Consider the following 576,716-nt stretch of genomic DNA (forward strand, 5'->3'; position numbering starts at 1 on the left):
ATCAAATCAAATCAAATCAATCAATCAATCAATCTCTTAGATTTTGCCCCGTCAGGCAACGTATCTAAACAAAAACAGTTTGGCTCTTTACATCACTATTGTAGAAACGAAAGTAAAGACATAAAATTGAGACATCATATAAAATCAAATTCCTCAGAAAATTAGACACCTTCAGCTGCTTATGAAGGCTGAATGGATGAACCTTTGTCATCTTGTTCCGTCTTTATTAATCATTTGTAGTTCTTCCAGGGCACTCCTGAAATCTCTTTAATCCATGCTGCATGGAATCACTGTGTGTGAGTTGGGCGGCTATATAAATTTATTGAATAAAGAAATTAATGCTTTTAATTGTTCTAATCTTGTCAAGACATAGTGTTCTTTTTGTTTTATTTGCCATTACCTTCCTTCTTAGAATTTACCTTTGATTTACTTCCTTAGAAAACTTTTTTACCTGTTTTGAGTCCAGAATACAAAACTCTACTACTTTCGCCTTCTTACTATCAACTCTAAGTTTACTATGTATGTAAGTAGGTCTTTATCTTATTAAAATTTAATATTAAAACTGATTTTTTTCTGTTTCTATTTTTGTTTCCATAATGAGCTCCTCCTTACTTTTTGCTAATAAAGTGGTATCTTTACTGTATATTTCAAGAGCGGCAGTTTGGTCTAATGGTTAAGGCACCAGGCTAGAAAATTGGAGACTGAGTTCTAGTCATGCCTTTAGGAATGAAAACTGGCTGGATAACTTTAGCCAGACACTCTCTCTCAGCCTCTCACTTCACTGGGTTGTTGTGAGGAAAACAGGAGATAGGAAGGCTAGGTTTGTTGCCTTGAGTTATTTATAAAAACAGTACAGGTAGCCCTCAACTTATGGCCACAACTGAGGTAAATTTTTTATTGCTAAGTGATATCGTTATTAAGTGAATTTTGCCCCATTTTACAACCTTTCTTGCTACACTTGTTAATCATTGCAGTTGTTAAGTTAGTAACACGGTTACTTATTGGTGGTTAAGTGAATCTGGCTTCCCCATTGATTTGCTTGTCAGAAGGTCACAAAATGTGATCACATGACCCTTGGACTCTGCAACGATCATAAATATGAACCAGTTGCCAAACATCCAAATTTTGATCATGGGGATGCTGCAACAGTTGTAAGCATGAAAAACTTTTTCAGTGAAATAATTTTGAATGGTCACTAAATGAACTATTGTAAGTTAAGGACTACCTGTAAAGGCAGGACATAAATAAATACTAAATTAAAAATATACTATTGTATTGTAGGTTTAATTTAGCTGCCACTCTTACAATATATAACACTTACACTAGGGGTGGGATTCTCCTGGTTCGGACCAGTTTGGGCGAACCCCTAGCTCCGAAGATCAACTGCCTTCAAACTGGCTCGCTCCGATGATCATGTGGGCCCGCCCACCCGTCCCTGCGCTGTACTCCCCTATATCTGCTCAGCTGAGTCACACGGCAGAGCATATTGCTGCACCTCAGCTGTGTTACTTCCCTGAAGTAATCCACCACTGACTTACACAATATATATATATACACTAAGTAGGCTTAAATATATTTACTGTGTGTGTTGCACCCAGCCTGGCTGGGAGGAAGGATCAGGTGTAGAGTTAGCTTGGAGTCACTGCAAAACTCCAAAAGGGCCAGGACTGACCCCCTCCCCCAGGTTCCTTGGAACCTTATGTAATTGTTCCCAAGGGAAGGTGGCCAGACTGGGGAAGATTCTTGTATTATAGTCAGAAGATAATAAAATAGTTCGCTTGAACTCTGCATGTGTGGGTCTGGTTATTCACACCTGACAATATGGGGGAAATGTGGATCTTTGTCTCTTTCTCTTCCTCCCCTATTTTTAATCACTATTTCTCCAGATACCTTAGCTTCTTGTTCATTATAAAGATTTCTCAGAAGAATAATCAGTGTTCCGGCATACCTATTTCTATTAATATGTTCCACATGCTGGTACAATCAACATAGGCAAAGATTTCTGTAGTCAATCAAGCAAGGGTAAGCAAACCTTTTGATTTATTTTTTTCTCCAATATTCATCTATCTTTCATTTTGTGTCCCTCTGAGTTTTTTTATTTATTTACCCATTTATTTGTCAAGGCAGGTCTTATTTGCAACCCTGGACTCTCTACAGCTAGACTTTAGAATATCCAAATGGGAATCAAATAAATTAGTATTGAATAGGACTATGAGGCATTGTAAAGCAATTGTGAATCTAAATATATTAAATACTTTGGAATATAGTATCCCAGCTGGACACAAACGTGAGGAATCTGTTGCTTTCCAATGTCCAAACAGTGTTGAATTACAACTCTCTGTTTGGTAGACTTGCTTAATGAGACTGTTGAGAGAAATATTCAGTATCATCTGGAAGCCTACAGGTTTTTTCACCTGTTGGCAGTGCCCAGGGATTGATTTCAGTTTATTCTCGTTGACAATTGCCTGCATACCAGGCTCTGTCTGTACAAGTTCAGAAATTGTTCTGCAAGAATTTTCTTTCATTTTTCTTATTGTAATCTGAAATTTAGTATTATGAGATGTATAATCCATCTGGTTTTGGAGATCTAAATTCATTTAAATTAGCTAAATTCTCTCTTACAGTATCCTTGTTTATCTTAAGCCCAGTTCTCCTCCCAGTAACATAACCATGTTCCACCAGTGCTTCACTTCCTATGTAAGAGTGATAAAAAATAGAAGTTAAGGAGTTCTGCCTTCTTTTTTTCTGGTGAGCTTTAATATTTCTAATTCCATTTCCTATATATGTTCCTTTTTTTTCTTCCACAATTTAGAGAACTCTGTATACTTTTTGAAGTCAGAGGCTAAAGCACTAAAACAATCTTTAAAAATAATTGGCTCCAACCAAGAAAAACCAGACTTCCATTTTGACAACATACAGTTTTTACTCTCTATCATTCCCTTATCTATAATAGGAATGACATTTTCTCCTTGCACATTATAACCTAGATAATGTGAGATTATTCATTCATTGTACATCCTTCTATCCTTACGCAATGAAACAAGATTCCTGAATATTTTATATGGTTTTCATTATTAGCACCGAAAATAGTACCACGAGTACAAGACACATAGCAGGACACATAATAAATTAATGGTTATATTATATAATTTACCAGCTTTCCTTCACGGGCTAATCTAAAATATAAAACTTTTCTGCTGAATTGGGTCCATCTTCATCTGCCAGACACTTTAGATAGGTTTAGAAGAGAAATAAGAATGGCATGTTGCAGTAATTTAACTAAATTGCAAAGAATACACATAAAGTAACGTTCTATATTCTATAATATAGTTTATATTCTATAATGTTTATATATTCTCATAAAGTCACCAAACTTTTAACATCACTGATGAATCCCATTGGCTGATAAAGTGTAATTATCTTTAGTATGACCATGTTCTTAATTTCTTATAATATTCATTAGTATATTATTATGTATGTATGTATCCAATGTTTCAAGACAAACTGACTACTGAAGAGGTATTTAAAATTTTGCAGCATTACTTACACTTGCTTTTGGTCCTCCTCTGCAAATTATTTGTTGCATTGGATTTGGTCTACATTATCCTCCTCTATTGTTGCATCCAGTAAATTTGGAATGTTGAAATCAGTTTACAGAATTTTTGAATACAGCTGTCACAAATGCAGTTCTGGCATTGCAATTTGTGCATGTCGAGATGAATTATTTTAGCTTTGTGTTTTTAAGTGGGTCACACTGAAAAGTTCTTCCAGACTTTCTTGCATGAAAGAAAAAATTTTCTACCCAATCTTTATATTATTGGTCTTAAGGGGAAGGAAAATCATTATTCCCTAGTTGGAATTTTCTGAGCCTAGCTTTTGTCTTGTACCAATGATCTAGGTCAGTGATGGCTAACCTTTTTGTCGTCACGTGCCAAAAGTGTGTATGTGTGTGCGCGCGCAAGTGCACACATGCCTGTGCCCATAATGCAATGCATGCATGAACCCTATCGTGCTCCTGCCACCCCTGTGCATGTGTGTGGGACCCCCCATGCTCCCTCACCCCCCGCACATGCACACGTCTCCTGCATGCACCCTGTCCCCCCACATGCATGGCAGGTACCCCCATGCATGCACAGCAGATAAATCATCTGGCTGGTGGGAGGAGCACGTATATGTGCAGTGGAACTGAGCTGGGTTAACGGCTCGCGTGCCTGCAGAGATGGCTCTGCATGCCACTTCCAGCACGCATGCCATAGGTTCACCATCACGGATCTAAGTATTATGTGATCTGGTTAGATTTTGCTATGCAAACCACATCACTACTTTTAAGTTTTCCCCGGTTTTGAAAAGATGCTTTGTTAGGTCTTACCGTTTTCTTCAGTTTATATAATTCAAACTTATTCTAATGTGTAATTAATTAACTTGGTATGGGGATTTTTCTTCATTCAGAACTAACTGAGCTACTATCACTGACACTTTTAAAGTATGTCAGTTGCCAGGTCCTTAACTTTCACCTCCAGTTAATGAAGTCACTGTAAATAAAATTAATATATCCCTACTATTTTTATTATCTTCCCCAGCAAATTCCCCTAAGCTCCTTCTCTTCATTTCCTCAAGGACTTACTAATTGTGAGGCAAATTCAATAAAATATTTCATTGCTTTCATTTTTAAGGTGTTATATTTTCTAAATAAAGCAGGACAAATTTAAAATTTCTTATAAACAGCTTGTTTGAATAGCTCATGTCTATAAAATATCATCACAGATTTCTGCTAGTTCTCTCTTGTACTTTTTAAGGTTAGGATTAAATGTCATAAACTCTTCTTCTTAGACTTCCCATCTCTTAGCAGCTCTTTCAATATTGTTGGGAAAATATAGGCATACATATAGTAAAATCTTTGGGTTTATTTATTTATTTATACAATGTATATGCTATCCATGATCCATCTCACTCTGGGTGGCTTACAATGAAACATTGTAAAAAGTACTATAAAATCATAAAATCCAAGGAAAGGGCGGTAATGATGGTGGCATTTAATAGGTTGTTGTATATTTTGCTGAAATATTTCTCACCCATATGTCTTTTGTTTCTCTTTTCTCTCAGTTTTTCTATTTCTAGCTCTCTTCATTATATAGTTTTCCTTTCAGATATTCCAAGTGTTCTGTTTGGTTGCACCTATTTTCTCATTTTTTCTCTCTCTAAAATGTTCTTGCAATACAGGTAATCCCTGACTTACAACAGTTCATTTAGTGATTATTCAGTGGTACAAAAACTCTGGAAAAACTGAGCCATTTGTTAGCTTTATGTTTAAAATCTCTTTGGTGTCCTTTTTTTTAAACTAGATGTTTCCAGTTATGCACTTACTATTAAATTTTACCTCACAAATTCTTATTATTTTGTTTCTCTACTGAGCTATACTTCCTAATGACCCACTTCAAATCCCAGCACTGTGTGGGGAAATTTTCCCAGTGGTGGGTGTACTTTTCTTATCCTTTTTTCTTTAAAATTGGGTGTGTTTTTTTTGAAATCCTACTAACTATGGGAAATCTCTATGGGATGTATCTAGTTACCACCATCCTTTCTGATTGTGAAATTCATTCTTCTCTTTTATTTTATTAAGATGATTTTTGGAGGCCATATAACTTAGGTGGAACATGGGCAATAACACTGTCAACACAGTCATTTGATTAATATTTAAATAATGGAACTAATGGGTCTTTATTGGATAATTTAAAATTGTTTATAAAGAGGTCCACTTGATTCTACAGTATAGCAATAACCACTTCTTCTGGATTGTAATGGTATCCGAGAAAGACCTTGAGAGACACAGCAAAGAAATGCTGCCTAGGGGGGACAGACAGATAATGGACAGCACAGACTGCAGCTGTGTAACGGGCACAGAAAGAGGCTCAGAAGGGACACCCTCCCCTCCTCCAGCTTCTCAAGATGTAAAAGAGACATTGGGAAATTTGTATTTTCAGACTTGAAAAATTATGTTAACGTAGCTTCATAATAATTAACTCATCTGGTTGTATTTCTTGTCTGGAAAGGCTGACAGGAATGTAAAATGGGAGGAAGTGTCCTGCATTGCTATGCTTTGTTTGACAGTTTTACCAGCCAATGATATATTTGGCAGTAGCCTGCAACTATTCAAAATAGTCACAGGTTGTCTTTTACATTAGTGCTTTTATTATTCTAGATCACATTACCTCCTCAGGTACTGCTGTGCTACCTCATCATGGCCAGATGTTCCTAGTAGGGATTTGGAAAATGCTGGGATTGATTTAGAGTAGGGTTGTCAAACTCCTGACCCACAGGCCAGGTGTATCATGACCACACCTAGTTTAGCAAAGGGAGGGGGAGTCCCAATATGTCACATGACACCACTATGACGATGTGAATTTGACATCCCTGATTTAGAGAGTCAGTTTATTGTAGTGGTTAAAGTGCTGGCCTAGAAGGAGACTGAGTTCGCATGAAAGCTGGCTGGGTGATTTTGGGCCAGTCACTCTCTCTCAGCCCAACTTACCTCACAGGAGTTGTTGTTGTGGGGAAAATAGAAGGAAGGAATACAAGATATGTTTGCCACCTTGAGTTACTTATAAAGTAATAAAGGTGAGATTAAAATATAATAAATAAATACATATATGCCAAGAGTATGTATTCCCAATAGGGTTATCCCAGATGTGACAATCAACCTAGCTGTCTAGTTAAAGCAAGCAAGCATGTATATAAGGCAGCAGTGATACGGTGTTTGTTTTTGTGACAATGGCAAAGGCATCATTTTATATTGCATGAAACAAGGCAATGATAAGTCACTCCTATATTTCACCAAGAAAACACCCTAGATAAACAATATAAAGCATTTCAACTAATAGGTCAGAAGATGCCCTCTCAGATCAGGTGTTCATAAACCCTTAAGTTTGTATATAGGCCATATACTGTAATAGTTGTGCAACTGTTTTAGCCATAAACAGTTTGATTGCTGCTGGAATGTAATTTGCCCCCTGCTGCCCATACAGTTTAGTTATTGCTTGTGTGTTTTTTTTTTTGGCAGTAAATGTGGCACAATTTATCCAGGCTATTAATTTTCCTAGATGCTTGAAATGCTATGTCCAAATACTGTATTTAAAACGTTTGACTTTCTGTAATTCATGGGAATCAAATGTCCACTTTGGCTTTTGGCTTTTGTTAGAAAAAATAAAAAAAATAGATTGATCATAATTGATTATGAATTTATGAATTATTAATCATTATAGGATGCCAGGGTTCTAGCCCAAAACTCATTCAGAGAAATAGCAATAGCACTTAGACTTATATACCAGTTCATAGTGCTTTTACAGCCTTATCTAAGCAAATTACAAAGTCAGCATATTGCTTTCAATAATCTGGGTCTTCATTTTACTGACCTCGGAAGGATGGAAGGTTGACTCAACCTTGAGCCGGTGAAATTTGAACTGCCAAATTGCTGGCAGTTGGCAGTCAGCAGAATTAGCCTGAATCACCAATGAAATGAGGGGCAGTCAAGTACAATATATCAATGTAACACAATCCCTTTATAATTTTCCAGATGTTCATTATATAAGTGATAATCACACACAACTGAACTCTAAAAATCAGACTAGCCAAACTACAGTCCCACGCCCACTGGCTTCCTCCTGGTTCTATTAACACAATGCTGCTTCATCTACAACTTTATTTACAATGTTATTCCTCCTTGCAACTTGCAACTGAATTCTTTCCATAGGAGTGGCCAGCTCTCTGATTCTGATCACCAATCTGGCTTTATTTGCCCTGCCTATGAAATGCCTCCTATGGAAGTACCCTAGACTCCGGATTAGCCACCCTAAGCGGCAGCAGGAGATCTGTTTTCTGCCTTCTCCCTCAATCCAACCAACTTGTCCACCCAATTGTTGCCCCTTCTAAAGAATTATCCAGAGACAGCACCCCAAGCTAACCACCTCTCCATCCTTATTTCTGATTCATAAACAATATGATAAAACTGGAATAAGATGTAATCAGAAGGGAACTGTTTCGTTTGGAGAATAATGGAGACCAGACATCTGACCAGTGACTTCAAACTCTTTAATAACAGTAGATAGAACAGAACAGAGCAAGGCTATGGACAGCAGTAACCCTTTTATAGGGTTGGCTGTTACCCTATTAACCAATAATATGTGCAACAAGTTCAACTAATACCCAATAAGAAGTGTCCTAATATTGGCCAATCAGGGACTTGTTATGGACCAATCCTTGTTCGTTGTTTAAGGACCAATCAGGTGTGCAGGCTTTCAAAACCCGCTTTGCATTTGGGCTTAGTTACTTTTTATTGATTCACAACACCCCTCCCCCTTGGGCTCCGTTTGAGGGGAGCTGTAACAAAATCCTCAAGATAGACAGGCCGTTTGGTCTGTCTGGATGATTTCCGTGGTTCCACCGGGTTTGGCCTAAAGTCCGGTTCCGATGGAGCGTTTGGATGATCTCTGTTAAGCTCCGTTTCGCTGCACGGAAATTCCGTGCTGCTTTCGTTGTGGTTGTCCCCACCAATCAGTGTTTCTTCGGGGTTTCACAGTTCGGTTTCCCCCGTGTTCACGTCCCATGGGAAAGTCAACTCCCTCCCTGCTTCGATTCCCGGTACTTCGCTGGGCCGTAGGGTTTCCGTTGGCCTGCTATCTGTCATATCGAAGTCAATTTCCTTGATATTTCCTCCCCCCTCAGTTGGTGAACCCGGGGAGCCATGGGCGCTGGGTGGTAATCTCGAACGAAGTTGGTCTATGTGGCGTTTCCACACCCTCCCATCGTCTGTTAGCAGGCGGTAAGATCTAGGCCCTGTGAGGTGGGTGACGGTTGCGGGTATCCATAAAGGGTCGCCGGAGAAGTTTTTGGCAAAGATTAAATCGCCTACCTTAAATTCCCGGCATTTGGTGCTGGAGCCGAAAGGCTTTTCGGGTGCGTATGCGGGGTGGAGCCGGTCAAGGTGCGATCGTAGTTTCCGCCCCATGAGAAGTTCGGCGGGCGTTTTGTTGGTAACGCTGTGGGGCGTGATGTGCTGCAACAATAAAATTCGATTGATTTTTTCATCGATGTCGCCGAATTCCATTTTGTGGAGGGTCTTTTTTACAAACTGTACCATGCGCTCTGCACGTCCGTTCGCCGCAGGGTGCGCGGGCGAGGTTAGAGCATGGCGGATGACCCGGTCAGCAAGATATTGTTCAAATGGTAATGCTGTGAACTGTGGGCCGTTATCTGAAACCAGAACGTCCGGAAAACCATGTGTGGCAAATAGTCTGTTTAATTTGTTGATAACTGAGTCTGTTGTAGTTGTGTTCATTCGATGGATCTCGAGCCAATTTGAATAGGCGTCGACTGTAATAAGGAAAGTGTGCCCTTTTGTAGGCCCCGCAAAGTCAATATGAATACGGGACCATGGTCCCCTCGGAGTTTCCCATTCGGTTGGGCTTGCTTTAGGTGGGGCGTTGCTGACGTCCTGGCAATGTTGACAAGTAGCGACCCAGGCCTCGATTCTTTTGTCGATTCCCGGCCACCAGGCGTAGCTCCGTGTGAGTGCTTTCATTCGCACGATGCCCGGATGTCCGTCGTGCAATACCGCTAAAACAGTTCGTTGCAGTTTGCCCGGGATTACGACTCTATCGCCCCACAAGATGCAGCCCTTTTGGGAAAACAGTTCGGTTTGGCGGGCTTTGAAAGGCGCCCATTCAGGTTGTTCAGGTTGATAGTTGTTCTGTTGGCCAACCACGTTCAACCCAGCGTAGGATGTGTTGCAGGACCGGATCTCGTTTTGTTTCGAGAGCAATGTCTCTCGCCGTCAATGGCGGCGCGTGTAGAGCCTCAATTTGCAGCGTTGTGATGGTTGGGGCTGGATCTTCAACCGATTTTGGGAGTGGTGTTCTGCTCAATGCATCAGCGTGGAGAATTGATTTCCCCGGGCGGTGTTGCAAGGTGTAGTTGTACGCCGCCAAGAATTCAGACCAGCGGGTCATTCTGGGGGACAATATATACGGGGTTGGTTTATTACCCGCAATAATCCCCAGTAGTGGTTTATGATCAGTAATTATTGTAAACGCACGCCCATACACATATTCATGAAATCGTTTAACTGCAGCCACAATAGCTAAAGCTTCTTTATCAAGCTGACTATAATTTCTTTCAGCTTTAGCTAAAGTTTGCGAAAAAAACGCGACGGGAGCTTCTGCTCCGTTTGGTAATACGTGGGCCAGGATTGCTCCAACCCCAAAAGGTGGGGCATCACAGGTAATAGTTAACGGCAGAGTCTCGTTGTACTGCATAAGTACAGAATCAGAAGTTAGCAATTTCTTTACTTGTTGGAAAGCGTATTGTTCACGTTGTCCCCCAAACCCACGTTGCTTTTTTGTCTAAGAGTCTATGTAATGGTTCAGCTACGGTTGCTTTATTGGGTAAAAAGACGTTATAAAAATTGATAAGTCCAAGGAACGCCTGTAGATCTGCCTTGTTCCTTGGAGTGGGGGCCTTCTTAATTGCCTTTAATTTGTCCTCAGTGGGATGGATTCCCTGACTGTCCAGGAGGTATCCCAAGAACTCCACCCTTTCGGTACATAACTGGCATTTATTTTTTTTGACTTTGAGGCCGGCGTCTTGGAACCTTTGTAAGACCATTCGGAGTCGTTTTTCTAGAATGTCTCTGTTAGGGGCAGCGATGAGTACATCGTCGAAATACGGTATGACCCCTCTTATTCCTTGTAACAGCCTTTCCATTAAGCTCTGAAAGATTCCTGGAGCGACGCTCACCCCGAACTGGAGCCGGTTGCATTTAAATGCGCCCCTATGCGTGATGATAGTTTGCGCCTCCGCGGTGGCCGGATCTACAGGCAATTGTTGATACGCCTGCGCTAGGTCTAATTTAGCGAAAACTTTCCCGCCGCCCAGGGAATGGAGTAGGTGTTGCACTACCAGCACTGGATATGCACTTTGCTGAAGTGCGTGGTTTAGGGTGGCCCGGTAGTCTCCGCAAATTCTCAGTGACCCATCAGGCTTGATAGGCGTCACTATTGGGGTTTCCCACCGGGCGTGGTCGGTGGGTTCCAGCACGCCCTGTGCTATTAGCTTATCGAGTTGTTCGTCGATTTTAGGTTTCAGGGCGAACGGCACCCGCGCGGCTTAAGGCGGATGGGTGCTACCTCAGGGTTCAAGTTAAATGAGATCGGGGTCCCCTTGTACTTGCCTAGTCCGTTCGCAAAAACGTCTTGGAATTCTTGCACGAGGGCTTCCTCCCAATCGTTGCTCTCGGCACGGTGGACTCCGGCTACAGTGATTCCGAGCGGTCTGAACCATTGCAGGCCTAAAAGACTAGGCCGGTCACGGTCAATGACAGTCAGTGGCAGTGCGACGGTGCGGTCCTTGAAAGAGACCTGGAATCGGCGGGACCCGACAACGGGAATTCGGTTACCCTGGTAATCTTTGAGTATAACCCTTTGAGGCGGCGAATCGTCGGTACGAGCTGTTGGAGCGTTTTCCAGGACACCATTGAGAGGGATGATCCTGAGTCCACCTCCATCACACAAGGTTTGTTTTCGATAGCGACCTTCACTCTGATTTTCCCGGCATCTAGGGATGTAGCGTGGCCTATGGTAATTGTCTGGTGGGTCTCTTCCCGCCTGGTTTCTTCCCGCCTGGTGGAAGTGGTGGACGGTTTGTTTCTGTAGGAGTGGCTTCCCCATTGGTGATTCAGTTTGTCTCGGGGTGTGCCGATGAATCCTGAAGACTGGCATTCGGCCTGTCGGGGTTTGGAGTTGGAGTTTTGTTTGCTTCTGCAAACCTTTGCGATGTGACCTCTTTTCCCGCAAACGCGGCAGAGTGCGTCGAGGAATTTACAGCTGGATCGTGGGTGATTCGCTCCACATCCTGCACAAGGTCGAAGTGAGCGTTGTGTGAACTGGTCTCGTTCAGTTCGGAGTCAGTTGACCTCTTCCTCATCACTTTCTGACGGGGATTCTAGGTCTTCGTGGTGAGTCGATACCGGGTGTCTTTCTGAGCAAGGCGAGGTATCATTGCTGAGTTGACGTAGCGGTGCGCTGGTGCGGCGTATTCGGGCTGCCGACTTCTTGGTTGCTTCTTTAAGGGCATCGGTGAGGCTGATGTCCCCCTTAGCCATGATTTTGCTCTGGATCGTGCAGTCTTCTAGGCCCAGAACTAGGTGGTCTCGGAGGGCTTCTTCTAAGTTAGAGAATCCGCAGAGGCCTCCAAGGTTTCGGAGGTCTGCGACGTAGTTGGCAAGGCTTTCGCCTTTCTGCTGGACCCTCTGGTAAAATTCGTGCCTTCTGACTAAGGTTGGCACGGTGGGCGCGTAGTGGGCCCATAGCAAAGGCTCGAGGACGTCCCAGTCCATCGCTTTTACTTCGGCTGGCTTGGCAAGTGATTTTGCCATTTTAAACACGGTAGGCCCGCAGTGGGTTAGAAATACAGCTCTTTTTTTGCTGGCTGTTGCATCTTTCAAGTTGTTGGTCTCCAGAAACATCTGGAACCTATCCATGTACGACTCCCAGTCTTCGGTTTCTGGGTCGAATGGGCGGGTGGTACGGCACCGCTGGCCATGTTGCCGTTGATAGTGCGTGTTCGACCACGTGCTCTGTTGGTTGCTCTGTAGATCAGTCAGCTCTTCGGTCTCCGCATCCCACCCTCGTCGCCAGTGTTACGTTTGGAGAATAATGGAGACCAGACATCTGACCAGTGACTTCAAACTCTTTAATAACAGTAGATAGAACAGAACAGAGCAAGGCTATGGGCAGCAGTAACCCTTTTATAGGGTTGGCTGCTACCCTATTAACCAATAATATGTGCAACAAGTTCAACTAATACCCAATAAGAAGTGTCCTAATATTGGCCAATCAGGGACTTGTTATGGACCAATCCTTGTTCGTTGTTTAAGGACCAATCAGGTGTGCAGGCTTTCAAAGCCCGCTTTGCATTTGGGCTTAGTTACTTTTTATTGATTCACAACAGGAACCTTTCCCACTATATTCAGACTATCAAGGGGGTGAAATAAAACTGTATTTTAGCACCATTACTTTTTAACATATATATCAGCTCTTTAAATTTTTAAACCAGCTCTTTAATTAAAATCCATCAGAGTTTATATCCCTTTTTAAGGATAACATCAGAGATCACTTTGAAGTCCTGAAACTCATTTATAGGGACCAAAAGGTTGAGTGTGAAAAGAGACTACCAGTGACCAAGAATCAGAGGAAAGCAAATAAAGCAAACTAGAGGTCAAAATAAATTGTGAAAATTGCAAAGGAAAGAGAGACCAAAGCAAAAAAAAAAAAAGGACAAACATATCAAGAATTAACAAAGAATTTTAAAGAGCTATCAGAAGAGACAAGAAACAGTGTTGCAATGATATTGAATCTTGCATTGGTGTATCTGATATAAGATAGTAACTGATTCAAAGAAAATTAAAAACAAAATAGAAGTAGTATCCTGAAATTTTTTACAGAAGGAATGTCAAATTCCAAAATAAAAAAATATTCTGCAGGTGAAACTTGAAAAATTAGGATATCGTGCAAAAGTTCATTTATTTCAGTAATGCAACTTAAAAGGTGAAACTAATATATGAGATAGATTCATTACATGCAAAGCAAGATAGTTCAAGCTGTGATTTGTCATAATTGTGATGATTATGGCTTACAGCTCATGAAAACCCCAAATCCACAATCTCAGAAAATTAGAATATTGTGAAAAGGTTCAATATTCTAGGCTCAAAGTGTCCCACTCTAATCAGCTAATTAAGTCATAACACCTGCAAAGTGTTCCTGAGTCTTTAAATGGTCTCTCAGTCAGGTTCAGTAGGAATCACAATCATGGGAAAGACTGCTGACCTGACAGTTGTTCAGAAAACCATCACTGACACCCTCCATAAGGAGGGAAAGCCTCAAAAGGTAATTGCAGATGAAGTTGGATGTTCCCAAAGTGCTGTATCAAAGCACATTAATAGAAAGTTATGTGGAAGGGAAAAGTGTGGAAGAAAAAGGTGCACAAGCAGCAGGGATGACCGCAGCCTGAAGAGGATTGTCAGGAAAAGGCCATTCAAAAGTGTTGGGGACTTTCACAAGGAGTGGACTGGGGCTGGAGTCAGTAACACACAGACGGATCCTGGACATGGGCTTCAAATGTCGTATTCCTCTTGTCAAGCCGCTCCTGAACAACAAACAACGTCAGTAGTGTCTTACCTGGGCTAAAGAAAAACAGAACTGATCTGTTGCGCAGTGGTCCAAAGTCCTCTTTTCTGATGAGAGCAACTTTTGCATCTCATTTGGAAACCAAGGACCCAGAGTCTGGAGAAAGAATGGAGAGGCACACACTGCAAGATGCTTGAAGTCCAGTGTGAAGTTTCCACAGTCTGTGTTGATTTTGGGAGCCATGTCATCTGCTGGTGTTGGTCCACTGTGTTTCATTAAGTCCAGGGTCAACGCAGCTGTCTACCAGGAGATTTTGGAGCACTTCATGCTTCCTTCCACAGACAAGCTTTATGGGGATGCTGACTTCATTTTCCAGCAGGACTTGGCACCTGCCCACACTGCCAAAAGCACCAAAACCTGGTTCAATGACCGTGGGATTACTGTGCTTGATCGGCCAGCAAACTCGCCTGACCTGAACCCCATAGAGAATCTATGGGGCATTGCCAAGAGAAAGATGAGAGACATGAGACCGAACAATGCAGAAGAGCTGAAGGCCACTATTGAAGCATCCTGGCCTTCCATAATACCTCAGCAGTGCCACAGGCTGATAGCTTCCATTTCATGCCGCATTGAGGCAGTAATTGCTGCAAAAGGGGCCCAAACCAAGTACTGGGTACATATGCATGCTTATACTTTTCAGAGGTCCGCTATTGTTCTATGTACAATCCCTGTTTTATTGATTGCATGTAATATTCTAATTTTCTGAGATTGTGGATTTGGGGCTTTCATGAGCTGTAAGCCATACTCATCACAATTATGACAAATCACGGCTTGAACCATCTTGCTTTGCATGGAATGAGTCTATCTCATATATCAGTTTCACCTTTTAAGTTGCATTACTGAAATAAATGAACTTTTGCATGATATTCTAATTTTTTGAGTTTTACCTGTATGTTCACAAGAATCTTCAGAAATGCCTTAGAAAATATACTAAATTCAGAAGAGTATTAGAATTTTAATATTCTAGTATTAGAATATCAGCACTCTGGTTATTAATAAGTTAGAAGATTGGAGGAACTGATAGAATATTTACAGAAAAATAGAAGCAACAGAAGAAAAATCAGTAAATATTCTGGCCAAGCTATACCAGCAAATCTGGAGAAAAAACATAGTAGCCAAAAGATTGGAAGATGATTGCCTACATTCAAATACCAAAGAAAGGACATTTGACACAAAATATAAACTGTCATACAATATTCTTAATTTTACATACCACATTATCCCAGGAAGATTAAAACCTTATATAGAAAGAAAGATGCCTGATCAGAGCTCAAACCAACAACATAGATGCCAATGTTCAAGGTGGCTTAGAGCTGGGGAACAATATATATTATTGCTGATGCATACTGGACAATTGAGAATGCCAAAAATGTCAAAAAAAAAAAATTAGCATGTGCTTCACTGATTATAGGAGGACCTTTGATTGTATCAATCTTATTCAAAACTGCACTTAGAAAAATAAGAATCCTAGAACATTTCATTGGCTCATGGAAAACCCGTACACAGGTCAGGAAATTATAGTCCAGACAAAACAGCAAAACAGACTGGCTCCGAATTGGCAAAGGAATGAGACAAGGCTTTCTAGTCTCCCTTATATATAAACAAAGCATTATATATATGAACAACAAAACAAGGAGTTGGATGGGAGGAAGATGAGTGTGATTTTAAAACTGCAGGAACAATATCAATAACCTATGCTATGTGATGACATTACTCTGATAATAACAACAAGCACAGAAACCAGCATTAGAGCTGACAATGAAAATACTGGTGGGTAGCTATTTGCCTTTAGGATTCACTATCAACAGTAAAAAAAAAACTAGCAGTCAAGAATAAACCACAGACTAACATTTGGAATAGTAGCAGTGAAAGCCTTGGAAAAGGCACAGTATTCAGTTTCCATGGTTGTTTATATAAAAATCAAAATTATATAGGGAATAGCTTTCCCATAACACTCTATGAAAACAAAAATTGGACTTTGAAGGAACAAAACAGAAACACTATAGAATTTTTAAAATTTTGCTCTTGGAGAAGATTTTTGGAAAATCCTGATTAGCCGATTAAAATTTACAAAATGGATCAGAACAAATCAATCCTCATTCAAGGCACAAATAACCAAACTCAGACTGCAGTATATTTTGGAAACATGATGTGAAGACTTTTCTTGAAATATTTATATTACCAGGAAGGGTGAAAGAAAAAGAGGAAGACCAGCAGTGGGAGGACTTGATTATAGCAGTAATTTGTTGCTACAAATACTGCACTATTATAATAGTTTAAGGACAAAAACTAATCCTTTACATTGTGCTCTGGTGAAATGTGAATTCTAAAAGGCAAATGAAATTCATTTTTAGACTTCCCAATATTGAAAAGCAACAGTCACATATAACAAAATTCAGTACTCAGAGTCTCCTTTTTAATATGCATTCTTTTTTATTGTCTTGTAAAATATATTTGTTCCCAACTTATGGACAATAGGTTGCATGGAAAACTGTACTTATGAAAATGTGAAGGGTTGAATTATTTGCATTTTTAGTGCAGATTTGAGACCATCTCCAAGAATACCTACTAGCTGTGCTTGTTATCACATGCTCATTTATGGCTAACTTGTCCATAGTTTGCTCAATCACTCATCTACTGAGCCATAAACTAACTACATTGGCTGGGTTTGGTAGACTAAGGTGTGGTTGGCTTGGCTAGTTTAATTCCGTGTGCTGTGACATCGCATGAGGGAAAAATAAACTGTAGCCCATATTGGAAAAGCCATTGCTCATTTGAGCAAGAAACGCTCCCACCATATATTTCTCACGATAAATTAGTGTTCGCTAAAATTATGCTGATCCCCATTCAAAGATGGGAATACTGCATCTTTTTGTTGCTTTCTCTTTTATTGAAATAGAACGCATTAGAGTGAGAGAAAAAACCACAAGTCGAGCATGCGCTAAAGAATTAAAAGCGTTCAGGTTTAGAAAATGACGGGGCGGGGCCAAAAGGCGAGCATAGGCGGCTCAGATTCCGGGTGGGCGTGGTTATCTCTCTTCTTTTCTTGGCGCCGGAGGTACCAATTGCCGCAGCAGAAGCAGCAGGTGTGCGCAGCTAAGAGGTTTGGGGAGCGGCCGCCGCCGTTGAGAAGCCGAGGTAGCTGGAAAGAAATTATGTTTGGCTTATCTTGCTGGCATTTGTGACGCACATTTTATTTCACTGAGACGCTGTAATCTTGCTTTTGCACAAATGTAATTCGTATCACTAGGATTAAGGTGCCTCTATGCGTATGATGTGTATGATACCGTATATCCGTTCTAAGGAATGGGAAGCTGTTCTCCCGTAGTTACTATCCGTCTCTGCAATAGTTACATTAATTAATAGTGAAATGCCAAGCACTCTCCTTCCTTTTATCCCTCCCGTCCTTTGGATGGGAGAAGAAAGAGCTGAGCAACTATTAAAGGCTTGAATGTTTTAATTCGGGGGCGGAGAGGGGGCTTTGTGGGAGACTGTTAAAAGAAAGTAGTTTGTTGAACGGACCTAGTTGTCTGCAACGAACTGCCTATTGGTGTTCTCTTGCTGTTCAAATGCTTTGAATAAACAAATAGGTAAGTAATAGGAGTTCAGCAGATTAAACAGCAAGGGGCCCGGAAGCTCAGTTTGAAGGCAGATATATCTTACTCTCTGTGTGGGTCGTATTTCTGGCCTACAACATTACTTTTCTGGTTTTTATGTTGTAAGGAACTAGACTTTTCCCCCCCCCGTTAACTCTTTATAATTTCCTAGACATTTTTATACTGAAAAACTTTAGGTGGAGGCAGTAATAATGGGTTTGCCACTCTTTCCATATTGTGTACACAGTTGATCTTGCCTTTGCTTAGCAGTTTGAGAACACTAGATGTAGTTCATTTTCTCAGTATTAAACTATTTGGTGCTCAATATGCTGCAAATGTCTATATCGTGTTTTGAGTCTTTAAGAGCTTGAATCTGTTGGGACAAGCGGTTACTTAATTTTATGAAAGGCAACTTATCTGGATGTCTTTCAGCATTTTTCCCCCAGAATTCATTAGAATCTCAAGTAATCTGGACATTAGGGCAACTTTCCCCAACTTATTGCTCTCCAGATGTGTTGGCATTGTCTTCCATATTACCAAGTATGCTGGCTGTGATCCATAGGAGGACTTGCCCCAATACAATTGCAAGGATATTGTACAAGGATATTCTACTGAGAAAAATTGCCCAAGAAATGTCTGTAGTATCTGTTATGTAGGCTTAATAGGGTGCAAGGTTGTTGACCTATTGCTTCTAGTGCTGCCCTTAGTGAAGTGATGATTGTTTCTCTCTTTAGCTGATAGTAATAAAAAGTTCTACTTTCTATATACCATCAATATAATATTCTTTACAGATAATCAGAGTTGGAAGGGACTTTGTAGATACTTGCAAGGGAAACAACTTAGTAAAAATCTTTCTTCAGCCCAATATTGTTTGTTTTTATTTATTGGATTTGTTAAGGCAGCCCAACTACATTAAAACTGTAAAATGCAATCTAATAAAAATTACCATGATGTTTGAAAAATTGTAGTATTGGTTAAAGGTGTAAATCCTGCTTATTCCAGGATTGACTAATTCTTAACCAAAGGGAGCTGAGAAAAGGGTATATAAAAAGAACTGTTTGGAGGTCTGTCTATGGCTTGTTAAGGCTCAAGGTGTACCTTTAAAATCTAAAAATTTCTTCTGACTGAGTTATGTCCTTGACTCACCTTTCTCCCTGAACATTGGAATACTCTCTAGGCTACAAATGCAGGAATTGCTAATACCTGGAATGGATTTTTTGTTGTTGTTCATAAAGGAAAAATATGCAGAATAATTGTTAATTGATAGTCAAAATACAGAGGGCTACCTGTGACCTTAAAATCTTCAATCATAATATTTACATTAATACACATTGTATTAATACAAATACATACACTAACCTAAGTATTGGTTGTGGAAAAAGTTACAGTATACTTCGGTAAGAGTGTTCTAGTTTGCATTCACACTTCACATGAAGCTATAATATGCTTTGCTCTGATTACATGATGGGTAAACCGAACAATTAAGAATTATGTTTGAATCGGGCTACTATGGATTTTTCCACAAACTCTGGGTAATCCTTCTCCACCCACCCTTTGGTCAATTGAGTTTAATGTTCCAAACCTGAGATTTATTATTCCAAATTTCAAAATTGTCTGTTACATAAGCTTTTTTCTTTGTTAGTTAGAAACTGATGTTTCCTTCATTATATCTTGATCGCACAATGCTAATTTATGGTTTACATTAACCATTGTTTGTAAACATACTGCAGTAGTGTGGGTCACATATTGTGCAAGTTGCAAAGCATAGTCTGTAAAGTACAAAATGTAGCTTTGTACTATATACTAAGCAAGATCCAAAGAAAACACTTTGGATCTTGCTTAGTATATAGTACAAAGTTACCTTTTGTACTTTATAGACTATACCTTGTAACTAGCACAATATGTGACCCACACTACTGTAGTTGCAATGTATGTCATTTTCTTCATATATTACATTAAACCATAGTTGGTTAACATGCTTTTAATAACTATAAATTGTACCGCATGTCCTAAGCTCTAAACCATGAACTGGTTTTATAAGTCATGATGCCTGAATTCAAAATGGTGAGCTACTTGTTAATTGATAGTCAAAATACAGAGGGCTACCTGTGACCTTAAAATCTGTGACCTAAAAACTATCTCATTGCTTAGCAAGAAATGTCAACTTGAGCTCCATATCATAATCATTTTAAAATTGTTGTGAAAGCAACCTGTCCAGAAAACAAGTTTATGGACCAATCACCAAAATTATCTCTAGTTAGGAAAGGATTTAAGCCTATTAGTGGCAGAAGCAGGTAATTGTACTATTGCAGATGTCTCTAATTTATGCCATAAATATTGCTGCTGAAAACAAGAAACTCTTTTATTAAGGGTGTTAAATGACCTCCTTGTATCCAAACATGAATCTGCAGATTCATTAGTGATTTGTTATCAGCTGTTTTGCCAAAATTTTAATAGTAAATGTCTTTTAACTCTCTTTTGATTTAGTTCCATTAAATGTTCTATTATCTGGAATAGGATATTTTGGAGAAACACATGTATTATTGTGTACTGCACAGCCACTAGAAACAGTCTCAGGAAGGAGGAAGTCATAAAAAGTGCTACATGGCTTATATCTCAGTTTCCTAAACCTTGGACTTTCTGGGAGAGTTGGGCATTTATAACTAGCATTTCCAAGGTACGTGTGGAATGCTGGGAAAAAGAAGCCTAATAAATCGACAGGGCACTGGATTTAAAAAGACTGGTTTAAATTACGCTAACTTTATTAGGTGTACCACTGAAGTGGTCTGGTAGTATAGTTTTTTTAAAGTCTAGGTTTAAAAAAAAACATACCAAGTATGTACTAGTTGAGAATTGTTTTTGTGTAAGGGCAAGTCTGATGTTGGTTTTCACCACCTTGTTTTTCCTTTTGGAATGATTGCCCTGGAGTAATCATAGATGAATTAAAGCAGACAGTTAGTAAGCCATAGTTATAGTATTAGGCCATTTGGTGTATCACTTTTAATTGACCATTCCGATATACCAGGTAGCTATTTTGGGTGAATTTTCTTTTTTTTATCTAGTACCTTAAAAATATATTTTTCATAGCTATTGAATTGATCTTTAAACTGTCATACTTTTACTATTTTTACTAAAAAAGACATTTTACTCTTTTTAAGAAGTGATTTTTGATAGAGTTGTGGTCATCATTGCATAATTTATGATGGAATACTTCAGTTCATCAAGATCTCTTAGAATGTTAATATACTGTGATAGAATTTTATATTTGAGTTGGATATCCTAGGGAATGAATGGCCTTTAAAATTATTGGAAGACTTGGTACATTTTCAGTTTAACTCACAAAAGCCTGGACTTCTATAAAGATTTTATGGTAAGAAAAGGAAAGCATTCAGGAAAAGACCTTTACTAGGCACCCTGAGTGAATTTCTGAGGGAAATATATTATGGGAATATAGCTTTGTAAGCTGCCAGTTAACCTCTTATTGTTAGATTTGTACAGTATTTTAGTCATTTATATGTATTTCAATAAAATATTCCTGAAAATAGTTCCTTAAGAGATAAGAAAAGTGGATGTTGAGAAAAAAATAGCTAAGAAAGAGATGGTAATAAATTAAAAATGATTCTGAAGCCATTATTATAGTAATGCATGTTCTGTTTTATTTCAAAACTGATTGATTTTGGCTTAATGTTTTATGTCAACATATTATGGTGGTGGTTCATAAAGCATAGACTGTAAGTACTGTATATGGACTCATTCATGATTTATTCAGTATTTTATGATTAAATGAACTATGATCTACTGTAGTTGGCATATCCAGGCTCAATATTTTATTAATATGCCAATTACAATAGTTCATAATTCATTTAATGAGTAATGATTAATTACAAGATGAGTGATGTAACTTTTAACTATCACTTGTTAAAAAGTTTTAATTATTTTTATTTATGTGGTCTTGAATAAAGAGTAGAACTTAAAGCTATTGAATTCTTGTCTGCTACATTTTATCATTGTGACTCTTCACTAAAGTTGTTTTATATAATTGCTGCATAACATTTCATTGTTCATATTCTTTCTTGTTTCAAAGTCTTCCTTAATTTATCTTCATTCTAGAGCACAAGATGAAATTTGTACAATGAAAATACACACACACACACACACACACACACACACACAGAGGTTTTTTTTTTTCATTCTGACTATAGATTTAGTATTCTTTGAAGTCTGTGTCTGTCTTGTTGGGTTGTAGAACCAAACCAGACAGTTGTAGAGGTGCAGATGACAGACTCAATAATTCCTCTGTAGAATTGAATCAGCAGCTCCTTGCGCTGTTTGAGCTTTCTGAGTTGGCACAGAAAGAATATTCTTAGTTGTGCTTTTTTGATGACATTTTTGATGTTAGGTGTCCATTTTAGGTCTTGTGATATGATAGAACCTAGAAATTTGAAGGTCTCTACTGTTGATACTTTGTTGTCTAGTATTGCAAGAGGTGGTAGTATGGGAGGGTTTCTTCTAAAGTCTACCACCATTTCTACGGTTTTGAGTATGTTCAGTTCCAGATTGTTCCGGTTGCACCACGAAGCAAGTTATACAACCTCCGTCTATATGCGGATCCCTTGGAATATTCTGTATAAGTTCCTCTCTTATCCAGGAATGAATAACTTTGAAGAAGAGTAACATGACAGTTTCGTTATCTCTTTCAGGAGCTAACAGAGTTCTCCATAACCATAACAGGGTTTCTTTTACACCTCTCTGTGCTTTCAGATACCAACCTTGCTACAACATACAATATTGCCAGGTTCTGCCAGCAGTACTTAAAATATGTCAGAAGGTGATAAGCCAGTTTTAATAAGCATCTAGTTTATTTTAAAGTGATTTCTATTGTGATAGATTTAGTTTGTCATGCTTTTTTACTCCTATCCCTGTTTTTAGTCCTTATTAGATTTTTAAAATAATTGTTTCTATGTTTTTAGTTTTTGATATGATTTCTTTATTCTAATGTAATCTCTTATGATTTTTAATTATTTGCATCTTGCACATCTTTAGCCACAAAAGTTTGATTTGATTGATCTGAGGTCTTCTAAGGAAGAATAATTGTACTTTAAAATTCTCTGTCTGCATATTTACTTAGCAAACCCTACAAAAGCAACAAGTTGTAGTCTTAAAGAGAAAGGTCAATCAGTAAATCTTTAATCATTGAAACAACAGCAGAATCTGAGAGAAATCTTTTGATGTACTCATTATATCATATCCTTCCTAACCAGGCTGCATTTTGGCCATGGTACACTTTAATTTTTATCTGATAGTTGTACATTTCCCAGTGTCACTTTTAGTATTGGCGGCCATACAAATTTGATGAATACATTAATGAAATTTATACATTTCAAAATTATTAAAGGGTATTGCCTGGACGTAGCGCTTTTATCCTCTTACTGTACTGAGGGTTTAGCAATAGGTTAACCCCTGGTTGGATTGAATTTTATAGAAAGTGGTTGTAGAACTTGATCCTGTGATCTGATCCAGCATAGCTATCTGTGCAATGGATGTGCCTGTTGTTACATCTGTACACTCTTGGTGTCTCTGGCCTCATGCTTTCATAACTATTTTGGAATTATAGTTATATAATGTATGTTACTAAATTTCATGTAAATGGTTGGATTCTTGCAGTCTATAACACAACAGATCTGATGTAATATCTGTTAACACACTAGCAGGATACCTGTGCTTTGCTACGAAACTGTGTGATTGGGCAAGATGCTCCGGAGTATAAGACGCACCTTAGCTTTTGGGGAGGAAAATAAGGGGAAAAAATTCTGCCTCTGCCTACCAGCATCCTTCGGTATTCATCTGGCTAGTGTCCTGAAAGTGTGTGAGAGTTGAGGGCTGTTTGGAAACTGAAACAGTATTTGCTCTGTGAGCAAGAAGGAGACAGCAAGGAGCCTGGGCGTGGCTTAGCTCAACTGTTCTGTACTAAAGCTGCTTGGTGCTCTGACATGAAAACTGAAAGTGAAACTCCTCTGCTTGTGTTTTGCTTGTATTTGGCAACTGGCATGTGGAACAGATTTCTTTTCAGGCGGGGAGGGGGAGTAGAACTTAGCATCAGAGCGTGTTAATAATAATGTACGAAATACTAATGCTCTGATGGTCATTTTGAAAAATCTTTTCTTAGCAAGCACCTAGAAGCCAAGAGGAACATACGTGCCAAATTTCAAGTTTGTAGGCTTTACGGTTCTGGAGATTTTGTGATGATGCGTGAGTGGTATTTCGCTTTTAGATATATATAGATTATAGAATAACTAATGATTCTTGTCATGCAGATTAAAATCTTTGTTCTTTAGACAAAAGTACAAGCATGCATGAAAAGGGTGTTTGTACAGTGCACTATTGGGGCCGGATAGACACATTGTACTGTACTTGGTTCTTTAGGCTTAGATGTTGTAGAGGAAATCTTGTTAAAATAAATAGCAAAGAGCTTTTGCCAGGCATATGATTTTACAGAGAAAACTGGACTTGGCTCAGAGAGAGGGAGGATTGGCTACTTAACTTGCCAAATTTCATGCAGAGCTGCTTTCTTTATTATCTTGTTTTCTTAACTGTTTTAATAAGAGTGCATTTTGCCATAGAAGCTGGTTAAAATAGCTTAGATTCAGTGAAGTGACAAAATTTGGTGACTATTCTAACAGCATTTCAGTAAAACATGCTATTCACTTTTGTGTTTAGTTCTGAGGACACTGGCAATCAGTTGCTTAAAACTTTCTGTGCTTGATTTCAAGAAAGAAACCCAAATTTTGAACCACTGCCTTGTCATGTTTTCCATCAGGATTTCTAAAAATTACATTGGGATCATAAAACCTACCCATTCTGAAGTTTCAGTTTCAGTGGTGAAAGGTACAACCAACTTAGTTAGATGTTTGCTTTACGGATGAATGTTCCCATGTAAACATTAACTACACAAAACACTTAATGTCCTGAACCAATCCTGGGAGTGCCTTGATAAGAGTTTGAGATGGAGAGCCACTCATTTAGTTTGCATTTGCAAATACTGTTCTGTAGGAACAATTATGACTTTGAAGCCTCATCAGCTCTATGTTTATGAAAAGGTGGGAAGGTCTACTCCTGCACAGGAAACATGCGTATTACCCTTACTATAGCTGCTCCACCTGTAGCAATCATGTGCTCTTCGATTGGCTGTAATGGCTCTTTTAAGACATTACATCTTCGTTTTCGGTAACAGCAGAACAGCTTAGATTCTTTCCGATGCTGATGAGTTTCCAAACAAATAGTCTGGCTTAATTATCTGATAACTTGATGTTATGCCAACAGCTGTGGTTGGCATCTTCAGAGGTGAAAGTGAGCTGCCAAGAAGCGTTCTAGAGAGCAGATCAATTTCAGCTCTGAAGAAGCCAGCCACAGTTGCTGGCAAAACATTGGAATATCATTTTGATGTTGGCCAGGAAAGCCTACATCTATAAATTAGCTGCTGCTGTGATTCAAATGAAATTGGTGTGAACCTGGTTTGGAGCATCAGCACTAGATCTTTGAGGAGAGCAGTTTCCCATTGGCAGAAACAGCTCTTTGACTTTCTATCCTCGCTCTACCTGATAAACTATTTTTAATGTTATATTTCTACCCATTAGTTTTCTAAAATTAAAGAGAGAAACAGCTTGCCACTGTCCCTGACAATTACCAGGGTTCTTCCTTTTTAAGCTTAGTGGAATGGAAATGGCTCTGGGGAACAGCCTTTCAACATCTCTGAAAATGCACATTTTCGTCAAAAATTAATCACTACTGTACCTTCCTTCATTCTTGCCTTTCAGTAACTTGTTTGATGAAAAGGTACAAGAACTTTGGCACCATTGAAAGTTTACACAATTTCGATGCCTTTACTAAAAGTGTTGTCCTTGTGGATACATATTTTTTCCTTATAATCAACATGTGAATTATTTTGGTGCAGATTTATGTTAGTTAAGGAAGGAGGTGGCATTCCTGGGTAATATTTCAGTAGGTACTGGTAATTTTTGATTTTGCTGGCCACCATAGAATTTGATATGAAACCCTGGGTGGTATGTGCAGAACATGGTATAAAAATAAAACCTAAAGCTGAAAGACAATAATTGAAATATGTCCCACAGAAATCCATATTTAAAAACAATCAGTTCTCGTGTTGGCATCTACATTGCTCTTAACTATTAAAATTTTGCATTTGCGGTGGTACTCTGTAGCAAAAGGTGTTTAAAATCAGAAGGATGCATAAATCAGTAGGGCTGTGCAAGATTCAAAAATTATTTGGAAGAAATGCTCCAGCCGTTGTGTGAATGATAATACCTGTCTTCAAGTTGTAAAGCAACCTGTTTGTTTTTTTCCAGGCTTCTTTGTGACCTTGCAGAAAAGTACTGCATCATTAACCCGTACAATTGACCCAACGGATTCCCTAAAGCAAGGGTAGCTTTCTTTCAGATTCCTATGGAAGCCAGAAAAAAGGCAGGCTGGCTTAATTAATAGCTATACTTACATAAGGACTGAAGTATTTTTTGTGAATCATTCTGAAGCATGCTCAGCCCTATAAATTAACATTGAAAGGAAGAAATTTGTGCTTTAAATATTGAGTTAATGTGTGACTTTGACACTTCACCTTTATAAAGTGTATATGAAATAGCCCTCTTAATAGCAGGTAAGGCAAGAGGGACCAAGGGAGTGCTGGTAAACAAACACTTCCTGGGATCTGCTCAGCTTTGTTTTAGAACAACATGTGCAGCTATTCGGATCTAAAGCAAAAAGTCCTTTGGAAAGGTTGTGGGCACACTTATTCTAGAAGTTGTCATTGCTTTAAAGAAGCCACCTCTTTTCTTGGCTTACCTGGTAGCCTCAGGATTCCTGGAAAATGTGTATCTGAATTGAGGAGGAAATGAGAGTATGTGATAATTTGTTGCATGCTGTGTGGACATCCTTAACTCAAAACCATATTGCTGTGGGAAATGCAGAGTTACCACCCAAACTTAGGAAAAAATGTGTTCTTATGGAAGCATTCAGAGTGCACCTATACCCTCTTTGAAAGACATTTCTTGCCTGCTGTATCTTTCCAAGTTCTCCTACCTCAGTTCAAAGATGAGAGGTGCTTTATATCTTGCGAAGTAGTAGTAATCCTACCAATAGAGACTTTATACCTGATGTATTTTGCAAATGGCCCCCTCAGTCACACACATAAATTACAAATCTGTTACTGTTACTATTTAGCAGATACTCCAAAATCCCACCACCTCTGCAACTTTAGGATGCCAATTTTATTTCTTCTCTTGTGACTGCTTATGGAGTCGGATCTGCATTCCAGAGTGCTTTTCTTCTGTTTTTCTGTTTCATTGGAGAGACTAAGTGTTTGCCATGCATCCTGCGCGGCAGCTCACATTTCATGCTCCTGAAAGCAATCTGCAATCTGCCATTCGGGAAGACAAAATAAAGGAAAAGTGGATTAGGTTTCCAGTACATCAGGAAAGGCTTGCAAATTGAATGGGTTATGTTGTGACACAACTTACTTTGAAATAGAATTTGAATCTTCCAGAGACAGAGATCATCTTACACAGTTAGATGTATGTATACACAGTTGCAGGTATTGCCCCCAGTTCAGAGGATAGCATTTCCTTTGCACTCTTTATGCCTGCCCACGATCAAATGAAGATGCTGAACAATTTTAGTGTATTATTATATGATTATTAAGGGTAGTGTACAAATGGAAATAACTAACAATGATGCAAGATATAGTTAAGCAGATTAAGAAACAGCAAAGGAAGTAACCCCACCAAAATTTAAAGGATTGATGAAACTAAAACGTACTTTATACTTTAAACAATATAATTTTGTTTAGAGGAGTGCGGATTCTAAGAACTGTTACAGAATGCAGTACAAAGGGCTTAAATTACAAACAAAAACTTTCTGTTCTAAATGTTACATAAAAACCCATCTGTATGTTGCACGTTTCAGACTTCTTATATGAATAGTCGACCCTTTCCTTGTTAGCCACTTGAATGGGGTGAAAATTCTTACATTCTACAGCCTAGTTTTTGCCTTATCTCCATTCAGTGGACTCTCAGTAGAAGCAACAGCTTCGGTTTCTTGAAGAGAGTTTGAATAGCTCATTTTGTTTTCAATATGCTTCACTAGGTCTCCTATATTTGCAAATGCACATTCTCTATAATTGGCACATTTTTCTGTTCCTGTTATGTCGGAGAATAGACAGTCTATTCCTTCTGCCAGTCCCCACCCAGGGGGATAGGACTTCTTCCAGGGTTTCTACAGTTGGGCCATTTTCCTCACTAAGCAGAGTGGAAGAACCAGTTTCTGAACTTCCTGTGTACAGTGTCTTGCTCTTGTTGGACTTCAGCATCCGTGTCTGAAACTGGAGCTACTTCCTGGGACTCATTTGCTAAAGCAATGCTGGTTGATTACAAGTTCCTACACAGGAATGCCTACAGCAAGAAGTCAAAAATGAATTCTCCCCCTTCTCCCTCTCTGTAATTTTTTTCTTGGAATCCCTGGGGAAGGTAAGGACAGGAAAAAACAGACATCTCATCAATTGCCTGAAGACAAGGCCTGCATTATTTATTTTATTACATCATATTTTTATTCCTCCAAGCGGATTTACAATTTTCTCTCCCTTTTTTAATCCTTGTGGCAGGCAGCTTTATAGCTACCCTAGCACAACATTTTAAAGCATAAATATGGTTGAAAACTACAAGATTAAATTAAAACCATGTTATATCTTTCTTCTATGAATCAAACCATCACGTTGTCACACTGTGGTTTGCTTATGCTTTGTTTATTGAGCAAAACCTTCATTTTGTGTCAGTTGTGGGTTAAGGGTGCCATACATTTAGGTGACACATTGTTTAATGACCACAAGAGTTGGTTTCAGGAAACATGTTAAGCCACAAAGAAGTATATACAATTCGGTAGCCTGTATACTTACTGTACAGCCAACAAATCATGGGGTATTTAATTTATTATTAAATAATTTGCATTTAGCTTGGTTTTCAGCATATATGTACATATTTTATGGCTTAATAGAGCATTGGATAGGTATTTCTGTACGTTTCTTTGGTGGTTAGTAATTGGCTCAGGGTTCCCAATAAGTTTCACAATGAAGAAAGACTTTGAAACTGGGGCTCTGAACCTTACCGATCAACCCTATTAGTGATTGCCTTATTTCCTAAAGTGCCCTTTAATCATATCATGAGACATCTAATGCAGGTGGTGGTGGTTTGGAGTACTTTAAGCATCACTTGGAGATTAAGCCCTAAATCTTTTCCTCATATGTTGATAAAAGTTATCAATTTGGGGAAAAAATCGAGTTCATTCAAGCTACTCCATGCATGAAATAAGCTGTACCTCATGAAAACATCTGCTGTAAATGAAATTGTTAGTCTCAAATATGCTACTAAATTTTCTGAATCCCAGAACAGTCTGTAAAACAATGTTTTTATAGTAAAATATGTTAATTTATTAGGTATAAACATTTTAATCACCCACATAATCAGTACATTAATAGTATATTGTCACACACACACACACACACACACACACACACACACAGACACACACATAATATGCAGGTCTTGGCGTGTTCGGGTCTTTTCCCGTGTAAGATTGAGAGTATCTTGGCAACGTTTAGATGAGGTCCCACTTGCCATCTTCAGGCTGGTACTTTCGGCTTCGTGCTTGTGCGAGCAAAGCGTGATCGGAGCTGCCGTCTCTCTATAAATACTGGTGGGGAGGTTGGCTGTGTTGTCATTTCTTGATTGGTTGATGGAGTTGCTGTTTGCAGATTGGCTGGCTTTTTCGTAAGAACATGTCTGGCTGAGGTACTGGCTGTGTGTCTATCAGCCAATACCTCAGCCCAGACGAACACAATACAGAAGCCTGATGATGGCAGATGAGATTCTGCCAAAACGTTGCTACAACTTTAAAAGCACAACTACAATGACGTGGGAAAATACCCGAACAAAGCTGAATACCATACATATATGTGTGTGTGTGTGTGTACACACACACACACACACACACACACATATATATATAGAGAGAGATAGATGATAGATAGATAGATAGATAGATAGATAGATAGATAGATAGATAGATAGATAGATAGATAGACATGGTAGAGTGATCATGTATGGGTTTACGCCATTATTTGGATGACCGGAGCATGCGAGGCCAACTCAAAGCAATAGAGGCAGAAATATTTGTTCAGGAAATTGTCAGCTTACACATCATATGCCAGCTCTAAAGAAAACACAGTAAGGTACAGAATATACCAGTCTCACAACAAAAAATGGCTTTCAAAACAACCAATAAGTTTCCATATAAAGGCAATGTCACTCCACTGGAAAGTGCCAGGAGGTATGAGAATGTTCCTAAGATGAGATTTGTCAAACTTTAGAATGCTTTAAAATATAGGCATACTCCGGAGCTATCTCAAACTATTACAGTTGGCATCTTGCCTTTGTTCTTCTGGAACACAAGGTTAGTCTATCCAGATAAACTTCGAGTTGTACATGTATGGATGAGAAAATTCATAAGTGAAGAACTTGTACAGCTTATCACTGTTTGTGTCAGAAGGGTTTTTTTTAAGGAACAAACAGCATTAAAGGTACTTTCCATCTTCAAACACAATGGGTTTTTAATACACATTATGATTATTGTGATCATCTATGTCACAAATAGCCTGCATCTACATAACCTGTCTTTCATCCCCATTCTCCTCACCCCATTCCAATTTAAATTCTACTTCAGTCTAGTCACTCCATGTATCTCAAAGGATGAATGGCAGCTTACAAAACTTTTTAACAACATTGGTTAGTTGGAAAAGGTGCTGCTAATACCCTGATTTTTTTCCAGCCTCAGTATAACATTCTTTGGTATAATTTTGCAATAAAACCTCTTTTCTGGTATTGGACTGTCCTCCATATTAGTAAGCAAATGAATTAAAATACACTTTTCTGCATACCTTTAAAAATTAGCCTAAAAACATGAAAAAGACTACAGTTAAGAAACTTAAGAAAACCTACTACTAAAACTTATTTGTAAGATTTACATATAAGGTTCGTTATAGCGAACATTTTAGTTTTCAAAGAAAAATGTTCAAGGGAAAAAGTGTAATGCAACACTTAAAACCAGAGCAACAGAATAAATTCAGTTCAGCCATTCTGCACTGCCAACAGATGCTTTTCTGGAGTAACCTGTTACTAGCAAATTATTATAATTGCATGAAATTGTGATTGAAATTTGAAAAATCAGTTCTAAAGAGGCAGATTGTAGCAGGGAAGGTATCATTGACTGCTTTCATTCTTTTGTTTTGTCTTTCTTTCTAAAACTCCTACCATCTTCTCAAGCTGAAAAGTACACAACAACCTTATAAGATAGTGTCAATGCAAAAACAACAACTCACCAGCAATTTACACATTTCCCCAAGTCCATGTCATAATTAAGTAGATACGGTATTTCATGGGTGGCAAACTTGCAGCATCACTTTGTTGTCACGTGAGGTTTCGCAATGTTTTTCCCCTTCGTGGAGCTGGGATGGGAGTGGCCTGAGCATGATGCATCTGGGCCACAGGCCACCAATTTGGCACCCCTGCTATATTTGAACAGCAGATGTCCCATGTCCAAATCACTCATTGCACTACATTGGCTAAATGTTATGTGATGACACTGAATCCTAGAATTTAGGTGAAAAGTGAAAAATACAGATAATGTGAGCAGTTTCTCCCATGTGCAATGAACACATTGTCACATAGCATTATTCATGTTAGCAAGATAGAAAACATGACACATACTGCATGAAATAATACTTTACATCTTTCAGAGAATCTTGTTTCCCGGGAACGGTAACGTATCATTCCATGGCAATACTGGTTGGAAATTATGGATGTTGCAATCTATTTTATCTAGAGGATGAGAAACAAATATTTCAGAGAGAATGTTTTCTTAAAATTTTAACCCGAAAGTTGTATTCTAATCTTCTTGGGGTCTAACATGAAGTTCAAAAAGTGGGTAAGTGGGGAGTTACTATCCCTCAAAGGCAATGGGATGGAGAGTATTTCTATGTAAGAATCAGTCTGTCATTTTCATTCTCCGATAGGCATTACTGCATTTCAGAATGGAGCCATCTCCATTTAACCGAAGGCAATGGGCTTCACATTCACTGAGGATAACCGCCAAAGAATTGTCTCTCGTCAACGCGAATACATCATCGGCTCTCCTACAGAGGTTCTCCAAGTAAGTTCTGTTGGAATTTTCAGGCTATGACTTTATTTATCAAATAAAAAGTTATTTTTAAGATACATATTGCTATATCCTTACTTTAGAATACCATGTTTTAAGACTTGATGTATGAAGTTTTTTTTCCCCAACTCACAGCAGTTAGTGAGCTGAGCTGCAGTAAAATTTTGTGCCCAATATCAGTTTTCCTAAAGATATTTAGTAAACATAGAGAAGGCATACATTTACACACAAAATTTTAGTCATTAATATTCCAAAACTGCTGTAATTACGCATATCCATGTGAGATGCAAATGGATAAATATCAGAGCTTCCTAATGAGAATTTTCAGCTTTGGAGTAGAGGTGCGGAAGGGGATTGAGAAAGTGTAATATGTGTGCCTGTGTATGAGCAGAACAAAATCCTTTCAACTCACAATAAGCAACTACTCCTTCCCTGAATACTCTTCAACCAATACAATTTTTTCTTTTCTTTTTTTTTTCTAGCCAAGTGGCACATTTTAAACAAAATATTAAATTGGAGTTACCCATAGTTTTTATTTCCTAAGAATGCTTAGAAAGTAAACATGGACACCCTCCTCCCCCAAGGATTATTGCTATAATCTGATATTTTACTTAGCATTTATTGTTTCTGTTGTTATTGTTTGTGAAAATTCCCCTAATATCTGGTGGCCAACATCAGCAGGGGAAATGTCTGACATTTTGGGTCTACTGGCACTGCATTGCATATTCCCTGGCTTAGCTAATGGAATCATCATTAGCTTGGTACAGGGATGAATATTTAAAGTGGAAAGTATTTTACTATGTATTTTTCAGGAATTTGCTTTCTTCCTTTTAAAATTTTATTATTAGATGTGCAATTAAAAGGTGATGAGTAGATAATCGGGTTGACAAAAATAGCACAAGCTTGAGCTGATCAGGAACAAATGGGAATAATGGGCCTAGATTTAAGGATCTTTTCTTGAAATAATGCTGATTCTCTGAGCTGCTGCCCTGTTTCTAAGGGCCTGAGGGGGTCGAATATGGTGGTGGCAGCTAGTGTACCTTGGAGATTTTGGCTGCTCAGTTCACATGCCCTATCAAACTAAATTTTGCTGCACTTTATATATGTTTGATCTCAGTATGTAACTATAGTTTAGTCAGATGTATTTTGTTGCTTTCTAGTTGGTCTGTGCTCCAATTTCTGTGCTGGCTCAACATCTGTAATTTTGGATTGTTGGTTTACACACGACGCTAAATTTGAGTTAATATAAAGTTTTTGAACCACGTTTCTATGTATTAGACAATTATGTTCCTTTGTAGAAAGAAAAAAGCAGGGAAGTGAGAAAACTGTATTTTTGTTCTTAGGAAAGTAAACGTCATTGTAACTAAGGAAAGAAAGCCACAATTGGCAGCATATTCTGCCTTAAGTGTTTTCAGGAAATGCCTTCCCTGAATTCCTGAGAGAAAGAGAGCACAAGTGAGCATAGTTCAGTTTAAAATTTCCAAAGGAGACAGGACAGAATTGAAAAGGCCTGGCTGCTGTAACCCAATCTTTCAGCAATTTTACCTGCCACTAGCATGGCAGCACTTCCTCCGCAGGCTGAAATTAGATCGGATTATCCATGGACTTGTTCAAGATGGACCAGCAAAGGCTTACACTCTGGATATTCTCAACACCCAACAGCTTCAGCAGGGAGGCTCTTTCATATACAGAGGTTGCTGTAATTGATGGACTGATATTTTAATTCTTGATGAAAAGTTCCTACAAGGATAGTTCCAGAAGTACCAGTGTCCACCTAGATACCTCTCCAGTGATCCCCCAAGCTTTTTGTCCCAGTATATTTTTAAAAATGAATCTAGTTTAATTTAAAAAAAAAAATGAAAATTAGTATCTGACAGCTGACAGCTTCCAGCATCACTTTTTATTTTCAAGCATACTCCTAGGTCCCGTCAGTTTGATGGATGGCTGCAAGAGAGTGCCTTGTTTAAAAATATGTGTGTCTTCCTTAAAACAAAAAGTGCTCCATCGCTGGAGATTTTCCAGAATAGGAAATAGACTAGCATTTGACCCAGAATAGACTAGCATTTGACCCAGATGGTATGAGGTCTCCAGCCTTGAGCAGGGATGCTGGACTAGATGATCTACAACAGGGGTGTCCAACCTTGGCAACTTTAAGACTTGTGGACTTCAACTCCCAGAATTCCTCAGCACAGCTGGCTGAGGAATTCTGGGAGTTGAAGTCCACAAGTCTTAAAGTTGCCAAGGTTGGACACCCCTGATCTACAAGATCCCTTCCAGCCCTATGATTCTATGAAATGGACAAAAGTAGAGGAAGCATCTAATATAGGAGAGGAGCTCAACTCAAGTGCTTTGTGATGTGTGTTGTTTGGCAACCACTATTTCATAAGGGCACACAGAACTATTTTTAAAAATTCCAAATAGACTAAACAGGCTAAAAAGTGAGGAGATTCTTATTCCACATTGCAGTTATGTACACTTGGATTTTTCAATGAATTGTATGCTGATCTTTGCTAATGGTATTGCAATACCTCCAATTAGAATTTAACTTGACTCCTTTTAGGCCATACAGTGGGATCACAAATAATTTTGGATTCTCAGAAATGTATAATTTGACAAGAGGCTGGCTGGTTCATACCATTAAGCCACATTTTGGGCAAATTAACCCCCATTAAGCCATATTGACAAACCCAGAATGCTAGTGTAATAAGTCACTTCTGCATATATAAGCTTTTTAGCTTTGAATTTGCTTATTAAAAGAGTTGACTGCAGATTAGTACAAAGGCTGAGAGAAGGTTAATCACAGATATTTTCAGAGTATCGGAAAGAAACTTTAAGAAGATGCAATATAGTGAGAACTAGTTTAAGCATATTTTGTTCATGTTGTAATGTTTTGAAGATGGGAACAGGTCATATTGGCATTCGTTTCACCATTTGCTTCCCATGGTTCACTTGCTGTCCCCATCCACATTTTGCTCTGTTTCACAATATTATAAAATTGTTATTCCAATAGGAAACTACAGAATAGAATAGAATAGAATAGAATAGAATAGAATAGAATAGAATAGAATAGAATAGAATAGAATTCTTTATTGGCCAAGTGTGGTTGGACACATAAGGAATTTGTGTTGGTGCAAATACTCTCAGTATACATAAAAGAAAAGATACATTTGTAAATCATAAGGTACAACCCTTAATGATAGTCATAGGGTACAATAAGCAATCAAATCATACTAGGAAACAGTCAATATAAATGTAAGGATACAAGCAACAAAGTTACAATTATACAGTCACAAGTGGGAGGGGATGGGCGGTAAGGAGTGTTGAGAAGTAGTGCAGACTTTGTAAATAGTTGAACTAGTGTTGAGGGAATTATTTGTTAATAATTAATTATTTGTTAAACATATCTGATAACTTGCCTGCTAAATGTTTTCCTGTTCAATGTATTGTTATTTCAGCAGAATGTTACTCCATTTTTCTAATCGGGTTTTAATTATTAAAAGCTACTCCCAAAAGTGCAACTACAGGGGTGGCAATATAAATCTTTAAATGATTTCTGCATTTGCTTCGATTAGGCTGCAGATTAATCCAGTCCAAGGTGATACATTCTCTGAAGTAGAACTACCTTTTAAAAATGTAAATTTGAGTTCTCTGGTGCCAGAACTGGCCAAATTATTGTGGCATCGAAGGCAGAAAATCCTACAAGTCTCTTTCTCTGGAATAAATAATAAATGTAATTTTCAGTAAGGGAAGACAGCCTTGCCTTTATTTATTCCTAAAGCGTGAGACAATGAGCTGCTTTTTCTCCTGGCTCTTTCAATTATTGGCTGTGGAGACCCTATATGAGGGCTCCAAACTCTGTATAGGTACAGCCAAAATTAGGACTAGAGACTTGGTTGCTAAGCAAAGTGGTCACTAAGTGAAACTATGAAAGTACTTATAATTCAGATTCTTTTGCTTTACAGACCGGCCAAGGTCATAAATGCAAACATTAGTTGTAAAGTTATTTTCTTCCATCACTATTGTAACGGCACATGATTAGAAAATGAGCCGGTTGCTAAATGGGTGCTATCTGCACCCTGTGAGACAATGTGAGAGCTTCCAAGGCAGGGAGGGGGTCATCTGATCTTCATCTGATCACTCTAAGAGCAGCCAGGTCAGAGAGGGAACAGATTATACTTCTATTGCTTTTTCCCATTTCCCTACCCTTCCCTTCCCATTGTAAATACTGCTAGCAGCACCCTGGCTGACCTTTAAAACCCAATCAGTGTCAGATTTAGTTAATCCATGGATCCCAATGTTGTAAGCTAAACTAGGAAGTATAACCAAAAATTCCATAAGAAGGCATAGCAAAACACTTTATTCTTTACCTACGTGAGTATCATCAGGGATTAAATATAATCTGAAGGAGAGTTTACTTTTTAATTATGTAGAAGAGCCATGTTGTCTGTTGCAGCAAAAGGCATTAAGCTTTTGTGAATTGCAGCTTGGTTCATCTGATGCAAAAAATGGCTGGACTGATGTAGGATTTAAGTTCTTTTTAACAATAAACTTGAAGACAGAGATTGGGGGGTTGTTGTTGTTGTTGTTGTTGTACAGTAGCCTGATCTGGGAGTTCTTCTCACTAAAAACTTTTAAATCCAGATTCTGCAACCAAAGTTTGCATCAGCTCACAGAGACATTGCTAGATTCTGATTTGTTCAGTGAACCACAAGTGGGTTTATACAACATGTTGAGGCATAAACTATGGTTTACAAAGCAGAGAGGCCAAGCATACATAGCTATTATCCTAAGTCAAAACATGGCATACTCATTTGAAAAAATAAAAGCCACTCATGTTTCTTGCATCAATTCATTTGGTAGAAATTTCGGCAATATATGAGAACAAACCAAATATCAGCCAGGAAACCGATGAAGCTGTCTATTCATTAAGATAATCCAGGTTTGTACCTGGATTTGAATAGCCCAAGACAAAAATAATGCTTGTCCGTCATGATTGAAGCAGAATGTAAAACTGACAAATAGGCCATAGAAAGCATTGCTCAGCAACTGTAGTAGAGAGACATGTCTATAGATCAAAAGTGTCCAATGTCAGGTCATAGCTAATGTCATCAGTGAGGCATCATGGAATATTTATCTTCTCACAGGAATGTTTTCATTATAGAAACCTGGAAATGGGGTCCATTTATGCAACTTTGTGTTCCTGGGAGGAACAGTGGGACTTACCATAATTGAAACTGAGTAATAGTTCAACTTAAGCAGACTGAATGCTATATAGCTCAAAGTTTTGTTTCTCACAATGACCACATACTTTAATGTTGTGCTTGATTTTGGAGTACTACTTTTGAACTGATAGCAATAGCACTTAGACTTTTCTGGGTCCTCATTTTACCGACCTTGGAAGGATGGAAGGCTGAGTCAACTTTGAACCGGTCAGGATTGAACTCCTGGCAGTTGGCAGAATTAGCCTGTGCTACTGCATTCTAATCAGTGTTCCTCTTCCAGAGATGCTGTTTCAGCCTTTCTCTTAGTTTTCTTTTGAGCAGTGTTTCTGAGGCTTTGAGATGTGTAGACTTCAGGCAGGCTAGGGAATTCTGGGAATTGAAGTCCCTACATCTTAAAGTTGCCAAGCTTGGGAAGCACTGCTCTAGCTGCATCAGGTCTACAAGACCTGCAATTTCCAAAGTTCTGCAGGACTTGAAGAGCATGTTGTAGACATTTGAAGAGCACTAGGTGGTGAAAGCTGATGCAAGTGTTTATATGTTAAATAGAATATTTCACTGCCGGACTCTTGAAATGGAGTGTTTGTACAAAGTAGTGAATAAATTACTGGGAAGCGAATTCCCCCTGATCGTGGAGGCATGCTGGGTCATAGTTATTGAGAAAATTCATGATCAGTTTTGATTGTATAAGATCCCTTAAAGCAGTGGCCCCAAACCTTTTTTGAACCAGGGACCGGTTTTACGATTATTTATTCTTCCACGGACCGGTACCTTCTACTACTAGTCCCTAAAGCAGCGCGGAGCTGCTTTAGCCGGGCTTCTCTCTCCCTTCTCAGTCTCTCTCACCTTCCTCAGTGACCTGTCGCCCTTCTTCTTTCCAGCCTCGGGCAAAAAAAAAAGACTTGGCACAGCCAGCTAGAAAGCACGCCCGAATTCCTCGCAGCTTCCCGCCTCCGCCTGCGAGGAAGTGGGTGGCGGGGGGGGGCGAGGGGTGCAAGCATGGGCCGGGAAGCGAGACTGGTCAGGGAATGACCTTCCCCGGGAAAGTCGGAGGCGCAGCCGCCACCGCCGCAGCTGCTGCTGCTTCTTTGCGCTCTGGCGACGGATGCCGTGGCGCTCCTTCAGCGCCTGTGCTCAATCTATTCCTCCGGGTCATGGTGCAGCAGCAACAGCAACAGCTTTATCTGCGCGCGTGTGTGTGCATGGTTGACGGGGGAGAAGGAGAAGGAGAGGAAAAGGGAGACTAGTGCTGGGCATACCATAGCGCTCTTTTCTCCCTCTCTCTCCCTCGCGGCGCCCAAGCTTTGCAGCCCAGTAAAAAATGATCCACGGACCGGTACCGGTCCGGGGACCGGTGGTTGGGGACCCCTGCCTTAAAGCAATCTGTGCCAGCTGCCATTATCCCATCTTGATGAAGTGAGATTTCAGGATCCTATGTTGCTGATATGGATGAAAAAGCCAGGTAGAGGTGTAGGGTAAAATTGTTCTGAGAGGGGTAGCACCCTGAGGCAGTTCAAAAATTTTCCTTACATTAGCTCAGGCATAAGATTGGGACAACCTGTGTATATATTTAAAAAAAAAAATTTATATTCCATATTTCACTGGAATATCAAGTGACTATATTCTATGGACATCCTTTTGATCTAATCTATTTTGCCAGGAAAAGAATTTGAATTCTGTTGTATTCTACTGATTTTTCCCTATATTGTTTTTTTTTTAATGGAAGCAGAAAAATGTATAATTGGTAATAGAATCTGTATCTGGAGGCTGGTAAGGAGGTGGCATAATTGCAAAGGGTAGGACAAAGGCTATCAGATCAGCCTTAGTCATGGGTGTGGTGATCAGCCTTTTCAAGAACAGTGACTCGCCTCAGGTTTACTGTTATCTCACCTGCTGGTTTTAACTTGTTCTGCAATTACTGCTTGGTATGTAAACGTGGAAAAAAGTCATCTTGAAATAATCTTCTGGCTTGAAGGCTTTTAATACTTCCTCATCAGAGGCCTCTGAGAGCACCAGAAGCTTCAAAATTAAATAGCTTTAAATTATTATAGACAGCTAATGCTATGGTGTAAATCAGTTGCACAATGGATATCCTTGTTAATCTTTTACCACAAAATGTTATGCAATTTTTATTTATCTTTAAAGGATAAACTTTTATTGTGGGATAAACTTGTTGGATTTTGTCCTACTTTATCAAGGTGAGCCATGAAGTATTAATGCAGCTGGATTACAATTCCTTTCTTTCTGTGGGTGTATTTGCATATGGGCCGAGCTGGCTGCACAAAATTAGCACTTTTGCATTTTGCAAAATGATCCATAATTGGTAAAAGTTCATATTATGATACATCTGTCACATGTGGCCCTTTAAAATATTTATTTTGTTTCATTTTGCATGGCATTTTCCTGGGTTTTTTTTCTTCATAAGATCACTTTTTTAGGTTCCCCTTCTTTTCTACTAAACTGTGATCTCAATTACTTAAGCTTACTATTTAAACAATAATAATTTGTTGTTTCTCAAAATTTTGTATACATATCATTGAAAAGTTTAGTGGTTGGAATGAAAATGTTTTTTTTTCCTACTTTTTGCCATCCTTTGCTGTAAAGGTACCAGAAGGCAGCTGAAGAAGCGGCTGCGGAAAAAAAAAGAAGTGTAAGTATTTTAAAATTGTTATGAATTCAGTAGTAGCATGACAACTTAATGGCATCTGTTTTTTTTTTTAATCCCCTCTAGCAGTTACTCTTGAATTTCCTTAAAATATTTTGTCTGTCTCCTCTTCCAGTGCTGACTGACAAATGTTCTTAGCCTTAGGCCTTAGTTTAGACCAGGGATGGCAATCATGGCCCCTTTATGACTTGTGGACTTCAACTCCAAGAATTCCTGAGCCAGGCAAGCTGGCTCAGGAATTCTGGGAGTTGAAGTCCACAGGTCATAGAAGGGCCGTGGTTCCCCACAGTTTCTTCTCTTCACACGAGGGTTGACGAATGAGAAAATCAAGTAAGTTTCCTGATACTCAAAACATCTGAGATGCTAACTTATTTGTCCTAAATTCAAAGCACACTAGGCTGCTGTGTTCAACTTCAATGCAGTTATAATGCTAACTTTCAAATTTAGTTGCAGGCTGTCTGCATAATTCTGCCTCTCTGCTTGTGTTAATTTGTTTAGCTGATTCCTTATATTTATGTAAATAAGGTTGATCTTGGTTCTTGATTATATTTTGTTCAACAAAGTAGCAGTCTGAAGGGAAAATAAATAAAGCTAACATGCCATTGCTTTCCAAAATAACATCTTTACTATTCCAAGTAATACTTTCCAGCTGTTCAGAGATTTTTTTTTGTTATCAGATACTGTTTCTGACTCAAAGCTTCAGTTTTGAAATGGGAACATCATAATCCCACTTAAGCTTCGCCCCTCCCTTACATCTTGGAAAATTCCAGGACTAGAATTACAAATTAATGTGATCAGAATATTGCAATCGTTCATTACTACCGGTAGTCCTTGAATTACAACCGTTTAACAACAGCCCAGAATTATGATTGCCTCAGAAAGGGTGCTTTACAGCCCATAAAGCACTTCCTGCCAACCCAAAACATTGAACAATCACGTGATCATAATCTGGGATCTTGGCAAACTGTCTTCACTTATGATTGGCTCCATAATTATGTCATTGCCATATGCAACCTTCTCTAGAAAGTCAGTGGGGGCAGCTAGCAAGGAAGAGTACAAACAGCTTCTATTTTACCAAGAAGACTCCTTCTTGTCTCTGGGGGTTGGCTGAAAGAGCTTCTTGCTAAGAGGAGCTGAACTTGTTTGGCGTGGAGCAGAAACAGAGCTGACGTCAGATTCCTTCTGTGAACAGAAAGGTGAAATCCTTTGCCGGGAAACTTTCAACCATCCCCAGAGACAAGAGGGAACTAAAATCCAAACAGAGAGCTAAGTGGCAGCCTGGTGAGGTAAGGAGTGCAGAGTACCCCAGTCAGGTGGAGAAGGCCTTGGAAAGCCAAGCACAGGCTGCACACAAGTGTCTTTTTGCTCAGTGGCTGAAAATCCTACTTAGATTTTGGCAGGGAGGATTTTCAGACCCTGAACAGAGTCTCCTAGGATCTCTTCTACTGTCCTGAGCCACCTGGCACTCATTACCTGGAACTCTACTTAACAATGCCTGAGATTGCTTAACAACCACACCCAAGAAGGCCAAGATTGCATCATTAAGAGAAACCACCACCTGGGCATCTTGATTAATGATGGCTTTGTTCAGTGACTAAGATTTTGGTCCCAATTGTGATCATAAGTCAAGAATTACCTGTGTATTAATCGATTACAGTCTCTCTATATTTTTGTTCTATACAAAGCAAATCATAATTTTAAAGCCTTTTATACACATACCCTTCTAGTGAAGCCCACAAGAATAATATAAAGATACAGTAGCTGAATTCACATATTGTACCGAGCCATGCACATTTTTAACCAAATAATCCATAATTGACTAGGTTTGCCCAATGTGCTGAGCCTAGGCTCATGCTGCTATATACCACATCCCTGCATGTCGTAAAGGAAAGACATCCAGAAATGCATGTGGTGTTGGAGAATGAGAACAATAATACCTTCCTTTGTCTCCTGCTCCAACATGAAGAAAGTTGGGATAATGATCTGGTCTTAAGAATAATTGAAGCTGCTTCTGAATTGTCCTGTTGTACAGGCTATTCACTTCTCTAATCATTAACTCAAAATTTTGAAATAGGACATTTGACATAACAAAAGCATTTGCAAAAAAGAAAGCTTTAGAACAGCCTTCCAGTGGCAGAATGTAGCCCAAGTTTTATTCTGGGATGTAAAAGTTTATACTTTTCATCTACATGTAGGTGTGAAGTCATTCTGCTTAGAATTTTTCCTAATTTGCCTATGACAATATAATTAAGTAGATACAGGTTGTTGTTGTTTTTGCCATGTCATTACAATGTCCCAACACATTCCTGGAAGCAGCATAATTAAAGTTATCCTTAGTGGTTCTTGTATTTAACTTGTGTTTTGCCTCTTAAGTAGTTGATAACCCATGCAGCTTTACATAGGTGCACTCTGATGATGTTCCCTAACCATTCTGGTGGTGACTTCTTAAGAGGGTGGAATTAGCCTGGCACCTATTGGCCACTTTAGGCTGCTGCAGGCATGGCTCTTCCCAAAGCCAGGTTGTCTGCTTGTAGATTTGGTTTAAAAGAAGGATCGGCCCAGCTAACACCCAACTGGCACCAGGAGGTCTGTGCAGTAGAGGGGAAGGCTGAGAAGCCTGTTTATTCTCTCCAGCTTTTTCTACATCCTCTTCTCCACTCACTTAAACTCATATTTGAAGGGAGTCTAACTTACAGCTAGCTTGTAATGGGAGGCAGTGTGGTGCAGAGGGAGAACCAACTTTCTCTCTGGCTCCAACACACAACTCCTTGCCTCCTCCCCAACTCTCATACTACATTAAAAAGAGAAATTGGGTGGCAAGGGGTGGTGGTATATTCCCTGTTGCTGGTGCTGTTTGGTGGGAAGGAAGGGAAACAAAAGCAAAGGAATGAATTATGCATTCCTTTCCCTCAAGTTGTACCATAAATGACCATTTAATGGCAGCAGAGGTAAGAGAAAAAAAACAGCACTAGGTGTAGCAAATATTCAACCAAATTAAGAACTTATGGATAATATTTTAACCAGCCAATGGAAAAATGGCTTTTTATTTGGTAACAAATAATCTTCCTAATACAGATGCATGCCTGGTTCTCTTTCTGGGAATAAAACATGCCAGGAGGATTTTAGCTTCATTTTCTAATTTATATTCTATTTTGGTTCCAAAGTTTGTTTCTGTGAGCAGAAACTTCGCTGCTAGTTATACTCAGAATAGCATTCTTACTAATGATAATTTAACATAGCGCCCCCAGCTATTTGGGCACCAGGGACCAATTCCATGGAGAGAAGTGTTTTTTGTGGACCAGAGGAAGTGTGGTTTCACATGGTGCCTGCATCCTGCAGATGGGGCTTCGCTTGTTTATGCATGCCATGGATCAGTGCTGGTCCATGAACGGAGGGGGGGAGTTGAGGAGCCACGGTTTTAACATAAGGAATTGTCAACCAATCAGTATTCATTTACTGTTAATTGTCTTGTCCTGTTTGGGGTCCACCATAAATAGATTTTTGACAAATATAAGTAAATCATTAGTATTTCCCTGTGTTCCCTGTAGCAAACATTTGGCCTTCCAAATTTCTGCTGCTGCAGGGTATATTCCCAGGAGCTGGGAATCGGGATGAGTCAAGTATTTTTCGCAGTGAGAGCTTAGATTACTCAAGCACAAGGCTGAATATATTGCCATTTTTGGACCAGGATTCACTGCCTTCAAATTATATTTCCCTCTCCACAGATATGAGCCCATAGGCATACATCAAAACAACTTGCACCCCAAACCCCTGATTATGAAGTCAGGCAATTAGTGTGAACTGATCTTCTTTGAGAACTAGGACTGCATCTTCACAGGGAAGGCATCTTAGCTGGACTCAACATTTTAGAACCAGGAAGAAGCAATCACATTTCTGGGCTGATCATCTCACCAAAGTCTTCAGATGCAAAATTTTGAATTAATAGTAGAAGGAAAAGGAGGGGGTGGGGAAGCAGCAGGGCAAAGGACAGCCCTGCTGTGCAGGCAATGAGTTCTCTCCCTCAGTTCTCTTGATTTGAGAGACATCGGGAAAAGGTAGAAGAAAAAGCTGTTTCTGGTGAAAACCCCTGGGCTCTACAGCAAGAGGAAAATGGAGAAAATAACATAAGACAGAGTTGGCTACAGGTAATCCTCGATTTACAACCACAGTTGAGCCCAAAATGTCTGTTGCTAAGCAAGCCTGTTAAGTGAATTTTGTCTCATTTTATGACCTTTCTCGTTAAATGAATCACTGCAGTGAATCTGGCTTCCCCCTTGACATTGCTTGTCAGAAGGCCACAAAAGGTGATCCACATGACCTCAGGACACTGCAACCGTCATAAATATGAGTCAGTTGCCAAGCGTCTGAATTTTGATCATGTGACCATGGGGATGCTGCAGTGGTTGTAAGTTTGAAAAACAGTCATATGTCGGTGCCATTGTAACTTCAAATGGTCACCAAATGAACTGTTGTAAGTCAAGGACTACATGAACAAGGGATGGAATATATAGAAAGCTACCATCATATCATTCAATACACACACACACACACACACACACACACACACACACAGATATTCCATTTTTGTGGTGGTAAAAAAAGATGGAAGCATAATGGAAAACCTGAGAAGGCGACAAATGGAAGTTGACATCGTTTACAACACTGGTAAAAATTATATAAATAAAACAAGGGATATTAGACAATAACAGATTCTTTGGTTATTAACTTCAGTCCTTGGAGTTTCTCTGTATTGTACCAGTAAAGTTAGAATTGCCTCTGTAACATCCCTACTACTGGGTTCACTGAAGTGATTTCATTTAAATAGCTCTGAATTTAAACAGATTGCTGATTAAATGGGCTGTTTTTGGCCATGGTTATCTAATCTGGGGTACTGAATGTGGATACAGCTTTTGCTAATGTTTGATCTTATCCATGCTTCTGATTCTGTTCTGTCTGCTCAGCATAACCTTCCAACCTTGCTAAGAATATTTGTGTGCTGGAACTGATTATCCTCTGTGTTAGATGAAGTTTTGTTCTGGTGCGCTTGAGAACTCTCTGTCCTGCTTTTGATTGTTATTTTCTTCTTCTTCTCCCTTTTAGCGTTTCTTGTCTAATGTGTGACTCACTGTGTTAAAGAGCTGACTCTTGGACCTGTGTCTGTTAGATAGCAATTCTGTCTGGCTGATGATTCTTTTGACTACAGGATTGAATAGTAAACTCTGAGTCAGGTCAGCAGAGGCCACAAAAGTGAGCTTTGCATAGGGGCATTAAAACAAAGATGAATTCAAATAGTGTTCAAGATGAATCACAGTGTGCTTGTACTGTTTATTACAGATTTCCAGATGCAACTGAATACTTTTTTGGAACCTATAAAATCACTAACATTTACACTACTTTATGTGGTTCTGTACCTCTTCTCGCCACTCAATTTTTTTTTTTAAATTTCTGACTCCCCGATCTTGCGCTGTCACTTCTCTCTGCAAATTTAAACTTGCTTGAAATGGAGCAGGAAACTGATTATTTCTGAAAGATATGTTACCTTCTCACTGATTTGCTAAGGTGGCCACAAGAATAACAGAACTAATCCCAGTATAGCTGCTTATCCTGTTTAATAACCTAAAGCTTTGTAGCCCCTTTCCATTTTTTTAGCTGGATCTTATACCTGGCAGAACACCAGTATAGCCAACTAGGAAGATACAAGTTGCCAACTATTACGAATGGCTCGCTTAAAAAAAACCTGGGCAGAGGAGTTGCCCATTACGTAAATAAAATGCTTGTGTTAAACCAGGAACGGCACAATGTTTTCCAGGTCTACCTTAAATCTTTTAGGACCCTTTGATTTTAAATCATTTAGTCGGAGGTCTGAATCGCAATCCTTGTAAGGGTGTGATCCACCTTTAATAAATAGGTAAAAAGAAATAAAATTAATGGCTGGCATGGTTAGGAAGAAAATTACAGAAATGTTATCAGTGAATGCTTATAAAGAACAGAGCATGAGCGACAGGTTCCTTGAAAGATAAGCCTCTATTATTATTACTATTTTTTTTTAAAAAAAAAAAAACCTTGCTGTTGGGTCCTCTTTGTCATCCTGTGGAGCAGATGAGAGACAAGGGGTTCTTTGACAGCAGCCATCTCATATGGCTTCCCACCTATTCTGGAAGCAGCCTGGGAGACGGTGGGCTTTTGTTCTCTCCTTCCTTTGTGCTGAATGTTGAGGCAAAAAGGCTTGGTTCTAGCTCTCTCATTCAGTGGAGTCCCTTGCTTCCATATAAGGCCATCCTGCTTTCTCACTTCCTGCTTCAGCTCCTTTTTCTTTTCCCCTCCCTTCTCCCCTTCCTTGCCCTGGATCCAGCCTTGCTCCATGTGGCACACTTCTAACGATTCACAGCTGTCTGAAAGTGCAGTCTGCTCAGCGTTTTAACTTCCTTTCTTCCCTGGAGAAAGAACTTCGGGACAGCTTGTGTAACCGGTCTCACTTTCTTGTTCATTTTTTTTTTTTTTAGATCATTGACCCACTTCCCCCTCATTTTAAAAGGGGGAACCTCAGCATCTTGAAGAAGAAGTGGGAAAATCCAAGCTTGGAGACGGAAGTCCGGAAGGAAGCTGTGGAAAGCTGCCGTACTGAGGTTAGGCAGAAGGCTGTCAGCCCTGGTGGTGGAACTGAAAGCGGCTCTGCTTCCCTAGCAGAAATTAACAAAACTTCAGGGATTAGTCCAAGATTGAGACTTCAGTCCTCTTCCAGATTGTTTGGCCGGTTCAGATATCCCAGTGTTGGCAGCGAAGACGATAAAACACGGTCATCTCAGAGTGGGGAAATGGAAAATTGTCTTAGAGAATCCAGACAAGACATAGGAAAGCTGGAGACCAGTGAAATCCCCGAATCGTCAGGGAAAATAGAGAAGTTTAATGTTCCTCTAAGCAAACTAAAGATGATGTTTGAGAGGGGGGATGCAGTTCAAACAAAGGTAAGGAACGATTTGCTTCAGTTCTCCCTGGCTTTTGAAAAGAAAAACAAATTGCAAAAGGGCGACTAAAATCTGCCTGCCGTGCAAGTGGGTATCTTTTATTTGTCCTGTTGTTAAAAATCCCCCGTGTGGACAGCACAATAATTAACAGCTCAAAGGAGAAGAGTTTGTGTGGCAGAATGCAGGTTTTTAGAATGCTAATAGCTGTTGCAAAAAGAAACCTAATTAACCAAAGTTAGCCTAATTGGGGTGTTGGCCCTATTGAAGCCTCCAAATAAATTGAGAAGGGTGCGTGCATGCAATTGTGAAGAGAACCTGGGGAATGTGCGCGCCTATTGTGATTGCAATACAACTGTTCCTTGATTATTTTAATTTTTTTTGAGTTGTGGACACTGATATTTGAAGCTACAATTTTTGCACTCTCTCTGCATCCTGGGAAATGTTTCTGTCGACTGCTAAATCTTCTCACAGGAAGAAAGTGTGTGATGATAGTCTGAGAATGCCTGTCTTCACCAGTTTTGACTTGCAAATTCATGGGCCTTGCATTTTCCTTTAAGTACTCATGAAATCTGATCCAGCATGTGGACTACAGACTGTATCCCTGGGGAAAATTGCAAATTGAGTAACAAGAAAATGAGTTGCATATGGTAGTGGCTTGAAGCACTCTTTGGTTGATTTTTCCCAGTTGCTTCATAGTTTTCCGTCAGCTTAGTCCCTTGTATGTGTTCCAAGTATATGTTAGAATATATAAACAAGATATAGTTGTGATTTAAAATTCCTCAGGGTTTTGAAAAGGTGAATTACTTTAGAGTCAAGCTAAATTTTGTAAATTAGATCTCCAAATCTAGATTGCCATAGGAGCACTTTATTTTACTCTAACTAGATACAGCCTGCTATGCTGATTGAGTGGTCCAATTAGATCTGAACATAACATGGATGAAATAGCTGGGTGTGTACAGCTATCCCAAGACATGTGGACACCTGAATTGTAGATTACTCACCTTAAACATGTTTCAAAAGTTAATGTAGATGCTGCCTGTATTGGTTCTAGGCCAAATTTAAAGTCAGTTAAACATGCTAGGGATATGCAAGTTTTCCAGTTTTACAAAAATCTTTCTGTTATAAAATAAAACTGGCCCATAGAGAAAACATTTCATACTTTTTATAATTAGAAAGCTATTCTTAGCTGTGGAGAAATGATCTTGCAGAAAGAATGTTTCAGCCTGAAGAAGTGATCCTTAGGTACATATTTATCATTGTTTACATTTAAAAAAAATGTCATACAAATTCTGCATTGTAAAAGTTGCAGCTATATAGTTGCTATAACCATGCTATGTAGTTTTGCATCACTGACAAATTAGTACTACAGAAAATATGTTACAGCAGCATATTTTGGATTTCACATATGCAGAAAAGTTATGATGGTAAACTAGATGCTTTAGGTATTTTTCCCTTCTTCTTTCTAGGAGCTAAACTTTAATTAATTCTGTGTAAAATCCTGTAAAATATATGTGCAACAACAAAATTAGTTTACTACAAGGCTCTGGAAACTTCAGATCAGGATTGGCATATATAATAATGTTCTCATTGATTCATATGCCTGAGGTACCCTCAGTGTACTAACCTGATATGTTCAGAATCCACTAGAATACATGTATAGTTGCATATGGGTGTTACGTATTGGGTCATCCAATATCTGGGAGCAGATGACAGCATTACAGAAATAGTGATCTCTTTGTCTCTGTCAATGGACTTAAGCCCATTAAGCATGTCCTCTTAATCTCATGTGCAGCTACTCCTGCAAACTGCAGATCCTGAGACCAAACAAATAAAAGGAAAGGATGTAGACTGAGCCAATGAAAGTATTGGAATGGGGATAGAGCAGAATCAATACCGTAGCAGTAAGAAAAGGATAAGAAGCGCCTCGTATATATGACAAGTTTTGCTTAGTCCAGGATTAATAAATAATAATCACAGATAGGCTGTGATAAGCCTCCCCTGAATTTACAACTAGGAAATGCTTGCTATTGAGTTATAATTATTCTCTTTAAAATAAGCTGAAATGATAGATTCAGGATGAATGAATGAACTTCCAGAAGCAAGAATTGATTGGGCATCTTAGCAGAAGGGAAAAATTGGGGCCAAGGAAAGAGAAGTCAGTAGACAATTGATCGTTCAAAAGAAAGATGAGCATAATGTGGTGATTGGATTGTTTAATAACTATAACATTAATGCACAGCAGTAAGAAGTAAATATCTTTATCTTGTTGAAACCTGCAAACAAAATCTGGTTTAAATGTTTTGCAGACAAGAATGTGATTCCCCCCCTCTCCCCCCAATATTCTTCTATTTAAGGATTTTTTTTAACCATTTTTTTGATAAATACAGGATGGGTAATATAAACTGACAAAACTTAATGGTTTGGAAGAAAGATTTGATATAAAATGAGGGCTTTCTCCCATATGTCTCTGTTCCTTAAGACTTAAATAACATTTCTTTTTAAAGTTCAGGAGCTCCTCTGAAATTGCATAATAGGGAATGGCAGACAATAGTAGGAATGGAAAGAACTTGATTGGCTGCCTTGTGCAAACTGAAATGCCTTTGTGCTCACACTAAATATCTTGGGATTCAAGTTATTTATATTATATTGATTGACTATTAAATACGGTAGTGAAGGAAAGATTAGTAGACTTATGTGCTGTATGCTTTATGATAATGTCATTTCCTTTGCCTAATACTTATTTGAAGACACAAGCAATAAGGCTGTGCATGCAGCTTTTGAAAATTATTCAAAAGAAGTGCTTTGGATCTTGCCCAAGGCCAAGCCCCTTTGTACAAGTTCTTGAAGCAGGCTTTTGGTTGCATTAATTTTAATGAGTATATTCCTTAAAGCAGTGGCATTTCTCTCCCTTTTGGTCTTGTACAAGTTATGTGGTGGTCTTTGTGCAATGCTTTCAAGTAATTTTTGAAGCATGCATTGCACATAGTTCTAATAAACAATGTGATCTTTCTTCAAAAGTTTTGTCATTGGAAAGGCATTGCAGTGAGAGCCAGTGAATTGCAGTCAATGGTTGATATCATCTGGTGAGATTCCACTACTTGAGGAAAATGCAACAGATAATGTTGGAACAATCATTATCTTTCAGATTGAATCTTGTTCCCAGATTTTTATGTATGTATGTATGTATGTATGTATGTATGTATGTATGTATGTATGTATGTATGGTATTCAGCTTTGTTCGGGTATTTTCCCACGTTATTGTAGTTGTGCTTTTAAAGTTGTAGCAACGTTTCGGCAGAATCTCATCTGCCATCATCAGACTTCTGTATAGTGTTCGTCTACACACACACACACACACACACACACACACACACACACACGTATATAAATCAACTTGCCTTTTGTAAGGACTTTTATAGAATAAATAAAATTATGATTGGTGAAGGTTACACCTTGCTTTAGATCAGGGGTGTCAAACTCAAGGCCCAGGGGTCAGATCTGGCCTGCAGGGTACTTAGATCTGGCCCGTGGGGCCACCCTGGAAATAACAAAGGACCGGCCCGGGATGCTTCTGCCAGTGAAAATGGAGCTTGGGAGGGCCGCGTGCAATTCCCCTGAACTCGGGAACCCATTTTTACTGGCAGAGCATCGGGCTCCTACAGGTGTCCCTGACATTAATGACATGCTGGCCACACCTACCCTGACCACACCCATCCTGCCCCCCAAGGTCAAACAACCCTGATGTGGCCCTCAATGAAGTAGAGTTTAACACCCCTGCTTTAGATCATACTATATTCATTATCCTGTGCTATACAGTAAGGATCATTAGGAAGATTTTTATGCAAGGACATTTTTTTATGGCATTAACACTACTTACTACAGGAATGGGTGTTCTTTGTGGTTGAGTGTATGTGTGTATGTGAGAATTTTGAGATCAAATTGTACTCCTGTGAAAAAATAAAGACCTCCATGAAAAGCCAGCTAATTTGCAAAATAACTATAAAAATAGCTAGGAGCAAAATAGCAATAGCACTTAGACTTGTATACCGCTTCACAGTGCTTTACAGTCCTCTCTAAGCTGGTTTATAGAGTTAGTATATTGTCCCCAACAATCTGGGTCCTCATTTTACTCACCTCAGAAGGATGGAAGGCTGAGTCAATCTGGAGCCAGTGAGGATTGAACTCCTGGCAGTGAACTGAATTAGCCCACATTACTGCATTCTAACCACTCTGCCGCCCCTGCTATAAATACACAGCATCTCAGAAGGCAAATGTGCTTTGCAGGATGGTTTCTGCCCACCCATTTAAACCTTTGTGCAGACCAAAGGCATTCCTATAAGTATTCTGTTGAAAGCTGTTACTGCGTGGTAGCTTTCTTTTATTAAAAGAAATATTTTAAAAAGTCTTGTGGAACATTGGGCTTGATATGGACCCTACTTAAGTCTTTGCAGGACCCAAGCTGCTGACCCTGGTATTTAGAGAATGTCTTCTGAGTCTGTGTATTCACACATACCCATTGATCCCCCCCCGCAAACTTCTTATGTATTTTGGTAATCCTAATATACCCTGACTGTAGTTCAAGCTCAAAGACCTGGATAAAGTTTACCTTTCTGATTCGCTCGACCAATTAATATATCCCTACTTTTAAACTACATTTTGCTATATTAGTACCAATTTTGCAGTAACAAAATGTTTATATGCTGTTACATATCTTATACTAAGGATTATTCTTAAATCATAGAATCTGAGATAGATAGTAAATATGCGTAAGGGCCTAAAAGCATCCAGAGGGTTTTCACTTGAGAACTTATTATCAACATTATGCCCAATGCAGGAACTCCAAGTGAGATGCATTAATTATGAGATTAGCTATCATGTCCTGTGCTAAGCACAATGCAGCAGCATTAATGAGATTAGAAAGCCAACAAATTAATATTATGCCCAATGCAGTAACTCCAAGTGGTGAGATGCGTTAATTTTGAGACGACTGATCATATCCTGCAACAGTGATTATGTGATTAGAATGCCAACAAATTGGAAAAATATTAAGTTGGCAAAGGCTGTGGTGAAAAGTGCCTAGAATAAAAAATGTATATGTGGTCCGTTTCAATAACAACATGAGACATATAGTGGATTCTTGAGATTGGGATGGCTCATTGCTTTCAAAATTGTCAGAATCCCATTTTAATTCTCCACTATGAAACAGCCTGGTTTTTGAGAATGGTGATAGACGAGATGCTGACAAAGCTTCCAGTTCCAGTATTTCTTTCCAGGCACTGACTTTTTGAGCATTTTGGCCATTAACCAGCTAATTATCTAGAGTGTAGAATAAATTGGTGAAGACTTTGAGCAGCGATCTCTAAAGAGGAAGCTTTACAAAGATTTCATAAACTGGAACTAATTTGGTGTTAGACATTGGGATTTTTTTTTAAAAAAAATCAGATTCCGAATAATTACATACTTCCTCCGCTATATGCCCCCCAGATATATTTGCAATGTCACATTGCTTGTAGAGTATACAAACTGGTTTTAGCACACTGAAGAGTGGAATGCAAATCACTATTGATTCAGCTTCCAATCCCATTTAGCAGATCTGCAGTATGCTGCTACGTCTGAGCATGGGTAAATAACATATGTCGAAAGTGGGATTTTAAAACAAAATATTATAATAATATTAGGAAAAAATACCTTGAAGAGAATGCAAGCTCAATCTCATCTCCAATTGTGTGTTTTCTGCAAAATAGACCAGGACATTTAATGCAAAGATATTTTAGGAAGTTGTTTTGGTGGATTATGCTAGACTTTACCCCCTCTATACTTTTGTCTATCTGTGAAAGTCTCCTTTAAAAAGTATAAAATTCTAAAATGTCTAAAATATTTTATAATGAAATACCTTATTATAATAAAATTTAGCATATATACTCCAGTCCTATCTGATACCCCTTGACCTTTAAATGCAAACTGTATTTGCAAAATAGGGGCACCGAAGTACCAATGAAATAATCTGATACATGGGATTAAAAGCAAGGCATAAAATCTTGTGAAGTTCTTTAAAAAAAATATCTGGATTTATATTTGAGCTGAAAATTGATCGTTAAAGTATTTTTTGGAAGTTTAAACAGTTTGTATCTCATAGACAATTGGCATTGGCTTATGTATGTAATCATTTCAAAGATGACTGCATGGTAGGCTTGTGAATTAAATTGGATCGTACAACCTGGGAGATCTTCTCTAGTGGGGAGGACAATTATGATAGTTTTTAGCTGTGCAAGTTTAGCAGTATGACTATCCTTTTGGCAATGACACAAGACCTTTGCAACCAACGCTTACATTCTGCCACACCTTCCCATATAACTTTGCTAAGGACAGGTAGTTCTTCAAACTATACAATGTAGCTTTGTTTTTCCTTTCCCCAGAATTTAATTCAGGGCTAAGTGGGTTCTGTGCAGTCTTTGTTGGATTGTTCCAGGTAATCAGAGTCCTTATTTATTGTACCCATACACAGGCACTCTTTCCTTTAGCTTCTTTAAACATCTAGACTGACTCCTACCTAAGCATAATCAAGCAGAAAACTGCTTTACTTTAAAAATATGATGCCACGTCCTTTCAGTTATGTGGGTGAGCAACATTGGGCCTGTATTTTAGAATTCTAGATGTGACAGGATTCTTCTGTGACTACAGTATTGAAGACAAAATTATTACATGGTAAGTAACAGCTTTAGAAAAGCTGTGGTGAAAGTGGATGAGCCATGGAAGTTGATGTCCATCTTAATATTTCCTTAAAAACATTTATAGAAATTAATTGCCCGTTCAATATTTTTTTTCCTGTTGCTAATTTCTATACTTGCTTTTTCTTAAGCCCTGGGTGACAAGAAAAATAAATAAATTTCATAAACATCTTTACTTTAATCCGCAAGCAATTCTTTGAGTCAAATTAGTTTGAAGTCAGCACATCTATCTCTTGTATCTTTTCTGCTGTTTGTGACAATAATACGGCCAGGGCATCGTGATTTTTTTCTGCTGTCGATTTTCATGCATGCACCTACACCCAAATGTCAACATGCATGCATTCATTCTTCCCTCTGATGAAATGCTTTTTCTTGTTGGTTCTAAACTTTTTGCAAAGGCTGTTCATTGCCTAGGAAGTACTTGTATGTGACAACCGTATGTAGGGCGTGTCACTTGATTTATTTCACTTTTTAAAAAATTCTTTGCAGTGCTGTGATTTCTGGAACTTGTGCGCTGGCTTACAATTCTATTGCCTAATCCTTCCCTTTTTGAGTATAGAAAAATGCAGGCCCAGATGAATGTTGACAGCATCTTAATAAGGAGAGGAGAAATGGCTCCTGAGAAATTAGAGCAACTCCTTAGCTTTCATTTTTAATGAAACCGAATCTATTTGACTTCTATGTGCACTTTATCACTAAAATTTGTGTTTTGATTAAGTGTAGCAATATGAGGTTTTAATGTCTCTCAATTTGGAAAGAAATTATTTCTATTCCCCACCCCACCCCACCCCCATGTTTCCTACCAAGTTTCTCATATAATAAGGCCAGGTCTTATTTTTTTTGAGCCCGAAAAAATGGCTAGAATTTGGGTGGGCGGGCAGCAACGGCTTGGATGTTGACCTCGGCGTTGGTGGGGCACTTCGTATCGGGGTCAACGCACGCAGCACCATATCCGGTGGTGCAACAAAAGTACTTCCTAATGGCAAGCCCCCCCCACCATTCCCCCCCATTTCGCATGTTTTAATATAGGCCTTAATTTGGGGGGAGGGGCTTAATTTCATTTCATGCCTATAAAACATGCTGGGACTTCCTATTGGGGGAGGCCGTACTGTTGGAGAAACAGGGTATTACTGTAAAAGTTTATTTGAAAACCAAAACTGCTTCTGAAATAAAAAAAATACCTTACTGATGAATTTGCTCAAAAGCTTTGTGGATTAGTCTGTTGATCATTTTTGGCCCATTAGATTTGAGATGATTCCACTGCTATTTATTGCCATGTGGTTATTATCTTCACTAAGATCATTGGGTGCTGTGTGTAAAGGAGGTGATGGTGGGAAGTATGTGTATGTATGTCTGTGTGTATTTGAGCCTTCTTTTTTTACTACATTTTAATTATATGACCTTTTTAGTAACATCGAATGCCAGATAACATTGCTGTATTTTCTGCTAAAGGATCAAAATAGGAATTTAAAAATACACAGTGTATGCTAACCTGGGGTTCCATTGGCAACTTATGTCCAGAAGCTTTGAATTTGGATAGATGAACCTGTGAGGCTGTTACTTAACAACCAACATTACTTATAAATAAAGAATTTTGAGCCAGGATATATTCAGTTCTAATTCGTAAATTAGAACTTTCACTCAGCAAATGTGTTCCTGCCACTGGACACAAAAATGCCTAAAATGTAATTGCCTCCTTTAATAAACAGTGAAAATTAAAACCTGATTTACTCACTATTTCTTCCAAGGTTCCCTAATAAAAAGCCCATTATGACCTTCAGGCTAGACTTCCTGACATAACTTAGTTTGTTTGGGTCTAACACCTTTCAGACACCTGGAATCTATATATATATAAAAGCGAAATATCAGTCATGCATCATCACAAAATCTCCAGAACCATAAAGCCTACAAACCTGAAATTTGGCATGTATGTTCCTCTTGGCTTCTAGGTGCTCACTAAGAAAGGATTTTTTGAAATGACCATCAGAGCATTAGTATTTCCTATATTATTATTAACATGCTCTGATGCTAAGGAGTTCTACTCCCCCTCCCTCCCCCCGCAAAAGAAATCTGTTCCAAATGCAAAACACAAGCAGAGGAGAGGAGCTTCAGTTTCAGTTTTACTTTAACAGCACCAAGCAGCTTTAGTACAGAACAGTTGAGCTAAGCCATGCCAGGATCCTTGCTGTCTCCTTGCTCACACAGCAAATACTGTTTCAGTTTCCAAAAAGCCCCTGACTCTCTCAAACACTGACAGGACGCTAGCCAGATGAATACTGATGGATGCTGGTAGGCAGAGGCAGAATTTTCTTTTCCTCCCAAAAACCTAAGCCCGACTACAGTTTCGTAGCAAAGCATGGGTATAGAGCTAGTTTCACATAAAATTAATGCAGGTAGTCCTCAACTTACAACAGTGACCACTCAACTTAGTGACCATTCAAAGTTACAACTGCACTGAAAAAGTGACTTATGACCATTTTTCATAGTTATGACCTTTGCAGCATCCCCATGGTCTTGTGACCAGAATTCAGATGCTTGGCAACTGGATCATACTTATGACTGTTGCTGTGTCCCAAGGACATGTGATCACCTTTTGCAACCTTCTCTCAAGCAAAGTCGATGTTGGGGGGAGCCAGATTAACTTAACAATCAGGTTACTAACTTATCAACTGCAGTGATTCATTTAACAACTATGGCAAGAAAGGTTGTAAAATGAGGCAAAACTCACTTAACAAATGCCTCACTTGACAACATAAATTTTGGGCTCAATTGTGGTCATACGTTGAGGGCTACCTGTACAGTCAACCTAATTAAATTAATGTTTACCAGCTTGAATAAATTCTTAGCGTTCACCATACATTTAGAGTTCATTGAGTGAGAAAGAACATCTTGGTTTGCTGCATGGATGTTGTTGGACTGATCTTTCTTGCTGCTGCTTGCTTACTTCTTTCTCTTCATTTGATCACTAATCAAATAATAAACAGAAAATCTTTCCCTTTTAAAGCAGGTTGTTCATGACCATGGCAGAGCTGAGGGTAGGATGATCTCAGAGAGCCACTTCTTTTCAGAGGACCTTGACTTACCTCATCGAGAAAGAAGCCGCAATTCTTCACGTGAGCAATATTCAATATAGTTGGGATGACTCCTACTGTATATGTACAATGGCATGCACAGTATTTATCCCTTTAATAAAAAAGAGGGACACTTCAGAATTTAAAATATTAAACATCTTAAAATGCAAATATATCTAATTAATTTATATGACGTGGTTAAAAAAATAGGATAAATGCTTATATATTGCTAATATATTGAAACTGTGTGCCTAATCATTATAACATGGAAGAGTTATGTTCGGGTAGTCCTTGACTTATGATCACTTGTTTGACAATGGTTTGAAGTTACAATGGTATTGAAAAAAGTGACTTATGACTCATCCTCAAAATTGTAACTTTTGCCCCACCCTCATGGTCACACAATCACAATTAGGCTCAAATTTATGTGGGTTTCAGCATGTTGTGGTCACATCAGGGGTGGGATTCTACCAGTTCGCACCTATTCGCTATAACCGGTTGTTAATATTCTAAGCAGTTCGGAGAACCGGTTAGAAGAAATTACTGGCCTAATCCTGAAAGGAAGGCAGGAAGGAAACATTCTGGTTTTGCTTATAGAAACTGCCTCTCCGTTAACCCTTATTATATTCTTGGCAGGACTCGACTTCCTGTCTCAGGAACTTCTCTGGAATTTTCCCCCCCTCCTTTGCTGGTACTTTGTGTGGTGGGACCATTCAAAGTTACAATGGCACTGAAAAAAGTGACTTATGGCCATTTTTCACACTTACGACTGTTGCAGCATCCCCAAAGTCATGAGAGGCCAGGCGAGGAGATACGTGCCTCGTTGTGAGTGATATTGAGTTGGCCACACCCAGCCAATAACTAGCCCACCAAGCCATGTCCACCCAGTCACATGACCACCAAGCCATGCCCACCACCTAAGCCACGCCCACAGAACCAGTTGTTAAAAATTTGAATCCCACCCCTGGGTCACATGATCACGTTTTGTGACCTTCCCACAGTTTCCGACATGCAAAGTCAATGGGGGAAAGCTGGATTTGCTTAACAGCTGTGTGATTGCTTTAACCATATGATTTGCTTAACGAACACAGTAAAAATGGTCATAAAACCTGGTCCCTTTTGAAATGACTTGCTTAATAACTGAAGATCCAGGCCCAATTGTTATAAGTCAAGGACTATCTCTGTAGATATTTTAAGAAACGACCACATATTGTATATACTGAAGAAAGTTGTAATTGATCAATCAGGGATTGTACATGAGACAAAGAAATCAAAATATCATATATCCAAAATAAGTACAAAGTGCTTCAGCTTATGTGAAGAATTAATTTGATGGTATTTTCTCCTTACATACATAAGGCTGGTAGAGGCACAATGGTTTCAGTTTATACAGTCAGCAATGATTGAATTCCTTACAAGTAACTTGGTAGCCTAGACCAGAATGACAGAGTTGAACGGGACTTTGAGGTCTTCTAGTCCAAACATGAGCCAGCGGTGTGCAGCAACAGCCAAAAAAGCTAATACAATCCTTGGTTGCATAAACTAGAGGCAAAGAATCAAAATCACATGAAGTACTAATACCGCTTTATAAATCCTTAGCAAGGCCACACCTGGAATACCACATCCAGTTTGGGTCATCACATTACAAAAAAGATGTTGAGACTTTGGAAAAAGTGCAAAGAAGAGCAACTAAGATAATTAAAGGCCTGGAGACTAAACATATGAAGAAGAATGGTTGCAGGACTTGGGTATGGTCGGTCTAGAGAAAAGAAGGACTAGGAGTGACATGATAGCAGTATTCCAGTATTTAAGGGGCTACCACAAAGAAGAGGGGATCAACTTTTTTCCAAAGCACCAGAAGGCAAGGCAAGAAACAATGGCTGGGAACTACTCAAGAAAAAAAAGCAATCTGGATTTAAGGAGAAACTTCCTAACAGGGAGGACAATTAACCAGTGGGACAGCTTGCTTTCAGAAGTTGTAGGTGCTTCATCATTGGAGGTTTTAAGAAAAAAAGTGGACGGCCACCTCTCTGGAATGGCAGAGTCTCCTCCTTGAGCAGGGGGTTGGAGTAGAAGACTCCAAGATCCCTTCCAGCTCTATTCTGAATGAAACTCCCTGTCCAAACAGGAAACGTTATGCCATGTCAGACAAAAGGTTGTCTAAGACCAGCGTTTCTCAACCTCAGCAAATTTAAAATACTTGGGCTTCAACTCCCAGAATGTCCCAGACAGCATGTGTAGACTTTAGTGCCAAGAATTACCCAGTCAACATGCTGCCTAAGGAGTTCTGGGAATTTAAGTCCACACATAAATTTGAGGAACACTGCCCTTTGCCATAGAAATTAATCAACCATAATAGGGAATTGAAGCTGAGAGGGAATGGAAACATCCCTAAATCATCTACTACAGAGGAGTAGAAATGTTTGGTATGGCTCCCAGAGACTTCCAAACATTATTACCCAAATAAATTCTTAATGTAACGGTATTAGATTTATGAGTGGAGATTTAACTGAAATCTAACTGAAAATTAAGTAATACTTTTTTTTTTTCTTCTGATCACTTTTTATCTGGAATTGCCATAGCAAAAGGAATGGAAAAAAAATTAGTACAAAAATTTGTGTGCACTCTTAAGAGTTTGCAATGATGATGTAGGCCAATGTGAGTTTAATGGTGTTTTATACAATTTGATTTGAAATGGAACTTGTAATAGTGGTGGATCAAAGATTTCCTTTTCAGTTTGATACATAGAACCAAGAAAATCATTCTAGAGCAGATAATTACTTTGTCCTTTTCAATTGGATATCTTGAAAAAATATGTAACCTTCGGTATTGATGCTTCCTCATATTCATAGCTACTCTACTACTAGACCAGACTTCTGGTGATGACCTCTGTTTACTTGAAGGGGAGATACTAATGCATCCCTTGGATAAAATGGAAATGTCTTTGGAGATTGCAATCACTATCAACTGCTACATCCTTGTGTGTAAAAGAGATAACATGATCTCATAACATGAGATAATATGTTTTTCTTTGGTGTAGAGACAGATCTCCACAGATATGGCAGTATAATTGTTGGTAGATGTAAGTTACACCCATATCAACTGTGGTGACATAGTAATTACATAAAATTTGGCCCTGTCACAGCAGCTGCAGCAGCTCTTCCCTGTTTTTCTAAGCAAACTGGACAACAGTTTGTAAGTCAAGTGTGATTTGTATTATTTGAAATTGGGTGACATAAAGTACAATTTGTGTTTGTATGAACCTGAATCCTATGCCCCCAAGCAACCACTTCAACTCCAGTTCTGGATGATGTGTAACAACCTCATACATTTCTCAAATGGGAATTGGGGAAGTGCTTTTTGGGGGGAGCCAAAAGCATAAGCATCTAAATCATATGGTTTCCCCAACCTGTACTTTCGTTATTTTTTTTGTCATCTTATTTTCAAAAGGGTAGCTCTTGAACTACACGCATCCAGGTCTGATGCTATTGCCTGTAATTTAGCTTTAGATTAACAAAGAAACCAGTGGAATCTTTAAACAAGGCAAAGTTCATTCTTTAAGGTAAACTTTTTGTTTTGGTTATGGAGCTGGAATTAATTCATGCCCTTTGGCCACCTGGGTTATTAAGTGGTTATTGTGTTAAGCAGAGTGAAGTTTTCATCTCCTACAATGGGTCTCAGTAACAGCCGCTGTGTATGTTTATTCTAGAAGTTCAGTGTTTGTCAAACTTTCAGTCATGCTGTCTGGGGAATGCTGGGAATTGAAGTCCACACATCTTAAACCGGCCAAGTTTGAAAAACATGGTTCTAGATAATTTGCTTTATTCCTCTGCAGTTTCAAACCCAGAGAAAGCAGAGAACAGGAGAAACCTAGAAATACCTCGCTTTTCAGAAACATCCATCAAGGATAGGCTTGCTAAGTACCAAGCGGCTGTGTCCAAGCAGAATGGCTCTCACAGTTATGTGGTAAGTTTTACTTTTTAAAAGTGGGTGGCTGTCACTGCTCTGCAGTAGAGGATTCTGTCTGAAATGTTACTGATGACTTTGCCCTGAATACTCAACATTCTTGAGTCATGAATGTTCCCCTTTTAAAATCTTATTTCTAATTAAAGCTAGTGGAACCTCTTTCAGGTTCTTTTTATATGTGTGGGATTTTCTCTGACTTTTTTGCCTCCGTAACAGCAAAAGGGATAAGTTTTGCTTGCATGTGAGAATCAGAGTGCTTAAAATTTTTTACCATTATCATTTATGATTTCTACATTTACACTAAAGCACTTAGTTTTGTAATGAAAGAACTATCAGAGATTCCATATTTCCATACTGGAAGGAATGGAAAGATTTTGCTATTTTGTTCAACATAGAAAGAATTGTGTTTCTGGCTTAGAATTCTGTGCTTTTCAGTAAAATAAAATTTAGATGTAAGAGCCCATTCCCTGTGCTTTGTGTATTTCTTGATGTCAAACTGTAATGTAGGTTGAGATTTAATAGGTAGTATCCTCTTGCAGGGTCAGAGGAATTCAGCTATGGTGTTCTCTGAGCTTAGTTGTTTGCAGACATTTCATTACCTGACTAGGTAACAACAGTTTGAATATGGATGCTCACCTAAGACTAAATACCAGCAGACTATCAATAAGTTCCAAGGACCAATTGAAACAAACAATAACTCCAGATCACACCAAAATGCTGACCAATCTTGCATTGAAGGAGATGCAACTTGAAGGAGATATTCTTTTTTGTCTTCTTCTTTTTTTGCAGCAAGTGGGGGAAAGGCTAGTTTAGGGGAATAATTAATGAGTGGACAGCAAGTTATCAAATGAACAATTTCAAGAAAGCCATATATTACAACTCAGGTCTCTTACAACAGCTACTTTTTCATAAAAATGTATGTAGCAATTGCCCAGTAGCCTTGCCTAAGCAAAAAGAACTTTGAGAATGAGAGACTTTGAGAATGTGTCTCAAAGGTGCTTTTTCAAAAGGCAACTGGGCTTTCTTTGTTTTTCCTTGAAAACGTTTCACTTCTCATCCAAGACATTTCAACTGATGAAACTTCTTGGATGAGAAGTGAAACATTTTCAAGGAAATCCAAAGAAAACCCAGTTGCCTTTTGAAAAAACATCTCTGAGACAACCATGACCTCTGTGTGACTGAGAATCTACATAAATTTGGTTTATGGCTCTGTTGCTACCATTCTTGCCTTCAGATGTGACATTTCCTGCATGTTTCCCTTGGTAAATATGCTGAACGCTGCTCTTAACTATGGGTGCTGAAGTATCAGGATTCCCAAGTCCTGCAGATTGTTTTTTGCATGGAGGGGAAGATGCTTACAGAATGCCATTTAGTGCTACTGCATACTTGAAATAAGGAATTGCAAGCAACAACCTGTTAAAATGAGTTTGTTATATTTTAAGGAGAGGGACCATAACATTTAAAATAATCAAATATACTGTATCCTATCCTGCTTACTGAACATTTTACTATGTTCTGTATTATATTTGGAAGAGGTTAGTAAATTAACGTGAACCTAGGGTAGGTCAATATCTACTTGAATAATTTCTGGAGGCTGTGCAATAAATTAGCAAGTATTTAAGCTAACCTTAACCCACCTATTTTGCCAAAGAAGATTTCTTCCCTAATTAAGCCATTGAAATTTTTAAAAAGCTTGAAGAAAACTGGATTCTTATATATGAATGCAGTTCTGAAATTGAAAACATTTTTGGTCTTAAAAACCGGCTGCAAGTGTTTAGATGCCCTCCTCCCTGGTTGCAGTATTGTTTTGCACCCAATTCCAGTTAATGTTCTTTGAAGTTCTAGGAAAAAATAGTAGTTTCCCAAGGATGAGTCTGCTAACTCATTTGTCAGCTGTTGTTATAAAAAGGAAGGAAAGGAATGGGAACGCAAGGCTAATTTGTGATAAAGCCTGAACAGCTGATTGAGGTTAGACTTCAGTTGTCTATTCTATGAAACCCATCAGTAACAGTTGTTACATATTATTTTAGAGAGCTGATAGCTAAGATAACAAGGAATGGCATTTTACTTGGAAATTTGATAAGGAGAACCAATTTCACTGTGCAAAACCCAGATATTTTCTGTATCTGCATAGGAGTACTGTAACTGCAAATAAATTGGGGGCGGGGGTTAGGGTGGGATTTCCTTCTGTTTGCAGAGATCTAGATCAGGGCTGTCAAACTCACGGCCTGCGGGCCAGATGCGTCACGTGCTGGCCACGTCATCTTGTGACAATGTGAGTTTTACAGCCCTGATCTAGATTAATTTATCCATATGTTAGACCAGGAGTCTCCAACCTTGGGAATTTTAAGACTTGTGGACTTCAACTCCCAGAGCAAAGCTGGCTGAGGAATTCTGGGAGTTGAAGTCCACAAGTCTTAAAGTTGTCAAGGTTGGAGACCCCTGTGTTAGACTACCGCTCCCATCCAAGACAGCAGACTTGGCCACTGGGAATTCCGGTCTAAAATATCTCAAGAGTACTATGTAGAAGGCAGTATATAAATTTCTGAGTTCCATAAATAAGAGAGTAGAATAGAGGCCATCAGCCCTAACAACCCTATCATCAGAGTTTATGTTTATGTTCTTCAGTTTAGGAAACAGAGAATTTGGGGGATGAACAAAGTGCATTTTCTCCCTAAGCCTTTGCAAAAGCCTAAAATGATTTTTAAAGGAAAATGTTTATCTTCACCAAATTCTTTGCAGCTAAGGCAAGGCAAGCAGTCATGGAAGATATCTCTCCTCCTCCTATTTTGCATATTTAATAGTTGCGTGTATTGCAGAGGGGGAAGTGGACTGCAAATAAAGCTTTGGTTAAAAAAGAAGACAGCTTTTCTTTCTACAATGCAAAAGTTCACTCATGCCTATTTCACAGGGAAAATCATAAACCATACTCATTGCAATTCCTTTTTTCCCAAAATACAGCTAGGTTCCTAACAAAAGAAAAAAAAATATTTTAGTATTGGGAGGGGTACCAGTTTGACATATCCCTTGTTCTTGTTAACATAAGGAAAACATATTTTTTTCTCAACCCTGTGAAGTTTTTATAATGAAGTTTGGCATCTTTGAACTTTGAAAATTCCATACAGTGAAGTATTTCCCACAGTAATATAGCTTGGCACTATTACTTTCCCTGTAGCGATGCTTTGGCATTTAAGAAAGAATTTAATTTTAGTGAATTATGATTCTCCCAGTAATAATTTTTCCAATCGTTCTCACAGCTGCAATTCTCCTCGCTCATCTTCCTTTTAACAGGAGCAAATGGGCACTTTTATCCAGCAGCATGACTTCTGTCTTGTACAATTAACGGTACTGATTACATAATGAAGATTAATTTAAGTTAGCACCAGAGTGAGATTGAAAGATTGAAAAAAAAAATTCATCAGGGCTGTAATGGAATTATTTAAACAGGGACAGAAACCAAATTTGTAGGAGAAGGTCTATTGCCACAGAGTTGAGACAGTAAACTGCCAAAGGAGGTCTTTTTTTCAGGGTTTTGCCTTACTGGTGAAATATTCTGTACAAGGAATATTCTGTATTCCTTGACTTATGACTACAGTTGGGATCAGAATTTCTGTTGCCAAGCAAGATGTCTTGTTAAGCAAAATACCACAGTTGTTAAGTGAATCATGCAGTTGTTAAGTGAATCCAGATTCCCCCCATTGATGTGGGGATGTTGCAACCATCGTAAGTGAGAAGAACAACTGTGGTGGTCACTTTTTTCAGTGCGGTTGTAACTGCTGTTGAATGATCGCTAAATGGTTGTAAGTGAGGACTACATATCAATGCTTCTATTGAGAGAGTCACTTGGAAATTCTTACCCATTTTTCTAGAAAGAGGTTTCTTTAGCTTTCAGACAAGTTTCTTTAGCATTATATATGCGGACCTGGTCCTACTATAAGATTTTAAGGGAGGTGGTACGCTTTTGGTTTATTATTGATTGATTAGTTGGTTGGTTTTACAGGTTTAGTTCACTATAAAATGAATTTATCATTTTAGTTCTAGCCTTAAGAATGACTTTAGGAATATAATTGAATGGTAACATAATAATACGGTAATTAAATATAGGACATATATACTGTGTGGTTTTAACCATTCACTCATGTCTGACGCTATGAAATCACCAAGCGACTGAATGGTTAAAACAACAACATACTTGTGGTATAGAATAGATAATGGGTCTGTTACTTTAATATTAGATTTATTTCATCTTTTTTGCCATATTCTTCTACGTATAAATCTAGGCGTATTAAAAATATACTCAACCTATGTTCAATTAAACTCAAGTGTTTTGTTTTTTTATAGAATGAGATTCAAACTAATGAAAATGAAGACAAAGACTACAATTATGAGCAGAAGGAGAATTTGCCACCATGTTCTGACAATTTCTTTCCTCAGCACATTGAAGAAAAGGTAAAGAGGACTGCCATGGTGGTAAAAATTAAAACAACCCAGATATGGAATTCCTGTGAAGGTTTAAAATGGGATTAACTCCAAGAATTCCCCAGCCAACATGCTGACTAAGGAATTCTGGGATTTGAAATTCACCTTAAAATCACTGAGGTTGAGAAACACTGTCTTAGACTGAATAGAGTGAGCCTTTAATATGTATTATAGTACCCAGGATACATCTTAGTAGCTTTTTGTTTTGTTTCCAAGCATAGATTTATAGAGTTATTGAATGTGAAGTAATGTGTTGAGTAGCATGAGATGCCCATAAAAAAAAATTATGTTTAGAACCCATACCGTTATTTCCGGAAAGCTATCGGCATGTTTTTATTCCTTACATAGAGCTTTTTCTCTACATTCTCAGGCAAACTGATCTTAATCCTATTCTAATAACTTCTTGGTTTGTTGAAAGTTGCTTCCCTAGCAGAAGGTCAGCTCATTTTAAAGCAAACACCGTGGATTAAAGAAGTAATTTCCCTTATTTGTTCTTTTCCTACAGCTGAATGGATGCTTTCAGTAAAAGACCTCTTCCTGCTGATTTGAAAGAGTGAATAACTTATGATTTTATAGGCTTCTTGTGGCTTTCCCTTCTGCCCCGGTTAAGCACTTGCTTGATACGCATGAGAATTTCATGCAGGAAATGTGGAAATTAGGGGCGGGGAAAGTTATTACATCTTTCCTAGGTATCGGCAGAATGTGCGCAAGAATATTTAATAAACCTACCAGCATGTTAATTCTCCAATTGCATGTCAAAAGCGCTGCTTCATATCACGTGAGGGCTTAAAACATGAGTGTCTTTCACTGAGAGTGCCGTTGAATGTGCTGTGAAATGCCTGGGATCATCTGTTTCTCCAAATCAGACCCACAAGCACAGAATATTAGCCCAGCTTACTTGGCTTCTTGTTAATTTGCACAGTTTAATTGCTCACAGTGGGGCTTTCCCTGTAAATTAGAAGGAAGCTGCAGTTAAGCTTATTATGGTGTATTAATTCCTTAATTGAGCAGTCTTAAGGTGCATTTGATTTAACGGTGAATATTGGGGGCGCAGAGACACCATTTTACTCAGAATGGGGCATGACTTGTTTTATGATTGCTCTGTACTCAAGCTTGGATGTGTATATGTGTATACACACACACACTCTGTGCCTGTGTGTACATATTGATCAGTTCTCTGAAATTCCAGATAGAACCTCTCCTATAGATAAAATGCTGAGTTCTACTTTTATTAAGTGAAGATAAGCTGGTGTTTCTTCCTGATATGGTACATTGTTCTCAAATGTGGAACGAATAAGCATTGACATGCAAATTAAAAGTTGTAATGCAAATAACAAGGTGTTAAAAGATAGTCAATCAGTGTTGAGGGGAAGAAATGTGGGGGATTGCAGGTAGTCCCGGACTTAGTATTCAAATGGAGCCTGCCTGTCACGGTTGTAAGTTGTGATGGTTGCAAAGCAGGTCCACCCGCATAACCAACCCAATTATACAACCTTTTTTTGTGGCCATCATTATGCATTTTGAGGCATTTTTGCCAAAACCCAGAAGTAAATGGTTTTTGACAAATATCACAGTCACATGATCATGGGACATTGCAAACAGCCATAAATGCAGGCTAGTTGATGAATATTCAAAATAAGTTAAGTGATTGGGGCGGTTGGAACTTTAACAACAGAGTCTTTAAGTACCTTTGGGGAGAGGGTTGCCTATTAGGGTTAGGGTAAATTCAAACGGTTGCTAAGTGACCAGCTGTAAGTCAAAGACTATCTGTCTATACTACTTACATAAAGAAACAAAGGTGTATAGAAAGATAGTATCACCCCAGATGCTTCTTTCAATTTTTGAAGACTGAATGTTCAAAGGCTAAATGGCATGGTGGTGCAGTGGGTAGAACGCAGTATTGCAAGCTAGTTTAGCTCACTGCCAATAGTTCAATCCTCACCGACTCAAGGTTGACTCAGCTTTCCATCCTTCCGAGGTCGGTAAAATGAGGACCTAGATTGTTGGGGGCAATATGCTGACTCTGTAAACCACTTAGGGAGGGATGTAAAACAGGGGTCCCCAATCCCTGGGCGGTGGCCCAAAACAGGGCCGCAGCACGTTCAGAACTGGGCCGTATGAGTGGCAACCAAACACGTATGGAGTTCCACTTGCGTGAGCAGCAGACATTTCCACTCCACACAGAAATCTCCATTTGGGCAAGTGATGGGCTCTTGAACAAATGGAGTTGTGCTTGTGCACAAGCCTGCCTGTCACACAGTACCATCCCCTCCCCCCCGCTGGGCTGCCAAGCCCAAAAGGTTAGAGAGTGATCTCTTTTGTCTGGCCTTTGAAGCTAAACAGAGTTGAGCCTGGCTGGTGCTTGAAAGGGAGATGATCTAGTAATATTAAGGTTGGAAAAAAAGATTCAGAAGGTTCCAGTGGCAAATCATTTCCATACTAAAAAAGTTAAACATGGATGCACCTATAGAAATGAAGTGGAATTTTACTCAAAGAAAATAGTCTTATAATACCTATGTTGAATGTACTTCATTTTGAAATATTCATTAATTACATAGAATCTGACCTGATCAAACAATTTGCAAGCACCTGAGCTGCAAAATCATGGTAATGTAAATTATACATTTAAGCATATAAATTTGATAGACAGACAAATCTTGGAGCTGGAGGATTGGACTTGTTAGCGAAATGCAGATAACTACAAATAGAGTCTAAAACTCTGTAGCAGTTGTTCCCAGTGTGATCCAAGGCCTCAAAGATATTATTTTTCTCTTAATACTGGTGACAAAGTTTGGGGGGAAAATAGTGAAAACTTTGGGATTACCAAATGTAAGAGTCTTTGGCTTTATCATCTAAATCTTATAAGATTTCAGGTTGCGATTTGGTGATCATATGCAGTTCATTTTAAAATATAAATAATAAATTAAAACATTACTTAATGTTTGGATTATGTGGACACTATCTGGGAGTGTTCTGTTTTTCACATTGCCAATTGCTAGCTTTGTAGTCCTCAGAAACCTTCAGGCATGGTATAATGTTTATTTAATCCGCAATAGTAGGGACTGCTGGTTTGTGGCAATTTAAGATTTGATGTGGCAGTAATGCTGTGTTTTTTGCATTTAATCACAATCTGCTTTGTGCTTTTCCCAACAACTTTGCCTGTTTCTCTGCTTTTATGCTTGCCAAATGAGGTAAATTCTAGTTCTCTGGATAACTCCATAAGGAAAGATGATTCATATACATATCTCTCCTACAGGTTTTAGTAGGAGATGGTTTGAATTCCAGTCTCTGTGAAGATGGCACTGGTGAGTTCTTAATCTCTCTTTTATTCCCAAACCTACAAAATAAGGAAGTAGTGTGTTTCCCTGAAAATAATCTCTACCCTGAAAATTAAACCCTACCTCAATTTTTAAGCATGCACCTAATATAAGCCCTACCTCAAAAATAAGCCTTAGTGAAGAGGTGGGTGTGGCCAGCACAGGAGGCGGTGAGTGCGCATGGGCCGATGGTGTCTGGCAGCAGCAGCAGTCTATGCTGCGCATGTGAATTGATTCCCTGTCCAAGCAACAAGCAGAGGTGGGGGGCGAGGCACACGATTTGGATGCACTGTGTGAGCCACAAGAAAGCCCAGAGTTGCTCATCTTCACACAGCAGCACCAATAGCAGAGGGAGGCAGAGTTGCGACAGGGAAGGCAGGCTATCCTGCCTTCCACCCCGAACCTCTGCCTGCTGCCAGTACTGCCGCATGAAGACGAGCCAGCCACCCACTCTGGCCCACCAAATCTCGGCATTTCTGTGATCTGTGCCGTGTGCCTGGATCGCCTGCCTCCCCCCTTCATCTTTGCCTCCCATCTGTTGCTTGGACAGGGAAGCAACTCACCTGCACTGCATGGGCTGCACAGCCCCAGAGTATGCAGTCAAGGGACTGGCGGGCTGCAGCTGCTGCCGGATACCGTCAGTCCCTGTGCACTTGCTGTCTCATGTGCACAGAGCAGGGGGTGGAACATTCAGCTGGGCTGATCACCCTGAAATTGTGTTTCTCCAAAAATAAGCCCCTAGTGCTTATTTTGGAGCCGAAAAAGCAGAAGAAATTTATTCCCACTTAGAAATAGATCTTTAAAGCCTTACCATACAGTTCCATTAACAGCTACCAGAAAACCAGAACATATTTTTTTAATCCTTATGCACTTTATATGTCTTATTTTCACTTTTTAAAAAGCTTGATCTTTAGTCCCATCAAGTACTGTTCCACAAGTTGATTTCTTATCAATTTCCCTTTGTGTTCGTCTGAGCAGTTCCTTTTTGTCTCTTCTCTGAGAAAATTTCCCTGGCTCCACATATGTTGCTTTTGTAAATCCAAAGTAAGAAGGCTTTTCAAGACAGTCTTCTGATTATACCTGCATGTCTCTTTAACTATCAGAACATCAACTGGTTTCATTGGTAAATTCATCTTGACATTTTTTTGCACATCACTCTTATCTCTGGCGTTTTTTTTTTATAGATAAAGTTTTTTATTTTTAAACACAAACATACCATACAAAAACATAAAAACATAAAATCCTCTTCCATTTTATATACATTCAGTGTGTCAGTTGATTACGTATCTTTTGTGCTATACTTTTGTAGTCATTTACTCACAATTTATATCAATCTTCACATTGTCAAACTAACATATGTTTATATATTTATCAGTTATTAATCATCCAGGACTAAACTATTCCATCGTTTTATACGAGATGTTCCACATTTTATCTTAAAATTTATGTTATACTTTCAACCAGTGGTTATATATATATCTGTATCATGTTTTATATCAATCTATTAGATTTCTATCACAAAATTATCTATATTACCATGCCTTTTTATCCAACCATTGATAAAACAAATCCCATATCATATAAAATTGCTTATCTTCTTGTTCTCTAATTTCAAATGTCAATTTACTCATTTCAGCACAGTCCATAATTTTTTTGATAACTTCCTCCTGCATAGGTATTTTGTCATTTTTCCAGTTCTTCGCAAATACAATTCTAGCTGCTGTTAAGACATTTACAATCAAATATCTCTGGCATTTTTAAATAGATCCACATGGATGATCTTTATTTTTTTCATAGTCCCGAGAAGAATACTGATGAGCTGATCTCTTCACCAGCTCCTATTTTGACCATATTCATAGGTTCTACAAAAAGCACCTATGCTCAGTTTGAGATGCTACCCCGAAGATCCTCCTGTCTTTTAGCTTTTATCAATTATTTAGTTCATACCTACTTTGCCTTCTGAAACCTAATTCTGGAAACATTCCAGTCTTCTGTATAATCAGTCAGAAGTAAAACTGTCTAAATCACTCCACAACTGATTGTTCTGTAGTCTGAACCCTTTAAGAATTTTGCATGAGCTTAAAACAGATTAGATTGCATTCTCCTTGCTTGCATAATGGTTAATCATTTCTGACTTTAAAAAAAATAGAATTAAATGGATTTTGCCATAGAGGTAGTCCTTAACTTTCATTTAATAATTGTTCAAAGTTATAGTGGTGCTGAAAAAAGTAATTTATGACCAGTCTTCACACTTAATAACTTGCACATGATCAAAATCGGCAATCAGTATTTATTTTTGAAGGTTGCAGCATCCCAGGGTCACATGGTCATTTTTTTTTTCAACCTTTCCAGGGGGCTTCTGACATGTAAAGCCAACAGGGGAAGCCAGATTGGTTTAACAACTTGTGGCAAAACTAATTGCAAAATTGGGCATGATGCACTTAATGCCCTCATTACTTAGCAATGGAAGTTCCTATCCCAGTTGAGGTTGGTTATTTTGAGGATTTGCCAATAGAAACAGAGATAAGAGACTACTGTAAGTGCAGAAGACAAATGAAAAATTTGGAATATAAAACTGCTTGGCATCATTGTTTATCAGATAGTGTGATCTCATATGGATGCCAAGCTATTCCTTCAAGTTAGTGTGTATTAGAAATAGTGTACGTTTTGTGTTGTCTCCTGAAAGGAATGTGAATGGATGTGCAGATAAGTTAGAAATAGCTTGTTTGGTGGAATTATCAAGGCAAAAATAGCTTATCCTAAGAGACACCAGGCTAACTTTCCTTGGTCTCACTTAATCTTTTTCTTTAGTAGAATAGAATAGATTTTTTTATTGGCCAATTGTGAATGGACACACGAGGAATTTGTCTTTGGTGCATATACTCTCAGTGTATATAAAAAGAAAAAAAATACATTCATCAAGAATCATAAGATACAAATAGATCTGGTTCTTCTGCTTTTAGTTAACCACAGGTTTATTATCTAAATTCTAAGTCATAGTTTGGTGCACAGATGAAACCACAATTAAATTAACCTAAATATATGCTATTTTAAGGCTAACTATAGATTAATTATAGTTAATTATAGTTTTACATAAATTGTGTGTGAGTGAAACTATTTTATACTCAGAGTAGGAGAAAACTATTTTAGGACTGTAGAATAGGGAGAGAGAAGGCTTATTTCTTTTTATTTATTTATTATTCCCTTATGCTTCATTATTGGAAAATAAGCTCCCATTCTTTCTGTCTTAATCAGAGTGGAAAACCAAGGATTTAAAACAGATCTGTCCTGTCAATTATTATTTTACTTTAAAGAATGCCCCCCCCCCAAAAAAAAACCCTTCATCTAAAATTAAACACAGCACTTTTTAGCATTACATGTAGTCCTCGACTTACACTGGTTCACTTAGTAACCTTTCCAAGTTACACTGAAGAAAGTGATTTATGACCATTTTTCACTCTTATGATGGTGGAAACATCCCCATGGTCATGTCATGTGATCAAAATTTGTATGCTTGGCACCTGATTCATATTTTGATGGTTGCAGTGTCCTGAGGCCACTTTTTGACAAGCAAAGTCAATGGAGAAGCCAGATTCACTTAACAACTGCATTACTAACTTACCAACTGCAATGATTCACATAACAACTGTGGCAAGAAAGGTCATAAAATGAGGCAAAACTCACTTAAATGTCTCACTTAGCAACATAAATTTTGGCTTCAATTGTGGTCATAAGTTGAGGACTATCTGTATATGTACCAGTGCAATGCTTTTATCGACTAAAATAAAAGACTACAATTAATGAAGGAAATCTTGGCTAGTCGATGGCAAATAGTTTTAGCTGTTAGAATTTATGTGACTGAATCTGATCAAATGAAGTACAGAAATGCTTCTACATACTGCTTCCCATTGAAACATTGAACTACAAAATAATAATAAATGTTAACAGTTTTAAAATAAATAATTGATCCCAGAGGCTAAAATGTAAATACGTTTTAACTTACTCCAATTATATAATCTGTTATGGAATTTTGCTTAATCTTAGGAAAGGATGTGGCAGCTTTAAAGAGTTCAGACAGGTGATATATAGACTACAAGGCATAAAAGCATCTCTTACTTATTTCCAATATATTGTTTCTAGCCAATAATCCTTGAAAGACAGTTCTTCTGCAATGTTGCTAATGGATCTGTAATCCTTTATTTAATACCCATTTCCTATCTGGATAATACACTGTATTTTCTTGATTTTTAAGTTTGCACCATACCTCTATGTTTTTTGTTTTTTATGTTTTTTGGTGCTTTTCAATTTCCTCTCTTCAGAAAAGTACTTAACAGTTTATTTTATGTGGTAGGAAAATATTGTTGGGTCAAACAGATAAGTCACCAGTCAAACCTAAACTCTGCATTACTTAATTAGCTTCATTTATGGACAAAACATTTATGCAGCTGCAGCTTGTGAAACACAATGCTTTTGTGCACTGCATTTAAAAATTAATTTTTTAATACTAGGATTTGTCTATGGGCACTTCAATATAGAGCAGTAGTGGCTAACCTTTTTCGGCTCCCACATGCCAGCACCCAGAAGACAATGCATGCTGGGGCCCTCATACCCCCTGCACATGTGAACACAACCCCCCCTCGTGCGCCGTGCATCTATGCATGTGCACATGATCTCCCCTTGCGCGCCGCATGTCTGTGCATGCGTGTGAGATTCCCTCTCCTGCACAGTGCATCTCTGCACATACGCACACATCTCCTGCACACACCCCTCCACCCCTGTGCATGCGTTCCAGATACTCGACAATCAGCTGTCGGGCGGCAGCACGTGCACATGCGCAGTGGGGCTCTTCCAGGCAACCTCTCGCGTGCCAAGGGAAATGGCTCTGCGTGCCACTTCCGGCACGTGTGGCATAGGTTCGCCAACATGGATATAGGGTCTTTGCACCACTGTAAAACCAGACCATCATGTAGGTTCAGCTGTCACATTGACTAATTTCTAACTCAGTTGCAGTGTATCCAGTATCACATAGAAATATTATTTATTTTTGCTTTGCAAAATTTATGGGAAGTCATTTTTCCTCTCGCCAGAAATTCTTGCCTCACTGGATCCTGGGTGTCATATAATGTTTTGTTTATAAGTCCTTGAAATGGAATGTAGCCTAACAGCTTCAGAAGTCTCCTTTCACAGCAAGCATTCGGGTTCAGACAGATGCTCATCACTCTTCAACTGCATCAGTGTTGATAGCTTGGCTGGCTGCAAAATGATTTGGTGGAACTGAGGAGTGGAAATGGGACTGGGTGGCAGAGCCTTGTCTTCATGAGTTTGGAGGAAAAGAACCTAATACGAGTCCGTTTGTTTCTAGCCGGGTGTAACTTCCAGAAAAAGATTGAAGTTGCAAGACCTGTCCATGCCAAACAGCAAAGTCCTAATTCTAGAGCATCTACTCAGTCCGACAGCTCTCCTCCCAAAGCAGTGAAGGTACACTGGATATTTTTTTCATTAATGGACAATGTAGGAAAAAAATCTAAAATGTAAACTAGTCGGTTGTACATTATTGCCTGTGTTTCCTTTTGTGATCATGCTGTTTTTTGACTTCCAAATTTTATTAAGTTATCGTTTTCCACATTTTAGGTCATGAAAGTATAGTATATTATAATTCTGTGAATTTGTAAAAAATATATTAATTTATTCCTTTGTTAGATTTATGTCTTGCCTTTTTCCCCCCATTAACCCAGTTTTTCCTCTAACAATTCTGGAAGACAAAGTGAGTTGAGAAAAAAATGACCAAATTGGTGTCTCTTAACACTATTCCAGCACCTTAATGGTGATTTCACATTGACTCTCAGGACATCTCAACAAAAGCTATTTTGAAAAACTGTATCTGTATCTGGTTTCTGTATAACATGATTTAATTTTTTTTATTCAACATACAGAATGCATTCAAAAATAAGCAACACAAATATGTTGATATACACATAAACAATGACATGGCTACATGTTCATGCGTGTACACACAAATGAAAAAAGAAAACATATGCAGGCCTAGAAATATCTAGTTATTTAGAAACTCATTTCAGGACTGGTTTATCAGTATAATTCTGCTTTGGAGTCCCTAAGCTTATGTTTTTGTATTTAACATATTTTCATGAATGTATGTTTTCTAAAAACACAAAGTGCTTCAAACTTTGTTTAGCCATGAGTAAGTCCGGTTGCTGACATATCATAAGGTCTTCTGTGACTATTGGTGACATTTGTGAAATAATGAAGACAAGTGTCAATCTATATTTCTCTCTACATTTTAATTACAATAGACTAAATTCCATTCTCAACTGGGTCTGTTAAAAGGGTAGAAAGAAGGTGACTGTACATGATATGGTTTTTGAGTTATAGAAATGTTTATGGAAACCAGAACATTTGACATTTGATTTCTGTTTACCGCTAATTTGTGGGAGAGGTTGTCAGCTTTTAATAGGAAATTGTGCAGTATTGCTAATAATTTCAATTGATATGTCCATGTAGTTTTTCCTGAACAGTTCTTTGTGAAATATGTTATACTGTAGTATATATGCTGTGACCCTTTGTTTTTAATTTTTTTCCCTGTTCATAAAGGAATTTCTTAGCGGCTGAGCCTACTTTAATTAGCTTTATAATAAAATATTTGTCACTGGAGAAACTACTTAGTGTACTTTCCAACAAATCCGTATACGTTTATAAATAGTCATTTGTCTTTTTCAGCTTCTGTTTCCTGCTCCTGGTTTCTTATCTCTATTCCTGTCTTCTGCTTCCTTTTTAACGTGAGCTCATCTCTCAGCTTTCCTGCGTCCTCTCCTCTTTTTATTAACTGGACTTCATGGTTCTACTGTAGTTGTTCTTCATAACATGCTTGAAAAGGAATATACTTCTGCACACCCCAAAAGTTTCTCCCATGTAAGTTGGAAAAGGGAATACACATTGCTGCAACGGATGTCATTTATTGCAAGTGCCTATTCCAAGAGCAAGTTGGAAAAGGCGGAGTTTTAATATTCAAATTTATTTCCTGGATTCTTTAGAAGGATCTATAGTCTGCACTATTAGGGGAATTCCATGACACTATCACTTCCCTGATCATTATAATAAAAATGTTTCATTATGTGCAACATTTCTTTCTTTTCAGAAAACTTTTTCTATAGAACACAAAACCAGCCTTGTGCTTTTTTTGCCACCCATTTCCAAAAGCTGTGGGTAGCTAACCCATGTATAAAGTAACATCAGGCATTTAAACCAACTGAAATCTTAACATGCTTTAGGTACAATATTATTAGTTAATCAACGTTGCTTGAATATCTAGCAGCGCATCTCTTTCCGCTCATATTTGTCCTATCTATTTGTTTAATTTGTGCCACCCAGTCTGTTTTCACTTTTATTTAGACAACACATTCTTGTAGCAATTATAATGTACAGGAAGAGTTTTGATACATTAGAATACATTCATAATTTCTGCCTGTTGAAGCCACCAATTCCAGAAGTTATTTCAATAGATAGGTTACTATAAGAATCAATTGTTTGACAATTGATTTTGAAGGCAGAACTTGTGATAAAAACTTAATTGCTCAGGTAAATTCACTGAGGTTACAATCAGTCATAAAAAGGAAGCAGAGCATTGATCGCCCTACAGGTAACCATCAACTTACAACCATTCAATTAATGACAGTTCAAAGTTACTGTAGTGCTGAAAAAAGTCACAACCCATTCTTGCATTTATGACTGTCACAGAGCCCTGGTGGTCACTTGATCCAAATTCCAGCACTTGGCAACCAATTTACAATAGTATCCTTGAGTCATGTGGTCATCATTTGCAAGCTTCCCAGACAGCTTCTGACAAACAAAGTAAATGGGAGAAGCTGGTTTGCTTAAGAAATTGCATGATTCATGTAACAATCACAGTGATTTACTTAACAGTTGTGACCAAAAAATGCCATAAAATTGCATGCATGACTTACTTAACAGCTACTTTGTTTAGTAATGAAAGTTTTGATCTCAATTGTGGTTGTAAGTTGAAGATTACCTGTGTTATGGCTGCCATCGTGACTTTTTGACTGTAGTCTGTAGCTACCGTGAGTTTCCCTAACTCCTTTCGCTCCTTCAACTTTGTGTATGCTTTCTCATGCATTTTCTGCTTGGGTGAAGGCAGAGGCCCCAGGCTTGAGCACTGGAAAAGAGAGAAGAGGAACAATCCTACATGCTTCCAACCATAAGCCAGCTCTGAGTGGTGTTGACTGTCTAGTTCTAGCATGCTTTAGCAGAGCTGTTCTGGACATTAATTTGCCACCTTAAAAAAAAAAGAAATGTAAGTGGCATTTTAAACAGAGAGTAGGCTTGATATAATGCTCAGGATGATGGTGTTTTTCATAGTGAAACTAATCAATGCCAACATTTTAAGTATTTGGTTAGAGCCTTTAAATCTGTCTTCATTGTTTTAGACCGGGGTGTCAAACTGGTGGCCCATAGGCCAGATGCGTCATGCGCAGGCCACGCCCACCCCAGCTCCACAAAGGGAAAAAAGTCGTGAAACGGCATGTGATGGCAACATGACGCCTCGAGTTTGACACCCGTGTTTTAGACTCTTAAGTGCCTTTGCTGCTTTTCGCTTTTGGTCTCTCTCTTCAATTACCTCTGTTTTGAATCTGTTGTCTCTCTAGAGATGCTGAAGAATATACAGCTGCAACATTAAATTGGCAGAAATCTATAATTTTGTCCATTCTACCTGGTTGCTTGACAAATTCTGGAGCCTGTTAGAAATAGCAACAAAAAATAGTCTACTAAATTATTTTGGGATTTTGCAAAAATTTTCCCGAATGCTAAATGTGATGAGGTTTAGGACTAGGTACACATAGGAGAGAATGTTCGTTTTAAATTACATAATTTAATCTGTATTAACTTTAGAGGAAGATTCTGTAGAGGCTAACTTTAGGACTCTTCAGTGAAAAATACCAAAAGATTGTTCATATTTACACCATGCACCCATTTTTCTTTCAACAGAAATTTCAGGTGCCAGCAAAGGAAATATGTATTGCTTGCAAGAAGACTGTATATCCAATGGAGCGTCTCTTTGCCAACCAGCAAGTCTATCACATTAGCTGTTTCCGTTGTTCTTACTGCAGTAGCAAACTCACGTAAGCCTCAAATAAAATAAAAGTAGTGCATGTAATGTTCTAACGTGCTTTAAGGTAGAGAAATGGTTTTAATATAGTAGAGCTACACCAAAATGTGAACTGAGTATAGTCTTTGGATGGTCGCAAGAAGTTCAAGAGCTATAATAATTTGGGAGCAGTTATATATGCTCACAATGAAGTAGTCATAGATAATAAAGCTTACTGTGGGGTTTCTAACTGAGGTAGCAAAAAGAAAATTAAAATCCGTATGATCATCTATTCTAGGCTTTAAAAAATTAACAGCGTTAGACGTAGAGAAGGCTATTAATCTAGATTTTCTTTTTCAAAAATAAGATCAGATAATTATCATCGCTAATGGGGACTACTGGGATTACCATTGCTAAGCAGTGTAGTCTCATGACATTGCGACCATATTCCTTAACAATGGAAATTCTGGTTTCAGTTACCACCATTAAGCAAGGACTGCCTATATTTCAAATCCATTTGTTAAGACATTTAAATTTTAATAGCTGGAGCAATAAAGGATTGGACAATGAATAAGAACACACAGTTATAGCTAATTAGTTAAACAGAGCTGACCACTGCATGGGGGAATCTGAGCTGTAATTAATTGGTTGCAGTGAGAGTAAAGGGGGGAGATTCCTTGTTTCCCGCCTTTTTCCTCTATATTATGTATGTGCTCTCTGTGTTTTATCTCATGATGTTCCTTCTGTGTTGATTTACCTAATGATGCTCCTGTTTGCCTATCTTATTTACTGTAAATCTATTTATTTATATAAAACTGGTTCGTGTCAGCATCTCTGACTCTATTTGGACACCGGCTGCACAAATCCCTGATAATTTTCTAGTCAAAATCCACTTGTCCTGTTCAGCTTTAAAAATAATAAAAATGGTTTGTCCTTAAATGAATTGTACAGGGTTCATTATGATAGTTTCCATCTGCAGATTGGGTACAAAAGTTTTCTGTTTATATATGGCCCTTTGTAATACAACAGCAGGTATTCCTCTTAATAACCATGAGTATTTTTAAAAAATCTTAGAAAGTTTCCCCTTTTAAAGTTGCTATATAAGGAAAGTGATTCTAAACAGAACAACTAGAGTTATTAGATTGATATATTTAACAGTATATGAATGCAACTGCCCAATCTCATATGTTAGCGTAGGTTGTCTTATGGAGTCATTGATAAAGCAACTGGCACTTTTTTTTAAATTTTGAAGGCATGGTAAGCTTCTTCAATTGTGTGAGTTACTAATGGGCATTTTTATTGTATCTTCCTTATACAGACTTGGAACATATGCCTCTCTTCAAGGACATGTTTACTGCAAGCCTCACTTTAACCAGCTCTTTAAATCCAAAGGTAATTATGATGAAGGTTTTGGGCATAAGTCTCACAAAGAACTATGGGCAAGCAAAACTGAGACTGATGACTGTGTTGGAAATGCTGTGGAAGCCCCTCATAGTCCAGGAGTAGAAGATGCCCCAATTGCAAAAGTTGGGGTTTTAGCTGCCAGCATGGAAGCAAAAGCCGCTGGAATGTCTGAGAAGGAGGAAAAAACTACAGAGACAAAAAAGTTGAAGATTTCCTGGCCGCCATCTCCTGAACAAGGCAGTCAGGGGAATGTCTTGGAAGAAGGCATTAAAGTATTCAAACCAAAGTGGCCTCCAGAGGATGAGGTCCAGAAAGCAGATCCCCAGGAAGAAGTGGATCAAGATCTTAAGAAGCTACGCAGAACATCATCATTAAAAGAAAGATGTCGACCATTTACGGTAGCTGCCTCATTTAGAACAGTATCTGTGAGGAATTATCGAATGGAAAACTCATCTCCTCCCAAGCATGAAACAAGTACAACACGGCAGAGTAATGAGCTTGTGAAGGAAATGGTGGTCAAAAACAAACCAAAGGAAGAAAGCAGTACAATTGAGTATGTTGGTACCCCAAATACTGCTGAGAAGGATAGAGAACTAGATCAGGAAAAAGAAGAAGCACAAAATGAAGCGTCCCTATTTAAGAATGGGCAGAATAATGCTGAACCTGAGGAGGAGGAAGAGGAGGAAGAAGAAAAATGTCCAGGACAGCCAGTGTCTCTTCAGGAAGAACCAATGATGTGTATCTCTCCAGAATATTCATCCTTGATTCTCTCAAATGAAAAAGAATTCTCCACTAGTCCAAATTATAGATCCAAAGATGCAGGGCTTTTTGAAGGAGAAGACCAAGAAGGTTTAACTATGGAAGACCAGATCAAGAAGAACAGATACTATGATGAAGATAATGATGTAGAATAGATTTTATTTTCTTTCTTCTTTAAATAGAGGACTTACTGAACAATGCAGGGCCTTAAGTTGGAGTTTAATGTTTTGTTCTTTCCTAAAGCCAGGTAGCTTTATGAAAGTGACTTTGTGTTGCAAATTAGTGTGAAAATCACATAACTTTTTGGATCTGTTTTATAGGAATATATTTTGGAACATGCAAGAATGTTACCAAATGATAAAGCTTAAAAGCTTAAAATTGTGGAGATAGCTGCTGCCTCAGTTGAGTAAAAATGCATTTTACATTTCATTCTGTAACTTAGTCACTTAAAAGGCATTGTATTCTCTTCTGCTTACCACAGTTTCAGCCATTTCACAATTGAGCGAAAGAGGTAGGGCTTTGATATACTTAATTATGACATTATCAGTACTAACAATACTACTGCAGAGCTTCCAGATCATTTTCCAAGGGATATGGACTACTTTAAAAAAGACTGCACTTTAATGTATATAAAAAAAAACAGAGCAATACTTTTTTTAAATGGTGGTAACACTGTTTTCAAGAGGTATTGTTCAGTACCTACAGTATGATATGCAGTCTGCAATTTGATAGAAGAGGAAGGCTGACTTTGCTTGATCAGGATTAGGAGAGAATCTTTCCACTTTGCCTTTTATTTTATTTTGTCTATACAACTCTAGTTGTAAATTGGCATCCAAGTGGCTATGAATCAATTGGCTTTCTCTAAGTTGGGCTTAGGAGCATCTTTGTTCCCAAGAATCAGCTAAAGGATGACAAAGCTTCTGTCTTTCAGATAATGTATTTACCTTCTATACTTCTTGTACCGAATAACATTTTCCTCTTGAAAACTTTATTCTCTCTTTTGACAAGCAGTCACAGTTCTCTATGAATCAAACTGCCAGATTTGACTCAGTGTGAAAAATCTATACAATCGCAAACTTTTTCTTTTTCTTTTTGGAGACTGATAGCCTTATGTGTTTATAGCTTTTCAACTTGGCTTCATGTGTTATATGAAACATAGTGTTTTCAATTGGTTAAATGCTTTGTTGTAATAATTTCAATAGGGTTATGATGCGCCTTAGATTCAATTCCAAAATGGAACTTGAAAGTCTGTGGAGTATAAAACATAGTAACTTCGGGCAGCTATTTAAAGCATCCTTGTCTTTTTCCAGATCAGAAGGCAACTGCAGAGGGAAGATGAGCAATCCTGGGAAAAGATGTGGCTACTTTAAAAAGTTGCAGACCAATGCTTAGTTCACACATTTCCATGTTGTGAAGCACCTTTGGGAACGGGTTCTGATGCACTGTATAGCCCTTATTTTTAATCTGTATTATTTGTTTACTTAAATTCTAGCTATAATTTTACAATTGTGAAATATCTTGCTTTTCTTACCAATATTATATAGTTTGAAACATTTTTACTTAATAAATGCTCTGTCATTTTTTTTTGTGGGAAGCTTTTGATCCAGAGTCTTTTTTTATAGAATCTTATTTTTCACCAGGAGGTGGCACTATTTGGCTTGTTGTACGGTAATTATTTTCCTAAGCTTTCATTCTAAATAGGTCTTGAACTAGCACTTATGGAATTTTAGTAGATATCTAGTAATTTAATTCCTTTTTTTAAAAAAAAAGTGTAAAGGGTTTAGCTACCATCATGCATAACAAATAGAAAACAGTGAGAGATCAGTTTAAGCATACTTGAAAGCCCAGAATATACTTGGTTAAAAGTGTACAAGTTTAGCCAATTCCATGCATTTTATGAACTCCTTGAAGGTTTATATGTAACTAGAAGATAAATGTAAGTAGAGGTTTGGGAACTATAATACTGATAAATAGCTCAGCTCTGACATTTAATATGCCATTAAAACCATTACAGACACACTTGCTTACTCTTATCTAGTCCTTGGCTTAAGCAAACAAGCTGTGATATGCCTTCTTTTTTTAATCATTCCAATTGTGTACAGTACATACAGAGACTGTATTGGGTCAGAAGTCAGATTCTAACCTCTTATAGAGGATTTCTTCCTAGTCCCACCAAATTACTTTGGGAATGCAATGTAAATTCTTAAGCACTCTAAAAATACCCTGATAAAGCTATTTAACATTTATAAGTCTGTTGTAATGATGAGGCAGTCGAGTTGTTTGATCATGAACAACTGAATCATGATGATCTTTATTGGAGTCTAGTCTTGCATTTATATACATTTTTAGTTATCCTCCATCACTGGTTAACTTTGCTTACTGCTTAACTTTCGTTACTGTTTAGCACAGTAATCCATACAATTAATTATCTCTAGTTAAAGTCTAACATATGTTTACTTCCTCTCTCTAATCCTCCTTTAGATTAGTGACTTTGTTTACCTGAGTTGTATTTGCTTGGAAACATTCTTTATCTGAGGTTTGCCATCCAAGATTGGAACATTCCTGCAATTACAACTCTACATATCCTCATTTTTTATTTTAAATGGAGGATTCAAAGATTTATGAATGTATCGCAATTGTAGAGGATTAAAAGGGGGAAGCAGGACAAAACAATGCAAATAAATTTGGAATACATTGAATAAAACAACAGGTTGCAATTAGTACAATAATAATAATTATAGCATAAAAGAAAAACTCTGAGCCAAGACCAATCAGGGAGCCAATTTGTTAGCCACTCAAAAGGTGAGTAATGAGCATGGATATTATTTTGAATGTATGATTGTAAATTAGCAAGCTCATCCTCAATAGTTTTATTCAAAGAATGAAAATGCACAGCACATCCACAGTGTCCAACTAACGTACAGAACCCTCCCTGATGGGCTAAAAGATAGTCTATAGCAAAACGCTGCTGTAAGACATCTTGATTTAAGTCTTCTATTTCATGCTGCAAATCACGAATAATAGCAGCGGTAGCATTGATGGATTTTTCAAGTCTGCAGGTGAGACCAAGAATAGATCGTCTGTTTTCTTGAGCAGTTATGCCAGGATAAGAGCCTAGAGTAAGGACTCCTGTAACGGCCCCTGCCAATGCACGGCCAAACCAGAAGACAATTGTGTGTCAATAATGACTTCATCATTACATGTAGGCCCCAGAGAGGAACGCTGCTGTTGAGTTGATGGGAGCATGCCTATTTGAACAGGTAGAGTAAAATAACCTATAGTTGCACATTGATAATTCTGAGGATGAACATTAGTGGCATATTTATCAAAAAAGAACCACATATTAGGATCCTTAAGCTGCCAACCAGCGCATATCGATCCTGTATTAGATTGATCAGAGGCATTAAAAATAGGAAAATTGTCAGGATACCTATCAGGAGCTATATTAATTCCATGCAAAGAAGAATTAAAGGTACCTGACAACCAATAGTAGTCAGAACAATAACTATAATTCCCTAGCTTTTTAAATATGTGCTGAGCAGCATCATAATCAGACCAATTATGAAGCCAAGTGTGTTTAGCGTGACAACAGAAACACAGACCCCTTGTAATTTGACTAACTTTCAAGTAATGCCAACAGACAGAATTCAATTGCATAGGGGGTGTAGAAAATAGCCAGGAGTGTGAAATAGATTGTAGTTGTGAGACAATAAATGTAGAAGACATGATCAAGTTAGGGGTAAAAGAAATTTGACCAAATGGCATTGGGAGGTCATACTATAAAGTAATATTTGTGCCATGGGTCATAAACATGTATTGGGCATGACGAACCCACAAATTAGGGTTAAGACGAACCACAGAAGTGTCATTTTGAGCAGAAACACCATTAACCATAAACAAGAAAATACAAAGTAAAATGGTAACAGAGTTAGCAGTAATAATAGCAAAAACAGCAGCAACAAGATTTTCAGGAGTCTGAGGTAATGAGGCCTGTTGCAGTTGTTGAGCTTGATATGTAGTAGATTTAACCTGGCCCCAAGTGATGGGTTGTGGGCGCGTTGACCTTGGAAGCTGGACTTCTGTGTTCAGATGAAGATTGAAATCTGGAATCGGGTTGTGAAGGCCCTGATGCCATGCCATGATACGGACGAACACAGCGCGCTGGAACCCACACCGCTTGTCGAGTAGAAGGATCTTCCACGGCGGCGTAACCGCGACCCCAGGTGATCAGCGGTGTAGGGCCTTTCCAGGTTGGATCTGGAGCTTGGCGATACTTTACCAAAGGCCTTGCTAAAGATTCAGTAGTTCAAAACTGCAACTTAACAGGTGAGTATGCAAGAGAATCTAAAAAGGTTAAATAATTCCAAGTATATATGAGGGCTATCCACAAAATAGATTACGTTTTCGTCTGTAGTAAGAAGGGGCGGAGCTAGCGTGGCCATCTTTGGTCTGTGCATCCGCCACTCAGTCTGCATCTAGTGCTAGTGGGAGGTTCATATCATTGCCCGTTATTTCACAGCAAACATTGAAATGTGTGCTGCAATTGAAAATCCCGCAAGTTGTGAGGTGCGATCAGTGATAAGGTTTTTGTTGGCAAAAAAACATAAACCGATTGAAATTTCCATCCTCGTAAGAAAAGCAATTCAGAACAAGCGTAGAGGAAAGTTAAGCTCAAAAATTTTGTTTTTGCATGACAATGCCTTAAAAGTACGATGAGATCGCTCAACTATAGCTTGACCCTGAGAGTTGTAAGGAATTCCGTGCACTAAAGTAATATTCCATTTCTGACAAAAGGTTTGAAATTCCTTACTAATATAAGTGGGGCAATTGTCAGTTTTAAACTGAGAAGGCCGACCCATTACAGCAAAAGAGGATAGGCAATGAGAAATAACATCTGAAGTACATTCATGTTTTGAAGCAGTAACCCAAAGGAAGTGTGAATGAGTGTCAATAGACGTATGAAGATAACAGTATGGCTTAAAGGTTGAAAATTGAGTTACATCCATTTGCCAAATTTGATTAGCTTGGGTTCCTTGTGGGTTGACACCTACTGGAAAGGGAACTGCCAGTTGCTGACAAGCTGGACAAGCACGGACAATATCCCAGGCTTGAGATAATGGAATCTTAAATTGCTTTGCAACAAATTCTTATCCAAAGAGAGAGCACAATAAGAAAAGGGAAGAGATTGCATAGCTAAATACACATATTGAGTATCAACGATCAAGTTAATAGGTTGGTCATTGAATAATCGTAAAGCCAAAATCACAGCAGCCAGCTCAGCACATTGAGCTGAAGTCTGCGTGGCAGTAAATTTAGAATACCATTGTTGAATCTGCCAGACAACCACACCCCTTGTAGGTGATCCATCAGTAAAGACTGTAGGAGCTTTAGAAATAGGATTTCGCACAAAAATGGAAGAAAAGGCCGGATTTAAAGTAGTAGTAACCACTATTCTAGGATCCTTGGGTAAAGAATACAACAGGTTTCCCACATATTGAGAAAAGGCTATCTGATATGATTCTGAAATCATCATCAAATGCTCGTTCAACTTTTGTACGAGTGAAAGCTATGCTAATGAGATCCTGTCCTGTAAGATGTAGTAGAAGGTTCTATATGACCAGCAGCCAATTGTTCTTGAACCAATTGTTGTAAAGCAGCGAGTTTTTCCCTTGATAATGGCCATTGTTCCACCCAAACCGGCATAGAACAGAGCCATTTAAGAGGAAGAGCCATCATCAAGAATCAAATGGGCATTAGAAGAGAGAGGATATCACGGCCCCAAATATTAGTATGAATATCTAGAACGTATGGTTGTAGGAAAAAGGACTTACCAGCAGATGTTGTAACATTAATTTCTTGAACACTCTACCAAGCAGCTGTAGAACCTACTATTCCCCACAATGAAGAAACTGTCGTTTTTGGCCACTGTACTGGCCACTGTAAAGAGGAGATGACAGTAACATCAGCTCCAGTATCCAATAACCCTTGAAATGGTTGTTTATTTAAGGAAGAGGAGTTCAGCTGATGAAGTAAGCCTACAGATAAAGAAGTTGATCCAAATCCTGCATCCCCACGATTACCTATACCAGGATATGGAATTTCATATAGAAGAACAAACAATTGAACAACAGAAGAATTACAAGGAAGAACTTGAGGAAGATTCACCCAAATCTGAATCATGAGGATACCAGTGTAATCTGAATCTATTACCCCAGGCACAACAAAACAGCCCTTTTTGTGTGCAGAAGAACGAGGCAAAATTAAGCCAACTAATCCTGAAGGAAGAGGACCTTTAAATTGATATGGAACTATTTTAACTTCCATGGGAAATTTAAACTCAATTTCCTCTTGAGTGATTAAATCGATCCCAGCGCTACCAGCTGTGGCTGGGGAGGAGTGAGAGAGACTGCTGGGGGAGTCAGAGTGATGGGAAAGGCACGCTTTGGATTCTGAGTGGGTGCCACACCCATTGGCAAGTTTCCCGACTGAAACCGACATTGATTGGCCCAAAGAAATCCCTTTTTACAAATAGGGCACTTCTTGGACAATTCTGAGGCATAGAAAGTGTAGAACGACAGTCCTTCTGAAAGTGGCCAGGCTTCTTACACTTAAAACAGTTACCAATTGGTCACTGTCCTTTCTGAATAGCAGCTGCTAACATATGCATTTTATAAGTTTGTGATCCAATATCCTGGCAGACTCGCAGCATATCTGCCGGAGTGTAATGAGCAGTAGCCTTTAACGGCTGTAAAGCTCTTTTACAATCTGCATTAGCATTTTCAATAGCTAATTGGTGAAGAAGTTCACCAGCAGCTTCCTGATGATCAAACTGCTGACTAATTGCTTTGGACAGACGCTCAACAAAGTCAGCATAATGCTCATTGGCATTCTGTCGAATGTTTGAAAAATTTGCTCTAGGTTCTCCAGCTTGGGGTACCTTAAGAAAAGCATGAAAGGCACATTCAGAAACAATAGTTAACGTAGCTGGAGGAAGAACAACTTGAGTAGGAATTGTACCAAATGGTCCAGAACCAAATAGCTGCTCATATGCTCAATAGCTGCTGTATATGCTCCTCCACCTCCTAAAGCAGCAGCTTGAGCATGTCTCATATATTCACTCTCCCAAACCACATATTACATGGATGTTCAAATCATGCGAAATATTTGCTTCCAATCTTCATTGTATAACCATTTTTTATTCCTTCTACAAGTCCTCTTGTAAAATTACCACTAATCCCATAGTCTGTAACTGCCTTTTTTAACTCTCTTAAGATCTGATAAGGCAGACCCTCCCATTCTGCTACTTGCAGTCCAAGCTGTGGCCCCTGACCAGGATGATATTGTACTGGACAAACAGACAGTAATTCTGCAAGTTCTGTTCCTGAGACAGCGGCATCCCTTTTACAAGTCTCTACCATTTTCTGAAAAGAAGACTGAACAATAGAGTCAGGAAGCTTTTGCCCTGTATCTGCAGGAGCTGAGGGAATTGAAGACATATATTTAGGTGAAGAAGGGGGACAAATGACAGCATTAGTATAACGTGAAGGTGGAGGTGTTAAAAGAGAAAGTTCATTGTGACCAAATTTTTCAATTGCATGCCTACATAAATGCCACACCTGCAAAACTTCTATTTTTGCTCGAGGTTCAGTATACAATGTTTTCCCTATACGTTTCCAATCAGTTAATTTTAAAGACCCCTTTTCTGGGTACCACAGGCACTGAGCTGCAATCTCCTGGACCAGCCTTAAGAGATTTCTCTGTGGTACCTCAGTATTATTTTTCTTCAACAAATAGCCTAATTCATCTACATGCTTCCTTTGTTCCTCAGAAAGCGAAGACCCCATACTTACAGAAACCAAAAGGTTGAAGAAACCACAAAGAGTTGAAGGTGCACCAAATCCTTGCCAGACGAAGTAAGAGGGTCCCTGTTCAGGCGCCACTTGTTGTAATGATGAGGCAGTCGAGTTGTTTGATCATGAACAACTGAATCATGATGATCTTTATTGGAGTCTAGTCTTGCATTTATACACATTTTTAGTTATCCTCCATCACTGGTTAACTTTGCTTACTACTTAACTTTCGTTACTGTTTAGCACAGTAATCCATACAATTAATTATCTCTAGTTAAAGTCTAACATATGTTTACTTCCTCTCTCTAATCCTCCTTTAGATTAGTGACTTTGTTTACCTGGGTTGTATTTGCTTGGAAACATTCTTTATCTGAGGTTTGCCATCCGAGATTGGAACATTCCTGCAATTACAACTCTATTCTTCATTCCTGCAATTACAAGTCTCTTTCAGAATACTTCAGATATTTGACCTCCAGTATCCTTCAGACAGGCATTATGCTAATAAATGCAGTAATGCTAATAACTATCTCAACACAAGATTTTGGTATCTCTGCATAAGAGTTTTGCATCAGGCAAAGATTGGTTGTAAACCTCTACAGTCTTCTGAAAGTATATGGCTTCTGGCTCTGCACAGTTCACTTGAAACCAGAGTAAAATCTAGCTTCCATTTTGTAACATGGCAGAGCTTAGTGCTGGTCTATTTTTCAAATTGACAAGAGTGCTAATGGAGTCCCAAATTCTGGGCTTGAGCCATTATTTTATTTGTAGAAGTTCAGTGTCTTGGAGCATTGTCAGGAATTTCTGCTTTCCCAAAATAGCTATTGTAACAACACACAGCAATAATCAGAACAACTGGGGAATCTGCCAATTAATAGAGGACAACAGCTTTGTAGTAAAGAAACCTGTCATGGATGTTGCTCAGAATTCAATTGCTTGACAACTCACATGTATTTGACAGTTGCTTCATGTGATCACCTTTTGTGATCTGAGAAGCAAAGTCAATGGGGAAGCTTGATTCACTTTTTTTAATGTCAGAAGTTTTATTCCATGTACACATTTGGGGGGGGGGGGTGTTAAGTAAACAAACATAGGACAAAAGTTCCAAATAAACTGTTTACTTATTATCTCTGATCACGATGAGTTGTATCTCTCTCTTTATAACATTATGAACTTACTGGTGATGTCAGTAAGAATAAGTTCAAGTTCTATACAGCACAGTATAAAAGCATGGAAATAGTTCTTATATAAGACAGAGCTTTATGTGCAGTATTTTTTCTATCCTGTAGGAGAAATACTAATTTGATTGGAAATGGCTGATACATGTGGGGCTTTTTTTCCCCCCATTCTTTTTAATCTTTTACAAACATCTCTTTTGGTGAACAGTGTGATTCCAGGTTTTTACATTTCCATACAAACATGACCATAATTACATATCTATCTTACATATTCAGTTTCTTATGGTGTCATTACATTTCTCATTTTCTATAAAATTTTCACAAATATTATGTTTTTCACATTTATTTTATCCATTTTTAATTCATATCCTAACTTATTTTGTTTTTCTTTAATTACATTCTTCTTTATATATATAAAAATTAAAACTCTTATTTCTTAATCTGTATTCATTATACTTTTATATTTTTATCTGTCATATTTGCAATTTCATCACATTCTTGTTTCATTATTCAATAAATTCTATCTTAGTTTTAATAATTCCAAACATTTCCCCCTTAATTACCCATTTAAGTGCACCACCCTTTTATCTTATACATCATTCAGTTTACTCCCTTTTAACTCATATTAAAATTACCATAATATAATCATTTTTAGTTATCACTTAAGTACTACATATCACATATACATTTTAGGTTAGATTCCACATGGTATTCTTTATTACAATTCTCATGGTTCATTTTAACTATATTTTTAATTTCATTTAATGTAATTGACATTCTTATAGTCCCATCTTTACAAATATTCCAGTTAATTTAACAATGATTCTTAAAGAATTGTCAAATAGGAAAAAAAAAACATCAGTTCCAATCATTTCATTTTTAACAATCTATATTTTTATACCTCTATGAATTACCTTGTAGAATCCCCTTTCTTATTTTCTATCTAGCCATTATCTCTAGGTCTTCTGGCCATGTAACTTCTTTCATTTTTTTGTCTTTCTATATCCCCTTCTTTTCTGGTCCTTTCTCTTATTCCTCTTTTCCTTTATTTTCCCCCTCCATTTCTGACTCCAGTTTTTATCCCCCTCCCTCTTGAGCTTTCTCCTGTAATTCCCCTTTCTGCTGTTTCCTTTTTGTTTGACTTTTTGAACAATTACCTCTTTAATTGTCCCCTCAGACCTCCAAATTTTAATTTCCATGCCCCCCCCTCCCCCGTTTCAATGTTCGTTGTGTCGTTTGTTCATTAAGGCTGGCCTCTTCTTTAATCAACTCCTCCCCTTCTGGTTCTCCTTCTTTGTTCTCCAACGATGCCATTTCTAGCATTTGTAAAGCAATACTGCACAATTCCGCTTTTCTCCATACTTCTTAAGTCCGATTTTATTTCCAGACAATATTCTGCCATTTTTGTGCTCCTCTTTTAAGTTTAGTTTTCCTTTTACCTTTTTCTTCAGTATTTAAGTCCAGTCCAGTTGTCCAATAGTTAAAATAGTTAAACCAGCTTCTAACCATCGACTTCTGTTAAATGCTATTTCAATTTGCCAGGGTCAAAATAGACCAATGTTCATATATTTTTATTAAGTTCCTTCTGTTGAGTTTTAAATTTTTCTCAAAGTCACCTAGTATTCCCAGGGTTCAGTCTTCTTTCTTCTTCCTTTATAGTATGCTAATTTCACTTTTCAGGGTTTCTATCTTATTGTTTCAAGATTCCTCTTACTTTGTATCAAATTCCAGTTTTTAGGAAACCAAACACTTTTTAAAGAATCATTGAAATTTTTCCTTTAGTGGCACTCTCTGTTATGTCCAAGTTCCACCTTTTCTTTTCACTTTCCTTTTCCTTTTGGGACTTTTAAGTTTGAAAAGTCCAATAAATCCAATTATTGCATATTTTTTTCTTTTTGACACATTCAAGTTCAGCTTTTAAGTATGCCTATTTAGTGCCAGTTGTATAAATTACTATAATCCAATTTACACATAAATTTTCTTCTAGCTTTCTCTTTCAATTTAATTCTTTATAATTCAAAGCCACTTCCACTTATGTCCTAGTTTTTTTTCTTCACTCCCTCTGGTCGCCGCTTTTCCAATCTTTTTTTTTTAAAGTCTCTTTAAAGTTTTAAATGTTCAGATATTACGCATGGTTTGCCTGGTCTCCACGCTGTCCGCTTCTTCACTGCTCCTGCATGATCTTTGTCCCAGGTAGCTCTCCTTCTTCACGGTGGCCATATTTTGCCACCGTTGCAGCCTGTCTTCGGGGGGAGTTTACCTAGCCAAGGAGGTGAGATGTGGCTCCCCTCGACTCGACAGGCAGTCTCCCCCTTCTTCCTCACCCCTCCAAGATGGTTCTAGTCCCTTCAGAGCCCTCTAACAAGTACAACACAGATCGAAGCCACACACGATCGTGGTCTTTGGTCCGTCCTTGAAATGCCACTGGAAGTCTGGGAAGCTTGATTCACTTAATAACCATGTTATTAGCAACTGCAGAGATTCATTTAACAACTGTGGCTAGAAAAATCATAAAATGGGGCAAAACTCAACAATTGTCTTGCTTAGCAACAGAACTTTTGGGCTCAATTTGGTCATAAGTTGAGAACTACCTGTATTACAGTTTAAAACAATGATGGTGTCAGGGTTCCGACGATTGCCCTAATTCAAAAGATTTATTAGGAGCAACATGTCAGCATTAACCTAAATGAAGCCAGCTCTGGCATACATAATTTACAGTTACCCGAGACCCTGTTTCCCCCCTCCCCCTGGGTGTATCTTAAATCAGATTCTCCAATGAAGCATGTTCATAGGCTGGGTGTCATCAATCACGTTCTCCAATGAAGGTTTTTCTTAGTCAGAAGATCTGGTAGCCTAGCTACAATCTTTGTAAGATAAGTGTGGAATGTACTTCTAAAGTTTTACATGCCGTACTGCTGCTTCAAATCCCCCGTTTATGGCGACTCGAAAACAGTCATAGGAATGTTTTATAAGTTGACAGCTGGTTTCAAGTCAACACTCTTATATTTTCCCTAAAGGTGCTTTTCTTCAATAATCCACGGTATCTTTTTTTAAAAAAAACAAACAGCTACCAGGCAATAATAGTGATTCCCAATTTTTAACACTTGATGTTTTCAAGTGTCAGTACTAGAAGAGATCTTGGAGGTAGTTGCAAGAGACAAGATGAGAAACGATGTCCTTTGTATGGGGAAAAAAACATTGGCCAAAAGCTTTTAAAAAACAACTTATGGTATGTTCTGGAGGCTGGGATTATGGGAGGAAAAAAGATTTTACCAGGCCCAGAGCAGCCATTTTAAGAAGGTAAAGTTGTATATCTGGTATCTTCTTATTCATTCCTTTTTGCTGGATTATAGCTCTTCCCATGGTTCTAAGTGTGTTTATTGTTAATGTCAGATATTTGTCAAAATTAGAAAGTGGGTGTTAATCTCTTCATGTCTCTTTTCCCCTGACTTAATATTTGCCTTCTACTGCTGGAGGCCCAGATAATTTCAGCCTCACAACAGCTTCCTTGAATCTGCTATTCGCTCTGCTACCCTGCTCCAGAGGTGGTATTCAGCAGGTTCTGACCAGTTCTGGAGAACCGGTAGCGGAAATTTTGAGTAGTTTGGAGAATTGGCAAATACCACCTCTGACTGGAGATTTTACAATATCCTTCCCCTGCCACGGCCAGAAAGCCACGCCCACAGAACCGGTAGTAAAAATATTTGAATACCACCACTGCCCTGCTCCCTTGATCACCCTGGACCTGCAGATAATAACAGAATGGGATTGGGTTTGATGTGGGAGAGAAGCCAGCAAAATAAAGATGAATTTTCAAATAAAGCTTGATAAAACTGGATTCATTGGAGAAAAATATTTCCCCAAATCATTCCTATGGGAGCCAATATCTCCATTCTAAGCTCCCTCCATCCTTCCCCCCCTTCCCAGCCAAATGGCCCAGAGTGGCCCTTACGCAGTCCATCTCGCACTATCTGGTGTACACACAACACACACAAATGCCACAGTGGAAGCACATGAGCACAGATGTAACTTTAGTATACAGAAGAGAATGTTCCTCCTATACTTCTAGGTTGGGAGGAAATTTAGAAGTTGCTCAGCATGCTTTCCCTACCCTCTTTATCCTTTCTGTTGATATAATTCCTTACACCAGTATTTTTCAATCTTGGCAAGTTTAAGATGTATGGACTTCAACTCCCAGGATTCCCCAGCCAGCACTGCTGTTGAAGTCCACACATCTTAAACTTGCCAAGGTTGAAAAACACTGCCTTATACATCTGTGACATTTCATTATATAATTCTTTTTACCCTGTTCCTCTTACCTTGTCAATTTTCTTTTACTCTGTTATCAGTTTTATCTTTTAATACTTTTCATGCAGTTTTTATATTTTCCCTTCCTTCAGTTCTGTTTTTACATCTATCTGTTATATCTATTTCCTACGGCCAACTATTTACAGTACTATAAATGGCCAGCACTATTAGCTATGTGTCCTTCACTATTTTTTCCAGGCTTTTATAATAAAATGAGTTGTGTTTTTTGGTTCAGTTTTTTGCCTTGTGCAAGTATTAAGCACAAGTCTATTTGAAACATATTTTCTTCTAAACAAATACTTATCATTTATTTTTAGATTTCTCAATAGCTCAGTTATTACCCATCCATCCATGGTATGTAAAGAATAAATTTTAACCAAGGCAGATTTATTTGAAATATTGCAAGTTTCCTCAAAGCACATCTAGATTTTCCTTTGTTATTCACCACCAATAAAAAACATTCATTTAATATAGTTAATTACAGAATCATAGAAGTGGAGAAAGTCTGTCTATGTAGACCTTCCTACATTTGCATTAATGTGCCCATTAATGCATTAGTAACATTAATTCTGTTAACTTAAACAGGTGGTGTCAAAACTTTAGCAGTCTAAACAGTCTCCATGGCAGGGAGGGGGAGGCAGTGGCAAGGACTTTAACCTAGGAAAGAAATGAGAAAGCATTATTATTCATTAGCTGAACTTTTGATTTCATTTTACATTTCAAGAACTTCCCACCTGCTGTAGTCCACTCATCCTTAGTTGAATTAAGTATGTGCCATCTTATTTCTTCATACATAAACAATAATTATATAGACCAAACCATATCTATATCACATTCTCCTTCACTCCTAAACTATCATAAGCATTCTTTCCTGATTCTGTTGCCAAATCCTATAGTTTCTCCTGTCTGGTTTTGGACACAGCCCTTTTGGTGATCTTTTGACCTTTCTGTCGATAAAATAAATGTTCTTATTTTGTTTGATCTACTCTGGAATCTCTTTATTGTTTCTTCCACAAAGTCTCTTGGCTCATGACAAATAAATTGCAGTGCCCTGGTTCTACCAGGGCTGGAGATAATAACTCTGGATCTCGCAACACTGCCGAGCAAATGGCAGCAGTATCTACTGTGCTCATCTAATTTAGTTGACACATCATTTTTCTTCCCAATAAAATATGTTAATGGCAGGGGTGGGATTCAATTTTTTAACAACTGGTTTTGTGGGTTTGGCTTAGTTGATGGGTATGGCTTGGTCATGTGATTGTGTGGGTGTGGCCAACTCAACATCGCTCATGTCAAGGGGTGCTTCTCGCCTGGCCTCATGACAGTGGGGATGCTGCAACAGTCATAAGTGTGAAAAATAACGGCCATAAGTCACTTTTTTCAGTGCCATTGTAACTTTGAATGGTCACTAAATGAACTGTTGTAAGTCAAGGATTACCTGTACAAAAATACAAAAAGCTTCTTTGCTTGCAAAAAGCTGCCCTAAATACCAATCATTAGATTAAACATACCTGCAAGCCGGAGTTACAAATCAGGCAGGGTGCCAGAGCACCTTGAGGAATTAAAATAGTTAAAATGCAATGATAACTATCAGCAGCAAACTCTTGCTCATAAAGTGAAACCCAGAGGTCATTTAAGCTCTCCAGAAAGAGCACACCCAGGAAAAGCAATCCTTAGATCAATTTGCACCACTTAAAGATACAGCTGGTCTCGCTCGCCTCACAAGATATCCTAAGGAAATCATCCAGATTTAAGGAAAGGTCACATGCCCCCCAGAAAGGCAGTTAAAAAAAATCAGCGCCAAGCTTGTATCCTGCCTCTTGGAAGTATACCCCAAAAGGACAGTGAAGGAAGACCCCCTCTCCAGATAGAGAAAGAAACCACGAGGCAGGAAAAAATTCAAACACAATACAAATAATTAAATGATAACAGTAGCTGCTGCTTGTTGAAGCTGAATAGGGAAAATTATCCCATCAATAAGCACAGGATTAAACATCACCAAGTACAGAATTAACCTTCACCAAAAACTCAGAAAGGGTTTGTAAACTCACATTTGAATGTCAATTTTTCTAACTAGCCAAGAAGCCTTGCTGAATGTCACTCATCTTGGTTCTGTCATTAAAAGCCCCTTTCTGGTTATTCAATTATTTCTTCAAAGTGCTGATTGTCCAGGGAAGTATGTACTCCCAACAGCAGTGTAAAAATCTTAAAACAACCCTTCCCCTTTAAGAAAGTCAAGCCCCAGAAGCTCCGGAGACAGGAAGTCTAGGCATACTGGCAATAATGTAATAAGCGTGAAAAAAAACAAAAGGAGATTGCTTTTAACTACCAGTTTTCCAAACTGTTAGAAAGTTAACAAGGGGTTCTATAGAACTGGTCAGAACTGATAGAATACCCACCCCTGGTTAATGGTATATGTGAAGTTTCTAAATTATTGGGATATCCCCTGTATACATTTTGAATGTATAAGGCTCTAAAACTATTTTTTCTTTTGTTTCTGCAATACTCTAGGACAGGGGTGTCAAACTGGATTTATTTGAGGGCTGGATTACCATTGTACTATTCTGTGAGCCGGGTGGGGGGGACACAGGACAGACGCCTCCTGCAGCACCCTGCTGGCCAAAACAGGGAATGAGGGGACCACATGCCCCCCCCCACTGCCCATTTTCGGCCTAGATGGCCTCTGCCAGAAACAGGGTTTGGCTGCCAGAGACATCGTGGTCCAGTCCTTTGCTATTTCCACACTGGCCAGATTTAAGCACCCTGCAAGCTGGATCCATCCCTTGGGCCTTGAGTTTGACACCCGTGCTCTAGAATTATAAACTACAAGGATATCTTGCCTTTAGGATTTATTCTGCAGCAAAGTTGTAGAAATACCCACAGTCCTTGAAACCTTTTGAATGCAAACTAGTTTAATAGAGTAAGGTTGGTGCTTTCCCCCCCAGATCAAAATAGCTTTGTACTCCATTCTTATTCTCCCCCTCTCCCCATTCTTGGGGGTCAGGATAGTGTGACAAAACATAAGATGTTGCGACTATTGAAATTAATTGTCCCCTAGAATTGTGTATAATTTGTTTTGTTTCTTGTGTGTTGCCATCTCAGACAGTATTTTGTTTGTGCAGTATTTACCGCCTGCCTTTTATTTCTGAATAGTTTGCATTGCTGAACCATTTTTTTTTCATATTGACTTTAAAGTTGATGCCTGCAATTTTCTGTAACAACGCTAGGGCGCAGTGTTTGACTTTCTATAAGTCATCAACTCATCCCCAAGAAATGCAGATATATAAGCATGTTAGGAAATTTGGCTGAATCAATTGTGTTTCTAAATTATTCAACTTCCTGTAACTGGTGTATTAAATTATATTTCTCTCTTTCTCAACTCTTTGCCCTCTTCACATTTCTTACATGGCTTTCTATGTTTTCATTCTTAATAATTAAAATATTTATATGTTGCTTATGTACTAAGTGGTAAAATAACGGATATAATAAATGTACAGCAGCCTGGCCAAGACAAATAAGCTAAAGATGGCAGAAGAAACCTGTAACAGATTGAAGTATGACTTAAATTTTATTACAGCTTTTAACATTTACACTAAAAAGGGGAAACTATGTTTAGTTTTAAATGTCAAATCAAATGTTGTGATTCTGCCTGCATAAAGCACTTTAAATTTCATTGGCTGCTGGAACACAACATTTTTGTTTTTCCTGTTACCATTACTCTGAGAAGTTATTAGTCTCAAACAAAATCCTGGAAAACCTAATAAAGGCATTTTAAAAATGGATTACTGCAAAGTCAGCAGACCATGAAGTGAAGTCTAATTAAACTTAACGCAGCTTGAGTATGATGAGGTCTAAGATGAAAACCATATTTTTCTGTGTAGCATTTCCTCAGTAGTGATCTTAACATATTTCATTCTTTGCTGTACTGATACCAACGTCTTGTCTGATGCTTAACAGATTCCTTGTTATCTTGGATAACAAAATATATTGACTTAACTGATAACATGGAATGTTTTTGAGAAATGATAGTAAACAACTTGAGTTATAAGATCTCTCCCAGGAATCTCTCAAGGAGTGAATAAGGTTTGTCTGGCCACATGAGCAGACTTCCCCAAAAGGGTGGATGTAAGGAACTTTATTCACCATTGCTTTGTCAACTTAAAAAAAATTACTACAATAGTTAATTTAAGTATATTTATTTAAAGGACTGGGAATGAGATCTGGTCTGTACTGTGTTCAAGGGGGAAATCTTGAAATTGCCAGGTTTTTTTTAGCATTGATGTGAGGGTCATGTTACTAAAAGACAGGACCAAATTTGGAGACTTCTTGTGCGCGCCATGGCATCATCTTCATGTGGGATTGCTTTTGCAAGAATTGTAGCTGGATGCTGGATCCAGGGCTGCATAATCTCTTCAGAGGTAAGAGAGATCACTGAAATTACCTGATTGTGACAATCTGGACAGCTGCTCCTTGTGAGTGGACCACAGCATCTGCCTGTTTTGCAGTTATCTTCTGAATTGAGAGGCTAGAAGTTGGAATTCCATTGTTCACATTGATAAATAGTGTTATTGATATTTAAGAGTGATTGACTTCATTTCCTGATCAATTTTTGGATTATTTTTCTTATTGTACTGGAGAAATAGAGACCCTTCAGACTGGCAAGGTTTTGTTGTATTCATCAGGTGAGTCTTTAGAGGTAATGAAGAATATAATGAAGTTATAGAACACAAAGTTGAAATGGATAATTGTTTAATTATTTTTAATATAAAATTTAATGAGAAGGATAGGAATATTACAAATGGCACTGATGGATGTCTTATTGCCTAAAGGAATTGTAAAACTATTATAACAGGAAATCAACTACACAAAGAAGTTAGGGTAAGGTTTTGAAGGATTTCAGTATTAGTAGCAAACTGATAAAAATTAACAAGAGTTGGAAAAAGACAAACTTTACTCAATTGGATATACCAAATGTATCTGCAAAACTTCTGAAACATTTCTGGCTTAAAAGACAGCCATTATAAAAAAGGTTACTTCAACTTACAAATATTTGTCCTAAACTTTGAAATTAAACTACACATTCTAAGAAAAAAGGAAAATAAGAGGACTCACACACCACTTTTAATAAAGTGAGATGAGTAGTGTAGAACTTAAATAAAAGCAGATCTATCCCATCTGCACACTTCTGTTCAAGATAGGAAAGTACAAACTAAATATTTAAAATTCATAGAGAAATAACTCCAGCCAGACATTTGCCCTATAAACCTACGGACAAGTTAAGTCGGTGTGGATTTCCATAGAAGAGAACATTTGTAGCCGAGGGTTGAACTGTGGGGTCTTCGGTGCTCTTGGAAGTTGCTCTTAATCTCGGAGAGCACCAAGGACCGCAGCGTGGACTGGATGACAGACGCACTGAAGCAGCCACGCGGCTGCCTCATGTCGCGCCCATAAACGCTTCACCATACTGAAGAAAAAGCAGTGTGTCATGCGACTCAGTCGCGGTCCTTCTACTTTCCAAGGGTTTCATTAATGAAGGGAACCGCTTATCAAATTGGGCGGAACAGGTGAAACCGTAAAAGGCAGAAACTAAGTCATCCAACTCCCCCGGACAGTTTCCCCGCTGTCTTCCTGCGGGGTTGTGTTTTTCTTCCCTCCCCGAAACTTCGGAATTCAGACGAGGTCGGCAAACTCCGCCGCCCACCGGGGTCTACACGCCGACTCCCCCGGCCTCAGTTGGTCAGCGGAGCCCCATCCCTTCGCTCCTCAGGCCGGCTTTCTTCCCACCCCTCCTCCACCCTCCCCCATCAAAATTCCTGGCCTCCCGCTTGCCGAATTAGCGTCAACGAGGCGCATGCGCCCTGCTGTCCCTAAAGATACCGAAGGGGTAGAGAAAGGGGCGTCGGCTTTGACCTCTCCTCTCGGGAAGCTAGATGGGCGGGGACTGGCCAGGCCCCACCCCCTGGTTCTCTACCGCCTTTTTTCCTCGCGCCGGCGGCTGCAGTCGAGACATTCTAGTGGTGGCGGCGGCGGCCGCTGCTGGAAAGAGCGGGAGCCCGGGCGGGCGTCGAGCGAGGGGTGGGTGGGAAAATGGCGGTCGTGTTATCCTGGCTGTGGAGCGAGCGCTTCTGGTTTCCGGTCAACGTGACGTGGGCCGATTTGGAGCAACAGACCCCCGAGGCATACCGCGTCGGTCACCTTCTGGCAGCGTTACCGCTAGCCGCCGGCCTCTTGGTCTTAAGGCACTTCTTCGAGAGGTAACCATACACGGGGAGGTGGCCGGCGGCTCCTCAGAGGACACAGGGCCGGGTGTGAAATGGGAGGCTGGGGCGGCCGTGGCTGACGGACCCCGCGTGAGGTGATGGTTTGGGTCGGGCCCACGCTTCCCGGTTCCGGTCGAGGAGGAGGAGGGGTGGTGGTGGGGGCGGCTGACACTTGACTTCCTCCTCTGGACTTGTCAGCGGCTCGGGCCGAGGCTGGGGTTTATTTTCCTTCCTTCCTTCCTTCCCGGGGCTGCGGAGCGACCGTCCCTCCTCTTGGCCTGTCAGTGGATTCTCTCGAGTCGGCCGTGGTTGCAGCCTGCGCGGCTTCGACGTTGTTGGGTCTGCGGTAGCAAAGCATCCGGGCGAGTCTTCCAAATGACAAGCTTCCCTTAACCTTTCGATGCAATGTCGTAAACCGTGGGCGTCGGAAACGTGCTATCGGATTCTCTCCTGACGTTGTCGGTCGAGTGCTCGGCCCGCTTTGCCAACACAAACCTGGCTTCGTTTATTTAGTTTCGATATCCCAAAGGAAAGCGGGGTGGGGGGTGGGGATTCGCATCTAGCTCACATCTTTTACCTTACACTGCGGCCAATCCTGGAGGGTAAAGATGGGCTGAGAAAAGGGCTTTGAGATGACCTTAGACCTTCATGAGGGAGTGGGAATTTGAACTCGAGTGGCTCTCGGACGTACTTTGCAACTGAATCTGTCTGTAGACTTCTTGTTTGTCTCAACATTCATTATTGATGAAGGTGAAGTCAAGTTTAAAAAAAATAGTTTTAGATACTTTGCAGACCAGAAGATGGTGCCCTTAGTGTTTTTTTCTTTCTTCTTTGTTCGTTGAGTTTATCTGTGTAAGATTAGTTATCTGCTGAAAAATCAGATTGGAAAGGGAATGATTAAACAGGATGTAAACATGAATGTAAAGATGGAGGGGAGAGGGAGCCCTCTAATTTATGACAAGTTTAATTAAAATTCTGCAGGCCATAGATATATATCCATGAGAGCATTGATGCACTGTTTTTGGTTAAGCGTTCTTGTCATTAATTTCTCAAGGGAAGGCAGTGCATGTTGGTCTCAAGATATGGTACCTGCTGTTCTGGCCAAGACAGACATGGGCCTTGATGACCCAGTTTGTGTCTGCTAGGAAGGAATACACAGTTCACAATTGGACTCCTACGCTTTTCCTCTTCTCAGTCTAAATGTTTGGTTTATGACATCTGAGACACTGTAGTACCTTTATGTTATTTGCTGTGTTAGCTTTGCTGATGTAGGAATTAATGTTTGTATTGAAAATGGCCTGTTCATGAAATACGCCTGGAATAAAATGTTCATAATAATTTGAAATAGTGATTTACACGAGAACATTTATTGGCAAATAGTGATCTGGTATAATGATGAATAACAGCTATAAGTGGACTGTTAACTGTAGTTTAAACTGAATTGGCAATCCCTTTATTTTCTAGTCTGGGATTGAACATGAGTTTTTCTCATATAAAATATTTGTGTTTTATGTTATTAGTGTAAATCAAGCTGTACTTTTAGAAAAAGAGTAATAAATATACAGGCAGTTCTCCACTTACAATTTGTTTAGTGACCCTTCGAAGTTACAATAGTACTGAAAAAAATAACATGACTTTTTCACTTTACTGTTGCAGCATCCCCATGGTCATATGATCAAAATTCAGACAGTTGGCTACTGACTCATATTTATGCCAATTGCAGTATCCCATGTGATTATCTTTTATGACTTTCTCATAAGGAAAGTCAATGGGGAAGCCAGATTCACTTAACAACCATGTTACTAACTTAACTACTGCGGTAATTCATTTAATCACTACAGCAAGAAAGGTCATAAAGTGGGGCAAAACTCATTTTACAAATATTTCACTTAGCAACAGAAATGTTGGGCTCAATTGTCATAAGTCAAGGACTACCTGTATTGTAATAACACTTTCATAATACAGCTGTTTCAGCTTTTATAGAAAATTATATGTAGAAATTTTAATGTCTGATTTTAATTCATATCAAAAAATTAATGCGTATATATAGAAAATTAGCATGCCAGGAGAAAGCTTAAAATTCTATTTTGTACTTTTCTGTTTGCAATTATTTTTTCCCCACTCACATGAACAATTTATGACATGAATGACAACTCCCAGCAATCCTAGCCATATCATGGCAAATAATAAAGATTCCTGGGAGTCGTAGTTTAGCAACATCCAAAGGGCTATAGAGATTCCTCTCTGATGCACACTCTGAGGAATACTGAAAATTTTCAGTATTTCAAAATTTCTTTTGAAAAGTACATTTATTACTAAAATATTATAGTTATTTGTATCCAGCTGAATTTTTCAAATATGAACTTCTAGTTATCCTGAAATTGATTTCAATACATTTTAGGAAAGGCTTTTATCAGGTAAAACGGAGATACATACTTAATTCAACTAATACCTAGCAACTTTGCTGAGCTGTATTGTTTCCTTCCATTGTTTTCAGTCATCAAACTGAAATTTTGGGAAATCAACTTCAGTACTTTGGTTGGAATAGAAGGGTGTGGAAACATAGCAAATGTTGTTGGTGTACAGTACATTTAGTGTTTTCTTTAACTGTTTTTAGCATATGATTTGAATTTTTTTTCTCACTATTTCTTATTATACCTTTTCTGCATTTACATAGTGTTGCTTATATGGAAAGGGAATAATATGAAGGTAGTAATGCATGTAGTTATTCATTCTTACTTGAAAATATAAAACCATATTAATTTCCTTTTGGTTCTTCTCCTATATACATTGTAGTATTCATATGGATTCACTGTATTTCGCTATTCTTTTTCACCAGCTCTAGAAGTCTGCATGAAATTAGAATGAGCTTGTGGGACTGATAATTTGCAATGAACTGAATTCTGCTACTTTTATTGCTTTTCCGTCCAATCTATAATTAGGTTGATTTAACTTTGGCTTTATATGAACAATATCATTGCTTTTGGCTCGTTATGACAAAATAATGTTTCCCACATGCCTCCTGCATTTAGGCTTACACTGGGAATTTGTTTCACAGTTTTTAGAAAGGCAGTTACATTTTTTGTGTTGGGAAAGTTGTTGTTATGAAACTTCATTTTTTGAGGTTTAACGATCTGGAAAGTTAATGCCAGAGTGACGAAAGATATTTCTTCCCCTCTTAGGACAATGCAGATTTATTATGACACATACTCAATTTTTTTTTTTAAAAAAAAAAAACAAGTTTTATTATTCAAGACATAAATGCACACAAACACAAAACATAAAAGCATAAAAAATCTCTTTTCTGAAAGTTGCTTAGTCCCGGGTTATAACTCTTGGTATAGACACAAATTCAAATTCATATTCCTTTTATATACCATTTCATATCTTATTAACATTTTCAATTTTCTATATAACTTCTCTCTTTTAAATTTTCTCAATTTTATTTTATTTATCTCCTCTCAATTCAGATCATAATATTTATTATTCTTTGTCTGTTCTATTTCCAACCATCCATTTATTTTTCTTCTTTAAAAAAGAAGAAAAACTTCTCCTGTACACTATATGGAGTATGATGCCTTTATCTCTCTCCCCTATATTTATAATACTTAATATAAAACACATAACTTACATTGGGATTCTGTCTGGTACATTCTAAAATTATACTATGTTATCAAAAATGATACAAATCTATTTATTAGTATTAATATTCATTTATATCTTAAACGTTTAACACATTACTTTTCAATTAAATCACATACTTTTATGGGAGCCCTATTTTCCATAGTTATTCCCCCCCCACACCACATATTATAGCTCATTATTTCATTACGATGTTCCTCCTTCTTCTACTTCAAACCTCTCGTTTCACAAAAAATTTCGCTAATGTACCATAGTCTGATCATTAATATTAACAATCATTTATATCTTAAACATTTTATCCATTTCAATTAAATATCATGCCTTTGTGGGAACAGTTATGCTTTCCAAAAATTATTACACCCCCCCAGATGACAATCTTAAATCATATTTCATTGCAGTACTCCTTTTTTCTTAACAAAAATTTCACTAGTTTATGTTAAATATTTTGTCACATTTTAAATTACATATTATTTCCAATTTTCTATGGTTATTTCTAAATACAAATATAAAAAAAAACAGTCTTATGTACCTTTCTAGAATCCCTTTATCAATAAAGTTTATCCATTATCTCTAAAAAACTTTTGCTTCTTAACATCTTGCTCCCCACCATTAGGGCTTCTCATCCCTTCCTTTCTCCCTTGCTTCTTCTCCTTGTCCTCTTTAACCCCTTGTCTCTCCACCTCTCTTTTATTCTGTTTTCCCCCTTTCTGTTGTTTCCTAACATAATGTCCCTTTTTCACCTTATTCTTCTCTTTTTGGGTTGTTTTTCCAGATCTTAGAGTCCTCTTTTCCTTTTTCTCTTCCTTTTTCCCTTCTCCAACCAAAGTCATTTGTTCATCAAAGATGGCTTCTTCTTTGTCCCCTTCATCCTGTTATTCATTCTGCTTCACATAAGTATAAACCGCCATTTCTAAAAATTGAAAAATAGTGCCAAGACCATCTTTCCCTTCTTGTTTTTCTTTTTCATATTTTTGATATACAAGTTTCAATCCATCCACAAGTGATGCCATTGTGTAGAGAAAAAGTTTTTCCAGACAACCACCCAGATGTTTTAATCAGAAATAATTCTCAAAAGTTCCAAAGTCACCAAACAATCCAAACAGGCTGTTTCTTTTAAATACCTTCTTCTTTTTCACTTTCTCTTTCTGGAGTTAAAGTTTAATCACAAAGTTCCCTTTCAAATATATATTTTTGGAAGTCTTATTGATGTTTAGTAACTCTTTAAAATTCTAGGCAATCTTCTCCTTATTTTCAAATTTTGCTCCAATTTTTTCCCCTCTCCCTTCCCACTCACAGCCAAAAGGATTTCCCTCCGCTGTCACTTTAGGAAGGAGAGTGGAACAAAGAAAAAACTTTCCCTTTTAAAATATTCGCAGCTTGTAACTCTCACTAGAGACAATGCATACTTAGCAGCCTTCAAGATTCCAGGTCACTTTCTCTTGTCTTGTCCCGGTTAGAAGCAACTTTCACTATTCTTCCGACTTTCTTCCTCCTGTACCTGCTTGTCCGGCTGCAGATTTCTTCATGGCGGCCATTGCTGACTGCCGTTCCTCCGCCTCGGGAAAAGGGGGTTTAGCCGGCTGGGAGGGGGTCTGCGTCACCCCCAAACCCCTTTCCGGATCCCCCCTGTCTTCAGCTGCCTCTACGGGGCAGCTTTATCCCCCAGATCCAAACGGATCGGGGAAACCTTGGTGGCGAACGCAGCAAGGATCGTGCGGTGTCGCGAATCCCTGCCGCCGCCGAAACCTTGCAAACCGGAAGTCTACACATACTCAATATTTTTGATATAGGAAAAGAACTTCACTGCAGTATTTTCTAAATCTTCAGGAAGATCCCTTAATGAACAAACTTAATTATAAATGTAGGGGAATGCTACAAAAGTTGCAATTCTTTTATTCTTTGTGTCCCATGACCACCTCTTGCTTCTTGGAATTATTTTCCCCTAAGTTTCTTTCCTGCTTGGAGAGAGTATGTCTTATTTATTTACATTTTTAAATGTACAGTAGAACCTCTGGTCAGGACCGTAATTTGTTCCATAACTTTGGTCACAACCCGATTTGGTCATAACCTGAACCTAATTTTGGAAATTTGGTGCTTACAAAAAAATGGAGTGGAAGAAGAAATCGGCCACGAAAAAAATGTGAATTTTTGGTCGGAACCTGATTTGGTTGTGGTCAAGCGTTTGTGACCAGAAATTCTATTGTATATATTGGGGTTTTTTTTCCAGGTTTAACAATTAGATTTTTATCCTGCCTTTTTATATTTAACTCAAGTGGCAGATATGTAATACTTCTGCCTCCTATTTTACTGACAATAACTCGCTGGGCTGGGCTGGGCTGGGGGGAGAGGAGGGTGGGGGAGAGGAGGGAAGGAGAGGGACAGAATATTATATGTTTATTAAAATCGGTCTGATGGAAAGTGTTAAGATTTTTTTCTATTTCCATGTTTTTAAACGGAAGAAAAAATGCCAAATATTTTATATACTATCATATTCCTCATTAAATTAGATTTTGTCCACTAAGGAAGAATGCAAAACAATAATTGTTCTTAACTTATTATGGAGAACAGGGCAAGCAAAGTCAATGGGGAAGATAGATTTACTTAGCAACTGTTACTAACTGAACAGCTGCAATGTTCAGGTAATGACCAAGTTCAGGTTATGACCAAGTTCAGGTAATGCATTGCCCAACACTACCTCTGCATGTTGACCTTATCTTCCTTAGGAAATTAGGAAACCTCCATTTCTGCAGGTAAGTTAATACAGATGGGTATTTTCGTAAGCAACTGCGCTGATCTTGATTTACTATTGGTACCATGAAGTATTATTCCTCTTATAGTACGGGTTTTTTAAAATTTTTCAGTTAGGTTATTCAATTATTGATCAGCCTTCAGTTCAGCCTACATTGTTTACATTTAATTAAAAAAAAATCAATTTTGGTAACAGTTGTCAAAGTCTGCAATATCTTGCCTGATTCAGTTGTCTCAGCTACTGACTTTTACAGTTTTAATTCTCTTAACTTCTGTGGACCACACATTTAATTTAAAAATTTAAAGAGGTTTCTAAGAGGATGTGCGTAAGTGCACTAATGTGCCTATCATCCCCGTCACATTGTATTTTCATTTTGCTCGTTTGAATTTATATGTTTTGTTTGATTAATAATAAAGATCAAAACACACACACACATTAACTTAATGCACCCATTACAGGTAGACCTTGACTGACAATGGTTTGTTTAATTATCAAAGTTACAACAGCATTGAAAAAAGTGACTTACGACTGTTTTTTTACACTTATAGCTATTGTGCCATCCCATGGCCACGTGATCAAAATTCAGATACTTGGCAGCTGACTCATGATAATTGCAGTGTCCCAGGGTCATGTGATCACCTTTTGCAACATTCGGGCAAGCAAAGTCAATGGGGAAGACAGATTTACTTAGCAACTGTTACTAACTGAACAGCTGCAATGATTCATTTAATAATTGTGACAAGAAGGGTTGTAAAATTGGGAAAACTCACTTAACAAATGTCTCACTTAGCAACAGAAATTTAGGAGTCAACTATGGTCATAAATCGAGGATTACCGCAATAGATTTTTAAAAATCCCAAACTGCAAGACATTATAAGGTTTATACCTGGTGCCAAAAAGAAAACAAAGCAAATGCCATGAAAACCTCTTCAAGGAAAAAAATTCTGAAGACAGAACATTATTAAACAGGGCCTGATTCCTGTCTCTGTCTCTCTCTTTTTCTCTCTGTTATCCCCTCCTCCCACACATTCAGACAAAGGGAAATATGCCCTTGAGAGAATCCCTGCCTTGGAAATTACACTGAATATTCATTTAGTCTTTTTGATAATATACCATCTCAGAATAAGATCTGTTTGAAGCAGTTCTTCAGAGTGGAATCTCATTTGTAGAACATGTTCTTAGGCCTTTACATATCAGAACCAGCATTTTAAACTCTACTGATTCATAGGTATACTCATATAATAAATGAATAAATCTCAGAAATGTACTGCAAACTGGAACCCCATGATAATAGCTGCTTTAAATGTCACGACATATTCAGTGCAATTCCCAGTTGCCAGATAATTGCCAAAGACTTATAAACAAACCTGCTGCAGTGGTCTCTGTGACATATTTCTGATCAGTGCTGAGATTCAAATTGTTTTACCACCGGTTCGGTGGGCATGGCTTGGTGGACATGTTTTGTACAGGCACGCACGCTTTGCGCATGGGTAGGGCAAATGTGCACTTAGCGCACACAGAGGCTTTTCTACTGACCTTTTCCTGCACTCCTACACTCTCCCTGTGTCTTCAACAGCTGACTCGTGGCAATCCGCTGTGTTGCGTGATGCAGCTGAGCTTCATAAGCAGTAAATAAAGGTCAGTATGGAGGCAGGTGGGCCCAGCAGCTGATCGCTGGAGTTTATTGCTGTACAGTGATTATCACTATAGACCATTAGGAGGCATTAGAGAAAACAAATTTTGGTTTTTTTGTAACTTATGAGGCATAAGAAGCCCTCATTTAAAAAGAAAAAAAATGGGCTGTACATACAGTTCATATAACATCTAATCTTCCGGGGTGCTTAGGCCTCTTCACAAGGTCTGACATGAATGAAACTGGCAATCTAGTCTCTCCCAGTGGTGAATAGTTATACTGCTGTAATACAAAATACATATCTATTTTATTTCCCAGATACTTCTATGAACAATTCTTTCTTTTGGGTCTGGAAGAAATATGCACTATTTTGTATTTTAAAAAAATCATTAAAACGTAACTTTGCTGAAGAAATTTGCTTAACCTTAAAAATAATGTGTGCTCATATCACTAAATACAGTTTGGCTCCATACTGATGTGAATATAAGCAATAGCTGAAGATACAGATTTTTGATAAAACATTTCTCTCGTTGACAATATATTATTACTTTAAAGCATATACATGCTTTTAATAAGAGATCCTAGTAGGAGAGTCTATTTATTAGCAGTACATACATTGACTACATTTTGGCTGTGGAAAATAAATACACATGTACAAATATCTAGAATTGAGCCATGGCAAGTAGACTTCTTTTCTTGTTGGTTCAAATGGTTTCATTGCTTATTTAAGTAGCTTCTTCAGTTTTGGAGAAGCAGCAAAACCTCTTAAAACAACCATCAGAGGTGGTATTCAGCAGGTTCTGACCAGTTCTGGAGAACCGGTAGTGGTAGTTGTTCAGAGAACCGGCAAATGCCACTTCTGACTGGAGATTTTACAGTATCCTTCCCCTGCCACGCCCACCAAGCCAAGCCCACAGAACCGGTAGTAAAAATATTTGAATCCCATCACTGCCAACCATGCAATTGCCATGACTTAACTTCCAGACAACTACCGGGATGACTGAGAAAATTAATACACATGCAAATACTTCATTAGCAGTGACAGCTTGAAACACCTTTTGTAGTGGCCGTGGGAGCCTTATAAAATATACTGCAGTCCATTCTTTTATATATCAATACAGAGAAAATCAAAAGACAAGCCTAGACCTGTTGATAGAACTTTGTATGATTAGTGATAAATGGGTAAAGATTTCTGATTCCTTGGTAAACAACACAAAGTGGCTTTACAGATAGGATGAAAACTAATGCAGACAACAAGCTCAGTTGTGATACTAAAAATGAATATTTTCTTAAATTTTTTCACTCTGATTAAACTATAATTGGATGCTAGTCTGTATTTCATGAAGATTGTCTCAGTAACTTTTTTTTTTTTTTTGCATTCTTGTAAGGTTATGATTGTGTTGTGAATGGTAATATCAAACCATCTTGTTTCCTGACAGCCTTTTTCCTAAGTATTTTACTTTTTTCCAACCAGGCTTAAGACTTGTGATTCTTGCTTTCATATTATATATCACAAACATATAAACTTTGTTGTTGTATTCTCCTTCACATAATAGAAAGGATTTTTTTAAATTTAACCTTTGTGGTGGTGCCCATTTTTTGTCAAATATTCCAACTGTGAATAACCTTGGTCTTGATGATGTATAGCTATGTTAACCATGTAAATGATTGCACTTTAATGTTTTTGATAACGCTGTCTTTCATTAAAGACTTCTCTTTCTCCTAAGAAACAATCTTCTCTTTATTTCATGGCTAGAGTCACTATTCCTGTAAATTGTTGAGCCTATGAAGACTAAGTCCATTGTTACTTCTTCACTTATGTGCATTGGATTGGCCTACCTGTTAACATAGTCTTTTTTTTTTTTTTTTAATATTGAGCAATAGGCAAGTTTTGCATTTCCTTCTTCCTTAAGTCTTTCTTGCCTCCAACCATCAATACGGTATCATTAACAAATCTGAGGTTGTTGAAATTTGTTCTAGGAATTTTAACCAACATTCTAACCAAGGGATTACAAATATAATCTCAAATATGTCCGTTCCATCATGCTATTCCCTTTTGGTTTAAGAAATATTATATAAAGCATAATATTGTAGTAAGAAATAGTATACCAAAAAATTAAGGCATAACAAAAGAAAATGAATTAAATGGAAGTAATAGGAACAAACTTCTCTATATCTCTCCATATCTTTTTTTTTTTTTTGTAAATTTTATTTGAGTTTTCACAAAGAGAAAAAAAAATACAAATAAAACATCTTTTTTGAAAGCAGCATAATTCCGGGTTACATTTCTTCATACAGACGCAAATTCAGGTTCATGCTCATTTTTATATTCTATTCCATATCTTATTATTATTTTACATTTTCTGCATAGCTTCTCCCCTCTTTTAATTTTCTCAATTTTATTTTAATTATCTCATCTCAATTCAAATTATTGTATTTATATTTTCTCCTTAGAGCTGCTCGGATCATCCAGAGAGTGGGAGGTGCTTCAGTCTGTGCTGTTGTAGGCTGAGCTTAATTACTGAGGAACGCTCCTCCTTCCATCACGTGGCTCCATTACAGCGTTCCCCAGTTTATGCTCAGCCTCGTGAGAGTTAGGCTGTTTTCTGATAAGCTCCTTGGCCGATTCAGGATCTCTTCTAATTTCACTTGAAGGTTTGATTAATAATTTTTCCTGTAGCCTCTGCGCAATTGGGGTTGTCTCTAGATTAAGGGGAGCGTGTTTCCTTGCCCCCCAGGGGGGAAAACAAGCGGGCGGTTTAGCAGCGCTCTTGCGCTAAACCCCCCCATCCTTGATCTGAATTTTCCTGCCGCTTTCCACGCCGCCCTTGTTAGTGGCTTGAATTTATCGCGCTTCAAAGCGCCGCTGGTTTCTCCCCCCCCCCCACGAACGCCGATCATCCCAGGAAGGGGTGAATTTCTCCTCGCTGCCCCTCTCGGCATTCTAAGTTTGCCGGAGGGGCCTGATTCCGTCCTGAGCGGCCCCGACAGTTAGATCCGTAAGCGGCCACCATTTTGGGCGCTGTCTCTTGGTCGGGCGCCATTTTGCTTCTCCGGCCTCTTTTCTTGCTGCGAGTGTTTTTTCTAGCTCACCAAAACAGGCCTTACCAGCCTGTTCAGAGCCTTCATTATAACTGGATTCCTGATACTTCCTGTTAAAAGTATTGTTGGCTATTCCGCAGCTGCGCTCAGGGCGAAGTAACAGCAGCACCCCACCCTCTCGGTTTTCGTCTGGGAGTAAAAGCTGCTGGAGGCCTTATCCACCATTGGCCTCAGGCGTTCATTTGACTAATTGGATAAATAATCACCTGGGTTGCAACTCTCATTGGACCAAGATCCGAATTTATTTGATCAAATTACATATTTTTTTATATTAAAAAAAATAAAAATAAAATTAATAATAATAATAATATTAATAATAAATAAATATACATATACATATACATATACATATATATATATATGTATATATGTATGGTATTCGGCTTGGTTCGGGTATTTTCCCATGTCATTGTAGTTGTTCTTTTAAAGTTGTAGCAACGTTTCAGCAGAATCTCATCTGCCATCATCAGGCTTCTGTATTGTGTCCGTCTGTGGGATACCATACATGTAAGTACCAGCGAAAACTTAAGAAAACATTATATATATATATATATATATATATATATATATAAAAATATAAATAACAGTAATAATTAATAATTATAATTATAATAATAATAATAATAATAATAATAATAATAATAATAATAATAATAATAATAATAATAATAATAATAATATATTATTATTATTATTATTATATACATCAAAATTCCAAAAGGGGGCGCGGACCAGCTGACACCCGGCTTTTGCTGTAGGCCGAACCCTTGGCGAGCCAACCGCCTCTAGTATCCTTACTTACGATCATTACTTCTTAAAATGGCAGATGACAATTCTTCTAAAGGCCCTTCCTTGAAGGCCAAATCTAAGTCTCAACATTTGCGCAGACAGGCTAAGGAAACTTCCAAGGCCTCTCAAAGAGACGCCATAAGGCATTGGAGAAGGAATTTGACAGGCGATCCAGGGAGTCACACTCGATGCCTCCAGCCCTCCCACCCTCCACTCCTTCTACCTCTACTCACCCCCCCTCCTCCAGATTACTCTTCCCTCTCCAGGCACAGCTCTCCCCAAGGGCTTCAGGCCCCTGGACCAGACGGACACCCGAAGCTACATTTACTCCTACGGCCGCTGGTCTGCGCCAAGAGGAGCCTGCCATAGTCGAGATTCCAGAACAAATGAGGTCATGGATGGAGCTGGCTATCCGCCAGGGCATTGCGGAAGGTCTCCAACAGGTGTCCAGACCCGGCTTCTTCCCGATGGCTCCCGAACATGAGTCTACATCGGTCAGGTCCCTGCCTAGATTGGATCCTCCCCACGGTCAGGTACCTTTACAGAGGGACAGCCCTCTTCCAGAAAGGGAACAGGAGGAGGAGGAAGGGGACCTGGATCAACTCAGGGAGGAGGAAGAATTCGAATTGGGGTCAACACATTACAGTGAACCCCTGTCGGAGACAGAGCCTATGGAGGGGGAGATGTCCGAGGATGAGGGCCTCACCCCCGACCAACCCACCTTTGTGGGCTTGTTCAAGCCACACCTGTACAAATCGCTTCTCTTTAAGGCCAAAAACATCTCTGGCCTGTACACACAGTCTCCCTTTGCCCACCCTTCCTCGGCGGAGGGCCCAGAAGATTCCATTTTCAAGCAGCCCGTTGTACAAGCTGAAGTCATTTCGGCTCCGCCCATTTTTTCTGACCTGGTATCAAAACAGCTGGCTTCCACAGGGCCCCCCCCGCCCCATCCAGCCAGGACAAGAGGTTTTTCAACCTCGACTCAGACTTCTCCAACCTACTCAATATCCTCGAGGTTGATGAGCCCATTGTTGGCTTAGCATCCTCCTCCCCCCCTAGTGATCCTCTGGAGGCTCTGAAACCCAAGGACAAGAGGGCTGAACTAGCCTTACGCCGGGCTCACCAAGCCGACGCTTGGGCCATTAGATCGGCCACGGCCGCTTCCTTCTTCACCAGGTCTTCGATCCGGTGGCTCCGCCAACTAAAACAGCATGTCCCCCCTCTAATACAAGGGCGCATCAGGACATCGCTAAACTTACGGCCATGGCAGAATTCTCGGCCGACGCCACCTACCATTCGGTTAAGTTCTCCACTAGAGCTATAACCTCTCATGTTACAGCCCGCCGCCTGCTCTGGCTCAAACACTGGCAGGCGGATGTCAGAAACAAAATCAAATTGGCCACCGCCCCCATCAAGGGAGACAAATTATTCGGCACAGCCCTGGAACCCCTGCTAGTCGAGAGCCGAAGCAAGAAAAAATTTATTCCCTCTCTTTTTCGGAGGTCAGAGCCCAGAGCCCCTCAGCCATTTCGGAGAGGGTCCTTCTGACCCTTCTACCAGTCTCCCTTCCCGCCCAGGTACCCCGAGACCCCTCTCCTTTTGGCCATTCCAACCCCAGGATCGAGCCGATTCGGGCGACAGGAACAGAAGGGGTGGCAGCTACAAGCGACCCTTCAGGGGACCAGGTGGGAGGCCCTTCCGGCGCCCAAGATAGATCCCGTTTCTCCCCTCCCATTGGCGGACGTCTCAGACACTTCGCCGACCGATGGGATTCCTCTACTTCCGATGCCTGGGTCAGAGACACCATCAGGTTCGGACTTGCCCTGGAATTTCAGCGTGGGCCCCCCCCCCCATTTTTTCATGGCATCCGCAGTTTAATGGATTCCGCTATTCATCATCTCCTCAACATTCAGGCTATCCAACCCGTCCCACCCTCTCAACGAGGGTGGGGTTTTTACTCCCACCTCTTCGTGGTCCCCAAATCCTCAGGCGGATGGAGAGCAATCCTAGACCTAAAACGTCTTAATTGTTACCTGATCCACCGCAGGTTTAAGATGCACACCTTACAGTCCATTCTACTGTGCACCAGGCAAGGGGACTGGCTCTCTTCTATAGATCTTTCAGAAGCGTATCTACACATCCCAATCCGGCCCTCCCATTTCAAATTCCTCAGGTTCTGTTACAATCACTGCCACTTCCAATATGTGGCCCTCCCCTTTGGGTTGGCATCGGCCCCTAGAACCTTTACTAAGGTCCTCGCGGCACTAGCGGCCCACCTTAGGAACCTCCCCGTACGTCTCCACTGCTACCTGGATGACATCCTCATCCTGTCCCCCTCCAGACGTCAAGCAGAGAGGGACACCAGAGCTACTCTCTCTGCCCTCCAAGACCATGGGTTCCTCGTAAACTGGCAAAAGAGCCAACTGTCGCCATCTAACCGGATAACCCATTTAGGGTCCGTAATTGATACGGTTAAAGGAAAGGTCTTTCTTTCCTCGGAAAGACTCCTTAGCATCCAGGAATCTGTCAAACATATCCGGTGATCAAAAAAGGTAACTCTATTAGAATTGTCTAAATTATTGGGTAAGATGGTCTCATGCCAGATCCCTACAGTGGTTCCTGCTCCCATTTCAAAGATCCGGCAGAAGCAATTCAAAATCCACGGTCAAGGTACCTCCAAGGGTCCTCACGTCTCTCCTCTGGTGGACCAACCCCGCCATCAACAAGGGCCATTACTTCAAGGAGCCCCAATGGCTCACCCTCACCACAGACGCCAGCCTGTCCGGATGGGGCGCTCACATCCACTCGCTCACGGCACAGGGCAGATGGTCGGAGACAGAACGGGCATGCAGTATAAACTGGTTGGAACTTCACACCATACACCTGGCACTACGCAGCTTCCTCCCTCAGGTACGCGGGCATCATGTCCTTATCCTCACGGACAAAGTCACCGCCAAGGCTCACGTCAACAGACGGGGGCACACAGTCCATACGGTTGATGAGAGAAGCCGAGCGCCTCTGCCGCTGGGCGGAGCGCAATCTCCTCTCCCTCAAAGCAGAACACATCTCAGGGGTTTCAAACACCCAAGCAGACTGGTTGAGCAGGGCCACGGTGGACCAGTCCGAGTGGCGCCTCCACCCATCTCTGTTCAAGGAGGCGACCATAATCTTCGGCCTACCGATAGTGGACCTCTTCGCATCCCCTCTCAACACACAACTCCCAAGATTTTTCTCGAGGTACCCCTCCCATGGAGCCGAGAATTACAACGCCCTACGTTGCCCCTGGCCCTCAGGGCTCCTATACACATTTCCCCCACTAGCCCTAGTTCCCAGAGTCATCCAGAAACTGATCCACGAGAAGGCAGAACTCCTTCTGGTGGCCCCCTACTGGCCCAGGCACCCATGGTTTGCGGACCTCCGCAACCTATCGGTGGCCCCTCCCTGGAAAATCCCCCCGAACAGGACCTCCCTTTCTTAGGGGCCCCTTCTGCATCCGGATCCCCAATGGCTCCAGTTAGCCATCTGGATGTTGAGCAGAACTGCCTAAGAAACGAGAAGTTCTCTGACCAGGTTATTGATACCATCTTAGCCGCCAGACGGCCCTCAACTACCCGAATATACGATGCCACTTGGAATAGTTTCTGCAAGTGGTGTCATAAATCCCAGGTCAATCCACTTGCGCCCTCTATCGCTCGGATCTTGGATTTCCTCTAAGAGGGTCTGAAGAAAGGGCTTTCCCCCAACACCTTGAGACGGCAGGTCACGGCCCTCACAACTGTCATCGCTTGCGATAACATTGGTTCCCTTTCCCACCACCCTCGCATTAGGGCATTCCTCAGAGGAGCCACTAATTTGTGTCCCCCAACCGTTCACCGATACCCTACCTGGGATTTTAATAGGGTCCTTGTGTCCCTCACTAAACACCCCTTTGAGCCTCTCAGGTTATCCACCTTCCAGTTTTTAACATTCAGTCGTGTTCCTGGTGGCCATTACATCGGCCCGTCGAATCTCGGAGATCACAGCCTTGTCGGTGAGGAAGGACCTCTGCATCTTCCACGCCAACCGGGTGGTTCTACGGCCCGACCCTACCTTCTTGCCCAAGGTCAACTCAGCCTTCCACAGGGCACAGGAACTCACTCTCCCAAACTTCTGCCCCAGACCCTCGCGAGAGAGGGAGACGCTTTGGCATACCCTGGATGTGAGACGTGCCCTTCGCATCTACATTAAGCACACCCAGCCCTTTAGGAGGTCCGAATCTCTATTCCTTTCCTTTCAACCCAAGACATTGGGCCACAAAGTATCCCCTTCAACCATCGGCCGCTGGATCAGAGCTACTATCTCTAGATCTTACTTGTCACAGGCTCTGCCAGTACCCAGCGGAATAACAGCACATTCCACCAGAAGTGCGGCTACCTCGGCAGCTTGGGCCACCCAGGCCCCAATCACTGATATTTGCCGGGCTGCCACCTGGGCCTCCCCGTCTCCCTTCATTAGGCATTACAAGATCAACATATTTGCCTCAGCGGAGACCTTGTTTGGTAGACGAGTCCTACAGCGGGTCCTCAAGGACCCGGAGAGGCTCCCAAATCAGACGGAGTCCCTCCCGTAGGACAGCCAAGCTTTGGTATGTCCCACTCTCTGGATGATCCGAGCAGCTCTAAGGAGAATGGACGTTGGTTCTTACCTGACATGCCATTTCTCTTCGAGCTGCGAGGATCATCCAGCCCCACCCTTATTTTTCACCGTCTGGTGGGGTCTTGTTTCGGCCAATGAACCCTTAAGTCTAGTAAGATGAGAGTACGAATTTCTCTTTTCTCTCGCCTGCGCATAAACTGAGGAACTCTGTAATGGAGCCACGTGATGGAAGGAGGAGCGTTCCTCAGTAATTAAGCTCAGCCTACAACAGCACAGACTGAAGCACCTCCCACTCTCTGGATGATCCTCGCAGCTCGAAGAGAAATGGCGTGTCAGGTAAGAACCAACGCCCATTTTGTCTGTCCTGTTTCAATTATTTATTATCTTTTCTCATTAAACAAAATTTCTCCTGTAGTTACTGATTGGAGTATGACGCCTTTATATCTTTTCCCTAAAGTTGTAACATTCAATATAATACATAACTTCCATTCGGATTCTGCTTGGTACATTCTTAAAATACACACTGTATTCTTAAAAAAAAGAAAAAAATATATAAATGTATATAATTAAAACAACATTCCATTCCAATTCAATTCTGTCATTAATATTAATATTCATTAAAGTCTTAACATCTTTAACATTACTTTTCAATTAAATATCATACTTCTATGGGAACAATTATAAGCTTTCCATAGTTAATTCCCCCCCCTTCACTTATATTTTATAAAACATTAATTAAAATGTTCCCATTCCTTCCTAATTCAATTTTCTCATTTATTTTATTTCACTTATTTTATTCACAAACATTTCACTAAATTACACTATTTTATCCCTCATTTTAATCATACGTTGTTTCCAATTTTCTAAAGTTATTTCTATTACTAATATAACAATACAATCTTATGTACCTTTACAGAATCCCTTTTTCAGTTAGATTTTCACCCATTATCTCTAAATAGATCCTGTTTCTCTATATCTTGCTCTGGTCCTTTGTAACTTCTTTTCCTTTCCTTCTTCCCTCTCTTCTCTCTCCCCTTTTTACCTCCTTGTCTCTCTACCTCTATTTCTCTCTTCTACCCCCTTGTCTCTCCACCTCCATTTCCCTCTTCTGTGTTCCCCTTTTCTGTTGCTTCCTAACATTATATCTACTTTTCACCTTATTTTTCCCTTTTTTGGTTGTTTTTTTAGGTCTTAAAGTCTCCATTCTCTTTCCCCCCTTTCCCCCTTCTTCCCCAAGTAAAGTTACTTGTTCATCAAAGATGGCTTCTTCTTTGTCCCAATCTTCTTGTTTCACAGTCTTTTCTTGTAGTTTCTCGTAGGTACAAATCGCCATTTCTAAGAATTGAAAAACGGAGCCAAGAGAGCCCTTCCCTTCTTGTTCCTTTTCTTTGTATTTTTTAAATTCCATTTTCAGTTCATCCACAAGTGATGCCATTGTAAAAAAAAATTTCAAACAACCACCCAAGTGTTTTTAGTCATTCAAATATAATTTCCAAAAGTCCCAAAGTCACCAAGCAATCCAAATACACACAAGCTGTTTCTTTTAACACTTTCTTCTTTTTTCACTTTCTCTTCCTGGGGTTACTATTTAGTTACAAAGTTCCAGTTAAAATGTATCTTTTAGAAGTCTTGTTAGGATTTAATCAGATTCTTTTAAATTCTAGGCAGTCTCCTCCTTCCGAATCCTGCTCTTATTCTTTTCCTCTCCCTTCCCACTTACAGCAAAAAAAAAAGTTTTTTTAGTGTTCAGAAATCCTTATTGTCCCCTTGACATTTAATTATCCAGTTTAATTACCTATTGATGCCAAAGCGGGTTTTTCCGATTTCTCATTCATCTCTGTTTGCTGTCAACGTAAGAAAGGAGAGTGAAAGAAAAAACTTTCTCTTTTTTCACTTTCATTCGCTGCTTCCGAATCTTCTTTGGGAGCGATGTATCTTTTTTTAAAATTTAAATTCCAGGATACCTTAGTTGTTGCTTCTTATCCCGGTCAGCCAAAACTTTCACTTCTTAACTTCCTCCTGCACTTTCTTTTCCGGATGAGTGCTTCTTTGAGGCGGCCATTTCTGACCGCCGCTCTTACCGCCTTCGGGAAAGGGAGTTTAGCCAGCTGGGGAGGAAAGATGCGGCTTTCCTCAACCCTGCTGGGATCTCCCCCCTCTTCACCACCTCTATGGGGTGGCTTAGCCCCAAAGCCAACTGGCTCGGGACGCTCCAGCGGCAAGCCCAGGCAGAAACCGCGCACGATCGCGGATTCCTGCCTGCCGCCGAAGCCCGGCAAACTGGAAGTCCCCCTCTATTTCTCTTTCTTTTCTTTGGTTGTTTTTTTAAGTCTTAAATTCTCCATTCTCTTTCCCCCCTTTCTTTTTTCTTCCCCACATAGAATTACTTGTTCATTAAAGATGGCTTCTTCTTTGTCCCAGTCTTCTTGTTTTGCAGTCTTTTCTTGTTGTTTCTCATACTTCCAAATCTCCATTTCTAAGAATTGAAAGACGAAGCCAAAAGAACCCTTCCCTTGTGCATCTTCTTTGTACTTTTTAAGTTCCATTTTCAATTCATCCAGAAGTGCCATTGTATAAATTTTTAAACAACCACCCAGTAGATTTTAGTTATTCAAATATAATAACCAAAAATCCAAAGATCACCAAATAATCCAAATACACGCAAGCTGTTTCTTTTTTGCTCTTTTTTTCACTTTCTCTTCCTGGGGTTACTATTTAGTTGCAAAGTTTCAGTTAAAATGTATCTTTTAGAAGTCTTGTTGAAGTTTTACTTTAGATTCTTTTTAATTCCAGGCAGTCTCCTCCCTTTTCCAGATCCTGCTGTTATTCTTTTTCTCTCCCTTCCTGCTTATGAAAAAGAAAGTTTTTAATGTCCAGAAATCTTTATTATCCCTTTGGCATTTTGTTTTATTTTCAGCTTAATTGCCTATTGATGTCAAAGCGGATTTTTCTAATTTCTTATTTAAGTCTCTTAGTTGTCAGTATAGGGAAGGAGAGAGAAGGAAAAAAAAAAAGCCAAACTTTTCCCTTTTCACTTTCCTTCGCTGCTTCCGACTCTTCTTTGGGAGCGAAGTTATTTTTTGTAAGTTTAAATTCCAGGGTACCTTGGTTGTTGCTTTTACAATTTAACCCGGTCAGCCAAAACTTTCACTTCTTATCTTCCTCCTGCACATTCTTTTCCAGTCAAGTTCTTCTTTGTGGTGGCCATTTCTGACCACCGCTGCAACCACCTTCGGGAAAGGGAGTAATGGCCAGCTGAGGAGGAGAGATGCGGCTCTCCTCAACCCTGCTGGCGGTCTCCCCCTTCTTCACCACCTCTATGGGGTGGCTTAGCCCCGAAACCAGCTGGCTCAGGGTGCTCCAGCGACGAGCCCAGACACAAACCGCCCACGATCGTGGATTTCTGTCTGTCCCCGAAGCCCTTCAAACCGGAAGTCCCCTATATCTCTCCATATCTTTTTATTCTTTCAAATAATATTTGCTCTCATTACACTGATATACTGCTTCATACAGGGACTTCCAGGGAAGAAATGATAAACTGAAGTTTAAGGATTTAAATTCTTTTGGATTAAACAGCAAACATGCAATTGGAACTTTGATTTTGGAATGTTATAAGCAGAGTACAGATTGAGACAGATTTGAAATAAGATTTTGAAATTAATTATAAAAAACCTTCCCGTGTCAAAGAATTCTCCTTTGAATTCTTTTTTAAAATCCATGGTAGGATGAGATTTTTAGACAGGAGAGGGAACCAGAAGGAACTTGTAACCTAAGTTCCTTCTCGTTTGTAAAACTAAAGGAGAACGCTTGAATTTGACTTACAAATAAAGAATGGAGCAAAATAACCTAACCTTGAACTTACTGAATGATATTTTAGGGCAATGAACCCAGAAGTTAATCTTAATAGCAACTACCTCTATAGATAGACTATATTTAAAGGATGTTATAGAAGAGGAACAACTTTTACTGGGCAAGACTGAGACTAATCTAAAAGGATTTTAAATTGACACATTAAAGAATGATATGGAAAAGGATGCTACATTGGATGGACAAAAGTAACCAATTGATGTCTTAATACTTAAACTAACAAACCAAAAGAGTGACTTGGATAATTTTCCTGTATTGGGATTACAAAAAAAACTTATTAAAAGTTTGAAAGATTTTATGAGAAAGAACAAAACATGAAAAAACCAAGTTCTAGAACACTGAAAGCTTGAAGGTTCAAATTTTTTAAAAGTAAAAATAAAGAATATAAAGTTGGCTTATTTGATCAAAGTTAAAAATAGACATTTCATTTTTTCTTTCTATTTTTCCTTTTTGTATCTTCTATGTTTTCTTTTTTAGTTTGTAATTTTATCTTTTAATTGCAATTTTTAGTAATAATATAAAAATGATGTACTGCTTCATAGATTAGCGTTTATTCTTTAAGCTTTTCGCTGCTCTTTTTTTGAGGATTTTATCAACCCCATCCAGCCACAATTTTCTTGGCCTTCCTCTTCCTCCCTTTTCCTTTCCCGCGTATATTTATTCAGAATTCAGTCCATTGTCTCCATTTAATCAACATATTTCTTCATACTAGTCATTTTTTATCTAACCCATTTTCATTCATTGCCCATTCATATACTTGTTTTAACTCACACACTGCTTAAATAACCTATTATCCACTGCATTCAGTTTATCAGGGAAGATGGAGAATTAATGTATCAGTCATAGGAATGGCTTGTGAAGGGATAACAACACCAAGAATCCTCCAAAAAGAAAGGAGAAAACCAAGCAATGGGTCAGAGAAGCAGAAGAATGTAACATATATGTCCAACCCTGTTAGGGGGGTTACTTTGCAGTTACTGAATAAATTCCAGGGCCTCACTGTTGATGTTTTTAGACTCCTGGATGAAGAACAACAAGCTTCAGTGGTTAAGAAAATCTCTGAAGATTCTGCAAAGGCACTTGACAAATATTTCTTCCTGTAGATCCATGTGGAAACAAATGACACAGCCTTGCAGACACTGATACATTGGACAGGAAGATAAAGTAAACACAGGCATAAGGTGTATCTTATTTATTCCTCCCTCCAAATAATAGGATTCACGAAGAAGAATTGGAAATAAACAATTGACTATGATATGGAGATAATGCCCATATAAATAGTTTAGGTTCTTTGATGAAATGATTTCTGAAATGTGGAATTCCAAGCAAGACAGTCTCTCAAGAAAACTAGAAAGAATATATTTTGGAAAGTGCCCTGTAAATCATATTTTTTTTTTTTGGGGGGGGGGGGATTAAAACAACCCTGTGGAGAAAGGGAGGGGGGAATGCTGGAAAACAATACAGTGTCAAGAATTGGAAGAATAGGCAAGATATGGAGGCATTAAAAAAGACCTTGTAAGCAGAAGAAGGAATAGTCCAGTTATATCATCCAAAGATTCCCTTGTTATACAAATTCACAGGGCATGGAAAATAAACAAGATCTACATGTCTTAATGCAGAGAGACAAACATGTTTTAGCAGATATTATTGAAAAGAAGTTGGATGAATTTCATGAGTGGACTACAAGAACTTAAGAGTATATTTTAATCAAGAAGAAGACAGGACAACAAGGAACAGACATATATGAAGGAACAGCGCACGTCTATATTAACTGCAATCAAAACAACTCTCACTAGCTTGCAATCTATATGTTCAAAAATTAAACGTCCACAATTATGTTAAATCCAAAACATAGTAAGGGCAGCAGTAAGAATTACATCAGTTCCAACCTTACAGTAGCAGAAACAAAGAAGCAGAAACTAAAAGCAGAAAGCAAGATGAGCCTAGGGAAAGGCTCTCTGGAATGTATTGGAAACTGCAGCAGGAACTAAATGTACAGCTGGACTTGGGCCTTCTGCAGACTATTATAAGGTCTTCTTTAATCCAGACACAATTTTATATTTTAAATGTGCTATATAGTTTTGGATAAACTGCTTCACTTGGATCTTCCCACTATCAGTGGCATTGTTATAAAGCACATTATTTGGAAAGGCTGTTTATGGATTACTCCCCTCTTGCCTATTAAGGAAAACTCTTGTTTTAGACAGGAATTTTAAAATGGTTGGTTACACGGTATATCATTACAGTCATCAAGTAGACAGTGTAACGAAGGATTATTAATTAATGATTAGGTGTAAATGGTGGTTTGTAACATTTCAACCAAATAATTTGGGCTTTAGAAAAGTTATGTTTCATTTTTTAAAATCTTTAGAAATAAAACATACTGAAAGTTTAACATTTTAAATTTCTTGTGGGTGAGTTCTTAACGTAGCTATTGTTGCGATGTCCAGCATGTAATTGAGAATGTTTAAATGTTCATGTTATCTTTTCACAATATTGGTAATATTTTGTGTATGATTGTTTCTCTGGAATTGCGTCCCCAGGTTTCTTGCCAAGCCTTCTGCTGTGTATGTTGACATTCAAGACAGTGGACCTCGCAGAGCTCAACCCAATGCTATTTTAGAAAAAGTGTTTACATCCATCACTAAAGTAAGTTAGAAGTTAAATTGTTCTGCAGTATTATTTTCAGGGGTGGGATTCTACCAGTTCTTTCCAACTCTGTAGAACCAGTAGCTCTGAAGAGCAGCAGGCATAGAACCGGTTCTATGTCTGCTGCTGTTTTGGTCCACCCGCCCGCCTGGGGTCTTACCTGACCTTTCTTTCCTGCTTTTTCAACCTCAGCTGCTTTGCACGGCACAGCTGTGGTTGAAAAAGCAGGGGAAAAGGGCTTTTCCAACCACTGTGCAGTTGCACGCAGCGCTGCTCAGCTGTCCGGGCAGCTCAGCAGGTTGTAAATTACACTCACACGACTTGCGCATGTGTGTGTGACGCTAATAGACAGAACCAGTAGTTATACCAGTTGGATCCCATCCCTGATTATTTTGCATTCTACTTTAGTTCCTTGGGACAATGCTATGGTATAAAATGGTCCAGTATTCTTTTCTTATCATTGAATTGTTGTAGTATGGAAGAAGTATGTAAGCTTTTAATTATTTAAAATTAAGTTGGTGTAAATCATATTTTTATATTTTAATTCATTCCTTTAATGTATTCTTTTGTTTTTGTTATTGCTTATTCCCTGCCCTCCCTTAACCTCAGATTCATATTGTATCTGTATGTTGTAAGAGACCAATAAATATTGGCAGAATTGAATAATTAATTATTTTTAAACCAAGGATCTCTAGTTGCATTTGGGGGGGGGCGGGGGAGAGACAGTAAGTTTTTTGTGTAGATGTCTTCCTGCTTATGTGGAACCTGCAAATACAGTCAGTGCTTCTTTTGCACATCTACAGTCGTTATACTGTTTATGCTATATATCATAGCCAGTGCTGCCCTGTATTGTTTTTACTTAGTAGATAAATTGTTTACCCAGTACGACTTGAAACCCACCCAAAAAACAAAAAAAACATACCTCTGCCTGAGCTTTACATCCAGATTTTGCTGAGAAAATTGCAAGTACAATAATCAGAATGATTTACTTAGAGAAGTGTCTGTAATTGTGGAGAAAAGACTTCAATAGTACTGAATATATAGGTAGTCCTCGATTTACAACCATTAGTTGGTGCCTGTTCAAAGTTAGAACAGCACCGAAAAAACACCAACTTATGACCATTTTTCACACTTACAACCGTTGCAGCATCCCCGTGATCATGTGATCAAAATTTGGATGCTTGGCAACTGGCTCATATTTATGATGGTTGCAGTGCTCCAGGTCATGTAATCACTTTTTGTGACCTTCTAACACACAAAGTCAATGGGAAAGCCATATTCACTTTACAATTGGGTTACTAACTTAACTATTGCAGTGATTCACTTATTGTGGCAAGAAAGGTCATAAAATAAAATAAACAGTTCACTTAACAACTGTCTCGCTTAGCAACAGGAATTTGAGGCTCAATTGTCATAAGTTGTGGACTACCTGTACTTGAACATAGTTGGAATTTTTTCCAGTACATTTGTGCAAGGACTCTGTTTCTCAGACTGAGTATTTCCTGTTTGCCTTTTCTAGCAAAACCTACAGTTCCAGATAATATCCAGCAGGTTGCAGACTGAAAGACAATTGGGCAGAAATAGGAAGAACATATTTTAAAAATTTGATAAGCAAAAAAAGGTCTTTTTATATCTGTTTGATCATCTCCTAGTGTCCAGATGCAAGACGATTAGAAGGTTTGTCAAAACAACTAGATTGGGATGTCCGAAAAATCCAGCGCTGGTTTCGTCACCGGAGGAACCAGGATAAACCAAACACTTTTACAAAGTTCTGTGAGAGCATGTAGGTTTGTGTAGAATTCAAATCATAGTGTTTCAATTCTTTATTTTAGAAGTGAATATCAAATAGAATTTCAGGCTTTAGATTAGTAATGCATAGTATAAAAATAGTATCCTTATAACATACCAGTAGGAATACCTAGAGTGGTAAAGATCTTCTCAACAGAAAGAACTGTTGAAGACACAATCCTATATCTAGATCTCTTTCACATTGTCCAAACTGTGTATTTCTTAGTTAATGCTATCTCTTCTGAGTTATTCAGTAGAATTTACAGTTATAAAAGCACCTATCTATTTCTTTGCAGGATTTGTGTCTTTTATCAAGTTGCCTTTTACTGTCTGAGGTTATTTTCCTAAGCATTCACTTGACTTTTTTATAGACTCTTGTCTCTTTTCTTTCCTACTCAAATTTATTTTCTCACTTTTTTAATGCATGGCTTATATCACTATAGTATCTGAGCATTTTGCCTTCCTGCCTGCTACCTCTATGGCTTCTGCCTCTCTTCCTCAATGACTACTTCCCCAAGATATATACCATAGGTGAGTGGGACTCTTATTTGACCTCCATCTTCTATGCACTATGGAAAGCTGTTTAATAAATAATACAGTTTTTCAAAAGTTGAAGACATTTTGCATCTAAAATTTTGATTGGGCAAATAGTTTCTCTTAGAATGAAGATTTACTTTCTTATAAGATGTTTTTGGCTCTTATTGGATCAATATTTGTATGCCATATATTGTTGTTTTTTAATTCCAGGTGGAGGTTTACATTTTATTTATGTATTTTTATATATGGACTCAGATTTCTTTGGTCGGTGAGTATGTTGGACAATCTTCAAGTTATGCTGAATTAAATGATAATAATTTCATTGCAGGAGTTGGTGCTTGGTGCTTTTCTCTAGTGTTTTTATTTAATTGTCTTAACAGAACTGGAAAAGTAGCTTTCAGTTATGCTTTGTCATAGAAATGCATTTATATTTTTTATTATAGAACCAGAAGGACTTGTTTGATATTTGCAATACATTATTCCCTACAGATCTATAGCACTCAAGCATATAAATTTCCCAGTGTCTTGTATGAATGTATCTGCATGTAATTCAGTTATTAAAGCATTATACTTATATATTACTTTTTGGTGGCTTAAAGAAAATGCTGAGATTAGATATAATTTATCATATAAATATATTAAAATTTGATGAAAATGTCCTATTATGGGAGATGTCATATCTTTAAAATCTAATGTTTGTTGATAGGGTTGTATGGATAATTTTAAGGAAACAAGTAACTGAATATTTAAGTATAAGAAAATCCTTCCAATCTGAGTTAAACTAAGTAATCAAAATATCTTTCTGAAGCAACCATTTAGACAATAAAATCGTGCTGATAAGAGCGCTCTGTATTACTCTATTTTTCTTTTTATTGTAGTCACCCTGGTTTTGGGATGTACGACAATGCTGGTATAATTATCCTTATCAGGTATCCATTTTCTTTAATATTTGTGGCAATGCTAATTTAATGTTTTTATATTGTTTTTGTGGTGTTGTAAATTGTTGTACTCACATGATCGTGAAATGGGTGACATATAAATTAAATTAATACATAAATGCTGCATTAGGATAATTTGGTTTAGGTGCTATGGAGTTTGTGCTGACTATAAATACATTATTTCCAACCTTTTTTTTCCTAATAAAATTCTGAGCTAGCACTGTGTCACTGCAGCATTGATAGAGATAGTGAGCTTCATGATTAAAAAGGTTTAACAAACCACCTATATTCATTTGCAAGATTTGTAGTTGCTGCTACTCCATTAAGTAGGGTATCATAAAGTATTACAGTATACCATGATGCTTGGGCACATTAATTTGGACATATTTAATTTTAAAATACATCTGGCTTATTATATCAATCATTACAGTAAATCCTTGGCTCAATACATCTTTTTAATTTATTTCATTATTTTTTATTAATGAACTGTAGCAACACCAAAAATAAAGGTACATTAGTGATTCTATAGTGAAAACATGACATACATTACTGTGATTAAACTGAGCATAAATGAAGAAAAAGTAACTCCATGTACGGTAGTCCTCAGTTAACAACCATTCGTTCAGTGACTGACAATATAATCCTGCTGACTGCAGTTGCAACCACTGCCGCATCTCCATGATGATGTGATCGCAATTTGGGAGCTTTTAACAGGGTGGCAATTGTGATGGGTGGCAGTGTCTTATAGACACATGTATGCCATTTGCGATCTTCACTGCTGATTTCTAATAAGCAAAGTCAAGAGAAAGCCAGCAGGAAATAGCAAATAATCACAAATAAACTTTGACATTGCAAAGTTTAACAGCTTTGTGCGATTCGCTTACTTGGAACTGCTGGAACTGCTGCTGTAAGTTGGCACTTTATGACAGCATTTCTTTGTAATGGAGTTTTTATTTTATTTATTTATTTTATTTATTTTGTCAAGCGATTATAAGATAACAGGTATAAGTATAAACATAGTTATGAATACATGAAATGGATACATATAAAAGAAACAATAGGACAGGGACGGTAAGCACGTTAGTGCGCTTATGCTCGCCCCCTACAGACCTCTTAGGAAAGGGGTGAGGTCAATAGTAGATAGTTTAAGGTTAAAGTTTTTGGGGTTTGGAGAAGAAACCACAGAGTCAGGTAGAGTATTCCAGACATTGACCACTCTGTTGCTGAAGTCGTATTTCCTGCTGTCAAGTTTGGTGTGTTTTACCTTGAGTTTGTATCTATTGTGTGCTCTTGTATTGTTGTGGTTGAAACTGAAGTATTCATTGACAGGTAGGACATTGCAATATATAATTTTATATACTGTACTTAGATCGAACCGAAGGTGGCGTAGTTCTATGTTTTCTAGGTCTAGAATTTCAAGTCTGGTGGCATAAGGTATTCTGCAACGAGTAGAGGAGTGGAGAACTCTTCTTGTGAAATATTTCTGGACTTTCTCAACTGTATTAATATCAGATGCGTAAAGCGGGTTCCATACTGATGAGCTGTATTCAAGTATAGGTCTAGCAAATGTTTTGTATGCTCTAGTTAGTAGTGTGATATTACCAGAGAAAAAGCTACGTAGGATTAGGTTAACAACTCTTAATGCCTTTTTGGCTATGTAGTTACAATGGGCTCTAGCACTTAGATCATTAGAAATGAGTACTCCAAGGTCCTTGACAGAATTTGGATCATCAACAAGGTCTTGACTATTCAGCTTGTATTTTATTTTCTGATTTTTTTTTGCCAATATGTAAGACAGAGCATTTATTTGTTGAGATTTGAAGTTGCCATTTGTTTGACCATTCTGATACATAGTTGAGGTCTTTTTGAAGGGTAGAAGAGTTGCCAAGGACCATCTGTAATGAAAGGAGGGGAAGGAGATCCATGTCGTCTCAATGTAAATTTAATTCAATCCTGAAATATACCTTTAAATCCAGACCGTGTTGAAATGAATTACTCCCGTCTTCTAATTTCAAAATTAGAATTTAAAAAAAAAATTCAAAAAGATTTGTTGTTGTCCAGCCACAGCTTCCTTTTAGTTTTATGTTATGGTATACTGTATGTTAACATGCTGCTGGGAAAAATACAGTGGTTAAAGATGTAAATGTGATACTGAATTATACTTCTAAAATATGGAGTTTGAAATTTTATGAAGAGCTTTGACTTTATTGAGCCTGGAACTCAGCAAAGAGAACAGTTCTATGTAAGGGTTGGATATCTGGTTTAATACATCTTGGTTTAATATTGGGCACACATTTCTTATCCAGATTCCCTAGCCATTTAATAACTCACTCATAAAATTGAAGGGCTTTCCACTGAGTTAAGGGTCCATTAAATTGAAGTTTTGCTGCGGATAGTTGTATCAATTTGATCATTGTGCAAATAATGCAAATGAACACAAATGATATACATTTGGATTTAATGGAACTGCCTCCTCTCCCTGAATGGTTCATTAAATTAGAGGAAATAGAAGCAGACAGCCATCTGGATTCTTTCACAGAATTGAATATGATGGCATAAAAGTCCACTTCCAGATCAGTGGATTTGGTGTTGCATTATTTTAAGTAGCAGAGATAATTCAGTGGGAAAAACTCTAGAATATATTTTCCCTAATGTAGTGTAGGCATGCTTATTACAATAAGAGTGGATGGAAGACTGTTTTCAGTTCCCATCAATCACTCAATCAACCCATTTAAACATTGTTTGTGCAGAAGAATTTCAAGAGAATATTACAATATTGATGTTGAATGTTTCTTTGATATTTTCTTTTTAAAATATATTTTGAAAGGGAATACTCACCCATCCGAAGCAAACACAGGACAGCTAAGGAAGATATGCAAGTGCATTCTTTCCTCCAACGATTCTCCTGTTATTCTTCCATCTCCTATTCCTTTATTGCCTTGGAGATGGTTGAGTTCATTTTTCTGGACATCCTTTTGCTCCCTATTCAGCATTGAAGCACATATTTCAGGGATGAAGATAAATAAGTGCTTCCTTCCGCTTCGTTTGAGTTAGTTCTGAAAGGGGTAAATGCTCTCTACAGAACTTTTGCTGATATGAGCAAACTTGTCCTCAACTCTAACCTAGAAGACCCCAGAAATCAGGAAGTGGTGGTAAAGGGTTAGTTTATGACGTACTGCACATGTACATCATAAACCAATGGCAGCATTGTTGCATAAACCATCTGCTGAGAAAGACAGCTACACCCCACGTCTGAGGTCATGGAGCCAGTGGAACATGTCAGCTCATGTGGGTGGAAGTGGACAAGGACTTGCCCAAAAGAGGGCCTAAGCATCCTAGGGAGGGGAGAGGGGGTCACCAAGGTGAGGAGTCTACTCTGCCTGAATGCCAACCTGAGTGGGTTGGCCTGCAGAGTCCACAGTTGATCAGGTGGGTGGTGAAGTAAAAAAAAAAAGTTGAGCCACACTCATGCTCGCATCTCTCCTGAATACCCCCAGAGAGGTTTTCAGTGGGGAAATGCCCTACCACCACCAGGAGAACGCCCACTTGGTCACCCCCTGGGTATGAGGGACAAGAGGAAGCCAAGGATAACTGCATGTTTTTTATGCTTGTTGTGAATAAAATGGACTTATTACAGCCTCTAGGAATTTAACCCATTCGTAAGTAGAGCAACGTCTCTATTGCCATGCCCATCCTGTATCCTGAAGTTCTGTGGGGAAGGCATTGGAAACATCATTTTTCATCTGCTCGCCAAGAGCTGTTAATAGGAAAGAAGATGCTGCTTTACTTTCCTGCTTTTGCCATCTATCATGTAGATATATTTTCTTACATCTTAATATCATTTCAGAAGAATATTATGGTTGTGATCAGATCTCCCACTAAAAACTGATAGCAATTTTTGCATAGATAAGAATACTTTGCACAAAGTAAATAGCTTTCTAATTTGAAAATATAATAAATAAAGCTTAGGTTTATAAAATTTTACCTTAATGGAGATTTTATTTTATTTAGTTTTATCCCACTTTTATTATTTTTATAAATAAACCAAGATGGTGAACACACTTAATATTCTTTCCTATTTTTTCTGCAACAACCCTGAGACAATAACTGATTCAAAATTACCTTGCTGGTTTTTCATGCCTAAAGTGGGATTAGAATTCAGTTTCCTGGTTTCTGGCTTGATGCCTTAACTACTGGACCAAAGTATGTTGGATGAGCCGTGTAAACAAGATTACTTTTCTGTTTTTCAGCCCATAACACCTGACATTTATTACTATTATGTCTTCGAACTGGCCCATTACTCGTCTCTTATGTATTCACAGTTTACTGATATTAAGCGAAAGGTAAGAAACAAGTTTTTTTTCTAAGCGCCTATAGGAATCCTTTTTAGTTAGTTGGGTTTTAAAAAAATTGCCCCTAATAATAGAAATACAACTGTTTGTCCTTGATTAAATGTTAAAGCAGATTACACCACAAGTCAATCTTAATTTGGCTAATGCAGTAATTCTGAAAGTTATATCTGGAGTATTCAGCTGTAGCACTAAATAAATTACTTGTTTTTTCAGAAAAATGTCCACTAGATGTTTTAATTTTTTTAAAAAATATATTCAATAATTTGAAATCAGTGAGGTTGATTTAAGCGAAGTGTTGTAGAATTTGTGTTTCTTATTCTTTAGCATTACTAAAATTGCAAGGGTTGTGAGCAACCTGCCTTCTTCAGAAGGAATTTCTAATGTTGGATGCTTATTTCAGGACAAACTTAATGGAAGGCTATCCAACATTCATACAAACTCCTCAAGTAAGATTGGTGGGCTCTTAAAGGAAGAACAGTTCTGCTTCCACAGAAGGTTTTCTTCCATAAAATGACATGCTGCCCTGTTCAAATTAACTGCCTTGAAAAAGGGAAAATAATTATAGTCTGGAATTAGAATTGTGTTCTGACTCCTTGCAGCAGAGAAACTGTTTTTGTTTTCAGTGAGATGCATAGATAATTTGGATAGTATTGATAGTTTTGAATCTTAAATTTCATTTAGATTTTGTGTATTGTATACGCTTTTGTGTGAGCATATACATCAGTTCATTAATAATGAAGTTGTCTTAACTGCATTTATCAGTCTCTAGGGCTCACAATATAATAAGCAATAAGAACCCATCCAATGAGTCTTTGCAAGTCTTGGACCTGCTTCCCACTCTACGAAGTCCCACACCTACCTCCCCCCCAACAGATCAGTCACTTATCTTTTCAGTATAACTGCCCCAGGCACCAGGGGTGGGATTAAAAATTTTTAACAACCGGTTCTGTGGGCGTGGCTTAGTTGGTGGGCGTGGCTTGGTGGTCATGTAACTGGGTGGACATGGCTTGGTGGTCATGTTATTGGCTGGGCATGGCCAACTCTATATCACTTACATCAAGGCATGCATCTCCTTGCCTGGCCTTTCATGACTGTGGGGATGCTGCAACAGTCGTAAGTGTGAAAAATGGTCATAAGTCACTTTTTTCAGTGCCATTGTAACTTTGAATGGTCACTCCACACAAGCAAAGTACCAGCAAAGGAGGGAAAAATAACTCCAGAGACGTTCCTGAGACAGGAAGTCTAGTCCTGCCAAGAATGTAATAAGGGTTAACGGAGAGGCAGTTTCTGTAAGCAACACCAGAATGTTTCCTTCCTGCCTTCCTTACAGGATTAGGCCAGTAATTTCTTCTAACAACCGGTTCTCCAAACTGCTTAGAATGTTAACAACCGGTTCTAGCGAATAGGTGCAAACTGGTAGAATCCCACCCCTGCCAGGCACCCTAAAGAACATATGTTTTCATTGTATCTATTTCAGATGGATGGAGCAAAATCCTATGAGGTTGATTTTATAATTAGATTATACAATTTTTGTAATTGTATTTTTAATTGCTTCTATCTTTTATCTTTTTATGGTTTGTAAGCTGCTTACGGTTGCCTTATCAGCGAGAGAGGCAGCATATAAATATAGCAAATAAAGAACTAAATAATTGTAATACAGTGGTAAGAGGAGGGAAGAAAGGGATGGAAATAGGATTACTATAGAAGTAAAATGACAGAATTATTAGGGCCATAAATACATTACATAATCCTGTGCTACTTAAAAGTCATTATTTTCTCCACAAAATACTAATGAGCTTTGAAAACTTAATCAAGCTTTGGAAACTAGTTGGGGTTTCTGTCATACCTTTGAAGGGTCGTGAGCTCTCTGAGAAGGAAACAGCATAGTTTCTTAAGAGCACAATGGGTAACTGAAGATTTGGAAACCTACTCTTAGTAATTAGTTTTAACTTGAAAATATATTTGCGTGCCATCAAGCAGTTAGCATTCCATGAAACTTTTCCACACTTGGGTTATTCTGAATGCTTCTTTTTATCAGAGTACATTAATTTCTTGATCATTATAGTTATTTCTATCCTGTTTCCTCTCAATTCAGGATTTCTTTCTGATGTTTGTCCATCATGTGGCTGCTGTTGTACTCCTTATCTGCTCCTACATAAACAAAATGGTCCGAATAGGTACTTTGGTCATATGTCTCCACGATTCAGGAGATATATTATTAGAAGTGAGTACTCTGGATTTTATTATTTAATACTATAATTCAGTCTACAGTATTGATTTCCTTACCATCAATTTTTGTGGGATTTTTTCCCCTCACACACAAAAAAAGATTACAACAATGTGTTATACTATGTATACATAGCATGATGATTTGTAAGTAGTCCATTTAAGGCAACAAGCTGTTTCTTAAAACCAGGCCCTTTAAAAATCATTTGTGAATGGCCCAGGCTAGAAAACCAGAGATCATGAGTTCAGGTGCTATTTTAGCCATGAAGGCCAGCTGGGTGATCTTGAGCCAGTGACTTTCTCTCAGTCCAACCCATCTCACAGGATTGTTGCTATGGGGAAAATAGGAGGAAGATGTATTGGATATGTTCATTGCTTTGGGTGGTTTGTAAAAATAATAAACATGGAATACAAATAGATAGTCATCTAAACATGCTTGGATGATCCTTCATGTAGATCACTATTAACAGCAAACACTTTGATACATAAAAGAGCATTTGTTTGGAATATATACTGTCACTACAAGTAGTTCTCATTTAGCCACTGCTTCATTTAACAGCTGTTTGCAGTGATGAAAAGGCAATTTGACAACCGGTCCTTGCATTTATGGCCTTTGCAGGTCTATAAAGCAAAAGAAAGCTGAATTAAAATGATAAGCACAGTTATGCTTTCACTTAATGACCAAATTGCAAGTCCCAATTATGGTTGCTAAACAACACTTGCCTGTACTTGTAACTGATGCTGACTGTTATTATTGGATAACACCAGGCCTGAAGCTTCTCAGTTTAAGAGGCTGTTATTTGAGAGTTCTTGATCTTTGCCATAGTCATTTTCTATTAGTTCTTTCTGAACTTTTATTTTGAAAATAAAGAATATTAGGCTATTTTGTATTGTTTCTTCATTGGGCCAAAATCAGATTCATAGTTACTTTTTAATAATAATAACAACAACAACAACAACAATAATGATAATAATGATAATAATATCGCAGTCAGTATAATCTGTTGTCTAAATGATAATTATGTTAGATGGGCAGCTAGAGTTGTTTTAATGCTTTCTGTTTTTCCAAGCTTGCAAAATTGTTCAACTATGCGAAGTATCAGCGACTCTGTGATGCCACCTTTGTATTATTTGGTGTGGTGTTTCTTATTACCCGCTTGGGGATTTTTCCTATTTGGTAAGTATGATGAGGGACATCCAGCTGTAAATGTTATACATTGGAAAGATCAAGCCAGTGGTTTGGTGGAGACTTAATAGTGCAGTGTTCTCAGAGATAGAAATAGTATACAGGTAATTTAATTGTATAAGTTTTATTTATGAAATATAACAAACAGAAAAATATGTCAATAATGGTTCAATTAAAATTTTCCTTAATGATCCTGAAAATAAACTAAATTTTAAGGGAAAATATATTAAAATCCATAAATATTCATAAAAATTGGTCCAGTAATACTAAATCAAAGCTATATAGAAAGTTGTCTTCTCAGTTTTCGAATGTAAAAGCATTTCAAACATTAAACAAGAATACATCTCTTAACTTCGGTTTTTAACATCAGTGTAAAATTGTTTCCATCAACATAGGATAATTCTCTTTATTGAACCCTAAGCTTGATAAATCTAAAGTTCTTCATAAAATGTTGAATTCCATAATTTTGGAGTATAATTCAGCATCACATATATAACTATGTGCCCCCCGGGTTTATTGTACATACATATAGGCAAACATACATTTATTTAGGACCAGAAGAGAATCAAGGAAAAACATGGCCAAATCATGTGGCTCAAAAGTCATCAAATATCTTACAGCAGTGGTCCCCAACCTTTTTTGTACCAGGGACCAGTTTTAAGCACAAACACTTTTTCAAGGACCGGGGGAGGGGAGGGGGGGGAGAGAGAAGAATACAAGTTTGGTGGTTTGCTTGCAGACGTTTCATTACCTGACTAGGTAACATCTGATGTTGTTACCTAGTCGGGTAATAAAACGTCTGCCAGCAAACCACCAAGTTCAGGGAGTGCCTCGGCCCTGCCTCCCTCAGCCCCATCCCTCAGGTGTCTCCCTCCCTCCCTCAGGTGTCTGCCTCGTTCCTCTCTCAGTCGCTCTCTCGCTGCTCCACCAGCCCAGGAAGAAACTGCTTCAAAGAAGCGGGGAGGGGGGTGGCTTTTCCTGTCGCTGCAGCGCCTCCGAAGCACCCGTTTACCCCCACCCCCGCCCGCCCGCGCGCAGTTCAATCCACAGTGCTCCGTTCTGCCTGCCTGCCTGCCTTCTTCGTTTCGGAGCAGCTTCGGCTGATAAAAAGAAGCGAATAGTTATTATTCTCAGCCGAAGCTGCTCCCAAACAACCAAACAGGCAGGCAGAACGGGGCACTGAATTGAACTGCGTGCGGGCGGGCGGGGTGGGGGTAAACGGGCGCTTCGGAGGCGCTGTGGAGACAGGAAAAGCCACCCCCCCGGCTTCTTTGAAGCAGTTTCTTCCTGGGCTGGTGGAGCAGCGAGAGAGCGACTGAGAGAGGAACGAGGCGGGAGGAAACCGAAGCTGCTGAGCCAGAGAGCAGGACAGGCTTTGGTTGCTTCCTCCCTCCCCTTCTCTCATTTGTGTCCTTGATCCCCGATCCCAGCAGCATTCACCGAAGGCGAAGAAAGCCGCCATTTTTAAAAAAATTTTTCTTTGTGGCCCGGTACAGAGTGCTCCACGGACCGGGACCGGTCCGCGGCCCGGTGGTTGAGGACCCCTGTCTTACAGTGTCAAAACAGAAACTCACTTTAAGAAAAAATGAGTATAATAAACACAAAGTTTTCTGAGAAATTGATTTCAAGTCTTAGTCACAAGAAGTCCTATTTTAGATTTTTTGAAAATTGACACCATTGGTTTTGGAACTGAACATTCCAATCCCTTATTCCACGTATCATAAACATTACTAATATTATATTTTCATCATTTACAGAAAATTATAATAGCTTTATACTATTACCCAGGGGCATGTAGGATCTGTGAAGTTTACTAATTCCTTTTTTCCCCCTCAAAAGTTTATTTTTTATATTTCATGAATTGTCTCTTTTAGTGAACATTTGGTTCCAGATTTTTACATTTCCACACAAACATGAATTTCATATTCAGTTTCATATTATATTGTTACATATATTTTCTATTCATATCTTAATTTTTCCATTTTTCTTCAAATATTCTGTTATCTTCTTGATACAGATTCTTTATACAATATTTAAAGTTATATATTCATTTCATATATCATTACAGTTATAAATTATATAAATTTTATTTAATATTCTTCACATTTATTCTATATATTTCTATTCATGTCTTAACTTTTTCTATTTTTCTTCAATTATTCTCCTTTTAATACAAATTTCTTTATACAATTTTTAAATTCTTATTTCTATTTCAATACTCCTTGTACTTATATTTATATCTGTCATATTTGTAAATTCATCGCATATTCTTGATTCATTATTCAAAAAATTGCATTATAACTCTAATAATTAATAAATTCAAAAGCCTCTCCCTTTAATTACTAATTTGAGTGTGCCACCCCTTTGTTTTATACATCATTCAATTAATTCCCCTTGTTCATAATAATATTTAACATGATATAGTCATTTTAATTAACACTTTAAATTAATAATAATAATCTCTTAGCTACTACATAGTTTATATATACTTTAAAAAGATTCCGCATGGTATTTCCCTTAATTATCTTCTAATCAGTTATTCTTCCAAATATCATATCATAAAAAACTTATGTTAATTTAATTTAGTTTTTATAACAATCTTCATAGTACTTTCATATATTCCCCCTTTTCATTTTTATTATTTTATTAATATTACTACCCATTACCTTGCAGAATCCCTTTTTTAAGTCCATAGCTAACTTTGTGTCTTGTAACTAAACAATTTCTTTTCATTTTTATTCGATTCCCACATCCCCTTTCTCTCTGGTTCTTTTTCTTATTGCCTCTTTTTCCCTTTGTTTTTCCCTCCCATTTCTTACTCTGACTTTTACCTCCCTCCCTTTTTAATGCTTGCTTCTGTAATTCCCATTTTTTCTGTTTCCCTTTTCTTTGTTTGGCTTTCCAAACCTTTCCCTGTTTAATTATCTCCTCAAACCTCCAGGGTTCCATTTTCCCCCCCTTCCACTTCGGTGCTTGTTGTTCCATTTGCTGATTGCAGCTAGCATTTTCTGTAATCAACTCCTCCCCTTCTGGCACTTGTTCTTTGTTTTCCAAAATCGCCATTTCTATAAATTGTAAGGCACTGCAGCACGTTTCTTCTCTTTCCCGTAGTATTTCCTTTATATTTCTTAGTTCCATTTTTATTTTAAAAAAAAAAACTTCTGCCATTTTTATACGCTTATTTTAGTCTTCTTTATTCCTTTCTTTAGTAATTAAATCCAACTCAGTTGTCCAGTAATTGAATTCCACCAGAGTCTTTGATATTTATTTGCAACAGTTAATTGTTATTAAATCTTTTTTAAAAAAAATTCCCCAGGTTTGTTAAATAGTCCAATGTCCATAAATTCAATTTTAACTATAGTTATCAAACAGTCCCAAAGTATTTTTTTTCCCACTCTGTCTTCTTTAAACTTAGTATTCCTTGTTTCCACTTTCACTTTGCAGTGTCTCTACTTTATTGTAACAAAGTTCCTCTTGATTTGTAACAAGTTTCACTTTTTCAAGAACCAGACCTCCTTTTTTAAAAGGGTCATTAATTTTCCTTTTACCATTAGATGGCGCTCTCCGTTATGTCCAATTTCCACCCCTTTTTTTCCATTTTCTTTTCTCTATTTAGGGCTTTTGTCCAATAAGTCCAAATTTTCAATTTTTTAGCACATTCAAGTTCAGCATTTTATGCCTATTTAATGCCAATTCATATATTATCCAATTTAAACAAATATTTTCTGACTTCCTCCTTGAGTATAACTCCTTTCAAGGTTCCAGCTGTCAATTTTTTTTTCACTTTCTCTGGTCGCCTCTTTAACTCTTTCTTAAAAAACTCTTAATCTCTTAATTCTGGGGTACCTTATGTCCATTTATTGTGATTCTTTGATCTGGTCTCCACACTTTTCTCTCCTTCACCACTCCTGCACAATCTTTGTCCCAGTCAGCTCTTCCTCTTCAGAGTGGTCATTTTGCCACCGCTACTGCCATCTTCGGAGGGGAGTAAAATGTCTAGCCAGGAAGGGGGGATGCAGCTCCCCTCGACCCAGCTGGCAGTCTCCACTTTCTTCACCACCCCTACCGGGTGATTCCAACTCAAAAAACATATGGACAGGGCTCTCCAACGGGGTAGCATGCATCAAAGCCGTGGATGATCGTGCTCTTCGGACTATCTTTGAGGAGGGCATACCGGAAGTCCCACGGTTAATTCCTGAATTCATTGAATATGGTTTGTGATTTCTTCCTGATTTTTTGACTGTATTGTTTCAAGGATTCCACTTGGCCTGGATGAATTCTTACAGGAATCCCTATAATTTGTGAGCCAAAGATAAAAACACATTTTTCCTTATGAAGATTGCTATGAGTCATCTCAAGCTGCAGAGTCACTCCAGAAGGCCTGTTGAGACTTCCTCTTTTGTCACTTTTCCAGTCTCATTGATTTTGTAATTTCATGGTTATCCTAAAGTTCAGTGATGCTTATGTTGTGGGATACCATTCTGAGCAAAAAGAGTGAGCAAAAAGAGCCAGTAAGTGTTGGAACTTGGTATGTGTCACAGGTTTAAGTATCTTCAATACATCACCTGATAAAAAGAAAATTAGTGCCTTCTGTAAATTTAGCAAATAATTAAATCTTAATGATTATGAGCTCATCAATGGATGTAGGGCCCTTAGATGACCCCCTGAGACAGATTTCAGTTTCAGTTATTGATCTGATGGATTTTCTATTGTGGATAATAGCTAGAATGTTAGCCAAAGTGATCAGATTTTAGAAGATGAATGTGTATTTTTGTTCTTAGTAATAGTTTTACAGGCAATTCTCAACTTATGATTGTTCATTCAGCCACCATTCAAAATTATGAAGGCGCTGAATGAAAGGACCTATGACATCTGCCTGAAGATCATATGAACAAAATTCTGACCCCTGGCAATCTGCCCACCTTTACAATTGACTACAGGAATGATCTAGCAACTCCACATCTATCTCCCCACCACCATCACCACCAATGACGCACCACTGGGTGGCCATAAGCCTTGGGCTTGTTTCGTATCCTGCTGGGTCACACGCTGTCCTCCCCATCCACTCCCGTCATGGCTCAGTCCACTTACCTTTTCCATAGATCTTCGGGAAGCAGTTGATCTGCCACTGGATACAGTACAGAGTTCAAAGTTCAGTTCAAAGTTCAAACCTTTATTGTCAATGCACAACATGTATACAATGAAATTGAATGAGTCTCCCTTGGTGCAGAGACCGCATGACACTGTCCTAGAAACAAGTACCATTTGGGGAATGAATCATGGCCACTCTGAAATGGTGCCCACTCTGGGATGGCGCGAGTAGAATATGTGTATACCTTTTTTAAATGAAAGTTATCAGTAGTTTTGATCAGTGACATCATTAAAGTAAACAAAGCCACGTACTGATTATGTCACCAGAACATGCCCATAAACGGAACTGACGTGCACAGCCCTCCTTCCCGGATGTGATGTGCATAATCTACCCCCACATGGTGCAGGACTCATAAGGTCATAACCCTAGCCGGATATGACGTATTGGCCTAAGCCCATCAAAATAGGCATGGGTAACCCTAACAGATAAGGTATGCTGCAAGGTCATATCCCTATTTTCAGGGGGTTTTGCTGAAGCTAATCCCCTCAAGAAACATGCTGCAGTCAAGCTTGTGGGGTACTTGATTACATTAACCCTAGACTAATTCTATGGACATTCAAAACCAAAAGAAACACAGAGGTCTGTCTTTTTGGGAAACAAAACCCTGCTTTGGGGGGGAGCTGTAATAAAAAAAGGCTTTTTATTTCTAATCATTCTAGCCTAATGATGCTTTTAATTTTTGTGGAGTTTTAAAAATCAATACCTCAAAAGCTGGGGGGAAAAGGAACACCTAAAAGGCAGCCAGAGTCTGCATTTAACCCACCCTCGAATGTAGGGGGAAAAACCCACAGACCTTTAAAAACCCACAGCTGGTTTTTACCTTTGTAAAAATCTAAAGACATATATTTTGGCAATTGCAACCCACCCTCAAATCCACATATACATGTAAGCGTTCGAAGCACAGGCCCTCCACCCATATCAAGAAAAATATAATACATCCTTCATGTGATTTGTAAAGTGTGTTTTATTATAAATTTCATAGTGTTAACAGTTTCTTGTAATTAATTTCTGTTACATTCTGACATATGTATCTCTTCAGAGACAATGGCAATTCAGCTTCAATCTTTGACATTAACAACATTGGTTTACTGTTCTTCTCAATACGTTGTATGAATGCCTTGACCTCACCAAGGGAACCCTGGGTGAAATGTAATTTATCCACTTTGTCAGAAATACTGATAATGATCCAGAGAACATGAGGCATAGAAAGTCTAAAACACAAGCTGTTAATAAGTTCTGTTTCACTGGTACCATCCGCGTGTTCTTCATCTGATTGTAGACCCCCGATTAAACAATGGTGTAATATTTTAATGATACATGCTTTCAGAATCTGAGGCATGCTGATCTTTTGAGACCCCGTCGTTTCTAAACAGGAAATAAGGTAGAATTAAAACGGCTGTTTCAACTAAACAATACACTGCTATTTTTTAAAATATATATTTACTTACCATTTGATGTTTTGCAGAATCGGCAATGACATGGCTTTATAATTTCGTTCTCTTCAACAAAGCCGTATAGCCCAGGTCTTTTTCTTATTCTACGCCTACGCTTGGGGGGGTTTGGGGATCAAATTTACATCAAACAAATCCCCATCAGAGGATACAATGGCTTTTGCTATGGTTTTAAAAACATCTTTGGAATCAGAGCTAGCCATCTTCAAGACTGCCGGAATTAAATTGCTAGCTGTTCAGGGCTAGCTGTGCAAATTCCGCTGCCCCCTTGCAAATGACCCGTCCTGGAGTCTCGCGCACGTCCAGAATCACTGGGGGTATGTCATGCCCGGGCATGTCTCTAACCCTAGCCCTAACCCTAACCTCTCCTTTCTACTAGCAGATGCCTTGCGCATCCGTTGAATCACGGGAGGGTATGTCATGCCTGGTCATGCCCCGAAGAAGTCCTAACCCCTTTTCTACTAACAGATTCAAACACGCATACCCAGCGCCGCGTTCCTGACTGCCTGTCTCTTGCGGGCATTTAAAAATAAATAAATTCCTGTTAATATTCCTTGTCTTTTGCTGTAGGGGTAGAATAATATTTATTAAGCCTGTGCTTCGAACGCTTACATGTATATGTGGATTTGAGGGTGGGTTGCAATTACCAAAATATATGTCTTTAGATTTTTACAAAGGTAAAAACCAGCTGTGGGTTTTAAAAGGTCTGTGGGCTTTTCTCCCTACATTCAAGGGGGGGTTAAATGCAGACCCTGGCTGCCTTTTTCCCCCAGCTTTTGAGGTATTGATTTATTTAAGTTTTTTTTAGTCACCCATCTTAAACAACTTTTCTAATTCTGTGAGACTTATGCCTTCCAAATCCTGAAAATCATTGAACGAAATAAAACAGAGCATGTTCTCATTTAAGGAATTGATAAGCAATTCACCATATTACGGTGGGGAAAAACCAAGTGGAAAGAAAACTTGTCTTCACAATTACCTGCTGTTATATCAGCACTCGGAGATTTGAGGCATTTTCGCTCTTTGTGGGTGAGGGTGGGGAGATGTAAATGGGAGAGAAGTTTCCGCTGATTTAGATAACCTGTTTCTGATCTAGAATTTGTTAAATCTTGTTAAAGTTCAGAATAAGACAATGAATGCAAACCTCTTCTTTTTTGATTTCTAGGATATTGAATAGTACTATGTTTGAAAGCTGGGAATTAGTTGGCCCCTATCCATCCTGGTGGTTGTTCAATAGCCTTCTGTTAATACTACAAGTATTACACATAATCTGGTCCTACTTCATCATTCGCATTGCCTGCAAAGCTATGGCACGAGGAAAGGTATGCATGACTAATTTCATTACCAGAAAAATGAGTGTGGCTTTCATTTTCTTCACAATGTCTTTTGAGTGAATCACTGAAGAAAGAGGGTTGCTACCTCACTGAAGGTTTCCATCCTAAATTATACTGTAATGCATACAATAATTACATTCTGTACTGTAGTACTCAGCAAATATTATTTCAGACAAACTTGACTGTAGTGAATACCTAGGTTCATTAATATTGTTTTCTTGACAGCACAATGGAAATGGTCTGCCACAGCTTTCGTCCATATTTTTTTCAATTTCCCATATTAACCTTTAGCACTGAGATTTCCTGGTAGTCTTTCAGCTAAGTGTAAACAAGGTTCAACCCTGCTTAGAGCTTGTATGTTTGTTTGTTTTTTGAGATCATCAAGGTCAGCTAGAATCAGATCAGTTTTTCATGCCTTTTAGTCATGTATGTAGGACTCAAGTTGAGTTTATTTAAAAATACCTGTTTTTTTCACAGTTCTTTATTATACTGGGAAAGGAAACCGGGGCAGGAAAGGTAAAAATAAGTGGTTGTCAAAGTTGTGACAGTGGGGAAGGATTCCTCATGGATTAATATATTATGAAATATAAATAACATAAAATTTATAGGCACTTGCTTATGAAATCATTCCACCATGGAAGTATTGAGTAATTCAGTTTTTTTTAATAATCTGGAATTGAATCAGCTGTCCTTCAAACATTGTGTAAACGAATTATAACTGGTGGTGTTTTCATTCCTATTATGGGCCAAGCCGACCAGATGCAGGCTATGGCCAGCTTCATGTGAAGGGGGATGAGACTCCTTCAACTATCCCTCCTTCAACTACTCCTTGCTACATTCTCTCTGTTTGGAAATGCAATCCTAGTGATCACTCCTCAGATAGGGAAAGATGCCACTTCTGCTTGTGTGCTTAGAGGTCTGTGTAAAGTTTAATTAATGTAAGGTAAGCATATGTAATTAGAGCATATGGCTTTATAAGTGGGCATCAATTATCTAGATAGAACAAGTTGCACTGATAGGAAGAGAGTTACAAACTCATGCTGGGTTATGTAAGTAACTGAAGCTATGTCTTTTGCTTGGAAGAAATGCTTATCAATTCCCCTTTTGACTTTCAAACCAAGCTTTTAAAATAAGAATTATGAAAAACAAGCTCCCAAGGTATCAAATATTGCAAAAGTACAAATACATGGGACATCATGTAGAGCCATGGTGGCGAAATGATTAGAATGCAGTACTGCAGGCTAACTCACTGCTCACTCCAGGAGTTCAATTCTGACTGGCTCAAAGTGGACTCAGTCTTCCATCCTTCTGAGGTTGGTAAAATGAGGACCCAGATTGTTGGGGTCAATATGTTGACTCTGTAAACCGCTTAGAGAGGATTGTAAAGCACTGTGAAGCAGTACATAAGTCTAAATGCTATTGCTATCATGCCAAATGGCTGCCATAATTTTTAAAAAAACACGGAGATTACATGGCAAAAATGTCCTAAATTCAGATTTTATACTATCAGGGAGAGGAGGGGACTCTCACTGAAAAGTCACAATGCATGTTTATCTTTTGTAAAGGTTTTGCTCTAATATGAAAAGAATTCTTTCAGATTAATTATTCTCTTTCATGCTTCTAATTATTAAAAATGAAGAAATTTAGAGTTAATCTGAAATTCATCTACTTGCTAATGAGACAGGGTTAGGACCATAACTGTTAGTGTAGAAGGGGAAAATTTTTTTTTTCAAAAGCTTTCACGAGAACAGAGAAATATCATTTCAGGAATAATCACAGCACAGTTTATTGAAGCATTATGTAAGAACCACCTATGTAAAAAGTACATTTCACATTTCAAAATAATCTCTCAGGAATTTGTGCCATGAGAATATCTAAATCCTCCTGTGGGCACTGCATTGGTCGCTGATTTGCTTCTGGGTGCAATTCAAGGTGCTGGTTGTCACCTTTAAAGCCCTTCATGGCTTGGGACCAGGTTATCTGAGGGACCATCTCTTGCCAGTCACATCTGTTGCGGGTCCCATCTTGGAAGTGAAAAGGGGCCTGGTGGGTGGCGCCGGACCACTCCCATGCCCTGTTTTGGGCTTAGAAAGCCTCCCTGGAGCCTCTTGGAAGCCAAAATGGAACGCGGGGAGGGGGTGCTGCCCGACCCCCCATACCCCGTTTTTGCTTCCAGGAGGCCTCCCTACACTTACCTGGGAGCCAGATGGGCTTTGTGGGGACTCCTGGGTGGGAGGGACCAGCTGGTAGTCAGAATTACTGGTTCACTGAACTGGATGTCAAATTAACAGCCAGTTCGCTGAAACAGGCTGAATCCCACCCCTGATTTTTATTGTTTTAAACGTGGTTTTATATTCTGCAAGCCACCTTGAGTCGCCATGGGCAACTAGGCAGCAATATCAATTCAATAAATAAATCAATAAATCACTTAGTTTACGTCTGAATACAAGAGGGAAATAAAGTTTCAGATAAACAAACCAAACTATCTTACTCTCCTGAACCTTTCTTCCCTTTGTATAGTGACTATTTTAGGCCCGTGTCTGCAGTGTTGCTGCTAAAATCGAGATTCTTGAAATCTGTAACCTGAAAGATTTTCTTGCTTGGGAGATAGCCCATTGAGGCAATGGCTTTTTGTACACCAAGTCTCCTGATACAATAGAGAGATGGTTTAGTTATACATGCTGTAAAAAAAAAGCTTTAAGCGTCTGATGTAATGTAGGAGAGGGCTTTTTTGCAATGTAGGAAAGGGATTGTACAATTTACAATCATTGAACTCATCATTATATACTGGAATCTAAATTATTTATGATTAGAGTGCTGAACTGGAGTCTCAGAAACCAATATTTTTACAAATATAAGCAATTCTATTCCAGTATTGTGCATTTATTTTTCAAAATAACATTTTTTTTAATGTTTGGATGGTTTTTCTCTACTGTGTATTCAAATTATCCTCATTTTTCTGTTTGTATCTTTTTAGTTCTATTTCATAGTTACTAATTTAAAAGCCTATGTGTGTATTTCTGTTGAATGGCTACAAGTAATTTCCAAGTTTGGTGGAGAGGGGGTCTCTTTGGTTTTCTCTCCTGATCAGGTTCCTAGTCAGGAGTGGACTCTTCCCTGTATTCTCCATTCTCTCTCATTCCTTTTCTCTGTACCAGACTGAAGCTGTATCTCTTATTTTTTATGTAAGTGCCATCTCTGCTACAGTTGTAAGGGGAAGAGGGAGGGCTGCCTCCCCCCACCCTTCCTGGGCTTTAAATGCTTAAATCATCCCAAACTAAATCTCAGAGTTGGCTAATGTCAAGTGGAAACTGCTTCACACATCTCTTTTAAATTGTTATTATTCTGAAAGCCACTTACAGGAAAATCAAAGCTTAGACTAGGAAGTTATAGTCTTCAGTATTATTCATCTCTGTAACCACTTGTATTCCTTTTAAAGTTATTTTTATTTAATAAATATTTTCTTTTTAAAATAAAAAATAATAATTAGGAAAGCCAGATATCATTAAATGTTAAAATATTTTATTTTAAATCACATAAGCTTTACGATGAAAAACTACAGTGTGCAAAATATAAAATCCTGGTCATCTCATTGCTTCTCAAAATAATACTTTTGGTCATCTTGGGAAAGTTAAGATGAGATTTTACCAAACAGGTGTTGTATAGGGCCCACAATTCCAGGTCTCCTCCTCATGATATAAGATGAGGGAACCTGTCATAATGCCCTAAACACATAGAACCAAGCCATCATGGTGTTTAAAAGTTAAAATTGGGATAACTTTTAATTGGAATTGGCACAGAAATCCAGAATATAAATGCTTTATAATATTTTCCAATTGTTTTGTTACAGCTGCTTCAGAAAAACAATACTCATAAATTAAGAATAGATCCAGCCTTTTCTGTTTTCTAATGTGCAAGAAATTTCAGGAAAGAGCAGGATATTTACAGCTCTAAAAAGTAGGTCTGTCCAATTGGCCTTAGCAATCATTAACTTGCCACTGGTATGGCTTTATTCTGATTTTTATATGCCTTGTTTAGGCTGTTCAAAGTGCATACACCTGGCTGAGAGTGATCATGGGTGAGGCTAGTTTGAACACATCCTACCCTTCTTAGCCTTGCTAAATCAGAGATTTAGATTTGTTCTAACCCTAAGCAAGTGTTCAAATGATAATATAAAATAATTTGTTGGCTCTTTAGAATTTTAGCAGTTCAGCTTTGCTTATTAATCTCAATTAATGCTTTTACGTTTCTTTCAGCAGTAATATATTGCCACCTTGTGGCAAGCCAAACTGCTAAACCTTTGAGGTTTATGGAATTCTGCTTTCTTTCCCTCTTTCAGTCGAATTAAGATGTTGATAGGCATTCCATTATCAATCAGTCAGCTGGTCCATTTCTGCTAATGTCAAAACTTTTCTCATTCATTCATGCAGTAGTAAATTCAAAATTATGGAAATAATTACTTTTGCTGTTATTATAGTTCCTGATAAAACATTTTCAAAATGTTTACTAAAGTGATGTAACTGTAACAGTGCAATAGAATTACTTCTGAATTACTATACTGGGAAACAGTGCTATATTTGGATCAATTTGAGTGATTTGGAATGTAAAGCCTGTTTCCTTCAATGTTTGATACAACTGACATAATTTTGTTATCAGGTTATATTTTCTTACTATCAAATTCATTCATAGATTATATTCAGGAAAATAAATGGTATGCATAAGGTTCCTATGTATGTATTCTATTCAGGTTATTTCCATTTCAGTTTAGATGTCTCCCCTGATCTCTTTATTGTGATTGCCTTCATTATATCAAAATATTGTTGTGTTATATTTTATTTAAACTATCTCAGTTATTCACATTTTTGCAATTTCTTTGAGATAATTATCAAAGTGATATTATAATGAGAATTAAAAGAAGAGACAACTCCTTCATCACCAGGGTTAGCCAGGAGCTGATCATGCGAAATGTATCCTATCATGTAAATTATTTTCAGATTCGAGAATTTGACAGCTGTGAATTTATTGCGGAATATTTCTGTTCAGCTTTAAATTAAATTTGGTGGATATGTTCAGTTCTTTTTCCTTTCCCAATTTAATGCATGTTGATTCTGAAATGATCATGTACCGTATATGCCGGCGTATAAGACGACCCGGCGTATAAGACGACCCCCCAACATTTCCACTCAAAATATAGTTTGTTATATACTCGCCCCCTCTTCCGCACGCCTTCCACTTTTGCACTTTTTTTTTTGAGGCACTTTTGTGCACCGTGGAAACGAATCCCGTGAAGCCGAAAGGAGCAGCCAGCCTTCTCCCAGCTCCCAAGGAAACGAGGCTCGCACCGCCCGGGCTCCGCTGAGGTATCCGGTTGGGGCTGTCAGGAGTTGTTACCGCTGGCGCGGCTCCAGTCCCGCGTTGCCTCGGGAAGGGAAAGGCAAAAAGGAAGAGCCGCGGCGGCGCTTTGCAATGGCAGCAGCGGCTCCTGGTTTTGCCTTTCCCTTCCCGAGGCAACGCGGGACTGGAGCCGCGCGGAGCCGCGCCAGCGGTAACAACTCCTGACAGCCCCAGCCGGATACCTCAGCGGAGCTCGGGCGGTGCGAGCCTCGCTTCCTTGGGAGCTGGGAGAAGGCTGGCTGCTCCTTCTGGCTTCACGGGATTCGCTTTCCACGGTGCGCAAAGTGCCTCAGCCGCTGGCAGCCGCAGTGCTTCCCAATTACTATTTGCCGGCGTATAAGACGACCCGGCATATAAGACGACCCCCCCAATTGGAGGCATGTTTTTCAGGGCAAAAAAGTCGTCTTATACGCCGGCAAATACGGTATACCTAATAAAAAAATTGTACTCCAGGATATCCTGCTAATACAAACATAAGTACAGAAATACTATGAGATATTTTTCTGTAGTTCTAGGCTGTCTTTTGACAAATTCTTCAACTGTTATTTATTATTCTACAGCTACTTGCTTCTTTTGTATTGCAAGCTGAGATGTGTTCCCTGTTTCAGGCCAATCTTTTCTCACTTGCTTTGTATCTGATTATTTTGTGGCAACATAGCTCTGTGGTCCCCGTGATTATTTCATTGACTTAATATAAAAATGGGAAAAAGATTAAAGTGTAAAGAGATGGGCTATTTTTTCCATTACTTTGCTTGACTACCTTACAGTGAAACAGATGAGATCAATTCAGAATAATGGTTGGGAATTATCTATCTTCTCTTGTGATGCTGCTTTTTTTCAAGATAAATTATGGAGGATCCTCTCTTTCTTCTGAGATGTTTTGTTGGGCAGGTTATGGAGCACTTAGGCAGATCAATCTGGCTTTAATTTTGCTATCATCAGCTACATGTATTTTAAAGATACTTTAAATATTCTTAAGAACATTAAATCTATTTTAGTTTTTAAGGCTATTTTTTATTAGTAGTACATTTATTAGTAGTATACTAACATTTTGATTGTTAGCTATGGTGTCTTTGAAAGAGAAAAGGCAGAAAATTTGTTATTAAAATGTATTCCTGTAGAAAATTTAATATATAATTAATGCTATCTGCTCTGTTCACTTATAGTAGAATGATCTAAAACTAGCATGTTATTATATCTATGATTCTGCCTCCTTCAATATTATTTTCATTATTTTTTCAGCAAGCCTTGCTCTCAAAGAACACTTGATTATTTCTGAGGCTGTTCAGTTTCCTGGCGCTGTTGGTCTTTTTCTTAAGTTCGTCAGTTCCATAATTAAATGTCTAAACCATACCATTTAAAGAACAAGCATCTACTATATATGAGTCTGTTTTTAAACTATTTTTTTCAAGTCCTTATTTGTGGCATACTTTTGCTTCTTTTTATCAGGTATTAAGAGATGAGCGCAGTGATGTGGAGAGCAGCTCTGAAGATGATGTGACTTCAAACAACAGAAAAGGAATTATTAACACTTCAAGCAATGATCGCAGTCGGATAAATGGCCATGTAATTAGTGACCAGTGGGCAGAAGAGTAAAAACAGGGGATAGCTGCCCCACAATCCAAAGTTTTGAATACAAATATCTAGAAATGCCCAGTTACAAGAAATTTTTAATCAACTGCCTCACCACTCCCAAATCCTCTAGCGAATCTGAAACAGGACAGCACAGGCAGTTTTGCACAGGATGAAGAAGCTGTTTGCTAGTGCAAAACGTTTTTCGACTTTCGAAAATAAGCCATTTTGAATTTAATGTTTGTTGAAATATGTAAGAGGAAAGAAAATAGGCTTCAGAATTTTTGTTTTTTGGGGGGTTAAGCTTGATCACCAACAGGTTTTGTCTGCTTTATGGCATTCCAGGATTTTTGGACAACGATCTATCACTCTATATTTCTTGTAGGACCTATTGGGCTACAGCTAAACAACCTGGGGATTGTGCTACAGATAGATTGAAGGGTTTGCTTATTAGTGTATGGCATATCAATGGCAAATATTTTTTTCCTCATGTCATCTTACTGAGTGATAAGAAAGATGAAGCTGGCATTTATTTTCCTTGAGTGATGCAGCATCTCCAAAGTCTTCATTGTGATTTCCTACAACGTCCTGCTTTTCATACAAATTCTGGATTTGAGTTCATTTAAGAATTACAAAATGAGATGAGTAGTTTTCAGTGATAGGATTATAGATAGGGATGACCAGTGTTTGTTGCTAATTGTCTCATACCCATGTTTACCCATGTTTTCAGAAGAAAAGTGATATCCTGGATGAACCTCAATCTTGTGCGATACTGCTGGGATGCAGTAGCCATCTCACAGGGATTGGATGGGTCTCCTGCCCCCACTTGCCTTTTATTCAGTGGTACTTCAAAGGAGATGGAAGATGGGGAAGTGTTGATAGGACTTGGGTTTTGGAAATCCCCTGAATTATCATCATTTTATATTATTGTTTACTCTGTGATTAAAAAATCCTTGATGAATAGGATCTCTATGGATTTTGTTTTATTGAGAAAGGTAATTTTTGCTGTGGTTTTGGCATAATATTGCTTGCTGTTGTTAAGATTTAGTGATGAAAAAGAACCATCATTTTGACACTGCAAAACAAATAGCTTAAGTTTGTGTCTCAGTAGGCATGATTGCTGTTGTAACCCTAAGCATGGTCTTTGGCTGCTGTGGATGATGATCCTTTATTGGCTCCCAGAAAATTAAATATAATTTCTTTATTACTTTTTATTTTTATTCTAGTGCAATGAAAATGCAAAACCATCTGCTTGCTAGGTAGCACATAGATTTAAAGGACTGATGGACTAGAAGGATCTAGCTAAAATCAATTGAAGAATGGTCAGGGAATAAATCATCCAAGAAATTCACATCTTTCAAGAGCTACTTAAATTATTCCCAATTTTTCTCTCTTGGTGAAGAGCTACTTAAACTATTCCCTATGCCAGAATAAACAAGTTGTTGGAGATGTGAGATACAGATATTGTTTTAAAATTGGGACAGGAAGTTGGTAAGAATGAAAAGCTTACTCTGGTCTAATGAGTTGGTTCTATTTGAGAGGAGTCTTTTTAAGGCCAGAAAGAAATGACAACATATTGTAAATTATCTGTAAATAAATCTTTTAATGATTGCTTCAGTTTCTATTGTAGGATTGAGAGAAACTGAGCAAAGAATTGAATGACTAGAATCATACAGCTATTTCCACTTTTTCAACACAATTTGAAATTCCCATTCTTCATGGCAGAAAATCCCAGAAGTTTCTGATAAAACATACCAGTCTTCCATTTATTACACATACTATGATGTGTTAAGTGTTCACTGCTTAGTATCATCAGCATTTATCCCTTGCTCCTTCAGTCGTGTATTTCTCTGATATGCCCGATATACACCATTACTCAGGAGGTAGCCACCATATAGAGTAAGAAGAAGCATGGAGCTTGAAAATGTCTTGTAGCCAAGGTCAGCCAGCTGCTTTGCAGAAATCATTTTTGCTGTAAAAAAAGCAAACAGCTTAATTCATAATTAGGACACCTTGGGGGAACAAACAAGCCTTTTAAATACACTGCTCAAAAAATAAAGGGAACACAAAAATAAGACATCCTAGATCTGAATGAATGAAATATTCTTATTAAATACTTTGTTCATTACATAGTTGAATGTGCTGACAACAAAATCACACAAAAATTATCAATGGAAATCAAATTTAGCAACCCATGGAGGTCTGGATTTGGAGTTACACTCAAAATTAAAGTGGAAAAAAACACTACAGGCTGATCCAACTTTGATGTAATGTCCTTAAACCAAGTCAAAATGAGGCTCAGTAGTGTGTGTGGCCTCCATGTGCCTGTATGACCTCCCTACAACGTCTGGGCATGCTCCTGATGAGGTGGCGGATGGTCTCCTGAGGAATCTCCTCCCACACCTGGACTAAAGCATCCCCCAACTCCTGGACAGTCTGTGGTGCAATGTGGCATTGGTGGATGGAGCGAGACATGATGTCCCAGATGTGCTCAATTGGATTCAGGTCTGGGGAACAGGTGGGCCAGTCTATAGCATCAATGCCTTCGTCTTGCAGGAACTGCTGACACACTCCAGCCACATGAGGTCTAGCATTGTCATGCATTAGGAGGAACCCAGAGCCAACCGCACCAGCATATGGTCTCACAAGGGGTCTGAGGATCTCATCTCGGTACCTAATGGCAGTCAGGCTACCTCTGGCGAGCACATGGAGGGCTGTGCGGCCCCCTAAAGAAATGCCACCCCACACCATTACTGACCCACTGCCAAACCGGTCATGCTGGAGGATGTTGCAGGCAGCAGAATGTTCTCCACGGCATCTCCAGACCCTGTCATGTCTGTCACATGTGCTCAGTGTGAACCTGCTTTCATCTGTGAAGAGCACGGCGCCAGTGACGAATTTGCCAATCTTGGTGTTCTCTGGCAAATGCCAAACATCCTGCACGGTGTTGGGCTGTAAGCACACACACACCCCCGTGGACGTCGGGCCCTCATACCACCCTCATGGAGTCTGTTTCTGATCATTTGAGCAGCCACATGCACATTTGTGGCCCGCTGGAGGTCATTTTTCAGGGCTCTGGCAGTGCTCCTCCTGTCCCTCCTTGCATAAAGGCGGAGGTAGCGGTCCTGATGCTGGGTTGTTGCCCTCCTATGGCCTCCACATCTGATGTACTGGCCTGTCTCCTGGTAGTGCCTCCATGCTCTGGACACTACGCTGACAGACACAGCAAACCTTGCCAGCTTGCGTTGATGTGCCATCCTGGATGAGCTGCACTACCTGAGCCACTTGTGTGGGTTGTAGACTCCCTCTCATGCTACCACTAGAGTGAAAGCACCGCCAGCATTCAAAAGTGACCAAACCATCAGCCAGAAAGCATAGGAACTGAGAAGTGGTCTGTGGTCACCACCTGCAGAACCACTCCTTTATTGGGGATGTCTTGCTAACTGCCTCTGCTTTCCACCTGTTGTCTATTCCATTTGCACAACAGCATGTGAAATTGATTGTCAATCAGTGTTGTTACCTAAGTGGACAGTTTGATTTCACAGAAGTGTGATTGACTTGGAGTTACATTGTGTTGTTTTAAGTGTTCCCTTTATTTTTTTGAGCAGTGTATTGCATTGTATATATAACTTGTTAAAAGACTAGTGATACATGGATGTTTTGGAATTTAGCTGAATAGAAACCAAATTGTGGCGAAAAAAATATAATCACCTCCTTCATTAGAAAAGACAGTTCTCTATTACTATCATGATCTTTAATAACTGTACCTTCTCCATGCTAGTTGATAAAAAGTTAGTTAAAATTTTATCTCTTACAGGTGCATAGGTACATAAATTTCATAAAATTACTTCACAAATAGTAGTGGAAGCTTGGAGCCAACTTCTAGCAGAGGTGGGTCAATCATCAATAATTGAATTTAAACACACTTGGTATAAACACATGACCATCATCTGACAAAAAATAATAATTCACAGGGTACTCAATGGAACACTCAGTCTTTTTTTTTTTTTTTGAAACAAATTTTATTGATTTTAAAGACAAACAAACCATCGTTAACCATTAAATACATAAAACCTCTCCATTATTAATTTTACAAGTCAAATAAAATATTATTTTATACAACATAATTCTATTTTTCACCATTTCAATATAACCATATAGATATCTCTTAACAAATTTCTCATTGTTTCTCTTTTCGTATTCAATTTCATTAATTATTATTAATTTTCTATATTTATCCAGTTTATAATCATCATCTTCATTCCTCTCTGTCTTGTTTAACATTATTCTCATCCAACATTCCTCCGAGGTTTTATTAATTCTCAAAGAAAACACAAAAATATAAAACTTCTTTTAAGAAAGTAGTTTGGCCCCAGATTACCTCTCTTTGTATGGACTTCAATTAAATCTGTGCTCATCTTATATACCATTACCTATCTTATTTACCATTCTATATCTTCTATATAACTTCTCCCCGCTTTTCACTCTTCTTATTTCTATTTTATTTAATTCATTTTAATTTAAATCATTGTATTTATATTTTTGTCCATTCTTTCCAAATTATCCATTTATCTCATTCCCTACAGCAAGTAAAAAAAAAGAATTTCTCCTGAAATCACTGATCAAGGTATGATGCCTTTCTATCCTCCCCCTAAATTAATATTTAAAATAACACCTAATACCCAATCTGATTCTGCTTAGTATATTCAACCTACTAACCTCTAAAGAGAGAAAATAAGTCCATAATAATTAATATAATTAAATAATAAATCTAAATTTTAAATCTTATAGCATTCCAATTGTCTATTTCAAGAAACAAGTGCTACAATAATGAGTTTATAATAAGATCGAAACAGTAAATTAAACTTTTTAATTAAACTTAATATTTTAAACATTCCTTTTAATCTTTTATTAAATTTTAAAATCTATCATTACTAAACATTTCAATATTTTAGTCTTTTGTTAATTCTTATAACATTCTAATTTTCTATTTCTAATACAAATACTACCATACCATCTTATGTACCTTGCAGAATCTTTTTTAAAGAAATTATACATTACCCTTTATCCCTAAAAAAAATTCCTTTTTTCCCATCTTGTTTTATACCTTTGTGGCTTTTCCCTCCCTTTTCCCTTCCTTTCTTATCCCACCTAACCTTTTTACCTCCAGCTTCCCCTCTCTGTTGTATTCCTTTCTCCTTTTGCTCAGTAACATTAACATTGAATTGGTTTTGCATCTTATTTTTTCCTTTCTTAAGTATTTTTTTAAATCTTAAGTCCTTTATTTTCCTTCCTTTCTTTCTCCTTTACTAAATTTTTAGATTCATTGAAGATGGCGTCTTCTTCTTCTTCTTCTTCTTCTTCTTCCATTTCCTCCATCTGTTGTATTTGATAATCAACAAGCGCCATTTCTAAAAAGAGGAAGGCTTCTTTCACAGCGTCCTTTCTTTCTTCATATTCTCTGAGTTCATCAACAAATAAAGCCATTCTTTATTCTTCTTCTTAAAGCAACCAAAATGTTTCAAAAGTTAGAGCAATTCCTCAAAGTTCCAGAGAGAGTCAATCAGTCCAAACAAAACACAAAGTTCTCACTTTCTCTTCCTGGTGAGGTATCAAAGGGAAAGGAAAAAAACTCCAATCTATATTTTAAAGCCTTGTTGCAATTAATTTCTGGTCTCAAGATCTTCAAGGCATCTCCTCCAACAGAATATTTATTTATTATTATTATTTATATATATATATATATATATATATATATATATATATATATAATTTGTTTTCTTAAGTTTTCGCGGTATTACATGTATGGCCTTCAGTTTGTTCGATTTCACGTCATTAAGTTGTGCTTTAGAATTTAGCTTCAGCAGAAATCTGCCATCATCAGGCTTCTGTATTGTGTCCGCTGTCTGACTCACAGACGGACACAATACAGAAGCCTGATGATGGCAGATGAGATTCTGCTGAAACGTTTCTACAACTTTAAAAGCACAACTATAATGACGTGAAATACCCGACAAAGCTGAAGGCCATATATATATATATATATATATATATATATATATATATATATATATATATATATATATATATGTGTGTGTGTGTGTGTGTGTGTGTGTGTGTGTGTGTGTGTGTGTATATATGTATATGTATATATATATATAATTAAATATAATATAATATAATATAATATATAATATAATATAATATAATATAATATAATATAATTAATATAATATATATATTGTCCTCTTCCTTCCCACTTATAACAAGAAGCCAAGTTTTTACCTTTATAAAAACAACAGGTTTCTCAATGGCCATTTGTTGATTCCATAAGGAAGGAGAGTGAACTTTCCCTTTCAGCACTCAATTTTGCCACTTGAAATCCTCCTCTGGAAACGAAGTATTGTTCAGAAAACAATAGTTCTCAGGATTAAATGCCTCTTAAAATCCTGGGTCAGCCACAAAAACTTTCTCTTAACAACTTTCTCCTCTCTTCCTCCTGCTCAGTCTTACCCAGCTGCCGGCTTCTTTGAGGCGGCCATTACAGACCGCTGCTCGACCGTCTTGGGAGAGGGGGTTTGCCCGGCTGGGAAGGGGGTCTGCAACACCCCAAACCCCTCACCAGCTCCCCTATCTTCGGCTGCCTCTTCGTGGCAGCCTTAGCCTCTAGGTCCGTGGATCGGAGGCACCAAAGCGGCTAGCACGGCAGGGATTGCGCAGGATCGCAAATCCCTGCCGCTAGTGAAGCTGACAAACCGGAAGTCCGGAACACTCAGTCTTTTGATTGTCAGTTTTCTGTTTCTAAATTCTGGAAAAAAAACACTTAAAACTGTTTCCTTAGATTAGGCATCTCCAAACTTGGCAACTTTAAGACTTGTGGACTTCAACTACCAGACTTTCTCAACTGGCTATTTTGCCTAGGGAATTTTGGGAGTTGAAGTCCATAAGTCTTAAAGTTGACAGGTTTGAAGATGCCTGCCTTAAATCGAATGCAGCATCTCATTCAGAACATGACTGATTCAGGACAGCTTTTGTAGACAAGTCATACAACATGTTGTGCTAAAAACAAAAAGAGATGGACCTGCATATCAACTTAAATGTTTGTGCATGTATACACCGAAACAGATGGACTGTACAATGGTAAAACAGCAGTTGGAATTGTAGGCTTGTCTAGATTAAGAAATTCCAGGAGTTATTTTTTCATGATGAGCAATGAAATCTTCCCTTTAAAAGACATTTTGCTGTTTAAATGACTGATAGCCCTGTATTGGTAATTCCTGTTTATATATGAAATATCTTAAGTTCTTGAACTGAGACAACCATGTGACCTGGATGATTGAGAATGTCCATAGACAAGCCTCCCACTGGATTATAGTGATGCTAGGGCAAAAGACTCCTCATGCAAAGACAGTTAAGAAAAGATGGCTAACATTTTTGCCTTTAAGGCCACATGTGATATTGGCTGGTGGGTCAGGAGGCCTAATAGATCAGAGGTGTCAAACTCATGACTTATCGGGACTTCCCCCCACCCCTTCACTAGACCGGATGTGGGCATGGTCAGTGCATGAAACATCTGGCCCTCAGGCTGGCAGTTTGACAACCCTGTAATAGATGCACAAACAATACTTGATTATCTTTCTCAGCAGGTTGGTAGGTAGGGAGAAAAAATTAAAGCCACCCCCCTGTGATTTAACAATGTTGAAGCAATTGTTGATTTTCTGGAAGGTGCAGCAAGCAACCAGAATCCTCTCAAGATAGAAGCCAGAAGCTCAGATTTCTTTTATTCTGTTAGGATGCTATGGTTCGTGGGTTTTGCAGTAGGAAGGTGATTTTTTTATGAATAAATTGAGGATCCATTAATATATAAGCCAGATACAGGTTTCTCTCCTTTAGAATTCCACCGGCTGGACCTTTAAAAAATAGTCTGCAAACTATTGATAGTAAATTGGCAATGGCTGCCTGTAGAAGTTTGCACTGCAGGCAGCCCACTTAATGCCCAAGTCTGCATTAAATGATGGCAGTAATAAAAAGTGGTCTGAGAATGCTTTAGAAAATATTTCCAATATATAAGTTTAAATTATGCCAGCAGCCTGGAGAGGAGGAGTAGTAGTTAGAGGAGACAAAGTATTCTTGACCTAAGTGCTTTATAGCTTTAAAGCTTATCAAGACCACTTCAAATTTTGCCCCAAAACACAAGCTGGTAACTGGCAGTTTAATAGTACTGTTGCAATGTGATCTTGCCTGTGAGTATCTTTCAACTATCTCACTGCTGTATTGTAGGCAACATGCTGTTTTCAGAATCTTTTAAGGGTTTTCCTGGGATTTGATGAAAGGCACACTGCAAAAACCAACATTTTGGAGTTAAGAAAAGATGTTAAAGTAAGCAAACTATTTTTCCCATTTCTTAGCAAGAATTACTTACTGCTAGTCATATACACTCCCTTTTTTCTGTACACATAATTTGAAAATAAACATTGCAAACAGTTTGCGAACACGTGCGCGCGCACACACACACGACTGTAACTTAAAATTGCTTTAACTGCCTTTGGTTTTCCAAGATGTAATACTGAACACATGGCTTTTTCTGATTACTCTAATCACATCCTACTTAGTAGACAAGCAAACTCTAAAAATAGCTAGTTTTTGGTAGACAGAAATAAAATTCCTCTTCTTGCTCTGATTGTTATATTTTCTATCATCTTCAAACTCAGGTCTACATTGAAAAAAAAGCTACCTCCCCTCTTTGTTTTTGGCATGCTTCTCTGCATTTTGCTCTTTTTCACTAAGCTTATTTTCCTAGAAACAAAACAAACCTTCAGCTATGTAACCCTGCCCAGTCCATTTTAGGTACTGTATACCAGCCTCTTATTACTCTTTACTAATGCCAGCACTACATCTTCAGCAGTGTGACATTTAATTTTCTAGTTATGACACCTCAAGTTCTCTCCCCAGTTCTTCCCAGAGTCCCCCGTTTCTTACAAATTCATTTCTAATGCCAGTTCAATAGTCTTTTGTTTCCTATTACTACTTCCCAATCAAAGCTTATCTTACTAGATAGCACAAAGTGTTTATATTAATGTCTCCATCAATACATAACATCCAGCAGGAAGCCCTAGGTCAGGTCTGTCAAAACTCCAGCCCATCATGCGCTGGCCATACCCACAGCTGGTATAGCAAAGGGGGGGAAAGTCTTGATATGTGACACCATGGTGACACCAGTGAGTCTGACACCCCTGCTATAGGTGAATGCAAGCTTTCACAGTATTCCTAAATACAGAATGCTCAAATGGTATTGTTTTGGCAAACCTTTAGGCTTCTATTACCGAAGTCAATTCCAACTTCAATGAAGCAAATACATTTGGTGGGCAAGATATATTACTGTTCTTCAGTCTACAGACTGAACATGCTCTTCTTTTAACATTTAAACTTTTCCATGTGCAGAGAACCTCCATCGAGAAAAGCACATGCTTATTTCCATTACCATTCAAAAGTGGACCAGTACAATACAGCTTGACCCAGATTTTTTCCACCACAGCTAATAACAGATCAGTATGAAGGCTGAGAATAGTAGTACCGGTATGGCTATTTCTTAGGAATTAACTTGGCCATGAAAGCAGTAAATTTGAATAAGAAAAAGCAGCCATTTTTATTGAGCAACAATATTTAAATTACCTCCAATAAAATTAGTACAAATGGGATATGATCTCATCTAAATCTGTCAATATATGTGCATTATGTTTAAATCTGCACTTAACTGGCTTGAAGTCACACTGAATTTTGCAATTTGGGAAGGAAATTTCAATCTAGGTGTCCTCATGCTTGCATAGAAACATAGAAAATTGATGACAAAAAATACCTAGTGGTCCATTAAAAACCCTTTGAGTTTTTAATTATCTTTTTAATTTATTTTTTTGTTTTTAATTATTGTCAGGTGGTGGACATGTGTTTATCTCAAGCATAAACTCAATTACTGATGATTGACCCATCAAAAGTTGGTTCCAAGTTTCCACTACGCTTTCTGTGAAGTACTCAACAGTTCATTTAGTGTACAACAGTTCATTTAGTGACCAAAGTTACAACAGCACTGCAAAAGTGACTTATGACCATTTTTTACACTTATGACCATTGCAGCATCCCTGTGGTCACGTGATTTACATTTGGATGCTTGGCAACTGGCTATTTATGACGGTTGCAGTGTCCTAGGATCACATGACCATCTTTTGCGACCTGACAAGCAAAGTCAACAGGGAAGCTTGATTCACTTAGTAACCATGTTACTCATTTAACAACTGCAGTGATTCCCTTAACAAATGTGGCAAGAAAGGTCATAAAATGGGACAAAAATCACTTAAGAAATTTATCAGTTAGCAACATAAATTCTGCACTCAGTTATGGTCATTAAGTCACAGATTACCTGTAATCCTTTCTAACATTACTTTTGAACTTCCCTTCTCTCATCTTCTTTCAACTTGGTTGAGGAAATACATTATAATTCAGTTTCAATCATCTTCAGACTCCTTTACCACATTCTTATCTGGGTATTATGAGATCTTAAAGGCACCTTGAAGGCTAGAAATCAAAAGAGCCCAAGTTCCTCAAGCACAAAGCCAACCGGGTGACCTTGGGCCAGTCACACACTCTCAACCCTAGATCATCTATCTCCAGTCCACCACACAACAGTCAACAGTCCCAAGAAGGCTCCACACCCATTTGCACCATTTGGCTGATCCCGAGGACAGAGATAAACCTCCAGGTGGCCTCAACGATCCTCTAATAAAGGAATGCAAAGGACCAGTGCAGAGGTGGCATTCAGCAGGTTCTGACCAGTTCTGGAGAACCGGTAGCAGAAATTTTGAGTAGTTCGGATAACTGGCAAATCCCACCTCTGACTGGCCCCGCCCCCATCTATTCTCTGCCTCCTGAGTCCCAGCTGATTAGCTGGGTCTTCTTTGGTTGCCCTATACAGGAGAACGGAGCTGGAAAGCAGGTTAGTGGGCTGGGGAGGGAATGGGGATTTTGCAGTATCCTTCTCCCAGGAGTGGGGAGGGAATGGGGATTTTACAGTATCCTTCCCCTGCCACTCACATCAAGCCAAACCCACAGAACCGGTAGTAAAAATTTTGAATCCCACCACTGGACCAGTTGTCTGCGAGGAATATAAATCCTTCTATCCCCCCCCACCATTATCCAGTCAGAGCTGGAGAAGCTTCTCGGATGAGAAGCGAAACATCTTCAGAGAAAAAGCGGAAAGGTCAGTTGCCTCTTGGGGAGAAACAAACAAACCCACTTTTGAGACATCCAGGAAGGAGACACGAGCAAATCGCTTCCAAAATCTTGACACCCCCTCAAAAAAATAAATAAAAAAATCTTGACGGACCTTTTCTGTATGGTCACCAAGCCAGAATCAAAGGCGCATCCCCCGCATCCCCTCCCTCCCCCCCCAAAAAAGCCCAACGGAGCTTTCTGGCTGTTACACAGACGGATCAAATGCGCCTTTTCCTCCAAAACCCTCCAGCTCTCAGAGAGTCAGGAGGACGAGCCCGGGCCGGGTTCTCCCCACGTCTCGTGAAGCCCAGGCTGCGAACGCGAGCAGCCACAACCTTCTCACTGGGGCGGGCTCCGAGCGGTATTTCGTATAACGCTTTCCCTTCAACCGTCGTTATATACCCCCGCCAGTCATTAAACATACCCGCAAGGCTTTCTTCCTGCTTGCTCGGCTTTGTTTGCGCGCAACGCAGACTTCTTGCACTTCCGAGTTCAACGCGGCTGCGGAGTAACTTTCGCTCGGCTAACTCGGGGCGGGGGGAGGGGGGAGGCTTTACGATCAGGAGGAGCGCCGTGTTGCTTGCATAGACGTGGGGCGGGGAGTGGAGATTTCCGAAACCCTTGGCTGGCAAACCTGAAGGCGTCCGAGAAAACTCCGTTCGCTCTCCTTTTCCTCCAACCTTCCTCCGGAACAGGAGCGTGAACGATCCCTCTAAAATTCAGTGTCTAAATCAGGGGTCCCCAAACTTGGCAACTTAAGACTTGTGGAGAATTCTGGGATTTGAAGTCCACAAGTCTTAAAGTTGCCAAGTTTGGGGACCCCTGCTCTAAATGGACCTGGGTTGGGTTTCATGCTCTCGTGCAAACTCAAAGATAGCAACCGAGAGGGGATTACTGAGGTGGTCGGCTTAGGTTTCACTTGAGGAGGAAATGTTTAAAAAAAAATTTTTTTTTTTAAACGGCCTACTATGCCATGCTTTTGTCGAATTAGACGCCGAAGCCCCTACAACGTGAAAAGCCGCAAGTGTGAAAGCAGCCTTTTCATTACCTCAGCCCAAACCTCGTGTTCCACGCCCGGCGCTCCCAGAACGTGAAAAATCCGGTCTTCCGCCAAGTTGCACGGACACTCGTGTGTCTATGTGCTTTACAACATTAATTACGTGCCAGCGGGGTCCTGTTTTCCTGACGACCGCATAGATTTTTCTCCATGGTTACAATTTTACTTCAGATTAATAAGTTTTAGCCAGGAGGCAAGATACGGTGCTACTCGATGCATTATTTATACTTTTTATTTATTAGGTTTATTTGCCTCCCATCTTGTTTCGAGTATTAGAAGCGACTCTGTGGTCAGTTTTCTCGGGGAATCCACATCCATAATACACGGCGATAATAACGGCGATAACATATTGTATTCCATGGTTGACTCTACTGCTATAACTCTATGTGTACCGGTATCTTTTCACGAGGCTTGTCATTCGTGTGTACCGATGCTGCGGTGCATATTGGGGCTTGTAGTTTTTAATGAGTTTGCCAGCCCTCAGCATCTCTGATTCCATGTTGGCAAAAACGTGTTAACGTAGGTAGGGATACTGTGCCTGAGGCGCAAAATACAGACGATCACGAGTTGGTAATAAGCTAGTTCCTATAACCAATCTTTATCCTTTATTGGTATCTCGCGGTCCGCTTTTTCGCAATATAAATAGTCCTAGTGAAGCGCCGCAATACCGTAACATTGAGTTAGTGTTTTTTTTTACACGCGATTAGAAACGGAGGGAACACGGAAGTTGCCCTTTTAGGACCACAAGTTAGGAAATCCAAAATGAAAAGAGGAAGATCTACTGAAAGTCATTTTATCCCGGTGAGTGAGGACTTGTTTATGCTGAGGTACTCTCAAGTCATTTACGACTTCTAGCAACCACATACAATAAGTAGGTGTTCTCCGTGACGCTTTATCCCTAACCTGGGCTTCCAGGTTGCATTCATCCTCACTGGAACTGAGGTGTGAAGAGTTGGCTCACATTTACATTGTAACAAAACAAAACGGATGCTATTACCATGCTATTTTTACGGTTACTTGGGGATTTTCCTGGCGTCGCTCTGGAGTAGGATTACGGCTACCGTCAGTGTAAGGGCTGGCAAAAATCCGGACGCTGCAAGGACCCAAGAGACTCTCCCGCCACCATGTGGTGGGTGTGAATTTTTCGGTGGAAATAGAGAGAGAGCTCTGTTTCTTCCAAGCCACTTGAGACTGAATTTTAATACTCAGATATTTCATATTGCTTTAATATTTACTTGAAACTAGCATAAACACGGTCTGGCTGCTATTCTTCAGTGAGCAAAACGACATCCTTTAAGCCATGCCTTAAGAGTCCAGACCACTCCTTTTGCTTATAATGGGATATGGTTAAGATATATGGAAAATGCACTACCTTAAATGTGTCAAATATTATTGTGACATATTTTAATGGGATTGGGAAAATTTGATGCTACTTACATCAGTAAAACTTTCACAATGATAAAACACTAGGAATAATATAAAAGTAGAAGAGTTCAAGAACTTTTTAAGTGAAAGCTGAATATTCCAAGAATATGTTTTTTGTTACAACAGTCTAATGCTGTCACATCTGTAGAAATTAATAATATACTGAGGAAGGAAGTCTTGATAAGGGCAAAATTAGACATAACATACCACTGTCTTAAGTTGGCATTGAAGAAATAAGTTGGTAATAAAATCAGTTCTTCAGAATTACTTGCTGGTTAAAGGTGCAAATGGTGCTATTGTCTGCTGGTGAACAAATCAATCATTATTGGAAGAAATCAGGCATAAACTATATTATAATTTTCCTGTTTTGGACATACGATGCAAAAAGAAAGGTTGGAGAAAGATATTGTGCTTAGAAAATACAGAAAGGAAAGACCAGCAAGGTGATGTCTTTCTAGATATAATTAAATAATTATTGACCAATGTATATTTTCTTTTTATGTGCACTGAGCATATGCACCAAGACAAATTCCTTGTGTGTCTAATCACACTTGGCCAATAACTCATTCACTCATTCAATTATCCATAAGGCTATCTATTTTGACAGCAATTAACAGTAATGTAGTATATCACATCTGGCACCTCATTTCCCATTATGTAGTAGCCAGCCCAATTATAATCACAAGGGCTTACTTGTGCTTTTGCATTGCACTATAAATGAAAAGTTGAAAGAGTTGGACTTCCGGTTTGAAGGGCTTCGGCGACAGACAGAAATCCGCGATTGTGCGTGGTTTCTGTCTGGGCTCGCTGCTGGAGCGCGGGCCGGGTTTCGGGGCTAAGCCACCCCGCAGAGGTGGTGAAGAGGGGGGAGATCACCAGCAGGGTCGAGGAGAGCTGCATCTCTCCTCCTCAGCTGGCCATTACTCCCTTTCCCGAAGGCGGTTGCAGCGGTGGTCAGAAATGGCCACCACAAAGAAGAACTTGACCGGAAAAGAATGTGCAGGAGGAAGATAAGAAGTGAAAGTTTTGGCTGACCGGGTTAAATTGTAAAAGCAACAACCAAGGTACCTTGGAATTTAAACTTACAAAAAATAACTTCGCTCCCAAAGAAGAGTCGGAAGCAGCGAAGGAAAGTGAAAAGGGAAAGGTTTGGCTTTTTTTTTCTTCTCTCTCCTTCCCTATACTGACAACTAAGAGACTTAAATAAGAAATCGGAAAAATCCGCTTTGACATCAATAGGCAATTAAGCTGAAAATAAAACAAAATGCCAAAGGGATAATAAAGATTTCTGGACATTAAAAACTTTCTTTTTCATAAGCAGGAAGGGAGAGAAAAAGAATAAGGGCAGGATCTGGAAGAGGGAGGAGACTGCTGGGAATTAAAAAGAATCTAAAGTAAAACTTCAACAAGACTTCTAAAAGATACATTTTAACTGAAACTTTGCAACTAAATAGTAACCCCAGGAAGAGAAAGTGGGAAAAAAAGAAACAGCTTGCATGTATTTGGATTATTTGGTTATCTTTGGATTTTTGGTTATTATATTTGAATGACTAAAATCTATTGGGTGGTTGTTTAAAAATTTATACAATGGTACCACTTCTGGATGAATTGAAAATGGAACTTAAAAAGTAAAAAGAAGATGCACAAGAAGGGAAGGGTTCTTTTGGCTTCATCTTTCAATTCTTAGAAATGGCGATTTGGAACTATGAGAAACAACAAGACTGCAAAACAAGAAGACTGGGACAAAGAAGAAGCCATCTTTAATGAACAAGTAATTCTATGTGGGGAAGAAAAAGGAAAGGCGGGGAAAGAGAATGGAGAATTTAAGACTTAAAAAAAAAACCAAAGAAAAGAAAAATAATTTGAAAAATAAGTATAATACTGGAAAGCAACAGAAAAGGGGAATACAGAAGAGAGAAATAGAGGTAGAGAGACAAGAGGGTAAAAAGGGGAGAGAGAAGAAGAGAGGGAAGAAGGAAAGGAAAAGAAGTTACAAAGGACTGGAGCAAGATATAGAGAAACAGGACCTATTTAGAGATAATCGGTGAAAATCAAACTGAAAAAGGGATTCTGTAAAGGTACATAAGATTGTATTGTTATATTAGTAATAGAAATAACTTTAGAAAATTGGAAACAACATATGATTAAAATGAGGGATAAAATGGTTAGTGTAATTTAGTGAAATGTTTGTGAATAAAATAAGTGAAATAAAATAAATGAGAAAATTGAATTAGGAAGGAACGGGAACATTTTAATTAGTTAATGTTTTATAAAATATAAGTGAAGAGGGGGGGGGAATTAACTTCGGAAAGCTTATAACTGTTCTCAAAGAAGTATGATATTTAATTGAAAAGTAATGTTAAAGATGTTAAGACTTTAATGAATATTAATACTAATGATAGAATTGAATTGGAATGGAATGTTGTTTTAATTATATACATTTATATATATATATTTCTTTTTTTAAGAATACAGTGTGTATTTTAAGAATGTACCAAGCAGAATCCGAATGGAAGTTATGTATTATATTGAATGTTACAATTTTAGGGAAAAGATATAAAGGTGTCATACTCCAATCAGTAACTACAGGAGAAATTTTGTTTAATGAGAAAAGATAATAGATAATTGAAACAGGACAGACAAAAAATATAAATACAATGATTTGATTTGAATTGAGATAATTAAAATAAAATTGAGAAAATTAAAAGAGGGGAGAAGCTATGCAGAAAATGTAAAATAGTAGTAAGATATGGAATAGAATATAAAAATGAGCATGAACCTGAATTTGTGTCTGTACGAAGAAATGTAACCCGGGATTATGCTGCTTTCAAAAAAGATGTTTTATTTGTATTTTTTTTTCTCTTTGTGAAAACTCAAATAAAATTTACAAAAAAAAAAAGTTGAAAGTGTTTAATAAGATGTACTTAGTGTTACTTCTTATTCAGAAAATGTATTAAGAGTTTAATAAATTGTACTTAGTGTTACTTCTTATTCCAAAAATGTATTAGTCAAACTCATTTTATTTGCAGTCAGTACAGATGGTCCTTGCTTGCCAATCACTTGTTCAGTGATTATTCAAATTTATGACAGCTCTGAAAAAGGAGATTTATGACTAATCCTTGAAGTTGCAGTTGTCATAGTGTCACTGTACTCACAGGATATGGATATCTGCCAACCGGTGTGCATCTATGATACCCACAGTCACATGAACATCATTTGTACATCATTTGCTTTTACTTTCTTTTATGATATATTCCTGTTACTCTTTTTCTTTATTGAATCTTTAAATCTTTCCTTTCTGTATGCTTCCTCACCTGGCAGTGGGCCTGCTTGCAAGCCACCTGGGACTTGCAGTTTCCCACTGGTTTCCCCATTGATTTTGCTCGTTGTGGAAGTTGTGAGGATATGCTTGCTCAAGCACCACTAAGGGAAGTGCCAGGATTGCTGTTGCTAAGCAATGTAACATGTGACTTCACACTTTAGAACCACATTGCTTAGCGATAGAATTTCTGGTCCCAGTTATCATTGTTAAGCAAGGACTGCCTATAGCTACTTGTTTTTAGGGTTTTTTTTTTTTTTTTTTTGCCATCCCAGAGCCATTCAATACTTCTGTAGCAGCTGAGTGGCACAGCCTTTCAGCTCAGTGACATATATGAAAGTGATATGGTGGCTTGGAAAGAAGATAACATTACTTTGCTACAACAACCCATCTCTGGACCCGCATCTCTTTCTAGATACCATGGATGTGTACTTGAAAGAAGTCTTGAAATTACATGTATACTGAAAGATACTTAGTACATCTCAAAAACTTGAGGCCTACATTCATAATTCAGAGCATGTAGTTTTGCTCATGTGCCTTGTATTATCTCACTTCTGTCTCCTTATACTTCTGTCATGGAAGTATAAGGCTATTTTTAATTATGTGTTGCCAGAGAACAAGGTCTACTTATGCTTGTTTATGCACGCTTCTCTGGATCTGTTCTAGCATGATGTTGTGTTTTTTTTAAAAAAAAGACAGTTTTACTTATTCTTCACCTTGGAAACAGTGAAAGAGGGTAATTTTGTCTTCTCAACACTTTCATTAAACAGATTTACACCTTCTAAAAATATCTAGCCTTTTATGCAGTTTTTGCTTGACTAAATGATCATTTGCATATTCTGAGAACTGTCTGCTTCTCTGAGAAAGAAGGATCTAACTGTGGTGCCTTTATCCTCCCAAGTCCAACAAATACGGGATTGTCTAGCTTACACTGTCTGTTTCTTTTCAAGACTGAGAACAGCCCTTAACAGATTGCTGTGCTAGCAGAACATAACTCCAAATGGCAAAGGCAACTTTTTATATAGCAACAGCAAAGGGCAGGAGAATTGCCATCTAAACCTAGGAGTATTTCAGAGCACAGTTTTTTCTGTTTGGGCAGTTCATCATTTCTTTTAAGTAAGTGTTATTTCTCAGCAGTGGTCAGCATTAAGATAATTTTCCACCAACTACTGTTACAATAGAAAGACAGTTAAAGTTGACAAATTAAAAAGCAAATCTGTAGATTTCACAGCAGTAAGTTCTAAAAGAATTTGGGAATTTAGCAAGTGGTTCAAAAACATATATTTTAAATCCCTGCTCTATATAGATAATTTTAGTAGAAAGATCCCTTTCCAACTGACTGCCCTAAATACTTGCATGATATCCCTGATGCATTGATCAAGACAAATATAATAACAAACATCAACCGGATGAGTCATTTGTGAGCATGTTTGGAAATATTACAGACATTAATCACATATTTCTATATTGTCTAAAGCCTGAGATGATTTTGCCATTTGAAAAAAAAAATCAGGAAGGTGAGATTCTGAAGGATATATAGCTAAAGTGAAAAATACTAATCTTATTGATGTCTACGCTGAAGCCAGTGTAGAAATGGTATTTTCACTTAAGATATGTTCAAGGCCCATTTCCTTTGAATAATAACCAAGTTGATCAAGTTTCATATAAAAAGGGAATTTGGTTGATTATATTTCATAAGCTAATTGGCTGCAGTATTTTTCAATACATATCTGACGACCCAAGAACAGTTGGCATGCAGAGAAGTTTGGTATTTTTTTAAAAAAAATGTCTATTTTGTTAAATGGGGCAATAGAAGCACATGTTTTCCATTTAGTATTTTTGAAATTTTGATAAAAAAATCTCTTGGGACTGTTTTTATGGTTCTGTGAAAATCCCATATGTTTTCTGAGCTGTGTAATGAATATGTTGCCAAGACCAGCTTTTAAATGCCATTTGGAAAAATGATTCACCAAAGCTGTGTTTGTTCTTCATGTGGAGGTCACCTTGTGGTTCTCTACAAAAATTTGCTATGCAGAAGTGTGCCTTGTCCTTTTGCTAAACTAGAAGAAAGAAAGAAAACAGGCTAAAATTAAGAATGCCCTAAGCTAGTCCTTCATCTTGCTGAAAAAGCATGGCTGAAATTCTTCATTTGGCAGGAGGTCCTCCTCAAACTAATTACTTGACTGTAACTATCTGTTGTCTTTTTCTTGGTGGGAAAAGGAATACATTTTGAGATAACATTGAGGATAACTTGGAAGAAGTCCCTCTAGCATGGTTAGAGCTCTTTGGAAGTGCTATAAGAATTTAGGGCCTGTCAAATTTTTCAACTTTCAATATCCAAACTTGAGGAGAGCTCAGAAGTTGTGACATGCCTTGGGGATTGTAAAAATATTTTGGTTACTTTAATATAATTTGGATGTGCTTGGTAAGTAACTACATAAATAGCCTAACTTTTTAACATGTTTGTTTCATTTGAGAATCCAAATTCCCTTAAGTTTTCATAGTATGATGTTATGTATGTTATTTCATACCCTTATGTACAGGGTTTTCTCTGGGGGCAGGTGGAATTTATTTTTACAAAATATATAATAATTGTGCTTTCAATTACAGTCATTCTAGAGAAGTTCCTAGAATCGTATGAATTCATGCTGTCCCATGAATCATATGAATCCACTGTGGCAGAAATTATGAGGCTACAAATATTCTCCTCCCTCCCCTTTAATTTAATTCTTTTAACTGACTGATTAGAAAGGTCAAAGAGTATCTTGAGTGTCTAATAAAAGGCATGACTTCTGCCCCATCAGCAGATTAAATTGCTATAGGGAGACAGGCAGGACTGGAAAGGTCACTTCAGGGAGGAGAAAGCCATCTGAGCAAAAATGGTGGGAAAGCCTTCTGCCATTAGGAAATCCACTTTCTACTCTCTGGTGCCAAGTCTGGAGCCTAAAAGCTTCTGGCCTTAGAATTTTTCTGGCACAAAGCTAGCAGAACAGGAAGTATCCAGGGACTTCATGTTATTTTTTGTTCTGATCTTGCAATCATGAGAATCTCCATTTTATAGGAAGTAGAGAAAGAAGGAAAGTGTCTGGAAATCTCTGAAGGGAGAGCAATTACCCTTTTGATTAACCACAGTATTTCGGAAGATCCCTGATACTGGGTGCTACCAAATGCAATAAGTATTAGTGAATTCTTAAGACTTAACTGTATTTAATAGGACATTCTCAAATGTGATCTCGGCCTCCAAGAATACATGTTAAGAGTATTTTCACTTGACTGAAGTTGACCCATTTACCTGCCAGAATCTTGTATTGCCACTCCTTCACTTTCTTACTTCTCATGTCAAAGACAGTTTAAGCTCTTGTATAAAGATGAACTACAATTCTGGTGCTGAAATATTCCTTCTACATTGATTCTTCCTCTTTCCAAGCTTTCAAAATCCATGCTGTTGAGAGTTTAGTATCGTTCCCCTTAGTCTTGGTCTGTGTATACTACAGAGGCTAGGAATCAAATAGTTCTCATTTCCAGATTTATTCTTCAAAATAAGATTCACATTCATGATGAGCTTTCCCAAACCTATGGACTCAAGAATACTGAGATTTTACCTTGTCTTGAAAAAAGGACCCTGGAATTAGCTTTTAGTGTTAAAGATGGCTGGTACAGTGTGTCTGATCTGAGGCGCAAAATAAGAATTTACTCCATGGTTTTAACAGGCTTTTTAGCCAAGTAAAACTATCAAGAATCCAGTCTGGATCCAGTTAAACTCAGGTCAGAGAAATGGAGCAGAAATGAGGCAGGGCAAGGAAATGTTTCTTTAAGAGAGAAGGTAAGGGCCAAAGCTGCTCTGGATAATACAAGAGGAAGGAGGGGGTTTACTCTAACAAGAACTGAGACCTAATGAGACAGGCAGGATTGTCAGCCTAGATAACAAAGCAGATACTGAAGTCAGGCCTGGAGAAAGATAGGAATCTCCTCCTTTGATCCAGAGTTCTGTGGTTGGGGAGCATCGGATGCCTCGCAAGCATGCTTTGCTTTAGACCGCCATGGTCTCTGTGGGTTCCTTTCCCTTGTTGGGGTGGCAGCCGTGAAGCTGGTGGGGGGAGATCTTTCTACTTCTTGCTGGAGAGACATTAAAGGCAGTCACAAGTGTTCAGGGTGGGCCTGGAGACATGTAATGAACTCAGAAACAGGTTTGTTTTTATAACAGATCTCATAGACAGCGGTGAAGAGTGGGAATCTGCAAGGAAAAAGATACGGGTAACAAACTGAAGAAAAATCATTAAAAACAGACCAAAAGAGAACCTTTCTTAAATGTTCTATCCCACAAGAAAGGCTAGACAGAAAGAACAAAATTATTTTTCATTACAAAGTTATTTTTTTGGGGGGAGGAATAGACTTTCTTTCAGGTAAATACAGTTATAGTGAATAAACCAAGATGACTTTTCCTTCTATATAGAAATAATAACTTTCGTTTATTGATCAAGATAGTCTGGGTATCTGTAATCTAATGCTAATGTCCTAAATGATTGACTAATCAACTAAAGAGCTGGTAGTTGCTAGTTACAGATTATTTAACTGGCTGGCCACGCTTACCAACCATCACACAAATTTGCAGGGTGTCAGCAAAGCCCAGTTACTGATGCCAAGCGAAATGGGAAGGAAGGGAGGCTGCTGAACTCACTTGTCTGTCAGGTTCCTGGGCTTCAGAATGTGATGCAGCTCTGCCGATGTCTGAGGACCCTGCAGTTTCTGTCCATGGAGCATCTCATTTTCCAGTTGCTCGATAGACTGTGAAATACAAGACAAAGCCCCACTTGTGAGTGATGGTCTAAATATTCCAAATAGCTTTTATTGAGCCTTTCTTGGTGACTCCCTAAAGGAAAAAAATTACAGTGGCTTCCTTTGCTTTGAACACATCGAAACTCCACATGTCTTCGTTTCTCCTTAGGGGCATCCTGCAGCCTATGGTTTAATAATCAAAAACTATGCTTGCATGTATGATTCAGATCAGGGGTCTCCAAATTTGGCAACTTTAAGACTTGTGGACTTCAACTCCCAGAATTCCTGGGAATTGAAGTCCACAGGTCTTAAGAGTTGCCAAATTTGAAGACCCCCCGATTTAGAGAGCACTAGAGTGCAGATTTTGGCTTCCTCAGTGATCATGATTTTCCAGGATTGTTTGTGAAAAGTCATAGCAGTATAATGCAACATAAGACAAACATTAATGGACACCTCTTCTTAGAGTGGTCAACCTAAAAGTCAGAGTTGCATGGAACCATAAATACCAGTTAGCACATGTGCACCATTGCCCCAATCTCTGCCTAGTAACCAGGAGACTCATGAAAATTGCAACATCATCCTAAAATAGTCTTAATATCATTTAAATATGCAGGCATGGTATGGCATGGTATGGCATGGTAAAAGAAATCCCACTCCCACCTAGATGCATAATCTAGCCCCACCAACCTCATCATCATCTCCTCGGTGCAGATCTCCTTCTTTCTCAAAAATTAATACACTTGGTCTCCAGCCACCCAGAGGTTGCACATTGTTGCTTTATAGCAGATCAATGTTTCTATTTTGGAGTTTAAAAAATAACATTCATGAAATTAACCAATGCTCTCCAAGGCCAGGGTTTAGAATTACTTCTCAATTTGGATCACATCAAAGAGGATGAACTTAAGTTGTACTATAGTTTCAGGAGACGTGGTGCAGGAGCCCTTTCTCACAATATTGCAGAAGATCCTCTATGCCATCTGAAAGATGCTTTCCAAATTCTGCAGCACTGCAAAGAAGCTTATGTTACGCTCCCACATACTGGTTCACCAACAGCCTTGCTGCCTGAAACCAAGGTGTTTACTCTTTCTGTGCTTTTCAGCCACTTCTGATATCAAGCTTCTTTTGGCAAATTTTACTCATCTTGTAATTCAGTTCCAGGCCTTGACCTCTGAAATTCATATTTCACATAAATACTAGTTTTCATGAAATACTCAATGTTGCAATCAGAACAAACACTGCAACAATTAATTATATATTCCCAATGCCCTTGGCAAAATGTGTCGATATCTTTGCAGAGCAAGTACTGCAGATGGAATCTCTTTCTGAATTATTCTCAGGAAATACTTGCAAACTGAAAGGGTCTCCACTTCAGCCATGAATACTCTCTTTGGCAGCCACTGACTTTCATACATATACCTACTTTAACTAACTAAAGAGTGGTGCAGTGGTTGGAGTGCAGTAGTACAAACTACTTCTGCTGACAGCCAGCTGCCTGCAATTTGGCAGATCGAATCTCACCAGGCTCAAGGTTGACTCAGCCTTCCATCCTTCTGACCCAGATTGTTGGAGGAAATATGCTGACTCTGTAAACCACTTAGAGAGGGCTGTAAAGCACTATAAAGTGGTATATAAGTCTAAGTGCTTGCTATTGCTAACTAACTAACTAACTGTAATCTGTTGAGCTGTTCTCAGCTGATATAGTACATTCTGTCCTTCGTGCCCTTAAATCCAAACCCCTTCAATTTCAGATGCCTTTTTCAAGTTCCTTTTGTTTCCTATTGTGCGTTTCCACCTCCCAATGATTCCAGTTATTTCTCTCATGTAGTATTTCATTTTTAAATGAGCTGAATTATTAAGCCATGATCTCACTATTCCTTTCCCCATAGTTAGGCAAAGCCCTCAAGAGTCTCTTGACTATTTTTCCAACATTGCTGTTCAATCAAGGTATCACATTCTGGTTCTAGACTACAAGTTCATCCTTCAAAAACCCCATTTAGAAATAAGCATGTTCCTAGTCACAGGTTAGTCCACTGAGATGTTGCTGCACTTGGTGAAATGATTCAAGTAGATCAAGGGTCTTCAAACTTGACAGCTTTAAGACTTGTGGACTTAAACTCCCAGAATTCCTGAGCTAACATGACTGGAGGAGGAATTCTGGGAGTTGAAGTCCACAAGTCTTAAAGCTGTCAAGTTTGAAGACCCCTGAACTACATTAATGCGTCTGTCCCCACAAGCTATGTCACGCTAGTGGTCCAGTCATTCCAAAGAGAAGAGAAAAGGTTGTAGGAGGGATTTATTTCCCCCCTGACATACTAGCAGGAATCAGGATTTGAGTACACTGGAAAGATGGCAATGAACATAATAGGATGTGCTATGGAACTGTGTCAAATATCCAAGTAAATCCTGCTAACGTTTACCAGCACTCGCTCCCTGATGCATTCAGACATTTTGAGGTGGACTCAACCAACCAGTGATTTCTTCCAGAAACTATGACTTATGTAATCCTATCTTACCACTGAATCATAAAAGACCTTGATGGCTTGCTTACCTTGCCAGTCTTGGCAAACGCCTCAGCTACTTTACGGTTACGGCCTCCATAACAGGTGGTAATTAGATCAGCAACCCCACAACTCTCTAGGAAGGTGGAAGAAGTGACAGGTCCCTTGCAGAAGAGCTTGGCAAAAGCAATCATCTCCATCAGGCCCAGACGGATGACAGCTGCCTTGGTGTTGTCTCCAAAGCCCAACCCATCACAGAACCCAGCTCCAACAGCCACCACGTTCTGGGAGAAAGAAAGGATGCAAAGTGTTGATAATCAGAAAGGTTTGGTACTTAGCTAGCTTTGCAGATCAATTCAACCCAGCAAACTTTGGTGGCCAAAGTAAAGTTACAAATGAGCCCACTGAGATGACATTGTGCTTGAGAGCCCCACATTCCAGTTAATCATGTATCTGTACCAACTTCCCCCTGCTCCACCACCATCTCCAGGCATGGTAGAGAAAATAGTGGCCTTAACCAAACTCCTCCTGAATGATAGCTTGAGATTTGCTTCTGGCCATTCCTCTGTCTCCAGAAGGGGGGAGATTAATGCCTCTACCTTGAGAGCACCACAGATCTCAACTGTGTCCGCTTCCTGCACCACTGTGATCCGGAAGTTGGGTGTCTGCATCAGTTCCTTCAGAATCTGTCCATGCTGTAGGTTCTTGCAGCCTAAAAGAAGCAGGAGGTTGGTTGGTTTGTAAAATTTGTTGGCCATTCCTCTTACCACAGGGTTGCCCTTGGTGGCTTACAATCTTAAAAAGATAAAAACTGTACAAAAGCTAAAAAATAAAGATAAAATGCTGTGAGGATCCAAATACTGCACCCAATTAAAAGATGGGGAGGGCAGGAGTAGGATGAGGGGAGGTGTGATCTACTGTTATTGTATCAACCACCTTCACCCTGATACTCTCCCACCAGAGCCTCAAGCCAACGTAGATGTTCTTTATTTCTATGTGCCTGTTGATGGCTGACTTGTCTGAGTGCCAGGCTTCCAGGAATTCTCAAGCATTTTTGGATTTAGCTTGATCTAGGATGCTTATTGTTTCCCAGTTGAAACTATGGTTAAGTCTACCCTTGTGTTATGAAATCAAGGAGTTTTCAACATGTGTTCTAACTGCTAGTTGGTGCTCATGGATGCACTCTGCTGGTTTTCTGCCTGTTTGTCCTACATAGTGGCTGTTATAGTTCTTAACTGTATGTTGTAGAATGACTCCTGTCTTTTCTTTTGGGGCTGTTGGTCTTTTGGTTTACTTAGGATGTTTTGGAGGGTTTTGTCCCTTTCACGCCATCCTTGTGTTGGTTGTGAGGTAAGGAAATAGATAATCTATACAACATCTTCCAATAAAATGGATGGATACCCATGCAACTTTATCAAAAAGTGCCTGACCGCTCAACCTAATATAGCACACAACCAACACAAGTGGTGAAAAGGTTAACACTACCACACACATCCCAAAGGTGCTTTTTCAAGAGGCTATTGGACTTTCTGTTTTTCTCTTTGAAGACATTTTGTTTCTCATCCAAGAAGCTTCTTCAGCTTCTTCAGATCTGAAGAATCTTCTTGGATGAGAAGAGAAACATCTTCAAAGACAAAACAGAAAGTCCATTTGCCTCTTGAAAAAACACCTTTGCGACAACCATGACCCGGATGTCCGACAATCTCCATAGACATTTAACTGCCATACATTAAAAAAAAAAAACTCAGAAACCACCAACAGACAGTAAAAACCACAAGGCATCACCATAGCAGACAAACCAACTAAAGCCTTCCAAAACATCCTAAGTAAACTAAAATAAACTAAAATACACTGAAAAAAAATGTGATGGGATTTAGCATTGACAGTCAAGGCTGGGCTGATCAGATGTACACATTTCCCCCCAAACAAGCAGGAAAGCACAATAACATAGTGATATATTGGAGCTTTGCTCTATCATTAGGCTGCGACTTGTCCCTTGGAAACTGTCAGCAATCAGAAAGGTAGAGAGAAGTGCTGTTAACTCCCTGAGATCCAAGGAAAGGGGGCAGAATAGAGGCATACACAGCTAAAGACATCTTGGATGATGAGGGCTGCTTTTTTCCAGAGATGAAATACTGCCATTTAATTCAAGGATTTGAAATCATGTGAAGTATTAGTACCACTTTATAAAACCCTAGCAAGACCACACCTAGAGTACTGCCAGTCTGCAACCAATTTTGGTCCCCATACTACAAAAAAAATGTTGAGACTTTGGAAAAAGTTCAGAAAAGAGCAACTAAGATGGTCAAAGCCTGGAGACTAAAACATATAAAGAACAGCTGCAGGATTTGGGTTTGGCTAGCCCAAAGAAAAGATGAATTAGGGGGTGACATGATAGCAGTATTCCATATTTGAGGGGCTGCCACAAAGAAGAGGGAGTCAAATTATTCTCCAAAGGGGGAATTCTCCAGAGGAAAGGACAAGAAACAATGGTTGGAAATTAATCCAAGAGAGAAGCGACCTAGAATTAAGGAGAAACTTCCTAACAGTGAGAATAATTAACCAGTGGAACAGCTTGCCTCCAGAAATCGTGGGGGCTCCATCACTGGATGTTTTTAAGAAGAGTCTAGACCAGGGGTATAAAGATGCGTCATGTGCTGGCCATGCCCAGGCCCAGTTTAGTGAAGGGGGAAAAAGTCATAATATGTCACATGACGACCTGTGATGACAAGAGTTTGACACCCCTAGGTCTAGACAGTGACTTACCTGAAATAGTATAGGTTCTCCTGCTTGAGCAGGGGGCTGGACTAGAAGATCTCCAAGGTCCCTTCCAGCTCATTCATTCTAATTCTAAATGCAGCAATGAATTCTTGGCACCACTCAAAGCCAGCTGATTAGCTAACGAAACATGCAATCAAGATGATGTTGACTACTGACTTCTGCATTGGTTTTCTTCCTTACTCCAAGCAAACTGATCTCTCAAACTAAGAGGTACTATTGGACAATAACCTATCAAGAAGAGGAATAGGAGAAACTCTAAACAAAGATCAACATTTGCTTTATAATGGTGAATGGGTCAGCGGAAGGGCATTTGGGTCAACAACGAATCTTTGTTAATCCTGAAGGTGCTACAAGTCTTTGTTGGGGGAGGGGGAGCTGCAACCAGCCTAAATTTCACTCTCAAAACTGTATTGCATTGCACTGCATTGCACTGTGGTGCCTGTGGCAGTCATGCAACAGGATCTCTGGAAAATGTGTATGTAGCAGTGTAAGGTCTCATGGCTGGGTCTAATATTACTACTGCCTTCTCTTGATATCAGATATGCAGTAAGAGAGAAGGTAGCCAAGACAGTCCAGCTCCCAACCTGTTGCTGTCATTTGCTTTTTAGCTGCTATGTGGAGTATCTGGATGCCTGCATACCAGAGAAAATGAGGAACAGCACGAGTGAAAGAAGAATGGAAGTGCATTTCTGCACAGGCCCCGACTAACCCTTAGCCAGAATGGGGGAATCTCTCTAGATTGCAGGTGTAATCGAATGTAGACTGAGTCTGCAACGGGCCTTGAGAGAAGACTTTCACCCTACCTTCTAGTCTGACAATGTCTCTATTTGAATTATGCCTGGCTCCTTTCCCTTTAAGAAAGCAAAGCAAAGCAAAGCACTAGACCATGGGGGAACATTCTGTGCGTTCTTTGTTTACCGTCTGTTGGCTCAGCTGATGCAAATCTTCTCTACTAGGAGAAGACAAGTGCTTTATGAAACTCTGCAAGGTGGCTTCCCCGGTCCTGCATGACATTTTTCTCCTTACCACTTACCCGTGGTAAGAGCTGTGGTGGCGCAGTTGTTAAAATGCAATACTGCAGCGGCTCAAGGTTGACTCAGCTTTCCATCCTTCTGAGGTCGATTAAATGAGGACTCAGATTGTTGGGGGCAATAGGCTGACTCTGTTAAACCACTTGGAGGGGGCTGTAGAGCAGTGTGAAGTGGTATAAAAGTCTTAAAAGCTATTGCTACTCACAGGAGGAATGATGGAATTAGTGCCATCTCAACGAGAGATTTAAAAGTGCATCTTTAATGTATGGGATGGTACATGGCCATCTTTGTTTCCCAGCAGCAGCCAGTAATATGTCTGGGTGGAACTGCTCTTTGTTACAACCGTGTCCCAATAATAAAATCTACAAGGAAGGGTGGAGGAACATCCTATGAGTGTTGCATAACATTTAAAGCACGTATCTGGAGAGCTGATTTCCAGCTTGTCTCCAGTTTCCATATGAATCATAAACTCAAGTCCATTACCAATGGTGGTTTCACAGAACTTCTCCTCTGCCACTTCATTGGCTATGTTGGCTCCCATCAGCACACTCATTTCAATGCTTAGTTGCTCACGGATGATGTCTGAAATCAGCTTAAGCCCATCAGGACCTTCGTCCACACCCTGCAAGCCAAACATTCAAGTGATGTCAAATCAATTAACTCGACTAAGGACTCTGCAATAGTCCTGCTTGACTAAACTCAGTGCCACTCCAGCAATAAGATTCAGGACTTAAGTACGTTCCTAGGCATTCCATTAATGTAAAGACAGTTCATATCAATTGATATGATTCTCATCGTATCGTTTGCTAAAATTACTAGGATGCCACTAAATATCACAAGTAAACCCTTGCTCTGCTTGAAACGGATTGCCCTTTTCACATTGAGCTCACTGTTCACAACTTTCACATTCTTTGACAATGTTGATATGATTGCCTATCAAGAACAGCACCCCCTTTTCTGATGAAATGGTTTATAATAATATATACTATAATAAACCCATTGGAAAAGAGTAGAAGAGGCAGATTCGAGCCATCCAGAGCCATCCATTAGCTGGTATAGATAAGTGACTGCTGAGAACCAAAAATGGCTTTCGGATTAATTGTAAAGGGGTGGTTCCTTCTAATTTGCAATTTTTAAGTTACCTCTATTCATTTCCAAAATAAACTAAACATTGCACCAACTTGGTATGCTTAAAATATTTTCATCTACCTTAGGCATTTCGGAGCTCATGATGGCCGCTGAATAGTTTCTGGAATAGCACCTTTATATTACTGCTTTTAAATACAATCAAATTAACCTAACTGGCAGGAGACACACAGCAGTGTAACAGAATAGAAATATTTTAAATCAATAAAATTAAATCATTAAAACAAATTAGCCCCTGCCCTGTTTAACTATGTGATTGTTACCAATATAATTGTGGGAGAGGAAAGAGGCTGCAGAAATCATTTTAGGATCTAGCCATTCTTCCTTTCCATGTGAAGGAATTAAAATAATAAGACATCTCACTGAGAGGACTGTTGTCTTTGCTGGATGCAGGAACTTCATGTTTCCTTCATGAACTGGAGATCAGAGCTCAGGGCAGAATCATGTGGCCAAGTCAAGTACAGCTCTCTAATAAAACACAGCTTGACTTGACGTATCCTTACTAAAATTAAGTTAATTGCAGATATCTTACCAAAGTTAATTGCAGATATCTCATTCTATCCGTTCACATGGTGGCGAAATGTCCTCCCAGCAAAGCCTGGCCAAGCCTTCCAGTTGCTCCTTTCAAAGGTCATACCAACTCATCCCCCAACCCTGCCCCCAGCCACACTCACACCTTGATGAGCGAGATGCCTATTGCTTCTTTCTTGATATGTCCCTTCATCTGTTCGCAGAGCTTCCCGATGAATTGGTGGGGCACCACAAAAATGAGGATGTCTGCATCAGCGGAAGCTTTTAATACATCAGGCACAGCCACCTGCAGCAATCCAGGAGCCAGGAAAAAGAAGTCAGCTTGTTGGCCCGGGAGGGAACTCTGCTTTCGTTCAGATGCACAGAGGGGGGACTAAAAATGGGCTCATCTGGTGGACACTTGCATATACACTCAACATATTCATGAAGCTCTTTATTGCTTTTGAATGCTGGCCTGTAGAAATAATGCAAATCATATATTTACGCAACTTGCCGGCAGTTATTATGTGTCTGCTTGTCATATAGTAATGAATAGCAGGGAGCTCAACAAAATTGAAAGCCTCAAGCCAGAAAGAAGCTCCATTGGATTATGCTTGAATATTTCACTGGCTGCTGCTCACACGTTGGAAGATCATCAATGCTAGAAAGACACTTGTTTCTTATTCTTAGGCTGATCCTCCTTGAAAGCCACAGCCTTCTGGTCGGGTCATCCCAAAGACTGAATATCAAAAGGAACTGGGCCCAAAGAAGAAACCCAGGCAGTGCTGGAGGCACTGGCAACGTCTGCAGTTCCTTTCAGGAGCTTAGTGGACAGATGATTTTATCCAGATTGCTAGGAATGAATGGCCTGTTAGAATTCTAGGACAAATCTGACATGGCACCCATTCCAGCCAGTTCTATCCCTCAAGCTAGGAAAGGATACTGATGGTCTGAGAGCTTTCAGAGGCATGTTACTGGGATGCTGAAAGGACTCCTAGGGTGCAGATCCAACTTAAGAAACAGGAAGAACGGAAGAGCCTTTTCTGTGTTTGCCCTTCCTAATTTGATGTCCTCCATGTCACTCCATGTAACATTTATTACCTTCAACAGATCCAACCTATTCGCTTAGTATTAGCTATGTGGGCTCACCATCGTTTTTGGCAGGACTGTTTCTAGTCTTTCTTGGAGATGCTGAGGACTGAATGCAATATTTATGTTCTGCCCTAATTCATCAATACCAACGCTAGAACACAGGACTGGCACACTCAGAAAAGCAGTTGCACAATGGCCTTTTATTGCAAAGGCTTAGATGGCTGTCATGCCTTCCTCTAGCAAGTGGGCTTCCTTGACACTCTGCTAAGCCCCAGGAAACCAAATTAATTGGTAAGCAGTGACAGGTTTATTTATTACTTTTGTTACCAAGGCAACATCTTCCTAGATCTTCCTTTTGCTGGAAGAGGCACAAGCTTGCTTTGCTAATGCCAGGGCGTGATGAAAGGATTTCGGGATGGGGACAGGGGGATCCCTACAAGCTAAATAGCATTACTAGTAGCCAATAGCATGCAACTTTTCATTTTCACGTAATTTCTAAATTTCTGTTCATTATTATTTTAATAAAATTGCAATAAAGCAAAATATTAAAACAGCAAAAAACAACAACAACTCGTATTAAATCAAGCAGAACCACCGTAAGTGTAAAGGGGGCGTGCATAAGCGCACCAACATGCCTACCATCCCTGTCCTATTGTTTCTTTTTATTTTTCTTATAATTATCCATTTCATGTATTCATTACTATGTTTATACTTATACCTATTATCTTGTAAGCGATTGACAAATCAAATCAATAAAATAAGGGAAGTGAATGAAAGCAACAGCACGAAAGACAATGAAAGTCCTTTTTCTGCAGACTCTTGCAAAAACAAAAGCAGGGGCTCCACATGCGTTGCTTTTAGAGAAAGTTGCAACCATGATGGGGGTAGCCAGCCACCTAAGGCCGTGCTCCTGGCAAAGCCAAGGCGTCATTGCAGAAGGTGAGCCTTGGGTAGGAGCTCACCAGAAGCCTTTTAATGGCAGAGAAGAAGTGAACAAGGATGCCCTGAGACGGAACGTGTCTAATTTTTGGAGAGTCCCTAGACAAGATCTTGTATGTAGTTTGCCTGGCAAACTTTCCTAGGGCTGAGAAAGTCACCCAGCTGCCTTTGTGCCTAAGATTGGACTAGAACTCAAGCTCTCCCAGTTTCCAGACCGATGTCTTAACCAGTGCACCAAACTGGCTAGTGGTTAAGATACCAGACTAGACACCCAGGGGAGGAGAACGGGAGCTGTGAGTTCTAGTCCTGCCATGGGGCACAAAGTAAGCTGCATGACTTTGGGCCAGTCTCTTTCCCTCAGTCTTAGGAAGGAAGCCAAGAAAAACACTCCTGAAAAATCTTGCCAAGAAAACTGCAGGGACAATTCCAGGTAGTTGCCAGCAGCTAAGACTGACTCAAAGGCTATCACACCCTGAAAACAAAATAAAAAACAAAACCTACCCCAAAGTTTCAGTTAGTATACTAATGGAACTTATAGTCCAACACACTAAGAAGGCACAGAAAGACTGGAGAAGATGAAGTACATAGAATAAATACTTTGACATTCCTAAATAGTTTAACTTCATTTCCCCCTTTTTTAAAGGGGAAGTTTAAAGGCTGTGGCATGTTCCAATATTAAAGCATGCACAACCAACAAAATAAAAAAATAAAATTCAGATAAAAGTAAAAAAACACACCACCCAGCTCTGTTTAAAACAAGAATCAGCAGCAACATAAAACTTTGCATTGTGGGTAAAAAAGCTTGATTTTAAAGGAATTTAAAATAATCTAGAAATGAAAACTCAAAATCTCACAAATATTGAGCCACCTGAAATTTCTTGCAATCAATCTCTCTCTCTCTCTTTTACCCTTCCTTTTGTATTTATCATTATATATTTTGCATAATAATGACTAAAGATTTCAAAAAGTCGCTAGGAGTTGAAATGCTTTGGCAAAAATTCCCTTATTTATCTTTAAGCGGGAGAATCAATCCATGACTCTGGCCAAACTCCAGCCAAAACCAAGAACTTTAAAATCTCCCCAGATTTCAATTAACTAAGCGATAGTTAAGCATCTGCTTTGGTTCTTCTCTCAAAATGTGCAGTTTTGAAGGTTAGTCAGCTTTAAGCAGGATTTTGTCCATTTTAAAGATGATGGGAATATCTCAAATTCTTCCTTTAGTCGTTATAGGATAGATGATACTGAAAAAAAAAAGATTTTCTATGTACAGTGCAACTCCTGATTAGGACTCGAGCTGATGATTGTACTTCTCAGCAATAGCTACAAGGCATGGGTTTGCCATTACGAAAATGACAGTAATTAAAGGCACATAATTAAAAAGAGCTAATATTAATTAGAGACACGGTTAAATCGCTGAGTGGGAAGGAGGAAGATGTACACTCCAAGATGTCCATCTGATAATCTGAGGTCTACTATGTAGAGTGAAACCATGGCTAATTAATAGAGCACGCTTTTTAAATCTCAAAGCTCTATGTTCAGTCCCAGCATCTCCTCAGAGAGTTGGTTAAAGTTTTTATTCTCTCTACCTGAAATCCTGAAGGTACCGCTGGATGGTTTGAGTGGACCCCATTGGCTGGCTGAGCCTCACGTTCAGTGGGCTGCAATAAAAGCCCACTTTCTAAGATTCTGGGCAATACAATAATATAAACGCAATAATGAGAGTGAAATATCATTTTGTAAACTGCAATGCAAGTCTCTAAGGGGTGGATCAAGTGGACAATTCCCACAGCACGTCCCTTCCTAGCTTTTTAATCACATATAAGGACCAGGCTTCCCTGTTCCGAAGATGAGATGCCCCAACCAATGTCAATTATGCATGACAGGAAGTTCATTATTTGACATCTGCATGCACATGCAGGACATTCAGCCTCATTAATGAATTGTGATTTATTTTAATTATGTCTTTAAAAACTTACTGTTTTTATTTTTATGTTTTATATGCTTCATTTTTCATCGTTCTAAGCCATTCTGAGCAGTGTTGGGGTATATACATTTATTTTTTTTAAATAATTTAATTTAAAATTTTATTTTTTTTAATGAAGTTTTACATTACTGGTTTTGGGCACCCAACCCCCAAGGATACGTTTTGTTTTGTGATAACCCCTGCCCTCAGGGTTGTATACAGCATCTCCCGAGCAAGAGAAACACAATTTCCCAGGGATTGTTATTAGGGAAACAAAAGGAAAACTTTGACCTGAGTTTTCAGATATTGTTAATACACTTAGGGAAGACAGGTAGAGTGGGGAAATAGGGTGCACGCAGTTGCTCAAAGCAGCAAAATATGCTCTCCTTGGTGGCATCATGAAGCTACTGCTATGCCTTCTGTGAGATAAAAGTAAATATAAATAAAACTGCCCAGTGATGATCTAATTTGAAAAGCAGGCCTCAAGAGAAAAATCTCTGTTTTGCTCTAACTCAGAGTATAGTTCCCCAAAAATTGCTGCTGCCCCTCCAGCTTGCCAAACCCACCACATTGGGCGGAAGTTTGTGGCCGGGCAAATACTTGACGTTCTCATGCTGTGTGTTGATGATCTCGGTGAGCTTCTGGCCAGCAATCTCTTCTTCAAATACCCACATCTTCACAGTAGTGTCAAACATCTCCAGTCTGGCTGCATTGCTGCCCACAATCTTGGCAATTGCTGAACCCCTGCAGCAGGAAGAGAGACAGAGATGCAATCATCCTTCTTTCTTGGGCTACGTTTCCCCCACATTCTTCCATCAGAATTCTAGCAAGGGTCTCAGCTGGGAGAGGACCGCGACATAAAGACTGAACTCCTTGAGATTATTTTCAAAGTTCAACTTTTTCGCAACTGGAGGAACCGCTCCATTTAGCAGCCCTTCCAGCTAGCCATGTTTGGTTGTGGCTGCTAGGAGTTGCAGGTTCTGCAGAGCCTGGGAGGCCATTGTGCCATAATATATTTCATGCCTTAAATGCTACAAAAATCTAAAGGATAATGAAAACTCCATCAAATGTTCTCTGTGTAAGAAATACACTCATCATGACTGCTTGGGATTAACCAAGCAATTTATTCAATACCTGGAATCATCCAATGAGTTTCCATATTACTGCAAATCATGCAAACCCAAACTGGATCTGTTGGAAAGAATTGATACCATTGAAACCATAGTAGCATCCCTGGATGCCGTAAAAGAAAGAATATCCAACCTTGAAAAAAAGAAACAACGCAAAAACCTGAATTTCCAATAGCTACAAACCACATCTCTACCCAACAACCACAACCCAATCCAAAACCCAATCCACAAAAAACACAACCCAGACAAATATTGATATCCCAATCCTCATCAGAGAAGCTGTTGAGCGTGAACGGAAACGTCCAAACGCCATCTTATTTGGTCTAGAGGTCACCAATAACAATGATGACATCACAACTGTCCGAAACATCATCAGGGATTATCAAGCATCAACCATCTCCGCTGATGAAATACTTGACATTTCACACATTGGCCAAGAGCTCAATAACAGTGACGGCTCTGTGGCCCCACGCCTGTGCAGAGTCATTTGCAAAAATGAATCAAGCAAACGTAAATTCATTTATACTATAAACTCACTCGCCAAAACCAACACCAACCATAAGAACCTCCGTTGTCGCCTGACCTAACCATACAGCAACGTGCCCGCTCCCGTGTACTCCGCATTGAACTCAAAAACTGTCTAGACAATGGAGAGAAGGACCTGTACATTGACTACCATGCTGACTGTATCAAAAGTAAGCCACGCAACCCAATACTCAGCTTTTACCCTCAACCACAACCCTACCTCAACCGATCCACCATCACCCAAGACTAGGCACGCACGCCCCAACTACCTCAATTCCAACTACTGCCGGCCTTAAATGCAAACTACTCAATGCAAGAAGCCTCGTGAATAAAATACCTGAATTTCTCATCCTACTAAATATGGCTAAATTCGACATTATATTTGTCTGTGAAACATGGCTCAATGCATCTCTCCTCGACTCCATTACCACAGTAAGAGACTATCATGTTTACCGATCAGATCGTGAAAATCGTCGAGGAGGTGGTGTTGCTATATTCTATAAAAAATCCTTACATCTAAAAATATCCAAGTTACCCAGGAGCTTGCTCTTCCTGAAACCATCATCTGTGAACTATCCTTAAATATCACAATTCGATTCTTACTATGTTACAGAGCACCTGATTATGACATCGAACATGTAAACAAGCTAAATACATTACTAACATGGGCTGCATCCTGCCCATACCCTTTTATCTTTCTTGGTGATTTCAATCTACCTCATATTGACTGGACCCTAAATGATTGTACAACTGAAATCATACACACAACCTCTACAATGCTATTACAAATCTGGGACTGGAACAACTAGTAACCAACAACACTAGACTAAACAACTGCCTCGATCTCATCTTCTGCAATAGTTTGAATTTAATTTACGGAATACACACAACCTTCTACAATGCTATTACAAATCTGGGACTGGAACAACTAGTAACCAACAACACTAGACTAAACAACTGCCTCGATCTCATCTTCTGCAATAGTTTGAATTTAATTTACGGAATACAAACTAAAGAACCCTTTTCCAGCAGTGACCACAATATGATTGACTTTTGTCTCAACATACGTCCACACAAAAATCACCACAATGATGTAATCCCCAATTGTAACTTCAAAAAAAGGCAACTATGATCTTATAGACAACGATCTCTCATCCCTTGATTGGCAATCTCTATTCACTGGATGCAATACTGTTGAAGACCATTACAACATATTTTTACTTGAAGTCAAAAGAGTCATCAAACTATATGTACCAACAACAACTCCCAAAACAAAACAAAAAAGCAGATTACCCATAACAATAAGGAAACTTCAATCCAAAAAGAGATCACTCTGGCGGAAAAACAAATCTGGTCACGTTGCCAATTTCAAAAGCCGATACAAAAATTTATGCCACCAGATAAAGACCGAATGCACCAATTATCACATTAAACAAGAGGAAAACCTTCTAAGCACCAATTCCACCCGTGCTTTTTACAATTTTGTAAACAACAAACTAAAAGACTCAAGGTCCATCCCTCCCTTGATAGGACCTGATGGTAAAGACTGCAACGACGACACCATTAAAGCCAACATCTTTAACACATTCTTCGGCTCAGTATTTGTAAACATCAATGGATCATGCCCAGTATTTCCTAGCCGTACCACAGATAACAACAATGATCTAATACATATCGATTTCACAGAAGACAATGTTGAAAAAGCACTACGCAATCTAAAACCATCTCTATCTATTGGACCGGATGGAATATGTGCCTACTTCTTAAAAAGCTATCCACTGCCATAGCCAAACCTCTAAGCATAATCTTTGAAAAATCTTTCAGGACCAGCTCCTTGCCTAACCTATGGTCACAAGCCACAGTCATCCCCATCTTCAAAAAGGGAGACCCAAGCCTAGTTGAAAATTACAGGCCAATCTCCTTATGCTGCGTCACCTGTAAAGTCATGGAATCAATTATTAACCAATCCATCATCCTCCACTTAGAGACAAATAACCTACTCTCCAATAAACAATTTGGTTTCAGAAAAAACTATCCTGTAATCTGCAACTCTTACACTGCAAAAACATATGGACGACACAACTCGACCAGGGCAAAGCAATAGACGCAATCTACATAGACTTCTGTAAAGCCTTTGATTCAGTGGTACACGACAAACTACTCCTAAAAATAAAATCCTATGGTATCTCTGGACAACTGAATAACTGGATAGAAGCATTCCTGTCAAACAGACAATGGTCAAAATTGGGAGCGTCCTATCAAATTCAGTACCTGTCAATAGTGGTGTCCCCAAGGCAGTGTTCTAGGACCAACTCTCTTCATACTCTACATAAATGACTTCTGTGATCATATTAAGAGCAATTGCGTTCTCTTCGCTGATGATGTAAAGCTGTTCAATACCACAGACAATACTGCTACCCTACAAAAAGATCTTGACTATGTATCAGAATGGTCAAACAAATGGCAACTTCAAATCTCAACAAATAAATGCTCTGTCTTACATATTGGCAAAAAAAAATCAGAAAATAAAATACAAGCTGAATAGTCAAGATCTTGTTGATGACCCAAGCTCTGTAAAGGACCTTGGAATACTCACCTCTAATGATCTAAGTGCTAGAGCCCACTGCAACTACATAGCCAAAAAGGCATTAAGAGTTGTTAACCTAATCCTACGTAATCTGGTAATATCACACTACTAACCAGAGCATACAAAACATTTGCTAGACCAATACTCGAATACAGTTCATCAGTCTGGAACCCACATTACGTATCTGATATTAGCACAATTGAGAAAGTCCAGAAATATTTCACAAGAAGAGTTCTCCACTCCTCTACCGTTGTAGAATACCTTATGCCACCAGACTTGAAATTCTAGAACTAGAAAACCTTGAATTACGCCGTCTTCGGTCTGATTTAAGCATGGTATATAAAATCATGCATTGCAATGTCCTACCTGTCAATGAATACTTCAGCTTCAACCATAACAACACAAGAGCACACAATAGATACAAACTCAAAGTTAACCGCACCAAACTTGATTGCAGGAAATACGACTTCAGCAATAGAGTGGTCAATGTCTGGAATACTCTACCCGACTCTGTAGTTTCTTCCCCAAACCCCAAAAACTTTAACCTTAGACTATCTACTATTGACCTCACCCCTTTCCTAAGAGGTCTGTAGGGGCGTGCATAAGCGCACCAACGTGCCTACCGTCCCTGTCCTATTGTTTCTCCTATTCTTCTTTTATTTTTCTTATATGTACCCATTTCATGTATTCACAACTATGTATACACTTATACTTATTATCTTGTAAACAATTGGCAAATCAAATAAAATAAATAAAATAAATAGCAATAGCATTTAGACTTATATACCTCTTTATAGTGCTTTCCAGCCCTCTCTAAGCAGTTTACAGAGTCAGCATATTGCCCCCCACCAACAATTTGGGTCCTCATTTTACCCACCTCAGAAGGGTGGAAGGCTGAGTCAACCTTGAGCCTGGTGAGATTTGAACTGCCAAATTGCAGGCAACTGGCTGCAGAAGTAGCTTGCAGTACTGCACTCTAACCACTGCGCCACCAAGGCTCAAAACCAGCTGGGAAATCATGTGGTGGCCAGCTTGAGTGGCTCTTGCATGGAAAGTCAGATCCAGATTGAAATAACAAGACTAAGAAAAAGCAAATATTTCATGAATTGCTGACAATTTGCTTTGACCATGAACAATACCCTTAGTCAATAGATCAGATACTGGATGGAGTGGATTTTAATGTTATAATTAAGTGCATTTACTTTTCAGATGCCATAAAAGTCTCCATTCTTTTTGCTGCAATATACCAGTCTCAAGTGTCACTCCCTTATACCAAGAGAGAAAACTGCAAGGGCTTATTAAAACTAAATTAAAAACAGACACACCAATCCCATCAGATCATCCCTTTCAAGGAACTATATACACAGGACTCTGGAAACATATACTTTTGCTACTGTTGAGAGAAAGAGTTTTCAAGCAAGAGAAGGCATGCATTTTTTAAATCTACAACACAAATAGCAGCTCTCTCCACCATTCTCAAATTACATATCTTGGTGTCAACGGGGAAGAAGCATGAGAAGAGAGCTGCTGATCGTTTGGTGCTCCAGAGATAGGTTGGATTTAAGTGATCATCTTCTTCTGTCTCGGCTTACTAAAGAGCGCAGGACCTGAAATTTAGCAGAACTGAAGGGCAACGAAAGACAGACCATTCAGGGAAAAGGCTGATCCAGCTGAACTGCCAGGAACGAACAACTGGCAGAGAGGACACAGCTTGAAAGTGAAGTCAAAGCCACTCAGATGGGACACTTAGTTCACCCAGTCCCACATATATAGGTATCTTATAGGAGTTCAGCAGACTTTGAGGGACTCTCGAGGATTTTCTGTTTTACAACTGCATGGAAAGTTTTATCGGTGGCGACATTCAGTGGCGTATTAACCATTAAGCAGACTAAGCACATGCTTAGGGCACCAGACCCAAAGGTGGGGTGCATCACAAAGATGAGAAAGAAAAAAAAAAACCCAATGAAGATTTGTAAAACAATCTTGTCTGTACAAAGGAACAGGGCACCAAGATTTGTCAGTGCTTAGGGCACCAGTGAGCCTTAATCCACCAACTGGTGACACCCCCTGCTCAATAATGCACTGTGCTATAATAAATAAGGCCTAGTGAAGCCAATGGCTCTGCTGACACAGGATGAGGGCAGTCGCAACCCAAAAGACCCTTATATATCTGGAAGGCACTGGGGGTTGGGGAAAACCATTTCTGCTGGACAGAACTACAAGTCTGGGACTGGAATGCATTAAAACTGCAAACGGGAGCTGTGCTGCCTCGAAGCTGTACCTAGAAACTTCTTTTTCAGAGAATTTTGAAGAAATGTTATCCCCTGATATTCAACCCATAAGCACCTCGCAGCAAAATGCATACAACCCAAGGCATGTACGCCTTAGCAGGGGGAAAAAAAACGCCCCAGTTGTGTTGCCTCAGCCACAGGATAAGCCCTTGCCCTGTGGGCCCCGAAACTGTTCGGAGGTTCTTCAGACACCTGCAGCCTGCCTCTCTGAAGACGGTTATTGGGGGGGGGGAAAGGCTACCCGCTCCCCTTCCCGCAGGCGAGATCCAGCCGGCGAGAAAGAGAGAGTGTCTTGTCCCAGGGGCGGCCCCTCGCTGAAACCCGACGGGTCGCCGTTTCCGTCCCTTGCAGCCAAAGCGAGCCTTCGCGCCTTTCGTGGCGCACTCGAGACAAACGTCGCCCGCGTCCGCTCCCGCCACCTTGCATCAAGTGCCGCGCTAGTCCGCGAACGCCGATTTACGCCCAGAGGAAACGCGGCCATCCTCAAGGCGCCACAGAACTCTTCGTCGCTCTTGCGATCGAAGTTTACGGCGGCCCCCAGCAAAAATCCTGATCCTTCCACTCCCGCCTTCCTTTCCCCAACCCGCTGCTCTCTCTCTCTCTCTCTCCGCCCTTTCCCTCGGTCGCCGCCAGACCCGACCGCCCCCACACACACACACACACACACACACCCCGACGCACCAGTTGCCGGAGCCCACGATGCAAACTTTCTTTCCGCCCATGGCCGTGAACGCTGAATCCCGAGCCGCGGCAGCCGCGCTCCTGCCTCGGGAGGCATTATAACCCCTCGGCTGGCCGGCCCCGCCCTCCGCCCAAACGGCACTCAGGCGGAGAAAGGCGATCGGGGCCGCCGCGAAGTGCGCGCTTGAGCCTCTGCTGGAGGCCGCCCGCTCTCGCCAAGCACCGCCGTCTTTACGTCCCTTCCCTATTTCCCCCTCCAAGGCTGGGAGACAGGCAGGTCGACACGTTGCCGAAGGAGTTTTGTTTTTCGTGCCTTCCACGTCAATCTCACCGGTGGGACGCCACAGCGGAGCCGTACTGAGGCTTCGGAACGGGGAGCCCCTCACTTTTTCAGGTTCATTCCGCGTCAACCCCCGTCCCCCGGTCCTCTGCGCGCCCCCGACCAGCGCCCTTCTCAAGGCGGGGTGCAAAAAAAAGGCAAGCATTTGGTTAGAGTTTCGTAGGGAATCGTACGCAGAGAAGGAAAAAGAAAGCTGCTCGAAATAGCCAGGGACGAGGCTGCATTCCTGCAGTGTAAATATATTTACGACAGATAGCATCGTATGCTGGCTGCTGTATTAGTAAATGCTAATTACTTTAAAATGCTTCTGGCCCTGATCGTGGTTTGTGGGGTTTGTTTGTTTTTAGTTTTGTTTTTTGCAATATCCCGCCCTCCCGGATAATGAAACGGTCCTGCTAATATATTCGTGCTATATTTCAAACCCTAGTTCCTCTCCGTGCAAATGACTTTTCGGGGCGCTCCTTGCTGGGAGCAGGATGGGGTGGGAATTTAATCAGAGCCACTCTTGGGCTGCTGCATATCTACCAAAAAACCCATTGCCAGTACAAGCAAGGAGAAATGTGGGGGAAAAAAGGATCTCGCAGCTTAAATGCTGCCCCTCTCCCTCCAAATCTGGTGTTCGGAATCCAAGGACAAGATTTAGGATTGCGTGACATTTTTGAGCATGGTTAAGAGTTCATTGTCGCTATTGTTGAATCATGTTAACAGGATAACAGCTAATTTGTATCTCTAACTTGCTTTTAAGCAAATGTCCACATTTGGGTCTTGTTTCTTTTTTAAAGTGGCATACTGTATTCTGTTGCAAGAGGCTTCATGAGTTGCTTTCCAGAACTGCCAATTCTGTCATCCTTCAATGAAGTATTAGGGCTATGGGGCAATGGAAGCCAAAGGGAGCCCTTCTAACACTGTGTTCATAATGCCACATGGTAACAGGTTCAGAAGTGAAGCCTCTTTTCATTCTTCATTTGCATGTTGTTGAAATCCTATGTTTTAGTTTCCTATGTAAAGAAAGAGAGGCTCTACCCCAGATAACCATGTTGGGGAAGGAAAAAAAAAAGATACTGAAACAATTCAGTTCAGTGGCACAGATCGAGATTATTTTCCACATGAGGAAGATATCTCCTTACCAGGGCCATAACCATAAATTCCTGTCTGAAATGACATTTGAAAGTAGCATAGAGGCCCATGGGTTTGGCAACTTGCCAGCTATAAAATTGCACTCTGGACTCCGCCTTTCTGGCCATGCTAGTTTAATGGATTAAACAAACAAACAAAAAATCATTCACATGCTGTGCAGCCAGTAAATCCTATGCAGAGAACAAAAGTCCATCAAGCTGCACTCTTACGTACATCTACTAAGGACTCAGTGAAGCATGCTCCTAAATAAGCCAACAAAGGACAGTATTGCCAGTTCGCCATCTGCTTTGCAAAATTAAAAGAAGCACCAGACAGGCTTTGGAAGAGGAAGCCACACTGATGATCTGGTGCCTAGAAAAACTATCTTTAAGAGAAACAGGAGAGATGATCCTGCTCAGTTAATGATGATATAAAGTTGGAAATATTACGGAGACTCCATAGGGCAGTGTTTCCTAAACTTTTCCCTTACATTACCCAAATGTGTATCAGAAAGTCCTTTTAACTCAATGTAGCTTAAAAGAAAAACCCTTTAAGTCAGTTTAAATGTCCCTGTTGTGATTGGGTAATGGGTTTGTGTGTCATTATCCAGAGAAGAAAACAATTTGCCCACATTTGAGAAGTAGTACCTTAGGGGGGGAAAACAAATAAACTTTCCTTTGAGATAAAAAGAAAGCAGTAGGTGCAAGAGTTATAGTCTAGATTTGGAGCCAAAATTAACAGATACTAATATGAAGATACTAATACTAACAGAAAAAAGCCAACCTGTGGCTCTAATTGCTTCGCTGAAGATGTGCAGCTCTCAGGAGACAATATCATTCTGAAGGATCCACTGACATGGCTACAGTCCCTTGGCTGCCCAGGCAGTTTCCAGGATCACCTTCCAGGGTCATCATTCTGAACCAACCGGGGGGCGCCGCGGGCCGAGCCCCCCGGGGGGCTGGGGCCCCCCGAGGGCCCCCTTTGGAAAAAGGAGCCCCGCCCGGCGGGCCCCCAGGGACGCCCAGAACCCCCCCCCCGCCAGAAAGCCCCCCCCCCGGCCCGGCGGCGGGGGGACCCCCCCCCCCCCCCCCCACCCCCCCCCCCCCCCCCCCCCCGCCCCGGGGCCGGCCCCCCCCCCCCCCCCCCCCCCCCCCGCGGCGGGGGCGCCCCCCCCCCGGGGCGGGGGGCCCCGGGGGCGGGGGGGGGCTTCTAGGTGATGCTTATAGGGTTGCAAGTCAATTGTTCTCCTGGCAGGTCAGTGGGAAGCAGCACTACCACTACTAGGGTGTGTGTGTCCATGTCAGAGTGTCACATTCTCTCATCTGGGGCAACAACCTCCTTTAGATACAACCTGATCTTAATAAAATGTGCCTTTGACTCAGTTTTAATTCCTGGTGCCTACCTGGGAACATTCCTGCAGTTTTCTTGAGAAGTTTGGAAGTGTTTCTCCCTTGCCTCTTTGCCAGGGCTAAGAAAGAGGGATTGACTCACGGTCACTCAGCAGATCTTTGGCCTAAAGGGGATTAGAGCTCACTGTATCCTGCTTTCCAGTCTGGTGTCTTAACCACTAATCAAAGTGGTGTAAACCAGGCATGTTAAAATGACCAGGAGAAAATAAAGTGAGTGAATGCATTAGATCCATTAAGGCTATTAGATTCAAGTTAACAAAATCCAGGCTACAACTACAAGGTCCGCATTGAGAAAGTGGAAACTCAAATTCTTTACTGCTATCTAGATTTTTGCAGGGTAGTCTAGATTAATGGCTTCAGCAATTGCGTTCAAACATCACATTAAGCCAGTTTGTTGAACAGGCTCACATGTGAACAAAGTCGTTTGGCTGGTTCCTGGTTTCCACTACTTTTGTTCTGCATCTCTGGTTTGACTGGCACCAAAACCCAAACAAGAGAAATTACAAAGCATTACAAACCATGCATTCTTGATTGCCACATGATTTCAAACTGTGTTCAATCTTAAAACCATCCATTGTCATTCACTGACCTGTAGGACACCATGGAATTTTTATTTACAAAATTAACATATTAACTTGTTTTTGTTACTCCAAGGCTATTTCATAATGCAACTTGCTTATTCCTTCTTCTTTCCCATTCCTTGTTTGTGACACACCCAGGCTTAACTATATATAGGCAGATTAGATTACTACAAAGCCCTGGGATCATAAAACATGAGATAAATATATTGAAATAAATATGATTTGTGATAGTAATTGTTTGATGGCATTTTAAACAGAGAGAGTTTAAAAATGTAACTTTCCAAGTTGTTTGAAATGGGAAATTCCATGCCATTCTATTGCCTCTCTTCCCTGGTTCTGGTACACATACAATCAACATTTTGAGTACAGGTAGTCCTCAATGTATGACTGTTGAGCCCAGAATTTGTTGCTAAGTGAAACATTTGAGTTTTGCCCCATTTTACAACTTTTCTTGCCACAGTTAAGTAAATTAGTAACATGGTTGTTAAGTGAAACTGGTTTCCCCCATTGACTTTGCTTGTCAGGTTGCAAAAGGTGATCACATGACCCCAGGATGCTGCAGCCGTCATAAATGTGAGTCAGTTGCCAAGCATTTGAATTTTGATCATGTGACCAAGGGGAATGCTACAATGGTTAAGTGTGATAAATGGTCATGTGTCTTTTTTTCAGCGCCACTGTAACTTTGAACTGTTACTAAATGAACTGCTGTAAATCAAGGACTACCTGTATCTAAAAAAATCCAATTTTACTACAAAAATGACTGAGAGAAATGAGGGCTCTATTTAATAGTCATCTGCTCCTGGCTCCAATCCACATTCTCTTACTGCTGAAAAGTTGCCAATAGCTGTTTTTGTTTTAATTCTTCTTGCTTGGTTTGTGATCCTCTCATTTTCAGTAGCCTTCAGTTTTAGCTCCTACAGGCAACTTCTATATAGCTGGGTTAACCCATTCTGAATGACTATAAAAAGAACAAAAACACTTTTTCCTCTGCATCTTATCTGCCTCTCCTGAAATTTAGCTCAGAAGCTCCCTAAATAAGGATCCGTTTCCCTTTTACTCTTGTGAAAAGACTGATACAGTATTGTTAGGGATAACATTGTTTACCCTAACTGTTTTGGGTAAAAATAATAAATAAGGTATCATGGTTTGTTAGTTAAAGTGTGTGTAACTTTTAACAGCAAGAATGTAATTAAGGGTGTGGTTGTAAAAGCACTATATAAGAAGCGAGGCAATTGCAGCTCGCTCTCTCTGGCTTACTGATCCCTAATTACTGGATGGATTGATGACTGCGTTCTTGCTGGAAAAAGGAGTGTTGATATTTCTCAACTGAGAGAAGATAAAGATTGGACTGATTTATTGTAAGTGAACTGACATTGGCTATTCAACATGGACTTTGCAAAGAGTATCCCCGACAAGACTTGACTGAAATAGATATATGACTAATGGACCGTTACATTTGACTATGCTATAATTCTTAAATGGAATAAACAATATTTTTGATAGCACAAGTGTATCTGTATTTTTACTGCGTGTTAACTAGAAAACTTATCTCACACATTTACCTGTCTTCCTATCTGACTTCGCTGCACGTTCTGTTTAGTTTGTTTTCCTTAACACCCGTTGGGGAATCCAAGCTTAACAAGTATTTTTGATTAAAGGAATGTTTGACTATGTTGATGTAAGGAAAGGTTGGCTCTTCAATCCCTTTCCTTGAAAAACCCAGGAACCCTTTTAGCCACATTACCAAATTTTTGTGGCAGATACACACACACACACTTCCTGCAGCGGTGAAGTAAGCATTATATAAGTCCTAATGTAGCACAAAGTATTTTCAAAATAAAAGACCCCACTCCTCCAAACCCTAGGGGAAAAAAAATCCAACCCTACTGCGTGTAAAGTAACTGGCTGCTTTACTCCGTCCTCAGTATTAACTTTGATCCCGTACCAAAAAGTTGCTCATCCTTATATTGGTTATCTCTCACTATTGCACACACACTCCAAATATTCCAATGATTGCTTAAGCAGGCACACAGAGGCAGAGTTTTCTTACACTATCCAAAACTTTTTCCCCTTCAGCCAATGAAAGAGCTTTCCTCTAGCTAGCCTTTTTTGGCCATCAGTATAAAGTTTTAAGGATTAAAAAAGGTTATTTTGTTACGATATAGTGTTTCCTACTGAAAGTATAAAGAAAAGACAGCGCTAGCTCTGTATTACAAAAGGACAGAGAGAGAGAGCACTTTCATTCAGAGGCAGCTTTTATTAAAATGGGGTGACATCTAAAAGTATACAGTACAAAAAAATTGGTCCAAGGGGAAGAGGGGGAAGAGGAGAAAGCCACAGAATGCGAAGCATAAGGAGCAATTTAAGAAGTCTGCAGCGACAGCTGATCTCAGGGTTTAGTTCACGTATACTTGCCCTGAGAGTCACCTAAGGAACCAGGGTTCTTATTCTCCAGGATCACAAAGCAAGGAGGGGCAGAAGGGCAAGGTGCCTTTTGTAGGGCAAATACAAGATTGAACAGTCAGAATCTCTCACTCCAAAGGCAGACATATGAGCGCATGCGCACGGATTAGGGTTTCTGAATTCAGAGCAGTCCCTAGCCTCATTCTCAACATGGAAGAAGATGGAGGGGGGCTTGTCAGTAACTTGATTCTTGCAGATAGTGTCAGAATACAAGCAGCCAGGACCTGTCCAGCTGCAATTACAGTTTCCAAAACCAGCCAGCAGAAAGATGCAACAGCATCTCCACCCAGTTCTACCCATAGGTGACCAAGACTAAGAAAACAGAGACAAGAAGGGAAATGTCCCTTTTGCACAGCGACATTTGCTCTGCTGTGCCTTGGTTACACCTGCTTGCGTAACTCCGCTCCCCACCTTTTAATTTGCCCCAGAAACCTGCTCTGTGCAGTCAGGTGAGGAAGTCAAAAGGAGAATAACTCTAGTCTGAAGGAAACTAGTCTCCTACCAAGCACTGTAGATACAAAGAATTAGTGCTGGGGAGTTGGGGGGGAGGTAGAAGAGATAAGGAGTTGAGGGATTCGAAAAGGCTTTCTACCCCAGAAGGCAGTGACTTGGGATATTCACTGTGGCCAAGATGGTGGCCTATGACTACGTGGCACCTCTGCCAGGAATCCCCTCCCCTTAAAAAAAAAACCCAGAATCAGGTACCTTAGCTGAAACAAAGATCATGACCTTGGATTGCAGCTCCCTGAAGGCCACACAGGTAGGGAGAGTCCATTCCTTCCCAACAGACCGATCGGATCTGTACTGGACTTCCCACCCGCCTGTCCCCAGGAGAGGCCAGAAAGTGTAAGAAACCTGCCTCCAACTGGGGCCCTGCCGTGCACAGAGACTGCCAAGCCGACTGTTCTGGGGGAGGGAGGAAGAGTTCCTGGGCTGCCATGCTAGGCTCTGAACGGAAGCTGAATGGAAGTGTGGAAGAACTTCAGGCAGAGCTGGACCTGGGGAGTGTGTGGGGCTCAAAAAGAAAGGAGAGCCAGGCTGAAATGCAAGACCTTGGCCTGGGTACCAACATCATCATCATCATCATCCCCAATGATGAGTCCATTGGATCAGTGGAAAGAAAAGATGTTGGTTGGAAATTAGTGGAAGGTTCTGTGCTGGAATAGGAATTGTATAGGCCTGAGCAGTGAATCCCTGCAGTGTTTCTAGCCATTAAGAGGTGCTGCCTGTTGGGAGGCCTGCTCTTTTAGGTATTGCGGATTCCCAGAGCTTGTTCGAGTTCTTGCCTTCTCTGCTGAACCTGTGAAAGAACCAAGACAGACCATCTTTATGCACAGATTACAAAAAGAAAAAGAAAAAAAAAGGAACAGAACTGCCGTTGGTATTTTCAAGCATCGGGAACAAGCAATAGGCTGCAATCCAGAGGCTCAAGTCAAGACTTCCCCAACTTTCCAAATTTATGACAATCACCCCCGCTGTCCGCAGCCCACACAGCCAAGGATTAGTGCTGCAGAACTAATTTGGAAGCCTGCTTTAGTCTGAGCAAGGGTTAGGAGCAGAGGAAGGGATACTTTTCGACTCTTTGACTCCATTAGCTATTCAGTTTGCAGAAGCAGAAAAAAGAAATCTGTCCACCAGTCACAGCAGGACTGAAGGATCTTGACCGAGCTGTTGGGTCCCATTCCAGAGATCCCATTTACAAGAGAGCCCACTGGATGGGTCCATTTTACCTTAGAGTAGAAATATCTGCATACAGCCTCTTGGGCCCACGGCTGGAAGTAAAATTCAGCTCGGCGCTCTTCTTCTGGGTTCCCAACGACATCCGTCATAGCCTGAAGGCGAGCAAAGTCTCCAGTTACTCATCTTGCTCTCCCTGAAATACCTGTCTTGGCTCTCAGTTTTATCCCTCTGGCAGACGGTGTGTTGTTTTGTTCTTTTTAAAAAAAAAAAACTGAAGGCACAGCAAGGGTTCTCCCTCTCCCTCTCCCCTCCCCCTCTCTCACACGCACACACCATGTCTGTTTTCTCCTCAAAGTCGTCTCACCTTCAGGTCTCGACACTGGGACTGCAGCCAGTCATTGATGAAACCCTGGGGATCTCTGGCAAAGCTCAGCATAAATTCACGCTGGGTCTTTAACTGGTTAATTGTTTCTATGGTCTCATGGATCTGAGATGAAAAAATACCGCACAAATACATTTGAAAAAGAATAGGGTTATAACTCTATTGAAGTGGGTTACTGGGTACAGGCAGAGGGATTGATTTAGATAGTTGGTCCTGGAAAATGCACATGGAGTAAGACTGCAATCCACTATACATCCCAGACCCTTCCCCTTCGTTTATTCAGTCTCTTGTACTTTTTACAAATCAAAGGACATCTACATCTACTCATGAGCTGTGATGGAGCAGTGGTTAGAATGCAGTATTGCAGGCTTACTCACTGCCAGGAGTTTGAATCTCACCAGCTCAAGGTTGACCCATCCTTCCATCCTTCTGAGGTGGGTAAAATGAGGACCCAGATCGTTGGGGGCAATAGGCTGACTCTATAAAACTGCTTAGAGAGGGCTGGAAAGCACTATGAAGTGGTATATAAGTCTAAGTGCTATTGCTACTTCAGAGATACAAACTTCTATAGTTAGACTGTAACTCCTGACACGGAGTCAACCAGCCTCTTTAGTTCCAACCTTCTTTCCTTCCTTGTATCAATGCAACCACTAGACCATACTGTTCTTTAGTTTTGTAGCTTCAAGAGCAAAAAAACTTTAATGCCCTCTCATGGCAATTTTTTTTATCAGTAAAGGAATACATGTTATCAAAAATATATGATTTCATTTTCATAACCGAAGAACCTTGAATACTTAAAACAATTATCCAGAAGTGAAATGACACGAGAGCTATGATTTTATGCATCTATACAAGGCAATTGTCTTATATTAACAGTGAAACTTATTCAGTTTATGCAACAGAACTTCAAACCCAGGGGATATTCAGGTTAAGAAAAAAGGGCGTTATGACTAGAATACTATAGGGCCAACCCAAATATGTCACATTCCTTATAAGCTCTTTCTATTCTGGATAAAGGAGTGGGTGTTTCAACTGTTGCCTGGAGTCAGAATCCTACAGCTAAGAATCTGCTTAATTTAATCTTTCAATGCCTGTCACTGGGCAATCTTCTCAGAGGCAAAGAAAAGCTCACTGCCGGCCAGGAACCAGAGAAATCCAGGTTAATCTGCAAGTCCACTACAAAACTGTGAAAAAACAAGACATCTTCCTGGTAGTATTTGAATATTCTAGCAGCCATACACCCAACAGCTTTTAATATTAACATTTACAGTATACATATCTAAAAGTTAATGACCTACTTTCACAGGCTACAATGAGAACATCACAAAAAAAATCTTATGTTCCTACTCTGTCTGAAAAAAAGATGCCAATCTCTGCTGTATACTTCCCCTTGGAGGCAAAGCCCATTGAAGGCAACAGATATACTCTGAGGAGACCTATATAGGGCCAAACTTCATATTATAGGAAGGGAAAGAAAAACTACAACCAAACCAAACTAGAATTCACAAAGATTGATTTTTTTTGGTAAATTAATGAATATTGGTACTATTTGCTACTTTAATGGATTGCAATGATTTAAGGAACTGAAGTAACATCTAACCACACAGTGAAGTCTAGGTAGGGGAGAGGAAGTGCTACTGTTCAGATGTCCCTCACAGAGTGAAAGATTTTTTGGGGGGGTGGGTGGGGGGGGGAGAGAAGGAACCAACTTCATTTCCAGGAACTCGCACCTTGTTATCCAGTGCAGCTATCTCCTGCTGGCTGGCCGTAGAAAGCAGGAAAGAATTCATTTGGGTTTTCAAAGTATCATCTACTTCTACATCAATGTCATAGCAAGCAGTTTTCTTCTGATCATTTGGATCAACACTGGGAAGCAAGAACAGGAGAGAAAATGCTAAATTTAGGGCTTGGTTCAATGAAACATCTAACCCCACCTTCCCCTGCCCAATCTCCAACACAGGGCATGTGGGGCAATAGTGTAATTTTTCTTAATGAGAGGTTTCAATTTTTGATAGCTCTTCACTGCTTTCAAAACCTCTCTCTATCCATGGCCAAATATCCGGCCAGATAATTTTGCCCTACTTTTGCCCCTTCCCTTTCTTAAAAGTGATCCAGAATGTTTACCTAACTATTTTGGAAACACTAAAGTGAATCACACTTTAAAATTCTAGCCTGTGCTATAATTCACAGCAGGAAGTAATATTGAAAATAGGAAGCATGCATTGAAACAGTTGTGTTTGCACACTGCAATATTCAGAGCTGAAATTCAGGAGTTTGTGGTTCAGCCTTAAGTCACCACATCAGATAACAGCTAATCAGAATTGGAAGGGACCTTGTAGGTCATCTAGTCCAACCCCCCCGCCCAAGCGGGAGACCCTACACCATTTCTGACAAATGACAGTCCAATCTCTTCTTGAAAGTCTCAAGTGCCTCTCCCCCTACAGCTTCTTACCTGATGACATGGTTAATGATAATTGGCTCTGGAGGCATAAGCAATGCATGAAGCCGCTGTGGGATCTCTGAGAACTTCATTCGCTGAGACTCGAATATCTGCATGTTCAAAGAGGAAATCACTAAGAAAGAGCCAAGCTTCAGCATGACAGCAAGGACTGGGGCCCGTTACCCTTCCTTTTACCTGCTGGAGGTACTTATCACAGATGACATACTCCCGCTCATGGGGGTCCTGCAGCTTGTGAGTCTTGATGTATTGCCACAGAGCTTGGATGATTACTGGGCGGGTCTGGGTGTGGATTCCCAAGAGACGAGCCAAACGTGGGTCTAGTTTGAACTGTGGAGGCTGCAAAGAGACAGTAAAAACTCAAAAAAATAACAAAATAAACATTTGAATATTTTCTTTTTTTTGGAGGGGGAGGGGGGGAGATAACCAGCCTTAATATTTGTGAGTTAAGAATGTTTTGTATTCTAATAGATTTAGTTAGCCATATATTTTCTTGTATTTATCTAATGTTTTTACCTTTCGCTATGTTATTTTCTAGTCTTTTGTTTTATATACATACATATTTTTAAAATGTATTTTATATATATATTTTTTAAAAATGTGTAATTTGGGTTGTTGTTTTTTTTAAAAAAATATTGTTTACAATCTTACCTTTCTTATGCTGACCTATGGCTTTAAATAAATATTTTGATTTGAGGTACAATCTGAATCGAGTGGCATGGAGAAAAATCCCTCCCCTTTGGCCCCCTGGAGGAATGACCCCTACCTGGTAGTCCAACATCAGGAGGACAGTGCAGCGCACATTCACATCGCCAGGCCTTTTCACCTGGAACCCATCGGTCTCTTGGGTTGTAGCAGTCCTATGCCACTAGGAGGGAAAGAGTACAAAAGGAGGGGAAGTAGGAAAAAGCATTCCACGAGGAAGCAAAATGTGTGAGAACCAATACTGCATTGGGAACTGATTCCGATCCATGAAATAAAACTTTGGAACAGGTAAACATGGAGCCCTATGAGGAAAAGCACTCAGGAAAGAGGAAAGTTGACATCTCATAAATTGCCTTGAGCTTCTTGCAAAGGGAGAAACCAGATAAAGAATATATATATATATGAAAATATATATATATATATATTCATATTCATATTCATATTCGTATATATATATGAAACCTCTCACCTCCACCAAATGATTATCTGGGCCATAGAGGTCTTTGTCCAGCTCAATCACCAGAGATTTAAAGAAGGACGAGAACTTTCTCTTCTGCTTGGTAGCATCATACTTGGAGAGAGCAGACTGCAGGAGGAAAAAAGGGAAGAAAAATCATTTTATAGATAACAAAGCCAATAGCCAACAGACAGTTACCAACAGCATTGAAACCTCAGAAAGTAAAACAGTGAACCATCACAGTGATTTTTCTCCAGGGGAATATATAACATTGTATCTAACACTGATCATCATTTTGCATATATTTCTAACATCTTGTATGCCCAATTTCCCCTGCCATAGACCTTTCTACAATAATGTAGGGCCAACTAAAATTTCTTACATCTTTCCTTATTTCAAAAAATTAGGTGTCTTTCACTTTTTTATCAATTGCACTCAGACTACCTGCAAACCTCAGAATAATGTGGGAATTTTCTGAAGTGAAGGAGGATCAGGCCATCCAAAACTACCTAACCAACAGTATTTAAGAGTAGTGCCTGGGAAAGCTCTTACATCTAACCTCTCTACTACAATAAAACTCCAATCAGCAGAAGAATGCAATAATTAAGTGTATGAAGCAAGGAGCACCTTTACTGCAGAGAGGTCTAATTTGTGGAATTGCTCATTTCAGAAAATTTTATGACAATTTGTGCAAAAATGTTTCTTTGGCCATGCTCTTACACTTGCCTAAACTAAAGCCTGTAATGTTCTCTCCCCATCTTATCTAGTTCCAAGACCATCAGGAATGAATAACGCAGCTCTGCCACATTTCTAAACTCTCTACAAGAGTATGTGGTGATGTTAATTCCATTCCTCACTCACATCTTCCAAGAGTCGTCCTTCCACTCGGAGTTCCCATGAGGCTACAGTGCCTTCTCCATCTTCTGCATCTGACTTGGCGGGATTAAAGGTGTTGGAGATAAAAATGCGCAGTTTTCTTTTTTGCTAAAAAGGAACAGAATCCCACAGATGTGAAAATGAGAATCAACATCTGAGATTGCTACTATTATTCCCTCACCTTCCCAAGCCGTATTTCTATCCTCAAAAATCTCTGCATCTGAGCAAGATACATAAGGCATTTATACAAGGTGTTCTGGAAGAAGCTCCAGAGAAATAATGCCAAGCACATATCAGTAAGCTTGGGTCAAGAAGTTAAAGACACTACGCTGCAGATCAAAAGAAGGCTTTTGCAGGCCATCTGTCGGAGACCACATGCTAATAACAGATGGGCTGAAAACCAGAGGGAAGTGTGTGTGTGTGTGTGTGTGTGATTCCTTCTTTTTGCGTTATTGCTTCCTAACTGCCCACAAGACAGATTGAAAGAGGACAGCTCACTCTTGTCAGAATCTGAAGTAATTGCTTCCAAAGGTCTTTTGAGGTAAAAACTAGGGACTGCAGGCAATCTTAAGGCTGTTAACTGCCCAGATATAAGAGAGAAGTTATACTGGGGTTAAGGGAAAATATATTCGATAATAAAAGGGTAAGAGGAAGTAATTCAAAAAACTGATAGAAAAAAAGCTATTAATGCATCAGAAAATAGCAGTTTAATCAAATTGAAAGTATCAGAGATCTATGCACCTTGTGTTTGTAGCAGCCACAACCTATGTAGCAGCAGCCGAGTCAGAGGAAGCCTAAAAATTGCTACACATTTTTCTGCCTGTTTTGTCACACCTAACTGCTTACTGCTATCAGCAAAAGTATGAAGCAAAAAGCTTGTTATTTTGCAGATATAGATTATGCTGGAGAATAATGAAGAACCTTGACGTGTCTATTGTTCAGCCTCCAGGGAGCAGCAAACTTTGTACTAGCAGAATAAGAGCTTTCTGGGCCATAAGACAAACTACTTCAGTGGGGCACTGCAGGAATTGATCCCCTCCTCCAGGCTGCAGCAATGGGGAATGGATGGGAGAAAAGAAGGACGTATCTCCCAGATGTTTCTTCTGCTATCACAGCCCACAGCCTGAGTGATGCATGGCTTCCCTCTCAGCATTGTCAACATGAAGTATCCCTTCCCCAACAGAGGATAGGTAGTGGAATTGGCAGTGGTGCTAACTGAGGCCACGGCTGCCTCAGGAGATGGGATAGTAGTTACAGTAGCTTATATACATTTAAAAAAAAAAAAAGACTGAAGACCTGAGATAAATGGAGTGCACCGCTGCCACCACCCTGCCTTCACTATGCATATGTTCCTAGTTCACATATAACGCTAATCATGTGATTTGTTGATCTTGGTATGGTGAACCCACATTTGTGATCTCTAAGATTATATCTTAGGTGTATAGTGTAAACTAGGGATATGCAAAACATTCTGTCCTGCAACATTCCAATCCCCAACTGGACTATTAAAATGGTGCAGCTTGGAATATTCTGGAAGTATGTTGCACCATATTTAGAATCCTTTTTAGATTCAGAGCATTTCATAATGAACCCAAGTATTGTGGTTTATTCAATGAATAAGTTAAAACGTAGCCAATGATGCTAGGATGATGTGTGAATATATCCAGTAGATTTATTTAGTTTTTTAGGAAAGCTACAGATAAGTGAGTTTCAAATGTATGCATCCTTCCTCCTTACCTTAATTGGTCTTTTCAAAGCCTCCTGAATATCCAACCGTTTCCGCATAATAGTCTGGTCCAGCTTCCTCTCAAATGCCAACAAATCCATGTATGCCTGAGACTCGGGTACTAATTCCCGGATCTAGAATTCAATGCAGCACAGTCAATCAGCACAGCCTTTATGCTACCAGTAACTGCCAGACCAAACATCCAAAATTTCACTCACCCGCTGAGGTAGAATTTTGTCTGCCATCTTTTTTTTCTTGGCACTGCACAAAGACAGAAAGATTGGATGATAAATATCAATTCTTGATACATGTTTAAGAACATCCTTATTGATTCTGCTGAAATCAGAACCAAATTTTTGCATCAAAATGCACTGAGTAACAAATACTATGAGTATGAAAGCAGTTGAGAACCAAAGTAAAAATTTCTGGCTTAAAACAGTACACTGACACTCCTCAATGCTAGGATGCCTATAAAAGAAAAAGAGGAATCTCTTACTTGTGATTTCGGTTTTGCACTGACTGTTGCTGAACCTGCTGAATCTGCTGAGGAGCTGGCCTTTTGCGAGACTGGTCCATTCCTGACTGAGCCATCCCAGGTCGGACAGAAGGGCTCCCACCATAGCCTGGAGGTCCCATTGCAGGTCCTTGAGGAGTCATGCGGCTACCAGGCAACATTCCAGGGCGCTAAGAAAAGAAACAAACTGACTGTTGCCATGAGTAAGAAATTCAACTGCTGCTTCTTGCTCTCAGCTGCAACAGAATCAAGTAGCATCCCTGCTTTCAGAGTGTATCAGTTCACCAACAGAAATTCTCTGCACCTTTGAAAAGAATCCTCAAATAATTTTCTTTTTAAAAACCCCTCATAGAAGATTCAGTATTCCCATTCCCCGATAAATAATGTTTGATCGAAATGTATCTATATATCTATATCTACATATATCTACAAAAACCACTTTCTGATTTGGGAAGCACTTAGCCATGCAACTCCTGCCTACAGGAGTAAATAATTCAGAAAAAAAAAGTGTTATTATTCAATTTGCATTTGCACCAAGACAATTTCCTTGTATGTCCAATCACACTTGGCCAATAAAGAATTCTATTCTATTTGCCATCACTTTCTGATTTTTTTCTCTCTCTCTAGAATTTGGATCTTGGATGAGATAGGCGGTTTTACTCCTGTATCTCAATATATTATATTTCTGATGTTTGAATGGGAAGCAAGAATATGCAAGAACAAAACCAAAGGAGTATTTCTTTCACTCAGAAATTCTTCCCATCCTGGATGTTCATCCCCCCAGAGCCATACAATGCCTTCCCCACCCCCACTCCTCTAGGTCCATTCTCCCATTCCTTTCTTTTCTCCCGCCCAACCACAAAGCCAGGCGGTCCCTCCCGACGCCCGCAGCCCCCTGAGCTCTCTCCTCGCACCCTGCCCTTGCAGCCTCACCCCCATAGTCCCTGTCTTTGTCAGCCGCTCTCGCTCTCTTTTATATATGTATTTTTAAGCCGCGGATCCCCCTTTCAGCAGCCGCCTCTCGTCCTCCATCTTTCTGGAATGGCTCTCATCCTCTTCTTCCCCTCCGAGCCCCGCCCACTGCAGCCGAGCCGCCTCCCCCTCCCCCGTCGACCACCACCAGCCCCCTCAGTGGCAGAGCAGCATCCCGCGCTCACGCCTGGCCTTAAGAGCTCCGCCCCACACCAAGGACCGCCCCCTTTTTCTTTTTTTTTTCAGCCGGGCCGGACCGGTACCGGGTATGCAGCGCCGGGCAGAGGGGAGCGGTACATTCCTTGTCCGGGAGCCGGGCCCATCCGCACGGGAGGCCCCGGCGTCCCTGGTCCTAGCGGTCCCGCCCCAGGGCCGGCTCCACTGCCTCCACCGCTCGGAGGTACAGCCTGGAAACCCGCCCGCGCCGCCATCTTCCCTCCCTCGGCCGTACAAAAGCAGGCGGAGGGCGGATGTGGGGTTTGGATGATTTAGTAAGGCTTTATCATAGACACGCAGTCTGCGGGAGATAGAGCGTCGCCGGATTCGGCTTCTCGGGGGAAGGAGGGAATCGCAGGAGAGGCGCGCTGGGTCTCGTGCCGGTTGTTGCGAAAGGCTGTATGTAGCTCGAGCGCGGAGCACCTGGCTGGCGGAAGAGAAAGGCTGAGAGGCAAATCCCTCCCTTAAAAGTTACTTCCTTTTCCAAAATCAAGGGGAGTGCGCTCAGTTCAGAGGATCTCAGTTCCACTGCTCGAAATGCAACTGGTTTAACTCAGTTAAATTAAACCCGGCGAAGAAACGTCCCGCCATGGAGACAGGTGAACAAGCCAGTCTCCGCGTGATGGATCCATTAATGCCCAACGTCCTGTACAGGGATTTTTCTCATTTTGTTCTAAAACTCTTTAAGTAATCTTTCGCTATGGTTTTGGAAAGCCTAAATACTGCAGTGCCAAAAGTAAAATAAAAATAAAAATGAATGAATGACGTCATGTATTATAATAGGGATTTAGTACCTGAAGACAACATTGAAAGTATATTTTTGGGATTGCAGAAGCAAGCGGTGTTTTGAAATTGGTGTATGCCTTCACATTTCAGTGGGGTTGCTTTTTCTTTTAAAAAAATACCTTTGTTGAGACAGATGTAATCACTCTAGTAAAAATACAGTACAGGTATTTCGACCACAATTGAGCCCAACATTTTTGTGGCTAAGTGAGACATTTATTATATGGATTTTGCACCATTTTATGACCTTTCTTGATTCAGTTATTAAATGAATCACTGCAGTTGTTAAATTAGCAAGACGGTTAAGTGAGCCTAGCTTTCCCATTGACTTTGCCAAAAAGTCATAAAAGGTGATCACATGACCCTGGGACACTGCAATGGTAATAAATGTGAGTCAATTGTTAAGCAACTGAACTTTACGTGATCATGGGGATGATGCAAAGGTCATAAGTATGAAAAATGGTCATAAAGCACTTTTTTCAGTGCCATTGTAACTGAACGGTCACTAAATGAACTGTTGTAAGTCGAGGACTACCTATATATAACATGCTTCATGAAATTTACCTTTTTGTTTCAAGATGTGTGCAGAGCTGCCAGATTTTTTTAATCTGAATTCTAAAATACAGGTTTTGTGGCCACAAACTGGCCTAAATTTAAGACATCTCTACAATCTCCAACTTTTTGGTTTTTTGCTTGATGAAGATCTTTGGAAAACTTGAAAGCTTGTGTGCTTTGGGGGACAGTTCTCAATAAAAATACTATCCAGCTGCGAATCAGGAATCAGTTGATATGGGTATTCGTTTTTGTTAATTTTTGTTAATTTGGATTGATTTACAGATCCCAGTAATCCAGATAAATAAAGCTCATTGGGAATCCCTATCCTTTTTGGCACCCTGAACATATTTGACATGCCATGATGAATTCACACACACATACCAGAAGATTCTGCTATTCTGTCTCTCATTGTAGTCTGCCAGAATACTCTCAAATACTAAGGTATTATCTTTAGTGATAGTTTACATACACAAGGCGGACACTGGGTTGCATCTATATTTTTATTGAAATGTGTACAAATGGCACTTTGCTTTGTGATTTACTTTCAGTGAATCTAAAATGCATGAACAGACAATATACATAGGTAACAAACTCAGGATCTTGCATCCTATGTCTATTGCCTGTCCTGTTCACAAAAATTACATGTGATTAGGTTTTGTAACATAGTTCTTTTGTGACTCTTCCACTTTATTTCCACCTCCTCCTTGCCATATGGCTGCCACATTGCACTCTACCTTTGAAATTTTCTTTTGTTAAATATCTGCTTTTTCTTGTCATCTGCCAAAGGCAGTTTAGGGACACCATCATTACTATTTGGGGGCATATACTTGCATCTTTCCTATCCAGATGAGTTGTAGCAATTTTCTCTAAACATTTAGTGCCTTCTTGATTGAGGTTGATGGGAATGGTATTCTAACATATTTGGAAGGTATACAGTTAGGGAATTTTGAACTATAGAACAGATTGTTGGGTTCTGGAGCAGCATAATTTGTGGTTAAGTCAAAAAAGGTTTTTTTTTTTTGTTTATGTGATGATTTAAATATTTCTTTTGAGGATTTTTGCGCCAATCACTTTACCTTCTACTGTGTTGCTGCAACTAAGTCAAGTATGCATACACTGATAGATTTTTCTCCTGCTTATTCCTGCTTCTGTTTCCCTTTTCTTCCTCTCTTTTCTCATATTTTGTAAAGCGTGAATGGTATAATAACGGGATAAACTTAGGCAGCTGGCTCCCCTGTCAGATTGGAAATGCATGTAAATAGAGGCCAACATAGTATGCTGCTAAAGATGTGAATTTTCTGGCACATTTTCTGTGCAAATAAGTATGAATTGAATTAGCATATTTGTCACAGTTTCTGTAGTCTTCATAAGCACTTGCACTTATCATCTTCATAGCACAGTTGGCTGCAGTATTTGCGCTTGGCAATTTTCTTCTTATCTTCAGTGACTTCCTCATAAAGATGCCACACGTGTATCAGGAATCAGCTTGCACATTTATGACTGGAATTGAAAGGGAAACTAGAACTTGAAACAAGTTGCTTTCCAGCAGATAATCAAGGATGACCATGGAGAAGCCAAGATTAAGACAATACATGTACCTAATATATTTGAAAAGCCATCTTTGTTTTCAAGTCCTCTGGGCAGGTAGAGGCTATAGATAAAAAAAACTTGTATCATTTTTCTACAATTAGCTGCTTTTTCTTCTGTCTCCTAGAAGCCAATAAGGAAACCCTTAAAATGGCTGCTTTTTGGAACAAAATGAAAGGCTACTATGCAGCTTTGAAACGGCTAAACTTCCCTACAGCATTTGTTTTCCAGCCTATATCTTTAGGAAGTCTTTGGGAGGGACATTGTATGTGCATCTTCGCTGTATGAATTTGCCAATGCTTTCAGAAGAATGTTTGAGGACCTGATGGCAGGTGTGCTGGTGTTGGGGGTGGGATGAAATCAGGTTGAGACATGAGAAATAGGCTCCTCATTATGTATCTGCCCTACAGCACAACTTCATTTGGAATATGTACGTGTGAACCCATCAATTTAAAACTTTCACGGGCTTTAAAGACCATTATTTCATGTTACTTTTCCCCAAATGTTTTATGGTGATGCTGCTTCAGATGCTATATGGAATACATAATGCTGATTTGTAATGGCACAATGTAGGCATTGTTATTTTATGATTGTATATATTGTGCCTTAATGTAAGTGCCACTGAAATAATAATTACAATGACTGACTGGCTAAACACATTAAAAAGAATGCACTGATATTAACTATTTGCCTTGTGCTTTCCATTCTGTACGTTTCTTTAATAGTATGGTAGTGGTCACGTGAACCACCATCATACAAAAGTACCGTAAATTATTTATTTGTCTCTCCTCCCCCCCCAAAAATCTTTGGTTTAATCAGGACTCATATATTTTCCCAAATCTATAAAGATAAGAAATATCCTAGTCATGCAAAAATGTCTTTTAATTCACTCTACTTTAGCACACGCTAAAACTGAACCAGGATTAGAGAAGGTTTGAATGCAGAGTAGGAGCATATGGGATTATCAGATTTTGCTCTTGAGTTGTTTTTTTAGTAAGCCAATGTTTATATGCTTCTCGCAAGGTCTAGTATTGATTTAAACTCTGGATAGCATGGAAATTACCATTTTTAGTACATGTGAAATAAGAGTTTATGCATATCTATTCAGATGAAAGTTCTACTGTTTATTTGATATGTTAGGGTTTAAGTCAAACAAGAGTTCATAGGATTGCAGGTTTAGTTTTTTTTTATCCCATTCCATATTTATGTTGCAAAAGTAATTACACATATGGTGCAGACTTGGAAAGAAATGTTGAAAATGCCTTTCAGTCTCATAGACTGAATGGAAGGAACAATGACTTTTCTTAATGCCTATTGTATGTTAACTAGAGCAATAACTTCTCTTAATATCACACTTGATTGTGATTTCCACAGTCTTTATCTGTGCAGAAGAAGTAGAACGTATATGGCACTCTAGATGTTATTGGAGTTTAGTTTCCATCACCTCCACTAGTGTTATCAATGCCAGGGGTAAGTTGTAAACGTAGGCAAACTACAACATCTAGAGATCAGATATTTTCACTGTCCTCAGACTGTTTTATTAGCAAAATATTTTCTCCATTCAACTGTGTACCATAGGACAGCACTGCTAGGTTATTTTATTTTGCTCAAACGTGCAGCAAGTGAAAAGTAGAAATCAGTGCTTTGAAAATGATGGCCCAAAGTGTAACAGCATAAGCATATAATATAAAAGTCATAAGTGGGATAGAAACTCCCCCCCCGCAGCAAATTTGTAACTGAATAGCTTTGGGAATATGAAAAAGGAAGAATCCCAGACTTGCATTTTCTTAGTGGAGGATCAGAAAAAGCAAAACTTTTAAGCAAATGAGGAAGCAGCTTAATAACTGGCAAAGAGAAAAAGGTGCAACTTGAACGAACAGCTTATGCATGAAAAGGGCAAAAGATCGGGCTAGAATCACTAGGTATTGAGGACACGCCTTATCAAAATGTTAGTGTTTGCACATGTGACCATCTATCTCATTGTCCATTTGTAACTCTACAGCCTAATAGTTTACATATTCAGCCTCCAAGGATGGTAAGAATAGTTGGTTTGTTTGGGGTATCAGACCAAACCTGAGGTACGATTCTGAAACCGCACAAGGAACACCAGTAATCACATGAGATAGGCTGAGCTAAATGGTAGCTCATCATCAAATAGTTCAGATTGGCAGCAGACTCAAGAGTATCCGGTTTTAGCTGTTACAGGCAACCAGTTAAAATTTGAGGAGTTTCAAGAACCCATGGGCTATTTATTATATCCATGTCACTATTTTAGTCATAGGTGTTGAGAAAAACAAATCCTAAGATTCTCCGCCTGCATAGCTCATTACCTGCACATGGCATTAGGTTAAGGAAATCTCCCTCCCCTGTTCTGATCCTGCTTACATTATCCTATGTGTGTTTTGTAGCTGTAATCGGCCATCTTATTTCCATGCTATTAACACAAGTGGGACAATTAATTCTGAGTGGCAAATTGCAACGAAGATTCAGAGGACAAAGTCATTAATGATATCAGTTGATATATAAATGGTAATTGCCACTGTTGGGCAGTCTAAATGTGAGTTTTATGCAGATGGGTGCTATGCCAGCAACATACAAATATTCCACTTACAGTAGTGTAGTGACAGTCATAAAAAAATATTGCTGTCTCCTAAAAGGATGACATTAGCATCAACTTCCAAAACGACAGGGTACATAACAAAATCTATGTTAAATAAGATTTATTCAGGACAACATTTTGTTTTCCACAATGACCAAATGACACCATGAAGTGTTCCAAGATGTGGGTGAAATGATCTCATTCCATTCACGTTCCCATATTGGTACTAATCGGTAAAGGTATTATTAATATGTAGTCCTATGGTTGTATGCACAGGACATACATAAAGTTACTTAATGTGGTTTTCTGAATAACATGATCTTCTGAATGATAAATTAATGACTTGGAGTAGATTTGCCCAACACATTTAAGCTAAAATGTGATGGTTAATTTGTGTTTCAAAGATTTTGCTGATGACTTGTACAACTGTTCTTAAAAAGTGACAGATGTTTTCCTAAATATGTCGTTCATTTTTTTAATATTCTGCCAACTTTTCTAAGATGATGATACTTATAAAAAGGAAACCAGTTCAATGCATCTATAGTGCAGCTTTGCAGTTTATGTGTTTGTAATTCTGTGAGCAAGGACTCCGAAATTATAATAGTAATGAGTGACCAAGCATTCCAAATAACTTTTTTGTCTGACCGACAACATATATAGATGGAGGTGGCATTGTTCAGATGTATCTAAAGTAATTCCACATATTATACACTGAAATCTATTCACGCATCCACACACAAATATACATAGTGAGAGACAATGTTCCTACATTACACTAAGCAATATTGTGCTTTACATTTTGTGAGAGCAGCCATTATGGTTTCTGATTTGTAAAATATGATTAATGTCTGTGTTGCATGAATTCTGATGTATTCAGTAAACATGGTTAAAGTAGTTGAGCATGGTACATAAACTAATCAAATGTGTGTTTTTAAAAAAAACTTACCTAGTACCATTTGAATGAAGGTTATTCTGCTTTGTTGCTGGAGAGTTTCAGCATTACATATTTTGACCAAAATTGTTGCCTTTAAAAAAACTGCTATTATTTTGGTTTTGCTTGTTGATGCTTGTTGATCTCACCACCTTAAATTAGTATGGTGCTGTCACAGCAGGGTTATCTGCTGGGGTGGAGAAGTCACAATGTCAGCCACAACTGTGACAATCAGAGAGAGCCCCTTCCTCTTTTAGTTATGTTGTATGTGCGGCACAAAAGAAGGATAGGGATTTGATTGCACAGTTGCTGGGGTCATCTTGACTTTTTCATCTCTCTTCTAAGATGTTCCTATGTTGGAAGATATCAAAATATGAAGAAAGAGAGAGAGAGAGAGAGAGAGAAAAGAAAGAAAGATTGAAGAAAAGTGAAAGACGAAAAGGCTGAGTCTCCAGGGCTTGGTTTTGTCCTTTATATCATTGTTAGAGGAGCAAGTTTTGATATACAATGCGTTTTTCTTCTTGTTGTGCTTCCTATGAAAATGTGTACATAGTACATATACCAGAGAGAATTCAACATTTTATACATTTGAAGGCATTCAGAGATTGGTAGTTTGGAAAAAAGTTATAATGGCACAATATCAAGGCTTTTGATGCTACTCAACGGATATATACATAGACATGACATATATGTGCGGGTATGTGAGTGTGTATATGTATATATACATATACACACGTGTCTGTGTGTCTGTGTGTATATATATATGTATATACTGTATATAATCATATTTTATATATAAGAAATATAACATGAGCATGAAATAGTAAAAATGGATAGACAAATGGGAGACAGAAGGTCAAAATGTAAGCCCTATCTTCAAAAGTTTTCAAGCAGTAAAATACAATGAAGCCAATAAAAACTGCAGAATAAACAAAATGCTTTTGGGCAAGGAACACTTTAGAAAGTTTTGTGGGGGGGAAAATTGGCTGTGGCAGATTATAATATCTTTGGGAAATCTGTTACACAACAGCCCACCCAATGAACAAATACATTCAATTCTGGAATGATCAGGATCCAAGTAAAATAAAGCTTAAAAAAAGAGCAGTTGTATCACAAAAGCTCTTAAAGATAAGGAGAACTTTGGCCCTGGGTGTTGCACATGAAGCAGGTCTAAGTTAATCATATTTAAAAAAAGGAGGCTGGATGTGCCAAAGACTAGGGCAGGCACTAGATGCTATGTGTGTGACCCAGGCTGAAAGGGGAATGAGTTCCTCTAAAAGTGGGGGTGGCAAACCCAGTAACCATGGGCTTCTCCCCATCTGGCAGCTTTGAGTCTTAGAGGCAGTTTAAATACAGTTTGTTTATGTGGCAGAGAGGGTGGGAAGTCCAAATACCATCAAGATCCTTTGGTGGTGTGAATGGACACCTGGACATACACAGAAGCTTATTTCTTCCTCAGTTCTTGGAATTAATTCCCTTAATGTAATCAAACAGTCATTTGTTTCCCATTTCTCTTTATACTTGTAAGCTCATGAAGCACAGAGAAAGTGTAGTAGACCTTATCTCCTGCTCCTTAGCAAGGCTGAACATGCATCAGTACATCAGTACAGATGATCCCAGATAATCCAGGCTTACTTTTCTGATTTTTTTAAAAAAAGATTTCTCCCCAGATTTAGCCCGTCCAGATTCCAGTGGGTGTTTATCACAGTTTGGACAGCTCTGTTGATTTGGAGAATGGCTGAATTAACAACAGTGGAGAAAAGAAAGTATATTAACCACATTGTTCCCAGAAGCAAATTTTAAAGGTTATGGTGAGGGAAGTCACTGCTGTTTCTGATTCTCATTCTTATCAAACTGTAGCCTATTATAAAATTCTGAAAGGCTTTTCACCAGGATGGCTCGGAATATAGTAAGTGGAACACTTACAAGACAAGGTCATGTCAGTTCATTTTTAGAGAAGCAAGTGTCAGACAACCCTTCACTGATGGTGGTGTCAGTCTCTTGAGTAGGCTGTGCGGCCTACCATCCCAGGACCACACATCCAGGCTCTTCTTAATATGGATTGAAATGGTGCCTATTCAGGAATTGTGGGGTGGGGAGTCAAACCTCCATTCTGATGTCTCTGCCTTTTTCAGGTGGAGAAGTATCAGGCACTATGAACAGGTTGTATAGGAGACTTAAGACAAAAGCAATTGCTACAAAAAGGAAACTCATGCCACCATCTGAGACCCATGGCTTTACTAGAATGCCCACCATCATTCCCAGCCTGCAAATGCTCCTTCCCAATGCAAGCCATTCATTTTGGCTTGACTGTTGGTATCATGACTAAATGGCTGAAACACTTAACTAGTTTGACTGTGGCTGGGTTGCAATAGTGACTGTTATAAAATAGAACTTGGAAGTTTCTTTAGGAGAAAACAGGGAGTCTGACTTGACAATATATTCCAGAGAAATTCTTCCCATAACTTCTTTTATTTTGCCGGTACGCTGATGATGCATAATAAAGAAATGCCTTGCATCATTAGTATGCATTTTGCCCGGAGACCCTCTGTGTATGTCTCAGAGTGGCATCTTAATTCTTACCTACGAAATCTTGGCTGATGGTGATAAGGGGCTATTTCTGCTCTTAAAAACTAAGGGGAAATATCATTTCCACACTGTACTAAAGCAAGCTACCCTTAACCATTGCCCTAAAAGGACCTTCTGTTCTTTCTTGCTAAAGCGAGCGCTAAGCTTCTGCCAGCCAAAGTAATCTTAGCGCATTATTTCTGCCTGCAGGAGTACCCTAGAAGTTGCCATGTTACCATGGGAAATAAAGAGGGAAGCCCAAATCAAGAGACAGGTGCATTGCTTTCTTCTCCCATTAGCAGCTACGGACCCCGAAGCATGACTTCTTTGGAAACGATCTCTTTTGTACATTACGGAGAATTCTGTGAAATGGCAGGCTTGTCTCTGAACCTCACTACTTAAGAATTGTCACATCTTTCCTAATAACCTGCACAGAAGGGGCCCAGGCAGTTCATCATGTGAATGTTGTAACCTTTGGAACAGCTTTGCTACCTGCCTTTCTGATGGGAGGATGGATAGAATAGGCCAGGGCTCAAAGAAGAAACAGAGTCCAGGCCAGGTCAAATGAGAAGCTGCCAGTTGGATGAGATGAGCAGATGATGGCACATCCTGTGGAAGTGGCTCTCTCAGTTCAGTTGCAGTCTTGCTCCAGGGAAGGCTATGACTGTCGGCCTTCCCACAGCGCACGGTCGGAAGGGAGAGGGGAAGAGAACTGAAGCAGCACTTCCTTTTGATAGATAAGTAGCCTCTTAGAAACAGAATACCCCAGAAGCAGTCTGGCTCTACCTGTTCCTGTAGGTTCTTCTTGGCATTCGGATTAAAAGAGAGAGAGAGAGGGAGAGAGAGGGCTTTGCACACAATGACCACTGCCACACAAGGCTTGCTGTGGTTAGGGAGCATGACAGATACAGAAGGAGAGACACACAGTTAAGACTTCAGTGTTTGTGGACCGGAGAAGGCTGTGCCCTCACCTCCATTGGTTACTGCGGGGCGGGGGAGGGGAGGGTTCTTCCAGCAGCACTTCTGTTACGTTTAAAGTTCAAGGGCGTCATTGGAACGAGCAGAAACTGGAGTGGATCTGGCAGCTGAGCCTCACCTCTGTCCAGCTGGCTCCATGTGCGTATCGCTGCATTGGCCTGGGGCGGATGGATGAGGAGAGGCTGGATTCTGCTGCCTCCCCAGTAGTCTGAGATAGAGGCCCTGCAAAAAGGTTGGCAGGTCCACGGGCTGGGCTGGGCCAAAGCTGCTCAGCATGGCCCCTTCCCTTTGGTAGTGTTAGTTGTACATCCAGTTGTCAGTTAACAGGTAAAATCCTCAAAAGTTCCTCGGGCTGGGTGGTGAGGTAGGATGTTGGCTGCGTATGTCATGCCTGCTGGATGGCCTCGGATACTCTCACATGGATTCTGGAAAGGTGGAGAGGAAAAGCAAAAAGGAGCGTAAACAGAATGGACATGAAAGTAGCATGGTAAACAAGAAACACTGATAAATGGGACCCTAGGTCCAGGATTTGCGGGTTCAAGAGACTCCATGCCATGGAAGGGGAGATGGTTTAGGAATTATTTAAAAAAAAACAGCTGAACTTCTGGAACATAATCAGACTGGGACTAAAAGGCATCTCCCTAGGTATTCCTCATCATCTGTCATAGAAGACTTTGAGAGACTGGTCTTGTTTCATTCAAGTAGCCCAAGGAGATAAGATGCTTTGCTGCAGATACAGTAGCTTCCTGTCTCTGCCAGTGCTCCTATATGAACTAGAAATCGTCACTGCCCCGTAATTGGAAGTTTTTGTGCCACTTGGCACAATTCGTTGGTGCTAGTCATGATGACAAGATGACAGGACGAAAGAGTAAAAATCCTTTCATCCTGCCATCTTGTCATCGTGACTAGTTAGAAACTGTACACGACTAGCACATCATACAGTTAGAGATCTGATATTGCAAGAAGACTTCACGTCTTGCAGTGCACATTATAGGAGAGGTTGCAGTACTCCTCCTCTTAGAGGAGGAGGATGTAAATTCCCACGAACCATATTAGTAGCCTGCCTCAAATTTTATAGAGAAAGGTAATAAAGGCTTTGGATACTCGTGTACCAGTGTCACCAAGAGCTGTGGTGGTGCAGTGGTTAGAATGCAGTATTGCAGGCTAACTCTGCCCACTGCCAGGAGTTCAATTCTAACTGGCTCAAGGTTGACTCAGCCTTCCATCCTTCCGAGGTCAGTAAAATCAGGTCCCAGATTGTTGGGGCAATATGCTGACTTCGTAAACCGCTTAGAGAGGGCTATAAAGCACTGTGAAGTAGTATATAGGTCTAATTGCTATTGCTAATATTATCTTGTATGACCCAGGAAATCTATTGGTAGCTGCATTCCACCTGAGGTCCACATTGTTCCAACTCTCTTGAGACTTTGTAAAGCTGTAACACTCTGGCTCTTCGGTCAGGCCCTGGGGTAGCAACACAGCTAGAATACAACCCGCTAAACTGTTGTATTTTTGGCATGCTATACTAGCTCTTAAAGACTGATTTGTCCTACCAAAAATAAATATGTGCTAGACGAAGTAAAGAAAATGGTTGTTGCTAGGTTTCAAAGTGATTGGGTAAACAGTTAAGGGGCTGAGTAGATAATGATGGGGAGGAATCCTTAGCCATGGTAAGCCACCACAAAGGAGCATGGACAGGTGTAGAATAGCTAAATTGATAATTGAGCTTTCAAATGGCTTCTGGTCATTTACTGAATTTATTTGTAAGGTACCCTGAGATTTAGGGGCCTAGCAAAGTTAACCTAATATTTAATTAATATTGTAGATATAAATAAATAGAACTGGGTTCCTTGTTGTATGGTATTATAGGAAGTGTAATTCTACCAGAGGGCAATAGGATTCCTAATACAGAAATCTCAACTGCTTCACTAAACTGTGGATTCTTTATTGGTTGAGAGAGTTTGGCACAATTAAAATGATACAAACTCCATGATCATTGAGAGTATAGCCAGGCCATCCACATGACAGATGACGAGAGTTGTTATGAGGTGTAGACACTTACATGGCGCTTCACATCATCCAGGCTCAGGGCAACACCCTTGTCACTGTTATTCCCTTTGTGTTTCTTTTCACACTTGTCACGGCGACAGAGGTGGAACTTAATAACCTAGAGATAGAACAAGAGGAAATGTTCATCATTGGGAACTATTAATGGGATTATTTAGAATTCTTATGTACACATAGTACGTCAGTGAATAAAATTCCATATGATTGAACTGTAACACTAATTACACATTGACATGAGCCTAAGGTGACCCTACATGGAAGTGAAATTCTGAAAATGGTGTATTTCAGTGAAGTATGATGAAGAATTACTTTCCTATTGACTCAGTTTATTGCTAACACTTAAAACCTTTTTCTTAACTGAAGAGTACTAAAAGTTTGCTTCAGAACTGAATTACAGTGTCAGGATTCTGGCGATCGCCCTAATTAAATCATAAGCCTCGAGCCAAGCTTCAAAAAACTTCAAAAGATTTATTAGGAGCAACATGCCGGCATGAAGCCGACTCTGTGACACATAATTTACAACCACCTATCACCAACGAAACACATTCCTGGGCTAGGTGTCATCACCCACATTCTCCAATAAAGGATTTTTGTGGGTAGAACACCCGGTTGCCTAAGTTACAATCTTTGTGAAATAAGCTTGGAATGTGCTTCTGATTTTATTTGCCATATGCTCCTTCAGTTCTTTCCCTCTCTTTCTCCTGGCAACTTGGAAACAGGCATAGAAATGTTTTACAAGTTGACAATGTGTTTATTGGTTACCTCTTTATAAGCCATAAGTTGTATTCCTTTCCCTCATGTTAACAGAGACCAAAACTCACCTCATAGGCATAGTCAAAAAGCTCAAGCACAGTCAGTAAACTGGCTCCAATAAACAGCCCCATCTGTCCCCCAATGTCACCTGCATGGGAGAGACAGGAAGACATATATGAGGTCTTTTCCTTAAGTGGAATAATTTCCATGTCTGGGTAATCCCCAGTTATGCCAACCCACACTGAGGGGAAAGGGGAAGCATGGACATTTTGCATTACATTGAAGTGAGCCCCAAAAGGTCCCCCCTGCCCTGGAAGCCTGGCATTTACAGGATCTGCCCCAACTGGCAGAAAGAAAAAAAGTGATCTCACCCAGCAGTCCAGCTACTTCATATGCTTTCTTCTGCTCAATTGTTTCATAGTTCAAAGCTTCAAAGAAAATGTCCAGAACCAGGATGTTCTCCCTGCATAAGATGAAGGGAAGCGAAAGGGAGCCAAACTTTGAAATCTGCCCACCAAAGAATCCTGTAAGTATATTGAGGTCTGGAGTTTTGGCTAATGACCCACTCAGCAAAACAAGCACCCATAGCTGTAGAAGTGAGAACAGATACACACACTCATATGTCTGCACCCAAAGAAACAAATGATGATTGCAGCTGTTTGTGGAATCATCACAGGATATGTAGAATATTTCTTCAGAGCAGGATTGGCTATAGAAGAGATGGAAGCTCTTTCTCTTTCTTTCTTTCTTTCTTTCTTTCTTTCTTTCTTTCTTTCTTTCTTTCTTTCTTTCTTTCTTTCTTTCTTTCTTTCTTTCTTTCTTTCCTTCCTTCCTTCCTTCCTTCCTTCCTTCCTTCCTTCCTTCCTTCCTTCCTTCCTTCCTTCCTTCCTTCCTTCCTTCCTTTTTGTCCCTCCCTCCCTCCCTCCCTCCCTCCCTCCATATCTATCTGTCTGTCTGCTTACCTACCTACCTACCTACATATCCATTTATAATCTATATCATCTATCTCTTCTAGCTGTCTGTCTATCTAATCTTTTATCTATTACATTTATTTGCTACACGTCTCACCACATCTCATAGGCCAGTGGTCCCCAACCTTTTTTGTACCAGGGACCAGTTTCAAGCACAAACACTTTTTCAAGGAGGGGGGGGGGAAGAGTCCGAGTTTGGTGGTTTGCTTGCAGACGTTTCATTACCTGACTAGGTAACATCTGATGTTGTTACCTAGTCGGTAATAAAACGTCTGCCAGCAAACCACCAAGTTCAGGGAGCGCCCGGCCCTGCCTCCCTCAGCCCCATCCCTCAGGTGTCTCCCTCCCTCCCTCAGGTGTCTGCCTCGTTCCTCTCTCAGTCGCTCTCTCGCTGCTCCACCAGCCCAGGAAGAAACTGCTTCAAAGAAGCCGGGGGGGTGGGTGGCTTTTCCTGTCGCCGCAGCTCCTCCGAGCGCCCGTTTACCCCCACCCGCCCGCCCGCGCTGGTTCAACCCAGTGCTCCGTTCTGCCTGCCTGCCTGCCTGCCTGCCTGCCTGCCTTCGTTTGGAGCAGCTTCGGCTGATAAAAAGAGGCGAATAGTTATTATTCTCAGCTGAAGCTGCTCCGAATCAACCAGACAGGCAGGCAGGCAGAACGGAGCACTGAATTGAAGCGCGGCGGCGGTGGGTGGGGGTAAATGGGCGCTCGGAGGAGCTGCGGCACAGGAAAAGCCACCCCCGGCTTCTTTGAAGCAGTTTCTTCCTGGGCTGGTGGAGGAGCGAGAGAGCGACTGAGAGAGGAACGAGGCGGGAGGAAACCGAAGCTGCTGAGCCAGAGAGCAGGACAGGCTTCGGTTGCTTCCTCCCTCCCCTTCTTTCATTTGTGTCCTTGATCCCCGATCCCAGCAGCATTCATCGAAGGCGAAGAAAGCCGCCATTTTTTTTATTTTTTTTTATTTACGGCCCAGTACAGAGTGCTCCACGGACCGGGACCGGTCCGCGGCCCGGTGGTTGAGGACCCCTGTCATAGGCAACCCTGGGCAGCTTACAATAACAACAATTTTTAATTATAAGTAAAGATGGTGATTCTGGGTGGCTTACAACATTAAAACAATAAAACCACGAGAAATAAATATTGCTAATAACAATAACAATACAATTATAATTAAAGATGTGAAGGGAAGATGCAAACAAAGTGTGTGGGGGGGGGGGGGAAGGGGAGAGGTGGGATCTTCTATTGGTCCATCAACCATCTCTTCCACACTGGGGCCCCAAGCCATCTGGCAGAGCCAGATCTTCAGACTTTTGTGGAAGGCTGGGAGGGTGAGAGCATATCTCACCTTGTGGGACAAGCTGTTCCAAAGGGCAGGGAGGCCACAGCAGAGGAGGCTCTTCTGGACTCCGCCAGCCAGAATTCCTTAACCAATGGGGTTTGCAGCATACCCCCTCTGCCAGCATGGGTGAAGTGGGCCAGTCCTATTGGGGTAAGACAATTCCTCAGATAACCTGGACTCATGCCATGCAGGCTTCAATGGTGATCACCGATACATTGAATGGCACCTGGAAGCAGACTGGAAATCAGTGCAGCTCACAAAATAGTGACATAATACAGCTCACTCTAAGAGCTCCGGAAACTGCCCACTCCACCACACTCTGCACCAGTTGTAGTTTTTGAATGCTCTTCAAGGATAGCCCTATGTAGAGTGCATTGCAGTAGTCCAAGTGTGAGATGACCGGAGTTTGAATGATTGAGAGAAGGGACCCATGATCCAGGAAGGGGTGCAGCTGGACACAATATGAGTATTTAAAAGCCTTTCACCAACTGGGAAAGGAAGAAATGTTCTCCTGGAGTGCCTTCCACTTGCTAAAAGGATTGTTTTTAATAGGAAGGAAGAGCCAAACAGTGCCTTCTTCGGTGCCTGGCTGTGCCTCTGTTCTTTCCTCATCTGCCTCTTTCCAATGCTGTCTTTCAGTTCTAAATCTCTGACAATACTTACAGCTTTGCCCTGTGTTATTAGTTTCTCTCTTGGCCAGTTAGTGAGGGACAGGAAAGGGAAATGCAGAAAAAAAGGTAATAGATGGGTTGGATGCAAGGACAACACTCAGCCAGGAAAAGAAACTCACCCAATGTACTGTTCACTCTTGTTGTATTTCTTGGCCAAATACTTGGCTGAGGCCTTGCTGGGGATCTTCACCATGGACAGCTCTTTACCATAGCGTGTGACGTTGCAAGGCATCTCACATAAACAATAATCATTGTCTCGCTCCACCAAGAAGTCTGGAGAGCCCAAAGGAAGGGGAGAAGTCACAATGATTTCAAATAACAAAATACCAAAAGCAGTTCACGATATCTCATTTTAAGAGACTGGAGAGGTGATGTCTATTGGTCCTTACCAAGGGCTGGATCTGCACATTCTTTGTACTGTTCAGGGGTGCAGTACGGAGCATCACCTGCAAAAGAGCATAAAAGTGGTGTTATGCTTTAATGCAAGCAGCTATTATGGCAAAGTTCATTCCTGCTGAATTTCAACCCTTAATGCAGAGGTCTCCAAACTTGGCAACTTTAAGACTTGTGGACTTCAACTCCCAGAATTCCCCAGCCAGCATAGTCCCTCCCCCTCCCTCCCTCCCTCCCTTTCTCCCTCTCTCTCATCTCCAGTATTATTCTCCAGTTTCTTGTTCTTTCCAGTGAAACAAAACTCTCCCTTCTCTATCCTGCTTTCTTTCTGTTGGAAGGAGGGAGGAAAGTTTTTACAATCATATCTGAAAGGTGCAAATGATTGAGGGATCAAATAATTTTGCAAACAGGGTGTCTTATTTTAGAGCCAAATAATTTAAGTTACTTGGTTTAAATCTTTACTTGTTTTATATCTTGTCTTTTGTTAAGGAGCTTAAGGTGTTGACGGTTATTGTTTTATCCTGGCATTCTATTTTAGGAGTGTGGTGTATGGTAAGTATATATACATTCTTAAATATATGCACATCTACATACACGGTTGTGATATGGACAGATTTATTGGGTGAGGGGAAAAGTATATGTGTTTATAAATATAAACAGTATATTTCTATCTTCTCTTTTTAGTGAGGAATCAAATTAAGTCATTTTGTTCCTTTTGGGCTAATAAGGCAATATTTATATTTTAATGATTGTATTATATTATGCTGTTGGGTTTTTTCAATGTATGATTTGGTAAGCCTGGAATTATTGATGTTGTATAGCTGTATTTTTATTAGGTCAGCGACATATATTAAAGTGCCTGTACAACACTTATAGAAATTGATTTTATGAGAAGTCTATCACATCAACTACATAAACATTTGAATGAAAAGATGGAGAACTTATATTTGGGACCATCTTGATTTTGTGATTAAAAAGTTGTTAAAGATGGATACAGTTGATATATTTATTTCCAGAACTGCTGCCTCTACACATCTTTCTTTGTGAAACATATGTCAAGGTGAATTATATTTAGTTGAAATCAACACTCTCCTAGAAATTCACAGAAGGAAATGAGAGAACTGCCACTCCTTCACAGTGCTCTTCGCCATTTTTTTTTCATGTACAGTTTTTTCTGTCCCAGCGGTTAAACTAGGCTGTTCTGTGTGCAAATAAGTCCTCTATTATTTCTGGGTTTTGAACCCTCCTTTAATGTCTTACACTGTTTTCTGTTACTTTTATATCTGGAATATCCACACAATGCAGACACTGTTTGTCAGATTCCCTTCTCTATGAACCTTCTATATACCAAATTATGTGTTATAAAGTAGCTAGAAGTAAGAAAAAAAAAAAAACCCTATACTGGGAATCCTTGATTAACAACCACAATTGGGGCCAGCAATTCTGTTGCTAAGTGATGCAATTGTTAAGCAAGACATCCCATGACCACGTCTTAGGATTTTACGGCTGGCTTCTCAATTGACTTTGCTTGTTGGAAGCCGACTGTTAAGAATGCAGATGGTGACTGTGTGACCGCAGGAGTTTGCAACAGTTGTAAACACCTGCCAGTTGCAAAGTGCAGAAATCTTGATCACATGGCTGCAGGGGCATTGTGACAGTCTTAAGTACAAGGGCTGCTCATAAAGTCACTCTTTCAGCACCATTATAACTTTCAATCATCACCAAACAATGCGATTATTAAGCGAGATCTACCTGTAGGGATATTATTTCTGTTTCTTATATTCTAGATATAGGGAAAAAAATAACCAAGCGGAAAAAAGTCTAACATTAGTGCTTTCCATCCTCACACTTTGAAAAGGGAAAACATTTTCCTTCTTAGGAGATGTATTCTAATACTAGGTGTCCTACCTCAAATAATCCAGGAAAAGCTTTACAGCTTAACTGCTCTGGTTATCAGAAACTGGTCCAGAGATGGATAGATTGACATTAATAATAAAGGATAAGGAAGAAACAGAGTATTTTTTTAACATGGGATTTGTTTTATCAATGGAGAGGTAGAAATTAGAAGATGAAAGATCACTGGTATGCATAAATAAAGGATGTAAGAATTGGATTATACGTAAGTAAATATTAATATTATTAATCTAGTTTTTATTATCAATATTATTATCACCAGTATTATTATTATATGGTAAAAGTAAATTGAGATCCAGACAATACACTGTTTATTAAGCACTTATGTATTTTAAATAAAAAAAGTATAAATAAAATTTAAAAAAGAAACTGGTCCTCAATTTTTCCAGAGAGCAAATGTTATTTTAATCCATTGTGCAAGCAAAGTATCCAATTAAAAATGCTACACCTAATGAAGATATTGCCATTGGCTCTATTTTCTTTGCATCTTAAGGCAACCTTACTAGTCAGAACCTACGCTGAATCTGAACACAGTGTCGCGTTATGTAACCAAAACTGAACTCAAACCCCTGCATTAATCCATGCCTTTACTTGTCTATCGTATCTTAAATAATGATACCATACCAATTTCTAATCAGGCTTGATCTTCAATCTGAAACATGCTCATCCCCCATTTTTCTCATCATTTGTCTGTACTGTTCTGCCTACTCCTCCCTAGGAGATGCAGCTGACTAAAATAATTAATTCACTTCCTTGTTTGGATTATGCTAATTACATATCTGGAAGAGGTATTCTGATTAACAAGAAAAACTCTTTACAGACCAAGGTGAGGTGGTTGAAAGAGTCCTAGGATCTGTTCAAGCATGCCTTAGAACTGGAGACCGGGAGTGGCTCAATTAGGGGAAGTCATAATTAGAGATGAACCATAATAAGAAGCACTTTTAAAGAATGTTTTCAGCAACTGTAAAACACCTTACTTCCATTGCTTTGGGGCAATGTTGGTTATTTACTTTGAAAATAATTGAAAATATTCATGTCTTGACAAAGTAGTACCCTCATTCTGACTATGGTTTATTGAGCCACCGTGATACTTCTAAGGAGCTAGGGCTATTGAGGTATATAGCACAGACCAGGTAGACTAGATATTATCATATGAATTAGCATATTCTTCTGGGAGAGTATGGTGGAAATTGTGGTGAGTTATCTGAAATCAACAATTTGGAAAAAGCTAACCTGTGTAATGATATTTCAGCTTTTTAAAGGAATGTTCACATGACTTCAGCATTTTTTTTCCACTTGCAGGTGGTTTAATTATGTCATCATGCACCAAATTAGACTGTTTATTAGATGTTGTGAAACCAGGTATATGATACTGATTTGCCAGCTTTTTTTCAAATGGAAGAAGGTAATGCAGTAAAATGGCTTAGAAGCAGACACAGAAGATTGTTTCATATTCTTTTGTACATTGCCCTTGGTTCCTATAAGAGGAAAGGTGGTATATATATCATCATCACTATCATAATCATCTAAAGAATTGAAAACCTACAACAGTTAATTCCACAGCTGAATATATTACGCAGATTAACATACTTCTGCTGACTGCTGGCTGCCAGCAGTTTGATTCTGACCCGCTCAAGGTTGACTCATTCTTCCATCCTTCTGAGGTCAGTAGAGTGAGGACCTAGATTATTGGGGGCAATATGCTGACTCTGTAAACTGCTTAGAAAGGGCTGTAAAGCACTATGAAGCGGTACATAAGTCTGAGTGCTATTGCTATACGGCACATTCTTATATTGATTCATCTAGTGCAGGGGTGGGCAAACTTTTTGGCTCATTGACTTTTAAAATTTGACAGATGGGCCGGGTCAGCACAAGATACGATACATATAAAAAACTGCAAAATCTCCGCAAAATCAAGTCACTGCACCTAATGCGCCACCTGGTGTCGAAATGCCTGTCATTACAAGTCAAAATCAAATGAATGCAATCATTCAATCATTCACATCAAACTTTAATTCTGTACCCATCTTCGGCGGGCCGGATTAAAAAGACCAACGGGCCGGATGTGGCCCGCGGGCCGTAGTTTGCCCACCCCTGTTCTAGTGCAATATTGTTTTTGATTGCAACAGTAATCCTACTGCTGCTGCCCAAAACTTTTTAAACTGAAGGTCCAGTTGAGGATTAGGTGGTACTATGGCTAGAGGTTAAGACATTGGACTTGTCAGCTGGAAAGCCGACAGCCCAGGTTTGAGACCGAAGCATTCTGCAACAGGGTGAGCACCCGTCTTCACCTAGCTCCTGCCCACCTAGTAGTTTGAAAGCATGCACTTGTGAGTAGATAAATAGGTACCACTTCAGTGGGAGGAAACAGTGCTCGGTGATGTCATGTTGTCTGTTTGTGGAAACATCTTTGGACTGTCAGTGGCCTTGAAATGGAAATGAGCACTGCCCCCTATAGTCGGCAACGACGAGCAAAGTAACATCTGCAGGGACTTCTTTTTTTCCAGGTAAGTATCTGGGATCTTCTACCCTATAAATCTTGTGCTTTATGACTTCATCTGATTCTCATTTCTTGCTTGCTTAACCCTAACCCTAACCCTGCCATCTTGTCACCATGACTAGCACCAACGAATTGTGCCAAGTGGCACAAAAAACTTCCAATTACAGGGCAGTGACATGATTTCTAGTTCATGTAGGAGCACTGGCAGAGACAGGAAGCTACTGTATCTGCAGCAAAGAATCTTATCTTCTCGGGCATGGTTGAAATTCTGGACTGTGGTGGTTGCTGGGTGTTTGAGAGTTGGCAATCACTCTCTCCGCTTCAGTCTGCAAGAGGAGCTGTCCAGCACTGCCAGCAGTCAGCTGACTTGGTGAAGAATTGGACTGGGCAGAGGATTATTAGCCTATGCAGAGTTTCAGCACAGTATCTGGTTGAGATGTACTGGTATCTCCCAAATGCAGGGGTGTCAAACTCGCGGCATCACGTTGGCATCACGTGACGTATTGCAACTTTTTCTCCCCTTCGCTAAACCGGGCATGGGCATGGCCAGCGTGTGACGCCTCTGGCCCGTGGGCCACGAGTTTGACAGCCCTGTCCTAATGTGACTACACTTAACTGTCAATATTCATTTCTTATCCCCTCCATCCCCACCTCATGCTTCAAATCAAATCTTACCTTCAAGGAGCTGAACCTTATTTCATTACTCTTTTGAATACAGAGCAGTTATTCTGGAGAACGCAAAACTGGGGGATAAATCCAACTGGGGAACATTAGATTTCTGCTTCTGCAGATCCTTTGCATTTATTACAGCCATGCAGTTGTCCTCTATATTCCTGATTCATTCTGGAGACCACCCTAAAGGAGATGTCTAATCCAGTTTCAGCTCTGGGCATTTCTGAGGGCATTAACATAGGCAACCTGTTGTTACCCAGTGTGGCATGTTAGCCCACCATCTAAATATCAAAATAGTGCGCACATTCCGGAGTGTACTCCCATAAATCATCTCTTCATCTTGCAAAGGACTCAATAAGAAAATGATTTTTAAAAAAAACCCAATTGCCACTTTTATGGACTTCAGTCCTTAGCTTCCCTTCGGAGCTGCCCGCCCTTCTTACCAGGCATATGCACCATACGACAGTTGCAGTTCTCCACCAAGTAGCGGGTTTCACAATCTATGCGGCAAGCAGTGATGCTGTAGGTGTCGTAGAATTCAGACTCCACTGTCACTGACTTGCAGTCACCCCAAGGTGGAGGAAGGTAGATAAGCTGAGCAACAGAGGATAGAATGAGAAGGTCAATACCTCCTTAATCTTTCCTAAGGCAAAAAGAAGAGTTCCATTTGGCCTGTCACGATGATGTCCTACATACAGGCTCAGTAGAGTTTACAAATGAAATAAGGCAGCAATAAACACGTAAAATAATACTACCAGTAGCATATCCTTGTGTAGATAAGGATACAGCTCTGAAGTCCCTGCCCCCTACTCAGTAGCACTAGCCATCTGTCCTCAGCCTGGATTGCGGGATCAGATGCCAGGGATGTTTCAATCTAAGCCGTTCTTTTCAAAGGAGAATGGAAGAAAAATCAATGTGGGATGCTTCTATTTTATTTTTTTTCCTTGCAACAATTTACATTCACTCATTATCCTGCTTTTCTTCCAGAAACCCAAGGCAGCTTACATAATACCACTTTCCATTTTTATTCATGATAAAATAGGAACAAAACATGTTTTATTCAATAAATGTACCTTGTGAGGTAGGTTTTGCTGAGAAACACTGAGTGGCTGAAAATAATTCAGTGAGCTTCCATGAATCCAGGTGCTCCTGGTTCTAGCCCAGTGCCTTAAATCGTAAAACCATTCCTGCTCTTTAGCACGGATACACGAAGGTATTTTTAAATAGAGCAAATGTGTCTTCAACGTACCCGCTGCTCTTGGCAGGACACAAACGTTTGGAAGCCGGGTGCCACTCCAAATCCCAGCTGGTCAATGAAGGGTGGTTCATCCTGGCTGTGGATCTGCACTTTAATCCCAGCTTCGAAGGACGTCTCATCTATGGCACAGAGAGATAGAAAGCATGGGAAGAGCAAGTGAGGTGGGCTCTTTCTTTTAATCTGACACCCTCCAATCCCCAGGGACATTAAGGAGAAGCATCCATGCCTCAAGGAGAAGCATGAAGTTGAAGTTGCAGGGGCGTGGAGTGCAGGTTCTCTGCACCCTCTCAACCCACACGTGCCATAGTTTCCCCTGTGTTAGGGGTTAACAACCTTTCTGGGCCAGTGAGTGCCTTTGGGGAGCCTCTTTCGGGTGTCGTCACAAAATGACTGCCGGGATAGATGAAATCAGTTATAGACATTTATTTACCAGCAAATGGATAAGCTTGCGGCCTGAATATTCCTCTAGACTTTACTCTTTGTTTTGTTTTGTTTTCTGAGCAGCTGGGCACGCTTTCAAGTAAAACATTGGGCTACAATCCCCCCTCCTGTTTTCATTGTAGAAAGAAGCCCAGAGGCCTTCTAATAAATAAAGATGATCTAGAAATTGAGGCTTCCCTTTGCAAGCATGCCAGCTTTCCATGTATTTCTTTAAACTAAAGGATGTGTTAAAATATTAAAATCAAACAGAAAGAGGAGGCTGGTAAATACCAAAAGAGATGTTTTTGGCAGCCCGTTGCTCCCCCTCCCATTCCTTGATCTATTATGCAGCAATTTTAGGACTGATTGACTGACCAGAATCAAAATACCCAAAGGCTCACACTAACCAGTCTTTCTCTCCATTAATGCAAAGGTAGAGATTAAATCCAGGCACACATCCAAGGATACTAATAGCATTTTTAAAAACCAGGCAGAGCCCATGCGGCTCTCTTTCTCTCCCCCTCTCCCTAGAAATGGAAAGCCAGCTAGGAATGCAAACATGCTTTCCACGTAGCCTCTTGATGGCCTTTGATTAGGGACTCTGGCTTCACCCCCCTCCTGCAGTTTGAAGAACACATTTCTCCCTTAGCAGAACAAAATGCTATTTCTGGATAAGAGGCAGCTACCTGGTTGGCATTACTAAGCTGGTTGCTATGGTGAGCAGGACAGGAGTGAAGAGGGGGAGGCTGAATAAGGAAACGGATGTGGAAAGGCAAGATGAGGATCTCAGGAGATTGTGCAAGTCTAGGAAATGACTGAATGGAGGGAGACTTGGGGCAGAGGAGATTTTGGCAAATTGAGGCTGACTAAGGATGGGTAAAGGGACGCATTGGCTGAGTGGCTAAGATGCTGAGCTTGCTGATCAGAAAAGTGGGCAGTTCAGCAGTTCGAATCCCTAGCACCGCGTAACAGAGTGAGCTCCCTGTTACTTGTCCCAGCTTCTGCCAACCTAGCAGTTCGAAAGCATGTAAAAATGCAAGTAGAAAAATAGGGACCACTTTGGTGGGAAGGAAACAGAGTTCCATGCACCTTCGGCGTTTAGTCATGCCGGCCACATGACCACGGAGACGTCTTCGGACAGCACTGGCTTTTCGGCTTTGTAACGGAGATGAGCGCTGCCTCCTAGAGCCGGAAATGACAAGCACGTATGTGCAAGGGGAACCTTTACTTTTACAGATGGGCAGTGCAGAACTATACATGTCATGCCACTGTCATGCCCTTGTTAGAGTCAGACTCTGAGGGAGAGGTGGAACAGCTGATAGGGATTGGAGGTGTGGCTCTGGAAGTTGTGGAGGAGGCTGGGGAGGGGCAGAGGCCGGCTGGGCAGTCAGAGGAAGAACCAGGCCCATCCCCTCTGCATTCTAGGACACGCAGGGAAGAACGGAGAAGGCAACAACTTGGCTTGCGAGAGAGGAAACAGCCATGATCCCTCTCATTGGTTGCAGCTGGGGAGAATAGTATATAAGAGAGATGGTTAAAACACAGCGTTGCCAGAAGCAAAACGTGTGTTATTTTGGACTGAAGTTATCTTGGTTGGCGTCCTTCCAACAGATTGTGCCGTGTTATCTCCTTGAAGTTGGTAATTACTTATCCTGGTCCGTTGTGGAAATTTCTTCATTGTAGTTTTAGTTTTTTATTTCACCTCTATCTGCTCATTAAGTTCAGACTGTATTGCTTTCTTTTGAAGACTATTTTTGAATACGTTTTATCTCCAACTGAGAATTATTGAACAGTGGGGCCAAGTTGGAGGCATTAAAGGACATTTATTTATGTTTTGGATTTTGTTACATTTGTGCCACGCTCTGGGTCATCACAGCCACAAGGAGAAATGAGAAACTGATGCAGGGATAGGAAAGGAGGAAGCACTTTTACCTGTCTCTCCCCAGACTGGAAGGTATTCATCCTGTTGAATGTCCAGCATGATCTCCAAGCCGTTGCCGGTGCCCCCTTTCATGGCAATGAGGGGTGGCTTGTCAGACTGGCCAGAATTGAAGGTGTAGCACTTTCCGTAGCGAGTGAAAACCTGTGGAGGAGAAAAAGTAGGCTTAGGATAGGAGCCTGACACTTCCTCTGGAGGCCAGTGGGCTCTCCTAGCCTTGATAACCAAGAGCAAGCCGGAACAGAAAAGTATAACCTACAGCATTGTCACATTGTGTCTTTCAACAAGCGTAGTAAGTGCACTCTTTGGGCCTGGTGGACACCTCTGGAACTTGGGAGCATGTTGTGGCACTCTTGCAAAATGGCTGCTGGGGGCGAGGCTTGTCCAGTTCCAAAATGTGCCACAAGCATTGATTTGCTAGACCAGGTGGGGAACTATGGCCCTTGTATGACTTGTGGACTTCAACTCCCAGAATTCCTGAGCCAGCATGCTTGCAGTGACCACATGTTCTTTATTATAAAGGACAGTCTTTGCTTCCTTGAAAGCCGTGCTGTAGATTTATTTATTTTTCAAAAACTCATTTTTGTCATTTAATTTAGCTATTTAACTTTTAGCACACAAATGGTACCACTTAATTCACACACAGTCTTTCACATTCAGGTAAAAAAATAAGAAAACTGGATTGTCTTTTTAAAACTAATTGATATATTCTGTTTGGTTTTAGATATTTTATTATAATATGCATTTCTTGGTTTTACACTTGAATTTTCCTTTGTAAGGCAAAGTTAGAAACATAATCCATTTAATATTTTTTTTTTTATCATAACAAACCTCTTTCAGATTTGTCTCCTTTTCAAATTTGCCTTTATTTCCCACCCCCAAGAAAACATCGTCTCTGTAGGCATACCTGGAAATAAATATGATATTGGGGCCCGACTTTTTCCTTTGCAGTAGCTTGTTGCGAGCTCCCCTTTAAAAATTATTATCCTTTTTAAAATGCCAATTCAGCTGAAGGAAGGTGTTCTGTCTTTTAATTGGCTGACTGAATATAAAGACAGACAGGTAACTCTACAAAGGCTTCCATACAAAGTTTCTTTATTGGTTCACAAGGCATCCTCAAATATAACTCACAGTTACGTCGAGATTCATCTTAATATCCAACTCTTTGCACAGATGACTTCATAGTGTAAAAGAATAGTGATCTTTCATCCCATAACGAAGGAGCAAGGGGGTGAGGCACCAGCACGCTGCTGGGGTCCAGGCAAGAGTGAAGGACCTCCCCCAACCCAACTAAGGGTCAATTCAATGACCAATCAGGATTACAGATGTGACCACATGACATGAACTACATTTCCCAGGATGCATTAACTACATTTACCATGAGGCATTCCCTTAAGGGGACAGCTCCCAATTCTAATTTAACTATCTCAACTCCCATTACCTATATACTGTCTGAACAGCACAGAAGGAGCAAAGGAAGAGATGTTTGAGAGCACACTGGCAACCTGGATACTACCTTAGGGACCTTCCTCCCTTTCCCAGTTCCTCCTACTTTGGAGCCAGTCAGTTCCACTATGAATAATTACCAGTGGGAAACAGATGAGAACCAAAGACACAGGTTAGTGAAAAATTATGGCCATTTGCTTGTTAGGCATAAGGAATGTGCTGGATTGGAGGTTAAAAAGTGCCATGCATAGAAGGAGCCGACAGGATTCATTTACTTTACTCAGGAAGCTAACTATTTCTGATGAATTCTCTTAAGAAAATGTAGCTAGCCCGGGAGGGCAGAGCTGGCGTCGCGACAATATGGCATGCGATCTTGGAGGTCTGAGATCGCTGCCGATATCTTTGCTCCTGGATGGTCCAATTGGATCTAAACTGTCCCGAAGAGATGGTGAATGTAAAGAGTGCATCCTGTCGATCCCAGGGATACCACAAAGTCCCTGGTAGATCCAGGGACTTTTTGCCAGCAGCAAAGAGGCAGCCATTAAAGCTGCTGAAGTTGGGACAGCTCCAAAATGAAAGAGAATGGAAAGAGAAAGTGTGCCGGTTTGGTGAGAACTTTTTCTTTATTTTAAGATTTGAAAGGACACCCTAAGGAAAAGAAAGAATCTGTAAAAGTTTTGACAGAAGTGATTAGGCGGCGATTTTAAACAGGAATGTTAAAGTAATATTTTTTTTTTCTCATTGCTGGATTTTCTATACATGATTTTATATTTTGAAACTGGACTGGTCTTTTCTTCTTCCACCTATTCTTTCTCTCCTTTTTGACTTTGTAATATTTTAGGCTAGAGACTCCCTTTTAGTCATCTTTTTAAATATCTTTTTCCCTTTTTAATTAATTTTCATTATATTTTGTTTGGAAAAGGAGGGGGAAAGTGAAAGCAAAAGAAACTTTGTAACACTGCCAACTAGAGGCTTGGAAATATTTTATTTTATTTTTTCTTGACCAAAGCTGAGAAAGAACTGAGACTTCTTTTCAAGGACATTGCCTGTTTGATAAGATAGAGGGAAGAGCATGAGAGAGTATTATTGCAGGTGCTCTTCTGGGTTTCTATCAACATCTGGAGTCTGGTGTTGAAGCTTATAGAAAAAAAAGGTGATAAGACTCTGGAGAAGAGAGTTATAAATTTTAACAAAAGCCTTGGACAATCAAACAAGGTGCAGTGTGCTCTTTTTATCTTTTTTAAGCTGCGCTATTTCCTACCTTAACAAACCCCCTCCTTACTAATTTAAATTTTTATGTTTGCATTTTATTTTAAAGGAAAAACTTTAGTATTAATGATTTCTTTCCTTTTTTTAAAACGGAGTAGTCTTTTTTCTCTCTCTCTCCCTCCCCTGTATTTTTTTTTCTCTATTTACCTTACATATTGGGTTTTTTTTTTTGTGGCTTTCTTTTTTTTTATGCATCCTTTTATACCTGAGACCTCTTAATTGGATTAAGGTATTGAAGAATCTGAAGAACTGTTTTTTTTTCTCCTTATTAATTTTTTACCTTTTACTTTTCTGCCTTTTTCAGGATTTAACAATTTTTTTCTTTTTTGTGTGTGTTTATGCTTTTTTCTACCATTTTTGAGTTTTTACTGCTATCTAGCCAATCAATGGGATTAAGGTATACAAGAACCTGAATTATTATTATTATTATTATTATTATTATTATTATTATTATTATTATTATTATTATTATTATTGCTACTATTTGGCTTCTTTTTTCCTACCATTTTTATTTGGAATTGCAATTGGTTATTTCACAAGTGGATTAAGGTCTAAAAGAACCTGAAGATTTTGAATTGTTTGAAATGAGTAGGAAACTAACATCCCCTGGTTCCTCAACTTCTACTTCTTCCTCTTCACCATCTGGAGGACAACGTTCAATACAGACAATGTTACAGCAAGAAAAGGAACAGGAAAAAGTGACCCTGCAGATGATTATGCAAGGAATTCAAAATATTCAAATAAGAACAGAGAATATTGAAAAGAGAACATTGAACATTGAACAAAGAACAGGGAAAACTGATGAAAAGGTGGAGAACATTCAACAAATGATGATGAAGTATGATGAGAGATTCCAAAAAAATGAAGAAGAAGATAAACAAAGAGATAAGAAGATTGGAGACACTGATAGCAGATTAACTGTGGTTGAACAAGATAAAAGTGGGATGCTGAGATGGGAGATGGACAGATCAGAATTTTATCTCAGATTCCAAAACATAGAGGAAGAAAAGGGACAAAACCTAGCTGAAATAATGATAGAAATTTTGGCTGAAGCTTTGGAAATAACTAAAGAGAAGATGATGGATGGAATAGATGAGGTTTATCGAGTCTTCACAAGATATGCAATGAGAAATAGCTTACCAAGAGAAGTTCACATCAGATTTACAAAGAAAGCCATTAAAACGCAAATATTGCAAGTGGCAAGAGAGAAAACATTGAAATATAAAGACAAGGAGATTGTGGTCCTGAAACAAGTATCCAGAAGAGTGAGAGAGAAGAGAAGAGAATACCGATTTCTGACCAAAATGCTACTTAAAAAAGAGGTGAATTATAGATGGCTGATTCTAGAAGGTTTAATGTTCACATGGCAAGAACAGAGACATAGAATTGACTCAGTTGAGAAAGCTGAATCATTTTACACAGAATTTTTTGGAGGGAAAGAGGAAGAGAAAGAAAAAGAAATCTCACTAATTGAATTCCAAGAGGACTGCCAAATGGTGACTGAAAAAGAAGAAGGTGCAGTAGGTGGAAAGGTGGAAGCTAAAGAACAATGTGAACCAAGATCTACGAGAGCTGCTAAACCTAACTACAAAATATAATCATGGAAGAGAAAAAACTGATTACAATTAATATAAATGGACTTAACTCAGCTGTTAAAAGAAGGAAAACTTTCCATAAATTAGAGAAATTAAAATTTGATATAATCTGCCTACAAGAAGTACATATCAAAAAGCAACATGAACAACTGTTGATACAGCCAAAATTAGGGAAAATATTTACTTCTTTGACACAATGCAAGAAAAGAGGAGTGGTTTTATACATTAAAGATATTATCCCAGCGAAATTGATCTATACTGATGACGATGGAAGAACACTAATGGTGGAAATAATGGACAATAATATGAAAACACTCCTGATTGCAATCTATGCCCCGAATGACAATCAAGAAGAATTTTATAAAAAATTACACATGAAAATAATTGAACTGGACTATGCTAATATAGTTATGATGGGAGATTTTAATGGAATTGTAGATAATAAACTGGACTATACAGCACAGAAAACAACAAAGCAAAACAGAAAGACTCTCCCTAAATCTTTTTTTAAAATGGTAGATGAAATAAAGATACATGGAGAGAAAGAAATGCTAAAGCTAAACAATACGCTTTCTACTCAAATAGACATTTATCATGGTCCAGAATAGATATGATATGGATGTCAACAGAATTGTTAGCTAATATTCAAGAAATAAATATTGAAACAAGTACTTGGGCAAATCACAATCCAATGACAATTAAATGGAAAGGACAAAGAAGAAGATCTAGATGGACATTAAATAATACTATATTAAAGGAAAAAGATTTCACACAGTGGATGGAGAAAGAACTGGCCTTCTTCTTTAGAGAAAACAAAAAAGAAGATACATCAATCCAGAATGTATGGGATACAATGAAGGCATATGCCAGAAGCTTGATAATAGACTATACAAGGAAAAGAAATACCATGAAAAGACTAGCCTCTAAGACATTAGAGGATGAGTATAAAGGACTTGAAAAAGAGCTACAGAAAATGCCACAGAAAAAAGACATTAAGTTAAAAATGGATATAATCAAAAATGGGTCTAATAGAAAAAGAAGAATTAGCACAGAAAATCAGAGGTGCTAAACAGAACTATTTTGAAGATGCAAATAAACCAGGTAGATGGTCAGCATATAAATTGAGAAAGGAGAAAGAATCAAGGAAAATATTGCAATTAATAGATGACCAAGGCCAAGTTTGCTATGGTAGTGAAGAGAAGAAGGAAATCATATGAGACTATAATGGGAAACTATACACACAAGAGAATATTGATGAGGAAAGAGTTAAACAGTATTTGCAGAATGCTAATTTACCCCAGATACCTAAAGAGATTGAAACAATGTTAGAAAGCAATATAACGATGATGGAGTTAACTGAAGCACTCAAGAAGCAAAATAATGGAAAGGCACCAGGTCCAGATGGACTTCCGGCAGAATTTTATAAAACACTACAAGAATCGTTGAACCTTCCATTGCTAGAGGTTATGAATGAAGTTATGTTAAAGAAGATACCTAAATCATGGTCAGCAGCTTGTCCCAAAAGAGGAGGCCGATCCATTATAAATTAAGAACTATAGACCAATTTCCTTACTAAATGCAGATTATAAAATTTTTGCTTCAATATTGGCAGAAAGACTTAAAAAATACTTAAACAATTTTATCCATCCTAATCAAAATGGATTTCTACCAAAGAGACAAATTAAATATAATATGAGAGTAATCTTGGACACTTTGGAATACTACGAGGCACACTCTGAAAAACAAATGGCTTTGATATTTTTAGATGCACAGAAGGCATCTAAACCTGTGTGAATTGAAATGTGAATTGGCGATTTATGTTATTACAACTGGAACAGATGGGCTTTCCTAAAAAATTTATTCAAGCAATAGAAGTTATATATCATAAGCAAACGGCAAAGGTAATGATAGAGGGAGAACTGACAGACTCTATTGATATAAGAAAAGGAACAAGACAAGGGTGCCCACTATCACCTCTGTTGTTTGTGTTAACCTTGGAAGTGCTAAACAGAAATATTAGAGAAGAAAAGGATATAAAAGGGATGAAAATTAAACAGGAAGAATTTAAGTTGCAAGCATTCGCGGATGATCTGGTTTTCATTTTAGAAGACCCACTAGAAACAGCATCAAAATTGATAGAAAAGATAGAGGCATATGGAAAAGTGGCTGGTTTGAAAATAAACAAAAATAAGACAAAGATCTTGACAAAGAATATGCTATCAAGACAAAAGGAAGAACTGGCAGATCTATTGAAAATTCAGGTAACGAATAAGATTAAGTACTTGGGGATACATTTGACAGCAAGATGCAGTACACTAAAAGAGAATAATTATATCAAACTTAAGCAGCAGATAGCGTTAGATTTGGCGAAATGGGAAAATTTACAACTGTCATTAATAGGGAGAATATCAACAATCAAGATGAATATACTACCCAGAATTTTATTTTTGTTCCAAACAATTCCAATTAGGCTTGAAAAAGATTACTTTGAAGATTTAAATAAAATCGTGTTGAAATATATATGGCAAGGAAAGAAAGCGAGAATAAAGCTAAAGCTTTTGCAAGATGCTAGAATAAGAGGAGGATTTGGTTTGCCTAATTGGGAGTTGTATTACCAAGCTACAAATTTGATGTGGGTTAAGGAATGGATAACATTAAGAAACACTAGACTGTTGACATTAGAAGGACATGATCTGTTGTTGGGGTGGCATGCTTTTCTATGGTATAAAGGAACTAAATCACAGGGGTATTTTAGAAGACATTATATACGGGAGTCTCTGTGGTTAAACTGGGAGAAGACTAAAAGACAATGTTATTTGAAAATTCCAGTCTGGCTATCAACTATTGAAGCATTTTCTTATCCTATAATATATAAAAAGGAACAAACAGTTAGATATGGTGAAATATTAAATGAAAAGGGTGAACTTAAATCTATACAAAAATTAGAGGAACAAGGTATAAAGATGAATGCACAAATACATTCAAGGTATGATAAAGACTCTAAAACAGAAGGTTTCTATGATAAACTGACTGATCTAGATAAGATTTTGACAGGTACTGATGAAAAGGTGATTAAAAAATTGTATAGATATTTATTAGAAATTAAACTAGAAGAACAAGTTAAAGAAACTATGATTGCTTGGGGGAAGAATTTTGGATATGGGATTGATCTAGAGAAATGGCAAAAATTGTGGTCTCAAAATTATAAAATGACAATGTCAACAGCATATAAAGAAAATTTGTATAAGATGTTTTACAGGTGGCATTTTCCAAGAATAGCAAGAATGTTCAAGAACAAATCGGAAAAATGTTGGAAATGTCATCAGACACCTGGCTCATATTACCACTCCCGTATGTGGTGGACTTGTGCGGATGCTAAAAAATATTGGACTAAAATCCACACGTGGTTGGAAAAAATGACAAAAAAGCATATAGATTTGAAACCAGAGATATTTTTATTGGGAATTTTACCTGAAATATATAGTAAAGAATTGAAATACCTGATTGTAAATGTATTAACAGCGGCTAGGATTGTATTTGCTAAAAATTGGAAAAATAAGAAAATACTATCACAGGAGGAAATGATTAAGAAAATATTGGAATGTGCTGAAATGAGTAGATTGACATTTGAAATCAGAGAACAAGATGATAAACTATTTTATAAAATCTGGGATCTATTCTATCAATGGTTAGAAAATAAAACATGGTAATGAAATATGTAGATTCTTAGAAAATAATAAATATATAAAAATGTATTCTTTTCTTATTATATCTACAAAATGATTGTAGGATAGATTTGAGATGATAAAATGAACTGTCACAAAACAATTTAAGTAAAATATGATTATTCGTAAAACATGAATGAATAAAACTATAGTCAAATGATTGATTAACAATGATATTAATGTATTTAGTACTTGATTGAAAATATGAGAATATATACAATGTAATTATAATTGAAGACTACGAAATGGAAGCACAAAACAATTTGTAAACCAACTGGCACACTGTATGTATGTGTATGTGTATATGTATGTATGTATGTATGTATGTATATATATATATATACCGTATATACTCGAGTATAAGTCGACCCGAATATAAGCCGAGGCACCTAATTTTACACAAAAAACTGGGAAAACTTATTGACTCGAGTATAAGCCGAGGGTGGGAAATGCAGCAGCTACTGGTAAATTTCAAAAGTAAAAATAATTAATTTGGGAAACGATCTCACTATCATGAAAGGTTTAATTGATTCACTAACCCAAAAGAAGAAGATGATGATGACAGCGGAGGCAGGAGTCACTCTCTTCCCCTCCCTCGGAGGCCCCTGAGTCAGGAGTCACTACCGCCGGCGCGGCCCCAGTCCCGCCGCCTCGGGAAGGGAAAGGCAAAGCGCTTTTGCCTTTCCCTTCCCGGCTGGGGCTGTTGGGAGTCGCTGCCGCCGGAGGCCGCGACTCCACACCATTTTTTTTCAGAGGGGATCTGACTCGAGTATAAGCCGAGGGGATTTTTTCAGCACAAAAATGGGCTGAAAAACTAGGCTTATACTGAGTATATACAGTATATATATATATATATATATATATATATATATATATATATATATATATATATATATATATATATGTATGTATGTATGTATGTATGTATGTATGTATGTATGTATGTATGGTGTTCGGTTGGTTGGGTATTTTCCCACGTCATTGTAGTTCTTGGAAAATTTTCTTTCGGAAAATACCCGAACCAAGCCGAACACCATACATGTAAGTACCTTAAAACTTAAGAAAACAAATATATATATATATATATATATATATATATATATATATATATATATATACATATACATATACATATACATATACATATACATATACAATCATATACATACATACATATATATATACATACATACATACATATATATATATATATATATGGAAAATGGCTTGATGTTTTTATGTTTTGTTTGTGTTCATCTTAAAAACCAATAAAAAAATTTTAAAAAAAGAAAAAAAAAGAAAATGTAGCTAGCCCCAGTGGTGCTCTTACATCCTTCAGTATGAACAACAACAACAACAACAGCAAATCACAGTGAAAGTGAACAAATACAAGGTCAGCTGAGCGTATTCACGGGTTGCATCTTCCATTAAAAGACAGACTCTGCTCTGCTGGCACTTACACTCATCTGCTGCTGGGTAATTCATCTTCTACAGGTGGCCAAATAAAAGTCCCTGCCAAGCAATTCATATAACAAATAGCCAAAGGAATAACATTTGGCAACTGCTACTCGAGGAAAGCTTAAAGTATTTGTAGACATGTCCGGGTATTCTTGTTTCTGCCTTGTTGGCATGTTTGTGCCAAATTCTTGAAAGAATAAAATTCAGAGACAGACTGGGACAGACCATTCTGCATAAAGGAAATATGCAAAGTTTCTTTTTCTGCACCCCAAACCCCCATACATGCAGAGATTGTCTATCTGTAAAGATGTGCCATAATTTGCTTTTTCCTTCTGTCAAGTTCTATAGAGTACTTATATATAAGTATATAAGTCTGTCTCCACAGAAAGTCTGCTTGGTGTAATGCTTAAGGCAGGCAGACTGGAGGCCAGGGGACTGGGAGTTCTAGTTCTGCCTTAGGCACAAAGCCAGCTGGGTGACCTTGGGCCAATCACTTTCTCTCAGCCCTAGGAAGGAGGCAATAGCAAACTACTCTAAAATCTTTGCCAAGAAAACTTCAGGGACTTGTCAGGCAGACTCTAACAATCAGACTTTCTTTGTTGCATACAAAGAATTTCGTTTTTGCATACAAAGAAAATCTATATAAGATGTTTTATCATTAGCATTTAGTGCCATCTAGGCTTGCAAAGATGTACCCCAATCTAAACCCAAACTGTTGGAAATGTAAACAACCGCAAGGTACCTTCTTCCATGTCTGGTGGCTATGCCCGGAAATTAAAAAAATATTGGACCAAAATACAAACATGGCTAAATGAAATTACCCACTGTAGGTTAGAGTTGAAGCCTGAATTGTTTCTCCTGGGAATTATTAAGGGCAAATACCCTAAAAAGATTAAATATTTGATTACACACATTATTACGGCAGCAAGAATTGCACTAGCACAAGCTTGGAAAATGTCTACCACACTGTTGAGGTAATTCCCCGTTAGGAGAATGAGCGCATACAGGGAGATGTAGTGAGAGTAATGTTGAATAATACACACACAGCACACAGATACACTGTACAGTAAATGTAGGTTTTTACTTCCAATAAACGTTTTAGCAAAGTTCAAGATAAGCATTCCAAGTCATTCACAGGTAAAGCAGTCAGTGTTCAGTTCAAGGATAATCCAAATATCAAAGTCCAGTATCAAAAACAGTTCAGTAACAGACTTACATCAACCATCAGTAACAGTCATTAGGAGGAACGGCAAAACTCTCCAACAGAAGTAACAGAGACTCACCGAGACTCAAACACACACTCCAGAAACACCAGAACAGGAACTAAACAACCCAGGTTTCTGGCTCCTTCTTATGGCCGTTTGATGAACCACACCCAATTACACTTTTAGCATTCCCTTGAAGAGACAGTATTAAAATGTCTATCCTGGTTTATATATTTTCCAACCCAACTATTAGGTGACTTACATTCCTAACACACACCGTCAGATGGTGTAATAATTCTTAAAATTTTTGAATGTGCAGAAATGGATACACTCACCATGGAATTGAATAAGAAAGAGGACTCGGAATACTATACAATTTGGAATAATTGGTACCAATGGATAGACAGCAAAATATGAAAGATATAGGTTAAAAGGGAAAAATATATCTTGTATACTTATATGACTAATGAGAACCTGTTAAAATGGATGGATATTTGGAATGCATAAGTACGACCAAGACTTTATACTATCTTTTTGTATTTTTCAGGTTTCTGCTCTGCAGAATTAGCTAATGCTTTAAATCTAGTGAGGTTTTAGGGAATACTTTTTGATTGCACTTGATTTTAGAATCCCACAATTTCCTTGTCTCTGGTATTAACCATTAAAGCAAGTATTGATAGTTACTAAGATTCCTGCAAAGATATCAAGATTCGGGTAATTTATAGAAAAGAATATTTGTAGCCCAGGGTTGAACTGTGGGGTCCTTGCTGCTCTCTGAGCTTGGTTGTTTTCTTGTGGATGTTTCACTACCAAACTAGATAACAACATCAGTGCTAGTTTGGCAATGAAACATCTGCAAGAAAACAACCAAGCTCAGGAAGCACCAAGGACCGCCACAATTTATACTCATTCTTATTAATAAACATTTAGATAACCACTGTGTTGGTAGTAAGATCTTTCTCTATACAAATGCTACTCTCTGGGTTTCAGGCAAATAAAATCTAATATCTTCCTATCCCCTCAAAGACCCCATTCCCTGCACAGGTCACCCAGTATGCATTGATGCTTCTTGATTTGTTAATGCCAAATTAGCATGTATCATTCAAAGCAATTATTCAATTATTTAGGAAAACATGTACTTGTAGATTGGAAGCCTAAATTATAGCATAGTTATGAATAATGCATAAATTATAGCAAATATTTAAATTAATCATTTAATTATTAATTATTGAATTAACTGTTAGCTAATGACTGCTGCATTTTTTAAAAAGCATCCTGTTGTTATTTTTTTTTTGTTATGCTTTTAGGATAATCAGTATGGGGGGAAAATGGCTTTCCTATTGTGGTAAGTTAGCACCCACCCCTCTCCTAGAAAAATGAAATATCCTAGAAATAGTAAAAAGGCAGAATATTTTTCCTAAAAAGAGTAGAAACTCAGAAGCAGAACCTCACCTCAGAAGCAGAAACTCAGCCCCCCCCCACGTTTGCTAATGGCCCATTATTCTGGCCTAGGCCAGCCTATTTTACATAACAAAAATTTCCAGGTAGAGCTATAGGAATTTCCCAAAGCCCTTTCATTATATCATCATCCAGCAAGGTTCAACGAAGCCTGGGACTCAGGACAGTCTGAGTTGCCCCTCTGTGGCCCCATGGGAATCTGACAACTAATCAGAATACAAGCTCAAATTCAAATCCCAACAGAGGGTATAAAACCCAGGCACACTCAGCATATCAGCCCTTCCTTCTTTTCCTTCATTTTGAAGCATATGATTGTTCTTTTCACGTCGGAGCTCCAAGCCATGTGGTCTTGTTCACCATTAAACCATCTTTCCAAACAGCCTCCATGTTTCCAGTGTCTTTTTCCCCACTTGGAACTGAACCCAGAAGGATAATTCTTCCAACACTTCTTAAGAAGATTCGATTAAAATTTCTGTAAAGGAGAATGCAATGAAAAAGAAGATATCCCAGCTGGACAACATCTCAAGGAGAAGTTTGCCTTGACTCTTGAATCTTCTCTAGATATAAAAGCGAAATACCACTCATGCATCATCACAAAATCTCCAGAACCGTAAAGCCTGCAAACTTGAAATTTGGGACGTATGTTCCTCTTGGCTTCTTGGTGCTCACTAAGAAAGGATTTTTCGAAATGACCACCAGAGCATTAGTATTTTGTATATTATTATTAACATGCTCTGATGCTAAGTTCTACTTCCCCTCTCCACCTGAAAAGAAATCTGTTCCAAATGCAAAACACCAGCAGATGAGAGGAGTTTTAGTTTCACAGAGGCAACCAGCTTTAGTACAGAACAGTTGAGATAAGCCACACCCAGCGTCCTTGCTGTCTCCTTCTTGCTCTCACAGTAAATGCTGTTTCACTTTCCAAACAGGACGCTAGCCAAATGAATACCGATGGATAGCTGGTAGACAGAGGCAGAGTCCCCCCCCCCTTATTTTCCTCCCCCCAAAACTAAGCCTGATCACATAGTTTTGTAGTGAAGCATGGGTATAGAGCTAGTATGTCATATTATGTACTTAGGATTGCAGCATCAACGAAAAAGTAGCTTACAGTATTTCAAAAGGGTTTGTTGCTTTTCCTTCAGCTATGGTATTTGCTGAAAAATGGAAAGTGGGGAGAAGATGTTACAGTTCTGTGTACTGTTTGCGGAGGAGTCATATGGTTTTACGTTTTAACTCAGAGAATTACTTTGGCTTCTCCTTAGCCTACTGCTATAAAAGATTGTGGTTTGGGAGTAGGTGGATAGTATGATCTCAGAAGCTCCTTGGGCAGGAAGGACCTGTATGTCCTAGAAAAGAGCAAACTGAGAAATGTTGGGGTCAGTGGGGGACTGTTAGAGCCATCAGCTATGAAGTCTGAGCTGAGCTGTGGTTTGGAAAAAGATCTTTTCTCACCTTTCGTCTTGTCATTTTGTTTGCTTAGGTTGCTGAGTCACCTGCTCAGATCACCCCTGTGGTTAGCATTATGCTTTCCTTTCTCTTTACTTGAGGCTTTGTTTTCATTCTCTTTATTCACTGAAACTGTTGATTTAACCAGTTTAGTCTCTTGATGGAGTCCGAGATTTGTTTTACTCATTTGAGGAGAATCTTTTCAGTTTTTCTCTCTGGAACAGTCAACGGCCTCCTGCTACAAAGGTTTGAGAGTAGGGCCAGAATCAACAGCTTGGAGTGACCAAAGGAGGCAAACTCCACAGGAAATCATTATCAGTTTCCTGAGGAGAAGAAACAAGATGGTGTAGAAGAGGAAGCTCGAGAAAGGAATTAAGAAACATGGCAGTGGCATCTGGAGATTAAGCTTGAAGACTAACAGTATGAAAATGTTCTAGGAAACTGTGAAGGGCATAGCATATTTGTTTCCCTGCCTGACATTCGCCTGAGCTACAACTAGGACAAGTTAAAATAACTCTGTTGGAAAGAACAGACAAGAAGATTCAGGGCAGCCTATATAGATGATAAAGAGGATGAAAGTTTTTTAGATGGCAGAAGAACATCAAAGCTAATGTCATTTTCTGTGCTGAAAGAAAAGAACAGGAATGGGAAAGAGTAGAATATATTTAGAACCACAGTTCAACTTCAAAAACACAATCTACATAAATACACTGAAATTCATTTTTAAACCAGACAGCAAAAATACTCAGATACAATATTTAATAATTCAAATGACTCATGTTTTCGGTTGGCAAATTATGGACAGGGAATGATATGCATTTCTTTAATCTGTGGCTGACTGGACCACAGTCACAAGATTCAGGCCTGCTAAAAGTAGTTGGGTGTGTGAATCGGTGACAAGTCTCATCAGGTTCTCATTTCCTTGTGGTCATCTGGTTTTGCTTCAGAACAAGCCACAATTGTCTATGATCCTGGTACTTGGGGAGCTATGGATTTATTTTAGTCATAGCTATGTTCAGGCTTTCTAATCTACAGTGTAATTATAATATTTCTCTTCGCTGTCAATCAGTCTCCCCCACAGAACTCCAGAGATTGGCGAGTGAACATCTGCAGCAGGAATCTCTCATATTTGGCTAGGTTCCATGTACAATTTGAACAATAAAGTTCCTGGTTTTACAATGTGTATGAAGTCTACATCATGAAGCCTACTATAAGTTCACCGCTCAATCTTATCTCTATGCTACTATCCCTTTCTCTTTGTTGCTCCATTAAATTGCCATCCACTTCCTCAGTCGAAGGTTCGCTATTCAACACTATGAATTTTTATTCAGTTTGCCTATTGCATTCTGTTTCTAAATTTCAGGATTAGAAAGGAATTGGAATTCCTGGTTAGAACTAGAGAAAGTAACAATACTGAAATGTATTGAAGGATAGCCAAGCCAAGTAGCCCGTATATAGCTAAAGTGGTAAAGGCCAAAATGCTGTCCAAAATATTAATATATAAGTTCCAAATGCCTGGTACTTAAAAGACATGCTGACCCACAATTGACCAGTCATTGGCTGCATGTTTTCATGACTTTTGTTCACATCTCAAAGAAATGCACATTGAAATTCCAAAGGTACCCATTTTTATACACATTCCAATTTCACTGAGAACAGAATGAAACAGCAGACACATAAAGGACTAAAACACATACACCTCTGACCCTTTCTTTTCCACTGGATCCATCAAAATGAAAAAAAAAACATGGCTCAAAGAAGAAGCAAAATTATTATTTTATGTATTCCTTTAAGTTTCAGATACCACTTCCCTTTCTTGCTCTATCGTCAAGGGAGCAGGCTAAATTCTTCCCCCCATCTAAGTTAACCCAATTGTTAGCCAAGTGCAATACAGTCCAATCCTCTTCTTTTTTAAAGTCCCACTCAGAATACCATCCTGAGAATAAAAGGCTTATTTTCTGTCACCCTGAAACAGAAAACACACAATCAATTGAACATAGTTTCAAAAAAAGGAAAATTCCCAAACTTTTTGCCTTTGAGATGAACGTCGTTCCTAATGTTTATCCGAATACAACTAAGCATTTTGTTTTGACAATAGCACAGTATGGAAGTGGTTGGCCATTTACCTTTTTAAAGGATCTGATTGTGATTTCCCAGCTTTGTTATTCACTGAGAGCTTGCATTCTAAGCTATTGGCTGAACCTGCTTCATTTATTAGTCTAGATAAGCAATAGCAATAGCACTTATATACCGCTTCGCAGTGCCTTTACAGCCCTCTCTAAGCGGTTTACAGAGTCAGCCTATCGCCCCCAACAATCTGGGTCCTCATTTTACCAACCTCAGAAGGATGGAAGGCTGAGTCAAACTTGAGCTTGGTGAGATTAGAACTGCCACATTGCAGTCAGCTGGCAGTCAGCAGAAGTAGCCTGCAGTACTGCACTCTAACCACTGCACCACCATGGCTCATAAGGTCAATGTCAGGCTGCCATCTGCCCAGTCATTGTCTAAAACCAGTGAAAAGTTAACTAGCCGGCCCTATCCATTACATGCATGACCCCACAACCTTGCATTGTGCCAGACCGCTGCAGCCCTTGCCTCCTCCCCCAAAACTAAAAATGGCCCCTGAAGATCAATTGATATGCCAATACTTCAGCAGTCTGCTGAAATCGTTACTTTGCAACTGCAGGACCCAACAGTTGTCTGCTGTCCTCACCAAGAGTCACCTTTCCCCATCCTGACTTACAGTGGTGAAGTTGTGGGGGCCACAGCGCTCACCCTGAAAGTGGCAGGAGAGCAGCATTTCCTCGAGCTGGTGGCCCAGCCGGTCCAGCAAACGCTGTGTGGATTGCTCCTGTGGTGGCAAGGGGGGCAGATAATGGGAGAAGTCCAGCAGGTTGCCCAACCAGAGCCACTGGGGGTCCCACAGGAGAGTCTGCACAGCAGGCGCTGGCTGCAAGTTTTTGTTGAGGAGACCAAGCCAGTAGCCACCGAGGTGGAGATCCGCTCGACTCATGCGACGTAGCAGCACCAGGTTGTTGTTGCAGAGGGTGACAGCGGGAAAGGTCAGGTTGGGGGAGTAGAGGATATGCAGCTTGGTGTGAACAGGCCAAGAAAGCAGATAATGGATGCGGTTGGATGACCAGGTCAACAGCAAGGCCATGGATGCCAGGATAGCCATCAGCCAAAAGGCTCGGTGTGGGCAGGACTGGTGCACTGAGAAGACCTGGTGAAGTCCGTGGAACTTGATTTGCTTCAGGGAAAAGCGAGGTGCGTCTACAACACAGCCACTCCTGCTGTTTTCCATATTAGCAATCGGAGAGATGGAGAAGCCAGCCTGGGTTGAAGGATGTATCTCTTTAACAAGCTGTATTCTCCTCATCATCTGAGCTCAGATTCTGCTGCTTTCTTATCTCTCTATCTCAGTGGCTTTGGCTGGTACTGCAAAGAGGTGGGGAGGCTGTGAGAGCTGGCTGAAGGATCAGTAGCCTCTCCCAGTTACAAAGAGACTGTGTGTTGAGGAGAGCGTCAAGCTCGAAGAGCCACCTAGAGCATGCCAGAGCCAAGACAGGCAGGAGGGAAGCAGGCAATAAAAGGAGATTGCGGGGAGGGGGAGAAAAGGGGAGGGGAAGAAAGAGAGAGGAAGAGGAGAAATGGGGGTGTACGGAGATGATTCAGAGGCATTAGCTTGGTTAAGAGAAGGAAGACTTAGCTGAATAATAGAGGAAAGAACAGAAAGGAAAGCGGTGTTGGCTGAAAGAAAGGAGGGAGAGAGACAGAAAAATAGCACACAGAGAAAAGTGGCACGTGGTTATTTAGAAAGAAGTGGTGCTTGACAGACAGCAAAAGCAAACTCAAGTGAACTTCGGCACCTATGCAGTCAATTCAGCTGATTGAAAGCATATGTTAAAACCACCAACAATTGTCCTTTATCCAGCATCTAGGAGCTATTTGATTCTCCCTCCTGCAGTTGCCTTGCACTAGCCACTCTCTCCATGGGGCTCTTTTGGATGAGATTTCCTGAAAAGGGACGCAAATGTTTTATTTGGATTTGCTTCTTTCTGGGCAAGCACATAGCCCTACGCCTCTTATTTTAAGACAAAAGAGACTCATCTACATTTTGTGTAGATGAGGGAGGAAGAGGAGGTGAGTGGCTGATTACAGTCCCTAGCACGGGAATACAGAATAACGTAAAATTGCGCAATTGGTTTTAGACAAGAAGTAGTCCCTGGCCCTGGACAAAAGGAGATAGACATTTTTACCTCCAGGAATTAAAATTTGTACTCTGTTTTGAGCATGGATCAACCAAGGAGATACTTGGGCTCCTTGGGACATGTACCAAAGATACCAGCAGTCGAAGCAGATGGGGAAAAGTTTCAATACAAATACTCCTTATATTAATACCATCCTCTCCCAGGAAGAGGAATGTTTGCAATATTGATTATTTGGGCATACCCGAAAGTTTAGTGGTAAAGACAAATGGGTGTTGGAAACTGTCTGAATAAGGGTAAATATACACGTCCCGGGATCCTGCAACAGTCTGAATAAGATATTCACTGAAATTCGAAGCAAGACCAGGGGACAAGTTCTTACCAGGCCTCCCACCTTAAAGAGCAAAGAGAAACAACAAGGCATGAAGGAAACAATGGACCATGTACAGAAAATTAGTAATGACAGAAAGGCACCAAATCAGGAAACACAATCTAGCCTGTGCTTTATTCTTTGTATATAGTGCTGAAGAAGAATGGATCTATGCAGAATCTTCAAGCTTCTTAAACAAGTTCATCAGACACTGGGTGTTCAGGATGGCGACCACGAGGCCCGTCATACCAGGCATCCAGAAAACCTCCATAGATCTGTTGGGTGCATATCTCTTATCAGATGAGCACACCGCAAACTCCTCAGATCCAAAGTTGGACAGGAGCAGCAGCAGTTTGACACTCTTCCCTTTGGTGTAACTTCAGCACTCTGTGTTTACTCAAAAGATTGCAAGTCTGATAGTCCACTTAGGGTGTCCATCTTTCTGCTTATCTGGATTATCTGCTTATAAAGTGTTTTTCAGGGGAAGAACAAAGGACAGCATAAGAATGGATATTCCAATCCTGAGAAATCACAGGTTAAAATGAACTCTGGAAAAAAAAAAACCTCCTTCCCTCCAGGCAAATGCTGCACTCTGTATCTACAGAGAAGAGGCCTAAGACAACGCATAATGTAAGACAAAATCAAGAGGACTTCAGAAGGAGGCAGAATGCCTGATGAAGGGGGCAGGACATCTGACCTACATATCGGCAAACTACGTAAAAGGGGTCTCTGAACACAATCATGGACTGATTAAGCTGCCAGTGTTTCTTGAAAGGGGAATAAATACTGCTCGCAGAAATATTTCAAAGGATATCGTATAATAGCCCCCCTCAACTAACCTGTTTGCGACAACAGGTAACAGGCCAATGATCCTTATAGTAAATTCAAGCACTGATGAGGAGCGAGTGTTGGCTGGCTGGCACCTAGTTTTACATGTTATCTTGTTTTTCAGAGGCAATGTATTGGAGAGTTCCCTATGTTTCATATGCCTTATATATCTTGTGCAGAATAATTTATTTTGCATGAAAACATATACCTCCTGCAGAATAATTTACTTTGCATGAATAATAAAACTAGGTGTGTTGAGAAGCATCCACAGCATTTATGCTGGCAAACCAGGCCCAGAGTGGTGAGTATGCATGTTTTACAGGCCTACATCAGCTATTGTTAACCTTCGAAGGAGATGCTGATGTCAGGGACAGTTTGTGATATGCCAGATGGAAGCAAGAGAATCTGCACTGTGGGGAGGGGAAATGGAGGCTGCTTTCACAGAAGCATATACAGTGCTGAATGAATCACAGGCCTGGTTCAGGGTGGCCACGTGCCATTTTTAGAGGACAAACTCCTATTTAAAGCTGTGTGCCTGGAAGAGTCCACATTGACGAAAAGAACACACAGAGAGAAACATACAAAGCAGGAAGGGCCCCTGCAAGATGCTTTATTGATTGCTTTTAGGTGGGCAGCAGACTGAGCAAGAACACAGAATCCAAATTTCTCCAGCTTCCCGTGGAGTAAGGGGAGTGTGGAGGAAGAAAAAGGACACAATTCTGAAGCTTTTGTAGTTTGTGTCTTTCCTATCACAACCAGTATTTGCAGTACGATTCTATGCACCTCTAATTTTTAGGAATGGGTTCCTATTGAACATTGTGGCACTTACTTCCAGGTAAACAGAAGAGAACTATTTTTAAATTTGGAGCCCAAGCTTTATTTTTGCACTTTTTGCATTGCAATACTTTGATTTTCCTGTTTTGCAATCTTACCACCAATTCTCTTTTTCTATGTACATCAAATGTACACAAATGTACAAATTTTTGCACATGCTCAAATACATTAGTTAAGTCCCAGCAGCAGCATTCACACATCATATTAAGCCCAGCAAGGTTTAACCTTGGTTAGTTTTTCTACGGCTTAATATTTTGTAAAGAATCCAGCCAGTTTGATTACTTTATAGCTTGGTACATTGGGCAAACCCAGAAAAATGAATCAATTCATTCATGTTGGACTTTGAAAGAAAATAACGCTTAAAGTCTTTGAGGAAACATAGCCATTTACAAAAGCTTATAGTATAATAAATCAATTAGAGACTTTTAAGACACCCCAGGACTCTATTACTGTTTTTGTTACAGAGTAATGCCATTTAGCCTTCACTTTGAGAATTGCTACCATAAATCTAGGGACCGCCTTGGGATCAAGAGGGTATGCAGTCTGAGCCCAGGATGGGGATTGTGAATGGAAAAGATGCAGCCAATACTTTAAAAAAATATTACAAAAGCAATAATTTCCCCTGCTGAAAGTAATGCTTTTATTTGCAGAAGCAGTGAGTTTTCACATTACTCTTCTTACACACTATTATTTCTTGAGCTCTAATATAGGTCTCTCTCTCTAATTACACTTTCAATCCTACTGAACTCTAGAGAATTTCTCAGTAAACATACGTAAAATTTACTATTAATCATTACAGATATTACCTGTTCAACAACAATACAATACAAAATATGATCTAAAATGTCATAGCCTTAAAGATACAGAAAGAATCTGGAAGGCACCAGATTACCTACCGTGTTTCTCATATAACAAGGCCAGGTCTTATTTTTTGAGCCCCCAAAAAATGGCTAGGCCGTCTTTTTGGGGGTGACTTAATTCCCCCCCACTTGCATCTTCGGGCGGGCGGCGACGGCTTGGATGTTGACCTCGGCGTTGGTGGGGCACTTCATATCAGGGTCAATGCAGGCAGCACCATATCCGGGTGTGCAACAAAAGTACTTCCTAAGGGCAAGCCCCACCCACCATTCCCCCCCATTTCTCATGTTTTAATATAGGCCTTAATTTGGGGGGAGGGGCTTAATTTCATTTCATGCCTATAAAACATGCTGGGACTTCCTATTGGGGGAGGCCATATTGTTGGAGAAACAGGGTACTTAGATGCACACAGAATAACTGCCCCCCCCACCTCATCCTGCATTATTTAAGGCTACAAAATCCTAACTTCAACATTTTACAAGTAGGCATTTTTTTTTCTCGATTGGCAGCAATTGGGCTATCCTAGTGGCAGGAGCAATCTTGTATTTTTCTTTCTTTCCTGAACTATTCTTGATTGAGCTAGGACCCCTGCCAGCATACAAAATACCCTTGTGAAGAATCCCACTTATTGTCCCACCTTAAAACCTTTAAGATTCACAATTCATTAAACATAATTATATAACAAAAGTTATGCAGGGTCCCAATGAGTCACAGTGGGACAGATCTCAGTGACCAAGAATGCATGTGCAAAGTCAACATTCCTGTGTGTAATGTATTTCTTCTCCGTCTCTTTTTACTTTTCAACGGGGGCTCCCTCATGTGGCACCCCTGTGCGATGAACTGGTTGTAGCAGCCCTGACTGAGCCAAGATTCAACACTTCAGTAAGTGCCATTGAATCCGATCCAGGATTCTTGATAAGAGTTTAAGTAAAAGGGATTCTAGCAATGATTCAAGCCAGAGGCTATGCAGAAAAATATGCCTGACCTGCCCTAAACTTCCTAAATTCTAGTATTTCAGATTGGCAGCCCACCACCTCTTTCCATACTAGCGCCAGGAGCAGAGGATGATCGCTTACTTCCTGCCACAACAAGCCTTGTCTGCTGATTTTGCAAAGGAGACTGCTGCTGTTAAGGTCCTCAGGGAGTCTTCCACCCCTTTCCGTTGGCAGATCCTATGTGATTAGAGAGACCACAAAGCAAACTTCTCTTTGCTGAGTCTGACTACAGTTGTTTATCCACTGATAATGGACAGCAACTTGTCAAGGACGTGGCGAAATAGCGCTGAGCTCAATAAAATGAAACTTTAAAGGTCAACATATCCTTGAATTCTGATGAAGGCATATAGGCACTTTTCTTGGTCATGCTATAGTTTAGCACTGCTCCCCCAACTTCCCAGTGTAGTCTGGATGCATTAATATATGGTGGAAAATATTAACGGGGAGAATTCTTTGGCACATACTCAGGGGTTGGATTCCACCAGTATAACAACTGGTTCGGTGATCGCACGCTCTGCATTTAAAAAAGGGCAAGCCCATACTTACCTTCAACTGCAGCCTCTGTGAAGAAAACAGCTGAGGCACGGCAAACCATTCTGCCGTGTGAATCAGCTGTGCTCTAAACAAAGGCATAAAGCACAGTAAAAGAGCAAGGGCAGGCAGGCGGGCTCACTTCCTCATCGCAGAAAACTGGTTCAGAGCGAGCCGAACATGGGAACAAGGGGTTTGCCCGATCTGGTCTGAACCGGTAGAATTCCACCATGCACATGTTCCATCATAGTGCCAAAATTATGGGGAGAGAGGAAGGTAGGATTTTAATGAAATGTATGAGCTCTGTCCTCTGATTATCTGGGGATAAATTAAATCAGATCATGTTTGTTTTACACACACACACACACACACACAGTATTTGCATTAGATTGCATATAGAACTGTAACAATTTATTGTTCTAATAACATACAATACTCTCTTTTTTCTGCTGCATTTTTCACTATTTTGAAGCATTTATCTTTTTTGTTGATAATGCATGTCTTTCTATGTTTTGTTCCTTCTGTCTTTTTATGTTATTTTTTTAAAAAGCAATAACAATTATTTTAAATAAACAATGTAAGTGCGAAAATACAGAGTTTTCCTTATGATGGTACAGTGAATCTTTCATCATTTTGGCATTTTTAGGAATAGGTGCCTTTGGCTCCCTCTACTGTACCCTGAGTAAATATATGTATTTCCTCTGGTGTGACTAGAATCAAGTTTGTTGTGAGAGAAGAGAGTGATGAATGCTGCCAAGGCCACCCTGCTTCCGGTTTCCCCCAGGGCTGTCTCCAGGGGTGAAATTTAACCACATCACACTTTTGTTTTATATGTCCTGTGCTGTGCCTCTAAACCCATTGATTTATAATGCAATGTTTCCCTGTCCACCCGAAAGAGGGTACTTCTCTGCTTGGCACTCCTTTGGGTTTAATAGCACTATTAATAGCTTCTTCAGCTGTGACTGGATGGTGGGGAATGGATGGGGAATTCCATTCCTCACTGTCCAGTCACAGCTGAAGAAACTTCTTGGATGAGAAGCAAAACTTCTTCAAAGAAAAACCAGAAAGTTCACTTGCCTCTTGAAAAAAGCATCTTTGAGATAGTTAAGGAGGTATTTGCGCTCTTATTAACTCCAGCCATTGCACTGAAGTGGACCAATAAAGTAAAGTCTTCCTTCATGTTCAGGTTGTACAGGGGTCTTCAAACATGACAGCTTTAAGACTTGTGGACTTCAACTCCCAGAATTCCTCCTCCAGTCATGTTAGCTAAGGAATTCTGGGAGTTGAAGTCCACAGGTCTTAAACTTGCCAAGTTTGAAGACCCTTGTATATACAACAATCTGCCAACTTTCATGCCATCATATAGACCAGGGCTGTCAAACTCCTGGCCCACAGGCTGGATGTGTCATGCACTGGCCATACCCACGCCCGATTTAGCGAAGGGGGAAAAAAAGTCCCAACATGTCATGTGATGCCGCCATGACAATGTGAGTTTGACACCCCTGATATAAACTGATTCTTCCTTATCTTTCTTTTCTAATCTCTGTCTGTCTGTCACTTCTTGGCTACCTAATTTCGAAATCTCTTTGTGCCTGTCATTTTTATTACCTGTTTTATGTTAACATTTTGTAATAGTTTTTACTGTTTGCCTTCCTGCCCACAAAATTTTGTTTTCCTATTGTGGTACATTACCATTACACACTACTGCAGAACTACTAGCCATTAGGGCTAAATTGGACCTAGAGGAATGTGCAAAGGGGAATAATTCCACCAGGAACTAATGAGCCCTTAGATACTCTGTCTCTGTCAGGCTCAAAGGGAGAAGTGATGGAATATTTTTCTTACATGTTTACATTATGTTTAAATTAAGTAATTCCTTTGTATAACAGCTGCTTCTCCATTAGAAGCAATACTGACACTAACATGAAGCATATCAGTGTAAAGGAAGATATATATATCTTATGCTTAAAAAAACAAATCTGTTTTAGCTCTAGATAAAAGAGATATTTATTTAGCTATAAATAAAGATGCATCTGTTCTATCTGTAAATTAAGGAAGTCTTTGTAATAATGCCGTGCCATTGATATAGTTTGGCTGAATTTCTAAACTTCAAAATCATACAGAAAAGGAAAGAAAAAGAAGTGCTATGCAGCCGTCTACCTGGAAGCAACTTGATAACTTTGGGTGAATAATTATCTTTTGACTTTCCACCAATCATCTAGTGTGTTTTATTGGACTTCCAGCTTGGCAAGGACTGTAGGAAAAGATGTTGTGACAGAACTTATGATGTGCAAGCCAAACCATTATGGTTGCTTAGCATGTTTTGCGATTTAGCTCAAGTAACAACTTCAGAAATTACCAATCCATTTCCAGGCCCCATTCAAAATGTTTCCTGTAGTCTATGTAGAGCCTACATAACCTAGATTAGGACGTTTTGTTATAAATTCAGTACAATTAAATTCTACTGGTTTTATGACTGGATTCATTTACTGCGATAAACCGGGTATGTTTTACTATGATTTATGAACCATGGCTAAACTTAATGACTGGGTACATGTATAACTCAATGTCTGGGATTCCCAATGTGGTAACAGTGGAAATTTTCCTGGTCTCCCACCAAACCTGCTCTCCATTTTATTTTTTAAATGTTAAAATATTATTTTAATTGTAAACAACATTCAAAAGGAAGGGACGTACTACAAAATGGAAATACTTGCTACTAGAGTAATTTTGTTTCCACAAATATCCTAAATCTTTAGTAGACCCTCATGATATTTTTAGAAAATAAACATGGGCAGTGACTGCGGCTGAAGTGATTTGCTTCATTCATGTAAATATGTTCAGAATAAGGCAAAGGTAATTTGAAGTTTGACAATGCATCCTCAGAGGTAGAACAGAGCAAGTGACAGGAAGCTGTACTAGCTTGACTTGTAGTAGCAGGGGTGTCAAACTAGTGGCCTGCAAGCCGGATGCGTCACGCACAGGCCACGCCCACCCTAGTTCCGCATAAGGGGAAAAAGTCACAATATGTCATGTGATGGCGTGACACCCGTGTAGTAAACTAGTACTTCAGTTACTCCCACTATGGAAAGATAGTCCTGACCAGCTGTTAAAATGACAGTGTCCAGAAAAGGTGTGGTGTGTGTGTGTTGTACCTTTGTGTCAGTCCTGAGGCTGGGAACTGCTCGGATAGGTCCTTGTAGTTTTCTTGACAAATTTTGGAAGTGGCTTGCCCCTTGCCTTTGTCCTAGAGCTGACACAAGACCATTGAAAAAATAGAGTCTCCCTTACATACTAATAAAGAAAGGTTTACCCCAAAAGTTCATACACTAATTTACATGTAATTGGGTACATTTAAAGATGATTACATTGATGTAAATAAAAATAGAAAAATATCTCACACTGGGAAGCCAGATGAGTAATGAGACTGATTAGATTATGGTTCAAGTGCTTTCTGCTGATCAATAGCCTCAACTATCCTCCTTGCACTCTCTTCTTGTAACTTTTTCCCTCTGGATGCTTTAAAGAGCATCAACAAACAGAACACTATCCAGTGATAGCTCTGCAGAGAGGTCATTGTGCTGCATTATGGCTCTGAAAGCTTACAAAGTGATTAAGGAAAATGTGTTTTGGACCATGCTCATGTGTTTAGTTTACAGGCATCTGCATGAGTCTGAGGGGGGAAAAAAGGGGTGGTGGTGGTTTGATTTAAAAGTCACATTAACAACAGGCTTTTTTAATGAGCCGATCAATACAATTGTTCAGATTCATGTGGAAGCTTGGAACAAAAAGATGCTGTAATAAACAGGCAAGAGTGCTTCTACAAATCTGCAAACACTCCTTGAGTTGAAGATGTAGAACATTATTCCACTTAGAACAGGTCAAAGGACAAGAGCACTGCTTAATCAAAATTTCTACTTACTGTTTGTAGGTAAACATGCACTCTTCCTTAGCTTAAAAAAACCAAAAAAAAAACACAACCCATACCTTGTGCTGAGTTCGTTAGGTGTTGCTGCCACCTACTGATCAGAGATTTTATATTATTTATTTTACTATTTCTGGATAAAGTAAAGAAAACCACAGTGGATAAAGTAAAGAAAACCGCAGGGTATAAGAATGTAGTTGGGGTAACAATTGACCTTTTACATAAACTTTTATCTTTACTTGGGAAAAATTCTTTTCAAGGACATATCCCCCCACACAAGACTTAATTCAGGTGGCAGGATCAGTGTACGAAAAACTGAATGAAGATGTTTATTCTTATTATAATAGAATTATATAATAAGAATTGAAATAAATTGGGGAAATGAAAGAAGCAGATGAACTTAACTAACTGGTTAGTTTTCTAAAGCAGGGGTCCTCAACCTTTTGCTCACCACGGATGTCCTTAAAATACCTTTTGTGGCCACGGACCAGTCAAGGACCCCCAAGACTTAACTCAAGACTTAAATCATAACATTTCTTCAAGCCTTCCTGGACCACCTGTGACAACATTGCACTCCCCCCCCCCCCCAAGGATCCAGTCACCCTTGGTTGAGAACCACTGTTCTAAAGAGTTTAATTTGATTTTTCCCATTCTGGATGCTGCCTTTTTTTAAAAAAAGCTAAAGGTGCACTTAAATTCAAAGTACCTAATTTGGCAAGATGACATTTTTCATTTTAGACTGAAACAATCCTTATGAATCTTGTTTAGCCTGGCATTCCTGAGAATTACAGCCTCAGTAAATCATAAGAATACCAGGTGGAAGAAAATTGGCTTGTGCTTGTGCAGACACTTGTGTGCATATGTGGATAGCAGCTACCTGTGGCATTAAGCAAACAACAAAATTCTTGCTCAGTGAAATTAACATCCTGACTTCTACAGTGCTCAACCAAAAGTTCCTGATTGATTCTAGATTTTACATTTAAAACATCAGGAACATTTTGTGGGCCACTCTAGGCATCAAGATGCTACATTAAATACACTGCTCAAAAAATAAAGGGAACACTTAAACAACACAATGTAACTCCAAGTCAATCACACTTCTGTGAAATCAAACTGTCCAATTAGGTAGCAACACTGATTGACAATCAATTTCACATGCTGTTGTGCAAATGGAATAGACAACAGGTGGAAAGCATAGGCAGTTAGTAAGACATCCCCAATAAAGGAATGGTTCTGCAGGTGGTGACCACAGACCACTTCTCAGTTCCTATGTTTTCTGGGTGATGGTTTGGTCACTTTTGAATGCTGGCGGTGCTTTCACTCTAGTGGTAGCATGAGACGGAGTCTACAACCCACACAAGTGGCTCAGGTAGTGCAGCTCATCCAGGATGGCACATCAATGCAAACTGTGGCAAGAAGGTTTGCTGTGTCTGTCAGCGTAGTGTCCAGAGCATGGAGGCGCTACCAGGAGATAGGCCAGTACATCAGGAAATGTGGAGGAGGCCGTAGGAGGGCAACAACCCAGCATCAGGACCGCTACCTCCGCCTTTGTGCAAGGAGGGACAGGAGGAGCACTGCCAGAGCCCTGCAAAATGACTTCCAGCGGGCCACAAATGTGCATGTGGCTGCTCAAATGGTCAGAAACAGACTCCATGAGGGTGGTATGAGGGCCCGACGTCCACAGGTGGGGGTTGTGCTTACAGCCCAACACTGTGCAGGACGTTTGGCATTTGCCAGAGAACACCAAGACTGGCAAATTCGCCACTTGCGCCCTGTGAGCTTCACAGATGAAAGCAGGTTCACACTGAGCACATGTGACAGACATGACAGGGTCTGGAGATGCCGTGGAGAACGTTCTGCTGCCTGCAACATCCTCCAGCATGACCGGTTTGGCAGTGGGTCAGTAATGGTGTGGGGTGGCATTTCTTTAGGGGGCCGCACAGCTCTCCATGTGCTCGCCAGAGATAGCCTGACTGCCATTAGGTACCGAGATGAGATCCTCAGACCCCTTGTGAGACCATATGCTGGTGCGGTTGGCCCTGGGTTCCTCCTAATGCATAACAATGCTAGACCTCATGTGGCTGGAGTGTGTCAGCAGTTCCTGCAAGATGAAGGCATTGATGCTATGGACTGGCCCGCCCGTTCCCTAGACCTGAATCCAATTGAGCTCATCTGGGACATCATGTCTCGCTCCATCCACCAATGCCACGTTGCACCACAGATTGTCCAGGAGTTGGGGGATGCTTTAGTCCAGGTGTGGGAGGAGATCCCTCAGGAAACCATCTGCCACCTCATCAAGAGCATGCCCAGATGTTGTAGGGAGGTCATTCAGGCATGTGGAGGCCACACACACTACTGAGCCTCATTTTGACTTGTTTTAAGGACATTACATCAAAGTTGGATCAGCCTGTAGTGTTTTTTATCACTTTAATTTTGAGTGTAACTCCAAATCCAGACCTCCATGGGTTGCTAAATTTGATTTCCATTGATAATTTTTGTGTGATTTTGTTGTCAGCACATTCAACTATGTAATGAACAAAGTATGTAATAATATTTCATTCATTCAGATCTAGGATGTCTTATTTTTTTTGAGCAGTGTATTATGACTTTTGTTTGTTTGGAGCTGTTTTCTAAACCATCTTTGATCATGTTTTAATAAATGCTTAGTAGCTGACAGTTTATCCTTCATGGGTATATTATTACCTTAAATCCATTGTTCATTTTATTTATTTATTTTATTATTTTATTTATTTGATTTGCCAATTGTTTACAAGATAATAAGTATAAGTGTATACATAGTTGTGAATACATGAAATGGGTACATATAAGAAAAATAAAAGAAGAATAAGAGAAACAATAGGACAGGGACGGTAGGCACGTTGGTGCGCTTTAGCACTGACTCCAGATTTGGAAGTCCCTTAACAGACAAAGACAGGGGCAGGAGGAGTCTTACAATTATTTTCAATAGGATGTGCCTGTTTTGTTTTGACGTCCAGTTTCTTCATCTTTTGACAACCTTAATGACTACTTTTAATTATCCCACAACTCTTCTGGTTCTCTATCAATGAGATCTTATCAATGAGATTCCAGACTTCAAAATGATTCTTGAAGTTCCTGAAAAAAGTAGGCAAATGCTCAAGGTCATATTGTGAAAACTGCTTCTTCCTCTTTAGCTTAATTTGGAACCTGCACATGAGCAGCTCAGGATCTTTTTCACACATGGCACCTAACTAGGTCGTTTATGCATTAACTGAGCTTCTCCACCTTCTTTTAGCTATGATGTAATCAGTTTGATTTCTATGCATACCCTTTAGTGATGTTCTGGAATACAGGCATTGTTTTGGTTGCACGAATACAGCTTTAGTTATAAAAACAAAACACTGGAGTGGCAGAAATTAGTGATGTTCTGGAATACAGGCATTGTTTTGGTTGCACGAATACAGCTTTAGTTATAAAAACAAAACACTGGAGTGGCAGAAATTAGTAAGTTCTTATCCTGCTTCATTTTGGCTTCCTAAACCATGCAATCCAAGTACTGCATATTTTCCTTCCTAATATTTCCACCTTTGGTGTTCCAGTCTCCAATCAAAAGCAGCACACTTTGCTTGTGTGTTCTATTGCAAATTGAACGCAATCATAAAACTTATCAAACTCCTCTTATTCTGCACCAGTGGTTGGAGCATAAATCTGGATGATCATCATATAAAGAGTTATTTACTAAGTCTACTTGATCACTGATTGCACTGTAGCCAAGTAATCTTCTTGCTACACCCTTCCAAACTATAGAGGCAACATGGTTTTCTTTTCTCTTTCTTTCTTTCTAATGTCCTGAATAATAAACAGGGGGACCTTCTGACTGGAAGTGTCTAATCCTGATCCATCTCAATTCACTCATGCCTAAGATGTACATTTGTAGCAGTTTCTTTTCATCTTTTGCCATGCTGAATATGCTGTCCCAGCCAGTCTATGGGAGATGGATAGTTACTTAGGAATTGTGAGCTGTCACCTTAAGGGAATGCATCATGGTAAATGTAGTTAAAGGTATCATGAGAAATGTAGTTCATCTCATGTGGCTACATCTGTAATCCTGACTGGTTACTGAATTGATCCTTGGTGGGTTAAGGGAGTTTCTTTGTCTGAACGCTCTACCACATGGCATCTTCCTTCTATCGCTACGAGATGGGTTAGGAGATAACCATCTTTCATGTACAAGGCAGACATACAAAGGATTGGTCATTAAAGAAGAACTTCATCATAAATGTGAGTTATGAAGATACCTGATATACCAATAAATGAACTTTGTTATGGAAGCTTCGTTGAGTTATCTATCTGCATCTGCACAGCTATAAATCTAGCTCTGTACGAGGCAGAACACTGAACTTTCCTGTGTTCATGCTTTTTGCGTCCACATTCTCACTATAATTTCGTTTTTGTAGCTTTAGGTTTTCTTTTCCTGTTTGGCACCATTAGCAACTAGACGTCTTGAAGGCTTTAATCTAGCCACGTCATAAATGCCATTAGTAATCCAAAAGAATCTCACCGAGAAACAGCTGACAGGAGGGGCCTGTCATCCAGCACTGTATCATCATCAATCACGTTAATTTCTTATCCATTTGGTTTCCTTGATAAAAATGCAGGAATGGTTTACCAAGGCCTTCTCCCATGCAGTATGAATTGATGTATTTGCCTGGTCACTAAAGGGATCATATGCCTCTAGCATCTTTTTATATTGCGGCTATGCATTATAGAGGCTTGCTTGCTTTAGCTGGGCAGGATGACTTCATGCCTTGGGTCACTCTGATGGCAATAGCAATAGCACTTAAGACTTATACACCATTCCCAGGGGTGGGATTCTACCAGTTCGCACCTATTCACCAGAACCAGTTGTTAACATTCTAAGCAGTTCGGAGAACCGGTTGTTAGAAGAAATTCCTGGCCTAATCCTGTAAGGAAGGCAGGAAGGAAACATTCTGGTGTTGCTTACAGAAACTGCCTCTCCATTAACCCTTATTACATTCTTGGCAGAACTAGACTTCCTGTCTCTGGAACGTCTCTGGAGTTTTCCCCCCTCCTTTGCTGGTACTTTGCTTGTGTGGAGTGACCATTCAAAGTTACAATGGCACTGAAAAAAGTGACTTATGACCATTTCTCACACTTACAACTGTTGCAGCATCCCCACAGTCTTGAGAGGCCAGGTGAGGAGATACGTGGCTCAATGTGAGTGATATTGAGTTGGCCACGCCCACCAACCAAGCCACGCCCACAGAACTGGTTGTTAAAAAATTTGAATCCCACCCCTGACCACTCCATACTGTTTTGCAGCACTCTCTGGGCAATTTACAATGTAAACAGATTACCCCAACAATCTGGGCCTTCATTTTAAAGGTTGAGCCAACCTTGAGCCCTGTCAGGATTGAACTCCAGACTGTGGGCAGAGTTTGCCTGCAATACTGCATTCTAATCACTGTGTCACCAGGGTTCCCTCCTCTCCCCCTCTCTCTCTCCTCTTGTCATACATTCTGGCATTCTTCATTCATCTCTCCAAGAAGCAGTTTCCCCACACACACAATCACACAATGCAGCAAGATTGGGGAGGGTATGTGTGTATACACAAATACCAAAAGCTATTTAATTCAGCATATAACTATGTTTGGGCTGAGTAAATAGATGTACAGTTGTGTGATTTGATGAATACTTCAGTGTATGCACTCAAGAACTCTTGTACCCTGCAAGAAATTAAGAACAACCCCTCACCCCTGTGGAGCTGAGAGATTTCTGAAGAATTTTTGGTAAAGTAAATTTGCAGGACAATGGAAAATCCGATTTAAAAAATGAGAATGGAGATGGTGGGGCAACAAGCCCTTACCGAAGCAAAAAAAAAAAAAAAAGTGTCATGTGTGTTCATCTAGAAGCATTGTGCAACCAGAGAATAACAAGCTGAGGCCTTATGCTGCATTCCAACCAAAATTGCAAGCTAATAGGCAACAACTTAAGGAATTGTTTTAATGATCACTGGCAGAAAACCAATTTACTGAACTCCATTTTTGGTTTTGCTTTGTTTACTGAATGAAGACTTAACCTGACTTATGACCACAACTGGGACCAGGATTTCTGTTGTTATGCAAGGCTTTTTAAAAGTGAGTCATGCCTGATTTTAGACCTTCTTGCCAGTTGTTGAGCAAATCACCACAAGTTTTAAGCTATTCATGTGATCATTAAACAAATCCTCCCTCCCCATTGACTTTCCGTGTTGGATTTTGATCATGTTTCCGTGGGAATACTGTGATGCTTGTAGGTGTGAAGACCAGTTGCAAGTAACATTTCTCAGGGTGTTGTAACTTTGAATGGGGTTGCTAAACAAATGGTTGTAAATTGAGGACTACCTACATAATCGCACAGATTATAGAAGCGCAGTACCATCTACGTTGCTCAAGCATGGTAGGAAATGTGCCCCTGCTTGAGCCACCAAATGCCTTATCTTGCTCAATGTAGGAAAAGTCAACCATGGGCTCTCCGCATTAGCTGGATCCTGCTATCAGAATAGATCCCAGAAGATCTTATTAGGGTATGGCTGGGGGAAGGAGGAAGGCATTTCCCCTTTTATTATAAGAGTGGGAACCATTGGGATTAGAAAATATCAACTATACTCAATTTTCAAACATTCAGTTTAAACTCTAAGGCTTATCTATATTGTATTGGGAGTGTAATGCATTTACTGTATTATATATCATGTATCGTCTGCTAATAGCACATTTAGAAAGAGTATTGCCAAAAGCTATCGAGACTTGTCCAGGCAGATGCCAGGATTCAAAATTGTCTCACAAACATTAAAAAAAAAAGTAGTGACATAACAAACAAGGAGACCATTGTAGCATCTGGAAACCTCCTAAGGCTTGAGGCCAGCTCATCTAATTTCCTAGTTCCCTAGAACTGTTCAGTGATTGGCTTTATTTGGACATGAAAGCCAACTGCAGCTTCTCTGTAGATTATTGTACTCAGAAAATATGTGCTATAAACCCACATACCCAAATCTTCTCAGTTTACAAGTATAATATGCTTTTCCATATTCCACTACAGGGTCTGATGGTGGCAAGGGCTGAATCTCAGGAGCCAAGGGCACAGAACTTTATCCCTGCAGAAACAGAGTGATAATAGAAATTGATTCCACATATGATGCATTAACTTTCTTTTTGCTGACGTGTTAGGTGGACTGATTTAGCATGGAGCAGGTTCAGTTAATTTCCAACTCCCGGAGAAGTGATTGTTGTCACCTGTGATTTAGGCTGCCTGCCAACTTGGCTTATTTTTCACACCATCACACAATCTGCTAGAACAGGGAGAGGTAAAGAGATGAATAGAGAAGTGGAGAATATGGCCAGTGGGAAGGGATTGCCTCGTGTTCTAATAGGATACGTTTGGGTTTCTCTCTTAGCGTTCAGTCCTTTTATTTGTATACATGCATGAAAGAGCATTAATGGAGAAGACAAAGGCAAATTTGACCAATCGAGCATATAATGTAATGTGTGTGTGTGTGAATATGTGCCTGCAAAAATATTATTTGCAGTTTGCCTGCAGTAAGTTCATCCCTCTCTTTGCCCTTCCATCCATTGGTAGTTGCTGCATTTGTAAGGTCATTCTTTACAGCTTTTAACTGCTGAAATATTAACAACACTCCCTATCAGGAGAACAGCAATTATGGGCATCTTACCAACAAATTATTTAACTAGGTTACTTCGTTGATGATAGCAACTCTTAAATATTTGAACAATGTTCTAAGTTCACCATCTAATCTCTGGAGCAAATGCAATAAAATAACTAGAGTTCAGGAGAGCAATAAACACAAGATGCCCTATTTTGGCCAGCAGAGGGCATTAAGATAATACCGAAGAAGCACTAGACAAAAATTCAAGAAGCATGAGATAAAAATTCAGGAAAAACTAAGAAAAGGGATGAGTATTGTGGAAAATGTATTAGTATTAAATCTGGATGGAACAGATTTATAGCTAAATACAAAAGTGAAATGGATCTAGCATATACTGATACCTATTTTCCAGTCACGCTCCAAAGGAAAACATCACATCAAGATGTAGGTTTTTGTCTCTTAATGTTTTTGTCAGGATTTTTTGTCAGGATTCCGGCAGTTGCCCTAATTAAATCGGCAGAAATTCCGGTAGCTTAGTTATAATCTTTGCAAGATAAGAATGGAATTCACTTTTGGTTCCAAACTGCTGCACTGCTCTTTCAAATTTCTTTCTCCCCCTTCTGTCCATGGCAACTCTAAAACAGGCAAAGACATGTTTTATGAATTGACAGTTTTTTTGTGACACCAGCCCAGCTATTTCAAAAGACTTTACAGGAAAAACGGTGTGGTTCTTGTCTATGTAATTGAAAAGAAAAGCCAAATAGGCATATCAGTCTAAGGCAGGGAAAAAAGAAAGGAAGGAAATAAGTATAGAGTTCTGAGGGACAAAAGGACATAGACTCTCTGGATCAGTGCAACTGAGTAGAAATTGAAGCTGGACAGAGTGAAACAGCTGATGTTGGCGCAGAAAGAAAAAAGAGGTTTTTTTTTGGTGGCACTATCATCGAGGAAGTCTGCAGTCACCATCTGCAGAAAATTGTGAAAATAAGTCAGGCTTGGTGGTATAAACAAAGAAGAAGAACATAAAGAAAAGTTTGGAAATTGTCGTTCTTCTTCACCTATATAAACAGATAATGGTCAGCGATGACACAGATTGGGGTGTATATAGATATAGATGGTATAGATATAGATATAGGATTAGGGATAGAGGTAGCAACATTACAAAGGGAGGAAATTGTTTCTGGAGAGTCTGAGCCAGCATCTGCAAATATCCTCATGATTCTTTCAAAGGCTCAATCCGCACGTTTCTTTGCTGCAAAACGATGAGTGTGTGAAAACAGTAAGTCTCACTTGTAGCTACAGGGCATTAGGCCTGTTCTGCTGTCCACTTTGTCTCTTTCAAGGTGTAACCAAAATAATCAATTCCTGTATAATTCTGAATTCTGCCAGAGTCTTCTGAATGGGAGCCAGAAAAACCCTATGAAAAAGTAAAAAAGTCTTATAAGCAGAGGTGGGATTCTACTGGTTCAGACTGGTTTGGGCGAACCCCTAGCTCTGAAGATCAGCTGGTAGCAAACCGGTTCACTTGGCCGCCCTTGCACTGTGCTTATCTATATCCTCTCAGCTGATTCGCGTGGCAGAGCGGATTGCTGCTCCTCAGCTGTGTTACTCCCCAGTAGTAACATAGCAGGTAAGTTTTTTTCAGAAAGCAGTCGAATCACCAAACTGGTTGTTACACCGGCAGCATCCCACCACTCCTTATAAGGGTAATTCTACTCCCTGTCAACATTGCCTAAAATGGAACGTTCTCGCAAACGTTCTTTCTGGAAAAGGAGCCACTGATGATACTTTTGAAAAGAGCGTGCAATTAAGAGAAGCAAAGGAAGTGTAGTGTAGTATGGTTTAACTGACATTACTCTTGTTTTTGGCGGAAGAAAATTTGGCCTTCTAATTGGAGGCTGTTCCCTTTTACTTTAATGTTGTGTAATGAATACAACAGTTACAACTACATTCATATGTGTCATCTTGAATCTGTCATGGAGCATCAAATGGCCGGATACAAACACACCATATATTTTGGCATAGAAAGAATGAGCTGAAAGTCTGTAGGCATTGTTTTCCCCTGAGAGACTACAGTCTCTGAATCTATGTTAGATTCCCATGCCATGGGAAAGAGTCCTAAAATCAAGATGTATTCTGGAAATGGACAGAAAGTGAACAGTGTTTTCGTGTAGCCCTACAAGAGGAGGAATTCTTCAAGAAATCTCTTTCCTCTCTGTCTTCAACAATTTGGCACAAGCTCTAGCAATGACACCGCTTGTTCTCTTGTAAATAATTACAGAGGGGCACTAAATTTTTCTCTAAAATTGAGGAAGAATTGAAATCGACACAAATGATGATGAGCTACTTAGAAGAAACCAATAGCTGAACCATTATTGGCCAAATCTTCTCAGAGAAGCTAAGGCTATTGTTGAAGGTCTAGCTAGATCACTGAATTCAAGAAAACGTGCAGAAGAATCCAAAGAGGAAAAGCACTGTTTCTTTGAAAGCAAGTTCAAAGCAAAGGTCTCATCATAACCATAAATGTGCTTCTCTCGAGTCTGTGAAATCCTTTGGAACCATGGAGAAACTCTCAGTCTTGATCCGCAAGCAAAGTTTCTGTCCACCACATCCAAACAAGGTGGAATCACAAGAACCTGGTTTGTTTCATAAAACTAGGAATGACTAAAATCTGTGCACCTCTCTGGAAGCCATTGGCAGTGCCTTTTAGCTTCTTAATCCCAAGAATGCCAAGAGCCTCAAGCACTGTATATTCCCTTCTGTATAGAATTGCTCAAGAATGCTGATTGTTGGCCAATTAGTACTCCATCTGAGGAACACAAAGAAACTGAACATGTCAGCTTAAGCTTATGAGGAACTGCTTGTGGTCAGTGTCTGAGGAGAATACTGTATGATGAATTCTTTGATCCTCCTGTCACTGAACAAGTTTTCAAAACAAATACATTAATGACATGGATGGTTTTAGTGCCTAGCAAGCAAAAAAATAAATACTTTGCATATAGCCAGTAGAGTGGCGGTTGGTTATAAGTACTGTGATCTGTTATTTTTAGATTTTTATCCTGCTTTATTTTAAAAAAGCAACTCAAGGTGGTTTATGTTACGAACTAAGCAAACTCGTTCATCAATAACCCTACTAGTTTTACTTCAGCAGCAGGCTCGTAAGCCTGCACTTCTGATTGGCCTGAGGATAAGCGAATCGTGATTGGCCGCCTCTGGCTGACCTGATTGGCTGACAGCGGGCCGTCTCTGATTGGACGCTTTTAGAGCGGTTAACTCAAATTCATTGGTTGTTGTGACAGCAGCCAACTCTATAAAAGAGCTGCTGCTGCCCAAGTATTTTGCTCTGTTCTGAAGTTACTATTAAAGAGTTGAGTCACTATCTCGATGCCTCGTCTCCGTTCTTTGCGCCCACTCTTCCAGATCTAACAGTTTACATACCAATACGCCTTCCTCTAATTTACCCACAACCACAACCTTGTGAGGTGGATTGGGCTGGGACACAATGACTGGCTCAAAGTCACCCAGCTGGTTTTTCACACCTAAGGTGGAGACTAGGATTTGCAGTCTTTTGGTTTCTCGGCCAACAATTTAACTACTACAAGATCTTAACCAGTAACCAAACTGATTTTAAGGCAGAAATTTAAGGGATGGATCAGATGAACACACCATTGTACCTGCATGGGTGCAGATTAATTTTGATTTTTTGACAGGATACGTGTGTAATAACAGAATAACAGAGTTACACAGGACTTTGGAAGTCTTCTAATCCAACCCGCTGGTCAGGCGGGAAACCCTATACCATTTCAGACAAATGGCTGCCCAGTCTCTTCTTAAAAACCTCCAGTGACGGAGCACCCACAACTTCTGAAGGCAAGATGTTCCATTGGTTCATTTTTTTCATTGTCAGGAAATTTCTCCTTAGTTCTATATTGATTCGCTCCTTGATGAGTTTCCATCCATTGCTTCTTGTCCTGCCTTCAGGTGCTTTGGAGGCCACTTCTGCTTGTACATAAAGTACAAAGGCATTTAACAAAGTATACCACAACGTACTTCTTGGAAAGTTAGAAAAAAGTGAGACAGACAGCATCACCCCCAGATGGATTTGTAACTGGGTGACAAACCACACTCAACATGTAGTCCTCGATGGAACTACATCGACATGGAGGGAAGTAAGCAGTGGTATTCCCCAAGGTTCTGTCTTAGGCCCAGGACTCTTCAACATTTCCAGAAATGATTTAGATGAGAGGATAGAAGGGTAACTCATCAAATTTGCAGGTGACCCCAAACTGCCAGGAATATCCAACCCTCCAGGCTCAAGACCCTGGGAAGGAATTTAACTAGACTAGAACACTGGCCCTATCTAACAAAATGAAATTCAATGATGAGAAAAATAAGATTTTACACTTAGGCAAGAAAAAATGAATGTATAGATACAGAATAGGTGGTATCTGGCACCACAACAGTAACTGTGAGAAGGATCTGGGCATCCTAGTGGATAACCACTTGAATATGAGCCAGTAGTATGCTGTCGCTGTCAAAAAAAAAAAAAAGCCAATGCAGTCCTAGGTTGCATTAACAGAGGGATAGAATCAAGATCATGTGAAGTGCTTTTTAATGCCTTGGTAAGACCCTACTTGGAATACTGCCTCCAGTTTTGGTCACCATGAGAAGGGCTAGGGGTGATATGATAGCAGTGTTCCAATATTTGAGGGACTGCCACAAGAAAGGTGGTGGTGGGGTTGTCAGCCTCTTCTTCAATCCATCTAAAGGCAGAACAAGAAGCAATATGGATGGAAACTAATCCAGGAGAAAACCCATCTAGAACTAATGAGAAATTTCCTGACAATGAGAAAAATGAACCAGTGGAACATCTTGCCTCCAGAAGTTGTGGGTTTAAAGAAAAGACTGGGCAGCCATTTGTCTGAAATGATTTCCTGCTTGAGCAGGGGATTGGACTAGAAGACCTCCTGGGTCCCTTCCAACTCTATTATTCTGTTAACTGAGGAATATGGAGCTATTATGTACTGTTTACTCTGAACCAGAGAATTAATAAATTGACATTTATTGCATTCTGGAACTCCTTCCCACTAGCAATTGAGGAGTTCAGGCCCTCTGTAAAGGCAAATGCTGTGGGCTGAACAGAGGACCTGCACGGGGAAAAAAGGGTAGCAGACGTAGCTGGGCTGAGGACCATCTGAGGTCATCTACCATCTGCTACAGGACAAACATATACGAGTTGCATAGAACAGTTGGTGAAGTCCTGGATATCAATCTCCTAGGTCTACGGGGAGCCCTGATTGTAAATAAATGCAAAAGTGGAAGAACAATTTCGATGCAAACTCTACCTTCAGTGTGGGATAAACGGTCTTTGTGATAATGTGAAGTGCGAAGTAAATTTGTGAGCTTAGGGACCTATCTATCGGTTCATATTTTAATGTACTTTTAATTGCCTTGATTTCTTATCAAGAATCCTGAGGGATGTAAGAATACTGTTGCATTTGTTCCTCAGAAAATGACACTCTATTAGAAAAAAACAAATAAGAATGATTAAAAGTGGGATGTGGGTGAATATATTTTGCACACCTGCAGGTCTGGGTGTGCAAAATTCCCTTTTCTTGTAAGGCTGTATTTCATTACTTCCTGTAATTTTGATAGTTTACCAAGGTAAGCATACTACAACTAATTTACATTATAGCATCCACCATTACTATGTATTGTATAAATACAAAATCTGAATATCTCCCCCCCACCCCTTACAATAAATAGCAGGTATTCAAAGGCTTTGCGGGGATCACCATTATTGCATGCTTGTGCAGCCTGAATGTTTAGAAAGAAAATCCTAACATCTGGAAAGACGGCCAAATCTTGCAAACTTTTATCAGTGTTGCATTCTTGAACTTACATATTTGTAAGAAAACACTGCAATCCTAGTATTGTGGCTTTTCATAACATTATGTAATTGGTTTCAGACCTGGGGTGAATGTACTACTTTATTTTGGGAGGCCCTCTTTTGTTTGATTTGTATTATTTTTAAGATTATTTTATTCCAGGGTGCCTTTGCAGTTTTGTTTTATGGATTATTTGGTTCTGTATGCCACCAAGAGTTCATTAGAGTTGGATAACTATAAAAAAATCAAATAAATGAATAAATGAATATAACTGGCTCAAGAGAACACAAAAATCTCAGCAGATTTGGGCATTATATATTTTTACTTAATTAAAAATTCCTTTTGGATCTGTGAGTGGTCTCTGGAAATAGCACATCTGTCTTAGTACGTACAAGGGTTGTACTGTCAATCCTGATTTACAATGCAAGGCTAATAGGAAGACAGCATGGATTCATTTTTATAAATTCACAAAATAAGAGATTTTAGGTAGGTAGAGCAAAATCCTTCCCCTTCCCCTTGGTTGTTCTATTTAGGTACTTCTCAGACAAGCTCTAGTCCTGTAGGACAAAAAAATAGGGAAAAGTCTATAATGAAACAAAAGCCTGGGAAAGGATTCAGAATATAGAAGGGATGGAAGGGACCTTGGAGGTCTTCTAGTCCAGTGGTCCCCAACCTTTTTTATGCCGTGGCCCGGTACCGGCATCAGCTGGGCGCCGCCATCTTGTTTTGATGAAAAAGTGCTTCCGGTGAGCTTTCTACCCGGAAAAGCTCCCCGGAAGCACTTTTTCATCAAAACAAGATGGCGGCGCCCAGCAAACCAGCGGCCCGGTAGGATTTGTTCCACGGACCGGTACCGGTCCGCGGACCGGTGGTTGGGGACCCCTGTTCTAGTTTAACCCATCTGAATTATGTGTCCTTTCATTGTTAAAACATTTCTCATCTAACGATGTTGCTAAATCTGAGGGAACCACAGCATGAAGTTCTTTTGACCTCTCCTCCAGTTTCTCTCTCCCACAAGACAGATCTGCCAAACCAGGTTGCTCCTGGCCATTTTCCGAAAGCCCTGTGTTCTCTGCTACAGGTAGTCATCAACTTATGACTACTATTGAACCCCAAATTTCAGTTTTTAAGTGAGAAATTTGTTAGGTGGGCTTTGCCACAGTTTTTAAGTGAAACCCCGAAGTTGTTAAGTTAGTAACACAATTGTTAAATCAATCTGGCTTCCCCATTGGCTTTGCTTGTCAGAAGGTGGCACCTATTATAAATATGGACCAGTTGCCAAGCAGTCGAATTTTGATCATGTGGCCATGGGGATGCTGTAATGGTCGTAAGTGTGAAGAACGGCCATAAGTTATCTTTCTTTCAATGCCATTGTAACTTTGAATGGTCCCTAAATGAACTATTGTAAGCCGTTGGCCTACCTGTACTCTCTAGCCCACCTGGACACCTTCTCTGTCTTTTCCTGCTAGGCACAGAAAGTCATGTTTTCCAAGTTGTGACACCCTGTGCGTCCTTTCACTGGGGGTAAACCTCCACCAACTGGGAAAAAGAACTTCCTCTCACTCTGGTTGCTGGTCACTGTCCTCCATATTTGTCTTATCCTGGATGGCTGGGACAATGAAATGCTGCACTTCTTTTTTAAACTGGGTCAGTAGTCGTCCCCCCCTGCTTTTTTAATTACATAGATGAAATGGATACAGAGTTCTGCCAGTTTCTCTTTATAGCCTAAGACAGGGATGTCAAATTCCATTTCATTGAGGGCTCCATCAGGGTTGTGTTTGATCTTGGTGGGGGGGGCTGGGGGGGACGTGGCCAGCTTGATGGCACTCACACCAGGGGCTCCTGTGGTGGCCTGAGCACTCTGCCAGTGGAAACGGGCTCCCGAGCTCCATTTTCAGCTGCGATGCAGAGGTGGGATTCAGCAGGTTCTGACCAGTTTTGGAGAACCGGTAGCAGAAATTTTGAATAGTTCAGAGAACCAGCAAACGCCACCTCTGACTGGCCCCACCCCCATCTATTCTCTGCTTCCCGAGTCCCAGCTGATCGGCTGGATCTTATTTTGTTGCCCTGCACAGGAGAACGGAGCTGGAAAGCAGGTTAGTGGGGTGGGGAGAGAATGGGGATTTTGTAGTAACCTTCCCCCAGGAGTGGCCCACCCACCAAGCCACGCCCACAGAAACGGTAGTAAAAGTTTTTGAAACCCAGCACTGCTGCGATGGCATCCTGGAATCATCTGCCAGTGAAAACGGAGCTTGGGAGAGCTGTGTGTGGCCCTTGTGAGCTCTGTTTTCGGCCGCAACGGCCTCCTGCAGCCCTCTGCCAGTGAAAACAGAGCTTTGGGGGGGGAGCTGCGTGCGACCTCTCTGAGCTTTGTTTTCACTGACAGAAGGCTGCAAGAGGCCGCCATGGCCAAAAATGAAGCCAACCTCCGTTTTCGCTGGCGGCGGCATTGCGGGCTGTTCCTTCATTGTTTCCAGGGCAGCCCCATGGGCCAGATTTAGGCATCCTGCGGGCCTTGAGTTTGACACCCCTGGTGTAGTGAATCCTGCATTATGCAGGGGGGTTGGACTCTAAGACCTCTCTAGATAGTTCGAACACAATAATTCTATGAAGCACAAATCAGCAAAGAGCGTAGGATATCAGTTCATGGCCTAAGTGCCATTGGATTCGTAATCAAACTTTTAGGAATCTGAGTTCATTTTGCCCATGAAAAATATAGACATGTTTGGTCTTTATAGCGGGTGACTACACCCAGTATAGATCAGCAAGGCATCTTTTGAAGGCTCATGGAACGACAAAGGTATTCAAGCGCCTTGAAACAATTCTTAAGTTGAGTGATTTTTGACACAGCTGCAGTAAATAAGAGAACTGGAATTCTCCCAGTGCCTTTCCTTTATATTTGTAGTGTTTCAATGATATCTAATATGGGGCTGATGACAATAAAGAAGTTATTGGTATAACAACAATTCAATCTTCTTCAATGCGATGTGCATGAGAAATCTATGGGGTCCCTCAAAGGGAATAACCACAGGAATGAACGACTTCAGATATTTCCCTCCCCACAATCTGCTTGAACAATGGTTCTGGTGGGAAATTACTGCCGGAGGAGACAAAATCCCTTTATGGATCTTAAGAACTTTCATTAAAAAACTGGACTATTGGCATCTGTCTTCAACAACAAAGCACTGTTTTTATAATGTATGATTTAAAGGTAGCCTTTTCTAAAGAGAAAGCTACTGCTCAATCTTCTGTAGAGAATTGTGTTTCGCATGCATTTTATATTATTATTATTATTATTATTATTATTATTATTATTATTATTATTATTATTATTATTATTATATTTTCCTCTTTTCTCTGAGGACCTCACAGGTGGACAGCTTGAAGCCTGTGAGCCCTAATTGGCCCTTGTCTGTTGTTCTGAATCTCTTGTCTGAATCTCTGCAAGGCCCGCTCACAATCCCTACCATTGCAATTGATGAACCTGCAGTTGAGCTCTTGGAAACAGATGGCAATAAAACAGCAACTATCTGGAGTAGGGGAGCTGGGAGGGAGGGAGGGAGGGAGGGAGGGAGAGGGATGAACTGTTCCTCCATTAATTGGCAAGCTATGCATGCATTCAAGTTCCGCCTTGAGAATCAAAATGGTTTGGGCAGTCATGGTTTTCATTTCCCTTTTATCCTCAAATGGTGAGGATATTCTGTGGGGATAGGAGCCCATTCTGTAAGATAGGTTACACAGAGAGAGAATGATCTATGTTAGACGTACATATCCTCACACTGTACAGATATGTCTTCTTTGGTCATTGTAATTCAACAATTTTGGGCTGAGCTGTTCCCTATACAGTAGGTACATGCTGCATTTGGAGGTATCCCAAGCCAAATTAGATCTGAAAGAATCTAGATAGATTTCCCCCAAGTAGCCTCAATCTGAACCTGCCTAATTTTTTAATGGAGATTCTCAGTCATCCCGGTCATGGTTGTCCCAAAGGTGCTTTTTCAAGAGGCAACTGGACTTTGTGGTTTTTCTTTGAAAACATTTCGCTTCTCAAGTTCTCATCCAAGGAGCTTCTTCAGCTCTCAGAAAGACGAGAAGTGAAACGTCTTCGAAGAAACACTAGAAAGTCTAGTTGCCTCTTGAAAAAGCACCTTTGGGACTGCCTAAAGTTTTGTTAATGTTTCTGCAATTCAAAGCGACACAAAGACACTACATGTCAGCACAACTGAATCTGACTGGGCCTACAGAGGAGAAATAAAGCATTGCTAATGTTATGGCTGGTTTGGTGAACCGCCAAATCCTACCCCTGACTGGTCCCTCCCACCCTGCTCCTCCCAGGAGTCTCCACACAGCCCGTTTTGGATGTGAGGTAAGTGCAGGGCCCAAAAAGAGGTTCGGGGAGGGGGAAAAATGGGCCTCCCGGAAGTTCTGGAAGTCCAGAAATGGACCCGTTTCTGGCCTCTGGAGGGCCTTCAGAGCCTGGAGAAGGCTGTTTTCACCCTCCCAGAGGTTCAAGGAAAGCTAACTAGGCCACGCCCACTTGGCCACGCTCACCTAGCAACCGGGGAGAGAACCCATTGCTGAGATTTTTGAAGCCCACCCCTGGGCATAGAAATTTAAATTTCTTAAATTCTTAAATTTGGGAGATGTACAGATAATCCTCATCCTGTGACCAAAACTAAGCCCACAACCGGGGGGAGGGGGAGCTATGATGGTTGCAAAGGGAGTCATCACATGACCAGACCCAATTTTATGACCTTTTTTGCAGCAGTCAGTAAGTGAATGGCACAGTTGTAAAGCAAACGCAGTTGTAAAATGAATGCAGAAGCCATTGAGTGAACACCGTGGTGGTTAAGTAAAGCCATTGTTCACTATGGGGCGGTTTTGTCGGAAACCGGAAGTAAACAAAAATATTGCATTTGTGATCAAGTGGCTGCTGGGCGTTGCAAACTGCTGTAAACGTGGTCCGCCTGCCTGCCTGCTGAGCCCATAATGCAGTCATGTGGACATGGCGGGAGGGTGGATATTGGAATCTGGATCATAAGTAGCTTTTTTAGGGTTTGTCATAATTTTAAATAGTCACTAAACAACCAGTCATAGGTCAAGAATCACCTTTATTTTGCCACAGATTGATCATACCTGCTCTATTATACTCTTACTACCTTTGAGAGGAAATCATAATAACTTGTCCCAAAAAAATTAATGCCTCTTGTAATCCCACACTGGAGGGAAAATGGAAGTCACAGTCTGGCTCACCTCCTCACAAGTCACTGAGCTGATGAAGACCCATTACACAGAAATGTAATACAACAGGGGTGATAAGGAGCAGGGCAGGAACCTGGAAATTTCCAAGGTTAACTTCAGACCAATAATCAAGTAAACAATAGCAATAGCATTTAGTTTTATAGACCACTTCATAGTGCTTTATAGCCTTCTTTAAGTGGGCATATTTTCCTCAACAATCTGGTTCCTCATTTTACCCCCCCTTGGAAGGATGGAAGGACAAATTTGAGCCTGATGAGATTCGAACTGCCGGCAATTGGCAGTCAGCAGAAGTAGCAATAGCAATTAGACTTATATAGCACTTTGCACCCCTCTCTAAGCAGTTTACAGAGTCAGCATGTCTTCCCCAACAATCTGGGTCCTCATTTTACCAACCTTGGAAGGATGGAAGGCTGAGTCAACCTTGAGCCTGATGAGATTCGAACTGCCGGCAATTGGCAGTCAGCAGAAGTAGCAATCGCAATTAGACTTATATAGCACTTTGCACCCCTCTCTAAGCAGTTTACAGAGTCAGCATGTCTTCCCCAACAATCTGGGTCCTCATTTTACCAACCTTGGAAGGATGGAAGGCTGAGTCAACCTTGAGCCTGGTGAGATTTGAATTGCCAAATTGCAGGTAGCCAGCAGTCAGCAGAAGTACCGTATAGTACTGCACTCTAACCACTGCACCACTGCAGCTCATGATATTCCAAACAAGGAATGGCCAAAAAAAGCTACCAGTCAACAGCCCTACCAAAGAATCTCTAAGACTGCCCCCACCCACACAGATAGGCAAGGCACCAGAATATAAACTGTCAGCAAACAGCACTCCTTACTAGCACTGATGACGGTACATAGTTAGGGTAACGAAATGTCTGCAAGAAAACAAGCAGGCTCAGAGAGCACCAAGGACCCCTCATTTCGATCCTGAGCTACAAATATTATCCTTTATTGATACTTCTCTAGTTTCCTAATGAGTGAATAAGAGAAGTCAACGTTGATGTCCTTGTTCAGGAAAAGAGGACTTCTGTGGTACCTATCAACAAGCCCAAATGTCTACCTTTACAAGGCCAGTGATTCCCAAAGGGGCCCTAATTGTCTCTTCCATTCAAAGTCTTTTTTAGAAGCCTGTTAGGACGTCCTAACAGGAATTCTCTCCCGCTCCCCTTTCTATTTCTATAATAACAGAAAGCGTTTTACTGTATCCTTTTCTCGTCCCTGTGCTTTGCCGCTTTCGGATGTCTATGCACTGAATATTTGTCAGACGGTGCCAGGAGCAAGGAAATGTCATGGAATGATATGGGAACGAAAGGACTTTTTTTTTTCAGATGCTTCGGACACGTCTTGGATGCAGAGCCATGTTGGCTGGAGCTTATAGGATCCTCATCGGAGTGCAGCTGGATGGCACACTTGCACCTCTGGACTATTTCATTCTTCTCTTTGCTTTGCCAAAGGATTTATTTTCAAACACACACTCCTGAAAAGTGTTCAAGAGCTACCATAAATGAGAATATTTCTGTGTATGCAGATAAAAGATGTTTTCGTCTTAGTGAATAGCTCGCATCAGTATCTGTGCATTCAAGCATTTAGAACTGGAACCTGAGACCAGAAAGGTACTGGATCCCATGGTAGTTTAAAAGAAAAAGAAAAAAAATTGTAATGACTTAAATGGCTTGACATTCCTAGTGATGGAAGATACGGTGTTAAAAATTCCAGCTGTTCAGCTGAGTAGATACATTTTTCTGCGGGTGAGATCAGAGATAAAGCTTGATCAATTTCTTCTCCGAGCCAATGGCTCAGGGTCAAAGAAGGAAGGGAACTTCATTGCAACTCTATCCTTGTGATATAAACAGCAGCGGCTGGGGGCAGGGTGAGTTTTAATATTGACAAGTGGCTAAGTGCTTTTCAAGTGGGATGCTATTGGTGCTCACTGAGGGAAAGCCAAAGAAAGCAACGAAGAGCCATTGACATCAGAAAGAGAAGTTAAACCTCTCACATTTATGGCCCATAATCTCAGCGCAATTCAGATTTGCCTGATCTGATCGATGATGCTAAAACACACACCCATGAATTGTATCCATTTAAGAGAACCCTGTGCTTGAATCTAAAGTGATTCAGAGGAACTGTTTTTCCCACAAGGGCACGCGCCCGCACATCCCTACTATTTGTTAGAACAATCCTACTCTTTCTCAGGATTCAGAGTTGCACAAATGAGTGAATTCCATAAAGCAGCAGCACTTTTTCTTCAGGCACCTCTGGAAACCTGAAAAAAAAAAAAACTTGGATTGCTTTAAGGCAGGGATCACCAACGTTGGTGATTTTACAACTTGTGGACTTCAACTCCCAGAATTCCTCAGCCAGCAATTCTGGGAGTGGAAGTCCACAAGTCGTAAAGTCACCAACGTTGGAGACCCCTGCTTTGAACACCAGAGACAGGTAAAACTCACACAAAATCTACTGTAAAGCAGGATCTGGCATGGCCTAGTAGGAGAAACGAGCCTTCGTCCCAGGATTGGGATTAGGGCTCTTCACACGTGCCTTGCATGGCCTAGAAGTAGGGTTACCAGCTATTCCTTTGAGCAGGGCTCCTGTGTATTAAAATGCAGAAATGCTTTGAAATACATAGATCGAGCTGCCACCTCTCCCCTCTTCTTCTTCATTTAAAGCTGAGCACTTCTTTGCAAACCTCAAGAGAAATAACTTGACCTGTCAGCCAATTTACAGTATTTATTTTTTTAGGCTGTTAACTCTTTTCCATTTAACTGATTATCATACATATTACATTTTTCTCCAGCACAGATGATGGTACGGTGCTTTTCAATCAAGACCGTTGCTTCTCTGAACAATTCAACACAAAACAATTTATTGCTGGGGAAATCCTCTCCCACGCATTGCTTAAATTGGAAAATCTGGAAAGGCATACGAGTCTTTCACACAAACATAAGGGGAGGGCTGGAGTCATGTTTGATAAGTGGACAGAACCAGGAAATGTGCCTTTTATTTTTTTTTAACAATTATGGACAACCAATACAATGATAGATGATGCAAGTCAATGTGCTGGCTGATATTTTTAGGATCAGATTGCATCAGGATAGTCTGTGGAAAACTAGCCTGCCAAGCCAGAGGTGGATCTTTAAAATTATCCATAGAATGTAAATATTGAGACATTGAATAGTTAAGAAATGGACATTTCCCACATATAAGTAAAGAGAAAGAATAAAAAAATCAGGAAAGAAAGGTTTTTTGTGCTGATATCTGATGTTGATATCTCTACCAAGTAATGCTTTAATTTTAAGCATGAAAAAAGTCACTCAGCAGATTGTGTAGATATCATGTAAAGGCAACTCTCATCTTCCATAATTGTTTATCAATCATTGTCATACTAATTATAGTCACAGTATCATGTAATAAGCCACTCTAGGTGAACTGAGGCACCCAAATGCAATTGAAGGACGATAAACCCTAACCTATTATTTACAACTGCTTTCCCCACCTTCCAACAGAAAACTGAGATTAGATCTAGATGCAAAACCTTTCAGATGTATGTCCTAATCTTGGTGTCCTCAACATATTTTGGAATATAACTCCCTCAACTCCCTACTATTGATGTGGAAACATTTATCTGCTTTTTCATTTAACCCCTAACTCCAATTGCTAAACAGAAACTATGGGCGGAATGCTGTTTAAAACCCACGTATTGTTTTAATTTAATCCAGTACATTTTAATGCTTGAGCAGAATTAAAGCAAAATGGTATCTAGACATTTGATCAAGTTGTTTCTGTTCCCAAGGGAGGTGTTTTGACTGTAGTGTCTTTTCCAAGCCTATTTCTGTCAATAAATATGGCAAAATAAATCTTAACATTGGTACAATCTGTTCTTGGCAAAGGTGCTTTTTCATTATGACCAATTTTCTCTCCTGCCCTTTCCATATATCGTTACTTCACATCCATCTTGTAGAAAAGTTCTGAGAAGGTCAAAAACTTGATTACTTTTTTGGTAACTTTTTCAGTTAATCCTCAGAAAGGCAGTATTCTACCAACCAGCTAGGCAGCTAAGCTCTCAGCAAAATTAAGTTTTCTTTCCATCACTGATACTACAGAAATTAGGCAATCATCACTCACCATAGTAAAATCTTCAGGCCTGCAAATTTTCCCACGATACCTACAAGCCAGCATCATGTCCTCCAGCTGATGGCTGCTGCGGTCATAAAAGTTAAGCAGATTGAGGGGCTCCTCGGGCACGTCAAAACTAGGTGTAGCCAGTGGGAAGCCTGCTTCCAGGTAGGTACCCACATCATAGCCCAAAAGCGGTGAAATGTAAGACAAGTAATTGTAGGTGAGCTGGGACCCTCGGATGCGATTGATATTGCAGAAAGTGACAGCCGGGAAAGTCAGCTGTGGACTTTCCTGCTCATCCAGCTGTGTGATATGATGGTATTCCAGATAGTAAAAAATCTGCCCCACTGCCTGGGATAAGAAAATGGACAGAGAGATCAGGAACGCACCTGCCCAGAGGCTCTGGCGGACTCCAAACCCATTCCCTATGAAGATACGGTTGGCGCCATGCAAGGTACAGTTGTTGGCAAAGGCTGCCAGATTTGGGGCTGTTCCTTCATCTTTCTCCCCTAGTTCTTCCTCCTCCTCCTCTTTGGAGTCCTTCTCTGAGCCTTCTGGGCTGTGAGGGTCATAAAGAGATTTGTCGTTATCACTTTCAGCGGGACCCTTGATGGTATGTTTCTCTTGGCTCGAGGAGAAGGAGATGGTGCAGAATAACTGGATCGGCATTCTGTCCTTTCTTGCCAGCAGCCCCTTCCCTGACTGGCTATTAACAGGACTCCCCCAGGATTTCTTAGCACTGGAGGTCAGAGGTGAATCATTAGGGAAAGGGAAGGAAGAGACAGTAGCTGAAGTAAGATTGGGAGATGCCAGAAGGAGGGGAGAAAAGGGCTGGGATTGGACGAAAGAAACAGGGAGAAGGAGTAAAAAGAAGAAACGAAGCTGGAATGACGATGCCAAGCAGGAAAATTAGATGGCTCCAAAACAGAGAATTTGGAAGATGGCTGGTTGCAAGGAGCGTCTGGAGGAGCTGATGACCATCTACTCCAAGGCAGCTTTGTGGAGTCTCAAACTCTTCTCCAAACCCCTCTAGATCCAGCACAAGGAAGCAAAGGTCTCGGAAAACTTCAGTTCTCAGACCTTCTGGTCCAAAGTTGAGAGTCTGTGGCTGTGCTAGGCTGAGTAGCCGTTCCCTGTCAATTCTAGAAGACCAGCCTGGGTATCAGTGTACAGCCTATAGCAGCACAGAAGTCTGACCCAGGCGCCTTGGACAGGGCCTGTTTAATAATTCATCGGCTTCCTTGGTTTCTGTGTAGGGCTGGGAGGGGAAATGCTGAGGGAAGGACAAGCATCTCTCCTTCTCATCATCTCCTCCTCTCCCCCCCCCCACACCCCCACAACTCAGCCTACCGAAGCCAGGCCCCTGCTGAACTGTTTTCTGCACCCAGCATGTTGCTGCAAAGTTCCAACCTCCTGCAGCTTTTGTGTATGGTTGGATTGAAAGGATACAGGAATCTCTAAAAAAAACCCTGCCCTTCCGATTTAAATCATGTGTGATCACCAAGATTGTCCAAGTCTTGCGTTTTATCCTTGAAATTCTACATGGCTGTTTTCTGGACAGAGATGCTGTGAAACTCGGGACTGTTTGAACCTCTTCAGACTGCAATTCACAGAAGTAAAGTTGCCTTGAACGGTGATCTTAGGAATCTTATTAAATTCATAATTCAAACCAAAAGTTGCAATGCCAGAATTCCACAGCAAACCCCCTTCCAGAACTACCAGCATTGCAACTCTCATAATAGAATAGAATAGAATTAGAATTCTTTATTGGCCAAGTGTGATTGGACAGAGAAGGAATTTGTCTTTGGTGCAAATGCTCTCAGGGCACATAAAAGAAAAGATACATTCATCAAGAGCCAAGAATCATAAAGTACAACACTTAATAATAGTCATAGGGTACAATAAGCAATCAAATCATACTAGGAAACAGTCAATAAAAATCATTAGGATATAAGCAACGAAGTTACAGCCATACAGACATGTCATAATTGGCCTTGCTAACTGGGTGTTTTGGGAATTGCAATCTGCTTAGCTTTGGAAAGCTCCGTGCTTGAGAAACCTGTGTTATGTGGTCATTGACATGTTCCATGATGAAATATCCAAAGACTATAATTATGGAGTCACTAATGTTAGCTGCCGTTACTTTGTGAAGAAAGTATGAACATTTATCATATCATGTGAGCTGAATTCAAGTTGATTCTCACTCAGTGCAATCTTCAAAGATGCGTGCCATAATCTGCAAAGGTGGCAGGCACAGCCTCTTGATTAGAGCCCTGAGCCTTTTGTGCTGTACCCCTCATTTTGCAATTTTTGACTCACCCACGGAGACCTTTCCTCCCATGCAGTATACTAGACCAACCTGCACCCTGTTGGGTCATCATTTCAGAGGCATTTCCTTAACTACACAGAGAAACAGAGTGACCAAGGGTGGACAAAAAAAAGCAGTGGGAGTGATAATGGCTTCTGACTTCCTGCCAGATTTCCCACTGAGTTTCCTTGTGGGAATCTGGCAGGGAAATCTTTCCTTCTTTCCCTCCCTCCCTGCTCTCTCCCTCCCTCCTCCAAGACCAAAGGCAAGTAAGTGGCTGCTGTCATGGGAGAGAAGGAGAGAGGGGGTATAGGGCAGTATGCGAAACATGCCATGGAGGTTAGAAAGGGTGTACAGGTGTGGGGAAAAGGTGCCACATGGGTTGGGGAGGGCATGTGGCTGGACAGCATGGGTTGGGAAGGGTGCACTGGGGTGCATCGCAAGTGCTGCATCTATTGTGCAGGGTCATGAAGGGGATGGTGTGGGTAGAGAAGGGTGTGTGTGTGGGGGGGGGGGTTGCAGAAGTACCCCAGAGGTGGCATTCGGGTTGGGAAGGATGTCTGTAGGTGCTTGGGAATGTGCAAGATGTGCTGTGCAGGTAAGGGATGGTGAGTGGAGAGGGGTGGCATGGAAGTCTGCATTTAGGAAGGTGTGTGTGGGGCAGCACAATTCACACAGAGCATGGAGGTATGGCATGGGCTAGGAAGGGTGAGCAGGGGTTCCTCTTTTCCTATTCTTCCCTCCCTCTCTCCCTCTCCCCTCCCTTCTTCCCACTTTCCTTTCCAGCAGGCAGATAAGTGGCTGCTGTTGGGTGAGGAAGGGAGGAAGGATTGCAAGAGTGGCTGGGAAACTGTCATGGAATTCTAAAGATGGAGATGACATGACTGCAGCAACAGCCTGGCAGTATTGAAACAGCCACAAGTTTCCTATATGTCAATTTGAGTCACAAGTCTCAAATTTTGTACAAGTTCTGTAAGTTAGCTCATTTGAAGTACTCTGGTTCAAAAATTGCTGGCCTATGACGCAGCATTTTGCCCTGTTAAAGGTTATGAGAGTTTAGTAGTATATATATGGAAAAGAAAACAAACCTAAAATAAATCAGGAAACCACAAACCAAGCTGACATATATCCTATAGGTAATCCCTGAATTACAACCATAATGGTTCTAAGTTGTAATGATTGTAAAATGGGTCACCTATGTGACAGACCCATTTTTATGATGGTTTCGTAGCAGTCATTAAGTGAATGCCACAGTCAAAAGCTATGGTTATTAAATGAACCAATTGTTTGTTATGGGCTGATTTTTCCAAAGACCAGAACTAAATGCTGGTTTTTAGCAAAAACATCATAACATGTGCTCATGTGATTTCAGGATGCTGCAAATGGCCATAAATGTGGGCCACTTGCTAAGCGCCTGATAGGCGGTTGTGTGACCATTGGAACTTCAAAACTGACTCATGAGTACCCCCAGTATGTCCATTGGGAGTTTGAGTGGCTGCTATGTGACCTGTCCTAAATTGAGAGCTACCTGTATTTACGTATCAGATTCAACACAAGTCCTGCTGTGTCAGCCACATGCCCCCTTTTTGGAATGGGGGTTTGCTGCTCTGAAGCAAACAAGGACATCACTGAGCTTATTTCACATGCCACACTAAAGTAACACCTTAAAACCAACTAATCCCATTATGTCCCAGGGACTGCATTGAGAGCAGGGCAACAAAAGTGAGAGTGACTTTCCTTTTTGCTTTGCGTGGCAATCTTGTCCGCTGCAGACCTAGAAGTGAGCACCTCACAAGACTGGGACATAAAGGGAGATTCGATGGCTTCCCATATCCTTTCACTGAATCAGAGAGCAGGGAACAGGACTGCGTTGATTGGCTGCCTCTTCCAGTACCTTAAATTTGAAAGAGCCTTTAAGCATATATAGACTCAGAGGTGTGGTATTCAGCGAGTTCTGACAGGTTCTGGAGAGCCGGTAGCAGAAATTTTGAGCAGTTCAGAGAACCGGCAAATACCACCTCTGACTGGCCCCGCCCCCATCTATTCTCTGCCTCCTGAGTCCCAGCTGATTGGCTGGGTCTTCTTTGGTTGCCCTGCACAGGAGAACAGAGCTGGAAAGCAGGTTAGTGGGGTGGGGAGGGAGTGGGGATTTTACAGTATCCGTCACCTGCCATGCCCACCAAGCCCCGCCCACAGAACCAGCAGTAAATATTTTTGAATCCCACCAGAGGCCCAAAGAAAGATGAGAACTGAAACCCCATTAACAACCTGGAGACAAACATACCGTTAGTCCTCGACTTACAACAGTTTGCCCAGTGATCGCTCGAAGTTGCAACGGCCCTGAAAAAAAGTGACTTATGACCATTTTTCACAATTATGACCATTGCAGCATCTCCATGGTCACACGTGATTTACGTTCAGAGGCTTGACAACCGGTTCACTTTTAGGACGGTTGTCAAGTGATCGCCTCTGGTGACCTGACAAGCAAAGTCAATGGGGAAGCCGGATTCACTTCACAACGGCATTACTAATTTAACAGCTGCAGCGATTCACCTAACAGATGTGGCAAGGAAAAGTCATAAAACGGGGCAGGACTCACTTCGCAAATGTCTCTCGTGATTTTGGGGCTCAATTGTGGTCGTACATGGAGGGCTACATGGACACTTTCGACTTGAGGGAAAAAGCCATAGGTAGGAAAGGTCAACAACATGTGTCTTCGATGGGCATGGCTTAGGGCAAGTCTGGAATCTTTTTTCCTTGTTTGATGGGAGCAAACGGTGACTATTTCTGATATATTCTGCCAGGACCCCCTCAAAGTCCTCTGGCTGGCTAAATGGGGAGCTCTGCTTTTGTTCACGAACAGTGAATTTTTCTGAATTTCAGATGGATTAGCAGCTTCTGTTACTAATGGCTCTCTTGTAAGATCACCAGTTTTTCTTCCCCCCCCCCCCACCTGACAGACTCTGTGCTAACTAAGCTAACTAAGGACTTAACAATGATAGGAAAATAGGGCTTCAGCTGCTTAAGTCTTAGTGTTTTCAAGGAGGAAAAGGAAGTGGCTGGCACCACTCATTGGCTTAGTAACCAGAAGAAATGGTTCAATGGCATATCAAAGGCTTGAGTTCAGCTAATTAAAAAAGGTTAAAAACCAGATGAGTCGCCCTGCTCTCGGTCTTGTAGTAATAATTTGATCTGTGGAAATCAGCAAGAGAAGCTTTTCATGACAGAGCGATAAGCATGAAAGTGGATTAATGCCTGCTGTTCAAAGTGCAGGAACTGGGACTTGAGGAAAAAGGCGGCAAACTTTTGCCACCAGAGATTGGGGGGCATATTTGGACGAGCAAAAGTGAAGAATTGTTCGGTAACAGTACAAAGGTGTGCCAAACAGAGCTGCTTATTTTTTTAAAAAAGTTTTTAACCTTCAGTGGATCTTTTGGACTGAAAAATGTGGAGCATTGGCCAGATGCAATGGAGCTAGTATAGAATAAGGAGAACTATTTTGAAAATATAGGACATCCTTTTAAAGGAAGGGTATCTGGGGTGAGGATTCTCTCCCAGAAAACTGTCACTGCAGATTTGGGATTGGGGGCAACCAGGCAGAACAAAGCTATAGGTAGCAGACGACCTTGGCTAATGAAGGCGGTTCCTCTCCTGCGCTTGCAATGTTCTCTTCCTCTCTTGCCTTGTGGTTTCTCTGCCCTGCACTTGGGAGACCATTAAGCAGCTGCCACAGAGTAATTTCATGCCGCTTGGTCACTGCTGATCCACCTAAAAGGGGAGATGAGAACATGCAAGATGGACAGCTCTTTGGGGCCCAGAGGGGAATGGTGAGGAAATGGGACTTTCTTTTCCTGCCAGCGCTAGATCAGCATAATCTGAACTCCTGACGTGTTCAGGTGACTTAACTGTTTGTGAACCGCGCCTGCTTGGTCCCTCCGTCTGGAGACTCTTGGGTGTCACCTGCTGGTTATCAGGTATAAAATAAAGACACCCTTGAGTCAAGCTTTACCCTTGGTGATTATTACCATTTGTGCCGTTTTTGTGACAGTTATAAAGGCAATTTACTTACAGGCTGCTTCTTAGGTTAATTTTTATTTTTTATTTTTACTTTCTAGTCCAATTAACAACTTTGAAATTTATAAGTGGTCCCCCCCTCCCCCATCCCAGTACTAATACAAGCTGATCCTGCATAGCTCCCCTAAATCGGCTAAATTAGTAGACACAGGAAAAAGGAATTGGGCTTCTACATATTACAATGCTTGCTTCTGCAGCTAGACCACAATGGTCAGTGGAGTCTTTACTTAGAGATGTTAAGAATTATACTAGAGCAGGGGGTGTCAAATGCATGGCCCGCGAGCTGGATGTGTCATGCACTCACCACGCCTGCCCCTGTTTTAGCGAAGGGGGGAAAAAGTTGCGATCTGTCATGTGACGATAACGTGACACCGCGTGTTTGACACCCCTATACTAGAGCTTCGGGTATGCAAAAAATACTCTAGCACCCAGACCTTTGCAAACACACGACACTTCTTTTCACGGTTGGTTCAACTACAGCATATAGGCCTTTGGCATCTAGAGCAGGGGTCACCAACCTTTTGGACCGCAGGGACCACCAAACTCATAATTTTAAATCCTGTGGACCAGAGACCCTGGGAAAATCCCCCCAAAAGTCTGCAGGAAAATTCCCCACCCTGTTTTCCTATCGATCGATCATTCTTTATATAGTCTTTTATATAGTCTATAGTCATTCTTTATATAGTCTCCAGCTCCGTTCTCGGGGGGGGGGGGGGGGGAGAGGCTTTTGGCTTCATGCAAGAAAAGCAGCAGAAGCAGCAGAAGTCTTTCTTTCTCTCCCCCAAACTCCACCAGAAATGAGTCTTTGCCAGCGCAGCCTCTTGGAGCAGGATGCCTTGCAGGATCCCAAAGAATCATTTCTGGTGGAGTTTGGGGGAGAGAAAGAAAGACTTTTGCTGCTTTCCTTGCATGCAGCCAAAAGCAGAAGAAGAAAGAAGCGGAAAGAAGCAGTCCGGTGGCCAGGCAAGGTGCACGGGGTGAGTGGGGCAAGTCCCCCCCCTGCCCTTTCCCCCGCTCCCCTCACTACGTCATGTTGTTCACAATGCAAGCAACGCAAGCCTTGTGTTTCCGCACAGCCTATGTAGTTACAGTGGGCTCTAGCACTTAGATCATTAGAAATGAGCACTCCAAGATCCTTGACAGAGTTTGGATCATCAACAAGGTCTTGACTATTCAGCCTGTATTTTATTTTCTGATATATTTTTTTGCCAATATGTAAGACAGAGCATTTATTTGTTGAGATTTGAAGTTGCCATTTGTTTGACCATTCTGATATAACATAAATATATAAATCACATAATAATGTTAACAATGTACAATCTTGTAGGGCCGCATTATTAGCTGTCCAGGATTACAGGTTGGACATGACAACTTTAGAATTTGAGCTATCTGCTTGGAGTTAAAACAGTATTGTTAAGGCTGCTTTGGGCAAAATTCAGACATTAACAAAGAAAGCAGCCAGCTCTGCACTCTGCCTGCACTCTCCCTTCAAGCCCAAGAACTGAAGGTGATCTTAGGATCCCAAGGCCGGGGTTCTTAAGAGGTCAGCTAGGTCTCAGCTCCTCTGAGTGCCATTCCTTTGTGGACAGGGAGGTAAAACTTCAAAAAATAGATGTTTTGATGCACGAAACAAAGAACCACACAGCTTTCCCCATTTCATACACAGAAGTTGGCCAGACCAATGGGTGAACCTTGTTTATCTCTGGCAACCAGGCATCGTCTCGTCTCTTAGGATTGCTTGAAGTCATTAGGCTGACTTGGCAACATGAGGTTGACATTCCTTCTTTTAGGACAGTGTTTCCCACCCTTGGCAACTTAAATATGTCTAGAGTTCATTTCCCAAAATTCTCCAGCCAGTCATGTTGGCTGAGGCATTTTGGGAGTTGAAGTTCGCACTTCTGCAAGTTGCTAAGGTCTTAAAACAGTTTACAGTCTTGCAGCATCTTCAAAGTGCTTTTCTTGACTCATGAATTGGAGCAAATCTACACAAAACCTCCTTGTTCTGGCAGAAGGCAGAGCCATCAGCCGTTTCCAGAGAACATGTCTTGTATGTCACCTCCTGTAACTCATCATCCACTTGTAGCTGAGGCAGCCCAAGGACAGGTTGATTGCTCTGCTCCAAAAATCATGTTTCCCTCCTTATCCTACCTCCAGATCAGTGGTGGGATTCAATTTTTTTTACTACCGGTTCTGTGGGCGTGGCATGGTGGGTGTGGCAGGAGAAGGATACTGCAAAATCTCCATTCCTTCCCCACCCCACTAACCTGCTTTCCAGCTCTGTTCTCCTGTGCAGGGCAACAAAAGAAGATCCAGCCAATCAGCTGGGACTCGGGAGGCAGAGAATAGATGGGGGCGGGGCCAGTCAGAGGTGGGATTTGCCGGTTCTCTGAACTACTCAAAATTTCCGCTACCGGTTCTCCAGAACTGGTCAGAACCTGATGAATGCCACCTCTGCTCCAGATGTGCAGGTGGACTGAGGCCCATGGGTCTGAAATCAGTCCAGCCAGTTTCCTGTGGGGCCACCCTTTCCATCTGGTCTCTGATTTGTTCTCTCATTCCTCTATCGTCTTCTGGCTATAAGGGACATTGGAATCCCAGCTTCCATACATCTTCCCTCCTTTTTTAGGATGACCTAAAGAATGTTCTGAAATGGACCAGCTTCCCTGCCTTAAATGGAAAACAATTTCAGGTGGTCTTTGACTCACCACAATTGGGACTAGAATTTCCATTGCATTCCAACACAGTTCAATGAGTTGTGCCCAATTGCACAATCTCTTTTGCTATGATTGTTAAGTGAATCATGACAGTCTGTTAAACCTGGCTTCCCCTATTGACTTTGCCTGTTGGAAGCCATCTGGGAAGACCGCATGGTGGTCACATGTCATTGGGAAGCTATAACCTTTGTCAAGACATTCTGGTTGCCAAATGTACAAATTTTAACTGTAAGGATGCTGTGATGATCTTAAGTGTGAGGACTGGTTGTAAGTTACTTTTTCCAGTTCTGTTCAGAGGTGGGTATTCAGCAGGTTCTGACCAGTTCTGGAGAACCGGTTGCAGAAATTTTGAGTAGTTCAGAGAACCGGCAAATGCCACCTCTGACTGGCCCCACCCCCATCTATTCTCTGCCTGCCGAGTCCCAGCTGATCAGCTGGGTCTTCTTTGGTTGCCCTGCACAGGAGAATGGAGCTGGAAAGCAGGTTAGTGGGATGGGGAGGGAATGGGATTTTACAGTATCCTTCCCCTGCCACACCCACCAAGCCACGCCCACAGAACCAGTAGTAAAAAAATTTGAACCCCACCACTGGTTCTGTTGTAACTTCAAATGGTCACTACGCAAACAGTTGTGAGTTGAAGATTCCCTGTATCTCATGCATGTTTTGAGTCTGCCTTGTGGATAATTCCCTTCTCAGCATTGCTTCCAGGGCCCTGGCTTCTCCTTTCTTTTCCTTCAGCTCTTTAGCAAGAGGTCTCCAAAGATGTCAACTTTAAGACTTGTGGCCTTCTGGGAGTTGAAGTCCACAAGTCTTAAAGTTGCCAAGTTTGAGGACCCCTGTCTTAAGCAGTAAGTTACCCAAAGACAGCATAAATCTGAAGGATCAAGAGATGGCAGCCAACAGGTGGAAACATCTTTAATTCTTTGCTGCCATCTGGTGGTCAAACAGTCAATTGCTCAATTCACAGTTTAGAAAAACAGTTTTAGGAAAGAGGTGAGAAAAAATGCAGGTCGTTCAGAATTATTATTAATAATTATTGTGCCTGCTAATTGGAATAAGCTTTTCACATGGTGGATGATGTTGGCTGGGGCTGGAATTCTAGCCAAGGGAAGGTAAGTTAAGGCTGTCTGGAGTGCAGGGCAGCACAATCACAATGGCAGCACAGATAGTCCTTGATTTACAACTGGTCGCTTAACAATTGCTTGAACTTATGATAGACACCCCCCCAAAAGGTACTTATGGCCCAATTCTGAAGTTCTGACAGCCACCACCACCACAGTCACATGACCGCATTTTGGGCTCTCAACCACTGGCGCACATTTATAGCCATTTGCAGCATCCCACTGTCATATTATGCAATTTACAAAGGTTTTTTTTTGGGGAGGGGGGGAGGACTGCTATTTATTTCTGGTTTCCAGAAAGAAAGAAAGAAAAAAAAACCAGAGTGAACAATGGGTTCCCTTAACAACTGCCGCATTTGCTTAACAACCACCGCAAAAAAGCCATGAAATTGGGCCCAGTCAAATGATGACCCACTTTATGATTGTCATGACTTATAATCATGATTGCCAGGCTCAATTATAGTTGTAAGTTGAGGATTAGCGGTAGGTGTGTGTGCTACAGGAGCAAAAAGATTTAGGGCAACATGATTTCCTGTTGTTGTGGTTCGCCGGCAGCAGGTGCGGATGGCTGAGGCCTCGGAGAGCGAGGACTTGGATGAGGGGCCTGCGTGTGAGGCAGGGATGGGGCCAGGACCATGAGAGAGTGGGGTGCTGCCTTTGGAGGTTGTGGGGGCTGGCAGCAGTGATGAAGAGGTCCCTGAGGAGCCTGTGCCCAGTGTGTGTGCACGCAGGACTGCTCAAAGGAAAGAGCAGCTGCAGCAGCACGGGCGACTCGGGAGTAAGGCTGCAAGGTAACGGCCCCTCCTTCAAGAAAATAAAAGCCAGCCTGAGAGACCGGCAGGAAGCAAAGAAGTTCTTGCACTTCAAGCCTTGTGGACTTTCGGACTATTCTGGTTTGTGTTTGGAGACTTTGTTTTGAATATATCTTGGCAACTTAATCTAATGTTCTTGGCAGCCTTGCACAACTTTGGCAAGGCTCGTTCTTATCAGAGACAATTAGTTTTCATAGCCTTTTAACTGTGAATAAATGGAATTTGCATAGAAGCATTAAAAGGTTTTGCTTTTACCTCTGTTTGGTGTTTGTTTCCTTGGGACAAGGTTTGGGTCAGAACACCTGTTGGCTCCAGGATGGGAACATAACAGCTGCGTGGGTGAAGCCTCGGTCCCAAAAGCTAACAGGCAATGTATATACATTTTGGGTTGTATACTGTCCAACTTCTGCTTTTATTTGGACAACATTTTGCCCTCTATACTTCACCTTCTCCATTGCTTTCCCTGAAAGAGCTGTACAGGATGACGTTTTGTCCTGAATTTATTGATTCATTGAATTCAGATAGAATCCTTAGTACTGTTTTGTAGGGTCATAGCCAAAGAACCTACAAAAAGCTTGAACATCTTACAGAGGGAGCAAATGTTTTATCAACTCCCCACTGCTGTGCCTCCATAAAATTGAACTTAAAAATGAAAGAAGATAAAATTATTATTTCATTCAGCGTCCCAGCACTCTTTACCTCTGTTGAGGTAATTCCCCGTTAGGAGAATGAGCGCATACAGGGAGACGTATTTGAGAGGAGTGTTTGAATAATACACATACAGCACACAGATACACTGTACAGTAAATGTAGGTTTTTACTTCCAGAAAGGTTTAAGCAAAGTCCAAAATAAGCAATCCAAAGTCATTCACAAGTTAAATCAGTCAGTTTTCAATCCAGGGATAATCCAAATATCAAAGTCCAGTGTCAAAAAACAGTTCAGTAACAAACTTACATCAAATCCAGTAATATCAGTCAATTAGAAGAAATGGAGGAACGGCAATACTTTCCAACAGAAGGAAACAGAGATACACTCAGACACACTCTCTTCTGAGACTAAGACTAAACAACCCAGGTTTCTGGCTCCATCTTATGGCCGTTTGAGAAACCACACCTAATTACAGTTTTGCATTTTCTTAAAAATACAGTTTTAAAATGTTTATCCTGGTTTATATATTTCTAACCCAAATAGCTGTTAGGTGACTCATATTCCTAACAACCTCCATAGACCTAGAGCAGGGGTGTCAAACTCTAGGCCCGCGGGCCAGATCTGGCCCACAGGGCACTTAGATTTGGCCTAGAAAAACCAAAGGACTGGCCCGCAGTGCCTCTGCGAAGTGAAAATCGAGCTGGGGGGAGGGACCCTTTTTTGGTCGCAATGGTCTCCTGCAGTCCTCTGCCAGAGGGCTATCAAAACAAATTAAAAACAAAACAAAAGGAGAAATGTTTCCCCTTTTGCATTTGAGCATGCAAGAAGGGACAGGAAAGGAGAAAGGGAAAGAGGAAAGACAATGAAAAAGATAGGAAGATGGAAGAGAGTAAGGAAGGAAAAATAAGGAAAGGGGAAGGAAGAAGAAAGGAGAATGAGGGAAGGAAAAAGAAGAAAAGGAAGGAAGGAGATTATAATGAGAGTGAGGGAGGGTCTCGGGAAAGTCCTGCCTTAGCACTTGGCCACCACAAGTGCCCTGACACGAGTCCCCTGTCATGCCCACCATGGCAACGCCCACCCCAGCCATGCCACACACACCCCGGCCCTCCAAGGTCAAACACAAATCACGGGAACACCAATGAGACCACTACCCTCAAGATGCATAGCAGAGATTGTCATGCAGCATCTAAAAACCATAGGGGGTACCCCATGCATGCAACCAAAAGAATGGTTCCGGTATGTAGATGACAGCTTTTCTCATAATAAAAAAAGGAACAACTAAAAGAGACATATGAAACAGCCAACAACATTTTCAAAGGTATAAAATTCATAAGGGAAAAAGAAAAAGAAAAACAGCAAATTATCCTTCCTGGATATCCTCATAAGCAGAGGAAATGACAGCAAAATTAGAAACACAAGTCTATCAGAAAAAACAACCCACATTAATCAAGTGCTCCATTACTGAAGTAACAACTCAACTTCCCACAAAAGAAGCCTGGGTAAAAACGTGATTCAGATGAGCACAAATGCACTGAAACAACTTAGAACCCCAGAAGAAAGAAACAGACTGCCTATACAACATCTTCTAACAAAATGGAAGCCCATGCAACTTTATCAAAAAGTGCCTAATGCTCAACCCACTACAGCAGGGGTCCCCAACCACCGGTCCGTGGACCGGTACCGGTCCGTGGAACAAATCCTACCGGGCCGCTGGTTTGCTGGGCGCCGCCATCTTGTTTTGATGAAAAAGTGCTTCTGGTGAGCTTTTCCGGGTAAAAAGCTCACCGGAAGCACTTTTTCATCAAAACAAGATGGCGGCATGTTTCGTGAGCTTTTCCGGGTAGAAAGCCATTTCTACCTGGAAAAGCTCACCAAAAGCTCTAGGCGCCGCCATCTTGTTTTGATGAAAAAGTGCTTCCGGTGAGCTCACCAGAAGCACTTTTTCATCAAAACAAGATGGCGGCGCCCAGCTGATGCCGGTACCAGGCCGCGGCATAAAAAAGGTTGGGGACCACTGCACTACAGCACAATCAACACAAGCTACGAGAAGGATAGTACTACTATAGATCAAAAACATCTCAGAAACAACCAACAGACTATTACAATCACATGACATCATTGTAGTACACAAACCAATTAAAGCCCTCATCTTAGGTAAACCAAAAGTTTACATCTTAAGTAAACCAAAGGTTCCAGTAGCTCAAGAAGAAAAGAAAAATGAGGCCTCATTTACCATATACAGTATATACAGTGTAACACCCACTATATAGGGCAGACAGGCAGAAGATTAGCAGAATGCATCTATAAATATGAACTAGCAATCAGAAGGTACGATAAAATCTTAATTTTGCAGTGCATGGACAGACTCAACCAGAATTTCAACTAGGAAACTGGGACTATTCTAGACCACACTAAATCCAAAAACACTAGGGAATTCTTGGAAGCTTGGCAATCAGCCACCAATAGACACATAGAGATAAATAACATTTATGGACCATTCTAAAGAGACAATAACAAAGGAAACAAAAAGACAGAACACATCCTTTTCAGCAGTCAACACCCAGATAAGCAGGGATTGACACCAAACAAACAATCAAGCAGAAAACAATATCCTAATCAAGGAATTACCAAGGAGAAAGTCACAATAGTCTCTTCTATTCAAATCCATTCAAAAGAATTTTATTCATTGGCTAGAGGATACAGAACTGTCTTTTTCAATGTACCATTCTTCCAATGTCCAACCATCTTAAAGCAGCTTCCTAGAAATGCCAGAAGGAAAGACAGAGAAGGGGAAACTGATCCTCCAAATGTTGCTGAACCACAGCTCCCGGCACTTCTGGGAGCTGAATCTGATGGAGGGGTCAAATGGATCATTAGCCTTGAATCCCTTCGGGCTCACAAGAGATTTAAGTGCAGCCCAGATTGAATCCCCATTGACTCTTATCTACTGCCAATTTGCTTTGACTGTCAGATTATTGTAGACATCTTAAGCTAGCAGTAAACCTATATATTCATTTGAATGGCTTGGATTCTTGATTTCCTGCACTTGACAACATGTGGAGGGCCACAGGCTTCCCATTTCTTGGGACTCCTCCTTCTGACCTTGCTATTGCAATCAGAATATCTGTTGTTATATGCATCTTGTAGCATCAGGTGTGCTTGTACTATCTGCGTCCTCTCTTCTTCCTCCCCCCCCTCCAATGGTAAGCAAGTGCTAATGGGTAAGCTCCCTATCCCGGTGGTGGTTAACCTTTTTGGACTCCTGTGCCAAAAATTGTGTGCGTGCTAGCACGCTCGCGCTTGCGTGCCAGCACCCAGAAGGCAATGTGCAACCTCCCCACGTCCCCTACGCATGCGTGTGCAATCCCAACTCACCCACTCCCACCACCCCCTTACCTGCACTGTGCCTCACAGCTTATTTTCGGCCAGTTTGAGGCCTTTTTCGGCTTCCCAGAGGCTTGAGGAAGGCTTCTGCAAGCTTCTGCAGGCCAAAAACTAGGCCCGTTTCGTTACTTCCGGTATTTCCAGAAAAACAGGAAGTGACAAAACGGGCCTAGTTTTTGGCTTGCAAAGCCTGAGAAGCCTGCAGAAGCCTTCCTCAAGCATCTGGGAGGCCGAAAAAGGCCTCAAACTGGCCGAAAATCAGCTGTGAGGCGTATGCATGCGCAGTGAGGTAAGTTTGCCTGCAGCTTGCATGCTGGCACAAATGGCTCTGCGCACCACCTGTGGTACGCGTGCCATAGGTTCACCATCACGGCCCTATCCTCTTCTCCTGGATCCAGAATAAGAGACCCCATCCCTGTTTTGGCTGTCCTGTTATTCTTAGAAGCAAGAAGCAACATGCCTGCAGCTCCCCTCCTTCCTCCTTTGCTTTTGTTCTGATCTCTATTGTCACCACTTGCAGCACCCTGTTGAGGCATTAAGGGGAACACTGCCAGGGCATCTTAATGGTGCTCCTCGTAGCAAGGATTGCATTGAGACAAATGCGCTTTAGGAGGTGGAGGAAGCACTGTCTGGAACCTTTAAGTAATTGAAGTTTGGGAAAGTCTTCAGAGGCGAGGGAGGGCACTGCTATAATGAGAACACTCCATCATAGGCAGGCCAGCAGCCTGACACAGGGTTCGTCTCCCTGGCAGCCAGGGAGAATTACTGCTTCTGCTTGTTTCCAGCAGCTGGGTGAGGAGGCAAGCTTAGGAGAGAAGCTGCTGAGGAAGATCCACACTGAGAGAGAGTCAGCACCCTTCTCCCCTGCCTAACCACTGCTCCGAGATTACTCTTCCAGTTAATATCTGTGTGTGGATGTCCGTCCTTGTGTGCACCCTCTAGAGGCTTCAAGTTAAGCCTGTTATTGAGCATTATTTAGCCTGTCAATCCTTAGCTCTTCCTTCTCGGGGCTTAAGAAGAACTATTCAAAGAGAAAACAGTTGAAATGAAATTCAATGAAATTCCAGAAGGCTGTGTTTTGATACATAGCTCCGTGGGCTGAAGCCTGCTAGGATTTAGTGGCTGGAGAGCGAACCTAGAATCTGGGGATAAAACCCTTGGTTTTAGCTTCGCTATGCACCAACTTCATCTCCCTGCAAGTCCCTCAACATCAAACCAGCCCATCACCCATGATGTGCCCTACACTCTGCCCTGAACCTTCTCTTGTCCAGATCTAACCTATACAGAACAAGAACTCCTTTGGGATCCTTTCCTGATACTTCTAGTTCCACTAATCAGAATCTTTGATAGGATTGCTCTATCCTAAAATCCTTGTTTGTGATGTTCTCCTGGAGTAAATAGCTGAGCCCAAATCCAGCTGTGCTCCTTCATTGCCTGGATTTTTATTCCTTGGATCTCCCCACACCTGGGCTTCATTGTCCTTCTCGTTGAGACTGCAGGAGGGAGCCTGACATTGCAGTTGTCCTTCTACAAGAGCTAGTGCTTAAGGGACATTGCAAAGCTTGGGTAGAGGTATTTCGCTAGGAGCATCTGCTTGTTTTAATGAGCAAAGGCAGGGCCAGTTTTCTTTGGGGCACTCTTGCAATGACTGATGTTGCCCTCAGCAGATCAAGGGCCAAAAAAAAAAAAAAAAAAAGCAAACTAAACTTCTTAGCTTGTTCTTCTCTCCTTCTGCGGCTCTAACCCTTCTTCTAAATGAGGTTGTCAAGTCCCTCCGGCACAGGACTCATTCTCTTGTTCAGATTTGAAGTTCATGCTCAGAGGTGACATTGAGTATTATCTATACAATATTTATACTGACAAATATTTTGATAAGTAGCAGGTGAGCGCACACGGTAGAGGGATCTGGTTGATTAGGAGTCAACTGGGGAGTACTCCTGAAAACATCAACAAATCCTATATGCTCCTTAAGCAGTCATGGGCAAGCTCATTCTCCACCCACCTCAACTGATATTGGACTGTTGTAGGAAAGCATTGAGGTTTTCCCGTATAATTTAAACAGTGTATGTGGGTGGATTGTGTGTGTGTTGGGGGGGAGTTGTTTGTCTCATTTCTGAGTTAACCTAAACTTTCTCATGTAGGAAGCCCAAGGGCCTCTTTCTTACTAGTTTTTTTTAAAATTCCCTATTCTTTCCCTTCTGTGAGTCCCTTGGACTACAAGGCGATCACACTGGTCAGTCCTAGAGGAAATCAAGCCAGATCCTGAAGATGAAGATCCTGAAGATGAAACTCAAATACTTTGGCGACCTAATGAGAAGGAAGGACTCACTGGACAAGATCCTAATGCTGGGCAATAGAAGAAGGGGACGACAGAGAATGAGGTGGCTGGATGGAGTCACTGAAGCAGTTGGTGTGAACTTAAATGGACTCCAGAAGATGATAAAGGATAGGAAGGCCTGGAGGAACGTTGTCCATGGGGTTGCAATGAGTTGGACATGACTTTGCAACTAACAACAACAATTCTTTCCCTTTTTAAAAAAATCTTGTGTCACTCTGCTATATGCATTGGGGAAACAAAACAACCATAGAAGCATGGCACAACATAGGAGAACAAACCCATCAGGACAAGATTCAGCAGTCCATCTGCATTTAAAAGACAACGGCCACTCTTTTGAAGACAGCAAAGTCCACTTGGTTGGACAGAGAGGACCACTGGTTTGAAAGAGGGGTCAATGAGGCCATCTATGTGAACAGCCCTCTCTCAACAGAGGGAGAGGGATACGACATCATCTATCTCCAGTCTACAACAGTCCTTTTAGCAGTTCCAAGAAGGCTACACTTCCATTTGCACTACTCAAGTGATCCTGAGTACACAGATAAACCTCCAAGTGGCCTCAAGGACTCTTTAAAAAAGAATGTAAATGACCAGCTGTCTGCAAGGAATATAACTCTTGCCCTTCCTCACTATCCAGTCAGAGCTGCAGAAGCTTCTTGGATGAGAAGTGAAACATCCTCAAAGAAAAAAAAAATAAAGAAAGTCCAGTTGCCTCTTGAAAAAAAAGAAACACCACCTTTGGGACAACCATGACCTGAATGACTAAGAATCTCCATAGACACTCTGGTTGCTGGTTTTAGCAGCAAGCACTCCAGCAGAGCGCTTTGGTTGTATGGTCAAAGGAGCAGGGAAGTCTCTCCTTTCCACCTTTGATGTTTGATATCAGGCGTCCTGCCAGCACCCCCACTTAAAAGATCCCAGTGGCCTTTGGGAAGCACAGCAGCAATATCTCTGTGGCCAGAGAACTGTTTTTGCTGCAGTAGCTCAGGAAATGGGATTTAAAGGGAAGGATAAAAGAGAACAGAAGATTGGGTGGGCACGGTGGAGAAAGGCAAGAATTTTTCCTGGATTCTAATCTGAGCAGAAGCTGCTCTGGGGATTCCCAATATTCACCACCAAACATCACACAAGCATGTTCCGTCAGCATATTTATCTGTTCGAATTGAGACCCTGCCCTTGAAAATGAAAGTAGTGCTAAAAATATCGGTTAATATATTATTTTGGTTGTGTGAGGCAGGGAGACGCCTTATCTAGGCTTTTGAAAACTTCGCTGCTTTCTTTTAATTTCTGGGCCAGCACAAGATGGTAGTTTTGATTAGCAAATTATTCTTTATGCAGTGTACGTACAGTATCAACTGTTTCAAGACAGCCATTTTAAGTAAGGAGTAGACAAGGCTGTGATCAACAGCTCGGAACACTATTTCTTTCTTGAGTATTGGATGCATTTGCATTGACCTTTTCAAAAGAATAGTAGTTGACTCAGGTGTTAGTTTAAGCAGTAAATTCAATTCAATTTTGTTTGCACAAGTATTAAAGATGCAACTTATAAAGCAAGTTCTGTTCCTCTCTATCTTACCACTGCATTAAGATGTTTGGCACTAAGTGAAAGACTTATCTCAGGACAAATATCTCACTTATATTGGGAAAGAAGATAGGGAAAATTGAACACAATAATTTATGCTTTAACCACTATTATTTAAGTCAAATATTGAACACTATTGTGTTAATGGTGTATTAGCGATGAACTTGTAAATACAACCTAGCATCTTAGGCCCACTGGGAGAGTTTAAATGCAGCCTACAAGGCATTCAAGGCAAATGTAAAAACTCCCAAGTTATCGAGTCCAGAAGGTCAAGAGTGAAATATCGTCTAATGTCCCAGACACACAAAACCCAGTGAGTTTTGTGTGACTATGAAACAAAGGTGTTTGGGGAGGATAGAGCACTAACAAGAACCAAAGTGAAAGGAACATTCCAAGAAAATTATGTATTTTAGAGACCAACATGGTTTGGGTTTAACCCTTCTTTAGGGGGATAATTTGTTCAAATAGGATTTCCCACCAGTGGAGCAGTTTTTAAATAATAAGAAACACCCCCCCCCCCAAAAAAAAGAATGTTGTCTGAAACGTGTTGCTACTGGATACTAAAATATTTATTTCATAGAATAGTTGGGCTTCTCTCCTCTTCTTCTGTGGATGAAGACAAAACAAAACAAAATCTAGGATGGTGCCTAGCTTATTGGTTAAGAGTTTAGGCATAGTTTAGCCTAGCTTAGAGTTATGGTGTCAGTTGAAAAGTCAACAGTAGGCAAATGTAAGAACATTGGTCTATTTCTACATAAAGGGAGTTCTTGATCCCTTCCTCAACTGAATGTTAAATACAGGGGATTGGGTTTTTCAATTGAGGAAGAGACCAAGAACTCCACTCATGCCTTCCATTCTCAACTTTTTCTCATCCATCTTCTGCTAGACCAGGGCTGAGAGTTTCTCCAAGGAGGCCACACGAGAAACCTCCTCCTCAGGATGCTCCGGGCAGGGAAGAGCACTACACAGGTGCAAAAAAAGTGCTTTAGCTCCTCGGCCTCCTGTCCAGAGGTGGTATTCAGCAGGTTCTGACCAATTCTGGAGAAATTTTGAATAGTTCAGAGAACTGCCAAATATCACCTCTGACTGGAGATTTTACAGTATCCTTCCCCTGCCACGCCCACCAAGCCACACCCACAGAACTGGTAGTAAAAAAAAAATTGAATCCCACCACTGCTCCTGTGGCCACTAGCCGAATGAAGGAAGACACAATGATTGAACAGAACCAGACCCAACTCAGCTTGTTTACCTGCCTTCGGCAGAGCCCTTATTTACATTTGATTTGTACTTTCCAATTGCCCTCACATGTCTTGGAGGGGGACAGCCTGGGCCTGTAAAATGCCCAGGTCTGTAGATAATCTTAATTCTAATGTACTTCAGTACACAGAGTAGAAGTAAATAAATAATAAAGTTTTGGGTTCTTGCATGAAACCACAGAGTAAATTTCATGTTCTTTAAGTTTCAATGGAAGACATTAAAAATGCCATTTGCTACCCAAAGATCAGCTGGTTATAGAGTGCCTTTCCATCAATTTTTCCTTGCAGTTGGTTATTTTTATCCTCATTCAGGTAATGCAAGGCCATTATTTTGGGGGAAAAGAGAGTAAAGTTAAAAATAAATGCAGAGGAAGGAGCCAACATTTTAAGGTCAGCTGCAGAAGGAGCCAAAATATGCAACGGAATGCCTGATTGAAGCAACTCTGCAGGCAGATAGCCCACATGCCAGCCAAGAGGCTAAAAGTGGGAGGAGATGCGGGGGGGGAAATCCCTTTGCAACCTTTTCTTCTACTCTGCCTCTCAGTTCATCAACAAATGAAAAAGAAAGGAATTCAAGAGGCACATTTGCCTTGGCTTGGGAGAGGCACAGATGGAAAACTGGTTGTGTGCTATGTATGTATACATGGATGTATCAAATCTATAAAACATACAACTTGGACAGACTTTGGATAGACAAGTTGGCAGCTAGAACAATCCAGTCAATGCAATGCAATGCAAGAAGTACCTAGATTGATGTACTAGACCAGGGGCGTCAAACTCACGGTGTCACGTCGTCACATGAGGTATCATGACTTTCCCCCCCTTTGGGGGTGGGCGTGGCCAGCGCATGATGCATCCGGCCCATGAGCCACGAGTTTGATACCTCTGTACTAGATGTATGAGTAACATCCCTGCAGAGGAACACACTTCCTAATCTTCTGCCTAGGAAAAGAAGTTCAGGTCTCCAAGGCCACTGAAAGCACGTTATATTTCAAGCAATTTGATTCGATGATGATGATGATGATGATGATAACAGCAATAACAATAGCACTTACTGCTTCACAGTGCTTTACAGCCCTCTCTAAGCGATTTTACAGAGTCAGCATATTTCCCCCAACAATCTGGGTCCTCATTTTAGCGACCTCAAAAGGATGGAAGGCTGAGTGAGCCTGGTGAGATTCGAACTGCTGAATTGCAGTCAGTCAGCAGAAGTAGCTCGCAATACTGCATTCCTACCAGTGCCTCACTACAGCTCATGATGTCATCCATTCAGTCATGTGTGACTCTTGCCAATACTATGGGCCAGGTCTCTTTAATCTTCCAATGTTGCATTACCTAATTTTACTCGATTCTCTAGGGAGATCCTATTCCAAAGGTCAGGTTTCCTAGATTCCATTAGATGGCTTTTGATTATATTTGTCTTCTCACTTTCTTCCTAGAGATAAGCTCTAGCCTTGTTCCCCTGCCTTCCCTCCATCCTCAACCGCTTAGGGTGCAGAATAAACTAACACAAGCCATTTTCCTGGGAAGGCTGAACTCAGAGAAAGGGTGCATTTCTGACTTACGACAAGCTTGACGCTATTAATAAGGGCAGCTGGTTTCCCTCATGCCTGTATTGATTTGGATGTGAGCAAACAGTTATCTGGAAACATTAGAAGCCAGATCCTGTGACATATATCTAACAAGGCAAAGTTATGAGTCAGTGGTGATGCCTACCACTTGGATCCTAGCCTTCGAAAAGTCCCCAACCACCCAGGTGGCTTCAGAACTGGCAAACTGACAGGAATGTGCAGGTAATATTTAAGCTGTTATTGATGGGATTCAACCTTTGTTAGAAGACATTCTTTGGTTTACGTTCTGAGTGAGAAATGTCCGTTCTTAAAGTGCTGCCAAATGCAGTTCCCAATAGCTTCCACCAGCATGGCCATGCATGAAGAATGCTGGGAACTGTCATCAGTTGATTGAAAACCCCCATGTCCAGTGGTGGGATTCAACATTTTTTACTACAGGTTCTGTGGATATGGCTTGGTGGGCGTGGCTTGATGGGCGTGGCAGGGGAAAAAATCCCCATTCCCTCCTCACCCCACTAACCTGCTTTACAGCTCCATTCTCCTGTGCAGGGCAACAAAAGAAGACCCAGTAGATGAGCTGGGACTCCGGAGGCAGAGAATAGATGGGGTGGCGGGGCCAGTCAGAAAGGTGGTATTTGCCGGTTCTCCGAACTACTCAAAATTTCTGCTACCGGTTTTCCAGAACTGGTCAGAACCTGCTGAATACCACCTCTGCCCGTATCCCTCACACCTGTGCTAGCATTTTGGCCAGAGAGCATTGTGAACCTGAGGAGTCATCTTCTTATGTTTATAGCTTCACATGAGACAAGAATAGAAAGGAAGACCTGAGTTTAAGTCTGGATAAGTGCTGTTCCAACAGCCAATATCTCTTTTGATGAAAAAAAGAGACCTCAACCCGGTCTTCTCCAATCTAATGATTTCAAGATGTGTGGGGATTACAGCAAGAAGGGCTACAGGAGCCCCCACCCACCCGGAAGGCCCTAGAATGAGGAAGTCTATCCTGAAGGATTTTATCTTTTATACATTATCATGTACATGCCTTTATCCTGCCTTAGCATCGCATGAAACCCAAGTGACAAATACCAAAGGTATTCGGGGTCTAAACACTAAAGTATAAAATCCTGCATGACGAATTTCAAAAGAGGAGCAGGAATGACAAAACAGAGGAATCAAACAAATGGAAAAGCCCCAGCAGAATAATAAATCAAGGCGTTCTCTGCCAGCTCTGACTGACAGCCCTGATGAGGGAAAAAGAAAAAAATAAGCAACAAAATGTGCATCTGTGATGATGCCAGGAACTGTTATTAAAACAGGAAGGAGCAGAAGGGCAGAAGCATTCACCAATCATCTTTCTCACTCCCTGGATATTAAAACCCATCCCAAAGGGCCACAAAGCAACCATAAGAATAATTTTCAGTTTTACAAACTTCCTGCTTCAAATTTCTTTCCTGGAGCATCCACTAGATGGCATTGTCTCCCTGTCCCCAGAGAAGGTACCTGGCTCAAGTACTCTTTATCAAATTTCCCCACTTTTGTAGTCAAGGCCTAGGCCTAGGTAGGTCAAGCATCCAGGTCAGAAGTCTCCAAACTTGGCAACTTTAAGACTAGTGGACTTCAACTCCCAGAATTCTCCAGCCAGCTGGCTGGAGAATTCTGGGAGCTAAAGTCCACAAGTCTTAAAGTTGCCAAGTTTGGGGATCCCTGATCCAGGTGCTTGCACAAATACATGACCACAAATTAATATACAAATTAATGATACAAATTAATATACATATATCTTACATACATTGTCTAAAATTGTTTTGTTTTTTCCCTTTCTAATCCTGGAATCTCCTGGTGGCCTGCTTTTCGAGAACGGATTAGTACCACTGTCCCTGCTTTCAGATCAGCCAAGATCAACTAGGTATTATCACTTAGCTGGGTACATAAATGAAACTATGATTTATATAGTTTAGCCTTACCATGTGAACCTAGCTAACAGTGGCTTATTCAGAAAACCATGGTTGAACAAACAATAGTGATGTATTAACCCAAACATTTCCTTTGCAATGCCGGCAAGGCCCATTTGATTCATAACCGGCAGGGGGAGGGAATTCACAACCTGTTTAAACTTCCTAATGATGAGAGCTGTTCAAACGTGGAACAGGCTGCCTCAGTGGGAGGCAGGCGCTCTTTTAGTGTAGGTATTTATAAACAAAGACGAGAGAACCATCTGTCAGAGATACTGTAGCTACAACCTGCCTCCAACATTCTGGAGAGATGATGAGGCTGGTCCGGATGACCTTTGAGGCCCCTTATACTTTTACGATCCTATAGGATCTTTTGTAAATAGTTTGGATGGTGACTGATGGGGAATCCTGATGAAATTAATCTTCAAGGACAAGGACCTAGTCTGGGATCTTTTGTTGTTGTTGGGAAACAGCCTACTATTGTCTATTATTCCTAATGCCTTTGTATTTGATATCTGTGTATGGGAATCTAAAAGGCTTGTTGTCCGTGATGGTATTCAAAATTTTTTACTACTGGTTTTGTGGGCGTGGCTTGGTGGGTGTGGTGGGGCTTGGTGTGCATGGCTTGGTGTGTGTGGCAGGGGAAGGTTACTGCAAAATCCCCATTCCCTCCCCACCCCAGTAACCTGCTTTCCAGCTCCGTTCTCCTGTGCAGGGCAACAAAAGAAGACCCAGCCGATCAACTGGGACTCGGGGGGGGAGGAAATAGATGGGGGTGGGGCCAGTCAGAGGTGGGATTTGCCAGTTCTCCAAACTACTCAAAATTTCCGCTACCAGTCATAACCGGCTGAATACCACCTCTGCTTGTTGTGTTTCCCAGCAAATTAATCTGAAATCATTGTTCCTACATCATAGGCGAGACTGTGAAACACAGAAAGAAAATGTGATCTAACACTGCCAAATGAATCCATAACACTGTTTGAACTACATTTCTGTGTCAATGACTTCAACGGATAGTTAGGAAAAACAATCAGTCAACCAGTCAGCCTTCCATTTGAGGATCTGTAGACTGCACAAATCAGAAAGAGAGCTGAGAAAATATCTACAGACCCTTCACGTCCTGGACATAACCTATTTCAACTTCTCCCCTCTGGACACCGCTGTATGCCAGAACAACTAGACACAAAAATCCCTTTTTTCTCCCATGCTGCTGAACACCTAATTCCCACAGCACTGTTTTAGGCCTAGACATATATTTACCCATGTAAGTCCTTGACTTACAGACCACAATTGAGCCCAAAAGTTAAGTTAAGACATTTGTTAAGTGAGTTTGACCCCATTTTATAACCTTCTTTGCCACAGATGGTAGGTGAATCAGTGCAGTTGAGAAGTTAGTAACCTGGTTGTTAAGTGAGTCTGGCTTCCCCATTGACTTTGCTGGTGAGAAGGTCACAAAAGGTGAGCCCATGACCCTGCTGGGACACTGAAATTGTCATAAATATGAGTCAGTTGCCAAACATCTGAATTTTGATCACATGATCATATGGATGTTGTAAAGGTTGTGACAGTGAAAAACGGTCATGTCACATTTTTCAATGCCGTTGTAACTTTGAATGGTCACTAAATGAACTGTTATAAGTGGAGGCCTACCTGTAGTAGGCTGTATTGTTATTATCCTTCTCATTTTCTCACCTTTCTCATCTTCTCATCTTTCCTAATCTTCTCCTATTGGTATCTTATTATTTATCATTTGTTTGTATCTTATGATTCCTGATCTATGACTTATCACTTGCTGCTTGTATGTACAATGAGAGCTTATGCACCGGAGACAAATTCCTTGTGTGTCCAATCATACTTGGCCAATAAAGAATTCTATTCAATTCTATAAAGAATTCTGTTCTAAATTCTACTCTTCCTAATCCCAATGTAGCTCTCGTGATAGCTCAACCATACTGAACCTGTCCAGACGGCAGCTTCCAGAATCTCCAAACCGGAAACATTTTTATTTATTTGATTTACACATTTATATAGCTGCTCAGCTTTCAAACAACTCTGGGCAGCTTCCAATAAAAAATTAAAAGACATATAAAATCATTTTAAAAACTATACACTCAACCACTTAAAACATAAAATATTAAAAACAACAAAACCCTGGTGCCAATCAGTGCTAATGTACTACATCTAATCTTGTCCCATGTTAAAATGGGTTACTAGACAAATAAACTGACTCAGTTGAATAAACTTCCCTGCTCAGCAGTATAAAATAATTCTTTTATGTTCCTCCAGACTTCCAATTTATTTCTCTGTGGTTTGTGCAGGTAAAAGTCCCAGGAGATTAGGCATCACATTTACAAATACTTCCTCTTTTTATCTGAAGACGTTTTAAAAAATGTGACAATAAGTAACAATCTCATGCAATCTCAAGAACATCTCTTTTGAGCCATGGGGAGCTTTGTTTCCTTTCTGTGCAGGTAAAAGATATAATTTTATTGACTATATTTGCAAACAGCACACGTACCAAATTAGGGCTACACAATCCACGCAGTACAGAAAATTCTCCCTCGCCATAGCCAATCTGGTTGTTATCTAGATTTCTTCAAAGGTTAATATGGTGCTGAATGTCTACTTAATTGTGACATAATCAATGTTATTTTTGTGTATGACCCTCTATGTACTGTTCAGGTAGTCCTTAAGTTACAATTGCAATTGAGACCAAGGCTGCCATTGTTAAGTGCTGCAATTGTAAAGCACAACAGCACATGACTTCCATCTCTTAGCAACAGCAACCCAGGCAGTCCCAGTTGTTGCTGTAACCCCAAGAAATACAGGTTGTTCATTAAGCAGGAAGCAGAGAGAGTTTCAGGTAAGGAGTGTGGGGTGCCACAAGAGGATAACGATGGATTTGGGAAGTCTGGCAACAGCACTAGCAATAGCATTTAGACTTATATACCACTTCACAGTGCATTCATTACAGCCCTCACTAAGCGGCTTACAGAGTCAGCCTATTGTCCCCAACAATCTGGGTCCTCATTTTACTGTCCTCAGAAGGATGGAAGGCTCAGTCAACCTTGAGCTGGTCAGGATTGAACTCCTGGCAATCAGCAGGATTAACCTGCAATACTGAATTCTAACCATTACGCCACCCTGGTTCCTCCTGGCCGTGGCCACCGGCACAGGCCACATGCAAGAAAAGGGGGCACAGGATGCACGGATGTGTTTGTGTGTATCTCAGATGACCGGGAGATATAGGAAAAAGAAGGCAGGGTGTGTGCAAACACAGCAAGGGTGAAGGAAAAAGAGTGTGGGTGCGTGCATGTGTGTGTGTGTGTGTGAATGCAGGGAGGATGGAGAAGGAGGCAGATAGTGGATGTGTGCCTGGGAGCAAATGCAGATGGGCCAGGGAAGGAGGGCGCTTATATATATTTGTGTGTGAGTGGAGAGAGGACAGGGAAGATGAGCGTTTATGGTTGTGAGTGACCGAAAGGAGGAAGTACACAGTGTGGTGCATGTGCCTGGAGCAGTGCAGAGTCATCCAAGCAACTTGTCACCTTCCCAATAGTTTTACCATTGACACTGCTTGTCAATGGCAATCATGTGACCGTGGCATGCTGCCACCACTCTCTAAGCGCCACCTGATTGCTAAGAGCCCAAATTTACAGGGGGCTACAACAGCTGGAACTTTGAGGATCAGTCGTAAGTTCCTTTACTCAGTGCTACTGTAACTTTGAATAATTGCTGGTCATAACTTGAGGAGTACTTGTAATTCATTGCTGGAAGCAGAATTTAAATAATTTGATCATGACACTGAACAATGGTTTGTGTATTCTATCCCATGCCTCAGGTAACTAGACTTATCACTAAGTTATCTTATTTAATAAAGGTCATCTACAATGTAAATTGATAGCTTTTTCCTTAAAGGTTCTCTTCTTTTATTGCTTGTAATTCACTGCTCTTAATGGATGAATGTTAAAGTAAGATGTGTCAGTATCTACTTCCTGAGGAGCACAGAGGCTTGGCTTCAAATAACTAGATTCAAAATTTATAATATAGTAATTCTTCATTACTAAAAAGGAAAAAGGTAGAGGAAAAAAGCTTAGGTTTCATCCTTCTGCCTTAACAGGAAACAATGCAAAGAATAGAATCTGGACCAGGAAGCTTTCAATTAAAAGCACTGTAATTTGTTTGTTTTTTTTACAAAATCAATAGAACATTGCCGGTATAACTCACAAGGTTCTACTGCATCACCATCATCATTTAAAAACCCGCACACTCAATTTGAGAGAATATAAAAGGCACACACAGAAAGCAATAACCTAAAATAGAATCTTCTGGATTCTCTGCAAAAAGTGAGTGAATACAGGTAGTCTTCATTTAGCGACCATTCAAAGTTATGCCGGCATTGAAAAAAATGACAGTTTTTCATTATTACAACTGTTGCAGCATCATCCCCATGATCACATGATCAAAATTTGAATGCTTGGTAATGGACTCATATTTATGACGGCTGCAGTGACCCCGGGTCATATGATCCTCTTTTGTGACCTTCTGATAAGCAAAAAAAAATCAATGGGGAAGCCAGACTCACTTAACAACCATGTTACTAACTTAACAAATGTAATGATTTACTTAACAACTGCGGGAAGAGAAGTTGTAAACTGGGGCAAACTCACTTAACAGATGTTTCACTTAGCAACATATATTTTGGGCTCAATTGTGGTCATAACTTGAGGACTACCTTTATTTTGGAGACCAACAGGATTTGGGTTTAATCCGGGGTCATGTGATCCCCATTTTGCGACCTTCCGACGAGCCAAGTCAATGGGGAAGCCAGATTCACTCAACAACCATTTTCTAACTTAATAACTGCAGTGATTCACTTAATAACTTTGGCAAGAAAAGTCGTAAAATGGGACAAAACTCACTTAACGAGAGACATTTTGGGCTCAATTGGGGTTGTAAGTTGAGGACTACCTGTATATACATATTCTGGAAAAAAAACACTAAGATAAAAGCCATCTTTTCTCTCAATACTACTAATAAATCCAAAAGCAAAGGAAGTCACAAACCAAGGCAGTCTGGGATTTTTGCCTGGCCTCTGGCCTTGTCTCCCTTGACCTTCCTTAACCCTCCATTTTTCAGAAGGCTGTTTGGTACCACTCGTTCCCCTCTTTCTAATTGCTGTGAAAAGCAACAAGCATAAAGGAAGTTATTTTCTTTTTTCCCCCTCAGCCACCAAGAAGCACTTTTAATATGCAGGTCCAACTTCCAATTAACATAAAGAGCGATCCATGTAACCACACCATTTAATTTGACTGGCAACCTTTAGCAGATAGTTTGACTAAAGGCAAGAAGAAATGGAATTCTTCTGGGTAGGTGGGAACTCATAAACAAGGTTGCCGCCTTAAGAAATACTGTATTAGTGGGAAAACCAAATGGATCTTTCATGTTCCCAGTAACTGACTTAAAGGAAGCACAATCACCTGGGAGGGTGTTATTTTTGGGATTGTGGGATTTAATACCCATCCAGAGTTAGGTACTTAAGGTGTGTGTGTGTATGTGTGTGTGCATGCGCCCGTGTATGGCTATGTAAGTGTTCTAAATAAATGAATGCATTACAACTCTGCAGCCAAAAATATCACAAAAAGATATAGGAACTGTTCCTGTGTGTTTATATTCTTCCCATTCATTTTAAACCCTCCCCCCCCACTCTAGTTTCTGTTTACACATCTGCATTAAGCTGTGATTGTGAAGTTTGCTTTTGGTTTCTCAGATTGGGTGAACACATCCACTCTAAATGTCTATGGAGATTCTCAGTCATCTAGGTCATGGTTGTCCCAAAGGTGCTTTTTTCGAAAGACAACTGGACTTTCTGATTTTTCTTTGAAGACGTTTTGCTTCTCACCCAAGGAGCTTCTTCAGCTAAATGGATGAGAAATGAAACGTCTTCAAAGAAAAACCAGAAAGTCCAGTTGCTTCTCAAAAAAAGCACCTATGGGACATCCACTCTTATTTGTAAACCATGGTTTATGCTCAGATGTCCTCTGATCTATCCAGGGGTTCCCAAACTTGACAGCTTTAAGACTTGTGGACTTCAACTCCCAGAATTCCTCCTCCAATCATGTTAGCTCAGGAATTCTGGGAGTTGAAGTCCACAAGTCTTAAAGCTGTCAAGTTTGAAGACCCTTGATCTATACAAATGTAACTACCGGTATTAGCATCCACACACACAGACACCAATGGTCAGACGAAAATAGAAGCTCCTGCTTCTTCCTCAACTCTTGAAAGGTTTCTAAAACCATGCCGGATTAGGCTAAAATGAGGTTAGGGATTTGTAGTAATACATGTTGTGAGAAAACTGGCCACTGAGTAAAGCCATAATTAGAGGTATTCCTTAACCCATTAGGAGATAAAAACCAGAACTGGTTAAACATGGCTTACAGAGAGTGTAAACCTAGCCTCTGCCATGGGAAAAGATAGCTGAGATGGCTAACTCAATTTATTCCCAAAGAGGGCCATCTCTAAACCACTCTATGCAGAGGAGCAACCATAGATGAATGGAGATATTTTCAAATGTCTTGTGAAAAGGCCTCCCTCGAAATTGAATTGTTAAGTGTCTCACATCCAGCTAACTGCAGTGTTTATATCTGAAATGTGAGAGCTCATTGAGATAGTAATTAAGGTACCAGGCTAGGAACTAGGAGTTTGGGAATTCTAGTCCCAGTTTAGGCATAAAAGCCAAATGGGTGACTTTGGGCCAGTCCCTTTCTCTCAGCCCATGGTGTCAGGCTCGGATGACAAGAAAGTTGGTTAATTCCTGTCACAACCGATGGATGAACACTTGATTGATCTGAAAAAAATGCAGATTCTGCACTTGTGAGGAAGATGCTAGGAAGGGGGGAAAATGTCATGCAGCCTTGGACAGAACTCATAAAAGAAGTTGTAATCATTAAATATGCATCTATACCAGTGGTGGGATTCAAATTTTTTTTTTTTTACTATTGGTTCTGTGGGTGTGGCTTGTTGGGCGTGGCAGGGGAAGGATACTATAAAATCTCCAGTCAAAGCTGGTATTTGCTGGTTCTCCAAACTACTCAAAATTTCCGCTACCGGTTCTCCAGAACTGGTCAGAACCTGCTGAATAACATCTCTGATCTATCAGGGGTTCCCAAACTTGACAGCTTTAAGACTTGTGGACTTCAGCTCCCAGAATTCCTCCTCCAATCATGTTAGCTCAGGAATTCTGGGAGTTGAAGTCCACAAGTCTTAAAGCTGTCAAGTTTGAAGACCCTTGATGTATACAAATGTAACTACCGGTATTAGCATCCACAGACAGACACCAATGGTCAGATGAAAATAGAAGCTCCTGCTTCCTCCTCAACTCTTGAAAGGTTTCTAAAACCATGCCGGATTAGGCTAAAATGAGGTTAGGGATTTGTAGTAATACATGTTGTGAGAAAACTGGCCACTGAGTAAAGCCATAATTAGAGGTATTCCTTGAGCTACAACCATTTGTTTAGTGACTCTTCGAAGTTAACAACAGCATTACAAAAAGTGACTTATGGCTGTTTTTCACTCTTACAGAAGTTGTAGCATCCCCACGGTCACATGATCAAAATTTGGGCGCTATGCAACTGGCGTGTAGTTATGATGATTGCACTGTCCCGGGGATCATGGGGTCACCATTTGTAACCTTCCCAATTGGCTTCCAACAAGCAAAGTCAATAGGAGAAAGCCAGATTTGCTTAATGCCCGCATGATTCATTTAACAACTGCAGTGATTCACTTAACAGTTGTGGTAAGGTCATAAAATGAGGCGTGACTCACTTAACAACCATCTTGCTTAGCAATGGAAATTTTGGGTTCGATTCTGTTTGTAAGGACTACCTTACATGGTTTATCTGGGCAGGGTACGTTACTGTATGGGGAAGGAACTAGGAGTTTGGGAATTCTAGTCCCATTTTAGGCATAAAAACCGAATGGGTGACTTTGATTTAAATTAATGTTTAATATTTAATGAATAGTTTAATCAACATTACATTAACATTAATTATTAATTAATATTTAATGTGTTAATGCATTGTTAATTATATTTTTTATGTGCACACCCAGCCCTTATGAAAGTTAGAAAGGATAATAAAGGCATGGGAGTGGGCCAGAAATAGGGTTGCCAGAAGAGTCAGATGCTGTGATTGTCAGGAAGCCTCCGAAAGGCTATCCAGAAAGCAGAATGCAGTATGGTGCCTTCCAGTCGTGCTGAACTTACACAGCCAGACACCCTGAGGAAAGATTTTCCCAGTGCAAGAACCGATCAAATGCAGAGGTCAGAACTGTCATTCCCAACTAGTGTTGTCCATATGTGTTGGACCAACTCCCAAATCCTTTTCTAAGCTGGCTATGCTGTATAGCAGGAGTGTCAAACTCAAGGCCCACGGGCTGGATCTGGCCTATGGGATGCTTAAATCCGGCCCATGAGGCCGGCCTCAAAATAGCAGGCCTGAGGTGCCTCTGGCAACCAAAATGGGATGCTGGGGGGCTGCACGCACGCCCCCACGTCCCGTTTTGGCCGGCAGGGTGATGCAAGAGTATCAATTCTGTGCCCACCCCTCCCCTGGCCGGCCTGCGGAGAACTGCAATGCTGATCTGGCCCTCAAAGGAATACAGTTTGACACCCCTGCTGTATAGGAATGGTAGTTCCAGTCCATCAGATCAATTGGGTAACAGATAGCAAGACCACAAGGCTTTGAGACCGCAAGGTTACCTGAACAGTCTAACTTTATCATCACCCATCTTCCTCCCCCTCCTCCTCCTCCTCTTTGCATTTTCTCTTCCAGGAGCAAATGTTGACCCCATAACTCCTGTCTCTTCCCACAGCTTAAGCACTAATCCTCCGGCACCCCTTTATCAGATGCTGTCATATGGTGGTTTCTTCTTCAGCAGTTCCTGCTGTACCCTCTGCCTAATGTAAACCAGCCTTTTATCCCCTAGATTAGCTGCCCGCTGTAGGATTAGCTCTTTTTCATTCTAATGTAAACCGAGAGATGATTTTTTTTTATTTAAAAAAAAAAAAAGGGTGAATCCACTCTATTTGTTGTCTTCTTTCTAGCCAGGCCAAAGAGGGATCCTTTGGGTGCGGGGGAGGGGGAGAGAGAGAGAGGGAAGGCCTCTAAGGAATGGAACTGAGATTGAAAAATTTGGTGGCAAACAAGAGGTATTGGTTGAGGAAAAAGACAAGGGATCATAGTAATAAAGAGAGGAATCCGGAAGGTAGGATAAAGCACATATTTTGAAGGAAAATATGGAAGAAAAAAATCATTTTGACAGCCAGCAGCATCATAAATTCCATGCTTTTGTATTCTGAACGAAGAGAACACAGGGCCGGGACTGAAAGTACACAGAGATCTGACTAGACATTGCAGCAGAAATATTTAATGCTTGGTGTGCTAAGCCGTGAAGTCAATCCCCTGTTCCTATGCGCTGTCAACCCCACGCCTCCCAGACCCCTCCATGTGTGTTGATCTACAACTTCCAGCATCCTTAGTCAGTATGATTGGAGATGATTGACATGGTAGCTCCATATGTCTAGTGAGCATCTGATGGGGGACTGTTGGCTTAAGTGTGTAATTGCATTGGTTTTATGCTACACGGAACAAAACTTGCCAGAAGCAAGCAAAATGAGCAACCTTTTCGGATCCCAAACATCAGAGCAGGGTTTTTCCCCCTGTCGGAGCACTTATTAACCATTATGTGTTCCAGGGAAGCTGACTAAATCACTTGACAAACACGCAAAAATTACTTCCAACAGTAATTCATTGGGAACCTCTTTCATAAGGAAGCAGCAATCATCCCAAGTTTAAGATCTCTTTAAAAAAAGAGGGAAAGACAAAAACACGGGATCTGGAATTCAGTTTGGTCAGACCCAACAAGGTTCTTTATACAAATATCTGCACTAATATTTTGGATCAATCTTTTCCCAATTGACCACCCTCCTGATGTGTTGGACTTTAGCTATCTCATTCTTCTACACCAGGTTGGGAAAGAAGATTGAATCGTTCAGCCAGCCATCTTACAAGAAATAGACAGACAGACTTCAAATGGGGCCAGGTTGCTAAGTTGGAATCAGGGGCCCACTTTAATGAATAGGATTTTAAATTTCTATTGCCTTTAAATTTCTATCTCCAAGTCCTGCCTTGACGTTCTCCACCATACTATATACATCATATTATTTATATATTGTCCCTATTTTCAGAGGCAGAGCAAGTGTATCAAACATCTAATAAAAAGGAGTGTGTGCAGGAAATCACTGCATGGAAAAAGGGAAATGGGGCTTGAGAATTTTCAGACCAGCTCATAATCTTTCCTAATGGCTCGAGATGATGTATTCTCTATATGAGAATCACTGTGAATACTTTTTAAAGGCATCAGTGCTCTTTTGCATCCTGATTAAGCTTCTTACTCCTGGCTTTCATCATTTGATCTGATTACCTTGTTATACTCAACTGGCAGAGATGGTTGGAGTTGCAATCTAACGTATCTGACAGTATTGGATGGGGGAAAGCTGATGTGAACAGTGATCCAAGGATTTCTGGTTCCTGGATTTAATTAATTTGTGGTGGTTAATTCTTTTTTTGGTGGGAATAGGATATTTCTGCCTCCAGCCTTCCCTTTGTAGGAGAGAGAATTGGCTTGTAGTTCCAGAGAACTATGAGGCGAGAAAATTATCTGGATTTTTTCCAGTTGGGTTTTAGACATGGTTATAGCTGAGACAGCTTGTTGACAACCTATGGTGGAATTGGGATAGATGTAGTGCATCTATCTTGGCCCTCCTTGATCTCAGCATATTCCGATACTATTGATCGTATTATCCTTCTGGACTGTCTGAGAGAATTAGGAGGCATGATAGTATGATGGTTCTCCTTTCTTAAGGGCTGGTTTCAGGGAGATACTAAGCTTGTGAACCCTGATTTGCAGGATACCTCGGGGCTCTACCCTCTCCTCACTCATCTACAAGAAGCTGTTGGACGAGATAATCCACCCACATGGGGTGAGGTATCATCAATACTCCAGTGATAACAACTATTTATTTCTGCCAAGGACAACAAAGAGATACTGTCATTTCCTGCCCCACACCTCAGTGTCTGGAGACTGAGGGGGGTCTGGAAGAAGAGGTTCCAGCTCAACCCAAGCAAGACTTAGTGGCTGTAGGTTTGGAGGCCTCCCCGGTTGGGAGATTTCCCATTCTAAACCTGGAGTGGAATTGAACTCCCCAGACTGTTTGGTGTTGCAGTTTGCGGGTTGCCTTGGTCTTTAATTGAGTTTACATTTAATTTAATTTAATTAATCAAGTCGTTTTCTTGTTCTTATTTCTTGTTAGCTGTCCAAAGTTATAGGAGTAGTACCGTGTTTCTCACATAATAAGGCCGGGCCTTATTTTTTTTTGACCCCCGAAAAAATGGCTAGGACGTCTTTTCGGGGGTGACTTAATTTCCCCCTTGCATCCTCGGGTGGGTGGGTGGGTGGCGACAGCTTGGATATTCGGGAGACCTTCGGGTTCGGGCCACCGTTGCTTTCCCTTCTCCCTTGCTGCCGCGGCGTTTGGCGCAGCCACGTGCGGCCAGTCAGGGCTCCTCCCTGCAACCGGAGCCCTGAGGAGACACTTGGCTTCAGGCGCTCCCGTCTTCCCTTTGCTTTCGAAGGTAAAGCGAATTATTTTACAAAGCCTCCCCTGCCCGAGAGGGCAGCCCACCCACGTGGGGAGGCTAATTTCCGGGGCCTCTTCCGTTCCTCCCGACCTCCCTACACTGCGCGCCTCTGACGCGCCGGTCCCTTCAGCCCAGCGAGCTCTTCCACCTCAAAGAAAGGCCAGGCGGGCGGCTGCAGGAGCAGCAGCGGCGGGTCTGAGCCGCCGCAGCGGAAACAGCCACCACCCTTAGCCCGGCGGGAGAGAAGCGAGCGAGGTTAGCGCCCGCCAGCCCGTCCTTCCTGCCTTTGGAGGCACCTGCACCGAGCGCCTCCGCGGCTCGGTTTCCCCTACTGGCGGGTCCTCCTTTCGTGCGGAGGGCTGCGGGGGAATGCACTCGCCCGAGAGGATCTCTCCTCTCTCTCCCCGCAAGGTCAACGTCTGCGCTGCGGAGGAGAGGGCTGCAGCCGGTTCCTCCTGCTTGCTGAGAAGTGAGGAAGCCGCGGCTCGCCCGGTGAGATTTGGGAACGAGGGGCAGGACGAGGCACACACACACCGCGGCTCGCTTTCCCAGCTCTGCCCAGCATTTACGGCTCTGGTGCAGCCGTGGCGGGCAGCGAGCGCCTCCCCGCCGGACCCTCCGCTCATCCTGCCAGGGCCGCGCCAGAGCCGTAAATGCTGGGCAGAGCTGGGAAAGCGAGATGCGGGTGTGTGTGTGCCTCTTCCTGCCCCTCGTTCCCAAATCTCACCCGGGCGAGCCGTGGCTTCCTCACTTCTCAGCAAGCAGGAGGAACCGGCTGCAGCCCTCTCCTCTGCAGCGCAGACGTTGACCTTGCGGGGAGAGAGAGGGAGAGATCCTCTCGGGCGAGTGCATTCCCCCGTAGCCCTCCGCACGAAAGGAGGACCCGCCAGTAGGGGAAACCGAGCCGCGGAGGCGCTCGGTGCAGGTGCCTCCAAAGGCAGGAAGGACGGGCTGGCGGGCGCTAACCTCGCTGCTCTCCCCGCGCCGGGCTAAGGGTGGTGGCTGTTTCCGCTGCGAGCGGCTCAGACCCGCTGCTGCTGCCCTGCAGCCGCCCGCCTGGCCTTTCTTTGAGGTGGAAGAGCTCGCTGGGCTGAGGGACCGGCGCGTCAGAGGCGCGCAGTGTAGGGAGGTCGGGAGGAACGGAAGAGGCCCCGGAAATTAGCCTTCCCACGTGGGGTTGGGCTGCCCTCTCGGGCAGGGGAGGCTTTGTAAAATAATTCGCTTTACCTTCAAAGCAAAGGGAAGACGGGAGCGCCTGAAGCCAAGTGTCTCCTCAGGGCTCCGGTTGCAGGGAGGAGCCCTGACTGGCCGCACGTGGCTGCGCCAAACGCCGCGGCAGCAAGGGAGAAGGGAAAGCAAGGGAGAAGGGAGAAGCAACGGTGGGAGATCTCCCGATATGAAGTGCCCCACCAACGCAGGTAGCACCATATCCGGGCATGCAACAAAAGTACTTCCTAACGGCAAGCCCCCCCCGCTTCCCCCCCATTTCGCATGTTTAATATGGGGCTTAATTTGGGGGGAGGGGCTTAATTTGATTTTATGCCAATAAAACATGGTGGGGCTTCCTATTGGTGGAGGCCGTATTGTTGGAGAAACACGGTATAAGTGGCCTTATAAATTGCAGGCAGGCAGGCAGGGAGGAAAGAAGAGAAAGAAGAATATTTGGGCAAATTTTACTGTACACAGTTCTTACTTTGAAAGCTCCCCACAGCTGTCTTATCCCTTTATTTCCTGATACAACTTCCACCCTTTGTACTTCAGTATTTGTAGCTCTTCAAAAGTCTTCTCCCTCAAAGGCTTATATTCAGCCTCTCTGGTGGCCCATGTATGACTGGAACCCCTCTTCAAAGATTTAAGTGACATTTTCTCTCTCTCTCTCCCTGCAAAGAAAGGTTGCTTTCACACATGACACTTTATGTCACAGAATAGTTATCAATATTTTGGTATTACGTGCTGTCCAAACTTAACTAATAGAGGTTAGTGGTTTCATGTGTCAAAGGAACCCATAAAACTGGGATGATTTCCGTATGTTAATATGGGTAAACATCTTGTACAAATCCATGCACAAGATAGTCCCAAAGGTGCTTTTCTCAAGAGGCAACTGGATTTCCTTGTTTTTCTTTGAAGACGTTTCGCTTCTCATCAAAGAAGCTTCTTCAGCTCTGACTGGATGGTAGGGAATGGAAGGATTTATATTCCTTGCAGACAGCTGGTCATTCGCATTTTTAGAGTGTTCTTGAGGTCCAAGTGAGCTACATGCAGAAGGTGCCACTTTAGATAAACTGGTCCTTAGCCGTTATGAGGCAGATATTTTAGAAGCCAAAAAAGGCTAAATCAAATTCCCCATCTAGTAGAAACATGTCCATCTTTATGTCTAGCAAAATTAAATCAAGCATCTTTAAAAAAAAAAAAAAAAAGCAATACAAAATACGACAATTTGAACGAATTGCATATTTTTCAATTTTTTTTAAATAAAAGAACACAGCAGCACGCCCAAGGTGTTTTTATTGTACCTGGCATAGCTATTCCCAACCTGGTACCCGTTATTTGGACTACAGATCCAGAATATCAAATCGGTACGGTGCTGTTTGTGAATTTTGGGGGGGGGTATAAAGGTGAGGAGAGTTGCCTTAGCATAACAACTGATATGTAGCCTAGGGAAACATAACCTCTTCTAAATGTACAGTATCAGCTAGTGGCTGTTCTGCTCAGTTTGAGATCTCATTTCAAGGACCAGGGAGATACAAAAGAATGACGCTTTGGTGGGACAACAAACTCACCCCATGCTTGAACGATAAGCCATCTCTCATGCTACGGCTTGACTTCCTCCGTTTTATCAGCCCAGTGTCTTCTATCCATCCTTCCTCACTTCAATGAAATGCCCATTAAAGTGAATAATGCGCTAAGTGGACTTCATTATGGGACGCCTGCTTGCCTATTGTTCTCGATTATTTCATATCAGAGCAGCCTTATCTTCCCTCAAAATGCTTCCATTTAAGCCCCATTCATCTTTCAAATTCTTCCCTGCTCCCTTGTCTCTCCAAGACTCATTACCCTCTTCCATCCTGCTTTCTTTCATGTTTCGGGGGTGGGGGGTGGGGTGGGGAGTTGTGCTGCAGTGCTCACAAAAGAAAAATCGTGTGATTCCTCATCACAGCAACACAAGGAGAGGCAGGGAATGTGGGCGCGATAGGGTGGCCTTCAAGGATTCCTGCTCTCCTCCCCCTCTGGACTCTCAGCAAAGAATCACTATCTTTCTTTGCAAGCGGAAACCCCCCCAAGGATGCTCCACTGAGCTCCCCAAATCATTCAAAATGCCAGGTGTAGGCATTTGGCACTCACGTGAAACCTTCAGAAACATCCCTGAGGCCTGCCTTTCATCCCGTTGTCTCCTGGGGCAGTTTTGGAAGTTCTGGGCTGTCTAATCATGCCACCCACTTCAAGGGAGGTGAGATGCATAAGCAAAACTCTGGGCCTGAATGATAGCAAATAAATATCTGGAGAGAAAGGAAGTGAAAAGAATGCTCATTTCCCCCAACCCCCCCAAAAGAATATTAGGCTCATTCTATGACTTCTATAACTTTTCACTATTCTCTAGAGCAGAGTTGGGGAGCTATGGCCCTTTTATGACTGGTGGACTTCAACTCCCAGAATTCCCGAGCCACTGGAATGGCTAACTCAGGAATTCTGGGAAGTCCACAATGTTCTGACCAAGGCTTCCGAGACCATAATTACTCACACGCTTATTATAAAAACAAGTCTTGTTTTATTGCAACGCTGGGAATTATTTTTCATTCCCAGCTGGTAATGAATCTCAAACAGTCCCTTGAGATGAACACCCACCTTTCTTTCCTGTAAAGTGCTGCCAATAACAGAAGTGTCAAATGAACTAGAAAGAAAACCAACCGAAGTACAAAGAGCTTCAAGAATGAGTCTGAACCGAACAATCAACTTTGCTTCCTGCAAAGGTTTCATCATCTTTGCCTGTCCTTTATACCTTATGGGAGCGGCAATCAGCCCTCCAGCCTTACTCCAGAGTTGACCCTTTTGTTTCAGCTGCTCTCACCTTTTAGCAGTTCTGCGCACATGTGCACTAGGAACAGGCTCCCCTAGGTCCTCTGCCTCGCTTCTGCCAGATTCCGGAGGCAGCACCCCACTCCCAGATGGCCCTGGCCCCATCTCCGCATCTGATGCAGGACCCTCATCAGAGTCCTCTCCAGACTCCTGGACTGGTCCCCGTTCTTCCCCACTGTCTGATTCTGTTGCTGTCTGCACAGGCTGCCGGTGAACCACAACACACAAATCATAAAAGGGCCATAGTTCCCTGCCTTTGCTCTAGATCAAGCTTTCCCTACGATGATGCTTCCAGTTGCTCATCTATTTGGGTGGAAAGTCTATAGCCTACAATGCCCTTTTCTGCTTTCCCTGGAACCCACTTTGATCACAACAGAGGCAAGTGAAAAATTCAAAAACAGAAAGATCCCTTCATGTGCTTTGAAGTGTACGGCATGATTGAATCTCTTTTCCATACAGACCCACTCTGGCCGTTAGATACTCCCAAAAATTGACCCTTTCCAACTACCACTGATCACATTTGATCTAGTTCAATATTTTTTTCACAGTGGCTTTCTAGACAAAAATATTTCCAGAGGAAGGGGGAACCTGTTGCATGTGTTGAGTTATATTTCTCCTCCTGGATGATTCTGTTTTGACAGAGGACTGTCTTCAATAAAGGAGGATATTTGTGGCTCAGGGTTGAAACGAGGGGGTCCTTGGTGCTCTCTGAGCTTGGTTGTTTTGTTGCAGACCAAAACACCTCTCCAGCAGCAATCAGCAGCACCCAGATGTGCATAGATTAACACCAAGATTAACACCAGACCAATGATCAAGAAGTAAACAATACCTCAATCAAGGAACTGCCAAAGAAGCCAACAGTAAACAGCCCAACCAAAGAACCTCTAAGACTGCCCTACCGACACCGACAGGGCAAGCCACGAGAATATAATACTAGCACTGAAGCTGTTAATCTAGTTTGGGTAATGAAAAGTCTGCAAGAACACAACTGAGTTCAGGGAGCACCAAGGATCCTTCATAGCTATCTTCCTCCTATTACTTTATCCAAAGAAGGAGAAAGCTTGGCGTCCTAATAATTTCTCCTTCTAACAACTATCTGTGCCTGTGATGTAAGGAATAAACATTTTTCCTGTTCTATTATTACTGTTGGGATTCATATAGCGATTTCCAGGTATTACATACATCTGTCTACATCCCTGCATCTGGGTGGACTGAAGTGGGAAAGTACAGGTAACCCTTGACTTCTAGCCATAATTGGGACCAGAATGTCTCTTTTGCTAAGCAAGATGGCCATTAAGTGAGTTGTGCCCGATTTTATAACCTTTTTTGACACAGTTATTAAGCAACTCACTGTAACTGTTAAGTGAATCATGTGGTCATTAAGTGAATCCAGCTTCCTCCATTGACTTTGCTTGCTGGAAGCCGGCTGGGAAAGTCACCAACAACCCCAGAATGCTTCAACTATCATAAATATATGACGGTTGCCAAGTGCCCGAATTTTGATTGTGTGCCTGCGGGGATGCCGCAGGAATTGTAAGTGTCAGGATCAATTGTAAGTCCCATTTTTCAGCGCGCTCACTGAACAGATGGTTGTAAGTCAAAGGCTACCCACAGGAAAATTTTAGAAGTCTGAAGACCTCCTGCACTACTTCAAACACACATGCTGGGAGTCAGGTCAGTGCCAGGTGAGAAATCCCTTCTACCGTTACATCGTACAAAATGGTAGAGGGGGAAAAAACAAACAGACCCAAGAGCTGCCCAGTTGCATCTGTTATAGAGGAGAAATTTCTCTTTGGACGGGTGATATAAGTAACGTGGGGTGTCAGGATCATCATCTACTGCTGGTGGGCTCAGTGAGGCTGTAAGCGAAGGTAGGCGAGAGAATGAATTCAGGTGGCCAGAAAAGGATCCATTAGAACCAAGTGAAGCTTGCCAGATCCAGCCCACAGAGAAGCATAAGCAGCTGCAGCCCACTGTGCCAGAAAACCTGAAATGTCATACTTCTACCATGGCCAAGTGCCCAAGTTTTCTATACTGTTCTCTACTAGTTCTATTCTAGGCCTGGGTTCAAGCTACCAATCAGCTCAGTCACAATCATCGCCTCCATCTCTCAGTTGCAGATGCCCATCTGTGAAACTGGGGGAGGGGGGGGGGGAAACAAACACTGTCAGAATCTTGTTACATAAAATGGAATATAAATAACATTCAACTTCTCCTGTTCGCTGACCAACATGATCTCAATTTGGCAATCAGAAAAGAACGCACAAGTGAAACAAACAAATTTGTCTAACACCTTCTGTCTGCATTTATCAGAAATTGGACTTCTTCTGTGCCAAAATGGGTGCCTGCTGGAAGGAAAGAAAGAATATGCATGTACCAGTCTGGAAGCAATTGCAGTGTAAAGTAAAAAGCAAGCAGATCAGAGCCTGGGGAAAAAGCACACAGCACATACGGGAGTCTCCTCTAAATCTGATGCCTGCAGATGGATTGGACTGCAATTCTCATCCTCCTCAGCTTTGGCTGAAGATGTTTGGAACCACAGCCCATCATCACCTCTGGAGATTGTTGATACAAAGTTCTGGTTCAGGTCATCATAAAGTTGACCTATGTCACTCTGTTTCAATTTTGTTCCAATACAAAAAAGGACTATTTTTTTTTCTTCCAAGCCAAAGATGAAATTCAAGCCTCCAACAGAGAAACACAAGTTTCCATGCCCAGAATGGGCAATCTACACTGCACATTCTCAGCCACAGGGACTGTTACTCTGTGATTTCCCCCCAAAATGTACTGAGGACTGTAAGTCATGAGAGTCCCATATGTGGTAGAAGACAGCCAGAGCTAAAGCGGAGGATCTTAATGAGGAATGAGAGCCAACTGAAGGCAAACTGGCATTGCCATAAAATATAGCATGTTATCTGTCTTCTGCAGCTTCCCAGGCTAAAAATTGCTTGCTGCTCCAGGCTTTTTGTTAAACTCCCCAGGAACGAATCCCCTGCAAAGTTCAATGAGAATTCTGCTAGTGGCAGAAAATAACAGATAGGCAAGGAAATTAGAGGCAATGAAGGTTCTGGTAAGTAGCCTCAGGACATCTCAGACCTGGATCTAGCTAATGATCTCGACCGAAGGCATTTGTGAAACCTAGATACTTGGGAATTGTACATAGAGTCCTGCCTAGCTATGTTTTTCTCCCTGGAACAGTAATAGACCAGATTATGAGTACAAGTATTAACATGCCTATGAATATGTGTACTATGAGCCACAGTAGCGCAGTGGTTAGAGTGCAGTACTGCAGGCTACTTCTGCTACCTGCCAGAAATTTGGCAGTTTGAGTCTCACCAGCTCAAGGTTGATTCAGATTTCCATCCTTCTGAGGCTGGTAAAAGGAGGACCCAGGTTGTTGGGGGTGATAGGCTGACTCTGTAAACCACTTAGAGTGGGCTGTAAAGCACTGTGAGGCAGTATATAGGTCTAAGTGCTAATGGACTCATAATAGACCAGATCTGAAGAGAGAGTCAATGTGATCCAGTGGTCAGCATATCAAACTTGGGTTAATGATCAAGCTATCCAAACTCCTAGAGACCCTCAAAAGGAAGGTCAAAATGCACCAACTGGCTTGTAGACCTATTTTCCAAAGGTGCTTTTTCAAAAGGCAATTGGGCTTTCTTTCGATGAAAGTCCAATTGCCTTTTGAACAACAACAAAAAAACACACCAAACAAACCACATTTGGGATGACTTGTAGGCCACTCCCCTTTTAGAGGCATCCTAGGCAGCTGACTTAACATGTTTTGTTCCAGGCTGGGGAAAAAGCCCGAGAACATTTTCAGCATCCTGACAGCCAACCTCTATTCTGCCTCACCTACGAGATGGATGACAGATGGTGTCCTGACAGTTTTAATGCCAGTCAAGTTAAAGCCAGGGATTGGTGGGTTTCCTGCAGTTGGGGGGGGGAGGGGAATTGCCAACTGCAGGATTAAGATGGGAGTTAGAGGAAGTTTTGACAGAGTTGCCAGTATCAAAACCTCAGCCCTGGGGGATGGGGCAGGTAGGGCCTTTGTGCCTCTCCTGGTTTACTAGGAAACTCCCATTCACTCTGTTGAGCAAGTATGGCAGTTCCCTCCCTCCCCACTTTCTTATTCATTACCTTTTGCTTAGTCTTTTTGCTCACTTGCTTTTGCGTTCTCTCATTTATTCTCCACTCACCCTTTTCATTCTTTCTCACATTCTCTCCAATGCATTGTTGTCTGCCAGCTTATCTGCCTCTCACTCTCTCCCTTGTCCTGTGCCTGCTTTCTCTCTATCTTGCTCCACCGCCAACTGGTTCTTCCACCTGCTTCCTTCCACCTGTCACTCATGCACTCACTCATCTTTCCTTTGCTTGATCTCCCTTGCTGGATCAAAGAAGAAAAAAAATAGCTACAAGGAATGGCTGTTGACGAGAAGTTGATTCTCCCCCTTCAGCCAGGACTGCTCTGCCACCTCTCAGTTGGGGCATTTATCTCACCATGGAGAGAAGGAATCCACATAATGCCTGACTGGCATGTCATATGGGATACCCAGTGCCTCCCCTCTCCTGTTGCCCAAGTGAAAAGGGCCAAGCTACCTGCCACAAATTAAGAAGAATATAAACCAGGTAAATAACAGCCCTTGCTGCATCATTGCAGTGCTTGCTGCTAAACCATCAACCCCGGCAAGAGTTATGTTGGGCTGGGGATGAGATAAAGGTTTTGTCATGAGGACATGTCCTTAAAGAATATTAGCATGATGTCTGTGAGGTGCAATTAGATGGCTATGTGATTGATACTTCTGGTAAAGTACATCTGTGAGGGCCAGTGGACTAATCCCAAAGCAAGACTGAGATTAAATAATGTAAGAGGAATTTTGCTGGAGGCTGTTCTTCTGAATTTTTTTGGGGGGGAGCATGAGCTGTCTGTAAGGAAGAAAAGCCTAATAGCCATCTTTGTTTATTGTTGTTGTTGTTGTGTGTTCTTAATGCATAGTCAATGTTTTAAACAGGGATATTTAGTGCCAATTTGTGTCCCAAAAGGTTTAGGCATCTCCAGATTGACTGGCGGGTATTGGGCTGGTGTTCGTTTTTTTAAATTTTGGCTCTGCTTCTATTGTGAGGAGCATGACAAGGTATGTTTGTGTGCGCGTTGGTTTGCTTATGTGTGTGTAGCAAATAGCTGAAGGCAACAACTCTTAGCAGTCTTGGTTGGGTGGGGCAAATCCAGTGGCAGAGATAAACTATTTCAGGGTTACTATAGCAATAATTTACTGCATTTACATAATACATTGAACTGGTTAGGTTGGCACAACATTTTCAGCCCTGAATTAATCAACTAGATTCTTAGCTTAGTGCTTTGTGCCTATCATTCTTGGGAAAATAAATAAATAAACAAACAAACAAATGAGGACACTGAATGAAAGGTAAGACTTCAAAAGTGACAAAATGAAAACCAGATTTTAGTCATAAGATTTCTGTACGGTTGCTATCGGGGTGGAATTCTACCAGTTTGCACCTATTCGCTAGAATCGGTTGTTAACATTCTAAGCAGTTCAGAGAACAGTTGTTAGAAGAAATTACTGGCCTAATCCTGTAAGGAAGGCAGGAAGGAAACATTCTGGTGTTGCTTACAGAAACGGCCTCTGTGTTAACCCTTATTATATTCTTGGCATGACTAGACTTCTCAGGAACTTCTCTAGAGTTTTTTTTCCCCTCCTTTGCTTGTGTGGAGTGACCATTCAAAGTTACAGTGGCACTGAAAAAGTGACTTATAACCATTTTTCACACTTACAACTGTTGCAGCATCCCCACAGTCATGAGAGGCCAGGTGAGGAGATGCGTGCCTCAATGTGAGTGATATTGAGTTGGCCACACCCAGCCAATAACATGACCACCAAGCCACGCCCACTACCTAAGCCACGCCCACAGAACCGGTTGTTAAAAATTTGAATCCCACCCCTGGTTGTTATCAAAACCAAATTGTTATTTTTAAACTAGGAATTAACACGCAGTGCCTAGGACCTTCTTGTGTGGTTGCATGTTGTTAGGACTCTCATCACCAATCACTTTTTACATGCCTTTAATACCTTTTCAGTTTTGCAGGAATTTACTCCAAAAATGAAATATCAGAGTCTGGAGCCTTAGGTTGCTCAGTCTGCTCTTCTGGACAAAGTGGCTCTAAATGTGTGGGAATTCAATATAAGGTGAGAATATGGATGTTCTTAGGGCAAGATGGACTTAATTCTTATCCTAGCTTATTCTTATCCATCCTATTCTGGAACTTAATATTCTCTGGTGCTACTTTTTTTTGGAAACAGTGATTGGCTGTTACCTAGTGTGGTTATTAAGAAACCTCCTCCTGTCCTTTGAGAGCATTTTGAAGAAGGTGACATTCAATTACCAAGGCAATGAAAGCGTGCCTCCATTTAAAAATTCCTACCTATCTGGAATATTGTGGGGCTGTAGTCTATACACCAATGGCACTGTTGAGTGAATCCCACGTGTCTTGGGGCTAAGAGATATGAGTTCCCCTACACTGCATTCATCTGCAAAATTCACTCACAGAATTACTGGGAAAATAGTGTGGAAGACTCTTTACAGTATCCTAAAGATGACAGGTGGAATGCTGACATAATATATCACAGAATGAATGTAAGTGATTTTAATGAAGATGTAATTAAGCCCTCCTTCCCGATTGCATAGGGCAGAATTTTGATGCCAGCATGAAGTGGCCAAAAACTGTTCAGAGTCTTCAAAGAAAAAGACTCCCTATTATTGATGGACTACGTAAAAAGGCAGGCAAGGAGAAGGAGACATCGTGTCTTCTCCCAAAGAAGCCTTGTCAAATCTGCTGAATGTCACCAGTTTGTTACAGCTGTCTGGGCAGCCTCGTCTTTTATAGGCAAGGATTACCACAGAAAACAAGGGTAGGGAGGGATTTGGGCCAGAAACCAGCATAAACAAAGCATGGGTACTTTGAACGTTGCAAATCTGGACTTGAGAATGGAAAAGAACGCATGCTGGACAACTCGTGTAAGGATGAAAGTTCTCCCATTCAGAGAAACAAGCTGTGTTTCTATGCTCCCGGGATCTGCTGTTCCTACTTCTCTCGGACAGCACAGATTCAGGTCTCTTTAAGAAAGACTACTTTTATGTAAACAAGTATAGGATCTGTCCTTTAAGGGACTAGATCCAGATAGAATAGAATAGAATAGAATAGAATAGAATAGAATAGAATAGAATATAGAGGATAGGATAGGGAATAGAATAGAATAGAATAGAATAGAATAGAATAGAATAGAATAGAATAGAATAGGACAGGACAGGACAGGACAAGACAGAATAGAACAGAACAGAACAGAACAGAATAGAATAGAACAGAATAGGAAGAGGAAGAGGAAAAATATAGAACAGAACAGAATAGAATATAGAGGATAGGATAGGGAATAGAATAGAACAGAATAGAACAGAATAGAATTTTTAGAATAGAATGAATAGAATAGAATAAGAATAGAATAGAATAGAATAGAATAGAATAGAATAGAATATAGAGGATAGGATAGGGAATAGAATAGATTGAATAGAACAGAATAGAATATAGAGGATAGGATAGGGAATAGAATGTAGAATAGAATAGAATAGAATAGAACAGAAGAGGAAGAGGAGAGAATATAGAACAGAATATAGAGGATAGGATAGGGAATAGAATAGAATAGAATAGAATAGAATAGAATAGAATAGAATAGAATTCTTTAAAGTGATTAGACACAAGAATTTGTCTTGGTGCAAATACTCCAGCGTACATAAAAGAAAAGATACATTCATCACGAGTCAAGAATCATCAGGTACAACACTTAATGATAGTCATAGGGTACAATAAGCAATCAAATCATACTAGGAAACAGTCAATATAAATCGTAAGGATACAAGCGACAAGGTTACAGTCATACAGTCACAAGTGGGAGGGGATGGGTGAAAGAAAGAATGGGAGGATTAATAGTAATGCAGACTTTGTAAACAGTGTTGAGGGAATTATTTGTTTAGCAGAGTGATGGCTTTCGGGGGAAAGTTGTTCTGTGTCTAGTTGTTCTGGTGTGCAGCGCTCTATAGCATCGTTTTGAGGGAAGGAGTTGAAACAGTTTACGTCTTTTTGACTCATGCAGTATACAGGTCCTCGATTGAAGGCAGGTGGGTAGTAATTGTTTTTCTGCGGTCCTAATTATTTTCTGAAGTCTGTCTGTCCTGTTGGGTTGCAGAACCAAACGAGACAGATGATGGACTCAGAGGTGCAGATGATGGACTCAGATGAGAGTCGCTGTGAGATGAGTGGCCACAATAACCCGTGCACTAAAGGAGGAAGAGTGATGGAAGGATCTTCAGGAAGGCAGAGGCAGCTATTGCAGCTTAGCAAGGCAGAACCTCCATCCAATCAGGCTGGAGAGGCGGAGGGGGGAGGGAGGGAGAGGAGAAAGAGGCACCGATCTTGGACAGCAGAGTGGATGTGCAAGCAAAGGACTGGAAGCAGGCTTTTGTAAAGAGCCCCAAGTTAAGTTTAAAAAAATAGGCCACGTTTGCTTATTCTTTGGGTGTCCTGGGAAAATCCAACACTATTTGAACCATAGCAAAAAGCAAGTGGAAAATAATTCAGGGAGAGAAAGAAGATTCATGAAAAGAACCGGCCAAGATAAAGAGATAAATCACCTGTGGTTGAAAGTCACTTAAACAAACAAACAAACCAAAACCAAAACCCCAAACCAACTTGTGGTTTGAATCAGACATCATGCAAGTATGCAAAGTAAGAACTTTAGAATAGAATGCTGTTCTTTAAAAAAAAATCAGAAAGAAGTCTATTTATTGAATATTCTTCTCGCCTAAATCAAATACACGCAAATCGACTTGTGTGTCAGAAAGCATACATGATCAGGATCAGGAATAAATGGATTTTCTTAAGGGGAAGGTAGACTGGGCACAGCAACTGGTTGCAATCTGTGAAGCAAAATTACAACGCAATGTGATATTTAGTTCAGTGTAGCGCAGTGGTCCCCAACCTTTTTGTACCAGGGACCAGTTTCAAGCAGAAACACTTTTTCAAGGACCGGCGGGGGAGATTCTATTTTCCATTCCCAAAACTTTATGTTTACCCTACAACTAGCATTAAAGACACCTGACTGCAGTCTCTCTAGTTCTAGGTCTTGCCCAGCTGTGTAGCTACAAAATTTCATGCAGATGTTTCTCTTATCTCTGTTTGGTGAAAACAGGAATTGAATGAGGAGCATTTAGTCAGTGTGTTTTCCCTAGGAAGCTCCTGTAGTCCTTGTTTAGGGATCATTCAGAGCTACGATGGACCTCTAACATCCAGCCCAGGAAGAAACTGCTTCAAAGAAGCCGGGGTGTGTGTGTGGCTTTTCCTGTCGCCGCACCTCCTCCGAAGCGCCCATTCACCCCCACCCCACCCGCCCGGCAGTTCAATCCAGTGCTCCGTTCTGCCTGCCTGCTGCCTGCGTTTCTGGTTGTTTGGGAGCAGCTTCGGCTGATAAAAAGAGGCGAATAGTTATTATTTTCAGCCGAAGCTGTTCCCCAACAACCAGAAACGCAGGCAGGCAGGCAGGCAGGCAGAACGGAGCACTGGATTGAAGCGCGCGCGGGCGGGCGGGTGGGGGTGAACAGGCGCTCGGAGGAGCTGCGGCGACAGGAAAAGCCACCCCCCGGCTTCTTTGAAGCAGTTTCTTCCTGGGCTGGTGGGGGAGCGAGAGAGCGACTGAGAGAGGAACGAGGCGGGAGGAAACCGAAGCCGCTGAGCCGGAGAGCAGGACAGGCTTTGGTTGCTTCCTCCCTCCCCTTCTTTCATTTGTGTCCTTGATCCCTGATCCCAGCAGCATTCACCGAAGGCGAAGAAAGCCGCCATTTTTTTAAATTTTATTTTCTTTGCGGCCCGGTACAGAGTGCTCCACGGACCGGGACCGGTCCGCGGCCCGGTGGTTGGGGACCCCTGGTGTAGCGTATATGTGCGAGCAGCCTTTGTTCAACCAGCAACTACGACAGTGTCATAGGAATTCCTTGCATTACCCTTTCCCTTGGTTTTAACTTTTTCTCTCATCTACGCCCTCCCTTAGTACCCTTTCTGCTGATGGGACTCTTGTCTAGCTAAAACAACCCATTGCAAAGAGGCACAGGTTTGCATAGTCTTGGGAGGGTGCTGCCTTAATTCTGCTCTTGCACGATGTGTTCGATGTGACAGTTTCAATAACCACATTATTATCCTTCTTGCCATGAATCCATTTACGCGGCAGTAATTGAAACCGTTTGTAACGCAGAGAGCTTTCAGAAGACAGAGAGGGATTCATGCACAAGGCAGATGGGAAGTTTGTTGTTGATGATGCATGTGGTAGAGAGGCTGTGTCATAGGCAGAATCATTTCCATAGAGGAATCAGGGCTGGGAATGGGAGCTCCAGCAAGTTTAGAACTGATCATGATTGAGCTGGTGTGATTATTCCACATTGGTACATTTATCTTCCAAATATTCCTCTTTTTTTTTTAAATAAACATTTTCCCGTGAATGACCCTCAGAAGGGCTATGATAGCTGTTCACCACTGCTCTTTGCAATTGCTCTCATGGTTTGTCTGCAAACAAGATTCAAGTCAGTGGTTTGATTGGCAGAAACATTCACAGTTTGTTTTTTTTTCTTTTTGCTAAGCTCAGTGGAGCTTGTTCAGTGCACCTCCTGCCTTTTCTATTTCATCTCATCTAAGCATCTAAAATATACCTAGATCCGGGAGCCTTTTTCCCCCCATAGTCTCTCCAGCAGGATACGGAATCTAGTTCACAACATTTTGATCTGTGAGGCACAATACAATGACCAAGTTTGGGATCAGCTGTTTTTTTAATAGGGAACACTGTCTAAGGATGCGATATTTTGCAGCACAACAAGCCAGGGATTCAACTAATGACTTGGTATGAGCTTGCAGTACTCTCTGTAATCTGGAGTACATGTTAGATGGCTCCCCCTCTCGACTCTCTTAATATATATATTTGCAACCCTACAGGTTTGATGAAGGTATGAATGCAGCACATATGTAAGCGGGCTTTTTCTGGCAAAGTGGTCTATTCATTAGGGAGACATAACTGAGTGTGGCGCATCATTAAATGTGCAAAGTTAGGTCTTCCTCTGTGTAATGTATGATGCAGCCATATGGCCCTCTTTTCAAAGTGCTTGTATTCCTGCGAGAAGATGAAAATAAACAAAGGCACAATGATGACACAGTCGCGTTAAAAAGCTAAGCAAATGTAGTTCTGATCCCTGCATGGATGGGAGTGGAAACCAAATTTGGGGGCTGAGATCTCCTTAAAACACCTTGTTGAATCCCTTCATAGAAGAATGAAAAGACAATAGCAGTTGTAATGGTAATGCATGTCAAACAATCAGATCTAATGCACAATGGAGCAAAAGACAAACCAGTAAAAAGCTTGCCCTATCCCCCCCCTTTTTTTTTCCAGTCCAAGGCTATGAAAGGTGGCAGCTTGCTAAACATCTTCAAGAATTCTGACCAAAATGATATCCCAAAGTAATGGCCCCTTTCCTTATAAGTGGAGGAAAGTGAGGCTACATTAACCCCTCTTTATTAGAAGGTGACTTTTTAGAGGCAGCCTTGCCGTTTTTCATTTCATCAGCCTGCAAAGAACAATGGGCTGCATTCACACAACATGCTATCTTAGGCACAGAAGAAAAAAAAAAAAGGTATTTAGATAGCTTGCGGTCCACTGGGTTGCAGAAACCCAGCCATTGGCCACAGCATGTTGCATAAACTTGGCGGTTACCTGGAGCCCTAATGTGATGTACAGTATTTGTTTGGTATATGCTGTGTGAGCCCAGCTATGTGCTATTTTATGAAAAGGATTTGCTGAGCCACCTACATTTTCTCTCTGGACCAATGGATTTGACTGCATTTCCAAATATTAATGGCACAAGGTGGTTATTCTGGTTCTGAAGGCATATAGATTTAGCGTTTGGTGAAGCATCTACAAGCATTTACCCACTTGCTACACTTATTGTTATTCTCTGCAGCCGGTGTCTTTCCGAAATCAACCGCTTGAACCACCCTCCCCCTCCTCCCCCCAAGGTTTGCAACCTTCTCAAAGGTTTGAGATACAGTGTTTGGATGTCATACCCAGGAAGTGATTGTTAGTAAAACAGAACAGGATGGGTAGGGAGGGCAATTTTCAGACTAATGCTAAATCTATTACAGCAGCCACCTCAGAAAGTTTGGAGCGGTGCAAAGCAAAAACTGTGCAAGTGATCATTTGAGTACAGCAGCACTAAGTCTTCCCACTCAACAGCTTTCTTACAGCAGTCCCTTCCCTGCATCTCTAAAACTGAATGACTTACTCACTATAGCAAGATTCTGAGCTCTGGGAAAATAGTAGCAGCCAACACTACAACCACAGTGATATTTTTAGCTATTGGGTTGACTCCTTCCTCCTACCAGAGCAGCTGTGCTGGGCTAGTTATACTCATTTAACCCCTATTTCCCATCAAAATTCTTCTCTACAGGGGTGGCCGTTGCTTATTTCCTGGGCACTCTCTTGCCTTCTTATATCTTTAGATCTCCTATCTTATCTTTACTACTTGGTCCCAAGCAACAGAACTGTGCATTTGAATGCATTCTTGCACACCATTCTTCCAAAAGCGTTGCCTGGCACCTCTGCACTTTATCAGATAGTTTTTAGAGATGTTTACTGGGAACTGCTAAAAGATGCTTGCTGGCATCAATTTCCCATTTTGCCTTGCTCCAGTGTGAAACAGAGAGAGATGGAAGAAAAGAGGGAAACAAATGCACAACCTATAGAGCAAAGGCCGCACATGTGTTGCCTGCATTCAAGTGAAGAACAGTCCCTGTTACCATTCCCTGACTCAATCTTGTTAAACAAGGCATCCTACTTCAGCATAGCTGTTGGCTAAAGGCTGACTTGGAGGAATGGAAGAGGTCTTGGAATACCCTGGAAATCTTCCAGAACCTTGTTGCCTCTTCCTATTCCTCCACTTCCATTGTCTGGGTTTTGCTTTTACTTCCTTAAATAATAAAACCATGTCACACTTGCCGTGCAAAACGTATTTTTTACTGCCAAGATTGTAGGTATTTTTTATTCCTGGAATCCTCTAGGACAGTGTTTTTCCACTGTACTATTTTGAGATGTGTGGATGTCAACACTCAGAATTCTGGGAACTGAACAGAATTCTGGGAATTCATTCTAAAATGGCCAAGGTTGAGAAACATTGTCTTAGATTATACAGAGGATGGCTACACCCCTTCTTTCTTCAATGAGAATTAACACCAAACTGGACATTCTCACTTCTGACTACATGCACCAAACCTTACTCCATTTGTCACAGAACACAGTGCGAGTAAACCAGTTATGTTTACTAAATGAAAAAAAAAAGCAGACTGCATAATGGAAGCGCTAATAATGAAGCTAGAGTTTATAAAGATCAGTTGGACACATAACGAGATAGCAAGAATTACTAGAGAAGACCCTGATGCTTGGAAAAATCAAAGGCAATCAGAAAAAAAGGCTGACAGATGACGATTAGTTACTGTTACCAACGACACAAGCATTTTCTTGCAAGAATTCAAAGAATCAGTTACCTCTCAGATGGATGAAAAAAAATGACAGCCCTCAGGCCATGAAGAGGCAATAATGAGTGAACAACTGAACTAGGGTTGCCCAGATTTTCGATAGGTCTTGTTTCCAGCTCCAAAATAGGAGCCAACATTTGGTATCTGAGCAGCAGCAGAAGCTGTGGCTTCCGTGATTAAAAGCCATCCATCACCATGATGGCATTGGCAATGCTAAGATGGCTCAGCTGCAGTTCTTTGTTTACAAAGTGTTTTTTTACAAAGTGTTTTTTTTTTTTAACCGAAAAGAAGCTCTGAGCCAACAGAACCTGGCTTATTCCTGCCACATAGATATCATATATCCAAAGTCAAAACAACCCTGGCATTTGGCTATCTGAGCACTGTCAAAAACCAGGAGCTCTGAGGAAGCCATGTCTTACAGCCTCTCCCACTGGAACTGGCAGTGAATCTGTGTCATGTACTTCCTCTTCTTAATTGGCGTCATCTCAACCACAACATCTGTTGTTCCATCTCAGCATCACCCCATCAGAACACATCTGCTCCTCCAAGACCTCCCTTGATTCCTGTTAAGCTTCAGACATAGTTGTACAAATGTACTTAGGGATATTCTTCCTTCCACCAAGTTCTACCGATGGCCTCCTCAAATCTGCTTCACAGCAGATCTGGGAAATGGACAGAGCTGCCTAGGAAATGAGGAAAAGGTGTGAACAGAAGCCTCCTCATATAGTACCAGAGGCAACTCCCCACCCCTGTTCCTTACAAGCCCTAAGTCAGAGCTACTAATACATTTCTTTCTGACTGGGAGTTTATATCCCTTAAACATATAATCCTCTAAATGCCAGCTAAATGTTGTGCCTTAGTTCATCTCCCCCCATGTATAGGTCAACTTTTAGCATTCAGCTAACATGCACTGGTGATTTTTGTTGTTATTTTGTTTTCTTTTGTATGGCAAATTCTCTGCCTGCTACTTGTTTCTTGTTAAATTCAATATGACCTATTATTTCATCTGAGCGATTCTATAATTCTAAGGTTTTTAACCCTTAGCTGCAGTTTTCAACCGTAACCTGCAGCATTTAACCTTAAAAATGCTACTTGTGATTGACATGACTTCTAGCTGGCTATTACAGACTGACAAAATCAATGGCTTTGTCAATCCAAAAATTGTGCAAACAAAACAGATTGTGTTCACATGGTAACAGCCCCAAATAGCTGATCTCTTGATTGAATGTGGAGTGGATCAGACATAAGTGCACCATCTTGCCTACCGTCCCTGTCCTATTGTCCCCATTTATTCATACCTATTTCCTGTATTCTTACTCATGTTTATACTTATATCTATTATCTTGTAAGCCATTGACAAATCAAATCAAATAAATAAATAAACCTGCAACTATCAGCATTGTACAGTATTTCAGTCCTACTTTGGTTGGGAATTTACTGCAAAATGCCCTTTCCATCTCTGCCTTCTTTCCCCCCAACTCACCTAGATGGGGGAATGGACTGGCCTGTAATAGAGCTTCTCTGGTTTCCCCCTTTCCAGGCCTTTTAATATGCTGACCTGTATATTAGTCTAATGACTGGAGTCAGAGCACAATGCAATCTGAACATGTTTCCTTCACCAATGTCAGAAAATTTGTGAAAAACAAAGACTGAGCTTGTGTTGTTGAAATGGGTCCACTAGACATGACTTAATTAAAGATGAAGAATATGGCATGACTGAAGAAAAAGGCATAGCAATGGATGTAAATTTTTTAAAAGCTTGCAATATCCAACTGCCATATGGAAGAGAACTCAACAGCTCAAATGGAGTAAGATGTTGAACAAACCAAAGTGATCCACTACACCAAAAAAATCACTGCCAGAGTCATTTGTTAAGAAGGGCAGCTATATAAATTGAATGAATGAATAAATAATGCTATGTCAAGAAACATGTCTAACAAACTATAAAGTTTGGAATTATATCTCATGCTAAACTGAAACTAAAAAAAAAACCCACAGTATGGTCAGCATGACATTTGAAACTAGCCAGTGAATAGAGAAAGGGGGGGAAAAGGGAAAGCTGTTTGTCCAGCTATGTCAACTGGTATGTAAGCCCACCCTACAACAGGAATGAGAACTTCCTTTCTCCCTGGGAAATGAGAATTCTAGTAGAGAACCCATTTACAATTCTGTATGCCAGATTGTCTTGTGTATTGCTTTCCTAACACATCTACTGTATCTTCTCCAGAAGGGCACAAAATACAGTACTTTGGTTCCTAAAATGGAAATTTCAACAGATGTCTCCATGGTGATGAATACATTATCAAATATAATGATACAGACAATCTGTCACTTGAGATAAGCTACTTTACCCTTCTTAATGGAAGGGCAGACCCAACAATGTAGGTATGTGTAGGGAAATGGGACCACTCCCAATAGCTTCTTTTTCTTTTAATAAAGTTTTATTTGGGTTTTCACACATACAAAATACAAGTAAAACATCTTTTTTGAAAATAGCATGGTCCCGGATTGAACTTCTTTATACAGACACAAAACTCAATTTCATGCTCCTTTTTGTATTCTATTCCATATCTTATACTATTTTACATTTTCTATATAGTTTTTCCCCTCTTTTGATTTTCTCGATTTTAATTTGATTATCTCATCTCAATTCAAATCATTATATTTATACTTTTGTCTGTTCTGTTTCAATTTCATATTATCTTTTCTCATTAAACAAGTTTTCGCCTGTAGTTACTAATTGGAGTATGACACCTTTATATCTTTTAATTACATCCATTCAACTCTTATTTAAACTTCAATATATACCTTAAGGTTATGACCTTCAATATAATACATAATACATAACTTCCAATCGAATTCTGCTTGGTACATTCTTATAATACACACTATATTCTTAAAAAAAAAAAAAGATTGTACATATATGTAATTATAAACCCTCATTCTGTTCCAGTTCAGTTCTATCATTAAAATCTTAACATCTTTAACGCTTCTTTTCAATTAAATATCATACTTCCTTAAAAACACATATAATTTCCATAATTAATTTTTCCCTTATTTCTCTTCACATGTTTTATAAATCATTAAATATACCTTTTATTACATTTATTTATTGACAAGCATTCCACTGAATTACGATAGCTATTTTATCAGACATTTTAATCGTACATTGTTTCATATTTTCTACAATTATTTCTGTTTCTAATATAACCATACTATCTTATGTACCTTTGCAGAATCCCCTTTTCCATTAAATTTTCACCCATTACCTCTAAATAGGCCGTTTCTCTGTATTTTGTTTCTGTCCTTTATGACTTCTTTTCCTTTCTTTCTTCCCTCTCATCTTCTCCCTCCCCTTTTCACCTCCCCTTTTCACCCCCTCTCTCTATTTCTAATTCTCTCTTCTGCATTTCCCTCTTCTGTTGCTTTCTGATTTTATACTTATTTTTCACTCTATTTTTTTGGAGTTGTTTTTCCCAATCTTAAACTTTCCATTCTCTTTCCCCCCTTTCCTTTCCCCCCCCATCTAAGATTACTTGTTCATTAAAGATGGCTTCTTCTTTGTCGCAATCTTCTTATTCTGCAGGCATTTCTTGTTGTTTTTCATAATTCCAAATCTCCATTTCTAAAATCTGAAATATGAAGCCAAAACAACCTCTCCCTTCTTGTGCATCTTCTTTGTACTTTTTAAGTTCCATTTTCAGTTCTTCTAAAAGTGGAGCCATTTTAAACAGTTTTAAACAACCACCCAATTGATTTTACTCATTCAAAACAATAACCAAGAATCCAGAAATCATCAAGTAATCCAGATAGTCCCGAGTTATATCTTCTTATTTCTTTTTCGACTTTCTCTTCCTGGGTTTTTGTTGCGATATTTCAGTTAGAATGTATCTTTTGGAAGTCTTGTTGAGATTTTGCTGTAAGTTCTTTTTTAATTCCAGGCAGTCTCCTCCCTTCCAGATCCTGCCCTTTTATTCTTTTTCTCTCCTTTCCTGTTTTCAAAAGCTTTTAATTATCCAGAAATCTTTATTATACCTTTGACTTTTTATTTTCAGCATTAAATGCCTATTGATGTCAAAGTGGATTTTTTTTCCAATTTCTTATTTAAGTCTGTTAGCTGTCAGTATAGGAAAAGGAGAAAAAAAACCAAATCTTTTCCCTTTTCTCTCTCCTTCGCAGGTTAAAAATCTTCTTAGGGAACAATGTTATTGTTTTTTAATAGTTTCAATTCCAGGGTACCTTATTTGTTGCTTTTGCTGTTTGACCCAGTCAACCAAAACTTTCTCCTCTTATCTTCCTCCTGCACATTCTTTTCTGGTCGAGTTCTTCTTTGTGGTGGCCATTTCTGACCACCGCTACAACCGCCTTCGGGAAAGGGAGTAATGGCCAGCTGGGGAGGAGAGATGCGGCTCTCCTCAACCCTGCTGGCAGTCTCCCCCCTCTTCACCACCTCTACGGGGTGGCTTAGCCCCGAAGCCAGCCGGCTTGGGGCGCTCCAGTGGCGAGCACGGATCGAAGCCTCGCAGAGATGAGGTTTCGGTCTGTCGCTGAAGAAGCTCAAACCGGAAGCCCCCAATAACTTCTTAAACAAAATTCTTTTAAACAAATTCTTGCTCAGTGGTCAATGAGACTTTTATATAAGAGAGCCATGGTGGCACAGTGGTTAGAATGCAGTACTGCAGGTTACTTCTGCTGCCTGCTGGTTGCCTGCAGTTTGGCAATTTAAGTCTCACCGGCTCAAGGTTGACTCAGCCTTCCATCCTTCCAAAGTGGGTAAAATGAGGACCCAGATTGTTGGGGGAGATAGGCTGCCTCTGTAAACTACTTAGAGAGGGCTGTAAAACACTGTGAAGAGGTATATAAGTCTAGGTGCTCTTGCTCTTGCTATAGACTCTTGCAGGGCAATTTCATACCACCAGAATCTGTCTCCCCAACCTTTCTATATACCATCTAAAAGCTGGACCATGACAGTATCATCTTTATTTTTGGTGCCCTCCAAATGCTGAGGAGACCAATGTGACTTCCAACTGAACTACAGCAGATACAAAAAATCATGCTCAAATCAGTGCCTTCCTCATTCTGAGTTATAGCCAGTCCAGGAGATAAAATCTGATCAGCTACATACAGTACGAAGGAGGACTACTGAACACTTCCACATTGTTTTGTTCAAGCCATGCATATTATTATTGTATTTTATTATATGTATTACTACTATCCTTCTCATCTTTTATGCTACCTTTTCCTATTGGTATCATGATTATATGACGTTGACAGCTTATGCACTGGAGACAAATTCCTTGTGTGTCCAAACACACTTGGCCAATAAAGAATTCTATTCTATTCTATTCTATTCTATTCTATTCTATTCTATTCTATTCTATTCTATTCTATTCTGTTCTGTTCTGTTCTGTTCTGTTCTGTTCTGTTCTGTTCTGTTCCATTCAACTCTATTCTATTCTATTCTATTCTATTCTGTTCTGTTCTGTTCTGTTCCATTCCATTCAACTCTGTTCTATTCTATTCTATTCTATTCTATTCTATTCTATTCTATTCTATTCTATTCTATTCTATTCTATTCTATTATTCTATTCCATTCAACTCTGTCCTATTCTATTCTATTCTATTCTATTCTATTCTATTCTATTCTATTCTATTCTATTCTATAATGTTCTGTTCTATTCCATTCCATTCAACTCTGTTCTATTCTATTCTATTCTGTTATGTTCTGTTCCATTCCATTCCATTCTATTCTATTCCATTCAACTCTATTCTATTCTATTCTATTCTATTCTATTCTATTCTATTCTATTCTATTCTGTTCTGTTCTGTTCTGTTCTGTTCTGTTCTGTTCTGTTCTGTTCCACTCCCCTCCACTCCACTCCACTCCACTCCACTCCATTCTATCCTTCCATGGAAATACCAAATAACCTTCACCCCAATGAAAATGAAGTGAGGAAAAGATACCACAGTTTGTGGGTATCAGGCCCAGAGCTGAGAAATATGAGGCAAGTACTGCAATCAGTGGGAGAATGGCCAGTCCTAAGCCCTTCAGAAGCTTAGTTTTTCAGGTAGAATTTCAACTGAGTGATTTTGGATACTCAGCAGCTGGGCTATAAATGAATCTGGTAAGCAACCAAGTAGGGGTGTGAGATCATGCAGGTGTGAGGTTACTTCGAAACCATGCAAAGACCCCATGCGCATGAAGTACCCTCACTCTTTTCTTACTGGGAACAATGAAACTGTTCCCAGTCTGTTTGACATGCTTTAAACATTCACAGGCTGTCATCTGGTTCTCCTCTCTCTCTCTCCCCCTCCCTCTCTCACTCTTTCTCTTTTCTCTCTCTCTCTCTCTCTCTCTCTCTCTCTCTCTCTCTCTCTCTCTCCCTCCCTCCCCTCTCTCTTCATTCTCTCTCTCTCTCTCTTCCCTCCCTCTTTCTCTTTCTCTCTCTCTCTTTCTTTCTCTCTCTCTCTTTTCTCTCTCTCTCCCTCCCTCCCTCTCTCTTCATCTCTCTCTTCTCTCTCCTCCCTCTCCTCTTTCTCTCTCTCTCTCTCCTCTTTCTCTCTCTCTCTCTCTCTCTCTCTCTCCCTCCCTCCCTCCCTCTCTCTCTTCATATCTCTCTCTTTCTCTCTCTCTCCCTCCCTCTTTCTCTTTCTCTCTCTCTCTCTCTCTCTCTCCCTCTCTCTCTCTCTCCCCCTCCCTCCCTCTCTCTGTCTCCCTTTTTTCTCTTGTATTAAAGCACACATAGGTCTTTCCAATGGCCTGTTAGGCTTCTCATCGTTTTTCAGAGCGCTTGCGCACACATGGCATCCCTGATCAATTATCCAATATTGTCTCTGTGGGGCTGCTGAGACAGTTTCCTGCTTTTGCACAAAAGGAACAGCTGGGAAAGCAGGGCTGAAGCCGGAGCATGGGGTAGGCAGTTTGCCACTAATGAGAATTCCCATTGCCTCTTGGGTATCTTTCTGCAGCTGCTAAGCCACTGCAGCACCCTGCCCTTCTTCCAACCAGCCTTTTTAAATCAGGCAGTGACAGAGCAACCCCTGGGATTGTTTGGAAATTGCAATGGGACCCAAACAAAAAAATTGCAGCATGAAGGGAGGGCAAAGACAGAGTGGGATCTCAAGTTGCTGCTTGTTTTTGTACTCCCCTACTGCAGGGGTGTCAAACTCGATTTCACTGAGGGCCGCATCAGGGTTGTGTTTGACCTCGGGCGGGGGGGGCATGGTGGGTGTGGCCATGGTGGGAGTGCGCAGCTTGATGTCACTCGTGTCAGGGGCGCCTGTGGTGGCCGAGCGCTCTGCCAGCAAAAACGGGCTTCTGAGTTGGGATGACCTCCTGCAACCTTCTGCCAGCAAAAAAGGAGCGTGGGAGGGCCACACATAACCCTCCCGAGCTCAATTTTCACTGGCAGAGGCACTGCGGGCTGGTCCTTTGCCAGGGCAACCCCAAGGGGCAGATCCAATCACCCCACAGGCTGGATTTGGCCTTGAGTTTGACACCCCTGCCCTATTGAGAACAGAGTACAGAGAAGAGCAACCAGGAGGATTAGGGGACTGGAGACTAAAACACACGAAGAATGGTTACAGGAACTGGGCTTGGCTAGTCTAGTGAAGAGAAGGACCAGGGGAGACATGATAGCAGTCTTCCAATATTTGAGGGGCTGCCACAGGGAGGAAGGAGTCAAGCTGTTTTCTAAAGCGCCTGTAGGCCAGACAAGGAATAATGGATGGAAACTGAACAAGGAGAGATTCAACCTGGAAATAAGGAGAAACTTTCTGACAGTGAGAACAATCAACCCATGGAACAGCTTGCCCTCAGAAGTTGTGGGAGCGCCATCACTTGAGACCTTCAAGAAGAGATTGGACTGCCATCTGTCAGAAATGGTGTAGGGTCTCCCGCTTGGGCAGGGGGTTGGACTAGATGACCTACATCAGGGGTCCCAATGTCCGTCGGACCGGCACCGTGTCCGCATGAACAGGTCCTACCGGGGTCGCTGGCTTGCTGCGCCGCCATCTTTTTTGATGAAAAAGTGCTTCCGTGAGCTTTTCCGGTAGAAAGCTCACTGGAAGCACGTTTTCATCAAAAGATAAGCGGGCGCTAGATGCCCGTGAGCTTTTCTGGGTAGAAAGCCATTTCTACCCGGAAAGCTCACGGCATGGCGTGCCGCTATCTTTTTGATGAAAAAGTGCTTCCAGTGAGGTCACCGGAAGCATTTTTTCATCAAAAGATGGCGGCGCCAGCTGATGCCGTACCGGGTCACAAGGTAAAAGGTTGGGGATCACTGACCTACATGATCCCTTCCAACTCTGATTATCTGTTATCTATCATCTGATTGGGCGGACTGGGCACTGGATAGGCTCATCCAAAGTGTTTAGTGTTTCCAGAATAAGACCACTGAAGCAAGTAATGTTGAGAAGGACTGTTAAGGTTTGGAGAGCTTTCTTGAGATTCTCTCCTTCCTTCTTCAAAGGCCCAAACAAACTCCATCATGCATCTTGGGTCTTTTCAATGTTCTCCGTTTGGACCAATTCATATCACAGGAGGTTGCAGATGCCCAAACACCATTTCCCTTGAATTTACTTGAAGTGTTCTGCTTTTTGTGTGTGAATGATGCAGTCTTTGTTCAGGGAGCAGAGAAATGCTAGAACCAATCATTTCTCATTTAGCGAGAAGCCAAACACAGAGCAAAGGCCAGGCCAAGCAAAGCAACAGCTTTGAAGAAAATACGGCTGGAATTGCTGAGTGGAGGCGCTAACCGTAAACAAAGATCCTCTCCTCCCCATTGCTCAGCAGTGCCCCAAAGCAGCATCTGGATATGTGATTATTCCAGAAATTGTGATGACATTGGCATTTCAAAGGCTTTCTCGCTGGCCGCTCACTCTAAGAGCAATAAAGCAGAGACGTGAGTCTATTAAAAGCTGGGCAGATTAAACTTGAAGCAAAAGTCCCCCAACTATTAATTTCTCTACTTCTCATCCGAACAAACCCCTCCGAACCCACAACCCCCATCTAGCTGTTGGTTCCCAGTGTGATCTCAAGACAGAATGAGAAAGTGGGTGGGGGTCGAATAACAAAATCTATTTTGTGGATGGATTCTTAGAGGAGGTGTGGGGAGGAAACCTCTAAAACACCTCTTCTATGTATTCCGGCTTGGTCCACAGCTACGGCTTGGAGGGGAGATAACACATATGCAAGAAGATTAAGAGGAAACCAATTGAGTCGTTTTATTTGGGTCCTTATCAGCACACAGGATGGAGCTCCCCATCGCCCCGGGAGGCGGAGAGGCAGAGCAGAAAAAGAGGAGGGGGATACGGGAGAAGGGGAGGGAGAGAGGTGAAGGTAATTTTTCGACTGCAAGATAAGTCTCTGTCTTGCTTTTTCTCAGAGGGGGCAGTTCCGTGTATGGAACTGTTGACAATAAAGAAGAGGCTGATTTCTGAGCTTTTGCAGGGATGTGAGTCTCGTAAGAAAAAGTAGGCAAACTGCTTGACTGACGGGCCTGATCTGGGATGCCACGTGGGTCCATCCAGTCCACAAAGCTTGATCTCAGCTCCTCTCCAGGCTCTAGTCCAGGGCTGTCAAACTCCCACCACGTGGGCCAGATGCATCACGCACTGCCCATGCCCACGCCTGGTTTAGCAAAGGGGAAAAAAAGTCCTGATACGTCACGTGACGTTGCTGTGACGACGTGAGTCTGACACCCCTGGTCTAGTCAGTGAGGCTAGGAGAAGACCTACATTCCATTAGATACACTTTATATAGCAACTTCCAATTCTCTTGTTCAATCATATTAAAGATTACAATATACCTATAGATAAACCACTTTTTCAGACCATTCAAAAGAGATAATACAAAAAAGCGAGGAAGAAAAAAAGATTGGAATACGTCCTTTTCAGCAACCAACACCCAGATAGGCAGGGATTAACACCAGATAAACAAATAAACAACAAGGAACTACCATGGAGAAAACCGTAGCTCCACCAACATGGCTAGATCAAGCAACTGCATAGAAACAGGGAACAAACTCCATACTCAGTAGCACTGATGATGTTACCTAGTTAGGTAATGAAATGTTTGCAAGCAAACAACCAAACTCAGAGAGCACCAAGGATTCCACAGGGATTACAGTTTGGTACAGGAGGAACTTTAGGAGGGACAGAGGTCATATACCCAACCACATGATGGCTGGGGATGGTGGTGGATGTAGTTCAATGCTGGTGCATACTGTGCTGAAAAGGGCAGATCTTAGTGGAGTATTTCAAGGGCACCATTCCAACATTATTGGAGAAATGGTAGCAGCCGAGAGAAGTCCCAATCACTATTTATGGTGGATGGCAACAAATGGTTACATAAAGGAAAAAATACTTTAGGTTTTGTTCTGAGAGGATCCACTTAGCAGACTTGACCTGCTTAGAGGATTTGGGGCCCATAGACTTTGTTGTTCTAGGGTCTGACCCAGAAATCTGAAATAATTTAATTGATTAAATGTTTAGGCTGCCCAGCTCCAAATGACTTTGGGAGGCTTTGCAAAGTTAAAAGAACAAAAATTTATTTATTTATTTATTTAGTTTATTTAAATATTTAATTTATTTAATTATTTTATTTATTTATTTATTTATTTATTTATTTATTTATTTATTTAATTTAATTTTGTCAAGCGATTATAAAATAACAGGTATAAGTACAAGCATTATTATGAATACATGAAATAGATACGAATAAAAAGAAAGAAAGAAACATTAGGACAGGGACGGTAGGCACGTTGGTGTGCTTATGCACGACCCCTACTGACCTCTTAGGAAAGGGGTGAGGTCAATAGTAGACAGTCTAAGGTTAAAGTTTTTGGGGTTTGGGGAAAAAAACCACAGAGTCAGGTAGAGTGTTCCAGACATTGACCACTCTGTGGCTGACGTCGTATTTCCTGCAATCAAGATTGGTGCGGGTTACCTTGAGTTTGTATCTATTGTGTGCTCTTGAATTGTTATGGTTGAAGCTGAAGTATTCATTGACAGGTAGGACATTGCAATATATAATTTTATGTACTATACTTAGATAAATACTTAGATAAATAAAGTGCTGTTCGTCCACCTCACCTATCTGCACCAACCACTTTGCATTATTATGAAAGAGCTTTGTGTGTGGTTGTATGTTTGCAAGTAGAGAAGGTTGAAGGGAGGGGGAAGTAAGGACAAAAATTTGTGCACTGGGTGATGAAACATTTAGGTGAGAAATTTAGTGGCATTTCAACAGGAATTATTGTTTGAAAGACCTGAATTTCTGTGGACACAGAGAATTAAAAAGGGGTTCAGCCCAAAGATGCTATCCCCTGCTGATAACTGGAGGGCTTTATTCTCTGGATTAAATCCAAAGCACGCTTCATTCATATATCCCAAAAGAATTAAGTTACCTGCCTTCTCCATCTCTATACAAATTACAATAACAGGACTGGATTCTTCTAAACCCAGGTCTTCTGGATGCATTAATATCTTAGGAATGACTGAATAATCCAATCAATACAAAGGAGTAGCAGAATTAACTGGTTCTTCCCTGAAGTAGAAACTGGTAGGAAAAAGTAAATTGGGTCCAGTGTATTATACAGAGATAAAATGAGCAGCTTCCTCTCGGGCTCCCAATGTGGTTTTTTTGGGTGGCACAGTGTGGCTGCCTGGTCAAAGTGTCTGTTAGGGTTCCAGTAAACATACCCAATGGAATCAACACTCCAAGGCAGGTGTAATCCTCAAAGCACAGATTTATTAGGCATGTCATCTTGGCACATCTGGGGAAAATTCTGAAGGACCCGAGGTTTTCCCCACCCAAATCAAAACCCCAAAGTTCTTTTCCCCAAGTAACATGTCTGTCACATGGTCCAATCAGATCTTAGCCACCATCCTGGCTGGCTTTGGTCCACGCTCCTCTAGCACTTGGTAGAGTGTCCTTGGCTCCCATGGGAAAGAATGTTGTTTTGGCTACACATCTCCAGCTATCTCTATCTCCCATCTTAAGTTCCCACAGCTCCAAACGGCCTTGTTGTAACAGCCCTGAAGATGCTCCCAAAATGGCTTCAGCTTAAAATGGCTTCGGGGCTGACACTGCCATTTGGAAGTTATAATTCAAGGAAACAAAATAAGTTGTGTCCTGTTGGCAGAGCTTCAGTGCTATGAATCAGGGCTATGCTCTGTTCCTGACCCTGCCTTTGTGAGCGAACCTCTCAATGTTTTGGGCAAAGCTAGTCTCCAGCTGGGAATGGAAAACTATCAGGTGGAAGATCCAACCGATGAGTCAAGAGTTGCTACTAAATCTTCTATAATGGACAGCTCATTTCAGGTAACAAAGTTCAATGAAAGGCTGGGAATGATCAGCTTGTGTGTAAATTGCCTACAGTCTTTTTCTAATGCTGCTCAGTTGGGTGATCTTATGGGATACTGCTGCTTTGCTAATTTTGGATTTGGGAAGAAAATCACCCAAACTTTAAATAGCAATAGCACTTAGATTTATATACCGCTTTACAGTGCTTTACAGCCCTCTCTAAGCGGTTTACAGCAACAATCTGGGTCCTCATTTCACCGACCTTGGAAGGATGGAAGGCTGAGTCAACCTTGAGCCTGGTGGGATTTGAACTGCCAAATTTCAGGCAGCCGGCAGGCAGCAGAAGTAGCCTGCAGTACTGCACTCTAACCACTGCGCCACCACGCCTCCTCAAAATACTGCAGAACGGCCAGTTCAGCAGCTCCATGTTCCCCTCTCTTTGAACCAAACAAGATGTGAGGCTATTCATACATTTATGATGCGGCCGTTCCAAGGCAGAATTCAAATTCTTTCATTTGAACTAACAAGGTACTACAGGCAGTCGACCACAATCGAGCCCAAGATGTCTGTTGCTAAGTGAGACAGTTGTCAAGTGAGTGTTGCCCCATTCTGGCACCTTGTCTTGCCACAATTGTCAAGTGAAGCATTGCAGTTGCTAATTTAGTAAGACGGTTGTTAAGTGAATCTGGCTTCCCCATTGACTTTGCTTGTCAGAAGTGTTGTAGAGCGGTGGTTACAGAAGGAGACAAAGCCAGGAGACAAACACTTTTTTAGAAAAGCGTTTCAGTAGCGCCTGTCAGCGGCGTTCGCTCCTCAGCTGCGGAGCTTTGAAGTTCGCGCTCTTTGGAGAGCGCCGGCGGCGGTGACTTCACTCGGCACTTAGCGGCTTCAGCTCTTTCTCTGTGTGACTTCGGCTCAATTGTTTCGCCTGGATGTCTTTACTGCGTCCCGCCCTCGTCGCCAGTGTTGTAGAGCGGCGGTTACAGAAGGAGACAAAGCCAGGGCTAGGCTAACAATACTTTATTCAGTGAATAAAGAAGGATGCAAAAGGTGAACCTGTGACCCCGGGACAGTGCAACCATCACAAATATGAACCAGTTGCCAAGCATCTGAATTTTGATCATGTGACCATGAGGATGACGCAACGGCCGTAAGTATGAAAAACAGTTATAAGTCACTTTTTTCAGTGCTGTTGTAACTCTGAATCATCACTAAATGAATGGCTGTAAGTTGAGTATTATAAGACGAGCGGGAGACTGTCATGTCAAGAGTGCATCTGAGGAACATGAATGTTAACAAGTAGAACCTAGAGAACTGCATTGGTCCAGCTACTACTACTACTACTGGTTCAGTTGTACTTACAGTTCTTTGGTAGCTCTCCAAAGCTTTATGCAGAAGTCATCACAGAGCCTTTCTGCTCAAGAGTCCAGTTGGAGTGTCTAGGAACTGAACATGGGACTTTCTGTGTGCCCACCAATAAAGTTTATGGGAAATAGATGTGCAGCACTAATATACTTTCCATGTCAAACAGGGGTCCCCAACCATGGCCTGTTGGGAACTGGGCTGTGCAAGTGTGTGAGCATGCAAAGCTGCATTTATCCAAGTGATGCATGCATGTAAAACCACCCTCCTGGCACTGCCATCACCAGTCTGCAGAGCTGGAAGGGTTGGGGATCGCTGATGTAAAAGATCAGACACAGAAGATCTGGTCCTACTTTGCTTATCTCTGTAGGACTTGAGATCCCCGTTCAGTTCCAAAATATCACTTATTTGCCATCTTACAGTTCTTTTGAAAATAAAAATCTCATGTGCAATTACATAATGGGAGAATAAATTTGTCTACCTGGAAGCAATGAATACTAATTGCATAAGTGTACCGTTCCCGTGCTGTGCTTATAATATTATAATAGCATGTTTATCTTGGTATTTGCATCTTCCTAGGAGTGAGTGAGAAAATATTGGCTCATTTATTCTCTTACTTACTGGACAGTTTCTTTTCTCACCAAGAAGCATTACCTGAGTAATGTCAGCATGTTCCAAAGGTAGGAGAATCAATATAGTTCACTTTCAAGCAGCGGGATATTCATCCCAGGGTCCCCATCAAGAAAGAAATCCTAATCTCTTCTCCAAAGAGTTGCAAATTTGACTATGCAGAAAAGATGGACTTTTAGGATTTCAAGTTCTGGGACAAAACGACTTTTGGGTGTGGCAAACCATTTAATGTTGGTGATTGTTGTAGTCCAGATGGGATGCTTGCTGTGAGATTCTCAGCCTGCTGGGGAGGCCTGTCTGTTGCTATAGTAACAATGCGGGGATGGATCGGTAGGTGTGTCAGTGTAGGTGAATTTACATTCGCTATTCCCCAATTGAAACCATTTTGAATGTTCTCTTCTCATTGTTAGCCTGTTCATCAGCTAAACAAGACATGATATAAAAACCATCAAGATGCTTGAAGCTAACAGCAGACCTAAGGTAGGCAAACGGCTCTTTTAAAAGGCATATTTTGCTCCATGCAAAATACTACGGAATAGCTAGCAGTTTTGCATTAAGCCTGAAGCAAAGGAAAGAGGGGAGGATTGATGGGAGGGCCGCTGTTCAGTAACAAATTCTATGGTTTGCAAACAGCTCCCTGGAAAGTCCAGACAAAAACATCAGGATGTATAGAGTGAACAGTATTTTATTTGCCTAATATGCACTGAAGGTACTGCCTTGAAATATTAATAATATTAATCTGGCTGGATACATTGGCCTTATTGAAGATGGCTCCCAGTGCGTTACAGTGATATGATCCCCCTATAAACACAAGTGTTCAAGTAATTCATTCCTGAAGTGGCCAGCAAGTAGAACTTGTAGCTAAGTGCCTGCACAGCAAACTAGAAAATTAAGGGAAATCAGGCAGTGAGGATTAATGGCTCTTTATCGCACTGGATTTAAGTTAAACACTTTGGGAAAGTCCTTTAGACAGTATAGTACAGTATAACGGTATAGATTCCAAGATCCCTTCCAACTCCATTATTCTATTCCTATTCCTATTCTATTCCTATTCCTATTCTATTCTATTTTATTCCATTCCATTCTCTATTCTATTCTATTCTATTCTATTCTATTCTATTCTATTCTATTCTATTCTATTCTATTCTATTCTATTCTATTCTATTCTACTCTACTCTACTCTACTCTACTCTACTCTACTCTAAATAATATCTCCATTACTAGTCTTTAAAAACCCAACATGGGATCTTCAATATCTTGGAACTAGTTGGAATAATCAGAATTAGGAGGGAATGTCACGAACACTTGTGCATAAAGGATGCTGAGATGAGGCCTACCCATTCACCAAAGGGCTGCCTAGTGCCCTAGCAGCTACAGCCTGCCATGAAACACTGATGGAACAAAAGGGAATCGGGTGCAAACGCTCCTTGCCACTCTAAGCTTCAACTTTCCTCTTTTTAAATATATATTGAATATCCTTTCAAATAAAGCCAGAACATGGTTACTTTCCACGTTTATTTTCTAAGCGTGTCAGTGGGGACCATAAAGTCAGAAGCTAGCAACTGATTTTGCAGCATGCCCATTCCCCATTAATTTTTTTAAAGATTTTTTTCCCCCCAATGATCTGGAACAGTTAGCCTAACAGGCAGCAAGGGAAATATCTTCAGTTGCACTGGTATCCACTTGGTGAATCTAAGAAGGTCACTGCATAAAAATGACTTTGTGCTGGGAAAATGGAAAGCCACATAATCAGGTAGACCACAGAAAGCAACGGAAAGGCTTGTCTCCATGGGAGAAAAAGATAGATTGACTCTCCCTCTCTCCCTCCCTCCCTGTGTTTGTGTGTGTGTGTGTGTGTGTGTGTGTGTGTGTGTGTGCACTGTGCCTGTTCTCTTGGACTTGCCAGACGGTGACAAGACAGGAGTGCAGACACTTTACGGATTAGCATGATTATATAAGGACAAGGAGAGGTGACTATTCCAGTAACAACTGATGCATCATGGGAAATAAACCTGATTAATCAAAAACCTGCAAGCAAGAGTGTCATTAATTAGTACATCAGCTTTAAGGTGTCTTCTATTTTCTCCATTGTTACTCCTCCCTTGGTGACAAACATGCCTTGGAGGAGAGTGGCAAGGACTGGAAAGTAGTTGGCTTGACTCTTTCTCAACCTCCCCCAGGCTGGTTCTTCCCCAGAATTCTTCTCATTGGCCCAGTGGTACAGAAATAATGTGCTGAGAGAATATTTCAGCACAGGAACTTGCTATACTCCCATTATTCCCATTAGCAATGCAGGAGAAAACAGGTACAATGTGTGATGGGGACTTGGGGAACAAATATGGATGTCCTGTGGCTGGTCAAGATTACATGGACAGAATTAACAACTCCCCTAAATGCTCCCAGGTAGCAACCTCCAGGTAAGGTGTATGTACAAACAGGGATTTCTACATTGCTTGGAAAGTATGTAAACATTTCTACAGATGGAATCTATTGTAAAATCCACCAATTTAATCCACCTTTCTCTTCTTTAAAGGAAAAAAACACCTAGTTCTTTTCATAGGAAGAGTTGAAATGTCCCAAAGGTTAGAGCAGGGGTCCCCAAACTGTGGGCCATGGCCCACTACTGTGCCATGGCTTATTCCCAACCGGGCCATGTGAGTGGCCAGATGGAGCGCGCGCATGCACACATGCACAGCCCCAGTCATGCTTGCCTGCCACTCGCATAAATGAAATGCATGTGTGTGCGTGTGCATGCAGCTGCCCTGACACAAAGCCATTCTCCCCCACCCCCCCATGCTGGGATGCCAATTGGGAAAGGTTGGGGGACGCTGGGTTAGAGCTGGGGTGGGATTCAATTTTTTTAAACAACCGGTTCTGTGGGCATGGCTAAGTTGGTGGGTGTGGCTTGGTGGTCATGTTATTGGCTGGGCGTGGCCAACTCAATATCACTCACCTTGAGGTATGCATCTCCTCGCCTGGCCTCTCATGACTGTGGGGATGCTGCAACAGTCATAAGTGTGAAAAACGGTCATAAGTCACTTTTTTCAGTCCCACTGTAACTTTGAATGGTCACTCCACACAAGCAAAGTACCAGCACAGGAGGAAAAAAAAACTCCAGAGAGGTTCCAGAGACAGGAAGTCTAGTCCTGCCAAGAATGTAATAAGGGTTAACGGAGAGGCAGTTTCTGTAAGCAACACCAGAATGTTTCCTTCCTGCCTTCCTTACAGGATTAGGCCAGTAATTTCTTCTAACAACCGATTCTCCGAACTGCTTAGAATGTTAACAACCGGTTCTAGCGAATAGGTGCGAACTGGTAGAATCCCACCCCTGGTTAGAGCATTACATAGGATCTTCAGACCAAAAGTGCCTTTGGTTCCAGACAGGTTCCCTTCCCCCTCCTTTTTTCCCCTAAGAGTACAAGCATGCTCTGTAATTTGGCAGCAGCTACTCACTTGGAAGGAATCATAATATACGGACAAGGTAATCCACCATTTCATACACTCTCATGATAGCTGCTGCCCTTGAGGACTGGTTTTCCTGTGTTTGTTCAATTCCCTCAAATGCAATAGGATAAGTCCTTTTCTTGAGGCATTTTATTAGGGGAAAGAGACAATATGCAGAAAGCAGCACTCCCTAGGCAGAAATTAATAGTTAAGAAATCTTCTAAATTCTAACATGTTTACCCCTCTCCATAAGAAGGGCAGTGTTTCAAAGGGACCCGGGTTACTCCAATTCAGTTTCCTTCTCCCACTTCAACCAACACTGATGGGTGAATTGGATCAGTCCCTCTCTATCCTGTCAGCCTATTTCCAAACGTGCAGCAGGAGATGATAGCAAATTTTACCTTGAGATCCTTGAAGAAAAGAGCAGAATATAAAAGCAGTCCATGGATAAGCCATTGCTTGCTACAGGCAATAACTGAGAAAAATATGGTGCTGAAGCTTTTTAGGATATCTGGTAATTGTTGTTACCCATTAAGGAAATGGAAAAACAGAAATGACACAGAGGATGAGTGATTCAGCAAGAAACCACATCTTTCCTAAGCGTAGCAACATTAGTGACCCTTTGGCTTTTTTTTTTTTTTTTTGAATGCTGAGACAGTGAAACTGAAAACAGGAATGAAAACAGACTAAGGTCTCCCATCTCATTACAAGGGTTTTATTGATGGAGCAAAACTCAGCACATTAGCAACACTCGCAACAGCATGTATCGGTCATAACATACTGAGTTTTGCTATATCAATAAGCATTTAGTCTGTTTTCATTCCTATACAATTCATGCTGTTTGTTACGAATGGTCGCTCTGCTTATTTTTGTACATTTATGCTTTAAAGACACTGTCATTTTAATACCATTTGTCCCCACTGTTACAGTCCTGATGGGGAATGCATGGCCTGCCAGCAGAGCGGGCTTGGGAATATATTTTGTTTATCAAACTTACGTCTGAACTCTGCAGTTTGATGGCTAGGGGAAGGGACAGCTCTATTTCAGATATTAATGATCATGAGGCTGGCAAGACTAACAGGAAGATGACACTTCAATGTGACTCCCTTAGCAATCCCAACCACTTAAAAAGAAATGGTGGGATAGCCTTAAAAGTTTTTATGTCAAAGGTTTATATAACATACTTCATCGGGTTAACATAACAAGAGTTTATGGAATAATAAGTTATTGGGTAACTCAACACAGTTAATAAACCAACCAGCTGTCTAAATATGTCATGCTAAGCTAAAATGTGATTGTAATTTGTGTTTCGGTGTATCATACACCACAGTCTCTTTCTTTATTTCTCTCATGTAATATTGTGCATGTGCAATGAGTTCATTTCTGCATTTTATTTTGGCACTGTTCTTTCCAGGTTTTGCCAGACTATCCCTGGCATGCATTCTACCCATCTAAACACAGTGGGACTCTTGATACCTGCTTTTAGTTACTTACTTAAGACACACATACTGGTGCACCCACAAACACATTCAGATTTGCCACCTAAAGACGTTTTCAGCATTTGATGCAATGGATTCTATCAATAAATATCTTGAGCTGCAATAAGATTATAACAGTAAAGCAACACAATGAGAAAAGTACATTATTACCAAGTAGAAAGAATTATTTTGCTGAAGCATCTGTAACTGAGTTCTATATTATAATCTGAACTGTGGTTTTAGTTTGGATGCTTTCAGTACTCTGCCGGGGATGTCAATAACATATATAAATGACTGAACTATTTTTATGAACGTTATTTCAGTATCTGCAATACCACTTTAATCCACCCTTATGCTGCTGCACAGTATTCTGGTAGTAGATAGAACCTGGAGGAAGGAAGTTTAGATAGATAAGATATGCTCACTGCCAGAAATAAATTAATCCTAGGCAGATATTGATCCCTTTGGAGATTCCAGAGGAAGCAAATCAGTGTTATAGGAGAACGGAATGGAACCTTAAGTATTGAAATGAACCTGATGTTTGAAACAGTTCTCTCTTTTGGGTCAAGCTAATTTCCTGGTAATTTTTTAATAAATTATAGAAATGGATTGGTATGATAATCTTCTAAGACTTTTTTTTAAATTTACCTAAAGCACTTTTTACTTTGCCCTTTTTACTGGAGGCATGGGGTTTCCTGGTGGCCTTCCATGCAAATACTAATTAAATCAAATCCTGCTTAGCTTTTTCAAGATCAGCCCAAGTCTGCTATGTTATTTTATACTATATATTTCCATTCTGATCAGGAAGGTTCTTAAAAATGACAAATTTGCCACACAAATCTTATCACATTCTTTGATAAAGTGACTAAATTATTGGATCAGTGAAATGCTGTGGATAAATTTACTTGGACTTCAATAATATATTTGATAAAGTAGATGCAACCTACTACTTGATAAGATAGAAAAAGATGGATTAGACAATATCAAGAAGTTGTGGAAAGTTTTAAAGAAGAGATTGGACAGCCATTTATCTGAAATGGTATAGATTTCCTCCTTGAGCAGGGGGTTGGACTAGAAGACCTCCAAAATCCCTTCCAACTTTTGTTATTCTGTTATAGGGATAGGGCTGCTCTAAACCACTTCAAGGACTGCCTTAGATTGCCCAAGACTGGGATTTCTAAGGACCTGGATGATTTTATTGGTAGAAAAAACATACTTCTGGATTCTTTGTCTAACTGGCCTCAATCAAGGCCTGATGATTAAAAAAAACTGTTGTCTGTGAAATAATGAAATTGGATCTTCTGAACCAAGACCCAGAAGTTGTATTCTGCCACATTGAATAGATTCACAGAACATATTAGTGTAGACTGTTGGATTGTTCATAGTGCTGTATATTGTGGGAAATATAGCCATTATTTTATTATATTGTGTGGACCAGATCAAGCTGTATTATGGCTTATTTGTTTGAATGTAGTATGCTATATGAGCATAGTAACTGTATTTTATTAATTTTAATCAGCATGTTATGTTAATCCATTTACAAGCGGGAGGCTGTGAGTTCACATCTCACCTTAGCCATGAAAGCCAGCTGAATGACTTTGAGCCAGTTACTCTCTCTTAGCTCAACCTACCTCAAAAGGTTGTTATGAGGAAAATAGGAGAAGGAAGGTATTCGCTGCCCTGGGTTGTTTGCAAAAATAGTAAAGGAGGAATATAAATAAATAAATACAAATAAAATAAAATAATAAATCCAGAAAAATGGGTTATAGAAGTAAGTTAGCAGAAATACCCTCTGGAGAACCACATCCCAATATTTGGGCCAATTGTAATCTGTATAAAGGAAAAATACCTTGAATCCAAATCTGTTCTTATGGTTATAGATTCGGGCCTCGCATTAGCACTACTATACCAATCCTCTCAATAGAAGTGATCGAGAACATACATAGAGAGCTTATATATTTGCAATAAGGCAAAATAGAATATAAAGCTACAAGCTTAGGTTCCTGATTCTTCTTGTTCAGAATCAGTGCTTAAGCTAGGCATTCAGCAAATCTATTTTGCTATTAAAGCACTCAGCTGAGTTGAGGCCCCTATTGAAGTATCTGCTTGATCTGGAATTCACCCAAGTTCTGTTAGGGAAAAGCAAAGATTTTGCCATTGGCAATGATCAGCTAGACTGTCCTGTTCTTATTTGATGATCACATATTTTGAAATTAAATTCTGGCTAAGGTTATTATAATTCTATTTTTATTTTTAGCAAATAGATGTGCGAAGCCATCAGCTCAGGAGCTTAGTTCATAAGTACTAGCACAACATTCCAGAATTGTTGCTTTTGTAGTCCTACTATGCATACACATGTGTTCATATATGTATGCTCCTTGTAACTCTTTGTGGAACTCAGGAGATTCCTTGCCTACTTGCTTTCCACCATGAAGAATTATTTCCCTGTTCCTGAAGCCATCTTCACAGGAACCCAGTTCCTTAAGGATTTGACTCTCAGGAATCTATGGGGAGCTGGGCATAAACTGGAAATAGCCATTTAACCTTTCACTAGATTCTGGTTCAACTTTCCAGAGGGTGTGGACCTCATGAGGAAAGAGCACAAAGCTAAAAGAGATTCACATCAAAGCCAAGGCTCAGAAGATATGAGGGAGAAAGACAAGAAAGAAGCTGAATAGAATGAACTTATTTATTAAGGAACAGCTTAACTTTAGCCCTAGTGTTGGTGTGCTATGTAGTGTATCTGGTTTTATTTTTAAAAAAGCAGGGAAGTAATACAATCTGTAGGCATATAAGATTTATATAGAACTGTGTATAGTAAGTGCTGATCATCCTTACAAAGGTAGCAGATAGATAATGTGATGAATTGGGCAGTGCCATGAAGATCTATTCCACTTTTGAAGCATTATAGAACCAGAAGAGATTATTAAATTATTTTACTTCTTTTATTTTGTCTGCAATAAGTCAGTTACCTTCACATGAAACATATTTTTTGATGAACACAATGATGCTTATTCACACTGGTTATTACTCAGTGACTAGTTGGTGTAAAATAGCCATCCTAAATTTAAGCATTGCAAATAAGAGTTTTCATGTCACCTCACTTAACTCATAATCTTTTTTCATGGTGACAGCTCACATATTCATTGCAAATAATATCAGCTTAATTCTAACGACCTTTGCATAGATGTAAGTCTCACTGAATTTGTCTAGCACTACAGCTTATGCACAGCAGCCCACACGTGCAAATTGCATCATCTACTTTGTTCTAGATTGCCCAACATTGTTGTAGCCAGTTCTACAGCAGAAATTCCCACCCCCAGGTCCCCAATCTCTTTTCTTTCAATTTCCATTAGTATTCATTCAACAAGTGTTTTGTGGATGAGTATCTCATGTATACTTTTATATGACTGAGGAGAATGCAAACTGACCATAAACTTTAAAAGCCGTGAAATGGGCTACATTGTTGTAAAGTATTTACATGTATGAAAAGTAGAAGTAATATGCTAAATCTGCGCCTTTGCTTGAATGTCCCTAAATGTACAGCTGATATTCCTCCTTAAAAGAAAACCAACTTCTTCTCAAATAGGCAATACAGGTAGTTCTTGACTTACAATCACAATTGACCCCAAAATTTATGTTGCTAAGTGAAACAGTTGTTAAGTGAGTTTTGTTCCATTTTGCGATCTTTCTTGCCACATTTGTTCAGTGAATCATTGCTGTTGTTAACTTAGTAAGATGATTGTTAAGTGAATCTGGCTTCCCCGTTGACTTTGCTTGTCAGAAAAAAATCACAAAAGGTGATCAAATGACCCCGGGATACTACAACTGTAGTAAATATAAACCAGTTGCCAAGCATCTGAATTTTGTTCATGTGACTATGGGGGTGCTGCAATGGTCATAAGTGTGAAAAACAATCATAAGTCACTTTTTTGAGTGCCATTGTAACTTTGAACAGTCACTAAATAGGCTGTTGTAAACTGAGGACTATCTGTACTGCAGTGACACCACTCCTTAAAAACAATCTAATCCTAATCCCGCTATATAGGGCGTTAGTCAGACCCCATTTGGAATATTGTGTCCAGTTCTGGAGACCTTGTTTAAAAAAAAAGACATTGATAAGATTGAGTGAGTCCAGAGACTGGGAACAAAAATGGTGCAAGGTATGAGGGATAAAACATATCAGGAGAGATTGGAGGAACTGAATATGAACATCTTGGAGAATAGAAGGGAAAAGAGTGTCGTGATTGAAATGTTTAAATAAATTAAGGTGTGAATAAGGTTCTAAAAGGCAATATTTTCAGTATTAAGCAAAAAATCAAGAGCATGGGCGCATTACCTCAGATCAACAGGAGGGAAGTTCAAAAGTAACGTTGGAAAGTATTACCTCATAGAAAGAAGAGTGGCAGCTTGGAACCAACTTCCGGCGGAGGTAGTAGATCTAAAAGTACCGAGTTTAAACATGTTTGGGATAAACACATACCCATCATTCAATAAAATTTAAAAAAAAAACAAGAATAAAAAATAAAAATAGTTAAAAATAATAAATACCTAAATTGAGAAAAAAAAAATACTCAACGGGCAGACTCGACAAACCACAAGGTCTTTTTCTGCCATCAGTTTACTAGGTTTCTAACCTCACAGTCGTATCCCAGAGCTGCCAAAAACAACAAAAGAAACCCACTGCAAAGAACTACAAGGCCCATCTTCCTTAACCTGGGATGGTCGTAAACAACTATTTACAGGTGTGCCTTTGATTTTTCTACAACGAGAGAATAAAACCATTCTGCAGACTCTGCTTTTAATTACCTTCTTTCCATTATGAGAGGGAAAATAGTGATTGGATGTCCAGACAAAAGGCAACTAGAATGTATTAATGCCTCCCTACACAGTCACTATAGAAATAAACAAATTAAGCAGAAGCTTAATTTGGTGGGGTGAAATAGTCGTGATTTCGCAAAATGCTTAGGAGAAAGCTGGCCCTCCTGCAATTTTGTCTTTCCCCAAGACAGCTTCATTGAGTACCTGATCTATGAGCTTCTTGCTGAAAAGCCGAAACGCAAGAGAGCTCCTTCTGTCCTAACGTGACTTTGAAGCCAGATCAGACATTAGGACTCAGTTGCAGCAGCTGTGGGCAACGTGTGCACTGTGTGCTTCACAAGGGAGGTTAAGGATTTAACCTGCGCTGCACAACAGGGACTCAACTACTGTCAGCTTCAATGGTAGAAGTTGAGAAAGATGCAAATAAGGAGAAAGGCGAGGCTTGAAATGCACTGCTGTTTATTGCAGGACCTCCCGTTTCTCACTTGCTTCTAACCCACCAGTGCTAGCTTAGTGGCAAGAGGCAGTACGGGGTTTAGCTATGTGACACATGCAGATTTCATGTCACAAACAAGAACAGTGGCCTATTGGATCTGAGCAGAGGGAGACAGATGGCCTGTGGGGCAGACTTCCCCAAATGCTTCTCAAAAGAGTTCCGAAAGATGGAAGGAGATAAGCAAACGAATGCTCTCTATCACCCAATCCTCGAATGCAGTTGGAAAGATCTATCTTCTTTGGCATTTTCCTTCTTTATCTTAGGGGGCACTTTCATTCATGAACTAGCTTCAAGTCTCGCACTGTCTAAAATGCTGTTCTTGACAGGGGGAACATTTGAGGCTACGATGCTTGATACTCACAGAGTCAGTTTCTGTTAACAGACGGTTCTTCCCCACCTCTTAAGAATAGATTTGGCTCCCAACCCGGTTCTAGTAACCAGTGCACTGCTATTCTATAATTCTAAAATGACATCAATTAACCCTACTTTTAAAAAAGTCCACGCTATCCTTCCAGTGTAGAAATTACAATAAACAAAGATACCAACACACTGATTTTAAACATCAGGTACCTGATGTGTATGACTTTTAAATAGTGCTTTTAAATATCAGGTACCTCATAGGTATGACTAAGACCTGGGTGAGCCCCGAGGTGGATGTACTTCTCTCAGAAAATTAGCCCATCAGGTTTTGTGTCAGCTGTGACTCTAGGGAAGGCAAGGGTGGGATGTATTCTTATCTCTGAATTGTTGAGGGTATTCAGGGCTCCGCGCTTCTGATAATTGGATGTGAGACCCTCTGGTTGAAGTTGGGCCTTTGGGAACAGTTGGGATTCAGGTGTTGTGCTGCTCTCCCTGCTGCCCAGCATCTCCCTCTGCTTGAGCTGCTGGATTCTGTTGCTGGGTTGGTAGTGAAGCTCACAAGGCTGGTGGGGATTTTAACCTACCTCCTGGGGATGTTGAGATCCGGGCAGCTCAGGAGTTTGTGGCCTTTGTGGGAACTATGGACCTGCCCAAATTAATAGAGCGCCAGACACATACAAGGGATTGCACATTAGATCTGTTTGTTGCTTTGGGGCCGTTGCAACGTGATGTGGCATTGGGGGCATGGAATAAGAAAGATGATCTTGATGAAGATAGGAAGGATTTCATTTACCCAGGCAACAAGGGTTGAAGCGTTTTAAAGTCCAGAACAAAGGTGACTCAGGCAGGTATGTCCCTTAATCATTAAGAAGGAGTAGGGGGCACGACATAATCAGACTTATAAGATTCCGCTATTATAGCCAATTTCTCTTATCAGAGAAACAGGGGACAGAAGCTGGCTCTGGTGTATCATTGTACTGTGGCCTCTTGATTTTCAGTAGTCCTGCCAACACGGGGCTGCAAAAATCCAAATGATAACTTGATGTCAGCAGAGAGTTAGATCTTTCTAAATACCCTGGATGTTAAGAAATTCCTTGGTTTGCTATAATAAATAAAAGTTTTGTGATTGTTTTTTCAGTTGTTTTCCTTGTCACTCAGCACATTACTTGCTTCACCCTGGGATTATGTTTGCAATGGCACAAACATGTCACAGAATCAACAAGAGAGCTGCTTGAAACTCTTTGGATCCTTCAGACTAATCCACTGGGCCAGCTCCTTTTACGTCATTGTTGTGGCAAATGTAATAGAGTTTTGCTGAATGTCTGGTGGAGCCTTGCTGATTTATAGCCAGTGGTTTGTGAGGTGGTGAAACCCTGAAGAGGAGGCTTGAATTGCTCCAAGTTTTTGCCCTCCTTGATGTAGCCACTTCAAAAAACTTAACCTGGAGGTGATGGGAGACAAATGGCTCCTTAGCTGAAACTAAGTTAAGTACAGCTACCATCTGAGGAATTCACACCTTTAAAAATGACTGCCTGAATTAGCTCTGATAATTGCTGTCAAGTGAAAAATGGATAAACAGGACAAACCACCAAGCAATTTCAAAAGGAGATCATGCTTCAAATGTGGAATAACAGCCACTGGGGCGAAAAGTTTAGAAAGCAGCTCCTACACACACACACACACACACACACACACACACACACACAGAGTATACATTTGGTGGACCAAGGTTACAGTTGCAGGTGGACCAAGGCAGTCATAGAATGAATCCCACTTGATAAAAAGGGTTCTAAAACAAGATGGATCGATGACATCTGCAAGTATTGCGATCCCAATTGGAAAAGGAAGCTCAGGACCATATTGGTTGGAAACATGCAGAAGAGGCCTTTATCCTGCAGTGGGTAGACAGTGGCTAAAGTGGTTATGATGATGTTAATTAAAATTTCAAGGCCATTAAACTTCAAAATGACTTTGGATTGCTTCATAAATTAACAAAAAAAATCACCAATATTATATAAAGACAACTCCAACCTGGTTGCCTTCAACATAAAGGAGCTGTCCTTGGGCCTAACCCAAGGTGAGGTGGGAGGGAGAACAGTTTTTTAAAGATTGCTTGAAGATGTGGAAATATGACCACATTTTAAAGTGATCTGGAATACCGTTGACATCAGACCAGAATATTCAGACTGGAATGTCATATCCAAGAGAACTTTATCTATACATTATTACTTTTGGATTAATTCATCTCCCAACATATATAGAGAAGCTTCTGATGCCTCTTTCACTTACCAAGGTATAAACATATAGTATGTGATGAACATAACACTTTATGTTGCTTAATTTCAACGTGTGTCCTTGATGGATCCCAAACTTGCTCTTCCTATCTAATCATCTATCATCATCTATCTATCTATCTATCTATCTATCTATCTATCTATCTATCTATCTACCCTGTTTCTCCATATTGACCTCCCCAATGGAATCCAAACTTAGCAAACCCTATCTATCTATCTATCTATCTATCTATCTATCTATCTATCTATCTATCTATCTATCTATCTATCATCTATCTATCTATTATCTATCTATCTATCTATCTATCTATCTATCTATCTATCTGTCTATCTATCAATCCATCCATCTACCCATCCATCCATCTTCTATAATCTATCTGAATTCCCCCTTTATTATTCTTATAAGTAACTCAAGACAGACAAACATATATAACACACATATCCAATGCACCTTCCTCCTTTTATTTTCTTCACAACAACAGCCTTGTGAGGTGGGTTGGGCTGCGAGAGAGTGACATATTACAGGTTACCCACTGTATGCATACATACCTGATGTGAATTTATTCAACTGCCATCCAAGGTCTCCACTGCAGTAACATGCCACAACCACTATGCTTAAAACTGAACTCCAATCATGGTTTACTTTAAATGAAGAGAAGCAGATTTATAGGAGCTTTGACGTCATACTTAAGAAAACAAACACAGATTGTTTGGAAATGAAATGATTAGAATGCAATTAGAATAAAGTCTGGAAGCTTTAATATCAACGACAGGCCCTACACCCCATCCGTGATATAACAAGAATTGGATTTTGGAGAGTTGGAAAGTATAATTACTTACATGAAATATGATTATTATTGTGTCTCCAATAGGATATGAGAGGCCAATGGAAGAACTGAAGTAGGACTGGAGCATCAATAGATTCAACTGTCTTGGGTTGTTGCAAAATAATAACTAGAGGTATTGGAGAATATTCTTTCACTGCAAAAATAATCCTATTCTGCGAATCAGTCTCTGCCTTGTAAATCTCTTATTTTAGAGAATGGACTAAAAGCCAGGAAGAAAAAATATCTTTTTTTTTTTTTTACTGAGATCCAGAGTAAGCAATAGTTAGGCCTAAATGCCTGCTCCAAATAAACATGCTTCCCATATCTGTAGAAATATATCACCATATCTGGAAGGTCCCTCTGCTCTCTGATATCGTATCATTTACAAACATGACTGAGGCAGATATTATAATCAAATATGAGCAAAGTTAGGAAGAAACGATAAATTTAAGCTTGGGATGAAAAAAGTGGCATTATTTGACTCCCACTTTCACTGTTTTTTATTTGTAGTTAGAAATGTCAATAAGAGAAGGGAGCCATTTCATATTGATTTCAAAAATCTTTAAAGCTGACCCTGGTTTTGGACTACAGTTAGCAGCAGTGCTGATGTCAATTAAATATTAAGTTGAAATGTATCTGTCTTTGTTCAATTATCAAGTAAATCTCATTCTGCATCATTGGCTTGACACCCTCAAATGGTAAAACTCACGGTTGCTGCTTTACTACTGGTGCTTGAGAAATAATTGCCCTCTGAGCATATTTTGCAAGTGATCTTTTGAGGATCATGAGCTGTGAGTGTGCATCTATGGTATATGTGTGTGTTTGATATGAGGGCAGCTATTTTTTTTTTTTTGAACTGCCTCAACTTCTTTTATCTGAAGCCATCTTTGCTTTTGCTTTCAACTTCAACCATGGCATGCCCTAATCAAGATTATGCAGCTACACTTGCTTAATGTCTGACAAATTCTACTTTGAAGAAGGGAGCTGTTTTGTTCTCCGTTTTATGTTCTCATTTTTCGTTTTAGGGAGCCCCCATCACAACAACATCATTAGATCATGACATCTAAAGCCTTTACAAAAAAAAGCTTACCTAACTTGTAGCATAACTGTACACACATTGTCATCAAAATGACAGTTTGCTATTCCAACGTAGAAGCTCTAGGCTTGCTCTGCCATCCGCTTTAATTTTTTTCATCGCAAAGTTCTGAAACAGTGTCTTAAAGCAACCTGACATGTGGACGTTTTGCAAAGAACGCTTCTTCCAACGCTTATCCCCCATGCCAAGAAAAAGCTCATCTCCTAAATGTTTCAAAAGAAAGCTACTGTGAAAAACACATGTGCATGACCAAAAGGGATGGCAGCCCTGCCAAGAGCATCTTGCCAGCACACATCTCAATTGGAAGAGGTGACATTGAGATAGCACCTGGGATAGAAAGCCCAGCAAAAAAGCTTGGAGGGGAATTGGACTGTAATTTGCTAAGTGAGGTTTAACTGGTAGGGGGACCTCCATATCTTCAAGCCAAAGTGCAGGTTTGTTGACTCAAAGGGATTTCAGGCCGAGCATTCTAGTAGACTGAGAATATATATTCTATGTCCAATGGAGTGTGTGTGTGCAAAGAAAGCGCAGGGATAATGACAACAGGACGATGATCCCCCTCTCCCCCTTCTCCTTAATTCTATACTGTTAATTGCAATCATTTGATTGCTGCAAAAATGTAGGTCCCTCTGTGGCCATAAACTGTAATGAATCTGCTGGCTTCGGATGAGAAGGGCAGTAATTAAATGGATGAGGAATTAAAAGAATCTCAGGACATAAGCATTTTAACACAGCTACAGATGCACCTAAACACTGATTTCCAAGCAAAAGACCAGATTTGCTGCAATTTATTTTTAGGCTCATTTTACCATGCTCTCCCTCTGAGGGAGCCTTCCTCAGCTTAGCATGGCCCAAACTATGAGGATTCCAACTCTCATCATCCACATCCTAATCTTCAATACAATCGAACCCACAGTGATTCCAGAGCTTTCACATCTTAAGTCCCATTACGGTTATCTCTTTAATAATTGGGATGTTATCGAGATAGAAGCAAATAGCTCTGTTTTCCTGAGAAGGATGTATACTGCATGATGTGCTTACATCATTTTATTTATGAGCCGCAGTGGCACAGTGGTTAGAATGCAGTACTGCAGGCTACTTCCGCAGACTGCCAGCTGCCAGCAGTTCGATCCCAACCGGCTCAAGATTGACTCAGCCTTCCATCTTTCCGAGGTGGGTAAAATGAGGACCCAGATTGTTGGGGGAAATATGCTGACTGTAAACTGCTTAGAAAGGGCTGTAAAGCCCTGTGAAGCGGTATACAAGTCTAAGTGCTATTGCTATTTCTCTTGTTACCTCATTTTATTTCTGTCATTTTGTCAATAGTATACTGAAATTGTAAACTGGTGAACATTTGGAAAGCACCAAATACCCCAAAGGGAACGTTTCTCCCCTAATCAAAAGCCCAAATAAGGAGAGTTATTTATATCGTTGGTTCCTAAGGCAAAACCTCTCACAGGCCTCATGCTCTGTTGAGACACTCAGTTCTTTTGCCTTGGTGCTCTCGCTTGAAAACTTCATCGTCCTCTGCCTCTCTCATTTTCTCCTGACCCTCTTCCCAATTTGGGGAAAAGAGCCAGGTCTCACCATGTGAAAATGATACGCTGCAAGGAACAAGCAACAGTGCGATATAACATCTCTGAAAATATATGTCCTACGAAGGCTCTTGCATTAGCAGCCGTCTGAGGTTCATTTGGTTCTCCGTGGATCATGGGGTGTCAGGCAAACTGATTCATCAGAAGGTTACTAATAATTTTTTGTGGCAAGGCTACTCTTCTTTTAACAGTTGCATGATTGGAACTAAAATGTTTCCCATCATGTCACTGCCTACCAGGTATAACTGTATTTGCTGCATTTCCCATCATCAGCCAGCTATTAAAGCATAATAGCCCTGCCATAAAAATGCAGCAATGTAGCAGTTGGTGTTCTGACACTTAAAGCTGCTCTTTCTGGAGTACCTTGCCCTGACAAAAAGTAATTACCATCTCTAGTTAAGATAACATGCTATATCGGTGAGAAGATACAATTATTTTCCTGAATAACCTTCGTTGTTTAAGAGAACATACTTTATCGTGGCATATTTGAAAGACAAGTGTACCCTTAAATCATTCTGTATTGCACAAAAGTGGTGTATTGGGTGTTCGGGGATGGGCAAGACCACTGGTGGACGGCCTGCCACATGCTTTATAGGTCCGCTTATTCACCTTTGGTTCCCACCTGGCACTCAGCTCTCACCTGTGGTTCCAACACTGCAGTGGCCACACCCTGGTAAACCATCTCAGCAGATAGGCCACCCAGTGGCGGGATTCAAATTTTTTTTACTACTGGTTCTGTGGGCATGGCTTGGTGGGGGTGGCAAGGGAAGGATACTGTAACATTTCCATACCCTCCCCACTCCTGGGGGAAAGTTACTGCAAAATCCCCATTCCCTCCCCACCCCACTAACCTGCTTTCCAGCTCTGTTCTCCTGGCCGATCAGCTGGGACTCGGGAGGCAGAGAATAGATGGGAGGTGGGCCAGTCAGGGATGGTTTTCTGCTATCGGTTCTCTAGGACTGGTTAGAACCTGCTGAATACCACCTCTGAGGCCACCCCAGGTGAGGATAGCCAATGAGTCTTCAAGCTCAGGGAGAGATAGGAGGTTTGTCTATCCCAGCAGGTAAAGACTGGCCTGGGAGATTGAGTGAAGGAGACTGATCAACAGTTCAACAGCCAAAAATGCAGATCCAACAGGCGTTGTAGAGCAGTGACCCCCAACCTTTTTTGTACCACGGACCAGTACCGGCATCACAAAATGATCCACGGACCGGTACCGGCATCAGCATGCATGACCAAGGCAAGGCGAGTCGAGCTACCGGCCAGCCAGCTGTCCCCCGCTTCTCCCCGCCATCTTCAACTCCTCCTTTGTACCTTCTCACGGTCGATGGGCTTTTCGGGCTCTTTCTTAATCTCCTCCTGAGTAACGCAAGACTCCACCGCCATCGGGACAGCTCTTCGTTCGAAGCCGCCCCCCCCTTCGACAAAACTAAGGCGCAAGGATTCCTTCAGCACCCAAACGCCGCTTTCCATCCAACCGACGACCAACAAGCTCACCCGGAAGCACTTTCTCAAGCGCCGTCGAAACAAGATGGCGGTGCCCAAGCAAAGTAGGCGGCCTGGTACAAAATGATCCATGGACCAGTACCGGTCCAGGGCCCGGTGGTTGGGGACCCCTGTTGTAGAGCACTAAGAGCACAACAAGATACTTAGACATCCTGGTCATCCACTGCAGCTGGAGAGGACTCTAGCCATAACAGTTCTCCATGCAACTGGGTTAAGGTCTCCTCTGCTGAGAGAGTGAACTCCACTTAAAAATGCACAGGTTTTTATGGTGCAATTCATCTTCATCTATAATTCATCCGCAAATCCTCTCAATCTAAACCTAATTTATTTCAGTCCTAATTTGCAGTGATGGGGAGTGGTGAAGTTACAAGTGGAGTCTCAAAAGAAGTTAGTGGTGAAGTTAGAAGTTGTAGTCTCAAACCTAAACATGTATGACCCTTGAACCAGTGGTTGTTGGTCTCTATGCCTTGGGCAGCAGAGAAGTACAGCAGAGCATCCAGGATAACTGGCCAGTCCTTCTAGGATTAGCATGATCCACCAGTGCGTGAGGGAAAGGATTAGAAAAGGTACCATAAAAATTGCCTGCCGCACAACAGCATCTGGCTAGTTCACTGTGGCTAGCAGATCATCTCCTTAGCAACCAAGAATTAAGAAAAAGAACTTATTTTTGGAGCCTGGAATGTTTATACTTTGCTGAATAGAGACAAGGTGTGAAGGCCTGAAAGACAAACAACACTCATAGCAGCCCAACCCTACTCTACTCATTGGAATAAATGAATGCACCATGAAGTTCCGCTTTCCTCTCAGCAAGTCCTGGGATAGCACCCAGGATGATGCCTACATGCCAGCTCTCATGAGTCCAGATGAAGACAAGGAAGTATTCTATGAGAAGCCAGACCAGATTTTTTGAACCCCCCCATCAGTGATAAACTTGTCATTCTGGGCGACATCAATGCTAGGATGTGGACAGACAATGACAACCGAGATGGAGTCCTTGGAAGATAAGAGTTGGATAATGGTGGGATTCAAATTGTTTTTTTTTTACTACAGGTTCTGTGGGCGTGGCTTGGTGGGCGTGGCAGGGGAAGGATACTGTAAAATCTCCATTCCCTCCCCACCCCACTAACCTGCTTTCCAGCTCCGTACTCCTGTGCAGGGCAACAAAAGAAATCCAGCTGATCAGCTGGGACTCAGGAGGCAGAGAATAGATGGGGCAGGGCCAGTCACAGGTGGTATTTGCTGGTTCTTCGAACTACTCAAAATTCCCGCTGCCGGTTCTCCAGAACTGGTCATAACCTGCTGAATCCCACCTCTGGAGTGGGAAAACAAAGTAGCAATGGCCTTCTAAACAAATGTGCTGAGCACAACCTGTGGATCATTAACACTATGTTCAGGCTTGCAAACAAGTACAAAGCTATCTGAAATCATCCCAGGTCCAATCCTGGTACCTACTTGACTTTGTTACAGTATGTCAGCATGCTCTTAAAGATGTCGCTATCACCTGTGTCATGTGAGGTGCTGAATGGTATACAGATCACAGGTTGGTCCAGTTGGTTCTCAACCTACACATAAGCCTCTTCACATTGGAAACCACCAAAGACCGTCAGCAAGTCATTCAACATTGGCAAACTACAAGACCCAGACCAAATCCAATGCTTCAAAGATGATGAAAAACTCTCTGGCAATTTACTGCTTGTAGAAATGTAGGAACCTGTTCTGAAAAGTGGACATGGTTTAAAGATGTCAGCACGCAGACTGCAACAACTGTAGACTAAAAACATGGATGCATCAAGACTAGTTTGATGAAAACCACAAAACCACTTCAGCAGCCCTCCAGGCCAAGAACAAGGCCCATGTAGACTGGCAGAGTAATACATCATCTGTCTCAAAGAAAGACAGGTTTAAGCACTTGCAATCCAAAGTACAGAAGGAACTGCGAGAAATCAAGATGAATGATGGCAGGAGAAGGCTGAGCAGGTGGAATGCTAAGCAGACATGCATGCTCCATAAAGTCAGTTTATGATCCTTTTAAATCAGGATGTTTCTTCTTGTTGTCATCTAATGGGTCAAGCCTGAACAAAGACCAGGAAGGACTGAAAAATTGCTGGGCTGGACACTTTTCCAACTTATTCAATAGGCCACCCAAAGTTGATCATGATACCTTAAAGCAGATTCCTCAGCTACCAGTCTTGAATGCCCTAGATCCACTTCCTTCCATCTACCGATGAGATCAAGAAAGCGATCTTGCAGATGAGCTCAAATAAAGGAACGGGGCAGGATAGCATTCCAGCTGAGATCTACAAAACACTAGACCCAAATGCCTTGCATGCACTCAAGACATCTTGGAAGACATTTGGTCCACAGAGGAGATGACTGATGACTTCCTTGATGCCTTCACAGGCCTCAAGGTAAAAATCAGGGAAAGAAATCAGACTGCGGAAACTACAGAGGAATCTCACTGCTGTTCATCTCCGGCAAGATCTTTGCCTGCTTTCTCCTGAACAGATTTGTCACTTTCTAGGAAAGGAATCTCCCAGAGGCGCAGTGTGGCTTTCAGCCAGGACAGACTATAGTGGACATAATATTTGCCATGAAGCAAGACCGGGAGAAGTGCATCGAGCAGAACAAGACTCCTTACTCTGTCTTCATTGATCTGACAAAGGCATTTGACACTGTGAATAAGAAGGCTCTCTGGATCACCCTGAGACGTTATGGATGCCTGAGGTAATTTGTGAAGCTGATTCAGCTACTCTTAAGACAGAATGACAGGGCAGGTTCTTTACAATGGTGATACATCAGCTGCATTTGCCATTTCCAATGGGGTAAAACAGGATCGTCTCCTAGCCCCAGTCCTATGCAATCTGTTCTTGGCTTGTATGTTGCCATGGACTATCCAGGATCTGAAGGAGGGAATATACATCAGGAACTGATTGGATGGCTCTCTCTTTGAACTTTGTCACTTGGATGGAGATGAAGTGCCTCCAGACAGTCATTCAGTCATGAAACCTTCTTTGCCAATGATTCTGGCGCACAAAGATAGTGATCTACAGTTGATGTTGAACAAATTCTCAGAAGTTGCTATGCTCCTTGGCCCGATTATCAGTCTGGACAAAACTGAAGTATTTTATCAGCCTGTGCCACATATAACAATAGCACTTAGACTATATACTGCCTCACAGTGCTTTACAGCCCCTTTTTAAGTGGTTTACAGAGTCAGCATATTGCTCTCAATAATCCGAGTCCTCATTTTACCAGCCTCAGAAGGATGGAAAGCTGAGTCAACCTTGAGTTGGTAAGACTCAAACGGCCAAACTGCATTCTAACCACTGCACCACCACGACTCTTAAGGTCAACCACATAAGCTCTACAAAGACACTATGATAGAAACTGTACACCACCGTGGCATCCAGCCAAGGGAACTAGAAGTTGTCACTGCTGACAGAACCCATTGATGAACCCTATGCTATGAAGCTTTCATTGGTTTTGAAGATAGACACTACCAAAAACTGATAGAAAATAGAAAACTAAGTGGTGTTACGGAATAATATTTACAGTTACTGCACCAATGGACTTTCAGTGCCCCACAGTGCTACACTCTATGCTTCTAGACTGGGATGCAGAGCCATCTTTATGTCCACAGACAAACTACAACATGTCGTCTTTTTCGAACCCGAAAGACTATCATATGTATTGCACAAAACCTGGATGTGAAATCTCTGAGGAGGGAAACAATGAGGTCTTACTAAGTCAACGAGAATGGTATATACCATGGGATACCATGAAACTTCCCCACATCCTGGCTTGCAATAAATATTAAAAGCTGAGCAACCTTGATCTACAGTTACAGTAAAGGAAGATTTTCTTCATATTGAAGAAGACACCTATTATCACCTGATGATCTTCAAATACACAGTATTGGCTCAAAAGCAGTTCTGCTTTAGGCTGATAAAAAATGGTCTTATATGAGAATGACTTCTCTCAAGTGCAATTATTATACCATCATTTTGGGGAAATGGCAAGCAACCTCCAGCTTCCATTCAAGCTTCTATTCTGCATCTTACAGAGCCCCTCAAGAAAAAACACCCTACTAATACTTGGCAGTTTTCTACTGAGAAATCAATTTTTTTAAAAATGCACAAAGTCCATTCTCAATCTCCTATTCTCTGTTGCCTTTAATGATAATGATGGAATTAATTATGATAATTGCAGCCCCCAAGTAGCACAGCTGACAGGTATTTCCCCATTTGAATACTACCTAGCAATGGTACTGTTAATGATGCAAGAACCTTTTGCAATAGCAAAAGAAAGTTGCATATCTAAATGAAAAAGGTCAGTATAACATTTTGGGAAAAGTCCCCCCCCCCCCACCAAGAAGTAAGATTTAGGGATCAGCATGGTAAGATTGCAAAAGAAGATATAGTCCTTACATTGGGAAGCTGTATGGCTAAAACTCTTAACTTCTTCACAACCATTTTTTGATATATAAAGGGGTACCATAATGCAATGGTAATTCTTTTGTGTTTTAGTTTGCATAAACTTATTTTTGTTCTAAGGAAAAGGTAAAGAAACCTTTGAGTGAGGGTGAAATCCTGGAATACAAACACAGCCATGTCATTTATTGATAGTGATATGGAAATGGATCACCATTTTCCAGAATATTTTCCACAATTTTCTAATGTGCTTGTGGTCCTTTATTCCTTGGTTAGCTCTCATCCAGGTCCTAGCCAATTCTTCTTAATCTCCAAGTCCTTCTGTTACAGCAAGGATCTTCAAACTTGGCAAGTTTAGGACTTGTGGACTTCAACTCCCAGAATTCCTGAGCTAACATAACTGGAGGAAGAGAATTTTGGGAGTTGAAGTCCACAAGTCTTAAAGCTGTCATATTTGAAGACCCCTGTATTACAGTATCCTATTGAGAAAACACTTGTAGGAAACTGCTCTATTTAGGTGTGGTTATGAAAACAATAGACTGAAGTAATATCCCCTCTGAATGGGGATCTCTCCATTATTCAAAGTTCATGTGATAAACTGCTTTGTTCCCTCCTTGTAAGATATTCTTCCTGCTATTAATACAACTTAAGTCTTTGGCTGGGGTTTATTTTTAATTTCAGCCTCAGGCCCCCTAATTTGGTATAACAGTTTGGTATCAAACTGTTGGGCTAGACATGACTCAGGAGCACACTGGCGAAAAGTCACCAGGCAGAAAAGAGTTACTAATGATCAACCATCAAGGAAAGTGTTCGTTAAACCAATCTTTCATCATAGATTCTATGAATCACTCACCTCAGCAATCTCTGTCAAATCAGCCCAATTAGCTCAATAGGGTCAGGCTCATTAATACTTTTAGTGAGTGCTTTCCAGAGAGTAAGCTGTGTATCAAAAACAACACAAAACTTTTGTGGCACTTCAAAGATGTTCACTGTAGAGTAACTTGATATAACCGTATCTCCCAAGCTTACGAAATTTATGCCATAATACCTAGGTTATTTTTTGAGAAGTATATGTCTCTATCGATGTAGTAGGTGACAGGCCCAACTCATAAACCAGCTTTCCTTAACTTGGTATCCACCATATGTGTTCAGACTATAATTTATTGATGCATTAGTTCTAACATAGTTGAAGGGCATTAGGCTGGAGATGGCTGTCACAGTCATATCCTCTGGATTGATCCATATATTAATCAGTGAATGGGAAAATCCTGTTGGATTTCCAAGTTGAACTCTGGCTTACTGGTTTCTGAGTCTGACATACCTGAAGCACAGGCTCAGCTGGAGCTGTGGTGTCAGGGTCATGGTCAGAGTCAGATTCTGAACAGTGGCTCATAACAGTAGCTATGGGGAGTGTAAACTCTCCTAAGAATTTTGTCCAGGAGATTAAAGTATTGTAAGGACCTACATGAGGACTAGAAGCGAGGAGCCATAGGCATAGTGGCCACTGGGAAGAGACACCCTGCCAGGCAGGCCACAGTAATATAAAGAGGCCAGCCTTTTCATGTCCACTTTCAGTTAAGTGGGTTAAGCAAAGCTTGGGCTATCCAGTTTTGCATTCTCTTGGTCAACTAGTCAACCAACCCAGTGAAAAGTGATTGTAGAAGCTACAGCTGCAGTCTCCCTTGCATCCAACATAGGATTGATAGATAAGTGAGGAGATCAAACACCAGACTGAAGGGGCCTTTTCAGTTATAAAACTTATAGATAGATAGATAAATGATAGATAGATAGATAGATAGATAGATAGATAGATAGATAGATAGATAGATAGATAAGATAGATAGATAGAAAGTTTTATAACTGAAAAGGCACATTCAAAATAAACACAACCAAAGCCTCACACAGAAAAACTATGTTCATTCAACTTGTTTCATAGGCTCAGTTAAAGATCTAATGGCTATATTTGTATCATGTGTTAAGCTTAGTGTAAAAGATGGTTAGGCTTTTGTGGCTTACCATATTGTATGAATTCATCCAGTTTTGTTAATTTATGGTAATTTATGATATCATGCATTGGGCAAACCCAGTAAAATTGGTTAAATGTGTGAACAGTCAACCAGCAGGAGCTGGCTTCCTTGGAATCAGGAGTAAACAAGTTAAAGTATGTAGAATTCTTGAATTCTTTCCAACTCCTTAGGACAGGGGACACCAACCTTTTGGACCTCAGAGACCACCAAACTCATAATTTTAAATCCCGCGGAACAGAGACCCTAAATCCCAAAAAACATCTGCAGGAAAATTCCCTACCCCGTTTTCCTACCGATCGATCATTCTTTATTTGGGATCGCAGGATACCATCTCCAGCTCTGTTCTCAGGGGGAGAGAGAGAGAGACTTTTGGCTTCATGCAAGGAAAGCAGCAGAAGCAGCAGAAGTCTTTCTTTCCCCCAAACTCCGCCAGAAATGAGTCTTTGTGAGACTTGTTGCGCCGGCGCAGCTTCTTGGAGCAGGATGCCTTGCAGGGTCCCAAAGACTCGTTTCTGGCGGAGTTTGGGGGAGAGAAAGAAAGACTTTTGCTACTTTCCTTGTGTGTAGCCAAAAGAAGCGGAAAGAAGCAGCCCGGTGGCTGGGCGAGGTACGTGGGGTGAGTGGGGCAAGTTCCCCCCTCTGCCCTTTCCCCCCTCCCCTCACTATCTCGTGTTGTTCGCAATGCAAGAGACACAAGCCTCGTGTTCCCGCGGGCCATGTGGGCGGCGCAGCTTTGTGTTCCTGTGCAGCCCGGATTAATTGCTTTGGGAGGTGCTTTGGGAGTGACGGTTCTCTGCGGATCACCAACATTTTCTCACGGACCACCAGTGGTCCCCGGCCCACTGGTTGGTGACCACTGCCTTAGGACACATCTTTATTTTCTATTGAGTAATATAATGATGTGTTCTATATATGTGCATGGATTTAAGCTTTCTCTTGTGTCTCTGTGTGCACTGTGAAACATAGTACAGGTAACCTATACTTTGCTGTGGGTCACAAAATTGAGAGGGAGAAGAAAGAGTGGCTTAATATGGAGCAATTGGTAATCTTCTAAGCTGCTGCCCAACTGCCTCTCCCATAGGATATATTGGGGGGATTTTTTCCCCCTGAAAGTATATTTCTCTACATCCCTGAATCAAATCTGACCCATTTTTAAATACAATGGGTTTTTTTTTGGCTGCCTAAAAATTAAATCGTACCTAATTTGATCCTGTTCTATTCAATTTTTAGAGAATTATTCTGCTGAAAACAAATGTAGCCACTGTACTTAAATCTTTTCCAACTTTCTATTGGGTTGGAAATAATAAAAAGTTCATCCAATATTCTTTTGTTTAGTAAGAAGCAAGTTAGAAGTACTAAGAGTAGGCAATTACAGGTAATCATCGACTTACAACTGGTTGCTTGGTGACGGTTTGAAGTTATGACAACCCAGAAAAAAATTGCTTACAACCTGAATTTGAACTTCCGATGTCTGCCCCTCCCTGCCCAGGTACCCATGACCACATTCTGGGCAGCTCATCCATTTCAACACTAGTCCATATTTATGACCATGTGCATTTTCCTGGCAGTCATTTGATCACAATTTACAAAGTTTTTCTGGAAACAGGCATTTGCTTCTGGTAAACCTCCAGAAACCAAAATAAAGTTAAAAAAAAAAAAAAAAGCAAAAGCAAAACCTCCATAGCGAATAACTGGTTAGTTTAATGACCACAACATTATCTCAATGACCTCAGTTTTCACTTGACAAGTGCTGCTAAACAGGTAGGTGTAGTTGTGTGACCCATTTAACAACCAACACAACTTACAACTAAAAACTGCGGGTTCAGTTACAGCCATAAGTCAAGGGATCCTCCTAGGTGCAGCTTAATTTTGCAACTCCCATGAGTCTTAATCATGAGAGGGTTGATAGGAGACACAACGGGTTCTGGATGGGCAGGCAGCTCATCCATGTCTAGGCCATCAATTCTTTTTAGAGGTTGAAGATAATGGAATTTGCTGAAATTGCCGAATTGATTTCTTTGATCAGAGAAAAGACAGTATCTATGTTTATTGCTGACTTCAAATCCCTTATAGACATTAAAAATGGAACTTGTGATTTATGATTTTGATCATTAGAAAGAATATAGAAGAAAATAGAATTATGTTGTAACTATAGAGCAAGAGATACATTTATAATTATATTTTATAACTGCTAGAAAGAAGAATGGAAAATACTTTATGTATTTTCTTTCTTTCTTTGCTTTCACACTTTTAGCTTTTTCTTTTATTTCTTTTTCGAATTCTGTATTAGTTTCTATTAGTTTCTTATACACACACAAACACACACACTATGTGTATATATGTGTATGTGTGTGTTAGTTCATTCTTTTTGCAGGTTAGACATCTGGATGTCATGATTCTTCATGATCCTGATGAATACCCTCCCCACAATCTAAATCTAACTGCTTTTCCTTCCTTCCTTCCTTCCTTCCTTCCTTCCTTCCTTCCTTCCTTCCTTCCTTCCTTCCTTCCTTCCTCCCTCTCTCTCCCCCCCTCCCTCCCTCCCCCTCTTCCTCTCTTTCCCTCCCTTCCTCCTTTGCTCTCTCTCTCTCTTTTTCTTTCTCCCATCCCTGGAGGGGCTACAGCATCTCAGAGTTATGTCTTAGATTACTTCAGACAAACTATCAGGAACCCACCTCATGAATAATAAAGGAGCTTGAAAGAGAGAAGCATTGATCAGTCCAGTTAATGAAAGGAAGAGCAATACCAACCAAGGGTGAATGGGGGTGAGGGAAAGGGAAACAAAAGAGGCAGGACAGCAGGAGGTCTTAGGCAAACTCTGCATGGCAGACCGAAGCAAAGGCTGCAAATCCCCTACCTTTCCTGGGACAACAATGAAAGGCTTTTTCACTTCTATCCTTCCTGAGAGCAAGGCTCACTTTTAAAGTGCCTAAAGACAGGCTGTGTTCACCACCTTAGTGCAGCCTTTGTGCCCTCGGAGGAACCCTTGAAATAATGTTCAGGTCTCAGGGAAGCCCTACATAAAAATGGCAGAAAATATGAAGACTTCACAATGTAATTCATTTTTAACCTACATCGTCCACATTTTACCATATTGACAATAATAGGGGCAGGCTGGCAGTCAAGTCTCAGGGTGTAAAAATCTCCACTGCTCCGAGCGCCAGCATTGTCTGGTGCACGAAGTTCAAAAGGCAAGGTTTATTTTATGTTCAAGCACGATCTTTCTTGGAACTCTGGAGTTCTGCAGAATCCCAGTTGAGAAAGGCTGACTTTGAGAATTCAACCAGGAGACTGACCCTTAACTATGTCCTGGAACACTGTGCCTCATATGGATGCTTAGTTGCATGATGTTCTTGTTTTTCCATCTGTATTTCACTCATTGGTCTGGTATACAAAAATTCATTTTTTTTCCTACCCTGTTATCTTCATGCTAGAAAAAAAAATCATCTCTGAATTCTATTAGGCTTTTTAAAACCAAGAGACAGGAGTAGAAATGTTATTGCCTTTTATTCTTCTCTCCCCCTTAGACTGCCACTTCAGGAACTACTATTAAGAAAAGGCGTTTCTCCTGTCAAAGGTCGATATCTTGGGATTGTGTCTCCTTCCTATCTATGAGAACACATTTACCAAAGGAAAGCTATGGCAGGCATGTATATATGAAAAACTGCCTTGATCTTGCAGTGCATACTCTCATTTTACTCAATTCACATTCCCTGAGTGAGTCATAAACCTCTGTGTTGATACTTCATCCTTGTGCATACACAAAAGTCAATATTAGGTACCAGTCAAACGCTCATGATCTTGTCTGCAGACACACAGAGATGATCAATCCTGTGGTCCTCCAGTTCAACAACTGAGATTAACCTTGGAAGGTTCATAAAGAGGGCGACAAACAAGATCCATCCATTTTTACTTATCTCCAGATTTTGACGCTTGGTTGTAATCTCAAATTGCCTTTCTGGGGTTGGGAGTCAGGCACTTTTCACAAAGAATTTAATAATTCTTTTTCGCTTTGCTTTTTCGGGAATGACATAAAAAGAGAACAAAGGAATTCGCCAGTGTCAGCTGAGGACGATAGGTAATCATCATAGGAAATATCCTTATTTGAACTGGGATATGTATTTGCCTTGAGTGACAGGATCTGGGTTCACATGAAATGTAAGTCAAAATGTGATTGGTTTGTCTTTGATTACATGTGCTATCTCAACCCACTAATTGTTAATTATAAATACATAAATTTGCCCTAGTTTGCTGTTTTATATTCTTTTTACTTCTATTCGTATCCTGGTCATCATTTCTCCTCCTCTTTGGTTAAGGTCAACACTTGGAGACTTCATGGACCTGTCGACAGTGGGAGCAGGTGTGTGTGTGTTGATTGGCAACAATACGGAAAAGATTCACCCTTACATTCTTTCCAGCTTTTTTAAATTTGACAATATAGTTTATAGATCTAGAATATCCTGATAGCCTATTGCTGACATGTTAACACTATTTGACTCTAATTAGGTTTTCAAGGATCCCAATGGCTTGGCTGTTTCCTTTTCTTCATTGTGCCTTGTTGCTCATTGGCCAGTATATAAATCTAGTAAGGCTAACTTCCTGCAGAGGAATTTATTTTCTTTTTTAATCTGTGTACTTCCACCGTTCTCCTAAATCCAATTTTATCTTGATTTTGATAAATCTTTACTTGTAATTGGAATGAGGTGAATTTCTTGACACTTTTAAGGGATCATCCCTCCCACCAGTATGTTCAGAAATGTTTACTGTTTAGTTAACTGTGTCAGGGGGGGAGATGGGTGGAAGTCATCTGGATTATTTCTCTCCTGGCCACTTTAATATCTCAACATTGTGAAGCCATTTTTGTTCTGGAATCAGAAGAACGTAGATGATGATAGCTCAAACTCTTCCCAGATCACCTTGCAAGACATAGCACCCCCCTCCCCACACCTGTATTGTCTCTGTTATAAGGCTGGAATCTAATGAGCAATTTTATCTGCCAGATGCACAGCATATTCCTCACAGCAACCCTTTAGCTGAACTTTAGTGTTATTCCCTGAGGAGAGATTGAGTCACCTGAAACAGGGCTGCTGGGTGACTGCTGTGTTTACCTGAAAATAAGACCCAACCGGAAAATAAGCCCTAGCATGATTTTTCAGGATGCTTACAATATAAACCCTACTCTAAAAATAAGTCCCAGTTAAGATCACCAGCCAGATGGGCGCATTTAGTACCCATTTTCCCCAAACTAAAACCTAACCAGAAAATAAGCCCTAATGCATCTTTTGGAGCAAAGATTAATATAAGACCCAGTCTTATTTTGGGGGGATAATGGGTATCGATTGAAACACTAATGGCAGATAAATAGTTACGTTTCGCTTACCACGCTGTGTTATGCTATGATGTCATTACATTTGTTATTAGATCCCTGATTGGCTAAAAACACTCTTCACATGTGAACGAAGCCATAAGCATGCAATAGAAGAGATAGGATACAATGGCACTACACTAGCTAAATATAAGGTCAAAGTTAAGATTAAGAGGGGAGATTTGTTTATTTATTTACTAAATTTTTATTTTGCCCTTATAACTTCATAAGAAACTTAAGGCAATGAACCTATCTAATACTCCTTCCTCCTCCTATTTTCTTCACAACCACCACCCTGTATGGTGAGTTGAGTTCAGTTGAGAGAGTGTGACTGGCTTCAAAGTTACCCAGCCAGCTTTCATGCCTTAAGTGGGACTAGAAGTCACAATTTCCTGGATTCTAGGCCATCACCTTAGCCACTACATTAAACTGACTCTACAATAGAAATTTCAGGGTGGATCTTGAAATTTATCTACCATTGGTCTGAACATGGAAAGAGTAAACATTAAACTTAGCTCTGACTGAGGTTAGTGACCATTAACATTACCAAGTTGTTGTTTTTCATGCTTTTTCTTCATTGCCTTTGACTATACTAACATGCAGAAATTTAAAAAGTCCTGTACTTCATGTAATATATTACTCAGAGCTGTATTAATAGGACAGAGTTACCAATGTATAACCTGTGACATTGACCCAATTAACTCAACTTTCTTAGTCCATCCCACATTACAAATCCTAAAATAACCACAAACCACAAAGAGTATTCGAAAGCTGCAGCTGGTTCAGAATACGGAGGCGTGTAAAGTTCTCAAGACCCTTAAGGTGGCACATGTAACCACACTGTTACATGAGCTGCACTGATTACTGATCTGCTTCTGGGTCCGATTCTAGATGTTGAATATAACTTTGAAAGTCCTGTATGCAGTGGTGGGATTCAATCGGTGTCAGCTTTAAAGATTTTTGAAATCAATTTGGTGGGCAGGCGCTTTGTGTTCGCACCAAACATGCGCTGTGCACGCGCAGTGCTTTTCCAAAATAGAAGGAAAACTTGCCTTTTGCTGCAGCCTGGGTGAGTAAAAACAGTTGAGGCGTGGCAATCTGGGCTGCTGCGCTGATCAGCTGGGCTTCAAACAATGGAAACATAGCACAGAATAGAGCAGGGGCAAGTCCAAACGATCACCGGAACTACCGGTTCGCCCAAACTGGTCCATACCCGCTGAATCCCACCCCTGCTGTTATGGCATGGGTCCAGAATATCTGAGGAACCATCTTGCCACAATAGCCTGCCTCACCTGTGGTAGAAAAAGGAGACAGCTGCAGAACCCATCAACCAAGAAATATTGGCTGGCAGGGTCTAGACTCTAGGAGAAGAGCCTTTTCTGCGGTGGACACTGCCCTATGGAATATCTTGCCATTGGAGATCAGAACTGCTCCCACTCTTCTGGCCTTTAAAACCTCCCTCTGGTGGTTGGCTTGGGGACATGATGGAGGTGCTCCAGGTTGAAGGTGGTTGGTGCAGTGACCCACAAGGCACCGCTTCTGCTCTGCTTGAGCCCTAGGTTTTTAGTCTACATTTAATTCTTGGAATGTTAAAATTATTTTGGCATTTATAATTGTTCTCATAATTATATTTTTCATTGCATTTTAAGCCACCCCCAATTGCTTTTGGATAGCGAGAAGGGTACCATAAACATTTATTAAATACCACTAAATAAATAAAGCCCCAGTTTGCACAATACATTAAGCTAAAAAGTAGTTGGCAACTTTATAGCTTAACATTGCACAGAAACACACTCCATGATAGCTAGCATGTAAGAGGAGAGCCGGTACCAATACCAAGCTGAAATTTTGAGCAAGAGTGCATTGTTCCAAAGCAAGTAACTGCAGTTAGTGGCATTGTAAGGAGGCAAGGGAAGTATATTCCTCCCCATCCCCAAATCCATATTGTGATGTTGCAATGCAAACCTCATCCCTTTTGTACTGCAACCCAACATTGCACATAGACCCTGTGGAAAGAAAAAATAGGCCATTGATCTATCAGATTCAATAAGGCCTTTGGATGATAGCAGACCCCAGAATAAAAGAGACATAAACCAAAGTTTTAGACAAGATGATTTCAAAATGTACGGAGCTATTTGTCATCCTGCTGAACTGTTTTGTGGAATGTCATTTTGCAAAGTATGTAGTTTTGAAAACCATGAGAAATAGGGAACAGAAAGCAGCTGATGGATAGAGGTTTGAGATGTACACGGGTATATGTGGAGACTGTCAGTAAGAAAGAAATGATAAGTAAGTTGGGAAATGCGTGCAGGAAAGTATAGAAAGAATGTCTTGGGATGTGTTCAGGGCCACTGCCATGGCTAGTCCTTGCTGGACTCAGCCATGTCGGTGGACTTCATTGCAATGAGTTGTTGTTTGTAAGTATTACGCTACTGAAATGTGGTTATGTTATGATGGCTTTTCATGTTTCAAATTGCTCATGAAATAAACTTCTGATCTCAAAGTAGGATTTATTGCTTGTGGTTTATCTGTGTTCCTCTTTTACTGAGTTATTTTTACGACAACCCCAAATGGACATCATCATGTCACAAATGATGAAAGCAGCAAAAATCATGTGAATGCCCCACCCTGTGTCCTGAAGATGTTGCTGAACTACAGTTCCCAAGACCGGGCATGATGGGCCGTGCTGCCTAGGGCACGGGGAATTATATTAAAGCAACTCTTGATGTAGGCTTAATCCTGCTAAAAATAATTTATGCTGATTACCGTCACTGTGTAATATTCCTCATTTATTGGCAAAACTATTACATCTTTAATAATCGAACCCCTAAAAACTAATGGTTTTTTTTTTGAAAAAGAAGCAATAAAGGTACATTAGCTTTGCCTTCCCGTCTTAAGGCTCTCCTAAAGAAACAAGTGTTTTTAATGCCATCGCAGTTTCCTTTCTCTCCAGTCCTGCCGTGTCTTTCTTAGTCCCCTTAGCCACCCTGGATGCTTTGTATTCCTTTGACCAATAGCTGGTCCTAAATAGGGAAAGTTGGAATTGGCATCCTGAGAGAGCAGGAACTTGACGTTCACTCTCTTTCTTCTCTCAAGAGGATCTTTTCCTCTCTCCTTGTATTTGGAGAGCCATTAATCTCCCAGTGCAAGCCGCTGAAATGTCAAATACCATCAGCAAAGAGCTTCATCTTTCGCACCCAGTCTCAAAGATCTAGGAAGAGGAACGGCTACCCAGCAAGGGGGAGAGGAACAGCAAAACTTCCGCCCAGCAGGTCCCTTGAACCAAACTGGACAGCCCAGTTTTACTCACCTCTGAGGTAAACTGAGGCACATGGCACTTCCCCCCATTCTTTCCTGGTCATTAGAAGCCCCCTTCAGCTGTCTTGATACCTACCCAAATCTGGACTGGAATCATATGGAAGTGGGGAGATTTGGATCCTAGAAGTGGGGAGAATTGGATCCCAGATCTTCCTGTTCAATTTTATGAGACAGGCCAGGCCAGATACTGGCTCACTATTACTAAGAACGAAGTGATGCTCCTTATATCATTATAGAGGTGCTTTGATCTCAATTCCCCTTCATCCAACCTGTCTTGCCAAGGCATTTTAGGGGTAGCTCTTGCCTCTTGTCTGAGGAAGAGAAATAGAATGGAATTTCATTCCATATATTCTGGGATGGCTCACAATCATTATCAAGCTGCTTCAATTTCATTTTCCTTTATTTCATCAGCTTTATAAGCAGTGGCGGGATTCAGCCAGTTCGCACCAGTTCAGTTTCACAAGAAGAGTTCTCCACTCCTCTACTTGTTGCAGAATACCTTATGCTAACAGACTCGAAATTCTAGACCTAGAAAACCTACAACTATGCCACCTTCGGTCTGATCTAAGTATAGTATATAAAATCATACATTGCAATGTCCTACCTGTCAATTAATATTTCAGCTTCAACCATAACAACATAAGAGCAAACAATAGATACAAACTCAAGGTTAATCGCACCAAAATTGATTGCAGGAAATAAGACTTCAGCAACAGAGTGGTCAATGTCTGGAATACTCTACCTGACTGTGGTTTCTTCCCCAAACCCCAAAAACTTTAACCTTAGACTGTCTACTATTGACTTCACCCCTTTCCTAAGAGCACCAACGTGCCTACCATCCCTGTCCTATTGTTTCTTTTTTTTTATTTTTTTATTTTTCTTATATGTATCCATGTATTCATAACTATGTTTTTACTTATACCTATTATCTTGTAAGCAATTGACAAAAATAAATAAATAAATAAACTGGTGGTTAACATTCTGAACGAACCAGTTGGTGAACTGGTTGTTGGAAGAAATTATTAGGGCAGAGAACCAGCTGTTAAATTATTTGAATCCCATCATTGTTTATAAGCCTCCCCCCGCCCCCCCCAATTCTCTCAAACTTGCATTTAGCTATTTATGGATAGACCTTGGTCTGGCCTGAGATGGAACTGCTAATGATTTTTTTGTCATGGTTACCTAATGTGGCAGGATAATTACGTTAGCCCAGAAGTCTGGGCTAACGTAATTGTCCTGCCACATTAGGTAACCATGACAAGGCTTATGGACTCAGACACATTCCTGATGGCTCTGAGGATTTCCCCCCTCCCCTTCTTCTTTCATGGTCAGCACTTTCAGCAAAACCTTGGCTGACTCCAGAATGAGTATTGAGATGATCTTTCCTTTTTGTTTTTTTCTTACTAGCTGGAGCCTGATTAGATCCATGGCTTACTAGGTATCTAATGTCAATTAAAAGACAGAGACAATGGCTGAGAGAAATTGAAGAACAGCTTAGTATAAATTTACCAAAAGTCAGCTACAGCATCGCATCTCTGTCAAACTCCCAGCTGACTCAGCTTGATGCACAAAATCTGAAGGATGTTGGAAGACATAGGTCCAGGGGTGGGATTCTACCAGTTCTCACCTATTCTCTAAAACCGGTTGTTAACATTCTAAGCAGTTCGGAGAACCGGTTGTTAGAAGAAATTACTGGCCTAATCCTGTAAGGAAAGCAGGAAGGAAACATTCTGGTGTTGCTTACAGAAGCTGCCTACATTCTTGGCAGGACTAGACTTCCTGTCTCAGGAACCTCTCTGGAGTTTTTTCCCCTCCTTTGCTGGTACTTTTCTTGTGTGGAGTGACCATTCAAAGTTATAATGGCACTGAAAAAAGTGACACGACCACTTTTCACACTTACGACTGTTGCAGCATCCCCACAATCATGAGAGGCCAGGCGATGAGATGCATGCCTCGATGTGAGTGATATTGAGTTGGCCACACCCAGCCAATAACATGACCACCAAGTCATGTCCACCCAGTCACATGACCACCAAGCCACACCCACCACTAAGCCACGCCCACAGAACCGGTTGTTAAAATTTTTGAATCCCACCCCTGCATAGGTTGGCAATTTGTGGAGGGCTCCATATTCTGTATCTGGGACTTAGAACCTATTCTATGATGGTAATGTTAAGACAACTCTTGATTTATTACTCACCATCACTGACCTGCACAGTCAACCAGCTATTCTACATAATACAAGAATGTTTACGAATGGAAGAAGAACCCTGTTAGATCAGACAGACACGCACGTTTAGCATTCTGTCCTCACAGAGGAAAACCAATACTTCTGGAAATCCCACAAACAGTAAGTAAGACACGAGTTTGATTGTTCTTGACTGCCTGCATTTCCCAACAACTGTATTTAGAAAAAACATTGATCTTGATACTGGTGATAATATATAGCTGTTATGACTCTGTCGTGGGCAGCTTTAATCTCCATAAATTTGTGTAATTGAATCTTAAATTTATCCAAGGTTGTGGCTATTACTGCCTCTTGAAGCAGCAATACATACATACATTGTCTAAATAAGGGTGAAGAAGTGTTTCTTTTTGCTTTTGCGATTACTTGCGGCCGGGCGGCGGGCGGCGGGCCAGGCCGGGAGGGCGGGGCGGAGCCCACCGCGGTGGGGGTCTCTTTGGGCCCGTTTTTTTTAGGGGAAACACCTGAGGGGAGAGTGTTTTTGCTGAATTTATTTCCTTTCAGTTTCAGAGGGTGCCCACTTTTCTGTCACGGGAAAAGAAGAAATATTTTCTCATCCACTTTTTCCATGCCATATATATTTCTATTATACTGTTTGTTTATATTTTAAGTGTAATATTGGCAGTTTTACTTTTAGTTCTGTCCCTCGTGATGTCCAGAATAAAACCTACTTTCTTTGCTGCAACCACATATTGAAACAACTTTTCCACTGAGCTCTGCCCCTTTCCCTCATCAGTCCTTTGCTTTCTTCCTCTGCAATACCTAAGACCCAAGCATTTCTGGGAGGTTAGGATATTTTGAACAGTATGCATCCCTTGTTTATATTCCTTTAAAGTTTGTGTTCGTTGATAACAAACTAATTGAGCCAATCTGACTAATGGCCCTGGAACAGATGAATGAAGGCATAGAGGAGCAGAATGGAACAACTTGGTGTGGCCAACTCATTGTAGCCAACTCAGCATGGTCAACTCGCCATAGCCAACTGGGTACGGCCAACTCGCCATGACCAACTCGCTGTGGGACAATTCAACAATTCAATTTAAGTCTTTAAAATAAATTTAAAAATTTATTTTAATTTTTGTCATTCACATTTCATGTTGTCCCTCCTTTTGCATTCTTTCTTTAATGATTTTACTCCATCGTTTCTTCTATATTAGTGTAATTTTTGTCCTGTGGCGAGATGGCCATGGTAAATTGTCACATAGTGAGTTGGCTGCAGTGAGTTGATGTAGCAAGTTGGTGGCGGCGAGTTAGCTGTGTTGAGATCTGGTATGGAGAGAGGTACACATTTTATTTTATTTTATTTTTTTCAGTCTTCAAAGACCATAGGAGTCATGGCACTGATGCTGATGTATTGTCGATAAAAGATCTAACTGAAACGTTTTTTTAAAGAACCAACATGCTTTTTGGGGGCAGGAGAACTTGAGAAGAGTGGCTATTTATTTAAAATTGAAAATCTATGTCACTGGATTGCTGCTGTTTGCTGCCAGACGTCATCAACACTATTCGGGCGTAAAAAATCTAAAAAGAAGGAAGAGGCTGCAGATTACCAGACCAAATTCTAAGGTGACATGTAGCCCGAGCCCAAAGCTTTGCCAAGACTCTTTGAGTTCTAGAAAAGGCAGCGGCAGTTCCTTACAACATGGAAGGATGGCATAATAAAGTCTGTAGCACTAGAAACTGCATGGCCCAAAATCGGTAGAAGTGTCTCAAGAGAAATATATTTAGTGAGCTTATGCAATTCAGAAAGAGGGAGCCAGGAATCTCTCCCCATAGTGCTCCAGGAGCACATAACAGTGTCCAAGCCCTCAGGTGGGGTTGGCATTGCACACTTAGCTTTCCTTGAATTGCTAGGGAAACAGGAATTATCTAATTGCTCAAGAATTATTTCTTAAGCAATTAAATTGTTAATGGTGCTACAATCATTGGAGATATATTGGGTCATCGTGTAGAATGGAGTCTCTCACTCTAGAAGAAAAAAAACCCTTCTATTCCCTGACTGACCACCATGAGACAATCTACATGCTATACTGAAGTATACCTTATCCCGTGCTAAGATTTCCTGATAGTTTTCTCCAAAATTGACTAGGTCAAAAGGAAAGTTTGAGAGCCTTCCACTGAGTTACTTCAGGCTCTTTTAAATATAGGTCAATGGCTCCTTTTAAGCAGATTCAAAGTTTGGAAAGAAACTTCAGCCCTTGGAGAAGGAAAAGAAGTACCTAATGACAACAATGATCTCAGCAGAGGAGAAAAAGTCTGGTACCTATTGAAGATCTCATTCAGCTTTTTGTTTCAATGTCCCATTATAAGTGCTATTACTTAATACTTATTGAGCCTCAAGGCTAGTCAAGGTGGTGAAACTGAATAAGAGAGTGACACCTCCCTTTCCAGGAGTAGTTGTGAAGATAAACAGAAAGGTGGAGAAAAGGCCTAGGACGCAGAAAGAAAAATGATAGAATCAACAATCCAGAAATGTTTATGAACGTTATCCACCAAAGCAAATTAGTATCTCCCAAAAGTTGAATTGTGCAGGCATTCTGCAGTTCTAAGGAGTTAAATGTGGCCTCACTCAGCTTTTGAGACTAAGGTTCTAAGTTATCTAGCCTCGTCATCTATATTGCCAACGTATCCATCCAGGAATGAGAAATTAGTTGAAAGGGAAGATTTACCTCCACCATCTTCACTTGGGTGGCCTTTTTTCACATTTCAGTCTATCATAAAAAATATTTCAGTGGGAGGGAATGACATTCCATCTAGTTTCGCTTTGGAATATATTAAGGAATAAATAATGGATGATAATGATGAAATGATAAATAATGTATTTAAGATTCAGTCATATTCACACTATTTAGCTTCAGCTTACCTGTACTGTTTATTTGGAATAAAGTCTCACTGATTTCAATACTACTCACACCCAGCTAAGTGGGTGTACTGTTGTGGTCCTAGGCCACAGTCCTGAAACATAGTCTAGAGAGGAAATTGTACACAGAGGAAGGAAACCAATCTCTGTGCAGCTGTGATCAGGACTGCGTTGCTAAAGCATATTAGTTGTCAGAAATTTGCTTATGGAGTTCTAGGAACTACAGTTCCATAAAAATACCAGGGGAATTGCCAACATGCATGTTTAATATCTTTCCAATCTACAATTAACAAGATTTCTTGGAAGGGAAGATATATCTCCTAAAGTTACAGCTTAATTACTATGGATCTGTAACATAGATAAGTGCTTTTGGATTTGGGTTATAAACTACAACAAATTAGATACAAAAGAAAGGTTATTCTTCACAAGGCATCCTAAAACCTTTTGATTTTAGACACGTTATAGAAATGATGATCTTCATGCTTAGAAAATGAGCATTATGAGAGAACGGCTTTATGTAACCTCTAAACGTGATGCACTAACCATCAGTGTCTCTTAACAATAGCAAAACGAGTGTTTGCAATTATTTTTTTCCTGCAGGAAGAAAGACTGGGCTAGATACATAGAAGTTTCAGGCCTATGGTGTTTGATTCCAAAGGAGCTGTGAAATCTGAAGCCTTTAGAACAGGGCTGTCAAACTTGCAGCCTGCGAGCCAGATGCGTCACGTGCTGGCCAGCCCAGTTTAGTGAAGGGGAAAAAAAGACGATATGTCACATGATGTCGCCGTGACAATGTGAGTTTGACATCCCTGCTTTAGAACAATGTTTCTCAACTCTGGCCGATTTAAGATATGTGGACCTCAACCCCCAGAATTCCCAGCAAGCTGGTTGGGGAATTCTGGGAGTTGAAGTCCACATATCTTAAAGTGGCCAAGGCCGAGAAACACTGCTGTAGAATAATGATCGGGATACTCAGCAGAGAGACACTGCAGTATTCATGCCAGTGATTATACTGCTGCGGCTGTATTCTGTGAATACCCCATACAGATGCAGCTGTCTGGCTACTGGTACTTTGGTACAGACCGTTGCAATGGTGAGTCTGTAGAGTGAATGCTGCTGTATCAAGGCTCATGGTTACAGTACAGATGGTCCTGTATCTGCCTGACTGGCACAGAGTAGTGGCTGCAGCACAAAGAGAATTAATCAAATCCCATGTGATTTGCTCCCCTCTCCCCTCTTGACAGGTTCTACGTTTCAGGTAAGGCAGGGTGACGTTTCAGAGGCTGGGGGGAAGCTCTCTTGTTTAAAACAGGCAGCAGCTTAAAATCTGCAGTGAACAGGGCAGTGGTGCAGTGATGTCAGAGGGGTGGCCACAGTTAAATTGAAAGGATTTCGAGGGTGGGGGAATGTTATGTGTTAGCATTAAAAGGAGGCATTTGTGGAAACCACGAAAATGGGTTTGGGGACCCTACGTGGCCCACGGACTGCCAAATCAAGGCATGATGCTGATCTCAGGGCTTGCAAACTGTACGTTGAAAGTAAGAGGGATCTGCTCTCCTAAGACTTAATAAGCTGTTTCATTTTTAATGAGCAGTTCAGAGACACCTGGCCAGGGAATGGAATTAACAGCTTTCCCCTGTGCACCTGATGGCTTATTTACAGGGAAATTCCTTTGGCTATCATGGTTAACACAGCTGCAGACAGATCAGTTTTGTATGAAATTTTCAGATCTTTAAACCACTCAGAACTCTTTGAACCACACTCTTTCTTTATCCTACCTGTATGTGTAACTTAATATCTGCCTAAGACCTGGAAAAGCCTAATCCGACTATGCCACCATCTCTTTCATATTCATAAGATGGAACTGAAGGCAGGTTTTATGGTTTTAAGAAAAAGCAACGTTCTTCTGGTCTTACTCATGCATGGGAATTAAGGCTGAATTCTAGAAAACCTGAACGTTTCACCTGTATTTTGTAACTTTTGTTGGCTTAATCCAGCGATGGCGAACCTTTTGGGATAGGCAGGTAAAAAACTCAGAAGATGCTTAACTGTACTTTGCCGCTATGTCACACATCACCTCAGAGAAAAAGGAAACAATTCTCTATCTCTTCCCCCCCTTCTAGGCGACCCCAAACAATGGCACTTAGTGACAGTGCCAAGCCTGGGCCTGAAGTAGAGGCCCGGTAATCGACTCCAGCCCTAGCACCACCATTGCCACTCGAAAAGTCACCTCATGCCATTCCCTGTGGTGTGCAAGCTTTGGGGAATGGTGCAATTGCCAGAGTCCTAGCACTCTCCAGGATCTGCCACACACCGCTTCTCCTTGGGTGGTGCTCTTTGTGTCGACAGGCCCCTGCGGCCTACCTGAGGCTGCTGAGAGTCACATAACACTCTCGTTCTTTGAAGTGGGTCCGGAGAATGCTCTTCTGCAGCCTCTGAAAAATATGTGAAAGCATGTCCTGTCCTTGCATGATTTTCAGATGCTCTGGAGTCCGGGCAAGAGTACACCTGATTCCCACATGGTCTCCACAGCCTCTGAAAATTGCGTGAGAATGAGGCATACTTTTGAGAATAGTTGTTGTTAGGGGTTGGCAAATGCTGCTGGGTCACCCAAACATTGGGCCATGTCACTTTTGACATGTGTGTCACAGGTTCACTATCACTGGTCTAATATAAAGCTGAGTTCCTTTCTTTTGTCAGGCCTACTTTTGCTCTGTTTTTCTTTCTTCTGAACTGGCAGATGACAGTGGTACATGTGAGGCGCTTGTACAAGGGCCAAAACAAAAGTGCTACTGAAAGCTCAGTTCCCCTTCTTGCGATGGGGAGTTACAAAGAGACAGTCTGCTCTATTTTCCAGCTGAGCCCCCTTCTGCAACTGCTTGGACCCATCTTTGGTACAGCGTAAAATGATTGCCAAGAGGGTACCATTTGGAGCGGAGGCTGTTATTGAAGCCAGAAGCTTGTTACCACAGCAACCATGTTTGGAATTCCTGGCGAGATCGAGAAGGGCTTTGCCACCACAAGAGCAGGCCAGGGATTCCACTAATCAGAATCAAGTGAGCCCTCTGCAAGCCACTCTCCTCTAAAATCAAAATACAGAGTAATATATACTACAGGGCCTTGCTCTGCCATGGAGTGCATCGCTGCAGGAGGGCCTTCTTCTCCAGCTGGGATTATAAACTAATTATTTTAGATGTTTTTACTCATTTTTAATCCTTTAAATTAAGCAATTTAGCCTGCTGGCTGCCATGAGTGCCCAGAGGATAGAATGTGGACTACAAACCTCTCAAAATAAACGGTAACAAGATGCTATATTATTTCCTTAATGAGGAGCAAAACAAAAAATCCCAGTAATGCCAATGTGGTGTTTATTGCTCATAGCCTCTCCAAGTCATGGCTCCAAAAACAAAGAAGCAATCTGGAACTGACTGAGGATAAAAATGGGCCAACCAGATAAGTGGCATTGAAGGTGTCGTGGTAGGAAACTGGTTGGTGCAGATTGTAAAGGCTCAAGGCCTTGACAGTAAAGCAGAGAGTGAGCAATAGAACTTGGAATTGTAGCAGTTCAGATGGTTGGGTCCATGGATAATAATATAAGGACAGAATGATATTGGAATTGAGAGTATCTGTTTGGAAAAGTCAAGATGGAAGGCTTGACCATGAGATCAAAGCCCTACACATTTGTATGTGCAACAATGCTGCACATACATAAGTTCTATTTTGATTTTGTGGTCAATCCTGCTATCTTGACTTTTTTATTTTTATTCTTCCTTTGAGTTGCTTTCTTTTGATCAGAACATACGACTTGCTTCCTCAGATCTGTTTGGGACCTTTTCTCTGAGAACATTTCTTCTTTTTCTTCTTCTTTTATTTATTTATTTTGGGCCAGATGCAGTTTCTTGCTTGCTTGATATACTGTATTATGTTGAATAAATTTCAGTTTGCTGAATTTGCACAACATGACAGCTCATAAACCATAGCTTGCAAACAGAAATGGCTAAATTCTCAAAAAGTGTTAAAACAGTGGCTCTAAATTTGAGCGACAATTGCGATGACCACTAGTTGTTATCATCTGTATTTCTGTTGCCATCTCATCAATGTCTGGAATTTTGCAGTCCAGACTATTGTGCTAAGACTAAATGAAACACATAAGGCCTCAAGCCAAAAATAGGACTACAAAACGCTATTGGGGAAAATATAATGCACCGAATGAGTTCACACATTGCGCTAAACTAAACAGCACTTATTTATGGCTTAGCAAATTAGCAGAACCCAACAAATTATGTCTGACTGAAGCAGTTAAAGCAAGTCCCAAACTAGCACAATCCATGAATGCATAATCCATGAATACAATGGATGCATATACAGTACTTAGATATGAAAGTATGAATACATATACTTAAATATGGAAGATCCGTGGCATAACTATGAAAACGGATATCATCAGAATTATGTTGCATTTTAAGGTGCCAGAAGACTCTTTGTGTGTTGTGATGTGAGCCCTAATACTATTATTAATGCTATTAATAGCATCATTTGAAATCTCAGCTTCTGTCTCCTCGTACTATTCTTTTCTGGCTTCCAGAATGCTATTTTAATACATCAACTCCCCCCCACATGCATACACATACACATACACAAGCCCAGTTGCTGGAGATTGTATGCAAATGCGGTCGAATGCCAAGCCGGGCAAGAAGAACCCTCTGCCTTGTGCTAATGCACCAGTGAGCAAGGGTAGGAAAGTTGCACAGCAGGTGCATCCCGATGTTCAGCTCCCATTTCAAATGTCTGAGCTAAACGTATAAGACGAAATCCTTCCCTACATCCACATTAGCTAATGTCATCAAAAGAAGGTCATCTCCTGACCTTGGAAAGCTCATTTGGGATTTGTCTCAACTCACTCCCCATCTTCTCACCCTGATGGAACCCTGAGTAGGTGAATTAACTGAACATGAAGGGATGGCAAGCCGCTGCTCTGGGATGGTGAGATTTCCCTTCGTTGTTTTTGTTCTGAAGCCCACGTCATCTTCTGATACAACTGAATTTTTAATCCATAAGCTCCCCACTCCCCTATTCTGTGCCAAGTATCCAATTCAGGAACATTTCCCCCCAGCTCCTCCTGTTTTTACATCCTTCCTCACCCCCACTGCACCCCCACCCCAGGCCCACTGCAGATGCCGAGATCGCTTGCCTGGTCATTCTTAAAGGCCTGAGTCAGCAAGAAGGAGCTCAGGGGAAAAACTCATCAAAGTATCTGGATGGATGGAAGAAAAAGAGAAAAACTAAACGAAGTAAGTGTGTGTGTGCGTGCATGTTTTAAAAAAGGGAGCGCAAGAAGGTGGCACAGTGACAAGAGAACACATTTGCAAGAGTTAGGGCTCTGCGCTCCTGAATTTTTTTCAGGCATTCAGAAAAGAATTAAAGGTGTAGGATGGGAGATAGATGATATTTTTTTTCCCTTCTAGAAATAAACATGTTCTAGCACTGCCCATCTTGTAAGCCCCTTTTGTTGCTTGAAACAGAACTGCAAATGGTGCTTCCTCAAATTGAGGTGCATTACATCTAGGGCTGGCCAAATTAGGCTGGCACTGGGCAGTAAAATCCCACAAACTCTGCTCTCCCTGAAAAACAAAATAAGTAATAATATATGAAATAGCTAACCACTTCCTGACTTTCCTGGATATCCAAGACCAATCACCTTGGTATATCTAACAGGACACCTAATAGATATTGTTGCATTTTAACCAAATGCCGTATGATTATTTATCTAGAAGATAAATTCAAAAGAAAAGATCAATACAGTATCCAATTTATACACAAAGAGTTAAGGGCCAATAAGGGAACCATTTTTTTAACCTTCTGGACTACTGTCTATTGAGAATAGTGAGGCAGAAGAACATGTTGGCTGATTTTGACCAAGTAGTGGATGGTGCTAGCTTCAATAACAGCTGCATTCATTTTAGGGTATATCTTGTAGCATAACTACTGTTGGAATAAAGAGCTTTTGGTCAGACCCAGCATGCACTGTTTTACTTCGGTGGACAAGCACCAAATGCAGGCCTTAAGACAAAGATATGGCAAGCTGTGTCTCCAATGTATGCTCTGCAATTTTCTAGGATTCAAACAAGAGCAAGATGTAAATGGGTTAGATAGAATAAGGGAAATGGGTTAGAAAAATAATAGGATTGCAGTATATACATTCATCAGAAGTAGATTTAGTTAAATGTTTTGTCTACAGTCATTACAATTTTTATATATATTGACTATTATTTTAGTTGCCAGATAGAGCTAGGGAATAAGTTGCTAAGTTAAATGAATAGGAAGATTTAATCATTATTTACATGTCATAATAAATAGTGCTTTGCAAAGCAGCACAAGAAAACAAAAACCAGGTCTTTACTCATAAATAGCGGAAAGATTACATTTGGACTCCAGTTAAATACTTCCTTAGCTTGATGTAAGCCCCATTGAACAAAATTAAGCTTATGTTTGGAGCAGATGTACAGGATTGCATTCTTTCCATAGACCTTTACAGAACCACACTGGAAGTTTTGAATAAATGAGGTAGTTTCAGCTCTTTGCTTAGCATTCTAAGCTATTATCACAACTGTGGAGATGGATGTATTCAATTCTATCCCTGCTTTGTATATTATTGTTTCCAGTGTATGCAGTTTATTACCATTAATAACACTTTGGTTATCCAATTTTATTTTTTAAATGGCACTCTTTCATCATCCCTTTTTAAGGTGTTCTCTTTTGAAGAGCCAAATGCAGCAATACTTTGAGAAAAAGCGTTTTACCCTGTATCCATCTCCCCACCTAATTTCTGGCTGAATCCTTTGCTCTACAGTATTTGCTTGGCTCACTGCCTTCTGATTCAGTCAATTAAATGTCTTCGGTCTTGAACAGGACTAAGAAAGAAGAATGGTTGCATTAGGTCCCAGTAAACAGATAGACTGCTAGTACAGCATTCTTTTAAATATTGTTTTTGTTCTAGCAGATCATGACAGCTTCTCTTTCCCAGACAGCAGGCCAGCAGATAGGGTGAGCAAGCGTTCTTGGTATTGCTTCTTATCCCTGGGGAAAGAGCAAGGTTGCCAACTAACTTGTTGGTCTGTGTTCCTAACAGACAGGAAGCAGCAGGTGAAGCTAGGCAGAATCACATCTGATACCTGTACAATTAGCACAGGGGCCCCCCAAAGCTGTGTGCTATCTCCACTTCTCTTCTCCCTATATACCAATGACTGCATCTCAAACGATCCATCTGTTAAAATACTAGTTTGCTGATGATACAACAACGATTGGTCTCATTCGAGAAAATGACGAATCCGCATACAGACAGGAGGTTGTACAACTTGCCTCGTAGTGTAACCGGAACAATCTGGAACTGAACACACTCAAAACCGTAGAAATGGTGGTAGACTTCAGGAGAAACCCTCCCATACTACCACCTCTTACAATACTAGACAACACAGTATCAACAGTAGAGACCTTCAAATTTCTAGGTTCTATCATATCACATGACTTAAAATGGACACCTAACATCAAAAACATCATAAAAAAGCACAACAAAGAATGTTCTTTCTGTGCCAACTCAGAAAGCTCAAACTGCCCAAAAAGCTGCTGATCCAGTTCTACAGAGGAATTATTGAGTCCGTCATCTGCATCTCTATAACTGTCTGGTTTGGTTCTGCAACCCAACAGGACAGACACAGACTTCAGAGGATAATTAGGACTGCAGAAAAAACAATTACTACCCACCTGCCTTCAATTGAGGACCTGTATACTGCATGAGTCAAAAAGACATAAACTGTTTCAACTCCTACCCTCAAAACGACACTATAGAGTGCTGCACACCAGAACAACTAGACATAAGGACAGTTTTTTTCCCAAATGCCATCACTCTGCTAAACAAATAATTCCCTCAACACTGTCCAATTATTTACAAAGTCTGCATTACTATTACTATTAATCTTTTCATCCTCCTTACCGCCCATCCCCTCCCACTTGTGACTGTATGACTGTAACTTTGTCACTTATATCCTTACGATTTATATTGATTGTTTCCTAGTATGATTTGATTGCTTATTGTACCCTATGACTATCATTAAGTGTTGTACCTTATGATACTTGACTCTTGACGTATCTTTTTTTTTTAATGTACTCTGAGAGTATTTGCACCAAGACAAATTCCTTGTGCATCCAATCACACTTGGCCAATAAAGAATTCTAACTTCTAACTTCTCGGCCCTGTAAATAGCAACCAGTGAAAAAATGTAGCAGGTGATGTTCCTTCCTCCCAGCTACTTTTTTTTTTGTCTGCTAAACTTGAGGAAGAATTATTTATTTATTAAATTTTGAAACCACTCTTCTCTCTCACAGAGGGACTCCTGACAATAATGGATAACAGCAGGATTACTTTTTTTTTAAAAAAAGTGGCAATCTTTTTCATGTCAGAAAGGACAATTGGCTGTATAGAGCCTCTATCCTTGAAATAACCGCCAGCTTTAACATTCTGAAGTGCAAAAACCAAAATACCTGTTTTACATTCAAATGGCCATCGGGAACTATTATGATGGAAATCTTGTCTAAAATGCCTAAAGTTAGAGATCTATTCTATGGCAGAGGCCCAAATGCTATACTAGGTGGAGGAAGGAAATGTTAAAGAATATAGCAAAGATCATTCCCACCCCACTTTCTGGTGCCTTTTACAGTAGCTGGATGGACACAAATCTAGGCAGCACCTGGTGAAGAGAAGTAAATGACATGAAAATGTCCATAACCAATTTTTCTGTGAGTCAATCTGAAGTGAAGGGACCGGAGAACTGCTAGGTATAAAATGGCATTTGTGGAGATATATCTGTGGCTTGTGGCATGTCCGTGGGAAGAAGCACACTATTTCACCTCTGAGTTTGACAGGGGCCACATATTTCAGCCTCAATTTTAAGGGAGATATATAGCTGCTGAAAGTCACTGGGGTAGCAGAATGCTTCCCTCAAATGTTCCTCATATAAGACAGCAGCCCTCTTCCCCAACTCTACTTCCTTTCAAAAGTGTGTGTGGGGGAGGCACAGCACCTTCACAGATGAGGCACAATGCCTGTCGTGTTGGACCTTGGCTTGGCATAGCATAGATGAAAGATATCCAAATGAAGCAGAGGCCAGAAAAATTAACCTTATTTTTTTTAAAAAAAATCCACTCTCAACCTAAAATCTAAAAAGCTTTTCACCACTTTTGCCATCTTTCATTTAAAAAAAAAACCTCAGTAACACCCGGTTTGTTTGTTTGTTTTTGCATTTCAGATTGTGGAGGAGAAATGGTTAAACATACACAGAAGACTGGATCCCCCACCACCTAGCACTGTTTCTTAATTAAGGCAAAGTGGATCTCTTGTTCCCAGAAATGCTGATCCCAGGGCTCCTTTTAAAAAAAAACAAAATTTTAAAAAAAACACCATTATGAATTGCAGTCAGAGAGTTCTAAGAGACAGTGGTGCAATTGCCCTAAGCCAGAAGATAGTGGGATGGTTCTTCCTTCTGGAATCTATTTCCCTAGCAGTATTTGTTAGAGTTTGCAGCATAAATTCACGTCCAGAAAACACACAGACTGATTCAGCAGGATCATTAACTTCTTTATAAACATATTAACACGAGTAAAGTTTACAATACCATTTGTAGATTCTTTCAATGTAACATAAGCAAAAACACAAGCAGTAGCAAGCAAGCAAGCAAGACTAGTTTCTCTTTCACTTCTCAGCAAAGCACACAGAGCCAAACCACACCCAAGCTGTCAGCTCCAGTGGTGGTATTCTACCGGTTCGGCCCGGTTCTGCAGAGCCAGTAGCAGCAATGAGCAGTGGAGACTGAACTGGTTCTCTCTGATGCTCTGTGTTGGGCCCACCCGCTTGCCCGGGCTTCCATACTAACCTTTATGTCCTGCTTTTGAAGCGCAGCTGTTTTGCGCGACACAGCAATTGCTGCGCGGCAGCTGCTGAAGCGTCAGGGAGAGTGCAGGAGTGCAGGAGGTGACTCAAAATACCTCTGCACCTGTGCAAAGTGTGCATTTGGCGCACATGTGCATGCAAAGTGTGTGCGCGCACACAAAGCATGCTCACCAAGCCATGCCCACTGAACCGGTGGTAAAAATATTTGAAACACACCACTGGTCAACTCCCACTGGTCTGTTGTCATGCTTACTTTGTTAACCATGTCTCTGCCAGTTAATGAATATACTCTGACAGTATTGTGAGTGAACTTTCCCTGATCCAAGAATTGGCTGAGGCAGCTAGGAGGCTGGTAAAGATTCTTGGGGGCCTGGAAGCAGGGCACCAAAGGAGAGGTTCTGCCAAAAGGAGACAGGTTTAAAGAGTTTTTGCTTCCTCTCCCACAAGCTTATGGGCAAGGCAAATATTTCCACAGGGAACCTGCCATAAAATACAGGGAAGGAGACATATTTACGTGGAAGGGACGGGGATTTTTCTGTAGCACATTGTGAGCATACAAAATCATGATCCAAAGAGAAGCATACGTAAATACAACACAGAAAACACCAACTTTGTCTAAGCAGGTCCATTAAATCATCTCAAACTGCTTGTGAGACATAAAGCACCACAAAAATACAAAAGGGTGGAGTTTCCGGTTTGTCGGCTTCGCGGCGGTAGGGATTCGCGAAGCTGCGCGATCCCTGCCGCGCTAGCCGTTTTGGGGCTCCGACCCGGACGGGTGCGGAGCAAGGCTGCCCTGCAGGGGTAGCTGAAGGTAAGGGGGATCCGGAGGAAGGGTTTGGGGGTGTTGCAGACCCCCTCCCTGGCCGGCAGAACCCCCTGTTACCAGGACGGTGCAGCGGCGGTCCGTAATGGCCGCCACAAAGAAGTTGACAGCCGGGCAAGTATGCGCAGGAGGAAGAAGAGAAAGTTATTGAAAGTAAAAGTTCTTCTTGGTCGACCCAGGGCTTTGAGATCTATCTAATTTAATTCCTGGAAAAGATGGTTTTCTGATGATTTCTTCCACAAGAGAAAAAAAAAAAGCGGCTATTTTGAGGTGCTGAAGGGAAAGTTTACTCTCCCTCCCGACGGAATTAAGCCGGAAGGGAGAGGATAAAGAAAATATATTAATTTGGATCTTGTTGGAGGAGATGCCTTGAAGACTTGAGGACAGAAATACAATCTTAATAAGGCTTTAAAATATAGACTTGGATTCTTTTTTTATTTGTTTGATACCACCCCTGGAAGAGGAAGGGGGGAATTTTGGCTTGCTTGGATTTATTGAGGATTGTGGATTTTGGGATTGTTTTGCCTTTCTCTCGGAATATTTGGTTGGTGTAAGAAGAAAGAGGAATAAAGAAAAGAAAAGATTTATTTATAATGGCTTTCCTTTTTGAAGACCTGAGGGATGAATATGAGCAAACAAAAGCAGCCTGCAAAGATGGCATGGAAAAAGCTTTTCTATTTCTAGAAATGGCGCTGGTCAATTATCAACAGACAATGGAACAGATGGAAACGGAAGAAGAACAACAAGGAAGAGATGAAGACGCCATCTTCATTGAATCCCAAAACTTATCTAAGGAAGAAGGAAGGAAGAGAGCAAGGAAAATGAAGGACTTAAGATCTAAAAAAACATTTGAGAAAGAGAAAATATGATGCAAAGTAAATATAATGATAGCAAACAAGAGAAAAAGGGAACACAACAGAGAAGGGATCCCAGCAAGGCAGAGGTTAGAAGAAGAAGGGGGTAGGAAGATTTGGTGGGGGAAGAAAGAAAGGGGAAAGGCGGAGAAAAGCCTCAAAGCTTTAAAATTGGATGGGAGAAGAGGGATTTTTTTTAGAGACAAAGGATGAAATGTAATTTTCTGTAAGAAAGATTCTGCTAAGGTACAGAAGATGGTATTGTAACATTTATATTTGAAATAGTAAATTAGAATGGTTTAAGATTTAATAAGAAATTAAAATGTTGAAGTTTTTAATAATGATTGATTTTTAAAATGTAATAAAATATCGAAGGAAAAGAGGATACAATGTATTTAAACATTTTTGGTGGATAGAATGTACCAAGCAGAACCAAATTGGGTATTTGTTATGCTGAATGTTAATTTTACTAACTTAGGGGGAGGATAGAAAGGCATCATACTCTGATTAGTGATTTCAGGAGGAATTTTTTTTTATTATAAGAAGAGATAGAGGGATAATTGAATGGGCAAAAGATACAAATTTAATGATTTAATTAAGATGGATTAAATAAGATAGAAATGTGAAGAGTGATATGTGCTATTATTTTAGCCCATGCAAAGAGAGGTAACTGGGGCCAAGGTACTTTACTAAAAGATTTTTTTTTATGTTTGTTTGTGTTTGTTTGTGTTTTATGAGAATATTGGGGAAATTATTGTAGAAAGACAGGGAAAGATTCAATATGTAATGATTTGTTTGTTGTTGAAACTTTTAATAAAACTTGTTTTAAAAAAAAAAAAAATACAAAAGGTGTCCATCCCTTGCATTGCACCACCAATTTTAACAAAATCAGCATAGAACTTTCAAAAATTGTTTCTGCAAAGCAGCTACCAGGCACTAATATTTGGGGCATATCAATGCCCAAGGCATTTTACATGCTGGAGTTTGCCTCCTGTTGTTAGAGGGCTTGTTTGAAAGACTGAAGTGCAGTTTTCCATGGGTTCTTCCCAAGATATGTATTGTTGTAAAATGCATTTTTATTCCTACTTCAATAGTGGCTACTCTGAAGCAACCCTGGGTGAAGCCATCTTTTGCTGTCTTATAGTTGCCACGAAGCCTGAGAGAGGGAAGGGAGGGAGGAAATAAAGAGTCCAGCTAACAGTCAAAACAAACAGTTTTCCTGTGGGAACCAAGGTCATTGTAACATTGTCCAATGACTATAGATGGCAGGCTCCTCTCGTCCTTGAAGAAGAGGAGAAGAGGAGCCTGCCAGCTATATTCATTGGACAATGTGACTGGACACTTGGGAGGGGGGAATTTTTACTCTTTAAATTAGGTGAAAACTGTGGAAACTTTTAGAGTTGTTTTTCACCAACTGTGCCGATATGATGTATCCAATAAACATGTTCTTTGAGGAATCTACCTGGCTTGGAGTTCTGCTTTCAATGGGTGTGTTACTCGGAACGCTGACATTTAGTTCAATGCTGTACCATTTTGAAATGATGATTTCTAATTTTAGCCTTACCTAACTGCAGGCTCATTTTCACATCCCTTGAACAACAACCTGAAGATAGTCCAGTGATCATGTGACATGCCTTTGCTTTGTCTCATTTCCAACAAAAGGCATAAAAAGCAAGTACCGTATTTATCGGCGTATAACACGCACTTTTTCCCCCCTGAAAATAGGGGCAAATGATGTATGCGTGTTATACGCCGATATAATGTTAAGAAGCCTTCGGTGAATGCTGCTGGGATCGGGGATCAAGGACACAAATGAAAGAAGGGGAGAGGAGGAAGCAACCGAAGCCTGTCCTTCTCTCTGGGTCAGCTCTCTCAGTCGCTCTCTCGCTCCTCCACCAGCACAGGAAGAAACTGCTTCAAAGAAGCGGGGGCTTTCCTGTCGCCGCAGCTTCCCTGAAGCCCGTTCTCCCCACCCCACCCCGTCCGCCCGCCCGCCCGCCCGCAGTGCTCCGTTCTGCCTGCCTGCCTGCCTTCGTTAATGGTTGAATCGGAACAGCTTCGGCTGAGTAAAAGAGGCGAATAGTTATTATTCTCAGCGAAGCTGCTCCCAAACAACCAGAAACTAAGGCAGGCAGGCAGGCAGGCAGAATGGGACACTGTGGATTGAAGCGCGCGCTGGGTGGGAGTGGGGGTGAAACGGGCGCTTCGGAATAGCTGCGGCGACAGGAAAAGCCGCCCCGCTTCTTTGAAGCAGTTTCTTTCCTTGGATGGTGGAGCAGCGAGAGCGAAGCCTCCTTCTCTTCTCTCCCCCCCAGTCCTTGCAAAAAATTTCTGCTTGAAACCGGTCCCTGGTACAAAAAGGTTGGGGACCACTGATTTACCTTATAAGTGGTAATAATATTAATAAAAAAAAGTTCTGAGCTACCCTTATTTTGCTTCAAAGTTTTTATTTAGAAATTTAATTTTTTTTCCTGAAATTTCCCTCTTAAAATGAAGATGCGTGTTATACGCCTGTGCGTGTTATACGCCGATAAATACGGTAATCAAATACAATCATAACTGGGAGAAGAATTTCCACTGCTAACCAAGGTGATTTTAAGTGAGTAATGCCTATTTTACCACCTTTTTCTGCCACAGTTGTTAAGTGAATTACTGCAGGTAAATGAATCACAAGGCCGTTAAGCAAATCGGACTTTCTTTGTTGATTTTGCTTGTTGAAAACTGGCTGGGAAGGTCGCAGATGCCTATCCTGTGTGCCTAGGATGCTGAATATATGCCAGTCATAAGTAAGAGGATTAGTCATAAGTCACTTTTCAGTGCTGCTGCAATTTTGAACAGATGCTAAATAAATGTTTGTAAATTGAGGACTTCCTATATACAAATTTTATTTTTTTAAATTTCAACACAATTTTTGCTTGAGACCCAATCTAGAAGCCTTTATTGGCAATGACACTGATTGAATAGAGCTGGACTCTTCCCAGTTCCTACTGAAAAGATTAGTGAGCACTGCTTTCCATGACCATTTTGGTTTTGCCAACAAGAGGGACCAGACCCCTGGTTTTCAGGGATGGAAAAAACTCCATAACACCTCCCATACCTAGCTTTGTTAACTTTCATACAAGCTCCTTACATAAACAGGTGTAACACTCTTTTGAAAAAAGTGCTACTCCCCCCCCCCCGCCCCCAGTTTAAAACATAGAGTGCTGTTCAGTTAGGCTGGACACTTGGTTAGACACTTCAGTTAGGCTGCACAAAAGGTTAGCTGGGTTTTGCCAGCAGGTCACAGATTCAGTCATCAATGACTGCTTTGCAGGATTTTCGATGCTTTTGTTGACCAGGGATTGTGTGTGGCTGTGCTTCTTACTGTTTTTATTCATGGGTGATGGGGCTATTTTGTCTAATCTATGGGCTATTTTTGCAGCTCTTCTGAAGACAGTTTGCCCATTATCAACCCTCCCCTCTGGCTCCACCCTGCGCCCCTTCTCTGTGCCACTCAGGTTCATACAGGACACAGACATAAAAGAGGAATATGATGGAGTTGGGTCACAGAGTGTCCCTGATGCTGTTTGCAACCCCTCCTTCCTATGGACTTGACAGTGGAGTTATTTCCAATGTGGTAACATCTTATTCTGCCTTGTACCTCTTATTTCTGCCTGGAGTCTGTTAGCCAGGCTATTTTGGGTAAGGGATTTATGCCCTTTCAAAAAAAAGGGCTAATACTCAAAAATACTTCCTGCCACAGTGCCACCTCTTAATTGGACAATTGGATAGGCGGCTAAAACTGCCATCTGAATGCACCTGTCTGCATTTACTCAGCTCAGTCCCACAATACTTTAAGGAGAGTGATTTATGGATGTTTTTCCCATAGCAGATGACAATGATCTGCGATTCGACCTATCCTTACTAGAAGGTAAGGTGGTGGGGCTCGCCAGTATCAGGGGGCTCAACGATCATCCTTGCAGGGCGGTGAGACGGTGAGATTCATCCCATCCTTGCAGGGCGGTGAGCACCGGGAGCTGTGAGTCGGTCTTCAGATGTTTGCAGCCAGGGTGTGAAACAGACTGCTTCCCCCCTGCCGTCCCCTCTTCTCTCTTCCCCCTTCACCAAATTGCTAATCCGGACTTCCTCTTTAAAAGGACAGTAACTTTGGACTTTCAATAAGTAGGGAAGTATTGTTATAACTGAACTCCTGTGAAGATTGGAAACAATTTTATTTCCTGTGATAGAAGCAGAAGTATATTGAAGCCAGGAGCGAATGCTCAATACAAATCTGAGTTTACATAGTAAAAATATAAACTGTTCAAATTGCCAGTGCAAGACTATCTTTCCTTCTCTTTCTCTTAAAAGCAACAAACTTTGAAAGTGTATTTAAATTAACTAGGAGGGGGCCAGAAATCCCATTCATCAAGGGAAAACAAAACAAAAAGTTTCCTGTTGCCTCCCAGTGAAATGTTTTGTTTATTTCTGCTGAAGAAGGGGCCAGAGATACCCCCTTCAACATATTTGCATCTTTACTATCTCAAAAACTCAATCTACAAAACAAGAAAGAGAGTGTAAACCTTTGCTCATTGATAGTTTTCAAACAGCCCAGGAAAAGAGATCTCCTGCCAGTTTATCAAGGGTTATAAACCTATTCTCAGATATCAGCAACAGCTAACCAAAACAAAGCTAAGCAACAACCCTTTACTTACCAACTCTCAATACTACTTCATACTACTTCATTACTTTCATGATCTCAAAAAAATCAATTTCTTTAAAATAATTAATTTTTATCAAATGATCATTTGATTTATTGTTTTTATTGCTTAGTATGATTGCTTAGTATGATTGCTTAGTATGATTTTATTGCTTAGTATATGAGTGCATATAGTGTAATTACTGAATATCTGAGTAGTAAAATCAGTGATTTAGTGAATTTAATTGACCAGTGTGTTTAGTAATTACTGTAATAAATTAGGCTGTTCATTGCTTAGCAAAATTATTTGATTAGAGTGATTTGAATAACCAATTGATTGATTGATTGATTTTTAATAATAAGCAACCTTACTTTTGATTTGTTCTCTAACATATCAATTAACATTTATTAATTACCAACATTCATTAAGTAACTGTCTACCTATCACATTAACTAGCTATTGTAATTGATTACTGTACTATTGCCATTGACCATGCTAGCCAAAAACTCCAAACCAAAACAAAAGAAAAATATCTCGACCAATGACCTCCCAGACTCCTGCACATGTTTCAAATGTCTTGAAACTATCAATGAAAGCGAAATTTACATCAAATGCCACCTATGCGATAATCTAGCCCACCCTGCCTGCTTAAACACAAACAAAAGCCTAGCTGATATGGTTAAAAATTCAGATACATTCTTTTATCAATGTCCATCATGTTCTCCTAAGCTAAACAAACTGAGTACCCTACCTGACAGAATTGAAAGCATAGAATCACTCATTCACTCAATAGAAGAACGCTTAGCAACACGTTTTGAAACAACTATACAAGCAAGCCTAATTTCTCTTGAAAAAAAAATACAGCACAGATAAGTGAGTACTTATCAGCTCAAAATCAAATCCCACAACCACAACCACTACCTCAATTACAATCACAACTACAACCAAAAATAGCCACCAAACCACAGCCACAAACAATTACTATCCCTTCAAATAATTCCACAAATAATATCTCCTTACTCATCAGAGACACCATAGAACGTGAACAGAAACGTCCAAATGCCATCTTATTTGGTCTCGAAGACACCAACGAATCAGATGACATCACCAAAGTTTGTGATATCATAAGCAACTCAAATACAACAAACATCTCTCCTGAAGATATCATTGAAATAATCAGAGATGGCCATGGGTACAAATACAATGATGGCTCTGTGGCCCCAAGATTTTGTAGAGTTGTATGCAAAAATGAGTCCAGCAAATGCATATTCATTCATACAATAAATGCCATTGCAAAAACCAATCCCAACCACAAAAAACTTTGCTCAAGACCATCCATACTGCAAAGAATCCGCTCCCATGAACTCTGCGCAGAACTCAAAAACCATCTAGACAATGGAGAAAAGGACCTATACATTGACTACAGAGCTGATTGCATCAAAAGAAAGTCACACAACCCACAACTCTGCATCCAACCCCACCCCATCCAATCCAACACCACTCAAAACTAGGTATGCATGCCCCTAACTACCTCTATTCCAACCACAACTGGCCTTAAATGCAAGCTACTCAATACAAGAAGCCTTTTAAATAAAATACCTGAATTTCTCCTCTTACTAAATACGGCTAAATTTGACATTATATTTGTCTGTGAAACATGGCTCAATGCATCTCTCCCTGACTCCATTACCACAGTAAGAGACTATCATGTTTACCGAACAGATCGTGAAATCTGTAGAGGAGGTGGTGTTGCTATCTTCTATAAAAAGTCCCAACATCTAAAAAACATCCAAGTTACCCAGGAGCTTGCTATTCCTGAGACCATCATCTGTGAACTGTCCTTAAATATCACATTTCGGTCCTTTCTATGTTACAGAGCCCTTGGTTATGACATCGAACATGCAAACAAGCTAAATACACTACTAACATGGGCAGCATCTTGCCCACACACTTTTTTCTTTCTTGGTGACTTCAATCTACCTCATATTAACTGGACCCTTAATGAATGTACAACTGAACCCACACATGCAACCTTCTACAATGCAATAACAAATCTGGGACTAGAACAACTAGTAACCAACAACACTAGACTTAACAACTACCTCGATCTCATCTTCTGCAAGAGTTTGAATTCAATTTACAGAATACAAATTAAAGAACCCTTTTCCAACAGTGACCACAACATGATTGACTTTTGTCCCAACATATGTCCACACAAAAATCATCACAATGACAGAATCCCCAATTACAACTTCAAAAAAGGCAACTATGATCTTATAGACAATGATCTCTCATCTCTTGATTGGCAATTTCTATTCACTGGATGAAATTCTGTTGAAGATCATTACAACATATTTTTATTTGAAGTCAAAAGAGTCATCAAACTGTATGTACCAATAACAACTCCCAAAACAAGAAAAAACAGATTACCCATAACAATAAGGAAGCTTCAATCCAAAAAGTGATCACTTTGGCGAAAAAACAAATTTGGCCGCACTGCCAACTTCAAAAGCCGATACAAAAATTTATGCCACCAGATAAAGACTGAATGCACTAATTATCACATTAAACAAGAGGAAAACCTTCTACACACAAATTCCACCCGCGCGTTCTACAATTTTGTAAACAACAAACTAAAAGACTCAAGGTCCATCCCACCCCTGAAAGGACATAATGGTAAAGATTGCAGCGACAACACCATTAAAGCCAACCTCTTTAACACATTGTTTGGCTCAGTATTTGTAAACAGCAATGGATCATGCCCAATATTTCCTAGTTGAACCACAGACAACTACAATGATCTAATACATATTGATTTTACAGAAGACAATGTTGAAAAAGCAGTACGCAATCCAAAACCATCTCTATCTATTGGACTGGACGGAATATGTGCCTAATTCTTAAAAAAGCTATCCACTGCCATAGCCGAACCTCTAAGCATAATCTTTGAAAAATCTTTCAGGACCAGCTCCTTGCCAAAACTATGGTCACAAGCCATGGTCATCCCCATCTTCAAAAAGGGAGACCCCAGCCTAGTTGAAAATGACAGACCAATCTCTATGCTGCGTCACCTATAAAGTCATGGAATCAATTATTAACCAATCCATCATCCTCCAGTTAGAAACAAACAACCTACTCTCTAATAAACAATTTGGTTTTAGGAAAAAACTATCATGTAATCTGCAACTCTTACACTGCAAAAACATATGGACTACACAACTCGATCAGGGCAAAGCAACAGACGCAATCTACATAGACTTCTGTAAAGCCTTTGATTCAGTGGTACATGACAAACTACTCTTAAAACTAAAATCTTATGGTATCTCTGGAGACCTGCATAACTGGATAGAAGCATTCCTGTCAAACAGACAACAAATGGTCAAAATTGGGAGCGTCCTATCAAATTCTGTACCTGTCAACAGTGGTGTCCCCCAAGGCAGTGTTCTAGGACCAACTCTTTTCATACTCTACATAAATGACCTCTGTGATCATGTCAAGAGCAACTGCGTTCTCTTCGCTGATGATGTAAAGCTATTCAACATCACAGACAATACTGCTACCCTTCAAAAAGACCTTGACTATGTATCAGAATGGTCAAACAAATGGCCACTTCAAATCTCAACAAATAAATGCTCTGTCCTACATATTGGCAAAAAAAATATCAGAAAATAAAATACAGGCTGAATAGTCAAGACCTTGTTGATGATCCAAACTCTGTCAAGGATCTTGGAGTACTCATCTCAAATGACCTAAGTGCTAGAGGCCACTGTAACTACATAGCCAAAAAGGCATTAAGAGTTTTTAACCTAATCTTACATAGCTTTTTCTCTGGTAATATTACACTACTAACTAGAGCATACAAAACATTTGCTAGACCAATACTTGAATACAGCTAATCAGTCTGGAACCCACATTACGTATCTGATATTAACACAGTTGAGAAAGTCCAGAAATATTTCACAAGAAGAGTTCTCCACTCTTCTACTTGTCTACCTTATGCCACCAGACTCGAAATTCTAGACCTAGAAAACCTACAACTACGCCGCCTTTGGTTCGATCTAAGTATAGTATATAAAATCATACATTGCAATGTCCTACCTGTCAATGAATACTTCAGCTTCAACCATAACAACACTAGAGCAAACAATAGATACAAACTCAAGGTTAATCGCACCAAACCTGATTGCAGGAAATACAACTTCAGCAACAGAGTGGTCAATGTCTGGAATACTCTACCTGACTCTGTGGTTTCTTCCCCAAACCCCAAAAACTTTAACCTTAGACTGTCTATTATTGACCTCACCCCTTTCCTAAGAGGTCTGTAGGGGGCATGCATAAGTGCACCAACGTGCCTACCGTCCCTGTCCTTAGTGTTTCTTTTATATTTTTATATTTTTCTTATATGTATCCATGTATTCATAACTATGTTTTTACTTCTACCTATTATCTTGTAAGCAATTGACAAATAAATAAATAAATAAATAAATAAATAAATAAATTTGGTGGGTGGGGGGTCAAAGCCAGTGGAATCCATCACTTATCTTCCTTAATGTCCCACATTAAAATTGCTTTGTTCCTGAGACATATATGACTCAGCCATTGGAAAGCAGGCTTTTCTGCAACTTCAAAAATTGGGGAATTGCATTTGAGTGTATCTGTTTGGCTGTCCCTACTAATGCTCAGCTGACTTTGGATAGTCATTAGATATTTGAAATGGATTAAGAGATTATCTGCCTGTTTGCTGCCATTCAGTAATGGTCCCGATTTTCAGCCCAGGTTTGATAATTATTCTACTTGTAGGGATAGCCGGGCAAGACATTTAAGGTTTGATAGCCCTAATAGAAGCATTTACCATTTGATTTGGATATAAACCCTTGACCAGTTCATTGATTAAAAAGGTTTCATTCTTTTTCTTTCTATTTCACTAGAGTTTAATAAAGCTCATTCATAAAAACAACAACACCCATATAAAAATATAATAAAAATGTCTTGCAGAATAGAATATAAAATCAATGGAAAAGCAATCTCAATTAAAATAATAGCAGCCAGAACAAATGTAATCTATTAAACCCTATCATTAAAAAAAGTGCAAGCTCAATAATTTAAACAAGGAATGTTTTTTGCCATGTAGTGAAACATGAACAGAGAAAAGGGGAGTTAGCTTCTCTCAGAAAAGAGCATTAAAGCTTAGGCAGTCTAATCAAATGTATTTTAGATGTTACTGGGACTTTCAAAGAGCACTGCTTGTTTAATGAATAAGCAGGCACATATTTTCTTCTCTCTCTGCGTTGCTCCAGTAAAACATGATTTTAGCTTAAGTTGCAATTAGAATAGGCCAACCTAGCCATTGCGAAAATTATTACATTTCACTAAGAGAATCAAAACCCAGGAACCTCAACTTCGTTTTAAGAAATGACACCAAACGAGTACATGATTCTCAGCCCGATATATGTATGTATATATTCAGAATTTCTAGCCAAAGTTCAGAATATCAAGAGATGCTAAATCATAGAGAACTGCCAATTTCTATCTGGATATATATGTAGTGGGAAAATGATAGATGTGTATATCAGAAAGGAGGAAAGAGAAGAGTAGAAAGAGGTGATCCCACATCATCACTGCCCTTTTTTTCTGCATTCCTCCCACTAGAACAAGGGTCGGCAACCTTAAACACTCAAAGAGCCACAAAGGTCCTAACCAGAGCCCCCCCATTCAATTGTGGAGGTGATCGGAAGTCCAGTTCCCCACCATAGAGTCTCCTCCTAGTGCGGCATCCTTTTTCCTCAGTCGACCAGAAGTCTGGTTCCCCCACCATAGTGTCTCTCCTAGTGTGGCATCCTTTTTCTTCTGCCGACCGGAAGACCAGTTCCCCACCATAGAGTCTCCTCCTAGTGCGGAGTCCTTTTTCCTCAGCCAGCCGGAAATCTGGTTCCCCCACCATAGTGTCTCTCCTAGCATGGCGTCCTTTTCCTTTTGCCGATCGGAAGACCAGTTCCCCACCATAGAGTCTCCTTCTAATGCCGAGTCCTTTTTCCTCTACCAGTCCTAACCGAAAGCCCTATCAATTGTGGAGCCAACCAACGACAGGGAGCATAGCAGAGCCATAGCAGGTTACCGACCCCTGCACTAGACTAACAGTATTGGAAGGGACCTTGGAGGTCTTCTAGTCCAACTCCCTCCTCAGGCAGGAAACTGTATACCGTAGAATATCAACCCTGGACTGAAAACTGTTCTCCAACCATGGCTTAAAAGAACTTTAAAAGGAGAATGATCCAAAATACCAAACAAACAGTCTCTGGTTTTGCTTATTTCTACTCTTCAGCCAACATTTCAGATTCCGTTAAAATCTTAAATACTGCACCCAGAATGAATTATTCATATGGAAGTTACAATCCCTATGCCAGCCTTTTTGGGAGTAAGTGCTCTTGAACTCTGCAGGATTGACTTTTGAGTAAACATGCACGATGCTGGGACTGAAGAGCTATAATCCTGGGCATATTTACTAAGAAATATATTCCACTTGAAGAACTCAGAGGGAGTTCTACCTAAACGTTCCTGGGACTAATCTGCATGGAAGTAAATTACCACAGCTTTCTAGTGCCAGAATTTTAATTCTTATCCCTACCTAGCTTCAAGTCTATGTTTTGGAATCCGAAGTGGTGGAGGAAAGAAGAAACGGCACTCTTGTAGAACAATCCTATTTATGCTTCTTAGGGAGCAAGTAATATTATTTTTGGTGGATTTACTCCTAAGTAAGTGTGCTTAATACTGCAGGCTGATGGAACACAAGTGAACTGACAAAAGCATCCGTTTTCTGGGGCATGAGATTTGTTCTGCAAATATGATTGCATAATACAACCTATAATCAATCCCTGTGCCAAAGTTTAGAAACAATGCAAATCTCTTATGTATGCCTCAATTTCCTTTGCAAAAGGGTAGGTGGAGCCCTCTGCTTTAAATATTATTTAGGCCTTGCAAGTTAATTGCAAGTTACTTTTGCAAACTGCTAGCACCATAATCCTAATTATCTTATATGGCTGGCATAAGTTTCCTTTGGGCATTTATAGCTCAATAGCGCCCATGACATTCTCCACATTGCATTCCTAGCAATATTATTCCCCCCACCCCGTCCCCAGACGAAGAAACTGATTTTTGGATGGGACTGAGAACGTATTATCTATCCTTCAAATAGCAGAAAAGTGTTCCCCTATCTTTAAATGCCCTGCCCTGCCCTAAGTGTGTTTTAGCAACTAGCAGAAGCTGACCTTGGCTGATCTCAGAAACGAAGCAGAGTCAGTGTTGGCTAGCATCGAGATGGCGGATTGCTTGGGAATGGAGGTATATTAGCTTGTCTGGGAAATCAAAGACTATTCTAGAAGGAGGCAATGACATATTCCTGCCAAGAGAATTTAGTGGACACGGTCATCAGGAGTCAAAGCTTGACCTGAGGGTATCTTTAATTTTTACTGTGTTTTTACTTCATTATTTGCACAGGTTGACTTTAAGACATAGACACATTGCTACTTCTGTCCCCTGCAAACTCTTGCCCCCTATTATGACTCAGTAAGAGTGGCCACAGGTTAAGTATCTGCTTCATTTCTACAATCTACAGTGGCTTGTTAGCCAGCCTTATATCAGGTTGCCTTACTTTAGCCTGCCCCATGAGATCTGACAGAGGAGGGATACTTTGGGTACTGTTAGCCTGGGGCCTACACTTGTGGGTCCCATGAGATGCACAGACTCGGCTATGGAAGCCATTTTATGGAACACCCTTCCCCCTGAAATAAGATTAGCTGCATCCCATTTGATATTCTAAAAGACCCCAAGACATGGTTTTGGAATGAGGCCTAAGGCTCCCAGGGAACTTGCTTAGACGGTTCCATTATTGAGGTGCCTTTCTTATCCTCCTTTGCCTATGGTTTGTATCTTTAGTTTTTAATATATTTATTAATACAGATTTTTATATATCTGTTGTTTTACATGTGTTCCTTTATCTTATTGCTACTTACGTGCTGCCCAGAGTCACTTTTGGTGAGATGGAGTGTGTGTAAATTTGATTTTTAACAAATAAAAATAAAACCTGCTTCCCCTCTTCCCTGCATTCATCCTACCTAAGTACATTGCTTCTGATAAGCCCCATAAATGAAGAGAGCGCGCAGGTTTCTGTTAAAGAGCTAGAATATTCATGGCTTTACACATTGCTCAGTACATAATGTTTTGGTTGTGTTTCGGCTACCCAGTAAGAAACTAAGACCTCATTGATCCAGAGCTTTGATGATATCACTGATAAATACATTTAAGCCTCTCTAACTTCTTTCCATAACAAACAGGGCACCGTTGATTAAATTACCTCACCTGCTGGATCAGTGAAAATTTGGAGGAGCCTAGTGATTAGCATCAGCACAATTGTTTGCATTCTGAGAGGAATGGAAAGCTTTCCTCAGTGGCACATTAGGTTTGGGCAAGCAGGCGGAGGTTAGGACACCACAGCCCCGAACACATGCTCATTTATGACAGTGATTAGGAAATAGCATTTCTATGATCAAAAGCAATAATGTATATATACCTCTGAATGTCACATCAGGCACAAGGACAGAAAAAACAGGAAAGCTGTGGTCTTGATGCCCTGCTTATAGGTATCTCCCAAACTTTGGACTGCCCACTGAAACTAAATAGAACGCTAGAGTTTTCCTTAAAAAAAAATATAGAACACAATTGCTCAAGTTCTTGTAAGTTTTAGTAATATGAATAATCCCTTCAAACTACATTTTATATAATAGCCAACCTTAAATGATTATAGTTCCAAAATCTTGCACAGTTAGAGTGTAGGCTCTAATAAAGAAGTTGTTCCTAGACTAAAATGTAATTATGGGGAATGAGTAGCAAGTCAGACTACTGTATGTTAGGGTCTGAGGTTGCAATGTTAAATGAAATATCCTGTTATGTTGCAGGCTTCAGACATATACATGCACATACAGTTTCTTATGTGATTATCAGTTTACTACAGGAAGTCCTCAAGTTATGACTACAACTGGAATTTCAGTCACTAGGTAAGGTAGTTAAGTAAGTCATTACATGGCCAGACCTGATTTTAGGACTTTTTTTTTTATTACAGCCATTAAATGAATACATCATTAATTGGATTACATGGTCATTAAGCAAATGCACCTTCCCAATGACTGTCAAAAACTGGCTGGGAAGACTGTAAATCACAATCATGTGACCACAGGACCTGCCACCATTGTAAATGTGAGCTGGTTGCCATTTGCTCAAATTGCAATCACATTAATCCAGAGGTGGCACAATAGTTATAATTTTGAGGATGGATCATAAGTTACTTTTTTTTCTGAATTGTTGTTAAATGAACGGTTGTAAGTCAAGGGCCATCTGTACCAGGCTGAAGAGTGTAAATGAAGCGCAGGAATAAATAAAGCCAAGGCTTGCCTGCAAAGTTTGTCTAGAGCCGTGATGGCGAACCTATGGCACGCGTGCCAGAAGTGCCACACAGAGCCATCTCTCCAGGCATGCCAGCTGCCACCTGTTGCTCTTCCAGGTTCCAGCATGGACATGCTGGTCTTTGCGTGTGCAGGAGCACCGAAAACCAGAAGAGAAGCTCTCCTGCGCACATGCACACGCCAGGAAGCTGAGCTTCTGATTTCCAGCACGCACATGTGCACTGGCCAACTGGTCTTCGTGCACACATGTGCGCCAGAAACCAGAAGACCAGGTGGCTGGAGTGCTGCTCATCCGGTTTCCAGTGCTCCCCCGCAAGTGCACAATCCTGTTTCGGCACTCAATGCGAAAAGGTTTGCCAACACTGGTGTAGAGCAGCGGTAGCCCACTGGTGGGCCATGAGAAAATTTTGGTGGGCCACAGAGAAATCTCACCCCCAGAGCACCCCCACAAAACAATTAATCCAGGCTGCACAGAAACACAAGGCTGCCCCGCCCACATGGCCTGCGGGAACCCTCCCCGCCCACTCACTCCTTACCCGACAAACTTGCTAAATTGTTATTTTTCCTTTTTCTGACCATCATCTGTTCTGCTCTGCTGGGAGATTTAGATTAGCTAGGAAGCAGAAAATGGTTGGATTTCTTGCTTTCTAGCTCATCTTTAGATCTTAGGCTCTGCTTTTAAGCACAGCCGAACCTCCCTTAGGACGGAAGGTTTGCTTGCAAGCAAATTTAGTGCAGACTCATGGCAAGCAAATTTGAGAAACCGAGCTAGCCGATGGCAGATAGATAGACAAATAGATCACTGAATGATTCTGTGAGCAACCCAATCTGCCTGCTTTGCCTGATTTTGGGTAAAAATTGCTCTTTTTTTTATAAAAAACCTCAATATTTATATCAATATGTATAATATTTACATACAAGCCATGCCCAGCCAGTCACATGACCACCAAGCCACACCCACAAATTAGGCCACACCGACAGAACCAGCTAGTGGTCCCTGGGATCTAAAATTATGAGTTTGGTGGTCCCTGAGGTCCAAAAGGTTGGTGACCCCTGGTATACATTGTCCAGAGTCAGTCCAAGGTTTCAGAGTAGGGTCAAGGCTGTCAGCCAATCCAAAGGTCAGAAGTCCATGAAGCTGAATCCACAGATGAATGTCACAGATATCAGACATTTCCAGCAAAGAGAACAGAGTCAGAGCAGATTCTTGTATAGGCTGCAGTCAGTTGTCACAAGTCAGACTGCATGCTCTTTTGCTTGGCCAGTTGCCTCACTAGACTTTTGTTGTTGTGCTCTCCTTCCTACTCTTCTGGTGTCGGGACTGGGAGGCCTTCCGTCATCTTCACCTAACAGATCCAGCTGCTCAGGTGGTGCCTGTGATTGATTAGCCTCAGGTGATGTCTGGCTTTGTCCTTCCTGAAGCTGACATCCCAGAGGCTCAGTTGAAACTCAGATTTAGAATCTGAGTCTAGAGCCTGGGCCATAAACACATCCACCCATTAAGAACAAAGTACCTCTGATCAATTAAGACAGAGGATGTAATTGTTAAAATGATTTTTAATGCAAGTCATTATTATATTGATTTTTTTAAGAGCTAAGAAGTGCTATTCCAGAAAAGACTTCCCCCCATGGATCAAGAGAGAAAGAAATGGGAATCCTTCACTGAAGATGACACTTTCTGTGACAGTAATACCCCTTATGATAGAGGGGCAAAGACTGGACAGTTGTAACTCCAAACCGTGGTAGGTTGGATGGGAGGGAAAGAATTTGATGGAAGCAGAGGTGGGCTGCACATACTTTAACAACTGGTTCGTCTAGTGCAGAACCAGAAATGCGAGCACGCGCACACCCTCTTCATGCACAGCTGCAAGACCAAGGGGAATTCCTGCATGCAGCAGCTAGGGTGAGTAGATCGGGAGAGGCGCAAGAAAGCAGCTGGGCTGCGAGAGCAGGGCAGGCAAGCAAAAATGTGAGATACATAGGACAGGAGAGCGCCTGGGCGGGCGGGCAGGCCCAACCGGTGGTCATAACTACCAGTACGGGCGAGCCAGTCCAAACCCGCATCAGCCCATCACTGGATGGAAGGGAAATTCCTATCCCCAAGCTCTGCTTTGCTAGTAGACTGGTGCTCACGTTTCCTATTCCTTTCTCTGTACAAGGGAGAAAAGACATCACACTGTTATCTCTCCAATGCTAAAAAATCTAGCTCCTAGAAGATGAACTGGGGAGCAGTTAAGATTTGTGAATCCTCTGACTTGTCAAACGTTTGGGGGAAGGATATGACTGCGGGATGTGTGATGGTGGGCTCGGATTTAGAATCTGAGGAGGGGACCGATGACAAGAATCCAGTGCCAGAGTCAACTTCAGAAGTACTGATTGGTGACAAGCAGCCAGTCCAGCACTACCAGATGGACTACCATCTGAGCAGGCAGAGGAGGTGGGTAAAAACAGCAAACATGCGCAGGCACAGGAATAACTGTCTCTCCCAATGTTACCATTCTGTTGGCTGCAAAGAGAGTAGAGCAAAGATGCTCTGTAAGACTGTGCAGGAGTCTCGCCCTGTTAAACTAGCTACACCACGGCTGCTTCCATTAAAATAGAACAGAATATTAAGCACCTGAGGGCAGGACAAGAAGCAATAGATGGAAACTAATCAAGGAGAGAAGCAACCTAGAACTAAGAAGAAATTTGACAGTTAGAACAATTAATCAGTGGAACAACTTGCCTCCAGAAGTGGTGAATTCTCCAACACTGGAAGTTTTTAAGAAGAGATTGGATAACCATTTGTCTGAAATTCCTGCCTGAGCCGGAGGTTGGACTATAAGACCTCCAAGGTCCCTTCCAACTCTGTTTATTCTGTTCTGTTCTGTTCTATTCTATTCTATTCTATTCTATTCTATTCTATTCTATTCTATTCTATTCTATTCTATTCTATTCTATTCTATTCTATTCTATTCTATTTTTCTATTCTACTCTACTCTACTCTACTCTGCTCTGCTCTGCTCTGCTCTGCTCTGCTCTGCTCTGCTCTGCTCTGCTCTGCTCTACTCTGCTCTGCTCTACTCTACTCCACTCCACTCCATTCCATTCCATTCCAAAATGGAGCAGAGAGCACAAGCTCTCCATTGACAATAACTGCCCATTAACTCCCACTCCATGTGACTTGAGAATCTCACAACCTTGATTTTGAATCTGGACCCGTTCATGAATCTGGTACAGCTGGGACCACCGGGACACTGTGTGCTGCTTTGATTTGGAACTTAAGTCAAACCTGCTGAACTTTAACGGCAAACATGTTTGTACAAGTGTGTGGGTGTGCAAGCCTCATCTAGTAAAGAAAAAAAAAGTATGCCTCTGTCTATATGTGGATGTTGGGCCCTGAACAAGACAGGATATCTCAGATCGCATTTTCACCACAAGCCAGAATTTCCTCACTTTGATCTGGAAAATGTTTTTTCTCCCCACTTTAGAATGATTGATTTTTCTCAGTGGCTGGGACCGATACTTTTTTTTTTTTTTTTGCCAGGGGCCGCACTTTCATCAAACAAACAACTCCCCCTTTAGGGCCACAGGGGGAGGATGGTAATGTAATGACATCATCAGTGTATACAAAGCTGAAGTTCTGATTTCCCTGCCCCGCTTTGGGGTTGTTTGAAGGGAAATAAGCATGTTAAATTTGGGTGAAGCATAACATTTATCAATCGTGTCTTAAGGTTTAAAAAAGGCCCCAAAACACATATCTTTCTTTTTCTTTTTTTTTTGCATTTTACTTGGCAATGAAGTTAGGGATGCTGGGGGAGGGAGTGGGCAATTCAGGAACTCCAGAAAGAGTCTAGATCAGGGGTCTCAAACTCGCGGCCCGTGGGCCAATTGCGGCCCGCAGGACGATATCCTGTGGCCCCCACCGTGATATGAAAGTATATTAGTGCGGCCCGCAGGGGGAATGGACCTCTGAAGGAAGTCCCACCCGCCGTTCCTCGTCGTGGCTTCTTCTCCACCCTGAACTTTAACAAGTCCGAGTACAGGTCCAGACTTACTGATGATCATCTTCAAGCCATACTGAGGGTCTCAAGTGCCTCCTCTCTCAAGCCAAATGTGGCTCAGATATGTGAGAAGAAGCGTTGTCAAGTCTCTGGCAGCAAGGAGTAAGCTGGAGAAGCCATGTTCTGAGGAACTGTTCATGATCTTCATTCAATGTTCCATTCATGTGTTCAGGACAGTTCATGTATTGGAGAAATCATTAACTGTTGATGACATTTGAGGATATTTTTTTAACAACGTTTTTTGTGGAATCCCTTATGTGGCCCAGCCTCACCCAGACTCTGCCTCCAGCGGCCCCCAGGTAAATTGAGTTTGAGACCCTTGGTCTAGATGAGCTGTCTCTCTCCTTAGCTTTTGTTATTGCTGACCAGGGTATCCTTTTGAAACCTCAAGCAACTTGGGTTTGGGTGGGACACTTTGCTGTACTTTCTCTCTTGTTACCTATCAGAAGGTGGCATTAGGAGAATTCTACTTGATATCTTGGGGACTTTAGCTAACACACTTGTTCTAGGAAGTTCTTCAAGGACCTCCCATGTTTAGCATCTATATGTGAAGCTTTTGTGAAGAATACTGAATGGCCATTCAGTATCCTTCACAAAAGCTTCATATATAGATACTAAATATGGGAGGTCCTTGAAGAACTTCCTAGAACAAGTGGGTTAAAGACTTGCCCTTAGGAAGTTTATGAAACCCAGCTCTATTACTCCTTGCCTGCAAGTTCAAAAACCTCAATGTGCCTCCAACTTGTAAAGGAATGAAGGTAGGAGAACATCTTTTTTGCAAAATCTAGACAGGAGGGAATTGTTAGTAAATCCCAACTAGATGACATCTTCCACAGATAATCCTCCATGCTTCCCAGAGTTGAGGCTAACTTTTCATTTTCATGAACTTGACATGTACACAGACAAAAATCCATTAGGGAAGGGAAAAAATGAATCAGCATTGAAAGTTGTTCAGAAAAAATCTCCATTGGGAAGCCTCCTCAGTCCATTAGATTCAGTAGAATTTAGTTCTAAGTAGCAATAGCACTTAGACTTATATCCCACTTCATAGGGCTCTACAGTCCTCTCTAAACGGTTTACAGAGCCAGCATATTGCCCCTAGTAACTGGGGTCCTCATTTTACCCACCTTGGAGGGATGGAAGGCCGAGTCAATATTGAGCCTGGTGAGATTAGAACTGCCAAATTGCAGGCAGCTGGCAGTCAGCAGAAGTAGCCCTGCAGTACTACATTCTAACCACTGCCCCGCCTTGGCTCATTAAACATGCTTAAAAGTTCTACCATTAACAGATTTTATTAATGGATGGATGCGAACTCATATGAGTAATCAAGTAGGATTGATTGATTGATAGCCTTAACTGGGAGATCAATAAAACTCATTTAACCAAAGATCTGGATCTTTCTCTGATCCACCGAGCTCCAGACACAACATCCAATGAACAAACAGAGGCGATGAAAATCTTGTGGCTCTAACACAAATTATAAATGCTCCAAGGCTAACTTTTCCCTGTTGCTTGGTTATTAGCATGTTGGTCCCCACGAACTGATCCGTAGATGGAGTTGGGACAGTATTCTCTTGCATATGAGATTGAGGTGAGGTTCTCCATCACGGTCCTCATAGAACCGAAGAAAGGGGGGGGTGCTCTGCTTCCTAACTCAAGGCCTGGCAGAGACTGAATGCTTGTAAGCAAAACCTTTTCTCTTGGTGGCATTGATCAGCCAATGTTTCTTGCAAAGAAGCACACTTACCATATAATTTCCTGCTGAAGTTAGCAAGAGAGAAAGCAGCGTCTACTCTATTGTGCAACAGATCTTGCAAGCTGCCACAGCATGAAACAAACACTGTACCATACAGAGCAGGGTGAGGTGATGGGGTGGAAGAAAGACTGCGAAGCTAAAACGAGTGACTAGAAATTATATTCCACTGATACACCAAGCATTTTGATGTCTGTTTATGTTTTTCTACTGTTTGTTTTTCTCACTCTGGCTGGGTTTTCTGTGCCTGACATCTCATTATAGCTGTGCTCCAGGAGAAAGAGAGAGAGAAGAGGAGAAATGAGCCTCCCCCCCCACACACACACAACTGAGTCTCCCTCCTGGAATGAGCTTTGGCTATCGGCAAAACATGTTTCTGGAGAAGGAGCAAGAGGTAAAGAAATACAAGCAGGATGGTGCTAGATGCAGAGAGACATGAGGCTAGAGTTTAAGGAGAGCAAGATGCGGAAAGATGGACTGGACCCACTGACAACAGAGGGGACAGAATGCTGGGCAGAGTAGATAGAGAGAAAAGAGAGATGGAAGAAGATTAGATTGCTCAAGGAAGAAGCGGGATTTTCTGACAAGTTTTATTCCCCTCTGTGCCAAAACCAGCCAAGCAATTGAGTGGGCCTGAGCACTCAGCTTCTGCAGTCACAGATAAAGGTCTGAGCCTGGTGCCCAGGTACGTCTGCACTCTGCTCCACTATGGAATTATCTTCCTGACTGCTTCTGCTGCCAAGCTCCTCCCTTAGCTTGGCAGATGCTGAAATGTTTAGCAACCGTAAGACTTGGATTCAAGATCAAGGATGTCCTCAGGTAAATGTCTGGGATTGCTCTCTCGTTCTCTTCCAATGCTCACTCTGGCTAGTAGCTGCAGGATGACTGTGAAACCGCTATTTAGGATGTTTACTTAGTTATTGTTTTGTTAAATCAACCATTAGCTGAAATTCTTTCCCATAATGCCCTGAAGAATTCAAGCCATCCAGTCCACTGGAGTAAAACAACAGCCTTTTCTCATCCCTCTAGCTGGCACAATGGCCTCGGGGCAGCATTTGACACTGGGCATTCAGCTAGGATGTGAGAAACAATAATTTAATAAGATATTAAATTTCTATGCCACCCAATTCCCAACTCTGGATGGTTGCTAGATGTAGGGACTCCAGGTGTTGCTAGATGTTGGTGCCAAGCTTGGCGGTATTGTTGCTTAATTTCTGGAGATAATCTCTTTTTCTAAAATTTGTTTTGAAAGCCTAAATACAGACCCAGAAGCTTAAGTCAGGGGCATCTGAGAATCCACAGAATATCTTGAAAAAGATACCCTTGGAAATGATACCCTTCTGACCTGTTTTTAGTCCTGAAACCTACCACTGACTGCCCCACAATCACTTATTTTATAAATGTGCATGGGAGAAAACTGGCTTTAAAAATCTCAAATCCATTTCTCTCTCCCCCCCACCCGCCACTTTCCAAATGATCTTTAAGGCAATTATTTGCTTTTCTATGTTTTAAGGATATACATGCTTTGCTAAGATATTTTTTTAAAAACAACAACCCTCCACTGGAAATTTCACCCAGCACCTCTGGTCTTGATAATTTTTGCCAGCACACAATCTCTTTTACTTTTGTCTCAATTAGATTTTTCTGCTCAGCAGCCTTTACTTTATGTCAGAATTCCTGCTATTCTCCAAAGATGATAGCGGGCCTGCTATATATGTACAGCCTTCAACACACATTATGCTATATTGCCTGTTTTTACTCAGCTCCCAATAAGAAAGGGAGACTATCAACTCATAAAACATTTTTCTGGTCTTTTAAGAGTTGCCAGCAGAAAGGGAGGGGGGAAGTAGTGCTTAAATGTTTTCATAGATAATTTCTAGGTGACCAACACCAAAATTATAACTGGAGAGCATGATTGATGACTCTTGGCTATGGATGTGTCCCATTGGAGAATATGAATTATGATACACCCAGGGGGTGGGGGAAGACCAGTGGCAAGGGTGAAATGAATGATGTGTCTCAGAGTTGGCTACACCCAGGTAGCACCAGCATGTTCACTCTTAATAAATCTCCTTTAAGCTCTGAAAGATCTGGCTAGAGGCTCATGATTTAAATGGGGGTGAATACTGGAGCCCTGACAGAGACCTTACAACAAGATCTAAAGTACGATTTTCAAGCTTTAAGATATGCAATAGGGATTCTTCATCCATTTACAAGGAGGGATGGATAATGCTATTGTGTACTTGGCTCACACGATGGCTCTGGATGTGGTTATCGCTGATTGGAGGAGGACTTTTCTTTTAGCTCTTTTTTTAAAGAGAAACAATGCAGCTTTTGTTTAGTTTTTTTTTTTTTTTTGTCTGGCATGTTCTTCTAAGTCTTCCCACAATGAATGAATCTGGATAACAGTAGAGTAATAACTTAGCAAAGGAGGGACATGGATAGACTATGCCAACGCTAGATGAAGAGCTATTTAGGTAAACAAAAACAAAAACAAAAGCATGCAAGCACATCCTTAGTCCAGCTGTTGGGTCTATATGCATACAGCGAATAAAGATATAGCAAAAGATGAGACGTTCTAGCCCTCTGCTTAAAAATCCCACCTTAGAAGACACAAACACAGAAATCAGCAGTGAAATTTCATAGGAAAGCTAATGGACTACATCTCCAATCCAATGCCTGATCCCTGGGGGTCAGCTCCACTGAAGTTTGATATGCTTATTCATGTCTGCAGAGGTTCAACTTGTAAAACCCATTAAGGTTTAATGGAAGATCTTCAACCAGTTGGAAGACTACTGTACCCTTTTAATTAATAATGCAAACAATCATGCAGGGAAGTGTTTTAAATTGCTAGCATGAAGCCAGAAACCCATCAGAAGGAAGGAAACACTCAGACCCTGCGTGATTATTCTCTTTCTATCCCATTTTTCCCCCCTCTTAGCATTTTCCCCACAAGTATGGGGTCTGCTTTTTTTGATCACACAGATTGTTTGGTCCATTGCTTATGATAGGAATTGACTAACAAACTTATCACCCAAGCCTGACATTGTGGGCCGAGAGTGAATCTGGGTGGCTCAAAGTCACCCAGATGGTTTTCATGCTTGAGGCAGGATTAAAATTCACAGTTTTCTGGTTTATAGCCTGGTGCCTTAATCGCTAGGCAAAACTGGCTCTCCCTCTTCATATCAAATTCTTGTTACAAGTACATCTTTCACAAACAACATTTGAAAACCTCATTATCACTTCTTTACTTGCCATAATTAGGACGGATCAATTATTTCACTGCATCAAATGACTTCATTATTCTAGATCTTGAAAAAATATCCCAAGGCTGTGTTCTCATAATTTCCCTTTTACTTTACTTTGGGAAGAGGGCTGGAAGGAAGCTGGATGTGTTTCTCACAAAACAAAGTAATTCTTGCTTTTGTAACAATGCAGCTCTACTCAGTTACATTCAAAACTCGGTTACATTCAATGGAATTTACCCATATGAAAGCAGACATATGACACTACAACCTAAAAACTTAAATTTCTTATGAGTTGTCTCATTAATAAGCAATGCTGGAGCCACACTTGGCTGGTGTAGGTGAGAGCTATATACTAAGAATGAACGAATGACTCCAAATCCATCCTGCTATAATACTACCTTACACTACAGACACATTACTTAGCACTTTAATTTGCAGGAACAGCAAGAATTTTGAGAATCTATTCTGTGGGCTGTCCCTGCTCTGAAATACTTGCACAGATTAACAGGCAGGATTAGCACTCCCTCAAAAGATTCGAAATACATATAAAGGAAGACGTTTTAGACACTTCTACTCGTCTGATCTGCAACCTCCTCTGTGGAAAAAAAATCAAAGTCCTGCTACCACACATTCTTCCTGCTGAAATCAAGACAAAAGATTCGAAATCAAAATTAGAATAGGCTCTAGAATGAAGACCAAAAAGCAATGGAAGACATCAGTGTATTTAAGTGACATTCTTCCTTGTCTGAAACTGTATTTGGGTGAACATTCTTCTCTCTGTAAAACTTAACTTGTGATCTCTTTGATCAAATAGGGTCAGGGAGCCTTTTCCCCAAAGAGATTACTGTTTCCAATCAACAAATGTAAATCAAGCAGAAACCACGGCTCAGTACCAGAGGTGGTATTCAGCCAGTTCTGACTAGTTCTGGAGAACTGTTAGTGGAAATTTTGAGTAGTTCAGAGAACCGGCAAATACCACCTCTGACTGGCCCCGCCCTCATCTATTCTCTGCCTCCCGAGTCCCAGCTGATTGGCTGGGACTTCTTTGGTTGCCCTGCACAGGAGAACGGAGCTGGAAAGCAGGCTAGTGGGATGGGGAGGGAATGGAGATTTGACAGTATCCTTCCCCTGCCATGCCCACCAAACCACGCCCACAAAGCCATGCCCACAGAACTGGTAGTAAAAAAAATTGAATCCCACCGCTGCGTCAGTATGGTGTCTAAGTGCAAAGGTGCCACTTCTTGGAATGCCAGCTGAGTGCATTTCCCCCCCTTAGAATTCCTGGAGAAGAGGCCATGTTTTTGCATGCTTTTGAAGAACAAAAAAGGCAAGACTTTCCTCTATAAGGGGCTGTTGAGAGAGACTTAAACTGCAGCCACCTTCAACAGCTGATATTTGTATATTGCATTCTTGGAATAAACTTCATCTCTGATTCAAGCAATTGCCTTCTTCATTCTTGGATTAGAAATAAACCTGGTAAGAGTTCTCTTTGTCACTACTAAGATTTCTTAGTATTATTATTTTTAAAAAATTCATTTATGAAATGGAAATAGGGCAGTTTTTGGTCCTAAAAAAAGCATCAAATGAATATATAGTATAACTCAGGAGTCCTCAATCCACGGTCCATAGACTGGTACCAGTTCATGGCCCATTGGGAACTGGACCACACAAGTGAAGGTGAGTGTGTGAGTACGCAAAGCTCCATTTGTGCAAGCGGTGTGTGTGTGCATGCAACCATTCCCTCCCCCCAGTGCCGTCACCTCCGCTGCTGATCCACATTGCCCAAAAAGTTGGGGACTGCTGGTATAACTGATTAAAACCAAAATAAAACAGAAACCATAATTAATACACTTAAAAAGTCTTTCTGTTTAAGATAGCCATTTGCCATAAACTTAAACAGGGAGAAAGCACTCAATCGAACTTCCCTAGGGAGGAAGTCCACAACTCTGGTGCCCCTACAGAACAAACCCGGGATTGCTTCCTGACCAAGCTGATAAAGACGCTTCAGTACAAAATACGTTATGTGAAAAGCGTGTCTTCTTTTAATGTGTGTATCCATGTGTCCAATCTCTTTTCTTCCAGCTCTGAATCATTGGCTTTGAATTAGACATGGGGTATGTTTCAGAGGTTTTGAAAGAAGGATAGACTATGGTCAGACTATGCTAGGTACCCTGTGCCCATCCATGTGTTACAAGGGTCCAGTTTCCATCAGCTGTGGCCAGCCCTGACAAGCATCGGGATGTTTGAACAAAATTGGGGGGTCTTTGCTTTCCACATGAAAATTTTGAAATTCAGACTTAGCTAGAGAAGGAGGTGTCGGCTGCTCTACTGCAGGAATGATCTAAAGACTAAGATCTTGGAAGGAGGGGAATCTCATTGGCCTTTACTTGTGAGCTTCTTGAAGAAGTCCTGTGTACTTCCCCAGTGCTGAAAATCTTTATTTCACTTAGATTATTCCCTCTAAATCTTGGCTTCTAAATTTTCAAGGACCATAGTATCTAGGGAAACATATGACAAGATTTTTTGTGTTCCCATATTTCTATAATTTTATTTATTCTTTTATATCTCTCTTAAATTGATAAACTGTACTCTTCTCCAACCAAATTCTCAGAGCGATGCACAATATAAACAACATAAACAATATAATAAAAACCTGTAATATCAGAGCAAAAATCATATCGCACAATAAAATGTGAAAATATCTCTGCTATTACAATGAAATAATGATATAATACACAAGCGTAAAAACGCAGCAGATTAAACCATTCTTTACCCAAGCCGTACATAACAAAGGAGCCAGTCTCACCTCCCTCAAAAGGGATTTCTACAATTGGGGCACTCTTGATTCACATTCACAAAAATCCTACCTTTCTATGTGGCAGAACATATCACAGGGACTATAAATTACCTCTGAAGAGGTTCATAGAGCTAGAGACAGTCCTTCAGAGGCACCACACTGTTACAAAAATTAACACTGGGCACATTAAGCATCTGGAGGACAACGGGCCTTCTCCTTTTTTTTTTAAAAGGAACAAGTTTGTAATTTTTAAGGAACCGAGACGGTAAGGTGGCTGCTTTTTGTGCAATTCCTGATCAAAATCTCAGAAGCTATAAGCAAGCAGAGGAGGATGCCCACCAGTCATAAGGTAAGATAGTATCAGACATCTTTCTGCTAACCCCTTGCCCTAAAACTTATATGTTTGATTATCTCTCACTTTCATTGTTGTAACCTTTCCCCTCTGGCCTTTTTCAGTCACCCTTCTGTCCTCTCAGCTCTCTTCAAACCTCTCCTATCAAAATTATTTATTACTTCTTTCGTTTAGGCCTCTGTCCAGCCTGAGGCCTCCCAACTGCACCAACCCCAGCTGAATCAAGTTCTGGTGCTTTTTTATATGCTCCACTCTATTTTGCTTTTGCTCCTTAATACACACTCTGCCTTTCCTCTGCAAATGCCACCATTTCCTTATGGGCTTTGGTTGTACTCTTAGAGCAGTGATGGCTAACCTTTTTGGGCTTGACGTCAGAGGTGCGTATTCAGCAGGTTCTGACCAGTTCTGGAGAACCGGTAGCGGAAATTTTGAGTATTTCAGAGAACCGGCAAATACCGGCTCTGACTGGAGATTTTACGGTATCCTTCCCCTGCCAGACCCACCAAGCCACTCCCACAGAACCGGTAGTAAAAAAAAATAATTGAATTCCACCACTGCTTGGTGTGTCAAAAATTCAGGAAATGCCTGCTTTTACTCTGTTAGCATCTCTCTGTCTCCTCTCTCTCACCCTCACTCCCCTCTCCCTCAGAGAGAGAGAGAAGAGAGGGGAGGAGGGAGAGAGGGAGGGAGAGGGAGAGAGAGAGAAAGAGAGAGAGAGAGAGATGCCAGCAGAATCAAGGTAGGCAATTTTCTGAATTTTTGACACGCAAGCCCAAAAGGTTAGCCATCATTGCTCTAAGAATGCTCGGATGAAAGAGAAACAATCCATAGCGAAGAGTAATAAATTAAATTATTTAAATGTATTACTTCATTGATAAACACATACCGTATATACTCGAGTATAAGTCGATCGAATATAAGCCGAGGCACCTAATTTTACACAAAAAACTGGGAAAACTTATTGACTCGAGTATAAGCCGAGGTGGGAAATGCAGCAGCTACTGGTAAATTTCAAAAATAAAAATAATTAATTTGGGAAACGATCTCACTATCATGAAAGGTTTAATTGATTCACTAACCCAAAAGAAGAAGATGATGATGACAGCGGGAGGCAGGAGTCACTCTCTTCCCCTCCCTTGGAGGCCCCCTGAGTCAGGAGTCACTACCGCCGGCGCGGCCCCAGTCCCGCCGCTCGGGAAGGGAAAGGCAAAGCGCTTTTGCCTTTCCTTCCCGGCTAAGGCTGTTGGGAGTCGCTGCCACCGGAGGCCGCGACTCCACACCATTTTTTTTTCAGAGGGAATCTGACTCGAGTATAAGCGAGGGGGATTTTTCAGCACAAAATTGGGCTGAAAAACTAGGCTTATACTCGAGTATATACAGTAATTGTAAATATTTATCAAAACACCTATCTGAACCAACTCCACAAGGCCTGGAAACTTCAGAGAACGCTCTCTTATGTGTTCCTGCAGTCTTTGAAAAAAGCTCTCCCTGTTCTCATGCACTTTTCAGACGCCCCAGAGGCCTTGTGAGAGGGCCCTGCTCTCTCTGAAGTTTCTGGAAATTGTGTGAGAATGCTTGCATGGTTTTTGGAGTCCACAAGAGGCCATGTTAGAGCAGGGCCCTCTCACATGACTTCCAGAGGGTCCAGGGGCTTGGCGTGTCACCAAGAACAGCAAGGCGTGTCAACTGTGACTTATGTGGCACAGACTTGCCATCATGGTCTTACAGCCAATGTAAATGTAGTCTTTTTATTTATTAAATTTATTTGCCGCCCATCTCGTCTCACATTGTTTTCACATTGTTTGCCCCAGGAGGCAACTGGAAAAATCACCTTGGGGACAACCATAACCTGGATGACTGAGAATCTCTACAGACTTTTAGCTATACAATTTGGGACGAACACCCTATGAATGGTATTGGGAGTAGAAATGGATTTCCAGAGGGGGGAAAAATTGCAGACTACAGGAACCAGGAGCACTACTCAGGTCACTCTGAGGACACAGATAAACCTCCAAGTGCTCCAACGACCCTCTAAAATGGATGCAAATAACCAGCTGCCTCAGGGGTGGGATGCTACCGGCATAACAACTGGTTCGCTGATTGCACATATCCTAAGATGAAAGTAAAACCTCTGAGCCTCTCAGCTGATTAGCAGGGCAATGGGTTCTGATGCGCCCAACAGTTGAGAGGATAAAAAGGACCTAGGAGCCTGGGCAGGTGGGAGGGCCCAACTGAAGATCCTCAGAGCAAGTCAGACCGAACCGGTTCTATGACAGCTGCTCTTCGGAGCTACCGGTATGCCTGAACTGGTCCGAACCGGTAGCATCCCACCCCTGAGCTGTCTGCAAGGGGTATAAATCCTTCCATTCCCCCATGATTCTGTCAGAGCTGAAGAAGCTTCTTGGATGAGAAGTGAAACATCTTCAAAGAGAAAACAAGAGAGTCCAGTTGCCTTGGTTTATGTGGGTTACTTATAATATTAGGAAGCCTTTCTCCTTGCAGTATTGCAAATATGAAACATAGAACAGCTGAAGGAGGCTAAGGCGGTGGATTAATGCCTGCCTCCCCACCTGCCATGCTCCTCCCTACACGCCATGCTCCTGAGCCATAACGCACCTGCAACCAACAATCCATGAAATGAAAATCAATTACACACTGGAAAATTTGTTAACAAGTCTTTGGTCCTTTGTCCTTATTCCCAATCGCACAATCAAGCTTTACTTGTATGCAGTGGTGTCTGGCGACATTTCTTTCCATGTCAGCCTTGTCTCTCTTTTTGGTCTTCCAAGGTTAGTTTGGCTCTGTAAAATCACTTCTTAGAAGCAAAGGCCTTTAGGAATCAACTCTCCCATGCAATAATCCCATGTAACATGTGTGGGAAACTGCATACCAATTCTGCGCTATGTAGGGCTTCCACGTGAGAGAGGCAGACTAGCCTGCAGGCAATCCAGTAATACCGTTCTGGTATTACTTCTTGATTCAAACAAAAGTAGATAATTCTATTCAGTCTATGTCATTAATGCAGTACCGAGAATATACAGTTGTTCCATTAAATGTCACATCTCCATATCCCTCATGGAAACTTTCCTTTCCACCAATTTGTTTGGATCAAATACCTGAACTTGTATGGATCATTTGCTCCTTTGTGAGCTGACGGATCACACTGGGGAATTGCGTTTCTCATTTGCACACAGTCTGTGGATGGCAAAACCTTCGTGGATCCCCGCAGATCTACTTCCTAACCTGGAATTCTTCATTTCATTTCATTTTTTTTCCCGTGCTCCCTCACAATGGAACTTGACTGAGCCATTACTGGAGATCCTCGCTTTTTTTTTTTGGCTCTGATTTGCCCTTTAGAAATGAGAGGCTTAAACAGCTAAACCACTTCAGCAATGTCAACAGAACCCTCTGAAGTTTCTCTTTGGATGAGACAAAACAGCAATAGTAGCCCAACGCAAAAGCAAACACATATCAACAAGCTGGTTTATTTTTCCCCATGATATCCAGAGCCAATCACAGCAAGGTAGAAACCTCTGTTCTGCAACAGTCTTGAAGCTCTAACTTCAGCCAAGAGCAGTAGGCATCAAAACAATTCAGTGGTACTAATAAACATATCTCATATCTTCCATTCCATATCAATACCTGTATCTAGCTACTACTACCAAAGGCTTCTTTCCAAAGGGACAGCAAATTGTAGAAGCTGGAAAACAGCCACTTTCCCCCATAACAGTTTCCCTGCCTGTTGTTTATTTAATGCTGCACACCCCTCCCCCAAACAGAGCATCTTTCCAAAGCCACAAACATGCACAGTTCAGCTTGGGCCACAATGCCTTACTGTGTCCACACAGTTGCCATAGCATTCATTGCCATACACCTAGGCAAATCCAGGTTTCCAACAGATTAAATTTTTTTTGCCTTTGAGGATACAGAATGGTAAATTTATTTCCTCTGCAGCTATTTGTTAACTCTGCTCTGAACCATCCACAGATCTTTATGGTTCTTTATACAATGGAGACATCACAGTACAGTGGTTAAGATGCTCGACTAGGAGCAGGGAGATTTGGGGTCTGGTCCTCTCTTAGGCATGGAAGCCAGATGGGCAATCTTAGGCCAGTGACTCCCTCTCAGTCTCAATTCAACCTCCACCTTTGCCACAAACCCACTGATAAACAAATCCTCTTGTTGCGACATGCAACTGATAGCTTTGCTGGAAGAACTAGCTGAGCACAGTGCAAAACAAAGCACACTTTGCAAATATATGGGAACGAGAAGGAGACAGAGGAAGAGAGAGGGGAAGAGGAAGGGGAAGAGCAACAACAACATGGAATTGCAAGCTCCGCCCATCAGAAATAATAACATGCTGGATTTACATAGTCTTTTAATCAATAAGTTTGGACCTGGAATTAATCCCATTTAATAGAGACATATAGGCATTAGCATATACCAAGGCACACTGTGTACTGAACGCAAAAACACTCTAAAATGTTAAAGTACCCGTTGCCCAAGTTCCCAGTTGTTGCCCTAAGACGAGTCCTACTGAATCAGTCTAAAACTTTTTCTCTCCCAACATTCTTCATCACACAGAACTGAGATGTCTGTAGGAAACTCATCTCCAGGGTATAAAATGTCTTCAACTGTTGCTTCATAGGAACTCACATTTTGGACATGTTATATTTGATTCTCAAAGTATATTAGTTATTCAAAATAATTGTCTTTGATTCCTGTATATATTTTCCACAGCAGGTTTTTTTTTTTAAAAGCAATCGTTTAAATTGATTAAATCGGTGGGTAATTATTTCATCATTTAACTATGTCAAATGATATTAACTAAACTTAGAGTAGGTGTCATCAACTTGGACAGAAGGCACTGAATTAATTATCCTGCATGGTCCTGCTGTCACCCTGCAGTGAACCCACAATGGCTCAAAATTGGAAGCAAACGTTAAGGAGCACACAGCTGGGTATTAGGGAACCCATCCTGCATTTATTATGATTCTAAACAGGGTAGCATGAGTGATATGTCGCCCCACTGAGTTATGTGATATGGGAGTAGGTTAGTGTAGGATATGAAAACAGTTTGGGACAGTTTGGGAGGGATCTGTGAAATCTCAGAAGATGCTGATGTTGAGCAACAAATTCCTACAGCGATGGGTTATTGGTGGGGGTATGGCTGGATGCAATGGTCTTGCCCATCCAGGAGAAAGGAGACTCATTTTGTGGAAAGTGCCTGCTTCTAAACCATCCACCTCCTTTCTGGGTCTGGAAGGTGGCCTCAGGCTATTGCTGTTGAATGTCACGTTTCTGTGTGGTAAGACCACATTCATGCAAAACCTGGTGATAGATGAGTGTGCAGACCTGCCAGGCATCATTGAAAGGAAGCACAATTGGACACAGACATGGATATAACCATGGCAAGATTTACCCTTCTCTGTTTGGCTCAGCAGCCCCAACTCCAAGGCCAGGGGGAGTTGGGGCTGCATTTTGTGACACCTTAATTGTGATTAGATATACTTTTATAGATAACCAGGTATTTATAGATAACCAGGTGTGAATGCCTGAGAGTTGAAGTTGGGCCATAGAGTCAAACTATGGCTGCTGATATGTACTGATCATTCTGCTACCCAGCAGCCACCCTGCCTGAACAATTAGATCTCATTGCCAGGCTGGTGTTGGAGTCCCAAAGCCATTAGAAATGGGAGGGTTTCAGGTAATGCTCTAAGTGTAGGATTTACATAGGACTAGCATGGCACGTCCTCCATGGTAACTATGAGTTTCTTCCAGATGACTTCTAGGCTGGCAGACACAGGCAGTCATGTGTTAGTTCTGGTGTTGACCTTAGAGCATATGAGATGTGTTTAGTTGTTGGAAGACAAGATAATCAGGTCAGGTTGTTATATGGTCGATATGTGGATTATGTTCTATCTCTGCAATGGTGTGGAATAAATTAGGGTGGCCTGATGGACCCTATGGGTTTTCTAAAGATGCATGGGAGATTTTTCCTAGGGACCAGGCAGAAAGGTCTGTCGACGCTTTTTTGAACTGTGGAACTCAGAGATAGGAAAGGTGTTGGACAAGACTGCTCCCATGTGGCCTCTCTATAGTCACTGATCCTGCTTCTTGGATAATCAAGGGTCTCCAGAAGCTGAAGGGTCAAAAGAGATGCCTAGACCAATATTATGAGAATGAAGAGTGAATGCAACTAAACATGGGGTTGTTAAGAACAGATTCTTGTCCAGTGCCTTCTACAAGCTTATCCACAACCTTCTGCTGAGGAGCAGGTGGGAAGTTTTTCTTGCAGGCTGCTGTGATAACGCTTTTAAGTCCTTGTTGATAAAGTTGCTCATATTCATTTTATATTGGATGCCATTTGATTTCAGTACAGCAAGATTAGTGAGGTTATATCTTGAGAAATCATCCTGGATTCTTTTGAACTCACAGTCTAAGCAAGTGGAGAGGGTAGCTTAAGACCCACCATCATGCATTGGACCCAGAAACTTCATTTTGGAAAGGAAAAATGCCTCTTTAGTAGAAGGGGTACAACTATTTGCCTTGATGGAGGCAGTAGTGTGTCCCTCCTAGCAGAGGATCTCTCAAACAGCAATTTTTGACAACTTTTGCCCATTTTCTAATCTTCTTATTGGGGGGGAGAAGATTTTTGAAGAAGATAGTGTGGCTTTAGCTGTCACACAGCCTAGATAAATGAATTATTTAGATCCCTTAGATTTCAGCATGGGTTATTCCAGTGAATGACTGTCATCAGGAGCCACATGAAGGGAGTGCATATCTGGTACAATGGGGCATTTTGGTGGCATTGAATAATATTGACTGTGGTATTTTGTACCGTTTGTGAGGCTGAGGGCATCATTTTCTGGTGATCCTGACCCTTCCTAAAAGGGCAGTTCCAATTGGTAGTTGGAAGGGAGGAATAGTTGAGCTTGTTGAACTTATAGCTGAACTCATCAAATTTGCAGACAACACCCAGCTGAGGGACATAGCTAATACTTTTTGAAGATAGCCTCAAGATCCAGAACGATCTTGACAGACTTGAGCATGGGCCCTATCCAACAAGATGCAACTCAGTGGTGAGAAAAGTAAGGTCCTGCACTTAGGCAGGAAAAATAGAACACACAGGTGCAGAACAGGTGGTGCTTGGTTCAACAATAGTAAGTATGAGAGGGATTTAGGTGTCCTAATGGACCACCATTGCAGCGTCCCCCAAAATATCAATGCAATCCTAGGCTGCATCAACAGAGGGATAGTGTCAAGACAATGAGAAGTGATAGTACCATTTTACCCTGCACTGGTCTGTACTTGGAATACTGTATCCAGGTCTGGACACCATGATACAAAAAAGATGTTGAGATCCTAGAAAGGGTGCAGAGAAGAGCAATTAAGATGATAAAGGGTCTGGGGGCTATCTTGCACGATGAACAGTTGAGGAACCTGAGTATGTCTAGCCAATCAAAGAGAAGGCCTGGGGGGACGGACATGATAACTGTCTTCTAAAACTATAATACGCTATCACAAAGAAGAAGTGATTGACTTATTCTCTATAACACCAGAGGGCAGGGCAAGAATGGATGGAAGCTTGTCAAAGAGAGACACAGCCTAGAATTAAGGGGAAAAATTCCAACAGTGAGAACAATTCATAAATGGAATAGCTTGTCTCCTGGAGTTGTGGGTCTCCGTCGGTGGAGGTTTTCAAAAATAGACTGGAGAACCATTTGGCGGGGATGGTATAAGACTCCTGCTGTCAACTTGAGCAGGGAGTTGGACTAGAAGACCTCCAAGGTCCCTTTCAGGCCTATGATTCCATTGTACATATTCTGATGTGTGGCTGCCATAGAGTTCGGTTCTCTCTCTGATGCCATTTAATGTTTACATAAATTGATCAGTTGGAGTGAGCTGCTCTTTATGCGCCGATTATATTCAATTATATACCACTATCCCAGGCAAGTTTGGAGATAAGAGAGGAAGTCCTTGGTTTGTTCCTAAAAGTTGTGAGGAACTAAATGGAACATACAGGGGGAAATTAGTCAAATTAGTTTGTATGGAACAGCAGCAACAACAACAACAAAATCAAACTGAATCAGAATAAGATGGAAGGGCTGTTTGTAGATAAACAGTCTTTCCTTCTGTTCTTAGTTTAGGTCTAAAAGGACCACACTCTCCTTAAAAGATCAGATCTGCAAGGGAAGGTTATCAAGATTCCTGCTTGAACAGTAGAGGGAGACCATGACTATGGGAACTTTTGCACAACTTCAACGGTTGCAGTCCTTTTTCAAAGAGGAAGTCCTTCTGACAGTGACTCATGCTCTTGTTGCCTTCCAATCAAACTGCTGTAATGCACACTACATGAGGTTGCTTTTGAACATGATTCAGATTGTAACGGTCCTGCTGCTACTGATGGAGGTGTGTTATTGCTACAGCATTAACACCTGTGCAATTGTCACTGCGCTGGTTGCCAGTAGGTTTCTGGGTCAAAATTCAAATAGCTAGTTTAAAGCACTTTTTAAAGGCACAGCTCCTGCTTACCTTGAGGTCCATCTCCTCTGAAAAACGTCCATCTTGTGAGGTCTTCTCAAAAGAGGATGCATTGGATCTCCATCTCAAAAGCAAGCAATAGGCCTCTTTTTGGGGAATAGCCCCAAATTGTGCTTATCCCTTGAGGTCCATTTCATACCCAAATTGTTGGGGTTTTCAATAGACTATTAAGACAGCCTCTTTTTCAAGAGGCATTTGCCTCTTTTTCAAGAGGCATTTGCCTCTTTTTCAAGAGGCATTTGGGCTGATCTTCTATTTTCTGTTTGGGTTTTTTTTTTGTTCCATTTTATTTTGTCTGATCACAGCTTTTATATAATGTGGGCTGAGGTTTGTTTGTTTGCTTGTTTTCTTTTCTTTTTTTTAATCGCTACGTTTTTTTAAATTCTGCCTGTTCTTGTAAAACACTTCAAGTCAATGTGCTGTAGTAGTCTATAAGTTTATGTAAGCAATAATAAAGAAATAGGCCTATCTTCACTGTCACAACAAGTCAATACAGCAGACTGCTTCCTCTTTCCTCCACAATGACGCCAACGCCGTGCACAACACAGGTTCTTCTCTCTATGGATACCCAACATCATGATCCAAAAGTAATGCTTGCTCCCTACCTCACCATCTTCAGAGAGACAAGAAGCCAAGCACTCACCACTTTGAAGTCAGCGGGGCCACATGGTTCCCCACGGAACAAGCAGGAGAGCAGCATTTCCTGGATATCATGGCCAGCTCGGTCCGAGAACTCCCGCATGTTAAAAGGTTTGGGCTTGAAGTTGCGGAAATTTGCCTTCTCCTGCAGGATCTGCAGCTGTTTCTCATCAGCCATTTGGGTGTCTGGAATCTCATACCTGAGAGGGAAAAAAAAACAAACCAGAACATAGTCACAGGGGTTATATCGGTTGAGCTGGTTCAGTTCACGGCGAAAGCACCCAAGCCTCCGATGTTCCCAGGAAAAGCACCTGTAAGATAAAGTGGGATGGTCAGATGGATGCTGGAGATACACCTGGGACTTCTCAGTTCCAGCAGTGAAAGCACAGTGTAATTAAAACCTAACACTGAGGCCCTTCTCTGAAGATAAGCAACTGTTCTTCACTCCTTGCAAGACTAACCAGGCATCTTCAGATTATATAATTACTCCTAAAAAAAGGAGGAAAAAAAAACAGCCACTTGCCACTGAGGCAGCTTTTCCATTCTCCAAAGGCATAACACATTTTACATTAGCAACCAAGATGTCGTTCTCCTGCACGACAGCTACACACTACCTCCCGCCCCCCAAAAAGGCAGATATCGGCTGTTCCCTTGATTTTATGACAACTCTTGTCATAAAGAAGGGAGTGCATGTGAAACAGTGAGCGGTGTAAGTGTACTGAGTTTATATTCTGGAAAGAGGCAGTCAAAATGTTTAGGCATAGCCTTGCACACATTTGTGTATGCATTTACCCCCTTCACAGCCTGTGGATGTTTAATACCAATACACATTGTCTCCGCTTCATTAACAGCAGTCAAGTCATGTCTCTTTGGGGAATCGAAGAAGTGGTTTTCAATACTTCCTATCTCCCCGGGGTACAGGATGTGCCAGCTTTAATGTTTCAACCCAGCCTCTTCTTCATTAGCTTGCTTGGTGGATGAGGATCATCCTTTGAAAGGAGAGAATGAGCTCTGAATGAGACCTGAGAAGAAAAGCGTGAATATCCCAGGCCAAAAGCGAACAACGCCTTTTATTAGAGCAGAGAAGTGGAAGTTCAGCTGGCTTGAAGCCTGCACTAAACAGTGTCAAAAGCCACGTTCCAAATGTGGCAGAAGTCAAGATGAGATGTGGTGGTGGTGGGAAGGCATACAGTGAAGCATCGTGGGGGGGGGGAGGGGGAGTGTTGTTTAATGGGTGTCTTTTGCAAGGCTCAAGGCACCTAGTTCCTTCTTTTGAGGTCTCCAAACTCAACTCCCACCACAACAGTTTGCGGTTTGTTTATTTATTTATTAAATTTATATCTTGCCCATCTCAGTCTACAATGGGACTCCAGGAAGCTTACAATTAAAACAATAAATGTTATACTTAACAAGATTACGTAGGTCCAAAACCAGAAAGGCCACAAGCCAGAATGGTACAGGGGTGGCCTCTTCCCTATGAGTCCACCAGCCACCTCCAGCACAGAGCACTTCCATCAGGACCCCAAGTCAGTTGGCAGAGCCTGGGTTAATGCCCTTGCAAAAGGCCAAAAGGGCAGTGGCTACACTAGTTGCTTTCCTACCTTACAGGAATGCTCTCTGTTCTCCTACTAGGACAGCCATCAAAATGCTAAAATTCTGGCACTTGAATAGTGATTCTTGAGACACCTTTAATTCCCAGAATCTCACTTTGTTTTAAAACTAGTTCCTTGTCTATAAGGACTAGAAAAGAATGGTCAATGCTTGGAAAAATTGCAAAGGTTCAGTGAAAGCCCTGAAGAAGCTTTCTAGTGGCCGAGAAGACAATTCAGGGCCTTCTATTGTTCTATAATAGTTCTCGAGTACCAGCCACCCAATATATACGCATATGCCAAATCAGTGCAGGTTGCAAATGCAAAATTTGGATGTTGCCCAGTTTGTCTGCACCTGTTCAACAAAACAGGCTATTAGAATCAATTAGAATTGCAAAGTACGCCGGTGAAACCTGGAAAAATGTCTGTCCCTAAATCTCCAACATACACAAATGTGTAATGGTGGCTATAAGTACTTCTAGTATGGCCTGCAGCTTACGGTCCTTTTTGAGAAAACCATACCACACTGGCAGGTCAAGCTACTGCATATAAACAGGGTGCAAACCCCAAAATTATGACGTTACTTAGGTAATGAAAGCCCTGCAAGCAAGCAAGCAAACAAACTCAAGAGTACATCAAGGACTCCATAGTTCAACCCTGAGCTACATATATCCTCTTTTAGTGGCTTTTTTTGATAACCCAGAATTGGTAGACCATTTTGAATGACCCCCATACAGATCCTGTTTATATGAAGAGGGTTAGATTGGGATGCTGCAGCTATTTAGTGGCCAGAAAACACTGGCCAGTAACACTTGCCAGTACGACATTTTATTCGCTTTTGGATGACTTAGGCGAGCAGGATCCCTGGAACACTTTTGATCGTGTCTTTGATACGTTGATTTCTGCATGTCTAAATTACTTTCTATTTGCAAAAAGGAATCAATAAGGGTTATAAATAAAAGAGCAGGCATTTAAGCAGATTTCTGAAGGGAATGAACAGGTTGCTGGGCATAGGGAGAAGAATGGAGGCTTTCCCTGGCTGACCAGAGAAGGGCAGAATGACACCATTCCAAGGAGCCCTGTAACATTCAATTGTATAGGATGGATTCACTGGTATTACTTGATTGACATTTCTATCTAATGATTTCAAGATTTATCTAAACTCTGACGGGTGAAGTCTGGAAGATGTCATATTTGGATGGCCCCAGACTGAGAAAACCTGGCCAGTGCTGTGGGACTAATGTCAACTAGTAGCCCATTAGCTTCTCAGCACTTAGAGGAATTAGTATCTGGCTGGCACATTTTTTGGATGTGAAAAATTCTGTAATTTTTCAGAGCAGCCTATGGCCAACCCTAAATGTTGCTCGGCTGGACAAAATTAAAGGATAAATCGGAAACATATTCCCCATCAAGAAACCAATAAATTTGATTCTTGGGATAAGCAAATCTACCAGGGTTATGCATATGTTGCTTGTTTCCCATAAATATGCAAAACTGTATGCAACAATCCAGATCCCAAAACCATCTTTCCCCTGTAGTGGAACAATGGGAACAGGAGAACAGTTTATCACTAATCTTGTGGTGTGGAAGTGCAGGAGTGTCAATTTTGAAGCTCCTCAGACATCCCATTCTTGGCTTTGGGCAAGGCTCCTTCTGTCATAAGAACCAAGAACAAGAAACCATAAGGCTTCTATATCACCACCCAAAACCAACACCAACACATATACAGTTATTGTCTACGAGAGTTTTTAAAACCCCTGATGTATTAGCAGATGGCATATTTTACACGTATAAAGAACCACATTAGATGAGTGCCATGGGTCGGACTGCTACAATTACATAAATGCAAGCTGCCTATGCTACCCACCTTTCTTGTCTTTTTCCCAAATTACAGTTGTGGAAAAGAATACAATATATATTCATATATACGTATTATTTTAGGAAGCAGGTAGCAAGAAATCCAAGCCATACTGCCTACAAGGAGCAAAGACAGGCTACCAAGTCTGCCCTAAATTTTGGATTCGACCCCCACAAGAGAGATTCAGAATAAAGTGACAGAAATATGCTTAGCTGATGGTTCCCAGATTTGGCCATTTCTATTTTTATTTACTTATTATATTTTTCTTACCCCACCTTTATTACTTTATAAATAACTCCAGGCAGAGAACATACCTAATACTCCTTCCCCCTCCTATTTTCTCCACAACAACAACAACCCTGTGAGGTGAGCTGAGCTGACAGAGTTATGACAGGCCGCAAATCACCCAGCTGGCTTTCCTGCTTAAGGTGGCACTAAAACTCACAGTCTCCTGGTTTCTAGGCTGGCGCCTTAAACATTACACCAAACCGGCTCTCTTCATTGGCATGAAACCCAATTGATTAGATGGACCACTGGCTTAGCTCAGGGCAGCAGGTTTTTCATTAAAATGCCACGTGTTAACTTACAAAACCAATCCCGACTAAATTAACGACCATTAAATTAGGCAGTTTTAAAAAGAGGTAGAGGCAAAAGCATGGAGGAGCTGTTTACCCCAAGCTCTGAGCCCTGACAGCTAAACAAAGCCTCCTTGGTCAGCGGCAATCTACCACCACACCTCATTAGGAAAGGCAGGGCTGGAAGAAAGGCCAATTGTTTTTAATGTCTGTTTTTAGATTTTTAAATTTTCCACTACCATCTGGCTGGCAGTTACTAGAAATAGGGCTTGATTTTTTTTTGTTTTGGTCCAGTCCAACTAGTTCTTTTTTTTTTTTGCGGGGGGCGTTATGTGCTGAAATAAAGGACGATTTGTTATGTCCTATGAAATAGTGCATTTTGGCCAAAGAACAGCTCTTAAAGGAACGGGGGTGGGGGGGACATTTTGTAAAATTTGCTTTTTTTCCATGATTCAGTACTATAGTTATATTTGTCTACTCCACTTGGGTAGAGAGCAGGTAGCAAGACAGGCAATGGGGATCAGTTGCTCCAGGCAAGTAGCGAAATATTTGTCAAGCAATAATGTCAATTTTATTGTCAAGCAATAAAATTACTCAGATAAAATACAATTCCAAGAACCATGGACTTCAATAGAAAAAAGAACGGAGAACGGAGAAAAATCATTCTGATATTTGGATGCACTGAGAAAATAACATTCTGCTCCAGCCTCTTAATTGTGAAAATTCCTCCATTATTTGAAGTCCCATCACTTGAAAAAGATCCCATCCCAGTAGCAAGCTTTGCAACATGAGGATCAAAGTACTAGCTCTTCTCCTCCCTCCATTTAAATTTCATACCATCCTGAGTTAAAATCTATAAAAACTAATTGACAGAAAATCTCACCCTCTCCTTCTGTGTTTAGGAATACAATTGAACCAAGTTACAAGGAAGCACCTGGCTGAGGCTGGCCTAATCAAATTGACCAATACCTGGTTTCAGGTATTTACTAAGAACCTGGTTAGTCCTAGATGGGAGACTGCCCGGTAATCCCAAGACTATAGACTGGGAAGTCAAAACAAATCCTGGATGAAAACACCAGCCAACCACTTTTGTGTGGTTGCCAAGAAAACAACGCAGATATGTTAATTCATAGGAGTCAAGCTCAGTTCAAAGGAGATGTTACTTTATGTGCTGGGGAGTTGCAATTCTCTCCAGTAGAGGGCAGTAAAATGCTGAGATGAGAAAGATGAAATTGGGGTGGTTTTTTTTTTTTTTTAAGGGGGCTTCTTGGAATCCTGACTTGGGAGCTGTTTTTTGTAACCCTTAGAAAACACAGCAGTCGGCAGCCTCAGCTTCCAAGGGCTCAGTTTCCACTCAGAAGGGGTTTCCCCCCTGTTGCTCCTCTGCAGCTGATATCCAGGACACCCAAACTCTGATTTCCCCTCTCAGGCTGATTCGTGACTGGCTACAGATCTCAGCTCCAGGAGTCTGAAAACAGGGGAGTTCAAGCAGCAGACAACATTAGCCGCCTTGTGTCAAGAATACATTCAGCTCTACAATAAATACTCGTGGTTCAATCCACAGCATGGGAGCACATCACCCTTAAAGTGCATGAACAGAGTAAAATAGGGAACACGGGATCAAGGCAGGCTCCGTGGGGGCCATAGGGGACTGTTCGCCACAAGCAGGTGGCAGACAGCTTTTACGGTGATATGCATTGCATCTGAAAGGAGTCAAGTACACGGAGCCACCTGACTGTCTTGAAGAAGAGCTGGCAATGTTCAGGCATAGGAACTCACTGGGGTGACTTGAAGCAGACACGATTTCAGTCCTTCCTACCTTACAGGAGTGTGACGGTGGGGAATCAAAGGGGCAGATAACCTGGGAAAAGGTCAGCTGACAGACACAAACCACCTCCAAAGCCTGATGAGATCCAGACCAAATATATAAAGTCAAATCTCCCTCAACTTTTGGATTCTACTCCTGCGGACTTTATAGACACAAGCCATGCCGTTTTCTTGACAACAATACGGAAACTGTATGCCGTTCTGCCAGTGCTAAATAGCTTGTCACGCAGAAGCACTCTCAAATGTGTGTCAGATCACACTATGAAAATATACACGTTGCACACTTCAGTGCCCAGTTCAAATACGTCCCAACACACACACACACACACCATCGCCACAAGTGCGCCAACTGTTGCACACCATCCCAGAGATGCTTCGGGACCTCTGGCTTTGCACACTCGCAGGTCATGGGGGTGGGTAGGCTGGGATGGTGGTTTCTCCCTCCCCATCCTTTGACCCACCTGTTATTGAGCAGGGCGAGGAGCTCCCCAGCATGGTACAGATCATTCTTGGTCACCTGGCTGAAGCGAAACTCGTTGAGGTTGCAGAAGGTGATGGCTGGGAAGGTCATGTGGGTGGTAGCCACCTCGTCCAGCTTGGTGACGTGAGGGTAGAGAAAGTAGTACTGGATCCTCTCATTGCAGACAAAGACCAGCACGGCGAAGGAGCCCAGGAAACACAGGGTCCAGAAGATGCGCTTGACTGACAGGCGCTCGTAGGAGAAGATGTGGGACAGGCCGTGCAGCGTGGAACTGCTGGCAAATGCCTCGATGCTGACCGGCTGCCCGTTTTCCACCTCCTCCTCGTCCACCTTCAGGTCCATCATGGTCAGAGCTGGAGCAGGGCGAAGGGTGGGGTGGGGGAGGGACGGGGGTAGAAGCCGCACTAGATGGAAAGGAGACAAGCGCTCAGGATGAGTCTCTGGCCAGCCTGGCCGTTATCCCCAATTGGGAAAGATCTAAACCCAGCGCCTCTTCCCTTCCCTTCCCCAGCTATTGTCTGCAGGAGATTTGCTCCCAGGCGTTCTCCTCTCCTCCCTGCCCTCTTCCAGCCAGCCTCCATCCTCCGCTGCACTTTTAACCCGGGCCGGAGGGATCCTCCCCCTTCTTCTCCCCCACCCCCAACATACCCAGCAAGCCAAACCTGAAAGCAAGGCCAGCGGCGGCAGCGGCCGTCCGTCCGTCAGTGTTCAGCGGCGGCGGCGGCGGCAGCAGCGGCGGTTTGCAGCCTCAGCGGTTTGGGGTTGCCGGGCAAGGCAAGGCGGCAGGCAGGCGCGAAGACGCGGCTGGAGAAGCGAGCTCGGAGGCTGGCCGGCTGAGGCGGCACTTGCCGCTGGAGGGCGGGGGGTGGCGGCGGGAATCCTTTGCCCGCCGCTGCTGCTGCTGCTGCTGTTGCTGCTTCTGGCCTCGCCTTCGCGCTCGGGAATCCAAGAGAAGCGGCGGTCGCCGGAAAGCAGCCTGCGGAGAGGCTCAGCGACCAGCGGCGGCGGCGGAGGCGGCTGCCTCTCCTCCAAACACATGGAGGCTCCTCGGTGGCGTGGCGAGAGGGGCCGTTGCTTTGGGGCGGGGAGGGGAGGGGGTGAGCGGGCGGCGGGAGACGATCGCGCCTGCCGGCGAGGCAGCAGGGTCTGCGGGGAGGCACTGCGTCCGAGACGAGGGCGGCAGGGCCCGGCTGCGCTACCCCGGAGTCTTGCGAGAGAGCGCCGGGTGGTGATGGTGGCGGCGGCGGAGGCGCATATGTGTGTGTGTGTGTGTGTGTGTGTGTGGGTGTGTATCCCTGTGTGTGCGCGCACGCCTGTGCGGGAGGAGGAGGAGGAGGAAAGAGGCTCGGAGCCGTAGAAGTGCCGGGCTGAGATTGCAGGGTGGCTGTGTGTGTGTGTGTGTGTGCACGTCGGCGGCGACAGCGATGCTGCGTGAGTGTGCGGCGCGCGGGTTGTCAGAGGCTCCCCTTACTCTTTCCACACCAACATTTCCTTTCTCCCCCCGAATTAAAGCCAAAGTTTCCTTCTCGCCTCGCCCCCTCCCCCCCCCTCACTTCGCCAACAAAAATCAAAAGCCAAATCCGCACCGTCGGGAAGCGAGCAAAGCCCAGTCCGCACTTAACGTGTCCACAAGGTCTCGTGAAGTGGTGTTTGCAAGTGGCGAGATGCAGGTCTAAGAAATAAGTGACGGTCCTAGGATCGTGTTTTTATAGGTCTGGCCGTGTTCATTGTAAGGGTAGGCTTTCCTCCAAGGGCTTTGCTGTGTAGAGCTGAGGCCAGCTCTGGTATTCCTGATCGGGATTTATTCTAGATTTAATGTACTAGATACAAATTGTCTTGTCACATGACACATACAGCAGTTGCTTTGCATGGAAAGTATACACCAGGTAACATCTATGGCGTGAGAAGGTCCTCTCAAGTTTCCACTCCGGATTCTCTTCACCACGCATTCTTTATGTTTGTCCTCGTTCAGTGGAGGGGGGGGGGAGAGTTGTGTTTGCTCTAGCACGAATAACACCTTTTAAGTGAGATCTGGTCACACTGTCAGTTGCAAATGAAATCTAGAAAAGTGTCTCTCATATCTCGATCCACCTTAGTACCTTAATCTTCCCAGAAAAAAACAAAAATAGACAGACACAAAAATCCCCTTCACTAAGAAGAAATTCAGCTTGCAACCAGCAAAGGAGCAATATTAATTGGGCCAATAAGGAGATTTCATTCTATGACTGCATTCTCTCTCTCCCTCTCCCTCTTTTTCCCCCGTGCTAGCAATGCCAATATCTTTTTATTCAGACATGAAAGTCAGTCCTTGATCAGCAACTCATTTCTTGATTACACTGTGTAGTACTAGCACTTGTAAAGGATTCCTCTCCCCTGATGTGCCAACAGACTTCTAAAAACAGAGCAGCTAGTCCCTGTTGAATTCTCTGTCTAGTAGTGAAAAATGCTGTTTTGGCCCTTCAGGTAGCTGGCTAAGACAGTTTTACTGGTGGTGGGGGGGGGGAAGGAGGAGAGCCTCCTACGCAGGAGGTGACTGTGTCCTTTGCTATAGAAGATGTATGCAGCAAGAGTCAGCAATTTAGCAGAAGGAAAACACTGCTCAAGAGCCTTGAGAGCACTTGATTAACTGCACTTTCTTCCCTGCTACTCAACAGAGCTGTCATTAATGTGAACATACCAATAGGCTTGGTCTTGGTCCAGCGAAATCAATAGCTTTAAAGAAACAGGGGCCTGGAGACAGAATTGCAAGAGCACAGAGCCTGTGAAAGAAATACACAGATAAGTTCCAGTGAAGCATTTGGGTAGGTGGGAAGAAGAATCTCGTTGCCTCGTTGCACAGCAGCATCTGAAAAAGGCACAGATGCATCTGGGAACACATGGCGGTGGCCTTGGTTTCTTCTTGGTGCAGAGCTGAAGGCATGCATTGCACAAAGAATGTAAGCAGCGCTGGCTTTTTTTTTTTTTTTTGCACTTGCATTGAAAACCGGGATTACAATTTTGCATTTCCTTCTTTTGTTTGGTTAAAAAAACAAAAACAAAACAGCTGTCTCCATTAAGTAGACAACAAACATGTTCAGACTGGATTGAGAGGAGAACATCTGGGCCTGCTGTGCTGGGCAGCCTTTGTGCTGTAAGTTACAAAGCTGTGCTCCAATTTTGGCTGCCTTTCCCCCCCATCCTCCTTGTGAGCCAGGAGAGGCAATCGAACGCTCGCCCCATCTTCCCTGTGCTTTGGCAGAATTAACCAAATCTAGAAGGTTAGCCTATGACCTGTCACAGCTGTTGCTGTTGGGGCCTGATGTGCAATTTAAGAATCAAATAAATGCCATGATTTATTTATTTAGTATTCATTATCTATTTATTTATCATCTATTAATATTTATATGCCTTCCAATAACAAACAGTACTCCGGACAGCTTGTAATAACAGCCAAAGGATAAAATGCAACTATTAATAAGAAAGATTATAATGGGTTATAAAATGTGCAGAAATATTCGACTAGTGGAACAAAACAAAACCACTTAAACTGTTCTAAGAGATGAGTCATAGGTTTGGACTTCAAATAAAAGGTTGGAAAGACCTGGTCAAATAATTTTTTTCTCATCCTGAAAAACACACATACCCTAAAAAGTGTTCATGTGCAGAATGCCTCCTTCAAAAAGCCTTTTCATAAATCAGGGGTCCTCAAACTTGACGACTTTAAGACTTGTGGACTTCATCTCCCAGAATTCCCCAGCCAGCCTGGGGAATTTTGGGAGTTGAAGTCCACAAGTCTTAAAGTCACCAAGTTTGGAGATCCATGTCATAAAGAATGTCTGGCCCATGGGATGTTGCTGAACCAAAATTTTGAGCAGGACCAACAGGGATCCTAGAAGTTGTATTTAAGCATCATTAGGTCTTCAGTCTCTTGTCTTAAGATCCAGGTCTTAATAGGAGCCATGTTGCTGTCTCTGCAGATGTCAGCACCAACCCAAGCTGGGTAGTTCTGGAAAGCAAGATTGGCCTTAATCTCTTCTTGAATCATTTAGAACAGCCCCCAATCTTTTGGGCACCAGGGACCTGTTCTGTAGAGAAACTGCTTTTCCACGGACTGGAGGACGTGGTTTTGAGTACTGCCTGCATCCTGTGGATGAGGCTTCACTTGTTTGCATGGTCCAGATGCTGGCGTGCCACAGCCCGGTGCCATCCATGGACCGAGGGTTGGAGACCCCTGACAGGATCCCTGAACCGTTGGCAGGATTGGGAAGCCAAACAAAAGGATAATGGACTTTATTTCTGTAACGCCATAAAGAAAACTACATGGGTGCAGTCATCCAAATTACGTTTGCCTCAAATGGGCCTTTATCTTTCAATAATATGCACAAGCAAGCAAGCAAGCGTTTAGGTAATTAAGTCTCTCATTTGATTATGGCTTTTCGGTATCCAGATAAAGAGATGGGATTTCGCAACTTCGGCATGCTTCAGTTTCTGGCTGTCCCTCTTTCTTCCTCTGGTCTAACCATTTAAGCCTACTTCCATTTGAAAATTAAATGCAGAGCAGAACCAAGAAATTTGAGACTGAATCGAGCTTTTTGGCCAAAGAAAGCAGCTTCCCAGTGGCCGGCTCTCCAGCCCTCCTAATCACTAGTTGTTTTTTTTCTGCACTGGTCAAAGGTTCTTCGGATTATCTCTCAATATAGTCAGATAACCCCAGGATTGACAGTCACTCAGAAGTGGGAGCATATTGAGAGAAGGAGCTGCTGCATATCTCAGGGGACATAGACTATAATGAATTTATTTGGGAAAGCAATCTTCCATTCTTTTGTTTTATGAATTTCATTCTGTTCTTTGCAGATAATCAATGGAGCCAAGGAAATGAATTGGGAACCGGGGACAATGGTTGCTAAGGGCTCCCTTGTGAACACAGCAGAGAGGTATATGATGGTCCACTGTGAGGTCAGATTGGGCGGAAGGCAAAGTTGCTTTATGGAAAAGTCCAGTTCCCCTCAGAAACATCTAGCCTCACAGCTCTGAATTGCAATGTTTATATATTCCCCCATGTTCTCTTTCTGAATCTGTGGGTGCTGTCAAATTTAGATGATTCGTTACTTTTCCTACAGTCTTTTACCAGAACTGAGGCCAATAGTGAGGTTTAATCTTGAGGAAATTTGTGCTACAATGCTAGTAATATAAACAGGTGCTGCAACACCTTTCTCCATCCCACCCCTTCAGTATGTATGGATCCACACATGCTAAGTTATTGGTTTTTTAAAAAAATATGGTTCACTGAACATGCCACAGTAGCCTAAGGTCCTGCTAAACTACAGAATATAAATTACAGTCTACAGAGCTGGATTCACACATAGTTGTAAAGGCCAAGGTTTTTTTTTAAAGCCTCATCATGATCTATGATATGTGAACCTTACCTGTAAAGAAAAAATATAAAAAGGGGAGGGACAAAATAGAATTAAATTATTTTTAATAATGCATGATAGCTCCTCTCTTGCCATCTCCTTCCCAAGTTAGAAGTGAGATTTAATTCTAAATCTTAATTGCTTTCCATAGAGCTAGTAACAGAGTTTGGAAGTCACCCCATAAAGCACTTTGTATACGCTTAACAACTTGAAGGCCTTTCTCAGATGTTCATATCTCTGGGTGTTGGATTCCTGCTCCCAAATAGACAACATGGGTTGAAGCCCCATTTGGCATATGAATTAGCATCCACAGATCTAAAGCAAACTTCGCCACCTACAATACTTGTTAAAGCTCAGTATCCACAGATCCAGAACTTTTTCAGCTTCTTCCCCAACTTGATTCCTCTAGAACACGGGTGTCAAACTCGTGTCATCACAGCAGCATCATGTGAACTATCGGGACTTTCTCCCCCTTCGCTAAACTGGGCATGGGCATGGCCAGTGTGTGACACATCTGGCCCACGGGCCGCGGGTTTGACACCCCTGCTCTACAACAAGTCTGCACATTCTGAGGTTATCAAAAGGTTCTGGATTTAAAATCTATATTAGAGAGATTTCTAGACAAACAGGTTTTCAGTTTCAATATTTCCTACTCTTCTTTAAATGAGCTACAGATGTTTAAGGAGCTATATTCATAATTGATGGGAATCAATGAGGCAGTAAAGTCCCCTTTGTTGCCAAATTAGTGAGATCCATACAGCAAGCCATGATATCTCACCGGATAATATCTGAGCCTCACTCTTTTCTATTTTTCTATCTTGTGCCATGAATTTAATGAAGTTGATTCAGTTTAGAAGACATTGCCAGACTTTGAATGGGATTAAAATTCCTATCCTGTGCATATTTTTTTTCATGGTGGAAAAAAGATAGCTGGGTAATAAAACGGCCTTTTCGTTCTTTTATGGAAAAGTCAGCTGTGCAAATTCATTTTAAACGCAAAGACCATTTTTTGTGTGTGGCAGTAAAAAGTGCCCAGGCACATATAATCAATGTGGAATGAAGTGTGGAAAAGAAATCAAAGCCCTATTTAGACAAGTCAGCTTCTCAATATTAATTAGTAACCTGTTTATGTATAAATTAATTGGTGGAAACAAAATACTTCTATTATTAAACACTCTTCTTCTTTTTTCTTAATAGGTTTGTGTTTGCCAGAACAATAAGATTGTGAAATTTAGGAAGAAGTAACCAAATCTGAGGTGGATACTGATGCCATCATCAGTGTACATGTCCCTTTACTTTCTTTCCTGGCCATCACATAAAATTTAAATTCCAAGTCTCCCACCTGTCAGACAGGAACTAGTGACAGAGCATCTGTTTGGCACAGCAAAGTTGCCAGGTTCAATTCCAGACATCTTCGGTTAAAATGACCTTAGATAAAGTGAAAGCCTTCTTCATATCTTGGAGAGGTAAATTGTGGGCCCAGATAGTTTCCTGCCTCTTGGATATGACACCATGTCAAATACATTAACTTTGAGGCCTTGAGTCCATTTATCAATACAAAATGGAGGAGAAAAGCATTCAGCCATTAGAATGAAGAGTGGAGAAAGACAAGGGGGAAAGAGTAGTTATTCTATATAGATACACTCAACATAATATGTGCAAGAAATATATACATATGCAGAGGAAGTGCTTGCTGAAATAACTTTCCTCTTATAATATGAACAAAAATTAGTCCCTGATGCTTTGGGAATAACACCAGCATGTACGCATGATTCCATTACTTTTAGGTAAATGTTCATTTTATTGTAATTAATTTTAGTTTTTCTGAAAGAGGTTTGCCCAGATTGAGTGCTTTGGAGATTTAGGATCATGCAGAAACTATGGGGAAAAAAATCAGGATTTAGGAAACCCCAGCCGCTTGGTCTTTCTGTAGCACTGTGAACTTGACTAAACAAGAAAGTCTGGCAAACAAAAACCAGACATAAAAAGCCTGAATAATCGTAAATTGTCTGTACACAAAGTTCTGTATAGAGGTTTGGTGGCTTCCTCAATAGATTTAAGGGAAACGGAGGATGCTAGCTCAATAGAAATACTGCATGAGTTTAGGAAGACAGAATGTTTCTGGTAGATCAGCAGTTGTTATGCCTATTTAAAAGAGTGGCTTAGGAGCTGTTCAGTGCTGAACAGCATAATGAAATTGTCAACCCTAAGTGACAGATCAGAAGTAGCGTGAAATCAAAGCATTCGTAGTTGTCTTTTTGCAAAGAGTGACAGACTGTAATTGATCACTGGATTGGAAGAATGTTCCCCTTTGTGACTGAGTCAGAAGTCTGATAAACTGCCTTATTTTCACACACTCTAAACCATTTGATTGACTGAAGCATTGCTGATTAATTGAAAAGGAGCCAAATAATAATAATAATAATAACAACAATAATAACAATAATAATAATAATAATAATAATAATAATAATAATAATAATAATAATAATAATAATAATAATAATAATAATTTAAAGGCTGGGCAAACCAAAGGCCCGTTTGGGTGTATTTGGTTCTCTCAATGGCTGTTGAGATGATGAAGACCACAGGTAGTCCTTCAGTACAATAGTACCTTTTCTGACTCAAGTTCCCAGCAATTGGTATGTAGAGGTATGATGCCTTTGATTCTGGAAAAAAGCACATTGCCCTTAAATTCATGCTATGTATGACATCAACCCACACAGGCTGCTGCTTTTGCAATAGGATTTAATTAGCCCCTGCAGCTTCTGCACACTACACAAAGCTATTCCAGAAAGGTTCTCCTAACCTCTGAAGGTGTGCATCAGGTATGCTGGAAATGGTAACGGGGCAGAGGAATTATCCCCCCAAAGTGTTTTTTTTTTCATTTGTTGCTTCCAACCTGCAGCCCCGTGGGACACACGGAGAACTTGATCCAAACCTCCCAAGCCACCTGAAAATGTGTTACTGAAATTGGACACTGTAGTAAGTCATAGACAAAATTGTCATTTCCTATTCTCTTCATCTTGGAAAACAAAACACAACAAAAGTATGTTGTAGGATAGGCATATTAGAAATGGCTGCCCCAATCCTAGGGGAATTTCCGCATCTGTGTTACATAAATGTACTATTGTTCTGCTTACTGTGGCCATAGCAGTGAAAAACAATACAAATACAACCTACAACTGCTAAAAAGGGACCTACCTCTCATTTAAAACTCTTTAAATAAACATCTCCATCACATCTGATGGCAGTGAACTCTTAACTCCATAGTATTCTATGATGGAGGAGATGATCTCTGGTCCAGTGCTTCTGAAAGGTAGAAAAAGAAAGAAGTCTTTATCCACCCTATCCTGGCCATATAGATAGTCATTCTTTATGAACTCCTCCTTGTTTTTCTTTTCTCAGTAAGTAAAGAAGCTCCAAAAATATAATATATTCTCATAGGGAAAGTTTGACTGTCCTTTTTTCTACCTTATTCAACTTTACAATATTCTTTCTCTGCATTCAAGTTTAGAGCTTATAGTATATGTTTCCTTTTTTGCTTCTTCTCCCAGTACCACCTAATCCTTTTGGCCGCTCCTCCCAGTATCTGTATATCGTATTTGTCTTCTCTGATATTGTTTTGACATTGTTCCTTGTCCTTGACACACATTTTCACATTGTCATGCACAGATGAGTAATCCGGGATATGTACATAGTAATGCTAAGAAAGACAAAGCAGAGGGGAGCCATTGCTGACCTTTATTTCTGAAATAAATTGTTGCAATGGTCTCTATTCTTCAGAAATGACAATGTTCGCGTCTCTTCCCTGCAGCCAGTTTTTCTCCATTCTGATATTGTCAGCCTAACAAAGTAGATCAAGTTAAGGAACCGATGACAACGAGAATTTCAGTCATTCTTCAGCAATGTTGATTTTGGTTAGGACTGCTGGGTATTGGAGTTCAACATCTGGAAGACCACATGTTGCTGGTCGCCTCTAAATATTCTCTCTTACTTGCTCTCTTGAGACAACAACAACATCTTATCACTTTATATATTCTTGTTGGGTATATTTCTTTCTCTACTTTGCCTGGAGGTGATACCAGATTAAGTTAACACCACCTGCCAGTTGCTTTTCAATTGGCTCCTGACACTGACATCTGAATCACTAAATTTGGGTTTAATGGAGAAGGATACCTCCCCGATTACTGCACAAATTTAAAATTTCACTGTTGTAGCTCTTTATGTGCGATACACCAAAAGTATTAACAGAATTCTTGTAAATGAATTCAGTGGCATGAGAGTCAGGACCTATTTCCACTGCTGCTGAATTAAGGAGAGTCTTGGGATTCTCTCTGCAAGAAGTTGGAAGAATCTATCCCTGATTCTCATTAGTTTGTGGTCTCCCGGACTCCTCTACTCAATTTCTTACAGTGAGGTAACTGATAATTCCTACCATAATCTGCTATGCCCATACAGTCCTTTCTCCATCACTTAAGCCAGATGGAGGATACTTGTAGCCCTAACACCTAGCTTTAGTTCTCCAGCACACTGAGATTATGCTGCTGAAATCCAATACCAAAATGGCCAATGTGGGGTGGTGCTAATTTTGTCCTTTATTTCCTCTTCCAAAATCAAAAGCACACAGCACGCAAAAAACTTCTGGGAGGAAATCTGATTCCATTCTGACCCTTATAATCCCCCCAAACTCTGGAAAACTGTCCCTCATTATAATACTACATTACAGTAACCAAGATCAGGGGCACAATGTGGGGCTACTTTTTATGTGTTTGGAGTGGGGGAGGAAGATAAAGCTAATAATGAAAGTGGTTTGCTTGGCAGAGGGTTTTGCTTTCATCCCTCCAGAAATACACCCAAACCAATGACTCCCTTGCTTTTCTGATGATGTTGGGAGACATAGTTTTGGGCTCTGGCCTCTCAAATCTCCTCATGATTTAATGGCCTCCATTCACACTTTTTCTCTCAAATACAACTTGCCAAGGGACTAAATGGCCTTCCAAAGACAATCTGACATTATGAACAGCTTTAACATATGGAAATTGGAGAACACAAAAGCAAAGGAGAACAGTGTTGTGTAGTGTTTAAGGCCAGAAACTGAGAGACCGTGAGTTCTAACCTCATTGTAGGCACAAAACCAACTGGATGACCTTGGGCCCTGGCTCTCAACCCTAAGTAGATGACAGAGGTAAACAAGTTCTAAAATCTTGCCAATAAAACTTCAAGAATTGGTCTAGGCAGTCACCAGGAATCAACAATGACTTGAAGATTTTGTTTCTCTCCCTCCTTCCTCCCTTCCACCCAAAAATATAGTTAGCCCTTTCTGTTAGATATGCCTCAACTTTCCTGTGTTAATTTCTGATCTCATTAAATTGGCCTCCAACCATTCTGTGCCTGAAACTACCTGTACCCCTTACTTCACAGTCATCATTATATAAAGGTACAGTATTCTGCGGCTTCCCTGACTGTATTGTTCTCATGTGGATGGCCCAGAGGCTGGTATTGCACATCCAATCCAGCAAAACAGTCTTGGTTGCATGTAAGAAAAAGATTAGGAAAATCGTAAAGGCTAATTGAGCATGATTTATAAAGTAAGGAAGAAGGGCAAAATAATTTTAAGTAGATGTGGAGGAAAAAAATCACTGTCCTCTACAAATGACACACAACTCTATTGTGAAGGCCACAGCCTGGTACTATGTTCCCTAAATTGTCAGCACGTTCTCACAGAATTTGCACCATTCTGGAATCATCTCCAAATCTATGTGATCTTGCCTCATCAATTGTGTTCGGCATCTCGGCTGATTTACTTCTGACATGGCTGCAATCATTTTAACACCCGTCCTTGCTGTGAAACACTGCAGCTCTGTGGAGCTGGTGAACAGTTTATTTCCCCCATCTGCACGAAGTTTCACTTTACCCAAACTCCTGGGTTCAGCTGTCCTATCAAGCCTCCCAAGGGGAAAGGTAGCCTGATGGCTTTTCAGCTCCCATCCACAGGACATCCTTGGGTTTTTTTTTTAAATAAACAATCAGACAAATGATGCAGAGCATGACATTGCCTGGAGTGTGTACAAGTGTGGAATGGGTGTGTGGAGGGAATTTCATTACTCCAAAGCTTGAGGCAACTTGGGCAGGATAATGATTGAATGGTGTTCCTTGCCTCTTCTCCTAAGAGTGTCAAGATCATAAAAACTAAGGTTATAGAATCTGTCTTCAAATTACATTTGGGATATTGGGGAGTGAAACAGTGACATAATGGAAGCAGCCTTTCCTGCCTTTAAGATCCTGTTACAAGAGTTGGTGTATTTAGTACAGCTACCAAACATACAGTGTTTCTCATTTTAAATTGTTTTTTTTTTTCTCCACACCTTCCAACCACAGCTGGAAGATTAAGCAATATAGAATAAATTAATACATAATAAGTTATTATTAATTAATAAACTATAGCTTGGAATTTTTCCTGACACAGACTAGGTTTACCTTGCCTGGAACCGACAAAAGAATTTCATCATGCATAACAAATAGTAAACATAGTTTTCCCTATGTTGCTTTTCCATAAATGACAGCCATTTCTGCAAAGCCACTTAAGGGTGATTCAATGAAATAGGAATTGGCACTCAGATTGTTGATGAAAATCCAGCAATTGACATTTTCCCCCCTTTCCTTTCCTGTTGTGGGGTTATGGAGCCTGTTCCTTACATGCAGCTCAAACTCACATTCTATTTCCTGTCTCCAATCCTTCCTCCAATCCTTAAATGCTGACACTTCTTTTTCTAAAGAATAAATGTGTAAACATTTCCGACAAATAGTACACCTTAATTAATCTTATTTGACAAGGTCTGTTGTTGATTAGGAGCCTATGCGGCAGTGAAGGCCAGATTTTTTCCTGTGGTTATCCAGGTGAGAGTCAAGCTGGACCACAGCAGGAAGAGAAGATAAAGGCGGCCAGAAGGCCTCCCCACTTCACACACTCAATTCCAGTCAGTAGAATCCTGACCACATTCCTCCTGCTTTGCTAGACATCTTTCATTCTGGAAGCCAAGGGATGAGCTGGAAGAATTTATGAGGAGAAGCACACAGCCAAGGGTGTACAGCAAAGGGATAGCATCAGAGGTGGTATTCAGCCAGTTCTGATGGTTCTGGAGACCTGGTAGTGGAAATTTTGAATAGTTCAGAGAACCGGTAAATACCACCTCTGACTGGCCCCACCCCCATCTATTCGCTGCCTCCCGAGTCCCAGCTGATCGGCTGGATCTTATTTTGTTGACCTGCGCAGGAGAACGGAGCTGGAAAGCAGGTTAGTGGAGTGGGGTAGAAATGGGGATTTTGCAGTATATCCTTCCTCTGCCATGCCCACCAAGCCACGCCACACCCACCAAGCCATGCCCACCGAACCGGTAGTAAAAATTTTGAATACCACCACTGGATAGCATGTGGAACTTCTACCAAACCATTTAGAATCAACTGCAGTTTGGAAGAACCAAAACCTGTAACTTAGCAGTAGTTGCTCTAAGCAAAACAAAATCTAGTCATACCAAGGGGATTTTATAGAGCGAGCAGGACAAGGTTGGTTCTCTTCTCCTCTCTGGTATAGCCTATCAGTCTCCAAGCTCCCAATCTGTATCTTGTCAGATAAGTTCTACATGTGTCCTTTCTTCAATAACATCTTTTGGACACAGTCTATCCATAGAAGCAGACATATTTATTGACTTTGTTGATACTGTGGCTACTTTTTTTTAATTCCATTCTTCAAAACATCTCCTTCAGTATTCCTATTGTTATAACTTTTTGGCAACAGGCTTGTAAATCATTCTTCTACTTAAAAACCTTAATCCTTCTAGTGTCCAGTTTTTGAAACCATGAATTTGCTTATCTTTGTTATCTCTTGTAAAAACCAAAATAGAATCTATTTTTATTGAGAAGTCTTTTGTTTTTTTTATAATTAATTCCAACATCTTAGTCTTAAGTTTCAGTATTCCAATTTTATTTGGGCCCTTTTGTAACTTTCTAAGATCAAAACCTTATTTAGCTTTTTGCCGTTTATTTCAGATTCTTTAAGCTTATGATTAAAATTTTCTTCCATGTAGGATTTAAGGCAGACTCTCCCAGCTTTTTCCAAAACATTGTTCCAAAGGTCTCCAATAGCTCAAAAATAGTTGACGAGCAATTTCTGGAAATGAAGTGATCCTTTGTGAGCAAGGTGCCTAATCATGTCATTTCCTGGCACTCACACCTGCAGAAAACCACTGTCCTGTGGTCCCCTCACGAGGAGCAGCCAGTCAAAGCACATATGGGTGATTCCCTGTCCTTAACTTTTTTTTTTTACTGAAATTATTGAAAGTGTTATGAAGAACATGAAAACTAACACAAATTAACAAAAAAGAAAAGCAGAAAAGAAAAAAAAGCACAGAAAGAAAAAAAATAAAAATAAGGAGAAAGAAGAAGCTTCCAATTATCTTTGCAACAAATATAAGTACAGTTACAAATTTATCTCATTGATTACATAAGAAAGCTTGCTGTTTTCTGTTATCCAGTTTTCCCCCTAATAAATGAAACCACAAATCATGTTCATTTTTTCCATTCTATTCAAAAAGTCTATAATGGGTTTCCAGTCAACCATAAATGTAGATATTGCTTTTTCTATAAGAAGCTAATTTAGTCATCCCATCATCCAGAGAGGTTCTAAGGAACCAATCTACTCCTTAGTCTTTGCTGTGATCATCAGCTTTGTCTTCACAGAGCCATCTTCAGTTTGCCATGCCTTGTCCAGAAGTCACCTGAAGTCAATCCCCTTAAAATCTCCCTTATCTTCCTTCCTGCCTAGGGATTTCCAAAATGGAGAATTTCTGTGTTCTTCAGAGAACACATAGAAGTCAGAGAAATTCCCTCCTTTCAGCTCCTTTTCATTTTTTTTTCATTTTATTTGATTTGTCAATCACTTACACGATAATAGGTATAAGTATAAACATGAGTAAGAATACAGGAAATAGGTACGAATAAATGGGGACAATAGGACAGGGACGGTAGGCACGATGGTGCACTTATGCACGCCCCTTACAGACCTCTTAGGAAAGGGATGAGGTCAATAGTGGATATTTTGAGATTAAAGTAGTGGGGGGTTAGAGGATGTAACAACAGAGTTAGGTAGTGCATTCCAGGCATTGACTGCTCTTCTGGACCAGTTCAACATCAGCAATGGGGCTGCAAGAGGATCTCTAGCCAGTATTTGGTTCTGACATTGGAGCATGGTCTCTCCTCTTATGGTGCAGCAGGAGAAGTCCTAGGAATAGACCAATCTTGCTATCAGATTCACCAAGCACAGGAACAGATATCCGCTCTCCAAGGACTCAACTTCACGTTCAACATCAGCAGAAGCTTTACAGACTCACGAATGCAAGCTAATTTGATTTTTGCATGTCATATATATGTAGAATATTGAAGAATAGTGGGGATTACAGACCTATATCTATATTTAATGCATGTCTACGCCTACAGCTACACCGAAGTATGCATGTATTCAGTTCCAGAAATTCTTAGGTGTTTTTCTCCCAACTGTTTGGACCAATGTCATTCATTTCCTGGGCTTGAAATTTGGAGAGATCAACTCCCTGCTGACATAAGAGGTCTATTTGGCTGAGAATTACTGATTACTATCTTGCCAATTTCAGTCCTTACACTAAGGTACTCAGTGCAAAGAGAAACTGGCCAGAAGCAAATGTTTGACCTTTCAATCTACAATCTACTACCCATCACATTGCAGCAGAAATACAAGCCACTACAGCTGTTGCTACAGCTGCTGCTTTCTCTGTTTTCCATTACAGCATATAGCACGCATCCTGATTGGATATATAGAAGAACCTTTTCTTAATTATCTCAAATATGTTGGTAGCTGAAATTTCTTGTTTAATGGACTCTGATGGCTGGAGGCTAATAGCTATTGACATGTCCTACTCTATTTGGGGCTGAAGAAAATAGATTGCAATTTGAATGTGGCAAAAGAATGAATAAAATGTTATGAAGGCTTCTTATGCATGGTACACGAGGCAATACAGATCTACGTCAGGTCCTGAACTATTATCTCTTCAGGCTATAAATATGGGGTCAAGATATTAAGAATAACTTAATCTAACTGATCTCTTACCAGTATTTCAAAGCAGTAAAATTCACATGTACCAATACATCCCACGGGCATATAAGAATAAGATTTGAGTTTTCTTGCAGTCTAGCAAGGAGAAGATATGATAGTCTCTTGGATATTTCCATTGTTTTAAAAGAAATGTTATACAGAAGCAACACTATCAGGGTCAGTATTTGTCTCCTCTTTCATGCCCAGGGTATCCTTCATTAAATATGGTGTTGGCTTGTGTGTATCTCAGAGACTCCATAAGTATTTCGAATGCAGACCTTGGTAAAGACTTGCTCAAAAGTTCTACTGCTTCTACAGTTGTCCATTTTGAGGAAGTTTGTCATAAGTACACAAAACTAAGCAAAATCCATTAATGTAACTGTCCATATTCACCTTAACTTTCTCTGTTGCTTCTCTCCTCCCCCTTCTCTTCAACATATACTGTACCCCTAAAGCATTTATTAAATTTACTTCCCTTCTTTCTTTCAGAGGAAGCATATCTAGAATTTCCTCCTCCAACTTTATTCACAATAATTCTGTGGATAGGTTGAGCTGAGGGAGAGTGACCAACTCAGTCCCCAGTGAGCTTCCAAGAGGGGAGGCTGGATTTTTAAGCCTAGCAAACCTTTCTACCCTGCACAATTTTGGCTTTCCATCTCAGGTGCATTCACAACTAAGAAAGGAATGTACTGGAAACCACTTAACAATATGTGTCTAGGGATTTTAAGTAGGGGTGTGTGTGTGTCTGTGTCTGTGTGTGTGTCTGTGTCTGTGTGCGTGCGCGTGTGTGTTTTACCTGCTGGTTTTATTTCTGTATTTTATGGGTTTATGAGGGCTGTACTTTTTTAACCGTATATTTATGGTGAAGCATCCGGGTATCAAATTTTGATGAGGGATGATCCATACGTATTTTAGAATGAGAAAGTGAGAGAGTTACTCCCCACTTTTTTGTATGTTTCCTCTCCTTTTCAAAAACGTTTTAAATCTGGATATGTAAAAAAAATATAATGTGAAATGCTGCAACTGCCAAGAGAAGAGTGTTAATTATGAACCCACTCACCCAGGGCTGGGATTCAGCCGGTTCAGGCCGGTTTGGGAGAACCGGATGTTAAATTTATATCTGGTTCGCAGAACCAGTAATTGAACCGACTGGCTGGCCCAGCCCGCCCTAGCCCCTCCAGGAGTCTCCACATGGCCCATTTTGGATGCAAGTAAGTGCAGGGTCCATGCAGAGGCTCTGGGAGAGTGAAAAAAGGTCCTCCCGGAAGTTCCCGAAGTCCAGAAACAGGTTTGTTTCTGGCTTTTGTAGGGCCTCCGGAGCCCGGGGGAGGCCATTTTCGCCCTCCCAGAGGCTCTCCAGAAGCCTCCGGATTCTGGGGAAGGTGAAAAATGGCCCTCCCGGAATTTCTGGTAGGCCACCCCCACCATGGCCACGCCCACCCAGCAACTGGGCAGAGAACCGGTTGTTGGGATTTTTGAATCCCACCCCTGCACTCACCCCAATATAAGCCACTTTCTCCAACTTGGAGAAAGCATTTTTTGCTGAAATCCAGGGTATCTGAAACAAAGGTGTATATCCCCACCTTTGTTGTTGTTGTTGTTGTTAAGCCTTCACAGTTCCTTCTGGCTGTTTTTTATGAAAACGGAAGCCCAACTTTTGTATCATCTCTAGGGGCAAAGTAGATGAAAGGTAACAGTGTAAGCCCACAAATAGGCATATCATGGTCAAAGGACCCTGTTGCACCCAATTCAGCTCTGTTTTATTTGTGCGATAACACCATATAGCCCTCAGCTTTCCAAGAACATTAAGGGCAGTTCTTGCTCCACAGAGGATTGCTCACTCTGAAATGGAAGAAAGCACCATCTACCAGTAAGCCAAGGGTTTTCCAATTTTTAGACATTACAATTCCCTAAAATAATTAGCAAGTTTGGCTGACCCCACCTCTCTGTGTAAAGCTAATGCTTTCTTTGGGGTTACAGTTGGGCAAGAAATATAGCATTTACTCCAAAGGAAATGAAATATTTATGACACTTGCTTGACTTTCATCAGCAGTACTGCTGGTATCCCCATGAGCTCTCTTTAACCATCCGATTTTTTTTCTTCCACTTTAAGAAGCCAGAAATTTAAAATTACAGAATAAAAATACTGAACTTCATAAATACGTATGCTTCTACAGTTACTACAAAGATGGAGTATAAATCATGGCTTCCACAGGGAAGGTCAATGGGGGGGCAGAACGATGAAAGCAGTGCCACACTGTCGTGACGCAAGCCCTACAGGGGCAGAGCTTGTGGTGTGTCAGCACAATCGTGCGTTAGCCATTTTGAGGAAAGCAGGAAGCTTCGGTGGATGCTCATGGATAGACTACTGCACAGCACGCCACAAGTCACCAGCGAACAGGAGAGATGGGTACACGGGTTGAGCTATCTCCCAAAATTCAGAGTGAGTTTTGCTGTCCACTTGGCTTTTCCAGCTTCCAGTAAGGTTACACAGCATTCCTAATTTGCCATCAAAAACCTGTTCAATCTTAAACCTGCCCCCTCTCCCCATTTTCTGTTGCTTGCAATCCCCCAGCTATGTGGCAAACTATAGTTTTGATAAACTCTGCCCTAAGGGATTGGTTTCTGCAGGCTCAAGGGAAATAGCTAGTTTTTGCAAAAGCACAACGAATTTTAAGTGAAAACCTTATTAAGTGTGGCAAAAAGGACAAAAATGATTTAGGGAAGACTGGCTCTGTTCAGAGGCGTAACAGCAACAACAGTAGTGAATAAATTACTCTGTCTCATTAAAAAAAAAAAACAGGTACAGAAAAAGATGAAGTCGATCTTCATATACATACTTCTTTGGTTTCAGAAAAGAAATATTGAAAACGACTAAGAATGTCCCAAGCGATCAGGCAGAAATTGAAGGAACCTTCCAGAACTGGAGAGTCCTTCAATTGCTGAACAACCAATGGCCTTTTAGCCTCTGGTTTATATCCAATCAGCATATTCAGTGCCAGCTCTTAGTTTGAAGTTGCTTAAATTAAAAGAAACACGGAGCAATAGCATGAAAAACACCATTCATGATGAAGTTAAATCTAGTAAGATACAACTGTTTGCTATATCTCCAATCTTGTCTCTTGATGGAGACAATAGTGGCAAAATAATATCATTTATGGTGATCCCACCCTCAAGTCTAAAGAAGAGCTAGAATCAGAGGGACATATCTGCCGCTGGTTTACGTATTTACAGTTGAAAGAAAGATTTAAATTAAACAAAAAGAGTGATGGGTTTAACTTCATTAAAAATGAATTGGAAATCCTACTCTGTGGTAGTAATGGACATATTAGAGCAACAAAGATGATTAGGGAACTCAAGGCTAAAACGTATGAAGAACAGTTATGGGAAATGGGCATGGCTAGTCTAGTGAAAAGAAGGACCAGGTAAGACCTGATAGCAGTCTTCCAATACTTGAGGGGCCACCACAGAGAGGAGTGGCTCAAGCTATTTTCCAAAGCACTCAAAGGCCAGACAAGGAATAATGGATGGAAACTGATCAAGGAGAGATTCAACCTAGAAATAAGGAGAGATTTTCTGACAATGAGAACAATCAACCAATGGAACAGTCTTGCCTTCAGAGGTTGTGGGAGCTTCACTGGAAGCTTTCAAGAAGAGACTGGAGTGTCATTAGTCAGAAATTGTATAGTGTCTCTTCAGTGGTGGTATTCAATGTTTTTTACTACCGCTTCTGTGGGCATGGCTTGGTGGGTATGGCATGGCTTGGTGGGCGTGGCAGGGGAAGAATACTGTAAAATCTCCATTTCCACCCCACTCCAGGGGAAGGATATACTGCAAAATCTCCATTCCCTCCCCACCCCACTAACCTGCTTTCCAGCTCCATTCTCCTGTGCAGGGCAACAAAAGAAGACCCAGCTAATCAGCTGGGACTCGGGAGGCAGCAAATAGATGGGGGCAGGGCCAACCAGAGGTGGTATTTACCGGTTCTCTGAACTACTCAAAATTTCCACTACTGGTTCTCCAGAATCTGTCAGAACTGGCTGAATACCACCTCTGGGTCTCTTGCTTGGGTGGGAGGGGGTGTTGGACTAGATAACTTACAAGGTCCCTTCTAACTGTCATTCTGTTATATCACTTCTAAGGTTTATAAAACACTATTGAATTTTAATCCAGTCTTGTCTCTTGCAGGAGTAGCAAAGTCCCTGATGAAGGGTCTATGACTTAGGGATCCTGGATATTCACAGCTATTGCTAGATGACCAGCTGTTGTGCCAGTTGCAGCCATATCTGGAGCCACAGTCTCTTGAGACAATAATTCATGCCCCACCATCTCTCACTGGGATTACTGCAGGTGACGTTAAGATGGACTGCTTCTGAAAACCTCTTAGATGTTTCAGTTGACCCAGACTGCAGTAGCCCAGCTGTTTGTAGGTAATCACTGACATGGGTGCATAATAGCTGTGTTTTGACCCCTGCCTTGCCTTCCCATTAACTTTGAGTGTACCCAAAATCTGTGTGGCTCGACACAAAAGTACTTACAGGGTTTCTTTCTAAGTGCAATGTCAGTCCCCTGATACAAACATCTACGGGAAACCTCTTTTTGATATAAATATAAAAGTTTTTAAAGGATTTAAAAGTTTTAACACAACTAATACAGAAGAAAGAAAAGAAAGAAAAAAGGAGGAAAAAGTGTGGAAATAAAAGATAAAAAAGAAATAGAAGATCACAGTTTTCTTTGCAGTGAATTTAAGTATGATTGCAAAATGATTTCTGATTCTATTATTACAAAACGTTTTTTTATTATCTTTTTTTCTAACCATCAAAGAGCATTTTTTCTGTTTTATGCAAAAAAAATAAATAAATCTATAAGGGGTTTCCAGTCACTCATAAATATAGATATTATCTTTTCTCTAATCAAGGAAGTCAATTTAGCCATCTCTGTAAGTCTCCAGATATTTGCTTTATAGAACTTTCCATCTTTTTAACATCTTCTTTCATCTCCTTTCTCAACTTTATAAACCTTTCATCCGTTGTTTTTTTCAAAAGCCTCTATTTTATTTCCCATCTGTTCAAATGATTTCTGAAGTATATCTTGTGGTAATTATTATTTTCTGTAGGTTGCTCTAATAAACCCCTCCTGCCATCTCTTGCCTTTTTTCTAGTAGCCATTTTTATGATAGTAATCCAGAAATGAAGGTGTTTCCAACAAGACAACTCTCTCCTTTTTTCCCCTTACTATCTTTTTGTGTCTTGACCCTTTCGTTTTGATAGCTCTCTGTAGCTTTAGCTACAACACACAGCACATCTCCATGGCAACTAAACCTCACAGTCTGTTTCTTTACCTTATCTTTTATTATGTAGAGTCTGCCAATTAAATACACTCTTTAAAGAATAAACAGCAAGCATTTCCATGCAGGACTGGTCTCTTTAACTGGTTTAATGCAAATTTACCCCAAACCTCTTTTATCAAAAGTAAAGATGATAAAAATAAAAAACAGGAAAGACATTTCCTTTATCCATTTTAAAACTTTCTTAGATCTTTTTATTAATCTTTTTGAAAAGGAGTCTTGAATCTTTAAATCAAAGTCTCCCTTTCTTTCTTTCTTTGTTGTCTTGAAAGAAGATTTAACTCACCACAAGAATTCTTACCTTTGCCACAGAGGGAACGTCTCTTTATCTGCAGATTAATTACTTCTACAAGTTATAAAGAAAAAGTAGGGCTTAATGTTCCTGTCAGCTCCACCACAGTTATGAGCATAGAAGGATTCTGAAGAATCCAACTTCTGAGTTGACTGCAAAACATTCTCTATTTCTGCAGTTTAGTCACGAAGAACCAGTGTCTGGAGTACACATGGTTTATCTCACAATATCCTTTTGACCCAGGAAGATTGCACTGGCCAGAATCTGCCTTCCAGCTGGTGTTCTCGGCTGTGGTATCTCTCTACAACTTTGAAGAGCATCAGCCACCCATAATTTCTTGCTCCTGATTCTCTGCTTTCATGAAGTAAGGCTCCTGAGTAGGTGCACTTTCTCTATGGGTATATCATACTTTGGAACAGCCTTCCTCCCCCAAAAAATTTCAATCTACCCCAGGGGATGGATCTGACAGGGTTAACTACCAGTTCGGTCATTTACGATGTGCACGCTGCCAGCGCACACCTGTAAATCATCATCAGCATGCTGCATGCAGAGAAACAACCTTTCAAAAATCCCTTTTTTCCTGCTTTTTTAACTGCAGCTGTGTCTCGCACAGCAGCTGAAGTTGAAAAAAATCAGGAAATAAAGGTCAGGTAAAAATGGGCGGATGGGCAAAAACATCAGCAGACATAGAACCGGTTCTATGTCTGCTGCTCTTCAGAGCTACTGGTTCTACAGAGGTGGACAGAACTGGTAGAAACCCACCCCGATCTACCCCCATTTTAATAACTTTCTCTACATTGTTAAAAAAAGGAAGAAATTCAGAAACCTCAAAGGTATGAATTGATTAATTACTTTTATTTGTTTGTTGTGGATATTTTATTGTTTTTTTTCCCCAATGGTTGTGAACCACCAAAATCTGTGATGGAATAGTGGCGGAATAAAAATCTATTAAATAAATAAATACTTCAGTTTCAAAAGGGTTTGAGGCATATTCAGGATCTAGGCAGAAAGTTAGTAGGGCACTTGTCTTCTTTTGCCTCAAAAAATAAATAAATAAGCCAAGTGGTGAGTGGTTGAAATGTGCTGCCAAGAGTTGAGAGATATTCTAAGGAGAAACATTGGCATAACAAGCTGGGTGGGGAGTGGTGGGGCAGCAGGCTACGACCTCCAAAATGTAGTAGGAAGGTAGGAAGAAAGGAAGAAGCAAAGCAAACAAATCAGAACTGTAAAAGTGCAGTCAACAAAAGAGATAATGCTCCACATTGATCTTACAGTGTAACATCTAATACATACAAACAAACAACATCAAAGTCTGTTCCCATTTTCATTCTTTAAATATTATAGAGAAGGTGTGTGACAACTAAAAGGACAATTTCAATTGAGTTCTTTAATTTTATTTGTTTGTTTTGCTTTTTGTCTTTGCCAAGTACGTATACATCTTGATTTCTGGAGAAAACAAGCCCAATTGGTTTATTCTTGGTATGTGTATATTCTTGGATTCTGTCCCATTTTCAATTTATACTTAATTGTTCCCATTTCCTTTAATGAGTTATACTTAATATATCTGCATTCAACCTGCCTAGAAATTTCAGGGATATACTACCAAAACAAAACAGCAAGAAACAACAAAAGATAGACACAGATTTGTGTAGGACAATATAAACCAAGGGTGTCAAACTTGATTTCATTGAGGGCCGCATCAGGGTTGCGTTTGACGTCATTCTCCTTTCTTCTTCTTCCCTGCTTTCCTTCTTTTTTCCTTCCTTGCTCTCTTCTCATCTTCCCTTCTTTCTCTTTGTCTTTCCTTCTACCCTTTCTCCTTTCCTATCCCTTGTTGGATGCTCAAATGCAAAAGGGGAAACATTTCTCCTTTTTTTTGTTTTGCTTTTAGTTTGTTTTGCTAGCCCTCTACCAGCAAAAACAGAGCTGTGGGGGGGGGGCACACACACACACACACACACACACACACACGGGCCCTGTTTATGGCCATGACAGCCTCCTGCAGCCCTTTGCCAGCAAAAATGGAGCTTGGGGGGTGGTGTGTGCACATGGCTCTCCCAAGCTCCATTTTTGCTGGCAGAGGCACTGCAGGCCGATTCCTTGTTTTTTCCAGGGCGTCCCCATGGGCTAGATCTAAGCATCCCACAGGCCAGATCCAGCCCACAGGCCTTGAGTTTGACACCCCTGATATAAACAATGTGAAGAGTACTTATAAGCAACAATAAATATGGGGTCCTAGTCAAAAAGGTCTACAACCAGCTGATCTAAATGCCTGCTCAATTTCTTTTCCAGATACCAAAAACAGGCAAACACCAAGCCCATCACTTCTGATTCCTTAATTTAAACTAAAACTGGAGACCCTTCGAAGACATTTTCAGATCAACAACTGTCCTCTAATAACTCTTCAAATAAATATCTGTCTTGCTTGGGTTTGAAATCAATGGCAGAATTAGCAAAGTCATGAAAGAGCAAGCTCAGGGCAATCAGTTCAGGATCAAACTCAGTGAATGTCATCAATGGAGTCTGGAAAACCAGTAATTGAAATTAGAGCAAACCAGCAAAGTCAAGTTACACACCAACATTTCCAGAGCCAAGGAATCGAGTTTGTTTCTCAGTAATTAACTGCACACGAGCTCTGTTTCAACTATTTGACTTGAAGCTAAAAGATAATATTTGAGACTTTCCAGGAAACACTTTTTCGGTTTGTCTTGTTTAGAGAAGGTGGCACATGTGATAATGAGCATGTGCAGGTTAACAATGGCGCTTGTAAGGATTCAAGGCTGTTCTAGTTTTTGGTTCAGTTGGAGACCGGGCTGAAATCATGCCCCCCTTACTCTTGGTCCACTGTCCTCAGAGTGGGCAATGCCAAGTTCAAGACCAATAGTCTAACTTGTCCCTTGACCTGGCATCAACTATTCTTTGTAAATGATATGCTTTTTTTTTTTTTTGGCCTAAGAATAAGGCAGAAACAATCCCCCAACAGAGCGGTGCCATTCTAGGTTTTTCTTGGACAAACAAGCTGATCATTTGGAATGTTTTTCAACATCTCTTGAACTTCATCTTGACCTTGCTAGTTTGCCCTGAATTAAGATTCTACTAATGTAGCTTCACAATAAAGTAGAATTAGCTCATCTAGTCATCTTTTCTGTCTGATTTACCTGGGAAGGCTGACATCAATCTTGCAAATCTGAAGGTGCAAACTTCCCATCACTACTTTTTAAACCACTTGATCAATTGCAACAGGTCCTTCTAAATGTCTTTCTTTGAGGCATATGAAAGGAGTATGACTTGAGCCAGAAAATAAGTGTGTACTGGAATCAAAAAAGGATGTGATGAGGTGAATCTTCTCCCTCTGGAAAATATTCTCCCTAGATTGAAAGGGAAAACTTCTAAAATCTGGGGGTATTAGTGTCACCTCTAAAGGGTGCATCTTTCTCTCAGTTTTTCATGAGTCTTTATCTGTACTATCATTCACCTGCAAAGTGAATTGCTTGGGTTTGACCAAAAATTTTTTTTTTCTCTCTCTCTCACGTACATTTCAGCCTCAGTAGGATCCAAAGAAATCCAGCAGCGTGAAGCACTTCTATTAAGCTCCATGAAAGTTGATACCCACTCCTGTGGAGGGAAAAGCAGCTCTTTGGTGTGTTGGAGAAATACTTCCTAACGCCTGAAAGCCAAGAGACTTATTTTGAAATAGGACATGGAAGCTTATTTCTATAACTCCTCACCAACTAAAAAATTAGTTATCTTTAGAGAGAAGTCCTTTCTTTTATGGTGTTGTTTGAATCACCATGCCAAACCTCCAGTTGTAGAATTGTATCTGCTAAATCAGGGGTGGACAATTAATTTTCCCAAGGACCACACCTGGAATACTGCATCCAGTTTTGGTCACCACATTATAAGAAAGATGTTGAGGTTCTGAAAAAAAAACATAAAGAAGAGCAAAAAAGATGATTGAAGGCCTGGAGACTAAAACATAGAAAGAATGGTTGTAGGATTTGGGTTTGGATAGTGTAAAGAAGGAATAGGGATGACATGATAGCAATTTTCCACTATTTGAGAGGTTGCCACAAAGAGGAGGAGGTCAACTTATTTTCCAAAGCACCTGTAGACTGGACAAGAAACAATGGATGGAGACTAATCAAGGACAGAAGCAACCTGAAATTAAGGAGAAACTACCTAACAGTGAGGACAATTAACCAGTGGAACAGCTGGACTCCAGAAGTTGTAGATGCTTCATCACTGGAGGTTTTTAAGAAGAGACTGGACAGGCACTTGTCTGAAATGGGGTAGGGTCTCCTGCTTGAGCAGGGGGCTTCACTAGAACACTTCCAAGGTCCCTTCCAACTCTATTCTGATTGATTGATTGAAATAGAGGGAGGACCGAACCAATGTAACCAGATTTGATGTCCTCAAACTCCATCATCTTAACTCCTGAGGCTGCTCCAAGCGAGGGGCAAGTGATGCACAAGTGCAGAAAAGCACTTTCTCTTCTTGCTCTCCTGTGGCCATCAGCCAGTTGAAGGAACAAACAGTGACTGTGCAGAGCTGACCCGACTCAGTGATGACCTACTGCCCACTGCAGCATGCTTATTTAGAATGGAATGGAATGGAATGGAATGGAATAGAATAGAATAGAATAGAATAGAATAGAATAGAATAGAATAGAATAGAATAGAATAGAATAGAATAGAATAGAATAGAATAGAATAGAATTCTTTATTGGCCAAGTGTGATTGGACACACAAGGAATTTGTCTTGGTGCAAATGCTCTCAGTATACATAAAAGAAAAAATACAGTTGTCAAGAATCATAATGTACAATACTTAATAATAGTCATAGGATACAATAAGCAATCAAATCATACTAGGAAAAAATCATTTGCATTTGATTTCTAATTTCTGATTAGCCTCACATGCTGGACAGGGGCAGCCAAAGGGGTCCATAAAGTGCCCAGGTCTGCCCTAAAAAATTGACCCAATGTTGACAAGCCCCAAAATGGTCAGATTAAAGCTCCTCTTGTAGCAGGATTTATACAATGGCATTGCAGAGGAAAAGCAGACTGCGCTTTCTAATTCCACCAATAGTCCTTATAGACGTGAATTTAGCCACTAATCAATTTCTGATTTGTTGAAAAGACTTCAGCTAGGATACCTTAGATGTGCCTTTCCCTTCATTGAGCAAAGCAACAGTCAGACCATTGTCCCTGAGCTTCATAGATTTAATAGGGGAATTCCCTTTTAATATGGGGATTTCTTTAAATGCTATCCAATTACATGGCTAGTGAGCTTGTCCTAAAGTTTCATGATTGGTACCAGTTTGTTAGATTCTATATTTCTGGGTTTGATCCAAGAAGATCGAAATAATCTTCCTTTAAAACTTGTCTAAGGTTGATAGGGAAGGAGAAGTATTTTTCAGAAGAGCTAAAAATCCCCCAGCTGGATAACAAGGGTGTGTCAGCTGGGAACTTACAATAAATACTTTTTATTTATTTTTTAACTGGAGGACCCTTGGAAGAAGCAACCCTTCATGGGGTTTTAAATTCTCATTTGTACAAATTGTCACGGTTTGTAATAGTCCAGGATTCTGAGCAATCCTCCTCTGTAGAAGATGGAAAATCATCTCACACTGAAAATCAAAAGGAAGCTCCTTTTTGTGTTTCAGCCGTATTGAATTATTGCACTGACCACTTCTCCAGCAATAAGCAAAGAAGTATATTGATCATAAGACTGAATTCAGACCTTGCCCTGGCAATTTGGAAGATTATGTTGGAGGACTCTGGATTTGGTTCAGATCTGAATTAGAGTTTCACTTTGGGGGATCTCAGGTTTTGTGCTTTCCCACAGCAGATATCAACAACTGCCATAGCTTTTTACTTTTGACAGAAATAGTTGACATCTGCAGACACAGCTTCTCCTTCTGAGAATATGGAGCTTGTCATCTTTGAATTGTTGACTTTTTTTTTTAAAGGTAATTGTAAGTAACCTTTTTAAAAGATTTCTGGGCAGAATTGGATAGCATTTGCCAGTATATTTCCGCTTTTGAAAGGATCAAGCCTATTACTTTTCAGTTTTAACAATGTTCAGTATTTTTATGCATTTCTCAACAGCTAAGGTTATTTTTTTTATATAATTTAAGAAAGGATCTGCTTATCATTATGCTTTGGTGTGCAACTGTTTTCAAATTGAGATAGAGCCTAAAAGAAGCTGCAGTTAAAACTGTGGAAAAAATAGCTGAGGGTAATTTTGGGAAAGAAAACAGATTTTTGGGGAGATTTTTTTTCTCAATTAAACAGAAATAGCATATACCTTACAACTGTCTCGAGGCAAGAAGCATGCCACATTTCAGAAATACAACTAGGGAGCTATAATGAATCAAATATAGTTTAACGCTTTTTTAAAAAAACTTCTCAACTGGCACACAAGCCCCAGAAAATGCAGGAGAATTGACTCGGACAATGGATGTGAGATGAAAAGCTGTAGAAAAATGTCAGCACTTAGTATTTTCCAAGGAAGCTGCCATTGCTATGCTCTCCCAAATCTCCTAATATTTTACGATTGCTGCCTCTAGGAGAAAGAACAAGAACTGGGAAATTCCTATAGCAGCTTACTTTATTTATTAAATTTATATGCCACCCATCTCAAGGTTCAAGGCAACTCTACTTGAAAATCTGCCAGAATATGAGTGAGTGAAAGCTCCGATAAAGTCATTCATGCAGAGTGGAAGCCAATACCTTTCTTAGTCCCGCCCCACTCTGTGTATGTATAGAAATATGTCAAATATGGAAACATACTGATTACACTCCAAAATTGAGAATGTTACATCACAACTTTATTAACTTGTTTTAAATTGTGTTTTGTTACCAGAAAAAAAGACCCTGAATGCAAGTGCAAATGTTTGGGGGTTTATAGTACAACACATTTGGAGGTCACTAATCTGCAATAGGTTATGCTATTTTATCTAGCAATACCCTTCCCCTTACATAGTCAGTGTCACCCTATTTAATACATGTACAATATATCATCAGAAATCTAGCTTAGAAGTAGAAATGAGAAATTAAATTACTGGGAAAAACAGTTATGTAGACAATATCACTTTGATGTCTAGAACCAGAGAAGATTTACGGAATTTCCTGCTGAAGGTGAAAGAAGAGGATTTAAAAGCTGGTCGACTGTCAAATAAATACAGAGAGAGATTAAAAACCTTAAGAATATGTCAACAAGCAATGCCAACTCAATGAAAATTGGCAAAAAAAGTTGAAGTAATAATAAACTTTATCTCCCTGGCTTACAAATTACAAGAATGGTGACTAGCCATTAAATAAAGAGACATCAGTCAGCTAGCTACTTGGTAGAAAGGCCATGACAGATCTAGACAAAATATTAAAGTGCAGAGACATCACACTGACAACAAAAGTACCTATTATCATGGTCATGGTTTTCTCGTTTATAACATATGTCTGTGAGAACTGGGTCATCTGAAAGGATGAACAAAGAAAAATGGATACCACTGAGTTTTGGTGCTGGAGAAAATTGCTGAGAATGTCTTGGATTGCAAAAAGAATAAGCCATTCAATACTATATGAGGTAAAGCCATATTGCTTACTGAAATTACTAGTAATGAACCTAAGCTTACACATTTTGTCATATAGGTGAAACCCCAGATGCCTGGAAAAATAGAAAGTATTCAAAAAAAAGCCTGACAGAAAATGAAGTTGCTAAATATTAATGTTGATGACACAAGGATCAGTGTACCCTCCCCCTCAAATAAAAAGAAATAGACAGTAACAAGTTATTCTGATAAAGTGAGGTCCATCGGGTAATGAAGAACTGGAAGTACACCTATTATTGACCAAGATTTTCTACATTAAGAAGTTTTGTGCCTCAGAGTTTCTTCTCAACATTGACAAAAAATTCCCGCTTACACGTTCTGAGCCCAGCAAAAGGATTCTTAGTGTTATTGTCTTTGCAATTCTCTTAATAAGGGCTGTCAAACTTGTGGCCCGTGGACCGGATGCATCATGTGCTGGCCCTGCCCCCGTCTGGTTTAGCGAAGGGGAAAAAAGTCCTGATATGTCACATGACAATGCCATGGCGATGCTAGTTTGATACCCCTGCTCTTAATTGTAGCTCTTAATTGTCACTTTTTGTTCCACTGGGAAAGGTTTAATGATTAGTTTCATCCAATCATTTTAAAAAAAAATGATAGGGCTAATCAGAAGAGGATTGGTAAGGGGGAGTCTTTAAGTCTGAACTTCCAGCAAAAAGATGGCTTTAAATATAAATATCTACGAAATAGTTGTTTTGCTTAAAATTATGAATCAAATGTTATTTGTAGAAGAAAGAGGGAATGGCCTTGAAGTACTAAGGAAGAGCAACTATCAAGACAACAGTCAGATAAGTGGAGCTAGAGGCTGGGCAAAAAAGGTAACTTGAGAAAACATCTCACACCAGCCCTTCCCTAATTCACACAAAGATAAAGAGGGAGAGGGGGAAGCACGCTGCAAGATGCTGTTACAATTAAGGTAGCATTGACATACCATGGCGTTCATTTCTTAATCTGGTCTACTTGTAGGGATGACACAGAGAGAGAGAGAGAGAGCAGTGCAAAGCCACCACACACATAAGAAAGAGAAACAATATACCCTGTTTCTCCAACAATACGGCATCCCCCAATAGGAAGTCCCAGCATGTTTTATAGGCATGAAATGAAATTAAGCCCCTCCCCCCCCAAATTAAGGCCTATATTAAAACATGCAAAATGGGGGGAATGTTGGGGGGGCTTGCCGTTAGGAAGTACTTTTGTTGCACACCTGGATATGGTGCTGCCTGCATTGACCCCGATACGAAGTGCCCCACCAACGCCGAGATCAACATCCAAGCCCGAAGATGCAAGTGGGGGGAATTAAGTCACCCCCAAAAAGACGGCCTAGCCATTTTTTCGGGGCTCAAAAAAATAAAAATAAGACCTGGCCTTATTATATGAGAAACACGGTATTATTTCATTTCAGTTTTGAGACCATTCAACTCCATAATAATTCTGGATAGCTTACAAATAAAAAAAATTAAAAGAAAACAAAATGTGTTAAGGAAAAAAAAAAGACAAATGACTGGAAGACAGAACCAAAAAGATTAAACAACAGAAAACCAAACCTATCCAAAGACCTGGAAGAAGCAGTTCACTCAGAATGTCTGATGCTGTGGACTCTTGATGCCAGGAAATATTGGCTAAGAATTTTGGGGAAATTCTGCTGTGCTTTCTGGTGGAGTTTAACCAGCATCATTTAATATTTTTTCACCTGCTCATATGTGAGCAACCACAAAGAACAATAAGTCATCAGAATCAGCCCTCTGTAATTGTGAATAATAATCTTGATTTATTCTTAAGAACTTTCTGTCTAACATGCTAGCATTTTAAGTCCAACAATGTGTTTGATACTGGAATTTGTAGTCCCAATACATTCCAGAGGGCAACAGATTTAGGAAGGCTGAGGTATGCATTATCCAAACACATGCAAATTCAACTGCTGTGCAGCTTGTGCTCTGCATGAATCATTTACATTAGAAACAAAACCTGGAAGCCCTGAAAATATTCAAATCAAATACTTTTGCTTATATATTCTTTTTCCTATTTTTTCCACCTAATTTATTGATCATTCTCATGCTAACTAACTGGCTCAAAAAGGCAAAAATGCTTCTCCCAGTTGTACCTTTCCCACTCACCCACCCACTCCATTTTCCTGCTGTAATGGAAAGTGCAAATTGAGCATCATCTGTCCACTTGAGGGTGATACCACAATTCTTGTGTCTGCTGGGTTAGATTCTGACCTCCCATCTATCAGATGAGACATCTGTTGTCACCGATTCAACTTGAGACTGTTGTCATCAGAGTCCAATATGGGGCAAGACTTTTCCAGCTGTAGCAATTCCCTTTTTGGGGGAAAGGCAATCGGCACCTTCTTTAATTATAACAAGCTTGTTAAGTCAGTTCTGTTTCACCACAATTTCATTTGTATTTTTCTTGCTTATCCATAGTGTTGTTTGTAGCTGTTGTACTATTTAGCTATTATTTATAAAACCTGACTCGTTCCCCCAGGCCTTGACTTAGAGTACATGGCAAGCTTGTTGGCTAGTTAATTTGGATGTTTTCCTCTTTTGGACATTCCTGTACTTTCCTTTGTTTATATTGTCTCTTGCTATTTAATCTTATACACCACCCGAGGACCAAGCAGCCTTATAAACAAGATAAATAAATAATAGTGTATGAAAATATTGTAGACCTTCCCGCTTGGCTTTTTCACAGAGGGTCTTCCAAATACAGCTGGCATTCCTGATGATTCCTGCAACTACAGGAAACCTCACTTTCTGTTCCTAGCTGTTTGTCACCCTGCGTGTCCAGATACTTTCTTGCCATCTAAATAATCAGAGGGCAAGTCTACTTATTTATTTATTTAGAGAGAGTGAACCCAAAAAACAAAAGAGCTGCATTGGTGGCAAATAGGATGCTCACCCATCATGTCTGCAGCCAATGCAGCTTTTTTTCCCCTCACTCTGATCAGCAATGCCCCGGAGGAGAATTTATTATGAAAATCCATGAACATCCAAATAGTCCCTGAAGGCTTTGATGGAAAAATGCAATAGTGCTCTGTGCAACTTGTTACAACACTATCATAATTTTATGGCTACAATCTCGATTCTTTCTTGGAGCAGTCATTCTAGGATGGTAGCCAGTAGGGCCTATATTGCTTCAGTAAATGGGATTCCCAATTGCAATTTTTACAGGCAGTTTATAATCGATGGCCTCCCACGTACAGCCAAAATTGATTTCATCATTTGTTTTCTTGGCTTGTTGTATCTTTTGCAGAGGACTATAATTCTGCCTAGATTTGCTATACATGTCTGTCCACCTTTTCCTTGCAATGCAAAATGATGCTTCTCTCTGTTTGCAGTAAGATTCCTTTCAACCTTTCTTGATATTCCATGTTCGCCATAAGGATTTCTCAATTATACGAAATCAGATCAAGTATTTATGTAGAACAAGTCAATTTCCCATGGATTGTGCATGCATACATTTATTTATTTATTTATTTATTTATTTGATTTGCCAATTGTTTACAAGATAATAAGTATAAGAGTATACATAGACCTCTTAGGAAAGGGGTGAGGTCAATAGTAGACAGTCTAAGGTTAAAGTTTTTGGGGTTTGGGTTTTTTTTTTACATGCACGAATGCACATAAATGTGAATTCAAATTCTGCATTACGAAAAGTTAAATGTAGGCACTAAATGTGCCTGCATATTTTACATTGGCGATTGATGGAAAGAAGCGAATGCTGAGCCCTCCCTTCCTTAAAACTTACTAAGTGCTCTGGCAGCTGGCAATGCCCACACAATTTCAACCCTATTCTTGTTGATCATGCTGTGCAAAAGCTGGCTAGGTATGTCTCTAGATTCTGCCACTGCTAACAAGCTATTGCACTTAAAAGTTAAAATTAAAATGAATGCTGGCTGATAGACAAAATATAACAATGGCAGAGTTTTCATAGAAATCTATGGGTGAAACCCCTTTACCTACAAGGGCTCACAGTTCTGCTTTACAACATTGGGGAAAAGAGATACAAATTCTCATTCTAAATTTGGATGGAGATGGCTTTCTGCTTTAATACTTAAGTAATGTTATAAAAGAAAACTGCCATATATCTCTAGGCCTTTAAAAGTAAAGGACTTTTTTTAAAAAAAAATTAGGCTGCTGCTTATGTAAAGCTGTGTAAGATTAATTGAAGTATATCATAAATAATTGTTCATATTACCACTGTTAGGAAAAAACCCATATCCATCTAATTTTGGTATTATTTAATTAACCTTGGCTTGGCTTACTGATGTGGAAATACTTGATGGAAACATTTATTTAAAAAAAAGTTCGATCTGAAGAGAATTTTAAGAGAACATAAGGAACTTAACTCAACAGTAGAGCATGTGAAGGAATCACAAGGGAAGAAATGCCAATGACTATATGCAAAGTTATTTCCTCCAAGTATTAGTTGCCAGCTAGCAAGGCATTTCTGCAATCAAGAGTCCAGGTCATACAGTATGGGTTTTTTGGGCTGCTTGAATCCTTGTTCTATTTGCTGTAGAAATCGAAACATATATGAATAACAGACTTATGTGATATATTCATTCTAACTTTCTCCAAGTTTTTTACAAGGATGTATGTGATATTCTCCTCTCCCCTGGCTCTGATTTGAGTGAGTAATTTGGACATTTTCCCCTTTCCCATGTGCTTGTTAAGCAGATTTCACAACTAGAAAAGGTAGTTGCACAGGGGATGATTTCTGAATGCCTTGGTATGGTTTAATTGTCACACAGATCTGCAGATCTGGGAACGAAGGCAAAACCCCCACATTAATCTTGAAGGTTCAAGGGGCATCCTTACCAGAAAAGATCCCATTCCGGAACTGCTTTTATGGTCAATTGGATTCAAAACAAGAAGCAGCTAGGAATCTACTCTGCTGCTTTCCATGTTCAAAAGTCTTACTTCCCTTTCCTTGGTGCTGAATCCCAACACAGGCAAACTGGACCAGCAATGGGCTCCATCCATATGGTTAATGCATCTGCTACTGCTTTATTACTCCACTATTATTTAATATCCACACTCCAACAGGGGCTTGAAATCCCTTTATAGCGGGAGTAAATATTTTATACTTGTTACTGTAAATAGAAGTACCTTCAGAAGTGGAACAGAGGAGAAAATGAGATGTCAGGCTCTGGGATTTTAGCATAAAGACCACTGGATGAAAATACGGATCAGTCTACTCTTGTTTTTAATTGCTTGTGGCTTCCAGGGCAGGGGAGGAAGGAGGTAACACTGAGAGATCTATCCTACCAAGTCCTGATTTTTTTTTTTTTTGAGAATGCACGCTAGAGAGATCTTCATATTTGCTAAAGAGGAGAGGTATGGGCAACATTTATTTTATTAGCTTTTCTCCTTTTTATCTCAACATACCTGCAGGAATTTTAGGGTTGAATACCTTTTCAATTTCATCCTCAGGACCATCTTGTAGGATAGGTCAGCTTAGCAATAATGACTGGCACAGCATCACCTCAAAAATCATCTGAACCCAAGTCTCCTTAGCTTACATTAAACCCAACTCTCAATTTGCAGAGCACTCACTATTTCACCATTACCTGTAGAGATTGGCCCACAGAGGACAAATAAGACTGCTAAACTGGTAGCGGAAATATCTATTTATTATGCATATACTGACTTTTTTTCTTCAAAGATTTAAAAATATTGTCAAGCAGGGGCCTTCAAACACCTTTAAGACTTGTGGACTTCAACTCCCAGAATTCCTCTTCCAGTCATGTTAGATCAGGAATTCTGGGAGTTGAAGCCCACAAGTCTTAAACTTGCCAAGTTTGAAGACCCTTGTTGTAAAGGGTTCTCCACGCATTTACCATCTCAAGAAACTCGAGAGATAAATGAAATGGACAGTCAGTGACCGGGCTTCACAATTTTAGCCTGACTCAAATCACTGTCTTGCATTCTACATCTTAAGGCAGTGGTCCCCAACTTTTGCAGCCTCATGGTCCAGCTGCGGGGGAAGAAAGGAAAACTGGGCTGTACGAGGGGTGGGCTGGTGCGCATGTGCACTAACCTGCCACTTGTGAGAGTGGAGCTGGGCGCGAATGCAGTCCAGCTCTTGCGCAGCCTGGTTCCAAATAGGCTACGGTATGGTAGTGGGCTGCAGCCCGGGGGTTAGGGATCCTTGTCTTATGGTAAAAATGTATATTAAATGAGTTTCAGTTTTACTATTTGAAGTTTTTAATCCTGAGTATTTTTTTCCTCCGTAGTAACTTGACATTGGTAATTTTTCTTTGCAGACATTCTTGATGAAAAATGCAACCTCTGTAGTTAATTCTGCACTTAAGAACAGAAACAACATGTTCCAAAAAAAAGGAATAGTATTTCCCCCTCCCCCAATAGTTGAGAAATAAAATAAAATAAAATGGAAGAGAATGTGGCAAACAGAAAATATTTCCTTAGAGGGAGGGGGAATAACCATTATGAATTAAGAGGCATCTTATTTTAATATGTGCCTCAAGAGGTAACAGCCTACAGCCATTCTCTGCTGATCTTAGAATTAAGCAGACACAGCCCAGGGGAGACTTGGATTGGAGGCTACCTGGAAAACAGTTGGCTTGACTAGAAAGTTACCCTGTTTGTAGCAGTCTGTGGGCTTCCTTTCAGCTTCTACTGCCATTGGCACTCCAAAAATAACCAGAATATTCTATTCCATGTAAATATACATCCATAGATTACATAAATCAATGCTGTGTACAGCTTTAGTTCTTGTAAGGACCTGCCATGAGTTTTGATGAAATATTGGTATGCTAGGCAAAGTAGGTGATAAAGAGATTAGTGAAGGGCAGTAGGGGTACAGTACTAAAATATGCTTAGGAAGAAAAGGAGGCTAGAATAGAAATGGCCTAATCAACAATTAGGTAGTAAGTATCTTTGAATTGAAGACCATCTAACTATTCACCCCTTACATATACATGCTTACACATACAAGGTAGCTGTCCTGGCGAGTCATACGTGCCACTTTTTCCTTCATGCTTATGCCTCTTGCTTCTAGATGGGCAAGTGGAGGACCAAATCAATGATAGTATTATCAATTCTGGGCCCAGTTTCCACCTTTGGATCTCCAGTGGCTGCCTACAGATTTTTAGAAGCCTTGCTAGCACATTGATGCATTGCTCCCTTCCCATAAGCCTAAAGGCCCTAAAACTATTTGAAAAAAAGAACCATGAAAGCACAGATCCTCATGCAAAAGTTGTATCAGACAACAGATTGTTGTGGGGGTAATCGTACATAATTGTTTGTGTGTTTAATTTAACAACCCCTTTATTAACAATTTGACACTTTATGACAACCAGGAGGTGTTATTTTTTAAATGATTGTCATTTTAAAAACATGAAAATGTAACTAACCCTTTCCCTGCTACTAAGCTGAGCCTACAGTTAATCATTTCTTGTTCAATACAAGACCTCCTGTTTCCACTTGAATTTGACTTGCCAGTGCATAAGATAATGCACTTAAGCAGCTGCCATTTGCTTGGTCTGCGTGGGAGCTCAGGGTGGGAAGAAGAAGGGAAAACCTCATCACAGAACACAAGCAAACAGGAGGCCCCAGGGCCCTATGAAATGTGTGTTTGCAAAGTGGAGGAGATTTTTTCACTGCCTGGATCCCTAGCATATTAAACATCCCGCTTCATGGCCTGTAAACCAGAGCAGGGATTTGTGCAACTGTGGGATTGGGAAGAAGCTGCTGGAACCCTGCAAAAAAGATCAAACCCACAGTTGAGGTTTAAAAAAAGACTTTATCGCTTCTAATGGTGTAAACAGGAAAGAGGTCTCACTAAAGAAAAGATGAAGTGAATAAACAGGAAATTTACAAGCCTCAATTTTTAATATTTCATTAATTGGTTTCAAGTGACTGATTGCATTGTTTTAAAGATGATAAATCATTGTTGAAATCTATAAATATCTATAGCAGTCAACAAAATATAAATCATCAACAAAGATTAAAAGTTACAGTATATTCTACCCAAGCTACTGAAGATCTGTTCTGATTTATTAGATCCTTCCAAAGTAGAATATTAAGACCTTATATTAAGAGAAGCTAATTCATTCAGATATGATACAAGAAGGCGCAATCAATCCTCCAATAAGCAGTTGGCACAACATACTTAACTCTCTCTGATACCTTCCACGCGACCTTGTTAACCATGTCATGTGAACCGGTCTATTGTATATGACATGTTCTAAGAATTGCCATTCCTGAAATGTTAGTAGCACCTTCTATACCCAGAATTATTTGCTTTATAAGTTGAACTTGGCACCTAATAATTCTCGACTATATAATATGTTTGGCTTAACTTCAACACATTTTAAACATTTTTATAATTAATATTTTATCTTTTTCTGCACCCACCTTGCACTGTCTCTACAGCTGTGTGGGGAGGCGATTCTCAGTAAATTTATAGTTGCACCAGGTAGGCCAACTCCTTTTTTTTTTTTTTTAAATACTGTATTTATTTAGTTTCTTTATATTCTCAGAAAGCAAAAGCTTTTTGTTCCTGAAAAACTGGTGCTATGTGATCATATAATGTTGCTACTAGGGGCTGAATGAAAAGAAGAAAAATGTCCCTTTTTCTTTTGCCATCCCTGTAAAGAATATTATGTGGCTATAAAGTATACGACAAGCAATCATTTTATGCACCTGTATCTTCCTTGTGTGCTCTCTGTCTCCCACAACTGATGTACTTTAAACCCAGAAGAACTAAAGGCAACTTTAAAGTTTTCTCTTTTCCTGAAACAATTGTTGCCATAAATATGTTCTAGCACACCTTATCAACAATATGACTGATGTTGCAGCTGGAGGCTGAGATTTGCCCACCTCCTGTCAGCTTGTTTAGGCTATTGTTGGCAAATAACTTTCCCCTCTTTCTAGTTGCTGGATGCTCTCTGAGCTTAGCCACTCAACATGTTTGTCCTTATTGAAAGTGAGGGACATGAATGCATCACGTTGTCCTCAGTCTATTTGTAATGTGCCACAAGGTGACCTTCACACATTTTTTTTTCTTGCTCTTTGTCAAAAGTAGCGTTTTCCAACCTCTCCTGGAATCAAGTGGTTTTGTAGAGTCTGTCTGTTGCCTTTCATTTCACTGCAGGCAGTGCACTCTATTAAGAACAGTATGCTGTGGTGATCATACAGCCTTCCCCCTCTGGTAACTGGTCACTGCCCTCTATTGCAGGGGGTCTCCAATCTTGGCAACTTTAAGACTTGCGGACTTCAACTGCCAGCAAAGCTGGCTGAGGAATCTGGGAGTTGAAGTCCACAAGTCTTAAAGTTGCCAAGATTGGAGACCCCCTGCTCTATGGCTATCTTGTCGTGGTTGGTAGACCAGCGAAACTTTGTTTTCTTTTTATCCAATCCTTTGGTAAACTGGGGAAACAGTGGGCCTTTGTTTTGTTTTCTGTTTAAACCAGCCCCACCCGAAATTACCCACAGCATGAAAATTGTTGAGGGATACGGAGCAGGGGTTATGGTGGGAGCGTGGAAGGAAAGGCTGCAAGAAGGAGAAAGGGTGGAGTTGGGAAGGAACCACTGTACCACTAGCACTGATGATGTTACCTAGTTTGGGCAATGAAACATCTGTAAGAAAACAACCAAGCTCCAAGAGCACCAAGGACCCTTTAGGATCCCCTGTGTCTGTAAGCGTGTATTAATCTGAATGTATTTATGCAGATGAGTATAGCAAGGAAGCAGGCAATCCCCAAACTCTAAGAATAGTAAAAGAAAAGGAAGAATAACAACCTTTCCCTTCTCTCCTGGCAAAGGTGTACTCCCCAGTTCTTTTGAACTAGAGCCCATTGACCTTTTTGCTTTATTGAAGTTCTCTATCAGGGCTTAGAAAGTCAGGTGCTGGGAGAAAATGTCACAGAGACAAGTATTTGCCAATTTCCCTTCCCTTGAGAGCAAGAATTTTGCAATAGTGATGGGTTTTGCTTTCCCATTGAGCCAAGGATTGACGTGTAAAATGCTTGGTTGTGAACAAGCAGTTTTTGCACTGAGCCATGGATTAGACTAAAGAATGCCTAATGCCCCTTCCAACCATTATATTGTATGACTTGCTAAATGTCGTTGTTCACATAAATGGAAACCACATGCCAAGGATCTGCCCACTAATGGTAATGCAATTTGTGTTTGATATCTCTGCACGGATGAAAGGCATAAAGAAGTAGGGGAATCCACCAATCAGGGGCCATGGGTACTCTCTGGTTAGAACACACGACAGCATCATTGCCAAAACTTGAAATCTGGACAGTGATTTCAAGAGCTGCTTCCATAGCACTGAAGGTAGACAGCTCAGAGTGGCCATGCAGAATTATTTCCATTGTCATCTTGGCTTGTAATGTTACCCCCTCCCACATTAGCCCAGGCCCCTTCTCCATCTCTATTCAACTGACTAAGGAAAGAGAAAGGAGCACCCTAAATCTCTCACAACTCCTTCTCTATGCCTCTGAACTGACAGTTGAGCAACCTCACAGATGTCTAATAGTGACATGCAAAACATTAATCTACACTCATCTCATCCTGCCCTGTCCCACTTCATATTAAGGAAAGGAAAGCAAGGTGTAGTGATTTTTGCCCAATGGCAGGTAATGCTTGATGGAAGGAAAAGGAAGGCCATTAATCATTCTCCTTCACTTGTCCAGCCTTAACATTATAAAATCAACCCTACTAGTCAGTTTTATCCACGAGGAAGAATAGAGTTAGCTCTTAGGGTAACACAGCTGATGCCAGTATACTTTTTGTCATTCATATTGCACTTCAAATTGGCACATAGCCTCTCTCAACCCAGTCTTTTGGACTCTTCTTGCACAAGACCTGCGAGCTAATTTCTGAAATGCACATTTTTTTCTTACTCTACCTCTATTTTGCTCCATATCTCCTTGTCCTATTTTGAGTCCCACATGCTCCTCCTCCCACCCTGCATCTGTACTACCTATATCAATTTAGGCTGTCAGGATTGCATTGTACAGAATTTAGCATTTTTAGATTTTCCTGACGTTATAGGTTATATGCTAAATAAATAAATAAACTCCCTATATTACAGGCTCTATTATTATGTACTCACTATAGCATATGTTATATCACACTGCTCAGGCAGTGATAGCAGCACATTTTCTGATTTAGGGGAAAAAATGGGCACACTGCAAATGGAAGCTGGAAGTACACCTGGTATCTTTGTTGATCTAGAGAGTACAGCCCCTCACAGAACTGGCTGCTGGGCATCTTATGAAGAAAACTTAAATTGTGGTTCGGGGAAAAATAATTGTTATCTTGGCAGCGCTTGGCTGCTAAAATGCTGTTTGCAATATAAGCCATGAGACTTTCAATGGCAAAGAAAAAAAGAAGAAAGCATTTACTGTACAGCAAAAACTTCAGACCCTTTTGGGTCAGGCTTCGCCATGGCTGTTCTTCCAAACTGCAAGCAGCCAGGTTAAGCACTCTTGTTTCATATTCTGGGCAAACTGGCCTTAACTGTGGTTTCATTCAGAGGATCCATTCAGAGGAGGCTTTCACGGACTTCTTATCCCTCTCATTCAGCTTATGAAATCTAACCGGGCTGCTGAATAGCCATCAGCACAAAACTGCATTTATGTAATTGAGTTTATTTCTCTAAATAAAATATGTAGCTTCTAAACTCTTTTCAGCCTGCAGGATTTCTGTAAGGGGGCAGGGCAAGGAGAAGTACGCTGCCAAACATATTAAAGATACTGAATGCAGATTAATATGGATGTCAATTAGAATCTAGAGGCAATTAAAAGTCTGTGATACCACCATAGCTGATAGTCTTGTAAAATGCAGGGAAGTATTTTAGGGATCCTTGCCTGCTGATTTCTAGTTAGTGGGATCCTTTGGTCCTGGTGTGCCATTATCCCCTGAAAGGAAGAGGAAGAGGAGGGGTTTTTTCCCCACCTTCTCTTTTAATTAACCCTCCCTCTTAAATGTTGTATTTGCAAATTGCCATACATCATAGCTTCCCCAAGAGATGCCTATTAAGCAGGTTTAGCATGCCTTATCTCATAGATGTCTATCCCACATTCTCAGTGACTGTGTTCACATGACAATGAGCCATGGTTTATTCAACCCAATTTCCTAAGATTATGGGATACATTGAATCGTGACCTAATCACATTTGTTGAAATTATACAACATAGCCATAAAAATGAGCCAAACACTTTCTGTGTTGTGAGAATTCAGTACGCAACATGAGAGCTGTATTACGTGCACAGAGCAAGCCGGTATATGTTTCTAGTGGCTATGCAAAGCGGAAGTCTAACAGAATAACAGAGTTGGAAGGGACCTTGAAGGTCTTCTAGTCCAACCTTCTGCTCAAGCAGGAAACCCTGAACCATTTCAGACAAATGGTTGTCCAATCTCTTCTTTAAAATTTCCAGTGTTGGAGTGTTTACAACTTCTGGAGGCAAGTTGTTCCACTGGTTAATTTTCTATTGGGACATTTTTCCTTCGTTCTAGGCAGGTTCTCTCCTTGATTAGTTTCCATCCATTGCTTCTTGTGTTGCTTTCAGAATAGATCGACTCCCTCTTCTTTGTGGCAGCCCTTTAGATATTGGAACATTGCTATCATATCACCCTTCTTCCTTCTTTTATGGAATCTCTATGGAATCTTCCCCACCGTTGCATTAGTGTGCTTTGTCCCCATACTTGAACTGGGAAGAAAGAGTATGGAAAGAGCTGTCCCCACACTCTACTTTTACTGGTTTTCGTCATCAAGAATGGGCAATGCCCTCACATTTTCACAGGAGTTTATGGCAGTGATTCCCTGCCATTCTTTTCCCCCCATCTAGTATCACCTATCAGCAGGAAACCCAACAACTAATAATTCTTTTCAACATGTGTCAGAGGTGGAGTTGTGGGTTCAAGCCTTTAAAATTATTTATTTAGCTTTAATTTTTATTACTTGTCTGTGATTCTTCTGGCGGACTATTAATCTCCTGGAAAGCTTCCTGTGAAACAATTTCAAAAATTCTGCCACCTAGAGGTCAAATGTAGAAAACCTCTAAATGGCATTGCTGGAAGATAGTGGCAAAAATAAAAATAAAATAAAATCAGACCTCTGGTAAAATCTCTAGTTTTTCAGTTAACCCAGTTCATGAAAGTTTAAGTCTTTTAAATTTTTTTTCCATCAGAAAGGATGCTTTGGGTGATTTTTGCTCTAAATGGCAGGGTCCATCAAATCCTTTCAAGAGACTATCAATCAGATCAAGAGCCATGTCAGAGAGATAGAAGAGTCTCCCTAAGTTGTGAGAAGAACTGATCTGAAATGCAATATGGACAAATCCAAACCAACTATTGTGCTTCTGGAGTCTTTCCTTCTTCCCCTTCTCCCTTCCCTCCATCAATATCCCTTGCAAACTGCTTTTGGTCAGGCAAAAACCCCATCTTATTTCTCCCAGCAACCCCCATTTCACATCGATGTCTCAGTTAGTGTTCTTGGCTCTCAATTCCTCAGCAAACATGCAAACATTCAAGCATAATGTACAGTATATGCACAGCAGCTATTTGGTCTACTATCACTCCCTTGGGAGTTTGATATTTCAGTATAAAGGGGGGTGGGGGAGAAAAAAGTCCTCGTTGCAGTCAAAACCAAAAACAGCAGAGAGATGCAGTGACCAGTAACCAGAGTGAGTGTGGGGAGATTGGGGGAGGTAACATCCCCAAACAGATCTGCCTGAGCACATTATTCTCCCTGACTGCATCATTTCTAGGTACCCTAAGCTGTCTGCATGGAAGTGTTTGCCAGGAAAAGAAGAAAAATGTCACCTCCAACCTTGAATAATTAAAGATGGCAGGCAGGGCATGAGAAGGAAGGATGGTCATTAGGACACATCCTTTAAAATTAGCTAGTAAAATACCTTTGTGACATGGCAAGCAAGACAGGAGGATCAGCATCATATGGTCATCTAATTCAGGATTTTCTATTATAACTGGCAGAAAATCATCTTGGCTCCAAGCTGGGCTGTTCCTATGTGGGCTGAAGAATTCCCCAGTCATTGAATTCAATCTCAGTACATGGCAGTAGCATCTGGCTAATTTATTTTAATTCAGAAGGAATAAACCTGGTTAGTACTTGGGGCAAAAGACCATTAGGGAACACCAGTGCCCATAGGCTATATTGAGAAGCCAAAAGAAGGGCAGGCTATCTATGTACTAGTGCCAAAATCCCTACATTGTAGGAGAAGGAGTGGCAAAACCTGGGAGCAGAGTTAAAAGAGGGATCAATCTAGAATCCCTACATAGCCATAAGCAGACCCTTGAATTCCCCAGACCGTCCCTTATGTAAATCCAAGAAGGTGCTAACCCTAACCCTAACCATTAGCTGAGAAAATTCCTGTACCAAGGCTGTTTAACAATAAATCATTTTAACTGAACCATGTGGTCCTGGTCTTTTGTGCCTGACATGGAGGTATCCATGAAGCAATCAGGAATCAATCAAGGCTGCCCACATTTCTACAGCAAGCAGAACACTCTACTTATTCATAAATCTTACTAAGATTTGGTTTTACTCCAACCACTATCTCTTGATTTCACTCATCTCATAAAGTTCAATGCAAGGTTAAATTCCTACACAATCACCATGTAGTTGGAGCAAACACATGATTTCAATGTAGCAATCTTCTTAAATAGATATTTCCTGAACTGCTTAGTGAAAAATAAATTTTACCTGCCTATGGCCAATCGATTTGATATGCTTTCAGTGGTAAGCAAAAATATTTTTAGTTTCCTAGTCTTCTTGTAATAGGACCACTAGCTGGTCCTATTCTTGGTTTCATTTTTTTTTATTTTTACTAAATTTTGTCATCTTATTATATCTTGGCTGTCACATATAATGGGGATTGTTTTAAATAATATATTGTATTGTATTTTTTGTTCATTCTTAAACTGCCCTGGGATTTGCTTTTTTGTTGTTGCGGTTGCAATAATGTAGCTTTATTTCAGGAAGCAAGCAGGTAAACAAGCAGGTAAACAAACCAGGCCTTGTAGGATGGAACAAAGGAAACTTGAAAATTGTGAGCTTTCATCATTCCGCATTGTAAGTCAAAATGTCATTTTGCCTTGTAAATCATTTTTATAGCTTACAGTGTTATCTGAATGCAGCAAATTGTAATTTATTGAAACTGCCATAGTTAAAGAAAACATAACTTAGCCTTAGCTTGTTGTAAACCTAGCTGTAACCTGAGTTTGCGGACCACAGAAATCTACATTGTGGTTGTCTAATTTCAATTCAAGGTAGTTCAGAAACCCAGGCCAGTGTGGAGCCCTTACTGTGGCAAATGGACTGGCACAAGAGCTATGATGGTATCTGTGGAAAAACTCAGGCATTCCAGCCTCGTCAAACACAACATTCTCCCATGAGCTTGAGGTGATAACAGGGGTAGTGAACTGGTCCCAACTGACTGCAATTCATTAGAATATTTTTATTTTATTTTACTTCTACTCCCCCCTGGGAAGGGCAAGCCATTTTGTTTTGCTCTCACTTCCTTGTCAAGTTGTAGACCAGCCCAGCAGTCATCATTAAATATCAAGTTGCTCTCAGTAGGATTGGATTTGATGAAGGGGCCATTGTGTCAGTAATTAAATAGCTGCTGTGCCTGGAGGTGTCAGAGTGTTAGCTATAGAGAGCACAGACCAATTGCCTCTTAGTATAGACACCTGGGTCTCTCAAAGAGAAAAAAAAAAGAGATAAATGTGAGGAGACAGGCAGCTTGGCTAGAGGGCTTTGGAACCAATGGGATCTTCTCTACTGCAGGTCCCAAAGCAGTGGGCCTGCAGACCAGGATCATCTGAACCATCTCATCTTTCCCTATAATACAGGGATGTCAAACTCATGGCCTGTGGGCCCGATGAGTCGCACTCTGGCCATGCCCATGCCCGGTTTAGCAAAGGGGGAAAAGTTGTGATATGTCACGTAATGATGCCATGATTATGCGAATTTGACATCTCTGCTCTAATAGGTTACATCAGGGGTGTCAAACTCAATTTCATTGTGGGTTGCATCAGGGTTGTGTTTGACCTCGGAGGGATGGGGGGGTGGCGTGGCTGGGGTGGGCGTTGCCATGGTGGGCATGACACGGGACTCATATCGGGGGCACCTGTAGTGGCCAAGTACTAAGGCAGGACTTCCCTCACTCTCATTATAACCTCCTTCCTTCCTTCTTTCCTTTTCTTCTTTTTCCTTCCCTCTTCATTCTCCTTTCTTCTTCCTTCCTCTCTTTCCTTATTTTTCCTTCCTTGCTCTCTTCCCATCTATTTTTTTGTCTTTCCTTTCCCTTTCTCCTTTCTTGTCCCTTCTTGCATGCTCAGATGCAAAGGGGGAAACATTTCTCCTTTTGTTTTGTTTTTTGTTTGTTTTGGTAGCCCTCGGCCAATGAAAATGGAACTCGGGGAGGCCCACACCCCTATTTTTGGCTTGGAGGGCCTCCTGCAGCCCTCTGCCAGCAAAAACGGAGCTCCATTTTTGCTAGCAGAGGCACCGCAGGCCAGTCCTTTGTTGTTTCCAGGCTGATCCCGCTGGTCAGATCTAAGTACCCCGTGGTACTTAGTAAGATTTATGAATAAGATCTGACCCATGGGCCTTGAGTTTGATACCCCTGGGTTAGATGGTTGAATGACTATTCTTGCTTTTGGGGGACAGCTTAAGGTGACATACATGAGGGATGTCTCTACTAATTCTGTATTCAGTGTGAGTCACTTGGGCTCTCTTCTCCTCATTAAAAAAATTGTAAATTTGGTACATTCCCCAATGCAAGGTCACTTATACAGTAGGTCTCAATTTACAATCATTCATTTAGTGGCCATTCAAAGTTACAGTGGCACTGAAAAAAGTGACTTTATGACAATTTTTCATCCTTACGAACATTGCAACATCCATGTGATCATGAGTCATGTGATCAAAAGTCATGTGATCAAAATTCAAATGTTTGGCAACTGGTCTGTACTTGTAACAGTTGCAATGTCCTGAGTGATCATGTGATCACCTTTAGCAGCCTTCTGACAAGCCAAGTCAATGGGGGAAACCATATTCACTTAACAACCGTGTTACCAACTTAACAACTGCAGTGATTCACTTAACTGTAGCAAGAAAAGTTGTAAAATGGGACAAAACCTACTTAACAACTGTCTTGCTTAGCAATGGAAACTTTGGGCTCAATTGTGGTGATAAGTCGAGGACTGACTGTATCACACAGTAAAACATGTGGTAATAGCAAGGACATCTGAATGCACAGAGTGAGACTATATATCTCCATTTTTGCCTGATCCAGCTGGCACAGATTTTCTAAGGGCTTTGGACATGTCCTTCTACAGAATACAACAGCAAGAGAAATAATGCTCCAATACACCTGCAATCCAAAATTGGCTGCACTGACTTGCTTATTATTTATTGCATTGTAATAAACTATAGATTATAGTTCTATCTTGGCTTTACCCTTTGTTATGTCAACCCCCTGAGATTAGACTGGCCCCAATCTTGTTGGGTTTTTTTCTGTAAAGCCATGAAAATATGATTTTGCCATTCACCTGAACACCCAGGAGTAGAGGGAAGCTAATGTGCATTGGATGTACTGAGTGTTATTAATGGATGTGAGATGACCTCTGTGATGGATTTTGTTGTATGGGTTTTTATGATTTTTTAAAAATACTATAATTGCTTTTAAGCTGTGGTTTTTGCATTGTTTTAAATTGTTCCTCAGCCACCCAGAGTAATATATTTGAGATGGGTGGCTATATAAATTGATTAAATAAATAAACTATGGTTGATTTAATCTATGTTTGATTTAACAAACTATAATTGGCTTTGTTCCTGCATGCAATAGTAAAACAAATAAGTTACACTGGAGGGTCAGATTTTAACTAAAGCTCACAAAACATAACTGCTGCCTTTTCCCCCCCTTCCCTAAATCACATTTCCTTCATTCCAAGTGCTTTACTTTCTTTCACAAAGAGTAAAGTTTGCTTAAAGAGGCGTAGTGGCTGGTCTGTTACAGCTCTAATTAGTTACCTCTTTGGTGTCCATCCATCTTGTTTCTTTCAGGTGAAATTGCTGTCAGACAATGACGGCAGTGTTCTCAATTCTGGGATGGCTGAAGTACTTTGGGAGACCATAATTTTCTTCACCTTGTTATAGTTCACCTGTTTCCTCCTGGCCCAGACTATAAGAACTTTCCATTCCTTTTGATAGGTGTCATGAGCATCTGTGGTGCATAGGCTTTGAAGAGTTGGAACTTTAAGCTGAATTGGCCTGTTAGCTAATATTATTTATTTATTTAGAATTAGAATTCTTTATTGGCCAAGTGTGATTAGATACCGAAGGAATTTGTCTCTGGTGAATAAGCTCCCAGTGTACATGTAACAATAGTGACAGATCATTATCATAGTCATTGTAAAAATACATTCATCATAAAACAGGGCTTTCAAACTCATGGCCCGTGGGCTAGATGCGTCACATCCAGCAGGCCACGCCCATACCCACTTTAGCGAAGGGGGGGAAAGTCCCAATACATCATGTGATCCCGCTGTGTCGATGACCCCTGTCATGAAACATTAGATACAACACTTAGTGATAGTCATGGATACTAAATAAGCAATGAAATAAGCAATCAATTTACTCAATTTCTATAGCTGCCCATTTGAGTCAATGATTCTACGTGGCTTACAGTTCAAAAGATGTATTACAATCAAAATATCAAAGACATTTTAAAACAATAAGAACAATAAAAACATCCAAAGTAAATACAGGCAATCCTCAATGCACAGTCATTTGTTTAGTGACTGTTTGAAATTACAATGGAAGTGAAAAAAGTGAGTTATTCTTGCACTTATGCCCATTAGTATCACCACGATCACATGATCAAAATTCAGCCACTTGGAAACTGGCATGCATTTACAACAGTCACAGCATCCTGGGGGTCATGTGATCATCACTGGTAATTGTCTCAGCTGATTTCTGACAACTAAAGTCAACGGGGGAAGCCAGATTCTCTTAATAACCCGTGTGATTCACTTAACTGCAGGGATTAGTTTAACAACCATGGCAAGAAAGATTGTAAAATCGGGCCTTGCTTAGCAATGGAAATTCTGATTCCCATTGTGGTTGTCGGTTGAGGACTATTTTGTATACATAGCAGATGAGATACTCCAGATGTTCACTCCTTTCACTGGGAGTAGCTCTCCAGAATTCCAGCCTTTTTTCTGCTTCTACATTCTGGGGTACAGACTACTAACTGCTGAGCTGCAACCCGCTGATATTTTTGTCATATGACAATTGTTGTTTTCTTTTGTGGGAAGCCCCCACCCCCAGAAGAATGAAATATTTTGGGAAATATTAAAAATTTTTATATTTCCCTGAAGGGAGAAATGGGGGGGAAATGCTCTTAAGTGAGACAGAAACCAGCCTCAGACTCCTTGCCCCAAGCAGAAGCTGAGGAGGCGGCTTTTAGAGATGCAGATTTGGTAACCCATTCAAGACAGGATATTTCAAAACTCTAGCTAACAAAGGCAGAATGGTAGGATTAAAAAGCAGCCCCTCACCCAAGATCCAACAGAGGACGAAAGCCATTAGCCACAATTGGAATTGCCTAACACAAGCCCCTTTCTTTGCATCATTCCCAGAACAGCCCTAACTTCAAAGTCACAGAAACCTATAAAGATCCATCCACTCATTCAACCATTTTATCAGCTGCCCAGAATGACATGTGGTTGGTGGTTCTGCTTCATCAATAAACTTTTCTTTCCAATTAGCCTCCATGTTTCCAGTGTCTTTCTCCCAGCTTGGAACTGAACCCGATGGATTTTCCTTCCAACACTTCTTTAAAAAGGTAACTATCACCATTTGATAATTCCTATAATGAGGCAATATAAAACTGCAACACATTTCCCCAGACTTTCTTCAAAATGCAACAAATTTCTGTCTGCTCTCAGTTTCAAAAGTCTCGAATCTCATCGGGGTCATGAGCCTGGGTCTTTGCTATGTGAATACCATTTTTTCATCAGCCTTGTAATGTTTCTGTCTGTTTCCCTACAAATCTGTTGATGCTATCAGTGGCACTGCTTTAGATGCATTCATTTATCAAGCACTGAGAAAAATCCAGTTTGGTCTACTCTAAGATTTTAAAGAACCATCTCAAAGCTGGGGGGGCACTTCAATATCAATCAGATCATCCCCCTTTTCCAGTCTGTGGGCATCCCAGCTCTGTTTCCTGCTTCCACTCACAGCAACTCTAAAGAACGAGACAGAAAATGGTGCTGCATTTATCTACTTCTGCAAATGTACACTGTGTCTCCATCCTACTGCTGTTATGCTAGAATTCTAGCCTCATGCTCCCTTCCTTAATTCTCAGAAGCTTTAGAGGGAATCAAGGCAAATCAGATGGGTTCCATGTCAGAAACCATGGTTTTGTGTTGTGAGAGGACAATTTAGGAAAAGTGATCTTCACTGCAAGTATCTAAGTTTCTACCTCCATGATATTTTACAGAATACAACAGCAGAGATCCCTGCTCCAATACACCTACATTCTAAAATTGAATGCACTGATTTGATCTGTCCATTGCAATGAGCTATGACTTGTTTATCCATGGTTTACTTAATCTATAACTGATAGCTCATACAACAAACTAAGGCAAAACAGATTACATTGGAGGAGTTAGAATCAGTCTTCCACAAGACCTTACAAATCATAATTGCTGCACTGATATATGCCCAAACAAATAAACCTGGTTTATATAGCATGCTGAAAATAGCGAGTTCCCAATGCAATTAATGACAAACTTAGTCAAGGATGGAATGTTGTCATTATGGCTTGCTGTTAATGTGATGTATGAACCCAGCCACTGGAAACAACAACCAAAGAGGCAGCAAGAAAATGGAAGATAGGGCAATGATCAATGTATATATTTACACAAAACATTTCTGCAAATATAAGCAATCTCAAATCAAAACCATAGACTGTAGCATTAAAACAAACAAACCATTTTTAAAAGGAATTGACAAGGCATGCAGAGGTTAAATCAAGTAGTGACACTAAAGAACTGAATATATAAAATATTTTAGTCTTATCTTACCATAGATTCCTGCTAATTAATAATGTAACATTCTGGGAAACTCAAATATGATGCCAGACATGCAAAGCTGAAGATGATTTTCTTTTTCCAAACTTCCCCCTCCCCTTTTTTGCTGTTTTTTTCAGCTGCTCTAACAAATGGCTCTTTTTTATCCAAATAAAGCCTCATCTTCAAGTAATTTCATTGTGAAATTTTTTATTTATGATTGAGAGGGAAATAGAGTTGGAGGAAGGGGGGAATTGAAAAGCTGAAAAAAAACTCAGTTATGTAAAGATTTCCACATATATTTGCTGAATAATCCAACTCTACTAAAAAGGTTTGCTCTAATGAGAAATACAGGCACAACAGAAAAAGACTAAGAGGGTTTTATAAATAGACTCTCTGTGGGCATTTACACAGCGCTTTAGTGCTTCAGCTATATAAAGGTTATAGTGGTTGATCTTTGCGATATTCTTAAAAAGTAATGATCCACTATAATATAAACTGAAACAATCGAGATCTAAAACCACATTTCTTTATTAAAATGCCTTGTAAGAGAAAGAGTTGAGCTCCCACCCAAACTGATTGAAAGCCCTGACAGTAAATTGATAACAGATTATATAGGAGATAGAAAAGATGCATTAACAGTCATGAATAATGAATTAGATTACACAGGCAGGAATAGACCCCCAACCCCTTATTGGTAATAAGGAGGTCAGCCTGACTTAACCTTGAGGCTGGTTTGTTCTCAACCCTGATCTCAGGGGTGGGATACAACAGGGTTAACTACCGGTTCGGGATTTACGAGCTTCCCTGCACGCTGTGAGCCGCGCACCTGTAAATAGTCATCAGCATGCTGTGTGCAGAGACTCAGCCTTTGAAACAGCCCTCTTTTCCTACTTTTTAAACTGCAGCTGTGCCTCGTTTGGCAGCTGAAGTTGAAAAATCAGGAAATAAAGATCAGGTAAGAGCCCGGGTGGGCGGTTGGGCAAAAACATCAACAGACATAGAACCGGTTCTATGTTTGCTGTTCTTCAGAGCTAGCGGTTCTACAGAGGTGGACAGAACTGGTAGAAACCCACCCCTGCCTGATCTACATTGTTTTTTAATTTACAATAAAGTGGCCCTTTTCAATAGTTCTCCGCAAAATTAAAGTATGTCCCTTATTATCTGCCTTCTACCCAGGGGTAGGCTGCTGCGGGTTCGCACAGGTTCGGACAATCCTCTAGCTAATATTCTGCACTGATCAGTGAACCCACAAATCCCACCCCTGGCTGGCCCGCTCTGCCCCACCCTGCCCATCCTGCCCCTCCCAGGAGTCCCAATGCAGCCCATTTTGGATGCCAGATAAATACAGGGCCCATGCAGAGACTTGGGGAGGGCGAAAAATGGGCCTCCTGGAAGTTCCAGAAGGCCAGAAATGGGCCTGTTTCCGGCCTCCAGAGGGCTTCTGGAGGCCAGGGAGGCTGTTTTCGCCCTTCTGGAGGCTCTTCTGGAGCCCGGGGAGGGTGAAAACAGCCCTTCCACCGTGGTGCAGGAGGCCAACTAGGCCACGCCCACCATGGGCATGCTCACCCAGCAATCGGACAGAGAACCGGTTGCTGGTATTTTTGAAGCCCACCCCTGCTTCTACCTCATTATTTGGAGTAACTATAAACTACATTATAATACTGTATCAAAGGGGCAACCCAACACTTGCTAGTTCTATTCAAATTTCTACTGACAGATGATGTAGACAAAATCTTAACTAAGAAATAAATTTTCAGCTTTTAAATTCCATACTCTCTTTTTGTCTAATTCTCTTCTTGCCTCCTTTGTTTCAGACACCTGACCCAGCTTCAGGTATATTACTTGTTACATAAGTGGGATAGTTTTTTAAAAAATTAACATTACAAATGTTTGAAAGTAGCAATGGTAAAACCTAGCTAAAAGTATAGGCTGAGGTTATTGGGACAAGTCACTAAAATGTTAGCCAAATTAATATGCAAATAATACAAATGCTAGACAAATTAATATGCAAATCAATGTGCAAATGTGTTCTCTTTTTTAACCACAAGGTCTCATAGTTGCAGAAGAGAGAGACACATACAAACAGTATACCAAAAGTCAGGCCTCATAGGCCAATCAAAATGTGTTATATTAATTTTGTTAATTAATATTTCTTTTCAGTGAAAATGTTACTGTACTTAGGATATGCAAAGGTCATCCATCAAGTAAGGAAGTATTTAGAGGAAAATGGCAACCAATTTGAACATTTAATGTAATTTATATAATACATTGTTTATGGGGCCTGATGTTTGGTACACCATTTGTGTGGATGTGAGTGTGTTTTAGAGAAAAGACTCTTTACTGAATAAAAACCATAATGTTCTGAATAATTCTACCTACCGGTATGTACAGGTTTCTCAATACACTTGCTCCTAAATTAGTATGTATAGGACAGATAAAGAGATGTATATCTTAGACCAGAATATCAAATAAATATACAATCATTATAAAGTAGAAATTAATTAGTAAAACTAATACTAACACCAAATCAGTATATCTAAACTTCCAAAATTTTATTTTTAATATTCAGAGAGGTAACTCAAATTAATCCTGTAGGACTTGTAAGAATGCAACAAATTCTCATAGCAAACCCACCCCACCCTCCAATTTTGCAACTAAATAGCTAGAATAAATAGGATAAGGATAGGATAAGGCTTAGAATTTCTGTGGAATGTGGGGAGAGTGATAAATTACTCACCCAGAAGTATTCCCTACAACCTCAGGCCTATGAGAAATCATGTTTTGGTTTGAAAGCCAATTTTTAGAGTTGCTTTTCCTAATAATAGAATAGTAAAACATAAATAATAATAAAGCAGTAATAGGCTGAGTTCCTGGACATTAAGAGAATTGTTTCTGCAAAACATCTGGATGGCACATGGTTGAGAAAAATTGTCACAGACTAGCTTTAAGAATCCATAAAAAATTGTAAATAAGGAAAACTGCACATTTGAAAGGAGCGTGTCTCTCAGAGTTGTTTGCTGCTTCTTCTTCCCCTCAACAGAGTGTTTTACTGCTACCATCAATTAGTATAGTTGATGATAATTTGGAGCAATACCAATTAAACAGCATGTCAGTGCCTCAACTGCATTCAAGGTGAGGAAATGGAATTACACCTTGGGGTAAGGGGCTGTTTGATTTCCCCAATGGCCGAAATAGGCAGGACCCACTAGCAGAGAACCGCACCCAGCAATGCGGGCTGGAATTTCATTTCCTTTGCTGAGAACTTGCAGCATCTACCCAGCTAGCATGCAATTAATTAATCAACTAATAATCCTTTGAGGAAAGAAGGAAAGCACAAAGCATAAAGAAGAAATGCAGGATTTCTGCCTCACTTTTGGTTGACATCCAAAGGCTCACGATCCAAATATCCAACTGGGAATGGGCAAAATATAGCTTGTTGGGTCCAGGCAGAAGGACTCTGAAAGTAAATCTTGCATCTCCTCCAAAGGGTAAAAGGGGCATAATTTGTTTTTCCCAGCTTAAAAGAACTGGACCACAAGGGTCCAGGTAGTGCTGCCAGTTTAGTTCTCTATAAATCTCTAGCATAAAAGGCTAAAGAACAAGGGAAAGGCCTTTGTCAAAGGTCTGGGAAACCATTGCCATTTCATACAGGTGTCTCCAAATGTGATGGATGCCCTTAATTATAGGACTTGTAATATAACACAGTTGGAGGGCACCAGGCTGAGAAAGGTTGCAATAAACCATACTGTGTAGAAGGGCAGGTAGTCTGACTGGGGATGAGGCAGCTTTCTGCAGGACAAATGAAAGCAGCAGATGGCAGCATACAGCCCTACAGTCTTCAAATTAAATTTAAAGTAATTTTAAAAATTAAAAAAAATGGCCTACATTTTGTAAGTTAACTAAAATATTGCATGGAATCTCTGGATAAATTACCAAAATTTATTTGAATATTTTCACTTCAGACATCAGGATGACCTCAGCTCTGTTGGCCTTTTGTAAGGCAGTGAAGTGTATGGCCAAGCTGAGTCCCAAACATATTAAGGGCCAATTTCCTGATGGTATTAATATTCGTAACAGTTTTTCATGGTACCATATATATTTATTTTGTAGTTTTCATATTTTATGATGTATGCTGCCCAGAATCACTTGTTGAGATAGGTAGTTATAGAAATCAAATAAATAAGTATGAATAATTTTTTTAAAATCCTATTTCTGGGCCATTTTACAAGAATTCATGATAGCCCCTGGAAATGTTATCAACTCCTGAATCAGAGCAATGGATATATTTCCTTTGTATAATGCACATTTTCAGGTGGGGTGATCAAATACTTGGCCTTGTGTCAGAAAATTCAGAGATTTAACATTGGGACCACTTCTGTTTCAGAGAAGTAACACATCTGGGTGGCAAAAATCTAGACAATCATTGGGTGACAACAGCACTTCCTGTATCTCTTTGGTTCCACCTGGCATTTTGCAGTCCAGATTAACCAACCTTATTCTTCTCTAGTTATATGGGGTGATGCTTGGAAGAAATAAGAGTATATGGAGGTACAAAATTCTTTTGGCCAGCCTACAGAGAACCTGGGTGGTGGAAAGGCAGAGACTGTGGGCAAGCAACAAGTGGGTGAGGCAGAATAAACAACTGAAGCCTAAGGTAAGCTTCCTAATCTTATCCTTTCTTTTGATACCTCTCCATGTAAATTTGAAAAGTTCATTATCAGGACAGTCCTTACTGCATGACTTGCCAGTATAAAAGCCCACATCCAACATGAATAGGTATAAGAATGAGGGCTAGGATGGGGACAAAGCAAACTGTCTATCTTTGAGGGATAAAAGCGTGCCGGGGGGGAGAGTCTGTACAGGTTTGGTTCTCTGTTCTAATTTCTTTTTAGTTATGGGTACATTCAGTTGTAAAAAAGTCCCTCAACTCTGCCTTTCTTCTGGTATTTTAATGCCTATCTTATTCTCTAGACCTTATCTAAGTAGAGCTACCTATAATTCTGCATGTGAACCCCCCATGCCTGGTGATTATGAACTGTCCATAATATGTGCCCACTTTAAATTCATTGCACTGTGTTTTGCACTGGTGCGTTCCCATATTCTTTATCATCTAAAGTATATTTCTTTTATTTTAAGTTTTTATTTTGCATTTGCAAAAGCAGTTGGTTTAAAAGTGGTTGAGTTGTTTGGCTGCAGTGTTTCTTGCCCTCCTTGCCGATTTTTCTTTCTATTGAAGTTAGTGATTGTTACTTAGCCAGAGTTAAATTGCTTCCAAATTTCTTTTGAAATATGGCCAGTATAACACTGTTTTGCTTTGTGGTGTGTCTGCCTCACTGTTAGGTGACAAGTGACTTTTCAAAAGCAATATTTGCATGGATTTCAGCTAAATGGATAAGTGGCAAATTAGCAAATGAACAAGATTAGCAAAAAGCTAAAAAGGCTAGAGTTTAATTTGCTTACTGACATACAGGATGTTAGTTGACATATGGGCGGGAGGGAATCACTTGCTTTTCTGATTTTAGTAACAAATAGGCATGCAAAGTGTTAAATATTGTAAATAGTTACTGAAACCAAGTGCTGAAGACTTCACTCAGGTCCACTGTTTAAGTGGGATAATTGCTTTAAACTGATTAGTTGCCCAGCTGACAACTCCCTATAAAAGGAGTGTTGTCATCCAGACTGTTTGCTGGTTGTTTCATTGTGTAAATAAATAGCTTTAGCTGAAGATCACTTTCTGGTTCTTATTCATTCAATCCCAAATCTAACACAAAGTTGGTAGCACCAAATACTGTATTAGAATGCAGCATCAATTGCAACATAGATGAAACCACAAATTCAGATTGGTATTGAAGTACAGACTCAGAAGCCAGGATGATCGTCACTTTGTGTTTTTCATTTTAAAAAAGTAGCTAAAAAGCTGTTTACTATAATTCTGACTAGAGAAGAAAACAGATAAAAGGCTTCACCAAGGTGGCTTGCAGATCCAAAATGCTACCCAGCCGATCAAGAACCTGTCAGAGTACATGCAGGAGGCGGGATAGATGATAAAAACAGCCTGGTTAGATTTTTTGGGAGGCAGAGCAGCTGGAAATACCTTTTGCTCCATGGGGAAGAAAGACTTGTGACTCCAGTGGGGCATCCCAAAGCTCTGTAATCTTTGATTTGTTTCTTAGCAAAATCTAATGTGTCTAGTTGATGATAATATAGAATTTACTGTAACAGTCATATGAAGGTCTTGGAAAAGATATTCAAATGCCATGATGTGTCTACATCTATAAAGATCAGAATTGTACAAACACTGTATTTTCTTTGATACTCAGTGGCAACAAACATTGGACTTTGAAGAAGCAGGATAAGAAGAGCAACTATGCCTTTGAACACTGATGTCGGAGAAGACTACTGAGAATACTGCGGACAGCCAAGAAAACAAGCCTGTGATTCATTATGCAGTCAATCTGGAGTTGTTACTCAAGGTACAAATGACCAACTAAAACAATCCTACTACAGACATACTATGTAGGGATCTACCTTTCTGGAAAAGAAACTAATGCTGGCAAAGATGGAAGGAAAGAGAAGAAAAGAATGACCAGCAGCAAAGACTCAGTTACAATAGCAATGAAAATAGTTTTTGAAATACCTGGAAGATCAGATGAGGGATAGATTTTTCATGGAGAAAATCTATCTCTGTGATTGCTAGGAGTCATAGCATCTAATCAGTCAACCAACCAGCATGGAAATAGAAACATGGAGGTTGAAAACAATCATTCTGCTGGATACTAACTAAGAGCTCTAAAACAGTTTATAGAAAAGGAAACAGCTAATATCACCAGGAAAATTAGACTCTCAAAAATATGCCGCATTATATGTTACATAAGATATGAATTTTCCCCTTAATATTGAAGGAACACCTCCTGTGGCATAGTTAAATTACTCTTGAAGGTACATCTTTGCAACCTTAGACAAGGTTTCTTTTCCTCTCACCCAAATTAAGATGCATGTTTTGACAAGTGTTATTTTTAATTAATCATTTTAACTTAGTGTTTTGTTTTTAAATTTGATTATAAGCTGGCTCATACTTTATAAGGAATGATACAGAAATTCTTTAACTAAATAAAATATTTGCTTGTTGTATAGCGTACTATCTTATTTCTCTTCTTCCACCTCCACATCCCAAACCCAGTGTTAATTGCCAGATTATAAGAGGAGTTATGTTGGATCAGATCAAAAGCCTATACAGACAAGCATTTTTCTCCTACAATTGCCAGTTCAAGGGCAACCTGAATGCAACAAAATCCCTCCTACTTGTGTTCTTGTGGAAGGGAGAAGCTTACTGTATTAGGGAGATATATACTGTAATTATCATGATTAGTTGCCAATGATAAGCATTATCCTCCATTAATTTGCCTAATCCCTTTCTTAAAGTGTCTAAGTTGGTAACCCTTTTTATATCTATATTGGTAGGTTGTTCTATAGATTAAAAGTATGTAGCATCAATATTCCTTCTGTGTAACTGTTCAGCTCCAATGGGTAAATCCAAGCTCCAACCCAGCCAAAATGGGATGTGGGGGGCAAAGTATTACAGGAGGTGTTGCAGGAGATGGGCTGGCAAAGTGTTGCAGGAGACTATCCAGGCTGAAAACGGGGTACGGGGGGATCCTCATGAGCCCCCATGCCCCATTTTGGCTGGCAGGGTGCTGCAGGAGGCGTCCATCCCATCTCCTTCCCAGACTCTGGCAGTCAAAATGGGGCATGGGGGGCATATGAGGATCCCCCACATCCCATTTTGGCTGGCAGGGTGTTGCAGGAGGCCATCCAGGCAGAAAATGGGGTGTGGGGGCCTCATGCAGTCCCCCTGTGCCCCATTTTGGCTGGCAGGGTGCTGCAGGAGGCATCCATTCTGTCTCCCCCCCTCCCTACCAGGCTAGCCCATGGAGGAGAACTACAATGCTAACCTGGCCCTCAAAGAAATCCAGTTTGACACCCCTGATCTAGGCTCTTCTATTCTAGACAACCCCTGAAATGTCCTTGGTTGATGCACAATAGTGGGATCTAATGTTATGAAACACTCATTTGTTGAAGACTGAGACTATTTGCAGTGTTATTTATCAGATTAGAAAATGCCAGCAAAGAACAACTGCAATCATATGGTTGATTATTTAAACTTTATATCCTATGAGAGAAGACCCAAAGTATTAGCTCAATGTTTGCCCTTCCAGAAGTTTCAGCACCAAATACACTCAGCTGAATATTGATTCTAGATTTTGAAGAGCATAACCTGAGTGTGAGTTAGCATCTGTGTATATTTTAAGTAAGAAAGAGAACAAGAAAGAGAAAGAAGTACAGAGAAGCTGAAGATGCTCAGAGCCAGTGAGAATGCCAAGAGTGAGCCAGGCAGCCTTGGCAAAGAAAGTCGGGAGCCAGAAAAGTTCAGGTTGGATAACCCAGCAGTGGCTGAGAGACACTTTATGATGGAAGGGAGCAAGAAAGGAAGTGAAACTTGGCTGGAAAAATATACTTGAGCTTTGTCTTCCCACAACTAGAGACAGTGGGAATATCCTTAGAAACTCTCCATTGGGGCTTGTAATAAGAAACACTAAGAACTAGGTAGGAGAAAATGGATTCTTGCAAGTCCACTCAAATACATCATGAGAATTGATATAGAAGTAAGAAGTTCGTTCCAAGTGAGATACTGTATCCTCGGTATGATGAACCATGTAATATCATCACAGCCTGAACTTTTTTTTTAATCACAAGTCAAAATCAGTACCGAATATGAAATAACTATAGCTAGTTCTAATCATAAACCTAACGTTTGTCTCTTGCCTTGCTTCAAGAATCTGCAAGCATCTTTTACCTTTGAGATTCAGAACTATGGAAAGTGACAGTATTTTGAAGGGAGGGATATGTTAGCAGAAGAATAAGAGATACAGCCGAGTGGAAAGAACAAACTGGTGCTCTGACAGATAAGAAAGTCAAAAGAGTCATTTGATGACAGATGAAAAGCTTACGGAAAAAGATGATAGTAAGACGATTAGACAGAGCAACTATCAGTTTCAATCAGTTTATTCATAATAAATAACAGTGTGCTTATTATTTTAACGAACCAGCAGCTATTTTTGACAGTATGACCATTGTTTCACTTATTGTTGCATTGTCTGTATTTGTGTCTTATTGCATTTTAATTGATTTTAAAATGTATTTATTAATTTCATACTCCAAATGGGATGCTCAGCATAGTAGGCAGTGAGTCTACATTTGAAATCAGTAAATCTCACCCCTTGAACTTTTTTGAATTGCATATCTGAATATATAAAGGGGGGAGGAAATTATGGTCACTCTATGCCAATTATTGTGGCTGCAAATCATTATTTTAGGAATAGGCTGAAGGATTTATGTTGTGACCTTTAAAAGGCAAAGACTTGGAATGTCGCTATCTAGAGTCTAGTTAGTATACATACTGTAGTGATTTTACTTATTAGAGGAACTTTTGTCCAGAAGTTAAAAAAAAGAGTTCCAAAAACTTTAATGAACAGTATAATGGCATTCCTAAATAAATATTCCTTATTTATTTGCAAATAAGAAATTTGAGTTCACAAATTGTGGTGTATTTTGCTATCTGCTGTGTCTCACTTCTTTGGAAAGCACACAACTGACTCTTGCCATTTGCAGAACTGCCATTTGCTGCAGTTTGTGTAAATACCTGCATTTCTAGAGACTATTTATTTATTAAATTTATTTGCTGCCCATCTTGCCAAAGGCCACTCTGCAAGGGTGTTAATTGTGAACAAGATCAAAGGGGCAGACTTTGGGATTTGAGGATTATCTTTGTGATTTTGAATATTCTATTAATCTGTTGTAGACTGTCTGCTAGTTTGAATGAGTCCTGCTGCTTACTAGTAATTAGGTATTTGAGCATGCATGCATGGAGAGGTTAAAACTAAGGCCAACACATCTGAAGTTTATTTAGGTGAACGCATCCCAAACTGAATGTAAATTTGGTTTGAATCTGAGTACTTGTTGAAAGTTTATAAAAGGAAACAGACTATATAGGTTTTGTCTGTCAGTTGTGATTTGAGGAATAGGCTGCAATGTCTGGGTTCAAACGTTACACTATACTAGAAACCAGAATAGCTTTGTGCTCAAAGTCATAAACATATACATTGTATTAGGACAGTATGTGCTATGTAAATCCAGCCATGATATATATATACTTGCTTCCATAAAGGAGGTCTCCTTTCTTGAAGGAGGATAATAAATGGCAAGCTATTTTGAATCACAAATTAAAAGAAAAAGTCATAAACATATACATTGTATTAGGACAGTATGTGCTATGTAAATCCAGCCATGATATATATATACCTGCTTCCATAAAGGAGGTCTCCTTTCTTGAAGGAGGATAATAAATGGCAAGCTATTTTGAATCACAAAATTAAAAGAAAAAACCTAAGTGCAATTTAGCATCACTGAAAGTGATTGAGTAATTAAACTGAGACATTAATTAAGTAATGTATGGAGCCGGGAACTGGCTGACTAAATAACAATATAAATACATTTTGCCATAGCAAACGATAATGGAAAATGGTTCCTGGAAAGATATATAGTGTGTATATATACACACACAGAGGGTGTTTTTTGCTATTCTGAGATTCTGAAGAAAAATATAACTTTTGTTGTAAGTCAAATTTCAAATTCTTTTGTGTTCACTTTATTATTACAGAATAGAGAAAAATGCCAACATTTTAATCAGTTACTTTAATACTTTTATTCTCTACCTGCTTGGCTGATATGCCACCTGATATGCCACCTTGCCTTTGCTGTGGACAAATAAGGTGCCTCTTTCATGCCTGTATCTGTACGTTCTGCAGATTTCAGAGTCCAGTGGAGAAAATTGTACTTTAGTGATAAGAATTGCAAATAATTCACAGTCAAGAGATACATGGCATCTCTTTTTTTTAATAAATAAATTTTATTAATTTTACAATTAAAACAAACCAACAACACATACACAAGTGAAAGAAAATAAAAAAAAGAAAGAGAAGAAAATAGAAAGAAAGAATAGAAAGCAATTAAAAACATTCTCATCTTCAACTTTGTAAGATCTCTTTTTTTTTTCATAACCCTTAATTTATGCCATATACACACACCTAATCTTTACATATATCTGTATGTCACTGCTATAGGTTTATCCTATTCTCTTTTGCCTTATAGTGTAAAATCTATCTTTGGTCAATCCATTTGTACCAGCAGTTCCAGCTATTGTAATATATTGAGGTGTCTTTGTTTTTTAGTCCCAAAGTTAGTTTGTCCATTTCTGCACAACTTGAGATTTTTTGAATGATCGTTTCCTCTGGGAACCTGAGGCTGCTTCCAACATTGGGCTAAAGCTAATCTGGCCGCTGTTAAAATGTGTATTGTTATGTATTTCGCTTTTTTTGATATTTGTTTGTCAAAGATCCCTAACAAGAAGGATTCTGGTTTGTATTCAATCTGCTCTTTTGTCATTTCTTCCAGCCAAATTTGGATTTTCTTCCAATAATTTTGGGCTTCTGTACAGGACCACCACATATGGAAAAAGGTTCCTTCTTTTTTTTTTTGCATTTCCAGCAATTTGGACTCATATTGGGGTGCATCTTCGCTAACCTCAAAGGAGGAAGGTGCCATCTATAAAACATTTTATAGGCATTTTCCTTATATGCTACCGATTTTGTAATCTTATTGTTTCTACCCCAGACCTTTTCCCATTCTGTTAAGGTGATGCTGCGTCCTACATTCCTACTCCAGGCAATCATGTTCCCTTTTACAAATTCTTCTTCTAATTCGACTTCTAATAAATAATTATAAAATTTTGTTATATTTTTTTTGCCTGATCCTAATAAAATTTTATCTAATTGCTGGAGTTTATTGTTGATTCCGAATTCTTTCTTGTCCTGTTTGTATCTACTTTGAATTTGAAGGTATGCCCATTGATCAATTTTTTGTCCTTGCTCTTAAAGTTCTTGCCTCGATTTCAAATTTCCTTGTGTATCCAATAGGTCCTTATATTTAATCATTTTGGTGATATCCAAATTGTTTGGGTGGATCATCGCCTCCATTGTTGAAATCCAAATTGGTACTTTTATATAGTGTTTTTTCCGTATTTTCTTCCAATTAGTTAATAATGAGTCTCTGATTAGATGTCTGTGGAAATATTTTTGACTAGTTTTCCCTACATCCCATAGAAAAGCATGCCATCCCCTTTGCAGATCATGGCCTTCTAAAAATAATATTCTCTTGTTAGTTAAATTCACCCATTCCTTCAACCGTACTAAAGAAGCAGCAATATAATACAACTCCCAATTTGGAAGTGCCAGTCCTCCCCTGCTCTTCATATCCTGCATTGCTTTTAAATTTATTCTAGGTTTTTCCCCTTGCCAAATAAATTTAACAGTTATTTTGTTGAGTTCTTCAAAAAAAAATTTTGTGTAGTTTAATTGGGATCGTCTGAAATAGATATAGAAATTTAGGAAGAATATTCATTTTAATGGTAGCAATCCTGCCTAACAATGAAAGTTGCAGCTTACCCCATGATTCTAAGTCCTGAGATACATGGCATCTCTAGTTAAAAAAAAAAAAAAAGGAGCGACTAATGAGAAGGGTTTTGCTTCACTTGAAATACTGGAGAGCCACGTGACAGAATAGAAAGTAGTAGATGGGAAAAATAACATAACTTGGTTGTATTAAGTATAAGGCAACTTTAATACCATACCGCAGTGTTGGTACCCTAACGGCAATCTGAATGAAGTACTGCTTTTTTTTTTTGTAAATTATAATTTTTGAACTCAGAAGTTGCTTTGTAATTGTGAGCAAAACACACTCTTCAAAAGAAAGAATATTCTAAGCAAACTTGAACCATCTATTTTTCTTTTGGAAGATACTGATCTTTCTCTTTCAAACCACTTTCCATTCTGGAATATTAACTTCCAAAAAAACCTACTGCCTTATGTCATGTAACTGCTGCGTTACCACATTCTAGAAGACAAGTGGGCCATTCTAGTGTTCCTTTGAATAATTAAGTTTGCATAGCTATACTGCTCTCATCTGCATTAACTTTATGCCCTGATATAGGGTTTATTTGCACTGCCCACTTGTCCCATTGCCAAAATGGGTACATATTGTACAATTTTCCTTTGAAATACTAACTAGCCTTATGGTTTTAAAAGCTATTTATAATCAAGGGCTTTCTTTCTCTTCTTCCATATGTGTTCAAAGTTCTCCCACTGGGGACAGTGATCATGCATCTTGGTGTTGCAGTGGTTAGAATGCAGTACTGCAGGCTACTTCTGCTGAGTGCTGGCTGCAGCAGTTCAGCAGCTTGATTCTCACAGGCTCAAGGTTGGCTCAGCCTTCCATCCTTCTGAGGTGGGTAAAATGGGGACACAGATTATTGGGGGCGATAGGCTGACTCTGTAAAACTGCTTAGAGAGGGCTGTAAAGCACTGTGAAGCGATATATAAGTCTAAGTGCTATGGCTATCTTGAAGGAACTAATTTTGCACAGCAGGTGAAGGGATAATATGTCAGTGAGCAACCTTTCTCTGCTTCCCCTTATGCACTAGTTAGAAGAGCAGTTAGAAACTTTTAGTGAGTTATGAGCACCCAAAGTTCCATAGGTTACAAGGTTTTAATGAACGTTATTTGTTTGTTAAATTTATTTGCTGCCTATTTTGCTCTAGGCAGCTTACAAAAATACAAAGGAAGAAAATAAAGGGGATGTAAATAGAAGGAAAATAATAACATCCATAAAATAATCAATGAAAAAGGAACACAAGGAGAATATATCAATATGATAACCCAAAAGATGGAGAGCAGAGATGAAGAGGGGCAGAGGTAGAGACTGCCATCAATCTAGCAGCCATCTTGTTAGATCTGAAGTGGATCGGTTCAAAGGAGACGCGAGACCATTCTAGTGAGTTCAGCTCTTTATTGGGAATAGGAACAGTCTGAAGAATACAAGCCGCGGCAGCCCTTCATATAGGGCTGGCTCGCGGCTCGGCGGCCAATGGCAGCGCTTTGAATCTCCCGCGATCGGCACAGCCAATTGCGGTAGATTCTTAGCGCTCCAATCATGGCCGGGCTTCGACCAATCAGGTCGCTGTCCGTCTGGACCAATCAGTTTGCGAGGGTTTGGAGTATGCTAATACAGCACACCCCTCCCCTCTTGGTTTCGTCTGTTGGTGCGTCGTGACGTAGTCGCGCAGGTAGGCGGGGCTTCGTACCTGTCTAGTTGACCTGCGCGGCTCAGTTCTTGTTTGGTTGTCGACTGGTTCGGAGGCCTTCTCTGTCGCTCCTGTTCCCAGGGATGGAACCGCCTGGAAGGTTGGGCTGGGCCTTTCTTGGTAGCTCCCTCCCGGTCTACCCGGGCTGGTTGAGCTGCCGCCTCTGTTGTTCCCGCCGGATTTTTCCGGGCTGGTTGAACTGGCCTGGCTGCTCATTCCCGGTGACGATTCCGGGGTTGCCTGTTCTGTTGGTTCTGCGTTTACTGGTGAGTAGGACTGGTTTATTTGCGGTTTATTTGTTCTGGGTGGGGGCTGTTCAGCTTGCGCTAGGGGTGTTCCTCTTTCTTTAACGCTTGCCATTTCCCCCCCCCCTTCTAGTTTCTTGCTCGGTTGTATGGTTGTTGACTATTCTGGACCTCAGTTGGTTAATGTGCCGTTTCCAGTTTTTCCTGTTGCTTGTTTCTAGTCAGTATGACTAGGTTTTTTGCGTATACGGCATCACCTATGTTGAATTTTCTGTGCTTGCTGGAGGAACCCGGGGGTTTGTCAGGGGTGTATGTGGGGTGCATTCTATCTAGTGTTGATCGTAGTTTTCTGCCCATCATTAGTTCTGCCGGGCTTCTATTTGTGGTTGCGCTAGGTGTAATATGTTGGATGAGGAGCATTTTATTGATTTTATCTTGTATGTTGGTTGTTTCTATTTTCTGTATGGCTTTTTCTGTGTATTGGACCATGCGTTCCGCCCGTCCGTTCGCCGCCGGATTTGCCGGCGCGGTTAATGCATGGCGTATGCCCTGGCCTGCCAGGAATTGTTCAAATGCTAGTGCGGTGAACTGGGGCCCGTTGTCCGACACTATCATATCTGGCAGGCTGTGTGTGGCAAAGAGTTTGCCCAGTTTCCTTATTACCGCCTCCGTTGTGGTTGATTTCATGGTGCTTACCTCAGCCAGTTGGAGTAAGCATCTACTGTGATGAGGTACATGTGTCCCTTGGTTGGTCCTGCGAAATCTATGTGAATCCGAGACCACGGTCCTCTTGGTGTTTCCCACTCATGTATTGGGGCGGCGGGAGGACTGGGTCTGGATTCTTGGCATTGTTTGCATTTGGCTACCCAGGTTTCGATCTGTTTGTCCATGCCTGGCCACCATGCATAGCTTCTGGCCAGGCTTTTCATCTTAACCATCCCTGGGTGCCCCTCATGCAGCATCCCCAATACCCTTTCTTGCAATGTTTCCGGAATTACCACTCTGTCCCCCCAAAGTATACAGCCCTTCTCGGTAAAGAGTTCAGTTTGTCTGTTTCTGAAGGGTCTGAATAGTTCGTCCCTGTCCCCCTCCGGCCATCCTTTTCCAACCCAGCTTAGAACTCGTGCCAGCTGCTTGTCTTTATTTGTTTCTCTGGCAATGTCTGGCGCGGTCACTAGTGGGTTGGGTATTGTCTCTATTTGAAGTACCTTTGTCGTGGGTGCCGGGTCGTCTTCTAGGTCGGGCAGGGGTGAGCGGCTCAGGGCGTCTGCGTGGGCGATGTCCTTTCCAGGTTGGTGAACCAGCTGGATTTGTATGCTGACAGGAATTAAGACCACCTTGTCATTCTTGGTGATAGAATGTTCGGTTTGGCCTTATTTCCTGCCAGGATCCCTAGCAGCGGCTTGTGGTCCGTGATGATTGTAAAAGTCCTACCGTAAAGGTATTCGTGGAATTTCTTGACGCCTGCGATGACTGCTAGGGCCTCTTTGTCGAGCTGGCTGTAGTTCCGCTCCGGCTTTGAAAGTGTCCTTGATGAGAAAGCGATGGGTGCTTCCCTCCCGTCTGGTAGCTGGTGGCTGAGGATGGCGCCGATCCCAAAAGGCGATGCGTCGCACGTTACTGTTAATGGCAGGGTCTTACTGTACTGGATTAGTACCGCGTCAGATGTTAGCAGGTTCTTTGTGTTGTTGAAGGCGCTCTCCTCCCGTGCTCCCCAGGTCCAGGTGGCTGTTTTATCTAACAGCCTATGCAACGGTTCCTCCACGGTCACCTTTTGAGGTAGGAAGACATTGTAAAAGTTTAACAGTCCCAAGAAAGCCTGCAGTTCCGTTTTGTTTTTGGGTTGTGGTGCTTCCCTTATGGCTCTCAGTTTCTTTTCTGTGGGGTGGATCCCTTGTTTGTCTAGGAGGTACCCTAGGAACTCGACCCTCTCAGCCCGTAGCTGGCACTTCCCTTTCTTGACTTTGAGTCCCGAGTCTCTGAATTTCTTCAGTACCTCCCTCAACCGGGCTTCTAGTTGCTTTTCGTTTTTCGCGGCCACCAAGACGTCATCAAAGTAGGGCATCACCCCCTCTATGCCCTGGAGGAGTCTTTCCATAAGGCTTTGGAAGACCCCGGGTGCCACGCTGACTCTGAACTGGAGCCGGTTGCAACGGAAAGCCCCCCGGTGCGTTATGATGGTCTGGGCTTCGGTGGTTGCGGTGTTGACCGGCAGTTGCTGATAGGCTTGTGCCAGGTCGAGTTTTGCAAACATCGGGCCTCCCCCCAGCGAGTGCAGAAGGTGCTGCACTACTGGGACGGGATATGCACTTTGCTGAAGCGCGTGGTTTAGGGTGGCCTTATAGTCCCCACAAATTTTCACGGACTCATCTGGCTTGATGGGGGTGACTATGGGGGTCTCCCACCTGGCATGATCAATTGGCTCCAGTACCCCTTGCGCGATAAGCTTATCTAGCTGCTCATCGATCTTGGGCTTGAGTGCAAATGGCACTCGTCTGGGCTTGAGGCGGATTGGTGCGATGCTCGGGTCTATATTAAAAGAGATAGGGGACCCCCAGTACTTGCCTAGGCTGTCGTTGAAAACTTCCCGGAAGTCCTCCACGAGCGCCGCTTCCCAGTCCGACTCTGTGGTGTGGTGGATTCCGGTTACTTCAATGCCTAGGGGTGCGAACCACTGTAATCCCAACAGGCTCGGCCGATCCCGGTCGACGATGGTCAGGGGTAGCACTTCGGTGTGGTTCTTGAAGGTGACTTTAAAATGGCCTCTGCCAACTACAGGGATGCGGTTTCCCTGGTAGTCCTTGAGGGTTAGTGTTTGGTCTTCTAATTCCTTGTGGTGGATGGAGGGAACCAGGCACTTGATGGTGTGCCATGAGACCATGGAGAGGAAGGACCCGGAGTCCACCTCCATGTCGCATGGCTGGTCTTCTATCCCCACCATCATGTATACCTTTCTGGCGTCGCTTGTGGAGGAATGGCCACCACCGACGGTCTGGTGTGTTTCCTCCCTTTGTCTTGCCTCGTTGAGCCACCTGTTCCGACCCTCTTGGCTCCAGCGGCTCTCCGTCTGGTGGTCTCGGTATCTGGTGGGGTTGTCCTCCTGCCTCCGTGGGCTGCCGTCTCGTCGCCGTGGGCTGTAGTGTTTTTTATTTCTGCACACCTTGGCGATGTGCCCCCGCTTCTCGCACTGCTGGCAAACGGCATCGAGGAACCGGCAGTCCGAACAGGGGTGATCGCCTCCACAGCCGGCGCACTGGAACCTCGACTTACGACCTCGGGGTTCCCGTCGCCCTCGTGCTGCTTGCAGGCGGTGGATTTCCTCCTTCTCGTCCTCGGTTTCTGAGAAGGAGTCAATGTTGCCGTGGTGCGTGGTTGTGTCCCGGTGATCGATCTCGGGTCGCCTTTCGGGGTTCGGTGTCATCTCGCCGGTCACTACTCGTGGCGCAATGCTCGATTGCCGCATCCGAGCCGCTGATTTCTTGGCCGCTTCAGCCACGGCTACTTCTGTGAGCGCATCGGCGAGGGAGATGTCGCCCTTTGCCATGATGCGGCTCTGGAGAATGGGGTCTCGGAGTCCCAGGACGACACGGTCTCGCAGGGCCTCGTCAAGGTCGGCGAACTCGCACAGGCCACCCAAATTTCGTAGTGCCGCTATGAAGTCGCCAAGCCCCTCGCCCTCGCGCTGGTCCCGCCTGTAGAAATCGTGCCGCCGGATGAGGATGGGCACAACGGGGGTGTAATGAAATAGCTCTTTGATTAAGATATTTATTATTTAGATATTTATTATTTATACATTAAAATATTTATTCAGTTCAAAAAAAAGACTGGCTATTTTTTTAAAGAAAATAATAATTTTTCTTTTTTGAGAAGCCAGTTTTCCTCAGGGTTTACCATTTTTAAAAAAATTAAAAATCCAGGAACATCGTACGAACTTATGTGGGACTTGATCCAAATAGGCATGCATTTTGTTCATAACTTACCTGATATAATCTGGTATAAGAAGAAAGTCTGGTTCATTGATATTGCTATACCAGGTAATTCTGCAACTGAGGAAAAGCAAGAGGAAAAATACCAAAAATACCAAGAAAAAGACCAATTGATGTTGAACATTTATGGCAAAAGAAATATGTTATTATAGCAATTGTGATTGGACTCCCTGGCCTGGAGCAATAACTAAAGGATTCTTTCAATATTTGGAAAATTTGAATTTATCAGATATGAGCACCCTACTTTTACAAAACAACAACAACAACACCTCCACCCTGTTTGGAAGTGCAATATTGTCAGATGTTAACCTTAATAATTTTTAGGTCTTTGGTTAGGACTTGAATGATTAAGTTTCCAAACTGTGAATCTAATTGTACGTTACCCAATAATAATGTGTTTCAAACTGACAACTTTGTTTAATGCTGAATTGAGACCCTAGTGCTATTTTAGAACTCTTGGGAAGGGTCACAGTGGTGGGTTTCAAATTTTTTTTACTACTGGTTCTGTGGGCCTAGCAGGGGAAGGATACTGTAAAATCTCCATTCCCTTCCCTTCCCACTAACCTGTTTTCCAGCTCCTGTGCAGGGCAACAAAAGAAGACCCAACTAATCAGCTGGGTCTCAGGAGGCAGAGAATAGATGGGGGCCGGGCCAGTCAGAAGTGGTATTTGCTGGTTCTCTGAACTACTCAAAATTTCCGCTACCGGTTCTCCATAACTGGTCAGAACCTGCTGAATGCCATATCTGAGAAAGGAGCTATAGAACCTAGAATAGAGGAACAGCAAAGAAAAGTTTTTTAAATTGCTTGTTGTGCCTGCATATTTAGATACTTTAACTTTGTGTACATACTTAAATTTACTTTGCAGATCTATATTTATGTCTGTATGTTCAGGTAGTCCTTGTGTTATGACTGTAATTGAGGCTGCAATTATGACCATGTCATGATGGTGGGAAAGCAATTCTCCATGTGAACGGATGTGATTTTACTGCCTTTTTCGCAGTGGTAGTTTAGCAAACATGGTGGTCATTAAGCAAATGTTGCAGTCTTTAAGTGAATCTATTTTTCACAATGGCCTATCTTTTGCTGGAAACCAGAAGTAAATGCCACTTTCTGGCAAAATCATCGTAAACCGATGGACTTTGAGGCACTGCAAACAGCTGTAAATGCAAGCTGGTTGCTGAGTACCCAAAAGGTGGTCATGTGACTGCGGGGGGGGAGGGTAATGTCAGAACATTGAAACTGGGTTATAAGTAGCTTGGAAGTGGAAGTCATCATAACTTTGAATGGTTGCTAAGTGACCAGTCTTAAGTCAAGGATTAAATGTATATTTATGGATGTATATTTTTTATACATTCAGTATCTATAAAAGACATATAAAATTGATTTACCTAGGAAGATCTACCCATGGGAAAGGAAGTGATTGGCCAATGGCTATAGCCTTCCTGGAAGAGATAGATGGGAAGGAACTGCAGTAGGTACAATACCCAGATTGAATACTTTACAAGTTGTTGCAAAATGTTTCAATTTTAAGGATTTTCTTAAGCCAATTTATAGTCAAGCCAACATGAACACAGCACAGGAGCAGTTTAAATGTTAAATGTGAATATGCCCATGGTTAAGTTTGCATGTACTGTAGCCAATAAGTAATAGTTTGTTTTAATAAAAGTTTGTTGAATAAACTATGGTAATTTGATTTGCACAAAATGCTACACCAATGGCAGACAAAATACAGATAGTCCTCGACTTACAACCATTTGTTTAATGACTGTTCAAATGGCACTGAAAAAAGTGATTTATGACTGGTTTTCACACTAACAACTACCGTAGTATCCCCATGGTCACATGATCAAAATTTGGGCACTTGGCAATTGGCATGTATTTATAACAGTTGCACTGTCCTGCCATAATGGGATCACCATTTGTTATATTCCCAGTCAGATTCTGACAAGCAAAGACAGTGGGCGGAAGTCAGATTCACTTAATGACCATATGATTCACTTAACAATTGCAATGATTCACTTAACCACTGTGGCAAAAAAGATTGCAAAGTGGGGCCAACTCACTTAACAATTACTAACAATAGCAACGGAAATGTTGGACTCAATTGTGGTCATAAGTCAAGGACTCCTGTGTACAAGTTGCTATTCACTAAGCTCTTTGCCTCATCTGCATCCTTTTTTGCCAGCCACTAAGTTTCAGCCATCTTTGAATGCATTCTACATGCTAAATCTGTGCACCATTCATGTAATTCAGTTTTAGACTAATAAACATTTGCAGAATCTGCCTGTACAAATTTATCTACCATTGGGTAAAACCTTTTTGGACATGCGATTTATCACTAGTGACAGTCATAAAAGGAATAAAAGCTGCACTGAATAACCTTGCCATCTTACTTTGATTTTTTTTTTGAGACTGGTGACCCTCAAAATAACAGTCATTTTGTGAGACTTGCTTGCAACAATGACCCCTGAAAATTGACTGTCCGTGAACTAAACCCCAACCGTGATTTGCAGATTACAGCACCTGAATTTTCATATCATATTAAGGCAATATCAAACAATCCAGATATGGATATCTACAGTGAACAAACTTTCACAAACCTCTTGTTAAAGGAGGTGATTATCCAAAAATCTGGCAATAGAACGAAAGCTTGTTATCTGCTAGAGTTCAAGGTACTTGTCTCTCTCTGTGCAGCAGGGGTGGCAACATGAGGCAAGAGTTCACTTGCACTAATGATTCCTATTCCACAACCATCACAACCTCCTTCCACTTTCCAACAATTATCCTTATTTTGATATCTATGAATCTATTTAAATCTCACAGGGAAAAGAGTGAACAGAATCACTGAACTATAGGAGTTTTGCAGTGCGCTGGACAGAGAGTACAAGAAGAAAATGAACCTAGCTTTCTACAGAGGAAAAGCAGCCTTCAGAATTTATGTAATACGGCTTATCCATCTTTGGTAAATGAATTAATACTGGGGCTGCTGTAACTCTGACAGCTGCAAGTTAAGAAGTGAGTGGCTCAGATGTTCAGAAAGTTACTAGATTCCTCAAAGGAGATGGTGCCCTGTTTGACATTTTATGAAAGATAATAATAGAGAGGCATTATACATAATGCATTCAAAGGTAGTAAAGAGGCAATATTATATCAAAAAGGCTAAGATTTTGTCACTTGCATTATTGAAACAAGTTGGATACTCTGAAGTTCACCTGCCAGGAGCATCACTTGCAATACTCCTGGGCTGGAAAAATCCAAACTTTGTCTTAGTTAAGTTCCTTTTTTTCGGGAAGAGAGAGTGAATTGTTCCAACAAGGCCTTGCAATCCAATATATGCTATTTCAAAGTAAGCCCCATCGTGGTCAAGGAAGAAACACAGTTTCCTGGCTAATACAATATTTACATCCCAAGAATGATTTTTTTTAGGTTTCCAAAATTTTATTAGTTTATCAAAGTATAATATAAAATATAAAAATACAAAATAAAACAATGGAGGGGAAATGAAGAAAAAAAATGTAGGGAAAAAGGGAAAAAGAAAGAAAAAGTGTTGATTTCTGACTCCTTTTGGTGCAGTAGAAAAAGATAATAGCATAAAACTTCGAGTTTTCCCTTTTATATAATAATATATACTAGCCATTTCTATAACAACAAACCTATCTACTCAGTCAAAACCCAAAAATCAAAGTTTTATTTTTTCCACCTTCAAGCACAAAGTCCAAAAGTGGTTTGTGTGTAGAAACAAAATAGTGTTCTTTTCTTTAATCAAAGAAGTCAATTTAGCCATCTCTGCTAGCTCCAGACCCAAAAACTAGTATAGAATATTTGATGAAGAAACTAAATGAGTTTGGAGTTTTAGCGGGCTTTAAAATACCAACAAATACAAATGGCAAGAATGAGGTTAGAGTTTAACTGAGTCGATGAGGGCCTAGTTTTATTCGTCTATTGGACATGAGGGAACATAGCTACCTTGGTTACAGTTACCATGGGAAAGAGGCATTGAGCTGATTCGCTGTGTGCAGGGTAAAGCTGGATTGGTAAATTAAATGCCCTATTAGGATTGTGATTGGCCAGGAATTCTGGGGAAGGCAGTTCAATTATCACTTGGTAAATGAATTATAGATCGGAGGAGTTAACTTGGGTCTAAAGGAGCAGATATCTGAGCTGCCAGAAGAGCAAGCAATCTAGCCTGAAAGAGCCCTGCTAGGAGGTGAGGGGCAGGGGGAGATGCTGCTGGAGCTGTGGTAAAGATGGCCAGAGGCCTCATCCTAAAGATATTACAAAAGTACGCTGGCAGCAAGGTCAGCAAGCAAAAAGGTTTCGGTGACCGCAACTAAGGGAGCTTCAGCAAAGAGACAAAGTAATGGAATCAGCTAGGAAGCTAGGATGAGGAAATCTGTAATATCACATCTGTCTTGTGGTCTACTAACGACCACAATTGAGTCCAAAATTTCTGTTGTCCAAAATTTCGGTTGTTCTGTGTCAACTGAGTTTTGCCCCACTTTGCGACCTGCCTTGCTGCAGTTGTTCAGTGAATCACTGCAGTTGATAAGTTAGTAACCTGATTGTTAAGTGAATCTGGCTTCCCCATTGACTTTGTCAGAAGATCACAAAAGGTGATCACATGACCTTGGGACACTGCAACCGTCATAAATATGAACCAGTTGCCAAGCACCTGAATTCTGATCACATGATCATGGGGATGCTGCAAAGGTTGTAACTGAAAAATGGTCATAAGTCACTTTTTTGGTGCCTTTGTAACTTTGAACAGTCACTAAATGAACTGTTGTAAGTCAAGGGCTACTGTTATTAGCGATAGTAAAACATTTTGGGCTCAAGTGTGTCAAAAACTCAGAAAACACCACTCTACTCCCCCCCACCCCACCCCCATTGATCAAAAGAGAAATGATTTTCTATCCCTCCACCCCCAATCTAAGCCACTTGAACAGCAGAGCTTGATAGCAGTGCTGAGGCTAAGCCTGAAGTAGAGGCTCGGGTGTTGACTTCAGCCCTAGTGCGGTGTTGCCACTCAGAAAGGCCGCCTTGCATTGTTCTCCAAGGACTGTGAGCCTTGGGGACTGTTGCAACCTCCCCTGTGGTCCAGCACTCCCCAGGATCTGCCATGTGCCTCTTACTTTCAGGCGGTGTTCTATGTTGACAGGCCCCTGTGGCCTATCCGAGGCTCCTGTGGGTTGCATGAGGCCTTCGTCCTAGAAGCAGTTTCAGAGAATGCTCCTCTGCAGGCCTCTGCAGCCTAGAACAATCGCATAAAAGTATGGTCTATTCTTACATGAGTTTTGGAGGGTCCAGAGCCCATGTAAGAGCACATTTCATTCTCACACAGCCTCTATAGACTCTGAAAATTATGTGAGAACAGGGCATGCTTTCTAGAACAATTATTGTCACGTGTTGGTGAATGCTGGCAGGTCACTCAAAATAATATGGCATGTCTCCTTTGACAATCATGTCATATACTTTTCATCACTGTGGTGTGTGGACTCTGGCTGGGTAATGCTTTAGTAGGGCTACCAGGTCTGGGCTGCAAAAATCTGGATGGTAGCATAGCAACAGAGACAACATCAACATTTCACTGCCACCCAGGCCCTGTCCAAATTTTTACAACCCAAATCTGATAGCCTAGTTTAGGGAAAATATTCTGTGGTGACAGAATATATTTCAGCATCATACTGTATAATGCTACTTCACTATCAAGTTTCTTCAAGATTGATATTTATATTTATTTAAGCAGACATTATTAAAATCCTCGGATAACACTGAAGGTTAAAGTTGTATATGCCTGCATGTTTCTTTAAGTAACTATCTATTTGGATATGTAATTAAAAATAGATAGAAATTTTAATAAAGTCAGTCCCCAAAGTTACCAAAGGGGACAACTTTGCTAAAAAGAAAAACATAAAAGATGACCAGAGAACTCCTCTATTTATAGTAGGCTAACATGGGAATCTACCATATATGTAGACAGTGATGAATTAACTCAGAGTATTCTGCCATAGATGGTTAGTTCGGGAGGTATGAATAGCTTTTAACCTGGGAGTACTTTGGAATAGATTCAGTGAATAAAAATGTGCTGTTAATACCAAAATAGTTTCCCCTTCTTTCTAATGAAGCAACTGTTTCACAAAATTCCATTGTCAGTGTAGTTTCGCTACAAAAATCACAGAGGATTTTGTGCTATCTTAAAAAAATAATAAATACTGCACATGTGCTATGTCATAAATTACTATTGAACTACTGTCTCCTTTATTGTAGGCATGAAATATTAATTGAGTTAGTAGATTTATATCCATGTGCATGTACACCCACACATCATTGCACACATAGTTGGAAGAAGAATTATAAACAAAAAAAGAGAAAAATTATTTGCAGAAGGTACAATGTTAATTGTCTTATTAACAATAGCCATTCATAAAAACAGTCCTTGCTGCTAATTTCTTGCATTGCCAAACTCATTTGCGCATATAATGTGAAGTGAAAACACCCCCACCGCCGCCCCATTCAGTTCATAACACTGTGGGTAGGTTCAGTTCTTTTGCATTGCAGTTTGATTTTGAATTTTGTTTTATTAAGAAAGTAAACTTAAACACATTCTGTTCTGAAGTGTGTTCATGTTTGCCACAGTTGCCTTTTCTGTTGTAGATTTGTCTCTATTTTGTGGAATATTTGGTTGATTGTCTATGTAATATAGAGAAGCAAATGATGGCATGAATCATATTAGTAGACGAGCAGTTCATATCTCTGATATGTACCCTATTACTGTTGAATAGCTATTAGTTGAACATAAAGTCTTGGTGAAAGAGAACATTGTCAGAAGGAGTTGCAAATTACAGAGAGTAAAATCGAAATGATTTTTAGATAGAACTTGAACAGAAAGTCGTTTTCCTCTTTTTGGTTTGCCTTATAGTATGTTATTTTACTGTCTAGTTTTTCCACTTGCTTGGATGGATATTTAATCTGAAAAATCTCAGTTTTAAATCTTTACATGTAAATCTTTGCCCATATCTGAACTGACATTGTGAAATGCAAAGCTTAACTGTAGAGAGTGGAGGTTATAGTGTCTTTGGCGGAACTTAGAAGCATGTGAGTAAATTTAATGGACAGAATAGTTCATGTCAGATTGTTCTTATATGTCAGTTATGCATGTCCTCAAGGAAACTTTTCTTTGGTCAGCAATTACCCAAGACAGGAGTTGGAAAAAAAGCATTTACAGTCAACAGTGAAAATTTTATTATGGTCAAGTGAATAACAGACATTGATTTGAAGATATATGTTTTTCACAAAAAAACAGTCATTACAGATAAGTACATGTCTGATTTTGGTGGTTAGACATAGTATAGAATAATCAGGAATAATATTCCAGACCATTTGCATCTAAAATTTGCTGTGTTTAAGTACTATTAATAAGATAATAAATATTGCCTGTATTTCAGTGGTGGAATTAAAATAATTTAACAAGTTTTCTGTCCTAATAACAGGCTGGGTGGTCATGTGACTGGGTGGGCGTGGCCACTTGATTGGTCTCACCCTTAGGAAATTTGCTCTACTAATTAATTGTTCTGTCAGGAAACTTGAGCGGCTCCTACAAAAATGAGGGAGAGTCAATCTACTTTCCAAAGCACGAAAAGAAACAATGGATAGAAACTAACCAAAGAGAGAAGCAACCTAGGACTGAGGAGAAATTTCCTAAGGGTGAGACCAATCAACCAATGGAATAGCTTGCCTTCAGAAATTGTGGGTGCTCCATCATACACAAGTAACACAGTTACAAGATAATTTGAAAACTTTACTGTCTAATGTTGGAAGCTAATTCTTAAATGCTGAAAATGCAGGATCAAAATAGATAAAGATAGAAACAGCATTGCAACCCTATTCCAAATTAATAAAATCAATTCTGCTAATTAGAATGTGTATTTAAAAAGACATAAAAACTCTGACAAGAAACTCCTGCTCTGTGTTAACATTTTAAAAACTCATTCCCTGGCCTAATCCTGTCAAGAAGCCAAGAGAGATTCAACCTGGAAATAAGGAGAAATTTTCTGACAGTGAGAACAATCAACCAATGGAACAGCGTGCCTTTGGAAATTGTGGGAGCTTCATCACTAGAGGCTTTCAAGAAGAGATTGGAGTTGGACTACCATTTGTCAGAAATGGTGTAGGGTCTCCTGCTTGGGTGGGGGGTTGGACTAGATGGCTTACAAGGTCCCTTCCAACTCTGTTAATCTGTATGTTCTGTAAGTTTCTATTGTTTCTGTGCTGACTGCATTCCTGCAATTTTGTTATCACAACTAAGTATTCCTCTGTTAAATGGTTCTTGGCTGTCTGCCCAGTTATTAACTGAAGGGAGAGAGAAGAAAAAAAAAGTCACTTTATTTCTCCCCCTGAGCTTTAAAGGGGCTAGAATTTTTCTGCTGAGGAAATGACTATGTGGTTATTTCTTCTTTTTCTTTTCCCTTCTTTTGGTTAATTACAAATGAGCAAGAAAGTCTGAGGTGTGTGTGAGCTACTGGAATAGTTAGGCAGGCAGGCAGCCTTAACTATTCAGCCGGTTCGCAGAACTCTACAAAGAGAACAAACGGTTCTCCTGAACTGGCTGAATCCCACCACTGCTGTATTTTCTGCACTTTATAGGCTTCTGATCTCATAACACTATTTTCCCATTCATATTCTAGAAATACTATGCTTAGGGCACTATTGCTGTTTAATGAAATAGATTATAGGCTACCAAAGCTTTTGCCAAAACAGTAACACATTTTAATAAATTTAAATCCTTCAAGAGTGTAATGTTTGCTGAATTACAAAACCTTGTGGAATATTTTCCACAAAGGACAGGAGAAAAATTCAAATGAAAAAGATATTTTGAGACGCAAATGTGCTAAAGACAAAGCTTTCTCACAGTTTATCTTTTAGTATTTAGTATTTATTTGATTTGTCAATTGCTTACAAGATACAGGTATAAGAATAAATATAATTTTGAATACATGAGATAGATACTTATAAGAAAAATAAAAAGAAACAATAGGACAGGGACGGTAGGCATGATTGGTGCACTTATGCACGCCCCCTACAGGCCTCTTAGGAAGGGGGTGAGGTCAATAGTAGACAGTCTAAGGTTAAAGTTTTTGGGGTTTGGGGAAGAAACCACAGCGTCAGGTAGACTATTCCAGACATTGACCACTCTGTTGCTGAAGTTGTATTTCCTGCAATCAAGTTTGGTGCAGTTAACCTTGAGTTTATATCTATTGTGTGCTCTTGTATTCGTTATGATTGAAGCTGAAGTATTCATTTGCAGGTAGGACATTGCAATGTAGGATTTTATATACTATATTTAGATCAGACCGAAGGTGGCATAGTTCTAGGTTTTCTAGGTCTAGAGTTTCAAGTCTGGTGGCATAAGATATTCTGCAATGAGTAGAGGAGTGGAGAACTCTTCTTGTGAAACATTTCTGGACTTTTTCAATTGTGTTAATATCAGATACATGATATGGGTTCCAGACTGATGAGCTGTATTCAAGTATAGGTCTAGCAAATGTTTTGTATGCTCTAGTTAGTATCTTCAATCCAAGGGTCTACTAGCTTTCCACTTTGAAAAGTTTGGGAATTTGTGAGATTTCTTTTACAAGCACAGAATTGGATCAGTAAAGAATAAATGTAGCAACCAAACTTCTAGCATGTGCACAATTAAAACAAATGAACTAAAAGCCGGAAGTGATTGCTATCGAGAATCTAAATCTAATATAGAGTCACGAGAACAGAAAAGTTTAAGTGCAAGATCTGAGATATATTTTTTCAGCAGTCATCTGAAAATATTAAGAAACATTTGAGATTCTAAGTGATTTCTGTTTGGTTTCCCCCCCCTTTATGTGACAACCTATCAGAGAATCCCAATAAACTATGAATCTCAACATACCGTAATCAGAACTGAAGAACAATCATAGAAATGTATAATTGAATAAGGAACTGTATTGACACTTAGAACAGGAAGACAGCATTGTCTTCAGCATTGTCCAATTGTGCCCAATCCCTAGCATAGCATACCATTCCCATTTTTTCTTTCATTCTCTGTAGTTTTTTATTAGTTATTTTCTGCATTTCAAATTTCTGTATTTGTAATTTTCTTATAATTTTTTTTAAAAAATAGAAAACATTCTTGACAGAATCATAGAATCGTTTCCTGGGAGTTTGTACTAACATTTCTTAAAAACTCACTTTGTTCCCTGAAGGAGTAGTTGCCTTTGCTTCTTATATATTGTTTTGTACCTAAGTCATTTTACAGCGGAAAGGACCTGCTTGATCTTCAACCAGGGATTGCTGGGAGGAAGAGGAAAATGATAGGAAAAATATGATAGGAGAAATGGAGACTGGTATAACCATCTCCAAGAGACTGAACCGCTTTTTGGACATCCAAATATCTGACTCCTAGGAAATAAAGTGGAGCCTTGAAAAGCTCCTTTGAGGATGGACAGTGGTAAGAGGCTCAAGTCCTGCTACTCCTCATCCTACAGAAGAAGAAATCAGACGTGAAGAGCAGGTGGTTGATTAATTATTTCCCTATCGTTAAAAGGAGGAAATTATTGTTTCTGATTTCTTTAAGAAAGATTTGATAGAAATTCTGCAATTCTGGATACATAAACCAAAAACATATTTGAGCATAAAATTGTCTAAAGAAGGCAGGGCAAATTGGGATGAAGGCATAATCAACAGTTCACATTTTCACCTTAGTTTGATGGATAATTCACACTTCCTGCTTGCCCCAAGGTAAAGATAATTACCTATCGTTTTCGGAGGGCAAAAGTAGACAACCTCATCCTCAGTCCATCTTCAGTTGCTGGGAAGGTTTTAATTCCTTCAGAGTTTTTTTTTTTTTTTTGCTTTTCATAAAAGTATAGCTTTTGTTCCTCTGTTAATGCAAGTAAGATTGTCTGATCTGCCTGCCACAATTTATTCCATTTACACAAATGCCTCCATTCCAATTGGCTGGTTTGTGCCCTGGAGGGCCTACCCTGCCCCTCCACTCTTTGCCTTCAAGAGCCATTTTATGCTGGTCTATCTGCTATGAAACCCTTGAGTTTTTGTTTATTTGTATGTTTACTTTTTCAGGTTTAGCAATAGAACAGTGAAATGCTAGCTGTTTGTTTTGCTCTGTTGCCTGTCTTAAGGAGTTCAGCTGAGCAATGGTGAAAAATTGGCCCTTTATGGTTTTGTTTTTGACCAGATGAAATTAATAAGAGCTCTGCTAGCCCAAACCACCAGAAGAACTGTAAAAAATGTTATTGTTGCAGTCCTCAGAAAACGTTTCCCCGATGCTTCCTTCTCTGACATGGATGAGAGAGGAAAAGATGCAAAAGAATCTAGCAAACCGGAACTATGTTAACTATGGTCCAAATAGAATACCTGGCCATCACATTGGTCAAAGGAAGGAGATTATTATTACTTTTTTTTTAAAAAAAAGATTTCTTAAGTGGCCTTCATCTCCAGAAGACAAGCAACTAAAGACTGCATTATGAAAATGTCTTCTGTGCTGGTATGTAGACTGAAATAGGAATCTTTAAAAAGTTATTTAAAATCTACTGTATAAGGTCTACAATGTCCGTTTCTGCTTTTTAAATTAAAGCTATTCTCTCCTTTCTAACATTATACAACTTCTCAAGCAGTCTTTTGAGACACGGTTTGTTGTTTTCCTTTGACTTACTCGTTCTGAATGTTTTGTTAAGATTTGCCTTGATAAATTGAAGCAGCATTTCATCGCTGAGGAATTATGCTGTAATTGCTAGGAAGGAAAATTTCTTAGGCTATCATCAAAATTAATTCATCAAACATCTAATCAGTTGAATTTCCATATTCCTGGAGTGATGTGAGTGCTAATTTGGATCTTCTTGTACATTAGTCTTGATTCATAATGTGAGATTTTTCAAGTGGGCCTAAGATTCTGCATCATGGTGAGACCTATTGGCCTAACAACCGAACTTTGATATAGAGAATGGTTTCAAGCATGGATATTCGTACACAAGTTCACTCAGTCTAAACATATACAATCTGGGAACTGAAACCAATCAAACAATTTCCATGTGTAAAAGCAAATGTGAATTGTTGATATCCCTATCCCCTTCTAAATTAACAACGTTTTTCTGGGGGAAATTTTCATTAAGACAGTGGAGTAGCCTGACATGTTTCTGCTGGCCTCTTTGTTCATTTGGTTAAAAATATCTTAATAAATATATTATTCCATCTAATTAGAACATAATTTTTGCTGTATTCCATGCCCTGAGTAGTGACAAGTTCTTAGCAGTCTGTATGAAAAGTAAGTCTCTTTTGTGTGTGAGAGAAAGTACCGAGATTAAGTTGTCTGTGTAGTTATCCAAAGGTTACAAGCATACAGATTAGTCATCTTTCTGTTTGGTAGAACATGATAATGAGTATCTTCAGGGACATATTTATTTATACAGATAAATTTCTTCTGAATAGTAGAGAGCATTCTTATCCCAATTGATGTTAGTGTGTAACTGGATATAGTTCTTCTAAGACTCGATGTAACCATTAACATGGGCTACAAAGTACTATGTGACTCCACTTTGATTCTCTAGGCAGATTATGCTGTATAATGAAGGAAATTAGATGTGATATATGGATAAAGCTGTAGTGGTTTACAAAGTTTTAGTAGGAATAGTCCCACCTTTCCTATATCCATTCTCTGTTTTTCCAAAGTTATATTAATGAATTAAGTTGCCTGTACATCTTCAGAAAAACTCCCAATTCTACACAGTATGGCATGGCTAGAGCCAAATGTTGGTGAAACTAGGCAGCAGGAGGTGCAGAGGTGGTATTCAGCAGGTTCTGACCAGTTCTGGAGAACTGGTAGTGGAAATTTTGAGTAGTTTGGAGAACCGGCAAATACCACCTCTGAGTAACCTTCTCCTGCCACGCCCACCAAGCCATGCCCACAGAACTGATAGTAAAAATTTTTGAATCCACCGCTGCTCCCTGAGTGTGAGGGAACTTCCATTTTGGATTTCAGTTCTGTTATATAATCTGGCAAAGCTGGAAGTATCTTCAGTAAGATTCAAGTCTAAAAAATCATACTAAGAGAGAATCCCTGTGAGAATGCTTGCCACACAGGATGATTTTGTTCTGCTCCTCTGTTTTTCATCCTTTAGCATTCATACCTCTCTCTGATGAATCCTTGTGTGACTTAATTACTTAAAATAAGATCAAAGTCTGATACACATTTGGGAAGCAAAGCCTAATTAGAATAAAATTTCTGTCTTCTCTGTCCACTTAAAAATGGATACGGAAGAGGTATCAAAATATTATTCAAACATCAAAGAAAAAAATGTTATCAAGAATCTACATAGTATCAGATTTCAGTGACGCAAAGCATTCAGAACTAAGTGTGATTTATATCTTTCATAAGCCTGCTTGAAATTGCATGTAGAAGATGAATCAGTATTTAAACTTGATTTGTGTTCTAAGCAGTCATCCAAATCTCAGGATAGTCTAAGTTTGCATATTTTTAGTTCTCCTCTAAAGGGCTTCAAAAATCAACTTAGTTTCTGATCTGAATTTAAACAATTATAACACTACAGTGGGGACACTACAGTGTATTAAAAACAATATCTAGCCACTGTTCATTAAAAGTCATTTGGCCAAAAGACTAAGGAACAAAGACAAAAGGAAAAAGGCTAAACCTGCAGAATATAGGAGATTATACACAGCATATTTATCTGAACTTTTGCAGCACACATGTGGTTGCAAATGGGGAATTTTGGAAATCAGCTGGAAAAAACAGCAATGAGCCCAGCTTTCTAAGAGATGTCTAGATCTTGTATATAGCAACAGTTTCCCAGTTCTTCACTGAAGAAGCACAGGTTGATTGATGATTCCATTCCAAAGTTCTCCTGCAATGAGATTAACTGATACACCTGAAAAACAGAATTGTTGTCTCCAAATATTATCAGCAAGGGTAAATATAACTGAGAAATGAATTAATAACTAGAAATTAGCAAAGGATTGGGACCCCCTGAGATCAGCTTAATAATTGTACCTTTTTGATGAACTGAGCTGCAGAAAGAAAATCAAAACTGTGACTTCACCAGCTCTCTGGAAACTTCCACACTCATGACATTAAGTTGTCTACAACACCGACCTTTCAGCAGTCCCAAGAAGGTTCCACACCCACTTGCACTCTGATTCAGGTGACTCTGAAGATACAGATAAAACTCTCAAGTGGCCTCAATGACCAGATGACTGTAAAGAATATACAGTAAATCCTTCCATTCCATACCAATCACTCAGAACTGAAGAAGCTTCTTGGAAGAGAAGTGAAACATTTTCAAGGAGAAAAAAAAGCCAAGGAAGTCTAGTTGCCTTTTAGAAAAGCACTTTTGGACAACCATGACCTGGATGATTGAGAACCTCCATAGACACAGGACAGCCATATCAGCAGTGTAATAATGAGGGCAGCTGTCAGGGATTAGTTTACATTAAGTTTGCACGTAGGTGGACAGATGGTCTTTCTGGAAGAACATATTTATAGGAATTTCATGAGGTATAAATCTAACAGACAGGAATTCTAATGCCTTTTATGGTTGAGATCCGTATTAACTCTCAGATATTTAGCTATCTTTTCTTGCCCAACCTGGAAAACAGCAGATAGGAATCTGGCCCCATATATCTGCAGGTATAAAAATGAAGAGCATGGCATGGCTGTGTTGATACCATAACTGTCACAATTTCAGTTTTAATTCCAAGAAAGGAATATATAATCAATGTGGGCTGTGGAGATTTTTTTTTTTTACTACTACTGGTTCTGTGGGCGTGGCTTGGTGGGTGTGGTGTGGTGTGGTGGGCATGGCAGGGAAAGGATACTGTAAAATCTCCATTCCCTCCCCACTCCTGGGGGAAGGTTACTGCAAAATCCCCATTCCCTCCCCACCCCACTAACCTGCTTTCCAGCTCCGTTCTCCTGTGCAGGGCAACAAAAGAAGACCCAGCCGATCAGCTGGGACTTGGGAGAAAAAGAATAGATGGGGGCAGGGGCAGTCAGAAGTGGTATTTGCCGGTTCTCTGAACTATTCAAAATTTCCGCTACCAATTCTCCAGAACTGGTCAGAACCTGCTGAATACCACCTCTGAGTGTGAGCAACCTGCAACTTTACACTTAATCTCTGGAAGACAGATGCCAAAATCCTAGTTAGAGGTGGATCGGGATGTGAAGACAGAGCATGGGTCCCCAACCCCGGGACGCAGCCTGGTAATTAATTCACTCTATGTGTGTAGGTCCCAATGGTATTTGTGAAGGCAAAACAAAGTCCAATTGCCATCTCTTTGAACAGATCATTTGCACAAGACTTCTAGAATAAAGTCTAAGGTCTCCATTTTCCATGAGTTGGTTCTCCTTAATTTGTAAGTGTCTAAATGGTACACCTATTAATAGATGGAAAATAGACTAGTAATTTTCAGCTAGCAGCTATTACAGGACTCTAATCCCATTCCAAAAAGGGATTCACTAGATACTTTTTTCTTCAAATCAGTCCTAGCCAGTTTGCTTATTTTTTTTTTTTGAAATGTGGAAATCATAGAACATTGATTCTCTGCCTCACTTTAAAATCCCAGCTATATTGGGAAAATGAGGCCATTGCACAGGATATACCTGTGCCCAAGGCCTAGAACTGGTTGTTAAATCCCTCCCCTTGGTATCAAAGTGGATCCTGGACATGTGCTGCACTGTAATGGAAAACAGGCAATGGAGCGGCTGGCGAGGGAAGGAGAAGGCCGCTTCCTTCTTTCTTCTCCCTGCTCCTCCCTTCCCTTGTGCCGGCCGCCGTTGCCCATTTCTCCATCACAGCGTAGCGCCCAGGATCCACTTTGATAGCTGGCGGGATAATTTAACAACTGGTTCGCCCAGGGTCAGGTTGGCTGTCACGGGAGGCTTGTCCCACTTGTGCGGCAGAGCTGGAGAACGGGGTTGGGCCACGCCTTCCACAACAGCCAACCTGACCCTGGACTGACCCTGGGTTATAAAATTATTTGAATCCCACCACTGTTCTCCCAGGCAGAAATGATGCCAAGGGGTTTACCAGATCATCTCCTTCCTACTGGGAAGGATCATTGCCAACCTGTGATTTTTTTTTCCCACATAGTTCTCTCACTTTCTACAGACCCCCAGGTTCTTTTAGTGTGACATTGCCTGTATGCTTGCAAGCCAGGAACTCCCATAGAGCATCTTTAAGTAATTATTGTTCAGTCGGAGCTAACCAGTACTGACACACAGAGAATGCCAGCCAGTCAATCCCCAGTCTTGTAGCACAATGGCTGAACCCTGGGTATGAAAGTTTGGAGGTCTCAAAACCTCAAATCCCAGAAGCCCTCTATGTCAGCGGTCGCCGAGCTTTCCGGTTTTGCAGACTGATGGGGGAGGGAGAGAGGGGAAATGGTTCAGTGTGAGATGTAGGCGTGCATGCAGCTGCATTTGCACAAGCAGAGGGCACTTGCATGTGTGTGTGGAGCACCGCTTGTATGAGTGCTGGGCCTGCTGCTCGCACAAATAGTGTTTCACATGCGTGCATGAGTGCTTGCTGCTTGCGCAAATGCAGCTGGGTGTTTTGGGTTGGGGACCGCTGCTCTATGTCTTCACATTCCCGATCCACCTCTAACTAGGATTCTGGAATCTGTCTTCCAGGGAGTACTTCACCTGGTATCTGCATCCCCTGCCCCAGTATGTCATGACCTCTGCAATTTTTCTGGCATTTAAAAATAATTGCAGCCATTTGGTGACATGGCTTGGATATATACAGCTTCAGCGTCTTTTGCGCTCTTGGGAAATAAATCTTCCAGACTCTGCCACATCTCTGCTAGGTCCAATAATCCCATTTAATATCCAGAAGTCACAAATCACTCCCAGACCAGCCAGATTGCCAGACCTGTAGTCTGCTTTTATTTGTATATTCAGTGGACTTGAGAGCTTGTTGTTTTCCTTTGACTTACTCGTTCTGAATGTTTTGTTAAGATTTGCCTTGATAAATTGAAGCAGCATTTCATCGCTGAGGAATTATGCTGTAATTGCTAGGAAGGAAAATTTCTTAGGCTATCATCAAAATTAATTCATCAAACATCTAATCAGTTGAATTTCCATATTCCTGGAGTGATGTGAGTGCTAATTTGGATCTTCTTGTACATTAGTCTTGATTCATAATGTGAGATTTTTCAAGTGGGCCTAAGATTCTGCATCATGGTGAGACCTATTGGCCTAACAACCGAACTTTGATATAGAGAATGGTTTCAAGCATGGATATTCGTACACAAGTTCACTCAGTCTAAACATATACAATCTGGGAACTGAAACCAATCAAACAATTTCCATGTGTAAAAGCAAATGTGAATTGTTGATATCCCTATCCCCTTCTAAATTAACAACGTTTTTCTGGGGGAAATTTTCATTAAGACAGTGGAGTAGCCTGACATGTTTCTGCTGGCCTCTTTGTTCATTTGGTTAAAAATATCTTAATAAATATATTATTCCATCTAATTAGAACATAATTTTTGCTGTATTCCATGCCCTGAGTAGTGACAAGTTCTTAGCAGTCTGTATGAAAAGTAAGTCTCTTTTGTGTGAGAGAGAGAAAGTACCGAGATTAAGTTGTCTGTGTAGTTATCCAAAGGTTACAAGCATACAGATTAGTCATCTTTCTGTTTGGTAGAACATGATAATGAGTATCTTCAGGGACATATTTATTTATACAGATAAATTTCTTCTAAATAGTAGAGAGCATTCTTATCCCAATTGATGTTAGTGTGTAACTGGATATAGTTCTTCTAAGACTCGATGTAACCATTAACATGGGCTACAAAGTACTATGTGACTCCACTTTGATTCTCTAGGCAGATTATGCTGTATAATGAAGGAAATTAGATGTGATATATGGATAAAGCTGTAGTGGTTTACAAAGTTTTAGTAGGAATAGTCCCACCTTTCCTATATCCATTCTCTGTTTTTCCAAAGTTATATTAATGAATTAAGTTGCCTGTACATCTTCAGAAAAACTCCCAATTCTACACAGTATGGCATGGCTAGAGCCAAATGTTGGTGAAACTAGGCAGCAGGAGGTGCAGAGGTGGTATTCAGCAGGTTCTGACCAGTTCTGGAGAACTGGTAGTGGAAATTTTGAGTAGTTTGGAGAACCGGCAAATACCACCTCTGAGTAACCTTCTCCTGCCACGCCCACCAAGCCATGCCCACAGAACTGATAGTAAAAATTTTTGAATCCCACCGCTGCTCCCTGAGTGTGAGGGAACTTCCATTTTGGATTTCAGTTCTGTTATATAATCTGGCAAAGCTGGAAGTATCTTCAGTAAGATTCAAGTCTAAAAATCATACTAAGAGAGAATCCCTGTGAGAATGCTTGCCACACAGGATGATTTTGTTCTGCTCCTCTGTTTTTCATCCTTTAGCATTCATACCTCTCTCTGATGAATCCTTGTGTGACTTAATTACTTAAAATAAGATCAAAGTCTGATACACATTTGGGAAGCAAAGCCTAATTAGAATAAAATTTCTGTCTTCTCTGTCCACTTAAAAATGGATACGGAAGAGGTATCAAAATATTATTCAAACATCAAAGAAAAAAATGTTATCAAGAATCTACATAGTATCAGATTTCAGTGACGCAAAGCATTCAGAACTAAGTGTGATTTATATCTTTCATAAGCCTGCTTGAAATTGCATGTAGAAGATGAATCAGTATTTAAACTTAATTTGTGTTCTAAGCAGTCATCCAAATCTCAGGATAGTCTAAGTTTGCATATTTTTAGTTCTCCTCTAAAGGGCTTCAAAAATCAACTTAGTTTCTGATCTGAATTCGAAACAAATATAACACTACAGTGGGGACACTACAGTGTATTAAAAAACAATATCTAGCCACTGTTCATTAAAAGTCATTTGGCCAAAAGACTAAGGAACAAAGACAAAAGGAAAAAAGGCTAAACCTGCAGAATATAGGAGATTATACACAGCATATTTATCTGAACTTTTGCAGCACACATGTGGTTGCAAATGGGGAATTTTGGAAATCAGCTGGAAAAAAACAGCAATGAGCCCAGCTTTCTAAGAGATGTCTAGATCTTGTATATAGCAACAGTTTCCCAGTTCTTCACTGAAGAAGCACAGGTTGATTGATGATTCCATTCCAAAGTTCTCCTGCAATGAGATTAACTGATACACCTGAAAAAACAGAATTGTTGTCTCCAAATATTATCAGCAAGGGTAAATATAACTGAGAAATGAATTAATAACTAGAAATTAGCAAAGGATTGGGACCCCCTGAGATCAGCTTAATAATTGTACCTTCTTGATGAACTGAGCTGCAGAAAGAAAATCAAAACTGTGACTTCACCAGCTCTCTGGAAACTTCCACACTCATGACATTAAGTTGTCTACAACACCGACCTTTCAGCAGTCCCAAGAAGGTTCCACACCCACTTGCACTCTGATTCAGGTGACTCTGAAGATACAGATAAAACTCTCAAGTGGCCTCAATGACCAGATGACTGTAAAGAATATACAGTAAATCCTTCCATTCCATACCAATCACTCAGAACTGAAGAAGCTTCTTGGAAGAGAAGTGAAACATTTTCAAGGAGAAAAAAAAAGCCAAGGAAGTCTAGTTGCCTTTTAGAAAAGCACTTTTTGGACAACCATGACCTGGATGATTGAGAACCTCCATAGACACAGGACAGCCATATCAGCAGTGTAATAATGAGGGCAGCTGTCAGGGATTAGTTTACATTAAGTTTGCACGTAGGTGGACAGATGGTCTTTCTGGAAGAACATATTTATAGGAATTTCATGAGGTATAAATCTAACAGACAGGAATTCTAATGCCTTTTATGGTTGAGATCCGTATTAACTCTCAGATATTTAGCTATCTTTTCTTGCCCAACCTGGAAAACAGCAGATAGGAATCTGGCCCCATATATCTGCAGGTATAAAAATGAAGAGCATGGCATGGCTGTGTTGATACCATAACTGTCACAATTTCAGTTTTAATTCCAAGAAAGGAATATATAATCAATGTGGGCTGTGGAGATCTTTTTTTTTTTTTTACTACTACTGGTTCTGTGGGCGTGGCTTGGTGGGTGTGGTGTGGTGTGGTGGGCATGGCAGGGAAAGGATACTGTAAAATCTCCATTCCCTCCCCACTCCTGGGGGAAGGTTACTGCAAAATCCCCATTCCCTCCCCACCCCACTAACCTGCTTTCCAGCTCCGTTCTCCTGTGCAGGGCAACAAAAGAAGACCCAGCCGATCAGCTGGGACTTGGGAGAAAAAGAATAGATGGGGGCAGGGGCAGTCAGAAGTGGTATTTGCCGGTTCTCTGAACTATTCAAAATTTCCGCTACCAATTCTCCAGAACTGGTCAGAACCTGCTGAATACCACCTCTGAGTGTGAGCAACCTGCAACTTTACACTTAATCTCTGGAAGACAGATGCCAAAATCCTAGTTAGAGGTGGATCGGGATGTGAAGACAGAGCATGGGTCCCCAACCCCCGGGACGCAGCCTGGTAATTAATTCACTCTATGTGTGTAGGTCCCAATGGTATTTGTGAAGGCAAAACAAAGTCCAATTGCCATCTCTTTGAACAGATCATTTGCACAAGACTTCTAGAATAAAGTCTAAGGTCTCCATTTTCCATGAGTTGGTTCTCCTTAATTTGTAAGTGTCTAAATGGTACACCTATTAATAGATGGAAAATAGACTAGTAATTTTCAGCTAGCAGCTATTACAGGACTCTAATCCCCATTCCAAAAAGGGGATTCACTAGATACTTTTTCTTCAAATCAGTCCTAGCCAGTTTGCTTATTTTTTTTTTTGAAATGTGGAAATCATAGAACATTGATTCTCTGCCTCACTTTAAAATCCCAGCTATATTGGGAAAATGAGGCCATTGCACAGGATATACCTGTGCCCAAGGCCTAGAACTGGTTGTTAAATCCCTCCCCCTTGGTATCAAAGTGGATCCTGGACATGTGCTGCACTGTAATGGAAAAACAGGCAATGGAGCGGCTGGTGCGAGGGAAGGAGAAGGCCGCTTTCCTTCTTTCTTCTCCCTGCTCCTCCTCCTTCCCTTGTGCCGGCCGCTTCGTTGCCCATTTCTCCATCACAGCGTAGCGTCCAGGATCCACTTTGATAGCTGGCGGGATAATTTAACAACTGGTTCGCCCAGGGTCAGGTTGGCTGTCACGGGAGGCTTGTCCCACTTGTGCGGCAGAGCTGGAGAACGGGGTTGGGCCACGCCTTCCACAACAGCCAACCTGACCCTGGACTGACCCTGGGTTATAAAATTATTTGAATCCCACCACTGTTCTCCCAGGCAGAAATGATGCCAAGGGGGTTTACCAGATCATCTCCCTTCCTACTGGGAAGGATCATTGCCAACCTGTGATTTTTTTTTTTTCACATAGTTCTCTCACTTTCTACAGACCCCCAGGTTCTTTTAGTGTGACATTGCCTGTATGCTTGCAAGCCAGGAACTCCCATAGAGCATCTTTAAGTAATTATTGTTCAGTCGGAGCTAACCAGTACTGACACACAGAGAATGCCAGCCAGTCAATCCTCAGTCTTGTAGCACAATGGCTGAACCCTGGGTATGAAAGTTTGGAGGTCTCAAAACCTCAAATCCCAGAAGCCCTCTATGTCAGCGGTCGCCGAGCTTTCCGGTTTTGCAGACTGATGGGGGTGGGGAGAGAGGGGAAATGGTTCAGTGTGAGATGTAGGCGTGCATGCAGCTGCATTTGCACAAGCAGAGGGCACTTGCATGTGTGTGTGGAGCACCGTTTGTGTGAGTGCTGGGCCTGCTGCTCGCACAAATAGTGTTTCACATGCGTGCATGAGTGCTTGCTGCTTGCGCAAATGCAGCTGGGTGTTTTGGGTTGGGGACCGCTGCTCTATGTCTTCACATTCCCGATCCACCTCTAACTAGGATTCTAGAATCTGTCTTCCAGGGAGTACTTCACCTGGTATCTGCATCCCCTGCCCCAGTATGTCATGACCTCTGCAATTTTTCTGGCATTTAAAAAATAATTGCAGCCATTTGGTGACATGGCTTGGATATATACAGCTTCAGCGTCTTTTGCGCTCTTGGGAAATAAATCTTCCCAGACTCTGCCACATCTCTGCTAGGTCCAATAATCCCATTTAATATCCAGAAGTCACAAATCACTCCCAGACCAGCCAGATTGCCAGACCTGTAGTCTGCTTTTATTTGTATATTCAGTGGACTTGAGAGCTAATCAAACAACGTTGTGCCTTCCAAACAGAACTTGTACGAGAAGGTAATAATTATATAAGATTTCAATTGTTTAATGTATTTTAAGTTAATTTTATTTGGGAGGGTTTATAGTCATCACTCAAGGGAGTCACAGTTTCACAAATCCCTGTTTGGTAGTGTTGTCCTATATAGGCTTTAGCAGCTTGGCTGAGAAGTCCAAGTTAATAACTGAGTTGAGCTATATGGGTTCTGAATTTCTGAATATCAGAGCAGTTCTTAAAAACAAGTCTATTATAATGGGAACTTGCAAAATTTAATGAAAAGCAATGAAAACAAATTAAATTAGATTGCTAACTATTACAATTCATAAACTTGTAAACTTACCTACATGTTCTGTCTCACTTTTCTTCTTTCCCAAAAGATGAAAGAATACAAACTCACACAAACACAGGCAGGCAAGCTGGCTCGGACTTCACAGAGTTAATTCTTTGGAACTGATAATATCCTTGGCATTCCAACACGCTCTGCCTGCCAAGTCCGAACTGATAACAAATAAAAATCTACTCACAGAAAATTACAAGGCAGTCCACAAAAATCATTCACGAAGAAAATCTGAAGTAAGATTAAACTTTGTCCCATACAAAGTTCCAGCCGAAAACACACCCACTTTTATCCCCTGTGGGGTGTGGCTCAATGACTCAGCTCACTCTCTGACCCTCCCACGCCTCCTACGTTGCTGCTCACGTTTCTCCCTACAACGCTGCTTAGGATCAAGCCAACACTCTTCCTCTTTACTCCCTGTCAGGGGCTGCTCTGATATGCCTTCCTCCTGATTAATCTCAGGCTGTTCCTCTCGGTTGTCTGATGAAACCTGAGGCATTATCAGGGAGGAAGGTCCTGGGGAGGAAGGCATTCCCAGTTCCTCCTCCTCATCTTCCAGGTCTTCTTCCTCTGACAGCATAGGCTCGGGAATCGGGGCCACAACACTTACATGCCCTAACTAATCAAATAGGCAGATATTTTTTCATACACATACATTTCAGAAAATGTTTATGGATGCAACTGTTGAATCAAATCAAAGGGACTCTCCTAATTAAAAAGGTCATCTCAGGAGTCTTGCTGCATTAGACTCAAAGGGTCTCTAGCCCAGGGGTCTCCAACCTTGGCAACTATAAAAGTTGTGGACTTCAACTCTCAGAGTTTCTCAGCCAGCAAAGCTGGCTGGAAGTTGAAGTCCACAAGTCTTAAAGTTGCCAAGGTTGGAGACCCCTACTCTAGTCCACCATTCTGTTTCCCATAGGTCTATGTGAGGTGGGATGGCTTTACCTGGGTGAGATGTTTCATGTCACAACAGTGATAGAAGTGATGTGATTCTCCAGTATAAAATACTTCACATTATCTCATAGCTTTCCCCCCCCCCATTACCTGGAAGGGGTATTTTGTGGGGTGTGTGCTGGAACAGCCAAAAGTGCACCCTGCCTTGGTTTTGACAGAGGCCATCCAGATACCCGTGGAAAATCTGCTAACAGGATAGAAGGGTAACAGCATCAACTCAGTTCCCTAGCAACTAATACCAAACCAATTGCCTCTACTAGTGGAAGTAATATTTTATCTCATTCTAAGACTTATGGCTGCAAAAAATGGATCAACTAAAAATAATTGGAGAAATCAGTAGCATTTATCTTTCACGAGTTTCCAGTTTGGTGGCCACCGTTACAAAATGCAATAGCAAACCCGTTTGAGTTGTTTGAAAACAGTACCAACAAGAGGCTTCTTTATAACTTTAATCAAGGGTCTTCAAACTTGTCAAGTTCAAGACTTGTGGACTTCAACTCCCAGAATTCCTGAGCTAACATGACTGGAGGAGGAATTCTGGGAGTTGAAGTCCACAAGTCTTAAAGCTCTCAAGTTTGAAGACCCTGACTTTAATTATAACATGGAAGGTCAACATCTATAATGGAAGAAATTAAACTTCCCCTCTTCTGATGCCATGATGCCTCTGAAAAGATCTATATTCCATTAGATTAGAACTGAAGAAATTGCATGGCTTTGGGTGTGATTACTGCCTTTGAAGTAGTCCAGACAAGAAGCATCAACTGTGTAATAGATAAGTACTAACACTACCTTAATTGTAAAGTTACAATAAGCCAACCTTGCAAGTCTGAAAGTATCTCTCCCCTTCTCTATTTTTACTTTCTTGAAAACTAGGGTGACTCTTGGCTTTTTCCACCCCAACCCTCTCAGACTTCAATGTTATAAGCCTAGGCTGATTTGTCTAGGCAGCAGCTCTTCCTCCTGTCTCCCAAAGTTTATAGGAGTTGACATGTTTGATCCCACCCTTGGGCTCAGCCTGGTCATCTCTCCCATCTGACACCAGCCTGGTCATCTCTCCCACCATTTGCCATTACACTTAGAGTACTGATAGCATCGCCCTCTCAGAATGTTATAGGAGTAGATGCGATCCTTACTAATTAAAATATTGGGAGTTGAAATACAATATGTTTAGAAAACACCATCTTGAAAAGGACTCTTGTATGGTGCCTGGATTCATATATTGTTGCAAAAGATCATGCAGTTTGATTAGAGAGTTCTAATCAACCCCAATGGGACCTGCTATACTATTAGGCAAGGAATTGGACGGGGATGATGAATTGAACCAATCCCTTCCCAATCTGCCACCAGGAAATTTCTATTTTGTGCGTAATGCACACTACTTTCTTAACACAGCTTGCTACTTCAGCCAAATACATGTATGTATCCTCAGAATAAGGGGACATAGTAATATACAGTATTCTCTTTATGAACTTTTCTCCTCCAAATATTCAAAAATATAGTAAAAGACTCAATGACTCTCTTGTTTATCTTCCTGACTGGAATTCTTGATTATTATCTTTTGATAGTCCCGATTTTCATCCTAGGCAGCACACAGTTATATAGAAATGTGTTTGCAGCTAGCTGCAGTGATGGCAATGTGGCAATATACACATAACAACATAGTCACACCAGTCTTATGATTACCTATTTGCATCAATCATGATTTTCCATCATCCCCTAGGGATGCAAACACAATAATATTAAACCACTTGCAATCCCAGAGTGCACAATTTTATATCCTGCAATTAAACTCTCTCTCTCTCTCTCTCTCTCTCTCTCTCTCTCTCTCTCTCTCTCTCTCTCTCACACACACACACTGTGTATGTCTGTGTGTAATGTAAGGACAATGATATTTTTTTAATGTCCCTAACTGAAAGAACCATCACTTTCTGGCTCTTGTTAAAACTATACAGTCTAGAGTATACTAAGTAGATATTGTGTAATAGATAAAGTTAATTTGGGCTTTCAATTAGAGACTCTGGAGAGGATGGCACTCCCATAGCAATCCATAGTAGGAAATGTGGAATGCACAAGCATCTACTGCTTTCATTGGTAAAATATCAGAAGGCATAAGGGCTCTTATCCAACATCCATATTGCAGTGCAATAAGGAAAGGGCAAACTGAAGGCAGAAAATCAGCTCACTTGAAAACAGTCATCTGACAATGAATAAAAACAAGAGATACAAGGACATGGTAAAGTCTTGCAGACACCCAGCTAGCCTAAAGCACGTTTTATGGAAGTTAATGTGAGGTTTCAAACGTAGACTTTTTGTTATATGTAATAAATAGAGTTAATAATCTCATCTAGGATGGTTTCAGCATTGATCACTCAAAGGTTATACCAATTCGTATTTGTCTTCTGCTGATGCCACAAGCAAAATGTGGATTACATTCACATAAAATCAAGATAAATGCTCAGCAAGGCAGACATGCCCTAAAACAGAATATATTTGCACAAAAACTTTCCTCTAATTTCTCTCATTTTTGTTTGCATGTATAGTCTTTAACCCACCTGCATAAGCTATACTGTTCTTTCTGTTTCCCAAATGAATCTGCAGAATTTTTTTATTTTTCTTGGGATTTATTGAGGATCATCAAGAAACTACTTCCTTGTTTATTTTGATGAAGTTGTGTATGCTTTGGAATCTTCAGCTGCAAAATGTAATCTAATTAGAATACATTTTAATAGCAATTTTATTAAAAATTACACTTACAATGATGAAAACTAATGCAAATGAAAAAATAGAATAAAAACAAAAATAAAAGTTGCAGAAATAAAAATAAAAATTGAAGAAATAGAAGAGAAAGAAAAAGATAATAAGGAAAAAGAAAAGAAAAATATTAAAAAAGTGACTTCCCCTTTCATACAAATATAAACAAGTTAGCAACTTATCACTTTCTCTTAAACTACAACAAATTATCTCTTCTTCCCATATCCCATCTTTTATCTATAAATCAGTCCATAAAGCGTCATCATTTTAGTTCTGATGTGAGTTGATTAAGGATTACCAGAGATAACATCTTTATTTTAACCTTGATTAAGTAAGCCAACTTTATATTCCTTCCTTTTACTTCCAATAATCTAGACTTTAGTTCTATCAAACAATGTAGAACTGATTTCTTTTCATATTTTTCTTTAACTTTTCTTCTCATAAAATTCTTGAAACTTTTGTAAATTCAATATGGCTCTTTTGTAAATCCAATTTAGGAAAATTATACAAGTCATTCTCTTGGATTTTTAAAAATTATTTCTATATCCCTTTAACTATTACGACTGTAATCAGTTTCTTTCATATGTTCAGTGTAAGATTTCTCCCCCCTCCCCCCCCCCTTGTCATTCTTGTAGTATGTCATTTTTAAATCTACTTTCAAATCAGTCTAGATCTTGTCAGGTAAAACTTGTCTTCCATAACATCTTTGCAATCAAGTCTGCCTATAGAAACATATACTACTGAAATTAACTTCTGGATCTATTGTTCAAAAATATCCTTCAATATGTCCAATGTTAAAATATTTTGCTTTATTCTATAATTAAATTTGAATGTTCTTTTTTAATTATAATTTTTAATTCTCTCTAGTACGCTCTAATATCCAACTTTTAAAGTGTTACGCCTTTATGTTTAAAAAATAATAATTAAAAAAAGCCTATGGGAAGAATTCATAATTAATTACATAATTTTTTTTCAAATTTATTTGGGCCCTTACTCCTTTTTAAAAAAATCAAAGCTTTTACTGTTAGTTCTAAAAAGAACTCTAATGAAAAGTGTACTTGAAGGATTTCTTTTAACATCTACAGAGCCCCTAGGAGAAATCACATTTAGTTTGTGGTTCGACTAGGAAATACTGGGCATGATCCATTGCTGTTTACAAATACTGAGCCAAACAATGTGTTACAGAGGTTGGCTTTAATAGTGTCATTGTTGCAGTCTTTACCATTAGGTCCTTTCAGGGGTGGGATGGACCTTGAGTCTTTTAGTTTGTTGTTTACAAACTAAACAAAGCGCAGGTGGAATTGGTGCATATAAGGTTTTCCTTTTGTTTAATGTGATAATTGGTGCATTCAGTCTTTATCTGGTGGCATAAATTTTTGTATATATATATAAATTTTTGTATATATATATATAAATTTTTGTATCTATTTTTATTTTATTGATGAGGAGCTGAGGGCGATCTCCAATCTTACTGTCTCTCGCAAGAAATTCAGCTACAGTCACTGACAAAGAGAGCATTTTCACCAGGGAGCACTTTGTTCCAGCCCCTTAAAATGTACAGTTTTCAGACATTGTAATGAATGTGTGCAACTGGGCATGACACCTATGCCCAGGTGTGTTCAGTATCCAGAAATACCAAGTGACTTAAAAACTCAGAAATGGATTTGAACCAGAGCTAAAGTAAATGTACTTCTTGAAATATCCCTCTGGGGGAAAATATTGGGATGTTTAAGGCTTCTGAATGTTTGCGAAAGTTAATCAAACGTTTTTCATCTAAATTTGAAAGCCAGTGTAATGACATTAAGGGTAATAACTGAGACCTAATAATATTTAATTGTCTTGAATAGTTGGCATGCAATGAAATTAGCTCCTGAGTAGATATGATGCAATGGCAGAAATTTGCTACATTAAAGGTTGGTAAATCATATTATGCTGCATTCCCTAAGCCCCAGTTTTAATTGGGATCAATTAACAGGTATGCCAGGTCTCGGTGTTTCCTTTTTACTTAGGCCCTTTCCAGACAACTATTTTACTGTGCACAACAGGCAGAGTTATTGTTCAGTTGCTCCAGGGGATGCAAGTAGCTTTTCTATTGGAAATTTATTTATGCATTCATTCATTTATTGTGTATCCCATTGCAATCTTACAGCTCTTGCTGGTACACAACATATGAAAATTAATTAATTAATTAATTAATTTAGAAACCATCCATGGTAAAAATGCAAACAATTTAGAGAAGATTTAAAACTAAGAAATAAATTGCCGGCCACCTACACCATCACGGTAAGAAATAAAAAGCAAAAGAAAGCTCAGTGGGTGAAAATCATTGGGATGCATGCCAGAAAAGCTCCGGTTTTAATAACTTTCTGAAAGCCATCAAGGAGGGGGCTAGCTTGATTTGTTTTGGGTTTTTTTTTTAGTTTGTTTTAATGTTTTTTTTTTTATTTTAATCTGTTTTTATACTTATAACTGTTTTTACATCCCTACATTTGGGATGCTGTAAGCCACTCAGAACTGCCTTCAATCATGAGATGAGTGGCATATAAATTTGATAAATAAATACATAAAATGTTGTGATCCTTACCAGCTTTCATACATGCAATTTTAGTGGGAATGTGGCTGGGCAAATGAGAGAAATATCTCTTGGATGCTGCCCATACAAAATAGGTGGGGAATAATGCAACTTTCCCTCTCAAGGTCCACTATTCTGTGAGCATTTAGACATCATTTTATTGTATAATTGTTCGTTGGGAGAAAGTTTTCCAAAGGCAGCTACCAAAGCTTAGTTGTCCCTGTCCTTCCAATATGCCCCCCCACAATTCCGGAGCTTCGTCTTCTCTTTTTTTATTTAGTTCTTTGAACCTATACACTGCACGTGCATGCATAAAGACACTCACGCCCATGTTGCTTTGTTTCATTTTGAAAAAAAGCAAAATATTTTTCATATCTACACCGACTGAGTCCTGTAGGACTTTGTCCAACTCAGATCTGTACAGCAGTGGTGGAATTCATTTTTTTTTACTACCGGTTCTGTGAGTGTGGCTTGGTGGGTGTGGCAGGTGAAGGATACTGTAAAATCTCCATTCCAACCCCACTCCAGGGGAAGGCTACTGCAAAATCCCATTCCCTTCCCAGCCCGCTAACCTGCTTTCCAGCTCCGTTCTCCTGTGCAGGGCAACAAAAGAAGACCCAGCCAATCAGCTGGGACTTGGGAGGCAGCGAATTAGACAGGGGCGGAGCCAGTCAGAGGTGGGATTTGCCGGTTCTTCAAACTACTCAAAATTTCTACTATGGGTTCTCCAGAACTGGTCAGAACCTGCTGAATGATGTACAGTCCTGGAACCTTTCAGCTATGCCTAAACATACTGTATTTATTATATCTTGGTAAGTGTGTATATACCTTGATAGCTCTCTGTAAGAAGACCTCCACACACACACACACACTCATTTTGAAAGAGCACTATTTGCATGGAATCAGGTCTGTGTTGCTATGAACTAGGACTTGCAGGCAGGCATGCCTGGGATTTACACTTTTATATTCATTTTTTCTTCAGCTACCAGCAGTCCCAGTCCCTGAGAAACTGAGCTGAATCTTATTGCCAGGTTGGTTGGCAAAGGGAAAAGACTGCTTATCTGTTGATTTACAGTAAAGTTCAAGAATATTCTGAGACTTCCGGTTTGCGAGGCTTCAGCAGCGGCAGGGATTTGCGATCCAGCGCGATCCCTTCCGAGCTCACTGCCAAGGTTCCCCCGATCCGTTTGGATCTGGGGGATATAGCTGCCCTGCAGGGGCAGCTGAAGACAGGGGGGATCTGGAAGGGGGGTAAGGGTGTCGCAGACCCCCTCCCCAGCCAGCAAAACCCTCTTTTCCTGAGGCGGAGAGCGGCGGTCAGCAATGGCCGCCATGAAGAAACCTGCAAACGGATAAGATTGTGCAGGAGGAAGAAAATCGGGGAAATCGTGAGAGTTGTTTCTGGACCGGGATAAAGTTGCCAAGGGATAAGAAAGTTTCCTGGGGCTTGAAAATTGCTACAGAGAAGTTGCTACATTGTTTCAAGAGAGAGTTACAAGCGGCGCACAGAATTCTAAAAGGGGAAGTTTTTTTTTTTCCTTCACTCTCCTTCCTAACATGACAGCGGATAGAACAACAAGAGAAATCTGAAAATCTAGGTAATTAAATACTGAAGAGATAAGGATTTCTGAATGATTTTTTTTTTTAAAAGACTTTAAAAAATTTTTTTTTGCTGTGAGTGGGAAGGGAGAGGGAAAAATTGGATTAGAATTTGAAAATAAGGAGAAGACTGCCTGGATTTTTAAAGAGCTATAAATACTAACAAGGCTTCTGAAAGATATATATTAAATGGAACTTTGTGATCAAACTCCAATCCCAGAAAGAGAAAGTGAAGGAGAAAGTGCTTAAAAGAATTAACCTACTTGGATTGCTTGGTGATTTTACCACTTTTGAGAATTATCTCTGATTAAAAGCACTTGGATGGTTGCTTGGGAAAACTTTTTCTCTTTATAATGGCATTACTTGTGGACAGATTGAAACTTTTATATCAAAAATATGAAAAAGAAAAGCAAGAAGGGAAGGACGTTTTTGATATTCTTTTTCAGTATTTAGAAATGGCGGTCTACACTTATGTAAAATTGAATGGACAACAGGATGACTGGGACAAAGAAGAAGCCATCTTTGATGAACAAGTGACTTTGGCTGGGGAAGGAAAGGAGAAAGAGAAAAAGGAAAAAGAGACTTTAAGACCTATAAAAGCAATCAAAAAAGAGAAAAACAAGATGAAAAAGAGATATTATGTTAGAAGACAACAGAAAGGAGGAAAGCAGAGAAAAAGGGAGGTGGAGAGGCAAAGGGGTAAAGAGGACAGAGAGAACAATAAGCAAGGGAGAAAGGGGACGAGAAGCCTCAATAGTAGAGAGCAAGATGTAAAGAAACAAAAGTTTTTTAGAGATAATGGGTAAACTTTATTGATAAAGGGATTCTAAAGGTACATAAGATTGTTTTTTATATTTATATTTAGAAATAATTTTAGAAAGTTGGAAATAATGTGTAATTTAAAGTGTGATAAAATGTTTAATATAACTTAGTGAAACTTGTCTTAAGAAAAGGGGAACATTTCATGAAATAAGGATTTGAGATATGATGTGGGGGGGGGGAAATAATTGTGGAAAATATAAGTATTCCCAAAAGGCATGTTATTTAATTGAAATGGATAAAATGGTTAAGATATAAAGGAGTTGGAGAGAAAGATACAAATGAATGTCAATATTAATTAGATTGTGTTATTTCAGTGGAATTTTTTTTTTTTTTTTTGAAAGGAGAGATTTGAAGTAGGAGAAGCAGGAATACCTTAATGAAATAATGATTTAAAATATGTGATGTGGGGGGGGGAATAATTATGGAAAGTAGGTGCTCCCACAAAAGTATGTTAATTAATTGAAAAGTAATGTGCTAAGTGTTTATGATATAAAAGAATATGAATATTAATGAATAGATTAGTATTGGTATTGATAATATTGTATAATTTTAGAATGTACCAAATAGAATCCCAATGTAAGTTAGGTATTTTATATTAAGTATTATAAATGTAGGGGAAAGAGGTAAAGGCGTTATACTCCAATTAGTGTACAGGAGAAGCTTTTTTTTTAAAGAAGAAAGATAAATCGATAGCTGGAAATAAACAGACAAAGAATAATAAATATTATGATTTGAATTGAGATGAGATAAATAAAATAAAATTAAGAGAATCTAAGAGAGAGAAGCTATATAAAAAATTGAAAATGGTAATAAGATATGGAATGGCATATAAAATGAATATGAATTTGAGTTGGTGTCTGTACAAAGAGTTTTGACCCGGGATTAAGCAACTTTCAGAAAAGATGGTGTTTTTTTTTATGTTTATATGTTTTGTGTTTTTATGTGTTTATGTTTGAATGAGCTAATAAAACCTTGGAGAAAGGTTAGAAAAGGACAATGGAGAGAAAGATAGAAGAAAATAAAGCAAGTTAGAAAGGGAAAATATGTGATTGTAAGGAAATGTGTTAATGTTGTAAAACTTTCAAATAATTTTTAGAAATTTTTAGAAAAGGTTTTATGTTTATTTTGTATGTTTTGTATGCTTTTAAAAATTAATAAAATTTGTTTTTTTTTTTAAAAAAAGAATATTCTAATCCTTAAGGAGGGTTGATTCTTCTTTTTAAACAGGAAAAGGAACATTACGGATGGAGAAGACAGATTTGCAACTCCACACCCCAACTTTCATGTTTTGGCAATACATTTTGAGATCCTGGCCTGTGTACGTAGTAAAGCGCGAAACTAGCAAAAAGGATTAGGCTTTTTCCATGGGGTGCCCGAGAGACTGAAAACAAAGCAAGTTGTTCTTTAAAACTCCTGGATCTATGTCACTCAGTGAAGTCTGAGAGCCTGGTATGTTTGTATGCTGCCTGGAAGCTATCATCAGGGCCTACTTGGCTAAACAACCTTGGGCCTCATTAAGTGAGGATTTTCTTCCGTTCTGCCCTAAGCACAAGCTTTCTTAATAGCCCCTTGGCTTAATCTTCAGACCAATAAAGCTGATCTTGTTTGCAGCTCAGACCTCGAACCATCTTCTGCCTGGAAATAAAGCCTCTTGCAGGACAGTTAGTACTCCCTAAAGTACTTTAAACTCTAGCCTCTGTGGCATTGCGGTTTAAAAACAAATTCCAAAGTAGTACAGTAACATGGAACTACAAAAATTCAAGGTCAATTCCTGCTTATTCTCTAATTTCTCTAAGTTTAACTTAAAGATTCCATCCTTTGATATCATAAATTGATAGCATAAATTATATCAGTTTGCTGATGCAACCAGCAAATCGCGTTTATTGAATATAAGTCCTTTAATTTCTCTTTTGAGGAACCTGTTGTGGCAGAATTTCCATTGTATTTATTTGCATTATTTTTTTTTACTAATAGCTAAATTCCTTTCCTTTTGCCTTTTGCCTATCTGAGCAACTTCAAATATCTACGGGAAAGTTTATTCTTCATCAACTAATTAGGTCTCTTTTCTTCCAAACCTCCATCGTTGTTATTGTTGTAAGTTCTTCTTCTTGAAGGCCTTCCACAGATACCTCTACTTGAATTCAACTTTTTGGGTCTTTTTATTATGTCCATATTACTTTCTTGGCACCACATGGAAATAGTTTATCATACCTTCTTTCTTTTTGACTCTCCAACATAGTCATTTTCTTGTTATTCACTCCTGCCATTTTTTCTGATGAATATTATTCCCCCCCGCCCCCGGACTGTGTGTGAGAACTGCTATGCTGAGTTCCTGTAAGTTAATTCTTATATCACCAGCATCTAGCCCTGTTGTCTACTTGTTTTGGTACCTTTGATTTTTTCCAAGTATGAGGTTCTTCCTCAGTGATTCTGACATTTTTGTTTTAAGTGTCCAAAGTATATAAGCATTGACTTTTTTTTTTAAAAAAAAATAATGCTTCCGGTGAGCAGTCTGGTTTTACTCCATCCAGTATTGAATGATGGCTTGTTCTTGTGGTTCTCAATACCATAATTCAAATTCATTTTTTTTCTTTGTTCATCATTTCTGATGGTTCTTCCCCCATAGAACCCCACCAAGCTTAAGCCTATTTGGGTTCCAAAGACCAGAAAAAAGCTAGGGGGGAAATATTTTACTTCTTTTAAAAAATATTTTAAGTAACACCCCATTTTTAAATGTCTGGTTTTTTTTTTTAACCACTTCCTGATAACTGTTTCATATTTCATTCAATCTCTTATTAATTTAACTAAATCCACACAGTTATATCATAGTAATTGATAAACTCTATATGCTTGGCCAGAAGATCTAATCTTATTTACATCACTACAGTTTAGGCTTTTTGTCAGTGTTCTAAAGAAGAGATAGGCAATTGGTACTGCTATGCTGAGTTCCTGTAAGTTCATTCTTGTACCATCAGTGATAGCATCTAGCCCTGTTGTCTAATTTTCTGGTACCTTTGATTTTTCCAAGCATCAGGCTCTTCAGTGACCGACATTTTCATTTTAGGTACCCAAAGTATCTAAGCATTGGCTTTTTTATTAGGGCTTCCAGTGAGCAGTCTGATCTTACATCATCTAGTATTGAATGATGGCTTTTTCTTGTGTTCCCAAAAGCACAATTTTCTTAGCCAGAAGATCTAGTCTTATTTACATCCCTACAGTATAGGCTTTTTGTCAATGTTTTAAAAAAGAGACTGGCAATTAGTATCTTCCTTAGATAATCCGTCCATAATCCGTCCAGCAAAAGTATTGCCTACACCTGTAATATTTGGGAGTAATAATAACTGAGTATCTTCAGAGTGTGGGAAAGAAAAGCTTAAAAAATATGGTGTAGAAAGTCACCCCCCAGAAGAATGAAATATTTTGGGAAATATTAAAATGGCAGAACATTATATTTCCCTAAAGGAGAAATGGAGAAACATGCTCAGTCTTTCTTAATAGCCCCAGCAGATATTTTGTGCCCATTAAGAAAGATTGGGCCAGCCTATTCAGAAATTAGCCCCAGTTTCCCTGCCTCAAGCAGAAACTGAGGAGGCCAGCTTTTACAAATGCAGATTTAGTAATCCATTCAGAAAGACTGGATGAAACTGAGATAAGTAACAAACAAAAGGTTGACAAAATTAGCTCAGACAAACACCTAGGATTTGCATTCCCTCTTTTGCCTATAGAACCAGCTATGACCCCTACATAACCCTGACATGACCCCCATAGGAATCTGACAAAAGCTATTGGAATATTAAAGACATTTTCTTGCACAGGAACAGGAACCTCAAATACAAAGGCCAAAGAAGGTATAAAAAAAAACCCTATCTCAACTCCATTTTGTCAGCTGCCCAGAACCACAAACCCATGTGGTTCGGCTTCATCAATAAACCATCTTTCCAATCAGCCTCCACATTTTCAGTGTCTTTCTCCCAGCTTGGAACTAAACCAGATGGATATTTCTTCCAACAATGGTTTTGATAGTCCTCAACTTATAACCATTTGTTTAGTGACAGTTCAAAATTATAACAGCACTGACAAAAATCACTTACAACTAGTCCTTGCACTTGCGAACATTGCAATACCCCACGGTCACGTGAAGAACATTTGGGCGCTTGTCCAATGGTTTAGATTTATAACGGTTGCAGCATCCCAGGTTCATGTGATTGCTGTTTACAATCTTCCCAACTGGCAAAGTCATTTGGGGAAGCTGGATTCATTTAACAACCACTGATTCACTTGACAGTTGCAATTATTCACTTAGTAAACATGGCAAAAAGGTCGTAAAATCAGGCACAACTCACTAAACAACCACTCTGCTTAGCAATGAAAATTCTGAGTCCCAATTGTGGTCATAAGTCGAGGACCACCTGTAGCAGCTTTATAGAGCTGTAAAAGGGTTAGAGTGACGAGTATCACCGTTCCTTTGGAACTTCTGGAAAAAGGAATCCTCTTTTTTGTTCTCAGTAAAAGATACATAGGATACTATTTGATCTTCACTGTGTATCAGGCCTGCTGGGATGCTGGGGGTAGAGGGGCAGATAAGGTCTAATCTCTCAAACATTCCAAATCTCATTAAACCTATTACACCAAACACTACAAATAAGCCTCTGATTATCTTTTTTTTTTCCCCTTTTCTCTTTTCTCTTTTGCGTTCTGATGCTACTCCCTGGAAATAATGAGCTGATATGTATCCTCCAGGCCATACAATAATCACCCCAATTACTTCTGAGCAGTGGTTATTAAACTCAAAGCAACAGTCATTCAGAAAGCACAGATAATTAAACAGGTGCTTAGGATAGTCTTTCACACAGTTGGGAATGACCAAATTGGCCTGGAGGCAGGAGAAATGGTCCAAACAGAGCAAAGTAGGTCTCCCCATACTTCTTCATAACAGCTGCTCGCCTTCTCCTGCTTTAGGATTTTGTCAATAGACCTCCAACCAGGACTTTTATCATTTACATTGCGGACGTTATTTCTTACAATTGAAGGATGCTTTTAAAAAGTGTGTGTGTGTGTGTGCAGGATTTGAGGAAAAGAGAGTCTTCTTTTTGTGTGGAATCAGCAGTAGTATTTGTTCTATATTAACATTCTCCAAATCCTGAGTTCTGATTGGTCCACACGGACCGCAACCCGATTGGTTAACTAAACTGATGTGATTGGCGCGCTAAGAATCTACCGCGATTGGCTGAGCCGATCGCGGGAAATTCAAAGCGCTGTCATTGGCCACCGAGCCGCCAGCCAGCTGAATAAAGCCAAGCGGCTCGCAGGTCTTGGACAGAACTGTATATTCAATAAAGAGCTGACTGTTCACTTTGGTCTCGCGTGTCAATGAGCCCGATCTACCCGATCTAACAGTATTGTTTCCCAATTCTGGCAACTTCAAGATGTATGGTATCGTCTTTGAACTGTCAGCTCTTTGAGGTAGTCCCACAGAGAAAACCAAAACCATGGGTTAATTAATTACCATGACTATATTACCTTTATTGTAAGGTTACTGTAACAGAATCTTGAATGTCTGAAAGCACTTTCCCCCTCCCTGGCCTTTATTTTTCAGAGAACTAGGGAGGTTCCTTTCTAAAGCTTTCCTCACATCCCTTTTCCTTCTGTGAACTGAGGTACATCTTGCATGGTGATTGTCTAGGCCAGGGCTGTCAAACTCGAAGCCGACGGGCCGGATGTGTCATGCGCTGGACATGCCCACCCCCAGTTTAGCGAAGGAGAAAAAAGTCCTGATAGCAGAGGTGGCATTCAGCAGGTTCCGACCAGTTCTGGAGAACCGGTAGTGGAAATTTTGAGCAGTTCGGAGAACCGGCAAATACCACCTCTGACTGGAGATTTTATAATATCCTTCCCCTGCCACGCCCATCAAGGCACCCACACAGAACCGGTAGTAAAAAAAATTGAATCCTACCACTGCTTTATACGTCATGTGACGCCGCCATGATTGGAGTTTGTCACCCTTGGTCTAGGCTGAGGCTCTTCCTCCTGCCTCTCAAGTTCATTCTCATATGGACCATTACAGGGGACCACCTGTAAGTTCCTTCAGGACATCTGTATCAGGCAAGTGGAGCAGATTGTCCTGGAGATATTTTGGAACCAAGTCATGTATGATTTTTAAAAAAATGTTTTTTATTGTACATTTTTCTTCATTTTGCATCACAGTTTCAATTTTGCAACAGCGATACACTGGTTATATCAACTTTTTTTTTTTTTTACAATATACATCCTATTATACTTCCTGTGTTCAACCATTTAACTCTTATTTATACAATATCATGTTTATATTTATAGTTTCTATAGTTCTAACAAAAATCTCTATATATTTATCATTCTATGTATTTTAATTTACACTTTTGTATATTCTTACCCTAATATTGCTTACACTAAGTTTTTTTTTCTAACTATCATTATATTTCTATTTATTTCTGGTTCCTTGATTGTCTTTCATGTATGATTTTAAAGGCCAAAACCAGCACTTTGCATAGGATTCAAAAGCCAATGCAAGTAGTCTCGACCATTTTTTTAGTTATGGTTCAAAGTTACCATGGCCTTGGTAAAAGTGATTTATGACCTGTCCTCAAAGTTATGACTATTGCACCATGTCCACCATCAAGTGATCGTAATTCACATACAATTGCAATGTACTGAGTTTACATGATTGCAATTTAAATCTTCCCAGCTGGTTTCTCACAAACAATGTTAATTGTGGAAGCTGGATTTGCTTAACAACCACATGATTCACTTAATGACCACAGCAAAAATAGTCATAAAATCAGCTCCAGTCATGCAATGATTTGCTTTTAACAACCACTTCTTTTAGTGACCAAAACTGCGATCCCAATTGTGGTTTTAAGTGGAGAACTATCTGTAGGTGGCCAATGCAGGGCCCAGAGCATTGGTGTTACATGTTCATGTTGATGTGTGCTGGCCAACAGTTGGGCTGCTACATTTTGGAGTAGTTGAAGCTTCTGGATAGTTTTCAAAGGCAGTCCTATCTGAAACAGTAGTCAAAGCAGTGATAAGAGCAGGAGTAATATTTGCATGGTCTCCATGTTCCAAGGGTGGCTACATCTCAGTAGAGTCCATTTAATGTCTTTTCAAATTCTTTGCCATGGCAAGATCTGTGTATACCTTTCTAATCCCACCAAAGTTTGCTTTTAGCAGCACTATCATACTGGCAGTTTAGAATAGGGTTAGAAGAATTTCAACAACTAAGCTGTCTCCCTTTAGAACCAATTTGTGACACGAGAAATTTGAGCAGAGCCTTTTGCATCCCCCACCCCCCAGAATGGCTTCTTTGTCAACTGGTGAGGAACCAGGTCTTTTTGCTGATAATGGATTATCCTCTAGGTGTCTGTTTAGAAATCTTTCCTAAATCCTTAGCAGACTGAGAACTCTACTTATACAACAAATTTGCCCTAGAGCCCCAATGATGTGAATCTGTTCTCCCTTAGTTTCTAGAGCCATTGCAAATTCAGTGGAAAAGCCATAAAGATGGAGAGACAGGGGTTATCTCTTTACAGTTCAGGGAGTATTATAGGGGACTGAATTGGTTTGAAAGCTTTGGATTCCTAAACTGCATTGCCCATTGAGCTAAAATGTGATGTGAGTTGGCTTTGATTTAGCATATTGTATGAATTTGACATATGAATTTTAAATCACAAGCTATGACTTAACAACTAAGTATATGAACCAGATAATTGTATCTTGCTCAACATACTATTATTAAACAAACATTGGCTTAGCAAAATGTCTGAGCCCAACTGAGAATCTGAACCTAAGTGTGCTGCTTTTGGCTTCCAAATTTCTAAGGTAGGCAATAAGTGAGCATATCTAATATCTGCCCTGAGGCAGTACTTAAAGGGACCTTGAATTTTGTAGAAAAAATATTTGGTGGCGCTTTCCCCATACTAAGCCGAACAAGATGTGAGTGAATGACCTGGTTGGATACCCACCTCATCTACATGGAAATCACTCACATTAAACTAAACTTGCAGCATGCATAAGAAACTTCAAGGAACTAAAAATGAGCTCAAAAGCCAGCAAAAACAGCCAAGAAATCCTCTATATTCACACACACGTTTCTTATGTACGCTGTAAGTTTAGTCTGGAGGACAGAAGATTAAGGGAGACATAATAGCAGTCTTCCAATATCTGAAGGCTGTCATGCAGAAGATGGAACAGATTTCAATCAGTGGAAATTGCGGGGAAGCAGATTTTAGTGAAACATTAAGAGAAACTTCCAAACAGTTACAATGATTTGACGGTGGAATTCATCGGAGGTATTTAATCAGAGGCTGAATGACCATCTGTCAAGAGTGACATTACTGGGTTCTCCTTGTATAGATTCAGCATTAAGCAGAAATTGGAACAGATGACCTTCCAATATACTCTGTGACTGTGTGTAAAATCTGTCTATCTGGATCGTAGAATTATAGCATTGAAAGGGGCCATTTAGGTCATCAGGCCAGCCTCTTGCTCTATACAGAAATACTAGCTATAGCTGTCTATCCACTGCCAGGATACTCCCAATCAAAGGAAATCCACTTTCCATGGGTAATTGATTCCACTATTGATGTGCTGTAAATATAGGACACATTTTCTCTCACATCCTCAGAATCTGCCTTCTGTAATAAGTCCATTGTTCCGTGTCCTGTTCTCTGGAATGAGAGGGAAGGTCTTAGCTTTCTAAATAATCCCCCCTTGAGGTACTTTGTATTCCACCTCAATCTTTTGAAGACGAAGCATTCCCACTTTCTTTCTCTTCTAGTCTCCTGATTATTTTTATTGCCCTTCTTGGAATTTCTTCCAATTTTTCCAAATCTTTCTTAATGATGCCCAGATGTGGATTTTGTATTTGAGGCTGGATCTGATCAACACAGACTAAAACAGAACCAGGACTAACTAAACTTCTGTTGATAGAACTGCACTTGCAACCTCATATTCTCTTTGTATAATCAATTATTGCTCCAAGGTCTTTCTCACAACTAGCATTGCCTAGTGAAATATCCTTCACTCTATGATTGTACATTTGATTCGGTTTCCTAGGTACATTTGTGCTGCATTTGTCTCTGGCTCCTACTAGCTTCACCCTCCAAACCATGATTATGCAACCTTTTGGCTTGCCTGAGCCTCACTGAGTGAAGAGGAATTGTCTTGGGCTGCATATGAGATGTATCATATAATTAATGTATATAAATCACATAACAGCACTAACAGTTTGCAATATTGTGGGGTTACATTACTAGCTGTCCAGGGCCACATGCAGCCCGTGAGCTGCCGGTTGCACCCACCTGCTCTAAACCATCAGCAGCATTTTCACAAATATCCTCACCTCTCTGTTTTGAACTAACTGTTCTTGCTTTTTAAAACATTTCTTTGTCCTCATCAGAGCAAGCCAAATGGCTCTTGGACCAAAACCTTTTTTAAAAAAAAAAAAAAAAAAAAACACCACACCCTTAGAAAGAAATGGGGGAATAGCAACAAAGCACCCTTGTGCCTTTATCAGCGGAAAATCTAGGTGGTGAAATGAAACCAAACAGGAATAGCTTGCCTGGTACCAGTGATGGTATGCTATCGGTTTGGCGAACCAGTAGTAAAAAAAAGCCCCTGACAATCAGCTGAGAGAAGGAAAAAAATCCTCCGACAATCAGCGGAGCGAAAAACGCAGAGAAAAGTGCAGGATCAACCCTCCCACCTGCCGCTGCGCTTTTCTCTTCTTTATCTTCTCAGCTGTTTGGTGCTGCAGGTCTCAGCTGGTGTGGGGAAAGCTGCACGCCAGCGTTAGACAAAGCACGCCCACCAAGCCACGCCCACCGAACCAGTGGCAAAACAATTTGAATCCCACCACTAGCTGGTATCTATAAACAAAATGCAAGAAATCTGTCTTTACTACGTTTCATCGGGAAAACAACTGAGGCTGAGCTACGAGGTTAATGTTTATTGGCAAACAAATACATTCATACGCCCTTGCTGATCCCACTTTGAAATATAGCAAAGCTTAATTTGGACTGTTGTGATTCTTGTAAGTGTTCCTGCCTGCACCGTAACCTAGAGGAAGGGAGCGGGAGTAAAACTGATAAGAGCTGTATCAGTTTCCCTGCTTGTGTCAGCAGGGACTAAGCAGAGTGCAAAGCTTCAGGCTGCTTGTGTTTTTTAACCCCCACATGATGGCCTTATGGAAGCAGGAAGAGAGGAGCAATGTATTTTCTTTCCTTTGGTGTGGAGAATGCTAGAGGCATGTCTTTTCCCATCCTTATTTTATTTTATTCCTGGTACTGTAGAAAGTCAGCACCCACCCACCCTCCTAGTGAGTGAAATATTTTGGGGAATATTAAAAAGGCAGGATAGAACATTTCCCTAAGGGAGAAATGGGGAAAAATCTTAAGAGAGGTAGAAACCTGCCTCATTCTCCCTGCCTCAAGCAGAAACTGAGGAGGCCAGCTTTTAGAAATGCAGATTTGGTAATTCATTCAGAAAGACTGAGTCTTTCTGAATGGATCTGGAAACTCCAGATAAGCAACAAGCCAAAGGTTGACAAGATTAGCTCAGACATACAAAAATGAAAAGGGATTTGCATTTCCCCATTTGCCTATAGAGCCAACCATGACCCCTACCTGATCCCCATAAGAATAAAAAGGCATAAAACCCATCTACTCTCAACTCCATTTTGTCAGCTATCCCAGAACCACACACTGGTCATCAATAAACAGACTTTTCTTTTTTAAGCAGCCGGAAGTGACAAAATGGGCCCATTTTTCAGCCTACAAAGGCTGGCTTCCCTGAAGCCTCTGGGAGGCCGAAAAAGGCCCAAAAATCAGCTGGGAGGCGCGTGCATGCACAGTGCAGGTAAGGGGGTGGCGGGGGGGGAAGATCACACACGCTTGTGCAGAGGGCATGGGGGCCTCCACGCGCAATGCCTTCTGGGTGCTGGCAAAATCGCATGTGCACAATTTTCGGCACAGGAGCGCAAAAAGGTTAGCCACCACTGGAATAGAACTTTATTGTCACTTTAAATGTACACTAATCAGCATATATTAAAATGAAATTTTGTTGCATTCAGCTCTCAAAGGATAACCATTACGCATATACCCACATACACACATACATATATGACACAGAGAAACATCACAGTCTAGTCCGAATGTATACATGGCAAAAAAAAAAAATACTGCGCATTTACAAGACGGATGGCATAAGGAACAAAGCTGTTACAGAATCCAGTAATCCTACTAGAAAACCTCCTCCCAGAGAGGACCAACAGAAATGGACCATAAAGGGGTGTGTGGGGTCTCTAACACTTTGAGCTCTAAGCTCATAGTGCTTATAAATGGAACCCTGAGTAATGGGAAGCAAGTATCCTATAGTCATCTCAGCTGTCCTTACCACTCTCTGTATGGACTTTCTATCTGAGGCACTGCTACCACCAAACCAAACGGTGATGCAGTTTGTTAAAACGCTCTCAATCATGCCTCTATAAAAAGTGACCAGGACAGAAGGAGAAAGATGTGCTCTCCTCCTCCGACCCAGAATATGTGTGTAAAACTAGCATCTGATTTACATCCATTTCATGCAACGATCTCTGAATTAAAAGTACAGTAGGAATTCCGGCTTTCAATCAGCAAGATACTTTGCCAGAGCTGCGTTTCCAGATAAAGCCGTTTATTGTGTAAAAACCTCAACTACTGTATTTTGTGAGTTAATTAACATAATGCAATTATAGTAAGTTAATTAAATTAAATTAAACACAGGCAAAAGGAACATTATAAATGTCATCACAATGCAGAAAATATCAGGGCCCCTAAAAAGTGACACCTTTAAAAATAAAATAACAATGATTATGGCAATTTAAAGTATGTTTACATTATTGCTCTCAGCATACCTGTAGGTATGTAATGAATACTAATATTAGAATATATGACTAGTTTGAATTGCTTTAACTCGGGGACTAAGAGAAGGTTGTAATATGTATCATCCATTGCTAATCTTGTCAGCACATCTGAGCTCTGAGGCCAGGACAGATTCAACTGTCTCTCTAAATTCTTCAGTTGTCAGGTCATGGGGCTACACTCAATCTATTTCCTGCCACTTGAAACAACCAGTCCTTTCTTGCAGGTGCAGCTCCAGGATTTATTTTTTCCTTATCACTGATTCCTCAGTCTTGCCTTTTCTTACAAATATAATCTCATCTTTGGAACAGGGAAAATAGCCTAAATAAGGCAATACCAATTTGCTCAGTTGCTGCAAAGCAAACTGTTCCAAAGAGATATTTAAGAAAGTTCAACTCTGAATTGTTTTGATTAAAAAGGCGGTGGGGGTGGGGTGGGGGGGTTGGCTTATTAATTTGGGTAGGCCCTCCCTCATCTCTACAGCCATTTGAATAGTGAAGCTGAATTCAAGCAAGGCAGAATTACTGTTTGTGCAATGCATTATAGGTTCTTTATGTCACCAGTGCGGTCACATTGTGGGGTGGCATGAACACTGGAGAAGCTAATCCTCTGACTTGGTTCCTCCAGAACTCTTGGCTAATGAGGTGAGGAGGATGTGACCTTTGTTGAGCTTGAGGCACTCTGCCAGCGTAGCCCTTCTTAGAACATGGTACGACTCGTGATCTCAGAACTGCTTCAACTACCGCGTCAGATGGGTCTGCCTTTGAAAACTACCTGGAAGCTTCAACTACTCCAGAAAGCAGCTACCCCAAATGTTGGCCACATTAACATGAGCATGTTACATCGGTGCTCTGGGCTCTCCATTAGCTTTCTGTTGGTTTCTGAGTCTGATGCAAAGTGCTGGTTTTGGCTTTTAAAGCCATACATGACTTGGCTCTGAGATATCTTCAGGACCCAACTGCTCCCATCATCTCAGCTGGGCTAAAACAGATGTCCTGAAGGAACCGACAGGTGGTTCCCTCTAATAGTCTATGTGAGAATGATCTTGAGAGACAGGAGGAAGACCTCAGGCTAGATAACCATAATGCAAAAGGTATATCAGCTCACAGAAGGAAAAGCGTTTTAGAAAGGACCTTCCTAGTTCTGTAAGAAAGTAAAGGTGAGGGAGGAGAGAAGTGCTTTCAATAATCTCAACAGTTGTGGTAATAGGAGTACTCATGGTTGGTATTTGTCATCTGGACTACTTGAAGGGCCGACATCCCCACTTTTGCAAGGGAAAGGTGATGGAAGTTCACTTTGCTGCACCAACTTTGTGAAATAACTCTCCACCGGAGATAGTCTGAGATTAATCTGCCCTTGCTTAGCCTTTTGTAAACAGCTCAGCATGTATTCATTTATTTATTGGGTTATCTCAATTGTATCAATGTTATATCATGGATATTTTAGATGATATGTAATCCACTGAGAGTAATTGGGGTTAATAAAACATTTAGCTCAAATGCCATTGGTGTCACATGTCTTCTTTGGAGCAAAGAATTATAATTTACATGACTGTATTTCGAAATGCATTGGAAGCCAATTTAGTGATAGGGTCTGCCAACGAGAGCATATATATATATCCACATGAGATCAGCATATAAATGCATATATCTGGACCAATTTAGTAAAATGTGCTGAGACATGGTACCATATTTTTCACACTATATGACGCACCTGATCATAAGACACACCTAGGTTTGGAGGAGGAAAACAAGGGGAAAAAAAATTCTGAACCAAACGGCTAGATCCCGGCCTCCCGTAGGCCTGCTGATCGGCAGGCTGGCTGACCAGAAATGCCACCATTGCTGCCTCCTCTGTGTCTGCTGCCTCCGCTGAGGAATGCTGGAGCATTCGCGTGGAGTAGCTAATCAGCGGTTGGATCGGCCTCCCGGAATACTGCTGATCAGCCAGGTGGTGGGGATCACTGCTGCCGTTCGTTGCTGCTGCCTATCACAATATTCACTCCATAAGATGCACAAACATTTCCATCCACTTTTGGGGGGAGGGAGTACGTCTTATGGAATGAAAAATACAGTAATTTATGCAGAAAAAGGACTTGACGGGTTATGTGATTTGTTCTGATATCTGCCCAAGCTTTTCTTATGGGAAGAAAAAGAATCTACAAAGTACATGTAATCATGTTATACAAACCGAACTGTTATTTTTAGTGTGATCTACTGCAAGTTGAGTGATAGATGATCATGGAAAGCTGGGTTCATATATTACTTTAAGCCGTAAAACAGATTTTAAACAAATCATACTAGTTGAATTCATGCCACACATGAAGTGAAAACCAAATGATTTGAACTTTGTGCAACATGTAAATCGAGCCTACTTTTCAGGGGGGCTGGCCCTGCCATTAGGCAGAGTAGGACCATCAAAGATGACTTAGGAGCTGTTCGTTTCCCAAACCTCTATTACAAAGAGCTGTACACATTGCATGAATTTTTCAAATCCCCTAGAACAGAGGTGTCCAATCTTGGCAACTTTAAGACGTGTGGACTTCAACTCCCAGAATTGGGTGGCTGGGGAATTCTGCGAGTTGAAGACCGCAAGTCTTAAAGTGGCCACGGTTGGACATGCCTGCCCTAGAATGACTTGCTTCCAGGTCATTCTAGGGCAGTCATGCTGTCCCAGAATGTGACTCCCCACCAGCATTAAAAATAGTGCCATACCAGAGGTGGGATTCTACCAGTTTGCACCTATTCGCTAGAACAAGTTGTTAACATTCTAAGCAGTTCGGAGAACCGGTTGTTAGAAGAAATTTCTGGCCTAATCCTGTAAGGAAGGCAGGAAGGAAACATTCTGGTGTTGCTTACAGAAACAGCCACTCCATTAACTCTTATTACATTCTTGGCAGAACTAGACTTCCTGTCTCAGGAACCTCTCTGGAGATGTTCCCCTCCTTTGCTGGTACTTTGCTTGTGTGGAGTGACCATTCAAAGTTACAATGGCACTGAAAAAAGTGACTTATGACCGTTTTTCACACGACTGTTGCAGCATCCCCACAGTCATGAAAGGCCAGGCGAGGAGATGTGTGCCTCGATGTGAGTGATATTGAGTTGGCCACGCCCAGCCAATAACATGACCACCAAGCCACACCCGCCAATTAAGCCACACCCACAGAACCGGTTGTTAACAAATTTGAATCCCACTCCTGTGCCATACCCAATCCTTGGCACTAAATAAGATTGTAACTAAACAAGTTTATGCACCTGTAAGGTAAGTGATCCACGCTGATATTTTCCTAAGTCCTTTCACATCATCATTCCCATTTCTCAGATAAAGGCGGTATTATATTGGACAAAGTTTAGAACAGTGGTCCCCAACCTTTTTTGTACCAGGGACCAGTTTCAAGCACAAACACTTTTTCAAGGACCGGGGGATCCGAGTTTGGTGGTTTGCTTGCAGACGTTTCATTACCTGACTAGGTAACATCTGATGTTGTTACCTAGTCGGGTAATAAAATGTCTGCCAGCAAACCACCAAGTTCAGGAGCGCCTCGGCCCTGCCTCCCTCAGCCCCATCCCTCAGGTGTCTCCCTCCCTCCCTCAGGTGTCTGCCTCGTTCCTCTCTCAGTCGCTCTCTCGCTGCTCCACCAGCCCAGGAAGAAACTGCTTCAAAGAAGCCGGGGTGGTGGCTTTTCCTGTCACCGCAGCACCTCCGAGCGCCCGTCCACCCCACCCCCGCCCGCGCGCGGTTCAATCCACAGTGCTCCGTTCTGCCTACCTGCCTGCCTTCTTCGTTTGGAGCAGCTTCGGCTGATAAAAAGAGGCGAATAGTTATTATTCTCAGCCGAAGCTGCTCCGAAACAACCAGACAGGCAGGCAGGCAGAACGGAGCACTGTGGATTGAAGCGCGCGCGGGCGGGCGGGGTGGGGGTGGACGGGCGCTTCGGAGGTGCTGCGGCGACAGGAAAAGCCACCCCCCGGCTTCTTTGAAGCAGTTTCTTCCTGGGCTGGTGGAGCAGCGAGAGAGCGACTGAGAGAGGAACGAGGCGGGAGGAAACCAAAGCCGCTGAGCCAGAGAGCAGGACAGGCTTCGGTTGCTTCCTCCCTCCCCTTCTCTCATTTGTGTCCTTGATCCCCGATCCCAGCAGCATTCACTGAAGGCGAAGAAAGCTGCCATTTTTTTAAATTTTTTTTCTTTGCGGCCCGGTACAGAGTGCTCCACGGACCGGTACGGTCCGCGGCCCGGTGGTTGAGGACCCCTGGTTTAGAACATAATGCTTTACTCTGTTGCAACAGAAGCCAACTTGTAATGTCAATCTGCTGATCCAGAAGAGCCTCTATCCATTCTGGGAGGGCGGGGGGTTGTTCTCATTTCCTATGCACCTCCAGAGTCTCTCTCTCTTCTGGAATTTACTTTTTTTTTTTTGCTGAGAAGGTAGGCGCTGTTTTCAAGTATGCAACAGGGCGGTGGTGGGATTCAAAATGTTTTACCACCAGTTCGGTGGCCGTGGCTTGGTGGGCGTGCTTTGCGTGCATGCACGCACTTTGCGTGCATGCACGTGCCAAACACACACTTTGCGCAGGTGCAGAAGTGTTCCAACTCACCTCCTGCAAGCCTGCACTCTCCTGGTCGCTTCAGCAGCTGCCGCACAGCACTTTGCTGTGCCGCGCAAAGCAGCTGCTTTTCAAGAGCAGGGAATAAAGGTGAATATGGAAGCCTGGGCAGGCAGGTGGGCCCAACAGCAGAGCAGCGGAGAGAACTGGTTTGGTCTTCACTACTCAGCGCCGCTACTGGCTCAGCAGAACCAGGCTGAACTGCAACAGGGCCTGTGCCCCCCGCCCGTCACTGTGCAGGTGGATTAAAAACAGGATTTCTTTTTGTGCACATCTCCAAGGATGCCTCATCCTTGAATTTGGGAAGAAGAGGAAAAGAATCCAACCCTTCTAGGCTGCTTGCACAATAAGTACTCTGACCTCAATTGATCTGAAGACTTCACGCTTTGTGAGAGTGACAGAGGTTTACATCCCCCCAGAGCCATTTTCATTCATTGGGCATGTGGGTTTAAATGAAAACTGAACATTATTTATAGATCACTGAGGCTTTGGGAGAGAGAACAGGCTTCAGTCCAAGCCTATTGTTTTGTTGTGGTTAGCCAGCAGCAGGTGCGGACGGTGGAGGAGAGCGAGGACTCAGATGAGGGGCCAGGACCATTAGGGAGTGGACTGCTGCCTTCAGAGATTGTGGGGACTGGCAGCAGTAATGAGGAGGTTCCTGAGGAGCCTGTGCCAAATGCGCATGTGCATGGGATTGCTCGGAGGAAAGAGCAGTTACAACAGCATGGGTCACTCAAGAGTAAAGCTGCAAGGTAATGGCCCCTCCTTCAAGAAGATAAAAGCCAGCTGTGAACGAATGTACTTTGCAGAAGGCAAAGACGTTTTGAAACTCCAGCCTCGTGGACATTCCAATATCCTGAGTTTGTATTTGAAGATTCTTGTACTGCAACTTATTTCTTGTCTGTTATCTTTTGGCAAGTCATGCACAGTTTGGCAAGGCTTGTGCTTATCACAGCTAATTATTTTGCAAAAGCATTACAAGGTTTCTATTCCATTTGGATTGTGTTTGATTTGTTGGAAAAGGGTGTAGGTCAGAACATGCTTGCTCTAGAGCAGTGTTTCTCAAACCTGGCCACTTTTAAATGTGTGGACTCTAACTCCCAGAATTCCCCAACTAGTATGGGAGTTGAACTCCACACATCTTAAAGTGGCCAAGTTTGAGAAATACCGCTCTAGAGCAATCTGATAGAATAGAATAGAATAGAATAGAATAGAATAGAATAGAATAGAATAGGAATGGGAAGAGGAAGAGGAAGAGGAAGAGGAAGAGGAAGAGGAAGAGGAATAGAATATAGAATAACAAAATAGAATATAGAGGATAGGATAGGGAATAGAATAGAATAGAATAGAATAGAATAGAATAGAATAGAATAGAATAGAATAGAATAGAATAGAATAGAATAGAAGAGGAAGAGGAAGAGGAAGAGGAAGAGAATATAGAACAGAACAATATAGAGGATAGGATAGTGAATAGAATAGAATAGAATAGAATAGAATAGAATAGAATAGAATAGAATAGAATAGAATAGAATAGAGTACTTTATTGGCCAAATGTGATTGGACACACAAGGAATTTGTCTTGGTGTAAATACTCTCAGTATACATAAAGAAAAGGTATATTCGTTAAGAATCAAAAATCATAACGTGCAACACTTAATGATAGTCATGGGATACAATCAACCATCAAATCATACTAGGAAACAGTCAAGTGGGAGGGGATGGGTGATAAGGAGTGGTGAGAAGATTTTGTCTTCGCTGTTGTTGTGCCACATCTCTCTTTTCCATAACTCTATATCATTCATAACTGGAATGCCTGGGGTTCATGTACTTGGAGAAGACTTGGTTAGGAAATGATACTGTTGAATCCCTTGAACTCTTTCAATTCTTCAATAGAAGCTTCATTAGATTCTTTGTGTACATTCCTTGAAAGATTATTGCAACTATTTTAATGTGTAATATACAATCTGCAGCTGGGCTCATAATGGTTTCTTTGCTTAGGATGTACAAAGTTTTGGACTCTGTGAACTAAACTTTGGGGAAAAAATTGTGCATGCTGTAAAGGGTTTCTTTCTTATCCCTGTTAATGAATTCAGTGTAGCCTAACCATAGATAAGACTGGCCCATCTATCAAATCAGGCAACTGTCTAGCGGCCAACATTCCAGCAGAAACAGAAAGGGCTTAGAGACAACGGCAGCTTGTTATTGGGGGTGGATAAAACAGGCCGTCTTTGCAAGCATATGCCTCCCCAACCATTAATACTTTCGCATTAATTTATAATTTGGTTAAAAATCTATAATGTAAATATTTTAGATTTGAAGGATATGTATTTAAATGCATATTTCAAAAGGTACTTCTCTTTAAAAGATTTGGGGTTTTAGCAATTTCTTGAGCTGAGAAGTCCATGGGGACATTTGAAAACGGTAAAAAATATCATTGCTTTTCTGCATATTCGCCTAGGAGAAAAGTTGGTTTGGTTGGTGTCTTTGTGAGGTTTTGGGTGACAACTCACACAATGCCTAATTATTTATGTGTGCTGTAACGCACAATACTCTGAGAATATGCCCTGGATATAAGCTATATGGATTCCAGACCAGAATTTGCAGTGATGACATTCTCAAGCAGTCCTGCTGCCTAGTTCTGCTTTCCTTAACCTGATGCCCTCAATGTGAAATTGTTCCCATTGATAGGTTTAGCTGGGAATTCTTAGAATTGTCGTCCCAACACATTTGGGAAGAACCACAGCAGAAGAACAAAGCCTATCTTTCTTTCTTTCTTTCTTTTTTTTTTGGAAAGAGATACAGAAACAATTAAGCAGATATGAAATGGGCAAAAAATCTCAGGGGAAGTGAGCCAAAACCAGCCTTGTGATGATTGCTTGATTCCTCGGCAAGCCCACAGAGATTTAGCTGTAAAAGCGAAGAAATGGAGAAATTAGATGCAAAAGTCTTCTGATTAATTCTGGATTATTTAAGTCATGACTCATGAGCAGAAAGGTAAACAGGAACATTTTAATTTGCATAGGGCATTTACAAGTCTTTGACGTAGAATCTGGTCACACTTGGAGAGAAGGAACTCCTGTGATCTGAAACTTTTGTTCCCCCAACCTCCTCCTTGATGCATTTAAAATCACCTCGTCTTCCTCTATCCTCTTCTTGGGAACTCAGCACCAGAATGGCTACATGTAACTATCTAGTCTCTCAATTACCTTCACAATTTGGATGCTGTGTTGTTGCATAATTGATGGGAGGGTGGGGGGAAGAGGAAGAGAGGAAAAATATAATGGTCACCACACTACAAAAATGATGGTGTGACTTTGGAAAAAGTCCAGAGAGGAACAACTAAGATGATTGAAGGCCTGGAGACTAAAACATATGAAGAACAGTTGCAGGATTTGGGTTTGGCTAGTCTAGAGAAAAGAAAGACTAGGGAGCAAACCAGGAGTGGGATTCTACCAATTCACACCTATTCGCTAGAACCGGTTGTTAACATTCTAAGCACTTCGGTTGTTAGAAGAAATTACTGGCCTAATCCTGTAAGGAAGGCAGGAAGGAAACATTCTGGTGTTGCTTACAGAAACTGCCTCTCCATTAACCCTTATTACATTCTTGGCAGGACTAGACTTCCTGTCTCAGGAACCTCTCTGGAGTTTTTTTTCCCCTCCTTTGCTGGTACTTTGCTTGTGTGGAGTGACCGTTCAAAGTTACAAAGGCACTGAAAAAAGTGACTTATGACCATTTTTCACACTTACGACTGTTGCAGCATCCCCACAGTCATAAGAGGCCAGGCGAGGAGATGTGTGCCTCGATGTGAATGATGTTGAGTTGGCCACGCCCAGCCAATAACATGACCACCAAGCCATGTCCACCCAGTCACATGACCACCAAGCCACACCCACCAACTAAGCCACACCCACAGAACTGGTTGTTAAAACATTTGAATCCCACCCCTGGAGTAAACTTCCTAACTGTGAGGACAATTAACCAGTGGAACAGCTTTGCCTTCAGAAATTGTGGATGCTTCATCACTGGAGGTTTTTAAGAAGAGACTGGTCAGTCACTTGTCTGAAATGGTATAGGGCAGTGATGGGTAATCTTTTCGGCACCAAGTGCCCAAAGCGCAGTCGCTTGCATGCACCCCCAAAATGCACCCTGCACCCCACACCCCCTGCATGAAGGTGCGACCCATGCCTTGTGCATGTGCATGTGGCCCCTGTGAGTGCGCCCTGCCCCTGCAAGCGTGAGCCGGTGTGTGCACCCCCCGCATGCGTGCGTGACCCCCACACGCCCCCCATACTCACGCATGCATGGCAGAGACCCAAAGACCAGCTGGCTGGAGGGAGGCATGTGCACATGCGCAGCAAAGCTGAGCTGGGGCAACAGCTCCCGTGCCCAGAGAGAGAGAGGGCTCTGCGTGCCATAGGTTTGCCATCACGGGTATAGGGTCTCCTGGCAGAGCAGAAGGCTAGACTAGAAGACTTCCAAGGTCCCTTCCAGCTCTATTCTATTCTAAGGAATTATTTTGTATTTCTTATCACATCCTTTATTCCAGGGGTGTCAAACTCGCCCTCTGCGGGCCGGATGTGCCACACCCACGCCCGGTTTAGCAAAGGGGGAAAAGTCACAATATGTCATGTGACAACAACGTGACGCCCCAGGTTTGGCACCCCTGCTTTATTCTCATTAAGCGAATTATCATTTCCATTCTATCAATGGTGCAGCGTTGGAAGAAAAGTCCCAAGACAATGAGAGTGTGCCTTCATGGGCTCCCTGTGAACCTCATCTACAGTGCCCTAACTTGTCATTCCCAGTTCGAAAGGAAGCGCATGTTTGTATGCAAATTGGGACAATTATTTGTCATAGTTCTGGGGATCAAAAAATAAATTAGGAATAGTACTACAAGACACTTGTCAAGGTGGCTTTAAGTACCTGTTCTGCTTGTTACTCTCTGGATGGGTATAAAGCAGACAGAGCAACTCCACAAAGCATCCATACAAAGTCTTTTTTATTGGTTCATCAGGCATCCTTATCAACTCACAGTTATGATGAGATTCTTCTTATGTCCAGTCCTTTGCATATCTGCATTATGGTGTAGAAAGATAATAAACTGTCATCCCCATGATGATTGAAGCAGCTGCATGGTAATGGGTTCAGGCAAGAGTGAGGGAGCCTCCCCCAACCCAACAAGGGTCAATTTAGTGACCAATCAGGATTACAGATATGACCACAAGACATGGACTACATTTCCCAGGATACCTTAACTACATTTACCATGATGCAGTCTCTTAAGGAGACAGCTCTCAGTTCCTTATTAACTATCCCAAATCCCAGTAACTCTAAACTGTCTGGACAGCACAGTACCTGAACCCTTTAATTCCAGCTTCTTTGCCCTGATCACATTAACGTATTTCCATTGTTCTAGAGTGAATCAGCTCAAGGCCTGTTGTAGAGAAAATTACTGGTGGCTTCTGTCCAACCAACCACTGACAAACTTCTCCTGTTTTCTTTCTCACCAACAATGATCAATGAATGACTGTACTTATTTTGTTGGGTTATGGACACTTCATAACAAGCCAAGATTTGTTTTAATCAATGTTTGTTAAACAAATCCATCTTACAGATGAATACAATAATCATGGCTAGTTTAGCCTTTTTTCTGGTATGTTGTGAATTTATTTTGCCAGGACTTAGATGAAATGAACTCAACAAATTAACCAGGATTCTGGAATGTGTGATAACAACATGCCAGGATTTATTTTAAAAAACCCATATTTTCTACAGGTAGTATGACCACAATTGAGTCCAAAATTTCTGCTGCAAAGTGAGACATTTGTTAAATGAGTTTTGTCCCATTTTACGACCTTTCTTGCCACAGTTGTTAAGTGAATCATTGCAGTTGTTAAGTTAATCTCACAGTTGTTAAGTGAATCTGGCTTCCCCATTAACTTTGCTTGTCAGAAGGTCACAAAAGGGGATCACAGTGCCAAAGAAGCCCTCCATCAAGGAACTGAATGACTACAGACCAGTTGCTGTAACATCTGTAGTTATAAAAATCTTTGAAAGGCTTGTGCTGTCCCACTTGAAAACCATCACGGATCCGCTGTTAGATCCCATGCAGTCTGCATACTGAGCAAATAGATCGACAGATGATGCTGTTAATATGGCTCTACACTACATCCTACAACACCTTGAATCTCCAAATACCTATGCAAGGGTCCTCTTTGTAGACTTCAGTTCAGCATTCAATACCATCATTCCAGACACTCTTCTAATTAAATTAAACCAACTAGCGGTACCTGAACTTCCAAGTGGATCATAAGCTTCCTAACAGACAGGAAGAACGTTTGAAGAAGGAAGGAACATAGCACATCTCTAGTAATCTATTGATGATTCGGGTGAAGATGGGGGCCACTTGATCAGCACAGACTTTTAAGCAAGAAGGAGTTATCTTGTCTGGCCCTGGTGCTTTTCCTGGCTTCTGTCTGTGTAATAGATCTTGCACTTCTTTTTCTGTGATCACCAGAGGTTGTGAGCCCAATGGATTGGGGCCGGTTGTAGGAGGCTTGGCTGTTGTTGGTGTGTTTGAGATGTGGGTTGTGGAGATAGGTGGCTGTAGTTTCTTTTCCAACCTGCAGTAAAACACATCTGCTAGTTGTTGATTTCCTTCTGCCTGGGAAGGAGGTTTACTGAAGCCAGTGATGTTTTTAAGAGTTTTCAACATGTTTGCTGGTTCATTTGTTGAGAATTGATTCTTTAATTTTTCAGAGTAGTTTCTTTTTGCTGCTCTGATCTCTCTTGTTAATATGTTTCTGGCCTGGTTGTATAGCAATCTGTCACCTTTTCTGTAGGCTTCCACTTTGGAACAACGTAGCTGCTTAAGTGTAGCTGTGAACCAAGGTTTATTGTTTCTGTATATTTGCAGGTTCCTTGTTGGTACACAAGGATTAAGATTGGTAATGCAATGTTAATAAACCATTTTACTGCTTAGTATTTATTAATTGTATACAGATCCCACCTTTCCTTGCCTTGACCGGAAGGGAGATTCATCCTTGCTTTAGCCCCATGACAGCATTTTGTGGGGTAAGTTGGATTGAGTGACAAGTCAGCCAATAAATCCCATGGCCAAGTAGGGATTGGAACTTAATTCTTCCTGTCCCAGTCCAATATCTGAACCACTGTTCAATAGTGGATCATTATGTCTAGATCCTGTGAATGAGAAGGGCAATGATTCATTGTGCCCAGTCCCTCTGAAATTGGGAAATAAATTGAGGCCTCTTGCTCCATGTGTATTCCTCCCAAAAATATACTGCATTATTCCTGGTTAAATAGAAGACATATAAGTTAGGTTCCATCTATCATAGTAAGGTAACTTAAACTGAAACAAACAATTTCTATATTTGCTTAGCACAATATGTACACAAGATTATAGAAATTGCAGTATACACTCATGCAGTTGCAATTAGAAGTAATTGCCACTGAATTAAGTGAGATAAGTTGACATAGAACTACGGGTTATTTTAAAAATCCAGAAATATTGTATTATCTCAGCAAAAATACAACAATGTATTCCTAGATAGTGTGTAATTATTTTGTGATGGTTACTACATGTTTTAAATGCCTATACAATGTTTTTCTTTCTTCTGTATTGATCATTGGTCAAAATAAATCATGGCAATCACTCTATAGTCGGACCAACTACCAACTGCTTTCCTGCTCGGTTTGCACTAATGTTGATTTTGATAGAAGATAATATTTGTACCTCAGGTTTTCATTGTGGGTGTTCTTGGTACGCTCAGAGCTTGGTGGTTTTCTTGCAGAGATTTCATAACCAAAACAGGACTAGCACTGATGATGTTAGTTTGGTAATGAAACGCCTGCAAGAAAACCACCAAGCTCAGGGAGCACCAGGAACCCTAATGTTGATCTAAATCATTGTCGTACAAGATAAAAAAAGATGGTCAAGAGATTAACTCCAGGGTGTTATTTTGTGTTATTTTGGTTCAACCATGGAAAGAACAAAAATATATTTTAGGCTTCAAACCAATAGCAACTTACCTGGGAGAAAGCTCTGTTAAATGCAATGCAGAAGGTAGCCATATTTACACCACATACAAAATGATGGTCAGGTGAACTATGTTTATTGAATTACTCAGTTGCCTGAGTTTGCATATTTTATTTATTTATTTAGTCAATCAATTTATATAGCAACCCATCTTCACACACACACACACACACACACACACACAAATACATAACTGCTGAGAGAAACAAACCATTATCCACATAACCAGGAAACATTTCCCTTCACACACTTGGAGCCCCCAGGCTCAAGCATATATTTTACTGAACCCTAAATGAAATATGCAGGTTTGTTTTGTTTTGTACAGCATACTGAACAACAACTTGTCATCTCCCTTTTAGCCTAGCATGCTATGCATCCCCTTCAATACACAGGACTGTGCAGTTCGTTGATTCATGCATTTAGTTTAATTAATTAACAACCTTTCAATTGATTAAATAGATTGTTTCCGTTATTTGGCCCGCAGATGTTTTACTTAATTTAAGTTTCATGCAAGTCCTTACATAAAACATGAAGAAAGGGGTCATCTTAGAACAGACATTTTGGCTTCTTGTTAACACAACAGCAAATCTAAATCTGCTAAGGCTCATACATGCATTTTAGAAAAATAAGAAAATCCTATCAGTTGCATTATAAAAATCAGAGACTGAAGTATCACTTAAATGTCCAGCAGCAATAATAATAGCCAGTTAAATATATCAGTCTGAACCTAGTGTTAAATGCTATGGTTTTGGGGGAACCAATCATATATTTCTGAGGAATATTTTAAAAGCAAGTTGTCATGGAAAAAGCTATACACTAATTGTTGCCTGCATAACCTTTTCAGAGCAGAGATCAAGCAAGCCAACTCAAAGTGGTTTTAAAAAGGTACCAGCTCAACCTCTTCCTGCTGGATTCTTCTCACATTTACAGAATAGCCCCAATTTTGGTATATTCTATTAACTTTGTGCAAGCTGGCCCAAATCCCTCCTCAACAATAATTGAGCTACAAAGGTTCATGGCTCCCTTGGGTTGAGTCAGATTATCATCAGTGCATCCATTTCATCCATTTTCTGGACTGAATGGCAGAGGCTCTCAGTTTTGTGAGAAAGGACTCTTTCCCAAACTGCCTGGAAATGTCAGGGATTGAATCAGAAATGCTTGCTGTGCTATAGATGTGAACCGTGCCTGGAGCTATTATTCTTCTATTTCAACAATTACAGGATGTCCTGTTTAGGAATGCGGTCCCATTTGATCCAAATAGTTATAAGATTTACATGGATAAGATGTTGAGGTACATCACACACATATTATTGGTATTATATGGATGAATAATAGGTAACAACACTAGCACTGATGATGTTTGGGTAATGACACATCTGCAAGAAAACAACCAAGGAGGACCCCTCATTTTTGCGCTGTGCTACAAATATTCTCCTTTACGGATCGATGAATAGGTTTACAAACTTGAGGAGACAGTATTTTATGAAGATACAATGAACTGAAAAGCAGTTCTAGAACCCACAACAAAATCAAATCTTGACTCTCTGAATATAATGAGCATCACAGCAGAATAATGGCAGCCTGCCTCTTGCTGATGGACAGAGTCATTGTGCAGTTCAACTGTGTCACATTGAATCACTGCAGAATACTGGAGACAATCTATCAAAGACAGTGGCTGAAACAACTGTCACACAGGACCCCTTCAGACATCCCCTGCAGATATTGCTGTAGTGAGAGCAACGGTGACTATAGGGAAGGACAGTTGCCACTAGTTGTTGAGACTGCAGGCAAGCCCATATTATGCCTTGATCCACATGATGAGCTGAAGATGCCAGGAACAACTTGTACAGGCTTGCTGCCACACAGACCTAAGAATACATTCTGCAGCAAATGCACAACTCACACTTGTACAAACTCAGTCTCTGCCCTCTCCTCGGCTGTAGCTTTGCTCTGTTTCCTAAGAGGGAAGCAGTGTCAGCTCCTATATGAATCGGAGCAGCAGAGCAAAGTGGGTCCAAGTGGGGGGTGGGGTGGGGGTGAGTGGGCTGCCTACTGAATTATGCGTGGTGCCAGAAAGCTTTTATCTATGTGGACAAAGGCCCAAAGCCTGCCAGATGGGCTTTCTGCTTTACCCATAGCTTCCTCACGCTTGTATTTTATCTTTACTCCCAGCTTGTAATTCAGCCCAAATATCAGAGAAGGCTGGGAGATTAATTTTCTTGGTTTGCAAGGCAAAGACGAAGAGATGTATATATGTGTGTGTCTGAACCACATTCACATTAGACGTCCAGCTGTTTAATCTACAGAAGGAACCTACAAAGAGTTGGAGAAGATTTTTTTTTTTTTAAATCTACAGTGTCAATGAGGAAAATCAAAGACAATTTCATGGTTCGGGGGGTACCTATCATTCCGTGTATGTGAATTAATGCATGAGAATAAATGAATGCATTTGGCAGAAATGAACTGTGTGTTTTCCCATATGCCTATATATGATACATGTGCACTTTCCATTACAACTGCATGCTAATTAATCTTTCACCAAGTGCTTGGCCAGTCATATGTAGTAGGTACCTACTATATACAGAGGCTAATTTTATGTTAGTATTGTCAACTTTGAAGTGGCCTTGTGCCTCTGGCAGCAGTTTATCTACAGGCGTTAGCAGGATCTCTCTATGCTGTGGTGGCAATCTCCGATTGAGTCCAGTAGTTGAAAACCATTAACACAAATTACACAATTTATTTCAATTGCACATGATGTCACTTGCCACTCCTTTCCTCCACTTCCGAATGCTCTAGTTGTCATCCCCTGACTTTTATATTAATCCAGTTTGAAGGTATCCTGCTTTCTAAAGGACTCCTACACTAGAGTAAACCATAGGGGTTTCTTCCTTGTGTTAGAAAAAAAAATCTGCACTGTTTCATCTATAACTATGCTAAGATTAGTGAGTTAATAAAAGATTGAGTGTATTAGGTTAAGTACTGCAGTCCAACAAATCAGCCTTCCCAGCCTGGCCTCCTTTGATAAGGTGAACTACAGCCCTTAAATATCAGAGTTAACATACCCATTCTTTAATTTAGGATTCCTTTATTGTTTTTCCTGAGATGTGTCCTTTCTCTTACTGGAGGAAGAACATCACTATCCTCATCGTAATCAGAATCATAATAAACATTCCTTTCTACATCTTATTCTTTGTGTACATAGATATACACACACACACACACAGTCTATTCTTGTTCATTAACAGTGATTTTGCTATGTATCAGCCTTCTACCTTTCCCAGCTGAGCCCAATCTGTTTCAGCAACATCCCCAACATCAAAGGATCCAAGTCATAATTAGTAATTTATGCAGCTTCTAATCAATGTTGAATGTGAATTTTTAATCCTTCTGGCTTTGTGTCAGGAACAGTCTTCTTCTGAGCTGGCTTTTCATCAGGAATTTTTAAAAAACACGCCTTGGTGACAGGACAGCTTATGTGGCTGCAGGCATCATGGGTCTTCTGGGGAAAACCTAACAAAATCAAACATGTGCCAACTGCAGGTTGGTGCATATGCACACACACACACACACACACACACACGGCATGTAGCTGGGAATCTCAAATCACAACACACCAATTGAAAAAAAACAGGTGCCAGGAAAATCCACTTATATATGTGAAATGGTTATTCCATTCCCCAGTGATTTCAATAGAAAGGAGCCTTCCATGGTAGCCAGTGTGAGAAGTCTGAAGTGACCGCATTATGGTGGCACAGTGGTTAGAAAGCAGTATTGCAGGCTAACTCTGCCCACAGTCTGGAGTTTGATCCTGATGGGGCTCCAGGTTGATTCAGCTTTCCATTCTTCCCAAGTCAGTAAAATATGAGAACCCAGATTGTTGGGGGCAATATGCTGACATTGTAAATTGCCCAGACAGTGCTGTAAAGTACTATGGGGCTGTACATAAATCTAAGTGCTATTGCTATTATAAAGTAGACATGGAAAATAGCATTCCTGACACCTTTGCAGTGTGCACACAGTGTTTCATGGCCTTACTTACAGTACTTCAAAGGGTTGATTGGAAGGTATAGCTATGAAAGGTATAGGAAAATAGTTAAGCCAGACAAGAACTCTCTTTAGCAGAGGCCAGCTAGCACATAATTGTAAACCAAGGTTGGGTAAATAGAATTGGATATAGTTAATAGCTGGATAAGAGACCACTGGGAATTCCCAAGGCTGTAGACTAATTGACAACAACAACAAAATCCCAGAAAAAGGCAGCTTCCATTAAACAAATGCTGATGGATGTTTATGAAGTCATCAGCAGTTGAGCTCAAGGGAAAGTTGAACTCTGAATCTTGTTCCTGGAGAAAACAGTAGGTACAAGCTCTTGTTTCTGTGACAAAACAGCACTGTCATAACATTGACCACCTATACTACCAATCCTTGTGTTAGATCGGGTACAGACGAGACATGAGACCGGTGAACTTCAAGCTCTTTATTAAAAGTTAAGACCTGTACAAGATCTTGGAGCCGCGGCAGCCCTTCATATAGGGAATGCTCGCGCTTGCCGCCAATGACAGGTCTTTGAATCTCCAGCGATTGGTTCGGCCAATCGCGGTTGATTCTTAGAAAGCCAATCACGGCCGTTCAGTGGACCAATCAGGAAGCGGTCCGTGTGGACCAATCACATTTCAACGTTTGGAGTATGTTAATATAGAACACCTTATCCCACCTCTCCTGTGGTTGCTGTAATTCCCAGTTGAATAATGGTGATCTGGCAAGATTCAATCTGTGTTGGTCACCCAACACAGTCTTCTGAGCTTTCGGACTCTTGGAGCCCATCTTGAGGGAACTTCTCTCTACCGGAATGGTGATTTGGTTGGTGTATGTGCCGATTGTCACATCTAAATTGATTGGTGTCCTTCTCCAGCTTTGTTGCTATCTGTCTTTAATACCTCACCATTCAGCAGAAAAATATCCACCACGGAGTGGCTCTGACCTCATTCCACAACTCTGAGATTCTGGGTTTCTCCAGGCTGGATGGTTTGGATCACCTCACATTTCCCTTTTGGGCATCTCACTAGTTTGCTCTATACAGCATTCTGCACATTCTCCCCCTTTTCTTCCCTCTATAAAACAGTGAAGGTTTCTTCTCTTTTCCTCATCTGGTTCAAAGCCAGAAGAAGAATTATTTTGAGGGGTGGAGAGAGATGATGAGTATAAAAGGAATAAGGAGAGAGATGATGAGTATAAAAGGAATTCAGGAAACATAACCCTAATAGAGAGTTGAAACACTGGAAGGGAAATGGTTGCGGGGGAGATGGCTAGGGACAAAAGAGCATGTGATTTCTCTGCGCTTCTCCAAATGATCAACATGCAACAAATACCCAGCTCTTGTTCTACAGCAGTGGAGGAAAAAAAAATTACAGATTTTGCCCACCTGTAGAAGGTGGTTGGGCTTTTTCAGATTCCAGATAGGGGAGAGATGATTTTTATTACCCATGGTGGTAGCATAACATGGTTTAATTCCCCGGGCTGGGGACAAGAAGAAATAAATATCATTCAGTTGAGGAGGAAGCTTGGTGCTGCTGGGCTATTATGATAGTACTGCTATTAGCTGCAAATAGGGAGTGGGCCTTTGGTCTTCTTCATGGCAGGCGGCCAGGAAAGGCAAGAAGGTGAGAGGTCAGAGATGGCTATTATGTGGCAATTAGCAGCTTCAAGCAGAAAGAGGAAAATGCAGAGATGAGTTCAGAAGGATCATGGTCCAAAGTCAATGTGGGAGAAGGAGAGAAAAAAAGTCCCACATGATTACACAATTTTGCAGTTTTAAATGGCAAGACTTCCAAAGATTGCATTAGATCTACCTTAGATGAAAAACCAGTAAAAACTTTTTGTTGGCAATATTGGAGTTTATTAACAAATATATAAAAGCAGACCTGAATGGTTTAATCTCTCACACACATACACAGAATCATAGCGATGACCTTATACTACCAGTGTTAGATGGTTCGTATTATTCTAAAGACTCAGAATACCTACAGATAAAGGCAGGTTTACAATTTTCCCCTCTTCACCTTCAATCTTCCACACAGCAACACTCCTATACAGGCCTACCTAACTCAAAGCCTAGCTGGAATATTTTTGGTGGCTGAGAAATATGAAAGATTGGAAAAAATAGTTTTTCCAATATTACTGTTAAATCTTTCAAATCAAGGCACACAGCCAACCTTATTTTGATTGAACTTTCCCCCTTTTTGTCCCATTCGTTTTCTGCAATTTATTGTTTTCCTCCCATATGGTCATGGATGACAAAAGGTAACCAAGAGGATTGTAAAGTTTACTTCCCTTAAGTGGATCCATGGTCATCCTATAATATGCGGTTTTCTCCTGCTTCTATACACAGTCACACATATAATTAGTCCTGTATTAATCCTGTGGATTACCATACATTTCACTCCTTTTCAGCCTCAGCTTAATGAAGGCTTATTCTTTGAGTATTCCCTTTTCCCTAATAATATAATGAACCTTCCTCAAAAGGAGAATCAAATGCCCTACATTACATATTGGCAAAAAAATAATAATCAGAAAATAAAATACAGGCTGAATAGTCAAGACCTTTTTGATGATCCAAACTCTGTAAAGGACATTGGAATACTCATCTCTAATGATCTAAGTGCTAGAGCCCACTGTAACTACATAGCCAAAAAGGCATTAAGAGTTGTTAATCTAATCTTACATAGCTTTTTCTCTGGTAATATTACACTACTAACTAGAGCATACAAAACATTTGCTAGACCAATACTCGAATACAGCTCATCAGTCTGGAACCCACATTACGTATCTGATATTAACACAGTTGAGAAAGTCCAGAAATATTTCACAAGAAGAGTTCTCCACTCCTCTATTCGTTGCAGAATACCTTATGCCACCAGACTTGAAATTCTAGACCTAGAAAACCTAGAACTACACCGCCTTTGGCCCGATCTAAGTATAGTATATAAAATTGTACATTGCAATGTCCTACCTGTCAATTAATATTGCAGCTTCAACCATAACAATACAAGAGCAAACAATAGATACAAACTCAAAGTTAACCACACCAAACTTGATTGCAGGAAATACGACTTCAGCAACAGAGTGGTCAATGTCTGGAATACTCTACCTGACTCTGTGGTTTCTTCCCCAAACCCCAAAAACTTTAACCTTAGACTTTCTACTATTGACCTCACCCCTTTCCTAAGAGGTCTGTAGGGGCGTGCATAAGCGCACCAATCTGCCTACCATCCCTGTCCTATTGTTTCTTTTATTTTTCTTATATGCATCCATGTATTCATAACTATGTTTTTACTTATACCTATTATCTTGTAAGCAATTGACAAACCAAATAAAATAAATAAATAAAATAAATAAATTATAGCTTCCAAAAGGACAGCCTAGATTTGCTAACATATACTTTTTGTTTTCCTGAGCTCTGAGCTCATTTTCTGGCTCTTTTTTTAAACTGTCTTCTTTTTTCCCCTTATCCCACCACACAGAGAGATAGGATTCACACATAACACTAAGCCTTGGCTCATATTATAATAAACAATTAAATCTCTTTCAAGTCAAATGTAATTCCCAATAACTGTAACCAACAATTGTTTGGTAGGTGCCAACCTTTGCAAGCTTGTTGGTGTTCTTGGGTTCCATGGTGCAGATATTTGAGATACGTCACAGATTAAGATACAACATCGCAAAGAGCTGTCACTGAAATTTCTGGTTACCACTCTGACTTGTTTACCTGAGATTTCCTAAATAATGGAAATAATCATAATTTGACTACTGACTACAAAGGAATTTTGAAGCCATAATTTGGCTTCCTTAAAGCAGGCTGCTTGTAACTATATCTCTTTCTTAAATATGTTTCTAACAGTACATTACATAATGTCTGAAAAACATCCCCACAAACACATACAGGGATAAATTTCTTTTTTAATACCATTATTTATGGAAAACATAGTTGGGTGTACTTTCTTGATCAAGGATTTCATTGAGTGTAAATGTAGCCTGTACAGTTGTCCTTTGTGTGTGTACCTCTGAATATGTTTGTGTACACAAATCCATTGCGGAGCCCTGCTGCACCCCTATAACTTTCCCCAAAATATAATTTTTAGTTTTACTAAGCTTTAACTTTACACAATCACCTCCTCCTCCTCTTCTCAGGAAGTTCAGACTCACCAAGCCTAAATAATAGCAGCTGAATCTAAACAATCTCTCTGCACAGGTATATAAATCAGCACAGCAAGACCAGTAGGAACCAAGCCGCAGGATACTTCTGATAAGCCCAATTGCTAAAACTTCCCACAGACCAGAAAGAGCCTTTGATCTCTCTGAAGTTACCTCATCCTTTACACAGGCTATTTGTCAGGAGGCAAAGAAAAGATAATAAAATGGATGCGAACAGGCGACAGTGCAGCCGGCTGAGTTTCCTTCCCAAGCCTGCAGTTTGCCATAAGGAACTCTCTGCAGTTTATCCATGCTCACGCCAAGTTAGGATGCACAATCTGATTATACGCAGCCCTGCCATTTGAATATGCAGGGTCATCCAGCTGTTGATGCAGACTGTATTTTCTCTAAATATGCAAATCAGCTCCCCTAGTAGATCTGATAGGTTTATAGATCAGTGGGAACTGGAAGCCATGGGCTGGGTTTGTTGCTTTTTTCTTTTTTTTCTCCATTAGAAATGCTTCAATGCCGTTGGTGGAGGCTGCATTCCATGTGGCACATAATTTAATTTTTTCCTTCATTAGAATCAGTGGGTCATTGTTTTCAATTAATGTGATGTTTGTAAACCAATATACTGTATCTGGGAGGAAGATGACTTAAGAGCATTCTTCTATTCCCAAAGAAAGACTGGCCTAAAAAGAAAATCATCAGACTCCCTCAGCATATGCTCAGTGGTTTTAAAGCCATTTTTAAAATTATTCCCTGGTTATTAATAAGCAAATGATTTTAAGGAGAATAGAGTCCTTTAAAGAACACTCATAGTACATAATTCTGGTCACTTGCCTATCAGTTTCTGTTTTGGATGCAATCAAATTCCACTTCTTCCCTTTCTTCCAATCTATTGTTAAATAGACACTTATTTATGGGAGGGGGTGATTGGAGTAAGCTCATACAGATTATCTAAAAATACATGATTAATGGAGTGAAAATCCAGAGAAGTCCTGGAGAATCAACAGAGTTCCTATTTTTCTTTCAGTGCAGACAATTAATCAGGGTGGAGATCAAACAGTCATCATCTTGAATTCTGGCTGCAAGACAGAATGAAATGGATCTAGATAATCCATTTCACAGAGAAGTGCCTGAGGGAATTGATGTATTACCAACTGCTCAACCCACCTTGGCTAAAATAAAAATGATACGTTTACAACTGGTCTCTACTCCTAAATAAAGTGCATGGGAAGGTAGAGTATATTTAGCAAAGTATTTGTGCTTGTTTTGAAAAAGGAAAGTGGCATTATTCTATTCTGCCATAGCTGTCTGCTAATAACAACCAAAACATTTTTGTTGCCATAAAATCATCATTATTCCCAAGTGGAATGAACCCAATTTAACATTGGGAATGAAATTTAAAGGCTCAGAGCAAGCCTATAAAAACTCTTTGATAGTCATAAATCAAAACAAAAACATAGGAACGTCTTTTGATAGCTTTCAAGGTCATCAGCTGTTAACAACCCAAATGTAAAAAAAACAAAAAACCAGCTTTGTAAGGGAGTCCCTAGACATCTTGATCATGGATGAAATGGGCAGATTATCAATTATTCTTTCCACATTCCTCAAAATACTCTGCAAAATTATCACACTAAGCCATTGAGGGTCGTAACAGTCTCCAATGGATGGGGATTGGAGACAAGACTTTATTTATTTTTTTACCATTGGATGGGAAATTCACTAAAGAAAAAGGACTGTGCAGTGGGAGAAATTCTCCTCCCTGCTACCACCGTCCTTGATCAGGTTTTCAAATGGGCTCTGGTTCATCGAGTGTTCGGTTCCATTAATCATGAATTTTTCTCTGTTTGGTCTAGCTTTGCTGCTTATGATTAGTATCTGGAATAGTTGGCAGGGCAATTCAGGACAAAAGAATGGAATTATCTCTTTCCTTTCTTCCTTTTTCGTTTGACTAATTGGCTGCTATTGGAGTTGTGTTTGAGCTTGGGATGATTGAGAGCCCCAGTGTGGGTATATTGGTTGCAGCTCTCCACTCCAGAAGGCTGCTGTGAAGATAAGAGACAACTCTCCTTTTATTACCTAGAAATGGTAAATTAGGCATGTGGAAAGCTCCAGTCTGCAGCCCACATCAGTTTCAGATGTAGCCTAGTGCTTTGCTGGCTGAGGTATTCTGGGAGTTGAAGTCAGCCAGGCTTAAAGTTGCCAAGGTTGGAGACCCCTGGCCTAGAGGCTTCTTAGAGAGGCAGAACCTCTTGTCCTTAGTATCCAACCCCAGCTCTTTTTCTCAGGTCCCAATCACCACCCCTTAGCCAATATCCAAGAAAAACCCTCTCGTCAACAGCTAATCAGAGATTAAAATGTATTCCTGCTCAGCAAGGCTTAATCCTCATTGTAGTAAATTAATCCTGTTTTATAGTGTCACTGCTGCATGGAAGCATGGGGAGGAGGATGCTTTAGAGATGGAAGGTCTAAGCTTTAGTTTTTCTAAAACTGTACCCGCTCCTTGAAAATGTCCCCTCTGCATTGCGGTCCGGCTTTAAACTAACCTCCATTTTTGTCCAGTTAAAGCTATAATAAAACTTCGTTGCCATGCCAGGGAGAGATTTATTTATTTTTTGAAAGTGGGGGTCACTGCAAGGGAGAGGAATAAGTGACCGTCCTTTGAAACTGCTTTACATAGAAGCGGATTCTTGATCTACCTAACCCAATATTGCCTCTGTTCTAGGAGGCAGTGATAATACACAGCCCCAAGACTAGGGGTGGGCTACTGGGGGTTTGCTGGGGTTTGGGAGATCCTCTAGCTAAGAATCTGAACCCCCAAATCCCACTCCTGGCTGGCCCCACCCCACCCCACCCTGCCCCTCCCAGAAGTCCCCACACAGCCCATTTTGGATGAAGGTAAGTGCGGAAGTTTGGGGAAGGTGAAAAATGGGCCTCCTGGAAGTTCAGGAAGGCCAGAAAGGGGCCTGTTTCCTGCTTCCAGAGAGTCTCCGGTGCCCAGAGAGGCCGTTTCGCCCTCCTGGAGGCTTGAGGAAAACCTCCAGAGCAGGGGTGTCCAACCTTGGCAACTTTAAGACTTGTGGACTTCAACTCCCAGAATTCCTCAGCCAGCAAAGCTGGCTGAGGAATTCTGGGAGTTGAAGTCACAAGTCTTAAAGTTGCCAAGGTTGGACACCCCTGCTCCAGAGCGAGGGGAAGGCAACCGCCCACTTGCTGTGGTGCAGGAGGCTGACTAGGCCATGCCCACAATGGCCATGCCTACCCAGCAATCAGGCAGAGAACCCATTGCTAAAATTTTTGAAGCCCACCCCTGCCCAAGACTCCTAGTTTTCGCTTCCTGACCTCTCTGAAGGGTGCAAGGAATTGTAGTTTATCGATATCTGTTGGTTTACAGGGTCCCTCCTTATTTCTCTACAAGGAGCACCTAGGACTTTCTCCACACATAGCATGTGCTCTTTTATTATCCATGGATAAAATTGAGCTGAGTCATATGCCAGCTTGTTATTTGCTACAACGACTGATGATCTGGCCCTTGTTTATAATTATTGCAACCTAGCTGACTGAACTTCAGCACCCTTGTGAACCTATCAGTGAGTGTAAGAAACCCAGGATCCCCAAGATTATAGTAGTTTTTGCTTCTGATTTATTTCTGGCTCCCATTAAAATTACCACACCACGCATTTTGGTATCTGGAGGTGGGAGGGTGTCAGAAAGGCATCTGGGAATAACTAATTAGCAAATATAATGGATGATTTAAATTGGGGCCAGTGACAGCCAATCACACATTTATGGAGGTAGAGGGGGCAATGGGTGGGAAGAACATTTTACTTGACAGATAATATTTAATGCTCTAAAGGAAAATACAAACCTCAGCCACCGGGTGGTGATTCATAAACACATACACAGAGTAACATTTAAAAATAAGTTGGACGAAATAGCAGCGCATCTGTTCTCCAGTTGGCAAAAGCATGTGATGCAAGGCAGATCATGTTGCTGTCTGTTGCAATCTGTGCTGCACAAGGGACAGCACTGATTTAACTCTCCTAAGTAAGAACCAGGTTCAGGCTACGTAATATACAAATGATTCAAATAAATGAACAAAGGTTCTAGATCTGTTTCTAGAAAACAAGCATGTCAGAAGGCTGAGGATGCTATCAAGCTTCATGATCCCTCTGCACTTCTCATTTAATGCTCCCTGTCTTTAGCATTAAGCCATCATATATTTAGACCAATTCTAATCACTTACCCACTGTACTGCTAGTCTATGGGAGAGCGTGGAAAAAATGAAAAGGCAATTCCTTAGATGCTCTACTGTTGATATGAGACGGTGCAGCCCTGTATACCCACAGGTATCCTTGCGCATGCCAATATCTCTTTCCTAATCCCTGGATTCTGACCATTGTTGCTGGAAGGGAGGGAGAGATTTCAAAATAATAATAACAGAATAATAGAGCTGGAAGGGATCTGGGAGGTCTTCTAGTCCAACCCCCTGTACAATTTCAGACAAGTGGTTGTCCAATCTCTTCTTTAAAAACTCCACTGTTGGAGCATCCACAACTTCTAGAGGGAAATTGTTCCACTGATTAATTGTTCTAGTGGTCAGGATATTTCTTCTTAGTTCTAGGTTGCTTCTCTCCTTGATTAGTTTCCATCCATTGCTTCTTGTCCTGCCTTATGGTGCTTTGGAGAATAGGTTGACCCCTTCTTCTTTGTGGCAGCCCCTCAAATATTGGAAGACTGCTATTATGTCACCCTTTTCTTCTTTTCATTAGTCTAGATATACCCAATTCCTCCAATCGTTCTTCATATGCTACTCAAGGGTTCCTGATCAGGTGAGGAGAGAGGATGAGGAGGCAGAAACAGTGGCAAGAAGCCACCTAAGCCACCCTGCTTTAAAGGACATACTGTTCATCTGTTTTGATATCATTGCTAATGATTTCTTCACATCAACAGTCACCTTTTACTCGACCCAGTAGCTCACGGTTTAGTTTTGTGCCAGGACCTATAATTTTTAAAAAAAATGTTATTTCAACATATCCAGCAGGGGAAAAGACAGGGATGCATGTATGATTTATTTTTTTAAAATGTTCTGCTACAGCCAACCACCAGAATCACAGGATAGCCAGCTATTACAAGAAGTATATCACCATACCTGATATTTTACATTTCCATTCTTATCAATAGGGTCTGAAATGACCAATAGGGAGCAGCTATTTGCTTTTCTCGGTGTTGGGGTTGGGGACCCATACAGAAGTTGATTGCAATCCATTCAGATTGAAAACAATAACCAAAATCCAGGGCTTAAGGACCAAACCAGAGGTGGTATTCAGCAGGTTCTGACCAGTTCTGGAGAACTGGTAGCGGAAATTTTGAGGAGTTCAGAGAACCAGCAAAAATACCACCTCTGACTGGCCCCATCTATTCTCTGCCTCCCATTGAGTCCCAGCTGATTGGCTGGGTCTTCTTTTTTTGCCCTGCACAGGAGAACGGAGCTGGAAAGCAGGTTAGTGGGGTGGGGAGGTAATTGGGATTTTGCAGCAACCTTCCCCCTGGAGTGGGGTGGGAATGGAGATTTTATAGTATCCTTCCCTTGCCACGCCCACAAAGCCACGCCCACAGAACCAGTAGTAAAAAAAATGAATCCCACCACTGGACCAAACATGCATCACAATTCATCACTACTCCTTATCCACCAGTGGACATACACTGGCAGCATCTCCATGTCCAGGCATTTGCCAGCCATCTGTCTTGAAAGCACTTGCATGAAACTGAAGGCACATGACAAATATTCTTGTATCACTCATCCATATTTGGCTCATTTAGCATTCTTCATGGGTATCAGATGCAGGCCTGCCAACTTGCTCAGTTTGACAGAGAGACATTTAATGTTAAGGCTTCCTCT

General features: G+C 40.6%; 6 protein-coding genes and 1 long non-coding RNA gene across 15 annotated transcripts; 2 read left to right on the plus strand and 5 right to left on the minus strand.

Annotated features, from left to right (window-relative positions):
• The first annotated feature begins 17,304 nt into the window (after positions 1-17,304).
• Positions 17,305-81,386, plus strand: LIMA1 (LIM domain and actin binding 1). 4 transcript variants are annotated; one of them, XM_026679978.2, is made up of 11 exons: positions 17,305-17,372; positions 31,959-32,095; positions 39,925-39,970; positions 46,489-46,950; positions 56,683-56,791; positions 60,585-60,715; positions 65,057-65,164; positions 68,451-68,499; positions 73,874-73,989; positions 77,530-77,663; positions 78,948-81,386. In XM_026679978.2, exons 2-11 carry the CDS (start codon positions 31,977-31,979, stop codon positions 79,945-79,947), a joined length of 2,274 nt encoding a protein of 757 aa, XP_026535763.2. In that variant the 5' UTR covers positions 17,305-17,372; positions 31,959-31,976; the 3' UTR covers positions 79,948-81,386. The 4 variants fall into 4 exon arrangements, with proteins under 4 accessions (XP_026535763.2, XP_026535764.2, XP_026535765.2 ...); XM_026679979.2 differs by having other exon boundaries at positions 56,686-56,791; XM_026679980.2 differs by having other exon boundaries at positions 46,489-46,611.
• Positions 31,688-46,211, minus strand: LOC148132252 (uncharacterized). Its single transcript, XR_015747245.1, has 3 exons — positions 46,135-46,211; positions 39,901-39,950; positions 31,688-31,764 (listed from the first exon to the last, which is right to left on the minus strand). It is a non-coding gene; the product is annotated as an uncharacterized LOC148132252 (long non-coding RNA).
• Positions 81,387-98,960: 17,574 nt separating the features above from the next.
• CERS5 (ceramide synthase 5) lies at positions 98,961-149,347 on the plus strand. The gene is made up of 10 exons (XM_026679983.2): positions 98,961-99,379; positions 122,346-122,451; positions 124,104-124,234; positions 124,987-125,044; positions 125,655-125,705; positions 129,965-130,057; positions 132,162-132,290; positions 133,363-133,469; positions 141,247-141,403; positions 148,259-149,347. Exons 1-10 carry the CDS (start codon positions 99,213-99,215, stop codon positions 148,403-148,405), a joined length of 1,146 nt encoding a protein of 381 aa, XP_026535768.2. The 5' UTR covers positions 98,961-99,212; the 3' UTR covers positions 148,406-149,347.
• Positions 149,348-149,964: 617 nt separating this feature from the next.
• Positions 149,965-160,186, minus strand: COX14 (cytochrome c oxidase assembly factor COX14). Its single transcript, XM_087953984.1, has 2 exons — positions 160,071-160,186; positions 149,965-150,353 (listed from the first exon to the last, which is right to left on the minus strand). The coding sequence occupies exon 2, from the start codon at positions 150,346-150,348 to the stop codon at positions 150,178-150,180; it is 171 nt and encodes a 56-aa protein (XP_087810110.1). The 5' UTR covers positions 150,349-150,353; positions 160,071-160,186; the 3' UTR covers positions 149,965-150,177.
• Positions 160,187-168,959: 8,773 nt separating this feature from the next.
• Positions 168,960-189,468, minus strand: GPD1 (glycerol-3-phosphate dehydrogenase 1). Its single transcript, XM_026679985.2, has 8 exons — positions 189,398-189,468; positions 182,750-182,927; positions 178,356-178,496; positions 177,017-177,155; positions 173,321-173,433; positions 172,772-173,005; positions 170,126-170,232; positions 168,960-169,681 (listed from the first exon to the last, which is right to left on the minus strand). Exons 1-8 carry the CDS (start codon positions 189,436-189,438, stop codon positions 169,585-169,587), a joined length of 1,050 nt encoding a protein of 349 aa, XP_026535770.1. The 5' UTR covers positions 189,439-189,468; the 3' UTR covers positions 168,960-169,584.
• Positions 189,469-195,080: 5,612 nt separating this feature from the next.
• SMARCD1 (SWI/SNF related BAF chromatin remodeling complex subunit D1) lies at positions 195,081-205,542 on the minus strand. 2 transcript variants are annotated; one of them, XM_026679986.2, is made up of 13 exons: positions 205,340-205,542; positions 204,087-204,274; positions 203,809-203,851; positions 203,602-203,724; positions 201,850-201,972; positions 201,001-201,117; positions 200,593-200,694; positions 200,004-200,165; positions 199,821-199,918; positions 199,099-199,234; positions 197,351-197,473; positions 197,037-197,138; positions 195,081-196,606 (listed from the first exon to the last, which is right to left on the minus strand). In XM_026679986.2, exons 1-13 carry the CDS (start codon positions 205,505-205,507, stop codon positions 196,553-196,555), a joined length of 1,539 nt encoding a protein of 512 aa, XP_026535771.1. In that variant the 5' UTR covers positions 205,508-205,542; the 3' UTR covers positions 195,081-196,552. The 2 variants fall into 2 exon arrangements, with proteins under 2 accessions (XP_026535771.1, XP_026535772.1); XM_026679987.2 differs by having other exon boundaries at positions 205,038-205,519.
• A 6,663-nt stretch (positions 205,543-212,205) lies between these two features.
• ASIC1 (acid sensing ion channel subunit 1) lies at positions 212,206-439,104 on the minus strand. 5 transcript variants are annotated; one of them, XM_087953980.1, is made up of 12 exons: positions 438,991-439,104; positions 438,309-438,732; positions 432,003-432,198; positions 230,178-230,328; positions 227,817-227,944; positions 227,011-227,161; positions 221,478-221,534; positions 221,208-221,361; positions 218,485-218,576; positions 218,182-218,261; positions 217,356-217,460; positions 212,206-215,718 (listed from the first exon to the last, which is right to left on the minus strand). In XM_087953980.1, the coding sequence occupies exons 2-12, from the start codon at positions 438,671-438,673 to the stop codon at positions 215,614-215,616; spliced, it is 1,584 nt and encodes a 527-aa protein (XP_087810106.1). In that variant the 5' UTR covers positions 438,674-438,732; positions 438,991-439,104; the 3' UTR covers positions 212,206-215,613. The 5 variants fall into 5 exon arrangements, with proteins under 5 accessions (XP_087810106.1, XP_026535776.1, XP_087810107.1 ...); XM_026679991.2 differs by lacking the exon at positions 438,991-439,104 and having other exon boundaries at positions 438,309-438,896; XM_087953981.1 differs by lacking the exons at positions 432,003-432,198; positions 438,309-438,732; positions 438,991-439,104 and adding exons at positions 246,530-247,803; positions 251,961-252,131.
• Between the last annotated feature and the right edge of the window lie 137,612 nt (positions 439,105-576,716).

Source organism: Notechis scutatus, chromosome 2 (assembly GCF_049901735.1).
Source record: "Notechis scutatus isolate UNSWTSFEM ecotype Mainland chromosome 2, rNotScu1.2, whole genome shotgun sequence".
NCBI classification, from domain to species: Eukaryota; Metazoa; Chordata; class Lepidosauria; order Squamata; family Elapidae; genus Notechis; species Notechis scutatus.

Coding starts and splice junctions, on each gene's coding strand:
- CERS5 (XM_026679983.2), top strand. CDS start 99,213: ATGGCGGTCGTGTTATCCTGGCTGTGGAGCGAGCGCTTCTGGTTTCCG. Junction 122,452..124,103: donor TGTTTACATCCATCACTAAA/GTAAGTTAGAAG, acceptor ATCATCTCCTAG/TGTCCAGATGCAAGACGATT. Junction 125,045..125,654: donor GACTCAGATTTCTTTGGTCG/GTGAGTATGTTG, acceptor TTTTTATTGTAG/TCACCCTGGTTTTGGGATGT.
- SMARCD1 (XM_026679986.2), bottom strand. CDS start 205,507: ATGGCGGCGCGGGCGGGTTTCCAGGCTGTACCTCCGAGCGGTGGAGGC. Junction 201,973..203,601: donor CTTTGAAAAGACCAATTAAG/GTAAGGAGGAAG, acceptor GTTCCTTTTTAG/CAAAAAAGAAAACTGCGCAT. Junction 197,474..199,098: donor TAGCTGCACTGGATAACAAG/GTGCGAGTTCCT, acceptor TTTTCATCTCAG/ATCCATGAGACCATAGAAAC.
- GPD1 (XM_026679985.2), bottom strand. CDS start 189,438: ATGGGCGGAAAGAAAGTTTGCATCGTGGGCTCCGGCAACTG. Junction 182,928..189,397: donor ATCGTGGGCTCCGGCAACTG/GTGCGTCGGGGT, acceptor TTCCTGCTGCAG/GGGTTCAGCAATTGCCAAGA. Junction 170,233..172,771: donor CGTTTGCCAAGACTGGCAAG/GTAAGCAAGCCA, acceptor TGTATTTCACAG/TCTATCGAGCAACTGGAAAA.
- COX14 (XM_087953984.1), bottom strand. CDS start 150,348: ATGATTTCTGCAAAGCAGCTGGCTGACCTTGGCTACAAGACATTTTCA.
- LIMA1 (XM_026679978.2), top strand. CDS start 31,977: ATGGAGCCATCTCCATTTAACCGAAGGCAATGGGCTTCACATTCACTG. Junction 39,971..46,488: donor CTGCGGAAAAAAAAAGAAGT/GTAAGTATTTTA, acceptor TTTTTTTTTTAG/ATCATTGACCCACTTCCCCC. Junction 46,951..56,682: donor GGGATGCAGTTCAAACAAAG/GTAAGGAACGAT, acceptor TCCCTTTTAAAG/CAGGTTGTTCATGACCATGG.
- ASIC1 (XM_026679989.2), bottom strand. CDS start 279,909: ATGCCGATCCAGTTATTCTGCACCATCTCCTTCTCCTCGAGCCAAGAG. Junction 221,535..227,010: donor TCGTATGGTGCATATGCCTG/GTAAGAAGGGCG, acceptor GCTCTTTTGCAG/GTGATGCTCCGTACTGCACC. Junction 218,577..221,207: donor AAGAGTGAACAGTACATTGG/GTGAGTTTCTTT, acceptor CATCTTATGCAG/GGAGAACATCCTGGTTCTGG.